Here is a 570,456-nt window from a genome sequence, read left to right on the forward strand (position 1 = left end):
TTCTACCCAAACATCCTCATTAGTGGAGTTGTATCTAATGTGGGGGCTGGGGTCCACATTTATTAAGGTAAAGATTATATGTCGTCCAAATTACCTTTGAAAATCCCTTAATCACCCTGAAAATTGGTCATAAAGTTCAGTGTGCATGGTTTGTGCTGTCCTATACACGGAAGCTCTCTCACTTGACTTCCACTTAACCAACCAGCCATGTTAATGGATTCCATATATTTTCTCTGCAAAACATGAAGGTGCCCACAGTCCCCAGGGTTCTGAAGGCTAATAAGGGGCTGCTCTCTGTGATGCCCATATGTTTCTGCTGCTACCGAATCAAGTTGCATGTTTATAACGAATCAATTGTCACTGTTCCCAGACTTGTTTGTGCCAGTTGTACTTTTTATAGTCATTCCATAATTTATTTAAAAAAATTTTTTTAATTACATTTTTTTTTTCATTTGTTAATTTTTGAGAGACAGAGAGAGACAGGGTGTGAGTGGGGGAGGGGCAGAAAGAGAGGGAGACCCAGAATCCGAAGGAGGCTCCAGGCTCTGAGCTGTCAGCACAAGCCCGATGTGGGGCTCAAACTCACGAACCATAAGATCATGACCCGAGCTGAAGTCGGACGCTTAACCAGCTGAGCCATCCAGGTGCCCCGTAATTCCACAATTTAATTAAATATGATGTAATGGCTAAGAGTGCAAAAGAACAGTGATTTCTTTGAAAATTGCACCGAATGCTTTGATAAAAGAAAAGTGGCAAAAATAAAAGGGTGTGTTACAGCAGAGAGAGAGAGAGAGAGAGAGAGAGAGAGAGAATGAGAATCTCAGGCAGGCTCTGCACTGTCAGTGCAGAGCCCCGTGCGGGGCTCAAACTCACCAACTGCGAGATCTTGACCCAAGCTGAAATCAAGGGTTGGACGCTTAATCGACTGAGCCACCCAGGTGCCCCCTTTTGCTTTACTTTAAAGAAACAGACTAGAATTCGCTGCCCATGCACGATGGCTGTGATTCATGGAAGAAAGACAACAAGGAGCTGTATACACGGAGAGCATGCGGAGAAAAAGCAAAACGCTATGGCCCAACATTAACAGATTGGTGAATGAATTTGCATTTGTGTTTTAAGTAAAAATGAAGTGTCTAAGAGTATATTTTTGTATATTTTAAGTTCCCTGCTTTAATTGTGCTGAGCAGCCTCTTGCACGAATGTCTGATGTACGTTATACAGCAACGTAGACTATTTAAGTAAGTGTATTCATCTGGTGGCGTTACACAATTAAAATCATTTTTCCTTCGTTCTCTTTCTCCTGTTTGACTCAATGTATGTGACAGAAATGTGGTATCATGTCAATAGCACCACATGCATAAATGCAACGATTCAAGCCCTCACTCAAGACCTGGGTGCATCGACTAGGTTAGTTACACTAAGCACCACAGTGGCTCTTACTAAACCAACCTTAGCGTCTGGGGTGTGGCTGGGTAGGAATTAAAATGAACATGGGGTGGGTGTGGGGGGCGGGCACCTGGGTGGCTCCGGTGGTTAAGCGTCTGACTTCCACTCAGGTCACGATCGTCATGATCTTGAGGTTCGTGAGTTGGAGCCCTGCATGGGGCTCTCTGCCTGTCCGTATGGAGCCCACTTCGGATCCTCTGCCTCCCTCTCTCTCCGTCCCTCCCCCGTCTCACACATACACTCTCGCTCTAAATAGTAAAAAATACATAAATAGGGGCGCCTGGGTGGCGCAGTCGGTTAAGCGTCCGACTTCAGCCAGGTCACGATCTCGCGGTCCGTGAGTTCGAGCCCCGCGTCGGGCTCTGGGCTGATGGCTCAGAGCCTGGAGCCTGTTTCCGATTCTGTGACTTCCTCTCTCTCTGCCCCTCCCCCGTTCATGCTCTGTCTCTCTCTGTCCCAAAAATAAATAAACGTTGAAAAAAAAATACATAAATAAAAATAAATGAACACGGGTAAGGAACTTGCCTTAAAATAACACAGAGGCAGCACGTGTCTCTAGAGCCAGACTGCGTTAGTACAAACTCCGGCATTTCCAATTCTCAAGGGCAAGCAAGCCCCTTAAATTCTCCCTGATCCGGCTTCTCTGCTGAAGGTGTTGTCATGAGCATTCCCTGAGTTCATCAGTGGAAAGTGATAACAGCAGTGTCTCGCAGGGCGTAAACGCCACACAAATGTTAGGTATTGTCATTGCCAGCATTATCAATCATTATCATTTGGCCTCTGATCCGGTACAATCCGAGTGGCTATTATCCTAAAGGTGTAAAAGAAACAAAAGCCCGCACTATCATTTGAGCATGATATGAAGGTAGGGGTCCCCAGTTACTTTCCCAGAAGGAGAAGAATAAATGTTGCTTCAGAACTCCAAAAAAAAAAAAGTTTATTTATAAAATACCGACAAGTTTGACAGGCCATGGGACATCTCGTGGTATATATTTCAAATCAATTTCTTTTTTTACCTTTCATTTAAAAAATAAACCTGCTAACAAGCTATATGACATATAGATATATATTTTTCTTACAGATAGACACCTGCCACGATGAATATTCTCCCCACAGTTCTTCATTATATCTTTTAAATCAAAAAAATAAAGATTTGTGTTGGTTTTTGTTTTTGGAGTCCGTATGTGTAAAGAAAGGTAACACGTTTAAATGCTTTTGGTTATTCTTACGGAAACAAAGAGAAGGGGGGTGGTCCCAGGAGGGCATCTGTGCTCCGGGTGGCGGCCAAGGTTGCCACTGGGCAGGACCATACAGAGGCACTCAGATCAGGTGGCTGCTGCTGGGGGCGGGTCCCCCTCCCCGCTCCTGTCCTCCAGCCCCTCACACCACGTGCACCACGGGGAGGGGAAGGAAGCCCCTGCCCAGAGTGGGCTCTGGGAGGCTCTGGCACCTTTGAACGCTCTGCCCAGGGAGGTGTGGGCAAAGACAGAAGGCCTCGAGACAGCGTGCTCTGGGCGGGGCAGCTGGAAGTGTCCGTGCTTCCTCTGAATTGGGGCAGTGTCAGGTGAGGGGACAGGACGGGCGGCCTGGGTTTGCAAACCTCCTGGGGCCCTGGGAGAAAGGCGCTCTGGAAGCCGAGCAGCTTTTTGGTTCATCTTGGCAGTCTGGGCGAGGAGCTGGTGTGCACGCAGGGGGCGTGGCCACGAGGGGGAAGGGCAGTGCTGGTGTGCCCAGCGTGGGCTGCTGGGTGCAACACCAGATTTCCCGAGGGCATGACGAGGCAGAGCCAGAGGACACAGAGGTGTCCTTGTGTCAACCTGCTTTCAGGTGGTCACAGAGACAGGGGCCCTGGCATCGTCCGCCCAGGAGCCCAGAGGTCGGGGAGGTTCCCTGTTACCTACGGGCAGTGCCCGGCACATCCTAATGCGACCGGGTGTCTGGTCAGGGGTCGGGAGCCTCCACTGCCCCGGCAGATATGTAAATGAGGGCAGAGGTGTCCTCTGAGAAATCTAGAGTTCTGTCGTGGAGACCTGGGCTTCCAGATGTGGATGGGGCAGTGGGGCAACATTTTGGGTGGGTGGATATGACCCAGGGCTGGATTTTCACGTTGGGCACAGCCTACCTTCCAGCTCACACAGCATCCTCGCCAGTGCCCTCTCAGGCTCCCACGTTCGAGCGGGAGTGACCCCGGCTGCCTGTGCCTCACAAAGGACAGACGAGCTACCAGAAGGAATCGCAAGCCTGTTTGCGAACACACATCCGTGCACATCTGTGTGTGCGTGTGCGTGAGCCCAGGCGTGCACGGCCCTGTGCTAAGTGTGCGTGGGTGTGTCGGCGTGGGGGTGAGTGAGTGCGTGGGGAGGGGGAGGGCGCACATCTCGGTGCACTAGGCAGTCTGTGAAAGGCAAAGGAAATCTGGCCTCGCGCGCACACGCGCACACACACGGCTTCACGCGTCCTGCTCCTCCCCCCACCCCACCCCACTCCCAGATTCCTCACTGGGCTGGGCTACATGAATTCCCTACTGCAAACTGGGAACTTCCGCAAATGGCTAAACACACAGCAGATAAGGAAAGGGATGAGGTTGTTAAAAAAAGATGAGATGAAAAGGAGGCACCGCCGGGAGATCACAGGCGGGTGGCTGCGGATGTGTTGCCATGGAGACACCAGATGTGTACAGGGCAGACCTCAGGCCTGTGTCCTCGTGGGGGTGCTTCCCTCCCGAGACACCCCGGTGGAGAAGCCGGCGTCTGGGCCCCGTCTGCGGAGACACCTGCCAGCGCTCCCGAGGGTCTGGGAGGTATGTCCTCCCCTCAGGCCCCTGGCCCTGCTCCCATCCCCCTCACCTGAGTGGGGGGCCCGTGGGGCCAGGTGCAGAGCCTCGCTTTCCTTGGCTTGCTTCCCAAATCCCCCTTTCAGACCTCCTCTGTTTTCCTCACCCCCAAGATGGGGCCTGCATTCGGCCCACTAAGGGGCCCCACGCCGCACCCGGTGTCTTCCTGCCGGACCACCTCCTCTCCCAGAGGCTGCTGCCCACCCAAAAGCACGCGGCTGGGCCAGCTGGGGGCACTCGGGGAATTCGACAGAACGGTTCCTCCCTCAATCCCTACATCCTGGGGCTGAAAGGAAGATTCAGGCCACTAGAAGTGGCTTTTTAAAAGAACATTCCTTAGAGCAGATTGTGTGTGTGTAAAAGCTTTGCTTCCTGTCAGCTATTCTTGTCCTTGGTCCCATCTGACCTGCTCCTCCTGGCCGGCCTGGCTGTGCATCTTGGGAGCTGTGTGAAGTTTGGATGGGGCCCCTCCTTGCTCCGAGCCCTGGCTAGGCTGAGGCCGGCCTGGAACACATACCCTGGGGTTGGGTCTTTGACTCTTTGTAAACCAGGTGCTGGGCAGACAGCGTAGATTCTGGGAGCTCTGGCCTCTAGACCAGAGGCCTGGCCCACTCCTCTGGGCTTCCGTGCCCCTGTGCTTGGGACTGGGGGTGCTTTAGATGGGGATCGCTCTGGGTTGAGAGCGACAGGGACACACATCTGGAAGTGAGTGTCCCGACTGGCTAGGACCCAAAGGGATTTCTCTTGGGAGAGGATCCTTAGACCCTTCTCCTTGCAAGTGCATGGGGGACTTGTGTGTACGTGCCCGTCTCAGGAGGAAGGGGTGTGTCCGGGGACAAGGGTGTGTCTGCCTAGATGGCCATCCCTCACCCCTGCCTAGCTCCCCAGCCGGTGCATGCTGAACTTCCTTATCTAAGCGCCTTCCTTTCCCTCTTGCTTTAAGGAGGGTGCTGGTGGTACCTAAATTGGAAGGAAGACGGAAGTTAAGCTTCCTTCTTACATTCTTGACTTCCTGCGTTATGCCCAATTATCCCAGCGATGCCCGGTCAGTGCCCTGTACTCTGTTCCCCGGGTTCAGCTCTCCTGGTCTGTGCTCAGGAAAGTGAATTCAAGTCAAGAAACGGCCGGGTTCAGTGGTGGTGTGGGGGCCTCTCCCCACCCCGGGGCCCTCTTCCTTGGAGTCACAATAAAAAGCGTATGTAAGAAACAAGGAACTAGCTAGGCAGACTCTCACCCCTCAGTTGTTTTCCTTTTTCTAAATAAACCAAACGCTTGGTGGAGAAGTTGAACAAGGGAGGGGAGCGTGAGGAGCAGGCCAGGGGGACGGATTGAACCCCCAGAGGCCTGTCAGCGATGCAGGGGGAGGGCTGGGAGGGGTGTGTGTGGGGGGGGCGGGGAGAGAAGGTGAGCTTTGCCCTCAGGGGCGCCCAGCCTTGCACATCATCATCTAGCAGTGGGCCCAGGGCCCCCCCGCACTGGCGGAAGAGGCAGCTGTCAGGACTTCCAGAAGCTTCTCGCCCCCTGAGCACACTGCCTTACAGCTCTCCGGGCCTTAGCTTTCCCTCCCTCCCTCTGTCCCGCCTCAGCCCAGGCTGGGCCCCTGCAGCCCGACTCTGTGAAGTCCGTAAAGGCCCAGGGAACCCTACAATCTGGAGCTGACCAACTGTGGGCCACACACACACACACACACACACACACACACACACACACACACGTCCTCCTCCGGTGGTTTTCTTCTCCTCCTTCTCAACACCGTCTTTGCTGGCCCTGGAATCTCTGGAAAAATAAACTCAGGAGGTGAAAAGTTGACTTGGTTTCTCGGTGTTTTTGTTTTCTGGCAGGCAGTGCGGGGAGGGGCGGATGGGGAGTTTGGTGCTGTTTTGTTTTGTTTTGTTTTGCTCTTTCTTTCTTTTCCCCCTTCCGACGTCAAACAAACGATGAAAATCCTGCTATAGGAGCCCGGGGGCCGGGGGTGAGGCTGCTGGGGGGGCGGTAGAGGGTGCTCTGCTGACTCGGGGGGTTCGGGGGGTTTTGGGGCGTTGGGGTCCGACTGGCCTTGGGCCGGAAGAGGCCGCCCTGCTGGGCGCTGCTGCTGTTGGCGATGGTGGTGTGGTCCGGCTCGCCAGAGTCGCTCTCCGTGTAGCTGTACGCCTGGGCCCGGGAGATCCCCTTCTGCTGCCTCCGCCACGAGTTGTAGTAGGTGGGGTCGCTGATGTAGTGGTTGACGAAAGAGTGGGCCTTCTGGTGGGTCGGGTCGGCCTCGTACTCACTGTCGCTTCCCTGGGAGGACAGAGAATCGGGGAGTCAGGGGCCCCGCGGGGACGGGTCCGTGTGCCCAGGGCTGCAAGCCGCCAGGCGCCCAGGTTTGAATCTCCCAAGGCCTGGACTGTGGCCACCTCTCTCCCCCTCACTGCCCAGGGGGCATAATGCCCGGATGTGCCCACCTTCCTTGCCTTGGGAGCAGATCGTGGCGTTGACACACACAGCCTTGAAGGGACCCAATGTGGATCGAAGACCCGAGTTCTAATTCTTTTTCATTGAAGGGAACTTTATAGCACATGAAGTTAACCGTCTTAAAGTGTAAGATTCAGTGGCTTTTCACACACTCACAGTGTTGGGCATTACTCCGCGCGGCTCCAAAACATCTTCATTGCCGTGTACCCACTGGCGGTCGTTCCCCCTTCCTTCCCCCGCCCCCACTCCTGGTAACCACTTTCTATCTCTGTGGGTCTACCTACTCCGGACATTTCCTACGGGTGGGATCCTATAAAACGCGCCTGTTGTGTGGCCGGCTTCTTTTGCTTAGCATATCATGTTTTGGTGGTTGAATTCATCATGCCTTTTCATTTTCTGTATTTCTGATGCTTTGACATCTGGGGCCTTGCTGATTCTGGAGGGGCTATGGCTCCTGGGGCTGGTCAATTTTTGGAGCTAGCGAATGCCCTTTCATCACCAACCGCTGCTCCTAATCACCCCAGGGGCCAGGTACCAGGCAACTAGGGACAGCCCCTGTATCCCAGAGCCCACTGAATTGATTCATACTAACCTAAGCCTGCTTCCATAATAAAGGCTCCTGCCCACGCGTCCCCCCTGCTTTCTCTGCCTCCGGGGGACCCTAGTGCTTTCCTGAATGGCCCTGCATGGTGTGATGGGTCCCCTCTTCTTGGGAACTGTGAATGATAATTTTTTTCCCCGGGACAATCATCTCCTGATCTCCTGGCCTTGCCATACCTGAATAGGAACAAAGCCTACATTTTAGCACGGCTATTCATGTAGGATGTACTGAGTTCCAATCTCGGTCTACCTCTGACTTACTGTGTGACTGGGGACAAAGCCAGGGCCAGACTTGGAGAGGCTCCGGGCACTGAAAGGACGCTGGTGCTCACCCACGTTGTGATCCAGAATGAAAGCAACATCCATTTATAAAATGAGCATGAGAAAAATATCAACAAAAGCTCTGAATTTCACACGATGATTACCCTGTAGCTTTCCCCGATAAATACAACATACTCAGTTTTTCTTAAAACTGTCGATAACTTTGGTGTCCTCACCATAGCTCCAGCTGCCTGAGGGGGGAATCAGCCAAGAGTCAGGCCGGGTTGCGAAGTCAAACAGCGTTCCCTGGTCCGGATCTGAATCGTGGAGCTAAAAATATCATGTGCCCCTCCCCCACCCCAGGCTCCCAGCAATGTTTTGAGAACTAAGAAGAGGACAGATGGGAACACGCTTAGAACTCTCTGGAAGAGATGCGCTCTGATTTTAGTGAGGCTCAGAAGGCCTCACTCAGGTCGCCGCGTCCCTGCCCAGCTAATACATGGAGGCGGTAAATTTTATCAACATACTTTGGGTAAAGCTGTACCAAACAGACCCAGTGAACCCAATACCAATGAGTCTGGGATGACTAGCTGTGTCCTGCATTACAGTCAGAGCAAACGGAGAGTTGTTGACCTTGCCCCAAGGGGTCTGAGCTATGGGGAGGCGCAACGTGCACTTGCTCTCTGGAACCCCAAGTCCTGTATGGCATCCAGCCCCTTCATGAGAAAGAGCTAGAATGTACAGAACTATAGCGGTGCCAGCCGCGGGAGCAGGTGCTCCGTCAGGAGACTGTACTGAACTCTCACACCTCGGCCTCGTCACTGCTATTGCTCTGGAAGTGCCGAGAACACCAAGGCAGAGAGGATGAGAGTTTGCCCCAAGAGATGATGCGCTGGGGGACTCAGGTCTGCCTGATTTTCCAAAGCCCACACATGCTCCACCCCGCTCCTGCCTGGAGGTCACAAGATGGGAATGAGAGCCCCTCTAACCTCCCTGTGGGGATGACATACACCCTAGTCCATCTGCAAATTTATGTCATTTGCTGCCTCCCCTCCTCCACCTCATCCCTCCGTAGAGATGCTCTCCTTACCACCACCCTGCACAGGCTCCCAGGACCTCAGTCCTCTTGGCAGTAGAGACAATGGAAAGTCCCTCGGTGTCCCCATGACGCAGTGCAGCACAATACAAGCCCCTTTCTTTGCCTACTGCCCAGCTGCCAGCCCAGGAGGGAACAAAAGGGCAGTAGAGACAGGGGCTCCATATGCCAAGAGTGGGGAGGAGGCTGAGGGCTGGGCACCCGATGCCTGGGACCGCAGGGAGGCCACCCAGAGGCGGGAGAAGTCTGAGCAAGCCATGGTGGATGCCACGAGGCAGGGGGTTGGGGGGGCTCTGGTGCAGGAGCAGCGAGGGTCTGTAAGTGTTGGGTGGTGGAAGGGGGCACCCCACATTTCTCTCTGTGGGACAGGTCTCTCCGGGAGGGCCCCCACCAACTGGCTTGAAGAGTTGGTAGTGTCATTGGTAGAGGTTCTAGAACTTTGGCCGGCCCCAGAAGCCAGTCTCCATCACCGACTCTGTCCCTCGCTAGCTAGCTAGGTTAAGTCTGGGACGCATCACTTGGCCTCTCTCAGCCTCGGTATCCTTGTCTGTAAAATGGGTAGATGCCTGCAGCTCACAGGGTGAAATGATGGAACGTTGTAAAAGGTGTTACTGGGGAGACAGCGAGGTGGGTCTGGGTGCGAAGGCCTGGAAGCCCCCAAGGAGGGATCAGAAGGAGCAGGGGTAGTGGAGGCGGACTCAATGCTCAGGTGGCTGGCAAGGAAGAAGAATGTTCACCTCCCGTCCCCCAAAGTGAAGCATCACTAGGGGGGATGGGCCTCTCTGGTCCTCCTGGGGGCCCAGACCCCAGAGCCCATTCGTGCTAATGATTACGGTCAGCATCCCGCATTCGGACGGGGGTGGAAAAGCGACGGAAGCCAGAGCGGCAGCGGGGGTGGGGGTGGGGGAGGTGCAGGGGGCTGGAGGCGCGCCCGCCCCGCCCCCAGCTCTCCGCAGCCAGGGAGGCGGCCTTTGCATTTGCGCTGCTCTCCCGCTTCCCTCTCCTGGAACATCTGTTTCTTTTCTGCAGGGGGGTGGGGTGAGAAGGGAAGAAAGCGAGCGAGGGTGGGGGGACCCAGGGCGCCCATTCGGGCTTTCAACTCTCGCGCGTAATTGAATGCAGCTTCCCAGTAACCGACCCAGCACAAAGGGGACCTTTCACGGGCAGTCCCGCCAGGCCGCCAGGCAATCAGGCGACTGCTCCAGCTCCGGGCCTCTTAACAGCTCCTCAAAGCCACTCAATCAGCAATTACCGGGCCTGCGGAGGGGAGCGGAGGGGCGCGGGGAGGGGGTCGGCGGGAGGGATGCCCCGGGGAAGAGCCGGCAACAAAAGAGAGGGGGGCAGAGGACAGCTTTTTGGTCTCCCGCTGTTGCCAGCACAGCGACAGGGACGTAGGGGCCAGGCAGGGTGCCCTCATCTTGCTGAATCTCCTGAAGTCTGGTGGGACTGTGCTGCCCCAGGTGACAGGAGGTCCCCTGTGCGGCTCCTTTGGAGGCTGGAAGCTGGAGTCGCCGTGGCCCAGGGGCTCCCTGCACCCGTCTAGGCTGAGGCCAGCTCTACATCAGTCCCTTGGACGCCCTACCCCTGGAACCAGGGGGCCTCTCCTGCACATCAGAGGTGGGGGAATGTGCTGAGTGTCTCCCTCTCTAGAAGCCCCCACGAGGCGCAATTTTGTCAGGCATCTGGGCTTCTTGTACTAAAACAGCTAGAAATCTCCCAGGAATGTCCTTGTTCTTTCTTTCTGTCTTCTTCCTTTCTTTCTTCCTTTCTTTCTTTTTTTAATGTTTATTTATCTGAGAGAAAGTGGTGGAAGGCAGAGAGAGAGAGAGAGAGAGAGAGAGAGAGAGAGAGAGAAAATCCCAAGCAGGCTCTGCCCTATCAGCACAGAGCCCGATGTGGGCCTTGAGCCCACGAACCGTGAGATCATGACCTGAGCCCAAATCAAGAGTCAGATTCTCAACAGACTGAGCCACCCAGGCACCCCTCCCAGGAATGTCTTTTTAAAAATGTCAGCTCAGCGGGGCCTGAGGCAGTGGGGATTGCCCACACTTCTAAGCTCTGTGATTACGGGCAAGCTACTTGACCCCTCTAAGCCTCAGTGTCCCCAGCTGTTAACTGGGAATCCTGCAACTTGCCTGGTGGGGCGACTCGATTTGAAATGAGAACGTGCACAGGGGCGCCTGGGTGGCGCAGTCGGTTAAGCGTCCGACTTCAGCCAGGTCACGATCTCGCGGTCCGTGAGTTCGAGCCCCACGTCAGGCTCTGGGCTGATGGCTCAGAGCCTGGAGCCTGTTTCCGATTCTGTGTCTCCCTCTCTCTCTGCCCCTCCCCCGTTCATGCTCTGTCTCTCTCTGTCCCAAAAATAAATAAACGTTGAAAAAAAAAAAATTTAAAAATAAAAAAAAAAAAAATGAAATGAGAACGTGCACAGTGCAGGACTTGGCACAAAGCAGGGGCCCCACATGTAGCGTTGCCTCTTTCCTCCGGGCTCCCTCTGCCCTGCCCGTAGTGTGTTTCTAGTTTGGCACAAGCTTGGGCTTCCTGGGCCTGTATGGGTCAGGCTAAGGAGAAGCCAGAGATGGGCCTCAGTGAATCTTGTAGACTCACGGCCCAACCCAAGAGGCGAACACTGATAAAAGACCGGAGACACTCAAGAGGGAGGGGTTGTCAGAACCACTCAGCCAAATGCACACCTGCAAACCTGCACGGCTCCTCCCTTCTCTGCATGACCCAGTCCCGTTTGCACTCTGAGGCCCAGCTGAAATGCCACCTCCTCCAGGCAGCCCTCTGGGAACCTCCAGGAGGATGGGACCGTCCCCCAAGATACCTCAGAGGGCAGCACCCCAGGAGACAGGAAGCCTTTTGTTTCCCATTTTCCTCCTGAAAATTATGGCGTGGCGCCGTAAAATTTTAATACGTGAAAACACGTGAGTATTCGACGCACGTGGTCTTCCCTAATGGATCATAACGCAGTTAATGCAACGTCCCTGAGAGTCGGTCCTGCTCACCACATGGAAACAGTGCCTGGTGCTGCTTAGTGGGTGCAGAGGAATTCGCTGTTGAATAAATGCAGCAAGGAAGGAATGAACGGGTCCCGAGGAGGACAAACCACAAGATGGCCACACAGGGCCCGACCCCAGCGTGGCACACAATAGGTCTCAGGTGGGCCTGGCTTCGTCATTGGTGGCTCCCTGACTCATGCGATAGATAACCCCGCCAGGCTTTGCAGGGGGCTGTGAAGGTTAAGTGTGCCATTCTGGAACAATCCCTAGAGTCATTCTTGGCCGCCGGGAGGGGCTCCGTAAACATTCACCATTAATGACTGGGTGCTCAAAAGTGTTACAGAAAACCTAATTTGTCCTGTCTGTTTTCTTACTTTTCCACATAGGCTTAATTTCACTGCAATGGGTTTCCTGGGGCTGCCCAGGAAGTCACAAAGACTGAGTATTTATTAGAAGAGGCGTGCCCTGGGCCGAGAACTCCTTTTCCATTGAGATTTACTTGTGTGCTATATAATTTTTCTCCCATACTTGGGCTCTTATTTTGAAAATGACGTTGGAATGCAGCCATGCTTTGTTTTCAGAAGTTATATCAAACAAGCTATGGGTTTTCAAACCTCAGCCTTTGTTTCCTGCACCCCCACCTCCCACCCCCAGCCTGGAAGCCCCTTCATCAACACCCCTCTGGGGACAGCCCTCCCAGCCCCAGTCTTCCCACAGCCCCGTTAAACCACTTCTTAACATCTTGTCATGCTCGTTTGTTTATAAGCAACGCGGACTTTTGTTTATTACCCTATCACAGGGAGAGGGCCGGGCAGATTTCTGCCAATTTTGGGTTGTCACTTTTGGGTGGTCTGACTTGGAATAGAAACCAGGCAGCATATGGAAAAGTCACTCTCAGAGGATGCAGGGGGAAGGGTATACTTCAAAAAGTCAGGGCCTCATTCTCCAGAGCAGTTGAAACGGGGCCGGGGGGGCCCATGTGCCTGCTGACCCTCAAGGATGCCCCTCCAGAAGCCATCCCATGCGGGCGGACTGGGGAGCACCCGCCTGAAGCCCCAAATTGCAAGTCGCGGTGGCTGATGCTCTACACAGCAGACACCGGCTCGTACTTGAGCCGCATCTCACAGAGGCGAACGGGTAGTAATCAGATCTGCTTATTTATGTTTTCAGCAAGGGCATCAGAGGGAGACCAGCCGCTCTGTGTCCATGTCTGTCCCCTCCGGCCCACGAGCAGCTCCTTGGAGGCAGGGTCATGTCTCCATCACCTCTCTGTCCCTGGAGTACAGGCTCAAGAACTGAGTGTTGAGAAGTCAGCGTGTGCCCCCTGCCACACCCCCCCGGGGTCGCCCTCTACGCCCTGGGGGGGGGGGGGGGTGGACATCAGGCCTCCTTAGCTGTTAAGACACAAAGTTTGATGTGACCCCGGAGGCAACCAGGCAAGGCCTCTGGCTGAAGCAGGGCCCTGTCCTCTGTTTGCTGAGCCTGTAGGGGCAGAGTCACAGAGCAGTCTGCTTGGGGTTCTCTCGGTGACACGTAGGGGCTCAGGGTGGTGGCTCTTTCCCAACAGGTATGGAAACAATTCAACATTTTGACAATGGCACACGTAATGGTCCTGGCGCCCTGGGTCTGGGGGACGTGAGCGACTGATGGCTGAATAGTCCCGGGGGCCTCCTGATCCTGGCACCTCTGAACCTTTGAAGACAGGCTTGAGTTGTTGTTTGTGTTTAAAGAAAATCCACAGTTATCTGTTCTCAAGAGTGTCTCATCAGCTGGTTCTGAAGGCCCTTCCAGGAGGGTCTGCCACAAGGGTGATATCACCAGCTTTGGGACAGGGTAGGGCCAGGGGGCCAAGCTGGGCTCTGCGTCAGAAGGCCCGTGTGCAAGGTCTGCCTCTGTGACTCGGGCGCTGGGATCCTGGGTTTGCACCTTCTGGCTGTGGGGCCTGAGCCAACTCAGCGGAGCTCTGTGAGCCTCAGTTTCCCCATCTGGACAAAAAAGATGACACAAAGGCCGCTCGGAGGCTCGCTGTGATTACAAAGTGGTGAGGCACATGGGATGATGGGTGCAGCCCCAGGCGGTGTGGCCATGGCCATCAGTGTCACTCTGAAGGATCGCTCTGAATGTGTGCTTCTGGCCTTGGTCTAAAAGGAACAGCTTTACAACTGTGAACCTTTGCGTCTCTCTCTTGCTAGCCTACTAGGTCTGGACTAGCTTGGCCAGCTTCTCCAATGACCCTTTCATGCCTGACACCAGTGTGCAGAGTGCCCATGCACCATGTGCCAAGAAGGGCACCGGGGAGGTAATAGACCTCAGGACGGTCACAAGTCCCTGACTCTATGGAACTTTGCTTTCAGAATAAGTAAACTCAACTTGACCCTGCTGAGCTCCAGATCAAACCCCAAACCACCCTAAAGACCACAGGCGGAGCTCTAGGCCCAGGCTGTGGTCCGCTGCTGCCCCTGAAAGGGAACGTGGGTGTTCTGCTGTGACAACTGGTTTCTGGAACCGGGAGGCCTCCCCTCTCCAGGGCACGTGCTCCCTGAAGGTGACTGGTTCCAGATGGCTATGGAAAGTGCATTCAGGCGGTGGGCTTGTGTCGAACAAAAGACACCAGTGGCAAAGTGGGGGAGTCTAGGGACTCTGCCCGCCTTGAGTGGGCGTGACGGAAGTAGGATGGTCTTCGGATGAGGTTTCTTCTCTCAGCAACTCCTTCGAGGTGGGGGTGGGTGGCTGGTCTTAGGGACCAGCTCCGCATCCTGGGGGAGGCTCCTCCCGACTCTTGAGGAGATGGCCCCGGGCCATCTGAAGACATCTGGGCAATGTCTTTTGCACTCAGAGGGCTCCCTCCCTGAAAGGTCAGTGCCCAGCCAATGAGTGTGCATGAATGATGCCCTCTATAGAAGGACGAAGGAGGCTGATCAAAGCAGGAAGGAGAGTCCCCCCTGCTGGCCACTGCCTTTGCTCTCCAGAGACAGGAGTGTGGCTTAAGGGGCCTTCTGTTAGAGCCTCACGGGCTGTATTTTTTTGAATTTTACCTTGAGTGCCTAGAGCCTAAATGCCCATTGCCATTTTGGGGAGAAAGAAAGAAGAATCATGCTTGAGTGAAGCATGGCCTCACAAGTCCCAGGATGCATATGGCCGCAGAGAGTTAAATACTTGTAACAAGACGCCATAACCTGAATTGTGTGAGTTCCTCTGTCAGCCAGGCTAAGTTGGGGTCTCTGTCCCTGCCAGCTCAGAGCTGGGGTGTTAGCTCCAGCCTTATTTGCTCTGCCAAGCCCATCAGTAACCCTGGAGCTGAACAAAACAGCAGTGAGCCAGAGGCCCTTGGTCTACTGGGCCCACAACCGGAACCCGGGCATGCTGGCACCACCTACCCGGCCGACAGCCTTGTTCCCTGCTGGCATCTCTTCTTCCTTGGCCTCTCCCAGGACTGGGCATAAAGGTCTAGGGTGTGGGATGCAGTGGCCTTTCTTGGCCCCTCCCTGGGCAACCACCAGGCTTGGCCGAGGCCAAGAGGGCTGGGTGGGAGGCCATGACATAACTTCATTGGAATGCACTCAACCCCCCTGTCCCCATAGTCTGGGACAGTGTCCCCATGTGGCCCACCTAATGGCAGCCTCTCTCAAGCTCTGTGTCTCTCCCAGAGGCACCATGTCCTTCTTCACATAAAAGCTGACATTTATCGAACAGTTGCCATGTGCACTGTGCTAAGCTTCTCTGTGCCTTAACCTCAGCAGTCCCACAGCCCCATGACAGTGCCCGTTAGCATCCCTGCCTGTAGAACAGATGGAGAAACTGAGGCCCAAAGAGGTTACCTACCAAACCCAGGATGCCCGGGCTGGTGGGCAGCAGAGTCAGGATGGAAACTCAGGTCTGAATCTCCAAAGCCTAAGGCCTCACTAATCTGTACTGCTTCCTAGCCTCGGGGCTCCAGAGCTTCTGGCCCTCAGTTTCTAGAGCTCATTCTGACCCTAACTAGCTACATTCAGCCATTCTCCAGGCTCTGGCAATGCAGGGCTCCTTCCCCTTGCTTCCACGAGATCCTTTGCAGGCCAGAGCATGTGGGGAGATGCTGGAAACTCTAGAGGACTGTGTTCTTGGCGGGGTGGGGGGTGGGGGTGGGGTCTCACATCTAGTCAAGGTTATAGGGCCCTGTCAGCCCTGGAGCAAACTCTGAGCGGAGCTTGGGAGGTGACGGCTGGTTCACGTACGACCCCTCCTCCGTCTTTGCGGCTCCAGAAAGGAAAGGAGGCCCATGTGACGGGCCGCACTCTCAGAAGGGGCCGCTCCACTCCCCTCTCTGGGGCGCCTGGCCCCCCTGCCCCTCACCTGAGAGTCGGAGATTTCTGAGGGCTTCTCGGTCAGGCTGCTGCTCTCTGCCGGGATGAGGTCGTTGTACTTGGTCACGTCCTCGTCGGAGTAGTGGAGGCTGCCCGGGCTGGGCCGGGGAGGAGATCTAAGAGGGAGTGGAAGGGACGCTGAGAGCCAGCCTTTCCCAGAGCTGCCGCTGTGGCTGGAGAGGCCATGGCGGGGCCGGGAAGGGCAGGAGCCCTCGACGGGTCTGTCCTGCGCTGTCGCTCTCTGTGTCTGCTCCTCGGACAGCGGAGCCTTGGGCTGGGGGCCCCTCCAGGGGTGGGAGAGGCTCAGTTGGGACCAACCTCCTGAACCAGCTTCAGGGAAACGGGGAGGGGCAGCACCCCACTCGATCCTCCACTTGTGGTTTCAAGGGCACTGGGATCACTCGGCAGAGCCCCCTGAGACCCCCGAGTCGGAATCCCAGGTGAGGCCGGCGTGCCTGTGCAGACCAGCTCCCCGCGTCACTCTTGAACTCACCAAGGGAGCTTCAGAGGGTTAACGCCAAGGGTCAGGAGAAAAAGGGAGACCACGGCCTTTTCCCTCCAGATCTGCTCAGAGACCAGAAATGAATTCCGGGCGCCAAGTCCTGCTCCACCTTTGACAATCAGCCTTCGAGAAAGTGCGCTGCCCGCTGAGTTAGAGGCCTGGCTCTACCTCACCTGTTCGAACACGCAGCACGAGGCACCGAGCAGCCCACCCGCCATGGGCGCCCAGAGGCTGTGGGCAAGGGCTGTGCTTTCCTGAGCCCCCTGAGCTGGGGGTGAGGGCGGTGGGCTGGGCGCCGAGCAGGTGGCTGGGGTCATTCGTGACTCTGCCCTGTTTGTGCTTCCTCAGGGCCTTGGAGTGGGGGTGGTCTCACCCCGAGATCTGCCCAGGTGTTCTGGAACTGTGGCTCTGAACGCCAGCTGCTCCCCCCCAGGGGCCGGCAGTGCCCTTGCTGCAGAAATGCTCTTCTGAGAACAATCCCGCGGCCTGGGAACAAGTCACAAGCAACCTCCCTGCCACCTCCAACCTCTCGTGCTAAATCTGCACTGATTTTATTCCAAACAACGGAGCTGCCTCCTTAACTACTTGCAAATAAAACAGTAACAGCACTGGCTGCAGTCTCACGTAGACGAGATGGGCAAACATGTGACTTCGGGAGGGGGTAGGAAATGGGGTGCCGGGCTAACACGATCTTGGCCCCAAGTAGGGTGAGCGGAGGCAGGTTGGGGGGGCCGACAGTGTCACCAGGGCTGGGTCAGACTCCCAGAGCCCGAGGCTGGTTTGATGCAAACAGGACTTCTGTGTACACACAGCAGTGTAGGGGGCACGCAGGGGCCGCGGTGTGTGTACTCTGGGGGCGTGAGAAGCAGGCGAGGCCAGGCCGTCTGTGAAACGCCCCCTTGTTCCATGTGGCAGAGCCCCGGAGCCAGCCTGGCGGGGCTGCGGTGGACAGGCCGGGCCCACCACCTCGGCCTCAAATGGCTCTTTCTTTGCAAAGCTAGATCTGGCGGGGGATGAGAGCCGGGCCCGCCGGCCTGCGTGCCCCTCCCTCTGTCCTCCCGAGGAACACACACATGGCCTCTTTCCTCCAGGACCAGACAGAGGGAAGCTTTGTGAGCTGTGCGCCTGGCCGGCGTGCACCTCCGACGAGCTGGGAATGTTAAGAGGGCCGAGGCCAGAGACAGGCGCTCCTGGGCCGCAGCCCCCCAATCTCTCCTGAGCTCCCAGGGGCATAAAATGGCCAGATCGCATCGGGTGAGGGTCCGGTGGGCCCCGGCAGCTGCCCTTGCCCTTGGAGGTGCACAGCCCAGCCTGCCACGGGGAGTGGGGTGGGGGGAGGGGGACCCAGGGTTGGAGAGAATTCAGGAGGAAACAGGAACCGGGCGCACCGCCAGCCTTGACCTTTCCTGGTTGGTTGTTCTCAGATGCCGCCCTTTGAGGGCGATGCTGGGAGCGTGGACTTGTGGGGTAAGTAGGAGAAAATTGTTCTAGAAGATGCAGGAGCAAGGACCAGGGGAGAGGGTGTCCACACTCTGAGTGCCCTTTCTTCCCAGAATTGGGAGGAGATGGGCAAGGCGTGAGCAATATCGAGGGGCCTCCCGGTACCTCCTGCTCAGGTATGTCTGCCTAGACCTACCTGTGCTACGTCCCCCTCACTGTTGGGGCAAAGTAGCGCTCATGGCTTCTGGACCCGTCGCCAGGAGCAGCTGACTCCAAACAGCAGGGGGCTGGCTTGCGAAGTTGTACAAGCCCTTTGCATTTCGCTGGCATTGGCAGAAACCCTTTGTCGCCACCTCCTTGTGGCGTTTCCCCCACTGCGCTCTCATACTAGGCTCTGGCCCCCAGATCCCGGATGTGCCTCCCGGGCCCGGCTGACCATTCCCGGCCCCTGAGCGTGAATGCCATTTCCGGGACAGGGAGGCCCAGTGGGCCCTGCGTGCCCTGTGCCCTCCCCAAGAGTCCTCCACACCCCGGGCACTGCGGGCCCCCAAACCTGCATCCTCCGGCCACCCCCCGACTCCCAACGCAGAGATCCCTTTACCTGGTGTACAGGCCGTTCTTCCGGCAGAAGGAGTTCTTGACGGAGAGCCTCCGGTTGTTGAGTTCCAGGGCGGGGAAACTGCTTTCATCCAAGCTCATCATCTCCCCATGGCCCAGGGCACCAGACTTGGCATTGTTCCCTGGGTGGGCAGTGGGGGCGGGGGAGACAGCATCGAGTCACTCGGGCCGTCCCTTTAGACCGGTGGCTTCCCCTCTCCCGCCTGGCTCTCTTGTTAGAGGGAAGACTAAACCATACCACGGAGACTGCGTGCAGGGGCCCCAGGCCGCCCCGCCCATCAGAGCAGGTGCATCCCTAGGAGAGAGAGAACGCCCAGCCCCCTCAACCTTGCCACAAGGGGAGGCAGGCCCACGGGAGTCCCGTCCAGCCGGCGGGGCTTGGTGCCAGCTCACCAGAGTCGGTCTTCTTGGCATACTTCTTGCTCTGGCCCCGGATGATGAGCACGAATACCAGCAGCAGGATGAAGATGAGGCCGACGAGGGCAATGACCACCAGGAACCACCACTCCTCGTAGAACGGGTTGGCTTTCTGAGCTGGGACACGGATGGGGGGCGGGGGGTTAAGTCCAGGGTGCTCAGCCCCCTCCTGCCTCCAAACCTCCCGCTCCAGCCGGGACCCCACCACCTGGCTCTCAGTAGGCCGGGTGCATGCCGTCTCCATGGGGGAGACCCTAAGACACGGTCGACAGGGACAGTTTTAGCTCAGGTACCCGCTCTCTTCTGTTGTTGGTCAAAGGATGCTTTTAGTTCTGAGGTGCTTCTGGACTCACTGGGAGAGAGTGCTCGTGTTCGTATTGATTAGTGATGTCTGCTGAGGACACAGGAGGGGAAGCAGCCATGTAGTTGCTTCTGGACTCACTGGGAGAGAGTGCTGGGATTGATTAGTGATGTCTGCTGAGGACACAGGAGGGGAAAGCAGTCATGTGCTTGTTTCTGGACTCACTGGGGGAGAGTGCTGGGATTGATTAGTGATGTCTGCTGAGGACACAGGAGGGAGAAATGGCCATATACTTGCTAGTTTTCCTTTTATCTTTTCCTTTCCCCCACCCCTACTCTTGCCACCCACGGCCTAAGGGCTACCTTGGCAGGCAGACCAAGCTCTGTATTGGAAAAGTAGCTGTCTGGCCTGTGGTAGGCCTATGAGAGCTTCTCCCTGGGGGCAGGGCTCAATCTTTCTCTGGTGGCAGAAAGTAGGGGAGAACCAGGAAGGTGGACGTGAGTGGGTCTTTAGAATGCTTCCTCCAGCCAGCGCTCTGCTTCTTTCAAAGCCCCCAGTATCATGCCTTTTTCTTTTTTTTTATGTTTATTTATTTTTGAGAGAGAGAGAGAGAGAGCGTGCGCGTGCGCGAGCATGCGGGCATGAGTGGGGGAGGGGCAGAGAGAGAGAGGGAGACACAGAATTTGAAGCAGGCTCCAGGCTCTGAGCTGTCAGCACAGAGCCTGATGCAGGGCTCTAACTCACATGCCACAAGATCATGCCCTGAGCTGAAGTGGGACGCTTAACCGACTGAGCCACCCAGGTGCCCCTCTCACTACCATGCTTTTTTGCACCCAGCCACTTCTGATCCGGGGGCTGCCTGATGAGGGGCTCACTCTACTATTTCCCATGATCTGGTTCTATCAACCCGACAAGGGAGAATGTATGTGGGAGGAGGGAGGCAGCTGGGTTTCTGAGACTCACCCAGTGGATGAAAATTTTGAGCTATATTTCTGCCTTGAGAGAAGGGGCCCTGATATTAAAACTTGGTTAGTGACTGGATTTGGGGTCATGGGTTTTGGCATTAGAGTCCTCTGTGAGTCCTCTGAGACATGTTGGATGGGAAGATGAGAGGAAAAGGGGGAGGGATAGGAGTCCTATCCCCCCAGCTCTGGCACTGCTCCCCAGGCTGCTGACTCTGTTTTTGGGGGCGGCTTCCATGGAAATACACAGTTGATGGCCTGGGTGAATCTCCTGGGTGATGAGCTCACAGAAGCTCTCATCTTGGGTCCACTGATTTGTCCACAAGCCCCACTGAGCCTCCTGCCCAGGGCTTCTGGAATCTTTGTAAAGGAACCCCAAAGACGCACCGCCCCAGCTTCCTATGGATCTCAAAACTAACTCAGGCCCTGGCCCAGGCTCCCTGCCTTGGAGAATTGAGAAGACAATGCCTTTTAGCTCCCACCCCAATGCTGCTGGTGTTATGCTGCCTGCCTCTGTCTTCTTTGCCCAGCACCAGTCTCTGCCACAAGGCTATTCCATGGGGTGCCCACAGGCAGTACCTGGCACAGACTGGGAGGGGCTGCTGGGGGTGCCGAAGCCGTAGTCGTTGACGGCGATGACCCGGAAGTCATAGCTCACGCCCGGCTTCAGGATGTCCATGCTGAACGTGTAGGAGGTCACCTCCTTGGGGATGTCTTTGATGAGGATGTCCCATAGCCCCTCGTCTGCAAGAACATCGGGAGGGAGGCGCCCTATGAGGGAGAGCCCCTCCCATCCCACCTGTTCCCCTGAGAGCAGAACCTGTCTGGTCTGTCCCCTCAACACAATCCCAGCAGATGTTTTGACAAAGATGCCTTTTTGGAGTCTCTGACCCTTTGTTCCCTTTATTAAAATATCTGTAAAACATTAAAAAAATGTGTGGTATGCAGAAAATATTGTCACAAGCAACCCAATACCCCCAGCCACAGGAAGAGACTCAGCATCTTAGCCCTTGTGCACAATAATTCAACTTACCCGTTTTCCGTGTCACTAAAAAGTGCTGGTCAATGTGATTTTAAGTGGCTGCCTAAGCTTTTATCACGTGGGTGTACCCTCCTTTCCTTAACCGGGCCTCTATTTTTCTGACTCCCACCGCCCCCCCCCCCACTTCCTATTCAAAATATACACAGTAGTGGCGTCAGACAAAAAGAAGAGACTTCTTAAAAGAGCTGGAGGAGGGGTGGGGCTCGCCCGTGAGGGTTTGGTCAAGTTGCGGTGGGGGATGGGACCCATCCTAGGCTGCCTCCTTGTTGAGGAGAAGAGATCTGAGAGAGAGCCCAGAGAAGCTTCGAGGGGCTCTCCACCTGTTCTCCACCCATGTTGTTTCCAACCACCCCACCCTTTGAGCTCCTGATTTTCTTTTCGGACCTGCCCCCTTGTCCGTGGCTCTCTGGGTCTTGCCCCCTTGGGACCTAATTCGTTTCCACCGCATTCAAAAGGAGCAGTGAGCGTGCTGCCCGCCCAGGAGAAGTGTAGGCACACTGACGGGCAGGCTGGGAAGGGGCCCCGGCCAGAGGCTCCACGCAGGGCCGACGTGGCTGGAACGGCATCCGGAGAGTCCTGCCTGTGCCGGGACAGGGCTGACTTGGTGACCAGACTGTCCGACCACCCTTTTCACAGGGTCCAGCGGTCTGTGGCAGGTTGAGCTCCTAGGTCCTCCATTCTGTGGCCTGGCAGCCCTGGACGAGCTCCCACCTGCCTCCTGCTGGCACGAGCCTCCCAGCTCCGGCCTGACCCCTCAGTGAGGCGCCGTTCCTCCTCGCCGGTTCTGGGCTCCTCTGGGAAGAGCCGCCTGTCGGGTCCATAGGCTACCCCCTACTTCCAGCTTGGCCCTTGCAGGGGCTGGCGGAGTCTCTTTCCTTCACCAAACGTGTTACAGATCCACCCACATCAGGAACTCTAGTGGAGGTACCGTCACCCCCATCGTCGCCGCTGAACCGTGGATCAAGGATGTGCTGGCACTTTCCGAAGCTGCCTTCCAGTCCTACCCGTCCAGATCCCTCCAACTCAGAGGCAGCCGTGAGGCCCCGTCGCGTTCTGCTGTCCTCACAAAGGCTTGGGGTCCTGAGCGTGGCCTCATTTTCCATCTTCCTTATTTGTTCTGGGCGTCTGCCTCACACACACACGGTGGCTCTCTCCTGCTAAGGCTAAGCAGTCCCTCCAGGGCAAGGACCACACCTGATTTGTCTCTGCAGCCCAGTGCCCAGCACCCGCATCCTCTAAGAGCCGGCTGGATAACTGAGCACAAACCTTCTTCCCCGACCTTTTCATAGCGTCAGGGGCCCCCATTTCAGTACTGCATGCCTCGAGATCCGAGTATCAGGGTGCAAGTCCCCTCTCCTCCCATGACCTTGAATTCTCTCGTTCACCTTCAATACCAGTCACAGTGACCATCATGACGATGGTCATGACATTGGGCAGCGACATTCATTTCTCATCCGTCAAGCATCGTGGTTCTAAGGGCATTACTTTTCAGATCCATGGCAATGGCGGGGAGAAGGAAGAACCATCGTCCCCAGGTTACAGATGAAGCAACCGAGGCTGGGAGAGGGCGGAACCCATCTTCCCAAGGTCAGGCTGCCCTAAGTGGCAGAGCCGGTGTTTCGGCCTAGGGCTGTCGGACTCCTCTGGGCACTGAACACCCTCTGGGTATCACGGATGCTGCCATTAGAGACCTGTAGCTGATTCAGTGTTGGCTGGGTGGGCTTGTCCAGGACCCCACTGCCCCGCAGAGGCTGGGGGCCTCCCACCTGTGTGACCCACCTTGTTCCACTCTGCACAGAAACAAACGGTGGGGCCGGGCAACGGGGCCTCCAGCCCTGGGAGTCGGCTGATGCGCATGGCGGGTCCTACGGGCCAGACACGTTGAGTGCGTCCCTCCCTGCTTTGCGGTGCCTGGCTGTTCTGGGTTTGCAGAAAGCAGGCACGGTCGGCTGATTCTGTCCAGCAATGCGGCGCAATTCCACCCTGGAGATCAGGAGGACGCGTGGGGAGGTAGGGGTGCGGAGGTGGGGGATGCTCTCCGGCAGCCACAGGGGGAGGCAGGGTTTTCCCCTTGCCCTCCACCCGCACTCTTTCCTCGCAGCCTTCGACCTCTGTCAGAGCTCCTGGGTTTGGCTCCCAGTCCCGACCCTTCAGGGCTGCCGCCTTGATCCCACCTGTGTGCACCAAGGCACAGCCCCCAACCCCGAAACACCGGGTCCCACGCTGGACCACCCAGGGAACGTTGGAAAATGAGCAGGGCGGAAGTCTGGAGCCAACATTCCATAGCCTGGCATGCCGGCTGGCTAACTTGGATGGAAAACATAGGCACGGGCCTGGTCGGGAGAAGCACACGGCGGATTCCTGGCCAACTCAGCAGCCGGCACTGGAGGGCAGGGGAGGGACCATCTGGGGTGGGGAGACAGCCAACCTCGCACACATCTTCCAGCTACACGTTGGATCTGAGTTGCTTAGATGTGATAGCTCTCTGCCACTGCAATTATTAGCATAAGATTAGGGCAACGAGGAGGTGCTGGCATTAACTATTTGCTACTGAGATGATGAGCGCTCAGCCACCCGCGGGATTAAGTTTGTCACTGGGATGTTGCGATGCTCCCATTAGAAGTATTAGCCCCGATATGCCTGACTGCCTCCCGTGACGATGATTATTTGCTATTCATGCTGGAGCCGCACAGTCATGTTTTCCTTTCTTAACTTCAACCGGCTAATCCGCGGACCCCGAACAAGCCTCCAGCTCTTCACTGGCACTGGCACCTGCGATTAGCGGAAACCTAGCAACGGACAGAGCTGGCGGCGGCCGAGGGCTCCGGTGGGTAACAGGAGCCGGGAAAAGCAGGTGTCTCAGTGACTGTAAAACAAGAGTGCTGAGAACGGACCCCTGGACCGACCTCTCAGTCGCTGGTCTCCTGATGGCTCTGGAAGTTCTTGTGATTCGGTTTCAGGCTTGACAGGAGGGGTCGGTACGGTTACAGGAGTTGCTGAGATACTCAGGATGGCAGAGACAGACCTTAAGGAGGCAGCCAGGGCCCCCGGGGGACAGCCGGCCTCTGTACGGGCCACTGGTCAGCAGGGTCTCATGTAAGACTCGGCGTTTAACCGAGGCGGGGGAGGGGACCAGATGCTTTGCTCCTCTGGCTTCTTGAGTCGGTCCTTACCCGGCCCTAAGTGCTGTTCTCCAGGGGGCCCCTGGGTGTCCCTGACTTGAGCGCGCAAGTCTCCGTTTCCCACTCGCCCCAGGCCACCTCTAGCTTCACCCGGAGCGGCCTAAGTGTCTTCTCAGGAGGACGCACGTGTGCCAGGGGGAGGGGTTCTGGGAGGAGGAGAAAGCGAGGCCTGGGATCTGCTCCGGAGGGAGGCAGGGTGTACCTGATGGCCTGGCCTCTATGACGTAGCGGGTGATGGGCCCTTTGCCGGGGTCTCCGCTGGACCAGTGGATGGCGATGGCGGAGCTGTACCGCACGATGATGGGCACTCCAGGTGGCCCCGGGGCACCTGCAAACAGCATAGGGTGAGCAGGAGGGGGCGTGGCACCCAGCTCCTCCTCCCTGTGCTCTAGGAGGCGGGGCTGGGCAGCGAAACCAAGCCGGGCGGAGTCTCTAGAAACCCTGCAAGTGCCCAAGGAGGCAGGCCGGGCCTGCCCGACGCAACTACGTTCTCTGGGTCACCCACACCCCCACGTTCCAATTTCTAGGGCAGGAGAGGTATATAGGGTAATGCCAGAAAGATCCCTGGAGCAGAGTCAGGAGAACTGGGCTCCTTGTTCCAGCCCCAGAGCTCATTACATGGGGGACGTGGGTCAATTCACATAGCCCTCTGGTGCCTCAGTTTCCTCATCTGTAAGGCCCTTTTGGAATGTAAGGCTTGAAGGGATGTGTCCTGGGGGGACAGCAGAGGCGAGTGTGATGATGTAGCAGGCCTTTGGCAAATGAGGATTGGGTTTTGGGGGCTGAAGGGCTTCCTGACGTCTCGTCTCCTTGCCTATCATGGCAATGTCCTCCCTACTTCCTGCCTGAAATCCCCCCCGCCCTGGAGCATTTGCACCCAGGCCAGGCCACAGCAGAGGCTGGGACCGCTGGAGGAGGAAGAAGTGGGCTCTGTTGCTGGCTGTCCTGGGGTGGCAGGTACATCAGGATGGCAGCCTGTCACGTCAGCCACCGGGGCACTGGCCCCAGGAGTCGAAGCAGGAGAGACTTTACTTCTGAAGTAAGAATAGTGAGCCAATCCTACCTATCGAGGGTCCCGAGCCTGTCCTCTCTGAGGGTGCCCTGCCATTCAGGCCAGTCCCCTGGGCTCTCACTGCCCCCGGAGCCCTGACCTTGTGTGCTGTCCCCTCCATGTCTGTTCCTCACGAGACCTGGAGCCTTGTCTTCCCAGAGCTGGGGACACAGTTGGTGCTTTCTACGCAATTGTGGGGCAGGGGGAGCAAGTTGGTTAGTGAGTGGGTGGGTGACCGCTTGGCCGAGTGTCTCCTGCGGATGCCCACAGAGAAAAAGCCTGGAGTCCAGCTCCGGACTGAAGATCCTCCAGACCCAAGGGATCTGGACAGCAGGCCAGGGGTACAGCCCATGGCCCAGCCCTTGACCTCAGAGGGCCTCACCTCCTTCCTTCCTTCCTTCCTTCCTTCCTTCCTTCCTTCCTTCCTTCCTTCCTTCCTTCCTTCCTTCCTTCCTTCCTTCCTTCCTCTGTCCCTCCCTCCCTCCCTCCGTCCCTCCCTTCCTTCTTCCCCCGCGACGTGCATCCTGCCCACAGCACAGGGCAAAGGCGGCTGAGGGGTCGGGGGTGTGGGACACAGCCCAAGGGGGGCTGTGAAAGGTGGGGTGGGGCTCTCAGGACCCCGAGTTCTCATTCTGCACAGGACAGAACTCAAGGCTGAGAGAAGGAGAGCTGTCCTTAACCTCTTGTACCAGAAGCTTCCAGCACTTCCAGCCACTGCCTGGCCCGGAGGGAAAAGGATGCCTGGAGGCATGTCCTGTCCCTGCGGACCCTTCCTCGCCCACACTCGCCGGGTGCAGCTCAGCTCGGCTTCAGAGGGACCCCCACCGCCTCCTCCAAACTTCCTGCCTCCCCCTCCCCACCCCTGCCTGAGAGCCTTAGGTTAGAACAGTGTGTCCTTCAGCCCTCTCCTGTCCCCGCTGCTCCGCCTCCCTTTGTCCCTGCCAGCTTTCTTCCTGCTTTTGTTTCCCAGGGAAGTTGGCTCAGGTGAAGAGACGGCACAAGAGGGGCCGGGGGCAGGTGAAGGGCAGAGGGGGCGGCTTCCGGCCGCCCGCAGGCCTTGTTCCAAAGGCGGGCAGGAGCCAGGCGGCTTCTCTGCAGAACAAGAGGCGGGGAACCACAAGTGCCCACAAAGAGAAAATGAAGAGGGACCAAGCCAACCCAGCACGAGAGGACACGCCTGCCTGCCAGGTGAGAGGCGAAGGCAGGAATCCCCCTCGAGGCCCAGCTTGCCTCCCAGAGGTTCCCAGGCTGAGCTGGGCAGGGAGCGGGGGCGGGGAGAGGGGGAACACAGAGGGAGGAAGGGGGAGGAGCAAAAGGAGGGGGGATTTCAGGGAAAGTTTGAGATGGGCTGTGCACTTTCTCAGGGAAGGAAGGAGCAGAGGCTGGGCAGTGGCTTTTGTGTATCTCGCATGGGGGACAAGAATCTTGGAGAACCAGACTCAACCGCAGCAGGTGCCCTGAAAAACTCCCCCAGCCCAAGGAACCTCAGGAGGTGTCACAAACTTCAAAGGAGCCACTCTTCCCTCCCCGCCCCTCCCCGCCCCTCTGCTCTCCCCTCCCCTCCCCTCCCCACCCCTCCCCTCCCAGGCACAGTGCTCAGCCTGGCCTACAACTGCCTTGCTCCTTTCTTCCCCTAACCATGCCAGCCTCTGTCACCTCTGTCTAGGAAGGACAGACCCCCGTGCCCATGGCCTGGAACCCCCCCCTCCAGGCACAGTGCCCCTCACAGCGCTGGGCAAAGAGCCACCCTCAGCTCTGGTTCCTGTGCAGGTTCCTGGGATGAATGCTCAGAGGTTCTGATTTCCCGGGCCCAGGAATGTGACTTACTGCAGGCACCCTGGGGGCCTCTGACATATGTGTCCCCGGCTCAGGCCCACCGTCCCTCACACCTGGACACCCAGCCCCTTCCCTTCTCCTCTGCCATAGCAGCCTTGAGAATACGACAAACACTGGTTGGTATTTCCTTGTGTCTGTCCGAATTGCCCCACGAAGTCTTTCTCAATCCCCTCCCTTAAACGTCTCCCTCACCACCCCCTTCTTCTCCGCTAGGCCCCACCCCCATACGCTCTAGGATCATGGCTCTGTCACGTGTCTGCTGTCCCCACTAGACCCCATCTCCCTCGTCTCTGCATCTCCTGGGACCTAGCCCGGCTCCGGACAACCCCTTCTGACTTGGGGGGCCGAATGCTGTGTGGGGGCAGCACCCCCCTCGTCCGCCCCGTGCTCCCCTACCTTCTCCGGGGCCCGTGGTGACGTTGGCTTCGATCTCCGGCCCGTAGGTGAAGGTCTTGGCTCTGATGCGGAACCTGTAGGTCATCCCCTCTGCCAGGTCCTTCACCTTCAGCCACAGAGGGCTGTTCCCCTTCACGTCCACTGTCACAATCTTACTGACACCTGGGAGGGAAGCACAGCATGTGGGGACAGCAGGGGGGCAGGCGGTGGCCTCAGGGGAGAAGAGCTGTGTGCAATCTGTCCACTGACCAGGCACAGGGTCCTTTGGCATCTGCTGAGAAACGACCCCCTCCCCCCATCCTGTTTAACTGAAACGTATTCCAGATGGATCCTATGCTGTGTTTACTCCCCCACGTCGACCTGCCCAGAACTTTAATCCCAAGGATCACCTTTCAGAAAGTGCTTCTGGAAAGACACCACCTGAGTCCAGAGTTGGAGGGGACACACCTCAACCGAGTCCCGGTTTGGCCACATGGCCAGACGATGCCAGACTAAGGAACCGGAAGGCCAGTGCTCACACTGAGCCCCCTGGGTGGGCCAGGCAGAGGCCACTGTGGTGAGAGCCTGTCCCGTCCGCCTGCATCTTGTCCCCATGACCTCTGTCCTCTCCTTCCTGTCCGAGGGAGAGATGGCCCCTTTCCCGGGTCCTGCACCTGACCGCATCTCCTCCTGGGGCCCAGCCCTGCTCCGTGTCCCAGCACACAGGGCGGCTCTGCAGAAGGAACTAGCTGCTGGCGGGCAGGCAGTGCCGGGAAGACTGAGGGTCATTGTTCCCTTGGCTGACCCAGAACTGCCGGCCACTGCGGCCCTCCCAGGGCTCCGCCCCTTGTTCTGGCCCCGCTCTGTAGCCAGGGAAAGGTGAGAGCGAGGTGACCCCAGAGGCGGTCACCTCCGGCCACCAGGCCACCACCTGGTAGGCCAGCCACACCCCCGAGTCCTCGCTGGGCTCTGGAACGGACCCAGGCAACCAGGGGCAACCTCCTTCCTGCCTCTCTAAGTAGATGGCGGTGATATCCGGGCTCACTCACGTCAGCGTGGGAGTAGAAAGCTGGCAAGTGTCTCTTGTCCACAGTCAGGGTTAGCATGGCCCGGACTGGGAGCCTGGGAGGGGGGCAGGGTCCCCACCAGGGCTTGGAGGAAGGGGTGGGGCTCTAAGGACAGCTAGGTGAACAGGGCTCAGGGTGAGGGGAAGACACTTGCACAGCACGGTTCTTGATCTGAGGTTCACAAGGGAACAGGGGTGCAGCGACTCCCCCAAACTTGTGCTTTCCGGGGAGAGGCCCCAAGGCTTTTACCAGATTCTCAAACGGGTTGCTGACCCCACGTGGGGCAAAGACCCATCCGGAGTAAGGTTGACCTCCTAAATTTTTGGGGGGAGCAGGCACAAGAGGGACCGTTAGGGCCTCCCTCATCTTCCCAGGCCTGACAGCTGCCTGGCCACCGTGGGACCCTGTATCTCTCGCAGGGGGCCCTCCCTTTCCTCCCCACTTCCGTCCACGGACGGGGAAGGAGACGCAAATTCCCTCCTGGGACTCGGGACTCCTAGGTTGCTGCCCGGCTTTGCCCCCGACTTGCTGCGCGGGAAATGCCCTTTCCCTGGTCTGGTCCCAGTTTCTGCCTTTTTAAGCTGAGGAGATGCTCACCACACCCAACTCTGTGCAGTAACCCCAAGCCCTTGCAAAGGGAAGGTTGAGGGAGCCACGCTGGGAGGGTCCCCACTCACCATCCACCGGGGTGCAGGGCTCATACACCAGCCGGTAGCCCTCCAGGATGCCGTTGGGGAACTGTGGGGCCTCCCAGGACACGTTCACTGAGGTTGTGGTCAGCTCGCTGAACTTGACCGAGCTGGGAGCACTGGGGGCTGCAGACAGACAGCAAGTGGTTTGCTTCCTCCTCCCACAGACATTCAAAACCCTGCTAGGCTCTGAGGAACTAGCAGAGGTGATTGGGTCTGGACCCCGGGAAGAGAGAGAGGGCGGGGGGGGGGGTCATCAGAGGTCATAGGTACCCCCTCCTCTCCCCCACTGACGTTGCTAGCACTCGCTTTCCAATACCAGAGTCCGAGAACTGGGAAGAAAAAGTACTTTCTCTTCCTTAAAGTTGGAGAACTCCGTTTCTTCCTGCTAAGTGGCCCTGGACCCTGGCTGGGAGCTCAGAACACGGCTGTGCTGCACCTCCAGGGTCGCTGTGGGGCCAGGCGATGTCCTGGCTTCCTAGGGCTTGCGCTTCCCCTTCCCTGGTGGAGAAGGCAGGGGCCTTCTGGGCCTCAGAGCCTGAGGTGGGCACTGAACAAGAAGATGCCAGCACTGCAGCCACGCGTGGCCTTTCTCCCGTCCCTGGAGCCCCAGGGCTTGTCACCGAGAGACCACACTGTCAGAAGCAGAAAGTCAACCATCCAGAAGAGATGCCTTCTTGGCCTGAGAAGCCTGGAAAGACCCCGAAAACACGGAGTGGGGGGGCCTGTGGGGGACTCTGATGGGGAGGACAGAGGAAGGGAAGGAAGCGCAGAGCTGGCTCCAGGCGGGATGACCAGGCTATTATCGTCCGGTGCCGCCCCCCACCGAGCCTAAGCTAATCTGGACCCTGCTTCCGCTCCAGCTCCAACAGCTCCGGGAGGCAGCCCCAGCCAGCAGTCTTTGAAGGAGGAAGGCCAGCTCAGGGGGCCTTTCCTGCCTCCCCTAGGCAAGAGGGACATGGGTCAGAACACTTTGTCCTGCTGACGGAAGCTTCCAGGCTCTCAGGGGCTCACATCCGGCCCATGACACTGACAGAGAGTGGTCTGGACAAGCAGGCACAGGCACACACCAGACCCTTGGGAGCCAGTGGAGGAAAAAGGTTTCTTTGGAGCCACAGCTTGTCCTCAAAGAAGATAATACTTAACTGACTCCACGGTCTGGCGCTCTGTCTCTTTCTTAATGTCTTAAAAATGTTCATTTACTTTTAAGAGAGAGAGAGAGACAGAGCATGAGCAGGGGAGGGGCAGAGAGAGAGAGGGAGACACAGAGTCCGAAGCAGGCTCCAGGCTCCGAGCCGTCAGCACAGAGCCCGACGCGGGGCTCCCACTCACGAGCTACGAGATCATGACCTGAGCCGAAGTCGGATGCTCAACCGACTGAGCCACCCAGGCGCCCCAATCACCTCTCTCTTAAAGAGGGAGCCAGGGGTGCCTGGGTGGCTCAGTGGGTTGAGCATTCCACTTCGGCTCAGGTCATGATCTCGTAGCTCGTGAGTGGGAGCCCCGCGTCGGGCTCTGTGCTGACGGCTCGGAGCCTGGAGCCTGCTTCGGACTCTGTGTCTCCCTCTCTCTCTCTGCCCCTCCCCGGCTCATGCTCTGTCTCTCTCTGTCAAAAATAAAATAAACATTAAAAAAAAGAGAGAAGTGATTTATAGCACAGGAAGCAGCAGGTTGGGAAAGATGCTTCAAGGCGGGCGGTACGGGGTTGCGGAGCGGGCAGGACAAAAGGCTTGTATTCAAATCCACAAGGAGAGAGGTTAAGGACAGGCAAAGGAGGCTGCCAAGCAATGAAGACAGCCCAGGACAGCTCACCTGGCCTGGCCTCGAGCCTCTGCTTCCCCACAGACCAGCCAGGGGTTCCTGGGCAAGAAGCATCACTTCCCAGGCCACCCCTCCTCACTGTGAAAGGGGGGTAGCACCAGCCCCGCCCGCCCCGGGGCTTCTGGACCTGAGACCTGCCTTTGGACACTGTATATAGGCCCACCACTGCACGTGCAGGCAGCAGGGTTCTCACCATCCCCGTCTTCTCAGCCCTGTCCCACCGTCCAGCCTCCTAACTGGCCTCCCTGACGCCCTCCCCTCCCCTCCATCACTCTGCCTTCTGCACAGCAGTCAGGATGATCTTTTAAAAACACAAACCAGATCCTATTGCCCAACGGCTTAAACCCACCAATGACCCCCCAGCGCACTTAGAATCCGTCCCAGGCTTCCTTCTAAGCGTCCCTCCTGCCCCCACCATCCTGTACGGGCCATTTTCTCTCATGCCACCTGGCTTTCAGTTCCTCTAATCCCTCCAGCCTCCTGGGCCTTTGCACCTGTTGTTTCCTATGCCCGGAACCCCTCCTCCAGAGCTTCCCACGCTGGTCCCTTCTCCATCAACTCTCAGCCCTGACGTCAGCCCTCAGAGGCCTCTGCAGGCAGACCGGTTCAAGGCCACCTGTCCGCCTCTGTCCCCGTCTTTCTGCCGCTCGTGCTCAGTGCCACCCGAGGCCAATCATCTAGATACGTGTTTATGATCTGTCTTACTCCTTAGGGTGAGGATCTCGTCCGTGTCCTTCACTGCGGGAAGCACCTAGCATAGTGCGGGGCCGCAGAAAATGCCCAAGAAATACGTGTAGCACGAACGAAGCCGGGGCCATATAAGAACATGGCATGAGGCAGAGATGGGCTGGCAGGCTGCAAGATGTGGGGAGGGCAGGGGACATCGGGGGCTCCCTCCAAGGCTCTTTGGGGACAGCCTCTCTCTTCTGAGCACTCTCCCCCAGGCCTCTCTTCTTGGACTGTGCTCTCACACGCTGGAGGCCGTCTCCAGGTGGGCTCTCCCCCCCGCGCCCCTCCCCTCTGGCCCCGCTCCCCTACCTGCTTGCTGGGTCTGGCCCCGGGTGGGGGTACTCCGAGGCCCATCTCCCGCAGCGTTGAAGGCCGCCACGCTGACCATGTAGGCGGTGTAGCCGGTCAGATTCTTGAGCTTTACGCTGTTCTCGGCCAGGAAAAGTGTCTTCACCCGCTCGGTGACGTTGCGCCGTTGGGCTTGAGCTTCCCAGAAATAAATCTGTGGGCACAGCCAGTCGTGGGAGTGAGGTGGACACATTCGCCTCTCCTCCTGCCCCTTTCGCCCACACCATCCACACGCCCTGGACAGCGGGTGTGAGTCACCCAGTCAGTACAAAAGCACTTAAGAGCTGTTTTAGAGGCCCTTCCAGAACCTTCCTTCTCACAGCTAATACTTCAGTCTCTTCTAGACGAAACCCCAGGAGAGCACAGACTCCACGAATCTGTTCGCCGCAGGGCCTGAGGGCTTAGCACGGCACATCAGCCCTCAGAATATAGTTACTGGAGGAATAAGCCAATGCTCTTCCGCAGGAACCTGAGACGGGAGGTTAAGTGCAGGGTAGGCAGACTCCACCCCAGCCGTACTGTGTTAAGGACCAGCGGGCCGGCACCACCTGGGAGCCGGTTAGAGGGTCGGGCCCACCCTTGGACCTGCTGCCAGGCACCTGCAGGTTGACAAGGCCCCTGGAGATTCACCTGAGCGGGACAGTTTGCACCCACTGCAGAGGCGGGCCGGCCTGGGGCCGAACCCCAGTGCGCGACTCGAACACAGTGTGACTTCACCAGGTGACTCCCCTGAGCCGGAGTTTTGTCGGCTGGACAGGGGGGCTAAAGACACCCCACTTCCCAGGACCAATGTGAGGACGAGCAGAGGTGATAAGGAGGGAAGAGCAGACACACTGCCCGGCCCCGCTGAAGGCTTCTGTCTACCTGCTGTGCTCCACGTTGCTTCCAATGACTTCCTGTTCAGCCGGGGCTAGCGCTCAGGGGCAGTGAAGCTCTGCATTCTGAACTGAGCCTGGCGGGAGGCGGGGGGGGGGGGGGGGGGGGGGGGGGAATGGGGGGGGAGCTGCAAGCCCACCCACCCCCGGAAAATCAGCGAGTATTTGGCGCCACCTGCTGCACAAGCGGGTTTCTGCATGCGACTGACTATTTCTCAACGTGCCTGGAGGAAGAAGCTAACACCAGGGTCCCCCACCCGGCACTTAGGACATCTTGCTACCCTGAAATCCTTGCTTGTATCTAACCTGGCCCACTTAAGAAAAAAAAGATTCCTCTGACATGAGTAGACATCAGAGAGACAGTTGCCGTGGTCCTTCACCCACTTATTTTGTTCACCCCGCCCAGTCCCGGCGACAGGGATACAACAGTGCACACAGAGCTTGCTGAATCTGGGCTGCGGGGGAAAAGCCACAGCGGACGGCAGAGATCCGGGTGTTATCAGCACATACATGGTACCTGCTGAGTGCACACGGAGACATTGGATGCAGAGACAGTCACAGGGTGATCTCGGGGCTTCGATGGGCAGGGGTTGGGGCCGGGAGAAGTTGGAACAGCCAGGGAGGGAAGTGGAGAGAAGAAAGCATTTCTCAGAGGAGGGAGAGGTCTGCCGTGTCAAATGCAGGTGCAAAGCCAGGTAGGGTGAGGCCTGCATCTGACTTCCCGTGAACACGGGGATTGTCGGGACCTAGACAGCAAGGGCTTTAGTGGGGTGGTGGGGGTGGAGGGTGAGAACGCACGTGGGGCAGTGGGGTTGGGCGTGAGAACCCGCTTGGGACAGTGGGGGTGAGGGGTGAGAGCCAACTTAGGGCGGGTTCAAGAGACCCCGGGAGGACAGTGACTGGAGGTGGCAGGGTCTAGAAGATTCTTTTTGAGGATTTCTCCTATGAAGGGACCAACCAGAGAAATGGCTCACAGCTGGAGGGATACGTGAGGTCGGGAAAAGGCACTCTGAGGAAGAAACGGGTTTCAGAATGCCTTATAGCCCTGCCCATGGAGAGAAAAGAAGGGTGCGGCAGAGAGGGGCCAGTGCTGGAGTCTTGTTCTTGGGTGGGTGGGGAGGACCGGGGTCCAGGACCCAGGGCCACCACACATACAGAAGCGAGGCACCCTCAGTGGGTTTCTCTGGTGCGTGCACACCGAATCCAGCGGACCTTTGCCAGCCGACCACCGGCTGGCACTTCCATGGATGGCACCAAGGGCTGAGCGCTGACCCCGGGCCCCCGAGGGGCACATGGCCGAGTCGTAGCGCACGCCAACAGGTAGCCGGGTGCCTGCTAGAACGCACACTTCGCAGAGGGCTGACGTCTTGGTGGATTGGGCTCCCTTGTGTCCCAAGCACCTAGAATCGTACCTGTGGGCACACTGGCTCCATAGATACCTGCTAACGAATAAACACCTCCTGGAGGCAGGAGCGGGTGTAGGAGTGAATTCTCACAATCGCCCCCCTTGTATCTGCGATTTCAGTGCCCTGCCCTTGTGGTTTCATCACATCCAACGGGCCAACAGCATGCCTCTGGCAAATCAGGTTCACGGCCACGCGCCACAGCCGGGCTGCCTCCGGAGGGAATTCACCCTTTCAGTTCAAGAGCACAGCCTCGCCCCGGGCGGGCTGGCCACCGGCCCTGGTCCACTCGCCGCGCATCTCCCATCTCCAAATCCAGGTTTCACTCATCCCTCCCCCATCTCCCCGCCCCTCCTCACTCCTAGCCGAGGCCCCTTCACCGGGAAGCCATCGGGCGAGATTTGTGCAAGCTCCTGGTACCACCTGTACCTCCTCCAGCCCCTGGGTCCATACCCTCTGTCTGCCTCGGCCCCCATGGCGGCACTGCCCCCTCCTTTCCAGAATACTTTAGGTTCCAGCATGAAATCCCAGCCCCTCTCGCCTCCTCTAGGACTGCACCCTACCACAGCTTCTGCTCTTCCTGGAATCACGTTTCCCCTCTTTCCGGGACCACAATTAGCACTCACACAAGTTGTCATTTCTTCCATCTCCACCCCACCCCCCACCCCCATCTGTTGACTGTTTCTAGTTCCTGCTCCATTTTCCCTTTAAAGCCAAACTCCTTATAAGGGATCTCTATCTGTAGTCGCTGCCTCCGCTCATTCTCTCTGGAAGCCCTCCAGGCAGGCATCCCCTGCCCCCAACTCTTGTCGGTTAATGCAATCATCCAGGGTTCGGCAAGCGTTCTGTCAAAGGCCAGGTAATAAATATCTTTAGGTTTTGCAGGCCACACATCTCGGTTGTAACTCAAAAGCAGCCAAGGGCGATGTATAAACAAATGAGTGTGGCCGTGTTCCAATAAAACTTTATTGACAAAAACAAGTGGGGGGCCAGAGGGAGCCCACGGGCTGTAGCCTGACAATCCCTGCACACTCACTTTCTAGATTTCACTTGCTTGAGCTCTCAGGAGCATTTGGCACATCAGATTCCTCCTTCAGGAAGTGTGTTCTTTATGTCGGTTCCGAGATTTCAGTCACTTTTTTTTTTTTGGTCCCAGGTCTCCGTTTTCAGTCTTCTTGTGTTTTCTACCTACACGTAATCTCGGGGCTTTCAGTATCCTCCATATACTGAGGACTCCACATCTCCAGCTTAGACTCTCCTAGACGCCAGACGTGTATGTCCAGCTCCATTTGGCGCCTCCCCTTGGATGCCCAGTAGACGTCTGGACCTGACTCCAGCCTCTTCCTCCCTCCACCCCCTTTGCCTGCTCTGTGACTGGGGCTCCATCAACCAATTGCTTATAAATTCTTGTCGCTTCTCCTCTCCTCACTCCACATTCAGTTCAGCAAATTCTACCAGTTCCACGTTCGAATGGAGCCCGGAGAGCAAACGCCTCTCGCTGCTGCTACACCACCGCCGTGCCTCACTGAGATTACTCAGCCTTCTCTTGGCGGTTTCCTGCTTTCCCCATCTCAGATTCCTCCCCGCACAGCACCCACCACAGCCTTTAAAAAACCCAAGTCAGTCATGTCCGTCGTTTGCCCCAAACCCTCCACGTCTGTCTTCTCATTCCGAGCGACAGCCAGAGCCCTTGAGGGCTCTGGGTGACGCCGCCCAGCTCACTGCTGGGACCCATCTCCCACCACGCCGCCCTTCACGTGCTCCGGGACACACGGGGCTCTTTGTAAATGCCAAGCACCCACGGACCCCAGGACCTTCGCTCTTCTTTCCCTCTTTCTGGAATGTTTTTCCCCCGGAAGGACATGTGATTCTCACCCTGTTCTTCATTTTGGCTCAAGCGGCAGCTTCCCCTTAAATCCTTTCCCAATGACCCTACTTAAAATTCCAAACCTCCCCCTGGCTTGCGCTCTCTACCCCCTCCACCTGCTTCATTTACCACCATCGGCAGGTGTTACTTGTTTTGTGCACCGTTGGCCTTCTTCCCCTAAAATTTAAGCTCGGGTGGCCTCTCCGATCACCGCTTCACTCCCAGACTGAGACCCCCGCCGGGCACAAAATAACAGCTCAATAAACACGCGTCACTGCAAGACCGTAGCCGAATGGACGCACTTGCCCGGGTTTGAGCTGTGCTCACTGGCTGGTGATGTCAATACATCCTTAACGTCGGTGTTAATTCATGTGGATGTTAATACGCGTCTGGGATGCAGTTACTCAGTGTCCCCAGTTAATGTCCACAGCGGCAATGTTTTCCGGAGCACGCAGACATCTGCCGTGTGATAAATGATGTCTGTGCATCCTCACATTTCCTGCGTCTGCACATTAACTGGAGACTTCCACGCCTCGGCAGTCTGGGGGCTACTAAATGCAGCAGGCCCCGCCCCGGCTCCTCCCACTTCCCCGTGGGAGGCATACGCCGGGGCGGCAATATTTAGCTTTCCCAGCTGGCCCTCCTCGCGGACTGGAGGCCTGTCATCCGTCTTTAGAGCTTCATTAGCAAGACGCCTTTCCTCCTCCTTCCCGCCTCCTCCCCCTCACGTGGAAAGAGACTCCTGCACGGGCTGCTGTCTTAAACCGGGGCCACCTACATGAACAAGCTAGTGACCCAGGCGAGCCCCTTCCCTTTGTGGGAACTCAGTTTCTGCCAAGTAACCCACGAGGCCCCTTGGGGGTCTCACACCTGCCCACCCCACCACTGCGCTGGGCTTCTCTCTGGACTGACAAACCACCCGCTGGAAGCAGAGAGGCGCAGGATGCTGGCACGGGACGCAGGCCTCCGACGAGGCCGAGGACCCCGACCGAGAAGACACGTCATTATTATTTTGTCCACCACCTCCTCGGGTGGTTGTGTTCAGCGCCCCCTCCCTCTCCACCCCTCACAGGCTCTCCGGCAGCCTGACTGTCTGCTACCTGCTTTTTGTGTGATCTTGCCGGACCATCTAACCCGGGTCTCGGTTTCCTCATCTGTACAATGGGCTCAAACATTTATAATCTGCCAGCTTCACCGGGCGTTCAGGAGGATAAAGGAGTTCTAAAGGGCTCCGCTGAATACTGGAGACGAATTGAATTCTGTTGTAACACATGACCTCCACGGAGATCTAGAGATAATTTTAAGCAGCGATTTCTGCGTCTTAGCCCGCCGGTCCTCTACTAATTGGCCAAATCAATACCGTAATTCGGGTTGGCCAAAGACCCACTTTGAGGGGGTCTTATGCCGGCATTGGACTGGGGCGGGGGGTGTTGCCGGGAGAGGATGCAAACCGAAGCAGGGCCCGAAACGTCCTGAATCTGAGCTGGGCCCGCCCCGAGGATGCTGGAGAGCATGCCTGTAATTCTGCATCGGCCGCACACCATTTCAGTGGGTCAGGTGCGAACGGCCGAGAGAGCAGGTGTATACTTGGTGACCTCTCCCCCCTACCACCCATGGGTCACTCCCACCCCCGAGCTGGCCCTTTGACCCTCTGGAGCCCGTACCTTGTAACCCTGGATGTCTCCATTCTGGCTCTCCAGCGGCGGTGGCTCCCATGTCACGTCCAGCTGCGTGGCCGTGGCACCATGGACAGCCACGTTGCGGGGCGCTGCCGTGGGCACTGGAGGGCGTGAGAGGTCGTGAGTGAGTGGCACAAGTGGGCTTCAGAGAGGAGGAGGTGAGTCAGGGTGTTCTGGGGCCCCAGAATCCCGTATCTCCTCTAGCTGGACTCCTGGGGCTGGAAGGGCAGGTGGGGCTCACCTGCTTCCCCGACAAAGACTTCCTGGGGGGGGCTCGAGGGCCCCTCACCCACGGCATTGTACACACTCATCCGTATCTCATATCGCCGGTGTTTGTTCAGGTCTGCGGGGTGGGGGAGGGGAGAAACACGGAGAAGTCACCATCCCTGCAGGGGACAGCCTGGAGGCTGGAGGCTGTGAAGATGTACCTGTGATTCTAGTTCCTGTCTGAGGGTTCGGGAAGGAAAAGGCAAGGGGTGGGGTGGCCGGGGGACGCCGTGCCTCCCCCCCTGGGAGTCGGGACACAGGTCTATGGTTGGCTTCTTGGCCAACGGTGCACACACCAGATACTTTAGAGACTGAAAGAGACACTATTAATATTCATGCACTATTAATTAATTAATTAAAGAGACACTATTAATATTCACTGGTGTGAACCAAACTGTTCTCCCTGACACACTGGGCTACCCCCTTTCCTGTCTGTCCTGGGCACACTGGGTCACGGGTCACCCCTTCCCCCCCACGGCAGATGCTTGAAGTTCCCAGCTGCCCAGTCCCCATCAAACAGCTCTTCACACAAGGGGCTCAGCCCTCAGGGAAGGGGCTTATCTATCGGATGTGAATTCTGGGCTAAGAAACACAGTGTTTTTGCTAAGTTTGGGGGTCCTGGGGGGAGATGCCTGGACGGAAGCTGGGAGACAGGGGCAGCTGCGGGAGAGTGGGCCCCGACACCCAGGCTGGGATGAGCCACCCCTGCTGGGGGTGAGGCCACAAGGTTCTCCCACTGCTGTCCCTGGGCCCCCTGCTTCGGGTCGGTGGTGGTGTGGGGGGGAGTTCTGCCTCTTGCCTGGAATGTGGGTGTGGGGGGGTCACCCTAAGTTAACTGGCCATGAAGCCATTGGCTGATGAAGGAAGGGTAAGGACAACATAGTCTCACGCTTTGCCTCACATGGAGCACGGGGCTCCCCTGCCCAAGCTCTGGGCCTTTGATGGGAGAACCGTGCACTTCAGAAGGAGAGCGAGAGGGGTTAGCTCGGTGGGTTGAACGTCCGACTTCAGCTCACCATTCGTTGAGTTTAAGCCTTGCGTCAGACTCTGTGCTGACGGCTCAGAGCCTGGAGCCTGCTTCGGATTCTCTGCACCCCCCCTCTCTCTCTGCCCCTTCCTCGCTCATGTGCCTCTGCTCTCTCTCTCTCTCTCTTAAAAATAAATAAAAGCTAAAAAAATTTTTACTATACGTGCTGCTGAAACAAGCACATTAAAAATTTTTGAGAAGGAGAGTAAGGAACGTTCCCAGGTCCCCCCGGGGGGAAAGTGGGGACTCTGCTCGGTCTGGAGGTGGGGGTCAGCCTGAAACACAGAGCTGTGCAGGGAAGTGCCGTCCACGGGCCAAGGTGGGTGGTAGTGACCCACCATCCAAGCAGCAGACCGAGAGCTCCCCCCATGGACCTCCTGTCACCCCGCTGGTCCCCCCACGGCACACAAGACCAGAGCCATTCCCTCTGTCCTTCTGCACCCGATGGAGGACACCTCCCTGGTAACCCTCTAGCTTTTGTGTGTTTCCGGAAAGTCACACGTGCTCGGGGGGGCTCCTATTCTTCAAGGAGCCTGAGGCGGGCACACCATTCAGCCGGTGGTCAGGTGTCCTCCCCAGAGGCCCCGCTCCCCGTCCCTGTGGGAGGCGTGGGCCCCGTTCTGGAGCCGCCATGCAGGGAGACTTACTGTCCAGCTCGTACTGTGTGAGGCTGGGCCGGCTCAGGTTCCGCATGGAGTACATGGCTACGGGGTGGGAGGCGGAGGGGGCCAGAAGGAGACAGCAGACAGAGGAGGTTAGTACACACAGCCCGCTCCACAGAGAGCCCGATTAGAGGGGCGGGATGGGGAGGGGGCCAGGCAGCACACGTGCACAGAGACCAGGGGTCTCTGGGTTCCTGACGGTGGGTTAGGGGCCCCAGACAGGTGTGAGAGAGGGTGTGCACGAGGCCAGGGGACACGGGACACCGCGAGCCCCTTGGAGCCCAGCACCCCTCGGGGCAGCTCTGGGGGACCCTCCAACCCAACTCGCTCCCTTGTCTAAGGCGGGACTGCAGAACCACCGTGAGAGAGCGGTGTTGTTAGTTTCCTCCTATGAACCAGAAACCATTTTACGACCAGGAAATATGACTGTATCATCCTCAGGCATATAAAAATCACAACCACAAGCACATGTCTGCAAAAACGTTAAGAAAACAGCGCCAGCCGTTGGATCAGCTACTTCCGAGTTTTTCTAATAATATTCCTTTGCTACACGTTCGATCATTTTGTTGTCTGCTAACACTCGCTAGAAGACAAGGCACAAAAGGTTTAAGAGAATAATGGGAGAACACCTTACATGCTCCATTCCTCACCCACCTGCCTGGGGACCCAAATCCCGCCCCCCCAACCCCCCACCCCCCCCAGACTCGTCTCTCTCCTGCCCGCTCCCCTGCCCCGCCGTGAGCCGGTCACAGAGCTGCCCATGGCACATTATCTCCCATCCTTGCCCTCAATGCCATCCCGAGCCGGCCGCCTCGGCCGCAGACTCCTGCCTTCCCTCTGTGATTACATTAGCCTTTAACCGGCAACCCTGCTTCTGGTCCTCCATGGCCAGCCATCGCCCTCCTGCCACCAAAGTCACCTTCCTAACCCAAAGGGCAAGAGTTCCCAGGCTTGTGAGTCTCCCTGGGATTCACACCAGGCTCCTGGCCCTTTCCTTTCCCGCCGCCAGAGGCAGGCTGGATGCTGAGGACCCCAGGACAGAAGAGTGACCTCCCCGAGGAAACAGAGGGGGCCACACTGCTGCTTCTTGGGGTGAGCGCTGGTTCCCCTGGAATACGTGCTCCCAGGCTGTCTTGCCGACCATCTAAGACATTTATTGCCGAGTCTGTTTCTTGAGCACCAGCTCTGCAAACTCGGAGAGGGCAGGGACCTCTATCTTGTTCACTGATGTGTGCCCCCAGGGTCTGAGGGCATGCAGAAGGTGCTTAACAAATCCCCCGTGAGGAAAGGGACGAGGGTGGGGTGGGAGGAGAGGCACACACAGGAGAGGGCGGCAGGGTTTGGGTCACAGTTGAGTCCAGGAAGCTGCGAGCTTCAGCAGGGAGGGGAGTGTGCCCGCCCGTGTGTCCCCTGACCCCTGTGGATGCCACTCACAGGTAAGTTCCGCCCACTTGGCCCCTGGGTTGTTGATGCCCCGAAGTGTGAAGCCCCTCAGCCCCTCGTAGAGCAGCTCCCGGTACCGGATCCGGAAGCCCAGCAGGATGCCGTTGATCTTGTCCTCTGCTGGTGGCTGCAAGGAAGGGGGTGCGGAATGGGGGGGGGGTGGGGGCAAGGAACTCCACTCTGCTCCTCCCTCCCTCCCCCCCCATCCTGCCCCTTGTGACCACAGAGCAGAGACGGAGTCTCCACCAGGGAAAGGATCACAAGGACACCGAGCATTTTTAATTTACAAAGCAGTGAGGTGGTTTTCATCTCTGCGATACTGCCTGTGACACTGGCAGGGAAGGACTGGAGTCGCCAAGCCATTCCCATTCTCGGAGCGGGAAGGCGAGGCTCAGAGAGGGTAAGGAACTCGTCCAAGGTCACACAGCATCGTTGGGCTCTTTCACAGACTGTTCCTTGCCTAGGGTCACCCTCACATAGCACCAGCCTGCCTAGCCGGGTGGCCCCTCCACGTGCCACCTGACCAGCGTTTCCTGGGAGTCGTCTCCCTGTTCTTGTACGTGAATAAGCGTAAGAGCTCCCGCGTGCGCCCCTGCTCCACCTTTTATCATTTTTCTCCTTCGCTTTCCACTCCCATCCACAGCTGAGCTGGAGAACAGGCTCCAGGAGAAGGTGGAAGCTACTTTTTATGATCCCTCTTTTTAAAAGCCTGCTGAAATGGTTCAGCTTTTTATTAGCTCCTTAATTGCCTCCCTGGCTGCTGCTGGCACCTCCCTGCCCCCTCCACCAGGAAGGCCCGGATCTCTGTCAGCCTTGTCCTGGCTTCCAGCTGCACAAGGTCATTTTTCACTTAAGGGAGCGTCCTCTTCCAGGGAGGCCTCGGGCTGGGGAGCGGTTGGGGCCCCTTCTTGTTTCTTCAAGGGGCTTCCCATGGCGGGGACTGCAGGTGGACAGAAGTTGGGGCCTGCCCCGTCTGATCCCCCAAAGCAGAGACGGGGGTTTGCTGCTTTGGGGCCTCTGTGGGTAAGCTGCCGAGTCTAGAGCCTGGACTCTGGAGCACACGGGGGGTCCTGCGGGCACATACGACCAGCCTGGTCTCTAAGCTGTATCCTGTGGTCTTCCTCCGGCCATGGCAGGACAACAGTGCCCGCCAGAGAGCGGGAAACTGGGGGAGGAGTGGAGGAAGAGGGTTCTATGTACCTGGACAATGGGTTCCTGTTCACTGCGACAGGAGAGTGGTCCTGTCCGCGTTCAGGCTGGGCATGCATACCTGTGTTTAGCTTCTCGATCGGGAATCCCTTCACGGACAGTGACCGCATTTCACGGAGACTCTGGGGACCCTGAAGCCCCATGCACTTTTCTATTCCAGGACTGGCAGACCTAAGGGCACTAAACCTGACCCTGCCACTGACTAGCTGTGTGACCGGGGGCCATTGGTGTCGCTTCCCTGAGAACTGGGTCCTCATCTGCAGAAGGGGATTGAAGGAGCCTCCACCCGAGACGATTATCTGGAGAGGTGGCATGAGCGGCACATCTGTGCACCTGTGTATGGTGGCCCGGCCCTGCTGGGGACCGTTGCCCTTCTGGCCCCTCCCTGTCTGCTGGGCCATACCTGCCATCGGATCAGCACGGAGGTGGTGGTGTGGGGTGTCACCGAGACAATGGTGGGAGCCTCATCGGGGGCTGGGGAGAGAGACAGACAAGTGAGCTCTGGGGGCTGGAGGTTTAGGTCCCCCGGGAGGCCACAGGGACCAGATTCTTCTGCGCGTGTGGAGGGAGAGGGGCTGGAGCCCTGACCCCAGTCTGAACCCAAGAGCCCAGAGGCCCCTCCTCTTTGTCCCTGGAGCCACAGGCTCCTTACACGGCTGTCACTGAGGCCTCCCCCAAACCCCCTCCTTCACTGGGTTTCCGGGGTCGGCCATGAGCTCGGGGACATCCGAGAAGGAAAACGTTAGGATGCCTGTTGGCATGGGTGCCTGAGCCCGTGGCAAAGGTCCCTCTGGCTCAAACCTCCCTGGGACTCTGTCCAGGGAGCCAGACAAAGGGCCTCCCATCTTGGAGGCCCCTCCCCTCGGAAGGGAACACCAGTGCCCAGGAAGGGCCAGTGTGCCAAGAGAAAGAGATCCGAGTGGGGGGCACTGACCGGCCTGCAGAGTGGTCAGCGGCTCCGACTCCTCGCTGAACTCGCTGTCCCCAATGTCATTGGTCGCCTTCACTCGGAACTTGTAGGATGTGAAGGGCTTGAGTCTATGGGGGCAATCAGGTTCAGTGAACAGAGGTATCCCCTAATGCCTCACCCCACCATCCCTGAATGGGGAAAGGGGGCCAGAGGGTGCTGATCCGTTACACAGACGGGAACGTCGAGGCTCCAAGAGAAGGTCTGCTACAGCAGATGAGCAGGGCCCAGGGGTTCCGATCCCAGCCTGGGTGTGGTCTTACCGGCAGCCCCGCTTCTAAGTCATAGGTCCCTGGGGAGCTCTGTCCTCACATCGCCTACCTCATAGGCATCAAGCCGCCATGAGAGCACTGATAACCCTCCCAGCAAACTCCTCCCATGAGAAATGCCATCTCTTTCTAGAATTTAGTAAATTTAGGAAGGGTCAGGGGTCTCAAGAGTTAATCAGCGCTTCATCTCAATAAGCCCCGTTCCTCTTCCAGGCAAACGTCTTCCTTTTTGATCTACTGGGGGCGGGGAGTGAGGAGGAAAGTCTTGCTCAAAACTCTTGGTCACGTCAACCGGAATATAAAAAATACGACCCGCTGGGAATTAAACTGAAGCCGGAAGTTCGGAGCAAGCTCCACTCCCCTATTACAGACGGAGAGGGAAATGCGGTCTGGCGGGTAGGAGTCGGTAATGAAGGCTGGCAAGCGCCTGGCTAAGGGGGCTTCCAGGCTCCAGAAATAGATAATTAAGAGGCAGCCCTAACAGGGCTCCAGAGAGCAGGGAGGGAGGTTAGGATGGAGCTGGAGGCGGAATCCTGGGAGGTGCAGGCTGTGGGAGACATCATGGGGTGGGCAGGCTCCAGGCGTGCTCAGGACCCCCTCCCCCCCTGCCCCCCCCCCCACCCCCCAGGAACCACCCCGGTGCTGTCTGGGTGGGAAGGGCTGGAGCAGAGACGCTGGAGGACCCGGGCCTCACCTGTCCACCACGAAAGCAGAGGCGTTGTGGCTCACGGAGGCTGAGTGCAACGCCCACCTGCCACTGGGCAGCTCGCGGGTCTGGACAGTGTAATAGCGCACAGGGGACAGCCCGTCGCTTCCCGGCTCCCAGGACAGCAGCACGCTGCGGGCCTTCACGTCCTCCTGCTGTACCACCGGCTTACTGGGGGGCTGTGGGCGGTCTGGGAGTCGGCGGAGGAGGGTAGGAGCAGGTGAGTCAGCAGGAGGGGGTAGGGGGGGTGAGCTCTCCCAGGGAAGGGAAGGAGGTGCTCTGGGCTCAGGCCTGATGGCCACTGCTCTACCCCTCTCCATATGCACACAGGTCCCAACAGCCGGCACCCTGGCTCCTGGCCCATGACCTGTCCTCAGGCCGCGAGAGGCCTGGGTGCCTGGGAATTCACATCCCCTGAGGGCAGCCTGGTAAGCGAGGAGGTACGAACACCCAGCTCCTGTGCTCCCCGCCCGCCCAGAGCTGAGATGGGGCCTGCGCTGGCCCCGGTTGATGGGACCGAGCTGCCTGGGTGGGGCTCTGCTGTCGGCCCTGCCCCAGCTCGGCTTTCTTCTCACTGCCCAGGACCTCCTGCAGCAGTCCTCAGCCTCAGCACTCTGGCATTTGAGGCCGATGGTTCTGGGGCCTGGAGCCGTCCCATGGACTGTAGATGCCAGTCACAGCTCCCTGTTAGGTGTGACAGTGTCTCCAGACATTGCCAACGTTCCCAGGGGGGCAAAGCAGTCCCCTGTTGAGACCCACTGTCCTACTGGTTTTTCCTGGGGACACGGTCTAATGAACCACTTTCACAGGAATCTGGGTCCCAGCCTGCTTCAGGGAAACCCGACCTCAGGCGAGGCACCAGCTCAGGGCCGCAGGCCGATGAGCCCCTCCTCCCCCCAACTGGACACCACCATCTTTGTTGCGGGGAGGGGAGAGGGGAAGGAAGCTGGTCTCACCAACCCTCCCTCTGCTGAGGCAGAGCGTGAGCCTTGGAAGCCCGGACATCAGAGATTTGAGCCCACTTTCCACTCCAGGTGAGGGCAACGTGGCTCTTAACTAGCTGATCCCCAGCCGCCCGCCAGGACAGGATGGGAACGCCTGGGTTGGCTGGGACTCCCCCTTGGCTGCCCCCAGGCCGCCCTAGCCCCAGTGGGCAGTCACCTCTCTTCTCAGTGGTCACCACCAAGGCCTCGGCGGCCTCCCCCCAGCCCTTGCGGGTCTGGGCAGTGATGCGGAACAGGTAGACGGACTCTGGCTTGAGGCCGGTGGCCGTGTACTGGCGGGCGCTGGGCGCGAGCACCTCCACTGTGGCCGTGTTGGCCGTGGTGGCGTTGAGCCGGTGTGTCACCTGGTAAGCTGCAGGAAGAAAGGACATGGGCTGTGTTGGGAAGCAGGGCAGCCGTCCCCAGTGCCCCGAGATGCGGTTGTTCCTTCCTTGCCACCACGATGTCTGCACCTGGGCTACCTTGGCTGTGGTTCGTCTGCGTGAAGCCCTCTCGGTCATTCTTGTGTCCTCAGCTCCCACTTGGGGAGTGTGACTGTGGGGGACACTCTATACGGAGAGTCTGACCCCCATAACAGCTTCAGGCGAGGAAACTGATGCTTGGAGAGGGCCAGACCACCTGCTAGGAAGTGACTGAGGGGAGTTCAGGCTCATGGCTTTCCGGGCACGTGCCCTTCCTGGTCTCCACGCTGCCTTCTGAGACGCAGCATTCCTCTGGGACAGGCACCGCGGGACGCCAGGCCTGAGAGCCAAGGAAGCGGCCCGGGTCGTGCAATCCATCATTCTACAGGTGCAGGGGCTGAGGCTGTGGAGGGATCCGGCCTGCTCGAGTTCACGCAGCTGCTGACTTCAACCCTGTGAGTCTTCCCCCGCCGAGGGGCTGCGCGTGTGTGTTAGGGAAGGAATCTTGACTGCGAAATGGTGCTACAGATCTGTAGTCTCCCTCCTCTGGGCCTTAGGTCGGAAATGGCTGTGCTGAGCTGGCCAGTGCTCCCTCACCTGGCCACACTTACAAATAGCAGCTGAGGTTTACCAGATGGCTGGCGTCGTGGGGTATTTGGGGGCATAAAGCTAATGAATGGCATTTAAGGAACCTGAACCTTGACCATGCCCGCCAAATGATATTTCTTTTTTTTTCCAAAAATTTTTAATGTTTATTTATTAAAAATTTTTAAATGTTTTTATCTATGTTTGAGAGAGAAAGAGAGAGACAGAGACAGAGAGACAGAGTGTGAACAGGAGACGGGCAGAGAGAGAGGGAAACATAGAATCTGAAACACGCTCCAGGCTCTGAGCTGTCAGCACACAGCCTGACGTGGGGCTCAAACCCACGAACCATGAGATCATGACCTGAACTTAGGGTTAGTCAGACGCTTAACCAACTGAGCCACCCAGGCACCCCTTAACGTTTATTTATTTTTGAGAGAGAGAGATGGAGTACGAATGGGGGGGAGCAGAGAGAGAGAGGGGGAGACACAGAATCTGAAGCAGGCTCCAGGCTCTGAGCTGTCAGCACAGAGCCCAACGTGGGGCTCGAACTCACGGACTGTGAGATCATGACCGGAGCCAAAGTTGGATGCTTAACCGACTGAGCCACCCAGGCGCCCCAAAATATTTCTAATGGGAGAAATAAAACTCAAAATCCTTCTTGAGGAGACGTGGACACTTCCTGGGCCACTCTTCCTTTGGCCTCCTTTACACCTTCTGCCTCCTCCTTCGACCTGTAGCCGGGGCACAGGAGAGGGTATGGGCTTACCAAGAATGATGCCATTGGGGGCAGCGGGGGGCTGCCAGATCAGCCGCACGGATGTGGTCCTCACCTCTGGGAACAGGATGCCCATGGGCGGTCCAGGGACTGCAGGGCACAAAGGAGAAGCAGGTGACGGTGTAGCCGTCCAGCTCCAGTGGAACAGGTGGGCGGGGCCGCGGAGGAAGGGGACACTCAGCCCAATGAGCTTTTGTGGAGTATGTGGCTCGGAGTTCCGTGAAGGGACACAAAGATGCTACCGGTGAGGTTTCTACCCTGAAAACAGGCCTTATTTGGCAGAACTGGAAGGGACCAGGCTCCAGCTTCCTTTTTAGCTGTGTCCGGGTACATGTGCACATATACGGACACACAGGATTGCCCTCAAGACAGGGTCAGGGGGCCTGGTCCTGGGTCTGTGCTTCAGAAGATGCCACTCTGGCTTCCGTCCACCCACGGGGAGGCGGCCGTGGGGCCCACCCTGAGCCTGAGCCTGAGCCCTCCTTTTCCGGGGTCCACACAGGCCTGTTCCCCAGGTCCGCCCTCCAGACTTGCACCTCTGGACTGAGACGTGGCCAGGGGGCAGCTGTGCGGGGCTCGTGAATGGAGACTGAATGCCACGCGGCAGGGGAGAGAACGGGAAGGGGGCAGGGCAGGGGGAGGATGGTCGCGGACAGGCAACTCTTCTCGCGCTGCCTCATTCCCACAGAGAATTCCAGAAAGTCTCAGATTTCTAAACTTGAACTTGGCCTTCCAGGTCAAGCCAGGAGGATAGGACACACTGAATTTAACAGACCATTAGGTTGATTTATAACTTTGGACTGTGTGGACATATGGTGTTGGGGCTTCCTTTTGGACTCTTGTCTGGACCCCAGCAATATTTGCGGTGGGCGGTGAGAGTCTGTGTGGGGGAGAGGGGAGGGAGTGAAGGACCCGTAGGTCAGCCTTTGACGGAAAGTTCTACTGCAGGGACCAATGCCTGGAGCCGCGGTGGCATCGGTCTTTTGCAAACAGGACCAGGAGGCTTGTGCCCAGGAAATCAAGCCTATCCCTTGCACAGATCTGTACTCAAAGTGAACCCGCCCCAGGTCAAACACTAATCAAAACGGGGGCAAAGTCTCTATTCTGCTCAAGAGACTGAATCAGATCCAAACTGTCCTCGCATCACTTCTTCCTCAGGGATGCACAGTCTGGAATTAGCACCCCCTCGCGGTGAGGTTGGTGGCCCTCAGTGACCCGCCTCCCACAGGAGAAGCCATGGTTCCTTTTGGGGCCACGTGTGACTCCCCGAGGGGTGGGGCTGGGCAGGCAGGAGGAAGGGGAGCCCCCAGCCTCTCCGGGCTTGCAGGGATTGAGACTCACCGTCATCCAGCGTCCGCTCCAGGATGGGAGGGTGGCTGGGGCTGCCGTCCCCGATGCGTGTGAAGGCCAGCACCTGGACCTCGTACAGCACGTATTTGCCCAGCCCTGTGAGCTGGGCGCTGCGCGACGAGTTCCCTTCCACCAGCCAGAAGCGGGGCTGGGAGTCCGAGTCCTTCTCCTTATACATCACCTGCCAGAGCACAGGGCAGGGGCTGAGGGCCTTGCACCTGGGTCCTGCCCACCAGCACCTTCCCCAGGCCTCATCCCCAGGAGCGAGGCAGGTGGGCGTAGGGCTGGGGGCCTTGGGTTCCTTGGAATGGCTCGGCCCAGGAGGGTCACGGGATACGGTGAAGCCTGGGCTCTGGGAGAGCGGAGGACACAGAGATGCACTCGGCCACGGAGGTGGAAGAGTCTTTAGAGAACATTCAGGTTGGAAAACAGGCCCAGAGAGGGGCGTGACTGGGCTCCGGGCCACATAGCCAGCAGTGGCAGAGTGGGAACGTCAAGCCACGTCTCCCAACTTGTGGGCCAGGGCTGAACTGAAGTCTGCAGCTTTGGGAGCAGTTATAGAAGATAATGGGAACTGGGCCCAAGGGGCTGAGTGTGCCTGGGGCAGCCAGCGTGGCCCCTCGGGGACTCTGGGGGAGGGAGGGAGGGAGCTTCCCCAAGGACCTGGGCCTCCCTGGAAGCCTCCCAGTCCTGAGGGAGGAGTCCTTGGTTGCCATGCTGACCGGAGCACAGCCTCCGGGATCCCCCGTGTATCCACTGCAGAAGGCGGAGACCTGGGCCCCAGGGGTCATGAGGACAGGGCACCCTGGACGGGGCGTCCTGGGATCCAGGACTCACCTTGTAACCTAGCACGAGCCCATTGCGGTCGGCCTCGGGGATCTCATTCCAGCGCACCAGCATGCTGCTGGAGGTGGTGGCCAGTGCAGACACATTGGTGGGACCAGAGGATGGGACTGAGGGAGAGAAAGGGACCAGACAGGAGCTCACGACACAGTCGGCCCTACACGGGAAGGAAGTGTGGCAGGCAGCGCCCGAGTAGCCAATTATCCTGCAGTGATCCCTGTTGGTTCTGGAACATCACGGATGTTGCTTCTGGTTTCCCATTAGTCTCCCCAACGTTAGCTCAGGCCAGCGTGAGGATGAGACCCCACTTCCAGCCTGTGTAGCAGTGAAGCGTGAGGAGGGACCGGATGGGGAGGGATGTCCTTTAAAAGGTGTCAAAAATCGCCCCCCCGCCCCCCGCCCCAAGGGGCGAACCACATGTGGATGAATGAGGGCTGCCTGAAGGCTGGGGGTTCATAATCTGTGGGTGACCCCTTGTCTGTTTCTGGAATGTTCTGTGAGCTAATCCGACCTCCCCATCTCAGGTTCTTGCAGGCACTACCGGGTGTCAGGGTTAAAGATGAGGGCGGAGAGATGGGCACTTTGCAGGTGCAGACTGCCTGGCTCACCCACAGAGGTGGGGATTCCCCTGATTTTGGGGGCAGTGAGAAGATGCTGGGGGACACGGCAACAACAGAGAGTGTTCTGCCAGGACACGGAGCACAGACAGGAAAGTGAGCCTGGGCCTATTCTGAACAACAGCTCAGCCTTTGTGCCCTTGGAAGGCCCGGAGGGCAGAGAGACAAAGGTGGGGGTATCTCTGCTGCAGGCTGCTGGGAACAGGGGTGTGGCTGGTACCTGACTCCCGGGTCCTGCCCATCACCGTCTGGCTCCAGGGCCCGCTCCCGATGGCGTTGAAGGCCTGGACCTGCACGCGGTACTCTGTCCACTCCTCCAGGTCTTCGATGGTGTACTCGCGCTCCACGCGGTCCTGGACCACGTGGCTCAGCGTCTTGCCGTGGCCGTCTGCCCGGCTGTACTTGATCTTGTAGCCTACCGACTCGGGGTTCCCGTTGTATTCCATCTCTGGGAGAGGCTGCGGGAAGGCAGGGCGGCAGAGCTGCTGAGGCCGGGTCCACCCGGGGTGGCACTCTCTGGCTTGTTTACCCTCTTTTGGGGAGCCCTGCGGGATTATCGTGCCCACCGTCCAACCTGTCGGTGCCCATGGGAGGCGCTCTCGCTGGGTGCGGCTTGGATTGTGTGAGTCTGTGTTTCTGGCGGCTCCCCCCATCTCCCTGTCTCTCTGCTCCAAGCTCTAAGGATGCACCAGCAGCCATTCTTGCGCGCATGGGAAACTTGCTACCCCGCCAAGGGAGTCGGATGGAGAGCAGACCCACACAGGCTGCCTGTCCAACACGCTGATGAGCACAGCACCTCTGGCCTTGGCTGTCTTTATCACTTAACTCCCTCGCTTAGGCTGCCAACATGCACTTCTTTAATTGCCTATAACATGCCTGGTCTCAGCTCATGCCCGCCCTTGGAGAAGCCAGCGTGGGGGGACAGCATCTCGAGCGTGGATGGGACACCAGTTTCTGTCAAGTCCTTCCATCGGCAAACTTCAGTTTCTCCTGCTGCATTTTCAGTCTCCTCCTTCTGGTTTCAGTTTCAGCCAAGAGAAAAGACGGATTCCTTTCCTAGGCTGTGGGGCTGTGGCTGCTGGCTCAAGGTCATTTGGAGGAACTTGGGCGGTGTTGAGAAGCTGGGGAGGTGTGTGCAGGTTGGAGGGGGTGCACTGTGGTCTGCGGACTCGGCCTTCAGATTCTCTCTGGAGGTGGCAGAGCTGGGGCCCGGGTGCCCTCAGGCCCTCACCTCCCTGCCATTCTGCTTCCCCAGGGGCTCCGAAGAGCCCACGGTCCACAGGCTGCCCACATTCTGACCCACTGCCTCCCGTTCCTCGGCGTCTGCCTCACTCCCTACATTCTCACTGCCTCTTGCCAGGCCCTGCCCCTACAGACACTTAGGGAAGCCGACCAGAGACCATTAAGACAGCAATCGATGGGCCTAGAGCTCACGCTTCCTTACCTGCCAGGGAAAGGTAACGGGCCGTGCACCATTAAGAGAGTCTGGAGGTGCCTGGGGCCCCGCACGGTACAGCAATTGCCTTTTCATTCCTCCTCCAGACCCCCTGGGCATCAGACTCTATAGTCTTTTAGTGTTTGGAAACCTTAAGAAGAGCTGCAGGAGGGAGGCAGGGAGCCAGGCCGGAGGGGGGCCCAGGAAGGGAGGGGGTGGGCAAACAGTAATAGGGGCTGCACATGCTTGGGGGGGGCCTGCCCGTGGCACGCGGGGCCACTGAACTGGATGGAAAGATCGCTCTGTTCGGCGCCGGCTCCCTGGGAGGGGAATCATAATTAATAACTAATGTTGGTCCAGGACTGATGGTGCCATGAGTTCCTTTTATCTGGCGTCCACCTAAGCGAAAGGGAGTAACGGCTTTCTAGTAAATCCCACAGCATGGGGGTTTGCAAAGCTGTGCTTTGCGCAAGTGGTAAGAGGTCTCACGTGGAAATAAGACAGAGTTATGTGGCCAGGCTGGCTGGTGATGTGGGGTCAGGCAGGTTCTTCCCAGTGCTCCCTAAGGAGAGGAGCCGGGCCGTGTGGGTGCTGTTCCCCACGTTTGCTGGTCTCAGAATTCTTGTATGGTCCTAGAACCTCCTGGTTTGCTGCTCTGTGGGGGCAGCGGTCGGAAAAATGCTGTCCTGGAGGAAAGGCATCGGGGAGAAATGTCCTCTCCCGATCTCCGGAAGATGGGACGGCCGTGTGTTCAGTGGTGAGGGCTGTGGATTCTGGGGGCCAGGCTCCCCGGGTTGGGAATCTGAGCCCTGCTCTTAACTACAGGATGTGGGAGGACGTGTGTGTGGGAGGGTACTTGGGTCAGTTATTTGACTTCTCTCTGCCTCAGTTTCCTCATCTGTAAAGTAGGGGCCAGGATCACTCTGCTGTCACAAGCCCGTGGAGAGGGCTCTGGGTTTGACTTTGAGTAAAGCACTCAGAACAGTGCCCGGCAGGAGAGAAAGCCCTCAGCATGTTCGGATTATTACCTTGAGTAGGGTCACCTGGGGTAATGACCCTTCACAGGTAACCCTGACCTGTGGGGATGGTCTCCCTCACCTGCCCCTCGACCTCAGAAGCAACCCTTCACTCTCGAACTCAGTGCAGACGGGACAACTTACATTTGATCCTCAGACCCACCACTTGGGAGCTGTGTGGCCCCGGCGAGTTCCTAACCTCTCTGAGCCTCGGTTTTCTTAGCTGTGAATGTCAATAGTAATGTGTCTTTCACAGGATTACTGGGAGGATTAAACGGAAGGAAACAGGTAAAATGCTTGTCACCTGGTGACGCAGTGTTTTCTAGCTCCTTCTCACATAGGGGATTTGTTCATTTGGCTAAGACTGATGATTGGGCACCTTACCAGATACTAGGTGCAAAGAAAAGAGAAGGGGGCTCTGGGTATTCTGGTGGACACCCCCCGCCCCACCTTTGATGTGACCTAGGGGCAATGACTTTTGCAGGATGACAAGGACCAAGGAGTCATCTCATCCCCACTGCACTTGGGGGAGCCTCACCATCCAGCGGAGCCACAGGCTGGTCTCACTGGCCGTGCGCAGGGTCACGTTGGCAGGCGCCATGTCAGGGGGTGCCTGGAGGGTCTGGATCTTTCTAGAAGGCTGGCTGGGTGGGCTAGTGCCCACGATGTTCACCTGGCGCATTCGGAAGCTGCGGTGGGGGGGTGGGGAGTGAGCCAGATGATGAGAGCAGGACCTCAGGGCCAAAGCCCGTCCCGGTCTGGGCAGTTTCCGCCCCTGCTCCCCTCCCCCAATGCCGCGTCCTGCCCTGGTACCTGTAGTAGGTGAAGGGGTTGAGCTCGGGCACCTCCATGGACCGGGCGTCGGGCTCGTTGGTGAGCTGGTGAACCAGCAGCCACTCTTCTCCCTCCCCAACCACGCCTACCTGGAAAAGGAAGACACTCTTAGACCTGCCCAGCCTGTGGGGCTGGGATGTTCGGTGCCCCGCTTTCTAAGAGGTCAAGCCCTGCCTGCAGAAGGTCTGGAGGGGCGCCAAGCGGGGTCACCATCTTTCCAGGCCCTTAAACATGACTTCAGGTGTGACCCCCCCCCCCCCCAAGCCGTCTTGCATCAGAATAAGGTGAAATGCTTACTAGAAACCCCCCACGCCAACAGCCTGGCCCTGGACCCAGCCCATCAGAATCCCTTGGGCTGTTACCCAGGAATCTGTGTGTTTAACGAGCTCACCAGGTGATTCTGCTGTGCACCCTAAAACCCCAGCTAACTGAGAATCAGAATTTTCTGGGGGTGCAGCGCAGGTGCTGGAGCTTATAATTGCGGCCCGGGGGCAGCCAGAGCGGAGACTCAACCACTTACGGTTATGTGTGTGTATGGCGGTCAGGGGAAATGGGGGTGGTACGGGGGACTGTGGGCACTTCTGGTGTGTTGGGCCGTCTGACAGTGGCATATGGAGATTCACCTGATGTAAATACGCGTATGAGTGGCACTCAAGAGCACGGGCGGGCCCAAGGCCAGGGAGCCGGCTGCCCGGGCTGCAGGTTCCCCCACGGCAGGTTTTACCTGGGCCTCTACCAGCCAGCGGGAGATGGAGGTTTTGCCATCATAGCCTGGCCTGAACTGCAAGGTCACGGAGCGGGGGCCGATGTTGGAAATGCCCAGGTTGGTGGGGGCCCCTGGGAGTTCTGGAAAACAGGGAAGGCAAGGAGATCAGGTGAGGAGAAGGTCCTTCCACACGGAACGGGAGGAAGGGGCGGGGGTGGGAGGGCAGGGGAGGGGCCGTGTGCCACCCTTTCTCTAGAAACCTCCTAGGAAGAGCAGGGCTGAGGCTGCAGCTCTCCAACAGCCTTCTTCCTGCATTGCAGGCTCTGTGTCCAGACCAGGGGCCTGACACAGCGTTGGGGGCTGGGAGGGTCTCTCAGGGCCACGGGGCCATGGGGAGGCTGACCGGGCTAGGAAACAGGAGCTGGGCATGCGAAGGCTTCCAGAAAGAATCCTCCTCTCCGTCCACACACAACCCATTTCAGCCCTCCCAAACCCAACTGAGGCTGAAGAAGACAAGAAGGAGGGGTGGGCACAGGAGGCAGCCCCTATTTTCTGACCAGAAGCCTTGGGATTCAGGACGAACAGAAAGAGTACGGATTCCGGAATCCAACTTCACTGCTTCCACGCTGGGTGTCTTTGGGGAAGTCACCTAAGCTTTCTGTGCCACAGTATCCTCCTCAGTCAAATGGCGATGATGATGATAATATCATCTGCCTCAGGGGCGTTGTGAGGACTGAATGAATTGATGTATATACAGCACTTAGCTCCAGGCATAACTATTTCTCAGGATTATGGTTATTGTCAGTTGGGGTTGACCGAGTCAGCTCGTTTACCCCAACCATTTCTTGGGGCAGGTTGAGGGACTCTGACCGCGTGTCATAAGCATAACTTACAGATCCAGCCAGGACCACGTGGATCTCGAGTCCACCTCCCATAGATACAGATGGGGAAACTGAGGCACAGAGGGGCCACTTGACTTGCCCAAGGTCGCAGACAGGTTGGCAGGGGCAGGGCTGAGAGCAGATCTCAGCTTGTTCTTTACAAGCTGTTTAAGATTATTCCCACCTAGGGGCGCCTGGGGGGCTCAGTCGGTTCAGCGGCCGACTTCGGCTCAGGTCATGATCTCATGGTTTGTGAGTTCGAGCCCCATGTCGGGCTCTGTGCTGACAGCTTGGGACCTGGAGCCTGCTTCCGATTCTGTGTCTCCCTCTCTCTCTGCCCTTCCCTCTCTCTCTCAAAAATAAATAAATTAAAAAAAAACCTTAAAAATTATTCCCATCTGATTCTACCCCTTTCCCAACCAACACTTCCACTGGTTGGAATCCCATTTGGACTTTCTGGGGGACAGTGAGACTTCTTCCCCTGAATCAGAGATACCATGGCTTGATTCCACACTGCCCCCCTGGTGTGGGGGGGGGGGCGGATGAGACAGGGATGGGGTCCTCTGGGGGACTATCCTTCCTGAGAGCTGTGGAAGGAAGCAGTGAGCCCACAGAGCCTCCATCCAGAGACCTGGAGCCATGAGAAGTAAGCCCGCTCTGGGGGGGAAAGCCAAGGGGCCGTGGACCCAAGGCAGGGAGAGCTCTGTGGGAAGAAAGCCAGTTTTCCTGAGAAAAAGGGAAGCCTCTTGGTTAGGAGAACCCCAAGAGGCCAGGAGCCCCTGAGAGGGGGCACCCACCTGGAGGCACCCCGGAAGAGATGGTTGACGCAGACACTTGGCCCTGGCCCTTGGCAGTCATGGCGGCCACCTCGATGGTGTAGGTGGTGAGCGCAGTGAGGCCCGTGACGCGGTACTCCAGGGTCACGTTGGGTAGATAGTGGGTCACTCGGGTGTTGGTTCGGTTATATTCCTCCCAGGAGATCCGGTACCCTGGGGAGAGCCCCGAGTGCTAGCATGAGTTTGGCTGTGACCCAAAGCTGGCGTTGGCCCTCTTCCTCTGCTTCTCCCTTTTTCACTAGTCTGGCAGTTAGACATGCGTTGATAGCAATGGGGCCGAGGGAGCTGGGGACATCGTGCTTGGGGCCCCAGGTGTAACCTCTGCGGAATGCCTCTACTGGGTGGGGACTGTGGGAGGGGGTGAGTTATCATGGCGGCCGCTTGAGGCCTGTGGCAGGTGAGCTGGGTTGACCTGGGCGCTGATGGGCTGAGAGCCTCCTCTGAGTACTTTCTAAGAAAGAGTGGTCTGCTGGGAGGTTTTGGACGAGCACTGGTCAAAGGCGGGGGGATGGATTAAATGGCCCTGTCTCACCCCCTGGTTCAGTAACACCGAGATGCCTACCTGTGAGGATGCCATTCTTCTCTCCTGGCTCTTGCCAGCTGACCTTCAGCGAGGTGTCTAGGATTTCACTGAAGCTCAGGTGTCCCACAGGTCCAGGCACTGTACCCCAAAAGGACCCCCACCCCACCCAATGCCAATCAGATCCAGAGAGAGGCCACTGTCTTCAAGACGGCCAGTGGTGCTCCAGGGGCACCCCAGGATGGGAAACAAGGGCGGGATCCCCCTGTGCCTGGAGCGCTCAGCCTGGCTCTTGGGTAGGGGAGTGGTAGGGGGCAGGGACCGCAGGGGTTGGGCGGTGCCTACCGTCCTCATGGGTGCGCACCAGCTGCGGGGTGCTCCGAGGCCCATCTCCGGGAGTGGTGAAACACAGCACAGAGGTGAAGTACTCGGTGAACTTCTTCAGTCCAGACACGAAGCCCACGTGGATGCTGTCTTGAAAGTTGGGCCGGGCAGTCACCATGGTAACCTCTTCTTCCTGCTCAGGCTCCCAGGCAATCAGCTGGGGAGAGGCCGGCAATTCAGGCAGGGCAGCAAGAACGTTCCAGAAGAGGCCGAGCACTCTCCCACAGTCTGGGCCAATGGACAGAGAGAGTCTAGGAGCCCAGCTCCCTAGGGTCCCTCCTCCCAGGGAAGGGGTGGCCATGCAGCCACCCACAGGCCACGAGCATCTGTCCCTCTGGGAGTTTGCTTTGGGGCACTGTTCTTTCACTGAGCGAACTTGCTCTCCACGAGCGGTCTCTCACGAGGGAGGTCTTTACCAGATCAGCTACAGCACTTGCAGGTTCAGTGCAAAGTGAAAAGGGAGGGTCCCCTCGTTGAACAAGTTTTAAGAAATGCAAGGTGAAGGGGGGTCCCTCTGAGCGTGGAGCCCGCCCTGTGTGTTACGGATGAGCTCAGAGAGGCTCAGTGACTCCCACTATACCACACAGCCAGTGGGGAGCTCAAGGGCTCTGATTCCAATACCGAGGCTCCTATGGCTTTCTCCCTCTGGGCCGGGCAGGGTCTCCCTTGGGGTCCCCCCGCCACCCAGAGCTGCCTCCTCAGCTACCCCTTTCCTCTAGTTCCAAGTTGGGATTTCAGTCGGAGGGACTGGAGGTGCCTCAGTCGGGGGGACTGGAGGGACTCCACGACCTGGAGGTGGAGCTTCAGCGAGAAAACCCCGTCTGGAGGTTCAGCCTGGCTTCCTGTCTGCCCTCCCTCTGCACACCCCGCCTGGAATGGACGTGCCTCCTGCCTCCCTTTCCTTCTCTTCTTGCCTCTTGAACTGTCCCCTCACACGCCTGGTTCCTGGGCCCTTCATCTGTCTCCAGCAATGACAGCTGGTCTCAGAGAGTTCCTCGTGTATTTGAAGTTGATTAACTAGCAATTAATGGTGAAAAGCAATACTTGATGAGTTTTAATAAGCACCGGTATTTATAGATATAAAACAATACCACACTGATGTCTCCTGATTAACTGGCCCCTATAACAATGCTTCATCTTCTTTCTGTGGCCGCGTGTTTATAAAGGATGTTTTGAAATTTAATTGGTATTGTGAAAAGATAGCCTATAGCAAGTTAATTAGACACTAATTAGACCCTAAAAATACTAATCAGAAATACTAAGTGGCATTTAATAAGTATGTTAAATATCCTCCTTATTGTGGTTATCTTGTTTCATAGCAATTAAATTGCCGAACTTCTTTGGAGTAGATTAAGAAACAAGTTTAATGTTTTAATTTAATTTAATTAATGTAAATTTGAATTAATTACGCCATTAGAATTAATTGTGTGGTGTGTTCCACGGCAAGTGCAAAATCTGGGTAAATATTATTTTATTGGGTTCAGGCCAATTATAGTCACGACCGTTATTTCCGGAAGAAAGGACAAAGAATCTCTTTATAGGTGCCTTAAAACAGTATCACTGGGAACCGTCTTCAAAAATGACCCAGAAGCGCCCAGGGTGACGGCTGGGTGGTTTTCTGAGCGATTTCACCATCTTATGGTTCCAGGCCCGAAGCCCAAGATGGCGGCAGGACCAAGGCTGCTTCAGAATATTTACTCTGCGATGCGAGTCGCCAGTCGTTTAGCTGCGTCTGAAGAGGAGGAGGCTGGGGGTCAGGAGCCTTCTCCCTCAGGCCAGCAGGACAACAGCTGCCTTCTGCACGTCCTATTCCCTGAAAGGAGGTGGGCTCTGGGCAGCCCCGGGTGGAGCTCTGCTAGGAGTTCCTACTCTGCATCTGGCCTTGGGGTGAGCCCATCCCCCACCAGTCCCATTGCATCATCGCAGCAAGGACTGGATGGGAATCACAGCCCTGTGCTGTTGCAGAAAGGGAACCGAGGACCACGAAGGTTGGGCCTGGTCGGTGCACATGGACCGGCCAGGGGCTGGCTTCAGATTTGTGGGCCTCCCACCCCTAGACCCAGGATGGAGGCCTGTCTCTCAAAGGTCCACACAGCCGTTAGGTGAGCGTCGGGGTGTCTGCGTGTCTGCTCTCGTTAGCCAGGGTCGGTGTTGATTTACTCTATCAGGCCGTTGGGCTCAGAGTCCGACAGACCGGGCTGTCCTCAGCATGGGTGGGGGGTACGGGAGCCTGCGTGCTGGGGGAAAAGCACCCGATCTAGGTTCCTGGGACAGGCAGCGCCCCCTTGGAGAGTGGAAGCCCTGTCATTGAAGGGTGCTGGTGTCGGAGGCGTGTGTTTACGTGTGGGGAGCAGAGTGTGCATCCAAAGCAGGGAGGAAGAAAAGCAGAACCCAGCGCTGTCACTTACTGTGTGACCCTGGGAAAGTCACGCAACCTCTCCGAGCCTCAGGCTATTACAGGGAGCAGTGATAGCTGCCTTGCCGGCTGGCAGGAGGAGGGATGAAGTGAGTCCGTGTGCTACGGGGCTCCGAGAGCAGGATGCTATTACATGGCCTGCTAGCTTACTGGAGCTAGCAAAAAAGTAGAGAGATTCTCTTTCCCTCTCCTTTTGTCTTTCCTTCTCTCTCTCTCTCTCTCTGCATGTGCATGGGTTTGCACAGAACGTTCTGGAAGGGTTCGTAGGAAATTAACAACAGTGTTTGCCAGGAGTGGGGAGAGTTTCAGGGGTGGGACAGAAGCAGGCGTATGAAGAGCTGGAACTGGATGCAGGATTTCTGCTACACATCTATCTTTTTACTTTTGAATCACGTAAATATACTTCCTGTTTAAGAAATTAAATTCAAAAATTAAAAAAAAATAATGGAAGGATTTGGCAAGAGGGGCAAAATTATATGTACGCTTATCCTTTGATCCAGCAACCTCCTTTCTATGAATCTATTCCAAAGTTAAACGTGAAATATATGAAAAGATATATAGGCACAGAGCTATTTCACTGCAGAAATGTTTATTATAGTAAAAGACCGGAAACAATCCAAATGTCATCCCTGAGGAGCTGGTTGACAAAACTATGGGAAAGCCACTTGATGGAGTCCAATACAGATGTCAAAAAGGGAACCAGGAATCTCTATACTCCTGTGAAGTGATCCCCAGGATATACTGTAAATAAAGAAGCAGGATGGAAAAAAGTGTGTAGAGAACGCTGCCATTTATCTAGGAAGGAGAGGATACACATTTATATATGTATGCATTTGTTTATGTTAAAGAAACGAGGGGCTCCTGGGTGGCTCAGTCAGTTAAGCATCCGACTCTTGGTATCAGCTCAGGTCATGATCTCACAGTCGTGGGATCGAGCCCCATGTCAGGCTCTGCGCCGAGCAGAGCCTGCTTGGGATTCTCTGTCTCCCTGTCTCTCTGCCTATCCCCCACTCACTCTCTCTCAAAATAAATAAATAAACTTAAAAAAAAAAAAAAAAAGAAATGAAAAGAAAAACCGAAACAAGCAAGCAAAAAGAAATCAAACCTATGGGGAAGGAAAGGACCAGAATTCAGGCTGACTTTCTCTGAATTTACTTTGTAGATTTAACGCCGGAACCATGTAAATATGTTCCATAGTTACAGAACGAAATTAAATTAAAAAATCAATCCCTAAAAATCAAAACCGAAATGAAACAAACGAAGCTAATGATGTATTGAGCTGTAGCAAAATTACACAGAGAGAAACTATTTCCAGAGATTTTGTAGCACAGCCATGTGAAGTACATCCCTAGCGGGATATACCCTAGGAAGGGAAAGCACTGCAAATAATTGGACACTATTTTGGACACTATTTCGGTAGTCACTGCGGTGGTGTTACTGTTCTGAAAGTGTTGTGGGTGTTTCTGGGGTAAAGTAGACAGGTACTTATGCTGGTGTTGTAGGTACTGGATTTTCAGTGTGGAGCAAAGAGAGACAAAGGCCAATAACATTACTAAAGATCTTATAGCCCTGAAATTGAGTTAGAAGTATCAGTATGTGTTTCATCAGGAGAAGGAGGAACAGGGGGGTAAGAAGAAGAGGAAGAAGAAGAAGGAGAGGGAGGGGGGAGGAGGGGGGGAAGAAGAAGCATTATTTCCAAGCTGTCCATTAACGGAGCCTGAAAATGGCATCCAGTGCTAGAAAAAGGAGCACCCCTGATGCCCAGATTTTGGTATCTAACTATCATTTCCTCCTGGAAAGGACAAGGTTCTCTGAAGATGTGGCCGATCCCAGGGACAGTGCAGGAATTGGGGACAGCTTGGACCATCCTGTCAGACTGCAAGGAAGCTATCGGACTGTCGGGGCCCTGTCAAAAGAACTCCCCAACCAAAGAGGCCAACGATGGGTCAATGTGGCATCATCACAAATAATAATGGCAGTGGGTTGAAACATACCAGATGTGTTAAAAATCCTTAAGTACATAGTAATATGCCAAAAACGAGACAAAAAGATGCCCCCCTCCCATCCCATGCCCCCCCCCTTTCTAAAGTGACTCATCTGTCACTTTAGAAAATGCTAAGGAATCACATTCATTTTCCTGAAAATTGGTTAAGTGATGGGAGAGGACTAAACTTTTACCATGCTTTCCCTAGATGAACTGAACCTTCGGGTAACCAAAAAGTTGGTAAGGGGAAACTTCTTTTTACTGGAAAGGGTTTCAGCTGATAAATCAAGGAGAAATTATGATATTTGACTGTCCCCACTTTGCAACCCTACTGAAATAATAATAGATCACACAGGGTGATCAATGGTCACCACACAATAGTAAGAGAGACAGCCAGACTTTATGCCTTCTGATGTAAATGCACAACACCATCTAGGAGGTAATATTTGGAAAAAACAAAACAAATCATCAAACCTTGAATCTGATCAAGCCTCTAGTTCTAAGTTCCAATTTACTGCAAATATAGTGTTCAGAGGAATGTGTTAAATGACCCCACAGAGAGGCAATCAGCAAAATCCAGGCTGTGGAAAATTCGATAGGGCAAATGATTAAGTTTCTTTACTAAATAAATTACAAGAGAAAGAGAGAAAGGAGAGACAGAATCTATAGATCAGCTGAGACCTAAAAAAACCAGAACAATTGCGGTCGTGTGGACCTCATCTGGACCCTGAAGCAAATAAACCAACTAGTAAAAGAAATGATGTGGTGATCAGGGAAATGTGAACGCTGACCAAGTATCTGACGATAGCAAGGGGGCTTGATATTTTTAGGCACAATGATGACAGTGTGGTTACTGTGGTTGTGTTTTGAACAGAGGCTTTGTGCTATTTCTCTGCAGAAATATTTAGGGAGGAAAGGATACAGTGGCCTGGGATCCGCTTAAAAATATTCCAGGGGAGGGGCGCCTGGGTGGCGCAGTCGGTTAAGCGTCCGACTTCAGCCAGGTCACGATCTCGCGGTCCGTGAGTTCGAGCCCCGCGTCGGGCTCTGGGCTGATGGCTCGGAGCCTGGAGCCTGTTTCCGATTCTGTGTCTCCCTCTCTCTCTGCCCCTCCCCCGTTCATGCTCTGCCTCTCTCTGTCCCAAAAATAAATAAAAGTTGAAAAAAAAATTTTAAAAATATTCCAGGGGAGAGGCAGAGGGTTGGGGAATAGAAGGAACGCGTTTGATCACGAGCCAGTAATTGCTGACATCAGGATACACTGTGGTCTTCTAAAGTCATTACGGCTTTCCCTCTACTATTGTAGATGTTGGAAAAATTTTGACAATTAAAAGGCGAGGGTGGGGGGAGTCCATTCTCGTTGGAGGTACACAAGGGAAGGGACAGGCACTGCTGTTTTCCTACCTGTGATACCGAAGGCCAAAGAAGAAACAAAATGCCTGCTTATATCCATTTGTACTTAGAAAAAAAAAAAATCAAGTTATAGTTACCATTTTACCATGAACGCATATGACACATTTTCTTTTTAATACAAGAAAAGGCATAGGCTCCGGAGTTTGAATCTGAGCCTCTGTGGCCTCTTCCCACTCTGTCTGGGCCTGAATTGCCTGAACTCTCCCAGCCACTTGCACCTGCCTTAGAAATCTGCAGCCCAGGGGCACCAGGGGTGGCTCAGTCGGTCGAACGTCTGACTTAGGCTCAGGTCATGATCTCGCAGGTCATGAGTTCGAGCCCCACGTCGGGCTTGCTGCTGACAGCCCGTCAACACAGAGCCCGCTTCAGATCCTCTGTCGCCACCCCCCCCCCGCCCCTCTCTGTGCTTATGCTCTCTCTCTTTCTCAAAACAAAAAAATAAATAAATCATTTTAAAAACCTTTCAAAAAAAAGAAGCAGCCCAGCCCTATCCTCCCCGCCCCCAATTTGTGTAAGAAAACTCAGAATTGGCAGCAAGAAGCTAATTGTTCCCAGCTCAGCTCGTCGGCACAGTGCGAGCCTCCCCTTTCCCTCCGCTGCCTCCCCCCAGAGTCCCAATTAGAAGCCTTCCAGCCAGCCAGGCAGCCCGCACTGCGAACGTTCAGCTGCAGCTCCCTGCCCCAGGACGGCCCTGCCCGGCCCTGGCGCCCTGCCTTCCTGGGAGCAAGAGGGCTGTGGCAGGGGGAGCCCCCAGCTCTGGACCATCCCTCCTTTGTTTGCAACCCCAACAGAAATGTCTCTTTGCGGTTTAATCTCGGTCCCCTTTCTGCCCAGCCATCCCCAGCCTGCAGTAGTAACAGCCCAGGCTGCCAGTCCTAGGGATCGTCTTGGCTGTTCCACTCGCGCAAACGTGCAACAGAGGGAGTGCGGTCACCAGGAGGTCACCAGGTCTCTGGGCTCCAAGCCGGAGCCTGCAGTGTCTCCCCTTCACGGCCTGCCCCCTGGTGGCCCACCCCTGACATGCACTGCCTCCCCTCCCGCATCTGGAGGGAGCCCACCCCATCCTCCCACCTGCTGTGGGGGGGGGGGGCGCGGGGGGGGGGGCACAGCCGTAAACCATGGTGTGGACCGCATACTGTGCAATCCAGTTTTCTTAGTGGGGGTTGGCATGGGGTGAGAGCAGAGACCCAGGTGTGGGATCAAGGTCTGGGTTCCAGGAAGGGATCGTTGAGATCCCAAATTAAAAAAAAAATTTTTTTTAATGCTTATTTATTTATTACGAAGAATTTTAAATGTTTCATTATTTTTGAGAGAGAGAGAGAGGCAGAGTGTGAATGGGGGAGGAGCAGAGAGAGAGGGAGACAGAGAATCTGAGGCAGGCTCCAGGCTCTGAGCTGTCAGCGGGGAGCCCGACGCGGGGCTCGAACCCACGAACCGCGAGATCATGACCTGAGCCGAAGTCGGATCCTTAACCTACCGAGCCACCCAGGAGCCCCGAAAAGTCCTGATTTTTAGCACAGTTACAATGATAGCAACTACAACAGCTGCTGTTATTAGTTGCCACGGGCTGAACCGTGTCTCCCCTCCCCCCCAAATTCACACGTGGATGTCCTAACCCCCAAGACCTGAGGATGGACAGAGCATCTTTAAAGAGGCAAGAAAGTTCAAATGAGACCATTAAGGTGGTTTGTAGTCCAGCAAGGCCGGCGTCCTGCTAGGAAGAGGAAATCTGGACACAGGAAAGACCACGTGTGGACACAGGGAGAAGGTGGCACCTGCACGCCACGGACTGAGGCCTCGGAGGGACTCAGCCCCATCGACACCTTGATCTAAAACGTGCAGCTTCTGGAACTGGAAGGAAATCCATTTTTGCAGCACTTGGTTAGGGCAGCCTGATCAGGCGAACACATTTCCACCACGGCCACTATCATTTTCTGAGCGCTTGTTAATGTGTTTGTCACTGTGCTCAACGAATTACAAGTATTATCTCATTTAATCCTCACTCCACCCCAAGGGACGGATGTCATTATCATCCTCCCTCACAAATGAGGAAATGGGAGTTTATTTTGGGTTTCCAGCAGCTAGAACAGTGCGGATAGGAGGGCTCAGTAAACATTCATCGAAGGAGGGAAGCTCAGACAGCTTACAGGACTTGTCCAGGGAGCCAGCAAGGGGCACAGCCAGAGCCAGGATCTTAACCACATCTGTCAGGGTCCTAGTCCTGTGCCCTTAACCATACTCCCTGTGGGGTCAGGTACATTATGCCAAGGACGTGTGTCCCAGCAGGATGCCTGTTAGAGCCACAGCTTGGCGGGAAGAAGTCGATTCTGGATTTTTCTGAGGCCATGGCTATGCCCAGGTGTTTCTGAGCCCGAAACGAATCTGGTTTCGTTTATACCCTAGTCTCACCGAGAAAACTCCCAGGCACTGGGTCACAGACTGGGCAGTGTCCAGACCCCCCCACCCCCCAGCCTGGAAGTGGCCTTGAAGAGAGCCCGTGAGCCCTTGGCCTTGACCACGCGTCCTTTGTTTGGCTTGAACCAATGATTTCGAAAGTACGGGGGGATCCCTCCCCTTTTCCCCTCCTCCTCAGCCCGTAGCCTCCCTCAGAGAATCCCCGGGCCTCCTCTTGGGGCCAGGAGAGGCTTCACATACCTTGTAGCCCTGGTTGATGCCGTTGATGAATTGGGGGCTGGGGGCATTCCAGGTGAAGCGGATGGTCGTGGAGTTGGTGGCTTCTGCGTGCACGTTGCCAGGAGGGACGGTGGGGACTGGAGGAGAGCAGAGGTGCGGGCGGCGGCGGGGGGGGGGGGGGGGGGCGGTGCAGGAGAGCACGGTCAGTCTTGCCCGGTTAAGTAGAGCAAACACAGGGATGGGGTCTGCAGACTCCGCTTCGCCCCACCCCTTCTCCCCCCTTGCTCTGTGGACTTAAGACATCCTCTTTCTCTAGATTAGTGTGGGTTTAATAAAACTCGCCTGACCCATTTCACAGGCTACCAAGAAACAGAAGCGAGGGCTGTGAAAATACTCGGGGAGGTTTTTATGTACGATACTCCGCGTGAGCAGTCTCGTGATCCTGTGGTGGACTGCGTAGAAGGTCCCTGTAACCCGGAAGCTTCTGCCGTGCTCGTGCTCCCCCCAACTCCTCTTTCCCTCAGGACCCTCCCACCCTGCGGGGTCGCCAGGGGCAGCGGGCAATAGCTCGGGACTGGATACAACAGGTGACACGGCTGAGGCAGGACGGGACAGGTACCGGACCGACAGGTGCGAGCCTGGGAGAGAGAGAAGCACCAGTCCTCCGTGGTCACAGTCCCCACCCACCTCCCTGCAGTGTCCACTCGGTGACTTTGCTGCTGTAGACACCCAGCCCGGCACTGTTGTAGGCGGCCACCTCGATCTCGTAGTTGGTCCAGATGATGAGGTCCTCCAACAGCAGGTTGTTGACATCGGCATCCGTGATGTTCTTGAACTGATACCCGACAGGCAGCCCGGCCAGGCAGTACCTGAGGGGCGGAAGGCAGGATGCGGTGGCTTGGAGTCAGCCTGCTTGGCGCGTGCCCAGGAAACCGGGTGTGACAGAGTGAGCGTTCCATACCCACGCTGTCCAATATGGCAGCCATGAGCATATACAGCTGTTGGGCACTTGAAACGTGGTTGGCACTGGGAACCTGTACATTTATTTCCTTTATAGTCAAAACCACAGGTGACCAACGGCCATCTCCCTGGATAGCACAGGCCTAGTGGATGTGTCTGTTCTTTCCGATGGGGGAGGACACTGGGGAGATGGCTACATGACCACGGACAATAAGAGTTCTGGGGAGACCACACTGGCCTCACCTTGGAGGGCTCATTGATGGAGGGCCAAGTCCAACCAAAGGTTGGGCTCATTTTCTTATACCCTCCAGAACAGTGGCTCCCCTTTTGACGGTCATTCACTTAGGTGAAGGGAAAACATCTGAGGCTACCTACTTTGCCAATTTCGACCTTCCACTGGAAGAAGAACACACGGTAATAAAGAAGTGGGGTCTGTTCAGGCGAAATTTTGGAGGCTGGATAGCCTCTACCCATTTTTGGAAAATCAGAGGCCTCAAATTATTTTGATGTGTTACGACACCCCATAGCGGTGGTTCTCAGAGGCTTATCCCGCATCAGAACCCCCTGGAAGGCTTGTTAAAACACAGGTTTGCTGGGCCCACCCCCGAGTTTCCCATTCGGTAGGTCAGGTGTGGGACTTGAGAAGTTGCATTCGAATCGATGCTGCTGCCGGCCTCAGGACCGCCCTCTGAGAACCACTGCTGATTTGGGGTCACCAAAAGTTCACAACAAAATGAACCGATAAGGGAGCAAACTCAACAATAACTTCTTCCAGAGAGCGTAAGCCTATAGGAAAAGGGACATGCCTTTTGCAGCCAGCCAGAATTCAGAACATTGGTGAATGTTCAGTAACTTCCACTTATGCTAATTTTAATTCACAAAACCGAACTAATAGCACTTAATAACTCAGTCTGAGGTTATCAGGGACGTGCCCTTGGTCAAGGGGAGACAGAAAAGTCTATATAACTGGGCTTCATTTGGCAGTAAGGACCAAAGAAAGGAGGTCCGCTTTTTGACCAGTTCTTGACCCAGTAGTTGGTTTCAGTTGGAATATTTTTGGTTTCCTGGGTGGTTGGCCCCTTGAATATTTTACCTGTCTCCCTGGGCCTGTGGAGCCGTGACATGTGGCAGACTTGCCCACCCATACAGCCTTGAGGACACGACACTGTACCCCTTCCCTCAAGCATTCCCATTGGTTTCCAAGGCTCTGCCTTCTGGAAGTTCTTCTTTATGTCTAACCCAAGTCTTTCATAACACAGTGAAGGCAGTTCTTGTTGCCGGGCCCTCGTTAGATGGGGAAAGACCCGCCGTGACCTTGCTGTTTCCCAATCCACGTCCGACCCTCCCCTTGAGTCTGGGCTGCCCTACCTTTCCCGGGATTGGACGCCTACCTAATGATGTAGCCCTTGAGAAGGCCATTCTGGTGGCTCTCCGGAGGCGGCTGCCACTGGATCATGATGGACTGGTTGGTCCGGCCGCTGGCGATGACGTTCTGTGGAGGGGCCGTGGGGGGTTCCTCGGGAAGGGAGATCCTGGATATAAAAACGTCAAGAGTGGGTGGGACAGGTTGCTTGGGTGGCTTAGTTGGTTAAGGTGTCTGCCTCTATTTTGGCTCAGGTCATGATCTCACGGTTCGTGAATTTGAGCCCCATGTTGGGCTCTGTGCTGACAGCTTAGAGCCTGGATCTTGCTTCCAGTTCTGTCTCCTCTCTCTGACCCTCCCCCGCTTAAGCTGTCTCTTTCTCTCTCTCTCAAGAATAAATAAACATAAAAAAAAGAGTGGGTGGGCTTTTCTACTCTTAGTCTTGATGGCAAACACAGGAGTTTAATGGGAAATGAGGAGGCTGCTTTGTTCCTGGATGACTCTGCACAACTGCTGTGCGCTTTGGGGCAAGTCACTTGACCTCTCTGAGCTTGTTTCTTTATCTTTTAAAGGAGTATAATAAAGCTCCACCTGTCTGCTTTATGAGACTGGTTGAGGTTCAAATGACACCATGTATATATATGAATATTTTTATTTTTTATTTTTTTTATTTTTTATTTTTTTTTTTTCAACGTTTATTTATTTTTGGGACAGAGAGAGACAGAGCATGAACAGGGGAGGGGCAGAGAGAGAGGGAGACACAGAATCGGAAACAGGCTCCAGGCTCTGAGCCATCAGCCCAGAGCCTGACGCGGGGCTCGAACTCACGGACCACGAGATCGTGACCTGGCTGAAGTCGGACGCTTAACCGACTGCGCCACCCAGGCGCCCCTATGAATATTTTTAAAACGCTAAAGGGGCACCTGGGTGGCTCAGCCGGTTGAGCGTCCGACTTCGGCTCAGATCATGGTCTCACAGTTCGTGAGTTCAAGCCCCGCGTCGGGCTCTGTGCTAACAAACAGCTCAGAGCCTGGAGCCTGCTTCAGATTCTGTACCTCTCTCTCTCCCTCCCCCTCCCCTGCTCATGCTCTGCTTCTCAAAAATAAATAAATGTTAAAAAAAAAAAAAAAAAAAACCATTATAAAGCCCCAGATGTGTGTATTTTCTGTGCAGGAAAGGGACCTCGGCCTCAGCTTCTCACGTGCCAAAGAAGCTGCTGTTGGAGACAATGATGTCATAAGTGATCAGGAATGTCAGAAGCAGTGATGTTTTTCACTTCCCGGGTGCAAGCTGTAACTAGGTTTCCTTTTCCAACCAGCTGGGCCCAGGGCTGGGGACGGGCAGGCCGGGCGGGGCTGGCGAGGCGCGTGCGCGAGCCCATCGCCCGCTTCCGGAAGCGAGTGCCACTGCATTGCCTCCTCTGGAGCTGCCAGGGGACACGGCGTTCCACCGGGGTGCCGCAAAACTGACACGCATCCATTAAAAGCAAAAGTTAATTATTTTTGATGGATGTCTCTCCCTTTCAGCTTATTTTTATGTTTTTGCTTTCTGACGGAGAGCTTTGCAACGCGTACTGCACACTCCCACGTCTTTGTAAAGCCCGCAGCGAGGGCGATTTCACCTTTTTCTTTGTGACTCAGGGCTGTTAGCATGAGGATTCATCAGGAAGATGAATCAGGGTTTGAAATGAAGCCTGAAGACGTGGAGAAAGTGTAGGGTAGATGTCCCAGCACTTTGAGGCTTTCTACTGTTGGGATTTTGTAGTTCTGAAGGGCTGGGGCCGTGTCCACGTTGTTCCCCGAACCACTGACGGACCACACACAGCCTGGCACATAGTAGGCGTTCAATCAGCAGCGAGTGAATACATTCTCCTGTAAGTGCCCTCCTGTTAGCTGCCACCTCTCTCTCCTGTGACGGTGCCACCACCCCTGTGGCATCCCCCCAGTGAGAACCAGAAAGACTTAAGCTCACTGGAACTGTGGCAAAACCCAACGATTGTTTTAAGCCAGAGGTCTGCATACACACACCTAAGAGAATCCTTTAAAGAGCCAAGTACGTTCTTGGCTCCCTTGTAAACTGTCAGCTGACCGTATACGTAAAGGTTTATTTCTGGGCTCTCTACTCCGTTCCATGGGTCTAAGTGTCTATTTTTATGCCAATATCATGCTTTTTGATTACTACAGCTTTCTAGTATCGTGTGAAATCAGGGAATGTGATGCCTCCAGCTTTGTTCTTTCACAGGACCGCTCTGGCTACTCAAGGTCTTTTGTGGCTCCAAATACACTTTAGGACTGTTTTTTTCTTTTTCCTAATTCTGTGGAAGATGCCATCGGAATTTTGATAGAGGTTGCACTGAATTTACACGTGGACATTTTGGGTAACATGGACATTTTAACAATATTAATTCTTCTCAGTGGGGAAAGGAAAGTCTCTTTAATACACGGTGTTGGGAAAACTGGACAGCCCACATGCAGAGGAATGAAACCGGACCCCTAGCTTACACCAGTCACAAAAATTAACTCAAAAACGGGGTGCCCGGGTGGCTCAGTTGGTTGAGCGTCCGACTCTTGGTTTGGGCTCCAGTCATGATCTCACGGTTCATGAGTCGGAGCCCCGCACGTCAGCCTCTGCGCTGACATCGTGGAGCCTGCTTGGGATTCTTGCTCTCTTTCTCCCTCTGCCCCTCCCCGACGTGCGCACGCTCTCTCTCCAAATAAATAAATAAACTTAAAAAATTGAATCAGCTGGAAATCTAAAGGAGAACAACGAAAAAAAAAAATTAAAGACTTAATCGTAGGACCCTAACTTGTCAAACTCCTGGAAGAAAACATAGGGACAAGCTTTTTTTTTTTTTTTTTTAATTTTTTTTTTTTCAACATTTATTTATTTTTGGGACAGAGAGAGACAGAGCATGAATGGGGGAGGGGCAGAGAGAGAGGGAGACACAGAATCTGAAACAGGCTCCAGGCTCTGAGCCATCAGCCCAGAGCCCGACGCGGGGCTCGAACTCACGGACCGTGAGATCGTGACCTGGCTGAAGTCGGACACTTAACCAACTGCGCCACCCAGGCGCCCCGGGACAAGCTTTTTGATGTTGGTCTGGGCAGTGGGTTCCAGGAGACGACACTCAAAGCACAGGCAATAGAAGCAAAGATAAGTAAGTGGGACCACAGGAAATGAACAAGCTCCTGCACGACAAAAGAAACAACCAACAAAATGAAACGCTAAATCTGCAAACCATATATCTGATAAGGGGCTAATATTCAGAATATATAAAGAACTCATACAACCCAATCGCAATAAATAAATAAGTAACCCAAAACACCAACAACAAAAAACCCCCAACCCGAATTAGAAATAGGCAGATCTGAACAGGCATTTTCCCCACAAAGACACACAGATGACCAACAGGTGGGTGAAAAGGAAATGTGAATGAAAACCAGTGAGGTGTCACCCCACACCTCGTAGATCAGCTCTCATGGAAAATCAAAAAGACAAGACAGAACAGGCATTGTCAGGGATGTGGAGAGAAGGGAACCCTCGTGCACTGTGGGTGCTGCTAGTGTGGAAAACAAAATGGCAGCCCCACAAAAGATTAAAAAATCCATCCATAGGATGGGACGCCTGGGTGGCTCAGTCAGCTGAACGTCCAACTTCAGCTCAGGTCATGATCTCGCGGTCCATGAGTTCGAGCCCCGCGTCGGGCTCTGTGCTGACAGCCCGGAGCCTGGAGCCTGCTTTGGATTCTGGGACTCTGGCTCTCTCTGCCCCTCCCCCACTTGCACTCTGTCTGTCTCAAAAATAGAACAGACATTAAAAACAAATTTTTATTAAAATTTTTTTTTTCAACATTTATTTATTTTTGGGATAGAGAGAGACAGAGCATGAACGGGGGAGGGGCAGAGAGAGAGGGAGACACAGAATGGGAAACAGGCTCCAGGCTCTGAGCCATCAGCCCAGAGCCTGACGCGGGGCTCGAACTCACGAACCGCGAGATCGTGACCTGGCTGAAGTCGGACGCTTAACCGACTGCGCCACCCAGGCGCCCCCAAAAAAAACCAAATTTTTAAAACATCCATCCACAGGAGATGAACACAGGATCTCGAAGATCTGTCTGCACGTGGAAACACCCTACGTATCTGTCAATGGATGGGTCCATCAAGCAGATGTGGTAGATGAATACGATGGAATGTTATTCAGCTATGAGAAAGAAGGACCATTTGCACCAACAAACACTGTGCGATCTCGTACGCGGGGTCTACAAAAGCTGAATTTAAGAGAAACCGAGAGGAGGGTGGTAGTTACCGAAAGCTAGTGAAGGAGGGACATGGGAAGATACTGGTCAAGGCTACAGCCTTCTAGTTATAAGCTTAACAAATCCTGGGGATCTGAAGTATAGCCTGGGGATGATAGCTGAAAGTCCCGTATCGTCTACTTGAAAGTTGCTCAGAGAGGAGGTCGAAAGTGTCCTCACCACAAAAAAGAAATGGACGTGTCAGCTAACGCTGTGGTGCTGATCACATGGGAACATACAATCTATCGAATCAAAACACTGTGCCTTCAACTCATTCACACCGTGTCACATGTCAATTAGAATCTCAATACATCTGGAAAAAGTGAAGAGAAACATAAGAAAAGGAATGCTTTGGTGCATGGGATTTGTGTCACCGTCACTCTGCCCTCTTGTTGCATGGCTTCTTTCTCCCCAGAGGTGACCACCTGGTTACAGGACTTAAGTGGCCAGAATCAGTCGCCTCCTACGGAAGCGGGTATTACCGGGTGATGCTCGAAAATGGACGACCCTCTGTTTTTCCTCAATTTTCATCATCTTTAAAACAGCCTTGCCAAAAGCTTAACCAGACCTGGCGTCTTGCGAGGCACTGGATACGGACATCTGTCACGTGCACGTAACAGTGACGGCGGCCGATAGGGGAGGCAGAGCAGAGCGAGGGGAGTCTTTGAACTCGCTCGGCTCCCAGTGAGAGGGACCATTAAATCGGTGCTGATCCTGCCCCGGGCACTGCTCACGGCACCTCCCCCGGGTGACCTTTCACCTTGGCGGCATCCCCGTGAGGCAGGTGTGAGTGACGCTACCCCTTTCGACAGAGGTGGACACCAAAGCCCCCAGAATCTGCACACAGCGGGCCCCGCGTGGCCATACTGGTCTCGGCCGTAGGCAGCCCCCCTCAGCCCCGCCGGCCAATGGGGTCACCGAGACCCACTGGGCGAGAGCACGTGCTCCGCTCACCTCTCCGTGTCCTTGCTGAACTGTCCCTTCCCCACGTCATTGACGGCACAAAGACGGAACTGGTAGGAGCGTGCGGGCACCAAGCCCTTGACCATCACGGAGGTAGCCTCGGGGTCCACGCTGGCCAGGAGCACGGTCCAGGGGGCATCTACAAGGACAGAGGGTGCAGGCAGAGGTGGACATCCCGGGGGCCGTGTTCCTTACCCCCAGCCCCGTTTGGGCCAGCAGAGGCGCGCCTCCCCCAACTCAATCCGGCAGAGGCTGGTCACGTCATTTTCCTGGGTCCCCTTAGCCCACGTGTCCCAGGGGGTTGGAGGGTCCTGGGGAGGGAGCAAGGACTCATGGGAACAGAGATGGCAGGTGTCTTTTCTATCTTTTTTCTCCCCCCTCGAATCGATGAGCTCCAGGCAAACTGTATTGAAAATGCCCCTGAAACAAGGCCTGTGAATTCTGCAGGTCCCAGTCTGGAGACTAAAGAAGAAAAAGAGTCGCCACGGCCTTGGAGGCTCTAGAGAGGCAGGTCCTGAGTCCCGCACCTCACAGACATGATCTCATTCAACGGCCACAGCGGCCCGAGGAGGCGGATGCCATCGCTCGTTCTGCAGGGACGTGGAGGCCTCCAGAAGGTCTGCTCAAAGGCAGAGAACTGGGACGTGGGGGAGCTGGATCCCGGCCCCGGGCCACCTCCCCAAGCCCGTGCCTCCGGCTGGCTGCTGCGGGAAGCCTTACTGTTCTCCGACATCTCCAGGACGTAGCGAAGCAGGGGACTGTTGCCGTCGAAGGGCTTGGCCCACGTCAGGTTGATGGCCCGCCTCTCCGCTGTGCTGAGGGTCGCCACAGGGCGCTCGGGGGCGTGGGGCAGCTGCCTGGGGGAGAGAGGTGTGGCGGGGCCGGCTGTGAGGTCTGGAGTCAGGTGACACACGGGCACCAGGGCTCAGACTGAACTTCGAGATGCCTCAGCCGCCAAGCTCGGCCTTCGGGCCGGCCACCTGGAGGCTCTGCTCCCTGGCTTACGGGCCTACCTGTCCTACCTGTCCCCAGACTCCTCTGCTCTTGACAGAAGGCCTCACTGAGTTGCGGTTGGGGGGGGGGGGCCCGGGCAGGCTGCCCCCTTACCTGACGCGCAGGTGGGCACTTCGAGAGTCATTGCCCCCGGCTGAGAGCACCCGGCAGGTGTAGGTGCCGATGTCCCCTGACCACGTCTGCGAGATGTGCAGGGAGCCGTTTTTGTCGAGACGGATGCGGGGGTTGCTCTCCATGCCCAGGGTGGCCCCATCCTTCTCCCAGACGTACCTGAGAGTAAGAAGAACCAGTCAGTAAAGAGAGGTAGGGAAATAGGGGGCACTTCTGGGGCTCAGCCCAGGGCGGATCTGGAGGAGAGTTCCAAAGGCGGCAGAGTACCCCCCCTTCCCCACCCCCCCCCCCCCACGCCCCGGGGCTGGTCTGGGGCCAGAGCACGGTGGGCGCCCGATCAGCCCCCAGCCCACCGTCCCCGTGGCAGGTGCTCCGTCCGGGAGGGTTAGCACACGAAGCCGTCACACCTCTATCTCAGGTCTAGGTCAGAGCCGTGTTGCTTTTGGCCAGAAGCGACTGCCAAGCAGCCAGCACAAAAGAGCCGGCAAAAGGTAATCTTCCGAGGAGGTTAAAAGATTACAGCTGGAAAAAGAATTAACGTTTCCGCACAGACTGCATTTTGGAATTAGTTTTATGAGGGGAATCATTAGATCAATGCATCACTGTGACAAATTGACTTCAGTGTCCAAAAAATCACTTTAGCTTCGGTCAGTCAGTACAAAGGGGGACTTGAGAAATTACACACACGCCCGGGCCTGACAATAAGAAATATCCCCTCTGGAATGATTCTTGAGGAAATACAACTATTACTGTCAACATAACGTGGGGTGCCAGCTCCAGGGAGCACGTCCTGCTGTTGTCCCCCAGCAAGGTTGGCCAAGGTGCTGGGAACAGGATGGGGACTGAGCCGCTCTGTACATGACCCGTCACTCGCTCAGCTGGGGACAGGGTGGCCTGAGCCACAAGGATGCGAGAGAACTCTCTGTGTTAGAGAATGCAAGTTTGCTAGGGAGAATGAGCCTGTAATATTTTAAAGCTAGGTTTAAAAAAAAAAATCAGGGAATTGCAAATACAAATAGAAAAAAAAATACAGGAAAACCGAGAAGCTTTCCCATAATGGGTAACCATGATTAACAGCTGAGCATATACCTTCCAGACTTTTCCCTCCTGCCCCAATGGGCATGGTACCACAGTGTTTCTATGTTCTGGATTCAGATTCCCTGGTCAGATGTTGCCTTGGCCACTTACCAGCGTTTGTGATCCTGGGTGTGTTTATTTACCCTTCCTGTGCCTCAGTGTCCTCATCTGTCATACGAGGAAAATAATACCACCTGCTTTATAAGGTTGCTCTAAGGATTGTGTGAGTTAATATAAAATGCTCCAAGAAGTGCCCGGAGCGTGGCAAGGGATCAATAGAAGTTAGTCATCATTATGCACTTTGACTCTTATAGCACATGTACGTAAACAATATCTAGCTATCTACCCATCCGTCCTGACTTTAAAGCTGCTTTCCCGCCCCACAAAATGTCATAAACTCTTTTAAATGGGATGCTTCCACACCATGGTTTTTATCAGCTGCACGGTGCTTCCCACATGATTGCTCTGCGATCGTTCCCATAATGTTGGGTGACCAGCTTGGCTCCTTGTTTGTCGATATTATAGTTAGTGCTGCGATGAACATCCTTGCAGTAACGTATTTTCCTACGTGCTGAATCATTTCCTCGAGGATACGTTTTCAGCAGTGAAATTGCTGAGTTAAATTTTAAGGCTTTTTATACATATTTACAAATTGTCAGAAGGAATCACCTTCAATTCATCTCCATAGCTAGAAAAGAATCATCTGTGCCAGCACTGATGGCATGAGTAAAATTCCTGCATAAGAAACAGCTTATTGGCAGGGGCTCCTGAGTGGCTCAGGAGGTTAAGAGTCTGATTTCAGCTCAGGTCATGATCTCACAGCTTGTGAGTTCGAGCCCCGCATCGGGCTCTCTGCTGTTAGCACAGAGCCTGCTTCAGAGCCTCTGTACCTGCCCCCCTCTCTGCCCCTCCCTGGCTCATGCTCTTTCTCTCTCTCTCTCTCTCTCTCTCTCAAAAATAACTTAAAAAAAATTAAGAAAAAAAAAAACAGCTCATGGCAAGCAGACATCTTTTGCCCTGGGAGGTGGCGTTTTGGGAAGCATAGATTACCACCCATGGAGTGTTTATGCCCCAACAGCTGAACCCGAATCTGATCAGCCAGTTCCTTGAATCTAAGTAGAAATACCAGGGATCGAAGTACAAGCGTACCACACACACCACGAAAAAGCAGCTAGCCACACCCAGAAGGTGGGGCCTTCTACAGTGGGTATTGGCCAACAATGGCCCACCGCCTGTTTGTGTAAATAAAGTTTTATTGGAACACAGACATGCCCGCTTGTTTGCACACTGTCTGTGACTGCTTTTGCACTGCAAAAGCAGACTCGAAGAGCTGTGACAAAAGCTATATAGCCCTCAAAGCGTAAAACATGTACTCTCTGGCCCTTTACAGAACAAGTTAGCTGGGCCTCTGTCCTGTAGAACCTGGTCTCTCCAACTAATTAACTGCACGTAAACAAAGCAACAATGAAGACAAGAATAAAAAGGAGGGGGAGGGGACTATGTAGAAAGGAGGCACACCAACCAAAAGCAATGTGTAGACCTTGTGTGGACGCTGAGTTCAACCAACCAACTTTTATTTATTTATTTAGGTAATGTTTATTTTTGAGAGAGAGAGAGACAGAGTGTGAGTGGGGGAGGAGCAGGGGGAGAGGGAGACACGGAATCCGAAGGGGGGTCCAGGCTCCGAGCTGTCAGCACAGAGCCCGATGTGGGGCTTGAACCCACGAACCGGGAGATCGTGACCTGGGCCGAAGTCGGTCGCTTAACCGACTGAGCCACCCAGGCGCCCCATCAACCAACCAACTTTTAAAAAGGCACCTCTGAGATAATCAGGGCCATTGTATCAGCAGACATCAAGGGACTGATTGCTCATTGTGTTAGGTGTGACCAGGGACATGGTTGTTGTTATGTTTAAAGAAAAGTCCTTTTAGGTAAGAAATGCACACTGACATATGTAAAGGTGAAATTACACGCTTAATATTTGCTTTTAAAATATCGCAGTTAGGGGCGACTTGGTGGGTCAGTTGGCTAAGCATACGACTTCAGCTCAGGTCGTGATGTCACAGTTCGTGAGTTCGAGGCCCGCGTTAGGCTCGCTGCGGGCAGTGCAGAGTCTGCTTTGGATCCTCTGTCTCCCTGCTCTGCCCCTCCCCTACTCATGAGCATGTGCACATACTCTTTCTCTCTCAAAAACAATAAACAAACATTAAAAAAATATTGCAGTAGGAGCGCCTGGGTGGCGCAGTCGGTTAAGCGTCCGACTTCAACCAGGTCACGATCTCACGGTCCGTGAGTTCGAGCCCCGCGTCGGGCTCTGGGCTGATGGCTCGGAGCCTGGAGCCTGTTTCCGATTCTGTGTCTCCCTCTCTCTCTACCCCTCGCCCGTTCATGCTCTGTCTCTCTCTGTCCCAAAAATAAATAAACGTTGAAAAAAAAAATTAAAAAAAAAATATTGCAGTAAAAAAAGTGTGTGTGTGTGTGTGTGTGTGTGTGTGTGTGTGTGTAGTGGGGGAGTGGGATAGGAAAAATCAGGTGAGCAAAGTGCTGACAATCACTGAGGCTGAGAGATGGGTATATGAGACTTAATGACACTGGTCTCTCTACTCTGGCCTATCTTGGAAAATTTCCACAATAGAAAGTTAAGAAAGAATAAAAGAAAGGAAGGAAGAAAGGGAGAAAGGAAGGAAGGAAAGAAGGAAGGAAGAAAGGAAGAAAGGAAGGAAGGGAAAAAGGAAGGAAGGAAGGGAGGAAGGAAGGAAGGGAGAAAGGAAGGAAGGAAGGGAGAAAGGAAGGAAAAAAAACAACCAGTGGGTTCATTTAACTCAGGGTATAAATTTTCCAAAATTATCTGTTATTATATAGCTGGCTATTAAACAATTTTGATGAGTGATTTTAAATGATATTAGATAGGGGGCACCTGGGTGGCTCAGTCGGTTAAACGTCCAACTTCAGCTCAGGTCATGATCTCACAGTTTGTGAGTTCGAGCCCCGCGTCGGGCTCTGTGCTGACAGCTCAGAGCCTGGAGCCTGCTTCTGATTCTGCGTCTCCCTCTCTCTCTGCCCCTCCCCTGCTTGCACTCTGTCTCTGTCTCTCTCTTTCTCAAAAATAATTAAACATTAAAAAAAACTTTTAAAAAAGTATATGTAAAAAAATAATAATAAATAAAAATAATCCCGTACTAGCGGGTGCACGGGTGGCTCAGTCAGTTAAGCATGTGACTTCGGCTCAGGTCATGATGTTGCAGTTCATGAGTTCAAGCCCTGCGTCAGGGTCTGTGCTGACAGCTCGGAGCCCAGAGCCTGCTTCCGATTCTGTGTCTCCCTCTCCCTCTGCCCCTCCCCCATTCACACTCTGTCTCTCTCTCTCTCAAAAATAAATAAGCATTAAACAAATTAAAAAAAATTAGTCCTCAGGAAATCAAAGCCGTGCAAAAATAATTACAAGGATGTGGATCGTTATGTTTCTTAATATTAGCAAAAAATTGGAAAACAATCCAAATATCCAGAATTAGGGAATTGGTAACATAAATTCCATTACAGCCACACAATGGACATGTGAAGAATCATGTAATGGAGTTTATATGAAAATATTCATCGACAGGGAAGGAGAGTCACAATAGGTTCTTAAGGTTCTTACCAAATAGTAATATTTGGGTGTCATTTGTAAAAACCTGGACACAGACTAAGGAATTGTGTTTCCAGTTTTTTACAAATGACACCCAAATATTACTATCTCTGAGAGAAACAGGTAAACTTACTTTTTTCCTTCTTTTTTTTTTTCTCTCTCTCTCTCCCTCCCCAGTTTTTGGGGCTTATCTGCATTTTCTACATTTTCCTTCTATACAGGATATCTATTAGCCATGCAGTAAGAAAAAAGGCCAACAGAAATACGGATTAGTAGTCATGTTGCCCGACTGGATTTCTCAGAGTGGGTCTAGATCTGGCCTCGGATACCAAACGGAAGAGTTCTCTCCTGAGACTGTTCTGGAAACTCTTCCGCCACTTTATTTGATTTGGTTGCTCGGGTCCTTCCTAGCCTGTCTGGTCAGGGAGCCCCATGGTGTGTTCCCTGAAGCTGGGACAGGGTTTTCAAGTCCAAGGAAGGGGTGGGAGATGTGGGGAGACTTTGGGCACAGGCTGCAAATGCTGAGGGACCAGTTCTGTTCTCTCTCTTCCCATCTAGAAAAAACTGCGCTACATGGAGAATTCCATCCTGAGGCGAGGACCCCTCCAGTGCATCAGAACACAGTTTTCCACCTATGGGTCCCTGGAGGTCCTTGGAAGGTGGGCCTGCGGCTATATTCCAAGAGATCCACGAATCCCTTTGTCAATGAAGGTCTGTCTGGAGAATGGGGGCGCCTGGGTGGCTCAGCCGGTTAAGTGTCTGACTTCGGCTCAGGTCATGATCTCACGGTTCATGAGTTCAAGCCCTGCATAGGGCTCTGTGCTGACAGCTCGGAGCCTGGACCCCGCTTCAGATTCTGTGTCTCCCTCTCTCTCTTTGCCTCTTCCCCGCTTGTGCTCTCTCTCTCTCTCTCTCTCTCTCTCAAAAATAAATAAACTTAAAAAAAAAAAGAATCGTCTAGAGAATGAATAAAATATGCAAGTATTTTCCAAATACTAGATGACGTTTTAATAAATAAAATGCCAACTTATTTTAAAGTGTTACTGAATTAACCATAGTTTTTTTTATTATAAAATTTTTCAATTAATGTGTGCTAAAATTATAGCTACTTATGTATAGAACTGAGACTCACAGCGGTATTCTATGGGGAGGAACATGTGGGTTCTCTTGGAGAACATTTTTATGGTTGATATATTTATTTTTTACAAAAATTGAATAATCCCAGGAATAAGCATATTCTGAATCATGTGTTGACAACATATTAACTACATCTCTGTGATTTCAAGGCTCACTGCTTGCGTTTGTGCCGGCAGCACACGACGACTGCCCTAAATATCAATGTTTAATGTTCGAGGAGGTGTTTCTCAAACTGGAGGCCCGCAGTGCATTGGCCGAGGACGGATGTGTGTCTAAAAGTCTAGGAACCCTGTGGGAGGGAGGGGAGGGTGGGTGATGGTATTGAGGAGGGCACCTTTTGGGATGAGCACTGGGTGTTGTATGGAAACCAATTTGACAATAAACTTCATATATTGAAAAAAAAAATTAAAAGGAAAAAAAAAGTCTAGGAACCCTTACGGGCAACCTTGGCTTCCGGCGGTGGGGGGGGCATTTGGTGTGGCTGTTAGACTGTCATATGCCCAATGGCCACCAGATGGCGCCCCAGGATGCAGCTGCCTCCAGAGCCGTGGGGGCCAGGACTCCCGAGTGGCGTCAGTGGCCGGCCCCTTCCAGCCTCGCTGCCCGCTGCTTTGGCAGTGATATTGGCCACAAGCTGCCCTCCCCTTTTGCCTCCATGGGGTCACAGCAGAGGGAGTACCTGACGGTCACTCGGGGGTCATGGGTCACTCCGCACACCATGGAGGCCTGGGTGCCCTTGATGACACTCTGGTCCTGGGGAGGCTTGGTGATGCGGGTCCGGGCTGAAAGAGGGCAGGGAGACAGGGTGGTGAGAAGGGGGTGTAGAGCCAGAGTAACAGGTGAGACGCAGGTGTGTGGGAAGGGCGCCTTCGGGTAAACCGAGCCCGAGTGGCTGAGTTCGATGGGTAGGCGGAGGCAGGCCCTGCGCGTGGACAGGTCTACCATGGCCGATGTCCCAGAGCGTTAAGGGAACAATGTGCCTCCGTGGTACTTGAATTCTTGAAAGCCACGTTCGTGGCGGGGGCTCGTTTAATCCTGCCCCCACGAACCCGCGTGAGGGATACACAAACGGAAATCTGAGGGTGATCGGGGGCCCATGGTCCCAGCACAGCGTTGGTCTAGCCAGCGTAAAAACAGCATCCCCTGCTGCACGGCATTCGAGCCCACGGGTGTTCAGCCTCCCCAGGTGGCCTGCAGGCATGTCTGTCTTGGGCGTGGATCCCCAGTGGTGCAATCTGACCGCACAAGGGGCTTGATTCGCTTCCTTAAAGCAGGGCTCAGAACACTACGGTCGGGGGCCGAGTCCGGCTGGTAGCTTCTTTGGCTACCAAAGCCACTAGCATCGGAACACAGCCGTGCCCTCTGGCTGCTGCCTTGCTGAAACAGGAAAGTCAGTCGAGGAGTCGGGACAGAGGCCGTCCAGCCCACGCAGCCTAAAATAGTTACTCTCTGGCCCTTTACGCAACGGGGGTGCTGACTGCCGCCCTAACGTTGAAGACAGCTGCCCACCGCCTCTCTGTTCTCACTCGGCCTCGCTCTCGTGGCACCATCGGCAGAAGCCCGGCCTTCCCTCTGCAGTCATTCATTCGTCCGAGCCCTTCTCTCGGAAGAAGCGCCCCTGGCGGGACCGATGTGCGGGTGTGGAGGTGCCGGCAGGGGGACACTGTGCTCGGCACACACTCACGCACGGACGTGTGAAGGCACTGTGCACACTCACCCCACACGACCAGGTCGGCCGAGGCTTCGTCGACCCCCCGAGAGTTGGTGGCCAAGCAGGTGTAGGTCCCGGCGTCGGAGATGCGCGTGGGGCTGACGAGCAGGCTGCCCGACTCCAGCAGCGTGAATCGAGGCAGCTGGACGGAGCCGCTGGCCAGGATGCGCTCCCCTGAGGGCGACACGGGGTGGGCTCGGGGTGCGGCCGGCTGTGTGCGTCCACGCAGCCCCCGGCACTCTGACACGGCACGAGCCCTCTCCCCGGCGGCTCTGGGCAGGTGGTCTCGGGCAGGCCCCCAGCTTTAGAAAGACTGGGAGGGCCGTGGAGGTGGGGGCAGGGCTGGGGGGGGTGGAGGCCCAGGGGGGTTTCTGATGTGGTGACAGGCACGAGGGCGCTCGGTCACAGAGCCCGGGTCTCCTGGCGTCTCTCTCTCCACCCACCGCGCCGTCTGCCCTTCGCCGGAGAAGGCCAGGGACGGTCTCTTGGAGCAGCCAGGCACAGCTCTCAGAGACAGCTGGCACCCGGGCCGGGGAGGGGGGGGGGGGACCGACAGCTCTGACAAGGTGGTGACGGGCATCCTGCGGCAGGATGCTTCTGGAGAGTCACCTTCAGGGGAGCGGAGGGAAGTGATGGGCGGGGGGGGGGGGGGGGAGCAGCAAGGAGCGGGGGGGAGGGGTGGACAGGGACAGGGTGGGTCAGGCCTCCCTCTGCGGTGGGACCTGGGGAGGCCTGGTGCCTGGGGGTGAGGGAGGGAGATGAGCCTGAAACTGTATCTATTTTAAAGACAATCCCACCTGTCTGTGCAGAGGGGTATCTTCATGTGCAAGCCTGTGGGTGTGTCTCCCTTTGCACCCACGGGCAGGAATGCTGAACCAGTGAGCGTGTCGGGTGAGCGTGTTTATTTGTGTCCATACCTGCACCTGGCTGTGCCTCCACTCACCCCACAAATATTTATTGAGCAGCTACCGTGTGTCAGTCTCGGCCTGGGCCCCAGGAAGACAGCGGCGGGCCAAACCGAAGCCTGGGCCTTCGCGGGGCGGCAGGTGACAAGCAGAACGAAGGGGCAGGTTTTCTTGTATATAAGGAGGTGGAGAAATTAAGCCGCGGGGGGCGGAGTGGGGAGGCCCGGGGGAGGGGGGCAGGTGAGTCCTAGGGAGAAGCTTCCTCCACGCAGACTTGGGAGGTGCGAGGGAGTGACTGCAGGTGCACGCACACGTGTGTGCACACGGGGAGAGCTGGGAAGGCGAGGTGTGGAACCAGAGCCGCGGAGGAGCCACCGAGGGCGGGACCGCTTGAGCTTCCCTGGCTCGGGTGTCGGGAGCCCTCCGCGCTGCCGTGGGGGCAGGGATGGTCTCCCACTTGCACGGACGGCCACCACCGTAATACGGACCGTCAAACAGCGGCCGTTCACTGGGCTTCCCCACTGCCAAGGCACAGTGCTGGCTCTTGTTTCGTCCTCACGCTGACCCAAGGTATATGGTCCCATTGTCCTCAGTTTACAGATGGGGACCCTGAGGCTCAGAGTGAGTAAATGATTCACCCAAGGTCACAGGTCTCTGGAGCTGCAGAGCCAGGCCTTGAGCCCAGCGGGTCGGCACGTGGTGCATACTGTGGTGTGAAAGACGCCCCGCCCCTGGGGGTGTGCAGTGCACGACCTTCACAACTGTACATAGGGAACCCGACCCGGCTGTCTCCAGAACTGAGCTCTGAGGACTGCCCTAGGCTGTCACACGGCCACACCCTCCAAAGGAGATCAGTCCCATCTACCTTTCTGCCAAGTGATGGCCGGCCGGGGCGCTCCTGAAGTCTCGCAAGCCAGCACGACTGACATGCCATCGATCACTGTGCTGTCCAAGGGGCCCCTGGTGATGTTGGGGGCGATGCCTGCAAAAGGAGACAGTGGAGCCTCTCAGCTACACCCCAGAGGAGCCCCCACCGCTAGAGGGCCAGGTGCTCATCCTGCCCCTGCCACCAAGAAGGACGCAGGTGTCCCGATGGGACCCCAGCACCGGAGAAAAGCCCGGAAGGCCCTCCGGGGCTCCCTGCACCACCTGCCCTGTGGCAGGACCCAGGCCACACCAGCCCTTCTGCCTTGATTCTTCGGCCTCCATCTGGGGGAAAAGGGAGGACCCCCGAGGGCGGCTCACACCCGCCATGATGCCTCCTTCACTGAACAGGACATCGAGGCTGTGGGTTCCTGACAGAAAAAACGGTTATGGCCAATAGGAGAACACTGCCCACTCTGCACGAGGCCTGGCCCTGGAGAGTCCACAGCCCGGTCGAGCTGTGGTTCTTCAAGATGCAGCACAGCGTTCTTGCTTTGCGCTGGCCTTCCCTGGCCCGGCCCTCAGGGGCAGACGTGCATGGGAGCAGAGCTTGGATACGGACCAGCGCCGGCTTCGCCCACACTCCTCGGAAGCAAGAAGCGAGACGGCAGCCCTTCTGTCCCCAGTGCCGTTTTGGGGCAAACCCAGCTGGCCCTCTGCCCCACGGCCGCCCTGTTCGGGGGGACCTCTGTGGGACTGAGGGCCTCCCCCGAGGGACGCCGGGAGGCCCAAGACCACACATCCTCTTGCTGCTGAGGCAAGGAACCCAGCGGCACTTTGCACGTGCACAGAGCTCTGCCATCGACGGTGTGGCCACTCATGTGGCATTGGCTGCGAACGCAGCTCCGTGAAGAGGGCGGGAGAGCTATGCTCCCCGCCAAGAGACTCCAAGAGGGCAAGAGGTTTGAAGGAGGGACTGAGATGAAAGCCCTGGGTCTCTCTGGAGAAGTGAGCGAGTCTTCTCAGTGGGGACGGGGTGGCTTCAGCCCTGTCCACGAGGCCAGGGGCAGCTGCGAGGCCAGAGCAAGACGTGGCCTCACAGACGCTTCTCTCCAAGAGCCCGTGAACCCCTCCGCGGCTCAGGGTCCTGGAGCGCCAGACCCGGGCTGGGAGAGCAGTGGGCGCAACCGGCTAGGGCCGCCCCCGCTGCTTAGTTTTCTGGAATCCTAGCTCTGCAAAATGCAGCATCTCTTCTCGAGAGGCTGCTGGCTTGGAGGAAGGCTGCATCCTGGGAGCGGGAGGGACTCCGGGGCAGGACAGCAGAGGCCCAACTTACTGGTGACGGCCAGGTAGGTAGAGGTCTGCACCTCGCCGGCCGCGTTGCGGGCAAAACACTGGAACATGCCGGTGTCGTCGGGCACCAGCCCGCTGATCTGCAGGCCCCCGTCGCTGCGCTGCCGGAACCGGTTCAGCCTCCCCACCTCCACCACGGCCGCGTCCTTGTACCAGATGATGGAGGGCGGTGGCACACCTAGGGGGACACGCGGGCCCACAGTCAGCCCACCTCCGGGCTCCCTCCCTCCTGCCTCTGAGGGGTGCCTGGAAGTCTGCATGGGGAGGGTGTCCCTGTGTGTCCTGCTCCCTAGAGCCTTCTTAGAGGGGCCGCTAATGGTCTTGGAGGAGGTGAAGGATGTTCTCGGGGTGGCATTTCTCAAGTTCTTATAAGAGCAGGGGTTCCGAGAAAATTTAGCTGGGTTAGTTTCGCTTGGAAATGGTGGATGGGACAAATGAATCAAAAAAAAAATTTTTTTTAAGAAAGAGAGCGAAAGCAGGGGAGGGGCAGAGGAAGAGGGAGAGACAGAATCTTAAGCAGGCTCCATGCACAGCGTGGAGCCCGATGAGGGGCTCGATCCCATGACTCTGGAATCATGACCTGAGCCGAAATTAAGAGCTGGGACGCTCAACCTACTGAGCCACCCAGACGCCCCATAAATTAATTTTTAACGGGAATTAATTTTTTTTAATGCTTATTTATTTTTGAGAGAGAGACAGACAGAGCGTGAGCAGGGGAGGGGCAGAGAGAGAGGGAGACAGAGAATCCGAAGCAGGCTCTGGGCTCTGAGCCGTCAGCACAGAGCCGGACGTGGGGCTCAAACCCATGAACTGTGAGATCGTGACCTGAGCTGAAGCTGGACGCTTACCCGACCGAGCCACCCAGGTGCCCTAACTGCAATTTAATTTAGCAGAGACTTTTATGTATTTTGGGAACCTCCAACGGGGGTTTGTTTCCCAAGCCCACATGACCGCAGAGTCCCGTGTCGAGCAGCACACAGAGGAGGCTGGTGCTTCTCGGGAGCCCTCTCCTACCTGGTCTGCACAGGGAGGTGAACAGGGGCTCCCCGTCTCTCAGCCTTGCCCAAGCCACACGCCCCTGGGCCTGGCATGGTCTTCTCGCACGCGTCCCCAGCCTTCCCTCTCTCCCTCTGGGTCCCGGCTCAAATGTGACTTCCCCAGGTGAGCTCCCACCCTCCATCTGAAGGAGCACTCATGGCCCCAAGCCCCCTACACCTGCTTGCTTCTCCTTCCCAGCTCTTTTTCAACCCTGACATTCTACGACGCTGTATTTCATCCTTTCCACGGGGCACACACATTCTTTCACGTGGTAACATCTCCGAGACAAAGGCGTCTTCCTATCGAAAGCACATCATCATTTCATTGGTAGTCTTTTTTCTTTCTTAGTGGCACATAAAATAATGGGGCATCTCACAACCCATGACATTTTCGATGAAATGAAATAAAGTATCTTTATTTGCTCATGGGTTGGTCTGCCTTCCTTCGAAGAACGTTAAGTTTCGTAAGAGCAAGGATTTGGCTGGCTGTTGGGTTCATTCTGTATCTCCCCAGCCCAAGAGCAGTATTGGCACGTGGAAAACCCTCCGAAAATGTCTGTTGGGTGAACGAAGGGATCTTGGCCTTCCCCTCGCGTGGGCTCAGAAGGGGAGTCCTTCCTCCCTCCCTCCACTGCGACTCTCCTTGCCTGAGCTACGTTCTGCCTCTTTGTTCAAAATGACACCGCGTGCCATGGTGGACGCCCTCTCCTACCATCCAATCACCCCGGATGCCACCCCGGTTTTGGGGCTGCCTTGTAGCTCAGCCGGGCCAGAAAGAGGGAGGCTGGGGATGGGAAGAGTGGAAATTCTCCAGGAGCTCTGACTAGGGGGGTTAAGTAGAAAAGAGTAGGGGAGAAAATGGAGCAAAATGGACCAGAAACCAGGCGGAGCTCATGAGACCCATCTCAGGCGAAACGCACCCACACGTTCTAACAGTTCTGACATTGTCTCCAACTCTGAAATTACGGGCAATTTCGGTCTGTCACCTATCCTGAAATTACGGTAATTTGGATTCATTTGTAACCCTCAAGTTAGGGTAACGTGGGTTGATTTCCAGTCCTGAGATTATGGTAATTTGGCCTGTTTGTTTCCTGGGGCGTCTGCTCACAGCCAGACTAACTCTCTGCTCAGTGACGATGCCTGGAGAAGGAAGTGGAATTTAGAAAAGTTTGCGACAGGGACAGGAAAGGCTGAGGGTCTGGGCGCGGGGGTCCTTGTTCCCCGCTGACCATGCCACTGTGTTACCTTTGGCCCGACAGGGAATGTCCATCACTTTCTCCATCTCTGCTGTGATGTGTCTGTCTGGCTCCTTGACAAACTGGGGAGGTTCTGCAGGAGGAGGGACCAGAGGAGGGGCTCAGAGCCATGCTCCTTTTGATACAGCCCCTGCTCCGGTCACCCAGCCATACTGCCCGTAGGATACAGCCACTGCTTGGGACGCCCAGCCATGCCCCTAGCCCTGGGTGGAGAGCCCCAGCAGCCCTGCCCCAGCTCACCCAGCACAGACAAGTAGGCTCCACGGACGACAGAGGGGATGCTGCTGCTGCGCAGGGCGGCCTCGCACTCGTAGTAGCCGGCGTCACTACCCGTGGGGCCCGGGATGGTAAGCCGGCGGTTGTAGTCGCTGATGCCCCCCGACAGCGGCACCCCATCTTTCTTCCAGATGATGTGCAGCTTGATCAGGGGCCTGGAGGGGGTGAGGGAGGCAGGTTCTCAGCCACAGGGGCTTCCAGAAACCTGAGGGCCAGGGCAGGGGTGCGCGGGAGTGCCAGCCCGGGGCCCCAGCCCCTGCCACTTCCTAGAGGTGCAAGCCCTTCAGCGCTCTGGACCTCGGTTTCCTTGTCTGTGAAATGGGGGCGCCTGTGCCCCCCGGGGTTGTGGTCATGGGGACGCTGTAATGCAGGTGGATTAGCTCAGCCCGGCACCCACCGGGGACACGGGGCTCCCGAGTGCAGGAGCAGCACCCTGCACCCCACGCCACGCGTCTTGCTCCTCTGCCCCCCCTTGTGCTGCGCCCCGTCCAAACAGAAGCCGGCGGGCAGGAGCGGCCAGAACGCCGGGCAACATGACAAAGAGGAATGAGAGAGAATCGCCCAAGGTTTGGAGGGAGAAAGGCAGGCAGACGGACATACCCACCTCCTGGGTTAGACAGAGGGCGAATCGGGCACCCTCCTCACCGACCCTGGCCCCCCAAAGCCCCCTGAGATTGGGTGTGGCCTGCTCTCCCGTTTAGCGCCTGGTGGATCCTGGAGGGGTCTGTGCCAACCCCACGGGGTGCGCAGCGGGGTCCCGCAGAAAAGAGTCCTGTGATGGAGTGGGTCTGGGCAACGCTGGCTCCAGTGACGTTAGGCAGGCTCTTATAGGCATTCTCCGTGTCCTCAGCGAGTTCCTCTGCATCCCGCAGCCTTTCCCGCACTTGCGGAAAACCTGGGTCCCCGGGAGCCTATGCTTAGGAACGCGGCTCTCCGGGAATCTTCAACTGGGTGTGACCTCGGGGTCGCTGGTCTGACTCCCCACCCATCACCTCGGAGCATCTTTCTGGAGCACTTAAGAGGTGTCGGGTCAGGCTGGGTCCAGCACTCTACCCACATGCTCCCCTGGCGAGGTGGGTGCTCAAATCCTTCCCATTTTACAGTTGAGGAGACTGAGGCCCCGAGCATGGCCCTGGGCCCCGAGAGGGTGGCCTGTGGTATGGCAACCTTGCTGTTGGCCAGCTGGGTGGTCTCAGGCAGGTCGCCTGCCCTCTCTGGCCTGCGGGGTAGCGACAGCTCTGTTGGGCGGTTGTTGGAGGAAAGGAAATCGCGTGGGAAGGCACAGCACTGCGGCCACACGTGATAAGGTGCAGTCATTATTTAACTATTTCCTGTGCAAGAGGAGTGAGGGCCGTGCATGGCTAGAGGGGGGCTGCGATTGTGCCCAACACCAGGTCAGCCAAATCCATCATGCGAGCCGTCTCTTAGCCCAGCATGCCTGTCACACGTGCCTGCGTGGCAGGGAGGTCACCTGTCCCTTCCAGGTCGCTCTCAGGGCCACAGGCGGGGCCTCAGTATTCGGGGCTGAGATACGCTGCCCCATAGCTTCCATTAGGGCCTCGGTCTCTCCTTTTGGGCCACAGACAACGAGCCCACCCGGCTCATACCCAACAACCCTCTGGAAGTAGCCAGCATGTCCACACGTCGCCCCTCCTCCAGGACAAAGGCCCCATCTCCTTTCATGGGGTCCTCATGTGACACTTCTGGGCCTACCTGAACTGGTCCCCTTGGAGCCCACATGTCAGGTGCACCGGCTGCAGTTAAGGGTGAAGGGGAGTAGGGGGAATTCGCTACCCACCTGGCGTTGGCCACGCACTCCATGGTCACCTCCGAGGTCCCGGCCACCACGCTGGTGTTCTTGGGAGGAATGATGATGGTTGGGGCGATGGGGTCTGCAGGTCCCCCGACATCTGGGGAGAGGTCAGGTGTTAGCCGGAAACACGGGTCGGAAATCCTATCTCTGCCCGGCCCCCATTAGAGGCTCATGCCACGGAAGACTTTTGTCCTTATGTAGCAGAGCAGGTGACCACGGGCAGTGCCACGGCTGAACCTGCAGACATGCCCCCAGGGACCCTCTTACCCCTCCCCCTCCTCTCTTCAGGGTCCAGGGAGCACCCACTGGAGACCGCCAAGACTTCCCCCCTTCTCCCCTTGTCCTGTTTTTGCCTTCAAAATCCTTCCCTCCACCCACATTTATCTTGTTGGCTTACATCACCACTTGTCACGTCTTCTACCTGAACGCAAACTCCCTGTACTGGGCTGGATAGTAATCCCCCCACATTCAAGTCCGCGGCAGCTGTGAACGTGACCTTATTGGGAAACAGAGTCTTTGCAGACGTAATCAAGTTAAGATGAGGTCCTTCTGTGTCAGGGTGGGCCTTACGCCCAATAGGACTTGTCCTTAGAAGAGGAGTGAAATTTAGACACAGACACACAGACACACAGAAGAGAAGGCCAGGTGACCTCGAGGCAGAGCCTGCAGCGAGGTGTCTCCGAGGCGAGGAGTGCAGAGGACTACCACCAGAAGCTGAGAGGCAGGAAAGGATCCTCCCCTCCAGCCTTCAGGGAGGGCACAGGCCTGCCGACACTTCTGGCCTCTAAAACCTGTGAGGGGACATTTCTGGTGTTATAACCGCCCCCTCCCCAGTTTACGGTACTTTGTTATAGCATCCTGAGGAAGCGAATACATTCCGTGAGGTGGGAATCTCATGGATCGTTGCTTTGGACCGAATTCTGTCCCCTCCAGATCGTACGTTGAGGCCCTAATCCCCATGCGACTGTATTTGGAGACGGGGTCTCCAGTAGACGGGGTTCCAGGAGGCCATAAGGGTGGGGCCTTAATGCAACAGGGCTGACGCCCTGATCAGGAGTGAAAGAGACGTCAGAGCTCTGTCTTGGCCACGTGAGGACACGGCGAGAAGGCGGCTGTGTGCAAGGCCGGAAGAGAGGCCTCAGCAAAACCCAGCCGTGCTGGTACCTTGATCTTGGACTTCCCAAACTGCCTGTGCTGAAGCCGCAGGTCTGGTAACGGGTTACAGCAGCCCGAGCTAACACAGTCTTGTTCATGCTTACTTTCTAGGACAAGAGTGATGTCTGACGCGTAGTAGGGGCCTCACGTGTATTTGACAGGGGAAGGCATGAACGGGTCCAGAGCTATCCGTGCACAACTTCGGGCACGATGATTGAAATGAAACAGAACGTGTCACGAGTGGGCTCTACAAACACCAAACGAAACGATACCTCAAACTTGTCCAACAGCTTTGCCTTTTCTATTTTTTGAGTTCTTTAGGAAGTGGCCAGGCTCTTATCTCTGTGGGCCAGCACTGGCCCAATGCTGACAGAAACTCAAGTACTCTCTGTGCACCTGTGCCAGGGCTCCTGAAAGTTCAAACACGGAGGGCTTTCTCTCTCACGAAAAATCCATCCAGTTGGCTCCTTTCCAGGAGACTCTGGAGGTAGCAGACTATAATGACACCCCCAGCCCTGGGTGGGGGGGGACAGTGACAGGACGGGGAGAACAGGTCACGGCCCCGCTGTCGCTCTGGGCCACGCTGGTTGGCCCTCGGCCACCCTGATGAGCGCTGGGCAGGTTTTCCTGCCTGGACTCCAGGCTTTGCTGGGAAAGGGAATAAAATGTAAAAAATAAAGTAAAATGAAGGGGGAAGAAAGGAAGCATATAAAGGAAAATAATTGCAACAATATAAAAGCCTCATGTAGGTGCCATAAAGAGCGATCGGATTGAAAGCTGCTGATATAGCTGAATCCATAAAAGTGTGCTCTAAGTTGTTTATTACATGCTGGGGCGCACAGGTACCACGGCGCAGATTAATGGGGCAAGAGGAGGAGACAGTTAGAGCCCAAGAGGGGTGCCCCACCGCGGAGCCAGGTAAACAGAGCCCTCGGAGTTTAAAAATATGAGGGCCACCCCAGGGTCTCAGGGCCAACTCGTCGGCTTTGGGAGGGGTGGAGGGGAGACTGACACCTATCAGGGGACCCTGGAGGTCACACCGAGGTCCTGGGGGGTCAGGAAGACTTGGTCTGAAACCTTGTTCTGCCCCAGGCATCCTGACGTGGGGAGGGTCCTCAGCCAGATCTTGATTTTCTCAGTGACACAATGGGGATAAAAATGACTGTGTCTCAGGGTTATGTGAGTTCGGCCCCTCACTCAACAGCTCTTTTCTGGGTGAGGGCTCAGTCCACGCCGGACTGTGCCAGGCACCAGGGACTCCCCACTGAGTGAGACAGGCAGGGGTCTGTCCTCATGCAGGGCATGGTCTGGAAGGATCTCAGATCGATGCTTAGACATTTATCGGATTAAAGTGCATGGGATGGATGCTGGGAAGAAGCGCCTCAGTGCGGGTGGCGAGGCTGGTCTGGGGCGAGCACAGAGTACCTGGCACATAGTAGGTCCTTAATAAATGATAGGCCGTCCTTCTTGGGATTTACCTGCCTGTCCTCAGGGAGAGATTCCTGGTCTCCCGTCTTCCACCCCAACCAAACCACGTGATGGACCCAGAGGCTCCCAGGAGGTGAAAGTCACAGCGACTGAGGGCAAGAGGCCACGTGCCGTGCCAGGCACCATCCCAGGCACCGTCCTGGCACTCTGCTAACCGCCGCTCATCACAACGGCCACCGGAGGTGGGTCATTATCGTCATCCCACAATTTACAGATGAGAAAGCAGAGACAAACGGAGGAGGCCAAAGCAGTGAGGCAGTTTACTTCCCAATGGCAGTTGCTAACAAGGGACAAAACCAGGAACGGGGACCGGGTCTCCGAGGCTGTAAACCCAGGCCGTTAGCCACTCCCCAAATCATCTCTCTGGCTCAGTCGGCTCAGTCCTCACTCGGGCACAGAAGGAAACAACTCTCCCTCTTGGCTGCCATCAGCTCTGCCAGAAGTTGTCTGAACATACCTCTGAGCACCACCAGGTCCTGGCTGCCACCGGCATCCCTGTCCCCTCTCCCCCAAGCCCCCTGCATGCACTCCCCTTCCCCTGTCACTGGCGACCCCCTGGTTGCAAATCCCCTTTTCTCCACTGATTCTCTTCGACTGCTCCGGACATTTGGCTCTGGTGACCTCACCTGCCTCCCACGCAGTGCTCACATGGCTCTCTCCCTGTCTCTGGATCCTGAAATGGACAAGCCAATGCCCTCTGCCCCTCCCCGCTCCCCCCCTGTTTCCTGGCTCCCCTCCGACCTCACCAGCCTCCTGTTTGGAGAGGGAGGCTCTTGGGGTGATGTGAAAGCAGAGGACAGCTTGGGGTGGACCGGGGATGTCAAGATGGCCCTGCGTGGCACGGACTTGCCCCAGGCAGGACACATCCTACTGACAGGTGCTCACGGCTGGGGGGCCTGTCCTATCAGCTCCTGGCTAAGCAGGTCTTCAGATGACCACCTAGGGTGAGGAGGACGGCTGGCTGTGGCTGGGGACGGAATGCAGGACATCTGCCTCATTGGACCCATACTCTGGACAGTGGGGTGAACGGAGCCCAAAGGTCAAGCCAGGAAAATCACATGCAAACCAGAGCAAGGAGGAGGGGTGTCTTCCGCGTGAGTGCCTGATGTGGATTGAACCCGGGGTTGGGGCTGGGTCCTGCTGCCCCTGGCTGATTTGTTTTTTCTTCTAAATTTTATTTACTTTTGAGAGAGAGGGAGAGACAGAGTGCAAGCAGGGGGGGGCAGAGAGAGAGAGGGAGACACAGAATCCGCAGCAGGTTCCAGGCTCCAAGCTGTCAGCACAGAGCCTGACGTGGGGCTGAAACTCACAAACCGACCGTGAAATCATGACCTGAGCTGAAGGTGAACATTTGACCCACTGAGCCACCCAGGGGCCCTGGCTGATTTTGATAATAGTCACAGTGAGGGACATCACTGTGATGCCTTCTCCCCGAGGCGCCTCAGTTAATCCTCCAATTACACGTTGCCACAGGCATCACGTTACAGGTGAGGAAAACGGAAGTTTGAGGACCACATGACTCACCTGGGCCACGGGTCAAGTGCATGGGGGTGGGGGAGGCAGGGAGGTAAGCCGCTCCCTTCTCCCGGGCAGGTATCCAACATGGGGGCTAAGAACCACAGGTGGCTGTGAGCTCTTGAAAAGTGACTGGCGCCCCTTTGATTTGATGGGATTTAATTTTATCTAATTTACATTTAATTAAAAACGGATCCCCAAATCAGTTATTAGAACACTTTTAAGTACGTGTAGAACAACATGGGTATCCGACACCACCTTTCCAGCTGTAAATTTGATGAAGTCTAAACACAGATCACGTATTTCAGATGAAAACTGAGCAACCAAATTGAGATGTGCTCCAAGTGTAAAATACGCAGAGGTTCTGAAGGCTCAGTATGAAGAAGAAGAAACCCGGTGCAGAGTGCCTCGTTAATATTTTCCGTATTGATTGTGTTAAAATGGTAATATTTTGGATATGTTGGGTCACATAAAATACATTAATAAAATTAATTCCCCTATTTCTTTTTTGTTTTTTTAATGGTTATACATTTATTTTGAGACAGAGAGAGAGCAAACAGGGGAGGGGCAGAGAGAGAGAGAGAGAGAGAGAGAGAGAGAGAGAGAGAGAGGATCCCCAAGCAGACTCCATGCTGTCAGTGCAGAGCCCGACGTGGGGCTCCACCCCACGAACCATGAGATCATGACCTGAGCTAAAATCAGGAGTCGGACACTTCACCGACTGAGCCACCCAGGTGCCCCCAGGTTTGCATTTTTCAAGAGCTGTGACAGTCTGTGTGAGGTCACCAGGGTTACTCCTGGGCAGGGGTCAACTCCCAACTCCCGGGCCACTGGCTTTGCTCTTAACTTTTCCATTTCTGAAGAGCATAAGCGCTCCCCCTCCCCCCCCCCCCCCCCCCCCCCCCCCCCCCCCCCCCCGCTAAGAAGCAGCACTGCCTTGGGCTGAGGAAGGATGGAGGGACGAGGAGGGGGGAACAGAGGGAGAGGTGAGGCTCCGTGAGATAAGTGAGGGCAGACAGAGCTGGTGGTGGGTAAAGTGGCAATTGCTCCTAGTAAATTGGCTGGCAGGCAGGCAGGCTGGGGGATTTGTGTCAGTGACATGAACAGGGTTTTGAAGCTCAATCACTCGTGGGAGGAGAAATTAGCTGAAAACCAGCTGATTCTGCTCTTAATCCAGTACAAATCGCCGCGTGAGAGCAGGAGGCGAGTGGCGATGGGGTGGGGGAAACAGACAACCGGGGGAGGCTTGGGCAGATAACGGGGGTCCAGAAGGGTCCTACGCTCCTCCCTTGGGCCAGATGGAGGGTTGCGGGGGGCAGAGCTGAGACAGAGAAGAGAGGGAACGATGTTCACAGTGGGCCCCAGGATAGCTGGCTTAAGTTGGGTGAGGAGGTTGGGTTCTGGGGAGGAGCACCGAGTGGGGGGCTCTAACCTTTGGTGCCAGGGTAACCTGAGTCACTCAGGAAGACGGCCCGGCCTTGATGCAGACCGTGAACACTGCCTCTTCCACAATGACTGAATTCTATTGGACTCCAGGTATTCTGACCACTAGAGAATATATGGGGGAAAACATCTCCCTCTGATGATTAAATTCCTTTCTCTATAGAAACAGCAGAGCCAGGTCATGGCTGGGCCCCAAGGCTACAGGGACCAGACTGAGACCTTGACCCAGGTCAACGTCAGAGGTTACATCTGTGACCCTGAGAGGTCAGTATCTGGAATGGAACTCTCCTCCCTGCGTTCAGGTCTCTTTCTAGGCGGACTGGAACTTGGGAAGGAGAGAATTCTGTGGATACAGGAAGGGATTCTGCTGGTGCTCAGAAAGCCCAGGAAGGCACATGGTATGGCCGAGGAACGTTCTGGGCTGTATAGACACTGGCAGACAGAGGCCGGGATCAGGGGAAGGACACGGGAAGGCTCCATACGCAGACCAGCACCCTCACTTTTGCTGCTGGTGGCTGCTTATCCCCATGCGACCGCGGGTGATAAATGAGACTTGCTTTTGGAGCAGGAGTGGTGCAGATGTGGAGAGACGTGAACATCTGGCTCCCGCAGCTTGTGTGGTTGCTGGGCGGCTGCGACACGCTCTGGCCCCACGTACTCTGTGCTTCCGGGCCTGGACTGGCTGCCTGAGCCACCCCACCCTCCTTCCCTGTTCCAGGGGTGGAGCACAGAGGGAAGGGGCCTGGCTGGCTGTCGAGAATCAGGCCAGGGAGGGGTCCCCAGCATTTCCAGCAGGGATCAGACACCTGCCTTCAGTCTCAGCTGGACAAATACCTCTTGGCAAAGGAGATCTAAGGAGCCGAGCCTTTTCATCTGCTATCGTCTATTCTCTGCCACTGGGGAGAGCTTTGCCTATCCATTCCAGGGTGCTGGGTGGTTTCTGGCAGAGAGGCATTTTTAGGCAGGAGCCTGGGCAGAGAGCCTATGTTCCGAGAGAAGACGGCCCGCTCTGAGTAGCAGCAGCACTCTGTGTGTACCCGCTGAGTAGAGGCTGTTAGTCTATTCCTCTAGAAACGAGTGCCCGGTCCCCTGCACGCTCTCCCTGTCAGCACCTGAATCCCAGCGGTGGCTATAACGCACACGTGCACACTCTCTCCGGCAGTCCACGCCCTCCCTGGGCCTCCGGCCCTGCCGACAGCCAGCTAAGTGTTCCCTCCCCCGATGCAGGATGTCCGTCTTGCCATGGGACCAGGATCCAGAACTCAGCTGCCTCCTTGCTCCCTCAGCTGGGTCTCCTCCTCCTATTCCTCAGAGGCCCCTCCCCGGCCCTCCTCCAGCCTCTCCGCTCCGCCACCATTCCATCTTCCCAACGGCCCTCTGGAGCCCCGTTCCCAAGATTTAATGACGCGCTCCTCCATCCGTCCCAGGCCCGGCCGCTTACTTACTCTCCACGGCAAGAGCGATGGGCTGGCTGGTCTTGTTATCCCCGTTCTTGTCATTAACAGCCTGCACGTAGTAGCGGCCTGCGTCGGGAGCCACCGTGGACAGGATGACGAGGGTGTTCTCCAGGGTGATGGCTCTGAGCAGAGGAAAAAGATTTGTCTGACAGGGGCCCAGGGGCTCTGAGCATCGGAGGATGGGAGCGAGGACAAGAAGCTGGTGGCTCCCGGAGCCCCTGCTCCAGCCCATCTCCCGGGACCACTTGCCGCCTAAACTTTAGCACATTTCGTTTGTAGAGAATCTGAATGTACTGCCAGCATGGGGCGGGGTCAGACCCAAGTCCAGCACATGCACGGAGGCCCGAGACGGTCCACATGAAGCTTCCCGGCCCCCCCCCCACACCTGGCCCAGGATGTCTGAGCCCCCCATGTGTTCTGTCCTTTCCCATGTCATAGCTTTGATGCTGTGTGTGTGTGTGTGTGTGTGTGTGTGTGTGTGTGTGTGTCCATCTCTGCACCAAAGAAATCCATTCACTGGAATGAATGAATGGATGAATGAATGGCGATGATAATGAATTTAGAAATGAGCAGGATCATTCCAGAATCAATGCCTTCACCTAGTCCTACATTTGTTCAGATGGATTCCAAAGCCACAGGTTTGCCTATTACACAGATGATGGGGGTTCACCTCTCCCTCCAGCCCCCTCCCAGGGTATCAGTTTCTACCTCCCTGAAGCTGGTCACCAAGGGTGAGACTGGCTGGGCTGGCTGAGAAGGGAAAAGGAGGCCAGCCGGGCAGTGGGGTGCAGGCTTTCTCTGCGGGGCTCCCATCATTCCCTGCCTGGTCTGCAGGCAGGGAAAGGGGTCCGTCCAGGCAGGAAGCTGGGGGCCCCATCCGACGTGGGTGAGACAGCACCGGGAGCATTGCCCACGCCCGCTCTGCCCGGCTCCCCCTCTCACCCATTCTCTTGATGACAAAAAAAAAACCATTAGTTTGTCAAGTCTATCTTGGATTTTAATGTGATGTGCCCGAGACAGCTGTTAAACATCCTTAATGTTAGTTTAACAAGGACAGACCCAGTTGAATTCTTTTCAAATTTTCCCATTAGGTGAATGTTACAGAGTTTTAAAACAGGATCTCAAATAAACATCCCCGCTAATGCCTCTCCAACCGGGCTGTGCTGGTTTCCTCTCTCCTGATTTTGGGGGTTCATGGCCTGAGTCACGTCGTCAGCAGAGCTCTGGGGAAATAGGAGAGAAAAGTCGTCCTGCCCCATTTTTCTTTTCCCCTGGAGGAAAACAACCCTCTAGCTAATGAGCTCATGGGAGGTACAACAAAGCCAGTGGGTCCTTGTCCTTTGGTGTAGTCTGCGGGGCGGGCAGGGGTGCGGGAGGAAGACTGGGCCGTGTCAAGGGCAGGGGCAGCTCCAGAATGAGTTTGGTCCCAGCCTCTAAGGAGCACACAACCTCCTCCCTGCTGGGCCTCAGTCTCCACATCTGTGAAGGGGGTGGGGGAAGAAATGTTTGTGAAGCTCCCTCCCAGCCCTGAGGTTGAGCGATTCTGATTCCTGTCACTGCTTTGGTTCTGTCCCCATCTGGCCCGAGGCTGTCACCCTCCGTCTCGGGCAGCCCTCGCCTGCCACAAGGTCCAACATCAGGGCTAATCTGGTGAGCAGTGGTGCCCCTGGACCACGTCACTGAAGCCCCCCACCCTCTCCATCACCACGGCACTGGAGACTCAGGTGGAACAGAGCCCCCGGTGGGTTGGGAGCCCCGGGTGCCCCTGGGTTCCACTCCCCAGTGCATCTACTGCCCCGAACGCCCCCTTGCCTCCGCAGAGGGTCTCCACCTCCAATGTGCTCTCTCCTGGGCGATGAAGACCCACCCCACCCACCGATCTCTCCTTTTGCTCTCTTTTGTCTATATTATGATGGATCCTCAGTGGTTCTTACCCAGGGGCACAACAGGGACTTATTGGACCCCAAGTGTGGGTTGTGCCGTCGCTGAGATGCGCTGGCCTGGGTGAGATGGCAGTTCATTTACCTGTTTCAGGCGCCCCTGCCATTGAGGGGAAGGCGGTGGGACAGCGGGGCTGGGCTGGCAGGTATACGGTGGAAGGTGTGCGCACTACCTCCAGGTTTGGACCCTAAGAACCCGCCCACCCCGTGCGAGTCCTAGGTTCTCCCCTCTGTCAGAGCAGGGCAGCTCTGAAGCCCAGTGTTGAGGATGGCAGAGGCCCCAAATGACGGTGGAGAAGCGACCCTCCCATCTCTTGCCTGTGCCAGGACTTTAGATGAGTGTGAAATCCACTTCCCTGGTGCTAAGTCCCTGGGATTTGGGGGGGGGGGTCTGTAAGTGCAGCTGGCATTGTCTTGACCAGCACTCGAGGCAAGGAAAGCACTCTGTGCTGGGGCCCCCCGGGCCAGGGGCGGTGCTCTGAATGTGGACCAGAATGTGGCAGGCAGACGGGCTGGGAAGCACTGATGACTTTGGCCTGCCCGCCCTCCACCCTCAGCAGGGGGCTGAGGTCCGTGGACTTCAAGCCTTCTGCGGGATGACCACCCCCTTGATAGATGGTTCTGGAATGGGCCTGTACCTCACTTCCAGAGTCCACAGAGCTGTCTCTGGTACTCAAAAGGACTTCTGGCCTGCTGCATCCCAGATACGCCCACTCCCGAAGAAGCTGGAGGTCAGGGTTCAAGTCTCGGGCAGGGGCTGGGCTACATTCTTCAGCCACACTCCTCTGGTTCCAATTTACTAGGTCTTTCCCTCTTCCCTGATTGGCCCAGCTCCCAACCCCACCTCCCATCCACTACCCTATTAAGCCAGCCCTTTTTTCCCTCAGGTCCACGGGGGCCCAATTGATAATTTCATTAAGAATAAAAGAAATCATCCCAGAACCTGACCAAAGCCCCCAGCATGTGTCTTTGTTGGGAATCTTGTCTCCTTTTCAGCAACGGGCACCAGGGCACAGGCGAAGTGTGGCTAATCACTGTCTCTGTCCCGGCAGGGAGAGCAGCCTTCTGGAGATAGCACCCGCCTCCAGCACCCCTGCACGCCCCTCTGGCTGATCGTGCCCATCAGATGCGTATCTCTGGCAAACAGACGCCAGAGAATTTGCTTCCAGGGACCTTTCCTCTCAGCTATGAATATTAATCTGCTGTAATTGCGGAGATAAAATCTCCAGTGTTCTCTCCTGCGTTTGGCTGGAGTGCTGGTGGGGGTGGGGAGGTGGTGGGTGCGACCACAAGGGCGGGCACGTGTGTGTAAGCCAGGATCATTCTGTCCTGGTGCCAGAGGCTGCTGGGAACGAAAAGGGGGTGAGGACAGAGGGCAGGAGTGAGAAAAGGGGGTGGCAAGGTGTTAGGCAAGGGGTGATGGGAGTGAGGCTTTCATCCGCCACGGCAAACACGGTAGAGGGGTGCCTACGAGCCCTCCCCGCGGCCACGGCACACGCCATCGAACCGTCACGGCACTGCCCTTGCCACGGAGTCTGGATGGGGCCCCAGTATCCTTCTCAACACCGTCTTCCAGGCAGCCTCTGCCAACGGACTGGCCTGCAGGATGCCATCACTGATACGCCTGGAGCTGTGTGAGAACCTCAGAGAAGGCAGGACTCATTCACCCGTCTCTGCACCCGTGTGGCAAAGCATCCCCTTGCTGAGACGCAGCCCAGCATCTGTGTCAATGGTAACCCCTGATCTGCTGGCCTCACTGGCCCTTAGGCCTGAGGAAGCATGAGCCCCCTCGCAGCATGAGTCAGGCCGTCCCTGTGTTAACCTCGGGGTCAACTCCAAAGTTTCACCTGCCCCGTATCCACACCCTTTGGCGTGTGCCTTCATGGGTCTCCCCACTCAAGACGCAGAGTTAATTCCCCTCTTCTTGAGGTTGATTTTTACCACGTGACCCTCTTCTACCATCAGGATGTTAGCAGAGGCTTGGTAAGTAGGTCTCCGCTCCCGCTTCCTCCCTGGTCCTCTGTCATTGCCAGAAGAAGCTGGGGCTAGCTGACTGGGGGATGGTACATATGGAGCAGAGTGGCCTGGTTGTTTTAATTCATCAAGAGCCAGGCGACCCCAGGCAAGCGAGAGAGTCCAGCCAAAGTCCCCATCGGCAGATTCATATGACAAGTGAATGCTTACTGCTTCGGGTCCCTGGGACCTTTTGTTATGCAGCAGTATTATATCTGTAGCTAATGGATCTAACCTAGGAGAGTGGTTCTCAATTGTGGCTGCACAGCAGAGTCACTGGGGAATTTTAAGAGACCCCCAGTGGCCAGAGTGTGCCTCCATTTCAGTGAAATGAGAATGTGTAGGGGGGTAGGATCTAAAGATCAAACATATTTTTAAAAAGTTTTTTGAAATTAAAAAAAAAATTGATGTTTATTTTTGAGAGAGAGAGAGAGAGAGAGAGCGAGCACGAGTGGGGGAGGGGCAGAGAGAGAGGGAGACACAGAGTCGGAAGCAGGCTCCAGGCGCTGAGCTGTCAGCACAGAGCCTGATGCGGGGCTCAAACCCACAAACCATGAGATCATGACCTGAGCCGAAGTCAGACGCTTCACTGACTCAGCCACCCAGGCTCCTCACGATCCAACGTATTTTATATCGTCCGAGCCCATTTCAACAGGTAGCCACGTTGAGAACCACCCTACCAGGACCGATTCTCTACAAGCACAATCACTGTATCCTTCTTCTCTCCTGGTCTCCGTCCCTGCTGTCACCTAATTTCCACTTAAGACAGAATTAAGGACCTTGATTCTGGGGTCGGCAAGCCGGGAACCAGCTGTGTGAGATGTGGCCGGGTCGTTACACTTTTGGGGGGACTTTACCGTCCATAAAACGGGGACAAAGCCAGCCACCTCATACGGCTGTTGTGATGGTCGTTCACGCGGCGGATGTCTTTTGAGCGCGCACTCTGGGGATCAGACGGGGACGGAGATAGGGTGTCTCCTGCTTGGAGGTGCGCCCTGATGCTAGAGGACAGGGCCACGCGGGCAGTGTGGTTATGAGCCCAGGTGCGAGGACACAGCAGGCACCCGATAAATGACAGCCGCTGTTACCGCCAGGATGTTCCCATGTTACTCTCGTTACGCTTCGCTCACTTGGCTTTATGTTCCCCAAAGACAAGGACCGTCCGTCTGGGCTCCCGACACCAGGAGGGGCTCCACCCATCATTGACCTGTGGCCCGAGGAGACCGGGACAAAGGTGGTCTTTCTTTGCTGGGTGTAGGGGACAGCTGGAGTCCAAAAGGGGAAAGAAAGCCTGGGCTGGCTCCAGACCCTGAGGAGGGATCGGGAGGGCCGGGAGTGTCCCCGGAGGAAATGCTTTGGCCCTCGCCCTCGGTGGAGGTGCTGGCTCCACGGCTCCTGCCCACAGGCCCACAACCCACGCCTCGGGCCACACAGAGGGGTCCTTGTTCGTGCTGAAAGGGCCATGTGTGTCCCTCCCTGCCGGGCCTCCCCTCCTCCCTGCAGCTAAAACACACACAGCCGCACCCACACCCCACATGGGAAACACCCCGGAGGCCACCCTGCCAGGGACGTGTCCGCGCCCTCCCACGGATGGGGAGGGTGCCTGTCGGGGGTTTAAGGGCTTTGGGAGGCAGGAGGGATCTCCAGCTGAGAGGGAGGCCAACCCCTGGGAAGGCGACTGAGCCGTCGTGCCCCCAAGGCTCCACACGAGTGCTCCCAGAGAGCCCCTCCTCATAAGCCGCCCTTCTCTCGTTATCATCCGGGAGGTCCCCAAGCCCTTCTCCCAGGGTGAGCCCCCTGCATCCCCCTCCCCGGAGCAGGGCCTCACATGCGGCTGCTGGGCGGGATCTTGCGGCCGTCCCGGAACCAGGTCACCTGTGGCCGCGGGAAGCTGGCGATGCGTGGGGCGCGGATGACGGCTGCTTCTCCGTGGGAGACACTCTGGTACTTCTCGCCTTCCTCAAAGCTCCCCATGTCTGCGGGACGAAAGAGCACGTGTGAGGGTCCACTTGTCCGGCTCCCAGGCCGGGAGCGGTGGCAGCATGTGCCGGCGGGGAAGGAGCCCCCTCCCCCCCACCCCCGCCCCGTGCTCAGACCACCCCCATGACCCCGTCACCCCACCCTCTAACCCCATCATTATGACACGCCCTGCTTTGTGCTTTGGGGGTTTATATCCACATATCCACGAATCGACCGATGCATCCAGCCACCACGAGAGGTTGGTCATTATTTCACAGATTTCGCAGAGGAGGAAACCGCCCAAAACAGGCTCAGAGAGGTTCCTTAACTTGTCCGAGGGCACGCGGCTAGGAAGGGGCCGAGCCAGGATTTGAACTCAGACCTCAGAGACCAGAGTCAGGCAGAGCTGCCCCGGGGTTCCAGGGTGGGGTGAAGGGCGCATCCTGGGGCTGGTTGCCTACGCTCTTGGGGGAGGGAAGGTTGGGGATGCTGGAGAGGGTGGGGTCTTGGATGCTCATAATCGAGTATGGAGATGATTTCCCTCCTCTGCCTCGGGTGGGAAGCGTACGAAGCTGCATGGATGTGCGAACGGAAACACCATATTGCTCTTTTAAAAACATGCCTACCCCGCTGGCAGATACGGAGGGGAACACTTATCCCAGCTCCGATATGTCAGCCAGGAGGGGAAGGGAACATGCAGGCAGGAGACTTCTGGTCGCCCACCTGCCTGCTGAAGTCGGGGTGGGGTTTGATTTCAGCAGCTGAGGGTTACAGTGGGGTACGGAAGCGGTGTTTGTGCGGAAAGTCATGACTTTTGAACATTGACGGACATCCTCGCTACTCAAAGTGTGGTCTGTGGGCCAGCAGCATGGGCACCACCCGCGTGGTGTTAGAAATGCAGGGTCTCGGGTCCCACCCCAGACCCACTGAATCAGAGCCTGAATCGTAACCAGACTCCCGGTGAAGTGTGTCCATATTCAAGTGTGAGAAGCATCACTGTCCTCAACTTGGCCATGTGCCAGTTAGAATCACCTACGGAGTTTAGGGAAAAAAAAGTGCTGATGCCAGTTCAAGAACTTGCTCGGTGTGAGCTGGCCATCGGAACTCCCATGTGCAATCAGGCTCAGGTCACCGAAAACTTACCCTGCATGTCCCCACTGCCCACTGTCCCCTCCCTGACCAAGGGGGCCACATCCCATGCCACCTGGTCTCATGCGGCTTTGACTGTTATTTCTCAAGCCCTCGAATACCCCTGCCTCTTCTCCCTCTCCTTCAACTGGGAGTCTGGCAGCCTGGCTAAACCTCAGAAAGCCCTGAGGGGCTTCGAATGTTCCCCGAGGTCAGAACCTTTGGGGGTGGTGGCATGTGGATATTTCTGAACATTTTGTTAGATGTTTTATTTTATATTTGAGAGAGAGAGAGAGAACGAGCAGGAAAGGGGCAGAGAGATGGAAACAGAATTTGAAGCAGGGTCCAGGCTCCGAGATGTCAGCACAGAGCCCGATGCGGGGCTTGAACCCATGAGCAGTGAGATCATGACCTGAGCCGAAGTCAGATGCTCAACCGACTAAGCCACCCAGGCGCCCCTGGATGTGGATATTTCTAAAGCTGTTCCCGTAGCTCCAACGTGAGCCAAGGTTGAGAACTACCAGTCTGGGCTCAAGCCAGCCGCTCTTATTACACTTTGGTGGGTCTCAGCACCCCCTGGGAACTCGGGCAGCCCACCGATCTCTTCCCCTCCTCCGCTCCTCCCCGGGGCACGGAGAGACCCTGCTTCAATGCACCTGTATCTCCGAGTTCTTGGTTCGCTCTCCTGAGGACACCGCTGTACCTCAGAGTTTGCGAACCGCAGGCCTGTGCTCTGCTTTCCCAAAGTCCTGGGTTCGGTTCTCTGCCCCCTTGGAGGCCTCGCCGAAGCTCATGCCTTTGCCCACAGTCTCACCGCAAAGACTCTCACATCTGCTCCGGCTCTTCTCCGAGCCCCAGCATCCAACACTCGATTTCCCACCGAAAATGTTGGCACATCTTACCTTCCTGTTATCTCAGTTCTGTGAATAGCATCCCACCTGCACCTGCCCAGACCACCTGGGGTTTTCAGGTCCCTGGAGGCTTTCGTGGTGCTTCATTCACCTCCCTGTCCCCACAGAGTCCCACGACTCTTCCTCAGGAATGTGCATCCAAGTGTTTTCCCCAATTCCCGCAGGCCCACCACCAAGCCCACCCCGTTACTCCAGCTATGCTGAGCCCCCCACCCCACGTGCTCCCCGGAGGCTCCCCACACCCAACCATCTCCCACACTCTTCCTATTTGCTTTTTCTGGCCATATCACTGACTTGCTCAGAGCCCTCGGCATCTCCTCATGACCCCCCAGGAAAGTCTAAATTCCCTTGCTCGGTTTCGAGGTCCCTCCTAATCTGACCCCAACCAACCTTTCCATGGTAACCACGTCACTGCTGTCCTGCCACACTGGATTATTCACACCCTGCTTCTCATCTCAGGCCTGTCCTCATGCGGGGCCCCTGCCTAGAAAGCCACCAGAACAAGCCGTGATTCACCAAGGCGCCATGATTCAACAGCATCTCAGAGAGATCCAGCCAATTAAGTATCGGCAAATAGAAGGTGCTGTCGGCATCCCTGTTCTAAATTTGGCAGGCGGTAAATGCACTGGTAATGGCTTTGGAGTCCCTGAGATTTGAGTTCAAATTCTACTTCTGTTATTTATTAGGCATGACTTTGGGCAAAATTTTGACCTCGCTGCGCTTTAATTTCCTCTTTTGAAAAATGGAGCTGTGAAGACTATAACCTTCCTCATAGGTTATAGTCAGGATTACGTGAGATACCACATGTATGTGTCAGGATGGATCTTTCTTTTTATTTTTTAAAGTGTATTTTTTTTGAGAGCGAGCGAGCGAGCGAGCATGTGTGTGTCATCAGGGGAGGGGAAGAGAGAGAGGGAGAGAGAGAATCCCAAGCAGGCTCTGTGCTGTCAGCACGGAGCCCAATGTGGGGCTTGATCTCATGAACCGTGAGATCATGACCTGAGCCAAAATCAAGAGTCGAAAGCTTGAGTGACTGAGTCACCCAGGCACCCCTTGGGTGTATCCTTCCAAAGATGGCTGCATCAATATTTATCTCCCATTCAACATACCCTTCTCACGAATGTGCTGGAAATAATGATGTACGATATCCAAGGCCAGGTCATCAAAAGGATGCAGCTTCCATCTAGATCTCCCTCTCTGTCCGGACACTCCTACTTGGGATCCAGCCGCCATGTTGTAAGAAAGCTCAATCTGGCCCACTTGGACATGAGAAGGGCCCATGGATGGAGGAAATGAAGCCCCCAGATGATAGTCAGCACCAACAGTGGACAGACAAGGTCCCAGCCTTTAAATAAGTCTCCCAGCGGAGACCTCACTCATACAGAGCAGAGACAAGCCATCCCCACCATGTCCCGTCTGGATCCAAGGCTCACGCACTCGGTGAGTATACTAGATGATTGCTGGACACTGTTATGATTGAGGGCAATTCGTTACACAGCCGCAGCAACTGGGAGAGTATATTAAAGTGCTAAAAATTATACCTCATGTTTACAGTATTAAAACATTAGAATCGTCCACATTGTTCACAGTTTAGTTTAAATATCTACCTCTTCAACAAAGATTACCCTAAGCCACCAAACACAACTAAAGAGCAAAGACCGCTGAATGCTGGCCCTGTGTCAGTGTCCTTCCTAAGTGGACTTCACCTTCGCGTATTCCTCATGCTGCCACGGTCAGCTCGACTCTAATAAATACACATTTTAAGTTGTTTATTAATTTCCATTACTTGGCTCTGTCTATAAAAAAATTGCATCAATAAATCACATCGATTTCCGTTCTCACAATAATTTTATCTATTTAAAAAACTTTGCACGGAACTCCGAAGATATATTTGAACAATTTAAAGCAATTTCATGGTAATAGTGTTTCTTTCTCCTCTCTCCAGTTTTATTAGCTCCATTTCGTCAGTGAGGAAATTAAAGCTCATGGAGACAGAGTGGCTTATCCCACGTCAAGCAGTCAGGTCAGGGCAGGGCCAGCATTCGAACCTGGCCCCCCTTCTGCACTTCCTCTCTGCTTCTTCCATGACTCGTCCCCTCCGTTGACATGCTTCGTGCACATTCTTTCTCTCTCCCTGCTATACTGTGGGCTTCACGAGGCAGCGGTGTTCATCAGCACGTCCCTACGAGGTACCTGTGCTCTGCACACTGTATGTTCTCTCTAAACTCACCTAATGCCATCATGCAATGGCTCTGGCTGAGCCCCTGCTGTGGGATGGATGAATGGGTGGAGGGAGGGAGGAAGAGGTGGATGGATGGAGGGAGGAGGGGACAGATGGAGAAAGGAACGGTCGGATGGACGGAAGGAGGGCGGGAGGGTGGATGGCCGGACACGCGCATTCAGGCGTGCGTGAATGCACTGCGAGACGGATGGAAGGAAGGGCACAGCTGGTCTGGGTCCAAATTCTGCAGCTGATGCTCTTCTCCACGTTTCCATCCCACAAGCTCCCTGCCTCCCGTGGCTCTCAGGCCCCCAGCACCCTCCCACTCTCTCCACTCCACAGGCTTCCAGCTCTGCTCACCGGCCCCAGGGCACAGCCGTGCGCATACGGAAACAGCAGCAGCAAAGGGCCAAGGGGGCATCCACTCAGCCGGCCCCCCCCCCCCCCCCCGTGCCACAGAAAGGCTGGAAGGAAGGAGGCCCCGTGCTGGCAGAGCCTGGGGACCCAGGAACCCCTGGGAAAGAGCATGCATCCAAGGCAGAAACAGGTAAGGGTTTTCGGCACTTCCCCTCCAAGGTACACGCTTGTTAACGCCCCATGTTACATCCGTGGCGCTGATCCACCTTTCCCAACAAATTCCCCTGCGAGCAAAGAAGTGTAAGCCTGGGGCACAGCTGGAAGTGGCCTAAAAATTCCTGATGTCTTTGTTACAGCTTAAAAGGTCTTGTGAAGTATGCACTCCACTCCAGAATACAGTCATTGCTTTTTCTTATTTCTAAAACACTTTTTTTTTTTAAATCACAAAATATGTCACATGTACAGAAGAGCGATTATGATTATATGGATACTTTATTTTTTTTTTTAATTTTTAATGTTTATTTTTGAGAGAGAGACAGCGCGTGAGCGGGAGAGGGGCAGAGAGAGAGAGACACACACACACACACAGAATCCGAAGCAGGCTCCAGGCTCTGAGCTGTCCGCACAGAGCCCGATGCGGGGCTCGAACTCACGGACCGCGAGATCATGACCTGAGCTGAAGTTGGACGCTCAACCGACTCAGCCACCCAGGCGCCCCAATTATATGGATACTTTAAAGAAAAACAGAACAAACACTCACATACCCCCCAACCCAGCTTAGGGAACAGAACACTAACAAACCTCGCCACATCCCCACGGTGTCCCCCACCCAGTCACGCCCCCTCCCTCTCCAGAGGTAACTGCACCCCGAATGTTGTGTTAACCCTGCATTGCCTTCCTCCCAAGCATCACCAGACGGAGATGATTCCCTAAACAATGTTCAGTTAGGGTAGTTTGGTTTCAGTCCCTTTATACCTGGGATTATTTTTATAGGTCGTCTACTGTGATGTGTGTGTGTGTGTGTGTGTGTGCATTTTTTTTTTTTTTTTTTTTTGGAGCTCCGTCTATGCGCTAGCACTCAGTTGAGTCATCGCCACGGCTGCATGGACGTCCATGTGTGGAGGGAGCACAGTGCAGCTGCTGGCTGACTCTGTTTTCAGCACTTTGCTGCCCGGCTACGAACAGCGTTACATGGATCTGCACCAATTTCCCGCCTCCCACCCCCGCCGGCCCGGATGGGAGTTTCTGGCCACTCTTGGTCTCGCTGGCCACTTTGGTGTGGCCGATCGGGGGGACGCGAGATGGTATTTCATTGTGGTTTTGTCTGTTTATTATGAAAACAATGCTCCTCCCTCCAACCAGGCCGCATCGTACCTCTTCCCCCCAACCACGCATGCTTCCGTGGCACCGCGAGTAACATCACAAGTGCCACTCACTTCTTGGAGGCCGTCATCTGTCCCTGATGTCCCACCTCCTCGGCTACATCGCCTTCCACCCTCTCCTTCCCTCACTCTGCTTCAGCTACCCTGGCCTCAGACACCCAAACCTACCCCAGGGCCTTTGCACTTGCTGCTCCCTGGCCTGCAAACACCTTAACCCTCTGTGTGACTCCCCTCCTTGCTTCCTTTGAGACTCTGCTCAATGCCACCTCCCCAGATGGCCGCTCTCAGCCACTAAAGCAAACAAGTCCCCTGCCCCAGGGTCCATCACTCTTCCTTGACTTCACTTTTCCCTAGAACACTTTATTTTTCTCCATGGGCTTTCTACATCCTCTATTCTATCGTATATTCACCTTTTGACTTTTATGGCGCCCTGCTACTTTCCTGAGGGCAGGAACATGTGTCCCAGTTTTGTCCCCTGCGTCCTCACTGCCTAGAATAGAGCTCAGCTTGCACTGTGCGTAAAGCAATAATTGTCGCACGAGCGAATTAAACGGTCAGCAAGACGGGTGCTATAGTTATCTCGAACTGTAGCACGGCCCCTAAATATTCCATATTCAGTGCTCAAACTCACGTTAAGAATTAGGAAAAACAGGCCCACAGGTGTCATTTGGGGCTTGATCAACCCCAAGAACAGGCTTGATTCCCTCATGTCCCGTCTTACACAGGTGGCTGCAGGCCTGGCTTCCAGACGGGCGAAGGCCCTTCGCCCTGTGGCCTGGGGGTGGGCTTGTTGCTGGGGCTGGGGCTTCCGACCAGGGACGAGGGCCGGGGGAGGAGCCAGGGATGTGGCCCAGGTGAGGAGAACACAGAGGTGGCCTCAGGACGTGGATGTGGACGGCCAGGAAGGCTTCTTGACCCAGGAAGGCTCTCCTATCCCCCTCAGCCATTCAGCCAGCTTGCCGCAAGCCAGAAATTTATGGCAACTTAAAAAAAAAAAACAAAGAAGAGACTAATGGGGGTGGTGGTGGTGGGGGGGTGCCGGCAGAAAGGGAGCTGGGGAGGGGGTGGATGTTTTATTGACTTCCTCTTAATTGCTGTAATTAAAAACACGTAAAGAATCTTTTGGTAACGACTTGGCCATTATCATTAGTTGTTAGCACAGCTGCCTTATTCATTTCTCGTTAGAACCCGGTTCACAGTCCCTCTTTGGGAAGGGGGTGGGTGGGGGCCAGAGGGGGGTCCCGCTGGGCCCAGCCCTGGAAGGAGCCTCCAAAGGCAGCATCACCCGACGCGTCAATGCCCTCCGCCCTGGGAGGCAGAAACCTTCGCAAGGGGAGACAGAGGCATCTGGAAAAGCAGCCATTCCCCACCCATCCTTAGATGGACTGGGTGAGCCAGGTGGAAGATGTAAGGAGGCACCGCTCTCAGCATCCTGCAGGTGCACAGTGAGTACCGGGGAGGGAGCACCGCCTTGAATTGTGCGGCCTCCATTCCTCACTTGCCTTGCCCTGGCCCCAGCTCGGGGAGCAGATGCGGTGGCTAGGAGTATGCCTGTGGAGGTGGCCAGAGTGAGAAAAGTCTGCAAATGCTTATTCCCGGACACCCTCCCTGGTTGGCCGTATGGACAGGAGAAAGCCTTCTCGACCCTGTGGGCGGGGCGCTGTGTGACAGCCGGACAAGGTAGGCACTAATATTAGCTTCTGAGGAAGCAAAGGCACAGAGAAGTGAGGTAACTTGCCCAAGGTCACACAGCCAGGGAGAAGTGAGCCTGGATTTGAACTGGGGGTTCGTGGCTCTACCCTACAGGGTGGCGGTAGGCGAGGCAAGGAAAGGTGGGAGGTAGAAAGGCCGGCTGCGGGCCCCTGGGCTGTCTCCTACCTCCTCTGAGCCTCAGTTGCCTCATCTCGAGATGGGGCTCGTAACACGCCTTCCTGCCCCCCTGCCTCTCAGACCTGTCCTGGGAACCCACGGAGGAAAGATGCATGCACAGCCACACCGGAGGAGGGATCCTTCCGGAGGCCCCGCTGTACCTCCCTTAGCATCTCCTTCGGGACATGAGCTTGACCCTGTGTCTGTGATAGTTCTAAGGGGTCTTGGGGCACGTGCTCACCTTTCCAGGGGGACGGAGGCCACACGTCCTCCTCTATCTGCCCCTGTGCGCCCCCCTGTGCACCTACACCAGGTGCCCAGAGCCCTAAGCCACTCAGGGCAGAGGCTGGGGCTGGAAGCCACACCTGCTGATCCCCATCCCCACGGCATGGCCGTGTTTTAGGCACAGAAGAACCCGGGATTTATTTACAAGCATTTTCACGCTGGCCGCTGCTGACAGCTAAGAGCGTGTGACCCCCACCCCGCGTGAGACGGCGTCCATCCTGGGTGGACACAGCACCTATTTGTGGGGCTGTCTGGACACGGGACATGACACTCCAGGGCATCCATGTGATTCCATTTGAACCTTGAGCTTAGCAGGCGATCACCCCCCTCTTCTCCCCCCCCCCCCCTGCCACCCCATTTTGATTTTTCTCCTCTTGACCTCAGGTGGCAGTGTGGTGAGGGGAGTGTTTCAGAATCAGGCAGCTGCGGGTTCAAGTCCTTTTCTGGTACTTCCTCACCGTGTGACCCAGGCGGTCACCTCATGCCCCCCCCCCCGCCCCCGCCAGCCTTGCTTTTCTCATCCATGCAGTGGGGGTGGGGGCGCTACCCTGCAGGCTGTGGGATAAGGACGGAGAGAAAAGGGGGCGTGGCCCAGCACGGCAACAGGCGGGGACAGAGCGAGGTTGTGGGTGGGGATGGTTTCGCTAGGTCTCACCTTCCCCCGCACCCGGGTCCTGGAAGGTGTCTTGGGGAGGGGACAGGTTAGACAGCAGATTCTTCAACTTCCAGAACTAAAGAGCAAGAGTGAGACCCCTCTCCCCTGCCCCAGCTCCCCAAGAGACAAGCGTGTCCAGCAAGGGAGGGGACGAGACGTGGGTTTCCCTTCTCCGTCCCACCGTGGCCACCACGGTTGGGGGAAGCCTTCCTTAACTTGTGAGGAGGGGTGGTTTTCTCAGCTGCCACGTGGAGCTCCCAGGGCTCACCCAACCTCCCTGGCTTTAGGTCCCAGAGGGCTGCAGACAGTGGTTTCTACTTTACGATGCTATGAAACAGAGCGGTTGGGCGCAGTTTGAGGGGCGGGCTCTCAGGGCTGGCCCCGGGAGCCGCAGCTGGTGGTCAGGAAGAGGGTGGACCCGGGCCTCCCCACTCTGTCCGGTGCTTCAGCCCCTTCCAGGTACCCCTTGCTCTCTGCCAGGGACCACCTGTAGCCACCCAGGCACAGCCAGGGAGCAGTGCTGCATAGCCTGGGGGGGCAACTGTGGGGGCTCCTGAAGCCCAGGGTGACACTTGGCTTTGAGAGGACAGGGATCCCCCCGTGAGGGGCAGTGGAGGGGCGGAGGCTGGGCTGACTGGAGGGTGCAGGTGCCAGCTCACTGCTCTGCCTCTGGCCGGAACAGTGTATGCCATGCACACACACACACACACACACACACACACACACACACACACACATATGGATACATGCATGTGCACACGCTTGCACACACGGTCTCGCCCACACACGGCGGCGGGGCGGGGGGCAAAGAAGCAGACCAGTGCAGACACACACATGTGCACCCTCATGCATGAGCCCACACTCAGGCACATGCACTTGCAGGCACACGGGCCCACACGTGCACGTGCATCTGTCTGGCGGCTGGCTCACGGCCCTGCCCCTGTCCTGTGGGATCCAAGCACTGGCTAAATCAAGCTCCCCGGGAGCCCTCCAGCCGCTGACAGTGCCCTGATCCATCATTTTAATTCAGGGCTTTTCCACTCCTCTGAGTGAGCTGAGTTGCCTTTAGCGCTGATTTATGGAGACAATCCGTCCTCCACTTTTGATTACGGTTGTTTTCCATAATTATTATCAACACTCTTTGCCTCGCTTGAGGTTTTCCTTTTAGATTTCTCTCTCCTACTTCTGTTCAAGTAGCCAGCTCTCTCCTGTGCTAATTCAGAGGCGAGCCCCTGTAGGCTCTGGATGAGAAGGTGGCCTTTTTTTTTTTTTTTTTTTTTTAAATTTCAAGGCTGACTAAAGCTTTCCATATTCCCATGTCCCACTGTGCAACCTTGGACCTCTGCCCCTGGAAGAACCCAGAAAGAAAACAGCCCATAATGAGGCTCATTTCTGGCATACAGCAGCTATTTTAGGATGGGTGGGCAGGACTGGGAAGGTGACACCGAGTCTCAGGGGGAGGGTGTTGGTTGGTGCTTCTGGGGCCCTGGTCCCTGAGATGCCCTTGGGGTCTTTTGAAGCTGCCTTCTCTTCTTCCATTTGAAAAAGTCCTTCCAGTGACTGGGGGCAGGGCGGGGGGCGGGGGGGACTCGGAGGGACCGACCACTTTGCCGTCTGCTCACCTGGCTCCTCCAGGAACCCTGACTTGTCATCTGCCCTCTCCCTCTTAGAGTCATGGTGCCACCATGAGGCATCTCCCTGAGGATCATGGGACCCGCTTGCTGTGACTGCTCCAGGGCTGAGCGAATTGGAGGAGGGAAAGGTTAAGGTCATGGTGGGGGGGGGCGCCAGGAAGTCTGCCAAAAAGACTGTAAGTAGCCGGAGAGGGGGTCCATCATGAAGACCCCCCGTGTGAGGCCCAGCCAAGCCCAGAGGAGGCCCATGAACCAGGTGGTAGGGCCCGTTTTAAAAAAGCAGCAGCTGGTCCCACGTAAACGGAGTTGAACTCAGAGCCGGCAGACGTGTGTCGCTGAGCGGTGTGGACTCGCCAGCTCCCGCCAGCTCCGTCAACCGTAAAGTGAGGGCTCACGGATACGCAGGAAGGGCCACCACGAGGACCCAGTGAGCGTGGGAGGCTGCGGCCGGGATCTGGCTCTGCCCAGAGCGTGGTGGCAGGTGAGGACCCTGCGGGCCCTTTCCCGCTTCGCGCCCCACCCTGCCCCAAGTCGCCCGCTGTACTTACAGGCCACCTGGACCTCGGTTTGCCGCTGCAGCAGGGCGCCCATCCGGTTACGCACGATGCAGCGGTAGAAGCCCGCGTGGGTGCGGTCCAGGCTGGTGATCATGTACCTGGGGGGAGATGAGACAGCCAATGAGCGAGTCAGGCAGGTGCAGGGATGTGCCCGTCAGATGGGATCGAGGGCAAAGTCGCCAGGTCAGCCTCTTCCTGAATGAAAAGTACCAGGGGGAGTTCTGGATCCTCTGGCCAGGTCTTGGAGTCAGAAAGGGCCTCGTCAACAGCAAAGTCCCTCCCAAAGGCAACCAGACTTTTGCTCAGGTGCCTAGGAAGGAGTCTGCATTTTCCCAAGGACAGGAGGTGCTACGCCTAAGCCCTTGACCCTGGCTGTGACCAGGCCTCCCACCGGGAGACGTCAGGGATGCGGGAGGTTGCCGTCCTCCCTTGCCTGTCCCTGGGCAACGAATGGCCCAGTGGGAACCTCAGAGGATCAAGGGGCTTGTGCCTAGAACATCTCCATCCTTGCGTGTCCTAAGGTTTACCCAGACTCGGTGGACAAGCTCATTGTCCCTTGTCCTCGGGATATGCCAGTGCTGGCACGGACCAGTAACGCTTAAAAAAATGGGGTTGATATAAAACTGTCAAGTTTTTACTTTGCCAAGTAAGATCATTAAAACCAACCAACCAAAAAGCAAACAGACAAACAATCAACCAACCAGAAACCCAAAAAAAGCAAGCAAGAAAAAAAAAAAAAAAGATAATATTAAAAAGTGCCAGGTTGGGGGAGAAAAATACATAGAACTGGTCAGCATTTTCTCTGAAAGGGACATTTTGAGGTCATCGAGAAGAAATGTAATCTCAGCATAAAAGCAATTTTAACAAATTTTAAACTTAAATCTTACGCAAAGCCCGCTAGCTTCACACTCCTTGTCGTATGTGAACAGAGGCACCGAGCTGTGGGTCTACATTCGAGTGTCGTTCACTTAATCCTATGGAGGGGGTACTTTTACCGGCACCCCCATTTTACAGGTGGGGAAACTGAGGTTCAGAAGTGTTTCATCACTGATAGGCAGTCTCACAGGTGCTAAGAGGCAGGGCCAGGGTCCCACAGAGCCTGCCCGACTCTAAGCTCAGCTGTAAGCCAGTTCAACATGGACACCATATTCCAAGGGGCCCCCCCTTCCATCCGGGGACTGCACGAGCCCCAGACTCACAGATGGGTAGGTGCCGAGCTCGCTCTGGCTCTGGCTGTGGCTCTGCAGCACGATTCAGAACCTTCTGGCTGTCCAAGCCTCTTATCTCTGCCACCGGCTGCCGTTCTTATCTGTCCCTCGCTACTGTGCACGGAGAGGTGATGGGGAGATATCAGGCGCCCAGGCTCTGGCAAATTCCCCGTTCTCCTTCCACCCTGTCCTCAAGCCCATCACACTCTTGCTCGCCTCTGCTGCGGGGAGGGGAGACAGCTTTGGGCAAACCGTTTGGGTCTCGAAAACGATGGGGTGACCTGAGAAGAAAGATGGAAGGCGAGATTGGCTGGAAGAGCTCTCTATCTTTGAAAATGGAATCAGATATTATTTAAAAGGCTCCAGGGAGAGGAAAATGAACAGAAATGGCCAGCAAGCTAACAAAAAGATGCTCAACCTCTGTCACAATGAAAGTCCAATCAAAACAAGACAGCATTCACATATCAGACGGCCAGAGACTCTCATGCTTGATCACGTGCAAGGCTGTCAAGAGTGGGGGGCGGGGAGGTGTACCCTCAGATTGGCCGGTGCAAGTGCAGAGTGGCCCAGCCTTTAGGGCAAAATCTATCAAGATGAGAACAGGCAAAGCACCGAGAGCTGGCCCTTTAGATATACTGCAAAAATGTGGCAAAAAACAGGTATGAGGATGTTCACAGTGGCATTGCTTATAATGGCAGAGATAACCACGCAATCAGAAGCACCCTAAATGTCCATCAACAATGAATGGATCAGTTAACGAGTTAACGATGCTGCAGCCGGGGAATAAGCAAGAACAGAGATCATAAGCAAGAGACAGAATGGTGTCCGACTCGCACAGAGCGTGGAAAGGACGTCGAAGCTGCAGAGGGGGAGATGTTTATGGAACTCACAACACGAGGAAGGAAGAAGTCCATCAGTGTCACGGCTGAGTGCTAGGGACAAGGGTAGTATTGGATGGTTGCCACTCTTGGTAAGCTGTTGTTCACGGACACAGGCTACCAAACCCTCAGTTTAATGTTTAGCATCATGCACATTGACCCAATAAAAATAATTTTAGTTTGTGGACCAAAAAAAAAAAAAAAAAGAATAGTGTAAATGGTACAATACCATGTGGGTAAATGAAATTTGCATATATTTGGATACATGGGATCACGAGTACATACATTGTATATATGTGCATATACTTGGTACATGGACATAAGCTTTGGAGACGGATATGTGTTCTCTCCCTTTTGAGAGCAGTGCTGGGGAGGGGGAGAGAGGGAAACTTCTACTTCCCCATTTTATGTCTTTCGACGCCACCGGAATTTTCTTTATCGTACGCATATATTGCTTTTATCTTAAAAATAAAATGTAAAAACGCACTTTGAGCATATAATTTAAGGATACATTATAAAAAAGACACCAGGGACTCATTGGATGTGGGTTTGTTTGCTGATGTCAGTGATGCGTAGTGAAATTTAAACTTTAATGGAAGTGGATTTCTGCAGAAGGCTCTGTGTCCGTTTGCTTCCTCCGGGAGCCCCCAGGGCCCAGGGAAGGTCAACTGGCGGCAGGCCTGCCCCTCCCCCGAGGCCAGAAGAGGAGCACTGGCCCTCGACCTCCCTCTTGGTCCCTCTGTAGTTGAGGCCACGATCCCTGGCCCCTGCGGAGTGGGGCGCATTGTGCCTCCTCTCCATCCTGCAGCTTCCTTCTCCTCCCGCCCGGGGGACCTATTTCTGGCTGGTTGGCAACATTATTTAAAGTAACAGTTCCGCCCACTGCCTTTCCTACCAGGGAAACCCGCTCCACTCCACCCCAGTTCCAGCTCCCGGTCCCCCTGCCTCCCAGGCTCCCAGGAGGGTGGACGAGGCTGGCCAGCATCTCAGCACGCGAATCCAGCGTGCTGGATGGTACGTAGCCTTGACAATGACAGTGGCAGTGCCCGCTGTCCCCAAAATGCTCCCTCCTGGGCCCTCGGGAGACACGACGCCCACAGCTCCGTCTATCCCACCCACTTGCTGCCGCTGGCCTGGCAGGAAGTGGATGAGCCCAGCCCTGTCCAGGAACAGGGGGATGGGCGGAATGCCCTGTCTAGGACGGCCCACATCTGATCTCCTCTCAAGGGAAGCATGGCGTTGAAGAGAGCACCAGAGCTTCTGACTCAGGGAAATGTAGGTCTGACTTGCCCCTCTGCTCTTTCTTTTTTAGGTTTATTTATTTTGAGAGGAGAGCAGGGGAGGGACAGAGAGAGAATCCCAAGCAGGCTCTGCACCGTGAGGGCACAGCCCAACTCAGGGGCTCAAACTCACCAACTGGTGAGATCATGACCTGAGTCAAAATCAAGAGTCAGACGCGGGGTACCCAGGTGTTAAGCGTGTGACTTCGGCTCAGGTCACGATCTTACCGCTCTCTTGGGTTTGAGCCCCGCGTCAGGCTCCGTACTGACGGCTGATGGCCTGGAGCCTGCTTTGGATTCTGTGTCTCCCTCTCTCTCTCTCTGCCCCTCCCCTGCTTGCGCTTTCTCTCTCTCAAAAATAAACATGAAAAAATTGGAAAAAAAAAAAAAAAGAGTCAGACGCTTAACCGACTGAGCCACCCAAGCGCCCCACCTCTCTGCTCCTTCTTAAGAATGTGTGCTGAGCAAGTTCTGGAACCTTGCGAGCCTCAGTTTTCCCATCTGTAAAATGGGGACAACGATGGCCGACTTTGATGGGCTCCTTATAAGAGGCCCCAGACATAATTGCCAGGCATATGGCAGGTGTACTAATGCTCGTCAAATGGGGGAGCAGGTGTATGAGTCACTGGTGGGGAGTGGAAGGTATGGGGTGAGGTGGAGAGGTTCCGGGAGGGAGACAAGGAGGGTGTTGCAGAAACCCCCCACCGGGGGGCTCCCCACCAAGCATCAGGAGAGCACAGATTCCCTTGTCCGGCAAATTCTTTGGCTTCGCCCATGGACGTGTGAACCCCAACTGTCCCCAGCTGCCCATGAAGGATCTGTCATGCCCCCTTGGTCACCTAATCCTCTTTACTGGTAGAGGGGCTACACCTCAGTCCCTCGGCTGCCAGTGGAGGATGTGACCTCCTTTTCTGCCTCCTCGGGACACCGAGGACAGTGAGAGAATGACAGCTCCCCTTCCAAACGCCGTTCCTCTCAGCCTCCTGACCCCAGTGAGGTTCTTGCCACCAGCCTGACCTCCCAGCCTCCCGGTCACCTCTGTTTGTGTCCTCTGGGTTGGGGGACCTGAGCCTGGTTCCTCTGGGGATGAACAGCAGGGAGTAGGTAAGTGGCATCCCTTCTTGGCTGACCTGCCAAACTTCATTCTCCCTCCCATCATGACAAAGAGTGGCAGGTACGTGGCTCCAGGGGCCGGAGAAGACCTGGAATCAGCCACCTCGAAGGACCACTTATTTATTGGTTTATTATAGGACATACGTGCCCAGGATTCAGAATTCAACGAATAAAAGAAAAGGCACACCGGAAATGTCTCTCTCCTCTGTGTTCCCCAGCTGCCCATGGCTCCCAGCTCCGCACATGCACAACCATAGCCACTAATTTCTCGGGCACCTGTCCGGAACGTTGTCATGCAATTACAAGCAAATGCCAACCCACGATCCTTCCCCTTTCCAGCAGGAGACTCGGCCTCCAGCAGGCTGTTTAGCTCCTTGCTTTGTGCATGTGACGAGATCTTTCCGTAGTAACCGCACTCGGAGCTTCCTCAGGCTTCCTGACAGTGGCCGAGCGGCAAGTGGCGAGGAAGCTTTGCCTTGTCCCAGTCGGATGGTCAAGGGGAGCAGGCGGGGGAGAGAGGGCCTTGGGGCAGGGCTGGGGTGGAAAGAAAGGACGATGCAGTACGAATCCACATGGTTCTTCTTGCCCCTCCGAGTGTCCTGACTTGCTTGGCCCGTGGGACCCGCCGGCTCAGTCCAGTCCTCCCACAGGAAGAGATGAGCTCGGGGTGGAGGGCACACGGGCATGCGGGGAGGAGCCGGGACAGATAGATGGATTTTCAGAGACACGAGATGGGCAGGGAGAAAATAACCACCTAACAAATGTGGCATCTTCTCCGGCACCCAGGGAAACACACGATGCCCTTTCTGGTTCGAGTCCTTGAGTGTCACAGTTGATATTTAAAATGATTCTTGCTCGCATTAAATAAGATATTTCAATTCCACGAAGCTGTCAGCAGCTGATGCGGACACGAGAAATAATAGGCACGCTCTCCTTCTATTGTCCTCGTTAATAAATCAGACGCCTCGAGAGGCACGCGGCGATGCTCACAGGGACGAAGGGGGTATGTGTACATGCGCACACTCACCCAGGCACACACGTGTGCCTCCGCCCACGTGCACACGGTCACACCCACATGCATGCACACTCATGTATACACGTACAAAGTTGTGTGCACACAAGCACACTCATGCAGCCTCCGCACAAACTCACACACACATGTGAGCGCACACCCGGCACAGGAACACTCACGCACACACCCGTTTGCGTCCAGGCACATACGCACCCTGCACACGCCCATGCACGCCTGTGCACGCTCACGCAAGGCACACAGTGCCTACACGGGTACACATGCACACCCACACGTGCACCCAATGCACGCACAGGTGCACACGCTCCCACACGGATGCATACTCATGCACTGTTGCGTGCACACCCGCCCACGCTCACGGCCACACACTCACGCACGTGGGCAACACTCCCAGGGTGAACCTACGTCCAGCCACTCCCATCCAAGGTCACCCGGGGCAAATCCACCCTGCTCGGGTACAGGCCACTCTCCCTGTCACGCTGAGGCCACGGGCACTCCGGGCTGCCTCATTCAGTAAGCTCTTTGCCCGACGTGGGGCTCGAACTCACGACCCCGACATCAAGAGTCACATGCTCTACTGACTGAGCCAGCCAGGTGCCCGGGGCTGCCTCATTCAGATGCGCTCAGGACACCCGGATGTCCGGTCGCAGACACGCACGCTCTCTCCCACCAAACCGCGTCTTCTAGATTCCTGGTCACTGATCCCTTGGCCCTAGGGCTTTCTTCTCCAAAGACACCGTGTGTGGCGAGGCTGGAAGGGGAGGGGGGAACAGCAGCACTGAGGTTTGGGGCAAACAGACCCTCCGGCTGTGCCCCGTCCCCGGGCTCCCCCGCGAAAGGTGTGGGCTCTCCGTGACTTGCCCGCTAGGCCTCCGCATCCACAGGGCGGTCAGCGGGGACCACAGGAGTCACCACAGATGGCCGAGGGGACAGTCTGTGGGGATAGCGGAGTGCGGCTGAGCCCTGGGGACCCAGGCGTCCTTCCCTCTTCCCAGGGGCTTCTGGGCGACGGGAGAGGCAGCGGGTCCAGGTGTGCGTGCCCGTGTGTGTAGAGTGTGTGTGCGGGCACACACCCCCACCCCTGCCTGCAGCGGGAGACAGCTGAGGCTCCAAGCGCTGGCCACTGCAGCGGGCTACCCGTGGGCCCGACATCGTGGGTTTGCTTTTGCACAGATTCCTCAGGAAAGAAAGCAAAACCCTGTGCAGAATGATTTAAAGGGAAAAGTACATGTACCAGGAAATAGATAAGAGCGATGTACCATTTTATAATTAACACAATTAGCGACAGGATAAAAAGTGTCACGTATTTAACATATATCAACGCAGCTAATGCTCGTGATGCCGTGGGACGCTCGTGCTAACAGGAAGCTCGGTTAATGGATGAGAAAACCGAGCCCAGAGTAATGAAGTAACCTGCCCCAGGTCACACAGCGAGCCAGTACCTAGTACATAGGGACAGTCTAGGATAGAGAGAGGCTGAGCCTCACCTGGACGCTTACCCAATAGTTTGGGGTCTCTCATTTCTGGGGTGTGCTTTGAAGAAGGCAGTTGTGACTATCTACAGTCCGCCCCTTACACACAGAGAGACGGTTGATGGAGGGGACAGAGAATTTGGTCTACGGCACCCTTACAGAGAAAGCAGGTGCTGAGTACCAACTGGCCAGTCCGGTATCAGGGGAGACCGAGGGGCAGGGGGTGGGACTGCTCAGGAAAACTCTTCAGTGGGCCTTTTGGCTTTTGGTTATGGAAGGGGCTCAGGTATGAGAGGCACCAGGAACACAGCTCAACTGTTCTGTATGATGCACTCACTGGGCATGTCGCGTATTCCCTCTGGCAACAGCCTGAAGGATCTGGAATTCACAGGCAAGTAGGGAGGAGAGAGAGAAAGAGAGGAAGAGAGAAAGAGAGAGAGAGAGAGAAAGAGAATGAGATGGTGGGGTGGGGAGAGAAACAGAGACACAGAGACACAGGGAGAGACAGGGAGACACACACACACACACACACACACACACACACACACACACACGCAGAGGCAAGAGTTACCCCCGCACAGGAAGCAGAGGATCCTGAGGACGACTGGCCCCGGGAGGATGATGCCAGGAAGATACACCCCGTGGCGAGGGCTGTCAGGGCAAATTCAGGAACAGTGATTTCTGCTCTATTTTAAGCGGTTTCTGTCCTGTGCTGTAATTCCCCTCCCACATCCTCGGTAAGAGTGTCGCACCCAACTGGCTTCTGCTAATGGCACTCTGGGGAAGGAAGGGAGCCGTGTGCTCAGGCCGGGGGAGGGGTTGCCCTTTGAAGGGAGGCGGCAGCCGCAGGGGGAGGTTTGAGTGAGGACTGAGGGTCCTCTGGAACAGGAGCAGGAGCAGGAGAGGTGACCGCGAGGCCCAGGCCAGGTGAGCATCCTCCCCCCCAGGGTCCTTGGAAGGCGTGAGACGGTCATGTGGATGTTCGAATAGTGGAGGACTTGGTTACGGTGGGTGCCCCCCGCCACCCGGAGGACTTCAGAGTGGAGTATGTCACAATAGACAGAAGAGGCCCCCTGACTCTGACTACAGAATATGGGGGAGATGGACACTGGGCCACTCATCCCTTCCTGCCTCAGTGCATCCCCCCCGCGGGCACACGGGGGTGGCTGGAACCCCGGGAGCGCTGGGTGGCAGTCAGGGGGCAGCCAGGACTTACATCTGCAGGCGTCTGCAGCACCCGCAGCCTGCAGGGACCGGGCTGGGCACGGGGGCTCAGGAAGACCCCTGCCTCCGGGAAGTGGAAAGATCCCCTCTGGTCCCACTCTCCAGCTCTCCCAAACTTCTGGAAGTTTCTGATGAAAACGAGCCGCCCCTCGCCTCTTCACGTGCAGCCCCTCAGCCCACAGGGTTCCTCTCTGCTTCCAGCCAGGATTGTAACAGCCGGTCTTAAGGGTTAACCCACTTCAAGGTAACACACTCCTTGCCTGCTGACCCCTAAGGTCCTTCATCTGTAACACAGCTAATTTACTTTCTTTTGAGATTTGCAGACCATTGGCCTTGGGGAGCGAAGGATCAGAACTTTTTCAGGCCACAGAGGCCAGCCAGTCTGATGAAGCCGCCTTGACTTTCTGATTAGTGCAGCAATCTTTTAGCAAAATGTTTTTCTTTTTTAAGGGCACACCAATGACTTTACTGACCTCCCTCTGTGCATCTGGAGACCCTGACCTCCTTTGCAGAAAGAACAGAGCACTTGTGCACATCACCAGGCTCTCTTGCACAGTCCCCCTCCCACACCCCAGGCATCAAAGATCTAGAACTTCTTGTACAACCTCTGAGCACCGAGATAACTCTGTAGCTGGCATCATCGAGTCTGCACGTAATCAAGAAATGTCACAGACCACTGTACTCCCTTAGCTGATTAAAACCCTTTAAAAATCTCTGGGGCCAGGCAGAGAGCTCAGAGTTGGACTTTGGACAAGAATCCAACTTGCTGGCCTCCTGAATAAGCTCATATTCCTTTCCAGTCAAAACTGGTCTCTTGGCAGGCACTTGGGTGACTCAATTGGTTGGGCGTCCAACGTGGGCTCAGGTCATGATCTCATGGTTCATGAGTTCAAGCCCCGTATCGGGCTCTGTGCTAACAGCTTGGAGCCTGGAGCCTGCTTCGGATTCTGCGTCTCCCTCTCTCTCTGCCCCTCCCCCCACTCGACTCTTTCTCTCTCTCTCTCTCTCTCAAAAAATGAATAGACAAAAAAATTAATTAAAAACTGGTCTCTTGGATATCGGCTTTTTGAGCAACAAGCAGCCAAACTCGGTTTTTCGGTAACAGGATGTCCCTTCCAGGAAGCCTCGAATACCCTCTGGGTTGTCCCAAATCTGGCGCATCTGTCACAACTTAATGTAATGTCCTATGTACTTGCACGTGTCTCCCTGAGGCCACATCTTGTATGCTGTCCCATGTCCCCCGTGCACCATGGAAGGCCAAATAATGCCCCCCCCCCACCCCGGCCAAAGATGTCCACATCTGAATTCCCAAAGCCCACGAGTATGTCACCTTCTAGGATATGATGGTTGAATTGGGTCCCCCCAAAAAGATGTGTTGACATCCTAACCCCCAATACCTATGGACGTGACCTGATTTGGAAAGAGGGTCTCAGCAGACGGAATCAAGTTAAGATGAGGTCATTAGGGTGGACCTTAATACAATACAGACGATGACCTTCCAAGAAGAGAAACAGACATGGAGAAGGCCATGTGACACTGGAGGGGGAACTAGAGCAGTGGCGTCACAAGCCAAGGGGCGCCAACCACACCACGAGCTAGAAGAGAGCCATGAAACGCATTTCCCCGGGAGCCTTCAGGGAGACGGGCCCCGCGGACACCTTGATTTCAGACTTTCGGTGTCCAGAACTGAGAGAGAATCAAGGTCTGTTGTTTCAAGCCCCCTGGCTTGTGGCACTTTGTGACAGTACCTCTGGCAAGCTCACACGCAGCAGGGACTCGGCAGCTGTGATTTAGTGAAGGACCACGAGCCACGGACATTTATCTCGGATTACTCGCTGGGCCCGACGTGATCCCAAGGGTCCTTCTGAGAGGGCGATGTGAGAAGGATGGCAGAAGCTGGAGGGGTGCAGGGCCGACAGCCAAGGGATGCAGGCAGCCTCCAGAAGCCGGAAAAGGCGAGGAAAAGAGTCTCTCCCCTCCCGCCTCCAGCAGGGCCGGCTGCTCTCATAAGGCACAGCATGTGGGCTTGTGCAGCCACTTTCTTGTTTTGTTTTTTTAATTTTTTAATATTTATTTCAGAGACAGAGAGACAGAGCACAAGCAGGGGAGGGGCAGAGAGAGCCTGAGACAGAATCCGAAGCGGGCTGTAGGCTCCGAGCCATCAGCCGAGAGCCCGACGCAGGGCTCGAACCCATGAACCCTGAGATCGTGACCTGAGCCAAAGCCGGATACTCAACCGACGGAACCACCCAGGTGTGCCTACAAGCACGGATGGTTGTAGGAAAGGATGGTTGTAGAAAGCAGAGGATCCTCTGCAGAGCCTCCTGTCCCTGTCCTGGCGTTCCTGCTACCTGTGAGCCCCGTGTGTGGTCCGGAACCTCCCTGCTTCTACCAGGAGAAGCCACGATGTTCGATGCTCGGGTTGATCTCAGGAACTGTGGTCAATGAGACGGCTGGTGGCATTATTGAGCTGGAGGCTGTAACGCTGTGACAGCCCTGGCTTGAGTTGGCCGGGGATGGTGCTGTCCGCCCCGGGACCTTCTGGGCCAATTAACTGCTCTCGAGGAATAAGGAAAAGCACTTCATTAAAGGCTGGCATCAGCAGGGTGGTTCTCACAGACATGGAGCAAGAAGACAGGTGCGGGGGGAGGGAGGTCTGAAGTGGCCACACTGTCACCATGGGGAGATTAAGCAGGGACCACCGCCCCACCCCCAACAATGATAAGAGCATCCAGTTCCCAGCAAACACTGGACGTACGTTATCTGGCTCACCTCCGCGTTTACTGCAGGGAGAAGGGACTCCTGTCCCGTTTCATAGCCAGGGACCTGGGCTCAGAAAGGTTGAGCAAGTCACCCGAGGTCACCCAGCTAGAGGGCAGCAAAGCGACATTCAAAGTCAGGCCCACCTGAATCCAGACATGTCCCCGCCCCACGCCTGCCCCTGACCCGGTGCCCTGGCTGGGTAGTGGGCACATCCCAGAGCGAAATGCCTGCCCGGGAGCCACCCGGACCTGTCCTGCCCCAGGAGCCCCGCTGAGAGAATCCTCTAAGAGCCAGGAGTAACAAGATGTGGGATCGTTGTTGCAAAGACTGGGGCGGGACACTATTATTACCGGGGACAGAGAGAAAGGAACAGAGAAGGCAAAATCTGCACTCAAGGAGTTCAAACTTGCAGACAATTCAGTGTGGATTTTTTTTTTTTAATTTTTTTTTTTTCAACGTTTATTTATTTTTGGGACAGAGAGAGACAGAGCATGAACGGGGGAGGGGCAGAGAGAGAGGGAGACACAGAATCAGAAACAGGCTCCAGGCTCTGAGCCATCAGCCCAGAGCCTGACGCGAGCCTGACGCGGGGCTCGAACTCACGGACCGCAAGATCGTGACCTGGCTGAAGTCGGACGCTTAACCGACTGCGCCACCCAGGCGCCCCAAGTGTGGATTTTTTAAAAGATGACTGGGAAGGAAGGAATCCTGAGGCTTGAGGGGTGCCAGTGTGGCTACTGAAAAAAAAAAAAAAAAAGAAAAAGGAACAACAGAAAAAGGCAAGAAGTGTGGCCTGTCTTCTGCTTACAGTGATGCTCTGGAATTTCCCCCCATGGCTACTTCTTCTCCTCTGCAGAAAAGGAGGCTCCTTTGTCAAGGAGCCAGACTGCTTGTGCTCTGTGGCCAAATCGTAGAGGGCTGGGCCAAGCAGCGTCTTCGCTCTGTCTGGGACTCCCCAGCCTCTCAGGTGCACAGAGTGAGGCCGTCTATTTTAATGGCAGAGAAGCGGCCTCCTAATTAGACCTGCCGGCCGGGCTGGAGGGAGGGCCCCCCAGAAGCCTTCTTCCTCCACGCTGCAGGGACACATCGGGGAAACATCCGAACCTCACTGCAGTTTAGCATTTGCCCACGCGTGACTCATCCATAAGAAACACCGGGTAAACGCACAGAACCACACCGCCGCCCCGCCCCCCAAAGCCCCCTCTGCTCACCTGCCCCTGTCTGGTCTGACAGCTTTCCTTTCCATCTCAGACACCGCTCCCTCCCGCACCTCACAAAAACTCCGGACCAGCAAGCTTCACAGGCCGGCTGCGGGCCTTTTCCGAGGTCGAGTGCCAGATTTATTGTAGTATTTACGCATTTCTCACCCACGGAACGCGCGGGAGACCCTGCGAGCGCCTTCAGTAGGCTGCTCTCTTTTGTTTCGTGTGTCCCTAATGAAGTTTTTGAAGGTCGTTCCCTCGCCCCCATTTCCCCCATTAGCCTGTGGTTTTTACTGCGTGATTTTGCACGGCGGGGCGGTTTTTACACGTGAGCAGAACTGACAGCCAAGCGCTTCACATGGCGTCTGATGCTTGGGAACCACTCAAGAAATGCATCCGGATGTGTTTGCTGTTACCGTGAACCGTTCAACCCGGCCTGGAGTGCCCACTACGTGCCAGGCACTGGGTTAGTGTGAGCAGCGGGCACGGCGGTAAGAACAGTAAGACCGTGAGTCTGTGGTGCTGTGCTCCCGTCAGCCACTTGTGTTTAGACGAAGATGTTTCTGCCACCGTCATACCCTGCTTAGAAATGCATGCCTCCCCAGTTCTACTCCGAGTCCATTCAGTACCCATTGCTACCCGCCAAGACAGTGTGCTGCCCTTGGGAGCTAAACATTGGTCCCTGGGCATCTCTGAGTCTCAGAGAACAGAAGGGAACAGGGACTTGCTCATCTTTGAGCAGGAGGGACTTTGTGAGGGCCCCTTTAACCACCACAAGGGATAAGGGCTAATTCACACGGAGGGGGTGGGGCGCACGTGTGTTAGAAGCACTAATTTGGAGGGGGGAGCTCTAGATGGGCACTGAGTGCGGGCGGTGGTGTGAACCCTGCCAGGCTCTGCCCAGCTGAGCCCTGCTCCCTGGCCTTCACCAGGCTCCTGATTTCCCCAGGCCAGATGTTTGTGGGAATAATGAATGTTGATAAGGCTGGAGGATGAACCACAGTCTCCCCGGGGGTCCCTGCAGCTGGCCTGGGCGGGTCAGGTGGAGGGAAGCTGGGAGGAGGCCTCCCCGGCCATCCTGAGTGCCTGCTGCTGGGTAGTGCGGCAGGGCGGGGAGGGGGGCACGTGATGAGATGCCCACTGGGTTCCTCGGGCGGAGCTGCTTCGAGGTCACGGCTGATGTTCCACCTGAGGCAAGGCTTCAGGTATCACTGCATGTCTCCTCTCCGAGTCCCAAGGCTCAGGCACCCGGGCAGGGAAAGCGTCTGAGTCCTGTGCCCTCCCCCAGCTCCTGGCTCTGGGTTACGTCTCCCCCTGTGAGAGTCGTGGCTGCCCTCCCGCCAAGATCAGAAACCTGCACCCAAACAACCAGTGGGGTCGAACGCTGCGCTGGGGGCTTTGGGGGCAAAGGCTGTAAGCGCCGGTGGGCACTGGTGGAGGAGGAGGGTGTTTGACGGTCAGTGTATGTGTGACCCTGGGCCAGTTGTCTGACCTCTCTGTGCTTCCACGTCCTCATCTATAAGACAGAGGTAATGATAATACTAATTAATAACAATAATATAAACCAGGCGCTATCTTAAGTGCTTTGTATTATGGTAACGCACTCACTCCTCATTAACTACTCTGTGAGGTCAGAATCCATTTTATCCAAATCTGGCAGATGGAAAAAAAGCTGAGGAAACCAAGGCACAGAGAGGTTAGGTAATCTGCCCAAGATCACACAGCAGGTGGCAGAGCCCCAGGAGGCTGCTTCTAGACTTTGTGCTCTTAACCATCACGCTGTAGTCCCTCCCTGCGGGCACGTTGTGAGGGTGTCATGAGATGGGACCCAGAAAGGACTTAGGACAGGGCTGTACGTGAGGTGTGCCACAGCCCGCTAAGAGTTAGCTGCCATGGGGGTTATTAATGTTATTATTTTTCACCTAGCCATCGGTCCCGCGAGGAGGGAGCACTGCCCTCGGCCCTCTCCAACAGCCCCCAAACCCGGCGCCCAAAGCCCACTCTTCCCTGTCAAGTCCTTGACCAGCAAGCCAGTCGGGGAAGCAGTGGCAAGGTCGGGGCTCCATGGCGTCTCATGTTAGGAGCTGTGGTGGTAGATGGGGCCCTGAGCTGCCTCTCCTCCCCATCCTCGTGAACACCTGCTCAGACCCCAGGCAGCTAGCCCTGCAACCAATCCACCGGCCCCGACTTTTCTGGCCTTTGTCCAGCATGCCTCACGGCCATCTCCGCCCGTTCCCTTTGGGTTTTCCAAAGTCACCCTCGGAGGTGACTTCAGGGAAACTTAGTGGGGGAACCAGGCCAGAACTGTGTTAATGAGGCCCTGAGGACCCGCCTGTGAGCTGCCATCTGGGAAAGGTAATCTGTGCCGACTGCCAGGCACCGGCCGGATCTGAGTGGAGGTTGGGAGACTCGAGAGCACGGCCCTAATATTTTGCAATGGCTCCAATCCCAGGCTGCCCTTGTGACTTGCTTTCACCAATAGAATCTGGTGGCACATTCCAAAGCCCAGGCCTCAAGAGCCTTGCAGCTTCTATATTCACCTCTCAGACCACCAGGCCCGCAAGACCACTAGGCCATGAAGGATGGTAAGCCACAGGAAGAAAGGCCTGTAACCACAGCTGTCCAGCCCAGCCCAGGCCAGCCCAGGCCAGCAGATGGCCAGCAGAGAAATGATAAATCATGGTTGTTTAGCCAGGAAGTTTTGGGGCGTTTTTTCTGGGCAGCAATAGGTAACTGACTGGAGGCTGGGGCCGGGAGCAGGCTGGGCATGCTCCTGTGGGCAGAGGCTCCCCAGCTCTGTATGGTTCCCTAGGGGTCAAGGGTAAAGGAGCAGGTGCAGACCTCCACGGTCTGCTCAAGATCTTTGGTGAGATGATCTCTTTTGGTCACCCTTCCCCATTCTGCAGGAAGAATGGCCTCTCCCTTCCCTAAGCCCTGGATGATCCCCCCCCCCCCGCTCCCCGCTGACACTGAGCCCCCAGAGATGCCAGCTGGAGCTGAAACTCCTGTTCCCAACCCCCACCCCTCCTAACACTCCCAGGAGGCTCTGTGGGGCAGGAGACTTGGGCAGCCGGCTGGGAGCAGGTCTCTCCCTTGGCCAGAGTGGGAAATTCAAAGTCACAGACACCTTGGTACCCTATGAGCCAGAGGGCAGAAAAGCGGGCCATTGCAGCGACTTCTCTTGATGGGGACAAAGACACAGGGCAGAGACTGCTTGAACCCTCCCACACAGAGAAATCCCACGCGTGGGCCAGAAAGGGGCTCTGAGGGGTATGGGGGGGGGAGAGGGGAGTCAGCCCCCAGGAAGCAGGGGTCATTACCAACTCCCCAGGCATCTGTCTAGACCATTTGCCTGCCTGAGCGCATAACTGAGTCAAGATCTAATTAGTTTCTGTGTCCTGGCTGAAAGCCAATGAGGGAGAGGCCCACAGGAAGATCTGGGGAAAGGGTGTTCTTAGGGCACGCTGGGGTCTCCAGTCCAGACGCGTGGGGAGAAGGAATGAACATCTCATTTCCACACATTGGACTATCCCAGATAAAAAACATATGTGCCTCTGATGGACGCCACCCCTCCCCGCCTCCCTAAGGACCTTGGGCCGCACATGTCCACCCTACGCCCATCTCTGCACCGGTTCCCAGGGATTCAGGCCAGATTCAAATGTGTCAATTTCAGGTGATGAATGATCAAGCCCTTCCTAATTTGCATGTTAAGTTTCCTTGTGGCAGAAATAAATAGCCTCAGCTCATCAGAGAAGAGTTTTGTTGGGGGGGCCTTTCATTAAAGCGGTAGTGAGCACTTCTCCAGCGTGTTCCGTCCCGTACTGTGGGGGGGTCTGGGTCCCCAGGCCACCTGTCCCAGGGCTGCTGGGATGGGCTCCGGAGAATCTGTCAGTCACTGCCAAGTGGGAGGAAGGGAGGGTGGGGAAGAGAGGGCATGGCTTGTGTGCGCACACCTGTGTGTTCTAGAATGTTCCGGCAGTGAAGCTGGCAGCCGGTGCACATCCCTGGCCTCATCCCTAATTTGCAGCATAACCCTGGATGCGTTAACTTTACCCCTTGGGTGTCAGTTTCTGCATCTATAAAATGGGAAGTGTAGTTACTGCTTTGTGGGTTCCTCAGGCCGCCTGTGGGCGTGACCCACCGGGACGCTGGTGAGTGAGCACACACCATGGGCGCCCGTGTGATGGGTCCTGCGGGTGGCCCGTGTGTGGGCTGTGGCGGGACACCCAGAGCTGTGCCTACCTACCATGTCAGCAGAAGAAAGACAGCAGCTTCTCTCTGCCTGCCCCAGCTTCGGGGGAGCCCATGATGCCTGGAATGTCCTCCCTGCACCCGCCCCCCCCGCAAGGGCTCTCGGGGCCATGACTCCTCAGGGTGGTGCTCTGAAGCCGTGGGGACACTGGGAGAACTCAGAAGACATCCGATGGCAGAGAGAGGGGAGGCCAGAACCACCCCCCCAGCACAGGGCATCCCTCCTACCTCCTGAGGGGTTCAGCCTGATGAGGAAAACGTCACCAAATCAACCTGGATCCTGGAGTCTTTGCTCTCTACCAGACCAGAGCCCTGCGCAACTGGGTAGCCCGGTCAGACCCCAGCAGCCTCGGATGCTGGTGCAGGGAGCCTGGGTTTGAATGGCAGCTCTGATCCTCCCACCCGGTCTGGTCCCTGAGGAAAGTCACTTTCGTCTCCCGGCTACGGAGAGTCCCAGCTGCAGGATGGAGGGCTCAGCCTAGATGCCAACCGGGCCATCGTTGTGTGGCCGCATGATGGTGTCACGGCTCCGGGCTTGTGCCCCCACCTCCCCGAGGCCTCAGCTGGGGTCCAGCGAGGTGACACCCACCACGAGTCTCTGGCCCTGGCGGGAGGGGGGGCCCACTTCCTCCCCAAGCCAGGACCCATTAGTGAGGATGTGAGGAGACAGGTTGCTATGGAAACCGAGACAGCCAATGTTTCTGAGACTTTTGCTTCTTGTTTCCCTTTTCCCCCTTACATTCCGAACTTATTCATCTTAATTGACATAATTATTGCCGCGTCAACCTGAGGCACAGGGAAGCCAGCTGTGCCCCTCGCTGCCCACCACCTGCCCTGACCCTGCGGGGCTCCTTCCCTGTCACTTCTCTCCCGGCTTCTCCTGTCACTCACCAGCAATCCCCTGTGGCCAGGAAGAAGCTGTCCCAAAGCAGGGGGAGGCCCCCACCCCAGCGCTCCTGGGCCCCTGTGGGGACAGGGGTCATGGCTGCTCCAGGTAACTGAGATGCCAACTTGTCTTCCAGCCCAAGCTCCTCACCTAGAGCCGACTAGGACTCCTTATTTACACCTCGGGAGCGGACCCTTCTGCCCACTGGGTAAATGAACTTGGGTCTCTCCGAGCCTCCATATTCTCATCCGTGCAATGGATCTGTCCTACCTGCCCGTGCATCCCATGCCCGGGGAACAAATGGAGCGTGGAAGGAAAGCAGTTCTATTGCAACAGGAAGTCCCATCGATTTCGACCGGGTGGGGGGAGGAGAGACCCCCCCCACCCACAAGGGGCTGGAGGGTGGCTGGCCAGTTCCACCCTCATGTCCCCCAATGCCAAACCAGCCGCCGACTCTAGCGTGTGGGACTGGACGCCTGCTCGCACCCGGGAAGCTCTGGTGGCTCCAGCTGGGGGAGTCTGGGCAGGGGGGGCGGCACCTTGCTCTCGACCACTGGTTCTCAATGGGGTGGATGTGGCCCTCTGAGGCACACTTGCTGGTGCTGGAGACATTTCTGGCTGTCACATTTCAGGGAGGGGGCTACTGGGATGTAGTGCGTGGAGACCAGGGGTGCCGCTAACCCCCCCTGCCGTCCACGTGGCAGTCCCCACGACAAAACACGATCTGCCGCCAATGTTAACAGTGCCCGGGCTGAGAAACCCTGCTCTGCTCATGGTCTTCCTCGTGGGCGGCACAGGGTATCGTCTGGGGGGGGGGGTCCCTTAACCCTGCTCCCTCCCCCATCGTTGAAAGCTGGCCCTGTGTGTGCAGGCGCGGGGCTGGCTGGGCTCCCTGCACCCCTCCTCCCTTCCCGGGCTCTGCCGGAGCGGGAGGGGGGCCTCTGGGTCAGGGGAAGGACAGCACGCTTGGCTGGGGGCCTCTTTCTCCTCCCAGCCCACCTCCCCCATCCCTCCCCGAGGATTACGACATTTCTAAACTCGTTAACTTTTAATTACTACCTTCCCTCTGCCTGAGTACACTGGCTCCAGGCCACGTACATCTCTATTAAAATTCAATTTATGCCCATCATAACTAATTCCTGCACTTCAGCTTCCTCACCGGCAGCCTTCAATTTTCAGACAGGATGTCCAAACTCATGGCCAAATCAGAGTTTATCTCCAAAGAGGCTGGCAATGGGGTTGGGGGGGAGGGGAGGGTCTGGCTTTGTTGAGGAAGAGGGGTCCGGAGCCTCCTACAAGCACTGGAAGGAGAGTGTGGCCAGACAGAAGGAGGCGGGGACAGCCTGCCCCGCGGTGTGGACATGGGTGGGTGGTGTGTGCTTGGTGGCCTGGAAGGCCGCCATTTCCACTTACACAGCCATCGATGAGCAGCCACCCTTCCATACACTTAACCTTACATGACGCTCATGACCCTCCGGGAGGCAGCCTGTAATAACTGGTGTTATTATTCCCATTTAACAGACTGGGCAGCTGAGGCAGGGCTTAAGTCATTTGCCCAAAGGCATACACTGAGTCACAGTCAAGACAGGGACTCCTACTGGGGGGGATGCTCGCACTGAGCCTTGGAAGGTCAGGCAGCAAAAGTGAGTGAGGACAGTGCAGGTCACTGGGGAGAGGTAAAGGCAGGTGGTCCTGAACAGTAGGCACCATCAGGAAAGGACTCATTCCGCCCATTAGCCAAGGACGTGGGTGAGGGAGGAGACTGGGAAGAGGGGCAGGACCCCTCTTCCAGGGTACACAGGGGCCTGAGGTGCCCTTGACCCAAATCCTCCAAAGACTGCCCGCCTCCTGCAGGACGCAGCCCAGAATGTCCCTCCTGGCAGTCGTGATCCTTCCTCCGCCATCCTGTGCCGGCCGTGTCTCCCTGATCACAGGGCAGCATCGCTGGCCCAGTCTCGCCCCCCAGCCACGTTCACATCTTCCCCTTCACTGGCTCCTCATCCAGCCCCCCTCACTGTCCCTAAGCTCCCCTATGTCCCTACACCTAGCTGACCGTTGTTAGTGTCCCACAGCAGTCGACACACAGCCGGCCACTCGGTCCTTCTCAAAACCCCCTCCCCGTTCTGTGACACCCTGATCTCCGTCTTGGCCTCTTGCTTTCATTCCGTCGGGCAGGTTCCCACCTCTTTTGTTTATTTGCTTTCGGGGGCCCTGGGGCTCTTTCCTCCGCGCTACGGCTGCTCTCTCGCCCTGCCCGTTCCCACGGGGTCCGCTGTCACGCTGATGTCAGTGATCCCTAAGTCAAGATATTCAGCTTGGGCTTTCCTTCCCCACCCCAGGCGCGCGTATCTTCCTCGCCTGCTGGATGCTGCTACCCGGTGTTTCTCCACGCACCCAAGGGGAGCATGGAGACTCCCTGCTTTTCCAGGGTTTCCTCCACCAAGTCCCTGCCTCTCCACCTGCCTTCCTCCCTCACCCGCACGTCCAGCCCCTCGTCACGTCTGCTCAGTTCTGCCTCCTGGATATGTGTCAGACCCCTCCGCTCCTCCGCTCCCCACCGTCTCCAAGATGGCCCGGCCACCCGCCTCCCATCACCCCTGTCCACCCCGGCGTTCGCCTGTCCTCCTCCAGTCCACTCTCCGCCCCGGTGCCTGGCTACAGGGTTTAGAAATGGACACCCGATCATGGCCCTTCTCTGTGAAAAACGAGTCAAGGGCCCCACACAGCTTTTGGCCTAAGAGAAGAGCTCCCCGGGAGCACCAGCGAGCCCCGACTTGACTGACCCTGGCTGCTTCTCCAGCATCCTGACCTCCTGTCTGTGCCGGCTTTCTTTCAGCTCCTCTGTCTGCGCGCATGGCACACGGCTGCCTCCAAAGCCCCACTTCCTCCTCTCCCAGCTCTGCCTAACCCTGCTCATTCTCAGCATCCCCAGTGACACCTTCTCCGACCTGTCCTTCACCTTGATGGCGCTTGTCGAAACTGGAGCCCGGCATTACGTGAAGAGTTACTGAGTGCTGTTTCCATCCCGCGCTGCACACTCTATGGGGGTCAGGGCTCCTCTGTCTTATTTAGCACCCAATGTCTACACTCCAGGGGAGCTCCACCCGTTCACTTCCCGTCCCCGCCAATGCCTCTTTCCCTCTGGGTTCAAGTTCGACATCTTCCACAAGCTGCCCCCAAGTTCTCTAGGCCTTTACACCTGCTGTCCCTCCTCAGTCTGGGCGCACATGAGCCACGAGTCCTGCTCCTCGGCTAGAACAAACCTTTCCCAAGGGCGGTGGGAAGGGTGGGGCTGGCACTGCCTTTCCTGACTGTTCTCCTTGACCAGCTGTGTGCCAGGTGGGCAGAGAGTCCCAGATCCGTGCCTTGCGACTGAGCAAAGTAGCGTCCCCCGATGTTCCTCCATCAAACCTGGAGGGAGAGGATCTGGCTCTCATCTTGGTTCAGAGACTTCAGTCTTGAAGCCCCACGTCCCTCCCTACCAAGACGACTCTCCTGTAGGAGCTGCTGATGCACGGGGATTGAGAACAGGTGCCTACGCGAAAGGGGCTGGCACATGGCCTGGCATGGGGTAGATGATCACTTGAAGCGTTCGTCATCAAGAGTTAACATACGTGAAGTCCTTGAGACGGGGCTGGGCCCACGTAAGCTCCTTGTGTTAGCTGTGACTAGTTCCCCTGCGTTGGTTTAGGAGGCTGGTGGGGGCCATCCCCGGAAAGTTGGGCCCCGCAGTGCCGCCACTGTTGGGGGGTGGGGACAAACACGGCAAGACAGCTTGGAGAAGGGGGAGGGATGCAGGCTCGGGGTCCAAAAGACCCTGGGTAAAACCTGACTTCCCAGGTCTGGCTGTGTGACCTCGGGTAAGTTGCTGAATCTCTCTGAGCTGGGACTCCCAGCTAGGAGGTGGAGATAATAATAGCGTTAATCTCTCAGAACCGCTGTTAGTTAGAGGTTGGCTCAGTTCTGGGCACCCACGTGGTATATGCTCCAGCACCCGCCAGGAGCCCGCTGGCCTCTGCATCCTTGGCCTCGGCTGCCTGCTCTCACTTCTAAGGGGAGGCCAGAGGACAAGCCAGAGACAAAGCAGCTGGCCCGGAGAGTTTCTCTTCATCCTCTTCTCTGAAGAATTTCAAAGGCTGCAGCTGCCCCCCACGTGTCCCCTGCTTTGTGCCCATGGCGAGGGCTGCAGCATGCGTGGGTCTCTGCCTCAGCCACGGGGCTTTCTTCTCTCTGCCGCGGAGCCCGCGGGCAGTGCCCTGACACCACAGCTCCCCCACGAGGGACATCAGCCTTGCCGTGGGGCTGGAGACGCAGCCTGGGGCTGGCCAGTGTCCTGCCTGGCTCTTCTGAGCTTCCCCTGCACACACCTGCTCTTCTCCACGCCAGCCAGGGGCCAGCCGGGGCCTCAGAGTCCGGACTCGGCCTCCACTCGTCTTACCTCACGCCTGCTCATCACAGGGTCTGCGGGGCCCCTGGCTTCTTGCCCTCTCAGGGCAGAGGAATGGCGTACAGTGACAGGACCGTGGCAGAAGGAGCCCCGTCAGGACCCCGTGTGCGTCTACACAGGTGGGACAAGAACCCACACGGCTCACACAGCCTTCCTGGATCTGCCACTTGCTCTCTTCATGACCCCAGGCAAGTTCCAGAACTTCTCCGAGCTCCAGTCTCCTCATTTTGCAAAATGACGGTAATAACACTCACCTAGTGCTGCTGTGAGATGATGTATGTTCAGTTAACCATGCGTGGGAATCTAAGTGTGTGTGTGTGTGTGTGTGTGTGTGTGTGTGTGTGTTGTCCCCAGCCACACAGTTCTGGCTGGTTCAGTGGATGATGCAAAGTGAAGCAGAATTGATTCGACTTGGGGAGAGGGCCCTGGAGGGTGGAAGGCGGGGAAGAGAGGGCAGAGGAGGGGTGCCGAGGGGAGGGAATGGGGGAGAGTGATCTGATGGAAGAGACTCCAGGGGCAGCACAAGAGGGCCTGACCTTTCATGAGCTACCATCCCACCCAGTCAGGAAGTTAGGGTAACAGGCCAATGTGCTTCACCCAGACATAGACTCACGATGGTTAAACATGATACAAGAGCCTGAAGGACTCACACCCACCCACCCAACTACCTACCCACCCCCCCACACGTGTGCGCATGTACAGAGGCTAACAAACACACTAGAGCGTATACTTCCAAGTAAGTATTGTGTTCAACCTCCTCCCACCCACCCCCAACGCACACCAAGAGCCACGGTGAGAGGCCGTGCACCTGTCCCACTGGTGGAGGGGGTGGCAGTGGGGACAGTGCCCAACCCTTTGGGACGGTCTTCCCAGGCAGTATCCCACCCACATGGGAAAAGAGATCTCATTTCCTTCGAGTCTGATAATGCTTTATACCCATAGTGGTACCCCGAACTCTCAAACTGGGAATTCAAGACTGGTTTCAAAACCGGTAACATATGTCACCAACAAGGGGCTCTCACAACACTTGACCACAAAAAGAGCTCTAAAGAGGGTCCTGGACCATAACAGTGTCATCGGACAGGTGCACAGAGCCCCCGTGACCACCTAGGAGGAGATGTGCTCGCTTGCACACGAGGTCCCGAGGTCCGGCTGGTTTGTCACCAGATCTGTCCTGCTATTCTACTGAGACAAACACTTTGTATAATCCTAGCAGGTGCTGTTTATTTCATGCCTGTTGCAGCAGGGACTGGGCTTGTCCTGTAGAATCTCACTGAATTCTTACTGGAACTTTCTAGAGTGGGCATTACTGCTCCCGATTCCGAGAGGCAGGGTGGCTAATTCCGCCCAAGGCCCAGAGCCAGGAAGTGGTAGGAGGGTGACTGTATTCAGGGGGGCCCAACTCTGAGGTCCACGCTATTTCCATTCTGCCCCCCACAGTCATTCGTCCTCAGAAGGATGCGGCAGGCTTTCCTTCGTGTGGGTGTCACACACGTGCACACACGCCACGGCCATTCTGTTTCAGATCCCACTGAGAATGAAGGCCGGTGGAGAGTGGATATGAATGCAACGTTCTTCCTTTGGAGACGGAGTAGGAAACATAGCGGAATTTATGGCGGCACTTCCAATCTTATTTTCTCTCAACTTGCTGAGTAAATTCAGCCATCTTTCTGCCTGAAAATTGGATATTATCACCCAACTCAAGCCCTGGGGTTCGCAAGAGACTGGGAAGTTCTCAGCGGCAAGCGGTGGTCGGAGAAGCAGGGGATAAGCCGGCCAAACTCCTCTGGGTTGCAATTTTCAGTATGCATTTATTTCAAAGGTGAATCCGGTACATTTTATTGAGCCAAAAAGCAAGAAAGTGCTAGAAATCCAATAGCGACATGTCAAAAAGACCCAGGATCCAGCTTGAGGAAGCTCCACGGGCCGATTATAGGTTACTACAGAGCATCAAAGTGAAGAATGACAGGGATAGATGGAAACACACTGAATAAGAAAAATAATCCATTGGTTCATACTGATGCTAAATTATTTTAAAGGAAGGTGAGAAAGGGAAGATCCTTTTTATAAAAGAATGACAAATTGGGCATGCAAACTGGTGCAGCCACTCTGGAAAACAGTATGGAGGTTCCTCAAAAAACTAAAAGTAGAACTACCCTACGACCCAGCAATGGCACTACTAGGCATTTATCCAAGGGATACAGGTGTGCTGTTTCGAAGGGACACATGCACCCCAATGTTTATAGCAGCACCATCAACAATAGCCAAAGTATGAAAAGAGCCCAAATGTCCATCGATGGATGAATGGATAAAGATGTGGTACATATATATACAACGGAGTATTACTCGGTCATCAAAAACAATGAAATCTTGCCATCTGCAACTACGCGGATGGAACTGGAGGGTATTATGCTAAGTGAAATTAGAGAAAGACAAATATCATATGACTTCACTCATAGGAGGACTTTAAGAGACAAAACAGATGACCATAAGGGAAGGGAAACAAAAATAATATCAAAAGGGGGGGGGACAAGACAGAAGAGACTCATAAATATGGAGAACAAACTGAGGGTTACGGGAGGGGTTGTGGGAGGGGGGAGGGGCTAAATGGGGAAGGGGCACTAAGGAATCTACTCCTGAAATCATTGTTGCACTAGATGCCAACTAATTTAAAAATTAAAAAAAAAAAGATTACTCCCCCCCCACCAAAATGACAAATAAAAGTACAAGGAAAGATAGAAGTAGAAAAGCTGCTTATCACAACCACAAAGGTAGTAACTGATTCAGGTTAGACTCCTCAGTGGATACTCAACCACCGAGCGAGAGATTTCTGGGAAGGAGAAGAGTCACAGTTTCGAGTTATCCCTCAAAGGGAAGGGGCGCCTGGGTGGCTCAGTCGGTTGAGCGTCCGACTTCGGCTTGGGTCATGATCTTGCAGTTGGCGAGTTCGAGCCCCGCGTCGGGCTCTGTGCTGACAGCTCGGAGCCTGGAGCCCGCTTCTGATTCTGTATCTCCCTCTCTCTCTGCCTCTCCCCTGCTCATGCTGTCTCTCTCTGTCTCAAAAATAAAGATAAACATTAAAACACACACACACACACACACACACACACACACACACACACACACACACACACAAAACAAACAAAAAAACAAAGGGAAAAGGATACCTCCAGACCTTGACAGTGGAGAAATCTGGTGCACATCACCTTGACCAGCTGATCAAACGTAACCTCACCAATAATGGGGCAAAGTGACAGGAAGTGTCTTCAAGTATGAAGCACGAAGGACTCACATCTGGGTAATTTTCTTGCCAAGAAGGTTTAACCTGAATCTAATCAGGAGGATGTAACTGGACAGATCTACCCTAGGGGACATTCTGCAAAACTGGCTGAGCTCTTAGAAATGTCAACGCCGTGAAAGGTAGCAAGAAACAATGAGGGATAGTTCTAGATTTCAGGAGTCTAAAGAGTCATGACAACCACATTTCATGTGTGGTCCCTGATGAGATCTTGTATCAAACAATAATAAAAATGGCCACAAAGGACATAATTGGGACAGAGGTATCAATGTGTAATTTTTCATTCTTTTTTTTTTTTAATTTAAAATTTTTCTTTTGAGGTGGGGGGGTAGAGGGGTAAGAGGGAGAGAGAAAGAGAATCTCAACCATGCTCAGCACAGAGCCTGATGCGGGGCTCGATCCCTTGACCCTGGGATCATGACCTGAGCCCAAATCAAGAGTCGGACACTCAACTGACCGAGCCACCCAGGCGCCCCTCGCTGTGAAATTTTCTGAGTGTGAAAATTGCACTGTGATTCTATAGGGCAATGCCTTATTCTTGGGAAATTCTACTTAGGGGTGAAGTGACATGATGTCTACAACTAATTCTTCTGCTTTCCTTTTTTTTTTTTTTTTAAGTTTATTTATTTATTTTGAGAGGGAAGGGAGGGGCAGAGAGAGAGGGAGACAGAATCCCAAGCAGGCTCCACACTGTCAGTGCAGAGTCTGAGGCGGGGCTCACTCGAACTCACAAACCGTGAGCCCAAATCAAGAGTCGGACGCTCAACTGACTGAGCCACCCCGGCGCCCGGAGAAGAGACCTTTCTTATGGGCACAGCACATATTTGATTAGAACAAAATCCCGACCGACTTGTACTTGGGCACCCGGTGGCTGCCGTGCCGTCACGGCCAGCCTTCCTGGGTGAGGAGGCAAGGGGATGAGTTTCCCCCCCGGACACGTGTTTGCGTCCCCCTGAAATTTCCACCCAACCAAAACTCTGAAACAGAACACAGCTCACCCACAGACAACGTAAAAGCCGGAGCCGACCCCCGTGCAGTCAAAAATCCACGCGTGACTTCTGACTCCCCACGCCCCTCCAACTGAACTACTAAGACCTACGTTGACCGGAAGCCTTCCCGATAGCATTAACCGTCAATTCTCACGTTATTTTGTACACTATATGTATCACATACTGTAGTCTTCCAGGAAAGTAAGCCAGAGAAAAGAAAATGTTATTACGAACACGGTACGAGAGAGAAAATACATTTACAGTGCTGTGTGCACTGTATTTATCAAAAACACCCGCATGTTAGTGGACCCGTGTGGCTCAGCCCATGCTGTTCGAGGCTCAACGGTATTTGCATTCCCTTCTCTGCTTTGTTTTCTAGAACCTGCAAAGCACACTTAGTAGAGGCTGCTTGGGATGCATATTAAGGAAGCCACGGTCACAGTCCTTCCTCAGCGAGAGGCTGGACGTAAAGAATTTCCAGCCCTGGAACTGGACGACTTCTATTTGAAGCCCAGCTCAACCATCTGACCTTGGGGGAAGTGTTTAATGTCTCTGAGCCCCAGTCTGCCCATCTGTCGAATGGGAAAAATAACCGAACGTTCTCAAAGGATGGCTGGCAGGATTGAATGAGATAATCACACAGGGCGCACATAACGCCTGCCAGGTAGTTAATTCCTTTTCATTGCCAGTGATTCCGATGATCGTTACCATCATCAATAGCTGGGGCCCCGACCACTACCTGGACGCCTCCAAGACAAAGAGCTGTTTTCAGAGGAAGCCCGTTGCATCCATGGGCAAGTCTGATCCTTAAGCTGATCCTTAGCAGCTGTCCCTGTGTACTGTCCACACTGGCAGCCTAGCAGTCCCAACCCTCCTCCTCCTTCCAGAAGAAGTCAGGGGGCAGGCTGGGAGGCCACTTACAAAACTGCCCCAGGGAGCCAGGTAGCAGCCAGGAGCGCTCTGGGTCCCCGGGTGCAAACCGCCACAGAGGCTGCTCGGGGGGACACCCCTGGTCTCCCTTGTGGGCTCCCTGGAGACCCAACGCCCAGAGCGGCCAGCACTGGAAGGCCCCCTGCTTCCTTGGCCTCTCACCATCCGGAGGGGAATGTGGTCCTCCTGTCCCGGACCCTCCAGCTCCCTCCTCTGACAAAGTGGCCACGTCCACCAGCCGATCCAGTCCAGGGTTGGGGCAGAAGGGATGCGGAGGGGGCAGGGTGGGGGGTTGTCGCCCTGAACTCTGGCCTCCCTGCTCGGCAAAGAAAAGGACGGTTCTCTGGAAAGGACAGATCCGCCAGTAATTAAGTACCGTCCTGTTATTTGCATTCTGGTCCCTGGCGGCAGATCTGTATCAACATCCCCAGGGCAAGACAATCTTGTTTCCCCAACAAAACCGATTATGCACATCAGGCCTGGGGATTAATCACCAGCCACAGGGGTGGGGAGGCGGTGAAAGCAGGTGGAGATGCCGGAGGGAGGAGGGAGGGATTGCCAGGAGGAAAGGCCGGAGGCCAGGCCGGGCTTGGGGGGCCCAGCCGCCCGTTGCTCATGCTTCTGGCGACAATGCCCCTTCACTAAGACCCTGTGCCCCTCCCTCCTCTCCGTTCTCCCTATTTGGCAGTGTCCTGGGGAGGGAAGGGCCAGTCCAGAGCTCAGGGCACGGGCACAAACATGGAGTAGGGACAAGCCCAAAAGCCTTGGGCAGGCCACTTCCGTGCCCCCAAATACAAGATGTCCTTCCCTTACTGATCCCGGGTTGCTACATGCCCCACCTGTGTGTCGGGTCCAAGCCCCCCCAGTGCTCCCCGGAGATAGCAGAGTTCTCCTGGGGGCTGGGGAGCAGGGGCTGGTCACAGTCATGACCACAGCCCAGCTGCTGGGAGTAAGCTCCCCGACCTCAATCCTTGTTGCATGAGCCACTCCGTCTGGCCCCCTGCCTAGACATCCTCCATTGGGCTCAGCAAGGCAGGGTCCTCATACTCCTGGGGCAGGGCTGTCTTCCCCCCTCCACCCGGACTTCCGCCACCCCAGCCTCCCAGTAGCACTGGTGTGGGAACCCCTGTCCCCCAAATGGCCACGCGGGCCCCCCACCCCAGTTCCCCTTCAGGGCACAGCAGGGGCTCTGGCAGCCAGGAGGGAGGGGAGGGGAGGGGAGGCTTGCCTGTACTCCAGCGAGAACTTGGTCAGCTCCCTGCTGTTGTGGAGCCACTTGAATTCCAGCGGCCAGCTGCCCTCGGCCATGCACGTGAGCACCAGGCGGTTCCCCTCCAAGTGCACCTGCGTTCGCACCGGCTCCGTCTTGAAATAGGGGGCCACATCATCTGTGGTAAACAGAGACACAAAGCCACCAGTTAGCAGTGCTCACCTTCAGGTGGTTGCTCACGTGGTGCCCTAGCGCCCTGGGCAGACAGAGCAGGTGCAGCCAGCTAACTTGCTCAAGGTCACGTGGCCGGGAAGGACTTGAACTTGGGTCGGTCTGACTTCGGAGCTTGATTTTCAGAGGGAGTCCTCTACCCCTACCAACCAGTTCTCGGCCTCCCTCCTCCCAGACCGCTCCAGGCTCACGGCCTCTGCTGCCACCGCCCTGTTCTGGTGCTTTCTGTCGCTCTCCCCTCGAGATCCCCATCCACTGGACACCCTGTGATTCTGGGGGCACTTACTGCCCTTTGGTCAAAGGGAATATAAATGTCACAAGGAAACCGGGGGAGGGGTGGGTTGATACAAGTGTCAGGTGGCAGGGACGTCCCGAGTCCTGCCCCTAAGGCTGGGAGAGCCCGTCAAAAGCATCATGGGCAGAGTCCATCCGGCGGGCCCTCTCCACCGCCAGGTTGTTTGACCCTTCTGTCCTCTTACCCTCAGATTTGGCCAGAATTAGGTGTCTGTGGTCTGCAGGCGGGTTCACATTCACGTCAAGGCCTCACCCTGGGTTCAAGTGCAGACCGACCACTCAGAGCACCAGCGATACACGTCTGGGGCCGGGTCAACTGGCATCATGCCCCCACCCCACACCCCAGGTCTGAATCTCATGAGGGCATAGCTTGTGATTACTGGGGGGGGGGCCCTCCTTGAACCTCAATCCTGCTACCAGCTCTCTTTGTGGGGGCCGCTGGAGGGCAAGCCTGGGTGTGTGTGGAGGGAGAGCCAGGGCAGGCAGGTGCTGAGCCCCTCCCCCCCCCCCATCTCTGCATCACTCCCGACAAGCATCCTGCAGCTTACCGCCTTCCAAAGCCCTTCAGGAGGTCCTCTTTTGGGGGAGTGTGCTGGGGGAGTGGCACCCACCCCTGGTCCCCTGGTCCCCTGGTCCCCCGCCCACCTCAGGTGGCAGCAGAGGGGAGAGAGGCGAGCAGGCACCCATTTGCCCGCAGCCCACTCTGCTGAGGCAGCGGCTCTGCCTCTGTTTGACAAATGGGCACATTCGCACTTCAAAGGCACATTCCTATTCCCCAGCAGCGTTTGAGAGCCCTTTGAATTGCGTTTTTAAAAACCCTCTGTTAGTTCCTGTCATCACTCGTTTGTTTTAAAACAATAACACTCCTAGTGATTCAATCCCTCCGATGCGATGCGGGGCTGATTCAGAGCCAGAACATCAGAGGGGGCGGGCGGGGCGGGCGCTTGCACACTCGCTCGTGCACACGTGTGCACACGCGCTCTGCACTCAGACCCCCTCACCTCCGTAACCCAGTTCACTGGGCAACCTGTTATCACGTCCGCCTGTTCCAGTTCAGTGCTCGGGCTCTCCAGGGCGCCTGCCTGGAGCCCAGCAACAGGAGCTGGGGTGGGCTGATTCCAGCGGCTGCCCTGCCCGAGATAATGACTCTGGGAAGAGGAGGGCGGGGCTGCCCTTTCCTGAGAACCTGCTGGGTACCACCGAGCCCCGAGCATCCCTGCATCCCCCAGCCCTAGTTATCCTTCCCAGGAAGCTTGGGAGGAACTGAGGCTCCTCTCCCCAGCCCCTGCGGTGTGGTCCGCCCTCCCCCTGCCATCCGATACAAGGATTTGGCGGGGGGAGGCCCTACCCAGCACTGAGCAATGTCAGGAGTGCAGCCAGCTGGTTTCCCTTGATAGGCCTGCCATCTTCCAAAAGCAGGGGATGGCGGGGCGACTGGCAGTGCGGCAGTAGGGGGGAGGCACCCACAGGGAAAGGATGCTGGGGTGGGGGGCGGGGGGGCCAGCCAGGTGTGCACGTGCACCCGTGTGCATTGTCTATGGGTCCTTGAGTCTCCGTGTGTGTCTGTGTGTGTATGTAGGTGTGTGCTCTTATGTGTGTATCTACGTGTTTGTGTGTTCAAGTGTGTGTCTGGGCACATGTATACGTGCGTTGACGTGCAGAGAGAGATGTCTGTGCCGTGAATGCACCAGTCGTGGACCCTGGGGAGCTTACTTATAACCTTTTTGCATTTCAATCTCCTAGCTGTAAACTGGGGGATACGTTTGTTATATCAAATGAATTAAAAAACGTAAAGAGGTTAGAAACGGTGCCTGGCACACGCTTTAGGCACATGCTTTACTATTAAGCGTGTGGGCAGATGGGCAGACTACAGGAGGGAAGAGCTCATGCCCTGTTGGCAGGCACCAGCAGCACCTTTCACAGTCTAAGAGCTTGGATTGTGCAGTTTACTACTTGTGCAACTGTGCACAACAGCCTTGTTAGCCACTTTCTCAGTGGGAAGGAGCTGAGAAAGGAGGAGAAAGAAATTTGAATTCTTGAATACTGAAAGAATCAATATTATACGGGTGTCATTCCCTTAAACTTTTCCTCACTTGGAAAACACACGCACACACACACACACACATACACACTACAGGTTTTTTAACTAGACAAAGTGAATCTAAAGTTCACACTTAAAAAAATGACAAAAGAGGGGCACCTGGGTGGTTCAGTCGGTTAAGTGGCCGGCCGACTTCGGCTCGGGTCACGATCTCGCGGTCCGTGAGTTCGAGCCCCGTGTTGGGCTCTGTGCTGACAGCTCAGAGCCTGGAGCCTGTTTCAGATTCTGTGTCTCCCTCTCTCTGACCCTCCCCCGTTCATGCTTTGTCTCTCTCTGTCTCAAAAATAAATTAAAAAAAAACGTTAAAAAATTTTTAAAAATGACAAAAGAATACCTAAGAAATTCTGTAAAAGTGTAATAGGTGAAAGAGACAAGCCCAGATACCGAACTGTATTATAAAGTTGCAATAATTAAAACAGTGTGTTCTTGCACCAATAATCTGATGAAATGACAGACTCAGAATCTAGAAATAGACCTCAGTACATATGGGATCATTTAATATATGATGAAAGTAGAATTTCAAGTCGGTGGGAAAAGATCAATTATTCACCAAATGGCTTTGGAACAGCTAGGGAGACATTTGGGGCGGGGGGTGTAGGGGGGTGGGGAATAAAGTTGAATCTCTTCCTCACGTTTCCTCAAAATAAATGCTAGATGGATGCATCAGTGTTTTAAGCGAGAAAAATGAAATTCTAAAGGGAGTAGACGAAAGTCACAGAGGTTTAAAAATATATAATCTTCAGGAGGTGATGCAGTATTAGACAAAGTCCAGGAAGTCATAGAACAGATTGATAACTTCAGCTATATAAAAATTCTGCACGGAAAAAAAAAATACCCATAAACAAAAAGGCAACAAATGACAAACTCGGGGAAAATATTTGCAACTTCTATCATGGACAAAGAGCTCATTTTCCCAGTATAAAAAATATTCCCATAAATCAGGAAGAAAAAGATGAACTAACCAACTGGACAAAGGATCTGAACAGTTCACAGAAAAGAATTACAAATAACTCTGAAACACAGACAAAGATGCTGAACCGCCTGATAAGAGAAAGGCAAATAAAACTCAGTAAGATACCGCTTTTTCCTATCCCTTGGGCCACGATCCGAAAGCACGATAGGGCCCCGTGCTGGCCAGCCCGCAGGGACCCAGGCGAGCGCACACACAGCTATGTGGGGTTGTAGCTTGGGACCATATCTACAGAGAGTAGTCTGGAGATTCCATCGAAACTAAAAATGAATGCCTTCCCCCTCCCTGCCGCCCCCCCCCCCCCCCAATCCCCAGCTCTTCCCAGGACCCTCCTTCACAGACACACCTGTGCATGGATAAAGTGACAGCATTTCTTAGCAGCATTATGGTTTTTATTAAATGTTTATTTTTGAGGGGGGGGGTGGAGAGAGAGAGAGATAGCGAGCCGGGGAAGGGCAGAGAGAGAGGGAGACACAGAATCTGAAGCAGGCTCCAGGCTCTGAGCTGTCAGCCTGGAGCCTGACGCGGGGCTCGAACCCACAAACTGCGAGATCATGACCTGAGCCGAAGTCCGGTGCTCAAACTGACTGAGCCACCCGGGCGCCCCTAGCAGCATTATGTTTCGTAACAGTGAAAGCTCCAAAATGACCTGCATGTCCGTCAAGAGGGCACTGGTTACAGGAAATGATTGCACTTCTACGCTAGAGAATTCTCCACAGCATCAGGCTCTGGAACGATTTTGGGGAACTACCGGTAAGTGAAAACAAGCAAGGTGCAGAACGGACACGTAATCTGCTGCCATTTGTGCACGTTCTATTTCCTCGGAGCATAAAAATGTATTTGCTTGTCTAGCCACAGGCTTTTTGTCTAGGGGGTTACGGAAGAAACTGGCTCCCGTCAGGCTTTAGGAAGAAGAACGGGGTGGGACGGGACTCGTTCGTCACTCTGTAGCTTTTGGTACCTTTTGTTGTATTGTGCAAGAATGGATTACTTCCTTAGAATCAGACACACGCTCGCATCTGCATGCACCTATGGGAGAGTGCCGGGTGAGCGGTCACGGGCCTGTCCTGCCGGGGACGGAAGAAAGGGAAGGCCCTTTATGTGCATGGGACACGGGGTGTGGCACGGCTGGGGGCCCCTGACCGCCGGAGTCTGAGACCCTTGAAGGAAGAGCCGCCTTCCGAGGCGGACAAGAGGCCTCAGTCTTGGGCTTCCTTCTTTCCTGTCACAGCTCAGGGGTCCCTGACTGCCCTGCTAAATACCCGCATTGTCATCCCTCTACGCCAGGCTCCAGGCTTATGAGAAGCTTATCAACTCCAACCTCTCCCCTCCCTCCTGCCCCCAGCAAAATAACGTCCTTTTTCTCTGGAGTCCCTCCACGGCTCCAAGGATTTGACTTCCCAGCCAGCCCAGGCCTGGGAACCCCACTTTCCTGGAGCCAGAATCTTGCTAGCCGGGGTGAAGACCTCCACCCACCACCCGATTGGCCACAAGATGTCTATTGCCCTCCAGAGCCCACTTCCAGGGGCAAATTCCAGCCCATCCCAGCTCTGAAACGTGCCAAAGCCTGTCCCTTGCAGCTTCTCCCTGGGCACACAGTAAGTATGGCTGCTCGGTCGTGGGGCATCTCTGGAATGCCTGGGAACAGGGAGGGGGTTGGGATTCTTACAAACTTCTCACCTCACCCTCCCCTGGTCTCTGCACCTTTGTCCTGGGTTGACCCCCGTGGCCCGCTAGCCCGTCCCGGCTGGAAAGCCCTGTGCTCCCTGGAGCTGGCCGGGCCCCGGGCCATGGGAAGCAGGGATTCAGGGAGCCCCCTGTCACCGAGCCTCACTTCTCCCCACACTTCTGTGTCTGCTGCCTTTCCTTCGTGCTTCTCATGGAACTTTCCATACGTGGAGCGCTTTAGACCCAACATCTCAGTTAAGAGGCATGAGAACTTCCAAGGAAGTTGGAAGCTGTCATCACCCCCTTTTACAGATGAGAAAACAGACGCTGGGGAAGGTTTGGTCATCTGACGCTTACTCCCAGACGTGAAGTCAGGTCTGGCCGATTCCAGAGCTCTGGATATTTCCATATCTGATGCTCAGCTGGCCTGCTCTTCATACTCTGACCTGTGGCCTCACGGTATAAGTGAGGGACGGTGCCTGGTTTGAAGCCACAAGCAGGGGTCATGCTGGTTGTATGGCAGGGACATTCCCAAATGTCACAGCCCCAGAGTGAGATCCAGGGATGAGAGGCGGGCTGGCTGGGAATGCGTCGGAGACTGGCCACCTCGGGGTGGAGGCTGCAGGGGGGTGGACTAGGGGGGTGCAGGGAGAGAAGCCCCCACCCACTCACCGCTCAAGGCTCCAGGTGCCCACGTTTTCCAGGGGTCTGGCTTGAAGGTCCCAGGGTGGGGAAGAGAATCCGGGTTTCCATCCCAATTCCTACGCTAACTGAAGTCTGACCTTGAGCAGAGTAACTTCGGAGCCTTCCTTGTCTTATCAGTGAAACAGCTTCTAACGCCTGCCCCAGAGGCTGCTGGGAAGGTCAAAGTGAGCTAACGCACACCACGTTTGGAGCACTGGTGCTTGGCACCCCCAGGCTGCTCGTTCTGCAGAACAGACCTTTGCAGGTGATCACACGGCGGGGGGGGGGGGGGGGTGGCGCGAGGATCACCCCACCCATTTCCTGCCTCTCGGAGATGTCCCACATCGGAGCCTTCCACATGCAGCTTCCTCACGGCCACTGCAAGCTGGCTCAAGAACTGAGTCTTGCCCTGGGATGCCTTGGAAACGCGGGGGCTGCGGGACATTCTGCACAATGTCAGGACCTCCTGCACGTCCCTCTCCCTCCCAAATCCAGGTGGGGAGGTGCTAAGCCTGGAGCTGCCGGAAAGGGAAGGTTTGGGAATACCATGCCAAGGGCACAGGAAGAGGCTGCCATGCATGACCCTGCTGGAGCCCCTGCCTTCCAGAAACGTCCGGGGAGCACATGCCATGGCAGGTGTTTGCGGGCACTTTCTGAATAATGCCTGATAAAGACCAGGGGACCCAGGGATGCTCCCTTCTCTCCTCCCGCCCCCGGGGCCGAGCAGGGCATGCCTGCTCCCACCCCATCCAGCCAGGGCAGTAGTGGCCCAGCCCCGCAGGCCCTCCCTTCTGGCTTCCCTTCTGCCTCCCACAAATGAGATGCTAATTTATGCCCCTCCACTGTCTCCTGGCAGATGCCTGGCCCAGCTCAGCCCCAGAGCTGCCTGCATGCCAAGTGCTTCATTAGCCAGGAAAGAAGGCTCTCGCCCTCCTTAATCTAATCCTCGCCAGTGACCTTCAGGAGCCAAGCACCTTCTGATGCCGGGGCCTGGGAGGGTGGGACAATCAATTATGCCTCGGCCTCCACAGCTGCTGCCGAATGGATTTCTCGCTCAGAAAAGCATGTTCAAAAAGCATCTAATGGAACGGATCATCAATTTGTTTGAATACACATTTAATCTGATTAGGGGGGCCCAGCCACCGGGGCAGCCAGTGCAAGTGAGCCCCAACACGGCCCTGGGGAACCGTGAGTGGGGTGGAGGGGCCCCGCGTGGGGAAGGGGAAGGAAGGGCGTATGCCCCAAGCCCACCACCAACCAGCTTGACCCGCTGTACCTTCATCCAGAAAGTCACACAGAAAAGAAGAATGAACCATGCAGAGGCCACAAGGGCTGGGCAGATGCCTCCTGCTTTTCTACAGCCCCAGCACGGGGCACAGAGCCCGGGGCAAAGAAAATGCTCAGGAAATAAGTGAATGAACACACGAATGGCGAATGAATGGTGATGAAGCCAAGGGATGCCGATCTTGTCACTTCCAGGAGAAGAATAATTGACGACTGAATTGGGTTGAATGATGCACTGCCCTCTCCCCTGCCAAATTCATGGCCTAACTGGAACCTCAGAACGAGACCCTATTTGGAATCAGGGTGTTGTAGCTGTAATTAGTTAAGAGGAGGTCAAACGGGAGTCGGGTGGGCCCTGTGTGACTGGTGTCTTTATGCGAGAGACATGGGAACAGAAATGCAGGGAGAGGATGGCCATGTGACGGTGGAGGCGGTGCGTTGACCGCCCAGGGAAGCCACGGATTGCCAGGAGCCCCCACGAGCTGGAAGATGCAGGAAGGATTCTTGCCTCCAGCCTTCAGAGGGAGCGGGGCCCTGCCGACACCTTGGTTTCAGACTTCTGGCCCCCAGAACTGTGAGAAAATCCATTTCTGTTTGAGTCACTCAGTTTACGGTACTTTGTTACGGCAGCCCTAGGAGACAGACGCAATGCCTCACAGAGACTTGGGTCTGTCATTGCACATAAGTCAGCCTGCCAGAGAACAAAGAGCACTAACTAGGAAGTGAGTCTGGAGCCCCAAGTCCTGCCGGTCTAGACCACGACCTTCTTCAGACATGTCCGCATGTCCGCATGTCTGCCATGCCCCAGGGCCTTTGCTTATTCCATTCCCTTTCCCCAGAGAGCCCTTTCTTTCCTTCTTTGCCAGAAAAATGTAGGTGTTAAATCTGTGTTAGTTTCTGCCCTGTGTCCCCTCTAAGCTCAAATGGCCTGTCCTCTGTCACTCTTTTCCTGCTGTCCTCCTCCACATCCTTCTGACTTCTGAGGTTCTTTGCCTCCCTCACAGCATAGAGGAGGCGCATCACAGCCCCATGTGTGGTGGCACCCATGCTGCTCTTCCACTGGAAGACAGGGACAGGGGACCCCTCGCCTCTCCAGCCCCAGAGCCTGGCAGTGAGTCCGGCGTTCAGGAGGGCCCAGATCCGTGAATGCAAAAGTGGACACATAAACTTGCCGTTGAACATGGCCAGATCATCTCCCTCGTGTCGGCAGACCCTGTCGGGGGACCTGGACCTTCCCTTCCAGCTCCGGTGTTGTAAGATCTGAGTAGTGGTATGAGTTACGACCTCGCTGGGCTGGGCCCGGGGCAGGCTTACTCGGATTCAAACCTGGCTTAGCCACTCGCTAGCTGCGTGACCCCGGGGGCAGCTCCAGAGCCCCTTTGAGTCTCCGTTTCCTCACCTGGGAACTGGGCTGTGGGCAGCGGCCTCCTCCTAGGCCTCGTGAGAAGGGTAAGGGCTGAGACCAGTGCCGGGCACAAACGGCCCATCCTTAACGTTTGCTCTGAGCCCTGTCACAGCCAAGGCCTCCCGCTGGAACTGTGTAGGTGAGGAACGCCTAAGCAGCCCCAGCCCTGGGCAGAAAGAAGGGGGGTTCTCATTTCCAATGGGTTTATCTTGCAAATAACAGAGGGGAAGGGAGACTTTCCTTACATTTCGGCTGGAGGGTTAGGAGATTAAAATGACACCGTGGATTAGAATGCTTTTGCTAACGGTGCTATTATCATTTTCCTGTATTCAGATTCATTTGAGCTATAAAAGCGGCGGTAATAAAATTTTCACTAACTCCTGGAATTTCTCCCACGAAGCTCCATTATGCTGTGTGGATGATGTTTGTCTCCCCCCCTCCGTGACCCCAGGGCGGGGCACCTGCTTGGCACAATTCTCCGGCCTTTCAGCTGGGACCTGAGACCCCTGGCCATGAAGGGACTCGGCAAAGCTCAGCTGTGGGGGTCAGCTGCCCGGACAGGCCTGCGCGGCCCCACGGAGACTCGGTCCACTGGCATCTGGCACTTCCCCAGGGGACCGTCTTACAGATTCCTCAGGTGAGCTCTCTCCAGCACGTGGGTACCACCATCAGCCCGTCTCTAAGCTCTAGAGACGGAGAAACATCCCACCGGCCCCGAGAAGCCAAGGTACGGATATTTTCAAGAACCCACAGCCTGCGGGTCCCCAGCGCCCCACGATGGCACCACCAGACACAGGGAACCGAGGTCTGTGCCAGGGCAGTGGACAAGTGGTCCCAAGCTCTGGGTACCATGCTCTCCCTTGCCTCTTGTTTCCCACTCTGAGAAAGGCCATCACCTAAAGGAGACTGTCCACTGTGTCTGAGGAAGCGAGGACAGAAGGGGACGGAAGACAGAAGAGGGGGGTCTGACTTAGCACCGGCATCGACGTCCTAATACGCACCAGAGAGCTCAGGCGCACGGCAGCATGATGGGGGCTCCCCCCGGGCCTCGGCATCCCACCCAATTTCAGTGGCCCCCCCCCTCCCCTCCCCTCCCCTTCCTTCTTCCCTTCCTTCTTCCCTTCCCTTCCCTTCCCTTCCCTTCCCTTCCCCTCCCCTCCCCTCCCCTCCCCTCCCCTCCCCTCCCCTCCCCTCCCTTCCATTCCATTCCATTCCATTCCATTCCATTCCATTCCATTCCATTCCATTCCATTCCCTGACATCAGCGTGGGCCGCTCAGCCCAGGGAGAAGGGAAAGGAGGATGTTCGGTGAAGACCTCATCCCCACCAGCCCCCGTGTTTTCTCACTTAGCCCCCAACCACTTTGGGGGAGACATCATTACCATCCTTTATTTCCCTCAGCAAAGCCCAGAGGTGAGCGGAGCGAGGTCACCCCGGAGTCAGGGCCGGGTTTCGAACCCACGAGGCCTCTGATGGCCGCTTAGGTCGACGTGGTGTTCGGGCCACGGGAGAGGAGTCCGACGCCGGGCCCCCGTGGCGGGTGCGGGGGGGCGCGGAGGGAAAACCAGAGTGGCGAGTCTGCTGCCTCCACGCAGAGGCCGAGGCATGGAGCCCGCCCGCCGAAGAAGCACACACACTCATCAGCCTGGTGACCCCCGTGTCCCGGCGCTTTGCGGCGTGTAACGAAGACCGTGGAGCAGAAAATTGGAGTTCAATTTGCCGTCCATGCTGCGTGGCGCCCAGCCCATTCCAGTCCCTGGCAGGTACCTCTGAGCTCCATCATAAATAATAATACCACGCGGCTCTCTGGGCTGCTCGGCAGATACAGACCCCAAGCGACTGACAAGCTGTGTTATACACAGAGGTCTGCACGCGCCTGCCCCACCCGGGTCCCTCCAGCGGGCCCCCGTGCCACCCTCCTTTCCTGCTGTCACCCACCCCCCCAACACACACACACACACACACACACACACACACACACACACACACACACCTCTCTGGGCCCATGTCCAATCTGGAGGGAGACAGGCCCTCGTCCACCCCTGGACACTGAGCTCAGCTCCTGCCCCAAAGTCCTCCTTGCCCCCTTTCCCGGCACTCATTAGCAGAAAGCCCCCGGGGGCCTGGCAGACACCAAGCCCCTTGCTGTCCCTAGTGTGGGTACCACAGTCGCTCTGCCTTGTTTTATTCACTTATCTCTCTTCTTAAAACACAGTCATGTTTTAAATGTTTATTTTTGAGAGAGAAAGAGACACAGAGCGCAAGCAGGGGAGGGGCAGAGAGAAAGAGGGAGACACAGAATCTGAAACAGGCTCCAGGCTCCGAACCGTCAGCACAGAGCCCGACGCGGGGCTCGAACTCACAGACTGCGAGATCATGACCTGAGCAGCAGTCGGACGTTCAGCCGACTGAGCCCCCCAGGATCCTCTTAGAAAGGGATCTGGATCTGCTCGGGTCTGCAGTGTGCCCTGGTCTCCGAGAAGCGGTTTCTCTCCTCCAAACTGCACGGGGTGAGTGGTAACACAGGCCCCTCAGATGAGGGGCAGCTGCTCCCCTGGAGGCTCCACATTAGTCGCCTTGGGAGCCACCTGGGGGAGGCCACCGAGGCAGCTTCCTCCGAGCAGGGCCTGGAGATTTCCCCGGAGGAGGGGCTTTGGGGCCGAGAGCACAGGGGCTCCCATCAGAACAGTAAAATGTGGTCGCACGTTGTGTGATTCCACGTATAGGACACAACCCGGAACAGGGAAATCCACAGACGGGGCAGAGACTGGTGGCTAGCAGGCGGTTGGGAGCCTGAATGAGCGCGGGGTCTCCTTTTGGGACGATGCAGGTATTGTGGAATTAAGCAGAGGCGGTGACCGTAACCACTGCGAAAGTTCTCAATGCAATCGGACTGTTCACTTTTAAGAGGTTGATTTTATGGTACGCGAGTCAGTCTGATCCCAATTAAAAACGAGCCAAAGGCAATCTGGTACGAAAGGTCTTTCCCTGGCCCCCCGCCCTTCGGCTTATCCCCCCTCCAGGACTCCCACTCTGCCTTCTGTCTCCCCGGCCCCAGCTGCTGATTAGGGGGGAGACTATTGAAGAAGTTCCACGTGCTCCTTCCTGTCCCCGGAAGTCACCTGGCTCCTCCCCTCGCTCCCTCCTCCTCTCATCTGCTGTGATGCTCAGGGGCACGTCCCCGGTCAGCTGCGGGGTCCTCTCTGGGATATGGAGGGCAGGGCTGGGCTTGCAAGCAGTCTCGGGAGCACGGGGCTAGAAGCCTGTGCTAGCCGCACGTGAAGACCCTTCTGCGGCCACTGCCCAAGCTGACAGGCCACCTGGAGTGAGGGCCGGAAGATCTGGCTTGGCAGGTGGATGATGGAGGGTGGGTCCCATCTCTGCACTTACAAACTGCTGGGCACCGAGGCAGCACCTCGGTTTTCTGAGCTGTCCTTTGCTCCTCTGCACCACAGACAGGAGGGGTCCCGCCACACCTGCCCTGCCCGGGTTTCTTTAGGATCCACTGTGACAGAGTCTAACAACCAGGAACTCAAGGTCTGGCCGACTGCTAGCCACACATGGCCCCTGTTTTAGCGTTGCCCATCCTGTTCTTCCCACCACACAGCGTCGCCCTGGGGGTGGGCTACTAAGCATCCCACACAGGCAGGCCGAACGGAGCCACTGTTAAGGTTGGTGACCGGGAGGTGGCCTGGGTTCAGATGTAGGTGGATGCTGGGATCTCCTTTCCTTGCTAATCCCATAGGTCAGGGCCATCAGATGGCGGCCCAGGGCGTGAACTCTGAGGATGGGAAAGGAAGGAGGCGGGCACAGCTCAAGGGGCATGAGGTTCAATGACCGGCTGTCCGACCCCCTCATCCCCCACCCCCTGCCCCTGCCTGCCTTGCCCTGGCCTGGCTGCTGGGCTCACGTGCCCTGGTGCCAGGTGGCTTTTTCCGGGCAGCACCGGGCAGTGCTGTTTGGGGAAGCAGAGGGAGCCTGCTCTGGAAACCTACAGCTCATCTTTTGTGCCTTACGGTGGCCGAACCAAAGGCTGCAGGGGACGTGATGGTATTGGTGCCCCGATGTTGGTCCTCTGCCAGGTGTCCACCTGGGAGGTCAGGCGGTTTCCTCACCGGCCAGCGGCACCCCTGGCTTCCCCTGATTGTCAGCGTGTCCCCCACAGCGAATGGGGCTCCCAGGCCTCTCCAGAGGAGCCTGGGCCTGGCAGAGCATGCTGGGAAGCAAGCGAGAGAGACGGAGGCAGGATTCACACCAACAAGACGGGCCAGGTTTAAGCAAGAGCACATCCATGGCGCCATGGTTCACATGGACACAGGGTTTGTGTTCCTGACACTGGGCCCCACGCCTTCTAGGTACGAGGTCTGGCCACCGGGCAAAACCCTAGCTGCCGTGGCCTCCCACAAGCTCCAAGTATCTCGAGTAAGAAGCATTTGTGGAACTCACCTAGTCTAACCCCTCTGGTTGGCCAATGGGGAAACTGAGGCAGAGGAGTTTAAGGGAGGACTTGATCCCAGCTTTTCTGACCCCAGGTCACTCTGTCTCACTTGATAGCTCTCGGCCTCATTTTCCCCTTCTATCAAAGGGGCCCACGGGGCGCCTGGGTGGCGCAGTCGGTTAAGCGGCCGACTTCAGCCAGGTCACGATCTCGCGGTCCGTGAGTTCGAGCCCCGTGTCGGGCTCTGGGCTGATGGCTCAGAGCCTGGAGCCTGTTTCCGATTCTGTGTCTCCCTCTCTCTCTGCCCCTCCCCTGTTCATGCTCTGTCTCTCTCTGTCCCAAAAATAAACAAACGTTTGAAAAAAAAAAAATTAAAAAAAAAAAAAAAAGGGGCCCAAGGGCTTAACAGATGTCCTCTGTCCTATTCCCGTGTAGCTGACACACCTGGGCTTTCCTGGGGCGGACCGGCTGATGCTAGGAGAGACTCTTTTCCCCCAAGGGAACCTGAGCTGCCGCTCTTGACGGAGGGAGGCCGGGGTGCCTTCAAATGTTCCCCATGGACCCTTGCTGTATCCCCTGCCGCGTGGGGGATGGTGTCCCTGTTGTGAAATAAGGTGTCTGCAGACGTGATCAAGTAAAGATGAAATCACTACGTACGCGTGGATCCTGATCTGACACAGAGAGAGACACGGAGAAGACGCCAGGTGAGGACAAAGGGCAGGATGCAGCTCAGCCACGGGAGTGAGGATTGTGGGGGACACCAGAAAGTGGAAGAGGGAAGGAAGGGCTCTCCCTAGCAGCCTTCACGCAGAGCATCCGGACCCTGACTCTGGACTGGGCCTCCAGAAGGGTGAGATAAGACGTTTCTTTTTTTTTCTTAAAATTTTTTTTTTTAATTTTTATTTTTAATTTATTTTTGAGAGAGAGAGAGAGAGAGAGAGACAGAGCACAAACAGGGGAGGGACAGAGAGAGGAGGAGACGCGGAATCCGAAGCAGGCTCCAGGCTCCGAGTTGTCAGCACAGAGCCCGACGTGGGGCTCGAACTCGTGACCTGAGCCCAAGTCAGACACTTAACTGACGGAGCCACCCAGGTGCCCCAGAGACAAGATGTTTCTGTTGTTAAGCCGCCCTAGCTGGTGGCACTGTGCACGGACTGCCCTGGGGCAACTCACATGCCCCCCCCACCAACGCCCACCCCTCAAAAAAGCCAGCCTGGAGCAAAGCACATCCTCTCTGAAGGCTTCACGGATGTCCTTTCCCGCGGCAGAAGCAAGCCCCCCGCTTTGTGCTCACTGAGCCGTATCCGTGGTCATATCAGTAACTGCTGTGGCACCTGCCACATGACTGAGCACTCCGCTGGACTGGAAGCTGTTCGAGGACACATCTCACGAGGGCCCCCACGGTGCCTTCAGTCCCTAACCTGGCTTTGTGCACGGACTGGACGCTCGATGCTAAACGATGCTAAAGGCACACCTACTCCGGCTCAGGTCATGATCTCACGGCTCGTGGGGTCGAGCCCCGCATCGGGCTCTGCTTTGGATTCTGCGTCTCCCTCTCTCTCTGTCCCTCCCCACCTGCACTCTGTCTGTTTCTCTCAAAAATAAACATTAAATTTTTTTTTTTTTTAAATGAAGCAATGGATTAAAGAATCATCTTGTTTCCAGAGGCTCTGTTCTGACTCCTAACCCGCCCTGCCCCGGACCTGTCACGTCCCCTTCTCTCTGGTCACTTCCATGCAGGCCTCAGCGTGCCCTCCCTGGCCCCACAGCAACGTCGTGCCAGCCACTCTGTCGCAGGGCCGAGCTCAGCTAATGATGACAGACGATGCCCCGCGTGCCAGGATTGGCATGTTGGCAGGAGGTGCCGTCGTGATTGATGGCCCTGCGTGGCTATTTCCAATTTGCTCACCGGAAGCCAAGCCTTTCTGGGAAGGAGAGCAGCTGACCCCCTCCACCGCCCACTCACGCACGTGAGTCTGGTCTCTCCTTCCCAGAACCGAAGCCCTTGCCCTCTCCCTGGTGATTGGCACACGGCGGCAGATGGCATGTTTCGCTTTCACGGGTTCAGAAAGCGGATAAGATGTTCCTTGTGGACCCGCTACTTTTCCCTCTCATCCAGAGAGGGTGATCTGGGAGTCACACACTTACCGTCCTCTCCCTTCCGGCTTGGCTGGAGAAGGGACCCCCAGCCAGGGCCCCACACCCCCGGGGCCAGCCTCTGTCTGTGGTTATGAGGGCCAGTGTCTCTGCGCTCTCTGTGTGTGGCCCCCAAGCCCAGGTAGGTATGACTCCCATTGCACAGATAGAAAAACGGGGACGGCAAGACGCGAAGTGTTTTAGCTTTGGCTATAGCGACGGCCAGTGTGGGCCCTGGGGTTTGCGTTCAGGGCCGTCCATCTCCAAAGTTCATGTGCCTTCTGCTGGAACACGCAAAGTAGGTTTGGAACGGCGATGGAGCCATCTTTCGGCCCTCCGCTCTCACGCACAAATCTCGAGGCAGGGACAAGAGTCTCATCTGCCATGGTGAGCACAGAGTTCCCGTGGGTGTGGGCTGGCCTAGGGTCACAGGGAAAAGGGCAGGGCCAGGTCTCCAGCGGGGGACAAACCACGACACCCAGCACATGGCGGGGGCTATCAAGAGACTCACTTTCCCTGGGACCTGTGTGACCCTGGGTGAGCCCGGCTAGTTCTCCAGGCTTCAGTTTCCCTGTAGGTCATGACCAGCCTCATCTTTGCCCATCTCTCCCCAGGGAGCTCATGAGTCAGTGAGAGATGGCATCTGAGGCCAGAAATCAGGAGGGGCGAGGGTCTTGTCACCAGTAGGGTGAGACCCAAGAGAGGATGATCCCAGGCGGGAACTGATAGGAGGAGGCGGTGGTCCCCAGAAGCTGCCCTTGAAGGGCTGAGGCCAGGAGGGTCCCAGGAGGCCTCTGCCCGTTGCCCAGCCATGCCTGGCCTCGGGGAGCAGGAGGGCGAGCTGGGAGCTGTGGTTTGGCAATGGGCAAACCCAGCAAGGGAAAGGAGGGGTTTACAGGAAGGCTTCAAGTTACCGGAAAGGACAATAAATTAATATAATAGGGCCGCTTGGCTGGTGACAAGGGATAAAACATGTGGTCCAAAATAGCCCCATGCAAGATCGTCAAGAGGATGAATGAGAAGGCAAGACGGAGCGAGGGAAAGAGCGGGAAAGGTGCTTTCAGAGCGGGGAGCAGGGGGAGGAGGGGACAGGAGGCAGCGTGTGGGGTGGCCGGGTCTCCTGACCCTCCACCGTCTCCCCCGGTCTCCCCTCAGCCCCTTCCTCTGCACCTCAGCACTCGCTGCCCCCCCTGCCAGCTTTCCCTGGCCCCACCGCCCCCACCACCTCCCTAGAGCCTTTTGCTGCCTCTGGCGCCCAGCTCACGCAAGTGCTCTCGGCCTCAGTCATAATGCAATGTGTGCGTTTCACTCGTGCGCCCATGCGCTCGCCCAAGCTCCATTCGCTCCTTCAACAGACGCCGTGCCAACACCTACTACGTGCCAGGAGACGTCACGGTGAGCGAGAAGAAAGCCTCTGCCCTCCAGTTGCCCTGACGCACGTGGGGGGTGGATGGGCCACCAGATGCAACGGAGTGAGGCCCGTGACACATCAGGCCTCCGGTGCAGCTGCCGGGGCCATGAAGGACCCTCGGGCCAGGGGCTCCCAGCAGCACTCTGAAGGGAGAGCAGGCCGCGTGCCAGGCGGGGGCGTGCATTTGTGCCACAGCCAGGAAACGACAGAAGAACGACGGCTTCCGGGAACTTTGTGTGCCTCGATGCGGACACGGGGACGATGGCGAGAGAGGGTGCGGGCGGTGCGGGCAGTGAGGCGGGAGACGGGGCTGGCTGGCACAGCGGCCACGGAGCAGGCCTGTGTGGGATGACCTTGGATTTAAGCTCTGGCTTCTCCACTGAGGAGCTGCAACGACCTTGGGCAAATCATTCAGTCCCTGTGAGCTGGTTTCCTCACTTGAGGACAGTGACGTGGGATAACAGCACCTGCCTCACAGAACGGCGGCCAGAAGAAAATGAGACAATTGCTGGCTCTTGAATGAATGAACGGTGGGGGTCAGGGTCCCCGAGCATGAAGGGCTTCTACACCGTGCCAAGGAGTTAGTTGTCACCGAGGGCGGTGAAGCGATGCTGGAGATTCCACGTGTGTGTGCGTGCGTGCGTGCGTGTGTGTGTGTGTGTGTGCGCGCGCGCGCACCCTGGGGGCTCCCTCGGGCGCCAGAGTGGCCCCGGCTGCTCTCCCAACTCTCGCCCATTTGTTCCCAGTTTCCCGGAGGAGAGCGATGGTGCTGCATGACCCTTGGTGGGGATGGAGGAAGGATCCCCACCTTCTCAGCACAGGCTCAAGGTCATGACTCCTCTTGCGGACCTCTCCCGCTCAGTGAACACCGACTATGGGCAGGCCCTTCGAGGCGCCGCAGGCTGGCAGGAGAGATAGGATTCACAAGGGCAGCGATGACTAATGATGTGAGGCGTTAGGGAGCGTGGCACCTGCAGACGCGAGAACCAGGCGCGACGGGCACGAGGCACAGGGTGGGGTGGGGGGCCGCCCCGAGGACTGGGTGGGCAGTCAGGGAGCTCCAGGGAGGAAGGAGGCATCACGTGAGTCATTTGCTTGTTGATTAATCCAGAGGCACTGGACCGTCAGCTCCGCACCGGCCACCGTGGGATGCGCTGGGACGCAAAGGGGGAGCAAGACCATGCTTACGAAGCTTAGACTCCAGCAAGAAATGCAGGTGTTAACCCGGGGACTTCAAGAGCAAAGATTCTCGAAAGCAAAGTGTGGGGGGGGGGTGGGTACACAGAACACAAAGGAGGGACCTCCCCAAAAGTGACATGCCAGCCAAGACTGAAGTCTGGCAAGAGCGAGAGCAGGTGTGCCAGAGTGTAACGGGACAGGCAGCCTGGCCTGTTCACGTCAGAACCGGAAGGGGGCCCTTGCGTCTGCAGCCCGGGAGGAGAGGAGGAGAGGAGAGGGAGACAGAGCGAGCGAGAGGGGAATATGCGGGCTCGGCACCGGCTGTGTGACTGAGCCACGGATCCAGACTTTCTCCCGAGGGCAGCGGGAAGCCACTGGAGTGACAGGGACAGGACTGTAGTTCTCTCTGTGCCTCTGGCGGTGCAGGGGGTGTGGGAGGAAGGAGGTGAGAGAGGACGCCAGAGTCCAGCTGGGGGCCGCCGGTTATGAGTCCAGGGAGAGATGATCTCCGGGGGGAAATGCCTGCCCGGTGGACCTGGCTTTCTTTCGGGGGAAATTCTTCCTGCCCAGACAGAGGGGATGTGGAGGACAGAAGAGGGGGTTTAGCTTGGTCCCTGGGGCCGGCAGCGCACGTAGAGGGAAGAAGGGGGACCTGGGAAGGCAAAGGTCAGTGGTGATGGTGCCGCTTCCCGAGACCCGAATGCTGGAGTAGAAGCCAGTTTGGTGGAAAGACCCTAACTCCTGTTTTGGGCATGTGGTGGCCTGCTGGACGTCCAGGACTAGACCCCAGGGCTGGAAAAGGGGAGTAGAGCCCGGGGTTAGAAGGGGGAGCAATGGGGAGGGAGCTGCGTGGCCTCCGTGGAGCCCGCCTCCAGCCTCGCCGGCTCTGGGGACCCCGGCCGCCTCACAGTCACGCACGCACGGCACAGAGGAAGAACTAGGTGCTTGCGTCACGCCAGGTGGTCCCAGGAGCTCTGGATGCACATCTCACCAAATCGACGCAGTCGCCCTTCAAGGTCATTATTGCCCCTCTCACAGATGGGGAAGGAGCAATGCAGTGAGGCTGGGATCTGCCCAAGATCACACGGGAGTGAGCAGCGGAGGAGGGATTCGCACCCATGTCTGGTCAAGTCCACAGCCCAGGCTCTCGTTCCAAGGAGACCTACCGGCTTCTTAAGTCCCAAGTAAACAGGGACGGCTGCCTGAACTGTGTTCCCCCCAGACAGCTTAAGAGTCGGGAGGGTGCGCCCCAGCATCAGCCCTCACGGAGGGCAGGGCTGTGGCGACCACGTCCCCGGCAGCCCCCTGGCTGGGGGCACATATGTCAGCACGCCCACTGCTCCCGGGAAGAGTCCCCCGGGCCGGCAGGGGACTCACTGCCCCCTGGCTCTGCGTTTCTGCTCCTCGTCCCTCTCTGGCTGAGCCCTCCCAGCCTCATCCCTCTCCCACCCTCTGCTGACTCTTGGACCCTGGCAGAGCCGTCATGCACCACGGGAGAGGCAGATCAATCTCTCCGTGGCTCACCCACGCACACATTCATCCCCCTCAAGGTCGAAGCTTTTATTTCCGGGTGAGAGGAGAGCCCCTCTGGCCATGCCCAGGCCCAGATAACTCATGGACCAATCAGTGCCTCCGGTCCCCTCTGCACCCAGGCACAGGTGGAGGGAGCCACTGGAGCAGCCCGGCCCCCTGCACCTGTGCCTTCCTGGGGGGGGGGGGTCCCTGTAACTCTCCCCAACCTCTGCAGCTCCCTCGGGTGGCTCTCCTGGGCCTTGCTCACTATTTCCCTCCTCTTTCTTGAGTCCTCTTACACAATTTCGTCCCCTTGAGCCTTCTGTAACTATCTCCTTTTGGGGACTTAACTCTCCTTTCAGTGATGGAGAGCAAACATTGCCCTGTCCAGAGAGATGATTCTGGAGACAGGAAGTGGTTTAGCTCTAGGGCGCAAGGAGTGGGGAGGACGGAAGCCGCTGAGGCGTGGCAGACGGGAGACGGGGCTGGGACGCCTACAGGTTTCACTTGGGTCAGCCTCCACATCTCTGAGCTGGAAGACTCTAGAATATCCACTCCATCCCCTCCATGCCTCAATTTTCTTGTCTGAAAATGGAGGTGCCAACATCTAGGTGAAGTCAGACAGGGTAGGAAGCTGGCCTTGGGAAGGCTTGTCCCCCACCAAATTCACGTCCGCCTAGAACCTCAGAATGTGACCTCCCTTCAGAAACAGGGTCTTTGCAGATATAATAAGTTAAGATGAGGCCATACTGGATTACGGTGGGCCCTAAATCTAATGGCCAGTGTCCTCGTAAGACCACGTGAAGACACAGAGAGGCACACAAGAAAGAAGGCCACGTGAAGACAGAGGCAGAGGTCAGAGTAACAGGCCTACGAGCCGAGGAACATTAAAGATGGCCGACAACCGCCAGAAGCCAGGAGAGGCATGGAACAGGTCATCCGTCAGAACCTCCAGAAGGAACCAACTTTGCTTTTGGACTCTGGCTCCAGAACTCTGAGGCAATACATTTCTGTTGTTTCAAGCCAGCAAACGTGTGGTAATTTTTCATGGCAGCCGTAAGAAACTCATACAGTTGGAAATAAGGGGGTAGGAGAGTTGCTTCCTCAATACTGGACCCATTGCTGTCTGCCTGGTATGTAGAGGTGGACAGAACCACCCTTCCATGGTGTCACATCCTTGCTTGGACCAACACTTGAAGAGAAGGTGGAAATAAGTCTCGTTATGCCCTGCTCCAGCTTCTCGTTTCCTCTCTGGTGTCCATACTCTCGTCTCCAGCATCCGGGGAAAACCCATAACCCGGTAAACTGGGGCAGGGGCTGTGGGGTGGGGCAGGGGCGGGGCCTATACTGTTGGAAGGATGGGGACAGTGGTGCAAAAATGGCACCACCATCTGCCCGCCTTTCACTCTGTGTCACAGCCCTGTTTTCGCCCAGCTTCCTTGAACCTCTTCTCTGTCAGAGTCTTCGCAAACGTCATGGCGCCATGTTAGTTTTCAGAGCAGAACCATCTTGGTCAAGTGCCAGTGGAAATGGCGATACCCCCTGTGACTCCAGTAAAGCTTCTGGCTGACAACCTGTGGGAAAATGTAGCCCCATCCGTCTTCTCCGATCAGGGGCATCAGATTCGCCCTCCCCACCACCCCTGGAGCCTCACTGGACCTGCCTGCCGCATCCGGCCATGCCGGCCACTCCTTCCCTGAAACTCTGCAAACCTGAGCGTCTAACGGCCTTCTAGTTGTTCTCTTGCTTCCCTGCCTCCCTGCTTTGCTCTTCTTCTTCCTCGGGCTCTGCAGTGTTGGGAGTTCCCAGGTCTCTGCTCTGATCTTTGCCATTCCCTCCTTTTCCCTTGGTGCAAACACCCAGTTTTCTCTTCCGGCGGCAGCCATTGCTTGGATGCTGGTGCCGTTCAGACCTTTAACTCTGATCCCCCGCCCAGACGAATCAGCTCTATTTGGATGACCTCCAGGCTCAAATGTTTCAAATATCCAAAGCTGAACTCGAGTGTCTACAAGCGTGTAGCATTCGAATGTTCTAGTATAGGTAGTAGCATTGTGCATCGAGGCGCCCAAGCCAGAAGCAATGGCGGCCATCTTTGCTTTCCTCTCCTCCCTGTGCCCCATCGCATCACTCACCCAGACACTCCTTAGATTGCAAGCCACCCTGTGCCATCTCCTTTCATCTCTGATCTAGGTTTCGTCTGCCGAGCCCTTACCGGCCTCCTGGCCATCAGTCATTAGCTTGATCTACTTAATTAAAGGGATTTCTAACCATGTGCTTCCTGCTTCGTGTGCTTCCTTCAATGGTTCCCACCACATGTAGGATAAACTACTCCTTTACAAGGAATACCAGGCCCTTTTGGTCACGTCAGACACATGGTGGGTGTTCTGGAAATACTGGTTAAATGAAAGAACTCAATGACTTATGGTTTCCTACCACAACACACAGCCTGGGTCTTTGCTCCTTCAAGCCACTGATGGACTCCTCCCCGCCCACCTCCCCTGGGCACTGCTGTCCCAGCCCCACAGCAGGCCAGGTGCACGTCTCTAGCTCCATACTATTTCCTGCACTGTGTGGCATTATGATGATCTCTTTATGCATTTGTGTCTCTCTCCAGACCGGTGGTTCTCAACCAAGGTCCCACCCCCCAGGGGACACCTGGCAATGTCTGCGGATATTTTTGGCTGTCACAACTGGCGGGGGTGTCCTGTTGGTATCCAGCGGGTCAAGGTCGGGGGATGCTGCATAGGTTCCACACTGCACGGGAGGTGTGCACTGCACGGGGAGGTTCCCCGCCCAAAGAAGGACCCAGCTCAAAAGTCAGTGGTGCCGAGGTTGAGAACCCCCCCGTCTAGATGTGCACGGGGCCCACATCTGCCCGTGGCCATACTCCAGGGCCTGATCACGTGCCCACCGTCTTGCAGGCCCTCGACACGTGTTGGCTGGATGAACATCGCCACACTGTGCCCCGGCCTGAGTGACAACCAATGACATCTCCAGGCGTGAGGCCCAGACCACAAAGAGAGGCTGTGGCTGTCTCGCAGCCCCAAGAATCCGGCTCCGGGGGCAGGAGGCCGTCCTTCAGAGACAAGCTGCTTCCTCCAGGAGCCAGGACGGATGCGAGCAGTTCAGCCAACAAGTTGCCAGGGCTGTGAGAACGTTGCCAGTGAAACTGCCCTTCTTACCAATGCTGACTGCCAGGCTGGGAGGCAGCAAGCCTGTTACTTAGGCCCCTAGCGGCAGCCACGGAGAGGACGGTTTTTGCAGAGAAAGAGAGGGCAGGAGGCTCTCTCTTGTCCCATCAGAGATGGAGCCTGAGGCTGGGCTCTGTCACGTTTCAGAGAAGGAGGAGGACTGTTTCTCACCATTGCTGCAGCCCTGGTGGGCGGGGGGGAGAGGGGAGGGTCAGATGGTCTGTCTTCAGCCCCGGGCTCCCCAAGGGGCAGGGGGAGACCAGTTAACCCTCCACCGCAGCTTGCCCACACAGGCAGTTGATAAAGGCACTTAATAAAGAGAAGAACACACATCGAAGGGCCCCTTCTCCCCTCTCAGGTCCTGTCTGTGTCCTTCTTGCCATCTCCCTGGATGTCCCACCTGGTTCTCACCTCTCTCCGAGCCCACGGCTCCCTCCAGCCCTCGGGGTAACCCTGGGGTCCAACCGGATGCAGGCAGAGCTACGCTCGGCCAAGCAAGGCACAGAGAAGTCCTCCGTCAGCGTCCCTTGCAGCTGGCAGTGCTCACGGGGCTGTGCCAGCCACCGCGCCCAAGCCCAGAGCCTCAGTTTCCCCAGCCCTGCATCCTCGGACGCAGGCAGGTGCACGGCCAGGGCACGCTTCGGGCCCCCGGGGCCAACTTGCGCTCATTGGCACGGCGGCTTGGCCTGGCTTCAGGGGCAGTTTGCCGAGCCCGGACGGATGACATCCCTAGAGCAGGCGAGCACATCTGGCAGTCTGTCTGGTCACTGGGCAGTGGCCAACGACACAGGTTTGTGTCCCCAGCAAGAGTGTAAAAGGTCTAGGAAACCCCAAGTCCCTGGACACGAGCCTCTAAGGGCCACGCCCGGCTCTGAATCAACACTCTCGAACATCAACACGTCCACAGGAGCCTCTGTCCATTTCCAAACTTACTTCTCGGGGTGCCACGGGGGCTCACGCTGCTACAGAGGCATCAGTGCCATAGACCTGCCCACCGCAGCGGCCAGCAGCCAAGACCTTCTCTGCAGACCCCTCAGACCCCTGGGGGACGCCTGTCACCAGCAGGGACCGCCCGGCCCCGCCCCCGGCCTGCCCTCCAGCACCTTCAGGGAAGTGCCTCTCTGAGCTGCACCCCAGAAGAAGGGTCATTATTGCTAATGCCTTTTCTCCCCCATCTGTTGTGATTGTTTACACTCCACTTGCTAATTAGAGACTAATTAGCTGGTGCTGAAATTCATCACTTTCCAAACACAACACGGCAGCCGGAGGAGCACAGCGACCGGGCCAACATCTGCACCTCCACTCGGAGCCAGGAGCCAAGGTGCCATTCCTCTCCTCCTGCCTCTGCTTCTTCCGCTCCCCGCTCCCCGCCGCCCCCCTCTTCCTTCTCCTCCTGCTCCTCTCCCTCCTCCTGCTCACTCCCACCCCCTGCCAAGCCCCAGAGGGCCTGGGGCTATCTGCTTTTCGACTCAGTACCCCCATGTTGTGCCAGCTCAGGGTAAAGACCCGGTAAATTGTCACAGAGCTAGCGAATGAATGAGGACCAGAGCATTGATGGGGCCAGATGTGCAGTGGGGTTGGCACCGGATGGGGTGGGAGCTGGGAGGGATTTCCTGGGGGGGGGGGTAGGCCAAAGACAGGATCTCTGTAAGGCCTTGGGGGTACTGGGTGAGGGGTGCAGGGGCAGAGTGGGGTGCAGGGAGAAAAGTCATACAGGAAGGAGCAAGTTGGAAGATTAAGTCACAAGGCCAGGGGCAGAGAGGCAGGCACTGGGAGAAAGAGATAGGACAGGCAGGACAGCAGGGGAGTGGAGGGGGGGGGGGGATGCCAGGGGAAGGAGTCTCAGCACTGGCTCCCTGGCTCGGGGTGAGGAGGTGTGACTGCATCTGAGAGAAATCTCGGTGGCCTCAACTGAAACCATCCATTTGCATGACAGCCAGGACCCGAGAGCCTGGGCCCTGACCTCCCTTCCTCTCATCTCAGAGAAAGCGGCTGCTATTCCCCCAAGTTCCCTTCTCCCAACTAGGCTGGGGACCGAGGGACCGAGGGGCCAGCTGCTGGTGACACTCCCAAAGACACTGTTGACCCCCGCAGCCCCGGCCAGGGAACCCAAGGTCGCCTCGCCTCAAAGCCCTCACCAGTGTGTGACAAAAACTTGAGCTTGCCTTCACTTGTGTTTAGGCACGGCTCACCCGTCCCTGAGGGCAGGTTTCCGGGGGACCCAAAAGCCTGAGGCTAAACCATCCCTCTGCCACTTCCTTCGTGCGGCTTAAGACACGCGCATCACTTCTCTGAGCTTGTTCACAACCCATGTGTGAAATGGGGACGTCTGGCTCACGGGGCTGCTCCGAGGACAAAGATGACGGTTTCCTCTTTTCAGCATGGCACCTCTTTTCAGTGAACGGCAGGTGGGCGTTCTCCTGTTCGCCTCCGGGGGGAATACAGACCGTTCCCTCCCTCCCCTGTCTTCCTTTGCGCTCAGTCGAGGGCCGCTGAACCGTTAACCCTCTTTCCAGGAAAAATAAGAAAACCCTGTTGGCCGTGTTTGCCAAATTTCCGTGGTGTGAACACCCCCAGTGTGGCCGATGGCGAGCTCTCGATGGCTCACCACTGAACAGTGACTGGGAAGAGAGGCACAGGATGAGCAGAGGCCCTGGGACACCTGTGTGTCACCAAAGTTGACTCTGGAGCAGGAATCTCTCTGTTGGTGGGTGTGACTGGCAGAGGGCTGTTCGGAATCTGGGTCAGGCAGGCAAGTTCCTGGAACACCAAGTTGCTTTGCCCATTGGTGGCCCCTGTCCACCAGCGGACTCGCCTCTGTGGGGCATGGGCGGCGGGAGGAGGGAAGGGCAGCTCGGGCTGATATACGCCCGCGTAAGGACCACAGCCGCACCAGACACACCGTATCTTCCTAATTCCTCCCGTCTCTCCACACCGGTCCTGACACCTTTCCTTTGTTCACACAGGCTGTACACATCTTCTAACCTCTTCCCATGTTCCAGGGGCTCTGCTTCCCTAGCAAATGGGCCCCCATCCTGGCCCCACAGTTGATGGACCAGGGCAGCATCTGAATCCCCTGGGGCGCTTGTTAGGTAGGAAAAGACATGCTGAGCTCCATCGGCAGAGTATCTGATTCAGCAGGGAGAATCTGCATTTCTTTCTTTTTTTTTTTTTTTAATTTTTTTTTTTAACGTTTACTTATTTTTGAGACAGAGACAGACAGAGCATGAACGGGGGAGGGGCAGAGAGAGAGGGAGACACAGAATCGGAAGCAGGCTGCAGGCTCTGAGCCATCAGCCCAGACCCCGACGCGGGGCTCGAACCCACGGACTGCGAGATCGTGACCTGAGTGAAGTCGGCCGCTTCACCGACTGAGCCACCCAGGCGCCCTGAGAATCTGCATTTCTAACCAGTGCCCAGGAGACCCCGTTGCCATGGGTCCAGGGAGCGCACTTTGGGAACCACTGGCCTAGGGGGAGAGCCAGAGAATCAAGCAGGCAATCGCTACCCAGGGGAGGTAAGCAGTGCTGGGCTGCGGAGGGCTCATGGGCTGCCGGACTTCCGAGGCCCTTCTCCAAGCCCAGGAAAGGCCGTGACTTCATTCCTTGTTTGCCTTGCACCCCCAAGCTCCCCCTGATCTAGTTAAGGGACAATCAGAAGCCCTGGGTGTTTAGGTCCCGCCTCCCACCTGCCCCCATCCACGATATCCAAGCCCCCTGGGGGGGGGGCTACGCCACCTGGGCACCCCACCTCTCTCTGCAACAGGGCCAGACATGCTGGTATCTGTTCAGGCCAGAGAGAACGGCCCAGGTGGACCACAGAGAGACACCCCCCTCCAAATAATGAGGGCTCACCGAATCACTCATCCCTTTCTTTCCGCTTCCTCCCACTCAAAGCCCACAGTGGGGTCCCTTCCATGAGCAAACGTGGGGAACGCAGGGACACAAAGCTAGCTTCCAACTTCCCCTGTCCTCGTTGGGGGCAGGTGACAAGGGGCTGCTGGGGCCTCTTTGATGTTGGAAGGTTATGAACAGCCTGCAGGTAACTGCAGCCCAGCCCCCTCCTCTCCCTGGAGCCTACCTCCCCCTTCCTGACACTTTAATCCCTCCCAAAGGGATCAGGAGCGCCCTGCACTTTATTTACAAAATGGGGACAGGGAGGCCTCTTGTCAGAGCTTGGAGGGCAGTGGGGTGGGGGCAGGAGTGAAAGCGGGGATGGAGGAGCACTAGCCTACCCTGAGGCTTTGGGGACGAGGGACGGTACTTGGAACGGTGCCCGCCTGACTTGGCAGCCTGGGATAGCGGTGTGTGTGCGTGTGTGTGTGTGTGCATATGTGTGTGTGCGCGTGCACGCGTGTCTGAACATTCAGTTAATACTCAGCCCCAGATATTAATCCCTTTTTATGCAGAGACGATGGATCGTAAGCCCCGAGAAATCAAACTGAAACGCGGCCAGCCTCCTGCCCCGCTCCCCTCACCCCTGCCAAATGGACCCGCCTGTTAACGAGGGAGATAAACGGAGAGGCCATCAAAGCAGATTTTCAATCTGTCCATGATTTCGCTTTGGGGCCTTCAGAACTCGACGGCTCCCCTCCTCCGGCCCCGACTCCTGCCTCCTCTGCCTTGCGTTCTCCACTTTGTTCCCCAACCCCCATGCTTTTATCTCCCAAAGTTGGATCTATTGACCCGACTCATAAGGGCTCCTTTTATCGGCTCCAGATCTGATAATGGAGAGCAGGCGGGAGGGGGGGGGGGGTGGAAGGCAGAGAGGTTGGCCACGTGGCCTGGAGGGTAGAGGCTGGGAGAGAAAGGGGGAGAAGGGTTTGTTCCCACAGCAGACTGGGGCCTATGCAGGTGGGCATGTGTTCACCTGGGGGCGAAGAAAGATCGAGAAACCCACCGCGGTTGGGAAAATGTCCCCAAAGCAGGGGTAGCGCCCTTTCTCAATGTGCCAATCCTATGGCATCTTTCCCTGGTGCAGTGACTCTGCTTCCCCGCTTTAAATTCCCTTTGCTCTTCTTTACGGTTTTGCCAGGAGGCACCTAAATCCGATGAAAATTACCCCAGAAGAGAGAAACCCAGCATCTCCATTCGCAAACCTGCCACTGGCCGAAGAGAAAGGACCCAAGAAGTGGGCCCGGCCTTTGGCACTGCTGACCCCTCCCTGCCTGGCATAAGGACCTGCTGCTGGGTGGGCGTGGCCCCACCTAACCCTGCAGGGGGCGTGGCTTGTTCCCACCCTGGAGATGCCTGGCTTGTGGGCAGGCACCTTGCGCTGGGGGCATAGGGCTGGTGAAGATTCATGACATCCAGGGACGCTGCCTTTCACTGCATCGGGCCCCGCAGGAGGGGGTCAGTGAGTGCTGGGGTCGCAGCTCACACTCAGAAGCTGGACAGACTGGTCTCAAGTAGGTGCCATGATTGTGCTCACTTTATACTTAGAGAAACTGAGGCACAGACAGGCTAAGGACCTTCCCAAAGTCACTCAGCTAATAATCCCAGCCTGTCTGGCTCCTGAGTCAGTAACCCCTGTCCCAGGCTCCCCGCGTCTCTGCTTTGCTGACACTCCCCACATTGTCCCCTTCATCTCTCTGCCCCCTTTTGAAGGGATCACTGAAGGCCTTCTGCCAGGTGATGATCACATTATGCTGGGGCCTTAGGGACTCAAACCAGGATTCCGGTTTTACAATGTGCAAGGATAGCTGGGGTGCCCGGGGGGCTCGGGAGGTGAAGCATCCGACTCCTGGTTTCAGCTCAGGTCATGATCTCGCGGTCCGTGAGTTCGAGCCCCGCATCGGGCTCTGTGCTGACAGCTCGGAGCCTGGAGCCTGCTCCGGATTCTGTGTCTCCCTCTCTCTCTGCCCGTCTCCCACTCATACTCTGTCTGTCTCTCTCTATCAAAAATAAACATTGAAAGAAATTTAAAACGTACAAGGATAGCTTTTTCAATAAATACATAAAGAAGTCAATGTGCACAGGAGACACGCGAAACAATGAGGAGTGAAGCAAACCAGTTTCTGGCCTCCCAAGGAACAGTGTCCAACAAGGTCACGCTCAGAAACACCCAGGCCTGCGCTCCGCCCCACTGGGTGCTCAGTGAGGGGAGGCGCCTGGGAAGTTCAATGATTCCTTGGGAAACGGCAAGGGGGAGGTGCTGGGCAGGAAGGGTTGTTCCTACCCACTACACCCCACAGATGGCCTCTTCTCAAATGTAAATGACTGGGGGGGGGTTGGTCATGTTGCCCCATTTCCTGGATGCTTTCCAGGGGAAGTACAGTGGGGCCAGACGCTGGGCTTCCAGACTCCCCACCCTACTGTTGCCACCCCATGGCTGCCCTAACCTACAGGAAACTTGGTTTCTGTCCATCAGTAGCCACCGTGGTCTCCCGGTCCCGGACATGCTATCCAGAGCAAAGTGATCCCCCCCCATGAAGCAAAGGGCATGTGACCTCAGAAGGAGGCCAGAGAGAGGACAGATGGGGTGGCCCTCACTGTCCTGAGCACCACCCCGGCTTCCCTGCCTCAGTTCCTCTGCAGCCGCAGCCCGGAAGAGGAGAAGAAGCCACCTCTGCCCTTTCCCCTCCAAATCTCCCAAGGAACTGAGGAGAAGCCTTGGGGACATTTCCTTGTCGCTTGAAATTTGTCTGGCCATCACTCACTGGACAGGCTGAGCAGGCCCCTTACGGAGGAAAGACAACCATAAATGGGAGAGTGAGAAATCACTTATTTGTCATCAAAGGGAAGTGAAGTCTAAGGGAGGCAGCCCCGGAGGGCCGGGCAGGGTCAGTGGGAAGGAAGGGAGATTAAACACCAGGCCTGCCGTAGATCAACCCTGCTCTGCTGAGCACGGCCGTCAGTGACAGGGTGCTGGGGACCTGCACAGGGGAAGGGAGGAGACAGAAGTTGGGAGCCAGTGGGCCCTAGCCTTGGGGACACAGACAGCATGGCTGGGCCTCAGGCCCAGGGCCCCTTGGGTAAAAAAAAAAAAAGTGTCACAACACCAGGGTTACAAAGCCTTTTGCATGGGTGGGAGCAAGAATCCTGTTATGGGTTGAATTGTGCCCCAGAGACAGATATAATAAAGGCCCCACCTCTGGTACCTATGACTGTGACCTTATTTGCAAAGGGGGCCTTTGCAGATGTAACAAAATTAAAATGAGGTCACTGAGGCAGGCCCACATCCAGTATCACTGGTGCCCTTATAAGAAGAGGGAAATCTGGACCCAGGCACACAGGGTGGAGGCCACGTGAAAACAGAGGCAGAGTCTGGGCGGGGGGGGTGGTGTTGCAGCCTCGAACCAAGGAATGCCAAGGGTTGCCCCGACTCTGAGAAGAGACAAGAAAGGATTCTACCAGGGTTTCAGGGACCACGGTCCTGCCGACACGCTGAATTCAGACTTCTGGCCTTGGGACTTCGAGACAAGACATCTCTGTTTTGGTTTAAAAAAAAATTTTTTTTTAATGTTTATTTTTGAGAGAGAGAGAGAGAGAGAGCACGAGAGGGGGAGGGGCAGACAGAGAGGGAAACATAAAATCCGAAGCAGGCTCCAGGCTCAGAGCTGTCAGCAAAGGGCCCGACGCGGGGCTCGAACTCACGAACCACACGGATCATGACCTGAGCTGAAGCCAGATGCTTAACTGACGGAGCCACCCAGGAGCCCCGGGAAATTTCTGTTGTTTTAAGCCACACAGCTTGTGGTACTTTGATAAGGCAGCCCCAGGAAACGCATCAGGTCCCCAGAGCATATTCTGTCCCCGACTTGATTCCTCTAATAAACTCCAAAGCTAGCAACAAGCTGGCAAACAACTCAGGCCACGCCCCTGCTCACCAACATCCCTATTCGCCCATTCCCACCTCTGCGTGCGGGTCCCCAGGACCAGAGGCTGCAGCGTCTCCGGGAGGTACGTGCTCGCCCATATATCCACAGCAGCCTTCTTCACGGTAGCTGAGGGGTACGAGCCACGCAAATGTTCATCGACGGGTAAGTGGATCATCGAAATGTGGCCTAGCCCTACCAGGGAATATTATTCAGCCCCCAAAAGGAGGGAAATTCTGACACCGGCTATGATGCGGATGAACCCTGAGGACGACGTGACGCTAAGGGAGATAAGCCAGTCCACAAAAGACAAGAACTGTGGGAGCCCACTCCCAAAAGGCAGCTAGACAGACCCACGGAGACAGAAGGAAGATCGGTAGGCACCAGTGCCTGGGAGGGGGCAAGGTATGGGGAGCCAGTGTTTATGGGGACAGAGCGTCAGTTTGGGGAGACAGAAAAGGCTCTGGGGTTGATGGAGGCAATGGTGGCACAGGGTGTGAGTGTATTAATGCCACTGACGTGTCCACTTAAAAACGGTTAAAAATGGCAACTATGCGTATGGTGGTGAGCTTCCGTGAAGCGTCTAAACGTCAAATCACTCTGCCGCACTCCCGAAACTAAGATACAATTACACGGCAGTTCTACCTCAATTGAAAAAAAAAAAAAAAAAAAAGGTCGGGGGGTCCCCGGGTGGCTCAGTCAGTTAAGCGTCCAACCTCAGCTCAGGGCACAAGCTCACGGTTTGTGAGTTCGAGCCCCGTGTCAGGCTCTGTGATGACAGCTCACAGCCTGGAGCCTGCTTTAGATTCTGTGTCTCCATCTCTCTCTGCCCCTCCCCTGCTCATGCTCTCTCTCTCTCTCTCTCTCTCAAAAATAAACATTTAAAAAAAAGAAAAAAAGGTTAAAAATGATAAGCTTTATGTATAGTTTTACCATAAGAATTTTTTTCCAAAAAACCCGCATTTCCACGGCCCCCCCTGCCTTTGAAGTAAAACCAGAACCTCTTTCCGTGGTCTGGAAGGCCCTACGTGGCCCGGGTCCAGCCAGCCTCTGCGTACCAACAGGCCGGGCTTACCCCCATCTCTGCATATGGTTTTCCCTCCACCTGGGCCTTCTGCTGGCTTGGTTCCAACGTCACCTCCTCCAGGCACCTGCTCTGTGCTCCAGCACTGTTCATTCACATCGCTTGGTCTGTCCCCTCTTAGCAGTTACGACGGCTTGAGTCTATGGTGCTGCTTGGGGGTCCCCGGTTTATGGTCCGCTCTGCCCCAGACATTCTCCGTGAGGGTCAGGATTCACCTGCATGTTCAGGGCTGCTTCCCGGGGTCCAGGGCAGAATCTGGCACAGAGAAGGTGCCCAGCGAACAAACGACTGAACAGTGGATGGATGGATGGTTAGATGGACGGACTGATGGATGGACGGACGGACGGGTGAATCATTCCACTGAAGGAAAGGAGGGTAGAAGGAGGAGCTCAGGGCAGCAGACAGGTGCCCACTGACATACCCAGCTTGCTGACTTATAGCAAGGGAAGGCGTTTCTCGGCTGCCTCTCCGGCATGGGGCTGGGCTGCCTGTGGCCACCGGAGAACTCTGACCAAGCCCTTCGGGACCCCGTCGGGGGGGGGCAGGCCTCGGGGATTACACAGACACGGCCCTGGGCACACAAGTGGACAACGTGCATAAAGGGAGGCCCACAACCTCCATCTGACACACATCTACACCAGGCTGGGCCCCTGCTGGGGCCTTACAGCTTCCCACACAAAACCGAGGCCCAGATGAGACTGGCACTCACAGGTTAGGTCGCTTGCTCGGCAAGACCCGTGGTAAGCACCTGCCGCGATGGGACGCAGCGGGGTCCCCACCCCTAGCCGCCAGGCCGCCCTGCCTCCTCCGCTCCCGGTGGCCTTGCTACACAGTCAGGAACCGATCAGACATAGACGCAAGGTTTGGGGCAACAGTCCTGTGTCTGTGTGAAACACAGGTTAAAGTTACATAAAAACTGAGACGGGAAATAGAGAAACCGGTCAGCTCCGTCCTGGGAGAAAGCAGCATGAGGAGGTGGGGCGCTGAGTGAACCTCTTATTTTGGGATAGATCCGGACTTACAGAACAGTTATGAAGGGGGTTCAGAGGGTTCCTACCTCCCCCACACCCAGGCTCCCCCCCCCCGGTGTCTCCATCTTACATGACTATGGCACGTCTGTCACAACTAAGGGACCAGTGCTGGTACCTTCTCACTAAGTAAACGATGTGATCTACATAATCTATTCAGCTTCCTGTTCAGTGTTTCCCCCGTGTCCTTTTTCTGTCCCAGGACGCCATTCATTTGGCCGTCACGTCTCCTTAGCCTCTTACAGACCGTGCCCGTTTCTCAGACTTCCTTGTTTTTGACGATCTGATAGTTTCCACGACCTCAGGTATTTGCAGAAGGCCTGTCAACGACGGTGGCCTGGCTTGTTTTAATCCTTAACGACCAGTAGGAAGGAACATTTTACACGTGCACACGTGCACGCACGCACACCACACACCAAATGAACACACTTCTTTGTGTCTAACTCCAGTCCCTCCTGCTGTGATGCTGATATCACGGTAGTGTCCGTGAGGCTTTATCTTTGATCACTTCTCTGATGTCCCCAACAGAATATGGCATTAGGCATGACATTCAGCATAGCACCCTTTTTATACATGAGGACACGATGGGGCGCCTGGGTGGCTCTGTCGGTTAAGCATCTGACTTCGGCTCAGGTCATGATCTCACGGCCTGTGAGTTTGAGCCCCGCGTCGGGCTCTGGGCTGACGGCTCGGAGCCTGGAGCCTGCTTCGGATTCTGTGTCTCCCTCTCTCTCTGCCCCTCTCCCACTCACACGAGCGTGTTTTCTCTCTCTTTCTCTCTCTCTCTCTCAAAGATAAATAAACATTAAACAATTTATAAATGAGGAGACAAAGGCTAGCTGGCAAGGTTAAGCTTGAAGATACTCATCACTGGTAGTGGATGGTCAGGGTCCTTCCCTGTGCCTCTCTGCTCCATGAGACTTCTACCCACCGCTCAAGTCAAGCCGGTCTGGGAGGCAGGGGACGAGGAGGTAAGGCAAGAGTCCAGTGTCTTGATCCCTTAGAGCCCCTGCCCCTGCCCCTGGTGGAGAAGCCAAGCTCTGGTTGCCAGTTCACGCCCCAGCCTCCCCACCCGCCACCCCCCACCCCCCCATACACAGCGGTGCTGTGTGTTGTCGGCTGAGCAAGTCGCCGACGGCAGCTGCCGGGTGCCCGTCCTGGGGCCCTGCCTGCTGCCCAGCCCTCGCCGGGGGGATGCCCCTTTCTCGGCATCCCCTCCGTGCTCCTGGCCAAGGTCGTGTGGGCACCCTCACAGCAGTCGTGAGGGCAGCCCTGGCGGGGGACGGGCAGCTGGGCTGGAGAGCCTGGGGTACCAGGGAAGGGGATCTGGGGGGACGGGCCACAGCACCTGCCAAGAGCTCTGCGTCCTTCCCGAAGAGCGAACGGCACCAGACACGAGCTCTCCCTGATGGCTGAGTGGACGCAGAGGCGTAGACAGTCCCCTACGTGGCAGATGACTCCGGAAGGACCCAAGTGAACCCTGACCGTGCACTTGGCAGCTGGGACACCCTGCTGGCTGCTTCACCCCCACGGCTCTGTGTCATCGGGCGATGCCCCGCCACCCCCATTTCGTACAGGAGGAGGGGCCAGTCTTCACTGGCCCGGCCCTCCCTGTCTCTCCCTGCTGGCTCTGCATTTCTCCCGGTGGACCTACCCTCCTGATTGAGGCTGCTTTTGTTCGATTTGATACGAAAATGGGTTTGCCCAGAATACACAGTGGCAGAAGGAAGGGGGTGCAGGGCGGCCCCGCGCTCAGTGGCCAGCAGGGAGTGGACGTCGAATTCAAAGCAGCCCGTCACTAACGAATCCACCCACGGAAAACTTGGGATGCGTTTAGACACCAGCGTAAGCTCCTAGCCAACGGGGCTCAAGGTTTGGTGGAGACTGAGTGGGGCTTGGAGTCTGAGATCTGGGGGGGGCGGGGGGGGGGGGGCAAGACCTGGCCCGTTCTCTCCTGTGTGCCCTTAGGACAGCCCCTAACCTGTGACCTTTGGCTTCTGCGAATAAACGGTGACAAGAGCATCTCTCTCTCTCTCTTTTTTAATGTTTATTTTTGAGACACAGAGAGAGAGAGAGAGACAGAGAGAGACAGAGAGAGAGAGACGGAGACAGAATCCGAAGCAGGCTCCAGGCTCCGAGCTGTCCGCACAGAGCCCGGCACGGGGCTCGAACTCACAAACTGCGAGATCATGACCCGAGCCAAAGTCGGACGCTTAACCGAAGGAGCCATCCGGGCGCCCCAAGAGCATCTCTTTTACAGGGTGTTGTGAGACCGTGAAGCTCCTGCTGCAAACTGTCAAGTGCCATACAGCGGGGAGGGTTTATGTTTGGGTTCCCAGCAGCGGGGGAGGCTGAGCCCCCAGGCGGGAGTGGCCTCGGGCTCTGGGCCTCTGGCAATGCTGGGCCGGGGCCTCTGGACACTAGGCTTCCACCCCTGGGTCTACAAGGGCCCTGAAGCTTGCAGAGCCACGATTTGGTGATTCTCTTTAAGACACAAAATATCAAACAAAATTATGTATAAAAGACTCCGAAGGGCGGGCAGGTGAGGGGCCCCGAAGCTCAAGCCTCATTAGCTTTGAGGGAAATTGCCTATGACCGCAGGAGGTGCCCGGAGGTGACTACACTCCCACAGATGCCCACAAGTCATGACACTCATTAGCGACCGCACTCACTCTGTGCCTCCGGAGAGCACGGCCCTGGGGTCCACGGTCTGCGGGCGCAGCGGGGCTGGCGTGAGCTCCGGGAGGGGAGTCGGGTCACGCATCCCAGGGCAGGACAGGCAGGTCCCCTTTAGGGCGCAGCTGCCTCATGTGCAGACGAGGAGGGGCCCCGGCGATCCTTCCCAGCAGATTTCATTGCTCCTGCGATTTGGGGAATAGATTTCAGTGGTTCCCCGAGGGCACTGGGGAGGAGGCCGATCCTGCACTTCCCTGGCCTCCTGTCCAGGACTCGGGACTCCAGATGGGCTGAGGAGGGAGGAGATGGAATAAGAAGCGAGCTGGGGATCAAGGGTCGTGACGGCGCCTGGCCTGAGCCAGCTCTCACCTTCCCTCTCAGGTGCAGTATGGGGGGGGTCCTTCCTGCGTCCCCAGAGAAGGATGCTAGCGGTGGGGGCGGGGGGGGGAGGTGTCAGCAGACAGCCACCACCCGGGAAAAGATTCACACTCCGAGGACAGATTCCCTGCACCGTCCGCTCCCCCCTCCCCCTGCCCCTTATCCTTGAATGGAGAAGCAGGACCAGGGCTCAGCACCCGCCAGCGAGATTCGCCCTCTCTGCTCCCGCTGCACGGAGAACCGTCCTGCACAGGTAAGTAGCAGGTTCCCCAAACCTGTCCCCCAGTCCATGCAGGAGTCACTACTACAGAAGATGACCTGGGCCAGGACGCACAGAGGAGGCTGTGCATCTGACCCCAGAAAGAGCCACTGATTCAGGAGGGCGCGAGAGGCCACACCAGGCCTGCTCCCCTGCCCTCTGCGTGGCCTCTGTCCCCTTCCAGATTCCAGCCTGGCCAGCTTCCAGCAGGGGGGCGGGGTACAAGGGCGAGGCCCATCCTCCAGGAACCCCGGGGCATCAGGGGGAGGGAGGCAGCCTCTGGACCCTGGGCACTGCCCTTCGGCAGTGGGTGCCTCCTGGCTGAGGCCACCCACGTGGCTGACATGGCCCACCTGCCTGCCGTGCGGAGGAGGCAGGTGCTTGGAGCGACACACGACGCTTTCAAACTGCAGGTAGGGAGAACCTCCTGGGGGACACAAGGAAAGCTCCGTGGAGGAAGTCACGCTTCAGCATGGTCTTAAGGAGGCACAGAGAGGTGAGCAAGAGAGAGAAACGCGCATGGTGGTTCAGGGGACGGGAGGTACTTTGAGGCGGCTGGAGGTCAGGACACCCAGAGACGAGATGATGCTAAAGGTCCGCCCTGTGATGACGGTCACCTGCATTTGTGGAGAGGGGCTCCACCCCCTTTGCCATTCATGAACTCATTTACATTCTCACAACAAACCCTGAGGCTTGCCTGGCACCCGCACTCTTCAGGTGGAAGCTTCAGTGACTTTCTTCAAAGCCTCCCCTGCCACTCCCCAGCGGGTGGCTGGGACCCGTCCTGTGTGTTCACACAGCTCCCTCTCTTCACAGACTGCTGTGTCATCACCGGAGTCTGCGACAGGATCTGGCATGGAACAGGTTCTTATCTACTGGATGGATGGATGGAAGGATGCGGGGATGGAGGGAGGGAGGAGGGGAGGATGGGTAGAGGGATGGACGGACGGACAGATAGGGGGTTGGATGGAGGATGTATGCACGCATGGATGGACGGACGGATGGACGTATATGCGGATGGACAGAAGAGTGGAAAATAGATGGATGGACAGACGGGCGGATAGAGGGGTGAATGGGTGAGGTATGCGCCCATGGATGGAGACACCTAGCAGTCCCAGAATCACGTCACATCAGACCAAACATCGTTCCAAGAAACACCTCAGATATCATCTGACTCAACCACTTCACATCACAGGTAGAAAACAGAGACTCACGGTGGGGGGGGGGGGGGGCAGGGTGGCGGGGGGGGGGACGGCTCACAGGAGACCTTTGAGGAGACCAGGACAACAGCCAGAGTCAGCGCCCAGGTCCCCAAGCCAGGCCCACGGTTGCCCAGGACACTGGGGAGCGGGTCTCTAGCAGGCAGTAGTGAGTCCCAGATCCCGGCCACTGATTCAGCTCCCCCAGTCTCCCTCCCTGTCCTCCTGCAGAGAAGGGTCTCCAACCCCCCCATCCCCTTCCCGAGACACCCCTGACTTTGGGGAGGGAGATGCAGGGAGCGTACCCCTACTGGACTCCTCCAACCTCTCGCCATTTCTTCCCCAGCTGCCCACCCAACCGCACTGGGGGTAGGTCACCCCAGCCCCGAGAGGGCACCCCTGAGGGCTGACTACGACACTCTCTCGGCGAGACTTTCTCCTCAATTAATGTATTGCATCAGTGCACGTGGGGGGCTACTGGGAATATGGGGAGGGGGGAGGAACAAGGGCCAGGGAAGGGACAGAAGGCACTAGGACGTTGAGCTCAAGAGGGACAAAAGCAGGAGAAGAGACTTCCCCCCACCCACACGCTGACACCCCGTCTCAAGCCCCAGAAGGCTGATGAATGTCCCCCTGGGAGGTGGTTAAGGGACAGCACTGCCACTTCCCGCTGCTCCCCCACCCTGATTAATGCCAATTAATGCCAATTAACGCAAGCCCCACTGAGCGGGAAAATGTGACTACCAGCTGCTCTCACGGGGTGTCCCTTGGCTCTCTGCAAGGCTGCCCCGGGGACATCAGCCTGGCAGTCTGGACTGCTTCTGGCCCCATTCCTCTAGGACCTCACTCCTCCCCTCCTGCAGCCTCCAGGCTGCCCCCACCCCTTCCCTAAAGCTGGAGCTTTCTTTTTAAATTTTTTACATTTTTAATTATTTTTTTTAAATTTCTATTTATTTTTGAGAGAGAGAAGAGTGTGTGAGTGCGAGCGGGGGAGGGGCAGAGAGAGAGGGGGACAGAGGATTCAAAGCGGGTTCTGTGCCGAGAGCAAAGAGCCTGACCCAGGGCTCGAACTCACAAACAGTGAGATGGTGACCTGAGCTGAAGTCGGTTGCTTGACTGAGCCACCCAGGTGCCCCGAAGCTGGAGCTTTCATAAAACCACATCAGGGAGAAGCCCCAAAGGGATTCTCACCTGGTCAACTGGAGCGGGCGGAGGGGATCGCCCTGGGGGGGCGGGGAGAGGGTCCCTGAGAGGGGCTGGGGGTGGCACTCTTCTGCCTGTCAGGATGGGGCTGGGTCAGCCAAGCTGGGAGGCGGTGGTTCTGGAAGGGACAGGCTGCAGTGCGTGGAGGTCTGTGGGACCCAGGACTTAGGCAAGGCTTGGCCCCCTCCACAGACCCGGAGTCTCCTCAAAAGATGACAACTCTCAAGGGGACAGAGCAGCCACAGACTGGGAGAAAGTGCCTGCAAAAGACACATCTGCTGAAAGACCGTGATCCAAATTACACAAACAACTCTTAAAACTCAACCGCAGGAAAACTAACAACCCAATTAAAAAACGGGCCAAAGACCTCAACAGACACCTCACCGAAGAAGACAGACGGAGGGCAGACGAACACACGAAAAGATGCTCCACGTCCTACATCTTCAGGGAACCGTGAATGCAAGCAACAGGGAGGTACCGGTACACGCCCATGAGAATGCCCAAGACTCGGAACCGGGGCAGCACCAAATGCCGGTGGGGATGTCATCGTCGCTGGTGGGAAAGCAAAATGGCACAGCCACCCTGGAAGCCAGTTTGGCAGTTTCTTACTAAACGAAACGTACTCTTAGCATGTGATCCAGCAAAAGGGCTCCTGGGTGTTTAGCTGGAGGAGTTGAAAACTTAGGTCCGACAAAAACCTGCACGTGATGTTGAGAGCAGCTTTATTCATCATCGCCAAAATGTGGAAGCGACCAAGGTGCCCTTCGGTAGGTGAATGGATAAATAAACGGTGGTCCATCCAGACAATGGACTATTATTCATTTCTCATTTAAGAAATGAGCTATTAATTGGGCGCCTGGGTGGCTCAGTCGGTTAAGCGTCTGACTTCGGCTCAGGTCACGGTCTTGCGGTCCATGGGTTCGAGCCCCGCATCAGGCTCTGTGCTGACAGCTCGGAGCCTGGAGCCTGCTCCGGATTCTGTGTCTCCCTCTCTCTCTGCCCCTCCCCCACTCACGCTCTGTCTCTCTCTGTCTCTCAAAAATAAATAGATGTTAAAAAAAAATTTTCAGAAATGAGCTATTAAACCATGAAAAGCCACGGAGGAACCTTAACTGTATTATCGTGCAGGGAAAGAAGCCGGTCTGAAAAGGCTACAGACTGTATGATTCTATCTGTATGACATTCTGGAAAAGGCAGAACTATGGAGACAGTAAAAAGATCAATGGTTGCCCGGCGGGGAGGGAGAGAGAGGGATGAAGAGGAGGAGCACAGAGGATTTGGAGGGGAAACTACCCCGTACGACATTGTAATGGTGGACAAGTGCAATTATACATTTGTCCAAACCCACGGAATGTGCAAGAGTGACTGTGAACTTTAATGTAAACCACGGCCTCTGGGTGATAATGACGTGTCCACGGAGGTTCATCGATTGGAATCAATGCACTCTCTGACGTGGGATGACAGTGAGGGAGGCTGTGCATGGGTGGGGGGCACGGGGTACAGGGGAAATCTCTGTACTTTCTGCTCAATTTTCAAGTGAGCCCGAGACTACTCAAAAATAAAGTCTTGATTGAAAAAATTTGCCAACTGGAGAGAGGCTGGGGAAAAGTGGCCAAAAAAGGGTTTGAGGCAAGGGTCGGGGGCTGGGGGGAGTCCTAAGGGAATGGAGAGGGAGGGATGGGGGGGAAGCCTGGGTTCTCACTCTCCCCTCCCCAGACTCGGGCGGGGGCAGGCTGAGGCGCCCAGCCCGGTCCTGCCCTCCCTCTCGGGGCAGGCAGAGGGGAAAGAATCAATTAATTCATTAGGCTGACATGTCTGAGAACATCGCTCCCGGGACTCGACGGGCCTGGAAGCCAGTGGTGTTTAATGGGCACTTTTACTCTGAAATGACACCTGGGCCAGTTGCTTCTTCCATGGCATGAGATGTGCTTAAAGATGTAGGGAGGCGCGGCGGGGTTGGCTCCCCAGGGCAGAGGGGCAGAGGCAGAGTGGGAAGACAGGGCCAGATGTCCATCTCTGGGCCGGGGAAGGGCCTGCTGCCTCCCAGGTCACTACTTGGGCCACATTTCCCCCATCTGCCCCCGGGTGACCAGAGGGGAGCACAACAGAGCTGGTGGGGAGACCTGCGTCCAGCCTCTGAACCTCAGGGCCCTTGTGGGTCTGGGGAGGGGCCTTGCCCTTGAGTTCTGATATTCTAGAATCTGTGATTTGGAGTGGAATTCACATTTCAGAAGCTATGGACTGTTTTCTTCTTCCTCCCTTCCTCCCTCCCTCAAGTTTATTTATCTATTTTGAGAAAGAGAGAGAGGAGAGTGCTCTCCAGCGGGGGAGGGCCAGAGAAAGAGGGAGAGAGAATCCCAAGTAGGCTTTGTGCTCTCAGCCCAGAGCTCAACACGGGGCTTGAACTCATGAACAGTGAGGTCCTGACCTGAGCCGAAATCAAGAGTCAGACACTTAAGCGACTGAGCCACCCAGGCGCCCCGCTATGGATTGTTTTCAAATGCCCAACGAGTCAAGGTGTCACACGCCAGACAACAGGACTGCTCAGAGAGGTGCAGGCATCATCTTTGGTCACACAGCTCATCAGAGGCAGAGCTGAGATGCAAACCCAGTTCCTGGGTCTTGAAGCTTGCACTTGGCCACCTCCCCGGGACCCAGGGGCTCACCTCCTCACCCCTCTGCATACCTTTCCTGGAGAGTCTGCCCGGCCGTGCTGGTGCTACCTCCTACCTTGGGGGACTGAGTCTGGCTTCAGCCAAGTGTCCTCTTTTGGAGATGGCTCCTGAGTGAGGTGGCCAGCCCCTCAGTGTCCACTCTGTGAGGGCCTGGACGGGCGGCAGACTCTGGGCTCGGTTGGATAAAAGGCTCTGAAGCTCCCCCGACCATTAAACCCAGGGGATCACAAGCCTATCTGTGCAGCTAGTAAGACATGGGCTCAGAGGGGGGCAGGTCTGCCGTCAGGGGAGCCCCCAGAGAATGCCGAGGGGGGCGGAATGGGGCTCAGAGTCCCTGCATCCCGTTTCCCTCCAGGCCGGGCCTGCCTGTACCACCACAGAAGGGCAGATGTCATAAAGATGTCCCCAAAGGCTCACCGGTCTCCTCCAGGCTCTGGGTCAGAAGGGAGAGAAAAGGAAAGGACAAATGTGTTTTGAGCAGTTCAACATGCCACGGGCTGGGCTGTTTGCTGTTTGCATTTTTTACCTCAATTAATCAGGTAAACTGAGGTATTATGGGCCCATTCTACAGATTGAGGAAACCGAGGCTGAGAGCGGCTAAGCCATGTGCCCAGCATCTCAGAGCTAGGAAGTGGCAGTGGTGAAGTTTAAGCCTGGGGCCTGTGCCCTTTCTGCTACCCTAAAGCTTGGAAGGTTCCAGTGATGCTCCCGCCGGGAGGCAGAGGGCCCTGCTGCTTGGCCTGGGTGTGCCCGTCCCCTCTTCCCGTTGCCCACCCCTCCCCCAAGGGGAGCCTCCTGCCAGTGCGGCATCACATCCAGCTTCTCTGCAGCTTCCTTGGCACAGGGCGATTGCACCCGCTAGGCTGGGCAAGTAATCCCCATCCTATTTTGGAATATGGAAGCTGTGCCCAAGGTCCATGAGGCACAGGGGCCAGGACTGCTGGCCTTTCTCTGCCGACGGCGCTCCCATCAACCCGCTGCAGCCCAGGCTGGCTTATGGTGCCTGCTCCCCGGGGGAGGACACGGCTGGGGTGGACACGGCCCACAGCCTGGCTCTGTCCAGGGGAAGCATCGCAGAGAGAAACCAGGCCTCCCTCTCCCCCAGCAAATACTTAGCCTTCGTGTGACTGAAGCCTCTGACCCCCGGGGACACTTGACTCTGCTGCTGTCCCAAAAAAAGAGGGGCGTCTGGAAGGTGGTTTCCCCACCGCTCGCCCAACAGCCTCCTCTTGGCCCCGGTTACCGGCCCAGATGCCCTGAAATGTGCCATGCACGCCAGCAGCTGCTGCTCTCAGCTTGCCCCTTCTCAGCGCTCTGGGTTTCAGTGACAAGCCCAGTTGTCTCCTAAAGAGGCACGTCAAGGAATTGGTCACAGTGACGCCATCGGCCATCTTACTGTTCGCTGAGACACCGGGTGCCAGCAGCCCGGCCCTGGCCCTGCTGCTGGCTGATAAGGGTGGTTTCCCTGCCAAAGGAAAAAGCCAGCAAGCAGTCTTCCTTGGTAAGGAAGCTCTTAGGCTGACAGGAGACGTGCAGTGGGGAGAAGGGAGGGGGCAAAGGAGGAAGGATGGGAAGAGAAGAGCTGGCCCCCTCTACCAGGCAGCCTTCCGTGATTGCTGCGGAGAAGGTGGCCAGCCACGTGGGGCCGCTCACTGTTCGAGAAAGCTTCTGTGACATCATCACTCGGGACTCTCTAGGTGCTCTTTGCCCTTTAGCTTGTAGTTGATTGATTAATTTTTACTTAAGTATTGTGATCCTTTGTCCGTTTGCCCAAAAACCATTCTCTGAGAGCCTGGCATGCGCAGGGCACTGTGAACAAAGATTCAGTCCCTGCCCTTGATTTGTTCACGGACCATGGGAAGAGGGTGGACATAAACAGGATCTGGATAAAGCACAATGAAGTGCTATGGGGGGGGGGGGTTGCAAAAGGGGCTAAATCAGCCTGGAGGCATCAGGGAAGGCTTCCTGGAAGAGAGGGTATCTAAGTCAAGCCCCAAAGAACAGATAAGGGTCAGCCAAGCAGATGGGAGCCTGCTCTAGCGGGAGGGGACACACAAGCAAAGTCCCAGAGGCCAGAAGGAGTATGGCAGGTCCCAGTTGCCAGGGTGTGTGGTGGGGGAGAATGGCAGGCAGGGATTAGGGGACAGTGGGGAGAAGGGAGGCCCAGGAGATCAGCAAGGTAATGGGAAGGCAATAAAAGTTTTAGCAGGTAACAGACCAGATTCCTGTACCAGAAAGATCATTCTGGCTGCAACGTGGAGACTGGACAGGGGAGGCCAGGTGGGCATTGGCCAGGTAGAGAGGCAGTGACCAGAGCGAGGGAGTGGCTGAGGGCCAGAGAGGACAGAGAGAGAGAGAGAGGCACAGGGATTCCAGACATCCGGAAGGTGAAGAAGGTAGAACGGACCGCGTCTGGGGACTGATTGGAAGGGGCTAGAAAAGGAGGAAGGGAGAATGTCTCCTGGGCTTCTGGCTTGAACCTCAGCTGCCGACGCCATTGAGCTTGGGAACCCCCGGAAAAAGTGCCTGCTCCGGGACAGAGGTGGCAAGTTCATGTGCTCGTGCTCTTGCTGGGCGTGTGCTGAGGCCAGCTTGCACCACTTCTCGAAAACTCACTCTGTATCCCTCTTCCCAGCTCTGTGCTCAGTCACGGCAGGGAGGTGGCCTGAAATCGCCACGATGGGGCCCCTTACACGGCAGACACTGGCAGATGTTCGATGGGTCCAGAGCGGGCTGCTGACACTCACCAGCACAGCCCAGCGCGTTCCTTCCCCTCCGCCTTCAAGTGGCAGAAGGCAGCTGAGAAGACAGCTCAGGGCTCGGGAGGGCAAGCTGGGCTAGGCAGGGTTTAGAGTTGAACAGTGTAGTGATGGCTAGAGATGAGCCACCCAGGGAGCGGGGCGAGGCGAGGAGAGTCTGACTGAGGCTTGAGCCCTGAAGGATCCCAACCTTCACAAGGGGCCAACTGGCGGGCTTTCAGGGACGGCTCCCCAAGCCTCACGCCTCATAACCCTCACCACGCTGTATCATCGTGACTCATGGGGCGTGTGTCTCCCTGGGTGTTTTCCTTGCTCGACTGTAAGTTCTCTGAGGATGAAAACAAGTGTCTAACTCACGGCTCTATACCCCCAATGCTCTGACAATGCTGGGCAAATAGCAGCTACTCAGTGAATATTTGGCAAACCAACAAGCAAATGAATGAATGAACGAACAAATGAATGAATGAACAAATGACATGTTCAGGCATGCACCTGTGCCCCTCTAGGGCTAGGCTGTTTGTCTTAGATTCTGTGCACGCAGAATCCTAGGACTCGGCCGAGCGAGGGTCCAGTGCAGGCTACTTAGAAGTCTTGTGGGAGGGGCGCCTGGGTGGCGCAGTCGGTTAAGCGTCCGACTTCAGCCAGGTCACGATCTCGCGGTCCGTGAGTTCGAGCCCCGCGTCGGGCTCTGGGCTGATGGCTCAGAGCCTGGGGCCTATTTCTGATTCTGTGTCTCCCTCTCTCTCTGCCCCTCCCCCGTTCATGCTCTGTCTTTCTCTGTCCCAAAAATAAATAAACGTTGAAAAAAAAAATTTAAAAAAAAGAAGTCTTGTGGGAGATGCTAAGAAGAATTAGACAAGAAAGGCAGGACCAGGGTGGGTGGTAAGTGGCCCTCTCTGTGTGACCTTGGGTGAGCTACTGAATGTCTCTGAGCCTCCGTTTCCTCAGTCTTACCAAGTGGGGCTGGTGATTCCTACTTCGCAGGCTGTAGAGAATTCAAGAGGATAACAAGTGAGAGTACCTGACAGGCAGGTGCTCACTAACATCCACCCTCTTGCTGTCCCGCGCTGCATCGCGGCGGGACCGCGCCCTGCGTTTCCCGGCTTCCAGGTCGGCTGCCATTTCGCCGCACTATCCAGTGCCTCTCGCTACGGCTCCTTTCCTCCACGCCCTGCCCCGAGCTCTGTTCTGATCTAGTGCCCCGGTTATTTCTATATCAAGGTGAGCCAGCCTGGCTGAAAAGTATGCCTGGTGGAGATGTGGCTAAGAGGACACGAGCTGAATCTGACATCGTAGGGGACGGTGGGGGAGGCGGGGGGGTAGCAGGCTGAAGGGGCCGGGGGCCACGGCTGTCCCTGGCCTCCCAGTCACTCTGTTCTGGGGTTAATGTTTCTGTAATTTGCTCTGCTGGATGCTGCATTCCCAGGAAAGGGTCCTAACCTGCGACCCTTTGGCCAGCTGGGAAAATAGCTCAATAACTGCAAAATAAGGTACCGTCCCGTGTGGATGGACCAGCGTAAAATGATGGGCACAATGGGCCGGACGTGAGCGGCTGCTTGTCTGGAGAGACAGAGAGGCACCGTGCAGAGACCAGCTGGACACGGCAAACTCTCCTGGGCAGCGGGAGAGGCGGGAGGGACTGAAGGGAGCCTCTCCCACCCTCACCCCTGCGGTGCCTCCGCCATCCGTCTCTCTTCCTGGGATGTTCGTGGGGCAGGTGGATGGATAGCCAGAGTGCAACCAGGAAAGCAGAAAACAACTTGTGGATTAGCAGAGAAGGAACGTGCAACAGGGAGCTGGCTACAGGTGACGGGACAGCCAAGGAGACAAACAGGTCCAGTGATTAGCAACCCAGGAAAACTACCATCCTGGGCTGAAGGGTTCAGGAGAAAGGGGGGCGGGCGGTGATTTGAGCACACAGCAGATCACCATGGGCAGTTAGCACAGGGCACCCTGTCCGCCAGGAGCTCGCGGCGTGGCTGAAACACAGCTGCTTTGAGGAATGCCGGTGGAGGTGAGAAAAACGGCGAAGAACACCCCAGCTTCTCTTCCTCCCACCTGCTCTCTCTTGCCCAAGCCTCCCACTGGTCAAACCCAGCCTGAGCCAGCTGAGCCGGCAGCCTGGGCAACCGGGAAGACAGCCACCTGTGACAGAGGACAGAACAGAGGAAGGACAAGGGAAGGATTTCGGGGGCAGCACATCAGGAATGACACAGCCAACATGGTCGCCTTAAGCCCCGGAGCGTGCAAGCTGGGGCCTGGGAGACGCTCTCCTGCTCCTTCCTGACCAGTGCCCAGGGCTCGTCTGACAACCCTGGACAATGGCATCTGGCTCCTTCCCAGCTCCTGGCGCCTTGGTGATAAATGCCCAGGAGCTTCCACCCCCAGCCCGATTCATCAGGCTCCCGGTGGCAGGTTGCACGGCCAGAGACCTTGCCCACCAGGAGCTTAATCTCCCAGACAAAGAACAGAAATGCAGCCTGAGCCAGGGAGGCATATAACACATCAAGGGCAGGTACCAACTGTCGGAGTCGGCCGAGGAGCCTTGCAGCTCCTGCCAGGCACAGAGATGGAGCGGCCTTGGGTTTCCTCCCTTCCTACCATCGCTGGTGTGGGGGTGGGGTGGGGCTGGAAAGGAGAGCCACAGATCATCCAGGCCGTTCTCCGTTCTTGCTACTTCCTACCTAACCCTACCGGAGCCTTCCCTTTCTCCCTCCCTCCCACCTTTCCTCAGCGAGAACTAAAATACCCTCCAGTGCACCAGCAATTCTGGAAGCTCTGGACGCCGCGTTGAGCAAGGCAGGCACGGTCCCTGCCCTCACGCCGCTTCCGCGCCAAGCCCCACAACCTTCCTCACTCGCCCCCCACGAGGGCAGGAAGAACTCCAGGAGCGGTGCCCTCCCTGCTGCTTTTGCCAAACACGGGTTTCCAGGCAGGAGCTGAGGCCCCCCGGGCATCCCCAGAGCCCCCTGCAGGCGTCCCTTCTCCCCCCAACCCCTTCCAAGTAGGGACGGGGATCCGGGATCGCAGAGAGTGGGGGGGGGGGGGGGAGGGCACTCGACTCGGAGGACTGTGATTGGCCGCCACCAAGCCGACAGATGGCTGAAGAGACCAACCCACACCGCTGGACCGCCAGAGCGCCTGCCAATCTGGTGTCAGAGGCAGATGCCACGGGAGTCCCCCCCCCCCCCCCCCCCCGCGCCCCCGCCCCTCGGCCAGCCTCTCCCGCCCGTCGGGAGCGCGGCTCTAAATCTCTTTGACATAAAATATCGTCGGAGAGCCGCAGCACAGAGAGATTAAAAAACAATAAAGAGAAAGCGAAACTCTCGACTATAATTACCAGCCTCTAGCCGGCAGCAGCAAAACGCACTAAAATTTTAATAGGAACCACTGCATTTAATTTAACGACACATTTTTTCAATTACCAGAATAATTGTTTTATTCATAAAATGAGTTTCAATAAAGAGGGTAATTTTCCTTTGTTTTTATTATTCATTTGTGCAACATATTTGAGATAGAATTCCCTCATGTTAAGGCAGCTTGGAGAGGACTCAGGACATCTGTGTCATGAGTGAACATAGGAGGGGGCAAGGGACTCGGGGAGGTGGCCGTCCACACGCCCGGGGCGGGGGGGATGACCGAGAGCTCTCTGCCAGGGCACCAACCTGCGCCCCTCCCCCCGGAGAACCTTCCAGAGTGCACTCCAGTTCACTTTGCCAGACTCCTCCAAACCTTCCTGCCAGCATCCAGCTCCCACTTGGCCGAGTTCCCCATGGCCACTGGGAAGGGGAGGTTACAAATGCAGCTCCTTCTGAACCAATGGAGGGAAGCAGAGGCTTAGATCCTCCAAAAAAAAAAATCATCCTGCTACACTGTAACGCAGCCAAAGCCCAGGGCCACCTGGAGGAGACATTAAAGGTGGGCAGAGACCACATGCAGACGCCAGCCTGTTGCCACCAGACTGAGAACAGGCTTCACTTAAGGGCCCCTGGGCTTCCGTCCCTGCCCTCCCACCATCCGGACTGCTATGACGACCAGCGCTTACTGGTGCCTCTCCTGCGTCCCCTGGACCAGCCCCCCAGCACCCAACAGAGTGGGCAATGTTGTTCCACCCACTTTCGACAGGAGAGACTGTGGCTCAGACAGATGAAGCAAGTCCCTCCGCCCCCCGATCTCACCCCTAGGAGGCGGGGAACGGGATTTGAACCCAGACAGACTGCCCCGAGCCCAGAGCTTCGGAGGATGCGGCCACTGGCAGCATCCGTCCGGTGCCACCGGCTGGCCTCGCGGTCGGCTGCTCTCAGTGTCAGCTTGCCAGCGCTTCTCGCTCTGGCTTCTTTCCACTTTTCTCCAAGTTCTCCCCGGGGCAAGCTCTCAGCTCAAGAGCCCTCCCCGTGAGCCTCAGGCCGGCACTCACACAGGGCCGGACTGCCTGGGAAGTAAGCAGCTCTATGGGAGACGCTCGGGGCCGTCTAAATCCTGGGTTCCTGGAGCGTCCCAATGCCAGCCCGGAGCGGCTGTCCCAATGCCAGCTCCCCAGCCACGGCTGATGGTCCCCGGCCATCTTGTTGCTCCTGGGGCTGGACAGATGCAGACCAGGGTGGATGGAGGCTGGGAGTGAAGGGGCAGAGGGTACCCGGCTCTGGGCACGCGGAGATGATGCTGAGCATGGAACCCCCTCTGCGGTGTCTGGTCATTCTGAACCCCAATAGAGCCAAGAGGGGAGAGACAAGCCACCGGGGACCAGCCGCGGGAACCCGCCTCCGGTAGGGAAATTGACATTGGTGCACAATTTCCCGTGTCAAGGGCTTTATGCAGACATTACCTCTGTACTCCCCATGGCCACCCTGGCAAGTGGATATTCTTGTTCTCCTGACAAAGATGAGGAAATTGAGGCCCCAACAGGTCAAACAAGCCTTGTCCAAGGTCACTGAGCTAGTGAGCAGCCTGGCGGGGATCATCCCCGAGCCTCTGTTGGGTGCACCCCCTCCATATTGTGGGGTTTCTCCCGCAGGGAGCTGCCCCCTAAAAAGACAGTTCGGCAGGAGGATGGACAACAGATGACAGAGGGGACAGCGTCAGGCTCACCCGGGAGCCAATGCACTGAGCACACCACCCATCACACCTGCGACCTCCTTCCTTGGGCCTGTGCCCCCTGCTTGCCCAAGGTGAAGGGCTCCAGCCCTCCGCCTCCTGACCGCACAGGCCTTGACCCAGGGACACAAATCACCCCCCTTCCTGAGGTGTGCAGGTGCAGGGGCGCGGCCAGCTCTGGCCCGAAGCCTCAGTTTTCTTGAGCCCTTTGGGAAGTTCCCAATACAGGGACGAAGAGATGGGACGCAGGAGTGGTGGCTTCTCAGGATGGCTCCCTGCTCCTACCCCAGGTGTGGTCTAGCCTCCGTGGCCCTCTTTGAGGGGAGACATTTGGTGGCTCCAACACGTCCTCCTGGAACCCAGACTCCTCACCGGGGGCATGTCCTCCCGTGTGCGGGAGGCGAGGATGGGAGGACAGGGGGTGGGTTACTAGGAGTGCCGGGGCCCTGAACTCACGTGGGGGAGAGGTTTTATGTCCTTCGCGTGGGGCTGGGACCACCCATGCTTACCCCTGGAGCAGCCCCATTGCTTGTCGCCCCCCCGACAGCCTTGGACTCCAGGCCTTCTGCTGCGGGAACTTCAAAAGGGCCCTGGACATTCACACACCAGCCTATGTCTCTTATCAGGCTGGTCTTGCCTACGCCCCCACCCCCTGGTCTTCTGCTCCTTCTGGGGGGGCTCTCCCCATGACTCTGGGCTCCTGAGGATGGGACCAAGTTGTCCTTGACCTTGGGAGTCCAGCTCTTTGCACAATGCCAGGAATGTAGGAGCAGTTAATCAATACTCTACGTAACAGCAGAACATGACAACTTCCCTGCTAAGGGCTAAGTTAGGTCCCCCCACCCCATTCATATGCTGAAGCTCTAACCTCCTGCATCTCTGGTTGTGACTGTATTTGGAGACAGGGCCTTTATTTATTTATTTTTTTAAGTTAATTTATTTTGAGAGAGAGAGAGAGAAAGAGAATCTGCACTGTCAGCACAGAGCCCAATGTGGAGCCTGAACTCACGAACTGTGAGATCATGACCTGAGCCAAAATAAAAGAGTTGGGCGCTCAACGGACTGAACCACCTAGGTGCCCCAGAAGACAGGGTCTCTAAAGCACTGATCAAGATTGAATGAGGTCATTGACGTGGACCCTAATCCAATATGATCAATGTCCTATAACACAGACACACATGGAGGGAAGAGCTTGTGAAGACGCAGGGAGAAGACGGCCATCTACAAGCCAAAGAGAGGGGCCTGGGATAGATCCTTCCCTACCGGCCCCCAGAAGAAGCCAACCCCGCTGTCACCCTGATGTTGGATTCTCAGTCCACAGAACAGGAAGAAAATAAACTTCTGCTGACATTACAGCATCTCTAGCAAACGATTACACACACTTTTGTACATATCTCTTCCCTTTCTTGGAATTCATCTTCCTCCTCTGCAAATGGGAGCTCTATACATCCAGTGCTGGCTGGAAGCCCGCCTTGTCCAGGCAGCCTGCTCTGATTACAGCCACTCTTTTCCCTGTAACTCTGTGGGGTCTCTCAGCGTCCTGTGTGTGGGGTATAGACCCCCACTTCTTGCTGGGTTGCTCTGCATGCGTTACTAAGTCAGTCGGGTGTGGGTTTTATTAACAGGACTGGGGCTGTGAGCTTTCTCCTGCCGGGCCTGTGTCTCTCCCGTCATCAGGAGCCCCTCCCTGTGCTCTGGACTCGGCCAGGGGCTCGGCCCCCAGATGAGCTGGGGAACCGGGCTGGCAGGAAAAAGGAACGGGGGAACCTTTTTTGGTTTCTCACTCTGACAGTGCTGCTCCCCTGCACACCCCCGAGTTAACCCAAGAGCATTTATTATCCAGCTGAGTGCCAGCCCTGAGCTGTGGGCTGTGGGCACGCGGTCTTGCCCCCAAGAAGATCTGCACGCAGCAGGTGATGCTGTGGGGACAGAGAGAGTACAAGGGACAGCGGAGACACAGTCTGGAGAGGGGAGCCAGGGAGGGCTGCATGGAGGATCCCAGTGTTCACCAGGCCTCGAAGGGGGCAGGACCTGAACTGTGGGTACATCAGACCTTGGGCTCCACGCGGCCCGTCTCCTCCTCTGTCTTCTGAGGGTGCTAAAGCCACCAGAGGACGGGGCTTGCCCAAGGTCATTGGTCAAGCCAGGCCCTGGGCCTCAGAGGGCACTCGGAGGTCACTATTCCAGCCCCTGCCATCAGGTGGGCATGGCTTCGCTAGCCCGAATCTCCCTGTTTCCTTCCACCTCCAAGCTCTGGAGCTCGACTAGGGGGGATGAGGAGGGGCCCGTGTGGGGGGCGGGGAGGGGAGAGGGGCTGCTGGGCGCCAAGATCACATAAGCAGCAGATGTCGGCGGATTAGTGGCTCCGCTTCCCAAAGCCGCCCGAGCCACTTAATATTCTGCAGACAGAATTGCTTCCCTTTCATAAAAAGCAAACACTGAAATGCTGCAGACTCCAAACACCTGGGGAGGGCTGGAGCCTCGCGCACCTCGGGAAGGGGGTCCCGGGAAGGAGGCCAAGGGCGGGGGGGGGGGGGGGGGAGGGGGATCAGCCCTCTTGCTGATGGAAAGCAGCGGGCAGGCCCCGCAGGGAGGGAGGCCGTGAGGGTGCAGAGGGTGTCCCGGGCTTCGGGGGCTCCAGGGCGCAGGGGCCACTGCGCCGGGGGGCCTGGGCGTGGGGCAGACAGGTGGCGGAGCGATGGCACCCGGTGGCGGTCACCACCAGGAAATGACACATTCAGGGACCATTCCTCTCTCCCTCTTCATGACACCAGACACTCGGGATGGAGGCACAGTCACTGGGGTGGATCAGCAGGACGGGAGGCGGCAGGTTCTTTCCACACAAACAGATCAACAGAGCAAAACAGCAGAGACCTTTAGTTAAATAGGACGAAGAATTTCAAGAGGCCACACGAGTGGTTTTTTTTTTTTTTTTTTTTTTTTTAAATAAAAGGAAGACGATGTTCTTGGATGAGACAGAGCTCACCTCACCCAGACAGGAAAGAGGCAGAAGAGCTCCCTCGGCCAGAATTGCGAGAAGTGCCAGGAGTGGCTGGGCACAGCCTGGCACAGATGACGTGGTCTCGGGGCGCTGGCTGGACGAGAGGGCTTCTGTGGCTGGGTGTTTATGCACCGTGAGTCATTTCTGGTAGGGGCGTTCGCGTTTGACCCACACAGGACGTTCCTTTGAAACGCACGTTTTTCTGAAAAAGATTTGCTCATTCTTGTGCCGTGGTTGTTTTCCCGTGGTCATTCCATTTCTGTCCCCCGTTTCAGAAGGAATTTGTTTGGGGGTGCTAACTCAGCCTGCCTGCGGAGAAGCAGAGCCGGGGGGGCTGCCCGAACCAGTTCTGGAGCCAGACTGACTGCCTGGGTTCAGATCTGAGCTCTGCCGTCTCCTACTGCCTTTGAGACGCCTGGCTGATTTTCCAACCTCAGTTTCCTTATCTGTAAAATGGGAGTAATGGTAATACATTGCTCATAAGCGGCAAGGGTTAAGTGACCGAAGCGCATAAAAGAACACAACACAAAGTACACAAAGTACACTCTCAACGAATACTAGCTGGCCTGGCTGCGGAAGGCCTGACCCTGCCAAGGCTTAGAGCAAATGCATTCTGGGAGCTGATGGACCTAGAATGTTCTTTCCCTTTTTCTTTCTCTCCCTTTCCTCCCCTGCTGCCTTCCTTCCTCTTCCTCCTCCTCCTCCTCTCCTTTTTCACTAGAAGCTCCTCCTTCAACAGAGGATGGAGAATAGCTTGGCTCTTAAGAGCCCAAAGCTTCAAAGTCCTGTCATTCTCATCACTTTTCTCATTAAGAGCAGTTCCTTGCATTTTGTGAGTCTAAACAGAAGAAACAGCAGAGGGAGTTGATGTGGCTTCTCCCCTCCCCTCTCACACCAACACGTCCAGGGCTCCCTGGAACAGCACACGGGGTCTCTCTCAGGCCCCCTCTGCCGGCTGCCCCATCCACCTGCCTCCGGCCCCATCCTCCACACTAGGGGGCTGGCAGCTGTAGGGGCTCCTAGTGTGGGAGCCAAACACCTTCCATCAAAGCTGGAAAGATGCACATTGGCCACGAAGGGAGAAAACCAGAAGTCCTGCCTGTGAATGGTGAGCAAAGACCTTCAGCCCCTGGCCTCACCAGGCAGGTGTCAGGGGAGCTGGTGATCCGAGAACATGTGCATGCGATGAGCTCTGCATGTTTATTTATTTTTGAGACCGATAGAGAGAGACAGAGCACGAACAGGGGAAGGGCGGAGAAAGAGGGAGACACAGAATCCGAAGCAGGCTCCAGGCTCTGAGCCGTCAGCACAGAGCCCGACGCGGGGCCCGAACCCACGAACCGCGAGATCATGATCTGAGCCGAAGTCGGAAGCTGAACTGACTGAGCCACCCAGGCGCCCCTGTACACGGCACTTTAGATGTCCACACACTTTCACACCAACTGTATCTCCTGGGAAGCTCACAGCTTGGGAACCATCAGCCCATTACACAGATGAAGAAGCCAAGGCCCAAAGGGGGGAAGTGCTCTCCTGTAGCCACGTGCTGCATCAGCCGCCAAGCTACCAGGACCGGGGTGGCCTGCCGTGGAATTATGTGTCATTTCCACCAAGACCCCGGAGGGGAGGCTGCTGCCTGGGGTCTTCGCCCTCCCCACGATGGGGGTTCCTGGTCCTGACTCCAGAAGCCGCGAGTCACTGGTCCTAAGGGATGAGACCAGGTCTGCCTGCTTCTCTGCCTCTTCCAGCCTATGGCCCGGCTCCCGGGATCGGGTCTCATTTCAAAGGACGAAAAGTCAGCCAGGAAACAAAGTGAGATAAGAAAACACGTGTGAGAAGTTAAGTGAGAGCCCTTCCCTCCTCTTCTCTGGGGGAAGAAAGAGAAAATCAAATGATTCTTTGGCCTGCGGTTCGGTGGGAATCTCCTGCCGGCTCCGCACACAAAGCCCAGGCCAGAAAGTATTTGTCCCAGTCCAAGGGGGACTTGAGGGGCGCGCCTGGTTTTTTAATCTGTATCTGACCCACTGGAGCGATGCGGAGGGGCAGAGAGGGGCAGAGGCCAAGGGGATGGGGACAAAGGGACTCCAACAAGAAGACAGAATGCCACTGGGGTGCACACACTGAGGACCTCCCTGAGCCTTGAGTTTTCTCACAGGTGGAGGAGGGATGAGAGTAATACATGCATCGGCGTGTCTCTGAGGGCTAAATGGGATGATGTATGTAAAAACAGTTGGCACACTGGCACAGAGCAAGGAGTTGAAAAATGGAAAATAATATAATTTAATACGATATAATATAACATAATGCAATATCATAGAATATATTATGTCCTAATGTGTGTTATAATTCTTTGTGTAGGGGCTCTTGAGCCTGAGAACTTTCTGCTGACACGGGAGGAGGGGAAGGGGTGGGTGGGAAGGCATTCAGCTGAGAGCCCAGAGCCCCGAGCGGGAATGCAGGAAGTGGGGGGAGGCAGGTGCCCTGTCATCCGTGTGTCCCCACTTCCCCGTCCCTTCTATTCTATAAACCACCCTTTAGCCTGGCGGCTTGCCCAAGGTCTCCCCATGGCCAGGTAAGTAGACACGGAGGGACAATCAGGTAAGGTCAGCCCCGTCACTCTTTCTTTCCGTGCACACCTCCCTGCCCTAATAGAGACCGGTGCCCCAGATGTCTGTGCACGAGTCAGGATGCCACTAAAACTTTGCCTGGAGAGCACACGGGAGAGGGCAAGACAACTCAAACCCTTGGGTCGTGGGCCTGATGCCCCCAAAGGTTGGGCACCGCTAACCACCATGGCCCCTCGACCAGCATTTCCTCTTGGTCTTTTGTCAGTGTGTAGGACGGGGCGGGGGGGGGGGGGGATCCCCAGGTTGTCATGCAGGGGAGGTGGGTCTACGCCCCAGAGTCTTGCCTTGGCTCTGCCTTGAAAGGCAATGTAATACGGAACACAAACACGGGCTCCACACAGAGCGGGGTTCGAACCCTGCCCACAAGCGGATCGCCGAGACCCCGAGAACCTAGGTGTCCTCGTCGGCAGGACTCGTGGGCAGCCAGTGCTACTGCCCAGAGTCATGAGGATAAACCACACACGGGTGCCATTAAAGCAGTTAACAACCAGGAACACGGGGCGCCACTCAACTGGAATGATGCGGGGCCTACAGGGTGGAGCAGGCTGGGCGCCCCGCCGGGGTGGCTGTGTTAAGCGTTCACCCTTCAGCTGCTGGAACGCGGAGTGTCCCGGAGATGTCGCTGGCTGTGCAAACACGGAAGAACTTTCGGCGCGCCGAGGGGGAGGGGCATGGGGTGGCCATGCACCCCGCTTACAGGGTTACTGTGCTTGCTCTGGCACAGAGCAAGGAATTGAAAAATGGAAAATAATATAATTTAATATGATATAATACAACATAACGCAATATTATTCCTCTTGCGTGCACCTGCACTGCCTTGTGCCTACCGGGCCAGCTCCCACTCCTTCCCTGGCTCGGATTCGGGAGCACCCGGGCTCCTCTGCCAGGGGACCGTGTCTGGGCCGAAGCTCCCACTTGCCAGCAAGAGCTAGGACACCCTCGGGGGTCAGGAAGCGGAGTGCATGGGACGAGGACAGTGGGGCAGGTAGGGCACAGAAGAGTGGAGACGCCACCTTGCTCCTGCTCGCTGTGCCCAGGCTTTTGGGGATCTGGTGAGTGCTCTGTCCCAGACTCCCACAGCCTCGGCCACCAGAGATGTGGGCCGAGAGAAGGGCTGGGGAACTATTTTGGGTCTGGAAAGAGAGCTGTGTGGGCGTGTGAGGGAGGCAAGGTCAGGGTGGGCAGGGCGGGGCCCCTCCTTCTGGCTCCTTCCACCCACACGAGCCACCCTGCCTGTGGTCAGTCCTCAGTCTGGCCTCCGTATAAATGATGAAGAGCCCGAGGGGGAAGTAGGAGGTGGAGAAGAGAGGCCAAGACAGAGGATGGCATAGGGAGAGGAGAAGTCAGCCCAGGGCTGGCCCAGGAACAGCTGGTCTGAGAGGTGGGAGCCAGAGGGCCACCTGTGGATTGTCGAGACCCCTTGGCTGGCTGCTCCTGGACTGAGTCTCTGTTCGCAAGGGCTCTCTCTTCCAAGGCCAGGATCAGGGTGACAAAAGTGAGGGAGGGGTGCAACATGGAAGGGAGGCGTGCCGAACACTGCAGTCACTGAGCTAAATAAGATTTTAATGCAGCGTTTCCCCAAACACAACTTTAAGGTAAGAAATTCCATGACGAACAAAGTATCACAATAGATAAGTCAAGTCAGGCTCCAGCAGGGCCGGGAGTGGGGAAGGCGAGTACGGTCAGCCGTGCCAACTGCAGGGTCAGAGCTTCTCCTTATTGAACATTTTGGTATTTTGTCCACTGCGGAATTGTTGCATTAACTGGGGTGTTCGAAAACATTGCACTGAAACGTTATTTATCTTGATTACCGAACTTCTGGGCACCCCTTACAGTTTGTAGTGGGGGCGAGGGCTCTAACTTGCCCCACCCCCTCCTGCACTAGCTCTGTTCTGTTTTCACATCCGATCAGTTCGCTTGTTCCGCCCACGCCCCTCCAAGGATCAGAGCAGGTGAAAATATGGGGGAACAGCAGCTACATAGAATCTGATGCTGCGTGAGGCCCGGAGCCTCTCAAAGGAGAAAACAGAAGCAGCAGGGGAGAAGCAGGCAGGCAGGGAGGAGGGTCTGTCCAGGGTGCTGGACACGGGCTGGGGAGACAAGGGGAGAGCCTCGGGGACTGGAAAAATATCACCGCCATGTACTGAACAGGTTACCACGTGCAAGGGCTGTTGTGAATGATGTGTACATATTCTATACGCTTTGACACAGGCCCGCTCATCCTAAAACAAGGAGGTGGCTTCACTTACGTTCCCCATTTTACAGATGTGAAAACTGAGGCACACAGAAATACCCAAGGCCGTGGAGCCGCGACGAAGCAGAATATCAACTCAGGTGGTCTGACCCGGACCTCAGAGTTCTTACCACCCGGGAAGGGGGGAGGGAGACTGGGGACAGAGGCCATGCCCCGGTCCTGGGCCTCAGGTCACTGCTGGCAGGGAGGCCTGGGCAGGCTCCCTAAATAAAATCCTATTTCTTTTTTTTTTTTTTTAATGTTTTATTTATTTTTGAGACAGAGAGAGACAGAGCATGAACAGGGGACGGGCAGAGAGAGAGGGAGACACAGAATCCGAAGCAGGCTCCAGGCGCTGAGCCATCAGCCCAGAGCCCAACGCGGGGCTCGAACTCACAGACCGCGAGATCGTGACCAATAAAATCCTATTTCAAATGTGCTGGTGAGTTTTCTTTCTTTTTCAGTCTTACAGCTTATCTTTTTGTAAACTTCTTGCAGTTACCCTGCTTCATACTTTTCTGTAAATCCAGACTTGGATTTCTTAGAGTTGCTTGGATCTGTACGGTCCAATATAGCAGCTACCCACCACGTGCAGCTGTTTAAATTTCAACCTCACATAAAAAAAAAAAGAAAGAAATAGCATAAGAAATTCAGTTTCTCAACTGCACTGGCCACATGTGCTTGGTGGCTACCATGTTGGGCCCGGGAGAATACAGAACACATCTATCACCAAAGGAAGGAAGTTCTACTGGACCTTGATGGCTTAGAGTGTGGAACTCATCTGAATCACTTTTCACTTCAGGCAGAAGTCTGCGTTCTCTCCTGGGTCTGAGCCTCTGGGCTAGATGGTCATTGGGAACAACCGATTTTGTTTTGAAGTTTATTTATTTATTTTTGAGAGAGAGAAAGAGAAAGAGTGAGCACGAGTGCACATGTGCGAGTGGGGAAGGAGCAGAGAGAGGGAGAGAGAGAATTCCAAGCAGGCTCCGTGCTGTCAGCATAGAGCCTGATGTGAGGTTCAATCCCATAAACCATGAGATCATGGCCTGAGCCAAAACCAAGAGTGGGACGCTTGATGGACTGAGCCACCCAGGTGTCCCAACAACTGTTTTAATTTATCCCACGGGATGCAGGTGTGACCCAGAGGGATGCCCACTGTCCTCCCTGCCCATTCCCAGGGCCTTGAGAAGCTGAACATCTAGGCCTGGGCTTCTAGGAAGGGTGGCGTGGCTGCTCTCAGACCAGTCTTCCTCCTGCAGATAATAACTACATAAACAACTGCCTGAGGCACCGGAGAGGAGCAGGCCACAGTAGAAGGGACTCAATACTCAGAAGACAGGAAAAGCACTCAGGTGAGTTTCCCATATCTATGGGGTTTTATTTGAGGGCAGGCGCCAGCCTCTGCTAAGTGGGGCGGCTAGACTCCAGAGAGAAAACCCACAGCCTTACTGGCTTAAAGAACTACAGTACTGAGTATAGGGGTGACCAAGGCGACTGAAAGCCAGCAAGACAAGGGCCAGAGGGAAGAGGCTCAAATTCTGTACAAAAACTCGACCCAAATCTTAGGCGGACCTTTGAAATCTGCATGCAAGGGCTTCTCTCCCCCTCCCCTCAAAAAGTCTAAAAGAATTGCACAGAGATGTCTGCTACAGGCCATCACAGGGGAGACAGAGTTTGGAGTTTGAGTCCAGCCCAGTGAACTGCTTTGTTTGTTTTAAATCAATGCACTTCAGGGTAACATAACGAAATCCAGAGTCGCTACAACGTATCATCCACAATGTCTAGGACATAACCCCAAACTCCTTGACACCTGAAGAAACCGGAAAATGTGACCTCTGCACAAGAGAAAAGAATTCAACACAGATGGTTTTAAAATGACTGTTAAAACTGTCCTGAAGGACATAAATGAAAACATGCTTGTAATGAGTGAACGAACGGGAAACGTCGGAGAGAGGTAAAAACCATTAAAAAGAACCACACGAGGATTCTAGAACTGAAAAACAGTTTGTGAAATTAAAAATTCGCGGGATAGGACTGACAGTGCACCAAAGAGTAAAGAAGAGACAGCCAACGACTGTAAGGACAGAACAATAGAAAATACCCAATCTGAAGCACAGACAGAAAAAAAGATGAAAAGAACAAAACAAAACAGCCCAGAACTTCAGGGACTAATGGTGAAATATGCATATAAATGGAGCCCATCACACAGTAAGCGAAGTCAGGGTTGGAAGCCTGATCCAAAGTCCGTTTTCATTTGTTTATATTACTGTGTATTAACTATGGTTCCACATTGGATTCATGTGTGTGTGCGATAGTGGTGGGGGGTGGTGGTGGTTTGAAAATAATTCCTACCCCAGAAATAGAGGAGGATCAAACTGGGGTTGGGTCCAAGCACTGGAAAAATTTAAAGCCCTTCCAGATGATTCTAAGGTTCAGCACGGGTTGGGAACCATACACGCTGCTGCCGTCTAGAAAATACCAAAGAGAGAGAACTGGGTCAGACCTGCTCACGCTGATAGGTGGGCAGTTAGAGCTCTTGGGAGAGGCCTTTGGGACAAAGCTCTAACCCAGACCGGTGAGTCTGTAACCCCCCATTCCTGGTCTTTGTCCCAGATTTCTAGGAGGCGCACAGCCATCTCCAGCTCTCAGCTCCTGAAGATACGGGGGTGATAAAAGGGTCCGAGGAGACTCTCATCGCAGCCTGAGTTACGGGAAGTGGCAGCAGCAGGCACAGGAGGCTCACTCTGGGTGACAAATGGGCAGTGAGATCTCAGATCCCTTCCAGGCTTTGGCTGAGGGAAGGCAGAGAGTCAGAGAGCCCCCATCACTCTCTCAGAACCCCTCAGGACTGTCCCACAGTCCCGCCTGCACTGGGCCAGGCCGACAGGGGCCAACTGCTCCATGGGGGGGAGCCTGGCCACCTCCACCGCTCTGCCCTGACATTGCTCACACCCTGCTCCCTAAACCCAACCCGGACCTAGGACACTGCTCCCACCACCCCTGGGGCCCAGCCCAGAATCCATATGACCCATCAACTGTGAGCTAGCTCCTTGCTCTGTTTCCCCAAAGCCCAGCACAAGTAGTCTCTGAACACACGGAAGCATGAGTGAGGCAGGGTCCTATTGCCGTCTGGCTCAGTTTTGTCATTTGACACCAGATTAGCCAAAACAAAACAAAACAAAACAAAACAAAAACAACCAGTGAGGATCAGAGAGGTAACACTGCCTTCCCACAGCACAGCTGAGATCAAAGCCTGGTCTGTCTCTAATGGCACAGCCCTCGGGAGCAACCCTATTCTCCTGTCCCATGTCTCTCAAAACCCTTGCTGTACTGAATCAAATTCAATTCCAGGACCAGGCCACCAGCGGTGTGGCGGGGCCCACGTGCTCCGTGCCCCCTTTGGGTTCCTGCCCCCAGCAGCTCCCCACTCTGTGGCGGCTCGTGGCCTGGCGTCAGGGGTGGCTACTGTAAGCCCCAGCATGGTCCCCAGTGGCCGCGCACGCTCAGGGAGCTAGACGGCTCACCCGGGCCCCTTCCCGGCTTATCGATCCGGGTCCAGGGGGAGCTGCAGGAGCCCAGCCCGCGTGGTCCCTCAGGCGCTCCCAATAGCCTGTGTCTAATGACCGCAGAAAGCCATTACAGCTCACTTAGCTGTAAACAGCTCTCCACAGCACTCATTAGGGCCACCGAGGAGCTCAGAGCGCTCCTCTTGGAGTGAGGGGGTGTGCGTGCGCCGAGCGAGTGTGGGCTGCACCTTCTTACTGGAAACATGGCTTCCCACCCGGCCTGCCTTCCAGGAAAGGGGAGCCTGGCTGGGGCCCGGCCAGCTGCCCTGCCCTCTCCGACCAGGGTCCTCACTGCGGTGGCTCTCTACTCCCTGGGGCGGAAGCCCGGCTGCTCCTGTGACAACGTGAGCCAGGATTTCCACACCCCAGGCTGGCGTGACATCCAACCAAGAGGACAGCCAGCTGGGCAGATCCCCTGGGGTGTGCCCAACATCCTGGAAACAGTGGCTGTCCCCGGACAGACCCCCTTCCTTCTTTGGCGGGACGTACATTTCTGGGGCCTAAATTTCAAGCAGGTGAGACCCGGGGTGATGCGTGGTCCAGATGTTCTGTCTCTTCCAAATCAGTGCTTTCAAACTTAGACCCGATCCTAATACAATCCTATGTAGGGTCCCAACAGATAAGACAGAGCAAAGTGTAGATACTTCATCCCAGTTAGGGGACGGGGGGAGGCCTATCTGTTTCGCTGTCCTACCCCGCGGCTCTCTTCTCCGCCAGGAGCACCAGAGGCCTCTCCCGTGGCCGACTCCCATCCGCCTCCAGGCCCTCGGGGCAGCCCCTGCGGGAGCCCCTTCCCCCCTCCACCCCTCCCTCCCTCTCTCACACCCAGTTCTGTTCCTTCTCAGCACACGCCACATTTTCCAATTAGAGTTCTATCTGCCTACTGTGAGCTGCACAGGGACGGGCACCGTGTCCACTTTGCCGCCTTATCTTCAGTGTGAGCCTCGTGTGGGCACACAGCGAGTGCTTAGCAGAGATCTGATGGGTGAATGAATGAACGACCCAAGCAGACGATGTCTAGATTGCTTTGAGGCCTTCTGGGGAAGGGGGATCTACGTCTTACTGTCATTGACCTTTCCCATTCTCCAATCCTCATGGCCCATGTCTCCTCTTATCTGCACCTCCCGCCCCCCACCCCACTCCCCGCAAGATCTGATCAGCTCCCATCTGTCGCTCACCTTTGAGCTGAGACATTGTCCCCCAGGGAGCTGCCCAGACAACTCAAACGTCCAACACGCCCCCCTGTGACGGCCCCTTGTGCTTCCCTTCTCTCTGGATTACAAGCCCAGCTTCTTTAGCATCCGTACCTGCCTAGACGTCCAGTACAGGTATGCTGGATGAGTGAATGGGCAGCCATCATATGGCCCTGCAGCCAGGAGGCAGCACCATTCTCTCCGGGCTGAGGACGTGGCCACGGGACGGTCCCTCTCTGTCCTCCGGCTTCCTCCCAGTCACCCACCCACTAGACACCTTCCCAGGGCCTGAGAAAAACCCTCCAGGGAACATGCCCCGGCCCAGCGGGGATTAGCTGGATGATGGGAGGTGGGTGCAGGAAGTGGCATCTCTCCTTAGGACAAGACCTTGATGCAGCTAAGGAAGGTGACAGAGCAGAACCTGAGGCACCAGGGGCTGGAGGCCCAACCACCACATTCCTGTGTCCCTCCTTCACCAGGAAGACGGCACTGGTACCTGGCAGGTACCCAAGGGCCAGCAGACTGGTCAAGTTCCCCGGTGCCCCACCGGTCACTCTGGGTCACCTCCACCACCCCCCCAGCTGCTAGGATCCCAAACCTCGGAGTGGGCTTCGACTCTGATCTTTCCCTCACATCCAAGCCAACAGCTCAGCATCCTGCCAGCCCTTCTCCCCGCATGCACCTAGGATCCGGCCATTTCTCACCACCCTGCTAGCAGCACCCTGGCCCAGACTGCCGCCACCCCTGGCCTGGACCCCAGCCTCCTCACTGGTGTGCCTGCTCCCCTCCGCCCCCCTGCACTTTGTCCCATGTGGCACCTACAGGGATCAATTGAATGCATAAACTGGATCGCCCCACAGCCCCACTTAAAGCTTCCAGCCGCTCCCATGCAGAAGAAGATCCAGAGTCCACACCGTGAGTGACCCATAAGGCCCCACGAGGACTGGACCCACCTCCCGTCCCTCGTTCACACAGGACGCACTGGCCCCTCTGTCCTGGCACGTGCCAAGCCCAGCCCTCCCTCAGGGCTTGCGCTCAGTGCCCTCAGCTCCTCCGCGTTCTTCTTTCTTCTGGGTCACTTGCAGACGTCAGAGGCCCTCCCAGACCCTCCCCGCCGCCATGGCAACCGACTACCGCTCCCCACCCCCACTGGCTGCAGTGTCCTCATGGGCCTCGTCCCTTCGGGATACTACCCCTTCCTTCTACGTACTTCTGTATTCTCTGCCCTTTCCAGGGGAAAAAGTTACATTCACTCCCGTATCCTCAATGACTAAAACGATGCCCTGTACACAGAAGGTGCTCAATAAATACTTATGGAATGCAGGAGTGATTTTCTCGACTCCATTAGCTGATTCATCAATCAGTCCCCCTTGGCCACATTTGTCTGGAGGGGCGCATCCGATAGCTCAGATCACACACATGTGGCACACGTGCACACAGATGTGTATGAACGTGCACACACACACACACACACACACACACACACACACACACCTACCCGCCGATCCTTCTCCGCTTCCTTCCTTTACCTCTCCCGTTTGTACCTTCGACCCCTTGGAGCTGTCACGATTACGAACCGCGGTTTTCCCTTCTCTCCCTTTACCCAGCTCGGGGCAGTCACCTGTGTGTATGCCTGTGTGCTGTGGGAGAGTGGGGGGAAGCTGTCCCTCTGGGCCGGCCCCTCCCCACCAGCCCCAGCTGTCAGCCAGGAGACCCGCGTCCCCATGAACACAGCACTCCTACCTCCCCTTGAGAACCAAGAGATGTGCTAAGTGCCTCGCCCTCCTAATGAACACGCGGTGCCTCCTCCGACTCCCTCCGTGTCTCTGGACACTCCACGAGCACAGCGCGTGCCAGAAGACCAGATGCTTCCGGGAATGACCCAAGGAAAGAGGGTAGCCAAGAGGGTAAGTCCCGAGTCTGGAGGACAGCTGTCCAGTGGGAACCCCACAGCACACCCTGAGAGGCATCTGGACAGGAGGCAATACTAACAGACCAGGAGCGTGGGTCCCGCACGTAGCCCGGGTGGAGGGCTCAGGAAGCCGCCGGTCCTCTCTGCTCAGGGTTTCAATGGTGGGTTAGGAGGCTGGGCTCTACCCCAGTGGCTGGGAACCTGGTGGACTGTAGGTCCTGGCTCTGCCACTTACCCCAGATGACCCGGGCAGGCCACTAAAGCTCTCCAGGCTGCAGGCTCCAGCATGCAGCAGGGGCTCACGGTCCCTCCCTCTCACGGCTGCTACAAAGACCATGGCGGTGGCCGAGTTCTGACTTGTCCTGGGCCACATGGGCAACCGTGGCAGCCGTACGGGTCTCCCCTCCCCCTGGACTCTGCACCTGCCCTGGCCAGCCCAGGGCTCGCAGGAGAAGCCACCCCCAACCAGGTACCGCATTCATTCATTCACTCATTCATTCATCGAGTACTTCCTGGACCCTTGCAAGAGCACAGAGGGCCGCGGGGCGACGCAGGCTGGAGTGCGTCCGTCTGGGGCAACGCCCTGCCTTCTGCTGGTCTTATGACCTGGGGCCGAGCCCTTAAGCATCCGTGCCACGCTACCATCTCCGCGGAGCAGGACAGCCATCATATTCATCTCACGGGGTTTTGTGCTAAGGATTAGACGAGTTAACGTGTGTCAAGCATTTAGGATTGTGTCTGGCACTCGGTGAGTGCTAGATGAGTGTTGCCTTTGTAATTATGGAATTAAGGATGAAGAGACAATCTCTGTGCTCAAGGAGCTCAGCCCGGTGTGGGACTCGGAACGTGCGCTCTCTGGCAGCTGCCGGGGTGTCGGGATGGGAGAAGCGTGCAGCCCGGCCCCAGGGACGCGGCTGTCACGGGGAGGCAGGCTCTGCTCCGAGGGGCCGCGGACTCTGGGAGAGGAGACGCGCGGTAGAGAGATCAACCCCAAGCCTGCAGTGTGTGCCCACCACGGGCCTGGGCGGATGAGGAAGTTTGCTCCCAGGACCACAGCAGGGCCACGGGCCCTTAGTAAACAGCACCGAACGGCAGCCGGGTCCCAAAGCAAAGGGGCCTCCGAGGGTGCGCGGGGCAGCAGTTGTGCGAAATGTAGCATCAGAGAGCACGAGGCTTCCCTGGGAAGACGGGAGGCAGGCTGACCTTCCTTGATGTCGCCGTTGGGGCTCCGTCTCTGCCGGCTGGGCCAGGCCAGAGAGGGCTGGATCCGCCTAGGAGACCCCGGGCAGGAATGGCTCCTGAGGGACAGAGGCTCAGGGCTTGGGGGCTGCTGAGGTCCACCCTGGTTGACCCTTCCAGGTGGCAGTCTCTGTGCAGGGACCTGGCTTCCCTGGGATGGGTCTGAATGACCCGGGAAGGGTCCACGGTGCTGCAAGGGTGTCAGAACCGTGCTTCTGGAAACAGTGTGGTCTGTTCACAGGAGATCCCTGCGCTGAAGTCAGGAGACCCAGGTCCCAGTTTGGGGGACCATGAGTCTGAGCCACTGGCTGCCCCTCCGGGCCCCAGTTCCTCTGGGTTAAAGGAAGAAAACGGATGTGCTCACCAAAGCCCCTCTTGGCTCTCGGCTCTCACGTGCCACGGGGGTGCCAGCCAGCATGGGGCTGTGAGCTCCCTGGGACGGGTCCCCTTCCTCCCCTCTCCTTTTCTACTGATAGGGCCACCAGCACCTGCAGGGCCCTCACCCCTGGTGGGGCTCTGCCTGGTCGATTCTTACAGCCAGTGCCATAAACCCTTCGGCCTTCATTACCTCGCTCTGCCACCGGCAGTGCCCCCGGGGTCTCCCTGGACGCCACCCTGTTAGCGTCCCCGCTTTCTATGGGCTTCAGAGTGCAGCGGGGCCCTGGTCCCGATTCTGCAGGCCCCTCCAGCCTGACCTGCACTCCCAGCTCCTTCGCCTCCACAGAGCATCCCGGGGACGATGCACAAGGAGGCGAGACCACCCCATGCCCTCCGCTCTCTCCCTCTGGGGAGCGTGTCCCCTACAGCAGGGGCCAGCTTAGGGGACAGGACAGCCTGGGGATGGAGCCTTGGAATGTGCCTCCGGAGTGTCTCCTTGGAGCTGGGATCCAAGGCCTGGAGATACACCAAGGGGCGCGAAGGAACGATGTCCACAAGTACCGCTAGCTGTGGGTTAGGGCTTTTCAGACACCTGTAAATTCTTCAGTTGGGTTTATTCAAAAGAGTCTTGAATGTCACCTGTCGGCACCAAAGTCCCAGGGTTGGGCCCATGCATTCGTGTTTCACTTAACAAATCTGTACCAAGCACCTGCCACACCCCAGGCACTGGGCTGCCTGCCAGGGATACAAAGGAAAAAGTCACACAGCCCCTGCCCTCAAGAAGCCGGCATTTAGCGGAGAAGAGAGGGCCTTGCGGCTGGCATGAAGCCTGGGTGGTGGTGCCCACTCTATGCGACTGTCTATCAAGAAGCCGGTTACCCAGCTCTGTACTCGGCCCTCCCTGGGAGAGGCAGGGCCCAGGGTCAGTGCACAACTGGGCAACCAACCTGCCTGGGGGCGAATCCTGGCTCCTCCCCTACCAGCTGGGTGACACCAAGTAACTCCTGGATCTTATGTCTCAGCTTCCTCATTCGTAAAAGAAGGTTGGTGACCCATGGGGTCAGCGAGTAACAGACCCGAACACGTCCACGTCTTAATCCCCAGCTAGAACCTGTGAATGTGTCCGGACGGACAAAGACGGAACTAAGGTTGCTAATCAGCTGACTTTAAAGTAGGGAGGTTATCTTGGCTTATCGGATGGGCGCGGCGTAATTATAAGGGTCCTCTACCGTGGAAGAGGGGGCAGCAGACGGTTAGTGTCACCATGAAGGTGACCGGACTGGCCAGTGCTGCCTCCCCCAAGGGGGGGAACACAGGCAGCCTCCGGGAGCAGAAAAGGCAAGGAAATGGATTTTCCCCTCAAGCCTCGAGCCCTACTGCGTTCTTGATTTCAGCCCAGAGAGGCCTGTTCTAGGCTTCTGACTTCCAAAACCGTAAGATTATAAATCTGTGTTGCTTTAAGCCACCACGCTCGAGGCCATTTGCTATAACAGCCACGGGAAACTGCGTGACAGCAGGTACCTCAGAGGGTGGTCGTGCAGATTGAGGACCTAAGGGCACAGAGCAAATGCATCCCAGGGTTGGGCCTTATTATCCAGGGAACCAGGAGGCAAGGTTCTGTGGCCCCGCCTGGGTGGGGGTTCCCAACAGAGGCAGCCGAAGGTCTAATAGCCCTGGGGACAGTGGGACACCAGGTCAAGGGGCCCACGGGGATTGGGGTTGGGCCAACACTGGGTGGAGCTGAGCTAGCTGGCACGAGTTGGACGGGGAAGGCTGCGTGCCAGCCATTAATGTGAGTCCGTCTCAAGGCACAGCCAAGCCAGGCCCCCTTCCCATACTGCACCGGGCCCCTGGGTAATCACAGCCGGTCTGGGCCGTGTCTCCACTAATCATCTCTGCTTGGGGTCTATAAGCACCCTCCCCCCGCCGCCACATTACCGCGTCTCACATCGAGCTCTCCCCTCTGTCCCACCTCCTGGCCACATCCCCATCTGGGATTCCTCTTCGGTCGGGCTCCCTCAGGGGGTGGGGGCTCCTGGAGAATCCAGAGGAAAAACACTGTCCATTGTCCTCAGCACAGGCAAACATCACAATGAGGTTTTCAAGATCAAGTCCTACTGGGTTCCCAGAATAGAGACCTTGGTTCTGTGGGGGTGGGGCCCCTGCCGCCGTCTGCAACCTCACCAGGAGTCATTGCTGGAATCTTCTCCAGCAACTGCGCCCAGGGTTCACCAGAGCTACTCCGATGACACCCCCTGTCTGGAGCGTCTCCCCCTCCCCTCTTGAGACTGAATACCTGGTTAGGTCATCGTTTGGATGTGACCTCAACCTGCATTTCTTCTGGGAAGCTGTTCTGGGCTGAAATGTGTCCCCCCCCCACCCCGTCCCCCAACCAGAATTTGGATGTTGAGGTCCTAACCCCCAGGGACCTCAGAACACGGCTGCATTTGGAGACAGGGTCTTTGCAGAGGAAATTAAGGGAAAATGAGGCCGTACGGGTGGGCTCTACCCCAGTATGACAGGCGTCTTCATAAGAAGAGGAGAGTAGGACACAGACACGCACAGGGGGAAGACCACGTGAAGACACCGGGGGGGGGGGGGGGCGGGGGGCGGACGGTACCTACAAGCCAAGGAAAGAGGCCTCGGAAGAAGTTGATCCTGCTGACACCTTGGTCTCAGACTTCTGGCCTCCCAAAGTGCGGGACAATCGATGTGTGTAGTTAAGCCGCCCCATGTGGCACGGGGACAGCCGCCCAAGCACAGTGACAGGGCAACCCTCCCCGACCACTGGCCACGGCTGGGCTCTTCTTGTTACATTCCAGCCTCACCCCGTCTTCTCCCTCTCGGTGGGCACCGATCTGCCTTACACGTTCCTCTTGGCCAGACCACAAAGCCCCATTTTCTCGCACTGCCCCTCATACAGCGCGGTCTTGTCCTCTGTGCTGAAGTCTGCCACACCCACCCCCGGGCAGCCTTGTCCCTCCGCATCCTGTACCCACCCCGAGCAGGGCATCTCGGGCCATCCCCTCCCCCGAATGAACAGCCTTCCTGATCACAGTTGCACTCACTTCTGTGCAATGCGGCAGCTCACATGGAACCAGGGCCACCTCTGCGGGGCCGGGCCCTGGAGTCCCACAGGGCCCCGCACAGAAGGGCCACACGCGCTTTAGCGCTCTGCTAAAGTCACTGTCTTGAAATGCTCAATGATGTCACGTTTCGGACTTGCGCTTTGGAAGGGAAGCGCGGAACAACGGCCCAGGCAGAGCAGAGGAGGTATGCGGAGGAAAGAGAAAGCTCAGTGTTTTAGTCACGTGAACAGCGCTTCTGTGCCTGCTTTCCAAGCAAGGACCCCCATTTTCATTTTGCACTGGGACTTGCCAGACATAGGCGGTCCCATGCCGAACTTGGAAAGACTTGGAAAGTCAGTCATGTCCCCCCACACTGCTGGTAACGTAAGATCTCCCTCGCTGGTTTCTTGAGCCTCCCGGAGTCGGGGGTAGGGGGGGCACCTTTTATATCCACTCTTGCACCCTCACACCACCTTAGCTCTGGGCGGTGGAGACCCCTGGCTTCCGGTCCGAAGCACCCCCAAACCCCAGCTCAGGTAGCATGCCTTCTGCGTGTTCCTCTAGCGGCTGACGGAAGAGGCGAACGGGCAGAGACAAGGACCGTGGCCCCACCCACCAGGCTGGACCTCGCTCCCTCCAGGGTCTCATCCAGTCATCAGTCAGAGCCCCAGAGAGGCAGCCACCTGCACCACTCCCAAAATGCCAAGCCTTGCCGGAGGCCTCAAGGAAGGTGCCCCTCGCGGTCTCCCATGGGGAAAACCACCTTTCCAGCCCGTCCCTGGCCTGACTCAGTCACCTCTTTAGTGCAGTGGGATTGGGCCAGGCCTGGGGTGAGGGCATGGGGTTATCTGGGGCGCTGCATGGCCCCTGCTGGGAGGAGGGCTCAGCGCAGGAGCCCTAACTTGGGGCTCCCTTGGGTTGGGTGGGGGGAGCCCCTCCTCTGCACTACCCAGCACCCCACATCAGGCTGAACCCCGGGATGTGCCTCATCTCCGGCGGCGGGGGCGTGAAGAAAAGGCGGAGAGTGGGGCGCACGGGCACCAGCGTCTGGAGGCATGTGCCACGCAGGCGCGGGCATTCTGCCTTTTTTTTTTCCCTCATGCTGGCAACAGCTGGTGCTGTATCTCAGAGCCTGTGGCTGCGACAATTATCAAAATGTTTACTATGTGTCAGTATTAATAATGCAGAAGCCCCGCCAGCCTCCTATTTGGAGAAAGAGAGCCTGACAACCAAGGGGCGAGAAAGGGCCTTCGCTGCCCCTGCCAGGGGCTGGGCCCTGCTTGCCTGCCCATACCTGTGACCCTGCCTGGGTGGCCTCGGTGTAGGGACAGGTTCTGCGTACCCTCTTGACTGGGCATTCACCCTCTTCTCTTACCAGCTGGCCCTTCCAGACCAGAGTGAGTTGCCTCTCCCCTGGGTGCCTCCCATTCACCCAGGAAGCTTCTAGGAGATTCCATTCCCTCTACAGCACTGCCCTCTCATCTTTGTGTATAGAAGTGTGGCGGGGCGGGGGGTGGGGGGAGGGGAGGGGTGCCAGGGTGGAGGCGTGTGTCTCATCAGCCTACTCGATTTCTGGGGTCCCTGGGGCAGCGACATTCTTTTCCACATCAGCTTCCTTTCAGTCCCTCAAACAAAGCAAGGTCCCTCCCACCTGCCCCAGGACCTTTACACATGCTGTCTCCTCTTCCAGGACGCTCATCCCACAGCGCCTCTTGGCCTACTAACTCCTACACATCATTCAGGGATCAGCTTAAATGCCACCTGCTTTGGGAAGCTTTCCTGAACCCCACATTCCAGGTCGTAGATCCCCTTTTAAATATTTTTTTTTTATAGAATTCTGTAACTTGCCTTATGGAACCAATCACTATAGCAATTAAGTAAGTTTAAGCTACTGTCTGTGTCTCCCCCTGGACTGTATGATCCCTGAGAGCAGAGAGTGCCGCATTCTTAGCAACCAGTAGCCACTTAATAAGTATTCGTCGGAAGAGCCAGCGAGTGTCCCGGGACCAGCCCTGATGCAGGCAGACCTCAGGCCGTGCAACAGCAGTGACCGTCTTCCCATACTCAAGCGGGTACTTGGGCTGCCGGCGCCCTGGGCTCTGACATGGGGATGGAGTTCCCCTTTCTTCTGGAACAGTTCCTACATCTCCATACTGCATCCCACCCCCGTTCTAAGATGCTCAGCTCCCCAAAGCAGAGGAGGGAGGGGTCTGAACAACCGTCCCTGCCCAGCAGGTCACTGTCCCCTCTCCATCCCGGACCTCAAAGTCTGGAGGAAAAGTTAGATGCACCACCCTGCGTGGTGTCCTGGCCGTGGGGACGGTCCGCGACCCTGGAACCTGCCTGCAAACAAGTGAGTCCCCGGGCGGGTGTGGAGGCTGCCCGTTCACAGTCCACGTGGGACCCCCACCTCCGGGCTGGTGGGGGGAGGGGGTGCCTCCGGCTGTACCCCAAGCACACAAACCCCTCCTCCCCAGCTGTATCCCGCACACAGGCCAACCTGGAGAGCTGGCAGGTGGGCACGGGCACCCAGCCCCTCGGACAGCTCCCAGCTCCAGGACAGGGTGGTTGGGGTGCCTGGCAGGCCGCACATCGGGGGCCGGGTGGGAGCGGGGGTCAGGCGGAGCTGACCGGAGCTCGGGAGGTAGGAAGCCCCCTGGGTAGCCATACTCGGCGTCATCTTTCCCAAAGAAGCTGGTGTCCTCAGGAGTAAAAGAGCACCACTTTGCAGACCTGAACGTCCAGCTGCGGGACCTGCCCTCCCTTGTCCCAAAAAAGGGCAACACCTCAAGAGCGGGGTGTGCCCCCCGCCGCCCCGTGCTGTCCTGCTCTCCGACATGCATGAGTCTCCTGCCAACAAGTCCTCACAGGGCATCCTCTGTGTGCCAGGCGCTGGCCTGAGGATGCTGAGCTCCAGACCCAGGCTCCGGGGGCCAGGGCTTTCCTCTGGCTCTGCCACCAACTTACGGAATGCATTTGGACAGAACAGCCCCCCCCCCCCCCGAGCCTTGGTTTCTTGAAGTATACAGTTTGAGGATCCCACTCCCTATCCCACGGGGTCCCCCGGCCCTGACCACCTGGGGGTGCTTCGCCCTCTGTGACTCCCGCTTGCCTGAGGGACCTCGCTGCCCCTCCTGCCACCCCGTTTGACCTTTGGGTGTCCACAGCAGTGGAGGAGAGGGTGATTTATAAAAGGAGGGTTCAAAGACCGCAGAGCCTGTTGATTTGTTACAGGTGACGGATGCTGGTGGCTACTCATCTGTGCTCACTGCTGATTAGAAACCAGTCTCCGGAGGAAGATAAAGGGGCAGGGGCGAAGGGGACAGAGTAAGCACAGCACGACCAAATTGCGAGCAGCACGGCCGACAACTCCACCCTCTGTTCAGGGGTCTGGCCCTGCTCTCAGGCATGGAGAAGTCAGGGAGCAGGGACTCAACACCGGCTTCTCGCTGTCTCTGTGCCCAGCACACTGACGGGCACCAGTTCGCTGAGGCTACTCAGCCACTTAGCAAGGAAGGCGGTGCTATTCCTGTTGAAGATGTGAAAAACTGAAGTCCAGAGAGGTTAGGTAATGTGCCCAAGGCCACACAGCTAGAGGCAGAGCCAGGATCTGAACCTAAATCTGGGAAAACATACTCTTTCCCCAAGGCCATGCACTTCCTGCCCTGGGTGCCAGGGTCTGATGCGAGGGTCTAGGCTGCTTCAGCGTAGAGGGCATGGGACTGGGAATCAGGAGCCCATCCAAGGCTAGCCTATCCCACCTCCCCCCACCCCAACCACTAGAAACAAGCTGTGTGCCCTCGGACACCTCAGGGTCTCAACTGCGCCATCTGTAAATTGGGTGACGCAGAACTTCTCAAACTAACGTGAAGAGGAATTGCCTGGGGGGGGGGTGGTATTAAAATAAAGATACCTGGACCCGCCCCCAAAAGCTCTGATTCAGTTGGTCAAGAGTAGCATGACGCTGATGCTGCTGGTCTGTGGACCATACTCTGCGTAGTACTGAACTCCTGGGTTCCTTTTGGATCTCAAAATGTATGACCATTAGAAGCCCGGGATGGGAGAAGTGTGAGTAGGATGCCAAGACACTGATCAGGGCACATTCTGGGCAAAAATCCCAAGTCTCCCATCAATCAGACAAGGATGTGCTGGCTGAATGGCTGAATCCCTGCGGGTGTCCCTGTCCTCACCATCTCCCGCCCTCTGCCAGGACTGACTCCCTCCCGTACTCTGTAGGGGGTGCCCCTCTGCCACATGGAGAACGCAGCTCTCAGCGTGAGCCCGTAGAGGGCAGTGGTGCAAACAAGGGCTCAGGAACCAGGCACTGTGGTTTGGAAACGGGGCTCCTCCCCTTAGTCGCTGTGTGACCCTGGGGTAGTTCCTAGACCCCTCTGAGTCCCTATCTCCTCGCCTCTAAAATAAGCGTAGACTGGAACCACCATTCACATTCGCCACACATACGCCCACATGCATCCATTTGGGCTCGGGCGTGTGCAGGATATCACTGGAAAAGTAGAAGAAACGGGCGGTTGGATCTCTAGCGGGAAGTTCAGGTCAATGGCGGGAGTCAGGGGGGAGGATTCACCAGTCACGGGATACTCTTGGAATGTTTGCATTTCTTGTTGCATGCTTGGATTATTCTTCTAAAAGAGATTTTCTACCTGCTGATGGGGCTGTTGTAAGGTGAGCCACACAAAGGGTTTTAGCCTAACGCCTGGCACACAGAAAGCACCCGAAAAGCTGGGAGCACGGCTTCTCCTTCTCCTCCTTCTTCTCCCTCTCCAGCTGGCTGGCTCTCCCAGCCCACCTGCCAGTCTCCTGAACCGGAAAGCTGCCCGTCTTCCCAACGCCCTTTATTTATCTATAGGTCTTCAAAAGGAAGGCGTGTGTGCGGTTGGATCAATTCACCTACATCACTTACTTCGCTCAACGGCCTCCCTCTCTCCACCCCTCTCCCCCTCACTGAGACCAAGAGCGTAAATTCCTTCTGGCTATTAATTAAAAGCAGACTCTCCCTTAGCTCAAGTGTACTTGCCATAAATTAATAGCGGTCTTCTTAATCAAATCTTATCTCTTCCCCGAGCCATAAACACATGGAGCTCGACTTGGTATGTCAGTGCACCCGACCGTGAAATTTAATTTCTGATGCTTTCGCACACTTGGTGGGGTGGGTGGGTACCCGTCTGGGGGGCCACCCACCTGGAGTCCCAGCACCAGACCCCTGGCACCGTCCAAACAGCTTTACTGAGCTGCGCCCCCCCCCCACCCCGATGTTTGGAGGCAAAGCATGCCTGGCTCTTGAAGCCGGAAGGTTCAGAAGTTTAATTGTCTTGATTATAATCTCTGGCACTGGAACGCCTTTCATAGGTTGTCCCCATCTGATTCTCCCGACAGCTTTAGGCGGGAACAGACCTTTCAGAGATGGAAAAACTAGGTCTGATACGTTCTTTACAGCCGGATGTGGATGGAACTCTTGCCCTGCCACGTTCTAGCTGCCACTCTGACCTTCTGTGTCTTCATCTGTCCAAAGGGGGAAGATCGTGGCTCCTGCGGCTCTGATGCAATTTGGGATAAAATGCCATGTGTGAAGGGCCCAGTCCAGTGCCTGACTATGGACACGGCGCAGGACAGAGGTCTCTTAACTCAGGGATCTCACGCAAGCTCACTCTTCCAGCTACAAATGGAGAAGGCTGGACCCAGATCCTGACTCAAATTCTACACCCTCAGTGAGTGACTCTCTGGGGTCACCGGGCTAGGTCCCTTGAGCAGGCTCGGCTAGACCTGCTCCCTACTCCTGGCCTTCCCTAGTGTGTGTCCACAGGGCCCCAGGACAGAGGTGGGGCCGGGCACTGCCCATGCCCGGGGGGCGGGCCAGCCTACTTGGAGCACTGAGTTACTATGCGCTGCAACCACCCCAGGGCACCCCGCTGGCACCCCCTCTCCCGAGGTTGCCCAGTACTCCACTCCACTAAAGGAGCCGAGAATCTCCAGCAATTTCCATTTGGCCACAGGAAGCCTCGGGACTGCATGTGTCATCCTGGCACGGGCTCATTCGTAGATGACACAGGACTCCGAGTCGCTTTTCCAATTCGGAGCTGGCCACCGCTGTCCCCCCAGGCTCCAGTGGCCCTTCGGGAAATGAGCCTGGGGAGGGCTCCCGCACACACGGCCCTCCCCCTGCCCATCAAACACTCTGCCGGACGTCTCTAGATCTCGCTCTCGGAACCTCCCTGCCATCAGCTTCTCCTTTCCTAAGTGTGCAGCCGCTCTTTCAAAGCCTTCACACCACTTTTGAGTCTGTCGTTTTAATTTTTTGTCCGTACGATCTTCAGGTTTGTTCGTAATCCTTCACGCCCGTAGGGAGGCATCTAAGAAGCGCCCCTCTTGTCCTACCCCTTTTCAAGCACCACCTTACCTACCGACCTCGCCGTCTCGAAAGCCTGACTGTGCAGAGAGAGAGAGAGAGAGAGAGAGAGAGAGAGAGAATGCTCACCCAGTGGTGCGCCAGGTGGGGTCCCCGGAACAGCTCAAGCAGCAGCACCTGGGAACCGGGTAGAAATGCAGATGCGGGGCCCTGCCTCAGACCCATCTGAGGAATCAGACGCTCTGCGGGGGAGGGGAGGGCTGTGCACACCCTGCAAAGATCTTTGACACACACTTGAGGGGGGGAGAGCCGATGCTCTAGGTGACGACCAGAAATGCCCCCCAGGAGGCGTGTGGCAATTTCTGGGGACAGTTTTGGTTGTCACAACGGGCATCTAGTGTTAGAGGCCAGAGATGCTGCTAACCATCCTACAGGGCCCAGGAGAGCCCCCTGCCAGAACACTGAGCCACCGGCCCAAACTGCCAAAGTGCAGAGTCTGAGAAACCCTGCTGTAGACTCATCCAGGCTAAGCTGACCATCTGAGAAGGGTGAGGGGATGTCGCAGTGTCCCTTAGAGTTCCCAGGGCCAGGATAATAGGATTCCACGGCACACTTCCCAACCCGAGAGCTCTGGGTGATAACAGGGGGCGTGCACGGAGCACGTCTCTGCACGCTGGTAGGTGCCGTGCCCACAGGAATCCAGGACGTTCCCACAACAGCCCCCGTAGAGGCGGCCTTCCCTGGGGACCCATTTTGCAGACGGGGAGCCCAAAGCACGGGTCTCAGTTGTGAGCGGCCGGGTAGCAGACAGGAACCGAGGGCAGCCTCCTCACCATGACGCCAGGCACACTCCCTTCACCTGGAGGTGCTGGGATGTCGTTATACCGTCTGTTTAAGCAAAAAAGGGAAACTGCAGGCTTTGCAACCTCTTGCTCACTCAGTCTGTCTAGGAGCCATTACTGAGTGCCTACTGCATGCTTCTCCCTAAGGCAGTTTCTCTACGGTGTGACGGTGCAGTTCCACACCGCAAGAAATTCACGCTCCAGCTGGGGGAGATCAGCACACACTATAGGGCACACGCACACACACACGCTTTCAAGGTGCGATTGTAGGTGCTCGGTGCATTAAGAGGAATAAGATCAGGGTGGGGGAGGCCCCTGAGAGAGCTGGGCCTCGAGATGTGGGTCAGGTTTGCAAGCTGGAGAAGGGAGGCCAGTAAAACAGAAGAGCACAGGGCCAAGCCGCGTGGCTCTGGAGCCAGATGCGGCTCTGAGTCCTGCTCCACCAAGATGAATGAATCTTGAGCAAGTCACTTACTCCTCAAGCCTCAGTTTCCTAAGCTGCAAAGTGGGGACATTGCCACCTGTCACACAGCCCTGGTGCGGGGCGGGGGGTGGGGGTGGGATGAAAAGGGAAGTCACGAGAAAGCACTCAATGCTCACCCCACTCACAATGCTGCTCCTACGTCAGTGCCGGCCGGCCCCCAGGCACCGATGATTCTGGTCTGGTCACTGGAGGCTGAAACCCCACTTGGGGTGTGAGATCGGGCAAGCTGGACAACACAGCCCCGTCCGTCCCCAGCCAGCGGGGCAGAGAGGCTAGTTTATTCCGAGCAGTCCCAAGGGCCACTGAAGATTAGCAGGCGTCACAAAGGTGTTAAGTGCCATTAGCACCTAATTATGCCTTTGTCCTGGCCCTAATCAGGTGATCTGAAAGGGGACTGCAAAGGGGACAGCCTTAAAGAGAAGGCAGGCAGCTGCTGGCGGGAACATCCGCAAATGTGCTCATCCTTCTCCAGAATGTGGCCTCTCTCAAATGGCCCGAGGGCCGGGGGGGAAGCCAAGTGGACAGAAAGGATGCGGCAGGTTATAGACTCAAAAGCTGACGCCACAGAAGTCTTGGCTCAATAAGAAACAGGGAGCCAGTGGGGTCCTCTGAGAAGGTGTGTGAAGAAAGAGGACATCCAGCAAGACGATGGGACCGCTGTCTGCAGGACGGGTGGCGAGGAGAGGCTGGATGAGGGGGCTAAGTTAGGAGCTTGCTGCCGTAACCCAGGCACGAGCTAATGTGGCGGGTACCAGGATCATGTGGGGCCTGGCGGGGCCTGGCAAGCGATTCCCCCTTCCCAGGCATTCGCTTCCCCCATCGGAGCTGATTCTCCAACGTCAAGGACCTGAAAATGGCCTTGCCATTGCAGAGAACGTGTGCAGAAACCCAGACCATCCACGGCACAGCGTGGGTGGCTGCTACGCCCCCTCGGACCTCGGTCTGCGACTTGAGATCTTCACCTGTCCAAACTTGGGGAAAACCAAATAAATCTCAGGGGCTGGAGGGCCCTTTCGTTGGCATGACCACCTTGCCTACAGCTTCCTTGCCCAGTGGCAGCTGGTACTTTTTGCTTTTTGCTCCTGCTCTGGGGTCACATCCCGAGGGCAGGGCAGGGGTCTGCCGAGGTCAGGGGAGTCCGCAGGTGACTATCGATGGTTGGGGCATGGTGCCTGGGGATGCCCGTCCCCCAGCACTATGTCTGCTCCCTAGCTCACTGGCACACTCTCCCTGGGCCCCCTGCTGGGGCCGCCAGATTTGGCAACACGCAGGATGCCCAGCTGAATGTGAATTTCCTCTCGGCCCCTAGACGGTTGGGGTCGGGGCCTGCAGTCCAAACCTGCAGGAAATGCAGCCGACACATGCAATGTTTGGGACAGACTTAGACCCCAGAAACGAGTCCACATTTATCTGAGACTTAAATTTACCTGGGCATCCGGTGCCTTCCCTGGTACCCTATCCGCCTGGAGACAGCAGGTGCACAAGCACTAAAAGGTGGCCTCGATTGAAGCGTGCCGGATGCCCGGACACCGGGGGCCTCCTCGGGCTCTCCACAGGGCTGAGACCGCTCATCTGCGAAACGGGGATAATACCCCGGGGGCAAGAGGGCAAGGACGATGCAGCTGACATTTGGTTAGGGATCAAAGACTGCCAACAGGACACCAGCCATTCTAAGGACACAGGGTGTCCCAGCTTTGGTTCCCCATAAGTGAGTGGAGGGCATTGGCCCCTTTCAACTCCAGCCGATGGTTCTGGGCGCCTGCCTAGACCCGTCACGAAGAACGTGTTCGTGGAATGGCCCCTGAACACAGAAACAGAAAGGCAAATCCAGAGCCAAAAACAAGGAGCACGTCCTGTAGTCCGCAGCCAAGCCTCGATGAGCCTGGCACCGTCTTCCCCCGGGAATGACCACGGCCACTCTGCTCCCATCAAGCGGGAGAGAGTCAGAGGCTGGCGACACGCTGATGCCCTGGACCTGCCGTCAGGATTATAACCTGTATGATTAGAATGTGTAAGAGCAGATTTTATCGGGATAATAAAAATAAAAATGATCAAAATGGACTCGGAACCCAGCCAAAGAGGGAGCATCGGAGGGAAAGGCTTTGAGGCTTTTTTATTTTTGAGGCAGGCCGGCCGCACCGAGGATGTGCTGACCTCCTCCTATGCCCCCGCCAGCGCCTCCAGCCATCTGTCCCCGCCAGCTCCCCGCCTGGTTAGCTTGCTTCCAGAAATGTGGCTGTCTGGAGTCTAACAGGGCGCAGGGAGCTGTCCCGAGGAGCTGAGCTCAGGGCGGCAGGAGGGGCCGGGAGGGCAGGGCGAGGCGGCCAGGGCCTGGACCGAGGCAGCTGGCCAAGGACGCACGGGTGAGAAGGGACGACTGGATGGACAGGCCTTCCCTCAGGGCCTTCCAGCCTGTCCCCCGCTTTGGAACGAGGGCCGTCACAAACGTCCATGGAGGGTTCACCTCAAGTATGCGTGACACCACGAGCTCGGGGGGAGGCACGGAATCCAAGGGGCGCGGATTCATGTCCTATGCATGTGGCTTTCTCCCAAGCATACTGTGGGGGGCTAAGATCCTCAGCTCACCCCAGGAGCTCTGGGCTCGCAGCACACAGGGCCGTCCGCAGATCTGCGGAGTCACAGGGTCACGCAGGGTGGAGTGGGGAGAGCTCATCTGCTCTAACCTGCTCATTCTACCCATGGCGGCAGCCCCCCACCCCCAGCCCAGCTGCAGCAAAGCCACTGCCCCGATCATGTCTCCCTCTCTGCCAGGCCTTCCCTGAATGGGCTTTCCATTCTTGTCCTCCTGCTGGGCCCACATCTCTGACTCTGGAAGCAGAGGAGGGGCTCTGTGGGTCCCTCCACCAGCCCTAGATTCATAGCTGCTCCCAAGGGTCCATGCAGGGCAGGGGCCCCAACATCTATGTTCTTCAAACCCAAACACCCATGATCGTCATGTTTCTGGGCAACTCTGATGCCAAAACTCTAGGGAAGGCAGGGAAAGGAACCTCAGGACCCACTTCATTCCTATCCACCCCCCCTTTTTTTAACGTTTATTTATTTTTGAGACAGAGAGAGATAGAGCATGGACGGGGGAGGGTCAGAGAGAGAGGGAGACACAGAATCTGAAACAGGCTCCAGGCTCTGAGCTGTCAGCACAGAGCCCGACGTGGGGCTCGAACCCACGAACTGCGAGATCGTGACCTGAGCTGAAGTCGGACGCTTAACTGACTGAGACACCCAGGCGCCCCTACCCTCCCCCCTTTTTAAGTGTATTTATTTTGAGGGAGCTAGAGACAATGCGAGCGGGGGAGGGGCAGAGAGGGAGAGGGAGAGGGAGAATTCCAAGGAGGCTCTGCATGTCAGCACAGAGCCCGATGCAGGGCTCAAACACATGAACTGTGAGATCATGACCTGAGCCAAAACCAAGAGTTGGATGCTCAACCAACTGAGCCACCCAGGTGCCCCATCATCCCCTTCTTCCATCGTCAGGACTCTCCTCCTGCCTGAGCCGGCAGGCTGCACGGAAGAGGACGATTCTGGAGGGCCAAGCTGGGGGTGGAAGGCTGCCCTTTGAGGCCATGGGCTTTTGTTCAGGGACTAAGGGTGACCGGGACAACATGTGCTTTCTGGGGTCCTGGGGGAGGACAGCGGTGGCACCTGCGTGGCTCGTCAGGGTGGACACCCAGCATGGAGGGACCACAGGCCCAGGGGAGTTGCAGATGGCAGCCAAATTTGAACCTCTTCTCTGCAGTGCCCCCCCACAACTCGTACCCCTCACATGGTGCCTTCTGATCAGATTTGGGGTTTCTTACATGAAATAATCGGATCACAGGAAGCGTTAACTGGATTATGCAGGCAGCTTCCAAGGGACACTGGCTGCGAGTGCCTAGTCAATAAGCAGAGGGGCCCGGGCATGTGACAAGGGCTGGCTTCCAACCCCTTCCCTCCTGGGGCGGGGCAGGGTGACACAGTGCCCGGTATTGGGGTGGGGGGCAGGCGCTTGTGGGCCCTGGGTCCTCAGCCTCTTCCTAACTTGGCCCCGTCCCCTCACTTACCCGCCACAGCCCTGCCTCAGTGTCCTTCCTTCTTGGGGCATGGACCACGTGGCCAGCTCTGCGTTGGACACTTTGCATTTTACTCTTTAATCTCACAGAAAATTTACAAGGTCAATTTCAGCACCTCCATTTAACAGAGAAAATACAGAGGCGTAGAGGTTAATAAAGAGGATTTCCCCCTGGCCCATGGCTAATAAATACATTTGGGGTTCCAATCCAGGTCTGCCCGATATTATTGGCATGTCAAAAACGGACCCCCCAAACTTCATCTTTGCCAACGTCCGCAACCCCACCCCCCCCCCCCCCCCAACTTCTGGGGCTAGCTGTGAGCTGTTCACACTTGTCGGCCTCTCAGGCTGCGTGTTGGGCAGGGCGGGAGCAGTGTTGGTGCAGATCTGTGGGCTTCAGGAAAGAGGTCAAGGCACCTGACCACCCAAGCTGATCCCCACGCACATTAGGCTGGAGCGCTGCCTTCCCTGTGAGGCACTGGAGTCACATGTCCTCCGGCTGTCCTATATCAGATCCAAAGCAGCCATGCACACCCATGCAGATACACCCACGCAGACACATACGTGTGGATATACACACAAACACACATGCATGCACACACACAGAGGCACACGCCGACAGGCCTACACCCCCTCCCTGCTCTATTCCCGTCCCCAGCACTTAGCAGCATCTAGCGTGTATAAATTTACCTAGCTATTCTGCCGGTAATTTCCCCGGCCAGAGTGTAATGGCCACAAGAACAGGGGTATTTGCCCGTTTCTCTTTTGCTTACAACCACATCCTCAGCTCCTAGCACAGTGCCCGGAATCGAGCAGACGTTCAATCGGCCTTTGCGAGGAATACGCACGAGAACGGGTGCGGGTGAGGAAGATGGGAGCGGAAAAGGTGGTTCAGGGGAGAAAGGCCCGTGAGGCGCACACAGAGAAAAGCAGGTCCGGGGGCAGGGGAAGGTGTGCGTGGGTGGGGCATACAGGAGGGGGACGCTGTGCGTGGGAAAAGACGGAAAGGTAACCATGCTCTTGTGAGAGGCGGGTGTCGAGGACCCGGGGCTGTGGGTTAACACTGTTGGCTGCGTGATTCTTTCGCCCTAGGCTCCTGACCGAGGGTGGGCCCCACAGACACCGGGGCACAGCGTGGGGGCCCACACGAGGCTCTCGGGAGCATAGGGAGCAGGCCAGGCTGGAAGAGAGAGGCCTCCCTGGTGCCAGCGTGGCCCCCTGTGCTGCCCAGACACCCTGTCCGCATCAGCAGCCACACGTGTCGCTCTCAGCTCTTCATGTGACTGGGTCCTGGGCCGCTGCCCGTTACAAGGACATTGCCAGGGTAGCCCAGGAGGGTCAGCAAAACGGCCAGCACCACAAGCTGCTTCTTAATGAGGTGTGGAGTCAAGGGACCAGCCCCAGATGGCCCCAGCTGCTCACCATAACCCCAGGGACCGGCAGGAAGCTGGGTACAGCGTCGGTGAAAGCCCAATGTCCTCCCACCCGGCTCTCCCAAAGGCCGTGGCAAGGGCCGGTCTGCCCCAGAATGCGTGCGTGCAGGAGCTGGAGGACAGGCCCCATCCTGTCTGGCTCCCTGCTGCTCAGGACCAGCCGCCAAGCAGCCCGAGGGCGTGAGGGACACAGCCCAGGTGCAGGAAGCCCTTGGGATCAGGTGTTGCAGAAGTCACAGGTCCCGGCCTTTGGGGGGATGCAAGGAGCCCACTGAGTCAGGGGCCCTTCCGGCTTCCCATTCCAGAGAGGCCTCCTTCCAGTCCCCGCCTGTCCCAACTCGCCTGGCCTGGCTTGTTCTGGACACAGATGCAAAGGTGAGACAGATTGGCCAGAGGCAGCGAGAGGTTTGCCAAGACGGGTCCTCTGGAGCAGAACCACTGGACAATCTGGAACCCCAGGAGGACCAGAGCAGGGCCCCACGGGGTGGGTGTCCAGGCAAGGAGGGCCTCCGCGAGAGAAGCCATGTCAGCACAGAGATAATCAGGGATCAGAACGGGGTTCAGCAACCCAGTTCCGTCCCCCCTCTGGCTCCACCAAGCTGGGTGACCGGGAGGTTGCATGGCATGGCATGAAAGCCCAGCGGAGTTCCACACCTGGTCTGGGGACCCTGGGCAGGTCAACTCCTGTGAGCCTCAGTCTCCTTATCTGTGAAACGGGTGGGCAGGACTACAGAGTGGGGTCACCTGTACGAAACCACCTACCCTGACGCACTGCGTTTGTCTACACGTGCGTGCAGCTTTGTATTTACGCACTTCCCTTTCCTCCCTGTCCTGCATCCTGGCCTTTGAGGGAGGGCTCTGACTGTCCACGTACCTGGTTTTTGCAGTGCAATGTCTGGGGGCCCGGGATCAGCTCCCTTCCCAGTATTCCCTAGCACTCAGTGAGGCCACAGCGGATTCTGCTGCCCACAGGGAGATGAAGCACAGGGACAGGCCGGTGTCAGCCTCAGACCCTCCTGCCACCACTGATCTGGGGCCTCTTCAGTCCTAATCCTCCGTCCAGGGCCTCGGAAGACTGCGTCTCATCACAGCCCCACGGCATCTCGGCAAAGGAGGCAGAGATGTGGGTTTGGGGTGAGAGGGGCTGACCAGATCATGGGAGGCTGGCCGCTTGTCTCCCTCCACTCCTGGCCCAGGGAGGCACAGGCATGACCCTGACCACTTTCTTCCTGGAGACCCGGTGGGCAGTGGGGGTCCCCGGGTGGGTCTCCCAACCCACACTGTGCCCAGCACACCTGGTCTCAACTCACCTGCTTGGCCCCTGTGCTCATTCCTACCAACGGCCGGCCTCTCCTCATTTCACCCTGTCCTTGAGCACTTACTCTCCCCACCTCACCGGGGGCTTGTAGGGTGGAGACCCCCCCCTGGTTCTTAAGCTACGTGGTCACCCCCCTGCTTCTGGGCGTGAGCCTCCGGCCACTCCCACTGTTGACACGGGAGAGAAAGCTGACCGCCGTCAGAGATGAATGCCTGTGGCGGTAAGATTTCTGGACTCAGGACACAGGAGACCCGTGATCAAATCTCAACCCTGCCATTTGCAATGGTCAGACTGTGGGTAAAATATTTAACCTCTGTGGTCTCGGTTTCGTAAACCGGGGGACCAGAAGACTTTGCTTACAGGACTCTCTGGGACGAGGTACATAACCGGATGCGACACGGCACATGGGAGGCAACAGAATTCACAGAACCGTGGGTGTCACTGGCCTCTCGCCCAGTGTCGGCCCCCTTCCGATCTCCCCCAGACATAATCCTTATAGGTACGTTTTCATAGGAGTGTCTAGCCGTGCTTTGTAAAGCTAATGATTTTAACTTTGACCATATCCCTAGGAGGCTAAGTGTTCTCCTTCCAGAGGCTCAAAGGGTGCGGTCACTCCCAACCCTGTCAATGCTGGGGAGCCATCTAAGCACACGCAGAGTGAAAGGGTCCCCCGGGGCTCCGAGGCGGCTCACCTGGGTTGGGGGAAGGGAGGGGGTGAGTCCTAGAACCTAACCCCCTGCCCTCCGGGGTCAGGCCGTTCAGCCGGCGACGACAGAGCACTCGGTGGCAGCTGTGTAGGGCCATGCGGGGCAGCTCTGGCCGCACAGGCCTCCGTGACAGCCAGCTGGCGAGGCAGCCCCATGCGTCAGCCAGTTTTAATTGTTTGTTCTCCAGCCTTGTTTATGACTCGATAAAATCCATAACACAGATAGTGCCTGCTTCCCCCGCCCCCATCCCCCTGCCTGGCGCTCACTCCCTGGGGACACTGCTCTGCTCTTTATAGAAAGCACTTGCTAAGCCGGACCCACTTTAAACCTGTAATTGTCAGTAAATGACCCTCCCGGAGAAGAAGCTGTAAGCGGAACGTGAAGCTCTGGGTATATAACATGCATCGCTGGCCTCTGCTTTTATCGGGACTCAGATGGTCCTATGGGGAGCAGTCGACCCCTCCAAGGACAGCCCCAAAGCCTACATGGGTGCCACCCACCCCGGGGAGGCTGGAGGGGCCCGGACGGGGGCGGTGAGCGGTGCCAGGACCTGGCCTAAGCCTGCCACCGACTCCTGCCCGGGCGGCTTCCCATCTCCATCTCGTACAGTGAAGAAAGCGGGTTCAGCATCGGTGGCCTCCGCTTATTTTTTTAAGTGGTGGACCCTTGCTTCAAGTGACATCTTACAAGATCCCCAATAGATAAGACAGCTGAGAACAGACTTTTCTGGGTACGGAGCAAATGGGAAATGTAGACCCCTCTTTTTTGGAGGCATTTACCCTTTTCCCGTTTTTCCAATGGAAGTTCTAGGGGCTTCTGGGAGGCCAAGAGTGGGCCTTTTGCTTGGGGGTGTCTTGCACGGTGGGCCTGGCTCAGGGATGTGTCCCCAGCCATACGTAACGTGTGTTTGTGGAGAGAGGGAGGGACGGAGGAGGGACGGAGGGAGGGACGGAGGGAGGGACGGAGGAAGGAAGACACATTAATCTACTTTCTTTTCCTCAAATTTCAAGCACAGCTCAAAATTGTTCCTCCACGCTGAGCCACCCTCTGCCTCATGGGCCCCAGGGTAAAAATGACGACACCCTCCACTGACCTGAGGACCCCAGCCTGCCGCAGGATCCAGAGAGCTAAGCCAGGGGGTCCCCAACATGGGGGCCAGGGGCCCCCAAGCTACAGGGGGTCCTCCAGCAAATGTGGGCCCCAAACCCTGTCTGCCGGCAGAATCAACACGCCTCACACACCTACGGCCATTCGTCAAAAGCGTGTGGCTGCTGTCGTGATTAATAAGGTAAAAAAAATCCATTTAAAAGTGATGCTGAATTCATAGCGGCCCTTTGTCATGGATTTTCTCAAAGAGCAGTTGCTAAATGAAGAACCACGAGCCCGCGGGGGATCCCCGAGTTTCTTCAGAAGTGGGTCCTCGGGCCGCAGAAGGAGCGACGCTGGTCCCACAGAGCCTGACCCCCCCCTTCCCTTGCCATTCATGCCCCCACCTCGTCCTCCAACCCGTCCAGAAGTCCAAGGATGGCAGCTGCCTGCTGGGCCAGAGGCCACATCTGAAACTCATCTTCTTTATTAAATTAGTGGCTGTTTCCCAAGCTCTGGCTCCCTTGATCCCCCAAAGCCCTGTTCGTGCTGTTAACAAGGACAGTAATTTGTTCATTAAAAACGGGCTGTCTTCCCAATAGGCTGCTGCCCGCCTGGGGGTGGGGAGAGGAGGGGAGGCAGAGTGGCCTCTGGCCCAGGGTCCCACAAAGGGTCTCTCCAGGGCAGAGCCCCACCCGCTCTGGCCACTCGGCCCCCTAGCTGTCCAGGTGACTCCAAGGATGCCTGGGGACGGTTTGGGGACACGCCATAAAGCAGCTCCTGCCAACTCGTCTCTTGCCCCATGACAGGGCTTTGCGGCCATCCGATCAATGCGGACAACCTGATCTGGCATGGAGTCCCTGTGCAAACCACAGCCCATCCAGAGGCATTTATTGTCTGTCGTGAAAACACACAGGCCCCCTCCCCCAGCACCTGGCCTGTCCCATCTCCTTTCCCCCGCCCACCAGGGTATCCTTCGTCTGTGCTTGGAGCAGCTCAGGCCCACTAATCCACGGTTACTCACTCCTGAGCGTTCCAATCTCTGCCCAAGCCAGGCTGGGGCCATGGCGGGGACAGGACAGGAGGCAGGGTCCACGCACGGTTAACCCGCCAGAGACAGAGGCCTCCAGGCCTTCAGACCCTGCGCGTTTAATAATGAGCCGAGCTTAACCACGTCGACCCCTCGAGGTGTTGTCCTGGGTTAGTGTCCTCCAGAATTCTTGTCCACCTGGAACCTCAGAATGTGACCTTCTCTGGAAATAGGGTTGTTGCATTTGTAATCAAGTTGGGAGGAGGTCATACTGGATGAGGTTGGGCCTATGGCGGCGTCCTTCTAAGAGGGAAATCTAGACACAGCGAGGCAGGGAAGAAGGCCATACGGCCACAGAGGCAGAGACCGAAGCCACGCGTCTCCAAGCCAAGAAGCAGGCTGCCGGCAGCCTCCTGAAGCCAGAAGAGAGGCATGGGATGGATTCTCCCTTGGGGCCTCCAGAAGGAATCAACCCTGTCTACACCCTGGCTCGGGACCTCTGGCCTCCTGACCTGTGTTTTCAGGCACACAGTTTGTGGTAGTCTATTGTGGCAGCCACGGGAAACCCATACAGGTCGACAGAAGTAGGTCGGGCAGCGTGATGGTTACTTTCATGTGTCAACTTGACCGGGCTAAGGGATGCCCGGAAAGCCGGGGAAGAAGTATTATTTCCGGGTGTCTCCGTGAGGGCATTTCTGGAAGATATCAGTATTTGAATTGGTGAATGGAGGAAAGCAGTTGGCCCTTACAGATGTGAGGGGTGGGGGGGCATCATCCAATTGGATTGAGGGCCCCAGTAAAACAAAAAGGCAGAAGGGTGAATTTGTCCTCCGTTGAGCTGGGAGAGCCATCTTCTGTCCTTGGACATCATCACTCTTGGTTCTTAGACCTTTGGACTTGAACGCAGAGTTGAACCACTGGCTCCCGTGGTCTTAGCTTTGGACGGACGCACACCACTGGCTTTTCTAGGCCCACAGCTTGTAGACAGCAGACGGCAGGACTTCTCGGCCTCCATAATCACATGAGCCAATCAGTAAATCTACATCTCTGTATATTCTATTGGTTCTGTTTGGCTGCAGAAGCCTGACTAATACAGGCGGGTTTGGGAAACTGAGGCCCAGAAGTTGGAGTGGTTCACCCCGAGGTCACAAGAACGGGGCAGTAACAGCACTGAGCCTGGTGTTTAAAGCCCGCCCCCGCCCCTTCCCCAAGAATCCCTCTGCGCGTCGTGGAGCGTGAGAAGGAACAAGGAACACAGGCCCCACGTTCCGGCCACGCGGTCAGGAAGGCGGCCAGGGCGAGAGGGCCGAGCACGGGAAGAGTGGAGACCGTTTTCCCCCACCGGATCCCCCGCTGCAACAGAGCTCCACCAAAGTTCCTGGACTCCCAGCAAGCATATCTGATTCTCTAGCACTTTACAGGGTGCCTGTCGCCTGGGAGGAGCTAGTAAGTGAACACGGGAGAGGAGGCAAAAAGGCTAGGACCTTTTTAATGGCGTTCCTCGGCAAGATCCTCCTTCTGGATGAGGGAAATGCGGCTGGACGACTTCGCCCCCATTCCCGTCTCTTCATGCTAGGAGGCCCCACAAGCTGTTCTGTGTTCAGACGTGGCCCTTGACGAGGGATGTTGACGGGAGGCACTCCTGGCTGCCGGGGCCGGATCACCCTCTGTGGTGGGGGCCGTCCTGTGCGCTCTAGCACATTCAGCAGGATCCCTGACCTCCACCCGCTGGATGCCAGGAGTACTCATGCCCTGCCAACCTAGGACAACCAAACATGTCTGTGGACATCGTCCCATGTCCCTGGGGGGACAAGTCACGCCCGCCGAGACCACCCCGTGCAGCTCCCAGTGGGTGTGAAACTCAGAGGCCTCCCCATTTGTGTAGAGTGAGGGGTTGACGGAAGAGGGGGGACCATAGCTGCCCGGTGATCTAGGGACCTGCCTTGCAAAGGAGAAGCTTCCTGTCTGAGGGACTGTCCAGGCAGAGGCTGGGCCACCCTCTGCTGGAGAGAGAATTCCAGCTCTGGAAGGGAGGGGTTCACACGGTTCACACATCCCCCTGAAGATTCTAAAAATGCACCAAGAGACTGTCCTTCTGACAAGACAGCGGAATGACTCCTTTCTCCTCTGAAATGTGGCCTCTGCTGGGCCCCAGGTGGTCAGCATGCTGGGATGTCTGAGAGGCCACACCAGGCCGGATGACCTTCCCAGAGTACCCTGGAGCTTGGGTCCCTGTTGTCCCTCCCACCTCCCAGCTCTGAACTTTTGTAAAAACCACTTATATTTCATGCTTCAGTGCTATCTACTTTTCAGCCGATATCTCATCACTTTCACTCTTTAAAACTACCCTATTAGAGGAGCGCCTGGGTGGCTCTGTCGGTTAAGTGTCCGACTTCGGCTCAGGTCATGATCTCACGGTCTGTGGGTTCGAGCCCCGGGTCAGGCTCTGTGCTGACAGCTCCGAGCCTGGAGCCTGCTTTGGATTCTCTGTCTCCCTCTCTCTCTGCCCCTCCCCCGCTCATGCTCTGTCTCTCTCTGTCTCAAAGACAAATAAGCATTAAAAAAAATTTAAAAAAAAACTACCCTCTTAGAGAAGCATTATTAACATACTTTAAAGAAGAGGAAATCAAGGCTTAGAGAAGTCAAGGAAGTTGCCAGAGGTCACACAGCTTGTGAGTGGCAGAGCCAGGATTCTAACCCAAGATCCTCCTCCGACGTCCCTCACCTGGGCCACCTCCTGGGGTGGCCACAGGGAGCCTCCTTTCAACAGGAGCCCTGGGAAAGAGGTGGGAAAGAGAGGAGGATGGGGACCAGGAGGGAGGCTCAGAACCTTCCAATGATGTCACCTGGCAGTCTCAGAATGGCAGTCTCAGAACCCGGGGCCAGATGGGCAGCAGGTTCCCCCGAGGCTGTCACAAGTAGGGAGTGCCCGCCCTGGCTGGCTCCTGGCCGCGGGCACCGACACGTCAGCCGCCCTGGCCACAGCGGTGTTTATTTCCAGGGCGAGGCAGGGAGCGGTTTCCAGGTGGGGGTCCGTGGAAACACCATGCTCACACACACTCTCTCTCGAGCTGCCCTCGGCTGCTCCTCAGGAACAGAGCCCCATTCAGCCTGTCCAGTGAACCGGCCTGCGTGGCTGACAGCCCGCGTTCCGGGAAGGGTGGAAAAGTCAATGAGATGAACGCCTGGCCCCGTCGGGAGCCAGGCCCTCTCCACCTTCTCCACATCCTTCTCGGCCTCCCCAGGAAGATGAAGCAAACACAGGGCATTGGAAAGGGGCCTGGCTTGCTGTGGGGGAGTCACTGGCCCCGGGCACACAGCGTCCCAATAACACACGACTCACGGCATCCCAAGAACCCAGCGGGCACTGGGCTGGAGGTGCAGCAGCTGCTTTGGGATTCCCAACCTCTGGTTTCTAGCCCCGCTGGGTCTGGCTCTGAAGGCCAGCGCAGCTAGCTGACGGGCACAGAGGCCCCAGCACGATGCCAGGACCTGATGGCTTGGTGTGGAGGAAAGACATAGAGAAGGGGTTGAAGCAGTCAGGAGAAACTGCCAAGATGGGAGAGACTTAGTAGGTGGGGCCACGAACCAAGGGGTGGAGGAGGTGACGAAGGTCCTGAGAGTGACCCATGACCCTGTCCCAGATTTCCCTTCTCTCCTTTCCCGTAGCCATCCAGCATTGCCTCCCCCAGGCAGGCCTCCCGGCTACCTACTCCTGGGTGGGTTTCCTGTGACACCCCCCCCCCCGCCAAGTTCCAGTAATGCCCCCAAGCACCCCTGCACACCAACCACGGGTGTCCGAACCCATTTCTCTTTGGGTGTCTGGGCTCCTCACGAACACGGAGCACGTGTGCTGACAGGTTACCTTCACGTGCACGTCCCCCGCCAGGCACGGTGCGCTTGGCCAACGACAGGTACTCAAAATGCTTGTTGAGTGACTTCCAGACCACAGTCCCTTCTCTCTCCCTCCAGACTCCGACCCCCAGGATTCACCAAGCCTGAGAAAGCAGACGCCCCCCTTCCCTGCCAGCCCGGCAAGACCACAGAAAATTGTGGCGAACAGAAGTTTTGTTTTGTTTTTTTTCCTTCCTGTGTTTCCAGGAAAACAAGCAAAAAGAAACATCCACTCACACGACACAATCAAAATGAGGTGGCCCCAGTGAAGTGCTGATGAGGTCTAATTAGCAGAGACGGGGCTGTGTTGATTCTTCTCTGCAAACATCCTATTTATTTGTGGGACGCTTGGGGGGGGGGTGGCACGTCATGCCTGTTTCTTATTATTATTTTGCTTCACGCCTCGACTACCACGGACACACTGGCGATGAAAGACTGGGGCTCTCACAGGCAGCAGCAGGAGCCCAGGAAGCCGACGGAGGAGGCAGCCCCCCTGGGGAAGCGAGATGTGGCTGGGAATGTGGCAAGGGGTGGGGGCGACGGGTGGCCCGCTGGGCCCCTTTTCTGAGGTTGGGCAGGGGGAGCTGCTGGCGGGTGAAGGGCTGGGGAGCAGAGAACTGAGAGGGGGTCTGGGGGGGCGCGGTGAGGAATATAAGGGTTTTCACATGCCAGGCGGCCCCCTTCCGCACACCCCCTTCCAGGGAGGGCTGTTTCCGTTCCGCAAACAAGGGGCAGCGGGGTACCATCCATTGACCCACGTGATGTGGCGAGCTAATGGCCAAATTCGGTTTCTAACCCTGCCTTGGCTCATTGCAGAGCCCATTTGCTTTTGGAAAGCCACTATCTTCTCCCCCTGGAGAATCCAGATTTTCAGTCCAGGGAATAAATAGGGAGAGAAAGGGGAAATCAAAGGAAGTGGGAATAGATTCTACTGGTAAAGAAAACGTACTCTTCATCATGGAAGCACCGGGACTGAGAGTCCAAGAAGGAGCTGGCGACGGGCTTGGACCAAGTTAAGGGGAAGAGTCCCAAGGCCAAGGCCAAGTCCAACAGGGTGGCAAGCAGACAAGATGGAGTTCAGGATGACCCTCTGGGCTCCCGTCATGGGAAGCACAAGGCTGGCTCAATGACTGTTTTAGAGGGTCTCTAGGACTCAAGGCTCCGCACTATAGCACAGGAGCCAGACCGGGAACACGGTCCCCTCCTCGCTCCATACCCTTTCTGAGAGCAGCCTCTTGGCCCACTTTCTCTGGGAGATAAGATACGTCCCTAAGAGCAACTATTGATTCAAGTGCCAAATAAGAGGTGTGGACAAGGAGTGGGCAAGTGTGCTTAGTAGAATCCTCCAGATCTCCTGGGAAGGATGAAAAGACTTATCCTCCCCACCAGGACAGTCTTGACAGGAACCGGCCCAAGCAGGAAGGCAGTGCTGCGGGTGAGCACAGGGCAGGAGGTGTTAAAGGCTCTGGTGCCCAATGTCAGGATGGGGTTTTTCTCTGACACCAGCTGGGGGTCCTGCAGTTCAACTCAATTCTGACACGATCTACCTGGAGACAGCGTCAGACCCCACAGCTTAAGGGGCTCCCCTTCAGACTGTCCCCCTGCCCCTCCTCCAGACGCCAGTCATGAGTCTGGGTTGTCCCCTGGGCTTCTGACTGACCAGCTATAAACGGTGGTTCCAACGACCCCCCTCCTTGGGTTCCATTAATTTGCCAGAGCACCTTACAGAATTCAGGGGAACATTTTAGTGACTGGATCAGTACGGTGTGGAGCTTCTGACCTCTCCCGGCGCCTGCCCTCCCCAAATATCCAAGTGTTCACCAACCTGGATGCTCCCAGAACCTCATCCTTTGTCCTGTTGGGTTTTTATAGAGGCTTCATTACCCAGGATGATTGGCTAAATTATTGGCCTATTGGTGACCCATTCCACCTCCAGCCCCTGGAGGTCAGGGATGGGACTGAAAATCCCAACCCTCCAATCACGAGGCCACCTCCCCCCACCCCAGCTCCCTGGGCACCAGCCCCATCCTTAGGTGAGGTCCAAAAGTCACCTCCTCAACACAACAGAAGACTTCCGTGTTGCTGTCATCACTTAGGAAATTCCAAGGGTCTGAACTCTGTGCCAGGCATGGAGACGAAGACCGAATATACATATTTCTTATTATAAATCCCAATGTCACAGGCGCCCATTCTGAGTGGCTATTAACTAACTTACTAACCAACTGTTAACTATCTTAACTATGGCCTGGCCTGAAAACAGGGAGAGACATTCACTCATTTGTTCAATAGACACTCGTATGTCCAGCACCTACCATGTGCCAGGAACCATTCTGGACATTTGGGATTCACACGTGAGCACCGAGGAAAGATCCCTGCCCTTGAGGGGCTGACACTCAGGGGACAGGGACGAGAGTAAACAATAAACACAATAAACGTGTAAGTGGTGTAATACGTTGGAAGGTGTCTGTGATGTGAAACAAGAAAGATGTCAGGCAGGGTGAGGGGTCTGGGGGTGTGACAGCAGGTGTTGGGTGCGGGTTACAGTCGGGCTAGGCCCCACTGGGAAGGGGACAGCTGAGCAGACACGAAGGATAGAACCAAATAGTTTCCAGGGGAAGGAGCATTCAAAGAAGCCGGAACAGCTGGCCCGAAGGTTCTCCAGAGGGTCCAGTGGGGGCTGCACGGCGCGTGTGGCACACAGAACAGAGGCCACCCGTCTAAAGCTGAGGGGCCCAAGAAGCAATGGAGGGTGAGACTCCATGGCCTCACAAGCCACAGTAAGGACGATGGCTTTCCCCCAGGGTGTTTACACTTCTGGCTTTTGAAGACAGAGGCCCTGGCTTCTGTTGTGGTTTTTTGTTTGTTTGCCTTTTTTTTTTTTTTAACATTTATTTATGTATTTTTGAGACAGAGACAGAGAGTGAGTGGGTAGGGGGCAGAGAAAGAGGGAGACACAGGATCCGAAGCAGGCTCCAGGCTCCGAGCTGTCAGCACAGAGCCCGAGGCGGGGCTCGAACTCACAAACCGCGAGATCATGACCTGAGCCGAAGTCAGATGTTTAACCAACTGAGCCACCCAGGCACCCCTAATGTTTTTGTTTTTTAAGAAGATTTTACTTTAGGAGCGGCTGGGTGGCTCAGTGGGCTAAACGTCCGACTCTTGGTTTCGGCTCAGGTCATGATCTCACGGTTCATGAGTTCAAGCCCTGTGTCAGGCTCTGCCCTGAGAGTGCAGAGCCTGCTTGAGATTCTCTCTCTCCCTCTCCCTCTGCCCCTCTGGGGCACTCTCTCGCTCTCGCGCTCTCTCTCTCTCAAAATAAAGATGCAAACTTAAAAAAAAAAAAAAGGTTTCACTTCAGGACAGTTTTAGATTACAGAGCAGTTGCAAAGACAGAACAAAGAGTCCCCATCCCAATCACACAGTTGCCGCTTTTGCTGGTCTCACATACAATGGCACAATGTGTTACAACTAGGGAACCGGCCTGATACATTACTATGAACTTCACTCCGGGCGTATGTAGATTTCAGTGGGTTTTTTTCCCCCACAGAGTCCCTTTTCTGTTTCAGGATACTACCCAGGATTTAGTTGTCCCGTCTCCTCAGGCTCCTCTAGACCCTGACAGTTTCAGACATTCCTTTTCTGATGACCTTGATAGAGTCTAGCACCACTCATCAGGCACTGTGTAGAATGTTCACTAAATGTGGGTTTTTGTGATGTTTTTCTCATGGCTCGACTGTGGTTATGGGTTTTGGAAGAAGACCACAGAGATAAAGTATCATCATCAACACATCATATCAAGAGTATGCACTATTGGGCTGGGGGGTGGGTATGGCACCTGGGTGGCTCAGTTGGTTAAGTGTCCAACTTTGGTTCAGGTCATGATCTCATGGTTTCAGGGTTTGAGCCCCACGTCGGGCTCTGTGCTGACAGCTAGGAGCCTGGAGCCTGCTTCAGATTCTCTGTCTCCCTTTCTCTCTGCCCCTCTCCTGCTCACGCTCTATCTCTCTCGCCTTCAAAAATAAATAAAAACATTAAAAAGAAAATGTTTAAAAAAAGAGTATGCATCATTGGGGTGTGTGGGTGGCTCAGCTGGTTAGGCACCTGACTCTTGATTTCAGCTCAGGTCATGATCTCATGAGGTCATGAGTTTAAGCCCTGCATCAGGCTCTGCTCTGACAGCATGGAATCTGGTTGGCATTTTTTCTCTCTCTCTTTCTCCTCTCTCTCTCTCTCTCAAAATAAATAAATAAACTTAAGAAAAAAAGACCATGTGTTTTCAATATGACTTATCCCTGATGATGTTGGCCTTGATTGCCCGGCCACGGTGGGGAGGGGTGCAGGTTGCCAGGCTTCTCCACTGGAAGTTACTTTTAAAATTCCCCAAGAGGGATCACTTAAACAAAATTTTTTTTTACATTTATTTATTTTTGAGAGACAGAGAGAGACACAGAACAAGTGGGGGAGGGGCAGAGACCAGGAGACACAGAATCTGAAGCAGGCTCCAGACTCTGAGCCATCAGCACAGAGCCCGACGCAGGGCTCGAACTCACAAACTATGAGATTAGGACCTGAGCTGAAGTGGGACGCTCAACCGACTGAGCCACCCAGGCGCCCCGAGGGATCACTTGTATTTTGAAAGGATCATGGTGCCCACCGTCTAGTCCCGGAGGCGAGGACAGCGGCCCAGGGCAATAGATGATGGATGCTGGGACCGGTGCAGCAGCAGAGAAGATGGTGAGAAGCAGCTGGATTCTATGTATATTAATAAGATCTGTTTCATTAATTAGATTCTATTGGGTTAGCTGTGGGTTTAAGACAAACAGCAGAGTCAAGGATGGCCTGAAGCTTCAGCTGTAGACAGCTGGACCTTGGCCTTGCCCTCAACTTAGCTTGGGAAGACTGCTGGGGGAGGGCATTTGGGGGAGGTGGATGGAGACCAGGACTTCGGTCCTGGGTATGAGTTTGGGGTGACTACCGGTCAGGCAAGTGGGTGCAGGGCTGGACAGAGGAGTCCGGAGTCTGCAGGGATACATGTGGGCATCTCAGGCACATGGACCAGAGGAGATCACCCCGCGGGCGAGGACACAGGAGACAGCTGAGGCCTGAGCTCCGGGGGAGTGAGCTCAAGAGTTCTGTTTTCCAAGGTGGGAGAAATCATGTTTCTCTGCTAACCGGGACAACCTTAGAGAGGTAACAAGCCCTCTCATCTCTCTGTGTCCGAGGCTCTCCACATCCCAAAGGGGCCAAAGCCGTGGACGTGCTCCTGGAACTCGAGAGCCCCTGAGAGCACAGGAGACGCAGCCCCTACTGGCAGGGCATGTGCCCCATTCCAGCCATCAACGGGCAGCTGCTGGGAGCCACCAGCAGGGCTGGGGCTGCTGTGACTGGAAACACCTGTCAGAGGCATAAAGAGAGGGGGGCGCCCTCATATCGTTGGGCGCCTCTTCAGCCCTGAGATGTGGGAAGACACCCCATGTCCCTCCTCCAAGTCCTGGGGCGGTGACACTGGCCTCTGGGGGCGCTGAAAGCTTAGGATGCTTTGGATCCACTGCCGGCCAGGGGGTTGACGCCCCCTGAAACTATAACCTAAATGCTGTATGCTCGGGCACCATTAGCACAGAGCCTGAGGCGGGGCTTGAACCCAGGAACTATGAGATCATGACCTGAGCCGAAATCAAGAGTCCGGTGCTTAACCAACTGGGCCACCCAGGTGCCCCCACATGTATGGGTCTATCAGCTCTTCAAAGGAGTTCATGTCCTCTGGAGAGAAAAAGAGAGGCCCATCCTGGAACCAGGGCACCCCGAAATGCACCCTGTCCCCCACTCCAAGCCCAGAAGGTGCTTGTTCCTTCCCAGCCACTGCAGAAAGGGAGAAAATAACCAATTGGCTCTTCTTCTATCAGCCCGAATTTTGTGCCCTCACACATCCCGAGCGGCTGCAAATCCCAGGGACAGTGTGATTCCCAGTATCTGGGTCACTCTCTGGGTCTCCGTGACTCACAGAGAGCTGATGGCGTGCAACTGGTGTGTGCTGGCCAGTGTGTGTGTGTGTGTGTGTGTGCACGTGCGTGTGTTAGAGGCTGGGGAGGACTGTTAGGGCATGGAGGGGAGACGTGCCCCCCACCTTTTCAGCATGAACATGAGGATCCGTCAGAATCGTGGGAAAACTCTCCAAAGAGGTGAAATCTGCTATGAGTCTCAATTCCGTATCTTCTGCACCGAGGGAAATTACCTTTTACTAGAAATCCAAGTCATCGTGCTCCGCCAGACGTGGTGGTCGTACTGGCTCAGACTGGCTCTCGTGTGGCCCAAGGTCACAGCTCTGAGGCAGGTGGGTAGGAATGGGGATAAGCTTTGTCTCAGCCCCTTCCTCTTGGAATCAGTGCCCGTGGAGGGGGATGCAGATCACCTCTCTCTCTCGCTCTCTCTCTCTCTCTCTCTCCCCTCTGATACTTTAAAGGGCAAAGACCCCCTCACCTGGGTTCAGGCTTCTGGGCTCTATCCCTGCCCTTCCTGGCATCGGGGCAGGACCCCGGCTGCCCCCAAACCTCCCTCTGGGCAGGACGGCCACCTTCAGAAGGCCCAGTCCACGCTGGCACCCGATACTCCCCAGAGGGCTGTGATGAAGTCAGAGTCCTCTCTCTGGCACGGTCGGGGCCTGCTCTGACCAGCACGGGCACTGGACAAAGCTCCAGGCAGCCAGGACGCAGCACAGAAAGGGCTGGTGCCAGCTCCTGCACCCCTCCCTGCTGGCCACCAGGGCCCCTGGGACAGGTGCCCTCGAGGGACCCAATACCAGTCCCTCCATGGCCACTGCTCACGCGGTCAGTGAAACAAGCATGGTGTTACTGAGGCCTGAGTCCGAGATCTGGCCCTGTTGTGTGCTAAGCAGTTATGAGAGCTTGCGTGAATCGCTGAAGCTCTCTGAGCCTCAGTTTCCCCATCTGTAAAGCGATGGTCCCTACACCATCCCTCACAGGGCCGTCTGTGGCTTCCTCCGAGGTGGAGGGCTGGAAAGACCATAGCAACGGTCTGCACGCTGCCAGAGCTCAGAAAGGGGGTCTTCTGTCCCCACTTTAGCTTTGTGGGATCCACCATGCCACACGTCTCTTGCTGGGCCCGAGTCCTTGCCTGCTCTGGGGCAGTCCCACCAGCCTCACCCCTGCTCCCGCCCAGCTAGGGCCACAGGGAGGGAGCAGCCCCAGACCCCTGGGTGCAGGTGAAGGCATCCCTGGGCAGGACCGGGGTCTACAAGACCAGGTCCCCACTGGCCCTCTCAGGGGAAATGGGGGGAGCGGGACCCCGACACGTGCTGCCAGTCACGGAGAGTTTAAATACCGCAGACGCTTTCCCCAATCTCAGGAGGGAGCCCGTGTTACCCATCAGCCACCAGGGAAGTCTCCCCACAGTACAGTTGTGAATTAAACATGCAGCCTAATGAGTTGATTTTATTAGTTTGCAAACGCATTGAGAAGTCGTTATCAAAATAAACATCAATGCCTTTCACCCCTGCTGCAGGCTCCTTCAAGCGGAGAAGATAAACACAAGTGTCCACTCGCCCGGACGCGGCAGCAGGCGGCTGCAAGCTGGCCCGGGCGGGACCCCACCACCCATCGCGGGGCTCAGGCCCCGCTCTCCAGCCTGATTCCTGGAGCAGGGGTGCGGAGGCGAGCACGAGGCGGGGGGCCCAGAAGACGAGCCAGACGAATGATGAGAATCACCATACGCCAGGCTCTGTGCTATGTGTTTTCTTGGTCTTCCACCGACCCTGCGGGCTAGGAAGTGTTCTTCTAGAGGAAAACCATTCGGCAGATGGAAAAACTGAGGCGCAGAGAGTCCTTCCTCCCGCTCAAGCTCGTGCGGGGGAGCAGGGGGTGCCAGCGGGCTGATGGTACCATCCTGGCTCCCGGGCTCTGCCTCTAGGGGGCCACCCCCCAGCCCCACTCAGTCCTGAGCGGGGCTCACACGGGGGTAGAAGAGACTTTGGATACCCAGGGGACCCTCCCACCGAGTTAAGTGAGGGCTGGGCTAAAGACAGCAAGACCAGTTTTCCCTGAAAAAGATCTTCATAATCCTGTGGCTGGGGGCGGGGGTGGGGGGGGGGGGGGGACAGGGAGGCGCCTGAGCTGACCTCTGGAGGAACCCACCCTCCCAGCCTGTCTCCCTGGAGACGCCAGCCAGTCTCCTGCTCACCTCCCCCTGGCCCTGGCCCCAGGCCCCTGGAGGGAGATGGTTCCAGGCTGGCGGAATTAGCGGCGAAGCCAGAGGGACAGGGACCGTATTGTCACGCTCTGCAGTCCGTGCTCTCTTTGGAAAGGATGTTCTAATCCCATTTCATCCGCTTTCCACGGCTGTCAGCTGTTTGCAGGCATGTGGGGGGGCAGGTTTCTGAAATCGGAGCCATTGTGTGGCCCCACCCCCACCCGCCGGCCCCTCCCCCACTGGCATGTGCCTCCTTCATACATCATGCTGTCCTGGACCCTTTTGTTGGCTGGCCAACCCCCATCCAATGGCATCTTGGGCCTCGCCCCCCCCCCCCCCCCCCCCCCCCCCCCCCCCCCCCCCGCCAGCTGCCCCACCTTTCCTTCTATTTTGGGCCCGGCAGGACAGGGCTGGGGTACATCAGCCAAGCCCCCTGAGACTAGCAGGAGGGGGGATCATGGGGGGGAAAGGCAGGAGCTGGGAGGGGTGGGGGGGTGGGGGGGGGGTGGAGAGGGTTTAGATTTCCCAGGAAAGGAATTAACTAGGTTTCAGCTACCTTCAGAAAGTGAGAGTAGGGGGGAGGGATCTCCAAGAAGCAAAAGGACCTGTACTTTTTTTTTTTTTTTTTAGTGTTTATTTTGAGAGAGAGTAGGGAAGGGGCTGAGGTGGTGGTGGGGGGGCGGGGAGGGGGCAGGGAGTGGGGAGTAAAGAACCCCAAGCAGGCTTTGCAAGATCAGCACAGAGCCTGATGTGGGCTCGAACTCACGAAACCATGAGATCATGACCTGAGCAGAACTCAAGAGCCTGAAGCTTAACCAGGGTGCCGGGGACCTGTACTTCTGAACTAAATTTACTCTCCCTAGTGCAGCACAGAGACCCAGCCTTCTTAAACAAAAACAAAAGACAAACCACTGCCCCCACCCCCTTGGCACACAAGATGCAGAAAAGAAAGCCCAGTGCTCCCAGAAAGGCCTCCATGCCGGCCTCTGCTTCTCACCACCCTTCCCTCCCTCCCCTCCGCCCTGTGCTTTAACAATTCAGCCACTTGTAGGTTTGTAGCTTCCCAAGCCAGGGAGCCGCGGCCTCTCTAGCCTCCGGGGCATGTCCGTCCGCCTTCCCCTGATGGCCTGGTTCCTATACAACCCGGCACAGGTATCATGTCTCCAAAGAGTGCTTTCCTTCCCCAGGATGCACCACAGGTCCCACCTGCTTTCCTGAAGGACCCTCTTGTGCATCTTTCTAAGCACTTGAGTGAAATACCCTGTGGGATTTATCTGGGGTGTCCCTGGTCCCCGGCCCCCAAGACAAGACTGTGAGTTGAGGCCAGACCAACTCAGGGACCACAAGACATGTCGTCGGTAGCATCTTGGAAAGACGGTTCACGGAGGCCGCTCCTCGGCGGTTGAGTCCTGCCTGCCATGAGCGAGCGAGGCACTGGCCACCTCTGTCACTGCTATGACTCTTGTTCTCATTTCTATCCCTCCAGCTCCGGGAACTGTGCCTGGCACACACTGGGGTACATACTTGATAAACATGAAAACTGTTGACCCAATGGCGTGGGATTCTATTCAGAGCCTTTGAAAGATACGGCAAGAAGAAAGCCTTAAAAATTGCTGGTGTAATGCTCTCGGTTGTAAAGCACAAATCTGAGGCCCCGGAAGGAAAGGAACTTGTCCAAGGCCCTTGAGTTGGTCTCTCGCGGAGCTGAGCCTAGAGCCAGGCCCCCTAACGTCCTGCTGGTGCCCGCTGCCCGGATGCCCTCCTCACCATAAGCAGACCATATGCTCCGAGGGGCAAAGTCTTTATGGGATTCTTTGTAGAACTCGGTCCTTTGTATAACGCTGAGGATGTTAGGGGGCGAGGCAGATCCAGTGTGTCTGTGCTACTCGCCAAAATGAGGGAAAACACACACTCCCCCCAAGGCTCTGTTCCCCTGTCAATGCCGCTCTGGCCACCGCCCGTGACCCCAGGGCTCCATCAGTGGCTGTGGGGGTTGGTCTGGAATAAAGCCCCCAGCACCGCAGCTCAGGGATGCCTGAGGGTATCCCCGGGGGAGAGCTGGGGTAGTGGGCAAGGTGGTCAGGCCACCCTTCAGAAGCCACATTTCTAAGCCACGGTCGTGTGAAATAAGCAACGCACATACACACACAAACACACATGTGCATGCACATTCATGCACACACACATACACGGGCACACGTACGCATACACAAAAATGCACACACAGACATGCACACCCACTTTACACTGGGCACCTGTGCACACCCACATCTGTACCCACACACTTCTTCCCTCTGCATCCCAGCCTGAAGATCTGCCCAGAGCAGGGGCACAGTCCAGCCTGTGGAAACAGCACTGCCTCTGTCCCGGAACGCTGGGAAAGGACCAGAAAGGCAAGCCACTTGGCTATTTCCCTGCAAAGTGACCCCCAGAACATTGCAAAACCCACACTCCGCTGCCCTGGGGCTTCTTAGCGCAGTTTCCCTTCCGCGTGTGGCCCCTGCTCTCCTGGGCTGGGCAGCCTCCAGGGTCCCCTGGTCCCTCGGCTCTCTTGGGCCAGCTCGGGGCAGGTGGGGGGGAGGGTGCACGCACACGCAGGCTCAGGAAGGAGAGAGCCAGCAGGAAAGAGGTTGGCCTTCGTGACTTCATTTCATTTGGGCAGGCTGACCAGTCGTCTCCAGGGCCACGACCTGTCATTTCTAGTGCTGAGCGTGTATTTGTCTTTGTTCTGGTTTGTTTGTTTTGTTCTCTAGGCTGAGTTACCACGCGGCAGTAGATTCTGTTTCTAGAGTAATGGAGTCTTAGTCGTGGGTGTTGTGTGCTGGGAAAAATTAACGTTCCACGATGGCATAAAAGAAGGAAGATAAGAAACTAACTAGCCTTGAAGTACAGCTACTTTTTGCCGAAAAATCTGAGTCGCAAGGATACGGAGCCCCTTTCTTCCTCAAGCCAGTGCCTGAGAGACGGTGGGGTGCTGGCAGGGCAGTGTCCTCCCAGGACTCCCGAGGGATGGGATGGGGCGCCCAGGGAAGAGCTCAGATTCCAGGGCTCAGGGTCAGCGGGGCCCCTTCTCAAGTGGGGACAGCTGAGAATGGAGGGGGCAGGTAGGGAGGGCAGAGAGGAGAGAAAGGGGGTTTTACGCAGACCCACCGGCACCGGGCACGGGGGCGGGATGGGCCAGACAGCTGGCCTCGCAGCCAGAGAAGGAGGTGGAGGGCTGCAGAAGGCTCAGAGGTGAATTTCAGGGACACAGGAGGGACCCAGTCGCCTTTCTGATTCTAGCCCTGGGAGCTGCTGGAGGGGCTTTTCTCTGGATGCCTCTGGCCACACTCCCTCTCTGGGGAGTTTTCGGGGGACCAGGATCGTCTGAACTCAGTCTTGCTCTGAGGCAAGTGGGTGAACCCCCGGGACCCCTGGGGTCCCTTCTGGCTCCTGGCTCTGATTTCGAAGTTCAGGTAAAGCCGGGAGGAAGGTCCCGGGGGATGCCATCTGGAGACCTCATCTACACGGCTGCAGAGGGCTCCCCATAGCCAGCTTGCCCAGTCTCTGGAGGGTATGGAGCTTGGCGGGGGTCGCCTCTGCTATTCGTGCCTTTCTCCTGAATGATTTACCGTCCCTGGCAATGTAACTCCTTCTCCTGGTGAATTAACCGACTCTTCTGAAATCATAAATAATTAGTGAGCCTGTCCTCGATGCCACTTAACAGTTTGTGTTTTCAAAGCACTTTATGCCCATTAACTAAAGAATTCTTGATGCGTTTCCAGGAGTAAAGGAGAGGGAGCTTGAAAAGACCTCTGGAGGTCATCTCCTCCATCCCCCTGCCTCTGGGCAGGACTGCATCAAAGAAATCAAACAGGCTAACCAACAACCCTGTTTGGAGAAACCATCCAGATCGAAATGCCTAAGACAAAACAGAACAAAGTCCTAACCAGGGCAAACTGCTCTCTGATGAGTTAACCACTAGACGGAGCCCAGCCCACCAAGAAGCCAGGGAGGCCCGTGGAATGTGGGGGGTCAGGGAGGGGAGCCCACTAAGGGACAGAACGGCGGTGAGCTTAATCCAAGGCAGAGCGGGGAGGTCTTGATTCAATAAGCAGGTTTCCTCACCTGCAAAGAGGGAAAATAGTAATTTGCTAAGGAGACCTATTCATTAGCCTGCAAATGTACGCATTTCAGACACTTAGGTATGCCCCTCATAATTAGCCCCCCTACCTTTGCCCGGCCACATTTAAAGGTTTGCTTCTGGCCTGGGGTAGAAACGGCCACTCATGCCAACTTTGCTCTCCCTGTGGAAAGGGAGAGCTCGATGCGTCAGAGCAAAGACCCTCCTGGGGGGCAGCAGGGAGCCAACCCTGGGGGCTGCAGTCAACCAGGAATCACGGAAGCATCGCTCCTTTGCCCTTGTTAGAATCACAGACACTTAATCTTCCACCGAGGGGCTACTGAAAGCCCACTGCGCGCACAGCGCAGGGCTGAGAAAAGGGGGAGCCTTTGCTTTTGTCCTCTGAACGCAAAGGGTTATTTCGCTCCTGAACCGACAACCCACTTTGCGCCCAGGAACGGGGCCGTAGGTGTGTGATTCAGGAAAGCAGCCCCCCTCACCTCTACACTCATGTTGCAGGGGACACGGGCCACGGCGAGAAATCTTCTCCCGAGCCGGTGCCTTCCCCATTCTGTGTCACCCCTGCCGTCGTCACCAAAAGCCAAGGAAACCAATGGGAGGAAAAAGGGACAGGTGAGTGGAGATTCTGCCTGCAGCACAGCTGAGTAAACCACGGCCAGAGCAACCATCCCACAGCTAACAACTATAAACCCTGGAAAGCATACAAAAAACCCCCAACTACCTGAAGGTGGGCCCTAGAGAGTGAGCCACAAGCAGGCAGATTCTGGAGAGGACGTGATATAAGCAAGAAGCATACGGTACAGTGTGAGTTTCCTGTTTTTTTTATGGCTTTTAAGTTGACAACGACAGGCCGAAGTCAGCACTATCCAGGGAGCTAAAGCCACCCTCAGAACAAAGCTACGGTAATCCAAACGGTGTGGTGCTGCCCTTAGGACAGGCACGGAGACCGATGGAAGTGAACCGAGAGGCAAGAATTAAACCCATACATCTACGGCCAATTGACAAGATAGCCAAGAACGCTCAATGGGGAAAAACATCTCTTTGACAAATGGTACCAAGACAACTGAATATTCACAAGCAAAAGAATGAAGTTGAACTCCTACACCACACCACCTACCAAAATGAACACAAAATTTAAATATAAGAGCCTAAAATAGGGGCGCCTGGGTGGCTCTGTCGGTTAAGCATCTGACTTTGGCTCAGGTCATGATCTTCGCAGTCTGTGGGTTCGAGCCCCGCGTCGGGCTCTGTGCTGACAGCTCAGAGCCTGGACCCTGCTTCCTATTCTGTGTCTCCCTCTCTCTCTGCCCCTCCCCCACTCACGCTCTGTCACTCTCTGTCTCTCAAAAATAAATAAACATTAAAAAAAAATTTTAAAAACAGCCTAAAATAGAAGACCTAAATGTAAGAGGCAAACCATAAAACTCTCAGGGAAAAACAGAGGGTTCCATCTTCATGACCTCGGATTTAGCAGTGGATTCTTAGATATGACAACAAAAGGAAAAACTAGCTAGGTGGAACTTTATCAAAATGGAAAAACTTGTGCATCCAAGGATATTTTCAAGAAAACAGAAAGGTAATCGAACAGAAAGGGAGAACATATTTGCAAATCGGACTAGGGGCTGGTATGCAGAATATATAAAGAGCTCTTACAACTCAACAATATGATTAAAAAAGACACAAAGGACTTGAAGAGTAATGCCTCCTGAGAAGACACAACACACTGGCTAACAAACACATAAAATGATGGTCAATATCATCAATCATCAGGAGAATGCAAATCAAAACCACAAAAAGGTGCCGCTTCACAAAGATAGCCATAATTAAACTAATTAATTAAACACATGAAACAAATAATTAAACAGACTATAACTGTTGGTAAGGAGGTGAAGAAATCAGAACCCCTGTCCACTGCTGCTGAGAATATAAAATGGCTCACTAACTGGAAAACATTTTATCGGTTTCTTAAAAATTTAAACACAGAATTACCGTAGGAACTGGCAATTCCACCCCAGGTGATATATACCCAGGTGTATATCCAAAGGAGTTGAGAACAGATACCCAAACAGATCCAGGTACCCACACGGTCACAGCAGCCCTGTTCACAATTGTTAAAAGGTGGAAACAGCCCAAATGTCCATTAACAAATGAGTGGATAAACCCATGTGTGTGTATTCATGCAGCGGAATGTTACTCAGACATAAAAAGAAATGAAGTCTTAGCACATGCTACGATGTGCATGAACCTTAAAAACATTCTGCCCAGTGGAAGAAGCCAGACACAAAAGATCAATATCGTAGGACTCCGTGTGTACGAAATACCCAGAACAGGTAGACTTATAGACGCAGATTGCCGACTGATGATTGCCAGGGACTGGGAGCGGGGGGGGAAATGAAGAGCAACCTCTCAACGGGTATGGGGTCTCCCTTGGGGCTGATGAAAATCTTTTGAAACTTAGACAGAGGTGGTAGGTGCACAACATTGTGAATGTACTAAAAACGCCACTAAATTGTTCGCTTTAAAATGGTTAAGTTTACGTCGCGTCAACTCCACTGCAATTAAAAAGAAAAAACACCTCCAATAGAAGGCTCAGAGTCTTTTTGGCTTGAAGAATAGAGAATAAGGGCAACCGAAGCCAATGGAAAGTGAGGGGTGAACCCCGGAAAGGAGAGAGCCAAAGGAAGAACCCTCAGATTCCATGTGTAGACTCTGCCTAAATCTCTGGCGGAGATTTAGGGCCACGCATGCCCAGAGCAGACTGGGAATCTCTTGGGCCACGCATGCCCAGAGCAGACTGCAAGTCAGCCAGCTGAAGACTGAAGATAAAAGAGCTGAATGGATATTTGAGCTACTGCCGAGAGAGACAGAGAGAGAGAGAGAGACAGACAGACAGACGGAGATTGCTGTTTGAATCAACTAAGTTCATTCCCCCTAAGGCAAAAATCAATCAACATTCACTGAAGAAATATAACAGAATCCAGGTTCTCCATAACTCAACAATGACAATGTCTACAATACATTCCAAAATGACTATACACACAAAGAATCAGAAAAGCATGACCTCTTCTCAAGATACAAGATAATCAACAACAGAGACAGGCCCTGAAATGACCAGATGTTGCAATTAGCTGGCACTGGTTGTAATGCAGCTCCCAGAACTATTCTCAGTGAGATGCATGATAATATGCTCCCAATGAAAGAAAAGACTGTAAATCTTCAGAGAGCTGGAAAATAATGTAGTATTGTTATAGTATGTAAAGCCATATGGAAATCTTAGAACCAAAGAATAAAATCTATGCAAATTAAAAGTGGATGGGCTTAACAGCAGAATGGAGACAATAGAGGAAACAGACCTTGAAAATATACCTATAGGAATTATTCAACCTGAAGAACAGAGAGAAAAAAGATGGGAAAAACTGAACAGAGCCTCAAGGACGTGTGGGGTGATATCAACACATCTCACACGGTCCACATCTTACTGAAGTCCCAGAAGGAAAGACAGAATAGGGCTGAACAAAAGTATTTGAAGAAATAATGGCTCACGTCTCCCCAAATTTGGTGAAAGACATAAGTGTACAGATTCAAGAGGGTTCAGTGAACCCTAGGCAGGAGAAATACAAAGAAAATAAAACCACATCGTAGTCAAACTTCTGAAAACCAAAGATACAGGAGACAGAAGATTTCACGTCCCCTTCTCTGCTACGCCCATTGGTGTCTCCCAGCAATGGAACCAGGAGAAGGACTTGGCATGGCCCTGGAGGACCAAGCCACATGTCCTCTGGAGTCAGCCTCCCACTGCCCACATCCTGTACTGAGCAGGGCTGCTGTGTTCCAAGTTTCCAAACTTCAGAGGGTTTTTCCCACTCTCATTTCTACTCAGCTGCGGCCAGTAAGTACTTTTCTCTCTGTGGGACAGAGAAGCCAACTCAACTACAGGGGAAAAAAAGCTTTTTATCCCTGGGGTGCCAAAAAGTCAGCAATACATTGGAAAGGGGACCCAGGACGCTCCCTCACGCCCCCATCGTCTCCATGTGCCTATTTAGGCTGATTCCTCCAGCCAGATGCAGAAGGGTCTATTCTTGTGGTTCCCTCTTGACCTGTCCTCCGGGTTATAGAAACTGGGGCTGTTTCTGTGGCTGGGACAAGTCTTCTTAGCTCAGGGAGAGAAGCAATAGTTCTGGGTCTTTCTCCTCTTCTTTCCTCGAGTGGAGGGAGGCAGGGAGCCCTGTGACAGGTGCACAGGCTGAAATCTTGCCACTTCATCACCTGGTAGGGGGAAGTGACTGGCAAAGGACGCCTGGACAGAGTAGGGAGAGGTGATCCTTTCTTCGCGGGCCTCGCCCCCTCCCCCCATGGCACAAGGGCCCCAAGAGGACCAGCTTCTTCAGGGGAGCTCTTAGATCTAGGGTGGCCCAAGAGCACGGGCACCACTGTGCTTAGGCTGGCGCTGGTTCTGGCTCTCAGCTTTTGGGGCCCTGCACTCCAAAGTCCTCAGCTTGAAATTCAAGGGCCCTGCCCATCTATCTGCTTCTTCCTTGTCATTCCTGGGTGAGGTAGCAGGGGCCGCCCCTCCACCTCCCGGGCCCTGCACTTGACCAATGGTGCCACCTCTATGCCTTTGTGCTCCAAGTGCCCTCTGCCTGGAATTCTCCTCCTGAGCTTATGGCTCCACCTCCCCAGTAGCATGCATTTTTTTTTTAAGTTTTTATTTATTTTGAGAGAGACAGAGAGACAGAGACAGAGAGAGCAAGAGTGGACAAGTGCGTAGGGGCAGAGAAAGAGGGAGAATCACAAGCAGGCTCCACACGGTCAGTGCAGAGCCCCACGCAGGGCTCGCTCAAACTCAGGAACCGTGAGAACATGACGTGAGCCGAAATCATGAGCTGGATGTTTAACCGAATGAGCCACCCAGGTGCCCCTAGCATGCATCCCAGTTCAAATGCCCCATCTTCTGTAAACGCCTTCCTGGACTCCCCGAGGGGGGAAGGCATCTCTTTTCCGCTTGATTATTGCTTCCTATATCATTTTGATTTATTAAACAAACACTTATGTATTGTCAGCTATATGCCAGGAATTCTGAGAGCTTTACAAAAAATAACTTATTTTTTTTGTTAACTGGGTGGCTCAGTCAGTTAAGCATCCGACTTCGGCTCAGGTCATGATCTCACAGTTCGTGGGTTCGAGCCCTGCATCGGGTTCTGTGCTGACAGCTCAGAGCCTGGAGCCTGATTCAGATTCTGTGTCTCCCTCTCTCTCTGCCCATCCCTTGCTCACGCTCTGTCTCTGTCTCAAAAATAAATAAACATTAAAAAAAATTTTAAAAAGGGAGCCTGGGTGGCTCAGTCGGTTAAGCAACTGACTTCGGCTCAGGTTATGATCTCACGGTTCGTGGTTTCGAGCCCCGCATTGGGTTCTGTGCTGACAGCTCAGAGCCTGGAGCCTGCTTTGGATTCTGTGTCTCCCTCTCTCTGCCCCTCCCCCACTTGTGCTCTGTCTCTCTCTCTCTCTCAAAAATAAATAATATGTAAAAAAAATTTAAAAAAAACTTGTTTCTTCCTCACAACAACCTCGAGAAGTACTGCCACCCCCAATTTACAGATTGGGAAACTGAGGCTCAGAGAGGCTAGGTTGCTTGCCTACAGCCAAGGAGGCAGTCTGGCCCGAAGGTCCTACCTCTTATCTACAACCTCAGTTCACCATGTGCGCGCGCATTCTCTCTCTCTCTCTCTCTCTCTCTCTCTCTCTCTCGGGAAACTGCTGGAGGCCCCATCAATTAGTTGCCTAGAGGAATAGGGAACCCCGGCCCTCTGCCTGATGTCTAAAGCAGGACAGAGCAGGAAGGAGGGAGAGGGCCTCGCCACAGAGCTTGAGAGGGAGGAGGGACCGGGGACATAAGACAACACCCTCACCCGGTTCCATTCCCTCTCTGCTCTGTAAAAGCAGGGATGAGTGGAAAGGGCTTCGCAGGGTCAACTCTGCTGCCCCCCACCTCCTCCCAGACCCTGGTGCTCTCAGCTTCCACATGCCTGTGGGTCAGGCGGGGCCGCTCTCTGCTTTTCTGTGATGTTTAATGAATCCATGCCGTGGAGGAATTGCCCGTAAATAAGAGATGAGCTCTCAAAGGAGGGCTCCTGCACTCATCCCCCGGAGGATTTTCAGTTTTGTTTACTTAAGGGGGTGATTCCAGGCTCTCCTTCCTGTATTAGAGACAGCACACAGACCAGCTCAGGCCCCAGATGCTTCCCAGTCCTGTCTGCCACGAGAGGCTGGGGCTGGGGCTCAGAGGACATCTGCCCTCTGAGCACAGACTACTGGGATTCGAAAGTGACCAGCGGCTTCTCCATACCTGCACCACGAAAGCTGAGAGAACCAACAGCACATATTTTAGGAGCACCTCCCGCCTCCTTAGGAGGGATTCTGATCCGTCAGCTCTGGGACAGGGCCTGTGAGTCTCCATTTCTAACAAATTCCGAGCGGCGGAAGGTCCCCTCTCAGCCACGCCAAGCACAGGTGCTTCCGAAAGCCCTGAATGAACCTGGCTTCCTCTGGGGAAGACACAACCCTAACAGTGGTGGTGGTGGTGGTAATGCTGTTAAGAGTCACCAGTATTTACTGAGCACCTACTACGTGCCAGGTGCTCCAGGCCACTGGCGACCACCGGAGGAGAGTCTATCCAGCATGGCAGAAGGATCTGCCTGATGTCCGTCAAAGAGTCAACAGGGAGGGTGGAACGTGGGCCTGAGAGGATGGATAGCTTCTGAACAGTATGTATGGCTGCCCCATTGTCCAGATGGGGTAACTGAGGCTGGCAATGCTTTGATGGCTCACTGAGGTCCTATAGCCAGCCGGCAAGCAGGGCCAGGATTCTAACCCACGTGTGCTCCAGCCTCTGGAGACTGTGGCATTTTGTACGTGGCTTCTCTGGGATCAGGAGACAGACAAACAGTGCATACCAGGCAGGACCGGACAAGCAGGCCCCAGAGATACGGGGCTGAGTTCCAGACCCCTCCCCTCCATTCTCCTGCGTGCCCATGACGATGGAGACAATCTCCCAGACAGAACTGGCCAACTTCACAGAGGAGTCTCTGTGCTTGCTCACCATTCTGCCTCACCCTGTCTCACCCCCAGGGCCTGAGACAAGAGAGCCCCAGCGTCTTCGGCCCAAGGAGAGGTACTGAGGGCCCAGGGAAGCCCACAGGAGGGAAAAAGGACCCTAGGTGGCTGGCCTCTGCTGTTACAGACAGGAAAACAGACCCAGGAGATGGGGGGGGGGGGGAGGGGGAGTCCCTGAAGGGTCTCACGGGTGGGCAGGGCCGGCTTCCCGGTGAGTGACCCACGCTTAGAGGGTCACACCCTCCCCTGCCCCCGCTGGATGTCCTGCTGTCACCATCTTGGAAGTCTTCATTTATTAACAAGTGGCCCACACTTTCATTTTGCACAGGGCTCCACAAATTGCATTACTGGTCCTGCCACTGGGTTAGAGATGGCACCCGGGCTGGGCCCTATTTCTGAGACGCCCCTCTGGTGTGGCAACTGTGCGGCCCTGGGCTAGAGAGGGCTGCCTGGGGGAGGGCAGGCCAGAGCCCGAGGGCCTGGAACACACAAGCACGGAAGTCTCCAGAAGGGCAGGGCCTTCTGCGGGCGGAGTAAGTTAACACCCCAGAATGGTGCCTGAGGGGGGCCTAGGATAGCTTCCATGTCCTCCCTGCCTGTGATGACAGACTAACGGGTTGGCCGGGGCTTGGGGACGGGAGGAGAGAGGCCAGCTGTCTTCAGGGCCTTGGCCTCTCCAAGGAAACCACCGCCAACAGTGCCCAAAGCCTGAGGGCTGGGCGGATGCACGGTGCTCAGCCATGCCAGGCTGTCGCAGGGTCTCCATGTAATTAGAGCCGAGCCCTTTGCTTGGCTTTTGGGCTTGGCCAAAGAAGAGAAGAGCCAAGCAAAGTTGATTCAGAAGCCCTGGCCTGGCCCGGAAGTCCCAGCTCAGAGGGGAGGCCTGGTGAGGAGCCAAAGCCAGACATTCATTCCTCTGGGGCCACTGTCCCCCAGGAGACAGGTGCTGGCATGAGGCAGAGCTGAGGCAGGAATGTGGAGCCTGGAGCAGGACGGGGAGAGAGGCTTCCTTAGGCCCAGCACATTCCAGGAAGACAGTGCTGGGGGAGGGGACAGTGCTGGGGAGTGTTGGGGGCACACTCAGGGGTCACTGCTCTACAGTGGGTCCCAGGGCGGGGGACGGAAGGGCAGTGTCCAGTCTACCGGGGTGGCCCCTTAACCCTCAATCTTTCTCTGTCTTGCCCTTCCTGGGCCCAACCGACAAGAGTCAGTGCTGGCTGGAGGCCAGGGATCTCCAAGAAATCTCTGTGGCATTGGGCATTTTCTGAATCAACTCTACCGGCCCGTTCTGTGGTCGAGAGGATGGTCGAATCCAGATCCGTGTGGGGTAAACACATGTGTTCATAAACGCGGGACCCTCCGAACGGAGCCTGGCAAGGGCTTAGCGCTGTGTAAACGGTGGCTCTGACCCAGTCTCTGGATTCCAAATGCATCCTACTGCAGATTAAATGTCAGTATCTTTTCTTTCTTAATGACACATAAAATAATGATGTGTCTTGTAATTGATGTCTGAAGGTCAATCAAATACGGGACAATGATGACAATGAGCATACGTATGGGACCGGATCACTTTCATCGACACCTTCCATGTGGGCGGAGTCCTAGGACGCTCTTGACGTCCTGTTCCGTGTGGAAAAGTTATGGAGAACTGCGGATGCTGGACAGGGCAAGCACCTGAGGTCCCTGTGGGGGGGGGGGGTTTGCTGCGGGGGAGACGAACACAAGGTCACGGGCAGAGCTGTGACAAGCAGGCAGTCTCTGGTAGATGGGCCAGGGGCACAGTCTGGAGTGCGGGGGACAGGGATCCGGCAGGAGCCCCTGTGACTCACAGTGATATTGCACATGCTGGGCTCTGTGTTAGGGCTGTGCCCACATATTATCTCAGACAAGCCTCCCAATCACCCCATGAGCGTGAGGGAGTTTTGTCTGTCTTAAATCCACACTTTAATGGAAGAGGAAACCGAGGCTCAGAAAAGCAAAGTCATCTGGCCAAGTTCATTTAGCCCGTAAGTGGCCAAACTAGGCCAAATTATGGGCCAGCTGTGGAAATGGGGCCAGGTTGTTCTATTCATCAGCAGTTAGAGGGCAAGCAGGAGAAACAGAGAAGGCCTTCACAGACGGGACCTCGGCCTCCCAGCACGGCCGGGTGGGTGAGAACTTGGGCTCTGGGTCTGCCCGGGCCTGTTCCTGAGGCCACCCCTTACAAGCTATTCAACTCTGGGCAAGCTGCTCGAGTTCTCTGGGTCTATTTCCTAATCCACACGAGGGGGAAGGTATGCTTCCTCAAAGGCCGTTGAGAGGACCAGACAATCTGTGTAAAGCATTTGGAAGGACATCTGGCTCACCAGGAGCTCGCACTATTCCCTGAGTCTGGTGACTCCAGAAGCTGATTGTCCAGAGTTGAGCCGCAGGCTCCCCCGACCCCATGTGTGACCTCAACCGTCTCGGGCTAGAAGCTGGGGAAGCAGAGGGGGACCCAGGGGTGTGCCAGGGAGCTTGGTCCTTAAACCGGCAACCGGCTGCCGCTGTGAAGAAAGGAGAGGGAGGGGTCTGGCTGTGGCCATCTGTGCCTCGTCCCTGAGTCCCCATCCCGCAAAGGGCTAGTGAAACCCCCCACACTCCAGAGACTCTGAGGCGGGCGGAGGAAAGGTAAGCAGGTGGCCCCTCTTCCAAATCCACAGTCCAGTGGCTGACTCTTGATCCACCCTCCCTCCCCCAGCAAAGGCCGTGGCTGCCCTGGGGACATCTGCCCCCAGACCCCCAGTGCCCCAGCTCACAGCTTCCCTGGCTCCTGGGAGCACAGCCCTCGCAGCTCCCAATTTAGCTGATGTGACCATCCCATAGCTCCGATGGAGCTGGAAAGAAGGTTCAGAGAATCACAGCCCTGTCAGAGGCTGGCTTGCAGCACCGGTGAAAACCAAAGGGCCACCACACGTAGATGGAGCCCGCAAAGGGGGCAGGAAACCCCGAGCTCCCAAGCTCTGCGGCTTGGGACACCTCACTGGGCTCTCCTGGTCCCACGTCCTCCTCTATATAATGAAGAGCCCTTTATAATCTGACCTTAGTGGTTCTCTGAGTTGCCCTATGGTTGTAGCTCACCTACTGCCCCTTAGGGAGCTCCAGGGCCCAGGGCCCGAGGAAGCATATGGGGCAGGAAGGCCACAAGCCGCAAATGCATGCGACCATCCCCCACGTGGACAGGAGGCACAGTCACTGTGCTTTGGACTGCTGCTCCCCTCCCGAAGCTCACATAGTTTCTACAGGACGTCTGATGCCAAAGATGTGTGTGCCCTGAACATAAGCACCGTCTGGGCTGGGGCCACGTGTGAGGAGGCCTTTCGAGAATGAGGCCAACACAGCCTGACCTCAGTGTCAGCCACCACCAAGGTGTGCATTTGCTGCCTGGGAGCCGCTTAACAACTGAAAGGATAAAAATGAAGGCTCCTCGGAGGCTCTAGTCAGTGCAAGGGGTCAAGAACGAGAAAGGAAAGAAATCCAGATTGGAAAAGAAGTTAAACTGTCTGCATTCGGAGAAAACCCGATCACCTATGTAGAAAATCCAATGGAGCCTACAAAGAAGTTACTAGAACCAATCATTCAGTCGAACCATGTCACGGAGTCCCAGATCAACACGTCAAAATCAACCGCATTTCTATATCCTGGAGACAAACAGCTCCTAGTCGACATAAAAAGCATTTACAATTGCATCAAAAATATGAAATATTTAAGGGTAAATGTGCAACGCCTGTACTCCAAAATCCATAAAACGGTGCTCAGAGAAACCGAAGAGCTAAAGAACAGAGTGGAATCCCACGTTCGTGGGCCAGAAGGTTCGACGTGGGTCCTTCACGCTGACCTATTTTATCAATGCAGTTCTGGTCAGAAATCCCAGCGGGTTTTCAGGGGGGAAAATCCGATTCTAAAATGCATATGGAAATGTAAACTAACTCCTTTTTAATTTTATTTTGTTTATTTTGAGAGAGAAAGAGAAAGCACAAGTCGGGGAGGAGCAGAGAGAGCAGGAGAAAGGAGAATCCCAAGCAGGCTCTGCACTTGTCAGTGCAGAGCCTGAAGTGGGGCTCGAACCCATGAACTGTGAGATCATGACCTGATCCAAAGTCAGACGCTTAACCAAATGAGCCACCCAGGCGCCCCAGTGGAAATGTAAACCGATTCTAAAGACAGACGGGCTGGTTCTAAAATTCATGTGGAAACGTAAAGGATCTAGAAGACCCAAAACAATTTTGAAACGGAACAAAGTCAGAGAACTGACATTACTTTGTTTCAAGCTAGACTCATCGTAAAGCGACAGCAAGCGCGAGAGTGTGCTACTCGTATAAAGACAAATAGAGAAATGAACCAGGATACGGTGTCCAGAAATAGATCTGCACGGATACGGACTACTGATTTTCAACAAAGGTGTGGAGGTAATTCAGTGCTGAACGGAAAGTTTAAAACAAGCAAAAAAAAAAAAAAAAAAAAAGACTGCCACAATGAGATATACATTTGGGGGAAAGAAAGATCTCTACTAGGCAGAGAGGGATTACTAAGGGCACAAGGAAACTTTGGGTGGTGATACATATGTCCGTTATCTTGATTTTTGTGGTGATTTTACAGGTTACACATGTGTCAAAATGATTAATTTATACTCTTTTTCCTTTTTTTTTTTTTTTTTTAAATTTTTTTTTCAATGTTTATTTATTTTTGGGACAGAGAGAGACACAGCATGAATGGGGGAGGGGCAGAGAGAGAGGGAGACACAGAATCGGAAACAGGCTCCAGGCTCTGAGCCATCAGCCCAGAGCCTGACGCGGGGCTCGAACTCACGGACCGCGAGATCGTGACCTGGCTGAAGTCGGACGCTTAACCGACTGCGCCACCCAGGCGCCCCAACTCTTTTTCCTTTTTTAAGAGAGAGCACACTGGGGAGGGGCAGAAGGAGACGGAGAATCTTTTTTTTTCAATGTTTATTTTGAGAGAGAGAGAGAGCAAGTGAGGGAGGGGCAGAGAGAAACACACACAGAATCCGAAGCAGGCTCCAGGCTCTGAGTTGTCAGCACAGAGCCTAAGGCGGGGCTCGAACTTGTGAACCGCAAGATCACGTCCTGAGCTGAAGTCGGATGCTTAACCAACTGAGCCACCCACTCCTGGAAGACAGAGAATCTTAAGCAGGCTCCACACCCAGCATGGAGCCCAACTTGAGGCTCGGTCTCATGAGCATGGGATCAAGAGTCGGTGGCTTAACCAACTAAGCCACCCAGGCGCCCCAAGTTATACTCCTTAAATAGGTACAACTAATTACGGCAAAGCAAAAACAAAGCCTCCAGGATTCCCCAAGGAAGATGGGGGCTCCTCCCACCCCACAAGATCTAGGCTTCAAGATCACCTCCTCTGGGGCAGCATTCTCAGGTCTCCCCGCCAGACGCCCAATCACCCGATTCCACCTGTACTTAGCGCCTGGCACACTTGTCCTATATTCGCGGCCACGTGCTTCATGCCCTCTTTTGCCCGTGAACAGTTTGAGAGCAGGGACCTGACTTGGCCTTTGCTGGATCCCAGGCACTGTGCCTGGGGCACCGTGGGTGCTTAGAAAATGCTTGATGAGCCAACAGAGGTTCGAGGCTTTTGTCATCCATCCACGCACCGGGTTACTTTGAGCTTCTAGCAAAAGCTGCTTCCGCCAGTGATGACTTCACGGCCCGCCCTTTCTCCCCCAGGGAGGAGGCCTCTGGGCTGGCTTTTTGCTTTCTTTACGGACGGGCATTGAGAGCGAGAGCTTCTGGTGGTGAGGAAGGAAGAAGGGAAGGAGCGGTGGTCTGCCCCTCTCGCACGCAAGGCCTGCAGCGGGCTCACGGAGGTCCTCCGCCTCCACGGGAGGGGCTCAGCACAGCCACCACCATGGCAACCGGACTTCTCCAACCTCTAGGCTGGACCTCTTCCAAGTGCGGCCCCTGGACCAGCGGCATCACCTGGCAGCTGGTCAGAAATGCCAGCCCCTGGCCCTCACCCCAGAAGCTCTGGGGGTGGAGCCTGGGAATGTGCATTCGGGCAAGCCCTGCACGGGAACTGAATGCAGGCTCCGATGTGAGCCCCGCTGCTCCGGCCCACCCTCTCACCTCCATCACAAGGCAGGCTACACCAGAGCTCCAAGAATGTGCTCCTGGGGCCCCAGATGTGAGGGTGCCCCTCACTCCTTTGGCCTTCCCTCGATCCTCGGGTGCCCCGAGGCCTGGCCCTAAATGCAGCCGCCGCCTTCCCCCATCTGCGTGCCCGCGTCTCAGAGGCACGTCTTTGCTTCAGCTCTGACACCGAGCCTGGGCTCAGAGGATTGGGGCCCTGAGCTCTTCCCTGGCAGAGGTACAAGAGTAGCTGGAGTTGGGGGCCTGCTCCCTGCACCCTGGGGCTGGACATTCCAAGTTCCTGGACAGACAATAAGTCCTAACATTCCAGGCGAGGTGGCAGGCAAGGGACGCAGACAATGGGTCTTGTGTTTCTCCCCACGCCTTCCTGCGGGTGTGCTCACCCCGGGCTCTGCGGAAGGCTGAGCCATCAAAAGCACAGTGGTCCACTCGGCTGGCCCTGCTTCCCTCTCTCTGCCCAAGGCCCAGGCTGAGGCTGGGGGCCCACCGTCACACCCAGCTCACTCCCTGGGGCCGAACAATGTTCCTTTTTCCTGGAGGTCTCTAGCACCTTCTAGGTTCTTCATCCATCAAGGCCTTAGGAGAAAGGGGTTAAATGCCAACACCTCTCTTCTTCCCACCCGGGCCCTGGCTGCTGTCCTCCTGGGGCAAGGGACAGCAAGCAGTGGACACAGCTCTCCAGCCACCCGGAGCCACAGCCAGAAGCATCTCCCCTCGCCCTGGCTGATTTCTGTTCATTAATGCAATCACATCAACACTGACAGCAGCCTATTTATTACCGCCCCGACGACAACCATTTTTCACCCAGTGATGCACAGCCCCATAATGAGCTTGGGCCAGAGCTAACGAGGAAGTCCTCTCGACCCTCCCTGGCAGCTTCAGGCCTCACGATGGCCTGCCCCCGACCCACGGCCTGCCTGCATTTGCTCTGCCGGGGCAGGGCAAAGGGGTCCCAATGGGAAGGTCAAGGGCCACTGGGCTGAGCCAGCCAAAGCTGCGTGAGGCCAATAAGCATGCTGTCCATGGGGAGAAGGCTTCAAGGTCGACTGAGCAAGAAGGCCGGAGTGCTGGGCACGGTTTCAGGGCAGCAACACGTCCCCCATTCTAGGTGCCAAGTCCTTGGGCCAGGGCAGCGAGAGATATAAACAGTGATGGAGACAGCTGGCCGCCCGATGGAGCCTGGGAGTGCACGGATGCTTTCAGCTTCAAGAGAAATCTCGAGGAAGGGACTGAATCGGACTGGGAACACTTAGTGAGTGCTGGCTGGGCCACGGCAGGACACCAACTCCAGTAAGACCCTGCTTTGCCAGGGGATGGCGTCCAGGAACCTCAGCTCTTCTGGAAGGCACCCGCATCTCCACGGGAAAGACCCCTGTGCAGTGGACATAACTTACCACAGAGGCCAACGCCTCTCACTAAGGTGACCCTCCGTGCCCTCACTCAGTGCCCTGCCCCAACAGCGTCGCCGCTGGGCTGGGTGGCTTGCAATGAAAAGGGGGCTCGGGGGACAGCCCAGGGAGAGGCCGGGAGCCAGACCCCTGAATCCTGAATGGTATGGAGCAGACAGCCGGAAGGTGAGGGAGGACCCAGAAAACTCTGACCACCCAAGCATCAGGATCACCTAGCGAGGGGCTGACAGCCTCACATTCCCACCGCCCATGCCCTTGAAGGTTCCACCACCGCCACGGTGGACGGTTATGCTGGCCCGGGCTTGATTATGTTTGGGGCCCTGCTTCCTCAGGGGGAACTATACGTCTACAAAACATTACAGAAACTTTTAACTATAAATGGCTGAAATATGTCAAGCATCTTGGAATCCTACAGATGATGTGACCCAAGAGATCACTGGATTCAAATTCTTCAAAACCAAGTTTTGACATCTATCCCAGGGGGTCCAGGAAGCCACGGGCAGACATACCACACCTCCTTTAGCAGCATCCGTTGGCTTTAAAATACCCTTTGTGTGTTAAAATAGAATTCAGATAGGCTATGGAATAGAATGCAAATGTTCGTATATTGAAAACAGAACCTATACAGGAGGAAAAGGTCACGGGGCTAGCGGGCAGCCTCAGGCTCACGGCCAGCTCCCCCGGGGCCTGGGGCCTGTGTCTATCCTCCTCCACCACAGAAGTCCATCACCCTACAGCTCGGAAACGCAGTGTTTATGGCCCTCCGTTCCCCAGTGAGGACACGGAGGCCCAAAGGGACCCAGTGAGGACGGGTCTCGGGATCCGAGGCCCGCACGGCATCGCGTCTGTTACCCTCCCCCTGATGGTACCATTACCCGCAGCGCCCTTCTTCAAAGGGTTAAGTTCATTAATTGGGAACGATAATTTATGTCTAATGCCTCTACCCTTGCTGATGAAGGTTATTATCTAAATTCAAGGAGTTTATAATTAAAGAAATCAGTCACACGCACATTAAAAGATAATTCAGAATCAACAAGGCCAAAGTGCCAAATGAGACATCTAGACCGTCGGCATCCTGAGAGCACAGAGGCATCTGGGGGGATGTGTTCTAGCTGGCGCACCTTGGGGGAGGACGAGGGGTGCAGGGTGAGGGAGAGGGGAGGGGGCCGAGGGGTTCCGGGGGGTGGGGCAGCTGAGCACGTGGAGGGCCGTGGCAGGGAAGGGGAGGGGAGGTTGCAGCCACACGGAGGGCCAGACCGTGGGGGGCTCGGCACTGAGACCAAAAGCAGTAGCAAAGCCCCTGGAGTGAAGGCCGGTAAGTAGGGTCTGACCTGACAGGCCTCAGCGTTTAGATCTTATCACCAAGACCCCATGGGAGAGCAGATGCGGTCTCAAGGGAGGGGTCTGACTTCCCTTACAGAGAGGACAGGCCACCCCCGGCCGCACCCCGTGCCCCACCCTTTTCACCCAGCCAAGCTGGGGCAAAGTTTGTGGTCAAGCCAAGCAGCACGGTGAGCTGCTCCTGACCAGACCAAAAGCGACGGCCTGGGAAGCAGGGGACCTGTGTTCATCGTCGTTCACCGTCACTTTCTTACACATCGAGTGACCTTAGCAAGTGTCCAAAGTTGAATGCAATCGATGTTAATAACGTGAACACTTTCTGCCCAAACTCCTTCGAAGGTTGGGATGAAGGAAAAAAAATGAGTTTGGCTGTGAAAGCTACACACAGAAATTTGAGGTTTTATGAAAGGATCCAATAAACACATTCACCTTAAGGCCTGAACAGCTAATAACCCCTTAACATGTGGGTTCTCTGCGGTGTATTTGCATTTTAAGTTGGAGCCAGAGAATGTCTTAACCGAATGAATAAGCCCGTAATAGCATATGTTTAGATGCCACTGGCTGGTCTGTGAGGGATAAAGGCAGCAGAGGCATTTCAGGACATGACGCATGTCCAATTGCAGGCCCACAGCTGACCCTGCTTCCCCAACACCAAAATGGTGACAAAAATGACAATGACAAGCACTTATACAGCATTCACTATACACTGACTGCTGTCTGAGAACTCAGCAGATCTTATTAAACCGTGTCATGACCCCATGAGGTAAGGACTCCTGTTATCCCCGCTTTGCCGATGAAGAAACCGAGGCACAGATGGGCTCTGCAACTGACTCATCCAGGGTTACCCAGACAGTAAATGACAAGTAGGATTGGAACCCAGGGAGTCATCCACATTTCAAGCTCCTCAGAGGCCTGTGCTGTCCCACTGGGACCCTCTGACGGCACATTCTGGATTGGCTCTCACGGCCCAGAGCAAGAAATGGGGCATCTGTAGCAGATCCATAACTGCTCCCATCATGTGGCGACAACCCAAGTGTCCAGGCGCCCAGCCATATCTCTGACCATTCCTCAGATTCTGAGCCACACAAGTGCCTCCGTCACCTGCACCTTTCCAAGATCAGGTGCCCCTTGGCAGCAGGGGCTGGGGTTCCAGGGTCCTGGCTCCAGCAGGCCCTTGAGAGTCCCTCATGGCTACCCCAGAAGCTGAATTCCCTCAATGGGCCACATGATGGCTAATAACGTTTCCTCCCCTTAGGATTATCATATCATCAAAATTTCATCACTGCTCTAGGTCACTAATAGCTTCCTGCAGGGCATCAAACTTTAATTGCCTCTTCCCTGCCCCATTCAGTTTAAAAGACTCTTGTGCGGCTTGGTCACTGGCACCCAGTCATGAGTGCCCCAAGTGACCTTAAGAAGACTCACCAAACATCTCTGGGTCCTCTGGGAGGGGACAGGGGAAGACAGAGAGGCACAGGGGGATTCATATCCTGATCTCTCATATCCTGCCAACCTGAGGCCCGGTGAGGACGCAGCTAGGATACAGCAAGAGCCAGGGGGGATCAGGAGGAGGAGGAGAAGTTCCAAAGGCTATTTTTGTTTTAGTTTACTTATTTATTTTTGAGAGACAGAGAGAGGGGGCAGGGGAGGGGCAGTGAGAGAGGGAGAGAGAGAATCCATGCTGACAGCACGGAGCCTGACACGGGGCTTGAACTCAGGAACCGTGAGATCATGACCTGAGCTGAAATCAAGAGTCAGACACCTAACCGACTGAGCCACCCAGGTGTCCCTCCCAGGGCTATTTTCTCAAACTCTACTGCGTCCCCTGGGCCAGCCCTGGTCTTCTGCCAGCACAACTGAATGGGCATCTCACCAGCAAATGGTCATCTCTCTCAGGGAAAGTACCAGTGAAGGATGCCATGGAGGCAAGGGCAGCCTGGGGGAATGGGAAGATGACAGGCACTGGGGTCACAGAGCCCTAGGTTCAAATCCTGACTTCCTAGCTACACAGTACTGGGGAGTTAATCTCTGTGAGCCTCAGTTTACCCGCATGATGGAGTCAAGGGAGGGCAGAGGTAACAGTGATACTTCCCCTAACGCTAATACCTAGAACTGCACACCAAATATGACTGTGCCTCCTCCCTGGTGATCCTAGGACGGGGAGGAAAGACCAGATCGTTCAAAACTGGGGGAGAAACACAAACCGAAAAAGAAGATGCGGGTAGAGATACCCAGGGGGAAATCCGAGAACTCCGTGCCACCTGAGATCCCATCTCGAGACCAGGTGGAAGGGCCAACGCAGAGGCAGAGCTGGCTGCGTGAGCCGGCTGAGCCCCTGCCACAGGCCAGGCTCCATGGAGGGCTCCGCTCGCCTCAGGTCCTGCGCTCCCCGCCAGGCTCCTCCCCTGGCACGACTGATGTACGAGAAAAACGGGGATGGGATGTAAGCGACCGAATCCAAAGTGGCCCGGGGGTAGCGCAAAGCGATGGAGCCCGCACCCAGGTCGCCCCAATTCCAAGGCAAGGACCGCCGCGATGCAGGACCCTTCTCAACAGCTCAAGGGAAAAAAACCCAAACCGGGGAAGTAATCGCACCAGACTGGGGCTAACTTGGGGATGCTTTCCGGATGGCCCCGGCAGGAGTAAAGTAATTCTGTACGCAGTGCACTTCTGGAGACCACAGAGTCCTCTCTGCGGTTATGGAGGAACGCTGGACATCACCAGCGCGCCTCTCTTTTCCCAGCACAAGGAAGGAAGCCTGTGCTTCCCACCCCCTTGCCACTGGGCGGGACCACGTGATCAGTTCCGGCCAATGGGCTGCAAGGGGAAGCGATCTGGGCTATAGCATTTAATTGGGATGCCAGGACTTCCTCTCTCTCTTATGTATTTCAAAGGGGGCCTCCAAGCACGGATGGGCCTTACTCCCCAAACCCCCTAGGTGTCCTCCCAATTTCATACAGGTGCAGTTCAGCTAGTAGGCACTCAAGAAGAACCCAAGGGTCACGCAATCCAGAGGCTGGACTGTAGGGCCAGAGGCAGGAAGAGCTGGGAGTGAGGGTGAGAGAGTCTGAGCAGGGGTTCTGGGCTCAACAGCAACACTACCCCGTTCTGCATAAGCCTGGGCCGGAATCTCTGGAGGACAGGGCTCCCATCCTTGGGGTGATTGGCTCAGCGTAACGAGGGCTTCACGGCAGGTTGCTTATGTGATGTACGAGGAGCCCATCAGAGTGGGTGCCTGGTCAGAGAGGAAGCTGGAGAAGGAGGGACAGGCCGATGACAAAAGATTCCTTAGCTAAGGGTTCATTCATTCATTCATTCATTCATTCTTCATTCGCTCATTCATATTCCTCGACCTCATTCTCCATGGTAGGCACTGCCCGAAGTGACCAGGGATACAGCAGTGGATAAAATAAAGCCCCCACCCCCACAAGAGGACAACAATAAATAAATAGACAAGTCAATATATGCCAGGTGAAGCTGAGTGCCATGGAGAAGGTAAAGCAGGGGAAGAAGTTCATTCTTGGAGGTGACATGTTTTCAGGGGCTTAGGGACAGATGAGGGATACTAGGGGAAAGTCTTGAAGGAAACAAGGAGTCAGCCTTGCAGACATCTGGGAGGACTGGACATGACCGCAGGGACAGCAGGACCTTCAGATGCCAGGTGGGAATCCAGAGACAGACCGGGCAGTTCCAGGAACAGGGAGGTGGTCAGTGCGGTGGGCAGAGTGGGTGGAGATGTTGGAGAGGAGGCAGGAGGCAGGAGGTGTGGGCTGTGACATCCTCCCAGCCTTGTGGCCAGTGCGTTATAAGCACTTATCAATTACTCGGAGCAGTTTACGGTGATTAGGATCATCTCATTTAACATCCAAAAACAAAAACACAAACAAAAGACCCCCCCTACGAGGCAGCCATAGTGATCTTTAACATTTACAGATGAGAAGAGTCTCAGCTCTGGGTCATTCAGTGGTGCAGGTAGAGGCCGGGAGCCCTGCACCATGTCGGTGCCCAAACCTGGAGAGGGGCCTCCGCAGGGCTCCCTGGGCTCAGGGAAGGGCTTTCTGGACCAGACACCTGGCTGGGGAGACCGATGAGACCAGCTGTGCAACCCACCCCCACCCCCCACATCAGGACCCTGAGCAGCCCCGGGTGGCCCCTTGCTGGACACTGACACTGCTCCCTGGCCCTGCCCTCTGCCCAGCGTGTGGACAGCAGAGGGGGCGGCCACGAGGAGCAACCAGGATGTGTCAACATCCGGTTTGTTTTCTTTTCCATTACAGGCAGTGAGGCTGCTGCCGGCAGTCACTCCTGGCCCATTTGTTGCTATTGGCATCCCAAAGCCCTGAATTATGATGACTAATTCCCACCGCTTTAGGCAGCTCGAGGTCCGTCTGTGGCAGTGTGCTGCAGGGGGAGCCAGGGTGGAAAAGCCGCAGGCAGCACTGTAACACCCAACATCAATTCCAGCTCAGTCTCCTGACTCCCCGAGGCGCGAGGAGTCAGAAGGATCGGGGAGGAGGTGTTCCAGCCAATCAGACGACTTCTTCAACCACAGCCAAATCCCAGGATAACCAGCCACGGGGACACTGTCTTACAACCTGCTTGTTTCATAAGATAGTGAGTCCCCCATCACCAGGGGTATACAAGCAGACACCAGATGGCCACTTGTCCCAGGCTTATGGGCAAAGAACAACGCTGGATGGCTTTTCGTTTCTTTCAAGTCCAACGTCCTTTCATTCTAGTCCTCAGGACAGACAACAAGTTCATTCTCCCTTACTGCTTAACTTACAGCCCAACTGTGTCCTGTGGTACAAAGTCAAATGCATACCAATATGCAGTTTAACACATCATTGTAAAGTCGGCCGTTCAGGCACTGTTTAAACAGAGAACTGCTGTAAAGCATTTGGCCTCTTTCCCAGCCGCCCTTCCCTGATGGAACCAGGTTCCTGGCCCCTACTCTGGCCTTCCAGTAGAGGACATAAGGGAGAGAGCGGTCGATAACTATTTGCCGAACACACGCACGAAAGGAAGGGTTTCTGAGGCAGGTGTCGGGCTGCCAGCATGATTCAGCCTCTGGGTAGGGGTCCCGAGCTGCTCTTCCCACGCAGGGGCGAAACCCTGCAGCCAGTACAAACACCAAACTGTGTCACCCATCTGGCCCCAGCCAGAATGTTCCAGACTCCCCAGCTGAAGCTAAGGGGTGCACGGGGCAAGGGAGACAGGGATGCAGGGCAGAGAGCCGCCTCTCTGGCCCTGGGAGAAGAGCACGAAGGGAAGCAGGGACGCCCCCTGGCCCACTCCTGTGTGGGGCTTTGACACGCACCAGCTGAGCCCCAGGCAAGCAAGACACTCGGCCTTGTGGTAATTAGCAAGAGGCCCTGATCAATAAGTTATTTTTTGCTGTCAGTAATTAATAATTACAGCTTAGCCACACCATGTAATTAAACTTTCATCCCGCTCCCTTGCGTGCTGTTTGCCTTTTATTGTGATTAGCTCCTAGCACTAAACTTTCTCCCCTTGGAGCCTTCAAGAGCCTCCGAGGCTGGGCCTGCCAGCACTCATACAGGGGTCTGTGCTGCCTGCTTCCCTCAGCTCACAGCCCCTTTTGTCCCTCTCCCAGGCGCCGCGCTCTCCTAAGAACCTTCTGGACCGGCTGGCTGGGCTGCTACTGCCCTCCTTCCGGCCCCTCGGCCTCCTCAGGATGTGCGCCAACAATAATTTTCGTGGCACCCGCAAAATCTCTCGAGAAGCTGGCGACAAGGCACACGTCCAGGCTCCCCCGGGCATCTGGAGTCAGAGTACGTGGGAGTGGAGCCCAACACGGCCGCAGGGCCACTCACAGCCGGCGACGGGGCCACAGAAGCCGGAAGTACAGAAGCATCTTGGAGGAAGGAGAGGCATTCGTGGTGTTTTTGGTGGGCGGACGGGGCTACTCCTCGTGGTCCTCTGGCTGGTAATGTAAAAACCGTCATCATCCTCGCAACAATACCCTTTATCGAGCACCTCCTAAGTGCCAGGCACCTGCTGAGAGCTCCCCCAAATACCTCGAATCCCTCTTTCTACAACATCACCGCACTTAGTTGAGGAAAAGCACACGAACTGGCTTGACATTGAGGTTTGGGGGAAATGGTCGAATGGCTTTCAGTATAAGCGGGTGATGTGGCCCAGGTCCAGCAGCCGAAAAAACACCAACGTAAGTCTAGATAAAATCCAGCAGCGGCCAGCGTGAGGTCTGTCCCAGAGAGGTACACGGCCTGGTCCCTCATTCTGTCATGACTGGAGAACAGGGCTGAAGGGGCTCAGAAGCCATAGACAGTGGCGTGGCTTCAAGTACCCCAAAGGGTGAAGGGCATGGCCTCAAACGCAAAAGAGAAGCTAAGGAGAAACGCCACTCTCTAATCCCAAAGCAGACAGGAAAGGACCCCGCAGCCCTGTGGCCTGCCCCTGCCCGCCCCCCCCCCCCCCCCGGGCCCCTACACACAACACAGCACTGCCCCCAAGTCAGGCCGAGACCAAGTTCCCACAATCCTTTGCACAGTTTGTCTCCCGCCAGGAGACAAATGGGGAGTACCCATGGACTCTGGAAAACACTCTCTCAGAGCCAGAGAACACAAAGGGAGCAGCAGGGGACCCAGGCAGCCTCACTCAAAAAGGCAGCAAACAAGAGAACCAGAGAGAGGGGGAATCAATCAGAGACCTTCAGCGATTCTGACAGGGCAAGCCCCTTAGCAGGAGGACAGAGACAGGAGGTGGCCCGGCCTTAACTTCCACTGGACCAGGGGATCTTGGCCTCAGGTGGATGGGACAGTGTTGGCTGGGACATAAAGAGGCTTGATGACCCAGAAGGAAGGGCCCTCAGGTGCCCTGGGGACTCCTGATGGGCCTGGGCCTGGATGGGCGGGAACTCGGAAGCCCACCTGCCACACAGAAATCATGCCACTGTGGGAGCCGGACAGCAATGAAGTCAGATGCCTCCAGACGGGGGCTGACACCCCCAGAGCCCTCCCAGTCTCCGGCCTTTCAGGCTAGTTGACCCACGGGCATCTATCTCAGAGCAAATCTGTGAGGTGCCCCCGGGGAAGCTACACCCTGTCCCGATTCTGCCAGCCTCGAGGTCCTCCTGGAACCCTTAAAAGAAAGGCCCTGCCCTAGCAAACCCACTCCAGCTGCCGATGGTCCTGGTTCCAGGGAGAGAAGGGCCCAGAACACACCTGGTCCCTGACTCTGCCCCCAGAACACCCAGCGGCAACTCATTTAACGCCCCCTGGACCTCAGTTTTCCTCTCTGTTAAATGGTTGCTAGAGTAAGCCGACCTCTAAGGTCCCTGCCTGCTGGAAGATTTTATGATGATCGTAAAACTAATAATAACTTTTATTACCTTACATTTACAGGGCCCCTTACAAAATTTCTAAGTGCTTTAACGTAAATTACCTTGTAAAATCCTCCCCTCAACCCTGTGAGTGAGAGCTGATTATTCTCATCTCTTTGATCCGGGCTCCCTGAACTGCCTGACGCTGGGCGCAGTGGGGTCCCTTCACCCTCGCCGCTAGACGACCCCAGGGCTGGGGTGGGGCCCTTCCGAGAAGCAGCCTCCATATGCCGGCGCCCCCGGGTGGGTCCAGGCACCCTCCCGAGCCTGGAAGAGGGAAGCCAGGCCCCGCGAGTCCCGAAGCTCAGCCCAGGCTTCGTCTCCTTCCGCCCCCAGCAGGCGCCGCTCGGACACCGCTGGCACCACTGTCTGGATCTGCGAACCCCAAAGGCAAGGAAGCACCGGTGCGGCCGCCCTCCCCCGCTGGGACCTGCCCAAGGGCTGGGGGGCGGAGGGGGGGATGTCTGGGCGTCTGCCCTCTGGAGGGGGGCAGCCCGGATCACGCCTCCTCATCCCTCCTAACGCTCCCACCCCCAAAGCAGCTCTTCTCCACCGCGAGGCTGCTTCATCCAGGCAGCTACAGGTCACAGACAGGAGCGGCCGGTGGAGCGGGAGGGACAGGCAGGAGGCTGCGTGTGTCTTGGGGCGGGAGGGGAAACGCCCCAGACCCTCCCCGGGCACCACCCCCCGCTGGGTCCGGGCCGCACGCGCGACATCGTCTCCAGGCCCGCCCCGCCGAGCACCCCCGGCCCCAGCGGCGGCCCCAGCCGGGCGCGGGCTCCCGTATGTGGCCAGGCCCGGCAACTGCCCTCCCGGGGCCACCAACCTGGCGCCCGGCGCCCGACGCGGGCTCCCGCCCGTCGCCCTCCCGCCCGGCTCCCTCTCCGCGGGGCGGCCAGCGCGTGCCCCGCGGGGCCCTTCCCGCGGACGCCGAGCGGGGACCCGGAGCCCGGCCTGAGGAGCTCGGGAGAGGCGGGTGCCGCGGCCGGCACCGAACCGCGCGCCCCTCCCACGCCGGCCCGAGGGCACCCGAGGTGGGTGGGGGTCGCTACCCCTCACCGCACCCCGGAAGACGCCTCCCAACACGGACCCCCCCATCTTCCCTCCTCTGGAAGCCACAAGTCTCAGAAAGACGGCCCCACCCCCGAAAGAGAGCCCCCAAAACTCGAGGAGGGGATCCTGAAACTCCCTGGAGAGGGCTCTGCCCAGACTAAGCCCGGTGTCCAGGAGGCCCCCGAGAGGCCAGCGAGTCCCCGCCACCCTCCCCCTCCTCCAGCACCCTCCCCAACCCCACGTGGGGGTGGCCCTCCGTACCTTGGGCTCTGGTCGCGCGGATCCGGTGAAGGGCCAGCAGAGTCCAGACCAGCAGCCCCCACATGATGACCAGCCTCGGGTGGGGGGTCCTCCGCACTGTTTTATAATCCTGGGTGGGGGCCTGGGACCCCGCGGCTTCGTCCGGGGAGACTGTCCACGCGGCCCCGGCCCGGGGCTGGTAGATGCCCGGGAGGGGCAGCGCTGGCGACCCCTTCCTTCTCGCCTGCTGTCCAAGTCCGATCCCGGAGGCGCGCCCGGAAGGCGAGGGGCGAGCAAAGAGAAAGGGGAAAAGCCCGCTCTCGGATTCGGGGCTGCTCCCTCCTCTAGCACCCCAACTCCGACTTCTCCCAGGCGGGGCGGCCTCCGCGATGCCGCCGGGTCGCGGGCCGGGCTCCGGAATGAACCGGCAACTTCAGGAAACTTCCTCCCGTGGCCACGTTGCCCGCCCCCCGCCCCCTCCCCGCCCCCTGGTTGGGTTCTCCGGGCGGACGCAGTCACGGCCGTTCCAGGCGCCGGGCCCCCGGGGCCGGGCGGGAGGCGAGCGCGGCGGGAGACGCGGGCGCGGGGCGTCTTTCAGGGGCTCCGGTTTCGGGGGGCGCGGTTAGCATAGCGGTCCGAACCTCCCCGGAGCTGAAGTTTTCTTCTCTCTAACTTTGCAGGCGGCATCTGGCGGGGCCGAGCCGCCCCTCTCGGCTCCACCGCCCTGGCGCCCAATCCGCGGACGCTCGGTCCCTCCCGGCGGCGCCGGGCCCGGGCGCGCCCTCGGCTCCGCGCCCAGCGGGCTAGCAAACTTTGCGGGTCCCGCGGCCCGGCGCGCAACCCCGCGCGCCCATGTCCGCGCCGGCTGCGGGGCGGCGGGGACGGCTGCTGGGCTCGGCGGCCCGGGCTGTCGCCGGCGCCCGGGCGCGGAGCCTCCTGCCGGCCGGGGACGGAGCCCCGCGGCGCTGCCCTCCGCCGCGCGCTGGCCGGGGCTCTCGGCGAGACGCACGGAGAGCCCGGCGGGCAGCCCCGGCTCCGGGGGCGCGGCGCCTCCTCGGACGCCCGGCGCTCGCCGGCCCGCCCGGGCCCGAGGAGCAGCGGCCGCCGCGCCCGCCCCGGCGCCTCGGCCGCGCCGCCGCCGCTCGCCGCCCGCCTCCGCAGCCGCCGCCACTCGCCGAGCCCGCCGCCCTCCGCTTCCCGGGCTCGGCGTCCGGAGAGCCGCTCCTGCCTGCGCCGAGCGGGAGCTGCGGGGGCCGCGTGAGCCGGGGACGAGCGCGGCGGAGGCGGAGGCGGAGACGCGGAGAGGGGGGCCGAGCGCTACCCCGTGGCCGCGACTGGAGACAGCCTGCGCGCGGGGAGGGGGGTGGCGGCGGCGGCGGCGGCGACGGCCCCGAGCCAGGCCCGGGAGCGAGCCCCGCAGACTCGCGGTCCGTCAGCGCGGCCGCGGGACGCGCCGGAGGGCAGCGAGGCCAACCCCGCGCCTGGCGGGGGAGAGGTGCGCACCGAGCCCCTCCCCACCCCTCGGCCGGCCTGTCCTTCCGGCCCCGGCCCCGCACCCCTCTCTCGGAGGCTTCATCGGATTCCCAGTCTCGCCCACAGCCCGGAACCCCCACCACCCTTCCCGTGACAGGGGTGGAGGGTGTGTTGGAAAGAGGGGGTCGGTCAACGGGTTGATTCCAGTTTCCCCTCCCAGGTCAGGCTTTCGAAGAGTCTGGAAACGCTCAGGGCCCGGAGCAAGACAAAAGGGAGGCCCGGGACTTACAGATGGCTGAGAAAGTGAAGTTGGTGCCAAGGCGTATGCATTCTTTGTTCCTTCTTTTCTTTTTCTTGCTTTCGAGCTCTGCAGGCTAAGGGGTAGAACGGAAAATTGGTGAGGGAGCCACAGAGAAGCGGAGCGGCCCAGAGGAGTGAGCCGGCCCAGCACCCGCATGGAAGGAGCCAGTTAGGGTTTGCAAGACGGAGTTAAACTTTCCTAGCCCTAGACGTTTTTGCCTCCCTGGACTCCTTTCTCCATGGGGGGGGGGGGGGGGGGGGGCGGGGAGGGGAAAGAGTGCTTTCACATAAAGACACACATAATAATATTACATATTAAAACATTTTCTTCAATCTAAAAGTTCATTGATTTTGTCTGATTTTAAGCGAAAGTAAAACATTTTCATGGGCCCCCAGTGAAAGATTGTGCTCCTTGGCATGGAGCTGCTGAGCCTTGGGGTTCCTGCTGGGGACCAAATAGCCCCTGACACCCCCCACTTTTTACCAGGCCACTTTTCTCCTCTCTCCCTAGTGGTCTCTTCTAGCCTAGTGCCTCACTGACACCTGTCCTTTCTTAGGCCCCTGCACCACCGCAGAGGGCACCCCCTTCTGATTGCTGGGGAGCGGCCACACCCACCGTGAACATTTCATTGCTTTTAGATTCTCATTTCACCTCCGTGGGAAAAGAACCGTGGGCACTTTCTGAAAATGGCCGAGAAGCTGGCCTGCCTTCTTTACAACCCTTCCAATCCCCTAATTCAAGCACTTTGTGACTCTTTTCTCTGGGCGACTTGTGCCGCATCCCAGGCCGAAGCCCTTCTGGCTGGCTGACTGGTAAACAAGAGGGCTTCGGGGACAGGGGCCTAAGTACGGCCAGCCCTCCTTTCCCTTGGTGGCCATGCCATTTCCGGCTTCTTGGGGATGCCCGGCTGTGGCCTCACGCATCCACACTCTTACCTCCTCAACCTTGGGCTCAGGCCCTTTCCAGACCGTGGAGCACAGCCCAGGGTGCTGTTACACTCCTCGCTCACAGAGGGGGCCTGAGAGCTGCATCTGCTGGGAACTCCTCCTCAGCCAGCAAAGAGGCAGCAGGAAGGCTTATCTCAGTTCTCAGAGGGTGGGAGCTCACACTGCCACAATTGTCAGAAACCTTGGTGGCTTTGCCCTCTTCCTGTCCAGCCCCAGACTTCCAGCAGCCAGGAGTCGGCCTGCACTGGATGTTCCTGGGGCTCTGAAACAGCATTGCTCTCTGTGAGAAGAGACACAGTTGCATAACCATGCACTTTCTCCTGGGAGTCAACCGCCAAAGGCCAGGGCAGGGCACCACCCAGGGGCTGAGGTGGGGGAGTTTTCCTCTGGGGTTGCAAGTCTCAGGCATGGTAGAGAGTAGAGGGCATGGGGGGCATGGGTACCCTATCTGCAGCTGCTCCAGCATATCTGTCTCCAGCCATCTGGGGGTGGGGAGGGGACTCAGGGGCTCCGTCTGGCCTCAGCCACACACACACACACACACACACACACACACACACACACACACACACAGAGGAAGGGAACTATCTGATTTTGCTTCTTACTGGAGTTTTGCTGGCCCAGGAGGAGGCTAAGCAGGGAGCCTGCCCCTTTGAGAAGGGCTCGTTACCGGGAAAGCCACTTGAAGACACCATGACCTCATTCTTGCCACCAGCGGTGTAATTAGAGGTCGCAAACCATGCAGTTACAGTGGGTGCCACATCACGAGGGGCTGCTCGGCTTTCCCAGGCTCCACTCTGCTTCCCTCGTTGCAGTCCTGCCCCTTCCAATCTGAGTCTGTGTGCTCGGCTCCCCCTGGAAAACTCGGGACACTTTATAACATATAAACTTCATTTATATCCCGTCTCCCTCCACCACCAAGGCCAGCACTCTGTAGAAGGCTCTGTATCGTTAAAAGCCTCTCTGCATACATTTCACTCTGTGAATGGGGGGGGGGGGGGCACGGCAGCAAAAGTCACACAATTCACTGCAAAACAGAAGGGAAGGCCTGGGCTGCTCTGCCGGCTCCCTTTTCAAGTGGATGGTGTGTGTTAAAACGTCACCTCTCTCTTTCTTTTTTTTTTTTTAGTGATTATCTTTTTTTTTTTAATTTTTTTTTTTTTTTTTTTGAGACAGAGGGAGACAGAGCATGAACAGGGGAGGGTCAGAGAGAGAGGGAGACACAGAATCTGAAACAGGCTCCAGGCTCTGAGCTGTCAGCACAGAGCCCGACGCGGGGCTTGAACTCACGGACCACGAGATCATGACCTGGGCTGAAGTCGGACGCTCAACCGACTGAGCCACCCAGGCGCCGCAAATGTCACCTCTCTTTAGAAAACCTTCACCGAACCCCAAGCAGGACCACTTTCTTAGACTCTCCTGTCGCACGTAGAGCCAATGAGAGGACATTACGGCAGACCTTTGCCAGGGAGCTCTTGGTGGGAGGGTGTGGCACCACATGCTGGCCAAGAGCAAAGAGACAAAACCCAGGACAGTCAGATGGAGCTGTTTGACATCACAGAAGGCCAAGACCCTCCTCACCCCCACCATCCCCTGGTGTCAAACCCGGTACTCTGTCCCATCTTGTGCACAGAAACCGAAGGGCGGGCAGGGACAGAGTCAGCTTTTCAACACGATTACTGTATATTTTTTTCCTATTTTCCATCTCAAATGTAACGACAACTAGAACAGCGTGTTCAAGTGCAGGGTGGGGCCCATCCTCCACCAGCCGGGACCAGGGAGGCAGCGGTGATGCCGGGGAGGGGAGAGGCACCGTGTCCGCCCTCTCCCCATACCTCCCTCCTCCCCCCTCCTCTTCTGTTCCCCACTTCCCAAGCTGTACTGGGTGCCACCCTCAGCCCAGAAGCCCATCCCTGTGGTTATTTTGCAGGAAGGGTGGGCACCAAGAACAGGGGAAAAGCATTGGACACAGCTCTGCCTGGAAGAAAATGAAAGAGCGGTCAGAGGAGGGGTGCCTGGGTGGCTCAGTCCGTTGGTTGAGCATCTGACTCTTGATTTTGGCTCAGGTCATGCTTTCACAGTTCGTGAGTTCGAGCCCCATGTCCGGCTCTGTACTGATAGCATGGAGCCTGCTTGGGATTCTCTCTCTCTGCCCCTCCCCTGCTCTCTCTCTCTCTCTCTCTCTCTCTCAAAATAAGTAAAGAAACTTAAAAAAAAAAAAAAAAAAAGAGTGCCCAGAGGAGAGTCTGGTGGGGAAGTGGTCTTTAAATTATGGGGTTTCAGGGCACAAATAGGTCCCATGCCCGTGCCTCCCTCTGGTCCTCACCCTTCCCAGAACCTCATGCCAGGCCAGTCTCAGAGTTGCTGAGGAGGGGCCTGGGCAGGAGCAACCTCCCCCCCCTGCCCCCACCCTGAGCGGGGACTTTCAGCAGTGCTGGCCCTGTGGTACCTGAGGGGAACGCAGGCTACTAATTGCCTTGAAACACGGCTTCCGGTAAATAATTAATGGCATTCTTTTTTCATTTTGTTCTGTTTTGAAGATGGAGAGAGGGAAGGAGTTGAATGGATAGAAGTGGTTTATTAATCTCCATTGGAAAAGAGAGAGGCCCTGGGTCCCCCTCTGAGTCGGCTCGGGCTGCCATACCAAAACCCCGTGTCCTGGGGGCTCGCACAACGGAAATTTATTCCTCGCGGTTCTGGAGGCCGGGAAGTCCAAGATCAAGGTGCTGGCCTCTTTGGCTCTCAGTGAAGCCTCTCTTTGATGGCTGGTAGATGGTGAGAGAGAAAGAGAGAGAGAGAGAGAGACCCGAGCTATCTCTTCCCTTCTTATGAAGACCCTACTCCCATCATAAAGGCACCACCCTTATGGCCTCATCTAAACCCAGTTACTCCCAGGGACCCCATCTCCAATACTGTCACACTTGGAGGGGCGGGTGAAGAGGGCTTCAGCGTGTGAATTCGGACACGATTCAGCCAGCAGTAGCCCCCAATCCAGGCTTCCCCCCCCCCCCATCCTCAATTTCCCGTGATAATTTACTTTTATTCCTCTGGGAGGAAGAGCCTAAGAACACAAGACACGCCCAGGGCTGGGCTGGGGGGCAGCCTGCAACGTCAGCTCCTCTGGGCCAAGGTCAGAGCCACCCTGCATTCAGCTCCTGATCTCCCTGGGATCTGGGGTTCCAAATGCCTCCCGGCTTGCGCCTGCCAGTTCTCCAGGAAAGGAGGAAGGGGGCACAGAGGGATGGGGGCATAAACCCACCGATCCTGGCGCAGAAACACACAGCGGCTTGCTGGTGGGCAGCCAGATGCAAGCTGGAGAGAATAGAGGTTAACAGACCACAGGAGACAGCATTTTTAAACAATAAAGTTGCTAAATGTAGCCTAGGCTGGGGAAGAAAGGGAACACACAAGGAAACACAGGCATGTTTTATAACTGGGCCAGTTTCAGTCACCCTGAGCTGAGGCCAAATCTGGTGGAGCAGCGTGGTGCTAATGCCAGCCAGGAGAGGGCGCTGTAAACACACACTGCCGGCCGGTCCAGGAAGGAGGAAGTTGGCTGGGGGCAAAAGACGTACTCTGTGGTAGTTTCAGAAATGAAACCAGCACACATTTTAGTCACTCATGTCTTTATTGTGCCTACAATAAAAACACCATGGAGAAACCCCCCTCTGGGGGGGGGGGCAGGACATTGACCTCTACATTGGACAAAGATTTAGAATCATTTAGGGCCATTCAAAATCATAGAGTGGTGAACTCCTAACTTGGGCAGGGTTTACTTCACCTGCTCAGTTTAAGAGGAAAGGGTGGATCTGCCTTTCAGAGCCATCAAAGGCAAGATCTCACAATTAAAAGGGCTTGTACCTTTGACTGGGCACCGTCCACATCAGCCACACTCAGCTGGTTGTTTCACAGCGATGCCCCACACAGCCCTGCTGATCCCCTGGCCGGCAATGCCCTTCCTCCATTCACAAACCACGTGTACACCCATGCATGCACACGCATACTCTCTCTCTCTCTCTCTCTCTCTTCCTGGCATCCTATGTGTTTCTCTTTAACACTTACCCTGTCTGATGAAGTACTGATTTTATGTGTTAGTTTATTTATTACCCATCTTTCCCCACTCAAATGGAAGCACCTTGAAGGCAGGGATCTTTGCCTGTTTTGCTCTGTGCAGTATATAAGATTATCAAAACGAGATCGAGTGGTGATCTATGTTCATGGAGATCAAAACAACAGGAAAATGTGTATGAAGCGTGGACAGCCTTTCAATTTCATTACTGTGTCTTTACTTCCCGTGACCTTGCAAATTAAGCCATTTACACCTTAAATGTGTATTTTCTGATGTTTATATTTACAGCAAACATTCACTACTTCCCGAAGATTAACCCAATCCTTGACTAGTATCTGCAACAGATACAAACACATAGATTCATTTGACTTCTAAGAAGTAAGGTTTTGCAAGAACTAAGTAAGTTGGAAGGTAGCATGAGGGTACTTCTCTATGCAATTAATATTCTTATTTATTTATTTATTTATTTATTTATTTATTTAAATTTTTTTTTTAACGTTTATTTATTTTTGAGACCGAGAGACAGAGCACGAACAGGGGAGGGTCAGAGAGGGGGAGACACAGAATCTGAAACAGGCTCCAGGCTCTGAGCTGTCAGCACAGAGCCCGACGCGGGGCTCGAACTCATGGACCGCGAGATCGTGACCTGGGCCGAAGTCGGCCGCTTAACCGACTGAGCCACCCAGGCACCCCTTTTAATATTCTTTTTCAAAGTTTATTTATTTTCAGAAAGAGAGAGCGAGAGAGAGAGAGAGAGCGAGCATGCAAGCAGAGGAAGGACAGAGAGAGAGGGAGAGAGAGAACCCCAAATAGGCTGCGTACTATCAGTACAGAGCCCAACGCAGGGCTTGAACCCACAAACCGTGAGATCGTGACCTGACCCATAATCAAGAGCCCAGTGCTTAACCTACTGAGTTACACAGGAGCCCCTGTGCAATTAATATTCTAAGGTGAGCTATGGTGCAGTTAGTCCCGCTTACTTGGTTTCTGAAAGGACTCTATAAAAGTTTACAGTACAGACTTCTGAAAAGCCTGCAAATAAAATGTCATTCAATTTACATTCTAAGACCAAAGTCTACCCGTGCTTGGGATAGGATAGAGGCATTTTTTTTCAGAAGGGAAAATGCGAGAGTGGCAGAGAGCTGGGATGTGGCATCGGAGAGATTTTAAATATTCGCTATCTGACTCTTTCCAGAAAGAGTTTGCTAACTCTTGCTCTAGAAGAAAATGAAGGCAAGGAGTCCCATGCATGTCTTAGACTTGGGGATGCTGACATCGTGCACCCTGTTCAGGTCTGTTCAGACCATTAACTCGCAGGCATGAGTATCAGCCTGCCCTTCTATGCTTGCCCAAAGCCATCTGAAGGCAGCAGTCCAGAGATGTGAGATGATCCTAGCTTCCCATCACCTGACTTCTCTCTGGCCAAAAATCACAGCCAGCAGGAATTTGTGCAATATAAGGAGTGAGCCGGGCAACAAACATTCTTTGTCACGGGCACAGAAGCACCATCATGGGTTGATGATACCACTCTCTATGCCCTGCAGACTCGAGGTCCATGCTGTCTGCCTTAACAGACCTCTCTGAACTTGCTCCTTCCTCAGCTTTGATCCACACTGCCTCCTCCCCTTACCTGTCTTTGCTCGTTGGGCTCTTGGCCCCATCGAGCATCTCCCTCGCCCCCACTAGACCCCAGCACACAGAAGGCCTTGGCTGAAGTTTTCCCTGACTGGGTCTGCCCCTGACCAGTTAAGCCCTCCTAGCAACCACTCCCCACCAACACAACCAGGAAATGTTGTTGGGGACATTGAGGCTGGATTTCTTTGCCTTTTCTTTTACCTTTATCTTTTACGCTATTCAGGGATAAATCCCCATGGTTCTCACAAACTTAAAAAGTTCAAGCGTTCCCTGGAACCCCCTGTTTCCTTCCCCCTGAGTGACCCTCACTGCCTTCCCCAAGGCTATGCTGTTCTTGCTGTCTCATTCCACATATAATTGTACCACCCCCCTCGTCCCGGGCAAATCAATCTCTCTACAACTTGGTTTTTTAGTGCATTCTGTAGAACTCCCTTCCCTAATGGGAATGCATTTCCTTTACCCTAAAGCAATTTCTTTGCCGCTTGAAGTTTGCGTCCCTTTCTTAACTGAACTCCGAATTTCCCCTCAAGTTGATCCCAAAGAACAAGATCACCTGTCCTTCCCACTCTTGCTTCTCAGTGCAGGAGCAGGCGGGGCTCTTCACTACCAAGCACCCACCAGCTTGCCTCAACTTCTAGTTCAACACTTCCAGTCTCTGCCATCAGCCTCCCCTTGCCTCTCACAGAAGACACGACCTACCGCCTCCTTCTTAAATGGCTGTCCCTCGTTTTTTTTTCTTTTTTCTTCAACTCTTGACTTTCCTCTAGATAAAGTCAGAAAATGAGATATGTATACCCGGACTTCATTACTTTTGGTGAATTTCAGATTGCCATTCTGCCGGTAGACTCATGGGAAAGAACATAGGAGAAACAGAATCTGTAAGGTTCTTGTTGAGTAAGTTGTGCTGCAGAGTAGCAGCTCATTGGAGTGATAGTTTGGCTGGGTATATAAAATTCTAGGTTCAGTATAGCCTTCCCTGAGCACATTGTAGATCCTTGAGTCCCTGCGTTTCTGATGAAATATATGACACCAGTTTTATTCTCATGGCTCTGCAGACAACCTGTTAGCTTTTTCTAGTGAGAGCTTCTCTTTGCCCTTGTTCTGAAATTTCACTGGGATGTGTCTCTGTTGGTCTTTTTCCATTCATTGTACTCAGTGAGCCCATTCTTTCTGGAGACGTTCATTCTCCTCAAGGAAGTTTCCTTTGATTAAGTTTTCGGTAATTTCTTTTTTTTTCCTGCATTCTCTGTTCCCACTTTCTAAGACTCCTAGGGGTTGGATATTGTACCTGAAGACCAGCAGCATGGGCATCAACTGGGAACTTGCTGGAAATGTAGATCCCTAGGCCTTACCCCAGACCTACTGAATCAGAATTTGTATTTTACCAAGATCCTTGGATGACATGGGTGCACATTACATTTGGAGATGTGCTGCTTTAATTCACTCTCGCTTTGTATTTGATTTAAATAATTAGGGTTGCACTCCTGAAGAACTGCCACTTATCACATTGGTCCCCAGAACCATCCTCTCATTTCTCTGGGCTTACAAATCAGGTGTCCTTCCTGAGATGAGAAACTTTCTAAGTCCCAAGGGATCTCCCCCCTTTGTGTATTTGTTCCTGTAGCGTATGTTCAGTCTTTTATTTTTTTCACTAACTTTTTCGTAACACCTTTAAATAGAAGCAGGTATTCCCAACTTGAAAAAGCTTCACTTGACCCTTTTGCCTCTTTCAGCTATCATCTCATTTCTCAATTGGTTGTTTCTGCCAAATTCCTTGAATTCATGAAAAACAGGTTCTACTTCTGTTTCTTTATATACCTCTTTTCCTTAACCCCTTGAAGTCTGGCTTTTGACTCACTGCCCTTAAAAACTTTTCTGAAAGATCTTCTCTGGGCCTTTCAGTGGCACTGGCTGTGGCTGACCGCCATGGCCTTTCTGGATTGTTCTATTCGCTTGACTTTCATGACACCTTCGTGTCGCCTTATCCTACTGAAGAAACGGTGGGAATACCCTCACCTGGGATGATTTCCCTCTCCTGTTCTTCCCTAAATGCTCAGTTCAAATCTGGCCACTTCTGTAAGTCTTTCCTAACTTCTGTTCCATGTCAATCTACTGAATCCACCCACTTCCTGACCAAGACCCTCCTTCCAGTGCACATATACATAAATCCAAGACAAAGTTTAAAATAATAAAATTATTGCAACATGTTCTTCACCTCACCAACCAGATTAAAATCCACTATAGGCAAGGACGAAGTCTAGTGCCTCTGTGAACAATCGCTTTGGTTGCTTCCACTCCCCAAGGGCAGCTGGGCAAGGGGCTTCAACCCCCCCCAAAAGGAACACCTTTTCTTCATTTTCACAGGGATACTGTCCACCTTCAAAATCATGTGCCTGGGGGCTGCATCTGCCAAAGGAGACATTTGCTTTGAATTCACTCAAAGGTGTTGCATGGGCTTGTAGCATCCCAGTATGGTCTTCCATGTCTTCTATGTTTTCTCTAGTATTTATGCCGGTTGGGGGGCATCTTGGCAGTGTGACTGGCTTCATGTCTGAAAAACCCACTCCTCTCCTTTCATACTCATGACATGAAAATATTTCAGAGATGACTGCTTAGGGCCAGGGTGGGGAGGCATCCTGGGGGCTTGAGAGGACGAAACTCACTCTTTGAGTGAGAATGAAGCCCCTGGCTGTCCACAGACCAGTTTGCAGTCCTTCTGGAAAGCTGAAGGTCTTCTTTGCTTCCCTTGTCTGAAGCCTCAGCCTACACAGCGTTTATACCAGACCTGCTGCTCCCAGGATGTGCTGCAAGCCAGCAGGGGTATATAGGAGGAGGGGGGAGGAGGGGCAGGAGATGGCAGGCTCCACCCACTGCTTACCCAGCATTCACATCTCAGTGAATGGCACCTCCACTCCCCCTCATGCTCTGGTCAGATCCTGAGGGCAACCCTTGGCATCTCCCTCTCTCATCCTCCACATTCCATCCCCCACCGAGTCTGTGTACCCACCTCCCAAATAGACCCAACGTCTGCACTCTTCTCCATTCCTTCCTCTGCTACTGTCCTGGTCTGGCCTCCAAGTCCAGCCTGGATCTCTACCATGGCCCCCTAACTCCCTGCCTCCACTGCCAGCCCTCAAGTCCACCCTGCACACACAGGGAAGCCAGGATGGTTTATTAAAAGTAAGTCGCATAATGATTCTCCTGCTTCAAAGCCTTCAAACATCCGATGCTATTCAGAAATGATTATTCAGCTTTTAGGGACAATATTGTATTTTGGTTATTTTTTTTCCCCAAAGAGAGTGCTTCTCTTTTAGAGGTTACCTATTGCAATATTTCTATGTGAAGTGATGTGAGGTGCGGGGTTCTCTCCAAAATAACACCAGGAGGACCAGGAAAGTGAGCTTGGTCACGATGAAACTGGGTACACAGAGTTTCACTGTCCTGTTCTACCTTTGCATGCCTTTGAAAAATTTTATAATGAAAAAGTTAAAAAACAAATGGTGAGGATGCTTTATTACTCTAAGTTTACAAAATAAACTTGTAGAGGAAGTCCATTACTCATAAAATTAGAAACAAAAGAACAAAACAAAAAACAAAAAAACAAAAGCATCCTCACCATGGCCTGCGAGTTCTAGCCTGAACCTGACCTGCCAATGGTTCTGGCCTCAAGTCTCCTCGCATCCCCCCACCCCTTACCCCTCCCTCGAAGCTCCCCCAGTGCCCTCAGTCCCCTTCCTGCTAACCCTCAGGCCTCAATTTAAAAGCAGCCTTTCAGAAATACCCTTTCCAGGGCTCCAACTTAAATTTAACCTCCCTAATTTACTTTATCACTGCACCCTGTAATTTTGCATTTTTGCCCTGACCACAACTTTTGGTCTGGCGTCCCTACGAAGTCTTACGTTTCATGAGGGCCAAGTTCATGGCTGTTTTGTCCACTCGTGTGTACAGCAACGCCCAGCATGATGAAATGAGGTGGCCACCACACCCTCGGTCCCCTTCTGAAGAAATCTGCCTTCGGCAACTAAAACAATAATTAAAACGAAGAATAAAGTGCCAAGGAATCAGGAAGCATGTGTCCGCTATGCCAGATACATAAACGTGAATACCTTTTCACATTATTTTTAGTAATCATATATCTTTTATTAAGGAATACAAATTTAGAGGAAAGCTCATCGTCTCCTGTGTTTCCCTCCTTAGGCCCACCCCTTCCCTTCCCCCTAAGTAACTACTACAATGACTTTGGTCACTCACTGCATATTTTTAATATTTTTATTACAAATATGTGCCTCCATAAACAATACATGGTATCGTTTTATGTGTTTTTAAAAATGCATGTAAATGGCATAATATGCTACATAATGTTGTCCAACTTAAGCTTTCCATTCAACGTTGTCATATATATGTGCATCTGCATGCATATTATATACATTAGTTCCTCCATTGTAACTGTTAGATAGCAATCCACCATATGAATACATCACCATTGATTTATTCATTCCGTTAATGAGGTGCACTTGGCTTGTCTCCAATTTTATCTCCGACAAAAATGCCGGAAAGGATGCACTTGAACCTGTGTATCCCTACGTACGCGCCCTTCAGCTCCATGGGGCTGGCTCAAAGAAATGAGAGAGAACTGGCCAGGTTGGAAGAAAATGGGAATGCTCACGTACGGCTGCAGATGGGAACGGAAGTTGATATCATCATTTTAGGGCAATTTGGCAACATCTACCGAGGATGAAAACGCTCAACCCCGTAGCCCGACAATTCCGTCTTGCTAATAAATCCTTACCACCAAAGATAAACTGTGGATATCTTTTCTACTCAAAGGAGAGCATAAGATAGACACCATTCCTCCACGATTTAACGTTTGCAACGCATTTGCACGTATTTTGTTCGACGCGACATTCACAGGGGTGGGAAAGGGGGATTGGCCCCGTATTATCAAGGAGCGTGAGGACAGATGCAGGAGCACATAGATATGGTTGGGTGCTCGGATCCACTCTCCCTTGTCGGATTTTTTTTGCCCGGGTTTGCCTCGTGCGGTTTCTATTGCCCCACACCGTCTCACTGTTTGGGTGCTTCTATGGAGAAATTTAACAAGCTCCGGGCTCCTCGCAGTGGGTGCTGGTGGTGCCCCAACCACATGCCCTTCACGGAGCCTTGTCTTCATGCCTCAAGAGCTGTAAGCGTTGGCTGCTAACAGTTCACAGCTGTCCCTTCTTCAGAGAATTGCCCACAGCCATCTGGTGCGGCCTCACTTGGAGATGCCTGGAAATTTTCTTCAATCCCTCTGGGGTGGGAGGGGGGGGTTCCCTTGGCCAATGGCTAGCCATACAGGTGAGCGAAGTTGGGCCTCGTTGTCCCCAATCCTATGGTACTATTTGTGTTCTAGGGCTTCCTGTGGGATCAGGCTGGGATCCCAACTGGGCCTCGCTTCTTCCTCTGCCTAATTTTGCTCTTCTCACTTCCTTCCTCCCGAGAGCCTTCCTTCCAGAAATCACTTGCACAAGAATCCTGTCGCGGGCTCTGCTTCTGGTGCGAGGTGTCTCAGCCTCCGAGTGCAGACTGCTGGGCTCCACCTCCGGAGTTTCCGTTTCAGTTGATCGGGGGTGGGGCCCAAGAACTTGTTCTCTAATGAATTCCCAGGTGATGCCACTGCTGCTTGTCCAGGGACAACACTTTGGGAACCACTGCTCCAGGGGACCTGACCTAAGACAGATGGTGCAGGAGAAGCGAATCTAAGGGTGGGATCTGGAGCTGGATGACCTCCTGGTCATGAGGACCCAACATGGGCGGTAGTGGGGGCGGGGATTAACAGTTCCTAGCATGTGGTATAATTTCTGCGACAGCTTACGGTTAGAAGGGGATGGGCCAGCTTCTGTGGTATTTCTGGTATTAGAACAGTACAGCAGAGAGTAATTACAAGGGTTGTGCAATTGAGAGGCTGTTTCTGAGAGCCGTCGGTGCATCAGAGAGAGAGAAAATAACTAACCAAGTTCAGAGCCAATCACCAATTGGCTAATCACCAATTCAGAGCCACATGTGAAGGTCATGGGACCTCTTTGTCAGTGAGGTCCTTATCTCCTGTAGCTGAAAGGTGGGCCATGCTGAGACCCAGTCTCGGTATCTACTCTTAGGAGGTGCAGAAAAGTTTGGATTCTCAGCCTCAGCAAGTCTCCTCTGCCAAAGTCAGGGCCCTGAACAGGACGGGACAGGGTCTGAGATCCAGGACTGTGATACTCATGGAGCGGTCGAAGTCCCCCGAGCCCCCAGGCACCTGCAGAAGTGACCCAGTCCCCCTTTTTAGAAGATAGTCCATTAGCTCAGGCAACTGTATACCAGGAAGGGGGAGTATTCAGGTCTTCCTAGGGCTGGAAACAAGGGGACAGTGATACCAAGTGACCCAAAGGACTTCCCTGGCTTCCCTGTTAGAGGCATATGGGGGCGAAGGCTATAAGTGCAATTCCGGCCCAGGGTCATCTCACAGTGACTCCACCAGGTTCATGGACCCGGCCGGTGGTCATTTTCACGAACCCATAATCAAAACTAACATACTTTGGGGCGCCTGGGTGGCTCAGTTGGTTGGGCAGCCGACTTCAGCTCAGGTCACGATCTCGCCGTCCGTGAGTTCGAGCCCCGCGTCGGGCTCTGGGCTGATGGCTCGGAGCCTGGGGCCTGCTTCCAATTCTGTGTCTCCCTCTCTCTCCGACCCTCCCCCATTCATGCTCTGTCTCTCTCTGTCTCAAAAATAAATAAACGTTAAAAAAAAAAAAAAAAACTAACATACTTAGCAGCTGGCAGAATCCTCACCTCATTCCTCGGCCTGCGGAATGCGTGCTATCGTGGTGGGAAACAGCTATGATGGTGGACAAGGCCAAGTGGAAGTCTTTGAAACTGACCGCCCCACCCTCACTCAACCCAGGTGGCGAATCAAAAACTCTGTTGCACACTGAGAAGGATGGCAGAGATCAGTGCCTCAGAGACTTGCCGGGTGCAGGGTGGTAGTTCCCATCCCATTCGTGTTGTCTGAGCCCCGCAAAACCTGATGGACCAGGGCAGGTGACGGGGGACTTCCAGAAACCGAAGCAGGCCCCAACTGTGGCCGCTATGTTTAATGCAGTGTCTTTAAGAGAGCAAACCGCCCAGCTTCTGGTCTATGATACACAGCTACTGATCTGGCAACTGCATTCTTTAATACCCCTCTAGAAAGAGGATTTGGAACCGTTCGCATTCCTAGGAGACAGACCACAGTAAGCACGGACGGTCTTGGCCCAGGGCTATGCGGGGTCTCCTGCTGTACCTCCAGGGTATCTGGGGGTCTGGGTGGCCTGCCAGCATTACCCTGGTCACTGTGGGGTTGGCGTCCTGTCAATTGGACCACACAAGCAAGAAGGGGCAGGTGCTTTAGACACCTCGGTAGCACCCCCATTCCCTAGAGGGTAGGAAATAACGCGGCAAAAGTTCAGGAGTCTGCAAAGTCAGTGAAGATCTTAGGAGCCTAGTGATCTGGGACGTGCTAGGAAATTCCTTCCGAAGTAAAGAAAAAATAATGCTGCGCCCGGGGCCTCCTTCCACACGCAGTACCATCCTGAAGCTAGAAGACTGATAGAGCAGGGGGAGGGTCCCTTAAAAGGCAGCTGAGGGGGCGCCTGGGCGGTCAGTCGGTTAAGCGTCCGACTCCGGCCTAGGTCACGATCTCACGGTTCATGGGTTCGAGCCCCGGGTTGGGCTCTGTGCTGACAGCTCCGAGCCTGCTTCACATTCTTGTGTCTCCCTCTCTCTCTCTCTCTCTCTCTCTCTCTCTGCCCCTCCCCCACTCACGCTCTGTGCGTCTCTCTCTCTCTCTCTCAAAAATAAATAAACATTAAAATATTATATATAAAAAGAAAGGCAGCGCAGATCCAAGCGCACATTTGAGATGACATCCTGCGGGATGTGACATGTACCTCACACCGTGGATCATCACGTGTCGCCTCTCCGGTAGACAGAACACACGGGCTCAGAAGCCGTGGGTGCAAGCAGGTGTTATTATAGTCACCGTGGCTCCCAGAGACTCGTTTGGGTGACTTCCCAGGCCCCGCATCCTTACAACCGTGAGCCTAGAGTACGGCTCCCACAGGGTGGGGGACGGCCGCGGGGGGGCACAGGGAACTCTCGACATGTAAAACTCTGGGGCCCTTCCTCCCACCAGGGCAGCAAGGAAAGGACGGGGTTTTCCTCCTCGTCATCACGAAGGGAGCTGTTGCGTAACGGAGGCAGGAGGGAGCAGACGGACACCTAGGTGACCAGCAGGGGCGGCTCTTGGGACTCTCGTGCATATTTTTAATTGAAAGCGGGCAAACCCAATCGTGGCCTAATAAGCATGGCATCCAAGGGCTCCAAGCCCCCGGGCGCGAGCCAGCGAAACGGGCTGCGGTGGGTAAGGGACGGTGGGTGCCCGAGGAGGGGGATGGTGCGCGTTCGTTGTGGCTTTGGGACTGCTTGCAACAGCAAGGACGTGTCCCGCTAACCTTCTTCTCTATAGTTTCCCCAGAAATTGTGACCGAGCGGAATTCTGGAGAAGCCGACCTAGATAGAGTGAACTCAGCGTGAGAAGCAGCAGAGACTGCTGGTGTCCTGCCCCGAATCCTTTTCACCAGGAAGGTGCACCGATTCCCCAATTGGGCACTGAGCGCTACAGGTCACGGCTGCATCCTGGTCCAGAAAATTTACCTTGAGAAGGACCTTAAGACCTCGGCTATCAGGAATTGCCTTGTCTGGAGATCCTGAGGGGGTCGGGCGGGTCATACAAACTCCCCCCCCCCCGCAGAGGAAGCCTTCACCCAACAACGCTGATATCGGGGCACAAAAGCCTGACTCCCTTGCCTCAAGAAGGGCCAGCCCCGTGGTGTCATTCATGCTCCAGAGGACCTCGTGGGATCAGTCGGAGGTTGGACTTCAGCTCAGGTCATGACCTCCCAACTGGTGGGTTCAAGCCCCGTTTTAGGCTCTGTGCTGACAGTGAAGAGTCTGCTTGGGATTCTCTGTCCCTCTCTCTCTGCCCCTCCCCCACTCACGTGCGCGCGAGTGTGCACAGGCACGCGCACCGCGAGCGAGCATGCATGGTCCCCCCTCTCTCTCTCTTTCTCTCTCTCAAAGATTATTTATAAACATTGCAAAAAAAGAGGGAGAGAGAAAGTATATCTCAGGGTTTAACTAGCAGGAAAATATACAGAAAAAAAGTGAATCTCTCCCATTATTTACATTCACCCTGCCTTTCTAGGGAGCCTTGCTGATGGCCGTTGGGTGATGTCTCCGTTTTGCCACCTTGTCGTGCATGTGTGTGCATGGATGTGTGTGTAGGCACTTTAAGGTAATCTGGTAATTTTTTTAAGGCACTATAAGGTATAAACCCATTCTATACATATTTTTCTGTGACTTGTCTCATTTGATGATATGTCTCAGGAATTTTTCCAGGACAATACCTCTATGTCTCTCTCTCTCTTTTTTTTTTAAATGGATGTATAGCATTGCATAGTACCCATATACCATAATTTATTGAATTACTCCCCCATGAGAAGGCAGAGCAACATTAAAGATTTCGAGTTGAAGGTATTTAACCAAAGGAATTGGTTACAGAGGTGTTTGGGACGTTAAAAGGAGCAGAAGGGGACAGCGAGATAACACAGCTATTAATGTGTGCCTGGGGCTGAGGTCACGGTACTGCGGTCCCTGTGGGAAACAGCAGCCCCTTCCTAGGAGCTGGAGGGGGGGGACCCAAGGAAAAAGGGAGTGGAGTTGCCCTAACTTAGGACTTCCAGAAGGTGAGTGGGCATGCCCAGCACTCTACCTTTTTCATTTAATGAAACCGCAAATAAAAAAAAAAAAATAGCTTCTCTTCATTTGCATTTTTCTGATTCCCAGTTAATAGTGAATAGTTATGAAAAGTTCTTATTAGTCATTTTCTTGTTCTGAGTTACTTGCATCTTTCCTCCTATTTTATTTTTTTAGTGTTTATTTATTTATTTTGAGAGGGGGAGAGAGAGAGAGAGAGAGAGAGAGAGAGAGAGAGAGAAGGGGAGAGAGAATCCCAAGCAGGCTCCTTGCCCCACTCAGGGCTCGATCCCACAAACCATGAGATCATGACCTGAGCTGAAATCAAGAGTCGGACGCTTGACTGACTGAACTCCCCAGGCGTCCCTGGGTGTTTTTGTTTTTAAGCATTTTTTAGGCTACATCTTTTTTTCCCTTTATGACTAGTCGGTTCTATGTTTTTTCCTTAGGAAAACTTTCTCTACCATGAGAACGGTTTTTGTTTTGTTTTATTTTTGTTTTAAATTTTTTATGTTTATTTTTGAGAGAGACAGAGAACAGAGTGTGAACAGGGGAGGGGCAGAGAGAGAGGGAGACACAGAATGTGAAGCAGGCCCCAGGCTCTGAGCTGTCAGCAGAAAGCATGACACGGAGCTCGAACCCATGAACCCGGAGATCATGACCTGAGCCAAAGTCGGACGCCCAACCAACTGAGCCACCCAGGTGCCTCTGTTTTGTTTTTTTTTTTTTTAAATAACGGCCTTAATCTAACACTTTTTTGAAAGGGTAGATTTTGTTTATGTTTCGATCTTTAAATTATTTTGAGTTTATTTTGTGTAAGGTATGATTCAGGGCCCAACTCCCCTGTCCTGAAGGGCACGGACATCACTGATGGCCTATACTGGCCTTTTCCTGAGGCGATGTCACCGAAACCTTAAACTAAATCACCTTGTGTAACGTATCTGTTTGTGTATAAGTGTATCTGTTTTGGGCCTCTATTCTGTGCGTTTGGTCTGCTTGTCTATTCTTGCATTATTACTCAGTTATCTTAACAAATGCCCGTGGTATGTTTTTCCACCTAATAGGGCAGGACCCTACTCACTCTGCTTCTTTTCTAAAAATTTCTCAGCTATTTTCGGGCATTGCTTTTTCCAGACGTATTTTAGAACCAACTCGTCAAGTTAAAAGATCTCTTGTCTGGATTTTAATTGCAATAACATTACATTTATATCATGGTATAAAGAGAATTAATGTATTTTCAAGGCTGAATCTTCCAAAGAACATGTCCTTCGGTGAAGTGTTGCCATATTCTTCATAATTTCTTTATTAGGTTTGTCTAGGTATTTTATAGTTTCCATCGTGATTCAGTATGGCATCCGTGTTATTTGCTAGTTGGTTATTGCTGGTGAAGAGAAAAGCTATTGAATTTTGTATGTCGACTTTAAATTCAACTTAATTTTATTTGTTCTAATAGCTTTTCGGTTGATTCCCCAGCATTCTCTGGGCTGGTAATCATATTGTGTGCAAATAGTGACAGCTGGGTCTCTCCTGGACCAATATGTAAACATGATTTTGTTTAATTTCCTCATCGTGCCAGCCTGTACCTCCCCGGCGGTGTTAAATGGTAGGAACGATAGCATTTAAACTTCCCATGAAAGTGTGTTTAGTGGGAATGGTTTTTGTATATAAGTATCGAGTGCGATATTTGTGGTTGTTTTGCTGTAGCGTGAAGGAAACTTTACTAGGTTGAAAAACGTTTTTTTCTGTCCCATAAATCTTTTATTACTGAGACGGTTTAATGTCGGTAAAAGACTCGATGGTAATAGGAGAGGTCTGCCTGATAAACCGGCAGATAAGCCCAAACTTTCCTTCCCAGTGGCCATGTGAGCCCCAGATGACCCCAGATACAAGGTTGATTGATGTTTCCTCTTGAGAATGGGGGGAGGGGCAGGGAAATGACCACCACCTCCCCCCCCCCCGCCCCGCCAGCGCCCACCACAGCCTTGAATCCTGCAAAAATAAAAACCTTGTTGTGAGGGCCAACGCTTTTCTTTTTTTAATGAGGAAAATTGTTGGATGTTATCAAATCTCTCTTTAATACCTGCTGAAATAACCAGAATGATTTTTACATTTATTCACGTAAAACTGACATTAATATAGGGACGCCTGGGTGGCTCAGTCGGTTGAGCGTCCGACTTCAGCTCAGATCATGATCTCGCAGTTCGTGAGTTCTAGCCCCGCGTGGGGCTCTGTGCTGACAGCTCAGAGCCTGGAGCCTGCTTCGGATTCTGTGTCTCCCTCTCTCTGCCCCTTTCCTGCTCATGCTCTGTCTCTCTCTGTCTCTCAGAAAATGAATAAATGTTAAAAAAAATTTTTTTTAATGACATTAATATATTTTCTAATATCAAACCATCCTTTCATTCCTGAAACAAATTAAACTTAAGTATAATATGTATTTTAATGTACTGATGAATTAGATTATTTTTTTTTTTTGCCTTGGATTTTTAATAACAAAATGAGCTTGTAGGCATTTCTTGATTTCTGTGCTACTCTGGGTTTGGTCTCTGTGTCCTGCCATTTCAGAGAATTCAGTAGAGACATCTGCAGTTCTTTCTCTGCTCCTGAATAATTTCTCCATCACAGGAGTCAACCGTTCCTTGAAGGTTTCCTAGAGCTCTCCCATCAGTTCCTTGGGACTATGACCTTGGGACAGTCATGTAATGGTAGGAGCGATATCGGCTTCCATCACCCACCCTTCCCCTGCTTTGTTCTGTATCTCAGGGAGCTGCATTACCAGGCTCCGTTGCCCTCTGGCTTCCCAGTAGGTTGGCCAATGGGAGGCAGTGGTTGAAAAATGGAAGAAGGAAAGTGGGGAGAAACAAGGGGGTTCCCTCCCCCACCTTGCTTTGGGTAACATTTCTGATAGCAGCAGCAGCCCCTTGGTGGCGTCAGGCACTGTCCTCAGAACCTCATTCCTCGCTCAGCAGATCCAGCTCCTACCAGACTGGCCCCTGCTACAGCTACCCTTTCCCTTTGTGCTGCCAGCTTCCTCCTGTTGCTGGGCAACCCTGTAAGGTTTCCCAGCTCTTCCATCACCTATGCTACCAATTCCTTGTATTAAATTCCTCATTGAGAAAGACCTAGCAGGATTTCTATATCCTATCCAGCTCCTGACTCATACAGATGTTGATTTGCTGCCTCTTCTTTAACCAATTTTGATCATATACCTTTTTTTATTTAAGTTTATTTATTTTGAGAGAGACAGAGTGTGAGTGAGGGAGGGACAGAGAAGGAGAATTTCAAGCACCCGACAAGCTAACAGCACAGAGCCCTATGAGGGGCTCGAACTCATGAAACCATGAGATCAGGACCTGAGCTGAAATCAAAAGTCGGGCACAACCGACTGAGCCGCCCAGGCGCCCCAATCGTCTACCTTTCTTAAAGGAGTCATCGATTTCATGTCAATTTTCAAACTTGGAATAAAGGTGTACAGGTGTCTACTCTTCTCTTACAATTTTTAAAAATTATTTCACTTCAGTCGTTATGTTCCCATTTCTGTTTCTAAAGTTGGATATTGTGTGTGTGTTTATTTTGTGATCAAACTTGTCAGATGTTACCCTATCATATATTTAGTATTTTGTTGACTATGTTACATAAATACTGATTTAATCTTCATATCGACTTCACAAAAGAGGTTTATATATCAGGAAATGGCAGCAGAAAATCATTCTTTTCTTTGCCGGAGACCACACACCTACTAAATGGTATAGAATTGATGCTCGAACTCAGATCTATCTAAATTCAAAATCTGTACTTTCCTCATCGCATCGGAGAGCCTGAGCGCTATGGGTGAGATTAAAAGGATCATCGTAAACAGGCTTGACATTTTCTACAAAGAACATGAATTTCTTTCATAATTGGGAAAAAAGTTAATTAAGCCTAAACAAATAATTATAATAACAATAGCCCTGAAAGGAGAGGAAATGTCACAGCACAGTGACCTAAAAGCTTTGGAATGCTTACAAAGGAAGATGCATTCTGGACAACTGGTCACCTCAATCCCGCTTTACCCTGGGTCTGGCAACTGCTTAGCTCTTGGCCTCTGCTTCCCCACCAGGGTAGAAGCAGAAGTTTTCCCAAAAGGTGAAGGTCATGCTAATCATTCTGATCGGTGCTTCTCTGGGCACTGTGCAATGAAACATGCTTTGGGGAGATGACCACCTTGTCACGCCCATCACAGATCATATGGTTTGGAAATTCTACTCTGCTCTTTCCTAAGGACGTGGCCTGAGTGGTTGGGGTCACAGAAGCTGAGATTCTCTATGGAGACTGGGCTGATCCCCAGTGGTGTCCGTTGCCCGCTCTCCTTGGCCAGGGCATCCAGAGAAGGATCATTTTCTCTTCCTCCTTCCTCTTCAGCCCTGAATTCAGCTTCTGATGGCAGAGGGGCCCCTGAAACCTCCTAAAATAGCCCTCCTGCTGGAGAGAAGTTATGCAATGCACACCACAGCACGCATATTGATTTCTATTTGGGGTTCTTATCAAGATTTATTTTTCATCCCTTCAGGTAAATAGTGACCTTGGACTTGCCGCCTCCCATATTTGCAGCCTGGGTCAATGAATCTTGGTATTGACCTCGGGGGCCATCAATAGCTGCTTATTGTTGAGATATTTCAATGTCAATAAGTGGCCCCATGGAAGTGGGAGGGGGGGCTGCCCAGCAAACCCAGCAGCTAAAAAACCAATCCCTTTTCTCCCAGTTGTCATCTTGGCACAGAAGGGGTTGGCTCTAAAATTGATTAACTTTTCTGCAGGGAGTTGGGAAAACAAACTCCCCAACATAGCCTGAATCCTACAAAGGGAACTTTCTCAGAATTGCTATCCATTATTATGAAAGGAGAGAAACACCCATGTGTGTTTTATCTTCTCTCTCTCTCTCTCTCTCTCTCTCACACACACACACACACACACACACAACACACACACAGTGACACACTCAGTGCCATAAGATCTAAAACACTTTGGAAAGAGATGCCTGGTGACTCAAACAGCTGCTAGTGACTAAGCTCATCCTGTCCTGCACGTACAAAACTAATTCACCCACGCGGGCTTACACAACTGGAGAGTAGGCAGGCTGGTATCGTGGAAACAGCCCCTGCTTTGGCATCTGACACTCCTAGAAGTAAATCTGGGTTTTGTTACTGACAGGTTTCAGCTTCTTCATCCATACAATGGGAATACTACCTGCCTTTTTTGTGCAGATCAGAGATTCTGTCCGTGCGTGGTGACTGCCTGGCTCCTACCCGGTAGGTGTTCCATAAACCCTAGCTCCTCTCATTTTGTTATGCTCATTCTTGCTAGGTTGGGTCAGGAGGGGTCAGGACTCTGCAAGGAACTCCCAACTCTCATTTCTAGACACTCGCTACTCCATTCTTATTCCCAGGAAGACAAAAAAATGAACATGTGGCTGGACTCTCCTACTGTCAAATCATATGTTTCTCTGTCTCAACTGGCTATGCTCTCAGCTAGTGGCCCAGTTCTTTGTCCACCTTAGTGTGTTTGGCCTGGCTCAGAGGCTCCACGGGGAGCAGGGCTGAGCCTGTGAAGAGGTCTCTGGACCCAGCGTAGGGGCAGGTGCCATCCGTGCCCTCCACTGAGCAGCCCTGATTCTACTCCCTCTTGTATGCATGTTGTGGCTCATCATCCCTACCCACTTCCTTTCTCTTCCCTTCTTTCTGCCTTGTCACCTGAAAATTCCCAACAGCCTGATGATGGAAATTTCCCAGTGTCTTTCTCCTCAGGTCATGCCCTGCCCAGAGTGGACTTGGGCTACGAGGTGGCCTTGGTAATGACAGAGAAAGGAGGGCATGAAGGTGACCTTCTAGACAGAGTGGTAACTTACCCTGGCAGGACTTGCTCTGGTGGCAACAGATTGATGCTTAGACTGAGGTGGGCAGAGGAAGCCAGGGAAAAGAAGAAACTCAGTGCAGGTACTTTGCCAACAGGCTTTCCCTAAGCATTCAAAAGTGGCAGGCATCGACACCCCCGATCTACAGATGAAGAAACAGAGGCCCAGAGAGTTTAAGAGCTGAGAGATTGGAACTCAGGTTGTTTGAGTCCAAATCCCATGCATAACTGAGCAGTTGTGTCCAAAGGCGGAATTCTGGGGGTGCAGGAGACATAGGGGGATTTGGTTCAAGGGTTAGAATAGACGCCCTTGGTGCTCTTATCCTTCCCTGGATCTGAAGTTCTAAGAATAGAAATAGGAAATGCCTGCCTTGCTGAAGACCATTCCTGGCACAGCATCCCACCTTCAAAGCCTGGTTTCCTTTTCAGAGTGGATTTTGCTGTCCACGGGCCAGTGGCATTGGGCACGTGCCAAAATCCTTCCCCTATTGCCATCTCTGGACACTGGTTCGTGCTGCCAAAAATTTAATCTTTAAAGCAAACACCACAAACTCAGAATATTCAGACTGAATTACAAATTTTCACATGCCAATCAATACTTGCCCCCCCCCACTCCCTTCCCCAGCCAAGCAGAAAGTAAAAGATCACATGTGAGCAGGTGGTAACCATATCTTACGTTGATGTAGCTTCAGAACAGAAATCAGGGAGTGTATTTATATTTATTTATTTGTCCATGAATCCACAAGTATGTATTTTGTGCTTACCATGGGTCAGACAGGGCACTAGGACCTAGACCTGGACACAAAAGATACAAATTCATGTGTTAGTTGTTCCAATAAGCACATGTTGGTTTAGTAATTAGTGTATCTTTGTGTGTGTGTGTGTGTGTGTGTGTGTGTGTATGTGTGTGTGTGTGTGTGTGTGTGTAATTTATTAACCACAGGATTCTTGCCCTCAAGGAACTCAAACTTCAGCAGAGAAGACAGACATGCAAACAATTATGATATAGTAAGAAAAATAGCATTAATGTAGGCAGGATCAAAGAACAGAGGAGACTAGAATAAGAAGTGCCCAAGGCTACTGGGGAAGTTGGCAAAGACTTCAAGGAGGAAGAGGTAAAGGCTGAGGGAGCATTTCCAGACAGACAAGGAGCTGCCCAGGAAGCAGGAACATTCATTCATTCAAGAATGATTTCTTAAGACATCTGCTTCTGGTTAGCAAGGTGTTTCTACATTAGTTAGGATGTAGAAAGTTTTAAGAGACCCCCTCCCTCTACTTTTTTATCCTAAAAATGAGAACAAGCTGGAGGAAAGACATAATCACATCTCTTAAAACCCAGCAGAGAGCTGAGGACACAAATTCCAGAAATTTACAAGTCCTTCCTAGGATAGAAGAGACCCATGACTGTGGAGGAGGAAGGCTAAACCCACAACAGACAGTGGTATAAAGAATCAGGCCAAACTCTGATAACTTTTAATAGGCATGTAGTGACTAACATGGCAGATCTGTATCCCGTGGAGCCCAGTCACACCTTCCAATTCTTTCCCAAGAGTATGGAGGTGGCTGAAGGCAGGTCAGGAGAGCTGAGAGATGACATCAATGTGCACCAAGCCTTCACCAAGTGCAAGACAGCATCCAGACAAAGTATATGAGTAGGGAAGCAAGGTGGAGAGAGATCATTGAAGGAAGAAAGCCAGGTGTGGAGGTGAATAGCAAAAGAATTCCCAAGTGAACCCAAAGCATCTGGGCTCTGAAACAGAGAGATTGCCTGTGGTTCAGAAGACTTGCCAGTATTCAGATCCCAAGCTTCAGGGAAAAGTCTATTCAACCCTCTAAACATCTGAAGTCAGTAGTGGATCAGTGGTAACTAAAGATGCAACGAAGCCCAGACTCAACTTGACTCAACCACAAATTAAGCTGACTCAGCTTCCCACTTTACTGAGTAATTATTATGTACCTTAGTCTCTACTGTTCTTTTATATACAATGTCTGAAATATAATAAAAAATTACAAAACACTTGACAAAGCAGAAAAATGTCACCTATAATCAAAATGGGAAAAAAAGTTGTTGAAGCAAAACCAAAGATATTCCAGATGTCGCAATGAGCAAACAAGAATTTTAAAATAACAATTTAAAATATTTTAATGGATCCAGTGTGAGAGGTGAGTTACATATGTGAACAGATGGCAAATTTCAACATCGAAGTATAAAAAAGAACCAAATGGTTATTCTAAAACTGAAAACTCCTGAGTCAGAAATAAAGAATTTACTAAATGGGCTTAATATCAGACTAAATTTTACAAAAGAAATAATCAGTGAACTTGAAGACAAGTCAATAGAAATCATCTGATTAGGCAGAAAGAGAAAACTACAACAAATTGAACAGATCATCTGAGCTTATAGGGACAGTAGTAATGTGTATGTAATTAAAGTCCCAGAAGAAAGGGAGTAAAATGCAACTGAAGAAATATTTAGACAGATGGAGTAAAGAATATTCTAGAATTGGCCAAGGATGTCCACATGTCCAAAAAGTTTAACAGTCTCCAATCAGCGTAAATATTAAAAAAAAAACCCACCCATACCTAGTCATATCACAGTTAACAACAAAACCCAAAGATACAGAGAAACTTTTAAAAGCCACCAACTAAAAAATACATAACACATTAAGAATAATAACAATTAGGATATGTGCCCTCTCATAAAAGAAATGGCAGACAGCAGACAATGGAATGATGTATTTAAAGTGTTAAAAATAAAAACATAAAATCATCAATCTAGAATTTTGTGCCCACTGAAAGTGTTCTTCAAAAATACAAATGAACCAGAAACACTTTCAGATGACAAAACTGAACAGCTTTTCTCCAGCAGGCCTGCACCACAAGAGATGCTGAAAGAAGTTTTTCAGACTGAAGGAAAGCATTCTGCATGGAAGCCTCTATCTGTGGGAAGAAGTGAAGAGTACAAAATGTGTAAACCTGAGGATAATTACAGATTATTTTCATATTTTGTGAAAAATAATCTTAAGGTTTCTGTAGGAGACTATGGATTAAAGTAAAAATTATAAAAACGTATTGTGGTTTTACACCTTACATCAAAGTACAATGTATAAATGGCAAGAGTGCATTATAGCAGGTAGTGAGATTTTTATATTGTTTGTAAAGCAGCACAAAATGATTTCAAGGTAAACTATGTTAAGTTGAAGGTAAATATCATAATCTAGAGTAGCCACTAAAAACTAACGCGAAGAGGGCTTGCTTTATTTATTTATTTTTTAATTTTTTCATGATTATGTATTTTCGAGAGAGAGAGAGACAGAGTGTGAGTGGGGGAGGGGCAGAGAGCGAGACACAGAATCTGAAGCAACTCTGGGTTCTGAGCTGTCAGCACAGAGCCCGGTGTGGGGCTCGAACTCATGGTCCGTGAGATCATGACCTGAGCCAAAGTCAGATGCTTAATTGACTGAGCCACTCAGGGGCCCCAAAGAGGGATTACTTTACAAAAACAATAGAAGAGATAAAATGAAATGTTGAAAAAGATTCTAAAAAAGTAAGAAAGGAATGGAGAGTAGAAGAACAAGTAACAGGACAAATAGAAAGCAAATATTGAAAGTAGACTTAAATTCAGCTATATAATATTTTGTTTATTTTTTTTAAAGTGTATTTATTTATTTTGAGAGGGAGAGAGAAAGAGATGGCAAGAGCAGGGGAGGGGCAGATTGAGAGGGAGAGAGAGAGATTCCCAAGCAGGCTCCATACTGTCAGCATAGAGCCCAACTCCGGGCTCTAACTCACAAACTGTGAGATTGTGGCCTGAGCCAAAACCAAGAGTTGGATGCTCAATCAACCGAGCCACCCAGGTGCCCCTTAACCATATAATAATTTTTAAAACCACAAACAGACCCAACTCTTAAGTTTCATGACAAGCATAGTCAAAATGGATAAAAGCAAGGTATGACTATGTGCTGTTTATAAGACAAACAACTTAAGGTCATGGACAAGTTGAGAAGAGTAAAAGCCATCCCAGTGCAAACACCAAGCATCAGAAAACTGGTGTGGCTAGAGATTATCAGGCAAATTAGATTTAAAAATGAGGAGTTTTAGCAGTATTTTATTGCATTCATATTTTATCATAGTGATAAAAATATGAATTTGTCAAGAACACCCAACAGCCTTACATTTGTATGTAACTAATAACAGAACTTAAAAACACATAAAGCAAAAATCAACAGAACTAAGGAGGGAAGAGGCAAATATACAGTCATAGCCAATGATGTTAATGCTCCTTGATTAGTTAACACAATAAATAGACAAAACATGAGTAGTAGTCATATAGGATTTGAATAATACTATACTCACAATCAATATATAGTTGATATTTACACATCACGGCTACACTCAACAATTGTAGAATGCATGTGCTTTTCACACATACATGAATATTCACCAAGATTGGCCATGCGCTTGATTTTTTTAAAAATGCCTAAAAGACTAAACAAATGAAATCTCACAGAGTATGTTCTGTAAACATTACATAATCAGGGTACACTCAATAACAGGATTCAAGAAAATCTGCCAATACCTGGAATTTAAGCAGTATACTTCTAAATAATCCACTGGTCAAGGAGAAGAATCACAAAAGTAGTTAGAAATTATTTAAAATTGAATGTAAAACACAATAGATCAAAACTCGTGAAGGAAGCTAATGCAGTATATTCAGGAAAATTTATAGCTTTAAATGTTCGTAATAGAAAAGAAGAAAGATTTAAAATCCACTTCAACAATCTAGGAAAAAAGCAAAGTAAACCTCAAACTACAAGGGTGGAAATGTTAAAAAAGCAGAAATCCATAATGTATAAAATGGAAAAACAGTAGGTGAAGCCAATAAGAATAACCAACAAAAAAGAAGTCGGTCTTTTGAAAGATTAATCAACCTGACAAACCCCAGCAAGACTGTTACATTAAAAATAAGGTAGAAGAGACAAATTTCCAGTATCAGGAATTAAAGAGACATCATCACTATGGGTCCTATGGACATTAAAAAGATGATAAGGTAATGATATAAAAGTTGTATACCAACAAATTCGACGACTTCAGTGAAATGGGGAAATTCCTTGAAAAACACAATCTGTTACAAGAAGACGTGGAAAATCTGAATAGCTTTATGTCAGCGGTAGAAATTTAATTTGAAAAATAAGCTCTTCCTCAAAGAAAACAAATTTCTCAAAAGGGATTTTGTTGGTGACTTCTCTTAAACTTTTAAGGCAGAAATAATACAAACCCTACCTGATGAGAGAACACTTCACAACTCACTCCCGGAGATTGGTGTATCCCTGATACCAAATTCTGAAAAGGCTTTTTTCAAGAAAAAAAAAAAAATTAAATATCACTACCCTTCATGAATTTAAGGGCAAAGATCCCTAGAAAATGGTACCAAATTCGGGGTGCCTGGGTGGCTCAGTCACTTAGGCTTCCAACTCGATTTTGACCTGGATCATGATCTCTCAGTTGTGAGATCAAGCCCTCTGTCGGGCCCATGCTGAGCATGGAGGAGCCTGCTTGGGAGTCTCTCTCTTCCTCTCTCTCTCTCTCTGCCCCTCCCTTGTTCGCACTTTCTCTCTATCAAAAAAAAATTTTTTTTTAATTTTTTTTACATTTATTTATTTTTGATAGAGACAGAGCACAAGTGGGGAAGGGGCAGAGAGAGAAGGAGACACAGAATCCGAAGCAGGCTCCAGGCTCCAAGCTGTCAGCACAGAGCCCGATGTGGGGTTTGAACTCACAAACTGGGAGATCATTACCTGAGCCAAAGCTGGACGCCCAACTGACTGAGCCACTTAGGCACCCCTTTAATTTTTTTTAACGTTTATTATTGAGAGATGGAGAGACACAGAGCGTGAGCAGGGGCGGGGTAGAGAGAGGGGGAGACACAAAATCTGCAGCAGGCTCCAGGCTCCGAGCCGTCAGCACAGAGCCCGACGCGGGGCTCGAACTCACAAGCTGCAAGACCATGACCTGAGCCGCAGCCAGTCGCTTAACCAACTGAGCCACCCAGGTGCCCCCCCCACCAAGATTTTTTTAATTAAAGAAAATGCTATCAAATTCAATTCAGCAACACTTAAAAAGAATAATATATTGATGACCAAATAGTTTATTCCAAGAATGCAAGACTGACTTCACATTTAAACATCAATTAGTGTAATTAATCATATAACAGAATAAAGAAGGAAAAAGCCTACTTCGTCATCTTAATAGATGCAGAAAAGCATTTGACAAAACATAACCCTTATTCATAATAAAAATATGTCACTGTACTAAAAATAGAATGCACAACAAACATTTTCAACTTAATAATGGGCTCCTATGATTTACGACCTATCTATATAGGTTATATATTTATAGCGATAACCACCTGTACCTAAAAGTTAAATCATAGTTAATGGTGACCCCTAAGATTGACTGGAAAGAAGGCAAAGATGTCTATTCTTATCACTTCTATTCAGCCTTGTACTAGAAGCCTGGCCAGTATAATAAGGCAAGAAAATAAATAAAAGCTATAAAAATTGGAAAGAAAACAGAAAATTGTTATTTACAGATGATAGGATTGCCCACTTAGAAAATTCTTGGAATCAGCAACTGACTTTAGCAAGGTCGCAGGATATAAGGTGGATATACAAAATTCAATTCTATTCTATGTACCAGTGATAACAGAGAATAACATTTGAAAAACAAGATTTAAAAAAAAAAAAAAAAGAAAAAAGAAAAACAAGATTTAAAATAGCAGAGAGGGGAAAAAAAATCAAATACCTAGGAATAAATTTAACAAAGGATGTATAAGACCTCTACACTGAAAACCCAACCCATTTCTTAGAGACATTTAAAAAGACCTAGTTATGTGGAAAGCTATACCCGGCTTATGGATTAGAAGAGTCAACATTTTTAAGATGGCCATTCTCCCCACCTTGATCTATGCATTGAGTACAACTCCAGTCAAATTCCCAACAGGTTTCTTGATAGAAATTGATAAGCTGCTTCTAAAATTTACATGAAAATAGGATTCAGAAGAGCAAAGACAGTCTTAAAAACAACAGCAAAGTTTTACTCAGGAAGCATAAAAACATAAATAAGAATGCTCAAAGCAGCCTATTTTTAGTAGCCAACAACTAGAAACAGTTCAAATGTCTATCAACAGGAGAGTAGATAATCAAATTATATAGTAACATCCATGCGATGAGATACAACTCGTTAATAAAAGAAATGAACTACATACTGATACACAGAATGACAGGGATAAGTCTCACAGACAAGTGAGCAAATAAGGCCAGACAACACACTGTGTGATTCCATTTACACGATCCTTCGAGAGCAGGCGAAGCAAATCTATGGTGATAGGAATCAGAAAAACAGTTGCCTTTGGGTGAGGGTAGTAATGGGTTGACCAGTAAGGAACATCAAGGAAATTTCCGAGGTGACAAAACGTTCTCAGTTTTGATGAGGGTGGTCGCCGCATGAGTGTGTATGATTGTCAAACGCCATCGACTTGTTCATTTCACTTTCTGTAGCATAAGCATCACGATCAGAGAGGGGAGGGGAAAGAGGAGAGGAACTTAGGAAAAATCCCAACCAAACTCAGTACATGGACCTCGTTGGGAACCTGATTCACACCCACCAGCTGTAAAAGCCCTTTTTGGAGACAATCAAGAATGGATCATGACCTAGGTAAGAAAAAGGATTAAATAATTGCTGGGTATGAAAATGGGATTGTTATTTGCTAGAAATACGTATGGGTATATCTAAGGGGCACCCATGTCTGAAATCTGCTCAGCAAAAGAGTGGATAGAGATTATGGAAAGTGAGACAGTAAAATGCCGATAATTGTTGAAGCTGAATGAAAGGTTCCACGCGCTCTGCCTTTGTGTCTGTTTCCGATTTTCCATAATAATGTTAAAATACAAAATTCAAATGAAAGAAATTAACCATAGGTCACATCACGTTTCTGTTCAAAATCTTCCAGCAGCTTTTCATCCCTAATCTTCTCCATGTACCTAGGAATCTATTAATAGGTCATAAAATCAATCCGGTGGGTCATGATCAGCATTTTGATTATATGAAATAGAACAAAATGGAACAGAAGAGAAAAGAAGAGAAACATACCAGAGAGCATACTATGTATAGTAAAGAGAAGAATCGATTCCTGAAACCTTCTGCTTGAGCGTATGCTTGTGCATGTGTGTGTGTGTGTGTGTGTGTGTGTGTGTGCATGTACACGCATATGTGGAGAATTGTCCCCCTGGCAGGTTATGGTGAAAAAGGTTTAAAACACAGAGCCCTATGTGGCATCCCCCTACCTCGTATCTCTACCTTACTCCCTACCCCTCGCTCCCCTCCTCGTTTTCATTACCTGCTCAAATGGTACCTTATCAGAGAAATTCCCCGCCGATCATCTTATGCAATGTCACTCTCTAGTCTCCTGCCATTTTATTATTTACTTCAAAACATTCACTACCACTTGGCACACCCTATATCTACGGGTTTCGTTGTTAACTGGCTCTCTCCTACCCCTGTCCCCATTCCAGAATGGCAGCCCCGTGCGGTGACCTGTGTCGTTCACTGCGGTACTCCAGTGCAATATTGCTTGGCACATAGGAGACACTCAATAAAACTGGACTGAGTGAAAAAGATTATTGAGGACCTCCTTGGTGCCTGAGGACTGTGTTCTGAACTGGAGATTCAACAGTAACCAGGGCAGATGTGGAGACCCTTCTGTCCAGACCCTTGTGGACCTGACTCTGCAGGGAAGACCAACATGTAACTACGTAATGGTACGTGTCATTTGTGCAAAGCATAGCCACGTCCTCAAGGCCAGAATGAGGTCCTGTGAAAGCTTAAAACATAACTCTGAGCGTGTGTGCGTGTGTGTGTGTGTGCGCGCGCGCGGGGGGCAGGTGGCGAGGGGAAGGATGCCCTCAGGGCTTTTCTGAGAACAATATGACAACGGATACGTACACATCAATAGACTAAAAGTGGGTAAATGGCCTGAACAGACCCTTCACGTCAAGGCATGTTTGAATGGGCCATAAAAGCAAATGAGAAGATACTCAAGGTCGTTAGTCAACAGGGACATTCCGATGGAACCACAATACAATATCACTGCACGAGGAAACAACCAGAAAGGGGCATGTGGGAACTTTCTGCCGTGATGGAAATGTTCTGTGCATCCTAATTTGCGTAATGGTTGATGGAAATGCTCTACATATCTTCATCCAGGGGGTGGTCACGCGGGTGTATAGATTCGTCAAAATCCACCAAGGTATACATTTAAGCTCTATGCATTTTACCGTGTGTAAAATCTCCCTTGCCCACCCCACCCCCAAACCCTAAATCCTAAATAATGAGCAGAAACTGGCCTTGGAGAGGGGGAGAGCAGCATTCCAGGAGGAAGGAAACTCATTCAGGGCACCTGGGTGGCTCAGTCGGCGAAGCATCTGACCTCGGCTCAGATCATGATCTCACGGCTCACGGGATCGAGCCCCGCATCGGGCTCTGTGCTGACACAGCCCAGAGCCTGGAGCCTGCTTCAGATTCTGTGTCTCCCTCTCTCTCTCTGCCCCTCCTCCACTCGCATTCTGTCTGTCTCTCAAAAATAAATAAACATTAAACATTTTTTAAAAAGAAGGAAACTCATTCAAGGACACCCTGGAGGTGGGAAAGAGAGAGGAGCCTGATGTGTTTGGGAGACAAGGGGAGGGGACAGCAGATGGGGCTGAGCAGGACTGGGTAGGGCCAAGCCTCCTAAGTCAGGTAAGAAGAAACAGAAAGGGTAACGTGGTCAGAAGTGCCTGGAGAACGGATTGGAGAGAGCAGGACAGGGTGCGGTGAAGCCGGCTAGACGCTTCTCCAATGATCCAGGTGAGAAATGGGGGGCTGGACTAGGACGAGGAGTGCAGGGCATGAGATTCACCATGCGGAGGCAAAGTCCTGTTTGGTGGAAAGTGTACTGCAACACAATGGAGCCACGAAAGATTGTGGCCGGGGGTCCACATGCACCACAAGCAGGACGGATGAGGGAGGTGGCCGGTGGTGAGTCTGGTGGGGTCCGGGTAAGGCGCATCCTACCGATCACTCAGAGAAGCCTAATCGGGTTAGTTATCTACAGTGAAGCAAATGACCCCCAAAGTCAGTGACTTCAAGGATTAGCCATGTTATTAGCTCATGGGTTTTGCAAACCAGACCAGGCTCTGCTGGGCTATTCTTCTGGCCTTGTCGTCACTGATGGGTCGCCTGAGCTCCAGGCTCTGCCAGGACCCTGGCTTGGCCACGCTGTTCTCTTCCTCCTCCTCCTAACCTGTCTCAGTCAAAGTATGTCCCAAGGCCAACCTAGATTCAAGTCACCGTGCAAGGGCGACTGACGCACAGATTACTGCCGCTGCTTAGTTGCCGTGTTGACTTGGAGGAGTCATTTAACTTTCCCTGCCTCGGTTTTCTCATCTTTAAAATGGGGACACCGCTGCCACTCACCTCGGTGTCTTTGTCTGGGCTGAATAAGGTGGCACTGTCACCACCGTGGCTGCTTTTGTTACTGCGGAGATGTGTTTACTGAGCCGCTGCCCATGCCCGGTGCACTGCCCGGCCTTACTCTTCTGAAGGAAGCCCTGCCCCGCTCTCTGAAGAGAGTCAGGGAGGCCCTCCAGTCCCCACCGTGCCAGCCCATCTGTCCCTCACCCTCGTCGTCCACTCTCCTTGTTTTCTTTTTGTTGATTAAATATGGGTCAGCATTTACGTGAGTCATAACTGTTGCCATGCCAACCAGAGAGCGTATGGGGGTAACAGCATCCTTTGCCCTGTTCCTTCGGCCTCTCCGCGCTCTGCCCCCGTGCCCGCGTGCCTATGTGTCTCTCGCCAGTCCCCTCAGGGTGATTGTCTCTGTAACACCAGCTTCCCGCCAACCAGCTTCTGAAGAGGGCGGGCAGGACCCAAGGCCAGCGAATGATCCAGATAGGTCTTAAAACTTTTTTATTTTTTAACGTTCAAAGATCCCTTAGATCTCCTTTCCACCATCCCCCATATGTTTAGCATCCATCAGCTGAGAAAATGCACAATGAAATGTTACTATGGGTTCGGTAATGCTTTTAAATGAACGTATTTTATTCATCCTTGATAGCGTGAGGAATACTGAAACATATATCTGAAAGACGCGTAATTGATTCTGATTTCAGGCCATGGATGACACCCTCCGCGGATTCGTAGCCTGCTGCCTTGCCATGCACTCCTTATGCGACTCCAGGGATCCCCAGCGTCCTCCGTTCACAGACAGACCAGCATCCTGCACTATCCCCTGCTGTTCTGGGGGGTGGGGTGGGGTGGTCTATGCACCCGCATCATAAGCATCTCCTGGGAGCTTGTTAGAAATGCAGGGTCTCTGGCTCGCTCTGGACCTACTGATCGGAATCTGTATCTTAACAGGACCTCCACGTGGTTCTTGTGCACATTAACATCTCGGAAGACTGATTTAATATAGACTGCTAGTGTCGCTTACAGTCAGTCAATCAACCAGTTGCTGAATGCACAGGCTTTGGAACCAGCAAAGGGAAACAAACAATAAGCAGATGAAATCCATAGTATATTCCATGATAAGAAGATCTAGGGAGAAAAGTACGTCAGGAAAGATGTATGTATATTTTTCATTAAGGAAGGGGGACGGAGAGTGCACGGTGGGGTGGGGATCGTTTGTAGGGTGGACAGAGAAGGCCCTGGTGTAGAGTCACTTGCCGTGGAGACCAGAGGGAGGTGCGGAGGTGAACCATCTGGGGGAAGAACGGCCCAGACAGAGGGAACCTCGCAAAGGGCGTTGCAGCTTTCCGGAAAGATCAAATCCCCAAAGAGGGCAGCCCGTGAGTCTGCAGCAGCTGGTTTGCGATTGAGATATTGGTGGGGGAGGGGCGGGGGAGGCGGTGGAGATGACCCTGTGTCATCTCCGTGTGGCTCAGTGTCCCGGGTCCCTGTGGGGCAGTGGGACTGAACTGGCTGAGACCTCACGTACGCAGAGAGGAGGAGGGGTAAATGTGCGCACACAGAATGGTGAAGCCCAGGGACACAGGTGGGTGTAGACACGTGACTTGGACGACAGCTCATTCCTCAAGACTCAGCACAAACATCACCTCCTCTGAGAAGCCCTCCCTGACTGATCAGGGCCTCCCCTCCCTCCACCAAGACGTGCAGAGCCCCTTCCTCTGGGCGCCTCGACACCTCGCGTCCACCACGATGAGCACTTGTCTCATGGCTGTCCATCTTTATTTATAGGCGTGTCTGCTCCAGCAGACGGTGCTGCCCCCAAGGCAAGGTGGCTCTTATGTCAGTGCCCGGCTCAGGGCTGCCACCAGAGAGAGATTGGCTGGAAAGGGGATTTGAGGGAGGGGGGACAGGCTGAAGAGAGGACTGGAGGCCAGAGTGGAGCTGGGACTTGGGCAGTGTGTCTGGCCTTGCTGTGATGAGTTTCCAAGAGGACTGGGAACATGGAGATCAACCTGCAAAGATGTCAACTGGCATCGGGGGGCGGGGGGCTTGCCCTCATCATGAGCAGGGGGAGTGGAGAGGAAATAGGCGGGAGAGAGACCTCCTTCCACTGCCCTGCACACGTCACTGCCTTCCTTTTACCCTCTCGAGAGTGACGCTTTGATGACGTTCCAGACTTTGGAATTTGAACGGTAGCATTAGTTACAGGGGAGTCCGATAACTATTAACATACATTAGTGTCAATCCTGGGCGTCTTTAATGCAACCTGGAAGTGTGTATACAAATGGGCCATGAGGGTAACCTGCCAGGTGAACAGAGCCCCGCTTTTCTCTCGTAAGGCTCGAGTCGTCGGCGCTCTAAAATAATGATAATGATGATGACGGGCCTGCATTGTTGGGGCACATTAAAATCAGATTAATTGGTTAATTTACAATAACAACGCCCGTGAAGATCGTTAGAAACACCTCCACTCGATTGAGTATCCCAGCTGTAAACTTCTCACTGCTTTTCCCAGGGCCATCGTCTCCAGACTGGTGAGGCTGGATTTAACAGCCTGATCGGGAAAGCTGAATTTCAAGGCCTGCCATTTACAGTAAGCGTTTACTGAGCACCAGCTACGTGCCACGCCCTCAGCCTGGCCTGGGGATGTGCAGAGGAACATGACAGGGCCCCGTCCCTGAGGAGCATACCTTCCCCGGGGGACACCGTCCCGGGAATGGTTAGTGACAGAGTGGTTCTAAGGCCCGGGGGCCCGGAGCCCAGACAGGCTGTTAAAAACTGTAGCCAGCACTCATTGGTACTCTACCCAGGATGAAGACTGTGGACACATGGATACAATGACTGAAACCCAAGATTGTCGACTTACGTTATTCGTCACAAGGCAGAGAAGGCAGAGGAACATGCGTTGGGGGGGGGGGGGGAATGAGCGTGGAGGAGGGGACGTGGGCCATAGTTCTGGGCTCTTCTCTCTTAATACGCTCACTGTCCTCAAACCAGCAAAAGTTGTTTCGGCACCTGAACCATCCCCTTGTTGAATAAAGGCCAAGATGACCCCCCCCACCCACCCAAGAAGGCCCCAATCTACCAAGCGGTGGGTAGACTCACAACATCCCTCCTTGCCAGGGTCTGGTTACCTATATTTGCTTCTGGGCCCGTGTTCCAGATGTGCACCCACCTCTCCCTGCCAGGACTGAGAAGTGAGGGAGGGTCATAGGTTTAGGGCATGGCCGGTGCAAAGGCCCTGGGGTGGTAAAAGGGTTTGCATCGTCTGGGCCCGTGGGACGTCAGGGTTGCTGAACTCTGACAAGGTAGAGACCGACCCAAGGTGAGGTCAGAGAGGACCCCGTGAGAAGATTTTGGACCCCATTCTCGGGGCGACCTGGGGGGTACTGTAGAGCTTGCATTATGTTAATGCCCGATAACATTTCCTATGTAACCAGTATCCTTCCGCCTTGCAGAGTGGAGGCCAGGATTGGAGATAGACCTGCTGACCAGTGCCGTCCAAGAAAACTTTCTGGGGTGATGGAGACACCCACGCCTGCATTGTCCAGTATTACGGCCATTCGTCACATGTGACTCCTGAGCGGCTGAGATGTGACGAGCCCGTCCGAGGGACAGAGTGTGGCTAGACGATTTAAATGTCAACAGCCCCCGGTGGCTAGTGGCCAGCCTATTGGACAGCACAGCTCCAGACCTTTCTGTATAAGTGGGGAGGACGAGGGACTTTTGTCCCCAAGTCCCTGCTGACACATCTACCTTAGTCCTCGTCTCTCCTCTCACTAGGACGCCAGCTGAGACTTGCTGGGTCAAAGGCGTGCGCACGTACAAGAGGTTTGGATTCCTATTTTCAAGATGCTTTCCCAGAAAAGGGCCACCGGTTTACTCTCCCACTGCGGTGAGCGTGCCGGAGAGCCGCTGAGCCACTGACGGTGTCTGTTACCTTTTCTTCTCTTTAGCCTTCCCCAGTCTGGCACGTGCGGGTGGGTCATCCAGGAGGAGAGGTCAGAGGCAGTCTCTGTGCCTGTTCTGAGCTCTGCCCGACCTCGCCTCCTCATCCCTCACCCCCCCGAAGGAGTCCCCCGTAGCTCATAAATACTCCCAGACCCATTTCCCGTTTCCCAGAACGTAGGAAGACGTTCTGTGATGTTCTCTCGGATCCCCAGGGTGCGGATCAGCCCTCTCTGCTGGGACAGAAGGCCCCCAGCTCGTCCCATCTCCACCACGGGAAGAGGGGCGCTTACATTTCCCTTTCCTCCCGTGGCTCATTTCACGTTGTTGTTGTTGTTTTTTTTTTTTTTTTCCTCTCGGCATTATTTTTCAATTAACAACCCCAGATCCTCTGGATTACGGTTTCCCATTTGCCAGGATTGTTAGTGAAAATACTAACAATAATGATAAATATTGGCTGCGGCCCTCTGCTCTGCCCAGAGCCCCTGCTCTGCCCACTCGGCGTAATTAAAAAGCAAGCTATACGGGCAAATAAAAAGCCCGGGTGCCCCCTCCAGCCTCAGAGAGGACACGGGAGGATCACGGACTCCAAATAGGCCATTAATGCTGGGTCAGAGCCACCAGCAAATATGGAGCAAAACAAATTAAGCTCAAGTTCAAAGGAGAAGCCTAATAAATCTTGCCCAAAGCGGCTTTCACTTGGGGCCCTGAGCTGTAATTAGGGGGAGGGGGCAGCAAGGAGCCAGGTTCCAGAAGACCGCACGCTCTTTCCCTTGGCTCTAAGGGCTGATTCCCGAGTCCCCCAGTGGAGGGCAGGCACCACGGCTGCCTCTCTCTTACCGCTTCGGATCTCGCCCTGACCTGCCCTCTGGGGCTCCCGGGACAGCATCACCCTTTGCACATGCCAAGCTCAAGAAGGCATGTTCTTTGCAGCATCCTCAGAGCGCGCCTTCCCTCCCTCCGGGTTTGCTTCTTCTCTTTACACCCTATCGCCCTCCCTCTCCTGACACCCGTCCCTTTCTCTGCCCTTCTGTGCCCCTTCCTTTGGGACAAAGCAGCTCTCCAAAGTCACCTTCCCCCGGGAGCCTCTCTCCTGCCGCAACCCGCACTTTGCAGACCACACGTCACCCCTGATGGGGCCTCTCTGGGATCTCAGAGGAGGTGGCCCACGCTGGAGCTCTGCCTCCGAGTGACCCGTGTGATCCTCTCTCTGGTCCTCAGTGTCCCCGTCCGTATCCGCATCCGCAGAAAGGCAGCGCCCTCATAGCCGCGTTCCTAGGATTAAATGAGATTAAATGAGATAGGCAGAGGGGCCTAGCACGGAGCCAGACATGCAGTAGGCATACAACTAAAGCTCACCGAGCGAACCTCTTCACTTGCTTCTTTTCCACCGAGACCCACGGCTTGCGTGGAACATTGTTTTCTCACACCGTGTTCTTTCTTCCAAGTCTGTCTTCCCGTCAGGCCGGGTGGCCTCTGCTTCTGTGTGTCTTTCCTTATGAGAGCTGGCATAGGGCTCTGTCTGCCAAGTTGTTGATGTTAAGAGGAGACGGGCGAGTTCTGGGGATGTGCGCCTTTCTCCTCGTCCCTGGGGAGGTGTCTAAGCACGCCTCCAGCCGGGTGGGCCTCCTCCAAGAGACCTGTTTGCAAAGGTGGCAGGAAGGGCTCCAAGACTCGCTTCTGGTTTTCAGGCCTGAGCCCTGGGCAGCACTTTTCTCCCCGAGCCCCTGAGAGATTAAAAATCATTCCCTTTCCGTAACTGTATAATCTGAGCTTCTTCTGGGTACCCCAATCCCTGCCACACACACGATTTTCTAAAGGGCACTGTACCCCGAATCTTGTAAGGCTCGGTCTGCCTCCTACAATTGAATCACAGGGTCTTTTAACCTTGGCTGAGAAAGCTGAACACAATCTGTATTTCTAACAATAGGGAGTTTGTTAAATAAATTATAGTGCCACAAGCACATTTATGATGTACTTTCAATGCAAAAAAAAAGCAGGTTGCAAAACAGTATGTAAAGTAAGAACCTATTTTGGTTTGGGGGAAAAAAAAACCCTCAACTATATATGTATGGGCAGAAAATTGTCTAGAAGAGTATCTACCCAAATGTTAGCAATGCTTTTTGTTTCTTTTCTGGGTGGTGGGCTAATGAGGGATCTTGATTTCTTTCTTTGTGCAGATCTGTCTTTTCCGATTCGTTTACAATGAGCATATATTTTTCTTCGGTCTCAACTAAATAAACAAATAAAGACAAGCACCACGGGTTCTCAGAGGCCTCATTTGCATACATTTGCATGCCATCCCATCAATTCCATCCATCAAAGCCCTACGCCATCAGCCTTCAAGAATGGAGGAGGCCCTGGGGCCACCAACCCCACCCCTCCTCAGGAGGCCCCCCCGGCATCCCCGTCCGAGCTCCTGAGCCCTGGCGGACTCCCCCACCAAGCCCTCCGTCCCGCATCCCATCCTTGGAGAGACCACAGTGGTGACACCAGTCCAGAGGCGATAGCAGTCCTGTTGTCACATCTCCAACCTCGAAGGCGTCTTGCTTCCGCTCCCTTGTCAGCGTTTTCATGTTTTTCCCACTGCTTTGACCTTAAGTGGCTGATTTTCCTTCCTTTCCGCCTTTCCTTGTGTTCCTCCTCTCCTCCCTCCCCTACTCTGCCTTGGCTGCGATTGTCTGAGCCAGGCATCTGAGCTGTCTCGAGCTTGCCTCCTATTTTTGTACTTTGTGAAACCAGGGGATACGAAGGGCCGTGAGTACAGCGCGACTCTTGGTCCCGTGACAACGTGTCTGTCTCTTTGCCGCGGCTGGGGCCCGATGACATCTCAGAAACAGTCGGGAAGCCTAAGTGGGGGGACGGCCATGCGCGCTCTGGTTGGTTCAAGTTTCACCTGACTCTCCATCGCGGGGGGAAGAACAATAGATCGCAAACTATACGCACACGCACGTGGACACGCGTGGGCACGCACACACATGGGACTGAAAGGCGGCTCGGGTGTTCTGTCAGAGACACCTGCTCTCAGGGCAGCTATACGAGATCGGGGACCTGGTGGTTTCAGATGGGCCCCCGAATGCCAGGAGGTCCCTTGATCTCCAAATCCCAAACCCCTCTGACCTGGGGTCCATGACCACCAGCACCAGCTGGTCACAGTGTGTGGGGCCCTGGCTGCCTCTTTTTCGAGGCGGCTGAATTCATTTTCAACACGATGGTCAAGAAGATGGTTTGCTCCTGAAACCTCACTGCTTCCGCTCAAATTCTTCAAATTCTCCTTTCTCCACTTCCAAGCTGTGTCACCTTGGTCGAGTCGCCCAATATCTTTTTTTTATGTTTGTTTATTTATTTTGAGAGAGAGAGAGAGAGAGAGAGAGAGAGAGAATCCCAAGTAGAGCCTGACACGGGGCTCGATGTCACAAACCGTGAGATGGTGACCTGAGCCAAACTCAAGAGTCAGATGCTTAAAGGACTGAGCCACCCAGACGCCCCTGGCAACTCAACATCTTTATGCCTTGATGTCCTGTCTTTCCCTTAGGACGAAATAACCCCTGTCCCCTAGTCTTCTTGGTGAGACTCGAACGAGCTAATGTGAGTAAAGGACTCAGAAGAGTGACGCTTAGGGGCATGTGACACCAGTTACTCCCTGGTGTCGTCTTTCCCTCAAGCCTGGGGAGTGGGTAATCCACGCTGGCCGTCATGTCTGGAAACAGAGTTGACCAATCATCGCAATGTCAACAATCCGTCTGAATAGTGTGTATTCACCTCTGTTTCCAGGCCTAGTGACCGCTCTGTATTTTACCCGCATTGCACCTTGGGGAGAAAAAGACTTGGATGCAATCCTTGCTCCGCTGGTGAGCGGTGGTTGGTATGATTTGCTGTCTCGTCTGTGTGATTCCAGGCCCACTGGGAGTCCCCCTTTGGCCCGGCCTGACTCCCCTCGCCAGTAGATGATGTCTCTTCTTCTCTCCTCGGTGGAAATCCGTCCCCCTGCTCGGCACTGCCCTTGAGGGCTTACGGCCGGTTATTACATTCTTTCATCTCCTGTGACCCCGCTTCCCCATCAGTCCTTGGCGGGGTGGGTGGAAAATCTGGCCCCTCACTATTGCTCAGGATTCAGGGGAACCGCCTGAGAAACTGAGGTGAGAGGGCTGGGTGTTTGGGAAGCAAGGCGGAGGAAAACCTGAGGGTGGCATTTCCGAGCCCTGGGCCAGAGGAGCGGGCCGGGTTCCTCTCTCTTCCCACGCGGGGTCCGTCTCCGTCTGGCAGAGCTTTTGCCTGTGTCTCAGCGAGCGGTTGCGGCTGAAGCTGCTTGTCCAGCTGGACTGTCAGCCCCGAGGGGAGGGACTTTGTCTTTGTCGTGTCTTGTACGGTGCCAGCCGTGCACTGAGCAAAGGAATCACAGCAAAGGCTAGTGCCGATGGTTGTGGTGGGGCCGCCGAGACGGTAGGGGCTGCAGGCGGGTGAGGATGGCTTGCCCAGGTCGTTCCCCCCGTCTATTTCCGGAGGTAGAGACATGGAGGGCACCGCTCCCCGCAGCCCTGGACTTCGGGGCCGCGCTTTCGTGGAGCCTGCGTGGGCCTGGTCCCTGGCGCCCTCGGGGTCCTCGGGGCTGGCAGACGCAAAGCCCCCACACGCCGCAGCTGCCCTGTCCCTGTGTGAAAAGAAATGCTCCTAAAGCAACGTCCACGGCACGCCCGCTCACCTCGCCCTCTGGTTTCTCCCCGCCTCTGGGGCCACCAACCAGTGCCTGCACGACCCCTGGGATGGGCCGTCTGTGCAGAGCGAGCGTGATGTCTGGGTCTAAGTCTGTGATTATGTGCGGCCCCCGAAGCGAATCTGGGCCAGGGGAGAGCCCTGTAGAAGGAGAAGCCTGGCCGGTGGCGGAGGCTGGCCCCCCAGAGGGCAGATACTCCCCGCGGCCATTCTCCAGCTGCCTCCTTGCTGAGCCCACGAGTTCCAGCAGGGGGGTACGTCACAGCGTTTCCCCTCTCGCCCCCGTGAGACCGGGTGCTGCAGCCCGAGGACACAGCACATTGCTTTCCTTCCTGCACTAGACGCTGGCGAGGCCCCACCTGGGTCTCCGGAGTCAGGCAGCGCGTCTGGCTGCTGCTGCAGGTGTCTGATACGAAGGCTCACCCGTGACCCTCTGCGCAGGGTCGTTCCTCCCTAGGTGCCCTCCAGGGTGGCCCACAGCCAGGGATCCACTGATGCGGGGGGTGCAGTGTCCCCAGCCCCTCGTGCCTGGGGAGGGAAGACATCTGGGGTGTGAGTCACACTCTAGAGCTCCTCCCAGTGGGCTGGGGCTGAGGCGAGACCCTGCGCTGTCTTTGCCTGACTTCCCCTCCCTCCCATCCCTCTTCCTTCCCTGCCTTGCGTGCTCCTCCTGAGACCGCGGCCCGCCGAAGTCAGTCGCACAAGGAGCACCCTCGCCGGCTCTTTCCCCCACCTCCCTTCTTTATAATAAGGAAAAAGAAAATCCACTCCGGCTTCCGGAGAGATGAAAAGCCATCCCGTGCATTTTTGGTTTTGTCATCTCGTGTTTCTGTCCCCAGTCCCAGCCACTCCCCAGTTCTCAGGTGCTGTGGACTGCATTGTGACCCCTCAAAACTCGTGTGTTGTGGCCCTAACTCCCAGGACCTCAGAATGGGACGTATTTGGAGGCAGAGGCTTTTACAGAGGTGACTGAGTTAGAATGAGGCCTTTAGGGTGGCCCTAATCCTATCTGACTGGTGTCCTCCTAAGAGGAGGAGATCTGGGCACACAGAGACACCAGGGACAGGTGTGCACAGAGGAGAGACACAGCAAACGTGGTGGCACCCTCCAGCCAAGCACAGGGGCCTCCGGAAACCACCCCCACCGGCACCTTGATCTTGGACTTCCAGCCTCTAGACGTTTGAGAAAATACATTCCTGTGGTTTAGCCGGCCAGCCTGAAGTCCTTTGTCATGGTGGCCCGAACAGACACCGGGTGAAACTTGTATTTGCCAAGCCCCGTGTGAGACGGCGGGTTGGTGCCCGGGTGGGGGGGGGGGGGGGGTGGGGCCTCCAGTTAAGTGAGAGTGCCACTCAACGCCTTGTGGCCCTGGGTAAGTTCCTCGCCTCCCTTGTGCCTCAGTTTGCTCATCTGTAAAATGGGACAATGACAGTCCCTACCCTGCAGGATGGTTACTAGGATGCAGGGCACAGAGACTCTGAAAGCCCGGGAATAGCTACCCCAGCACCGGGCAGACCCCGTGCCCCAGCGTTAGCGGGTACCAGCAGGTTCTGAGCGCTCGGGCTGGAGGCCCCTCCCATCCGTGTGAAGGTCCAGGACCATATCCAGAAAAGCAGGAGCAGAATTTGGAGGCCCCCACCCCCAATGGATTGTGGCCTGGGTTTGCATGTGGATCCCTGCCCCTGGTCCACTCACGGTGGGGAAGCGCTCGGCGAAGCTCTCCATGGCGGGGTGGCCAGCCCGGTCCCCGGCAGGAGGGCGAGCCCTCCCCAGAGGGGGCCACCACGCAAACAGAGAGGGTGGAGCTCCAGAGCCCCAGCTTCCAGATCACAGCCCTGGGGGCCGTCTCCTTCCCGACGCCCACCAGCTGTGCTCTGTCGTGGGGCCTCTCTGAACCTTAGGATCTCCATCGATACCTTCATCAATAAGTGACGGCTGTCGGGGCGCCTGGGTGGCTCAGTCGGTTGAGCGTCCGACTTCAGCCAGGTCACGATCTCGCGGTCCGTGAGTTCGAGCCCCGCGTCAGGCTCTGGGCTGATGGCTCAGAGCCTGAAGCCTGTTTCCGATTCTGTGTCTCCCTCTCTCTCTGCCCCTTCCCCGTTCATGCTCTGTCTCTCTCTGTCCCAAAAATAAATAAACGTTGAAAAAAAAAAAAAGTGACGGCTCTGGTATTAGATATCTCGTAAGGCTACGACAAGTAGTTTCAGCACCTAATAGTAATAAGCAGGTGAGAGCTATTGATTGGATGCTCTTTATTAAAGTAGGTACGACATACACCAGAAAGGAGAACGTGCTGTTTAGATTTGCCAGACGGGGAGGGTTTTCAAACACTCATACTCCCCTATTGACTGGGCACAATCCTGGGTCCTGCGGAATCACAGCAGAGTTCCATCCACTCCGGTTAATGGCTCCGGGATGGTTCCTGTTCGGTAATTATACTCAATAAGGGACCGTCAATATAATTTACTGTCAATTGTCACTTTGTGCGACGGGAGGGATCATTCACTCGGGAGCCCGGGGTCTGCTGACAGTGGTGGGAGGTGCTGTGTGTGGGCCAACCCCGGGCGTGAGCGACGGGGCGCCTGACCTGTGTTCGGGCCGGCTCCGCGGGCTCCTGTCGTCCTGCCCGCGGGAGAGGAGCCAAGGCTTCATGCCAGGGAAGCGCTCGGCGAAGCTCAGGGTGCAGGCCGGGTCCGAGACGGGGCCGTGTGCTGGTCAGAGCCTGTCCCCGGCGGCCCCCACGGCCACCAGCACCCAGGAGCCTGTGGAAGCCCTGGGGACGGTGACCCAGGCCCTGGGAGAGGCTCATGCTCTTTCAGGCCCCGAACCTCGATCTGGGATCCGCTCTGTCGCGAGAACCAGGCTGGGCGATGTACCAAGTTGACTGAAGCTTTATCAACAAGCCGCCCACCAAGGCGAGCAACTCGAAGAAGTCCCATCGTTGAACCTCAGGGACATACGCATCGTCTCTGCTCCAGCCCCCTCCCCCCCCCCAACCTGCCCCCGGCTGTGTGTGTCAGCATAAGACAAGTCGCCTCTTGGCTGTGACAGGTGCCAAATCAGGATGCTTAGATAATTAAATTATGTTTCTTCTGGACCTAGAGATGCCCTAGGAGGCTGTTTGGTGTTTTGTTGTTGTTGTTGTGTGTGTGTGTGTGTGTGTGTGTGTTTACAGCAGATTTGATCCCCGAATTTTATCTTTCTCTGAACAATACGGAAGCAAGTTTACCTTTCTGAGTTCGTACCCACACGTCGACAATGGTCTCCGAGTGTGTCGGGCTGGGGCTGCGGAAGAGGCGCCTCTTGAGCCGGAACATGGGAAGTCAACCGCTGAAGACCGTGCGTCTTTCTATAGGCCGCAGATATTTCCACCGCCCTCACGCATCCTGTCACCTCCTTCTCGTGTCTGCTCCCTGAGTCTCCCTGCCCGCCCGCCTGCCTTTTCTTCTGCAAGGAGTCCGTCCGTCTGGGGACACCAGAACAAAATGCCACAGACTGGGTGACTTATAAACCACAGGAACTTACTTCTCACAGCTCTGGAGCCCGGAAGTCCACGATCAGATGCCAGCCCGGTCAGCCCAGGACCGCTGCCTGGGTTGCAGACTTCTCATTGTGTCTTACGTGGCGGGACAGACAAAGGATCTCTCCGGAGCCCCCTTTATAAGGGCGCTAATCCCGTTCAGGAGGGTTCTGCCCTCACAGCCCCATCACCTCCCCAAGACCCCACCTCCTAACACCGTCACCCTGGGTGTTAAGTTTCAACACGTGAATTTGGGAAAGACACAAACATTCAGACCCTATAGAACCGCATATGTTTATTTATCTGCCCATCTATCCACTTATTTGTCAAATAATTTTTGAAGGCTTGTGCTGGGTACTAAGGATTCGACGGGAGCGGGGGAAATGCACTGTGCTTGCTGGGTGACAGGTTGCATTTGCCGGGGACGGCTACAAGAAACCCCTCCCGTCCCCTGTGTCCTTGTGCAGTGTGGTCTCACCTCTCCCCCACAAGGAGGTGGGGTCCACCCATCTCCTTGAAACTGAGGGGCCTCGGGGTCTCCTTTGTGACTACTAGCATGGGGCAGCGAGTGACTTCCAAGGCCGGATCAGGAAAAGTCACGCGGCCCGCCTTGGGGGCTGTGAGGAGTTCGAGAACCCCAAGACCACCATGCAGGGGAGGCCACACGCGGGTGCTCCAGCTGACATCCCAGTTGAGCGTCCAACCAGCAGTGCTCACCTGCAGGGGTGGGGGTGTGAGAGCCCCCACGTCGGATGCCCGGCCACGTGAGCCTTCGGATGACCACAGCCCCGGCTGACGTCTGACGGCGGCTGCCTGAAAGATCCAAGTGAGAGCCGCCTGGTGGAGCCTGCTCCAAACTCCTCACCCCCAAAATCATGAGCGAAGTGCCATGGTTGCTTAAAACCGGTAAATTCGAGGGTAATTTGTTCTATGGCAATAGGAGACTGGCACGTGCTTTCGTGGGATTGACAGCCTGGTAGGAGAGACAGATATTAAAGTCTCTTACAAATTAGCATAAAATTGCGCTTGAGGGCGGCTACATCGAAAAAGTATGAGAGTGCATTGGTCCAGAGAGGTCAGGGAGGCTGCCCCGAGGAGAGGTGATTGACTGAGCTCTGCAGGCCGTGAGGACTTTCGCAGGGAGTAAGGGGAGGAGTGTTCTGGCATGTGCAAAGGCCCTGTGGCAGGAAGGTGACCCCGAAAAAGGCCAGCAAAGCTGCAAGGTGGGGAGCAAGGGGAGGCCAGAGAGGAACACAGGGCCCAGACGCCACAGGGTCACCTTGCTTGCTGTGCTACGGATCTAGGCGCTCCGGAGCAGAGTGACGGAAGCCAGCCACAGCGGGGCCTGGAAGCAGCAGCTGTGGGTGGCGGGTGGGTGGTTAACGACCATGGTGAGCGTTCTCCTAGAAATGGTGTGCGAAGTTGAAATGACGCATGCAAAAACCAATTATCCCATAGGACCGACGTTCTTGTGGGGCTGCGTTCCCGCTGGGAGGTCTGATGCTCACCTTTCCTAGAAAAGGCCACAACTTCAAATTTAATTGCATGACCTTGGGGGGGTCGCTTCACCTCTCTGGGGACGGGACTTACACGGATGATTTATAGGTCCTCTCAAATTCCGTGAGTCTCAAATTCAATTCTCAATGACTCTCCCGTCATGAATAAAGCACTCACGAAAACTTACATAAATAGATTAAATAGGCCATCGACACGAAATTATATTTAATGCGATTCATTATCATAATGTGCTATATACAGAGCTATCTCTTTTCTCCCTAATGCCTGCCTTACTTTTATGGCAACACAAGGGTTAGGAAAGGCAGCCACCGAGCAAATATCCCGCGGCTCCCCGGGGAGAGTCGGGCCATTTCAAGCCGAAGCAGAAAAACAAATGCGTCGTGTGTGGCCGTGGCCTGGATGTGGACCTGTGGCCCACAGGGACACACTCTGGACACTGACTTGCAGCACTTGGTAAAGACTTGAACTCGGTGCCATCGAAAGTGCGTGGAAAGGGGACGCCTGGGTGGCCGGGTTGGTTAAGCGTCGGACTCTTGATCTCGGCTCAGGTCGTGATCTCCCAGTTCGTGGGTTCGAGCCCTGCATCGGGCTGTGCGCTGACAGCGTGGAGCCTGCTTGGGATTCTCTCTCTCCCTCACTTGTGCTCTCTGTATCTCTCAAAATAAGTCAATACACTTAAAAAAAAAAAAGTGCAAGAAACAGCAGAGCACCCAGGTTGGGTGTCCTTTACTCTCTGTGACTTTGGCCCCATCAAATTGCAAGCAGCAATTTCCTTAAAATTAGAGTTAAAAAAAAAGCCCTACCTCCCTACCTCCCCACTTGCCCTAGACGGGTGATGGAGAGATTAAACGAGATAAGTATGCCCCATGCCTGGCGCCCAAGGATGTGCTGAATCGGTGTTGACTGCTTATTCTGTTCTCGGACCCCCGAAGCCACATACGGTTGAGATTACAAATGTCAAACCCTCAAATACCAAGGGTCTACTGTATGCGTTTATGCTTAAATTGACTGTTCGGAAAACACAAAGTAGGTTCAGCTCTCTGCGTAATCCCTTTTGCTATTTTTATTCGGTCCCCAGTTAAAAATAAAAACAAAAACAAAATTGTAAGTAATGTTTGAAGAGAGGTGACCAAGCCCCCGTGGGTCCCCACGACATTTGCGGCGACTCTCTGAATAACCAGCAGGGCTCCGTCCCTATTTCGGATGCACGCCCTGGGCTTGAGCTGGCACAGGTGTGCACGGGCACGCACACACACACACACACACACACACACACACAATGCGCCGCGAGAGTGTGCCTGGAAAATTAACTCCTGTTTCCTTGACACGGTCCTGCTCTGCTTTCCGAGATGAAAAACACATCGCCTCCCACGGCAGCAGCCTGACTCCCATCTGATGAGGGCAAGAGGTGAGGCTGGCAGAGAGCAGAGAGGGAGGGTGATGCCAATGAAAAGGTGATCAATCCTCAACCCGCTCTCCCGGCCCCGCGTCCACGGGGCCCCTCCCAGGCCGGGGCCAGGGGCAACGTGTCTTCAGAAGGGGCAAGATGGAATGTTTTGGATCCATCTAGACAGTAAATTTTTTGAGTCCCTATAAGCTAAAATCAATATTGGCACAACCGTGTGTCATTAAAAACTAAATGAACATGACAAAGCCAAACGCTTTCTCTCCGCGCAGGCACAGCGGGTTATTAAATCCTTTATTACGGGCACATCGCCATTTGAAGGGGGTACAACTACGTCTTTATGAGTCATCTGTATCTGTGTTGCTGCATGGCCTTCCTGTGCCCACCCCCGGAGGCGCTCTGGCAGTCCCCGGCCCTCTCCTCCCACGGTGACAGGCAATTTGTCTGAGCCATTGGGAGAGGCAGACGGAAAAGGGTGAGGGGACACTTGGCGACACTCACACGTCAGGGGGCCGCCCCACCATCACGGATTCACTCAGCAAATACACAGCAAACCCCTACGAGGTGTCAGGCATTCTGCTCGGTCCTCAGGACACAGTGGTGAACACCCACAGCCGCAGACAAACATCGTCTGTTTGCCCAAGCCAGTCCCGCCTCTTTAACGCATCTGCTCAAGAAACTTGCAACGGCATCTCCGAAGACCCAGCCACCAGGGACCGAAAAGCCAAGGGTATTTGTTTTTTTTACCTAACAGAAAGCCCGGGGGCAAAGCGGTTTCAGGGTTGTGTAATGATTCGGCGACGTTATCAGAAACCTGGTTTCTGTCTTCACGCTTTGCCCTCTCCGTGTGATGCTTGTCCCCCTCATGGTTGCAAAAAGGCTGCCATAGCTCCAAACATCTTGACCTCACACAGCCAGATCAAACATTAGTTTTTACTCCCGCATCTCATTGTATCAGGAAGTAAAACCTTTTCCAGAAGCCCCACAAGGTTTCCCCAAAGGTCCCACTGGCCACAGGTGGTGTATGTGCTCATGCCAGCTGTAAGGGACGCTGGGATGTGAGCCTCGTGGAGCAGGTGTGAATGGTGGTCTCCAGGCTCCCTTTGCTCCCCTGGAACAGGTTTCCCTCTCCATTTTGCAGGCACCTGTGACTCTCTGGGACCCTCACCTCCTACCCACCCCCAGGCCCGCTCACCCTGCTTCGGCATTTCCCTGGTTCCTGGCTGTGCTGGATATTCTCTGCCCGCCTTTCTAGATCTCCTCTCCCCTCTCCACCTTGCTCTGTGCTCCAGGGGCTGGCTGTCCCAGAGGCCGTCAAGGCACAACTTTGCCTTCTGTCTCCAGTTGGGATTGGCCGGTGGGAGGCACACTGGGGATCAGGGGCATGTAGAGTCGAGAGGCATGTAGGGCGTTTGTTTGCCCGGCTCCTTCCATTCAGTTGACAGGGTTGTCCACATCTGAGGAAGGCCACAGCTCCTGCTAGGCTGCCCTCTCCCACAGCTGCTCCGGCCCAGGTTCTGGTACCTTCTCCCTCCCCTCGCCGGCCAGACACGAAGCACCCATGTACCACACCATCATCCTTTTATATCTGGATAGCTTTCGCCCAGATACGCTGATCTGATCCGGCCTGAGATTTTGTTGCTCTTGGAAGTCGGAGGAGGGCACTGAAGGGGTGAAGGAAGGAGATTTGCAAGGACAGGGGGGTTAGCAGATGGATGGGACCCTTTCTGGGCAGACCCATCCTGTCCCTGGGGGGCTGTTCAGGGCTTTGCTCCCTCACTTCACGGAAGGCAGGTGCTCCAATCGGCCTGGCACGTGCACACTGGGATTCCTCAGGGGAGCTAGGAGGTGCCCGTCTTCTCTGCTTCAGCTCAGGGTCACTTCCCCATCCCAGCCAGGTCCTAGAAGCAGCGATTCAGGACCACAGTAGCCACGCAAAGTAGACGTGATGGTCTCCATTTTGCAGATGAGGAAACTGAGGCCCAGCGATACTGAGCGTTTTGCCCAGGGTCCCATGGTATTCCCAGCAGGACTTGGGTCAGAACGCTTCAGACTCTGCGTTCTTTCCTCCACGCTACAGTCCCTGCCCTCTGCTCTGCGCAGTCTTGGGTTCTATGCCCTCGACTGTCGTTCTCCTGGGGAAGTAGGTCAAAGAAGGTCCTTTTCCAGTTTGCGGTAGAACATGCCAGGACCTGTAATTGCTTCAACTATTCAGTCTGTCGCCCGATCTTTTCAGTCTTTTGACACCTTATCAATACCGAATCTCACATAAAGTGGGGTAAGAGTCAGCACCATGTCACGTGGTTATCAATCCACCAGCTCACAGGGTTCCGCACAGGTGGCCATATACTCCTCTGCGTTTGATGCCCGGTTTAGTGGTCTGAAAACCATTTTTCCACACCTGTGTTCAGAGCCCAAAAGGTTAACCTTGACCCGGGAGAGCAAGTTAGTGCCATTCCGAATTCGGGCGCAAATAAACCAGGAAGTAACCCAGAGAGGTGCCATGTCGGAAAGGACACGAGGCCTTGCCTGTTCGCGGAGAGAGAGATCAGGGCTCCATTAGTTATGCGTGCCACGGGCACAGGAGTGGGGGTTGTCCACACGGCTGGCGCTTATTCACACGCCCCCACCCAGATCCTTCCCTCTGGCCGAAGAACAGAACCTGGTTTCAACCCATCTTGGTCTGGGCACTCCTTGGAAAGTCGAAGGTGGAGGACGCAGACCAGGCTGGCCTCGGTTCCCCAGCCTGAGTTAAGTGGCCCTCAAGATGATCACATGGTATTATTTAAGTGTGGTTTTTAACGGCCGTGACGATGGCCGAGCTCCTTTTGCAGACCTTGGCCGCTGCCCGGCAAAGGGCAGTTGGTTGGCTTCTAAGATGAGGACATTGTTGGCACAGAGCCCCCCTCAGCCCTCCTTGCTAGCCGCAATTCAGAGGAGAGTCTCTAGGAAGGTGAGACCCAAGCAGTTTAGGGGCGCATGGAAGGAAGTAGCCCCTTCTGGCCCCTGGAAATGGCACGGGCTCGCTCTTGGGGGACGTCCCGCCAGGGGCAGAGGGTCGTGGCGGGGAGGGGGGGCTGATGACAGGATGTCCTTCTTCACGACTGGGGTCTCCAATCACTCCCCGAGTGGCAGTGCTGCGTCCCAGCCCCGAGAGGAAGGTACGTGGATGTGCGCAGGGAGGGTGTGAGCGAGACGGTGAACATTGGCCACTCTCACCTCAGAAGAGCCTGCAGGGGGTGGGGCGGTGAGGGCCAGCGTTGGAAGCCTCGGGATAATAGGGAAAGCGTTGGAGAAACTTGGGGAGTGGTTGAGGCTGCTTCTACTTTTAAGACAGTGCAGAGCTGGGTGGCTCTGTCAGTTAAGAGTCTTGGCTTCAGCTCAGGTTATGATCTCACAGCTTGTGAGTTCGAGTCCCCCCCCTTTGGGCTCTGTGCTGAGAGCGGAGCGGCTTCAGGTTCTTTCTCTGGCTCTCTCTGCCCCTCCTCTGCTCGCACTCTTTTTCTCAAAAATAAATAAACATTAAACACATCTCTTTAATAGTAATAATAATAAAAAAAAGACTTAGAGCACAGCAATTCAGCAGGGACGTGTCCCAGCTCTCTCCATCTGCTGGTGATCTCCTGGGGACATTCCCGGCCATCTCTGGAGAGAGAGTGAGGCCAGTCATCCTGGAGGCCGACAGGACGGGACCTGAGGCAACCTGCCTCCAGCCACCGCCCCCCCCCCCCCCCCCCCCCCCCCGCCCGCCCCGTGGGCTGGTCGCTTCGGATCTGTCTGCAAGCCCGGGCATATCTCCTCGCCTTTGTGCACACGGCGCCCTCTGCGGGAAGCCTCTCCTTTCCCGGCCCACCTGCTCTGTGCAGCCACGCTGTCCTTTGGGGCTGCCCCAAACCCTTCTTTGTTTGTGCGCCTGCGACACTGTGTTACGAGGCTGAGGGCACGGTGTTGGTGTCGGCTGTGAATTGTTGGCACTTACCGTGGTCGCTCTCGTCGTATCCTCGCTACAGCCCGGGGACATCGGTGTGCTTATGATTCCATGTAAGGCCCTGAAGACGGGGCTCAGAAAGGATGCCCACCATCACACAGCCCCACTGGTCCTCCCACCAGCCTTTCACCAGACAGAAGAAAGGCTGACTGGTGGCATTTGTCAGTTTCCACAGCGTAAATATTCTAATAATAAATATTCCGGTAATGGCAATTTCACGGTATCCACACCTCCAAGTTTGGGGATTGGTTCCCGCAAGCTGGCTCGGGCCGCTGAGAGATGGCGTGAGCCGGTGTAAGCCGGGTTGAGCCAGTCCCAGTGTGTGGCTGTGACCTTGTTCCCATCTGCAGGAACCAGGCTGCGGGCTGCTGAAGACTCAGGGCCGGGTGTTACCGATGTTGCCCCCAGGGCCCGCACTGGAGCTGGGTAGATGCTACCTTGACGTGTGTTGAAATGGGATGGGTTTCTGAGTTCGAGGGCCTCCTGGCCAGAGCTCCCTCCTCGGGACACTTTTTCCTCCCTTCAGTCAGACCCCGTCCAAGAGGCTCAAGTCTCCGTCCTGAGGTTCACCAAACAGGAGGAAAAGGAAGGGACGGAAGCAGGGGCTGGAAGGCGCCTGGGCTCAGGCCTGGACGTGGGCTGTCGGGGGTTAGCAGAGGCCTCTGGGCCGGGAACGGGCGGCATGTCTGGGTACCGGAGGACGAAGCTTCCGGGCAGGTGGCGGCCAGGACAGGGTCAGACCACAGCATCAGGGGCCTGGTCCCATCTCTCAGGACGAGCCGAGGGGCTGCTGCATGGCAGGCAGCTGAGAGCTTGGCTGTCACTCTGGTCGGGCTGGATCCCCCTTGAATGTGTGCGTGTGCGTGTGTGCGTGTGAGAGAGGAGGACATGTCTGGATCCCAGGGGGTGCCTTGGACCTGAGGTTTTCTTGAACCCAGCAGAGGCTGGACCACGCCCCTCGTAGCTGGTGGCAGTGCTGATCAGAGAGTCAGCACGTGTGTGACAGGCCGGCACCACGAGAGAGGGCTGCAGAACAGGCTTCCGGAGGGGGCTGGGGTCCCCACGATGGGGACGGACCCCATCGGGGGTCGGCGCCGTCCCTGGAGCCGGGCGAGAAACAGCTCAGAAGGGCAAGCACGGGTGCTGGCCGGGACCGTGGTCCTCAACCCCGAGTGTGTGTTCGTGTCAGCCGGGGGAGGGGCCGGCTTCGTGGGCCTCTGCCTGGAGCCGTCACACGGGGACCCCAGCAAGACCCCGCTCTCAGAAGGGCTTAATGCTCCTCTGTGGCCACCACGAGATTCTTTGTCATTTTTGAACTCGGGGCCCCTGTGTTTCCATTTGGGGCCGGACCCTACAGGTGACGGAGCTCGTCCTCCCTGAGGGGCTTGTCAAGACCCGTGTCGCAGAGCCCCTGCCCCCGAATTTCTGACTCAGAGGGTCTGGGCGGGGCTGGAGAATCTGCATTCGTGACAAGCTCCCAGATGTGAATTTTGAGACTCCTTTGAGCTGGGGGGCTGGAGCGGCGCCTTGGGGTCATAGAGAGGAGGGGCCATTAGGACAGGCTCCGTGGCCCGGTCAGGGCGGCCACGGAGTCAGAGGTCAGGCAGGTCCTCCAAGGACAATTCGGAGCCAACCTTTAGTCTTCAGGAGACCAGAAAGTTGAAGGCAAGTGCTGGCCTTCAGCAGAAGGGGAGAAGTAGGGGGGAGCGTGTGAGTTTCAAGGGAGACCGAGTCACGTGATGCAACACGTCTGTACCTACGCTTGGGTTCGGGAGAAAGTTGCTCGACAAGAGCCCCTTGCGCTCCAGAAGAAGAAGACCACCCGGCTGTCCAAGTTTACAGGATGTGTTGGATGCTCTGAGCTACGAGAATGGAAAGTAAAATGTTTGAATTCCAAGGACATGGGCGGTGGTGTCCCCAGCGTTGTCCCACAGCCCTGAGGACAGGCCAAGGAGACTTCTGCCTGGAGGAGTTCTGGAAGCTTTTCTTCCAGACGTTCTCCACCACAAAACGCTCTCACGCTGAGCTTTGTGGGAGCCTGGAGTCTCACCATGAGGCCACTGTGACTTCCAGCTAACGTAAGGGGTCCTAGCCAGAGATTACGGACTCCTCAGGAGCCAGTGAATGTGCTTTGGAAAGTTCCTGGGCTGCACTGAAACCGTTTGTGAAATTTAGTGTGTATTATATGTACATTTTCTTGTTCCTGGGGAGAAGGTCTATAGCTCTCCTCAGCTTCTCAGAGGAGTCTGTGACCCCCTTGAAAAAGGATTTATTTAAAGAATTTGTCTGAAAGGGGGATTAGCCAACAATTGGTATTGGGATAATTGGCTACCTTTTGGGGAAAGAAAAAATAAAGCTGGATCCCCACCTAACTGCTTCCACCAAAATACATTCCAGATGGATCAAAGTCTTTGATGTTAGAGGGGGGAAAATGATGTAATAAAAGTTACCGATGAAATGTGAGTAAATACATTTATGACCTTGGAGGTGGAAACGGGCTTTCGAAGTGGGGTGCCAAATCCAGGAGCCAGATAGGAAAAGACTGATTAATCTAGTACAGAAAAATCGAAACTTTAGCGTGGGGAAAATAAAGACACGGGACAAACTGAGGTCAAAACACAAAGGGCAACCAGGGAAAAATATTTAGAACACAAATCAAAAGACAAGAAGCCAATTTATGAATGTACACAGAGCTCAGACAACCCGTAAGAAAAAAATACACAGAATAACCAAACCGAAAGAGGTAATAAGGCATGAGCAAGCAGAGCATGCGAAAGGAAATACAAAAAACCAATAAACAAACAAACAAAAAATGCTCAGCGATACACTGAATAATTAAGGACGTGCAAATGGATATTGCAAATGGGGCTACCATGGTTTTTTGCTCCGGAGACTGAAATTTATGTGGAATCGTGTTTATTTTGTGGATGTGTCCTATTTTATTTAGTCCTCTGTATCTTGATATTTAGATCAGATCTGGTTCTCAGGTATTATAAATAATGTTGTCAAGAACACTTTTGTAGCAAATCCATGATTGTTTGCTTAAGATGAATTCCTGAAAGGATCATCAGCGTTTAGCATCATGTAGCTGATGTAATCGTTTCCAAAGCGATTAGAGCAGGGCAGGCGGGAGCCAAGACCACAGTGCAGGGCACAGAGCCTTCCTGGGAGTGGAAGGTGGAAAAAATAGTAACTGATGTTCACTGAGCATCTATTACATGCCAAGCAATGTCTTGGAGCCTCCTGCGTTAGGCACCTGGTTTCACCCCGCGACAGCAGCAGGAAGTGAGGCAAGCAACGTTTTGCTGTTGTACACATGAGGAGGCGGGAGATCAGAGAGGTTTAGTAACTTCTCTGAGGCTGCACCGTAAAGCAAGAGCTGGAGTTCTGGGTTCAGGTCTTTCTGGCCGGAAAGCCTGCGTTCGTTTTGCCTCTCAAGCGGTCTGTAAAGGGCAGCATCGGGTGGTTTGCCCGGAGGCTAGAGGGACGTGGGGGGAGGAGGAGGGGAAGATACCGCTAGGGAGGCTGGAGGACCTCAAAGACCATTCTGTCCCCGTTTACAATTTTCCAGAAGGTTGTTCCTGCCCCTGGGTGCCCTGATGTGTCGCTCTCAAGGGAAACCTCTTGGATGAATGGATAGTAAATAGCAAAGGACAGAGGGAAGTGGCTGAATTTCCCTCCAGCCCTGACTTGGTAGGTGCATTTAAACGGGCCACCCACGCGGACCCCAAGCTTTCAATCACCTGCCTGTGCACACAGCTTGCCCCATATGGCTCGGCAATAGGAAAGAGGCTTCTGTGTTCTCTACGGTCCCGGGGGCTTCCAGGCCCTTTTCAGCTGTTCCATGGGGCTTCCCCAGCGATGCCAAGTCCTCTCCCCTTCACACTTGATCAGACCAGCTCCCTCCCCAGATCATACAATGAAGCACCGCCATAGTCTTGGAGAACAAAGAGCAGGACTGACGTTACCTTTTAATAAAGTCTAAAAATCCAGCAAAGCCGGGCGCCTGGGTGGCTCAGTCGGTTAAGCGTCTGACTTCGGTTCAGGTCATGATCTTGCGGCTCGTGAGTGAGAGCCCCGCGTCGGGCTCTGTGCTGACAGCGCGGAGCCTGGAGCCTGCTTCGGAGTCTGGGTCTCCCTCTGTCTCTGCCCCTCCCCACTCCCCCCCCCCCACTCTCTCTCTCTCTCTCTCCCTCCAAAATAAAAAAATAAAATAAAATAAAGATCCCACAAAGTTAGAAGGAGTTTGGAGGCTCGGAGTTAATTTTCTAAGAAGAATCACTCCTCTCAACCATAACTGTGTCTTCAGATCTGCTGTAGCCAAAGGAGAGAAACCATGATTCTGGAAACAGCCAGTGTAAGCAGAGAGATGCATCATTCTGTCCTGCCTGTGACGGACAGTAAGTCACTTTCCTTACTCTGCTATTACTCTAGGGTGATCATTGGCTAAAGTTACTCCAAACACATTTGGCTATTCCTAAAGATGTGGAACATAATGAGAGCTAGTGTAGAAAGTGCCCCAAGACTTATAAAATGCCCGTATTTTTGGATCCAGTGGAATTTCACTCCTACGAATTTATCTTAAGGAAATAATCCGAATTGCACAAAGATCTACATACAATATGTTCTTCGTGGCATCTTTATACTACTGGAGCACTGGAAGCAAACCAATGTCCAATAAAAGGGACGGACCAAGAAAATTAATGTGCCTATTAAAAATCATGCTGTGGAAAGACAGTGATGGGGCCAAATGGTCACAATGTAACCGTTAGTGGGCTGGCAGGGAAGCAAGCTAGAAAACGGCATGTACAATATTAGATATTTTAATAAAGAAAAAACGCGGGTGGGGGGAGAGGAGGTAGCCTCGAAAAATCCGTGTACCAAAGTGTTATGAGTTTTTCTCCAGGTGATGGATTTATGGGCAATTTTTCTTTTCCGCGTGCTTTTTGGTTCTCCACGTTTACTGCATTGAGCACCTTCTGTAATAAAGAAAACCATTTTTCAAGAGAGACGGTCGTCTGACGGATGCTTTGGTGGGTGCCGGGAGGTGTCCCAGAGCGTGGCAGCTGCCCGCTCGGGGTCCAGGACGCAGGTGGCCGTGCGGGCTGCTGGGCCACAGGAGAGGGGCGCCTGGCTCACCGATTCATCTCCCGTGATCGCTCTCGCTTCCTTAATCCACTGGGGACAATCAGGGTCTCAAATACCCAGCCTGTTAGACACAGTGTTTGATGAAAGATTGCGTTCCTTGGATTAGTACTGGGTTGAAAAATGACCCGTGAGTCCCCAGAGACAGAGCCGAGCTGGAGCGGAGCTTGGTATTTATAACCCAGTCTCCCAGCCTGGGCCTGGACACCACACAATTCTGACAGATGATTCTCATGAGAAACTTTCAGTTTCCATTTGATTATGGGCCCATAAACACCGATCGCAATTGAGGGGAGTTAGGGCTCTGCCGGCCCTGGGCCTGCGGGGGCTCAGGAAGTCTTTCGGATGGTTCGGGCGTGCCTGTCACCTGCCGGTGTCCCAGGCTGCCCGTGGCTCTGAGCTGCTGCCTGCAGTTATGCGTGTGCCCTGCTGTGGCTCTGGCAGGGATCCAGGTGCCTCTCTGGTCTCTGTGTCTCCTGGCACCTGGGTGGCCATGTGTCTGCCCCTTGGGTCATCGAGACCATCCAGACTTCCGTGGTAAAATGCACTCAGATGGTTCTAGGAGGCTGCGGCTAACTTCTTCCGGTGTCTACGTCCTGCCTTTTCTCTGCTTCACTCACTCATTCATTCTCTCCTTCACTCATTCATGATCTCCTTCACTCATTCATTGTCTCGTTCACTCATTCATTCCCTCGTTCACTCATTCATTCGCTCATTTACTCATTCATCCATTCATTCTCTCCTTCTCTCATTCTCTCCATTCATTCGTTCATTCCCTCATTCACTCACTCACTCATTCCCTTGTTCACTCACTCATTCATTCGCTCATTTACTCATTTATTCATTCATTCTCTCATTTCACTCACTCATTCATTCCCTCCATTCACTCATTCATTCCCTCATTCACTCACTCATTGTCTCATTGTCTCATTCACTCATTCATTCTCTCCTTCACTCATTCGTTCTCTCCTTCACTCATTCATTCTCTCTCACTCACTCATTCATTCTCTCCATTCACTCATTCATTCCCTCATTCACTCACCCATTCATTCCCTTGTTCACTCACTCATTCATTCGCTCATTTACTCATTCATTCATTCATTCTCTCCTTCACTCATTCATTCACTCATTCATCTGTCATCTGGCCATCCTGAGCAGCTGCCATGGGTCAGCCACATGGACCCAGAGAGCCCAGGCAGGTGTAGGGATGCAGAGACAAAAGTCCCATGGCTGCCCTAGGAGCCACACTTCGAGACCACGTCACAGGCATTAACGGAGACAAGCTCCAGAACTGAGTGAACAGGGAAGAGGGAGAAGTCATCCTGAGCTCTGAGGAAGGCAGCTGGCCGCTTGGTCCAACAGATGTGCCCCGAGCACCCGCACCACACTGGATCCTATGCGAAAAGACAGGGTCTCTCCCCACATGTTTCCTCCCATCTTCCAGATTTACAGGCTAAGATCACCTCCTCTAACCTCCAGCGGTGGGGAAACGATCAGGAATCGCTTTGGGATCCTTGAGCAAGGGGACAGGATGAGCCCATAGCAGTGACACCTACGGGGTGTGGCATGTTTGGCTGGATTTAATTCAACCACATGTCTTGGCCCTGTGCCTGGCACTGTTTAAGGCACCGGGAAGCCTAAGAGGCCAAACGAGATCCAGTCTGAGGATGCAGGGAGCTTCCACTCTGCTGGGAAGAGAGAGAAAGAGACGGTAGCCGAGAGTCCCACATCTGTGCACCTGTCCCGTGCAGAGAAGTTCCAGGAGTAACTTCAAACAGAGAGGGGGGCGAGAGGGGACGGGGCGGGGGCGTTTGCTTTATACACAGGCAGAGGCGATGGCAGCGGGGACCATGGTGACAAGAGAGGAAGTGACTGGACTCTAGACGCATTCCGCAAGTGGAGCGTTCAGGGAGGGAGGGGAGGGGGGAGGTGTGGAGGAGGAGTGTCAGGTTGCAGAGTGGAGACAGTTGGGGGCAAGCATCTGGGGAAATATCGCTTCAAACACACACCTCCGCCTCGGGGTTCCCCATACACCAGCCCCACATCGCTGTCCCTTATCCAGCGCCGGGATATGCCACGCTGTCTTCTTTATCAACCCGGCACCCGTCTGCCTTCTTTGAGGTGCCATTTGCGCTGTGCTCTGTGTGGCAGATGCAGCAGTGAGCCAGAAGATGCCTGGGCCCCCCAGCAGTACGAACCGCAGTGTCTCGCGCTTTGGCTCGGAGCCCGGGGTGACCTCCCTGTCCTGGGCCCGGATGCCAGGCCATCCGGCACTACCGTGGGGCCCAGACGCCTTCTCCAAAGACACACCCGGCCCTCCCAGCACGTGTAGGGCCTCTGGCCTGGGTGCGGCTCACACCAGCCTCTTTTGCAGGCCAGCTGCTGGGTCTCTGTTCTTTCATCCAGGTTCCTGGGAGGCCCTGGTCTGCGTCCTTCGCAAACACATCTGCACTTGTTCAGACCACATGACAGGAACATCTGCTGCCAGGAAGAAGAGGACATAGCGGCCCTTCTGTACTTGCTCCTAATTGTCTCCAGCCCTGGGGGCACTTGCATTTGGGTCATGAATTTAAAGACTTCCACGATGCTTCTAGAAGCATGTTATTGTCTTCTGTGGTCCAGGAGGCAGCGGAAAGAAAGGCACAGCACAGCGTGCGGAGGCCACAGGCACTGAGCAGAAAGGCTTGTGCAAATCTTCCGTCCCCAGCCTAGATGGGACAGGCCCACAAGGAGGGAAGGCGAGGTGAGGCAGCAGATCCCCACTGTACCCCTTGGCCTCACGACTTTGAGGGTCTCCTGTCACTTTCTACCTGCCCTTAGCTCCGTCTCTTTGCAAAGTTTGCTTGGCCAGAAGGGGGGCTTTCACCCCCTCTTCTGGAGCACCCCTCAACCGTGACTTGGGGGGGGAGGTGCGTAAATGCCCCAGTAACCTTGTTTCTCGGCTGCGGTCATGCAGGGATCTCCACCCACAGGTCCCGGACATCCCCACAAGGTGAAGCACCAGCTCCCAGGTAGGGGCCGGCTGCCTCCCCTTCCCCGCATCACCCCCCTCCTCCCCGCTGGAAGTCCTGTGTCACCTAAGGCGCACCGGATCCGCCATCAGGACCTGCTTTTGGATAAACCCAAACTGAGTCCGGTGATGGCAAAAGTCAGCGGCTGTGAGTCTATGGGTTGTCCTCCCGGCAGTTCAAATAGAAACCAAGAACCTGTGCGTGTTCTGGGGCCTCACAACAGACGAGAGACACCGTGGAGTGGAGATGACCCCAATTGAAAGTTCTCTGGACCAGCTCAGGCTGTGACCAAAGTCCAGAAAAGGCTCCTAAGCCAGCCCCTTTAAAAGGTGCAGCCCCACATTCTCGGAGGGAAATAGCTCATCTGGCTTCTCCACATCCCCCAAAGCAGACCATGCTTCCCGGCTGGAATTCTGAGCCATTTGATCTCAGAATCAGAGACTTGGGCGGGGCAGAGATAACGCATTTCGACACCATGAGTCACTGGATGAGAGAAAGAAGAGAGACGTGTGGCTTAACATCGGCCCCATATATGACACGGGGGATATGGAGCTGCTGGTGTCCCGAGCTCTTAGCCTCAAAAGACAGCCATTGTGATTGTTTCCTGGATAAGCTCAGCATTGGCCACGGGCCTGCCGAAGCACCGTGGAGCTCAACCTTCTCATTTTACAAATGGGGGAACTGAGCCCCTCTCATCCCTCCCCCACGCCCCCAAGGCTCGCTCTGTTCTCGCGTTCCTCTGTGATCCCGCTTTGCAAATGTTCATAGTGTATTTCCATCGCGATAGCCTGTCTCACGCATCCTTTCTGGAGTTTGTTGGGAGCGGCCACCATGAAGGAGCATCTCGTTCACGATCTACTGAAAGGGCGGCAGGATTCGAGAGAGGGTTCACAGTAGAGGCAACGCACCGAGTTCTCCTTTGCTGTTGGTTGAAAGGACAAATAACGAATCGTTCCGACTGAGCTTCTGATACCTTAGGCTTTGCAACCCCACTGGGCATGGAGGGGTGTCTGGTTCTCATTTGAACAGATGGGCCTGTCTGCAAGTACTTCTTAGATACCCACTAACACACAACATCCTGTTCTGGGTGGGTGGTTGGGACCCAAGGGACTGAACAGGCCTCAAAGAAACACCTGCCTCAGAAGCAGCAGCCTTTGTCTTGGCTTCGTAGAGCCAAGAAACCATTGGTGGTGCTGCCTCTTTGTCTAAGCGGGCAATTCGTTGCATAAGCAGGCTGGGTTAACGTTCTGAGAGCAGGAGAGAGAGAGCCCCACGCCAGGTTCCCTGCTGTCCTGCCCGAGAAGATGTAGGCTGAGGTCTGGTGGGGGGGAGGGCGGGGGTGCAGGAAGATGGGAGAGGAGTGGGCAGCATGTTGATGGGTCACAGCCATGCCTGACACTGGACTCAGGCAGAAGATTTCTCCAAGAGCTGATGCTAATCTGAGGAGGCATCTGAAGCCGTCCTTTGGAGCCAGACTTGTTCGGTTTTCTTCTCAAGGAAAGGCAGCCACCTCTGTCCCCTTTGCGGTAAGGCAGTGAGAGCGAGAACAGGTAGAGGCGTCCCTCTGTAGGCAGTGCCCAGGATCCCCAGACTCGTCCGCGGGCACTCCCTTGAACAGAGCACCAGGCCAAGGATCAGTGCAGAAAGAGACCCTGAGGCTCCTGATACCGTCTGGGACAAAAGTGGCAGAAAGCAGGCAGGATGTCACGGCTCCAACTCCCGTGGCCCCAAGCAGACATAGCTCGTGGTATTCCGATGTTCACCCGGGAGAGAGCCTCAGAATCCTTCTTACCACTATGACCCAGGGAGAGGCTAACACGGAGACCCAGGCCTGACGCTCAAGGTGAAAATGATTTTCCACGTTTGGCCTGGGAATTTACAGTTGACAATGGATCCACGGACAACAGATAGACCTGCAACATGTATGCAGATACTTTGACAAAAATATTTAATGATTATGACAGCAGAGGCGATCATGCACCTGGCCTAAAAGTTAGGGGTTTTGCCACACGGTGAGGCTTAAAATTTTTTTTTAATGTTTATTTATTTAAAATTTTTTTTAAGATTTATTTATTTTTGAGAGACAGAGAGAGGCAGAGTATGAGCAGGGGAGGGGCAGAGAGAGAGGGAAACGCAGAACTCAAAGCAGGCTGCAGGCTCCGAGCCGTCAGCACAGAGCCCGATGCGGGGCTCGTACTCACGAGCTGCGAGATCGTGACCTGAGCTGAAGTCGGACGCTCAACCGACTGAGCCACCTGGGCGCCCCAATGTTTGTTTATATTTTAAGGACAGAGAGAGACAGAGCGTGAGCTGGTCAGGGGCAGAAAGGGAGGGAGACGCAGAATCTGAAGGAGGCTCTAGGCTCTGAGCGGTCAGCACAGAGCCCCACACAGGGCTCGAACTCACGAGCCATGAAATCATGACCTGAGCCAAAGTCAGATGCTTAACCGACTGAGCCACCCAGACGCCCCCAACATGGTGAGGCTTTAAATCAGAGTGTTACATGATTCATGTCCCTGGAGTTGACACAAGGGCCATCTTAGTTTGAATTCGGAGGATATGGTGATCTTCACTCGTCTCTTCCGAAGAGCCCCAGGCGTCACTGTCCTGGATCCAGATGTCGGATGGAGAGCAAAGTCGATCAGACTGAGCTCCCTAACCTCTGCTCCTGCCTGTCTCTCTCTCTCTCTCTCTCTCACCTAAGCTTCCCTTAGGCAGGTGACCATGTAACTTATACAATCTAGGAGGGAGCACTATTAATAATGACACGAGATATAGGTATAAACGGGAGGCATCCCAGGCAAATGAGGATGTGATCTCACGCCCACAGTCCCTACACTTTTGTACGGGGACACGTATTAGCGTGTGCCAGGATGTGTGTGTGCGTGACAGGTGGGTGTGCTATGGGGCAGTAGCAGGAAGCTGGTCGTCCTTCAGCCTGAGGTCAGTCCCTTCCGCAGCCCTGAGTCCTTCTGGTTTCTCCTGCCGCTTCACTTCCAGGTGTGAGCGCACGGATCGATGGTGCCCCTGAGCTGACGAGGCTCCCGGGGGCTGGAGCGATTCATTAAGTCTCCGCCAGGCTCTCGGCACAAGCCTCCGCAAGAGCCGTTTAATTGCCACTTGAAGCTCCCTTCCTTCTCTCAAACCAAGATTCTGCTCGCAAGTCCCGAGAGAGGGAATCTGGAGAGTTGATGGAGCTGGCTGTCCGGCAGGCGAAGCCCCCAGTTCTGGGCCGGCCTGGGGGAAAGCCCACCCCCGCTGCCTCTCCCCGGTGAGGCCCGCTTGGGATCTTGTGCTGCTGTGGGGGAACCGACAAATTTCCGACTGTCACCCCGGAAGGGATTCTGAGACCTCCGAGCCCAGCTGCAGTTCCCAGAGGTGAAGGGGCTTCCTGGGGGCTTTCCTTCCCTGGAGGGAGGGGGCAGGCGACCCTGCCAGATGACACGGCTGGAGAAGGCCCAAATGCCACTGCTGGCATGCAGGACACAGGACAAAGGGCCAAACGTCACCAGGACTGGCTGACCTTCGAGCCCTGTTCTGAGCACCTCTGTTGGAAGAACCAGGCCGAAGGCTCTCAGAGCCAAGCGAAGCTGGAGCCTGGGAACCAGGAGCGTGAAATCGATCGCACAGAAAGCCTTTCAGGGGGCTCCGGTGCTAGAAGGATCGGACTGACCCCGGGCAGCCCCCGCAGGAGCTGCCGGTCACACGACGACCTGAAAACTGCCTCTCCTGAGATCCCGGACCGTGACTCCGTGCCAGACTCAAACACAGCACCCCACGTGGAGCGGTGGCCCCGCTCGCGCTCACCCACGCCACCGAGGAGGCGGCCGTGCAGTTCTGCCCCAACAGCCAAGAATGCAAAAGTCACTCCTATTTGAAATGCATCAGGATTCCAATTTTCAATGAGATTTCCCTTCCTAAACCCGCTTGGCTTCGTAGACGTGTGTTCTCTGCCCGCCTGCTGATGGCAGAGTGAGGGCAGAGCCCCTGCGTGCCGGCCAGGGAGGAGAACCCGGCCAGGAGTTCCCAGTCTCAGGTGACTCTGCCTCGGGAAGACCGGGAATGGGTGAGAATATGAACTTGGTGGGCGCACGGGCGTGGCAAAAGGCCTGTACGTGTTGAGGGGGCAGGCGATGCGGAGCCCAGCCCAGTGACAAGGAGCACGGTGACACCCGACAATCGCAGGGATGACACCTTCGTCTTCTTCACGCTACGGTGGCCCGACGCTTTCATCCATCACCTTGGTCTGTCTTGTGCTCAGCCCTACTGTGTAGGTGTTACTACGGCCCCATCCCACGGATGAGAACGCTAAGGACCAGAGAGGTTAATTAATAAGGTCCAAGAGCTAGTGAGTGACAAACTAGGACCGGAAGGCCTGTTGCCTGCCTTTGGGGGCTCCGGAATCTGTCACCCCTGGGCAGAGAAAGGCTAAGCAGGACAAGCTCCAGAGAAATGGGTGCTCTGCTCTGAAGACACACATATAGGTGCTGTGAGGGTGGGGCCCACGTGCCTTTCATCACCCGGGGTTGTCACTCATTTTCCGTGCCTCGGAACAGGACGGGCTTGGGACACATGACCGCATGGCACGTTTAGTCGTGCTCCTGACAACACGAGCTGAGAAGACAGCAGGCTACTGACGTGCAGGCCGAGGGATTTCGGTAGATGTCCCAGCACTGGGTCAATATGACAGCTTTGCCTTCATTAAGGCCCCAGGGCCAGGGCACCGAGTGTGGGCTCAGCTGGACGGGTGGGTGGTGTGCATGCACCCCCATCCCGTGCGGAGGGACGCGGGCCTTGCTATCTCTCCACGGAGAAGTGCAAAGTCGGCTCTCCGGCAGAGGGTGGCCGAGCCCAGCTGCTGCCACGAACAGCAGGTGGGCAGTGGGCAGCTCCCCACCCCCACCCTCTCCAGGGCCCACTGGACTGGGGCAAGCCTGGGCACTTAGGCCAGAGTGGAGCAGGCCCGGCCTCCCTCCACAGGACCCAAGTCAGCAGATGTGGGATGGGGACCCTGTGTGGGGTTAGGAGGGTGCCTGGCAGAGAGCAGGGAGAGAGAAAAAGGCTAGAGGTGACAGAAGACCCACTCCAAAGTGGCTTATGTTGGGGCACGTGGGTGGCTCAGTCAATTAAGCATCCGACTCTTGATATCGGCTCAGGTCATGATCTCACAGTTTGTGGAATCAAGCCCACCCTTTCCATAGAAGTTTCTAGAACTCTTCTGGGAGCCCTCCTTCCTGCAGCCAGGAGTGTGAGTCAGAGACCCCGGGGGGCCTCCCCGCTGATGTTTGAGAAGTGGTGCTTTCCTTATCTTCAGTCTGGGGACATCGCAGTGTCTCCCCCCCCCCACCCCCTCCCTGGCCACGTGGAGCCTCCACTGAGGTTCCCAAAACTAAGAGAATGAATCTCAGATGCGGGTCAGGGGGCTACGCTCTAGCCCCACCTCCTAGTGCTGTGACATCCCGTGTGGCCGCCACCAGTCACAGGAGGCCGTCACAGTTAGATGTAAACCGGTGGAGACGAAATGAAACCCTATGTTCCTGAGTGACACCAGGGACACGTCAGTGTTCAGGAGCCACCCGTGGCTAGCGGCTCCCGAATTGGGCAGTGCCAATTGTAGAACAATTCCAACGCCGAAGAATGTTCTACTGGGCAACGTGAGTCTGGTGGTTACTTGTGTGGCCACGTGTGACAATCCAACCAGCCCCAACACACGCTGAATGGTAGTGTCCCTATGTGGGCGGTGGGGCAGGGTGGGTGTCTGTGGCCAACGGGCAAGTGACAGATGGGTGGGGACTCAGCAGTGTGGAGTAGGGCCGGGGCCTCACCTGTGTGTATATTCCATACATACAATCTGTATTATATAATCTATATTAGATAGTATCTATAATCTATATCTACATTATATAGGGTACGTATCTCATTACATACGTTGAGATTTCTTGTAAGGAATTGGCTCACATGATCATGGAGGCTGACGATGGGACTTCCCATGATGTGCCGTCGGGAAGCTGGAGCCCAGCAAGGCCTAGACCAGAGGGCTGCTGGTGTGGATCCCAGTCCGAGTGGAAGCCCTTCAAGCCAGGAACGCTGAGGGCGGGAGAAGACTGATGTCCCGGCTCCGCAGTCAGGCAGAGACTGCATTCAACCTGCCTCTGCCTTTCTGGGCTACCCGGTCCCTCAATGGGTTAGGTGAGGCCCACCCACGCTGGGGAGGGCCATCTGCCCCACTGGGTCCCCCAGTTCAAATGCGAATCTCGTCCCCAACCGCCCTCGCAGACACACCCAGAAGTAAGGTCCCCCGGGCCAGTCAAGCTGACACATAAAATTAACCATCACACTCTGTTCTGTGGCCTCTGCCTGGAGCAGAGGCTACAGAATCGCGCGCCAATCTTCCCGTCCTCTTCCACCTAGACCCCCACTTCTGGGTGTCCCCACAAACCCACTCCCAGACAGGTGGGCCCAGGTGACTGAGTTCTGGCCTGTGGAATCTGGGCAGAAGCGACCCTGAAAGGTGCTTCTTCCTCCCCAGCGGCCCAACCAGATGCAGACGACACAGCAAAGACATTTGACACACAGCAAATGTCACCCCGGAGGACAGCTGAGAAAGCTCGCACCCCAACATCCCCTGGGAATCGAATCCTGCCAACGACCACGGAGTGAACTGGGAGGAGGACCTTCCCGATGAGACCCAGCCCTGGCCAGCATCTTGGCTGCGGCCTGGTGAGACCCTGCCCCAGAGGACCCGGTGAAGCCACACCCAGATTCCTGCCCCAGAGAAACTTTGGGACAATAAATGCGCCGTGTTTAGCCATTAAGTTTGGGGGTATTTTTTAATGCAGAAGTAGATAACGAATATGCCCACGAAAAAAGGAAGTTGTCGACGCAGAAGGGGAATGGGTCCCGCAGCCCAGCAGTCGCGTGATTGGGGCTGGGCTGGTGGCAGGGTGGGAAACACAAGAGAACGACGGTGCAGAGGTGAGGCCTGGGGTGCACACGAGGGATGGCCAGGTGAGCACCGGACACTCGGGCGGGGGCAGCCCCGTGGATCCACGGGGCCCCCGGCGGGCCACGACCCTCCTAAGTCTTTGCTTCCGAGGCCAACAAGCTCTCCCGCTCCACATTCTGTTCACGCAGCCAGAAATAGGAAAACACGCCGGAGGAGAGACCGGGAAATAGGGCTGTGGGCAAGATAGAGAGGAAACCAGAATGAATTTCTTCTTCTCGTCCCTGCTTCAGTACATTCTTTGCAGAAGGTGCCGCTGGGCGATAAGGAGCCAGAAGCTCATGGCCCGTGGGCTGTGAGGAGAGGGGGTCACCCTGTCCTGGGTCCCAGCCTTCTTCCGGGGGTGGGGGGACTGAGGTAACGGGCCCCCTGCCCATCCTGTCTTCCATGCCTGCTGCTGAGCAAAGCCCCGGGGCTCTAGCCCCGCTTGCTTAAACCGGGGCAGAAATTTTTAAAAGGGGAACACAGAATGAAGTAGAAGGAAAGCAAACAAAGTGGCCCTAGGTGGGTGGGTGTGGGTGGCTGGGACTCTCAGCCCAGGGTCTCAGCTCCGCAGCAGCAGAAGCCCAGCTGGCACTCCCCCACCCCCCCCCCACCCCCTCGATTCTTTTCTTTTCCAGAAATCTCTTTCCCTCTTTGGCTTTCCTGCAGCCGGGACCCCCTTCGCATACTGTGTATCACCTCCCTTCCCAGAGATCACTGCCCTGGGCTTCTGACAAGCCCCGCCCACCGCCCCTTCCCTCTCCCCCTGCTCTCATCCACCCTGCCCGCAGACGGACTCCAGCCACACCGCTTTGGACGTATCACCTCCCCGTTTTAAGAATCTTCTGTTCGTTCCAATCCAGGGGCAAGGATAAGTCCAGAAGCGGTGGCTGACGGGCCCTCGTGTTCTGCTTTCTGCCAGAGCTTCTAGGGTCTGCCGCCGAGCACCCACTCCGGCCCCGGGGGCGGCTGCCTGCCCCTCGCGCATCCCCAAGTACACCTTGAGCCCTGGTCATTTTCCATCCCTCTGCCTGCCCCGGCAGGTCCTTATCAGCACTCCCTGCATCTTTTCCTGCGCAAATCCTACCCGTCCTTCTTCAAAACCCAGGTCCTATCTTACCTCTCAGCAAATCCGTCCCTGACAATTGAAGCCCTAAGCACTTTCTCTGTCCTCTGAACTTTTATACAATTTTAGCCTGTGCAATTCATCTGTTAATTAATCATGCACTGTGCTGCCTTGAGACATTGTTTTTTGTTTTTTTCCCCTTCTGGTGGCCTTGCACTGAGAGTTAACTCTTTGGGGGCAGTTAAAATTTCACTTCTTCCTATTTTGGCTTTGTGTCCCCTTGTGATCTCCTTAGGGGCAGGTGTCACAACGATGCCCCTGGCCTTGTCCAGGGAGCCCAGTGCTGAACAGGGCCATTCGAGGCGTGCAGGGTGTATTGGCTGGATTTTATTCTTGCCTTCCAGAGGTCCTGGTCTATCGCTCTAGTTTCTGTTCTCATTCATTAATTGACATCTCCTTTGGGAAGGCATATTTATACGCTTGTCCCTGAATGGTAGTTCCTTTGGGTTCTGTCCCTTGCTCTCTACTTTTCTTTCTGTCCTCTCTCACCCTGAATAATCTCAGCCACGTCCCTTCTCTGCACTGCCACCCACATGCTGGGTGGCATCAGTGTGTCCGCCCCTCATCACTTCCCCAAACTTCAGGTCCCCACAGCCAGCTCCCTATCGCACCTTGCCAGCTGCACGTCCCACAGGCACCTCCAACCGCACGTGGCCTAAACTGAGCCCACTGTATTCATTTTTTCGGGCTGCCATAACCAAGCGCCACATGTTGAGTAGCTTAAAACATCAAAGATTTTTTCTCGCACAGTTCTGGAGACCAGAAGTTCAATGGCAGCGTGTCACAGGGCCACGCTCCCTCTGAAGGCTCTCAGGATGAATCTTTCCTTGCTTCTCTCCGATCCCAGTGGCTTCTGGAATTCTTCGCGTTCCCAAGCTTGTAGCCTCATAAGCCTCAGTCTCTGCCTCTGTGTCCACTTGGCCTCCTCCCCTCTGTGTGTCCCTGTGTGTCCTCTCATCTCCTCAGAGGGACACCAGTCACTGGATCCTGTGTGGCCTCATCTTCACTCATGGCCTTGCAAAGACCCTATTTCCAAGTAAAGTCACAGGTGGACATGAATTTGGGGGGACACTACTCAACCTAGTACGCCCCTCACCTCTTGCCTCAATAATGTCCATTTTGGTAAATTACATCCCGACCCTTCCAGCAACCCAGTCACAAGAAGCCTGGGGATTGTGCAGATTCTCTTGGGTCCTCCTCTTCTACTCCAATCGCTGGCGACCCCACCCCCACCCCCTGCCCCACTGCCGTCACTCAATAGCGCCATCTATGGCCACCCTCTAACTTGCTGTCCTAGCCCAGACTCTCGGAGTGTGGGCCAGGCTTTCCCAGTTTTCTTTTCCTCATCACCCTGCCTCCACCTGCCCCGTGAAATGTTCACACCACGGGTATCCTATACATCTGTTTATGGTCTGTATGTGTCTGGTTGCCTTTAGACATAGAACGGTTTCTTGTCGCCCACCCCACCCCAAGAACTCATTTTGTCCTATCCGGGGTGATGCCAAATTTGTGTCCTAAATCTCTGCTCAGACAGTACCCCCTCCCCTCTCTTGCACAGAAACATCTACCTACATTTCAAGGCCTGGGTTGAGGGTTACCACAGTGAGGACACCTCATCACCCACCTCCTGTCCCGCCAGCTGGAGACTGGACTCCCATACTCACACCTACTGGACCTGGCCAGCCTCCCAGCATGGCACCTGTAGTGTCATATATGTACTAGTTTGCCAGGCTCCGTGGTCTTGGCCGTGGACTATTTCTTACCCTTCTCTATCTTTGGAGCCCAGCCTAACGCCTCTCGCAGAGTCGGAACTCGATGAGTGTTTTACTGAGTGGATGAATGAACGAGCAAATGAATGAATGGCTTCTCTGTACTGTTTCTGTTGGGCTCCACCATTGCTACCCGGTGCCAAGCACCTCCAAAGGCTGCCCAGTTCCTATCTGCCCACCTGCTTCCTCTACAGATCACTCTTTCTCGTTCAGGTGGGTGTCACCGTGCAGGCTCCTTATCCTTACTCCTGGTTGGCCTCTGTCTCTGGTTTAACTCTCTCCCGGTGGCCCTGGGTATCTGCCTCTCGTTTTCCTTGCCCTCCATTTCCCTGGAAACATCTCCATGATGCTCTCCTGTCCTCACCTTCTTATTCCCACCCCCCACCCGCATACCTGGTCAGCTGCCCAGCTGTGCCTCCTCTCCCTGCCGCACCCCCAATGTGGGCACCACCTCCATCAGCGGGGGCAAGGCCTTCGAGAAGTGCCTCTTAGCTTTTGAGAGCCTGTGAGGGGGTGGGTGGGCAGGGAGGGGAAGCGTCCACAAGACCCTGGGGTGGGTCCTGAGTCAAAGTGGGGTCTTTTGCACAGAGCAGATGTGCGGGTCATAGACTTGTCCCCATGAAGCAGGGATGGCTGTGGCTCTGAGATGGACACCTGTCACCCAGGTCGGCCTGGCAGATGCAGAGCTGGGGCCCCCATTCCAGGATGAGGTCCCCTCTGACAGACCACAGACACAGATGATACTGACTCAGTGGGGAGAGGGCGAAAATTGAGAGCCTCGCACACACATGTCAGAGAAAAAGCAGGGCGAAGGCAGGTGCCATTTTGGGAGGTGGAGGAGGGTGGGAAGGAGACGTAGGGAGACTCATATTCGATCTGGGTAGAAATGGAAGAACGGTCATCACCTGGCAGCTGCCCAGGTGCACCTTCCGCATGCACAGACCTTTGCTCTTCGCGGGCCTTGCTTCTGCAAACCTGGGTCTACTCCCCGTAGACGGACCCCCCAGCACCAGCGGTCACCAGCAGCACTGTTCGTGTCTCTGGTATTGGTTTCCTGTGGCCACTGTAACCAATCGTGACAAACTGAGTGACTTAGAACAATAGAAACGTGGTCTGTCACCGCTCTGGAGGCCGGAAGTCCAAAACCAGTGTCAATGAGCCAAAGTCAAGGTGTGGAGGGGACCACACTCCCTCTGGCTCCAGGGGAGAGTCTGTCGCTTGCCCTCCTCCGGCCGCTATAGCTCCCACGTTCCTAGCCTGGTGGCCTCCCTAATTCGTCTCGGTCCCTGTGGCCACACCCGTTCTCCTCTTCCGTCTGTGGTCAAATCTCCCTCTGCCCCTTGACATGGACTCCCGCGATTGCACTCGGGGCCCTGCTCAGATAATGCAGGATAATCGCCTCATCTCAACAAACTTACCTCAGTCACATCCGTGAAGTCCCTTCTTTACCATATAAGGTAATGTTCACAGGTTCCGGGAAGTGGGCCTCTTTTGGGGGGCTATGACTCTGCCTCCTGCAGCCCCTTTGGCCCCTGCAGGCTATAGGGGTGCTTCTCAATGAAAGGCCCGTGGATGGACGCCTACGTCTGGCGCTGTCTCTCTCCTACACCCCACGCTCAGAGATGACGTGTACAGATCTGCTCCTTTTTCCCTCCTCTCCTCGCTCATTCTGGGGTCCCGGGGACCACCTGGGTTTGGAGACAGTGTCTCGTGAGTACTGGAGTCAGCGAGACTGTAACCTTGGTGCACCCCAACGTTCCATCGGAAGGACTCCCGTTGGGGCAGCTGGTGCTGTCTTCAAATGGACGGCTTGTAGTTCCTTTGGGCGTCGAGTGTCTTGGTCAGAGGGGATGCTGTGCCGTGCTGGGGAGGGGCCTGGGGGCCAGGTCCCAGCCCCTTCGTCTCCCTGCACATTCGCAAAGGAGGGAACCGTGTCCACCCTGGCTCCTGGATCTATCAGATGGAAGGAAGTAACTGGATCCCTGCCCACCCCCCCCAAAGCTCCCGCCCCCTCCCCCAGCAGGATATGATGTAGAGAAGGCCGGGGTGGAAAGGTGAAGACCAGTGCCCTCCTGCAGACGACTAGGGCCGTGCTGAGATGGCCAAGCCCTCACTCCATGCCTGGGGGCTAGGTTTGGCAGGACAGACAGCAGCAGAGGCTCAGAGAGAGGGATGGGGAAGGAGAGTTGGGGAGGGGAGGTAAGAATTGCCACGTAAAGAGTAGAGAGCGTGTGGGAGGATAGGAAGCCACAAGCACTTTAAGCCCCAACTTCTCTGACTCCCTGTGTGACCTTCGAGAAGCCCCGGAACTTCTCTGAGCCTCATTTGGCTCATCTGCCAACCAGGTTTAACAATTCCTCCCTAATAGGGTGGCCGTAAAGATCAATGGGATAAGGTATATGGATGAATTTTATAAGTGTTCTCTACATGCAAAGAATTTCCATTTTCTTGATCTTTATATCCTACTGGCTAAGACATAAACCCATGGTGATATTTAGAGGCTTCTAGAACCAGATGAGGATTGGTGACTCTTGCCACTTTAGGCTCAAGAAAGTGGAGGCGGAGGGGGGAGCCAGTGAGATAGCATGGAGAACCCCCCAAATCCATTCACCTGTAATGAAGGGACGGTGGGGGTTGGGGGCAGAGGCTCCCTAACCCGACTTTGCTGCTGTTTGTTATTCTTGGGAGGAAAATCCCCAACCTGATTCTGCTGGAAGCAGGGCTGTCCGGAGTGATGCCTTGACAGGATGATGGATGGTGACCAGCCACGGTTTCTGACACCACAGCACGTACTCTGCATTCTTTATCTGGAGCCTCCGGCGGAAGGCTGCACATAAGCTCTCCAGTTACAGGGATCCCTGATAAAATTCCATTACGGGCCCCGAAGACAATCACGCCGGATTCAATAGCGCGGCAGGCTGGGGAGGCGAGAGGCATGGTGGGAGCCGAGCGCTGCCACTGGGGAAATTTTTCCTGAGCCTGAAGCCTCTCGCGCTGGCTTTCCATAAAAGTCGCCGGTCTGAGCGGAGACCCAAACCATCTCTGACATCCAATTGTCTTTTCCATTTGCGATTCGGGGGAAATTACGTGGGCCACGCTGTCGCCCAAGGGGCCGGGACCTCAGTGCTGGAGTCTATTTGGTTTTATTGAGATGTTAGGTTCCCCCGCCCCCCCACTTCCCCGGGACGTGTGGATGGGAAGCCGGCTCTGTTACCAGCTCACGTGTTTGGCCTCCAGCTGCTGCATCCGGACTCGCTGAATATGCCCAGTGAGGGATATGCAACTCCCTGCCCCTCAGAAATTCAGGGAAACTTGGCTCAAACCCTCAGTGTCATGCCTGCCGCCACCCCAGATGAGAAAACCAAGGCACGGGTAAGGCCCATGGCCGAGATTGCACAGTAAACCCAGGCAGTCTGCCCACTGCCTTCTTGTCATCCTGGTGGTTACCCTGGACGTAGATGGGCCCCCGAGAGCCCTCACCCAACCGTTAGTGCCCTGGGACCCTTCCGGAGGAGGGGAGTGACCCTCACCAGCCCTGGTTCTACTCTTCTTCTTTTGAAGAAACTTGCTTCCGGTTGCCTCAACAGTGCATTGCTCCCAAGGGCAAGGGCAGTGCGGGGTCAGGGCTGACTGACCTGAGTCTGGCTACGTCTGACCTGACTTGCTCTTGGCTCCTTGCTCTGACCCGCTAATCCCTTAAGGAGAGAGGACATCCTCTCGGCATGAGCACTGGGGATACCTGGGACTCACCTCTGGGTCCCCCTCCCTCATCTGGGTCGGTGAAGGGGGCGTGGCTTGAAGTCTTAACCCCAGGACCTCAGAATGTGGCTGTGTTTGGAGACGGGTCTTTGAAGAGGTGATTAAGGACATGAGGTCATCAGGGCGGGCCCGAATCCAATATGACTGTTGCTCTAATCAGAAGAGGGGATTGGGGGGCGCCTGGGGGGTTCAGTCAGGTAAGCATCCTACTCTTGAGTTCAACTCACTTCATGACCTCACAGGTTGTGAGATAGAGCCCCGAATCAGGCTCTGCGCTGACAGCTCAGAGCCTGCTTGGGATTCTGTCTCTCCCTCTCTCTCTCTCTCTCTCTCTCTCTCTCTCTCTCGTAAAATAACTAAATAAAACATTTTAAAAAAAGAAGAGGAGGAGATTAAGACACAGAGTGATAACCACCTGAGGACACAGGGAGAAGGCGGCCGTCTGCAAGCCAAGGAGGGAGGCCTCAGGAGACACCAACCCGGCCCATGCCCAGACCTTGAATGTCTGGCCCCCAGAACCATAAGAAAACGAATTTCTGTGGTTTAAGCTGCCCCTGTGGTGCTTTGTTATCGTAGCCAGAGCAGACAGGTTCACACATATACACCAGCATCCAATCCACTGGCCCCCTGTTGGGACGGAGCAGGAAGTGAAGGCAGCAGAGGGGGCGGGGCCTGTTCAAACCGACAAGAACAGGTCCCACTTGTCCGTTACCAAGGAGGAGGCTCAGCGAGGAGTTTGGAGTTTGGCAGGATGGCTCGGGCTGGAAAACCATCCTGTGGGGCCCGGCCCAGACCTGGCACCGGGTATGCCCCCTGCCAGACAGGTCCACTCTGCCCACCCGCAGGCGCCGGCCCTCTCCCTTCAGCCCACTCCCGGAATAAGGGAGACACGGGAGCCTTTCCTTCACATTCTTCTGTGTCCCCAGCCTTCCGTCCCTTGTTGCCGGTCTCTTGCCTAGATGGCAGCCCCAGGCCCTGCCCTCCTCTTGTGCCCACGGCTATCACCTGCCTCATTCTGCCCTTGGCGTCCTCTCCCGGCCTGGGGCCTCTCCCCTCCCATGGCTCATGTGGTCAACCCCTTGCTCCTCACAGGATCAGGCCCAGGCCCCCGCTCTGGTGCCTCTGTTTCCCCCAGTTCATCCCTGGCCCACAAGTGCCTCAAACGTATGGGCTCTGTCTGCACACGTGGGGATGCTTGTGAGCTCGGGGCGACTTCCTCGGCTTCACCGCGTCTGGGCCTGGAGGCTTCCTGGCGGTGTCCACGGGCACACTTCCTTAGCTCCGCCCACAGGGCCCGGTCCTCAGGGTCCGCAAACCCAGGTGTGCACGTCTGAATACTAGTGGTGTGGCACCTGATACAATGTTACATTTTCTGCTTTTCATTAAAAGCAGCCACGTTCACACTGTTCTGTTCTCTCAAGGACTATGAAAGAATCCAACATTTTCTTACTTTCTCCATCAAATATAAATTTTGGGGTAAATTGTTTTGGCGGCTTCCTTCTCTTCTACCCCTCCTCCCTCCTCCCCTCCGCTTCTCCCCTCCTCCCCTCCCCTCCTCCTCCTTTCCTTCTCCCCTTCCCTCCCCTCCCTCTGCCCTCCCGCCTCCTCCCCTTTGCTCCACCTCCTCTCCCCCTTCTGCCCTCCCCTCCCCTCCTCCTCCTCCTCTCCCCTACCCCCTCTTCTCCTCTCCTCCTCCCCTCCAGTCCTCTCCTTCTCTCCTCTCTTCCCCTCTTCCTTCCCGCCCCTCCCCTCCCTTTCTCCCCTCCCCTCCTCCTCCCCCTCTACTTCTCCTCCTCCTTCTTTTTCTGATATGAACCTTGAGTCATATTTTTCAGGGGGGATCAATGGCCCCATATGGAAAAAGATTCTCCAGCTCAGCAGAACACGCAGGAAGGTTACACTGGGGGCAGGGGTACATTCCCACGTGTTTCTCAAACACGTGCAGCAGCAGTAATTCTGACGTTTCCTGCTGGAGAGGAGACGGAGGAAGCAGGTGGCTAGAGGATATGGGACTGGAGTGTGCGCTTGTCCCCAGGGCCCCTGGGGTGCTCCCACCTGTCCCTCTCTTCCCCATGGAGGGCAGCCTCCCGGAGTGTCAAAACCTCTCCTCCCTGTCCATTTCTAACGGTCCCTGCCCACGTCCTGGCCTCTTGAGGCCACACCCCTCGCAGGCCCCGCTCTGCCCTTGTTGGCGGACCTTCCTCTGCTCTGGCCTCACCTCCGAGCTAGGGCCTCCTGACCCGGGGCGCCCCTCCACCGTGGGTTGGCTCTAATGGCTGTCCATTGAGGCCAAGCCACCTCCTGCACCCAAACTGTCCCTCCTGTACCCAAATCATCACCTGTCCTTCTGCTTCTCTCTGACCCTGTCCGGGTCCCTTGATTTCTTCACCATTAGAGGGGACAGGAAATCAGATCTCCTCTGCTGGAAAGTTTCTACCTGGGCTGAAAGGGTTTCCTGCCTTTCTCCCCAGATCCCCAAGGAAAGGAGGGGGCCAGGCAGGGCAGCAAAGGATGCCGGTCCTGCTCACGCTTCAGGCCCGCCTCAGTAAGGACCGGAGCGGGAGCTGCAAGGAGATTATCCCCAGATCAGTCCAGAAGGCCGGTTGCACGCCCCTCGATGATGCACATCCCACGGAAGCGCTCCCTCCCTGATCTCTGTCGCCCTGTCCCAGCCCCTCCAGAGCGGGCTGTCACCAGCTCTGCACAGCGCACGCACTGTCACACTGGTGTTGGAGCAGGGGATTTAATCAGGCTGTCGCTATTAGTCCCTGAGTAGTAATTGAAGTGGTCTGATTGGACCTATCTATTAGGCCCAGGGAGCTGTGGGGAGAGACGGCTCCCAGAGCATTTCCTCTGCCTGCTAATCTATCTGTCTGGCATTTTATCTGGAGCCCAAAGCCCGTTCTTGAGCACTGAGGCATTTTACGGTATTATTATTACTTAGCACTTATAACGCACTTCATCAATGAGAGGGCCAGGCGGCCCCGGCCGAAAGGATAAAGCGCAGTGCTACAGATAGAGAGATACGGATCTCGCTCTGGCTGTGTAATATTTGATGCCTGTGTCTTTGGTCCCTTGTGATCTGGTTATTAGTTATGACTCCTCAAGGAGAAAATGGACCGTCTCTCTCCTGATAAATGGGAGTCGGGTGGACGGGAGGCTCCGAGAGGGCGTGGGCTAGGGGGCATGGTGGGCCAGGGGTGGGGGGGTGTCTGAGCGAGGCTTCACTGGAAACTGACCCCAGAAGGGGTGTGGAGCATATTTGGGAAGTGATTCCAGGAAGCCCCAGTGATAGGTGGGGAAGTGAGAAAGTGAGACCGGGAGAGGAAGGGAGCCCGTAAGGGATGCTATGCCATGTGAGCAGGTCACTGCCACGGGCAACTGGAGCTCCACTCCACCTGGGAACGTGGGGAGGTGGTGGGGAGCACCCCAGAGGTACTCCATCCGAGGGGCAAGCAAGCTAGGGCTTTGGTCCTCCGACCCCCGTTGATACGGGCTGAGCAGCTCCCAAGGGCAGCAGCTCTCTAGCCCTTTGAGCTTGACCCTGGCCTGGACCGAGAGCAGTCCCAGCTGGAGAGTCACATGTGCCCGTCCAGTGGCTGCCCGGGAGGCAGCGGGGCCCTGGCAGCGACTGATGGGTGGGCCGTGGGGTCTGGTAACACAGGCCGTGGTCAGAGGCTGAGCTCCGGGAAGGTCTCCTTCTCCTCCTCTCCTCCCCTGCCAGCCCTCACTGTCCCTGCATCTCCTTGGATCGATGGGGGCCCGGTATCACGCCAGGCAGTGTGCAGAAGCCCAGGGACTCTGTCCACCTGCTCCCTTCTCCTGATTCCCCCCCCCTCCCCCCAAGGTGGAACATTCAAGGAAAGGCACAGAATACGGCTTGGGTTCAAATGTCAGTCTTGGCACCTCTGGTCATGTAACTAACTGGGGCAAGTGACTGAATCTCTCTGACCCTCCATTTCCTCACCCGGGAAATGGGAGCAGGGATTCCACCTTGCGGGACTGTTTCTGAGGATTGAGGAGCTAGTGTCCATAAAGTGCCTAGTCCTGTGCCTGCCGCAGAACGAGGGTCCAGGGTGTATTTATGTCTCTTCCCTTTCATGCGCGGCCCCACCCCCACCCTCACACCCCTCTTGCCGTTTGGAATGTTTCGAGTTACAAGGATTTCCTCTGAGGCTCCTGTTCCCAGGGGTGAGGGAGCCCCTGCTTCCGGCACCCTCTGCACCCTTTCCAAGTCGAGGTCAGGAGGCGCCCCTCCCTCCCCGGCTAACGCAGCAGCCTCCCGCCCGATGCCTGGGATTGAAAATATCCCTGTAGTCACCAGGCCAAGGCAGAAGTGCGCGGCACCCCCTGAGGGGCCAATTTATGCAGAAGCTTAAATATCTTTTAAAACTCCTTCCCCTTCCTGGAGATGTGGGAGTCAGCTGCTGCTGCTCAGGGCTCCAGGCTTTTCTTCAAAGGGCATCCCCCCTGGGCAGATGAAAAACTTGCTAGAAAAAGCGCTTTTCTTTTTTTCTTTTTCTTTTTTTTTTCCTTACATATTTTTTTTTTCCTCTTTAGAGAATTCTTGCTCCTGCCTCAGCGCCTAACTTCCACGGAGCAACCAGGAAGCCTATGGGAATCAGAGAGCTCCTTCCCCCTGGGGGCGCCTCCTACAGGAAGACTTCCCTAATTACTCTCGGTGCCTCCAGCATCCCTTCTCGGCCTTCTCTCCGGCTCCTCTGGCTTCCGGCCTTCCTGGTGGCTGTTCGCTTTGACTTGAGGAGCTCGTCTTTAAGGCCTGATAAGCGCGTAGTGGGAAACTTGACATCTATCTCTCCAGAAGGATGACAGCATCTCAGAGGATGCTTTCTCCGAGGCTCCCCGGGGCCCAGTCCGAGGCCTGAGCCTGGGGGCAGCTGACCGGCCAGGGCCCCAGCCGCGTCTGAGCTCACCACGAGGCTGCCTGCCCGATGAAGCAGGCTTGAGGCAGGAGCCAGTGTCTCTGTGGCAAGCAGCAAGGATCCATCCGGGCTGAAAGGTCTGGAAGCCCTTCATCATATTGAAGACCAATTCAGGACAGATTAAGAAGACACGTCATTCCTTCTCTTGGGGTTGGGGAATCCATCCATCCTCCCGGAGCCTCTGGGGGTGGGTGGGGAAGACACGGGGAGGAGTCCTTTCCCTGTGTGCCTTGAAGTGAGGCCCCAGGCTCCCCTCCCAGGTGCTGAGCACTCTGCTTCCCCCATGGGGTCGTCTTTTCGAACATGCTCAGAGGCCCTTGTTCTTTCTTCAGATCAACTCCTTTGACTCCTTCCAAGGGCGGGAGCCCGCCTCTGTCAAGGGCACGGCTAGCCGCCTTCCTCTTTCGAGCCACCATGGGGGGCAACCAAGGAAACATCGTACCTTGGGGAAAGGATTACCTCTCCCTGGCCGGCTGGCTGGCCAGACACTGGAGAGGGGGTGGGGATTGCCCTATTTATACTTTCCTTTGGGGGAGGGCACGCTGGCGGCCTGGAGGTCCGGATGCTGCGGGTGCAGTAGCCTGAGAGGGCCAGGGGGAGAGGTCTGCTCAGAAAGGAAGGGCAGGGAGAAGGGGCTGGGCGTTTATCGATTTCCTTCCGCGCCCCTGGCCCTACGCCAGGCCCCCTTCACGCATCATCTCCAGCACCCCGGCCAAGAGCGCGGGCTCCTGAGTGCACAGAGCCGGGTTAGAACTCCAGCTCCCCTGGTCTCTGGCTGGGTAGTGCCGGGCAAGCGGCTTCAGCTACCTGAGCCTCGATGCGTTCATCTGCGAAGTGTGAATCGTCCAAGTCCCCATCTACCAGAGCTGCCGTGAGGATTAAACGAGACCCTGTATCTAAAGCTCCCGGTAGCGGGCCGGACCCCTCAGCACGCGCTCCGTCCACATTAGGTCCTTCTGTCATCCATGGCCCCGTGGCATCGAAGTCCGTACCTTTCCGGTCGACGCAGGCAGCCGAGGTTCAAGACGTGAAGAAACTTGCCCAAGGCCACTGAGTTCGAGAGCGGCAGGCGGAGATCCGGGCCCAGGCTTTCCAGCCTCGAAGCCCACCCTGCTCAGACATCCTTCAGCCTTCCCGGGAAAGAGATAAACGAGCCCAGGTCTTGGGAGGTGCCCGCCCGCTCAACCACGTTGGCAGGGGCAGGGGCCAGGGCTTCCAAGCCCCTGACCGCCAACGTAGCCTGGCGGGACCTTGCCCCGGAGTCGGCAGAGATGCTGTTCCAAGGTGGGCCCCGGGTGTGGGAGTCAGCGGGGGCCGTGGCAAAACTGTTTCGCCTCGTGCGGGGCTCTGTCCTTCAGCGGCCCGGAGAGGGACCGGGCGGGACACTGGGGGACGGCGGCCCCGCACGCCCTCACTCACGGCAGGATTGACTCTGGATAAACAATTACAGTCTATTTACCTCCGACCATATGGTGTTGGGGAACAGGTGTGCAGGTAATGAAGAGCCCAGCTCCAATTAAACGTCTGGGAACGCGGCCGGATTCCCGCTGAATCTTTTGCTTGGGCGGAGGCCCACGTACAAATGAGAGCTAAAAGGGACAGAGGCTCAGTAGGGGGCAGAAGCGGGACAGGTGAAGCTCCAGGGATGCCGGGCCGGGCCACGTAGGCGCCCGAGGAGGACGCAAGGCAGGGGACGGCCAGCTGCCATCCTGTCCCCGCCGGGAGCTGCGGAGGAGCACGCGTCAGGGTCACTGACCTCTCTGTAAGGCTGACTGGTCGGCACCTGTCCAGCTGGGACGTCTGGAGGACGTTTCCTGTGAGACCGGGGTGGGGGCAGGGCAGGGACAGGTCACACTCTGCCAAAGTCATTTCCACCCTGGCCCTCCCATGTGCCTTAATTTCCCTCTGCCCTAATTCCCAGCCATTTGACACATATTTTTGAGGGCCTACTGCGTGCCAGGCACTGTGCGAGGAGGCACTGGGGACACACCGATGAGCGAAAGGCCTTGGTTTCCCGGAGTTTATTTTATGAGGAGGATGGAGATTTTAGGCCTTTTAGGGGGATGGAAAGAAAACAGTGAGTCACTATACACAAATAAGGCCAAGAAAGCAGGAAGTGGACAGGGAAAGAGAACACCCCACCTGCCCAAGGGACTCCTTACCGTCTTAGCAAGTGCGGGTCTGTGGCCCCCTGTCTTCTGTGTCCAGCCATCAGCCACCACCTCCTCTGGGCTCCTGGTCATTCCCATCCTCGCTCCATTACAGCGCCCGGGGAGGGGGAGGCGGGGTGACTGTACCCCAGCTGCTTCTGCGTCCCTCTCCCTCCAGGGCATTGACCTTCTCTGGGACAGGGAGGGTGTGGGGCTCACAGGGCAGGGCCTGTCGGGCAGGAAAGAAGGCGTGGTGACCGATGAGCAGGTCAAGCCTCTGCAGCCCCAGCCTCCAGGACCCTTGTCTGACCTGCCAAGAGGACACCGTCCACTCTGGCCTGGCCCGAGACCGTGGACAGACCGCGACTTTGGAGAGTGCCGGCCTTGACCTTGGGCAGGGGCTCCCCGGCCTCCTCTGATCGTGGAGCCGGGCCAGCTGCCCCCTCACCAGTGTTCTGGAGGCTGCAAAGAAGACGAACAGCTTCTGTCCCTGCAGAGGGCTATGGGGAGCTGAGCGAGGGCACACGTCCCGATGAATCTCTCGTGTCAGTTTTTACTGCAGCGATGAGGCTGCAGGGTAGGGGAGGGCAGGGCAGGCGCCAGCTTCAGCGACTGGTGAGGAGACAGACACAAATGGAGATTTTCCATGCCCTTTTGCCTACTTAGTATTTTTGTTTTCTTTTCATCATGGAGGTACCCCTTGCCTTACGTCTTGGCAAATCGAAATCAGCACCTTCCCCAATTCCCTGCTGGGGGAAGGCAATGTCTCCCGGCGGTCCCGCTCGGGCCCCTCTAGGTCATGCCCCTCATTCTTCGGGGGACAGTGACCACGCTCCCCACGGGGCTCTCTCCAGCTCTCTCCACCTTCCTGTAGAAGCACACAGTTGTACTACAGAAAACGGATGGTAGGTAATTCCAAGGAAAATTCGGGTTTCAGATGAGAGGCCAGCCCTGTTTCTGGGGGCTGCCAGATTTCTGGAGCCAGGATTCTAGAAGGTCGCAGCCTCCAGATCGCCCCCCACCTCCTCCCTAACAGAGGGCAGGAAGCAAAGTAAATGGGTTCCGAGGTGGGAAACAAATTGGATTCTTAAAAAATACTCCAGTTCTAATGATTGGAGGGGTTATTCATAATCCCGGAGTAGAATGTACGTCTTGAAATCTATGTTTTGCGTTGACAGCTTCTCCCTAATGGGCAAGATCTCACACATGATAGGGCCATAAAATACAGAGCTCTGGCTGGCCGGCTGCTTGTCTGATAAGGCGGAAATACAGACAGAGGGCTCCGGGCCAGAGCTCCCCACCCTGCCCACGCCACCCCCACTGGTCCAGGCTCCTTGCTCTTCCCCGGCCAGTGGGGAAAGAGGCAGGATGAGGAGGAAGGCGAGCCCTTGCTACAGAATGATCCTCGGAACCAGAAGTTTTCAGAACACATGCTCCACACGACACAAATCTCATGGCTGCTTTGCGATAAAAGGGTTCCGTGTTCATAGAAGTCTGGGAAATACCACGGAGGCTATCCACCTCTCAGATATTTAAAGCACCTGTTAGCATGATCATAGCTGTGAGGAGCCTGGCAAGAAGAAGAAGAAGAAGAAGAAGAAGAAGAAGAAGAAAATCCACGTAGCTTTGTTCAATCCAGTGATTCCCAAACTTGTGTGACTGCAGAACCCTGTTCTTACAATCCCTATTGACATCCAGCAGAGCAAGTATTTCCCGGAACCCATGGTGGTAGTAGCTGTATTAGTCTGCTAGTGCTGCGTAACAAAGTACCACAGGCTGGGCGGCACTGGGCTGGGAGAAAGCACTGGAAAGTTTTCAGCTGCCTCGTGGACCAGACCAAGAGCACAGGCAACACCACCTTCACCTTCCTCCCCGGCCCCATCTCAGGGATGGCTGAGAAATCAAGGAGGCAGCATTCTCCTGGGTGGAGGTGACTGTGGGGGGAGCAAAGGAATCGCTGCTCCCGGGCGGGAGAAGGTGAGGACTTAGCCGCACACGGAAGCCAGCAGACTTGCTTTGTCCCGGCCCATCCTGGCCCAGACACCTGCTGTTTGTCTCCCCGGGCTTCTTGGCAAGTTCCATGAACTAGACAAATCCCCTTCCTGGCGGGCAGGGAGGCCCGATTTTCACCGACTCTTCCTCTCAGTCGAAAGAGGCGACTCTGTAGGTGCCGGGGCGAAACGCCCGAGCTGCGGCTGGCCCCGGGGAACTCCCGTCAGACGTTTAGTCCACAGTGCTTGGCAGAGGGGAAGGCACAGCCCGGGATTCCAGGCCTGACCCCCCAGTTCTGGGCCATGGAGCCTGGGGCAGCTTACTCACCCCTGAGCCTCAGGCTCATCATCGCTAAACAAGGCTAATGAATGAATGTTGAGGTCGTCGTGAAGGTCCAATTAAAGGCCTCAGAAAAAGTGCTTTGCAAACTGCAGAGGAGCTATACGCGTGACAGCTCTCAGCAGAGGCCAGGAGGGCCATCGAGGGGGAGGGGGGTGGAGGGTAGGAAACTGCCAGAGACCCTCCCGGCAGATGTGGTGGCAGGAGCCCCCTGGCTGAGACCCTGAGGGCACTGCACTGCGTGAGACCCCCATCAGCCTCCTCAGCTTGTGACTGGAGGCGCCTCGAAGGGACACAGAGGCTTGCGTGCTCCGCCTGGGAACACCCCCACGACCTGGGCACCTGCACGCCTCCCGGCTCCAGAGGCCCCGTGTGAACTCCGCGGCAGCATGGGTAAGGTGCAGCCTGAGGTCCTCGGAGAAAGGAAACCTTTGCCACCTTTGCCTTTGTACCGTTCCTCTCCCCAGAACCCCTCCCGCTCTGTGCTGGGCAGGGACGGCGCTGTGACCCCTTGGGGCCTGGTGGGGAAGCTGTGGGTCTGAGGGGGGGCGCATTGGGGCAGGTGTGTGGGGAGTCTCCCTTCCTCACTCACAGAGATGACCCAGGCTGGCCTCCTGGGGGGCAAGGCCGGGACTGGGGTGAAGAGAAGGAGGTGCCCAGCGGGCTGACCCTGTAATTCTAGGCTCCTGAGGGTGAGGCCGCCTCACGTATCCACCCGGATGCCTTACTTGCCTCACGCTAGTCTGGGCCCTGCTTCAGGGAGCTCCCTTCTTCAAGTACTCTGCCCACATGGCACCCACAGCCTGCCACATATCACCCTACCCTAAAAATGCTAAAAGTGTTCAACTCCTCTACCCAGGAGAGGAGAAAACGGGTCTCTGCCCATGTCCGATGGGGGCCAGCCAGGCCTCAGGCAGGTCACACTGACGGCCTGGGAACGGATGGTGGGGTTTGGTCTTGCCTGGGGAAGAGGAGACACGTGGACAGCTCATGTAAATGTCTGTGTGGACGTTTAGGGGGTCGCATGGTGGCCCCCAGAAGATTTGTCTGCGTCCTAACTACCAGAATCCGTGAACGTGACCTCATTTGCACAAACAGTCTTTGAAAATGTAACTAAGTTAAGGATTTCGAAATGAGACCGTCCTCGATTCAAGGTGGGCCCTAAAGCCATTGGCCCGTATCATAAGAGAAAGTCAGAGAGAGAGATCTGACACTCAGACTCACAGGGAAGGAGGCCACGTGGAGATGGGGCAGAGACTAGAGTGATGTGGCCAGAGGCCAAGGAACACTTGGAGCCTCCAGAAGCTGGAAGAGGCGGGAAGGTGTCATAGACTGAATGTCTGTGTTCCCCCAAATTCTTATGTTGAAATTCTCACCTTCAGGGCAATGGTATTAGGAGATGGGCCTTTGGGGTGGTTAGGTCATAAGGGTAGCACCTTCGGTAATGGGGTTCATGTGCTGATGGGAAGGGACACCAGCACTTGCTTCCTCGCTACCTCTCCGATGTTCAAGGACAATGGCAATGGGACAGCCTTCTGCAATCCAGGAAGCCAGCCCTCGCCAGACACCGGATCTCTCCATGCCTTGATCTTAGACTTGCAGCCTCCAGAACCATGGGAATATATGTTCATTGTTCCAGCCCACCAGTCCGTGGTGTTCTATTATAGCAACCCCAGCTGGCTGAGACAGAAGGATTCTCCCCTAGAGCCTTGGAGAGCGTGAAACCCTACCAACACCTTGACCGTGGACTTCTGTCCTCCCCAACTGTGAGAGAAGACACTTCCGTTGGACTCTCCCCGTTGGTGGCAATTTGGTAGGGTGGTCACAGGAGACAAATACAGACATCACATGAAAGAGGAGTTTGGTTAGTTTTGTGTGGTGTCAGGGACCAAATGAGGGTCCATGGTGGGATTTACAGAGGTCATAGTTCAGACAGATACGAACAACTTTCCAAGAATGAGGGCCGTCCAGGGATGACGTGGCTGCCTCAGGCACACCATGGGATCCACCACCTGTTGGGAATCTACTGGACAGGAATCCTGCTTTGCACAAGGAGGCTGGGCTAGATCCACGGTTTACCCCCCCTTCTCCCCCGAAGGACACCTGGTGAACCGATCGACCTGCAGGACACATTTCCGTGGGCATCTCGGGAATGTGTGCAGGTCACAAGTGTGATTCTCTCACCTGGGAAAGCAAATCAGAACACAGGTACGTGCAGGTGACATCACAACAGGAATAACCTTGATTGAGCTTTAATTTCCCTTTTCAAAAAAAACGCAATTTTTTTTTTTTTTTTTTTTTTTTTTTTTGCCGATGTCGATACTGTAACTATGATTAATAATAATCTAGGGGCACCTGGGTGGCTCCACAGGTTAAGCGTCCGACTTCTGCTCAGGTCATGATCTCGTGGTTTGTGAGTTCGAGCCCCATATAGGGCTCTGGGCTGACGGCTCAGAGCCTGAAGCTGCTTCGGATTCTCTGTTTCCCTCTCTCTCTCTGCCCCTCCCCTGCTCACGCTCTGTCTCTCTCTGTCTCTTAAAAATAAATAAACGTTAAAAAAAATTAAAAAAAAATCTACATGCAGGTAGCTCGCATTTCCTGGGGACGTGTCGCTGAGATCTGACACAGTGGCGGGAAGCGCGTCTCCTAGATGACGCAGGGCGGTGCTTCTCAAGCGCCAGGTGCGTGGTTACCTGGCATCTGCCTCCAACGCAGGTTCCGACTCAGTGGGTCTGGACGGGGTGGGGGTGGGGGGCGGGCGGGGTGCTCGGCAGTCTGCGTCTCTAACAAGCTCCCAGGCGATGGTGATGTTACAGGTCCACAGACCACACCTTGAGTAACGGGATCCAGAGAGACTCGTGGCCAGTTTTCAAAATGCCCAGAGCTGCTACCTGGAGGTAGAAGAGGCGAGTTAGCTGCACTTGCTGAGGCTTAGGTAGCTAAGTCTTTCCAGGAATGCTGTTGAACAATGAAATGGGACCAGATGGGACCAGGGGTGGCTGGGATGGGCACTCTGGGGACAGGTTGGGCCGCAAGACGTGGAAGGCGCCTTTTTAATTTTTTTTTTTATAAATGTTTTTAATGGTTATTTATTTTTTGAGAGAGAGGGGGAGACGGAGCATGAGCAGGGGAGGGGCAGAGAGAGAGAGAGACATACACACACAGGATCCGAAGCGGGCTCCAGGCTCCAAGCTGTCAGCACGGAGCCCGACGTGGGGCTCAAACTCACGGACCTCAAGATCACCATCTGAGCCAAAGTCGGACGCCTGACCCACTGAGCCCCCCAGGCGCCCCATAGAAGGCGCCTTTTAATCAAACCACTTAGGCTCTTAAAACTGCCTGGGCTCTCGGGGCGCTTGGGTGGCTCAGTCGGTTGAGCGGCCGACTTCGGCTCAGGTCATGATCTCGCGGTCCGTGAGTTCGAGCCCCGCGTCGGGCTCCGTGCTGACAGCTCGGAGCCTGGAGCCTGTTTCGGATTCTGTGTCTCCCTCTCTCTCTCTGACCCTCCCCTGTTCATGCTCTGTCTCTCCCTGTCTCAAAAATAAAAATAAAATTAAAAAAAAAACTGCCTGGGCTCTCGTCCTGCCTGGGCTTCAAGGATCGATGGGAAGATACTGAAGGAGCCCTGCGGTTTACATTGTGGGGCTCGCCCTGCATGCCAAGATCTTGTCTAGTTTTCCCTAAGACCCTCTGTACGATTCCAGTGCCCGCCGTGCAGGGGAGAAAGTCAGGCACAGAGGAGTTGGAGGCGGGCCCAAGCTTGCACAGCTCGGAGCCGAACCAGCTCCTGGACTCCGGACCCTGTGCTCATTATACTAGTCAACCCTCCTCACCCTGGAGCCTCAGCCCCTTGGCATGGGGTCCTGTCCTCACAGCCATGCCCTTGCCGCCTGGGCCTACGAGTGATGAGGAACTCCAGGTATGGTCAGGGGGTCCCCGGACGGGGCCTCCTCTCCCGGCCCTGCCCTCCCTGCTCTGATTGACCCCACACTTTTACTAAGAGCCTTGCCACTCCAGCAGCAGGGTGATTAGACCACGGCTCCTCTCCGGCTTTTATCTCAGCAGGGGCTGCGCGGTGCTGGCCCGGTGGGGGGGCGGGGGGGAGGGGAAAATGTGCCACTGTCATCCAAGGGCCCTCCAGCCATGCCTGGGTGGAGGGGAAGACTCCCGCCCAGGGAAGGAGAGTTCGGGCCCCGGGGGTGGGGGTGGGGGGCGGGGGAGGACGGGGCAGCGGGTTCTGGGTAGCAGGGCTGCCTGAATCCACACCCCCGGCGTCGTGGGCTGCTCGGCAGACGACGGCCACTGATTTCCGCATCATTTACGGTCAAAACCAACAACCCGTGCCTCTCTGCAGACTTTCGCCTCCAAGCCCGTTCTCAAATCTCCTGTCCCCTTTCCAAACCCCTCGCCCTCCCTGCTGCACGCTGCTGTTGGGCCCAGCTTGGAAAACAGGAGGCAGAAACAGAGCACGGCTCCTGGTGCTCTGGGAAGGGGTAGGTTCCCGGGCGTGGCAGGGGCCTGGCATGGGGGTTCACCCCCGTGAGTGGCCGGGTCTCTGTGCTCAGGGATGACCTCCTCACAGGGACTCTGGGGAGGGACGGCCCGCCCTGAGGCCACCGGCAGGTGGACGGTTCTCTGGCCGCCGATGCTGTCCCCTGCCACGCTGCCGGACAGACGGCATCCGGCGGGGTCCTTGGTCCCTCCTTGGTCCCCACAGAGAACCGGGCAGTCGCTGAGCCCCTGGAAAAGCAGGACAGACTCTAAGAGAAGCCGATAAGCCAGTCGGGAGCCCAGGCCGTCCTGGTGCCTGCGCAGCCCAGGCTCCCACCTTGCGAGGTGCGAGCGGCCGGGCTGCTGGGAAGGAGCTGTGTGTTCCAATTACCCACTCCTGGGCGACAGGCCACATCCAGAGATTAAAGGAATCAAACCGCACGGTCCCTCCCCCAAGATCCAGAACCACTGGGTGAGGACGATCACGGTACAAGGTAGCGGTGGGGAAGCCCGCTTTCTCTCTCCCTCGCTGGGGCGGGTCGCCCGCGTCTCGCGCCTTGTCCGGCTCCCCTCGCTCCTGTGCCTTTCTGCTGGCGCAGCTGGGCGGTGGACGACAGAGCACCTCTCCCCCCACCCGCCTCCCACCCCACCCCACGGCCCTTCCTGGTCAAGAGGCTTCCTCTGCTGCCTTCTGCCCCCTGTCTCCGTCTCCTTGACTCTCTGTCTCTCTCTGTCTCCCTGGCTCTCTGTCTTTGCCTTCCTGTCTCTCTCCCTGTCTCCCTGCTCTCTGTCTCTATCTCCCTGTCTCTCTCCCTGTCTCCCTGTCTCTTTGTCCCTGTCTCCCTGTCTGTCTGTCCCTGTCTCCCTGTCTTTCTGTCTGTGTCTCTCTCTGTCTCTCTCCCTGTCTCCTTGCTCTGTCTCTGCCTCTCTCCCTGTCTCTCTGTCTCTGTCTCCCTGTCTCTCTGTCCCTGTCTCCCCATCTCTCTGCCTCTATCTCCCTGTGTCTCTCTCTCCCTGTCTCTCTGTCTCTGTCTCCCTGTCTCCCTGCTCTCTGTCTCTGTCTCCCTGTCTCTCTGTCTGTCTCTGTCTGTCTCTCTCCCTGTCTCCCTGCTCTCTGTCTCTGTCTCCCTGTCTCTCTGCCTGTCTCCCTGTCTCTCTGTCTCTGTCTCCCCATCTCTCTGCCTGTCTCCCTGTCTCTCTCTCTCTGTCTCCCCATCTCTCTGCCTGTCTCCCTGTCTCTCTGTCTCTGTCTCCCCATCTCTCTGCCTGTCTCCCTGCTCTCTGTCTCTGTCTCCCTGTCTCTCTGCCTCTCTCCCTCTCTCTGTCTCTTTCTCCCTGTCTCTCTGTCTCTCTCCCTATCTCCCTGTCTCTCTGCCTCTCTCTCCCTGTCTCTCTCCCTGTCTCCCAGTCTCTCTGTCTCTGTCTCCCTGTCTCCCTGCTCTCTGCTTCTGTCTCCCTGTCTCTCTCCCTATCTCCCTGTCTCTCTGTATCTGTCTCCCTATCTCTCTCCCTGTCTCCCTGCTCTCTGCCTCTGTCTCCCTGTCTCCCTGTCTCTCTGTCTCTGTCTCCCTGTCTCCCCCATCTCTCCCTCTCAGCCTTTGCTTCCATTCCTAGTTTTTCCTCCTGCCTTCTTCACTTTGTTCTGATCCCTCAGGTCTCCTGTTTTCCTTTCTGTTCAAATACCCATCAGATCTCAAGGAAAAGGGAGCCACTGTGGGCTTTGTCTCTCCCCACCCCCGCTGAGATGATCTTTAAAATAATAACAGCAACAGTTATGACCCGATCTTGAGCGTTCACGCCTTGCGAGTCTGTGTGGAGTGCTTCTCTTGCACTGGCTTATCAGTCCTCACGGATGTTAGCAGATAAGGAAACCGAGGCTCGGTGGCCCCAGGGCTGGTCTCCGGGTCACGGTCACGCGCTGGTAAGGGCCGTAAGGAACACTCTGAGCTCGGCCCATTGGCTGCAGCCCGCTGTGGCCTGGGCCAGGGGGAGGAAGATACGGCTGGGAAGCAATGTCTGAAAGCGGGACCGGACAGAAGAGAAGACCGACAGACATCGGTGGGAGGGGGAGGGCCGGGCCCCCCTCGGGAATCTGGTGCACGCCCGCCTGACGTGGAGAATTTCTCCCCCGGAGGGACCCTGCCTTTGTCAACTCAGGCTCAGGTAACAAGGTACCATGGACGGGGCTTGGACCACACATGTTAATTTCCCACAGTTCTGGGAGCTGGAAGTCCCAGATCAGGGTGCCGACTGGTGGGTTTTATTCTGAGGCCTCTCCTCTTGGTCTGCAGGCAGCCACCCCCTCGCTGCGTGCACATGTGACCTCTTCTTTGTGCAGCCATGGGGAAGAGGGGCGCAGAGAGAGATCTGGTATCTCTTCTCAGAAGGGCACGAATCCCGTCGTGGGGGCTGGACCCTCATGACCTCATCTCACCTAGTTATGTCTCAAAGGTCCCATCTCCAAATACCATCATGTTGGGGGGTAGGGCAATAACACGAATTTGTGGGGACAAAGTTTATTCCACAACCGACGATCATCGGTTTATTCCACACCCGATCAGGGAATGCCGCATCCTGCGGGCACATCAGAAACTCCAGACCCAAACTTCCAACATACAGGGAGGGCGGCGGCTCTCAGAGGTCATGTGATGTGCCCAAGTTCACCTGGCAGGATGGACCAGAGCTGGGCTCCACCATCCTCCACCCTAGTGGTCTTTGGGCACCCTCTTCGGCACCCTCAGAATCAGCAGGACCTTTGCCCAAACCCTAGCCTCTTCAGGAGGAGTCCTGTAAAATCCTTTCTGTGATGGTCGCGTATCTGAGAGTAGGAGGACAGCTACCGGGAGGGGTCTGGTGGCGGTGGGCACCGGCCTTGACAACGGCTGGGGGATAGGACTTGTGATTTCAGCCGGAGGGTTTGTGCGCGCCACCTCCTGGGGACCGTGCCTGGGGGTGGGGAGTAGGGGTGCGGAAGGCAGAGGGCGGGGGCTGCGACACCCACCCGTTCAGGCCTCCCGCCTCCCATCTCTTCCCGGCTCCACCTGCAACCGAGCATCAGGGCTTCCGAAGCGGCCGTCAGAGCAAGGCCGGCACAGCCTGCACCAGCTCGTGTGGAGTGTCTCCATTACCATAATAACGAACCACTTAATAACTGACTTCCCCACTAATTCTAATTGAAACACGTAATGATATTTCCGGGTGGAGAGCGGCAGGCCCGGGTCTGGGCAGACATCTCCAGGGGCCACCCTGGCTTCACGTGGCGAGAACCGTGGGACCTCCTCGGGCGTCCTGTTGGAATAGACTGAGGCAAGAGACAGCTGCTCCTGTATCGCTGCCAGGAACCACAGCTGATGATAAAAGCCATTAAAGGTCAGCTGGGAATAGAAAACTATTTATGTTAAATGTCACAGATTAAGCCGCAGAACGGGCCTTGGGTAGGGAGCAGAGGGTGAGGTGAGAAACACTGGTCACTCTGCCCGACTCCTTGGGGACCTTCCAAAGGGTGGGTGGCCTGGAGAGGTGGCCAGCAGGCAGCCGGCAGGGTGGCTTTTAGTCTCCAGGCTGCCTTCTGCCCCCCCCCCCCCACCCCGGGAGAAGCAGGTGGGTGTCAGCAGCCACAGGTGATTGGCCGGGCTGGCCGCATGTTGAGGTTGCTAGGCAACCTGAGTGCCACATTCCGGGAGAGAAGACCGTGCTGGCCTGTGTCACATCATCACAGAGGCTGAGGTCCCGGAGCGGCTACAGGAAGGGACCCAGCTTCGCTCTCTTCCCGGGTGTCGTCCTGGGTGTGGTGGGTGGGCTTGACCACACCTGAAGTCTCATCGGCAGACCGCAGGAGGTCACACAGAGGACACACGCTCCCTTCGCCACCGAGAGTCGGGGACATCGGGAGTTTGAAGGACCCAGGAGGCCTTGGTGGGTGGGACTGCCCGAGTGTGGCACTCTCGGGACGGGCTTCGGGGCTCAGAGGCACGTGGGCCGGGTCCTAAAGAGAACCAGGCACCCCTCTAATTTCCCAGGCGCTCCTCGACCGGGTGAAAATATCCCCTAGAAGGTAATTAGATTGCTAAGGCCCCACTGAAAAAATGACCACAAGTCTTGATTACCTACCTGGGGATCGTCCATGTTGCAGGTTGAAGCCGAGGCTTAATTTTTAGGTATTTCAGGCACCCCCCTATCCCAGCCTCTGGACTGCCCGGCCATTCTATCAGTTGCCGTGCATGTAGGGGATGCAAACACATTTTAATATTGCTGTAAACAGACGGAATTAGGATGGTAAATCTAGTGGAGAAACACACACACACACACACACACACACACACACACGCACACACACGAAATAAAAAAATAAGTTACCACCCCAAACCCTACCCCACTATTTTAGGTAACAGGAGGGTGAGCTGCTGGTTGGTGTATCCATGGCTCTCGTTTGTCAGGATTGACTGCATCATTGGAAAGGTGCTCGAGGAAATGCTGTAGCCCCCACCCCACCCCTGTGGCGGGGAAAGATTCGCACCAGCCCCCTGGTGCCCCAGGAAGGGACCCTCCCTCACTCCCTATGTACAGTCAGGCTGCAGAGTGACCCGGCTGGAAGTGATTTGGCCCAGTTGGACCCAGAGGAGTACAGGAGGGATCAGAGAGACCCTAGGAGGCCCTAAGTGTCCAGAAGGGTGGTGCTAGATCAAGGCGGTCAGGTGGGTGGGATGGCAGGATGACTGGGGGGGGGGAGGGGGGGTGGGGGGGGAGCGCGGGGCTCTGGTAGACCCCAGCAAGAGTTAGATTCAATCCTGGCATCTGCAGGTATGGATTGGCAAGTGTTCTGAACCAGCCCAGTGCTCAGCTTAGGAAGACCCTTATCCTTGCTTCCAGAAGCTCGCCGTGCACGGATGGGGAAGATCAATGTGTCCCCAGGTATTCGTGCTATGTTAGAACAATGGCCGGGAGAGAGGCACGTACAGGCACTCAGAGCACCGCGGGTGGGACCAAATGTCCCGGGAGGACGAGGAGGGTAGACAGTGCTGCACAAGGACAGGGGACAGCATCTGGACTGGGCCTTCAGTTGTCAAAGGGGGAAGCTGGTGCCATAGGGCTGGGCCCAGAGCGGGGATGGAGGGATGTCTGGAGACGGGGATTGGGGCCAGATGGTGAAGGGCTTGGAACACTGTGCTTAAGAAGTTAATTGAAAATTAATTCTGAAGGCACGAGAGAGCCATCCGCTGTTGCTGAGCCGGAGAATGCGAGGTCTTGGCCTGGGTTTTAGAAAGAATGTTCTGGAAGGTACAGGGAGGATGTGCTGGACACAGCAGTTCCCAGCCTTGAGTGCCTCAGGATCGCCTGGGGGCTTGTTGAAATGCTGCCCTCTCCGCCCCCCTCCTCCCCCCAGGTCTCTCATTCAGCAGGTCTGGAGAATTTGCAGGCCTAAGGACTCCCGGGTGCTTCTGATCCTGCTCGTCCCAGAACCACCCTTTGAGAACTGCTGGGTCAGAGAGAGGAGGGGCTGGACGCAAGGAGACCAGCTGGAAAGAAAGAATAGGGGGGCCTGGGTGGCTCACTGGGTTGAGCGTCTGACTTCAGCTCAGGTCATGATCTCGCGGTGTGTGTGTTCAAGCCCCGCATCGGGCTCTGTGCTGACAGTTTGGAGCCTGGAGCCTGCTTCAGATTCTGTGTCTCCCTCTCTCTCTCTATGCTCTTCCCCTGCTCTCTCTCTCTCTCAAAAATAAATAAAAACATTTTAAAAAATGATAATACAATGAAAAGTGATGAGGGGACGGGACGGGGGGACTCCTCATGTGGGCAGGGAGGAGAGGCACAGGGCCCAGCTGTGGGGAGCAGGGGCAAAAGCCATATATGACTTGGGATTTGCCGAAGCCGCAGGGACCGACAGAGGCAAAGAAGTTCCGGGCAGGGAAACCGGGGATGGGATAAGAGGCAAGGCTTAGATTCCCAGGAACGAGGCCAGAAGCCAGATGTTGGGGCTCCCCTGCCTTTAGTTAAGGCCTCAGGTCTGGGAGACGGCTGCAGCTGCAGACGGGTCTGAATTCCAAGGTCAGGAGCACGCGAGGACAGCGAGTCAAGCCGATCAGGCCTAGAAACACCACAGGTGGAGAAAATCGATTCACTGGGTGTGGTGATGTGCCAACCCAGTTAGGGCGCCCTGTTGCTGGCATCTGATTTGCAGCCTGGGGCCTCAGAGCGTCAAAATGGACAGCCTTGACCCAGGACCAGAGCCCCGGTGACACGGCCCTGCTGGGACCCGGCTGCAAAGCCCCAAGGCCCCCAAGCCCGGGCGCTCGCCTGACCACCCGCAGGAGGGACGCATCCTCTGGGAAAGGCGGAGAATCCGCTCAGGGCAGAGCAACAGGCTTTCACCTACTCTGGAGCAGCCCAGGGGGAGGCAAGGGGGCTGCAGGGGGTAGGAGATGAGCGAGCAGAGCTCACGAAGACGTGGCCATGAGTTATCAGCTATGAAGACCCAAACAGACGTCTTCATCACTTCCCTGGTGCTTCCTCCCACTGTGGCCGAGGCCATGACCCTGGATCTGACTCTTCTTCCCTCCCCCTTCACTATCTCCTTGCATCTGACCCCCTCAGCAGTTCATTTAATGTGCACAAGATATTTTACCGTGATGGAAGGGAAGCTGGTGTCTGAACTGTGCACCACTTACAGTTCAGGTCATTCATTCATTCATTCATTTATCTAATTTGAGAGAGAGAGAGAACGTGGCAGAGAGAGAGGGAGAGAGAGAATCCCAAGCAGGCTCTGTGCCGTCAACATAGAGCCCAACGTGGGGGCTCGATTTCACATACCAAGTAATCATGACCTGAGCTGAAATCAAGAGGCGGATACTTAACCGACTGAGCCCCCCAGGCGCCCCACACCCACTTACAGTTTACACGTCCTTCAGCTCACACCAGGTGGACTCCCCGGCCGACAGGTGTCGGTGTGTATGTTGGCCAGTAATATGCACGCACACTGCTCTGTGTCAGGGACTCTGCCCGTCTCAGTCCCAGCTCTGGCGCTCCCGGTTAAAACCGTTCTCCCAGAAACATCCCAATTGCAGAGCAGTGCAGTGGCTTCTCTGGGGTCACCTGCAAAGTCTCCATCCTGTGCACCCATCATTCGTGGGCATTTGTCCCCACCCCTCCCCACCCCCCAGGATCCCAGGTCCTGAATTGTTCTTGCTTTCAAACTGACCCCGGGACCCTCCTGCTCATTGCCGCCATTAGGGTTTCGTCCCCTCCCCGCGGCCCCGGGTTGCCACATCTGCCCCAGCCAGCCCTTACACGGCATGCATTGTCTCTCCTGGCACCAACATTAGCGGGGACATCTGGGCTCTAAAGCCCAATGACATCTCACTCACTGCTCCTTTCAGACCGAGATTTCTCTCCAGCGCACAACGACTGTAGAGAAGGCTATTTGGGTCGCAGGGCCAATGGGGAGTGTCTCTGGCTGGGTGTCCTTGTCTAGAGGAGACTTGGAGGGCGGGAGGCAGCCTAGGGAAAGGGGAGGGAATAAACTGAGAGCAGGAGGAAGCGGGCATCATAAGGAGCAGGTGGAAAACTTGTTCTCCTGTGCCCCCTGTGGGCAGCCTGGGGCGGGGAGGCAGTCTTTCCCCGGTAGGACAGCATCTACCGCAGGGGTCAGCAGGCTGTGCGGGACGGTAAGGCCAGGGTGGCTTTTAGGGGGTGGCAGTCAGCTCACCAGGCCAGCTCATGCCTCTCCCTGCGGTGGCTGGGAGGCCAGAGACACTGCAGACCTGTGGAGCCCATCCCGTGGCTTTCCACTCGCTTCTCCTTGAAACTTCAGAAGAGCTCAGTGGACTCCCAGAAGCACAATCAGAAGGGAAGATAAGACAATGACAAGTCTAAGGGGAAGAAGGGACAGAAATCCTAAAGCCTTCCTGCAGGGACTCTCCCGAAGGCCAAAACACTAAGACCAAAACTTTATCACCACTCCTGGACGCCGACACCTGCTGAGCGCTTACGGCCAAACACGGCTTCACGCGCGTGGCCCCATTTATTGTCACCATGACCCTGAGAGGAAGGAATGATTAATATGATCAATTTGGAGATGAGAAAACGGAAGCTCAGGGAGTTCAGTGCCTGGCCCAAGATCACGGAGCAAGGACTCGAGACGGGGACTGCTTCCCTCCTCCAACCCCCCCCACCGTCCAGCACCAAAGCCCATATTTGCAACGATGCCAGCCTAGCAGCTGTGTGCAGCATTGCCCACAGCTCCCCGGGCTGCCGTCAGTGCTCCTCACCCTCTTGTACCAAGAACCACCTAAGCCAGCTGCCCCAGCCAAGTCCCCAGCAGTCAGCCTTACACGGGAGGTCAGTAAACTGGCCCACGGGCCAGATCGGCCCCGCCACCTGCTTCCATGAAGGGATGCTAGCACACCTCCATGCCAGTACATTTACGTGTTGTCCGGGCCTGCTCGATGCTCCAAGGTATGACCCGGGCGGGGCAACATAGGCCATGTGACCACATGGTGACGCCTGCGATATTCGCTACCTGCCCCTATACAGAAAAGTCTGTTGGCGCCTGGCCTTTGGTAAAACCACAAGGCCGTCAGCATCCAGCAGAGCCCAGCTGAGAAGGTGCCGGGGTGATGGATGGGCATGTGGAAGTGTGAATATGTGCACAGAGGGCTCCAGACTGCGTCGGTGACGTCCTTGGAGAAGGAGGGGTGGGTGTTGAGGGGCCACGGTCTCCTTTCTGGGGAAGCTGGGTTTCAGAGGCTTTCACAGAGTGGCACGGGGGCCGCTTGCGGGGGCTGCTGAAATTTGGGTAATTTTCCCCTAATTAAGCAATTATCTCGGATCTAGCTGCTCCCATCTCCAGGAACTTTTCCAGGGAGGGTGCGGGGGAGGGGGACGGAGGGGTAGTGTTTGGCAAGCCCCAGATAGAGAAACAGCCCAGTGGTGAGTTTCTCTGCCGAGCCCGGCTGGGGGGTGGAGCGGCCCTCGAAGGCGTGCTTGAAAGTGACGTACCTGGTCCCCAAAGCCAACGTCCCCGGAGCCAAACACACACCTAGCGACTAACTCATACCGGGAGATCGGGGCCCTCGTGGAGAACGGAGAGCCGGATTCAGACGGCGGTTGGCAGGGACGTTTCTTTGCAAAACGGGGTTTATGGACTGTTGCCATCCCCCCTTCCAATGGGGTATTTGATTGGACCCTCACCCATCTTTCCACGGAAGCCAAGAAGTCAGAGCCTTCCCTGTTTTCCAGGTGGAGACGTCGTTAGGGACTACAGACCCTGCCCCAAGCTGGCAGGTGGCGGCATCGAGGCTAGGTCCCCCTGGGGGCAGGAGCAGGTGCAAGCGAGATGGAGGTAGTGCAGGGGCTGCCTCGGGGAGGGGGAGACTCTTGTGTCCTCGGGGTGGCCACGGGCCCTGTGCCCGCTGGCCCAGCCTCTGCTGGCTGGGGCCTGCGCCACCACGGAAACGCCCTCCGCATCCCTTCTGGTGTCTACTCTCTGCACCACAGTTGAGAAGTTGGCTGGAAAGTTTGGGTAGGGGGTGCAGGACAGGACCCACGGCTGCTTCTCAGGGGAGCCTGTGGCTGGAGGAACAGCCGAGGACCACAGGGGGCGCCCTGCCTGGCTGGTGAAGGCCCAGGGAGCCCAGGACAGAGAGCGCGAGGCTGGGGTACCCAGAGCCTCCTGAGGCCTCTGCCTCGCTGGGGGCTCCCGAGGGCCGCGGATGATCAAGGCTGATAAAAGTTACACCGTATTTATTTATTCTCCAGAAGTGCAGAGGGCCCTGAATAAAAGGAAAGGCCAAAGCATGTAGAGACCATAAAAAGAGAGTTTAGTTTTTATGCAGTGGGAACCCGGGGAATTAATTCCCGACTGACAGAGGTCGCACGACAGGAGTTGAGTTTTAAACAGGCCCAGTGAGGAGCCTGGGGAGGCAGGGAAGAGGCGGCTGGGTGAGGAGGACGGCAGAGGGAGGGGTGGGGGGGGGCTCAGAGCACGGAGGACATGGACGCTAGAGACCCATTTCGAAGCACACTCGCAAGAAGGCTCTAAAGGCCAAGTAACTCGGTGCTGATCTCTTTCAGGACGCATTTATTGAGCACCTACTGTGTGTCGGGGCCCAGCCTGATGTCCTGGGGATTATAGCGATGGATATACTGGGGTTCTCTTTGTCTTTTGGGGGAACCAGGAGCCATATCAGCTGTGGTCCTGACATAGCTGGGGCCGTGACGGGGGCCATCGGCACCACAGAAAGAGCAGGGCCAGGGAACCAGACCCCATTCCCTCTGCTGTAAACTCTGCCATCCTGGGCAACATGGTAATCTCTCTCTGCCTCAGTTTCCTCATATAGAAATTAGGTGTAATCAGAGCAGCTGTTTCCTGAGATTGTCCTGAGGCTTCATATTAATAGACATGGCCTGGCACGTAGTGCTTTCTATCAGGGCACGTCCTGATAAATAGTCTGAGTTTTGGGAAAAGTGCTAGGATTTCCCGGAGTGATTCATTCATTGAATCTGGTCTGGGAAGGCTTCGTGGAGGAGGTGACTTTTGACTTAGATTTTTTTTTAAATTTTTTTTTAATGTTTATTTATTTTTGAGACAGAGAGAGACAGAGCATGAACGGGGGAGGGTCAGAAAGAGAGGGAGACACAGAATCCGAAGCAGGCTCCAGGCTCTGAGCTGTCAGCACAGAGCCCGATGCGGGGCTCGAACTCACGGACCGCAAGATCATGACCTGAGCCAAAGCCGGACGCTTAACCGACTGAGCCACCCAGGCGCCCCTTGACTTAGATTTTTTAAAGGATGAGTAAGACCCACACAGGTGGAGAAGAGGGGCAAAACTTCTCGGCAGGGGCCCCCGGGTGGGAAAATCGTGGGCGTGTGACAGCAAGTCTAGGAAGGGCCGCCTGGTGCGGGAGGCTTAGTGTCCTGGGGGTGACTTGGCCAACTTTAGGAGCCCCCCCTTGAATATATAAGGCTGAGATCAGGGTGCTGAGTCGTGGGCAGGCAGAGGCTGCATATGGGGAGAAAGCCAGTCAAGACTATTTTGCTGAGCTGCCCTGTCCCCTGGGAACACTGAATGTGGGGTATATTTTAGATAAAGGCATCAGTAGTCCCAAATTTTCCAGTAGCTACATTGAGAAAGTTAAAGAAAAAAAAAAAAAAGTGAGGTTGCTTTCAATAGCACATGTTACTCAAGCCCCAAATGCAAAATATTATCATTTCAACATATAATAACTATAAAGGAATTATTCATGAGCTATTTTGCATTCTCGCCTTTCTACCGAGCGATCGAAGCCTGGTGCGTAATTTACACTTACGGCACATCTCCGGCCCAGAGTCAAGTGTCCAACAGCCACATGTGGCTTCTGGCTACCACACGGGACAGCGCTGGAACAGAAGCCCACGCAGTGACACTTCACTCTCTGATCCAGAGAGAGTCCCCCTTCCCCCGGCCTCCGCGGTCTGTTTCTCCAAACACATCCATTGGAGACCATGGCCAAGGGCTTCTTGGCTGGTCACGTTGTGTCTTATGTGTTGGTCTGTGCAGATGGCTTTAGTTGCTGACCAGGGAGGGAGCCAGCTTGTTGTTGCCGGAGGCCACTGCAGGCAGGGGGAGGGGGAGGGCTCCCTGCAGAAGCTGGTCCCCAAGTGCCCCTAACACCCCTGTCCTTCTCACCTTCAGTACCAAGGCAATGGTTCTGCGATGAGCTGAGGTGTCACTGGCACAGAGTAAGGACACAAGGAGGGCTCCAGCTGGGGGAGAGGCAGCTGGAAGTGGGAGCCCAGAGAGGAGAGGGCTTGTGTGACTGCCCATCACGTATTCGAAGATACACAGAGCCGGAGCCCCTTCCCCAACACACCCCCAACGCCGTATCACCCATGCACATGGGAACGGGACCATGGAATCAACCGATTCGCTTCGTACTAACGCGCCAGGCGCTGTGTTTTATGTGCAGGAGCCCGTGGAAGCCTCAGACCACCCTCGAGATAGGTCCTTTCATTATCTCCATTTTAAAGACGAGGAAGCAGAGGCACAGAGAAGTCACGCGGCTTGTCCGAAGTCACACAGCCAGTCGGTGGGGCAGCCGGCGTTGGGAGCGGGCTCCATCGAGGTGCCAGCCGTTCCCCACGGCCCTCGTAGCTGACGAGTCTGTTGTCACCTGGAAAGTACATCACGACGAGGGGAGACGCCAGTGGGAAGGGAGACGGAAAGTTGGGAGGCTGTTTGGTAACTGGCGACAAGGAAGGGAGGCTGCCGTCTGGCACCAGCCCGCAGCCGTCCCCAGATGGTGGAGATCCTCACCAACCGCCGGGCCGGGCTGGAACAGGATGGGGCGCAGACAGGCTCCGTGAGGAGGGTCTCGTGCTCCACCCGAGAGGCAACGCCAAGGGAAGGGAAGCCTGTGACCTCACCGGTTGGGCCGATGGCCAATGACATCACCAGGAGGGCGAGGAGCCAGGCCCATCAAGCTATTTATGGAACAGGCTGGCGGCCAGACTCAGCAGCTCCTGAGCTGTTTCAGATGTGGTTGGGACAAAGCCTCCAGCTGCCCGCCGGCACCGGGCAGGCCGATGAGGAAGGAAGAAGGCCGACGCGGTGGGAGGGCCCCTCGGAGCCTCCCCGACGGCTGGGGCACAGATCACCGGGCCACCTCGCTTCTCCTTCTCAGGGTCCGCCCATCCATCTCTCCCCTCGCTCTGGGCGAGCCTGGTCCTTGCAGCCCTCCCTCAGGGTCACTCTTCAGAACTCAGGGACAAGAGGGGCCTCGAAAGGATACCCCGGGGGTTTTGCAAGATCTGTGTTTGTGCACGTGAGGGTGTGGGCCCGCGGGCTGTCGTATGTGCTTCACTATCAAGGGAAGACTCACCTTCTCTTCCTCGTATGCGGTGCCCTGAGTGATCGTGTGTGCGGATAAACGTGTGAGGGCCTGGATGTGTGTTTGCACACCGTGTGTGTGTGTGTGTGTGTGTGTGTGTGTGTGCATGCACGCGTGCACGAGAGAGGGAGGAGAAAAGAGACTGCATGAGAGCGAGCAACCAGCAGACAGGGAGACAGGAGTCACTGGGGGAGAGAAATCACTGTAGGAAGTTGGGAAATATAATTTCAGTGGAAGATACAGAGGCACTTACAGAAGCTTCAGCAGAACTAGACAAACCTTTCAATCCATTTATCAAAACTGCCTGCAGCCCTGCAGCCCTGCCGCCCGAGGAGGTGCAAGAAGAATAAAATATTGAACAGAGCCGGCGATTGTGGGGCTGGAGAAGCCCAATAAATAAGGGGTTACTGTGATGTTCGCACTCACTCCGCTGGGTTGGCTCCAGGCGCAGTCCCGGGCCCGAGTGCCTGCATCTCTGGGCTTTTGGCCTCCTCGCGGGAGGAGGCCGGGGGTCGCGGAGCCCGGAGTTGCCAAGCCCCGTGCAGACAAGCTTTGGTATGCTGGCGGCATGGGGACCCTGCGTCTGGAGTCTCTTGAATTTGCGACCTGCCCTCCTTCCCTTTAAAGTTTGTTCATTCATTTTGAAAGAGACAGAGACGGCGTGAGTGGGGGAGGGGCAGAGAGAGAGGGAGAGAGAGAGAGAGAGAGAGAGAGAGAATCCCAAGCAGGCTCTGCACTGTCAGCGCAGAGCCCGACTCGAGGCTCGAACTCACAAAACCGTGAGATCGTGACCTGAGCTGAAACCAAGAGTCGGATGCTTAACTGACCGAGCCACCCAGGTGCCCCTGCCCTCCTTCCCTTTAAAATCTCCCATGAGGGAACCAGATTGTGTCACTCCGGTGGAGCTGGTGGTCATGGGCCATGATGGCGTAGCGGGGGGGGGGGGGGCAAGAGGGGGCCAGGTAGTGACCGAGGGGCTCCCAACCCAGACCCCAGGCAGTGCCGTCTACTGAGACCTGCCCACCCAATTCCAACTTGGGCCCTTTGAGTGGTGGGGGGCGGGGGGATAGGCATCATGTCACATCCCCTTTTCACACAACCCCCCTCCTCAATGCCAGAAAAGAAAGTGTCTGCACATAGTCTTTTGCAAACACCCCTAAACTCGAGCCCACAAAACAGAATGTCTCCACTGATTCGTTCACCTCCAATTCCACAAGGGCAGTGGGCACCGCCTCCCCCCTCCTCACCACACACACACACACACACACACACACACACTCCAGATTTCCTTCCCTGCGGCCACACCACCCCCCCCCCCCCCCCCGTCACTGGGATAACCTGAACCGTTGAATCCTGATGCCAAGCACCAAAAGGGCAGGGGACAGGGCTCCTTGGGGACGCCACCCCTCACGGCGGCTGCGGGAGGCCGTCTTCTGAGCCCTGCCAGCTGAGCTGGGGCCTGGGAAAGGTGAGGCTGAGTGGCTCTCTGGGTTGCCAGGCTAAATACTTGGAATTCAGGAAACAGGATTAGCCCTCAGCGGGAGCCGGAGGGATGAAGGTTAATGAGGAAGGTAGAGAGGCGCAGGCTGGCTTTTCCCAGGGACAGAGAAGGGGGGCCTCTCGGCTCTGTGGGAGCAGACTGCGGTCACGTGGTCCACCCTCTGGCTTCTGGAAAGCCAGCAGATGGGAACCCCACTTTTTCTAAATGTTCTTGGAAAGCAAATGTCTTATCCACAATGTGCTCTCCAGCTGCCTGCATCACCTGCCTCCTGGCGGCCCCTGCCCTTACTTTCTGTTCCCCAAAGAGCCTGGATCTGCCGTGGTTCTCGTGGGGCCGGCCAGGAGGTTGTCATCTGCTCTGAGTGCCTAACCCTGCCTGCCCCCCCCCCCATCTCTGTTTTCTTGTGCATCCCGGGAACTGCAGGAGTCCATTCTAGGACTCAGACGGGATACAGTGTCCTTGAAGTCATTATGCTCAGGCCACCTGGTAAAGGCACCAGATGGGCAGGGGCCAGCGGCTGGGGGCGGCCTTCTATCTCTCGCTCCAAGGGCACCCTTCTGCTTTGAAAGGATGGCTGTGGAGCAGCAGAGAGAACTTCCCATCAGCCATCAGTCCGCAATTGGAGGAACAGCTGCATCCAGGGACAGGGATGGAAATGAGCAGGGGTGCAGCGGGGTGGGGGGCAGGGCTCTGGTTCTGTTCCTGTTTCCTCACACTGTTCTGTGAGCCTGCACAGAGCCATTCTAGACCATCGCCCCCACCCCCGCCGGGAACCCACCCCCTCTCCTTCTTTGTGCCCAGCCCTGTTTCCAGGCTGGACCGTCTCATCCCCCTCTTTCCTCTGCCTCTGGAAATCTTTAGGGAGCAGAAACCGTCACTTTCCCCGGGGGTGCTGGGGTGTGGCCCCACAGGACCAGAAACCAGGCAAGGCACCGTGCCAGGCTGAGCCCTGGTCCCCAGCCCACAATGTGCTTCCCAGCTGCCTGCATTAACGTCTCCTTTCAAGACACATCCGGGCTCAGCCAGGCTCACGTTGCGGGTGAGGGAAGGGTGCCATTTCTCTGGCTCCCAGGAGGACCTTTCCCCACTCTCTTACTCTCCTCACGACCTTCCTTAAGGACACGTATTCAAGCGAGGGTGGGGACGACAATGCTGACGGCGAGGTGGCCGGGTGCTTACTCTGTGCCAGGCACCTGTTCAGCCCTCCTCTTACCTCTTTTCATGCGCACGGCCGTTCGTGGAGTAGGTATTTCTACCCCGGTTTTTCATACGGGGAAACTGAGGCTGAGAAAGGCTGTGTGTTTGCCAATGTCCACAGGGAGCAAGCGACGGATCCCGGACCCCCGCCCTGCAAGGGACTTCCCTTGGTTGAAGGCAGAGAAAATGAAAAACCGGCCCGAGCGATATAGCGCTTCTCCCGGCGCAGATAGGCCAGAGGAAGCAGATCAGATAGCTCTTCCCGGTTGGCCGGGGATTCGTTTGGTTTCTGCGCTGAAATCCCGGTGTCTGCGAGCCCGCTCAGTCCCAGGCAAGCTGAGATGTGGGTCCCCTTAGATGTGGTGCACAAAGAGGAGGGTATGGGGTGGGCACACCTTGGAGGCCCACCTGCTACGGGGGTTCCCAAGTCCACGGACACGATAAGATCCAGCCCGCTCATCTGTGGCTCCGAGGTTCGCCAGTTTGATCCCCCTCTTTCTCCACCGGAGACGTTGCATAGCCGCGCTCCTGCGGTCCCTCGCCCTGTCCACGCTCGGCGGCGAGGGTGCCCCAAGCCCCTGATAACTGCCACGCGTGACCCTGGCCTTGACCCCACCTGAATCTGATTTCCCTGCAGACGGGAGACAAGAAGAGGCTGACGGTTTTCTCAGCCTCTTGTACCCCAACAGCCTCCACCCTCCCTGAGTCAGGTCAGAGCGGGGTCCCGGAGGGAGCCGGGCGCGTAGACAGGCAGAACCAGGGTCCCACGCCGGACCGAGGCAGGGCGTGCGCTGCCGGGGGCCGGGAGAGGTGAGGGGTGAGGAGAAGGGAAGGAGGAGAAAGGCAAAACTCCCAACAAAGAAAAAAAAAAAGTTCAATCAGATTTGTTAAAGGGCACAATTTACAAATCCGTCACATATTTTACTAGGCTGGGATTTACGGATTAGCCTGTAATACTTAGGCGGCTTTTTGTAATAAAACCCTGAGCCCAGGCAGCCTTGGGGAAGTGAGGAGGAGGAAGGGGCCTTCTCTCTATCTGCCTTTCATTTTCCCAGCATTTTTTGATCTAGGCAGCCCCATTAATCTGTGCTTTATCTGCCTATGGAGAAGGATTGAGCTCTTTATTGGATTTTTGTCAAGAATAAATGATTTAGTTTGGGATATTGTGGAAACGATTTTTGTGGTATTACACCATCTAATAAATGAAACAGCAGGGATCAATTCCTTTCTTGCAATGTGTTCAACAGGCAGGGTGAAATATGCCCCACAATTATTTGGTATTGCACTCTATAGATATTTATAACCGCGCGTGACTGCGAGTATACAGGTCTGCCCAGATGTGGGCACCTGTCTGGGAGAATGCGATCCATCAGTTCCAATGCAGGAGACTTGGGGCGCGTGTGACGGGCGGGTCAGAAATGCAGATCCAGTTCACCTTAGCAGACTGGCCTGAGTATTGGAGAGAAGGAACCGGGCTCGGGAGTGAAGGGTGAGGTTAGGGGGTTGTATTTACCAAGGCCCTTGGCTGGAGCACTTTTCCCCCGAGGAACGGGAAGCTAACAGGGCGGGACATCATTGCCACAGCAGTCCCCGCAAATGCCCAGTGCGTGGGGACATCACTCAGAGAACCCAGGTCCCCGCATCCCTCCCTGCCCGAGGTACCCAAGCCCATGGCCACTGCACTCTCTCCTGGCATACGGCTTCCAGGGAAGATGTTTGGAAATACTGAGATGGGAGCTGGCTTTCTGCCTAGGTAGGCTCGTAAGGTTTATATCCCTGAAGGCCCACAAATATTTATTGAGAGCCTATTACATGCCAGTGCATAGCACAGGCCCGGCACAAAGCAAACCACATATAGACATTTGTTCACAGATTGACTGATAAACAAAAAGCTTTCGAGATGCCCCCCCTTCCTCCCAACACACACTGTCCTCACAGGCAGGAACAGGGAAGAGCCAGAGATTAGGAGCCGGATCCAGCCGAGAGCTGGGAAAGTGCTTCTCCGGCCTCCGCCCAGCCCCTACTGCAGGGGAAGAAGAGAATTCCTGCTCCAGGAGGAAGCCAGGCAGGGATGGCCCCGGACAACACGTCAGTATTCTCAGAGGAACACTGAGGTTCCTCTGTCAGAGGTGGTTGCTCACCCAGGGCTGGCCCTCCGGACGCAGGCACCTCGACTCGAATTGTAACAGTGGTCCCTTGAGGCTGCCAGAGGTGTAAGCCCCGTCGAGGAAAGCGCCACACCTCACATCTCACCAGCGTGCGCTTCGTGCGCTGCATTTGGGACGCGGGGAGGCGTTAAGCAAATACCCATCGAGGGACCCACCAGAAGGAATGGGTATAATTGGTAGCGGGGCCCTTTGACCCCGGGGTTCCACGCACTGACAAAAGCAATGGTTGAGCACCGCTGTCTTTCGTCCGTTCAGGCTGCCGTAACAAAGTGCCACAGACCCGGCGGCTCAGGAACGACAGACACGTGTCCCTCACGGTTCTGGAGCCTGGAAATCTGGAGCACGGTTGGGTGAGCACCCTTTCCTGAGTCCCAGGCCGCTCCTTGCGTGCTCATGCAGTAGAAGGGGGGAGGTCTCCGAGGGCTTTTATTTTTTTAAACTATTTTTTTTCAAAGTTTTTTATTTATTTTTGGGACAGAGAGAGACAGAGCATGAACGGGGGAGGGGCAGAGAGAGAGGGAGACACAGAATCAGAAACAGGCTCCAGGCTCTGAGCCATCAGCCCAGAGCCTGACGCGGGGCTCGAACTCACGGACCGCGAGATCGTGACCTGGCTGAAGTCGGACGCTTAACCGACTGCGCCACCCAGGCGCCCCTCCAAGGGCTTTTATAAGGACGCTATGGCATTCATGAGGCTCCCCCCTCATGACCTAATCACCTCCAAAGGCCCCCCCAATCCTAATACTGTCGCCTTGGGGGTTAGAGTTCAACATAAGAATTTGGGGGGGGACAAATTCAGACGGTGGCAATCGCGGATTTCACAGTGCGCACGGAAAGTTTCCTTTCTAGACTCATTTGGGTAACTGTAGCCAGGGAGGGGGGCTACGTGGGGCGGGCCGGGCGAGGCCTTCCTCTGAGCCCCCGTGTTACTCGACTGCCCACAGTCTGAACTGGGCCCCCGCTCCTGCTCAGAGGCCGCCGTCACTAAGTCCTTGTGCGCTGTTACGCGCTCAAGGAGCGTCTAATCCGTGTGTACTCCTCTCCTTCGGGGATTAATTTCCTGGACAGGCTCTGCCTCCCCGCCGTATGTTCTGGAAACGTTGGCAGTGACAGTGAGACCCTACAGCTCTCTGTCTCTCTACCCTGAGCGTCCTATTTTTGTCCCATTTTGGCCTGGCTTCCCTGGCTGTGTTTTTGCTGCCACCGTCTGAATCCTCGGAGCTTGGTGGGGATGGGAGGGGGCCTTTAAGTGTCTTTGGCGCAAAGAGGCTCTTCTGCTTGGGAGATGGCTCCTCGTTCCCGCCCCCTTGCAAAGAAATAGGATGCCCCGATGGTTCCCGGGTAACCAATTAAAAATCTGTGACGGTTCCCGCCCCATCTCACGACAGTAGCAGCTGAGAGGCTTGACGGTGGCAACAATTTGCATTCGGTCACACGGATGCTTCATGGACAGAGGCCAGATGTGGCCCACGCGTGGAGGCTGGGTCGAGGTTGGGGTCCTACGGCGGCCGCTGGCTCACCTCCCGCCCGGGGTGCAGTTAAGGAGGCGATTCCTTCCAACTCCTGACGCTGACTTTCATGACGCCAACTTGAGTGTTGGCCTTGAGCCCTCTGGGTTCTCTGATGCCCCCCCCGGATGTGCTCGAGGGCCTGCCGCTGAGCTGGATGTGGAAAGCGCCAAGCTTATTTCCACCACCCGCTCCTCTGAGAGCCCTCCCCCCTTGGCTGTGACACCTCCATAGCAGACAGTTATTATTATCCTGACTTGTTATGCTCAGGCTTCATCCTCACGGGGAACTGCCACACTTGTGGGAAAGAAAAAACACCCCCCCACCCCCGGCATCTTGGCAGAGTGCAAGGCCTTTCTTCCGGTGAGCTCCTCGGGCCGCGGCTCTGAGCCACCGCGGATGCTTCCCTCTCCCCCCACGTTTCGCATCCCACGCCTCAGATAATCCTGTCGGCCCCGCTTCACGTTTTCCAGGGCCCCACCGCTCTCCCTCTGTGTCCCCGCGGCTGCCACTCTGGCTGGGCCACCGCCATCCCCGGCCGGTCTTCCTGTCCCGCCCCTGCCCCTGGTGGCCCACTCTTACCAGCCAGAGAAAGCCTCCCAGTGCTCAAAACCCCGAGGAACACACCCCCCCCCCCGACCCTTTCCACGGAGGGAGAAAGGGCCTCTAGGCCCCGGGCGTGTGGCCTGAGTGACCCCCACTCCCCGCTCATCCCTGCCAGCCACACTGGCTGTCTTGCCAATGTGGCCGAAAAACCCAGGTTGGCTTCTGCCACAGGGCCTTTGTGTTGGCCACGCCTTTTCCTTTTCCCACAAAGACTTGCGTGGCTGACTCCTCACTGCCTTAAAGTTGGTCCTTGAACATCAGGCAGCATCACGCAGGGGGTGAGAACACAGACTGGAGCTGGGCTGCCCGGGCTCAAGTCCCTTTTCTGCCACTTGCTGGCCATCTGATGCTGTAAATGGTACTTTGCCTCTCTGCACACCGGTTGTCTCATCTGCATAATGGGGACAATATGGGCATTTACTCGTAGGGTTACATTAAGGATTAAATGACTTAATATTTGTAACGTACTTAGAGCCTGACAAGGAGCACGTGTGAAATAAGAGATTATTGAGTTCGGGGCGTCGGGCTGGCTCAGTCGGTTAAGCGTCTGACTCTTGGTTTGGGCTCAGGTCATGATCTCACGATCTGTGAGGTGGATGCCTGAGTCAACTCCGTGCTGAGCGCGGAGCCTGCTTGGGATTCTCTGTCTCCCTCTCTCTCTGCCTCTCCCCTGCTTGTGTACACTCTCTCTCTCAAAATAAATAAACTCAAAAAAAAGAGAGAGATTATTAAACTGTAAACAAATGAGGCAGACCCTGAGCACATGGGGTTGGCCCCTCGGCCCCACCCGCACCCTCCCGATCTCCCTCCTTTGCTGCATTTTTGCTTCTGTTCTTTGCATGTATCACCTCTGACGTGCTACAGGATTTACTTATTTCTCAGGCGGGTTCTTTTTGTTAAGTTTACTTGCGTATTTTGAGAAAGAGAGAGAAAGCATGCGTGCGCAAGCAGGGGAGGGACAGAGAGAGAGGGAGAGAGGGAATTCCGAGCAGATTCCTTGCTGTCCGTGCAGAGCCCAACGCGGGGCTCGATCTTACGAACTGTGAGCTGAAATCAAGAGTCGGGCGCTTAGTCACCCAGCCACCCAGGCGCCCTCTCTGAGGTATTTTACTCAATGCCTCCCCCAACCAGAATTGCTGGAACGGCAGCTCTAAGAGGGCAGAAGTCTTGGCTCTTCTCAGTGACATACAGGGCCTAGCAGGAGTAGGTATTCAGCTGGTATCCTTCGCCCCACGGTATCACCGTTCTGCTTCCTTTTTTAAAGAAGAAGCATGTTTTTCTGATTATATAAGTAAAATCCGTAGAAAAGCTCCCACTGGGGGAGGCCAGGCATGGTGGAGACGCCAAAGGGAACAAAAGGCAAGTAAGTAGCCGGAATTCCGGGTCTTGGGATGGGCTCCCCCAAAAGCTGGCCCTGAGATAAGGCGTTTGAATCCCCTCTACAGCCACCACCACCTCAATGGCTGAAACACGACACAGACCTTTCATCGCTTTGGAGATCAGGCGTCCAAAATGGGGCTAAAATCAAGGTGTCCACAGGAGGGCGTGCCTATCGGAGCCTCCAGGGAAGAATCCGCTCCCTGCTTCTTCCAGCTTCTGGGGGCCTTGCGGTGTTCCTGCTCATGGCCCCTTCAGGCCTCCGACCTCTGCTTCCTGTATCACACTCTCCTCTCACTCTGGGCCTCCCTCTGAGAAGAGAAAATATGATCTCCTTTGACCTTAATTATCTACCTAAAGGCCCGTATCTCCAAAAGCAGTCACAGTGGGGATTAGGGCTTCAATGTATGCATTTGGGGGGGGACACAAGTCAGTCCATAACAGGGACTCCCCTGGGGGACTTGGTATAAAAATACAAAGGCCCAGGCTTCCGGCTACTTGCCTGGGTGCCCAGGTTCTGTCTCCCCCCCGAGACAATGGAGCAATGGACTAGAACATGCCCCAGCCATCCCCACGGAGGGTGGGGTTGGTCGAGGGTTTCCAGGGTCACTCATTCTCTGGCCTGTGTGTACCTTACTTCCTCAACCAGAAAAAATAGCCCTGGAGCGGATGGTTCAGGCGCGTGCAGGACTGCGGCTCCCAGAGCTGAGAGCCGAGGAGAAAAGGCAGGTTCAGCGCTCTATACTGAACGTGAATTGCCTGTGTGTTCAGGGAAAAAAGAAAAGCGTTTTTATTTTTTATTTTATTTAAAAATTTTTTTAATGTTTATTTATTTTTGACACAGGGAGAGAGAGACAGAGACAGAGACAGAGCATGAGTGGGGGAGGGGCAGAGAGAGAGGGAAACAGAGAACCCGAAGCAGGCTCCAGGGTCCGTGCCATCAGCACAGAGCCCGAGGCAGGGCTCGAACTCACGGACCGTGAGATCATGACCTGAGCTGAAGTCGGACTCTCAACCGACTGAGCCACCCAGGCGCCCAAGAAAAGCATTTTTAATATGAAAAGCAGCGTGGTGTCCCCACAAAGAAATCTGAATAATAACATGTATATGTATAATTTTATCTCATTACTTTCCTTCAAGTGCTAAAATTCACATGCATACACACACATATCTGTATAGGTTTATATATAATACATGCATTATCTATGCACATATCTGTACAGGTACACCATGTGTATGCATATAAGCACGGGTGTGAAGATGGTCTACATATACATTATACATACAGCTCTGGATACTCTATACCAAGGGATTAAGAATGGTTATGGCAGGGAACAACTTTCATTTCTATATAATTTGAATTTAGTTTTTTGCATAATTAGAATTTATTTCTACATGGAGGATGGTTTATTTTGTACTTTCAAAATGTTTTGAAATAAGGAAACATTGAAAACCAGACAGGATAGGGGCGCCTGGGTGGCTCAGTCGGTGAAGCGTCCGACTTCGGCTCAGGTCATGATCTCACGGTTCGTGAGCTCAAGCCCCGCGTCGGGCTCTGTGCAGACAGCTCAGAGCCTGGAGCCTGCTTCAGATTCTGTGTGTGTCTCTCTCTCTGCCCCCCCCCCCCCGCTTGTGCTCTCTCTCTCTCTCTTTCTCAAAAATAAACGTTAAAAAATTAAAAAAAAAAAAAAAAACTAGATGGGATAAAGGCACATTGGCAGGAATGTGGACAATCCAGACATGTGTAGAAGGAAACACGATGTATATTTCTTTCCTGTCTCAACATATATTGTGTGGCTTATACTCAATATGCAATTCCAAGTCCTATTTTTTCTTACTGAATATTGTATTGTGAGCATTTTCCAGGTTATTAAATATTCTTTGCATATATAGGTTTTAAATGGCTGTGTAATATTCCTTCGCGGATGTATCATAAATTATTTATCCACCCCCCTATCAATTCCCCTCCTCACTCTCCTCATCGTCCATTAATACCTTCACTACTTGAATGAGAAATGGTGGCTCTCACAGTCCCCAGTCGATGAATGTATATCTAGAACATTTCAGAGCATATCAAAGTTGCTACTTCATTAATATAAAGAGGGCACAGACCAAAGCAAATCAATATCTCCATGACGTGTCCTCGGAGGAGCAGAAGCCCTTAGCACTGTGACCTGCCCTGGGCCATCCATATCATCTCGCTTGGGTCTTATGCATCCTCCGCCGACTTCTTTTTCCTGCCAGGTGCCCTGAACAGAGCCAACTGATCTATCAGCTCATGAAAAAATAAATTTGGGATAAAAATAAGGTTGGTATATGAGCTTAATAGTTTCCCAAAATAGACTTCCCTAGGCCTTGCTGTCTGTCCCTTTGTGTGCGAACGCACCATTTTGCCTACCAAAGACAGTTTGTGGGTTAGATCGGAAATGTCGGGAGCCCTGGAAAAGAAGAGAGAAGGGGGGTGGTTCATCGTTTTAATAGGACCTCTAAGCAAAATACTGATGCCTCCTGGTGGACGAGGAAGGGAGGGGCCGGGGAGGCTGGGGACGAGCACGTCCAGGGACAGATCTCCCCTGCAGCATGGCATTTTACATCCAGTTGGCCACTATGACGATGTGTTTCTGGGCCGCAGGAAGAGAGCTGACCTATTCTGGTTTGTATCAATACGATAATAAACGTAATCTTAAAATAGCCTCCCTGCCTTTAGAATAAAACCTTTTGCATCGCATGGAATCTGGGAGAAGAGGTTAATTGAAGGTTGACTCACAATCTTAGTTTTGCAAAAAAAGAGGGTTAAGTAGAGCCCTTTCACAGCAGCTGTTACCTGGAAGCCTCGGCCCCCGCACTGCGTTAAGCTGCTTCAGGAGGCCTGAACCCTGTCCCCTGCTCAGTCCCGGGACTCGGGAAGCGAGACGCTGGGTCCTACCCTCAGGGAGTTGGAATCTGCAAATGCATCAGGACAAAGGAACCTTGAGACAATCCAGTCCAGTGTTTTAGAGACTCCTGGTTCAGCATTCTCTCCTTCCCTGTGCAAGGATGATGATATTATCAATGGCGGGACCCACTGGACTTTAGAATCTGACTGGGTGTGACTCCAAAAGTGCAGAGAAAGCAGGCCATTGTTCCAGGCACTGTGTGCACGTTGTTCTGGGGACCACGTGCACAGAGCTGAGTGAGACCGTTTGCTCATGGGGGTTTCGGTCTAGAAGGACAACAGATGTGGAAGTCAATAATTACGGGGTAAGGGGGCAAACATGCTCGTGGTCACTCACTCGTTCACCCAGCAACGGCTGTCTGCCGTGCTCCAAGCACCGTGCCGTGTTTGGGATTCCACGTGTCAGGACAGATAACGGCCCTTGTGCCCATCCATGGACCTTATGGTCTAGCGGGCCGCATAGAGTATGAACAAATCACAACACAATATACCTTTGATTTGCACTTGTGATAAAGGCTATGATCAAAGTACGAGAAGCCATGGGAGTATAATACAGAACTTAGGCACTTGGATAACTCCCCAAAACAGGCTTCCCTAGGACGCCTTGTCTGCCCTCTCCTCCGTCTGTGCTCACACTCCCCTACTCCGTGCTCCGACCCTTGACCTCTCGGATTCCAAGGGCCCTGCCTGCTGCGATGGCTGGAAGCCACTGCACGGCCAAGCAGGCCCTGAGTGCATCTGCCCACGTGTGGCTTCCACATCTGGGGCATCAGAATAAGACAGCGGTCAGTGCGAGGAAAGAGGCTCTGGGCTGGGAACTGAAAGCCGGACACCGGTCCTTGATCCAGCTCTGTTATGAGACACAGCTTGCTCCCTCCTCCTCCAGCATCATCACCCCTGCTCCCAGGCCCCTCCCTCGGCTCTCCCCCACCAACATCCTCTATGTGTCACCAGGAAGCATGGGCCAAAGCCTCTGGAGCCAGAGTGCTTGGGTTCAGAGCCCACCCACTTGCCTCTGTGAGTCTCATGTCCCTCCTCTATGCAGGGAGGATACTGTCAGTGCCCAATACTCGGCGTGGTAGTGAGGATTCAGAGAGCCTCCCGCATAGCACAAGCCATGGACGTGCAAGCTATTCTTACTATCGGTTTGGGGTTAATTTTATGTGTCAGCTTGACTGGCCCGGGGGACCTTATTTCTGGGTGTGTCTGCGAGGGCGGTTGGGGACGAGATTAGCATTTGAACTGGGGGACCCAGTGGGGCAGATGGCCCTCCCCCCTCCCCCCCCCCCCCACCGGCGTGGGTGGGCCTCACCTAACCCGTTGAGGGACCGGGTAGCCCAGAAAGGCAGAGGCAGGTTGAATGCAGTCTCTGCCTGACTGCGGAGCCGGGACATCAGTCCTCTCCCACCCTCAGCGTTCCTGGCTTGAAGGGCTTCCACTCGGACTGGGATCCACACCAGCAGCCTTCTGGTCTAGGCCTTGCTGGGCTCCAGCTTCCCGACGGCACATCATGGGAAGTCCCATCGTCAGCCTCCACGATCATGTGAGCCAACTGCTTATAATAAGTCTATTTATCTCCATGTACTATCTATCTATCTATCTATCTATCTATCTATCTATCTATCTATCTATATCTATCTATCTATCATCTATCAGTCAATTATCTATCTATCCATCCATCTATCATTTCTCTCTCTCTCTTTCTCTCTCTTCACCATCCCCCCCCCCCATCTACCTCTCTCTCCTATTGATTCGATTTCTCTGGAGAATTCTAATACACATCCTTTCCCTTCCAAATCAACATGACTTTGAAGGTAGCACACAGTGACTCATGGCTTATTAGCCGCAGCATTTTCTGGTCACACCAGGGGCCTCACGCTTGAGCCGGCAGCAGAATCAGCAGCGTTTGCTGAACCCCGGTTGCTGACCCCATCCGGCATGTCTGCTTCTGTGGGTCCCGGGCAGGGCCTGGCGATACCGATGGTCAGGGGACCCACTCGCGGACCCCTGGCCTACGCTAACGGCTCAGACTCTGCACACGTTGATAAGCGGATGTGCATTTGAGCAGCGACGGTGCTCCCTCCACGGCGTGAGGAGCACTCCCTTAGTTCGTTCTGTTTTCATTGCCACTCAGCAAAGCTGGCCTCACGCCTCCCATTTTTTGAAGACGAAGTCACCGATGCTCAGACAAGGCCCGTGACCTGTTCACGTGACTTGTAAGTGACTGAACTGAGGTCTTGAACTCTGACCTCTGGGTGTCAGTTTCAGTGCCCTGCTTTGTCCGTTTGGGGATAGAAACCGGACCAGGAAGAACCCAGAGGGGAGGAAGCTACTGCCAGGGAAGGGGTAGCTCACAGACGGATAACGGTCTTGGGGGTGTGATGTTTACTGTGGACACGGTAGGAATGCCCCCCAACTGAGAGTTCCAGAGGGGACTCACCCGTGGAGAGTAGAGGCAGGACAGACCCTCAGTCACAGATCTTCCCTGCTGGCTCTCGAGGGACCCGGGATGGACCCAGATCTCAGGCCTTGGCAGCTCACTGGAGCTCAGGAGTGCCCCCCCCCCACTGCCCCGTGTCCTGAGACCCCCAGCTGAGCTGATGGAGGCAGACACTCTCGGCCAGGCCTGCCCTTCCTTCCAGCGCCCAGAAGACAGGCATCATCCACTAATAGGAGAGTGCGCCGATGTGAAGGAAATGCTCAGCCATTAGGGCCTTGACGCTGTGCTGCAATTTTGACCTTCAGAACGCAGATGCCTGCCCGGTGGGCCCCCACCGGCTGCCACTTTGCCGGCCTCTCAGCCCCGAGAGGCTGCAGGACCCAGGCCTGGGAGTTGGGGGGGGTGGTGGTGCGTGGAGCACTGGCAGACCCCAACCTTACCACCCATTCTCAATCTTCCCTGCAGGGTTGCGAGACTGTCCCCAGCCCTGATCCGGCAGGGCTCCCGGATGCTGATCTGCACATGTTCTGCGTGCAGGGGCCTGAGGTTCCTGCTTTTCTCCAGCCCCCTTTCTCGGCCAGGTGGAGGTGCGACGGTGTGACGGCTGACACTGGAGAAAAGGGCTGTCTTCTCTCCTACCCTTGGGACTTGTGACCCGTCCCCCGCCCCCTCCCCCCCAGCACAGCACAGCAGGGCTGATAGAGCGGGAGGAGGGACGGCGAGGCTCTAAGTCTAAGGGATTTCAATGCCCATGGGGCAAGACACTCATCTGTTCCCTGGGGATTTGCTGAAAGCGCAGATTCTGCTTCATCAGGCCAGGCGTGGGGCTTGGGTCCAGCAGTTTTTAATGTTTATTTATTTTTGAGACAGAGACAGAGCATGAACGGGAGAGGGTCAGAGAGAGGGAGACACAGAATCCGACACAGAATCTGAGCTGTCAGCACAGAGCCCGACGCGGGGCTCGAACTCACGGACCGCGAGATCGTGACCTGAGCCGAAGTCGGATGCTTCACTGACTGAGCCACCCAGGCGCCCCTAGGGTCCAGCATTTTTAACAAATTCCCAGCGATGCTGAGGTCCCGGGTGGAACTTAGGCAATAAGGCTGTAGGGCAGTGATGCTCAGACCCGGCCCAGGCTGGGATCAGCTGAGCACTTTCACCAACCATCCTGCTGTCTGGTCCCGCTCCCATGGTTTCGAGTTTATCTGGTCCAGCCTTGGACATCAGGTGGTTCTAACACGCAGCCCCATCCTCGTTTCCGGCCTGACATATTGGCCATGAGGACGGGGTCTTTTCTGCGACGTGAGGAGAGAAGGGATTTGAGGAAAAAGGACTTTTGCCTGATGAAAAAGCATCATCACATCCCTTGTTAGTCGAGCTTTCTTCCTTGGCAGAGGAGACGGAGAGGAAGAGCAAAACTTTCATTCCACAGAAGGGCATCTGCCAGTTTCCCACTCGGAGACGCAATTGAAATAGCTTTTTCAGATCCTCCGGCTAAGCTGACACGTGTGGCCCCCTCCAACCCTCCCTTCGGTCCCCCCCCCCCCCCACAATAGCAGTTATCTCAATTCTGGTTCCAACAGCAAGGCTCTATCTCACCACCGCTGCCGGCAGCCGGCTGGCTTCCCGATGGAGAGGGGCTTGGGCCCCAGAGAGAGCCCTGGTGGAAAGAGCACCAGCAAAGGAGGTGGGCTGGGGCCTGTGTAGACGCAGCGGGGGCCTGGGGTCGAGGCCCAGAGTGATCGGAAGATGACACAGCTAAAAGAGTATCGCTTAAAGGTGTGGAAGGGAATGTCACTTCTGGGCCGGCACCGCTTCTCGGGCTGGGAACGAGATAATGAATTATTACCCGGGGAAATGAAGCTGCTAATAAATTCAAAAGCAAAGCTGAGGGAGGTCAGACTCCATTTTTAAAAGGGAGCTGGTGATTTATAAAGTGCCCTGTCTCCTTGCCTCTCGGGGCTCCGTCGGCCTCCCTGTCCCTCCTTTTCCCCACCTGACCCTCTGGACACACAGCCCAGCACCCCTGCAACTTGTCTGTTTTCTTTGTGAGCCACGCCCACCCCCTCGGGAACCTCAGGCCCAAACTGGGCTGAAATTTGGCCCAACTGATTTTGAGAGCTCAGGCCCTAAGGAATGGCCACGAGGAAATCTGTCTTCCTAAGAAGTCCATTCCGACCTTTGAGCCAACAAATTACAAGTAGAAACCGCTCCGAATGAGCAATCAGGCTCTGCAGCGGGGCACCAGGCAGGGGGCGGCTCCTGCAGGGAGGGACAATCAACTTAGCTTTTCGGTGGCATCCGTGCCTTCTGAAAGCTGCTCCTGTTTTGGGAAGCTTGTGGCCACATTCTAGTCTTACCCTACCCCCCCCCCCCCCCCCCCGTCCACCCCCTGCATCAATTCCAATCCCTCTTGAGTGGAGCTCCAAACCCTGATCCTTGGTCTCCACTAGCCTCCTTCCCTGCCTGAAGCCATCAAGCCCCTACTGCCTGAGCTCATTGCCCGTTTCCGCGGCGACGGGCCTGTGATGTCACTATGGAGGCCTGCGAGCCTCCAGGTGGGTAGGACCGGAGCCGCAGGTGCCCAGGAAGAGGGAAAGAACAAAGCTCCAGTTTCTGCGCCATCATCCCCACATAATGGAAGAGGGGCCTGGAAACAGAGGAGGGGCAGGTGGAAGGCTGCAGCCGTCCCGAACCTTGCCCGTTTTAACATCTCTTGAGCTCAGCTAGAGAAAGACGGCCCCTTCCCCAAACTCCTTCTCAGGCCCCATACCCCTGCCCAAGCAGCTGTGATTTAAAAGCCTCATGAGTCATGGAGGGACTCAGTTTCCCCAGTTGGCTATTTTCTGCAGCCTGCCCCCACCTCCTGGCGGTGTGGCATAAAGGGAAGCTCGCCCTCGTCAACTGTGTGCCCATGTCCAGCAACATCAGACTCCAGGGCTCCCTCCCCGCAGCCTGGTTTTTCAGGAAACCCCTGGGGCCAGGGGGCTTTCAGAGCCCTCCTCGCCGGGGACCATGGCTCCTGCTTCAATACCTGGGGAGGGAGATCCCCCAGCTTCCCTAATGCTCTGGTCCCTTTCGTTCCAGCCAGGCACCAAGAGGAAAATGCAGCCTCCTTCTGGAAACAAGGGCTCCCTCCCGCAGGCTTTCCCGAGGCCGGGTTCAAAAGGCCCATGTTCACCTGAGTTTTAGGTAACTTACTGGGCAGCCTGAATTATATAGACAAGTTAGGCTCACTTGACCTTCAGGTGTCTGGATTACCCGAGTATTTTACATGTTTATGAGCGGGGCGGGGAGGGGGACTGAACACTCGCTCAAAGCAAATGCAAAATTCGGACTTTGGGGGCTCTGTGCACCTGGCACGCACCTTTGCTTACCACCGGGATACAGCATCAGAGAGCCACTGTCACGCGACCACCGAGCAGGCCACAGGGGAGCCCCGGCTCATCCCGGATGCTGGGCCTTTTGCCTTCGTTTCTCTTTTAGGATCTGCCAAAACCCAAAAGTCACCATCTAAAAACAACTCCAAAGAAAGGTGGGAGAAGAAAGTGGGAAAATCTTTATCATTGATTGTTTATACCTAAAGAAAGAGAGGAGAGAGAATTCCCCGTGGCCCAGCCAGGGGGTGAAGAGTTAATCCTATAATCTAGTCGGCCAGGGAGCAAGGCAACGACGAGAAGTGTGCGTGCAGAATGTTTGATGCTTGGCGGGTGGAGCCGAGAAGACGGAGACCATTTGCAAGCATTTATTGAGTGCCCAGGGCATACGGAGCCCTATTCTCAGGATGCAGTGGAATTCTAAAGTTCACAAGATAGGGTGCTCCTCTATCCTCTGAGAATGGACCCTCCCCCAGCCCCCACTTTCAGGCTCTTCTGTGTGCCCACTCCCCCTGCCCTGGTCACTGCTCCCTGCTGGGCTCAGCAAAATACCGGCAAATGCCTGGTGACCTTTTCAGAGTTAGACCAATTACACTCCAGTGAAACAGCTTGAGAATTGCAAAGCAGCACGTGCAAACTCTTCTAGCGGCTTGAGTGAGAGCCAGAGCAACGGCTCTACCCCTGGCTGCATATTGGAACACCTGGAGAATTTTTTTTCACTGCCGGTGCCTGAGTCCTGCCCCCAGAGAGTATGATTTCATTGCTATTGGAGGCAGTGGCATTTTTTAAAGCCCTCCAGGTGACTTAAACATGCAACAGAGTGTGAGAACCACTGAACTGGAGGATTTAGGACTTTTGAGTTGTTTCATGGTGAATCTTTGGGCTGAAACTGATCAAGTTTGCTACTTCGCTAATGGAATCAAGACACGGATTCTATTGGCTAGATAGGCTGCCATCTTGGAACAAAATAACGATGACAAGTTTTCATATGGATATTATCTTTTTTAAAATGGTTTTAATCTTTATTGATTTCTGAGAGAGAGAGAATGAGCTGGGGAGGAACAGAGAGAGAGGGAGACACAGAATCCCAAGCGGTCTCCAGGCTCCGAACTGTCAGCACAGAGCCCGATGCGGGGCTCAAACTCATGAGCCACGAAATCATGAGCTGAGCCGGAGTCGGAGGCTTAACCAACTGAGTCACTCAGGCACCCCTCATCTGGGTATTGTCTTAATGGATTCTAATGAGAGTTGGTACAATGTGGTGGAATTTGCACAGAATAAAGTCTTCACTAAACTGTCCTTTAGCTGAAGGGGGAGGCAGCAGGAGAAAGTAACTAACATTTCTTGAGTGTCTGTAGCGTCGCAGGAACTGGGCTTGAAAGACTATACTGATATTTCATTTTTTCTCTCCCACCACGTGCCAGATACGTATCATCCCCGTTTTACAGATGAAGAAACTGAGACTCGAGATCACATCGCTGTTATGTGTGGGGAGACGATTTTCCACGGGTCTCTCACATTTCTGTATATCTTGTGAGCCAAGATGCCGACTGCCTTTGCTCTGATCTTTATAAAGATGTTTGCACGGTGAGCAGCTTTGGAAGATGTAATGTCCTCCTCGGGGATGAAGGGTAGGCATGCTTACTGTCCATTATAAAAGATTCAGGTCCCTAAGCTCAGGGTTCCCGTCTTGTAACACACCCTTCTCGTGTGCACAGGTATGAGCTGGCCCTCTTTGCAGTGCCTTATAGCAACTGTAGCTTAGAGAGTTGTTGCAAAAACCAGAATGCACTGGCTCCCACTAGCCCTGTGATAAACTGTCTTTTGTCTCTGACCCATGAGACAGGCCAGGCTAACTTGTCAACTTGTGGCGGATTTAGCACCTTCATCAAAACCTGTTTCCCTTTGACATCCATACACTTAGGGGATAGATAAGCAGGAGGTGATATTAAAGCAAAACGAAACCCATACTCTGGATCAATGATTGCTTTTCCTCTAGATATGAAACAATTACACAAATTAGCTCCCCTTCCTTTCTCTGGAAGACAAATAAACAAATTCAATCGGCATCAAGAGTTAAGTGCAAAACTTGGGCACGATATTGTATTCTGCTGGCTCCAAATTCCATTCGATTTTAAGCTCTGCTAAGCTATATCCTCTTTTCTCTCCAGAACATTTCACTTGATCCTACCAAAACAGCCTCCAGGCTTTGATAAGCAAACGCGGGCCCTGCTGGTACCCCAAACCCACTCATCCAGCTCTTATCAGAAGCCCCTTTTACCTACTTATTTTCCAAATTGGAGACAAGTGATCCTTCCTCTGGTGTTGACACTAATGGTCTGCATGCCCCTACTTTCTCTCTGAGGTCTGCTTCCTCTCATTACTAATTACCTTCTCTTCTAAAGAACGAGCATTTAATATGCAGTGATGATTTCCAGTAGCTGGTTCTGTATCGTCTTCAGCTGTTAACTATTATTATTAAAATTATATATATAAAAAAAACCCTAACTACTATGTATATGCCAGGAACTTTTAAAGTGCTTTAGGGGCGCCTGGGTGGCGCAGTCGGTTAAGCGTCCGACTTCAGCCGGGTCACGATCTCGCGCTCCGTGAGTTCGAGCCCCGCGTCGGGCTCTGGGCTGATGGCTCAGAGCCTGGAGCCTGTTTCCGATTCTGTGTCTCCCTCTCTCTCTGCCCCTCCCCCGTTCATGCTCTGTCTCTCTCTGTCCCAAAAATAAATAAACGTTGAAAAAAAAAATTAAAAAAAAATAAATAAATAAAAATAAAGTGCTTTATAAAGTATCTTAAATCTACTCAAAAAACACTAAACATGAAGTATTTTCACTTGGAGAAGCTGATGCGTCAAGGAGGTTAAATGCCTTGTACGCGGACCTAGTAAGTAGCAGAGTTGGAATCTGGAGCCATGTCTGTCCAGCCTCAAAGGGAATCTTTTTCTTCTACACCCAACTTCTGTTTTTGTTTTTTCGTTTTTTGAACAGCTTTATGGAGATATAATTCACACAGCATACAATTCAGCCATATACACTGGTTTTAGTATATTCTCAGGTGTGGGCAACCTTCACCGCAGTTAATTTCAGAACTCCTTCATCGCCTTCAAAAGACACCCCGTGTACTTTAGTAATCCTCTAATCCTCTTCTCCTCCCCCCACCAGCCCTAACCAGCTGCCTTCTAGCAAAGCGTGTCTCTAAAGAGGCCAAGTCCTTTCTTCCATCTGTATGAAATATTGGAGTATGTTTATACGCATTTGTAAATTGGTTGCCTCTTTGGTTATTGAGAAGTTGAGAGCTGTGCCCTCCACCCCCCAAAAAAACCTGTGCCTTCTCTCTGGCATTCCCTGGGGTTGGTTATTCTTTCCTCCTTCTGCCCAGAGACCGCTAAGAAGAACACTGAGAGAACCACCAGGAGCCCCAGGAGGCTTTGTTACTCCATTATTGCTGGTTCCAGGAAGTAGGTTTTGGGTCTGGGTTGACAGTAAAAGGGATGGGGACCCCCGAAAACTTCTTGCGGCCTGGGCTTGAGCCTCAGATTTCATGAGCTGAGAACAGCCCTCCTATCTCCTCTTAGGGGCAATTTATCTCCTTTGAGAACATTAGTCCTTCCAGTGAGGGCTGGCTCCTTATGGAAGTTGACCTTGCCCAAGAAAGGCTTGGCAACATTGATCTAGGGTCAGCCCGACTTTGCAAGGAGTTTGGTATGCATACGTGTTGATTTGGGTTCCCCTGAAGAATTCAAGCGCTTGGAGTTTAGTTAGGAAGTACAAACACCACTGGGGGTGGGTGGGGAGGGCGTGGGGAAAGGGGTACAAGGAAGGGAAGGTGACCACCAATGCTGTGCTGTCAAACCAGCTACCCCATGGAAGGCTGGCTCTTACTCTCACCGGTAAACTCTAGGAGACACTGGAAAACACCCACGTCAGAGTTATCCCACCTAGGGGGACATGGTCACAGGGTGTTTAAACACCAACTCCCAGAAGTCCTTGGTTAAGGGCTGCTCGCAGAGGGTCTGAATTCCTCATCTCTTCTGGTGTGCTATGCTCATGTGGGCAATGAGCCTTCTGCAGTTCTGGAAAAAGCCCTCAGGCAAAGAAATGCAGATAATGGCAGTAGGAGGCTGAGCAGAGGACATGAAATGATTGAGTGTGAGGATATGGGTGGGCACCCACAGCATCTGCCACAGCCTGACCCTATTTTAAATACTCCTGCCCGTGCAGATACACACACACACACACACACACACACACACACACACACACACACAGTGAGCAGGATGGGAATACGGTCTCAATAGAGCACACTCCTCCATCCCTGGGCTCCATTCTTGCTGACAATAATCAGGGCTCCGCTTTTCAGAGTAATGAGGGACAGTAAGGAGTTTATTAAATGAATTCTACCAGGAGTCAACTGGTAACAGACCTACATCTTTTACCTCTAAAGCTGGAGAAATCCTACCAGGCTTTGTGAAGAGTTTGGAACCCCAGATCATGGGGGGGAGAGGGGGTGGGGGTCACTCCAGGTCAGAAGAAGAAATAAGCTGCATCCCTTTGGGGGCTGCAGACTGAGGGGCCTCGGGTTTGCAAAGCTCATCAGAGAGTCTGGCTTTCAAACTGCAGTCGGACTGGCCCCTCGGTCCACCGCCTATCGCAGCCCTCAAGGTTCAAAGGCTGGCAGGTAGCTTGGCTGAGCAGAAACGCCCATCACCTTCCTTAGTTGATCCTTTTGAAGCTGAGTGAGACTCTTCTCCAAAAAAAAGGAAAGGAATTTGGAGTTCCGGGCAGCCCAAGGCCCTGTCTACCTGCTGCTAGTTGTCAGGATATTCATTGACTCACTCAATTATTCATTTGCTCATTCTTTAGCTCATTTATTCATTATCTCCATGGATCAGGGATTGAGGGTACCATGGTATTGTGACACAGGGACGAATGTGCAAACCCTTCCCTTTCTTTCAGACACCCGAGGGTACATGTGAGCGTAGTGCAGCCTGGAATGCCCAGCACACCTCCATGGCAGACCCCTTGCTCCCGTTCTGTGTGTGGGGAGGGGAGGGGGATGCGTCCTCTGCGTCAGTAGGCTATGGGCTCCGTTATGAGAAGACACACGGTCCTGTTCACCACCATATCCTCACAAGCCAGCGTTGTCCCTGGCGCATGGGAGGCATTCAATAAATATTTGCAAATGAATGGGTGGATGTGTGCCTTTGAGCAAAAGGCAGATACTTGTACATATTTGAATGTATTTCTGTGTCTACATGTTTTGGTGTCGATGTGCATGTTTCTGTGTCTATGCGTCATTGTTTTTATGCTTATATAACTGAGTGTGCACGTGTGTATGTATGTGATTCTTTAATAGACACAGTCTTCCCTTCACAACATTTCAAGAGAATGAACGTTTTTGCTTCCTGGTATCTGACTTCGGAAACCCAATCTGCATTTTCCACACATGTACAGCACCCCAGATTTTCAAATATTTATACTCCTATATTTAAAATCTGTGAGATTTCTCTCTCTCTTTTTCACCCATACGTGCTTGCATTCTGTCTTCCTCCCTCTTTCTCTCCCTCCCAGCCATCAGCCTGCCCTCTCCACCTTATTTCCTCTGTTTTCCCCATATATATGTTGATGAAAACCCCCCAGACTGAGCCACACTATTCACTTCCAAGCTTGGCTCACTGAGGATCACACTTGGGCCACCACCATAACCCTGAGACAAACCCTGAATGGTGAACCCAGCCAAGGAGGAGTACAGAGACTCCAGCTCCTGTCCAAATGTTGGTGGCTCCTGAAAAGGGTCTGCCCTCTGGGGGTGGGGGGCAGTGGCTTCTTTAAGCTTCAGCAGAGCTTCTAAAAAGGAACTAATTGCCCAGGATTTTAGCAAGAAGCACTGGGTGAATACCAACATTGCCTGGGTTTCTGGAACCTTAGATCTGATCTTTGGGAGCTTGTGATGTCTTATGGTACTGACCTGGAGGCAGAGGAACACCTCCCCCAATTTTTCCTGTCTGAGATAGTCCATGGCCCCTCTCCATCCTGCAGTGTATAGCCAAGTCTGACCAAGAAAGATCTACTGAGTACCAATCGTTAGACCTGATTGATGAGGATCTTGAAAAGCCCTCGACAAAGTGAGGGTTTTTTGACACGGTGTGAAATTCTGATGCTTGGGGATCATTCAACATACTGTTTGGGGTGCCTCAAGATGTGGCCTCTGTTCTCATTTACTATCAGTGGATCAATGACTAAGTAAATCCATTGTTTTCAATTCCACATCTGGATATTGTATGGATCTTGCCATTCCAGAGTCAGGTTTGCCAAAACAAAGCCACACACACATACACACATGTGTATATATATGAATGCACGTGCGTGCGTGCATAAACACACACACACACACACACACACACACACACACACACACCACTCTGTAGAATGGAAAGGGGATGTGAGGAGGGAGCCACAATGGACAAGTTAACAGGAACAGCATATGAGGTCTTCTGTTTGTGCTCCAAATCCACCCCCTACCTTCTGCATCCTGTTCTGGTCTTGGTTGGTTGATCCCACACCCATGGGCTCCCAAGCTCTGTGGCTTCCAGCTGGGTTTAACCAAAGGAGCCCTGGCCACAGATCAAAGGGAGGGAGGAGACTGAGATCAGGTCTTCATTCCTCTGGTCGCCACCCTGCAGGGTCACCTCAGGGTGGTTGGGTCCCATCGCAAAAGGACATTGCTCCTCTTGGGACATCCTCTTTCACGAGATTTCCCTTCTGGTTTATGGATTATTCCTTCCTTAGTGCTCTCAACTTTGGGTGGAAATGTCTCCACGGCTTCCAGCCCTGAGTTACTGGCTCCCATTCACTCTGTCTTTACCTTGGAAAATAGTCCCTTTGCAAGTAAACCCCAAATTATCTAATTTAAATGTGTTTCCAGTTGGAGCTGTAATGAAGACATAACAGGGCAGAGTAGGGAAATTTGTTACCTTAGATTGAATTTGGCAAGGGACTTTGTGCCAACCTGCTTATCTTCATTATTGCCAGTGTGTGAGTGAATATAAGAACTCTGCCTCTACCATTTAAAAAAGAGTCTATTTCCTGCTCTCCCTAAAACTGCAGATTTAATAGGTTGCTGGATACACTATAAATCTAGGTTTCTCAATCCAGTAATTGTCCCAGAGAGGTGGACGGGAAATCGACAGGTGTCTCTACTCTTCATCACTTTGACACCATTTTTTATCTTGAGGAGAGATCTGATAAGAAACACCTGAGATTGTTTGCAGCCTTATTGACCTGCCATGACTTCTGACTTCGTGGAAGGAGTTGGTTATTGGCCAACAGTCATGAGCTTAATGCAGGTGGCTTGGTAATACTCTATGTGTCAGACACCCAGCAGATCTGGTGATAGTTCTGAGTAATGTGAAACAAGATTGTGCTCTGGTCTCTTCCTTCTGGAAGGACACTTCATGATTTGAAACTCCTTCTGGATTAGCTGGAGGCATGCCCTTCTTGTTATCGAAAATTTTAAAAAAAGGTCAGTAGCTTCCTTTTTCTTATGGTATCACCTTATTGTCACAGGGCAGAAGTGGGGGGCAACCAATTGTAGCTTCTGTTAATGAACTGCTCTCAGCCTGGCTGGCTTAGGAATAACTACTCCAAAACAAAGCAGCTTGTTTTGGACAGATATGCCCACTACCTGCCCAACACATTGGGTTTATATCCCACCAGTTCCGTATTACAAGTTAATTCCTTTTGTTAGGTAGTGTGTTATAACTGCTTGTGGGATTTATAAGCAGCTCCACGATGCACTACGATCAGATGCACCACGATCTTCATTGGAGATTTATCTAAGACCATAGTGAGCACCTGGTAACTCCTGCTTTGGAAAACAGGCATACCCATATCATCATGTTAAACCTTGGGATCTTGAATGTTCACCTGCCAGGGTGGAGTCAGATTATCGAGCCAGGACAGGATAAGTTATGCTGCTATAGCCAACAATCCTGGAAACCTCAGCCACTTCAAACCACCAGGGTTTATGTCTCCCTCAGTTTATACACACATGGAGCCAAGCTGGGCCACAGCCCCTCATAGTTACTGCCCCAATCCAGGACCCAGGCTGCCGGAACATCCACTGTGCAGAGGGAAAAGAGAACATGACAAGGCACATACTCTAAAACGACAAACATCGTTACATTTCACTGCCCAACACAAGTCACGCGACAAGACCACATGGGTGGGATATACAATCCCGCTGAGTTCCTGGAAGGAGCGAGAATCTAAATAGTTATGAGTAGCCCCAGTGACTAGAGCACTGAGGGCTTCTTAGGAAAACTCCTGACCTTGCCTAGGGAGTACCTGCCTCTGTAGATATTTCTGTGGGATATTGTCCATTCAGGTGACATTTTTGACCGAAGGCTTTACTTTTCACTAAAGGAGAGTGTACTAGTTAGTGTCTGAGTGCTACCATAGCAGAGTGCCATAAATTAGATGGCTTAAAACAACAGAAATGTATTATCTCACACTTCTGGAGGCCAGAAGTCTGAGATAAAAGTGACGGCAGATAAAAGTGAAGCTCCTAGGGGTGAAACTTCCCTTGCCTCTTCCAGCTTCTGGTGGCCCCAGGTGCTGCTTGCCTGAGGCCACATCACTCCATTCTCTGCCCCCATCTTCACATGGCCTCCTCTCTATGAGTCTGTGTCCAAATGTCCTTCTTACAAGAATACTAGCCATTGGATTACATCCCACACTAATCCAAGATGACCTGATTTTAAGTTAATTGTATCCGCCAAGACCCTATTTCCAATAAGATCATATTCATAAGGTACCAGGGTTAGGACTTCAACATATTCATTTGACCAACACACTTCAACATCATAAATACCAGGCCTCACATATAGTTGATTGATTGTTTCAAAACATTAGTACAGGGTCTTGTTTTGTTTTATGGTTGATTGTAAAAAGCATCTGAATCACCCTTATTCAGCCACAGAGAAAATCCACACACCAGAGTCCTGCCCTATTAGAATACAGATGCCCAAACTGTCTGCTGATCAACTTTTAACAAAAGTTGGGCTGGAGAAAACAATATTCGCGAAGACTCATTTTGAACAATGTGCAGTTCATTGTGTCGATCACTGGCTTCAGCGTTTTGGGGGTTTTGTTTTTGTTTTGTGTTTTAGTTATTGTGTTAACCCTGGAAACCACTTTTCAAATGAATATTAAGGAACTCTCGAGCAACCTCGGATATAAGGCCAGTGAAAGCAGACCTGCCCTGTCGAGGTGGCTGTTGTCCCCATGATAAGGAATTTAAAACCCCTCTGCGATCATCTTCCTCTCCTGGGTCAAGTCATTTTATCTATCTGTCTGTCTATCTATCTATCTACCTATTTATCTATCTATTGCATGCACCCACAAGTTGAGGAGGGGCAGAGAGAAGAGAGAGAGAGAGAGAGAGAGAGAGAGAGAGAAAGAGATACCCAGGTGGCTCAGTCAGTTAAGTACCCAACTCTTGATCTCAGCTCAGGTCATGATCTCACACTTTGTGAGATCAAGCCCCATGTCAGGTTCTGTGCTGAGCCTCCTTGGGATTCTCAAGTCCTTATATTTAAAGAATGTGATTCTAGGCATGATTCACCTGACATCCCTTCTCTGTGGTGCAACTAGGAGCACCGGGACTTTCCTGCCTCTTTGCTCCTCCTCTCCCAGAGCACCCCACAGCATGGATGTCAGGCTCATACTCTCCCTCTTGCTGTGTCCCCTCTGGTCCCTGATGCTACTGAGTGTGTGTAGACCCCACCTCTCCTCCCTTGACAGTAGGAAGAGCTGACGTTCCAGCCCCAGAGAAAAAAAAAGGCAGTGTCGGCTCCACCCTGATGGACCTGTGGTCTAATTAATTAGCTTAAGAAAAAGAGAGGTTCCTCCTGGGTCATCTGGTCTACTCCATTCCCCTGCACTGGGACTGAAGGACATTAACAAAGAACATCATCATTTCGCTTCCTCCTCCCCAGCCATTGTCTTTCTTCCTTGTGCATCTCCTTCCTTGGGGAGTCCTGGACAAGGCAATGGGTCCAGGCACATATGGTTTGTCCTGGTCCCAAGTGCTGGATCTTCTAAGAGCCAGGGTGGGGATCCCAGAGGTCACTGAAAAGACCTCAGGGCTTCTCGCAGAATTCTGGGGCTTCAAGGAACAGTTTGAGAATCCCTTGTAGCAATCAGTGTTAATCAACGTTGGCTGTGAATCAGACACTGCTGGGGAGATTCTGAAGTTTACAGCTGCTGCAATCCCACCGCTACCTGCTGGCCAGAATCCTCAGGGGAGAGGCCCCTCAGCTGCATTACAGGGGATTCTGCTGTCAGTGGATGGAGAACTCTCTAGCCCTGGATGAGATCAGATTATTTCCAGGTGTTGGCTTGTCTGGCCTCCGAACGGCCCCTTGCCCTACATTCGGAGACTAAAAACCATCCACACAGGGGCACCTGGATGACTCAGTCGGTTGATAGGCTCAGGTCACGATCTTGCGGTCTGTGGGTTCGAGCCCCGCGTTGGGCTCCATGCTGACAGCTCAGAGCCTGGAGCCTGCTTTGGGTTCTGTGTCTCCCCGCCCCCGCCCCGCTCCTCCCCTGCTCACGCCTTTTCTGTCCGTCTCTCTCTCTCAAAACTAACTAAACATTAAAAAAAAAAAAAAATCCACACAACCTCTGCTACTGAGTTTGTTCTAGAAATGATAGAGCTGGCCGTGCCTCTTATTCAACATCCACCATATGAAGATCCGTCCCATAAAAGCATTATTTTCTTGAAAATGGTGGTATGAAGGACAACGAGCATTTTGTAACTGATCTGTCTTTTTGCATCAACTGCTCAGATGTGCAGAACTAAATCTGTGGTTCTGTTTTCGTGACGTGGGGTCTCTCTGCCCCCGACCTTAGGTTTCTCTGTTTTCCTCGGTCTCAATGTTTTATTTTTCTGCTTCATGGAGTTACGTGTAAGTGCCAGGAATCCTTTGGAAGAGGAAGTGAGTGTGAATACCTAAGTCAACAAGCAGAGGTGGTGGATGTGACGGGGATGATAAAACAGGTGCCTGTGGCTGAAGGACAACATGTGCGGGGTAGAGGGGGGCGCCTGCAGCTTGGGACTTCCCTTACATCCGCCTCCTCAGGGAAGCCTTTCCCGATCGCACCGACCAGACTTACAGTCTCATGACGCGTGATGCTAGCTCTTGTTCTTTCTTGAAATGACTGGTTTAACACCAGCCCTCCTCACCAGACTGTGATTTCTACGTGGGCGGGAAAGCACGCGTAGCCTTCTCATGCCCAGTACGGGGCCTGCTGCTGAGTGACCATCCGATAAACATTTACCGGATGGGACAACAGAGCTGCAAAGCTCTTCTGCTCAGTGAAATGCACGAGAAAGGCAAACACTGTACGATAAGAGGGTGACTCAGGGCCAGGAAAGGGAAAGGCAGGAAGGAGGGAAGGACAGAACAGGCCGATAAGACAAAACGTGCTCATCCAGCCTCAGAAGGAGGGAGCCGAAAGGCACGGACACTATCTGAGCGGCTGCTGTTGTCCAAGATCTCGGCTAGAGACTTTACAAACAGGATTTCCTGTTATCTTCGTAGCATTCTTACGAGGCTGGCCGGCGATGCCCACTTTCCAAGAAGCCTGGAGGCTGGAGGAATCCACAAGGCCTGAAATCCACAAAAGCTGCAAGGAGCTGAGTCTGACCCGAGTCCTGGGATCTGTGGCTTGGCAGCTGAGGGGGCTGTCCTCTGCAGCACAATGGCAAACCCCCGGATCCCCCAGTGGCCCTGCCTACCACAGGGCGACTCCTGACTCCACTCCGTGGTCCCTGTGCACCTGCCCCTGCTCACAGAGGCTCTCCTCCCACGCGGGAGGCTTGGCAGGCAGCTGTGCAGAGGTGAATGAGCAGCAGATCAAATGATGTTCTAACCTTGGCACCCAGACCGAGTGAGGAGGAGCCCTTGGGTCATAACTGGGAGCCAATGAGGCAAGGACACTTCACGCCTCCCCTTGTCAGTGAACGGGGTGGTGTGGGGGCCCTGGGGATGGCTATGGGGGCGCTCATCCCAATCCCCCGCCTCCTCCCAGAAATGGCCACAGAGGAGCCAGCCAGGCGGAGCTGGAGGGCTCCAGGCTGGGACTGGCCAGGGGCCCAGAGAGGCGGGCACCAGCTGGGGCCCTGATGCGGGAAGGCAGCTGGCGCTATACACACCGGGCCTGGGGGTGGCCCTCTTCCCTCCCAGCTGCAGCGGCTGCTCAGCCAGAAGTTGTCCCTGGTGGATTCTTGCCACTCATACTCCGGTCTCCGTGGGTGGGAGGGAACCTCATCCAGACACTCCAACCCGAGACGAAGGGTAGTGCCAATGTGTGCCCACAGGCAGAAGGACCTTATTTGCCCACCACGTGTCCTTTGACGCGGGGACTCACGACACTGGTCAAGATACACGTGACCCAAAGGCTCAGCCATTGTCCAGAACTTTATTCCCTACGTGAAAACAAAAATGGTAGTGGGAGAGCAGGAGGCTTGGAGAAGTTGCCCAGAATGTAAAGACTTCCAAAGCCCAGAAAGCACCATGTATTTTGAATAACTATCTTAAGTCTGTCAAGGCAGATTCCCCTTCCAGGCTTCGAACCAGCACCTTTGCAGCCAACGTTGTTGACTCAGGAGGGGCCGAGGGTTGATCAGGGGAAAGACAGAGCCGTGTGTGCCTGTGGCCAGAGCTTGCCAACCCTGCTTTCCAGAACTGTCTGAGCCCAGCCAGAGGACTCGGGACCTGTTGCACGGAGACTTGTCTTAGCTGGTGTCTCTGCATTTGCACTATCTGGGTATCTTAGCTCCACCCATTTGGTTGAATTCCTGGATTACAGCCCTCTCAGCGCCTGTCAACAACTCAGCCTTGTTTCTACCCCAAAGCAAGCAGAGCAGCAAATGGATACTTTAGTTTTTTTGTCTGATATAGACAGATTTCAGTCTGTATCAAGGAAGCATTTCTCGACAAGGAGGTCCTGAAATGAACAGATAAGAATACCATCACACCTGGGCTCCAGAGATGTTTAAACTCTGAAGGATTTGTCATCATGGCGGGAAAAGAATGGACCCAGATAGATATCCATGCTTCTTCTGGGCCCTTAGGTTCTCTAGAGTCTTAGCTAAAAACAAAATGTGGGGGAATATCTTCTTCCAGAGCAATTTTCTTCTTGCCTGATGGGATCAGGGAGGAGACATCTGGCTTGACCAAAAATACTACCCCTTCTATGGGGCCCCTGGGTGGCTCAGTTGGTTGAGCATCTGACCCTTGATTTTGGTTCAGGTCATGATCCTAAGGTCATGGGGTTGAGCCCCACAGAGGGCTATGCACTGAGCGTGGAGACTGCCTAAAATTCTCTGTCTCTCCCTCTGCCTCTCTCCCCTGAATCAGTGCATACTCTCTCTCTCTCTAGGAAAGAAAGAAAGAAAGAAAGAAAGAAAGAAAGAAAGAAAGAAAGAAAGAAAGAAAGAAAGAAAGAAAGAAAAAAAAAAGAAAGAAAGAAAGAAAGAAAGAAAGAGGAAGAAAGGAGGAAGGAAGGAGGGGGAAGGGGAAGAGAAGAGAAAAGAAAGAAAAAAGGAAAAGAAAAGAAAAACTACATCTTCCAAGGATATTGTCAACAGGCAATATTCAGGGAGAGGAAGAGAGAGGGTGGGGCAGCAGGGGTGTGTTAACATAGAGCCAGAGATCCACGTGTCCTTATTAGATCAAGAAAACTCAGCTACAATCACCAACCCACCGACTCCCCTACAAATTAACTATGTCACAACCTATTCAACACCGCTGCCTATCCCCTGAGGCTAATCAAAATCAGAAGAACGCTCGGAAGTCATCCTGAGCTGTGACCACTCTCTTGGACTCTGTACTCCCTGTTCCAAGTGGACTTGATGAGCATCTAGGGGGTGCAGCCGTCTCCGGACGCCTGGCTGATCTTTAGGACGTCAGATCTTGAAGGCCATCTGGCCCAACCATCCAGCTCAGGGTGGTTGCACGTCCGTCCACAACATCCCACCGTGTGCCTACATATTTCCGGGGAGAGCCAGAGAGATGCTATGAAGATGGTCTGGTTCCTGCCCCCTCAGGAGTCCACAGCCTGGGAAGGGGGCAGACTGTACCCAGAACCAACTCAAGAACGAAGACTCAAAAGGCTACAGACTGTAGGATTCCTACCATATGACTTCTGGAAAAGGCAAAACTATGGAGGAAGTACGAGGGGAACCCATGGTCCCCAGGGGTTCAGGAGCAGGTACAGCACAGGGGACTCTTTAGGGCAGCACAGCTATTCTATATGACGCTGTAATGGTAGATGCATGACGTTAGGCATGTGTCCAAAACCATAGAATGCATAGCTCCAAGAAAAAGCCTCAATGAAAACTACGGACTTTAAGAGATAGTTATGTCCTTTGGCTCATCAACTGCAGCTAAGGTGTTGCACTAAGGCCAGGTGCTCATCATAGGGGAGAGAGGGGTGGGGTGAGGCGGGGTAGGGAAAAATCTCTGTGCTTTTCCCTCAATTTTTCTGTAACTCTGAAGCTGCTCAACTCATAAAATCTATTCATTTTGGGGGGGGGGGAAGTGCAAGGGGGAAGTACAAGTTAAAGAACTAATGAGAGGTGTGGAATATTTCTGCAAACTTCCCTGGAAGGGGGTGAGGCGTTAGAAGGGAGGGGGGAGGACGGAAAAGAAGAGGAAGGTGCGAGACCAGCACCAGGGGAGAGTAAACGCAGTTTACCAGAATTTCCCAGACGCTGCCCCCAACCCGGAGACAACCTGGGACACAAATCTGCCTCTTTTTTGCACCCGGCAAGGATCTCCTCAGCCCGAGACCCTAGGATTCAACAGAGGGAGAAGAACAGGGAGGGAGTGTGGGGAAACAGCCAGGGGAATGGTGCTCTGTACAGGAGGCACAAACCGCAAGTGCAATTAGTCAAAAAGGAACTTGAAATTAAAAAATGATTCCAAGCCGAGGAGGGGAGTACATAAGTTACTGCAGCCCCAAGACGTTTATGAATAATACAAATGCCGTGAGTTGGTGGAGCCAGAACGCAGTTAATTAATATGTACAGGAGCAGAGATGCACTTGAAAAACAATAGTGCTATTTCCCCCTCGCTAGAAGTAAAAATATTTCCAGAAAGACTGACACGTTTATTATTTTCTCACATAATTACCTTATTGTGGAGCATTTGTAATGGAACACATTAGAGACGCTAAGCACCTGCCTGGCTTCCCTTAATGCGCTTTGGTTCCGTGGGGCTGGGGAAGGAAGGTAGGGGGCGGACTGGCAGGGGAGGGGGGGGCAGGCGCAGGGGGCGTCCCGGGAGAGCACTGCAGCTCTGCGTACCTGATGTGCTCTCTCTCCTGCCTCCCCAAGCCGAGCCAACCTCCTCCATCCTCCTGCTTCTGTCGCCCGCCGGCCTGAGGTACCCCTTCTGGTAGGTACGTCTGTGAGCTGGCGACAGTTCAAGGGTACGGACTGCACATACAGGGCTCCTGGTGGCCCAGCGAGGCGGGGAGGAGGGGGCCACCGCAGAAGCTGGAGCAGGAGAGGCCAACCCGCGCCGGAGAAGAAGGATGGATGAGTGGGGGACAGGTGCCGGCCCTATAGCAATGACCCCAAGACCGAGAATAGCCAGGTGGGGAGAAATTTCAGCCTGGCCAGGGCTCTCGGGACTTTTGTGGGGAAGTTGGATGAAAACACTGGCCCCGGGAGTCTGGGACCCAGGGCCCTTTTGGACCAAAGACCAGAAGGCACTTTGCCTCTGTGGATCTCAATATTCTCGCCTATAAAATGGTGCCGGGGCTGGGCAGCTGGGAGAGCTGGTCGCCGATGTCCCGGTGGCCCCACATCCCCCCCACCAGTTGCTTTAGACCAGAGGTGTGCCTTGTCATCGCAGCCAGGTCTTTCCCTCCGTGAACAAGAATGCCCGCCCCAGCAGGTGGATCCCCAAAGGACTCCGGCCCAGGAGAGGAATGCCTGTCTTCTCTCCTCCTCCTGGCTCCCCGCCCCTCCCACCATCACACACACAGTGGAATCCAGAAGACTCCGTGTGGCCAGGTGCACGGAGGGGCATCCCTGACCCTGCCTCCTGCACACTCTCCATCCCGGGCTTCTGGCGGCCCCCCCCAGCCGCCCCACCTCTCCTGCTGCTTCTCCTGGCCTCTCCCTCCTGCTCCTCTTCCTCTCTCCACCCCCAGGCACTGGCTCTCTCCAGGATTTTGCCTGTGGCCCTCCTCTCTTCCCATCTCGTGGCTCTCCTGTGGCCGGATGGTACAGACAAATCTCCTATCTGTATTTAAAGTCCAATCCTTCTTTCTGAACCCCGGAATTTGTAAATCCAGATGCCCGTGGGATATCTTTATCTACTTAAAAATCACAGTGTCTCAAATGCAACCCTTTATCTTCCTCCCTCAACCGCCTTCCCCTATTCTGTGTTCCAGGGACTGGCATCGCCCTGCTCCCGCAACTCAGAAACCCAAGGGGCTTTCCAGAATCCCTCTTCTCCTTTATCTCTCATGTTCGCCTGGCCATAAAACCGATCCTATACTTTAAATATCCCCAGAGCTCTCTTTCCTCTCCTCACTGCCTCTGCCTTCCTTTCTTGAATGGATCTCCTACCAGCTCACTCTCCCTACGGGGCTGTCCCAGAGGTGGCACGTGGGTGGGTGGCAACAGATATTTGCCAAACGAATAAGCCTCATCTGCCTCCGATGATTACGTCTTTCTCCTCCTTGAAACCCCAATAACTCCCTGTGACGTCCGGGAAAAAGTCCCACCGCTGTATGGTCCCGTCTTGCATGCCTCTCCCTCCCGCCAGCCCCCTCCCCAGCAGGCACCAGCTCCTGTGGGTCTCCAGTCGTGACCATTCAGCTCCGGCTTCTGTGCCTTGCAAGACTCTTTCTTTTGCCTGGGACATCATTCATCCACCATCTGGTTAGCGTCCGTCGTACCTTAAGAAGCACTATTCCTGTTATTTTTGTTATGTAATGAATCACCCCCAGCTCAGTCACTGAAAACAACAGCAAACATTTTATCACTACATCTCACCATTCTGAGCTTGACCGGACTCAGATGGCTGGTTCTCAGTCCTGGTCTCTCACGCGGCTGCAGGCAGGTGATGGCTGGGGCTGGGGTCACCTTGGGAGCTGTCTCACACGCCTGAGGGTTGGTGCTGGGACCTTAGCGAGGGACTGTCGGCCTCTGCATGTGGCCTGGGCTTCCTCCCAACATGGCAGCCATGCCAGGGAGCAAGCATCCCAAGGGAGAAGGCAGCAGAAGCTTCGCTGGTCTTTCATAACCTCGCCTTGGAAGTCACACAGCATCGCTTCTGCTACCTTCTCCTTGAGGCTGTCACAAGGGCCTGCCCAGTCTCAAGAGAAGGGGACACAGACTCTTCCTCTTTTTTTTTTTTTAACTTTTTTTAAAGCTTATTTATTTTTGAGAGCGACAGAATGCAAGCAGGGGAGGGGCAGGGAGAGGGGGAGACAGAATCTGAAACAGGCTCCAGGCTCTGAGGTGTCAGCACAGAGCCTGACGTGGGGCTTGAACCCATGAACCAGATCATGACCCGAGCCAAAGTCAGATGCTTTGTTTATATTTTACTTATCTTTGTGTTTGGCACATAGTTAGTGTTCGTGAAATGTAAATTAACCCCTGGGTAAGCGGGAGACTGAGCATGATCCTGTCACGCTGTGGAAGGGATGTTCTTCCCGGAGTAGGTGGGGTGCCTTCTGTGATGGCCACTGCCGGGGACAGTGGTCATTTCTCCAGCCGAGGCCGTTTCCCACCCCGGCACATACATGCCCCTGTGACCACCATTCAGAGACAGCCTCCCCCTCTCCCCGACTGACTTCCATGACTTGCCCCAGCCCATGCACACAGGTTCAGACACCGGATCCAGAATCTTCCATCTGGGCCCGATACCACCTCCACCTTTTTGTTTCTCTTTTAAAATCTCCAGCAGTGGAATGACACATGGCCATGGGACAAGTTCATCCCTGAGAAGCTCCCAGGGCTGGTGGAAGGCTGATCATCCTCCCGCCCCCCAACCCCACCCTCATCGGCCTCCCAGACTCCCAGAGGACACAAATATCCCTCTGCAGTTCCCGGGGCCATTCCCCAGCTGCCTGGCCCGATCACTGGGCTTTTGGAGCAATTGTTTGCCGAGCCATTCAGCGGGGCAGCTCCCTCGTGGGCACCCAGCCCCACCGCCTGACAGGCTGTGTGCAGGGGGACAGGCCTGAATGGCTGTAATATGAACCATGAAAGTGGATATTAAAGGCTTTATTACAGGGTGAGGACTGCTAATTGCAATGTTCCTTTCAGGAAGCTGGAGCTGATGAGTTTAAGCAGCGGCACCCAATTATTATAACTCTGTCAGCGCACGCAGGGGAGAGGCGGGAGAGGGGGAGGAGGCAGGCTGAAACACAATTACCTGAACTTTATCCAAGGCACACGCCGCTGGCCTGGAATTTTAAAGGCAGATTGGTTCTGCTCAGAGCTTCATCCCTGTCACAGCCATGCTGTTGTTGATGACTGATCCCCCGGTCCTGCCCTCCCTCTTCCCAGGCCTCTTGTGGATGAGGTGGTCGTGTCTGAGAACATCTCTCTGACGCCCAAGTGCTCCCTGGTCCCCCGCTGGCAACACAGCTCCTGCGTTGAGGGGGGTGCTGGTCCGGGGCAACTCGGGATCAAGCTACCCAGCCTTTCAGGTTGCAAATGAGGAAAACAGTCTTCCGGCACCTGGGGGACCTGCCCAGGCTACCCAGCTGGTAAGTGGCAGAGCCGGGCAAGATACTCGTGTTCGGAATCCGGCTTAGACTTCCGGCTACACACTCCAAGAGATTCACCCGCTACATGTGGATTTAAGTCTCCTTAAAACTCGTAGGCAGGAATCAGGGGCACTGGCCACCAGGCACATGGGAACGCAGCTGCGTGATGAGCTTGTGGAGGAAGAAAACACGGTCCTCGCTGGGGAGAGAACCTGTAAACAGCACCATCGACACGTCAGCACCATGCTCCAAGGCTGTTTGGTGTTTTGCAGTCCGCAGAATGCTTTCAGACGCCCATGCATTCAAATGTTGAGCACCTACTGGGTGCGGGGAACCGGACACAGGGATGGCAGAGGGCATCTGTGTGCAAGGAGCTCCCAGCTCAGCACAGGAAGACGCACAAGCCAACTGACAATTAGGATAGTGTGTGGAAAGCGCTGGAGAGAGGTGTGCACATGTATATCACCTCCTTTAATTTAACCACATAAATTTAAGTGATTGCACATAAAAAGCTAATTCTACAAGGTGCGATCTGCCCAGTGCCAACTGAGCGGTGCAGATGGCAAAGGCTAGAAGCGTTCTGAGGTGGGCAAGCTCACCGCGGCACACAGTGGTCAATGGTGGGTTCACTACAGAGGCGGCCTCTGATGGATGGGTAGGGATTCAAAAGGCAGCAGAGGGGATAGGAGCTGAGAAGTGAGAGAGAAAAGGTGGCTTTCTTTTCTGCATTGAACTGGAGAGTCAATACTTGGAATACTGACTCCTCTCCAACCCCATCCAAGAGCATCCAGGTTGCCTGTGCCATGGGGAACACAGACCAGCAGAATGAATGTGCTGGCCCATATCTAGGGGGTTCAAGATACCCCCGAACAACAATGAAGGCTTGAGGTCTGGAAGCCTCTTTCTTCTCCCCACACAGGACATCATAACTGTTGTACCTGGATGAAGAATGGGAGGGGGCAAAGTCATGGAGACCCCACCCCCTTTCGTTGGATTTGCGCATACCCAGAGTTAACTCACCTGACTAAAGTTCCGCAGCCAGGGTGCCCAGCCCAAAGGGACCTGAATAACCAGGAGATATGTCCCATTTACTCAGGTGCAGGAGGTCAGGGAGGAGCAAATATGAGAAGGGGGGGGGGAGTCAGGGGTTCTTCTTTGGACATGCTGACTTTGAGATGCCTGCTGGAGGCAGATTTGGGTACACAGTGCTGGGAGTTTGGGAACAACATACAGGTTGGCAAGAGAATAACGTGGGTGTCCTTGGAATATGGATGGTATGTAAGACCGTGAGATCCGAGGAGACACCTGAGGAGGGAATGAGAGGGGCAGAGAGAGAGGGTGGAGTAGAGGCAGGCACGGAGTTGCACTCTGGTGGGGCATACGTGCCAGCCACGGAGGAAGGTGGGAGGAAAGACAGAGGAATATGGAGCCCTGGAAGGGAAGACAGAGATGTCCAGGAAAGTAGTAGTGCACAGGGTGAAATGTCACAGAGGCCCAGCAGTGAGGACTGAAAACTGGTCACCCAGTTTGTCAAGACGGAGGGTGCTGGAGCCCTGCCTGATGGCAGTTTTAGAAATCAGGTAGGTAAAGTTGCAAAGTGAATGGTGGCAGCTCCATAGCAAATAAGTGAACCTGGACCCCTACCTCACACCGTACACCACTTAATTGGCACCAAGATGAGATCACACCTTGTAGTATTAACTTTTTATGTGCAATCACTTACATGTGTGTGATTAAAGAAGATGATAATATGCACACATACACCACTCTCTAGCACTCTCCACACCACAGAATAATTGTTGGTTGGCTTATGTGTCCCCCACATTAAATCATGAATTCCTTGAATACAAAGACAGAATCTTGTCATCTTTTTATCTCCGTTGTAACTCAAAATGGGTCACAGACCTGAATGCAAAATGTAAAACTATAAAACTTCCAGAATAAAACATAGACAGAACTTTGGTAATCTTAGGGTACGAAAAGATTAGGACACAAAAGGCATAAAAAGTTTTGATACATTACACTTCACAAAAGTTTTAAAATTCTGTTTGAAGACAACAATAAGTAAATGAAAAGGTAAGCAATAGACTGGGAGAAAATAATTACAACACATATATCTGGTGAAAGACTTGTAGTCAGAATAGAGAAAGAACTCTTATGACTCAATAATAAGACAATTCAAAAGAAAAAAGGGGAAAGATTTAAACAGACCTCCCCTCCCCCAAAAGCATCACATGAAAAGATGCTGAATATTATTGGTCATCAGGGAAATGGACACCAAAACCACAATGAGGGGCACCTGGGTGGCTCAGTTGGTTGAAATTTCAACTCTTGATTTCGGCTCAGGTCACGATCCCAGGGTCATGTGATCGAGCCCCGCGTCAGGCTCTGCACGGAGCATGGAGCCTGCTTCAGATTCTCTCTCTCTCTCCCTTTGCCCCTCTGCCCCACTCATGCTCTCTCTCTCTCTCAAATACAAAATAAAATAAAATAAAAAACAAACCACAATGAGATACCACCATCCATACATACCTATTAGCACAACTAAAATTAAAAAGACTGACCTTGCAAACTATTGGTGAGGATGTGGAGCAACTGGAACTCTCCTGTGTTGCTGGCGGGATGGTAAAATGGTCCAACAATTTTGGGAGACAATCTGGAACTTTCTTTTAAAGCTAAACATACATTTCACACAGGACCCAGCAATTCTACTCCTACACATCTGTTTACCCCCAGAGAAGAGAAAATGTACATCCATACAAAGACCCGTGTGCTAATGTTCATAAAAGTTTTATCCATAAAAAGCCCCAAACCAGAAACAACCCAAGGGTCCACCAATAGAATGAGTAAATACATTGGGGCATATTTATGTAATGGAACTCTGCTCGGCAACAAAATATTTGCAATATTTTATTTATTTTATTTATTTATTTTATTTATTTGCAATAAATACACGAACCACGAGGCACTATGCCGAGGGAGAGACACCAAACAGTACGTGCCGTATGACTCCATTTATATGAAATCCCAGAAAAGGCAGAACTACCCACTGTGACAGAAAGCAGGTGAGAGGTTGTCTGGGGCTGGGGTGAGGGTGGGGTTGACTGTGACTAGGCATGAAGACACCGTGCGCTTCTGTGTCTTTATGGTGGTACGTATTGGGCAAAACTGATCATTTTGTTTTCTGTAAATTGTATCTCAATAAAGTTAATCTTTAAAAAGTGAACGGGGGGGCGCCTGGGTGGCGCAGTGGGTTAAGCGTCCGACTTCAGCCAGGTCACGATCTCGCGGTCCGGGAGTTCGAGCCCCGCGTCAGGCTCTGGGCTGATGGCTCAGAGCCTGGAGCCTGTTTCCCATTCTGTGTCTCCCTCTCTCTCTGCCCCTCCCCTGTTCATGCTCTGTCTCTCTCTGTCCCAAAAATAAATAAACGTTGAAAAAAAAATTTTTTTTAAATAAATAAATAAATAAAAAATAAAAAATGAACGGGGCGACCCCATCGTATGATACCATGTGCTTTCCAAACCTGTGCAAATAAACACATTTCCACGTAGGTGTATAAAGGCATAGAAACATCCAGAAGGATACAACCAAAATGGCCGTATTGTTGACCTCTGGGTAGAGGTAGGGACTGCGGTTAAGGTAAGTGGTCTTTCAGGTAAGGTAAACGTTAGCCTTCACCTCAGTGCTTTAATTTTTCACAACAGGAGTGTGCTCATGCATTATTGTGCTTAGATTTTTCCAGAAAGGGTGAATGGGAGAGGTGAATCAGGCTTGCTTCACTGTCAGTATCAATTGAATGTCTTTTCACCTGTTTGGACCAGCCAGCCCCTTCAATTATTTATTGAGCATCTATGTTTCCAGCAATATAAAATGAGACACGATTCTTTCTTTCTGGGCTCCGACTTTTCCTTCAGTTCACCCCTAAGAAGCCAGAGAGTCCAAGATTCAACACCCATTCCTCGCTAGCTGGGGGACCAATTTGCTCAAATGTTTAAGCCTCGCACCTTCTGGGGCGCCTGGGTGGCGCAGTCGGTTAAGTGTCCGACTTCAGCCAGGTCACGATCTCGCGGTCCGTGAGTTCGAGCCCCGCGTCAGGCTCTGGGCTGATGGCTCAGAGCCTGGAGCCTGTTTCCGATTCTGTGTCTCCCTCTCTCTCTGCCCCTCCCCCGTTCATGCTCTGTCTCTCTCTGTCCCAAAAATAAATAAACGTTGAAAAAAAAAATTAAAAAAAAAATAAGCCTCGCACCTTCTGGATCCTAATGGCACCTGCCACATGGAGCTCCTGAGGGGGTCAGTGAAGAAATGAAGGCTTGGCAGGAGCTTGGCATCGTGCTTAATAAATAAGAGCTGAGATTACTATTTTATTATTATTATTATCATATTTTGTTGATGCTAAGACACAGCCTCTTCGTATTTTAATATTCCTGGAATTGGACACATTTTACAACTGACGTAACAAGTTATTTGCCAGTGTTTTTTTTTTTTTTTTTCCTTTCTTGGTCCATAAAATAATGACGCATCTTACAATCGGAGGTGTCTCAGACTGTATGAAATATGGTGGTGGCGTTTTGCTCATAGCTCTCCTGCGAGGCCCTGTCGATATTTAACCAACATTAAAAACAGGGAGAAAAGTTAATCCTCTCACCAGCCTAGGGAGAAAAAGGCAGGAATGATTTAATTAAAACATCGCTGCTGCTGCTGCTGCTACTCCAACAATAGAATGTTCCATCTGGTGCAATCGTCACTGTGGGGAAGGCCTGGCCGCCCAGAAGCTTCTTAGGTAGCATCTTCTATATGCTTTCTACTGTGCTACCTCTGCAGGCCCTCTGTAGGCCCTGTATGGCCAACACGGGTCCCTTGTTCTTGTCCAAATTACTTCCATTAGCCTCTTAAACTTCCCCACCTCAGACTTTCCTCTGCAACAGCAAATCACAACGTCCCTGGGGTGGTCCTTGACCAGTGCCTCTGTTCGCCCCAGGCCATGGCCAGTCTGAAAACTCTGATGCCGATATCATAGTATTCACCCACTAGGAACCTTTTTGGTGCTCAAAATGGATGGGTTCTGAGCCGCAAGCCACAGAAGACAACCCCAATTTCTGCAGAAAGAGATTGCTTTGGAAAGAAAGCAGGAGGCTCGGGGTGCCTGGGTGGCTCAGTCAGTTAAGTGTCCAACTCTTGATTTCGGCCTCTTGATCATGATCTCACAGTTCGTGGGTTCAAGCCCCGCATCGGGCTCTGTGCTGACAGCTCAGAGCCTGGAGCCCGCTTCGATTCTGTCTCTCTCTCTCTCTCTCTCTGCCCCTCCCCCACTTGCACTCTCTCTCTAAAATAAATAAACATTAAAAAAATTAAAGAAAAAAAGAAAGAAAGCAGGAGGCTCATAGAGGTGATGAGAAAGGTGGAGACACGGGCTGGAAACACAAACAGGAGTGAAAGAAGAGCAGGCAGAACACGATGGCCAGGGCACTGCGGCCAAAGAGCCACCACTTACCGCCCCAGCCCCACGAGTCTTTCAGCCTTTGTGCTGCGAGGATTTTACTCACCTCCCCCACCACCCTGGATGTCTCCCTCAATACTCAAGTTCAGGCTGGGAGCCTTGACGTGCTAGACCCCAGGTGTGCGTGCCGGCCCCACTCCCAGGGCAGAGAACGGAAATGTTGGTCACCTGCCACCCACCAGGACTCACAATGGGGTGTTCTTGTCACTTAGGGAGCACGGATGCTCTGCGCAGCTGAGCACAATGTTTGTTGTTAGGAAGGTTCGTGGTTTAAGCCCTAGGGATTGATTCGGAAGCTCAAGGCCCGGAAATGTTTTCTGTCCGGCGTTTTGTCTGCAGTACAGGCAGGCCACCCCTCAAGAAAGCGGGTTTCCCCCTCCATCCCAAATCACTTAGGCTCAGTGGGCCAAGGAGCCGGGCTCCCCGTAAGAAGGGCTGACATGCAAATTAGTCCCATGTACCTGCTGATTATCCTTCCTTAAAAAGTAGAAACTATAGCACTTGGTTAAAATAATCATGAAAAGAGATCATCTAGAATTATGAATTATTGCATGTCGATGCAATGTGTTAGTCAACTAAATATTTAAGGAAATAAAGACGCCTGTGTATTTTCTTCGCTAAGGCTTAATGTATCAAATCAGAGTTAAAACCACTCATTCTCAGAACAAGAGTTCACCCTGGAACTTATTAGAAAGGCAAATCCTTGGGCCCTTCCTCAAACCTGGCGAATCAGACACTCAGGGGTGGAGCCCCAAAGTTTGTTTTAACAAGCTCTCCAGGTGAACCTGATATTTGCTGAAGTCTCAGAACTGCTGGCCTAATCTTGACCTTGACTATATTAGAGAATCACCCGGGGAGCTTTTAAAATACTCGGTGTTTGGGTCCCACCCCCAAACCAATGAAACCTGCCTGTTTTTTTCTTTTCTTTTCAAGCTTCCTAGTGACTCATGTACAGTCAGGGGCGAGGGACACAGATGCAACTCATGATTATGTAGAGTGTGTCTTAATTCATGCAGACCCCTTAGCTCCCTTGGGAGGGTGCAATCTTGTGTCTACCACCTTGAGGTTTTTTTTAGCATCCGCTGGCCTTTGACACTGTTAAACTGGCCCATCTCAATGAAGGAAAAAGCCAGCCCATCCCGGGACAACAGTGGCTATTAACCAACAGCAGAAAACCCCCATGTCCTTCCTGCCCCGTGCAGAATTCCGGGTGACCATCTTTTTCTGGTCTAAAGGAGGGTGACATAATCCACTTTGTTACCACGCCCTCATCACCCCCTCTGCCCCAAATCACTGGGAATCAGAACAGCCAGATGTAGGTCAGGTTAAAAGGAACTCTTATGTTGCAAGTCCAGACTCTTACCCGGCCCTCTATCTGGGATCCCACTTGCCTCTTGACTTCTTTTTCTTGTCTTGCCCAGAAGCTTTACTCACTTGCTGGGGAATATGGCCACAGGCAGCTTTAAGATTACCTCATTTTCGCAGAGACCCAAGAGGAAAGAGGGCGTCTGTTAGCAGTCTCAGTATGGAAAAATCCCAGGAACAGCCTCTCATGGCTCAGCCTGGCCTCGTCGTGGGGAAGGAGTCCGGACTAGATTGCTCGAGCCCCGTGGCCCGGGAGCTGGGTTCATGACCAGGTTGCAGGGGAGGGATATTGGGCAGACATACCCAAAAGCCGTTACAGGTCAATTAATTCTTCAACCGCTTCTACGTCGTCCCAGTTTTCACATTTGAGTCAATACGTGTGTTTTCTGATGCAGACTGGCTTCCTTATAAAGGTCAAGCTTATCAGGGCTTTAACATTCATCGCCACACAGAAGGACCGTTCGGGAAGAATATTTTAAGAAGACGAGGCTTTCACCAGTCTGAGGGCATCGAGAGAGGAGAGCCAGCGCAGGGAGGGGCTCAGAACCGTGTCATCTGAAGAATCGTCGGAAACCGGGGTGTGAAACGCTCGCGGAGGAGACTCAGGGGACCTGCTGGCTCTTGTTAATATTCAGAACCCTCAAGTAAGAGAATGTTAACTTGTTCCGCCTGGCTTCACAAGCAAAATTATTCCCTAACTGCCCATAGGATGAGGTCCAAACTCCTTAGCCTGGTGTCCAACACCCACATCCACTTTCCAGAGCCTTCTCTGACCTCATCTCTGTGTTTAAAAGGAAGCCAGCCAGAGAGGAAAAGAGCATAGCCTCTTGTTGAAGGAGGCAGGACAGACTTCATTCAGGCGACTTCGCCACTGTAAATGCGCCCAAATCCAACTAACAGAGATGACTGACGGCTTTACCGAGAGGGGACAGAGGTGGCTCCAGGGAAGTGAGAAGGGAGGAACAAGGCTTGGCAGGATTGTTGCTTCTTGACCAGAAGCTCAGGACGGGAGCAGAGGGGACATAGCCCATCCCAGGTGGAAGGTGGGCTGAAGTTTGGTCAGGCGTCTTAAGCACAGTGTTTGGGCAAGTTCTTGGTTCCATGTGGGAGTTCACAGCAGACACAGGCAACAGGAGGCCCGGAGAGGCCCGGGTACGTCATCACTGTGCCAATGCGCTACATGGGATCGAGTAGCCATATTTGGGGGAGTGGATGGAGGAATGCGTCTGTGCAAGAGCACTGTGGCCTCTCACTGCCCACCCTGGGCACCCCTGCTGGGGCTACGTTTAACCAGCCTGGACAGATGGGTCAAAGTGTTTCCAGTGAGTCTGCACAGTGATACTGTATCAGCAAAGAACACGGGCTACACGGATTTCAGTCTCTGCAGCAACATACACGTGCAACTTTGAACAGATTCATTAACCTTGCTGGGTGCATTTTCTCAGCTCTAAATGGACATAATAATAATGTCTGGCTATTTGGGTTGATGGAAGAATAAATGAGATTTCACAGACCAGGCATCTAGTCTGCCCCACGGTATGATGCTTAAGAAAACTGACTTCCTCTTTACCCAAATGGTTGTAATCGTTTTGTTCCATTTTGTCTCAGAACGTGAGTTGATGTCCAAGTGTTTTGGAGGACAGAGAGCATATCTCAGTGCGTGAGGCCATTTATAATTAAAAACTCAGTAAAGGCTCTGCTTTCTGATGATCAGGGTTTCTAAGGTCTCTCTGGTCCACGTGGCTGCATGAGATACTCGTCTCTCTTAATCTGAATGTGTGGGGCAAGTGTTCCCCAGAAGAGATCCCTGTGTCACCTACATCTGGGTCACCTGGGCACCACAATCAGGCTGCTTTGCTTGACATCCAGATGTCCAGCCCCACTGCAGATTCTGGGCATCCGGGTGTGAACCAGCTCCCCGAAGCGATTCTTACGTGTACTGAATTTTGGGTTAAAGGGTGAGGTCCAAAGTTCCCCATGAAGGCAAGAGTGTGTGCCTCACTACCACCGGCCTCAAAGCCGGTGGACTCCATAGCATTGTGTCCAGGAGGGGAGGCCACCATACTGCTCCATTTCCAAAAAGTGGGAAGAATAACCCAGAATGACATCCTCCTAGCCCAGAACTACTGAAAGGCTCTTGTGACTTTCTCAAGCCATTATCCTCTCCTCCCTTGGTCTTCCGTCCCCTTGATCTCTGTAGTCCTCAGTTTGCCCATTCGGTAAAAGGCAAGAGCATTAAATTTTCTTCTGTGGAATGACCATTTGGTCCCGGCTTGCCCACTGAAAATCCCAAGTGAGCCCCTGGCACATTCGATCTCCCTGCCTGGCACATAGCAGGTGCGTATGAAGCACTACTCTCCGTGTCCTCCACATAAGGCTGCCAGGGGGAAGGAGGTTACATTCATAGCCTTTGCTTCTTAGGTACAGCACTGGACCAGGGAACTCACTGCAAATGGAGGCCCTCGCCCTGCCCCAGCCCTACTGATTCAGGGTCTGCCTCTAACAGGACGCCAGGGGGCTCATTCCCACGTGGAAGTCTGAGAGGGTCTGGCTTGGTGCTCAACAAATAATAGTTCTTTTCTACCCTGTTCCAAACACGGCTCACAAAACAAGAGCTTCTTAGGGAAGACATAACCCCACCAGGTCTCCTTAAAGAACAATCCAAAGGCCATTTCAGTATCTCCCATCCTGGGGACTGAGGCTTTCCTTCTCCTAAGTTCCCAGGAAGGAGTTGTCGGACGAGGGTGGAACCAAGGAAAGTTCGAGAATTATGGACTTCAACAATATAAGCAGAGGCAGAGTTGATTTAATCACAGTTGAGTACCCTCCACCGCTCTCCTCAACAGGCTCAACGTAATCAATGCCTGCCAACCGGTGAGGAGTGACAGAACTCATGGAGCCTCTCCTGCTCCTTCCGATGCCAGGGTGTGGTGAGCGGCCAAGCCAGCCTGAACCATCATGGCGGTCAACTTAGTCTCCTGGCAGAGCTGCAGGTGGTCCTGGCAATATGGGGGCTGGTCCAGTGAAGGCCTCGAGGGGGGACGGCCCACTGGCACGACACAACGCCCCTCAAGGTCAGCAGGGCATCTTAGCACACGGCCACTTTCGGGGTCCCACCTGCAGGTGGCGACGGCCATTCAATTTCTATTCTCCAAGAGGCTGGGCCTTGACTGAGGCTTCGCTGAATTAGCCCTGCAGGGCTCAGAGGAAGGGCTTCAGAGAGATCCCGCTTAGATTAATGGGTAAAATTTAATTATGAAGGCCTGGGCTATCTCAACGTTTAAAGCCATTTATGAAGCCTGGGAGCTACAGAGCCCTCCCGGTCCTGTGCCTAGGGAGGCCGGGCAGCCCTTTGATCATTAACCGCTGAGAAAAATCTCAGTTTGCATATTAAGGTCAGGAAATGATCCGTTCACTTTCCTCACTAAATGGCCAAAGGATTCATCTTGTGGACAAAGGGCAATTCTGAAACTCCAAGAGGACACAGGGACCTCCGGAAGCCACAAGGCCAGGTCCCCATCTCTCGGTGGTTCTATAGCCAAAATCAATCGCCAGATAAAGGTCAGAGATACAAGCAAGAAAAAAAAAAAAATCCCTGTCTTTGAGGAGCTCTGAAATGAAAAAGGAGACAGACTTAAGCAGTGCTGATAAGTAAGTGCAGTACAGAGCAGGGAGAACCACTCGTGCTTTGGGGGTATTCCTGGAGGGCTTCCCGGAAGAGGTGGCACGTCCTGGGGTTTTGAAGAATAAAGTAGAATGGTTCTTGCAAATAAGGGCGTGGATGGGTGTGGGGAAGGACATTTCAAGCAAGACTCTGGCTTTAAAATGCGTAGGAACAGGGGTGCCTGGGTGGCTCAGTCGGTTAACCGTCCCCGACTTTTGCTCAGGTCATGATCTCACGGGTCGTGGGTCTGAGCCCCACGTCGGGTTCTGTGCTGACAGCTCAGAGCCTGGAGCCTGCTTCAGATTCTGTGTCTCCCTCTCTCTCTGCCCCTCCCCTGCTTATGGTCTGTCTCTCTCTCTCAAAAAATAAATAAACATTAAAAAAAATTTTTTTTTAAATAAAATGCGTAGGAACAAAGCTTCTTCCATCCAACCTGCCTCTCTGGAAGATTCTCTCTTTCCTTGCTCTCTATGCAGCTAGAGAGCTGGGCCACATCCATTGCTTAAAAGTTGTAGATTGTATGGGGCGCCTGGGTGGCTCAGTCGGTTAAGTGTCCGACTTCAGCTCAGGTCACGATCTCACGGTGCGTGAGTTCGAGCCCCGCGTCGGGCTTTGGGCTGATGTTGGCCCAGAGCCTGGAGCCTGCTTCCGATTCTGTGTCTCCCTCTCTCTCTCTCTGACCCTCCCCCGTTCACGCTCTGCCTCTCTCTGTCTCAAAAATAAATAAACGTTAAAAAAAAAAAAAGTTGTAGATTGTATGCCCCTTGAAGACAGAACTACGCCTTTTTAAAAGATTCCCAGCAGTATCTGGAAATGTGGGCCCATAAGAGACCTTTAAAGGAGAGCTGGAGTCCTTAACACATCATTTCCAGGACCCTCGCTTGCAAGATCCAACGCCTGTCCAAATTCAAATCCCCAGGTCCTCTACCCGTAGTCAGAAGCATGTTTTCTTCCGTCACTTTAATCGTCACGGGATTAAGAGAGTGAGGCGGGTTGAGCGGACTCACAGCCTCAAATGAGTTTCAAGAGGAGTAAGAACTATCACAATGAAAATCACATTTCCGAGAGAGGATTTGATCCCTTTCAAGGAGAGAGTGGGCCCGGCCTTGCCCGCAGCCACAGCAGCTCTTTGGTGGGGAGTTAGATACTCCGAAGCAAGAGTCAGGAGCAAACATCTGGGGAACGCCGCCACCTTTGAAGCTAATTTCGTGACAGCTCTTTCAAGGCTTGTACTATGGAGACCAAACACTGTTTTTAATTACTCACAAAAGCATGAAAAGGTCTTCGTTCTTCCCCTCAGGGCGGTCCCTGACGAAACTCCTGGCTCCTGGCTCGAGATTTCCCCGGGCTCTGCCTCCTTGGGAGAGTCGGCTGTTTTTCCTGTGGCCCAGGTGAGGGTGAAGGAAGATTCCAGAAGGTGAAGGATTTGCTCCTAGTTGGTTAGACAAAATACATTAGCTGCCCGACATTGAGCACTGTGCCAAGGGCTTTACACACGTTTTCTTTGATCTCGGAACTCTCTAAGTATTATTAGCTTTATTTTGTAGAGGAGGAAACACAACCAGAGAAGCCATAAAACTGGCTCAGGGTCACAGAGCTGGTGGGTGGAATTTCTGACCCGCCTCGATGCAGGAGTCCGAGGAGGAAGCCATGCTCAGATGCCGAGGAGAGCGAGGACAGGAGCTGGTCTCAGCTCCATCAGGGAGACCAGGCGTCCGGGAACTGCCTGACTGCTGCTCCCCCAACCTTCTGGAACATTCCTTGGGGTCTTCAGAAAGTTGGGAGGGTCTTCTCCTAGTCGGGGAGATACGGCCCTCTCCCTCAGCTATTTCCTACTACAGTGCTGTCAGAGTGAACCGAGGACAAGGCCCATTGAGGACTTTTTCTGTTAATCTGGAAGAAGAGCTCATCTCCCTGCGGCTCTCCCGGGAGAGGGGTCCCACACCTCCAGCCTGTAAACCTGGGGCGGCTCTGCCTCCCCCCAGGGGACATCTGCAAGCATCTGGAGACATTCTGAGTTGTCACAAGCTGGAGGAAGAGGGGCTACCGGCATCCGGTGGGTGGAGGCCCGGGACGCTGCTCGACATCCGGCCATCCCGCAGGGCACCGGCCAGCCCCCCCCCCCCCCCCCCCCCCGCAGCACAGAGCGCGATCCAGCCCCAGATGTCAGCGAGGCTGTGGCTGAGAAACCCCAGTGTAAGAGATGCTGACCCACGGAGAGCAGAGGGTTAGCCCCTTCCCATCAGCGTTCTAGGCCTCGGGCGTTGACCCTGTGCCACCTAACCTGTGTGGGGAGGGGAGGTAACGCACACAAGCAAGGGCCCATCGAAGCGCGGGCAAGTGGCGTGTCAGGCGCTACCGCAAAAGTGACCCACTTGCGAAGCCGGGAGACGGCTCGGAGTGCCCACCCGAGTCCTGTTCCCGGAACTCAGGCTTACCTTTGCTCTGACGAGCGCGGCTTGTCCGAGGCAGTTCAGGCCCAGAACGTGGAGACGGTGGTACCTGCTGAGAATCTAAAGTGGCAGGCTCACCCTCCCTTCCAGGAGAAAAATGTCACTTTGCCTGCCTGGCAATGAAGGAGCGGGGCAGAGCGGACGGCCTGGGGGGGCTCTGAGGCCGGGTGTTTTCTGCCTTTTGGGAGGCAGGGAGGGTCAAGATGCCGGAAGGGTTTTCCAACACAAAACAATCAAGAGGAGGAGCAGTGGCAGAGGGAGGGGGTGGAGACAGAGACAGAGGGAGAGAGAGAGAGAAAGAGAGACTTTTAGCTTTCTGGATCCTTCACTGAAGCTGGGGGGTGGGGGGCGGGCCTGGGGCCGAATCATGTGCCTTCTCCCCTGCATCAGCCGAGGCCACCCTGACTGACCCCCACCTCAATCCCCACCCAGGAAAGGACCGGGCGCGAACACGGCTTGGACTTAAGAGCAGCTGCCTGGTGTCCCCACGGAGACCCTGGAAATCACCTTCTCTGTCGCCATAGATGGTCCTCACCCAGCTCTCCCCCAGTCCCCAAAGAGCAGCCTCCTGCCACTTATTACTGCGACCTGCCTTTGTTCTGCTTCCTTTGTCTTAAGAATTTGACAATCAGGCTATCCATTCTGCTGTGTGTGTGGGGGGGTGCATTTGGGGAAGATCGGGGGGCGCTGCAGGGAAGCGAGGGGCCTGAGAGGGCGGTAGCAGCCCCTGGCCTGCATCGCTGCACACAGCGTGGATGAAACGAACGAGAGAGATCTTAGCACCCACCAAGGGTCAACGACCCTGCCACCCTCACCAGCTGCCCTGGGGCGGACGGCGGCTTGGCTGCAGATTCCCTGAGTGGGGAGGCGGGGAGAGGGAGAGAAAGAGCTTGAGGAAGGCCCGCAGCTAATGACCACAGGTCGGAGCCACCCTCCTGCGGGTCAGGTCCACCGATAAAGGAAAACCGACATTACGAACAGCTGTCTGCTGTTTTCAGGCATCTGTATCGGGAGTCCACGTGGCACATAAGCGAAGAATGTGGACCCTGGGTTTGAGTTTCCCCTCTACTGCTTACTAGCTGTATGACCTTAATCTCTCTTGGACTCGGTTTCCTTAAGTATAAGGCAGGGAGGAGTCAGACACAGCCCCCAGCTCCCTGGCCTCCTGGCCCAGCACACCCTGTCCTCCTCCTCTTCAGAGCAATTCAGGGCCGGATCACCGGTGGCCCCGAGGGTTGTTGGGGCAGGAGACGGAAGGGAGCAGCCTGGAGCGTGGCCCCCAGCGCCATGCCCTGGATAAGGCACCCACCTGCTGTCTCCTAATCCTTCCTCGTAAGGGTTTCACTTGACGCACATCTCGGACCCAGCCCACGGAGGTGCGCAGGGCCCCTGATTCGGCCCACACCCCAGGAAGCGTGCCGAGGATCTGGGGAGCTGAGACACACAACAGCGAAGGGCACTGAGCCCCCAGCACCGTGCCCCGAACGTTGTTTCCCCAGCTACCTACATCAGGATCCACTTACACGCTGTCGGTTAAAGATTCCTGGCCCCACCATCAACTTCCAGAAGCAGAATCTCGGGGTGGGGAGGGGGGGGACAGGAACCTGATTCTAGAAAAGTCCCCCAGGGGATCCTTGCCCACTATGGAGCTGGGCTTCTCGTTGTGTGGGGAGTATAATCAACACCCATGCCTGGGCCTCACCCCCACACCGAGGCTGGGCTCCTTGAAAGTGACCAAAAGGTGCATCCAGGGTTGAGAACCACCGACCGGCTCTTGCCCAGGAAAGCACGAGGCAAGGACTGGGTCAGCTGGCACCCTTCGGGGTGCGGAGGCCCCCGGATCCAGTCAACCACCCGCTGGCAGGCCCTCTTGTGCGAAAGGCCAGGAGAGAAGGGGACCTACGTCACATGCTTCTGGGCTTGGGGGAAAGGAAACCCACGCTGCTGCATCAGGCCTGGCTAGGGAGCTACTCAGCAGCCCAGGAGGAGAGCAGGTTTATGCAAATGAGGCAATTAGAGAACAGTTAGAAAGAGTAAGGGAGCCTGGGAAATGAATGCCAGGCTGCAGGGGCTGAGAGCCAGGGTCATCTCCACCGGCCGAGGAAGGGGCAGGCGGAAGGTGGAGGTCAAGGTCTCCAGTCTGGATGACGGTTCCTGGAGGCCAGAGGCCAACGGTCTGGAGACGCGCTTGGTTGGCACAACTGGGGTGAGTGCCACTGGCGTCAGGGGGTAGAGGCCAGGAAGGCTGCTAAACGCCCCCAAACAAACAGTGACCCAGTCCCAAATGTCCACCGCGCCCAGCCTGAGAACCCTGGCTCAGAGCAGAGCCGACTGCCGGTGGGGGAGGGGTGGGGTGCCGGGAGGGGGAGAGTGCACCCAGCTGAGTGGGGTCCTGAGCGAGGATTCTGAAGCTGGCACTGTAAAAGGAGTTGTTTCTGGAAGTCCAAAGGATCAGAGCCCAGGAGGGAGTCTGTGGAGGGTGGGGGACAGGGGACCTGACCATGTGGCCACTGGAAGGAAGAAGGTGTTCAAACAAGGGCGGCGTGGGGTTAGGGGGCTGGAAGTCCCTTCCTAACGGACCAGAGGCGTCTCTCTGCCAGCACACCGGGAGGACAGAAAACAAAATCCTTGTCCTTAGCAGTTTCCAGCTTGGAATCGGTGGCCCGACAGCAAAAACAAGAGCCCCGATGGCAAATGCAGGCTCATCACAGCTGGCTGGAGAGATGTCCCACTGACCCGGGGAGGAAGAAGCTAGGCAGGTTTCCAGCAGGACAGAAAGCAGGGACCAGGCGAGGCACACAGATGCCAGAGCACAGAATTTAAGGATGCCCTGTGTGCAGACTTCCGAGGGACCTTCCGCTTTCCCTGTCCCTCCTCCTCTCAGAATGACTCATTTCCCCCTGTGCGTGCACATGCTGTTTCCAAATAAGTTCCAGCCTCCTCGAAGTTTCTGCTCTGCGTCTCTGCTTCCTTTCCTGGCATAACTTCGCAAAGTTCCTGGCCTACCCTCACCACCTCCATGTTGTCACCTCTCATTTACTTCTTCAACATTGATTTTTATTGTGGTAAAATATGCGTGACATGAAATTGGCCACTTTCATCACGTTTAAGTTACCACTCGGTGGCATTTAAGTACATCCAAATACGTAACAATCACCACCGCCTTTTTCTGGAACTTTTTCATCCTCCCGAACGAATTCTGCAATGGTGAGGTCATGATGCTTCAGTCTTCCCTCCTCCAGCCCCTGGTAATCTCTAGGTTACTTGCTCTGTCTGTGAACTTGTCGATTCGAGACACTTCATGTACGTGGAGTCACACAATTCGTGGCCCCTGTGTCTGGCCTCTTCAACATGATGCTTTCAAGATATATTCATGTTGTCATGCACATTTGAACTTCTTTCCTTTTCATGGCCGAATAGTATTCTGTTGCGCGGCTGGAGCACATTGTGTTGACCCACACATCCGCTGACAGACGTTGTGATGGAGGCTGCCGTCAACAGGGTGTGGAAGCACCCGGTCCCTTTGCTGTGTTCAACCTGCGTTAATCTGGCTTCTGTCCCACCCCTGAAGGCACCTAATCGAGGCCATCAACAAGGTGCATGTTGCCAAGGACACAGTCGCCAACCCCTGGTGTTTCTTTCCTCTCGAGACGCTCTTCTCTCGCTTCTGGGACCCCACACGTCTTGCTTCTGTGGACGCGTCCTCAAAATCCCCTATGCCTTCTCCTCCCCTGCCTCCCCCACCCATTCCTAAGGTTGGAATCCCGAGGCCCCTGGGTTCTTTATCTCCTTAATGAGTATTTTCTAGACGATTTCATTGCCCTAAATACTTCTCCCCACAATTTCATTTCTCCGGCCCTATATATGCTATCGTCTTTTGGCATTTCCACTTGGGTCACTTAAATTTTAATATGCCCAAATTCCAGCTTTGATCTTCCTGCCCCCACCCCCACCACGTCCATCTCTTTAGCTGTCACGCCCCAAGGCCACCTCTCCGCCAGCCCTAGACAACCCCTAATACACAGTCTGTCTCTGGATTCGCCTCTTTGGACATTTCGTACAAATGGAATCACACAACACGTGATCCTTTGAGACCGGCTTCTTCCATTCGGCTCCGTGTTACCGAGATTCGTTCATGCCCTGGCTCGTGGGCAGCCAGTGCCCCACCCCTTTCTATGGCCAAATGATATTCCGTCGGGTGAATAGACCACGGATTTTTCGTCCGTTCATCAGTTGATGGATGTTTGAGTCGTTTCCACCTTTTGGGCGATTGTGAACAATGCTGGTGTGAACGCTCGTGTGCGAGAGTGTGCGTGGACATGCGTTTTCGCTGCTCCGGGATGCGCGGGCTGGGAGGGGGGCTGCGGGCCATGTGGGGGCTCCGTGTCCGACCACCTGAGGAGCTCCAGACTGTGGCCCAGAGTGGCTGTCCTGCCTCCACTCTTGTCTCCTTCAAATCTACTCTTCACAGAGCAGCTGGTGTGATCTTTAAAAATAAACTTCAAATCCTGTTTCTTCCTTCTTTTAAAATCCTGTGATGACTCTCCACTGTTCTTAAGATTAAACACAAATGGTGACGGTGGCCCGCAGACCGTGCGCGGCCCCGGGCCATCCTGCTCCCTGGCTCCTCCCTGCTGGTCTCGAAGGACCCAGCCTCTGTCTTGCGAGGGCCTCGTACTGTCTCCACTCTGCCCCGGATGCTCCTAAATTGTATGAGTTCCTGTCGCTGCGGTGACAAAACCCTACAAACTGGGTGCCTTAAAACAGCAGACATTGGTTCTCTACAGTTCTGGGGCCACAAGGCTGAAATCAAGGTGTGGGCAGGGTCACACTCTCTCTAAGCACCCCTTCCTTGCTTCTTCAAGCTTCTGGTACTTGCTGGAAATTCTTGGCTGTGGCATCACTGTTCCCATCTCTGCCTCCATAGTCACACGGCCATCCTCCTTCTGTGCATGGCTGGTCTCTTCTCTGACAAGGACACCGATCGTGTTGGGTTAAGGGTCCACCCTCCTCCGGTATGACCTCATCTTAACTAATTACATTGACAATGACCCTGTTTCCAAATAAGTTCATATTCTGAGGTTCTGGGAAGAACAGGAATTGGGGGGACATTATTGAATAGAGTACGCCCCTTTCTTCACGTCTCATCTCAAATACCACCCCCTTCCCACTCACCCCCCTGCCCCCCGCCAGGAGCCCTTTCCCACAGCACCTTTCTGACTCCTTTTTGGCCCCTCCACCTGCTGTAGCGAGGGTTAGTGTTTGCTTACTTACTCATTTCCCCGGCAGGGGCCCCCGAACAGCCTGCCGATGCCTGGGTGCTGACCTCCGACGCCCCAGTCCCTGGCGTGTGTGATGACGCCCGAACCCCAGCCCATGGCGACAGCCCCAGTGCCAGCCCTCAAGGGCAGGCTCCGGTCGCCCCGCGCCCGCTGCGCCACACGGCACACGGGCGCCAGATGGGTATTCAGCAAACATGTGGATAACTGCACAGGAGCTACATTCTGAACTCCCAAGAGAGCAAGCTTCTCTCTGAGGTGTCGGTGGGATGAGAACAAGCCTCTGCCAAGCCCCCTTTCCAGAACGAGGTCTGAGTCGATGCAAAGGCATCCTTCCCACGCACGGGGCCCCGACGCAGGTCTGGGGAGGGGTCTGGTCTGGTCATCTCGGGCCACCAGGACCCGAGGCATGGAGGACGTGCCAGCGGCACGGTGCGGTCCCTAGCACGTTGCCGGCCTTGATCTCCTGGCTGTCTGCCTTCCCGTGCCCCTGCCCCTGCCAAGAGGGAGGCGGTGTGGAGCTGGGGAACTGCAGCCACAGGGGCGTCGGCACCCGGAGCCGCACCCCCCCCCCCCCCCCGGAGCCCGGGGCCGAATAGCACCCGCTTGGAGAAGTGATGTCTGGCGCCTGGCAATCCTGTGGCTGCTCTTTGGTTTGAGAGCACCTGCCAGGAACACAGCAGAGCCTGGGAAGCCGAGGTGCAAGACTGCAAACGCGGCTCCACTTCTCCCATCCCCCTACCCCTCACACTTGCAGAGTGAGTTTGCAGCACGAGATGGGGTCTATCTCCCGCCTGTATCATTTTCCCAGGGTTGCTGTGACAATTGACCCTCACCCGGGTGGCTTACACCATGGAATTTATTCTCTCACGTTTCTGGAGGTAAGAAGTCCAACGTCAGGGTGTCGGCAAGGCCATGCTCCCTTTGAGGGCTCTCGGGGAGAAGCCATTCCCTGCCTCTCTCCTGGCATCCGGTGACTGCCATTAATCCTGGGCATTCCAAGGCTTCACTCCAATCTCTGTGGCTGACTTCACGGGGCTTTCTGTCCCCGTGTCCTCTCCTCGTCTTATAGGAACACCAGCCAGTGGGTTTAAGGCTCCTCCTAAATCCAGGATGATCTTATCTGGAGAACCTTAATTTTATTCCACCTGCAAAGACCCAATTCCAAATGAGATTGCATTCTGAAGTCCCAGGTGAACATGAATTTGGGAGGGGCGCTGTGTAACCTACTATCCCACCCTTTGGCTCTGGACTGGCCCCGTGCTTGCTTTGGCCCAGAAAGACAATGTAACATGATAGAAGCCTGACTAGCCCACAGAAGATGAGACACGACACGAACAGTGACCCCAGTCATTCCAGCTGAGCCATCCCAGGCCTGCCAGCCACGGGCCTCATCGGCCACTGAGCTCAGAGAAGCCTGGTCCACAAAGAGAAAGGCCCAGATCAGCTGATTCCAGCCCAAATTAGAAGCCTGTGGAATCAAAACTGAGTGAGTGGTTGTTGTTTTAAGCCACCAGATTTGGGACCGTTATACTGCTTAACAGATGACAGGTTGATTCACAAGATGTAACTGGCTTGGCGCAAACGGGAGAAGATGATGCCATTTCTGGGGGGTTCCGGGTGTAGCAAGAACTAGCAACGTAACACCTGGACCACCCTCTAGCGACCAGGCAATCTGGAACCTCTCCTGAGCCATCTCAGAAGCCACAACAGATTCTGCTGAAGTCCCCAGCACGTGCAAAGCCATGCCGCCCCTGACACCCTTCCACGGTCCCCTTAGCGTGGAGCCATACACACCATGGTGCCTCAGAAAGTCATGGAGGGACTCACATGGTGAGAAGCCGGGGTCAAAGCCACCGAGATTTAGGAAAAAATCAGCAAATGCCCACCAGCTTCTCCCGCTGACGGCCGCCCCATCCTCAGGAGCGTGAGAAGAGGTATATTCCTTCTATACCTCAAGGCCACAAGGAAGCCAAGAAGTTGGGGGTTTGAAATCCCAGAGACGGGACCCCCACCCCACCTCCACCTGGTCAGGGCCACCGATTAGGAGCCCAAGAGCCAGCCCTCAGCAGGTGCCTCCAGCCACGCTGCTGAAATTAATCGCTTGCCCTGCACGGGTACTTATTTTCTCCTTCATCCCTGGAGAGAAATGGGCCATGAACTGGAAATCTCCCGAGCAGTAGGCTGAACTTTCTGTCTGAATGGGAACAACTTTCTTTTAAAAGCTCAACCATTCGCGCTGCTCAATTCCACCATTAAAGGACAATGGCCAATTTTCTGCGGACCTGGGATGTCGGTTCTGTCTAAAGAGTGCGCGTGTGGGGAATTTACTAACCTGGCTGTGATTGCCCATGAAAACAGGTTATTTAACAGGATTTAAATACTGTGCTCTGGAGCCCAACAGCAGCGTGGAGGCAGCTGGAGAATCAGAGTAGCATATTTCCCTTCCAGTTCTTAATGAGAGAAGGCAGGAAAGCGAGAGAGACAGGAATGAACTGGGGCCAAAGAGATGGGCGGGGTGACCCCAATCAAGAGAGAGCACCTGCTCTTTTTAAGATAACAGCAAAATCGGTGTGCGTGTACTTTCTGCTAGTTTCAACACGTGTTTGTTAGCAGATCAGCTGGGCTCAAGGCTCTGGCATGGTGTTAAACCAAAGCGGACGAATACCAATCTCTGTGGGCTTCCTGGAGGAGGCAACTCGGAGCCAATTCTTAAATTAAGTTTGTGATGCTTCTGCTACTTGTTCTTTACCAGCCTCCTGCCTCCCCCTTCCCTGCTGGCTGGACAAATGGAAGAAATGACTAGACTACGGGCATTAAAGCCAGGAGGCTGGTTCTTCCCACACAGACTCTAATCTTAGGTCATGGTACACCTTGCTTTTCTCATCTGTGAAAGGGGGATCATTATACCTACCTCATATGATTGTTTTCAGAATTGAATAAAAGTGTAGGTAAAGCTTCCAGAACTATACCAGGCACGGGTGAGATACACCCAAGTGTCAATCTCCCTTCTCTATCCAGTCAGCCTTTGCCAGGCTACGTTACACTCTTTCTAAACGTCTGCCTAAGAGTTTGTCCCTTCCCTCTGCCTAGATCTTACCGAATCTGGGGGTGCCTCTGCCCTTAATAGCACCCCCAGTGCTGGAAATCTGGGCTCCGAGTGAGGCCAGGGTCAGGCTTGCAGATTTGGATCTTAGCTCCCTGACTCGCCTGCTGTGCGACGTCGAATGAGACGTTGAACCCCCTTCATTTTCTCAGATTCGCATTCAGCACACGGTACACGCTTCACGGGGCTGTTAGGGTTAAACGAGGCAATCCACCTAGGAATACGTTCCAAGGGGCCGGGCACATAGTATGCGTTCAATAAATGAAGCTGTTGCCTGTCGTTGTTATGGACCATGACCGTGAGTCAGACGTTTTCCTAGAGGATGGAAAGTCTATTCTACACCTGCCATTGGTAACGAGATCTTTGTTCTCACTTGAAACACAAAAGCAGTGACAGCTCTGCCCAAGCCCACCCCAGTGGAACTACTGGCTGCCTCCCCTACCGAGCCCCACGACTTCCAAGTGGAAAGAGTTTTACATCCACATGTAATTTGCCCAATTACTCCATCTGCTCACAACTCAGTCCCTCCAATGCACACAAAGAGTCTTTGAAGACGGACTGTACTGGGTGAGGGAACAGAAAATGCTCAATTATCTATACAAATGGCAGGGAAGAAACACTCTTTCCCATTTGGCTCAAGAATGTATTATATGACCTCTTTCTCCCGCAGCTTTACCTCCGCATTTTGTTTTGCTTGCTCTAATTTCGAAATGACTTTTCATTTCCTGCCGTAGCACGGTCTGAGATGGATGGGAGGGCTGAGCCGGGAAGGGGCAGGAAGCAATCGAACACCCCCAACGGTACATTTTCCAACCCCCAGACCAGGACCCACAGCCTGAGGGCATCCGTGTGTGAACCGTATGTCAAAGATGGTAATCTTGGACACGTGACCGTTGCTGGGATATTGGCATTTCAGTGGCATTTGGGCACAAAGGAGAGGAATTCTCGAAATCAGAGCCGTGCTGGAAAAAAATCCGGGGTGTGTGGTAACCACTGTAGGTCCAGGGAAGCTAATCTTGAATTTGACGTTTGCTGCAAAACAGAAAAACCAGAAGCAAGTAACATGTAACAGTGGCAGTCTCTGGGCGCCCACTGAGAGCTGGGCTTGCCCTAAGACATGACTTTCTCTATTTGAGTCACTCACTGCCCTGAGCATCAATTATTTGTTGTTATTATTTATTAATTAACTGTCATTAATTATGGACATGCTATTTGCCTAATGGGTGTCTCCCCAGCTCTATGCTGAGCTCATGATAGCAAAGGCTGTGAAGAGTCATGCACTGAGTAGATTCGCAGTATATTTGCCAAATGAACGAACACAAGTGTGTTCTTGGAACATGCTCTTTATCTTGGAAGGGAGCGGGCAGGAGAGTCAGCACCCAGAAATCTCACTGTCCAGTTGGACCTGCCCCTGGAACTCTCTGCAGTCCCGGCCGCCATACTGCAGGAATCCAACGAGGGTTGTGGATTGGGGTGGGGGCACAGCATTGCCTACCCCGAACCCCACAGCCTAGCATACCCAGAACTCCATCTGTTCCCTTCTTCTGGTTCCAGCAATGGAATCCAACGTGTACAGAATCCAGAATGTGGTGGGAACCAGGAGGGTGGGCTCTCATTTGGCATTCTGTCCGCCCAGTGCCCGACTCAGACCTCAGCCAGCAGGGAGCCAGCTGGGACAGTGGTCTCAGGGCCCCAGCCTTCTCCCTGGTGTCTTCTCCTTCCTAGTCCCCGGGTCACACTAGCACCTTTGCTCCTTCCCGAAGTTCTGGCCTCGTTTGCGTCAAGCCTCCAGCAAGAAGCGTCCGTCTCTATCGACGACCAATCTCCAGCCCGCCCTGTGTTGGGAACGGATGGCGGAAAGGGTGGGTCTTGAGTGTGGGATGGAGAGGAGGAGGGAGGACCGACTAGATAGATTCATAAAGGAAAGCAATTATACTGAAACACGGCTATCAGAGTATTAAAAAAAAATCTGTAGCAATTTGTAGTTTCAAAACCGAATACTTGGTAATTCATGTGGTCTTTTATTAACACATTAAAAAACAAGATCTAGCTACAGGGCTAATAACCACCATAATTTCAAAGTAGTGATGAACATAAACAATATTTTGAGATATCTGCCAAGCCGTAATGCGATATGAAAATATCTGTGTTTTCTGTTGGTGCAGACGTCTCCAGGGCTGTGGGTATTCTGTGGTTTTTCATCTATATTCATAAAAAAGGAAGCGATAAATGTTATTTAAGGTTAGTGAAAATAAGGGTGCATTATTCCCACTCAAATTCACAGACCCCCCCGCTCCGTTGAATTCTGTCAAGGGCCCCAGGATGCAAGTCCACATCGGGTGACTGGATCTCTCGTGTTCCGTGCACGGCGTCTGCTGTGTGAGTTCCTGGTCTCATCCGAGAGAGCACCCTTAGCCTCGGGAGGCCCCAGGGGGTGTGGGCGCGGGTGGAGTGATAACCATTCCCATCGAGGAAGAATGAATGAACTCTCCAGGTTATGGTTGCCTGATGCAAAATCATTGCCGAGGACCTAAGGATAAAGACACCAGCTGCTCGGAGATCCGGTCTATCCCCCAGCAGCATAAATGTCTGTTCTCATAAATCCAAGGCCACAAGCACACAGTGAGAGAGGCCCTCCCTCTGGATCTGTGTCTGTCAGCTCTCACCTTGACCCTCTCTTCCTGTGAGCCCCACCCCGTCCCAAGGGCTGCTGGGGCATATGCTCGTGTCCCCTTGCATTCCTCTTACGGCCATGCCTTCAAGGTCCCAGAGCCCTCAAGCCCTAGAGGCTCAGTGCTGGAGGAGACCTCCGCCTTCCCAGGCCAGCTCTGTCACTTTACAGCCAGGCACGCCTGGGTCCTAAGATATCAAGAGGCTTGCTTGCCCAGCTCACTCAGCCGGGGAATGGGGGACAGAGGCCCTCAACCCTACTTCATGACATCCCACCCAGAGCCCTTTCCGCTCTGCCGCTGAGAAGCCGGGGAGATGCCTGCAGCCTGAGACTTGTCTGAGCTGGCTTTCTTTCCCCGCTAACTGCTCCGCTCCATCACCTGGAGTGGTCGGACTCATGGCATCGTCAGGCCCCCTCGCAGCCTGCTACAGGCACAGGCCTATTGCCGGCCTCCCTCTGGTTCTGAGCCACCTTGGGGGACGACAGGAACTTCCACCCTCTCTCCAAGGTGGACGGTGGGAGGAGCCCAATCCCGAGTGTCTTCTCAACCGCCACCCTCTTTGCTTGGCCGCCAGCCGGGCCCGGCCCTCCACCCTGCGGGAACCAGCCCTCCAGCGCACCGTGCTCCTGAGGATGGGTGGGTGCACAGGGGTGTCAAGGACGGTGCGGGAGGCAGGCAGTGGGGGACGGCCGCCTGGTAGAACTGCTGGGCCCTCAGGGTCCAGGAGCTGGAGGGCGGTGGGAAGTGGAGACAGTGCCCGGGAAGCCTGGCACTGTGCAGGAGAAGAAGGACGGAAGGGGAGAGGACTTCCAGGCGGTTGGGCACGTCACATAATTACAGGAGAAAAATTAGGCCAGAGCCTGGCTCTCTCTGCCTCCGTCTGAGTGATCATCACCCTTATTATAAAGCAACTAATTATTAGCCTGGTTCATTAGCAATTATAAATCTCTAACTCCAGAACTTCATTAAAAAAAATGACAAGTTAGCACTTAATTATTTTCCCAACTGCCTGGATCGTGCACGGCGTTAACACACCCAGCTTCCGTCGTTCTCAGCAGCGCTGCTGGCTCTCAGGTACCGGGGGCCCTGCTTCCCTCCCCGTCCAGAACCCTGGGTGTCCCGGCAGGGCTAAGACCAAACACCCAAAGATGCGAGAAGCGGGAAAATGGCGGTGGACTCTCCTCTCCTTCTGCTTTCCAGTAAAAATAGAAACGACACATTTCCTGAGCATTTCTGAGTGTTTGGCCTGACTTATCACATTTAAGTCTGGAGCCGATATTGTTTGTCTCCACGCGACCGACAGAGAATCTGAGGTCGTGATGCCGGTCACATGGGTCATAGAGGTCCCAGGCAGCCGGGTTGGGTTATCACCCAGGTTGGCCTGACCCCCAAGTCTACACCACTGCTGCATGTGTAACCACAGCTCTGTGGCGGGGAGGCTGGTTCTGATGAAGGAAGGGCCTTGGGCAGGTGATGGCCAGGACGCTCTAACTCCAGACGCTCCCTGAGACCTGCCTGCCGAGGGCAAGATCAGCCCACTGGATGCTGGTGCGTCCGACTGGTACCTGCCGCGTGGGCGGGTTCAAGAACCCCTTCCAATTCCTGGCGCTGACATTGTTTGTTATTCCACAGCCACCTCCCCAGGGGTCCCAGCTCTGACACTGCACTGGGTGTTCCAGCAAGGAACCTGCTGGTCATCACGGACGGCGACGCAGACTGAGGTTCACCGCCTTGGTGGGGCGCTGTCTCTATAGAATGCCCAGACCGCCCATTTTGAAGTCAAGAATGACTGACACGACTTTGCGTCTTTAAACCCACGCGATTAGGCAGAAACAGAAGCAGGGAGAAGGGAAGATATTTGCAGCTGGTTGCTCAAACCCCGGGCAAATACGTTACAAGGACTCAGAACTGGATGGCCTGACAAATGTGAGCAAGTCCCATCAGGATGCGGCACAGAGTCTAGGGGATTTTGTGGGTGAAGCCCGTTTCTCTCCTCCCAGACCTGGGAAGGCTTCCCGAAGGAGGTGAACCCCCCGGGTCAAGGCCAGGTGGGCAAGCAGGTCAGCTGAGTAGGTTGGGCTTCCAAATGCCCATCCACGAGCCTCAGTAAAAGCCACCCGAATGTCAGCAAGGGAGAGATCGCAGGGAGAGTGGGAGGCATCCTCTGACAAGCAGCTTGGGTGCAGGGGTGGGGTGGGCAGAGTGGAGCAGCAGAAATCACGAGACCATGCTCTAAGGAGGGTGGTGTCATTATTACCCACACGGCTTTTGCACCCTGAGGAGCTTGCAAGTCTGGGGCCGGAGACAAATTACCGTAACAGTCTTCCTATGGGCTGACCCTCGTGAGGCACGCCTTAAATGCTCTCTACAGGTACTAACTGGTTTCACTTTCACAACAACCCAGGTATCATCCCCGTTGTGCAGGAGGGGAAACTGAAGCATAGCACAGTGGTCACGCAGCCTAGGAACAGGGGAGTCAGGATTTGAACCCGCTGGTCTGGCTCCAGGGCCCCCCCCCCCCCCCGCCGATCTTAACCACTAGGCTATACTGTGTCTTGATGGTGAAGCTGAGCCCCGCCTGGGTTGGGGGAAGGACAAAGGATGTAGTGACAAAATGCTGGTTTCGCACCGTGCTGATGTGGACGGAGGTTTGCCAGTGTCCCCACACATCCCTGGAGCTTACTCTCCCTTCAGTGGGATGTTCCTTGGGACAACAAGGGGACCCTGCAGGAGAAGCAACGGTCCTGGTGGTGGGACCATCCTGAATCCCCAGCCTCTCTTGGGGACCTGTGAAGACAGGGAACACAGCGTCCTCTGCTGGCGGGAATGGGAACACACCCCGGAGAGAAGCCCAAAGACCAAAGGAAGCTCGAGTTAATTGGCCAAGTGTCTCAGTGCTCTTTTAGAGAGAAGCCCCAAGGAATTCATGGCTTCGAGAACAAGAAGAAAGTAGAAACAGGGATAAAGACAGGCTGACTCCACTGATCCTCAAAGACATCTCTTAAGTTCAAGACTGACAGCCGAGGACGGCCTCCTAGCATAGGTCACCCGGCCAGGGGTCGGGGACATTCCTGGCAAAGCAGAAACTTTGCTCTCAAGCACGAGGACTGAAGAAGGAGAGGTCAAGTGTGACCCCCTGGTCGGGTTGGGGCGTGGGCTGGCAGTGTTGACAGGTGAGCCTTACAGCTTAACAAGGGACACACAGGTGACCTTTGAGGGTTACAATGGCACCCGTGGGTGAAAGCCACAGAAGACGCTGACCCGGTTGGGATCAGTCAAGAAGCCAAAGCAGAAATGGGCTGCCTTTCCAGTTAGCGAGTTCCCCGTCCACCCAGGTATTCGAGGGAGGCTGATGACCTCTCTGGCAGGAACCAAGCATGAGATAGGGGTAGGGCTACCTCATATAACCCAATGAGGTGGGTCCCATCCTCAGCCTGTTTTTCCCTAAGGCACAGAGAGGTTAGGTAACTGTTGACCATCACACAGGGCCAGTGCTCCCTTTGGGCTGACCCCACTCCCTCTGTCCCTGACGGAACCCAGCAACCCTTCACTGGGCTCAAAGGCTTGGGTTCTGTCAGGAGGGCCCCTACCCCCCAGAGCCGCTGCTGCTTCCCCCTCCCCAGCTCCCACCAGGTCTCTGGCCAGGTTGGCCTCACTGGGAGAGTCCAGACAGGCATTCCCTGACTCCGGACAGGTCAGAGGGGAGCCGTGCTCTGGGGTCCTCGACTCCTCCCCGAAGCTCCCGGGACACTCCTCTCCGGCTGAAGACAACACAACCCTCCCGGCCGTCGGCTCCCCACACCCAGGCACCCATGCTGTCAAGTAGGGTTTACGGAAGCCTCGGCAGGTGATGCTTTCCTGTCTGGGAACAGCACCTCTCAGCAAACTGACAGGTAATTGGCCCCTAAATCCCCCGGGAGACACGGGGAGGATGAGGAAAAATTACGGCTGTGGAACGGAGTCTTAAAAACTATATCACCTTTGCTGACAGCGTAATTACTCCTTTTTCTTGAGATTTAGTGCAGATCTCCAATCCTTAAACAGTTGAGGGGTATTTTCAGGGCTCTGTTCCATTCCCTCCCTCCCCTCTGTCTGCGGAAGCTGGATGCCTGGCCCTTGCTGGCTCCCTGCCTCTCCTAGGAAACAGAATGTCCCTGGCCTTGTGAAAGGCCACCCCCAGGAGGGGGGCTGGTGGAGAGACCAGGAGTGGGGGGGCCCTGATTCAGGATTGACTGGTTGGGCCCACCTGGGGCAGTCCTGAATGACCCCCGGCTGCCTGTTTGCAAGTAAAGAGAGGTCTCTGGGCTTCTCCTAGTGGATGTGGGGGGGGGGGGGCACCTGCAGGTAGGACCCTCGCTCAGCACGAAGGGGTCTCGGTCATGGAGCAGGCTGCCAGCCCCAGGGGGGTTTATCCCTCATCTTCCAGGAGGAAGCCAGCCCACGAGCCACAGATCGGTGGGGAGACAACCCACTCCTGGGCCCCACCCTGCACAGGACGAGCCTCGGGTGCCTGCAGGGCTAGCCCACTCACGATCGCACCTTTATTAGTTCTCCTTCCTCCCCAGTTCACTCCCCCTAACCCTCCCCTACTTCCTGGGTCAGCCCCCAAAGAAACCACCAGAACCCGAATCCTCATCTCGGCGCCTGAGTTTTGGGAAACCCAAACTTAAGGCCCCCTCTCCCACAGCTTGGCCAGCGCGCTGAGGGGGCACTGACGTCTGTCTGTTAGTGGGCATTCTCTGAACAAAGAGGGGCAGCGTGGGTGGCCCCAGGGGCTCCCGTGCCATCAGTCGCTTCCTCTTAGGGATGCGGCGCCCCTTGTCCCAAAAGTAAGGAAAGTGGTTTAGGGACTTGAAATCTGGAGGCCCCAGGAGTCAGTCCGTCTTCCTCCTGCTTCTGGGTCCACGTGCGAGGGTCCCCTGTGATATTTACCAAGAGGGGAGACACCCTGTGATTGCCTCCACTTCCCCCAGGCTCTCGGCAAGAGCGGCCCGGGACTCGGGGCCAGTGCCTCACGCGGTTCTGCCTCAGAGTCTATGGGGATCAGCAATCCGTTTAAGGGGTTTTATCTCTGAGTAGCCGCCAGAGCAGCATTCTCAGAAGCGGAGGCAGAGAGTGGGGGCAGATTATCCTGGGCCAACACTGGCAAGGAAGCAGATCTCCGCGGCAACTGAAAGACCGCAGGGGCGTCAGAGTCCACGGCCAGGGGCCGGTTCGGGGAGACGGGCAAGTGTGCTGGGGCCAACAGATCCACGCCAGCTCAAGAAAGCGCTATTGACAACTCCCAAGTGCCAGCATTGGCACGAGACTCAGCGCCAGACCCCGGGGCCGGTGGAGACACCTCGGGGAAGACAGGCGGGAGCTGAGCGGGAAATTCCGTTTCCTGAAGCAGCCAGGGTTGGGCCTGAGCCACGGGGCAGAATTCTCCCCACCCTTAGACCTTTGCAGCCTCGAGGGTCCAACAAGACCCCGGCGGGGCGGGGCCTGGGGGTGGCGGGCAGAGCCTGGCTGCCGGGTCTCCGCCCCCGTGACATTTCTGTGTGATGTCCTCGCCACCGCCCTCCCCCCCTCATCAAGCCCCCTCGACCCTACACCCCAACATCGCCTCTCCCGTGGGAGAGTACCGATAACTGACATTTACAGAGCGCCTACTGTTTGTCTAACAGCGTTCCGACCATCTCAAATATATGAACCACTCGGGGCTCCAAGCAACCCCAAGTGGAAGGTGGTGTTATTATCCCTCCCTCACGGACAAGGAAACACAGGCACCCAGAGCCCACCTCACTTCCTGGCAGAGACAGGGTTGGAACTCAGGCGTCTGGGTCCAGGGCGGGCTTAGAACCGCTAGTCGCGCGCCCTTGAAACTGATCACTAAACTCAGGAACGTGGGCTCAGAACCTGGCGTCTCCTGCCCCCTTGCTTCTCTCTGCTTAGAGCTGGGGCTCTTTTCACTGGTTGGATATGATCCTTGATTCTGTGTGGCCTGGACTGGGCCACGGGAGGGTGCCCAGACATTTGGCCAAACGGTTTTTCTGGGTGTCTGGGAAGCTGTTCTGGGTGAGATTAACATTTGACTCGGCAGGACCCGAGTAAAGCAGACGGGTCTTCCTGATGTGGGTGGGCCTCGCCCAATCCGTTGAAAACCTGAAGAGAACAAAAAGGCTAAATACGTACAAGGGGGCTCCTGACGCCTGCCTGAGCTGGGACATCAGTGATCCCTGCCTTTAGACCAAAACACCGGCTCTTCCCGGTCTCCAGCATGCTCTCGGGGGCCGGAACTCCCTCTGTCAGCAGCCCTGGTTCTCAGGCTTTCGGACTCAGGCTGGAACTATACCAAGTCTCCGGCATGCCAACTACAGATCTTGGGAATCGTCAGCCTCCACGATCGCGCGAGCTAATCCCGTATAATAAATTTCCTTATACATACACACGAGCGCGTGCGGGCGGGCATGTGTGTGTGTGTGTGTGTGTGTGTGTGTGTGTGTCTTATACGCATGTCGTTGGGTTCTGTGGATTCTGTTTCTTTGTAGACTCCTCTGTAGAATACAACAGGGTTGTGCACTTTGTGTCAGGAGCACCAGATCTCTTCCTTGGGGACATCACCATTGTCCCGGTCGACGGAATGCCACCGGCAGAGGCCTGCTGGGGAGACGCGGTGGGGACATGCAGCTGGAGGTCTGCCTGGGGGTGACTCGGCCACCCGCACAGGATGGACAGATCAGAACCGGACACGAACACCGCGTGAGGGCGGCCTTGGGGGTGCCCCGGTTCCAGTAACAGCAGAGCATAAAGGCGCCACCCAGGATCCCAATTCCCTCCCTATGTTTGGAGAAAAGTCCCCGGTGTGTAATCCAAACGTGCGAGAGACTGACTTTGCCAGGCTCCCTTGCTCACGACCAGACTCGGCAACCAGCTGCACCCTTCAGGGACTTTGCACCTGGAGCTGGCCGCACAGACCAGCAGGATGAATGCAGAACCCGGAAGTGGGGGGGCCCTCAGTCACCATCCAGTTCCCAGAGGACAGCAGCTGTGTGGAGCCTCGGTGGCACCCTGAATCCAAGGCCCCTGGTACCCCCTGGAGGTGGAGCGTCCTCACCAGACCCGTCCCGCAGTGTGACTTTGACCGTGGTTCCGGCAGCTTCACCACGGAGCTTAGCCTGCCCCGTACCCTCTTACCAAATTTCTTTGCTGCTTAAACCAGCCTCTGGGGCCAGAATCTAGAACACTGACTGACGGGAGCCACCGGGGCCAGGCATTCAACATTCCACCCGGTGATCTTCCGCAGGCCTTGGAGGGAGGAAGCTTTATTGCCAGGAAACCAAGACCCCTTGGGGCAGAGTCATTTTGCCCAAGGTCACAGAGCTTTTGGTGACTCCAGGATTCAAACCCAAGTCTCGGGGGACTCAAGGCCTGCCTTCCTAGCTGCCGTGATCCCCAAGCCGCTCTCTCCTTGGATTCTTTCCCCCACTGTCTTAATTACGCCAACAAAGGGAAAGAAGGAGGAAAATCTGCTCCGAGGAGCCCAGGAAGCAAACTGTTTCCGAGCTGGACGCTTCTCTCCAAGCCTTCGATGAGGCGTCGGCAGCTCCTTACCTCCAGCCGCGGCGCAAACGCAATCTTCCCGGATATTCACAGGCTGCAGACGAGGAGGTGCACAACCATGAACCCTAACTTCCTAACTCGGGCACCCCACGCGGCACCTGACCACCTGCTTGAACGCAGAGGCACATCCACGGTCAGGGCCGCATCCCACCACCCGCCCTCACGTCTCAGCGGCTGCATCGACATTTCGTGGCTGCGTCAGTGGCTGGTGACAGATATACTAATGAGCCGGCCCCGAGCTACAGGACGCACGCTCCAAGAGAAAACAGAGTTTTAAGAGATTAAAGCACCCCACCCCTCCCGCTCGCACCCCCAGGTGGGGGAGTTGAAAGCCTCTTCCCTGGCGAGGGTGAGCGGAGACAGTCATTTTTCTGCCATTGATCCGTGGGGTTTTCATTTGCCAGGTACTTTGCAGGGAGCGGCCAGAGTGAGGAGTACGCAAGATGAATCTGGAAGGCCTTCCCTGACATTACCCAGGAGGGGCCCAGCGAGCCAGTCTGCGGAAGGGCAGGGTGTATGGAGGCGGGAAGTACCACTGGGGGCCGGGGTGGCCGAGGACGCGGCGGCCGGGCACCGGTCTGTGAGTTTTACAGATCACTGGAGCCCCAGGCAGGCCGGGGACCGGGGAGGCCACAGGTGGTGTCCACCCCCACGTGGCTGAGCCAAACCCAAAGCACTGAGGTCAGGCAACCCAGAAGCACTTTGGATTCCAGGCACGGCTCACCCTGGCCCCCCAGGCGCTGCCTCCCCCCTGCAGCTCATCCTCCCTGCCGGCCGGCCGCTGCCCCCTCCTGGCTCAGGGCTCACTCACTGCTTCACTCAGCCCCTCCCTTCTGACCTCTGACCCTCCTCACTGCCATGCGCCGGTAGTTTGATCATCCTGCCAGCAGGTGCCTCCTCTCTGGAAGTGAGAGGCCACCCAGAGATCCGCGCCCAGTGCTCACCGCCACCCCACACCTCCAGCGCAGGGCTGGCGGCTGCCTCGCCCCCTCCTGTCTCCTGCAGAGAACTCTCTGAAGTCCAGCCTGAGGGCATCTGGTACCTGCTACTCTACAGCGAGGAGCCCCAGGCAGGCTGCGGAGATGCTCTGGGCCCCGATTTCGTGGGCAGCTCAGTGAGCGGTGGCCACCTTGAGGGGTTGTAATGAGCTCAAATGAACCTGTGTTCCAAGGAGAGATTCCTTTTTTTTTTTTTTTGCCCCCGTGTCTAATCTTAACTGCTGTCTAAGGAGTGGAGCGGGTGCCACGGAGCCCTTGTGAACACAGGAGACAGACGCAGAGACGGACCTGGGAGGGCGGAACTTGCCTGATCAACACGAGAAAATGCCGAGCTTTCGAGGTCAGGGGGATGGGGAATAAGCAAAAGAGGCAAGACGGGGAGGGGACCGAGTCCTACTGGGGACAAAGTGACCGATGGTCACGGACGCTGTCGTCTTGGCCAGACTGGAAGGTTGCGGACAGTCTGTGGAGTTTCTCCACTTCTCTCCAAACCCCAAAGGTTGGGAAAAGTTGAAGGAGGGGAAGGGAGTGGGGATCAGAAGTTTCCCTTGGCCCAGGGAGGCATGCAGAGGACAGTGGGTGGGTATTGGGTTTGGAGGTCAGATGCACGGGGTGGGATTCCAGAGCTGGCGGGGGCCACAAGGATGTGGCTGTGACCTCTCTTGGGGGTGAAAGGAACACAGGCCCCTTTCTCTAGACGTCTGGGGGCAGGCAGCCTCCATCTGACAGGTGCTTGTTTGTCTGCTCTGACTGCAGTCTCCCCAGTGCTGGTCCGTTTTCCCTTCCTCCCAGAAATTCGGCGCAAACCGTCCCAGGCACAGACCTGGATGCCCTTCTGGGGAGAGTGTATGTGACCCTAAAGTAGGCCAGGGAGGGTAGGGGAGCCGACCCCAGGGCCCCTGCCCTCCAAAGACCAGTCGCCTGGGTTTTGTGACCCCGGGGCTCCCTCCCTGCCCCCAAGCCCGGAGCCACGGGTGAGTCAGCAGAGCAGACAGCGCAGGCCTCAGCAGGCCTCGCAGGAATAGGCTGTTACTGCTCCCGCTAACAGAGAATGACAATACCGACCGGACGGCCACTGCCAAATTAGGAACAGGGAAGTCCTCAGTTACACTTGTCAGATCACTCAAGGAAAGCTGGACTCCGGTCAGCAGGGAGGCCGCCCTGGGGACCGGGTGTTGCCTACGCCTGTCTGGAAGGATCAGTGGAGGCCGGGAAGACACCCCTTACCCCACCCCCCACTCCAGGACCTGCTGCTCCACGTGGCTCCGGAGGCCTCCCCCCGCTCCTCTCCTTCCTCCTCCGCTTTCTGCAGGCTCATGAACCTGGAGCCAGATGCCCAGGTCCAAATCCCTCCACGTGCTCCTGGATCATGACCTCATACGGGTTGTGTAACCTCCGCACGCCTTCCCAACTCTGAAGTGGGGACAACGACACCGACCTTCTGTGTAGACCTGTGTGGAGGAATCAGTGAATTCATTCATGTCAAGTGCCTGGAATAATAATAATCCCGCAGACACGGGGGGCCATAGGCACGAGGCGTTAGGATTCGTCCCCGCCCACCTCCTGGAGACCACCACTGCCACCACCAAGGCCAGGCTGCTGCTCTCCGCATTGAGACAGAATGTTTCCCCGTTAATCTCAGGGCCCCCTCTGGCTGGCTGTGGGGCACAGGCTGGGCCCGTGGCTTCCCCTGCCTGTAGCTGGAGCGTCACGACCACAGCAGGAGCTGGGCATAAAAGAGCTTCTCTTTAGGGAGAGAAAGGAGGATCCAAGTCAGCTTGCTAGGGAATCGCTGTGGCAGAAAATGCAGAAGGAGGAGGAGGAGGAGAGAAGCTCGGCTCCCCCATTCCAGCCTCCGGGGAAGGCAAAGGACACTGCATCCCATCCTCCATGTGAACTTATTTTTTCTGCCTTTCACAGACTTTGAAGAACCTCCTTCTGATCCACCAGGGCTCTGGTTGTGGGGAACAGAAAACTATGCCATGGGAACGTTCTAGAAGGATATTGGGGTGCACAGCGTCGATGGGAGAAAGCAAAAATACTTGGAAAGTAGGGAGCAAGGGGGTCCTGGAGGCTGGGCAGTGGGATCCGTTTGGCTGGGTCACTTCCACCACCATGGTCTCGGGACACAGCCACAGCTCCAAGAACCCACTGCAAATGCATTCCAACTGTCCCTGTGCATCTTCGCTAGGCACCCCAGAGACCAAGCTAGAATGTATGATGGGCCGAGCCCGATCAGCTGACTGGCCCCAGCTGTCAGGATTGGCTGAGCCCGATCACCTGACTGGCCCCAGCTCTTAGGATTGGCCCGCGCTGGATCACCTGACTGGTTATCAGGGGGAAGGAGAGGACTGACCCTCCCTGGGGCACAGGAGTGGGTGGAGCGGAGCTCTTTCTTGCGGCGCTGGCCACCATGTGGGGCTGTCCCCGGGTGGACAAAGTCTGCTGCCCCTCCTGGAAGCTTTAACCTTTGTCCTCCTCCCCAGGTCACCTGTGGTCTGGCCAGGGTCAGCGTCACACTAGCGACTTACTCAAGTCCTTCCCTTTCGGGGCAGAGAAATTGAAACCTCCCTGGGGTGGGAGGCTGGCGAGGTTGGCACTGTTACAGAGCCGTGTTCAGAAGGAGAAGAGGGCCATGTGGGCAGGGAGGTGGAGTCAGTGAACTTGGCTTTGTCTCCTTGTAGCCCGGCAAGATTGATTCTATTCATAAATACTCTCGGTGATCTTGAGCTCCAAAGCAGGCAGCAAATGGCTGCTAATGAGTCCCTTTGACCTTCCCTCCACCACCACCGCCACCACCGTCACCCCCCAGCCCAGACCCTGCCCTTTCTTCCCTCCGTTACCAACATTTTGTGTTTAATGGAGGAAATCCTAGGGAAAGTGACCCCGAGAGCCTGCACCTGCTGAACTTGGTGTGGATCTCAGTGTCCCCAAACCTTCCCTAATCCTTTTACATGACTTTCCATCTCTCACCCAACCCCGCTCTGAGGCGGCATCCACGCGCGCTCGGCGCTGTGCCTTCCCGGCGTGGCCCCGAGCTTCTAACTCCGTCCCCACCGTGGAAACCTGTCTCCCCGCCACAACCGAAACCCATGCACAGCCTGTCCTGTCCCCATTGACTGATGAGAATAATTGGTGCCCGTCCTCCACGGACCCTCTCTGTGTGGATCTGTAGACAACGGATTTCAAATTGATTTAAAGCCTGTGTCATGCTGGCTTAAAGAGAAATCCCCACAGAAATTAACTGGTTTAACATTTGGGGGATACTCAGCAGAACCTGCTGCTGTGTCATTACAGAGGTGGCGCCTTTTGCGCGGGAGGAGAGAGGTGCGGGGGGAGTTCAGACGTGCTCCCCAGAGAAGGCAGAGCTGGTGCTCCCGGTGTGATTTGCCCAAGGGCACCGGGGCAGCGCGGGCATGGGCCTCCGCGTCCCCCCACTTCTGAGGCAGGGTGAAAATGGCCTCACTGATGGCTTGCCCTCTGCTTGCTCACGCCTCCAGCCAGCCAGCCTTTCCTCCTCCGTGGCCTGAATTGTTTTGCCACCTGCCTACGTGATCTTCCCGTGTCCAGGCCCCCCCCCCCCGTCACCCACCCCCACACGGCCACAGGGCGATCTGCCTTGGCCCGAAGCTGACCAAGTCACCCTCTCAAAGAAAGCCCTGGCATGTTCCCCATGTTGCCTACAAGATATAGATCCCCGTTCCCAATTGGCTCTTCTCCTCGAGGACCTGCCGAGGTCCCCGGCCCATCTCCCGTACTCCCCAGCTCTTGGATATGACGATCTAGCCACACTGCTGTTTCCTACAACCCCACATGCTGTGGCCTTGCCAACAACTCGCCCACTTATTCCAGAGCTGCCGCTAAATTTACTTCCCTCCCCAAACCCCGCAGGACATCACGGCTTCCTTGGAGCCTCCTTCAGAAGGCATCGTCACTCGCTCCTCTGCATGCTTTCTTACCTCCCTATACGTCCGGTCCACACGTGCACGTTTGGTCACTGTCAGTTTACACGTCAAGGCTATGTGGCAAGCCCCTTGATGAGCCAGGGCTGCCAGAGGCAAGGCCCAGCCCAGCACCGTCCTGGCTCATGGCCCACGAAGGCTAAATCACAGGCAGCAATCTGTGGACAAGATGGACAGACACAGCCCTGCCCCCAAGGGGCCCACCTTCTCCTGGACACGGGATCTTCTGCCGCACTGTCTTCCGATTTACCAAGTGGCCCTGGTGGGTGTCACTGTTGTCCCCGGTTCACGCACAAGCAACACTGATCTATTCGGTACCTATTTTGGATGCGACTTTGTTAGGCTACCTGAGACGCAGCAGTTTTTTTAACCCCGTGGTTTTCGGCAACATCCGGAACTTGTTAGGAATGCAAATTCTTAGTGTCTCCCCAGACCCACTGACAGACTCTAGGGGCGGGGTGGCCTGGCCCTGTAGAACAGGTCCCCCCGGGGGGCGGCCAGGGGAGGGGGGGGAGGCACACTCAGGCATGCAGCTGCCCTAGGGGGATTCTGGTCCCAATTCACAGGGAGGAAACAGGCTCAGCGACAGGCTCAGGATCTCCCAGTGAGACCACGACTAGATTAGGGCATGTGGTAGGCTGAAACATAGCCCCCCGCAGGACAGCCACGTCAAATTCAGACCTGCCATGTGAGCTTATTTGGAAAAGGGGTCTTTGCAGATGTGAGTAAATTAAGGAGCTTGAGGCTTGAAGATCCGAGAGTATCTGGGCGAGCCTGAAATGCCGTCGCAACTGCCCTTAGAAACAGAAGGAGGTGCTCTGACATCCACAAGGAGAGACGGTGATGTGGAGACCAGGCGGCGATAGGTGTGATGAAACCTCAAGCCAAGAATCCACAGCGGTGGATTCCCCCCGGCGGCTGGAAGAGGCCAGGAAGGACCATCCCCAGAGCTTCCCAAGGGACCGTGACCCTGTGACACCTGGATTTCAGAGCCTGGCCTCCAGAACTGCCAGGGAATATCATTTCCTGTTGTGTTCAGCTCCACCCCCCCTCCCCGTTTCTGGTAATTTCTTACAGCAGCTCCAGGAAACAAGTGCAGGGTCATAGGGGCTGGTACTGCTCTCGGGGATTTGGCCAGACCCCACGGTAAGGGAACAAGGTCCCCGGCAACCGTCCCACAGGGCCCGCCTGTCTCTCTGGTGTCTTTCCATCCAGGCCAGTGCATTCCCCAAGGGCAGGAAGGAGGACCTGAGTGGCTTTTCATCCCCAAGCTTTCATTCTGTGGTCGAGCCAGTGAATGTTGTCATCTTGGGGCTAGGACTTCAGAGCTGGTTCCTTGTCAGGGTTAAGGTTTTGGTGCAGGAAGAAAATCCCCATAAAAGTTTTCTGAGGCCAGAGGAGATGGCAAATCATCCCCTCTGAGGGATTTCTGCTACGTGCTCGTCTTGGAAGCAGTCGGACGGATGGAGCCATGGAAGCTTACTTCCTACACTGTAACGTGCTCCGGAGGCCCCTGGGGGTCTTGTTAAAAGGCAGATTTGGAGTCAGTGGGCCTGGGATGGGCCTGAGAGCTGCCATTCCCTGCCCGTGCCCAGGGGATGCGGGGCTGCCGGCCCACACCCCGGGCTTCGAGGCTCAGGGCCGCAGACTGTTGCTTCTGGAAGCCTCTCTAAAATCACCAGCTCCAACATCCCCGAGGACACAGAGAAAGACACTGAGGCCGTGAAGGGGCAGTGGCTGGCCCAAGGTCACAGAGCTAGGAATCAATATTTGATGTCAACCTAAGCTGTGGGCCCGGCCCATGGGGGTGAGAAAGGCGACAGAGGACCTTCCCTTTGGGGTAAGAGGCTCCCCGAAAGCCCCCCGACTCCAGCCGGCTCTGCCCCTGCTCCTCACCCCCCTCCAGATTTTAAAACAAACGTCAGCTGCCAAGCTGATCGATAGGCCCGCTCATCTGTGAGGTTTGAGGCTCTCTCCACAGATGTAATCAGGGCTCCGGAGACATCCTGGCAGCGGGCATGTGGGGAGGGAACACAGTAATACATTTAATCAAGGAACAGATGGGGAGCTGATAGAGTGTGTAGAAAAATCAGGTTTCTGTGATAACATTCTCTTCCACTCAGCCTCCGCGTCCCCTGGCTTCGCCGGCAGAAGCCCCAGCACCAACTCCGGCCCTTGCAAAAGATGTTTTTTCCCAGGAAAACTCAGGGCCCCCCGGAGACACGCACGGCGGGAGTGGGGTGGGGGCCTCCGCCTGCTGGACCCGTCCTCCCAGGCTCCCCCCTCCGTTCCTCGGCCTCCTCCACGTGGAGCCTCTCCAACTAAAGCCAGAGGAGGCCGGGAAGCCCGAGAGCTGAGGCCAAGCGCTAAATACTCAGCGCAGGAGGCTTCTGAGACGCCCAGTAGCGTGCAGGGAGGACATCGACCTCGTCTGTCTGTCGGACCCTTGCCCACTGCTGAGTTCACAGACCCTCGAGCCCACACCTCCACAGAACGTGCCACAGACACAGGCTGGTCCCACCCACACGTCAGCAGAGCCCACCTTGAGAAACCCTGCTCTAGAAGGCCAGATGCTGGCAGGCGCTTTCCTCAGACCGGGCCGACCTGCCCCTAAGTGGGTCCCTCTCTGGCTTTTTCGGTCCTCAGATTAGCACATTCGCTACCTACCCAGGTCTGCCCGTAACACGCACGCACCCGCGTGCCTTCCGAGCGACGGGGCGCTAAGCGGGTCACAATAGAGCCGGGGATCGACTCAGGCAGGATGCTTCCCTCTGGGGGTCTCAGGACCTCCTTCAACAATGGGGTTCACCTCTCAGGCTGCACCAGCAGCTGCACAATTTAAATAGTAGGTAGGTGGTAAACAGAGAAACGCATAAGAGAATTTCCTTTCCTCCTTGCGGGCCTGACCTTTTACATAGTCCCAGAAATCCACCTTGTAAGCGGGGGGCTCTCTCTCATCCCCTCCCCACCCTTGGCCACTGGCTTCGCTCTGGACCAGACATCTTTCTGGGACAGGCCCGTGGTGGCCAGCAGACCAGTGGAGGGTGAGGCTGGTCTGTGCCGTCTCCCTCGGGCCTGCTGACGGTCTCCGTCCCTCCCTGATATCGTGGCGACAGGGGGAGCAGGCTCCCTGTCTTCGGGGTCACCTCCCAGCGCGTGGGGTGGCAGAACTGGAGACCACAATCCTCCTTTCTGGCTGATCTTCCTAATAAGGCTTTGATAGCGATCTAGTCTCAGCAATAACTTAAACCCTCTTATGTATTGGGTGTTTGGTATTTCCCAAACATGCTTGGCTTACGTCACTGGATTCTCTCAGCCATCCCCTGATCTTATATTATCCCCATGTGACAGATGAAGGAACTGCGTCTCAGAGGAGTTAAGGAACGTGCTCAAGGTCACAGAGCCGGTAAGTAAGCACACGTGAGACTTGAACCCTGGGCTGATTCCAAAGACCACCTGCTGCTGCTCCCTGTGGCCTTCGGCCCCCAAAGTGGTTCTCATACCTGCAGACCGCCTGGAAGCCTGTTGGACAGGCGGTCCCAGCACTGACTTGGATGCAGACCTGGGGACCGGGACACATTCTACGGCCGTCTGTAGGACCGCGACAACGATAGATACTGCTCTGTCCGCTCTCGGTCCTGGCACGAGCTCTGCTTTCCTGGAAGGGTGGGGGGCTGGGGACCAGCGACGGGAGGTGTCAGAGGAGCTAAGGAACCCAGAGGAGCTGGCAGGTGCAGAGCACGTCTGGGCCAGTTTGGTCCGGCTTACGGGAAGTTTTACTTGCAGACCCACGGGGCTGGCCGAAACGGAGTCTGGCCACATCTCAGTCTTCTCCTTGGACACACAAGCGTGCTGACTTCCCACTTGCGAATTGTCCCTGCTTCCAACCCCCCTGCACCCCCTGCCCTTCACCTGCCCCCCACCGATGCCGCTGTTCTTGTCCGCTTTCTAGGCCCGGGAAGCCCGCTCCCCCACCTTCAAGAACAAGCTTGTCCCCGATCTGAGAATTCTCCCACCTGCGTCCCTCACTTTCTTTCCCTCTAAGAGTCTTTCCCTCTCATCGGAAACCCTTTCATCTCCCGTTTGAGCTGGGACTTGGGGCTTCTCCTGGGCGTCTGAGGTGTTGTTTCTGTTACCAATTAGAATATAAAAGTACAGCCATTTATCAAAGGTGTACATGGAGTAATACAAGGACCGCACTGGGGACAGGCGTGGGTCTGCACAGCGAGACACGGGCGCTGGGCCCCGCCACGCGTGGCCAGGGGGCCGGGACCGCGTTTACGGAGGTCACCCTGTAATCCCATGGGTCGGGGGTATGTTTCCATTTCACACGGAGGTAAGTGGCTCCTGTAAATTGGGTGAGGAAATGTATCATCGCAGCCAGAAAGAGGCATCAGCCTAATGAAACCTCCGATACCTACTTGAATTTGCTTCTCACCTTACCCAATTCGGAGAGGACCTGCCGAGAATTCCCTCTCTTCTGGGGGTGGTAAGTTTCAACAGTATCCAGAAAGTTCTGTGAATAGGTTGCTCTAATGAAAGATTGTGGCTCCTGGGATTCCTATATATTCTTTAGAGATATGTACCCATTTCAACAGTGTCCCCTGTCCAGCTCTGAGACAATGAAGCATATCATTTGTGGGGAGGTAACTTCACACCGTGGACACTGCTGGAACCCAGCTGGACCGAGCTGCCACTTGACCTCTTGGTGACTCGAGGCAAGGGGCTTCAGAGATTTTTAAACATTGTCCCATTGAAAAGTAAGTAGATTTATTCTAAATTGGCAGAAGGTTGGGGCGCCTGGGTGGCGCAGTCGGTTAAGCGTCCGACTTCAGCCAGGTCACGATCTCGCGGTCCGTGAGTTCGAGCCCCGTGTCGGGCTCTGGGCTGATGGCTCAGAACCTGGAGCCTGTTTCCGATTCTGTGTCTCCCTCTCTCTCTGCCCCTCCCCCGTTCATGCTCTGTCTCTCTCTGTCCCAAAAATAAATAAAATGTTGAAAAAAAATAAAAATAAAAATAAATAAATAAATAAATAAATTGGCAGAAGGTTGTCTTAGGACCAGTAAAGAGAAGCAGCAGGTAGACATTCGGGTTTATAATTATGATAGTTAATAGAAATAAAAACTGCCATTCTCGAACATTTGCACTGTCTCAGGCACGTGGGGCCTTCTTGGCCAACTGTTAAGTTTCCCGCTTGTTCTAAAGACGAGAACCTTCCGGGGCACTTCCTGACAAGGGTCTGTTGGGGAAAGACTCTTCGCTCCTCCCAAAGGAGGAGAGGCTAGATCTGATTGGAAGAAACCTGACATCAGCCACGCCATGTCCCCGATCAGGGCACTGGGTCCTTCTCTTCCCTGGCACGGCCCACCATGAGCCTGATGAGAAGGGAAGACCCTTGCTTGGCTTCCTGTTTGAGCCCAGTCAATACGCTTGAGGTGGGAGCAGGGGCCGGCTTCCCTAGGCCAGCCTGGGGGCCACCACTCTGTACCTCCTGGTGCCAGCTGTCCATCACACCCACGAACGACTCTACCAAGTGGGCAGAGACTCTGCTTGGCCAGCCAAGGTCTCCTCTGGACAAAGTTCTGGACTCTGAGTAGGAAACCCCAACTTTGACCCTTGGAGCATGCTTCAGCCCAGCGTTTTCAGGACCCCTGGGTTTTGGAGCAGAGGTCTGCAAATGCTTCCTGCTAAGCTGCAGAGAGTAAATATCTTTGGCTCTGTGCCCACAAAGAATCTCTGTTCCAGTAACCCAACTCTAGGCAAAAGCAACCACAGGTAGTATGTAAATGAACGAGCATGACGGCGTTTCGACAAAACTTTATTTACAAAAACAGACAGTAGCGTGGCTGGATTTAGCCCGGGGGCCGGAGTTCGCTGCTCTGCTTTAGTCTTTGACCTCCACTAATAAGCTGGCCACTCGGATCCCCATTTGGGTCCGGAAGCTCAGAGGGGAAGGTGGGTGAAAGATCAGCGCCCCTAGGGTTCACCTCGAGCCTCGAAGATTACTCCTCAACTTTGCAAATCTTCCAAAATCACCTTTGCTTTGATTAGCCCCATTCTACAGATGAGGAAATAGAGACAGGCTCAGGACCTTGCCCCAAACTCACACGGGCGGTGACGTTGGGTTGGAGCCACATCTGTGGGGCTCTGGAGCCCACGTTGATGATGCCATCTGGGCTTGTTAACAGAAAGTAGGCTCAACATGGAGACCCATCCGGCCCGGGGATGGGCATGGGGACCTGGCCAGCTCCCTCTGGCTCTGTGACACTGGTCCCTGCACAGAGCAGCGACTGGGCACACACTTGCCATCCGCTGCTCTATCAACCCAGCTTTCTCTTCTATTTGCACTTAGGCTTCTGCAGGTTAAAGACTCTTTGATTTGTACCCAGGCCCTGTCCTGCAGGGGGCCTGGCTAACTGATGAGCCCCCCCAAGCCCCAGGAGCGGACATCCGGGAGTCCCAAGGTGGTTGGCCTTGGTCCCCGGCAGGAAGCCCCCACCGGCCAGGATGGAGGCCGTGAGGGAGGCCCTGCTCCTCAAACAGAGTAACATGCAAATCAGTTTTGGATTCCAATACTCCCAGCAGGAGATCCCGGCACAACCTGCCAGCGCCCCGACAGGAGGACATGGTGACAAATGCCTCCATGACAACAGTCAGATCGCAGTGCTTGAAGGCAAGAGTTGGGGACTGGGCTGCACAGCCTGCTGTGTTCCTAGGTAGGGCTGACAGCTGCCGAGCCACCGCACACGAGATGCCCTCCATTTGGCAGATGGGGTCCCTGAGGTTCTATAAATGTCCACGGAGCAGGCATCTACCCAGAGCCTTGCCCCTCTTGGCACGATTGTAAATATAGAGTCAGTTCTAGGATTACCAGAGAGGGCAGTGCTGCCCAGCTGGTTTGCGGCTACACCCAGAGGGCGCGGGACGGTGCCTGGCTCACAGTGGGTGCTCAGGAAACACGCGTCGGATGAATCGGTGGTGGCTGGAGCCTGGAAAGGGAGGCGCCCAGCACCAAACTCCTGCCCTCCTGCCCCCCAAGCCGGGCCCAGAGTTACAGCCGCTCAGCCTCCAGACCCTGGAGACATTCTGCGGAGACAGACAGGCACTCTGAGTTACCGATCGGCCTCCTACGAGACAATGAAGAGGACTAATGAATTTAAAGCCCATGTGAGGCGCCAGCCAGGTGAGCACCTCTTGTTTATAAGCCTGTGTGAGTCCAGAATTTTCTGAGGGGAACATAAAGCACCCCAGTGGGAGCTTCCAAGGGGCCAGGACAATGCCAGGTGGCCACCTGGCGGGCAGAGGCTGGTGCCGAAGCGGGGCACACGGCTGACACAGCCCCCCTGCGTGGGGAGCACAGCACCCGAGAGCCAGCCCGGGCCTCAGGACCAACCTGTCCCCAGCAGCATCTGTCTCCCGTCCCGGGTCCCCAGAGGCACCAGCTGCTGAGCCTGACCCTTCATCCAGATTGAGACTGGCATCTCAGGGAGGTCTGCGGCCTCTAGAAACAGGTCCCGGGAGGCCACCGCTACACTTATGGCCCCTGAGCACTTGACAGTGGCTTCATCTTGGCTTTGATGAAACCTTTGGTCTGCGGAAGGAACGAATTTCAGTGGGGCCGGGAAGGGGCCCTGACCTGGCCACCCCTTGCCCACTGTCCCCGGCCAAGCTATGCAGCCTCCGCACCGCCATTTCCCCAGCTACAAAAAAGACAATATATGCAAAGCTTCTAGAGTCTTGCCAGGCAAAAAACAGGCAGGAGACTCAGCCTGCTGATATTTTCACGGATTAACGCTCTAATCTTAGAACCATCAACAAGCGGGACAAAAGCAGGAAGCAAATTCTGATCATTGTTCCCGGGCCTGGTAGCAGGAGCGGGTGCCTGTCCCTTCTTCCTGTCCCCTGCCTGCCCTTATACCTCTAACCCGCTGGTCCCTCCAGCCTGGCACCAGTTGGAAGTCCAGGGAGGGATAGTCAACGTGGTGAGAGAAATGTCCACACCACCTTCTCCTCTTTTCCAGGGCCTCGATCCAGGCTGTGGCCGTGGCGGACGAGATAATGTACCGCCAGGTCCCCCAAGGAAGGTCTGGAGCCGGAAGTGTGTCCAGCTGCCTAGCCTGAGGCCAAAGCCTTCGGGGACAGCCTTGCCTCATGACAGAGCCAGGTGGGGTCTAAAGGCCTGGCCACTTTGGCGCAGTTTCTAACTCTGTCTCCTCTTATTTCGTCCTGCTCCCTGCACAGGGCCGATCTCTAATTGGCATCACACACCTTACCCTCCACCCTCCTCCACGCACATACTCCTTATGATGCTGCCCTCCCAGCCCTCCCAGCCCTGCATGGCAAGAGAGCCCCCTCCCAGGACCCCCCCCCCTTGGCAGCCCCCTCCCCTCCCTTCTCTCTGGGCCCCCGGACCCCCGGCTCGGCTCACCTCATACCTGAAGGCATCTCTCTTTTCTTTACCCCTCCTCCTTTCCAAACCTCTTAATTTCCGGCTGCTGGCTGTCTGAGGAGTTGTTTACCACCATAAACCACAATACAATTCCATAAATATGTTATTTATCCTTCCTATTATTATTTCCCATTATTTATTTCTGAAACTCTATTATTAAATCTGTAAAGTGCTCGGTGATACACTGGCAACGAAAGACACTATATAAAGGCAAGTTTATTCTTCTTATTACTCCGTGATTAAAACAAGGAAGAAAAATGAACTGTATTAAATCAAACTGGATTCCCTTTCTCCTGCAGGGGCCCCTGCTTTGAGGTGAAGGACGGGCCCCCGGGGCCTGGGCCGGGTGAACGCTCTCTCCTCCAAGTTGGCTCCTCTCCCGGCGGCGGCTGTCGGTGACGCTTAGGAGAAGCACAGATTTGCAGGAGGCTCCGTCTCCAGCTGGAGTTTGTTCTGGGCAAAGCGAAAGCGATTCCGTTTGCAATCTTACTTTTGGCCATCAGTCACTGCCGGTGACATGAAGAGGTAATAGAAGTGCCCAGGAATCCTGCATTTTATTTCCACTCGACAGCATTTCTCTTGCAGGGGAAACATAAATTCAGCCAATTTTTGTGCAGATTTTGCAAAATTAGTCTCTCTCCTTCTAGCTCGGTGTACGCACTCCGTGCAGGGGTGAGGGGATGGTTCCGCCCTGCGACAGAAGGGGGTCTCGCAGAGGAAGCCTCGTGCAGGGAGAGCGGAGGGAAGGGCGCGGGAAGGCCTGGGAGCTGGGATGGGGGGACTGTCTGCGTCACCCGGCCACATCCAGCCGTGAGCACAGTGCTTCTCGAAGTGTGGTTCCCTGGACCATCAGTAACAGCATCACCTTGGGAACTCGATAGGTCTGCAGAGTCTCAGACCCCACCCCCCCAGACCAACAGAACCAGACCCCGTGGGGGTGGGTCCAGGGATCCGTTCAGACAAATCTTCCAGGTGAGTCCGATGCCCTCCAGAGCGGGAGAGTCAGTGCTAATGTGTCGGACTCAAAGAGCCATCCATCAAGAGCCTCCAGGAGCCCATTAGAGATGTAGAATCCTAAGCTTCCCCCAAGACCTGCTGAATCCGAGCCCACACTTCCTCAAGCTTCCCAGGTGATTCTTCCAAGCATCAAAGTTTCAGAAGCTCTGCCTCTGTCCAGGTCTGGTGGACGGGGGGTGGGGGGTGGGGGGCAGGAGAGAGCTTCTGAGGGTGAAGCAATGGACTGGAGCTGGGGTGGGGGACACCCGTGGCTTTTGGAGACAGAGGGTCCGGGGCAAATGGAGTCGGCCATCCGAGGGTTAATGAGAAAGGCGCAAACAATTGAATCAGACTCGAACTTCTCCCGTGTCAGAGTTAAGGCAAAAATCATCTCAACAGGCTAAACCTGGATGTGTGACTCCTTAGGAACCAAACTGACATCTTGTCATTCTTGTCAAATCTTTGTGACATCCCCACCAAGAGAGAGCACAGGAGAGCGTGCGATTTGATTATTTTGTGATGGCCTTCAGATAATTTTATATACTCCAGGATGTCACAAAATCAAGCGGACTCGTCACCAGGTTGGGATCTGTTGCTATGGAAACGGTAAGAGCTGAGACTGGGCTTTCGGACCTCGTCCCCCAACTCTGACCTACGGCGTGACTTGATGTAAGCCACCCCGCTTTTTCTGAAGCCGGCTCCCACTTCTTACAATGGGGGAACTTGTGAATCGTTGCCAAATCGGTGTGCTCACGGAAAAGGAGGGCTTCCTACTCCGCCATCTTGCTAACACCACTGGCTCTCATTTTTTAAACGTCTGTTCTGTCCCGGCCACAAGGATGCTCATTTGCTCTTCTCCCGCCCAGTGAGGTAGGGGTCACCGGGCCCGTTTTCTAGTAGTGAGAACAGAGGGGCCGGAGAGATCGGGAAATTTGCAGAAGGCCCCGCAGCCCCTAAGGGACTCCAATGCAGCTTCTTCAAAACCCATCGTCGTCCATAACATAGGTTGGATGACCGTTACTCTCTCCTACCTCAGTCTGCCCAGGTATGAAAGGGCGAGAGGGATGCCACTTGAGTTCCCCCTCCCAGCCTTGTGGTAAAAAACGGGAATTCACAGTTCGTAAGGACTTGCAGCCCCAGGGAAGAAAGGGCCTCCTCCCACCCCACCCCACCCCACCCCTGCTCCATCTGATGTTCGGCTGAGGCTAACTGGTGTGGCGGCAGCTGGTGGCCTTTCTGATTCATCAGTCCCTGGGCCTCCCTGGATGTCAACCCCTGGCTGGGTGGACATGACGACGTGGCTCAAAGTTTGTTTGGCAACTTTCTGCCTTAGCACGAACTATTAGCAGCGGTGACACGGAGGGGGTGAAAGAGCCGTGATGAATGGAGCCTCTAAATTACCTTGGGGATGACACTCCTTGATTAAGCTAAGTACTCTCTGTGGCGCCTCGGCTGGCAATTGCTCGTCTATTTATCTTAGAAGAAGAACTGAGTTTTGCACCTAGATGCTTCTCCATGAACTCCAAACGCTTCCCGGCTCAGACACAGCGCACCAGGGACACAAACGTGTGTGACTCAGAGCAACCGCCTGACGCCACATGGCTCACTCCTTCTGCCAGGGACCACTGCGGCTCCATGTCACCTGCCTCTGACACTCTCCCCCTCCCTTAAAAACGAAGCCTCCATGCAGAATGAGCACCCCAGAAGCCCCAGGGCTGGGCTCAGAACATCATGGCCAAGGTGGCTCAGAGGACTGGCGTCCCCCGCCTTCAGGACGTGGGACCTCTCAGGGAGTTTCCTCTGACAAGGCCCGGTGGACCTTTTTCTCTCGCTGGGAGCTGGGGTGAATGGCCTGGGAAAGGGCAGTTCTGAGCCAGCTGCATCCGGAAGCCTGATCAGAGTCCAGAAGAGAATTTCTGAAGAGACTCACAACTCCATGGTGGCTGTTTTCCTCGTCTGGATCCTGAGGGATGAAAATGACAGCCACCATCACTGAGGACAGACCTTGGGCCAGCCACAGCCCCCTTCAGATGCCGCCCCCCCACCTAACCTAAAGGGTGCAAACTTCCCTCCAGATCCTGCTTGGCCTCTTATCTCTGCTGGAGTCACAGGAGCTAATTGCTGGAAGGACTTTTCTGTATCAAGTGGCCTCACTTCCAAAACAAAGGAGTGGCGGAGGGGGTGGGGGTGCCTGGGCGGTCAGTCGGTTGAACATCTGACTTCGGCTCAGGTCATGATCTCATGGTTTGTGAATTGGATCCCCGAGTCAAGCTCTGTGCTGACAGCTCCGAGCCTGGAGCCTGCTTCGGATTCTGTGTCTCCCTCTCTCTCTGCCCCTCCCCTCATTCACACTCTGTCTCTCTCTTCTCAAAAACTAAATTAAAATTTTAAAAAACCTTGCGATGTATCTATAGTTGGGTCCAAACCCACCACAGTGAGAGGCAGGATCCTCCTGCCCCAAGGGGAGGCCCTGCTGCGGCCCCAGCCACCTGGGGACCCATATCGGAGGAATACATACGTGCAGGCATTTGTTCATTTGCTTCTTTGTTCATTCGCTGGTTCAACAGCTCTTTGCGTCCCACTGTGTGCCAGACATCAGGAGGCACAGGGGATACAGGTTGTGCCCTTAAAGTTTAACAGGCCGCCCTGCGCTCACGGTAAAGCCCAAGGAGGGTCAGGAGCGCCTCGGAAAAGACCTGCTAGGCCCCCAAGTGTTTGGGAAGTGAATGAGCAGATGAGTAGCTGGAAAGAAGCAGCCGGAAGCACAAGAGCCTGTGACATCAGGGAGGGGACTTGCCCGGTGACTTGTCCCCTGAGGTTTGCGCCCTCAACGACCAGCCTCGTGGCCCCGCCCTTTCCGAAACTGGGCCTGGATTTCCAGGCACTGCTTTCCTCACCACCTGAGGGCCGGGGGACCTTCGCATCCACCAGCCCTCGGCGGGAGCCTGGAGGGATCTGTCATCCGCCCCCCTGGGCACCTCTTCAGCGCAACTCCAGGCTCACCGAGGAGGTCATTTATTTCCTCCCTGGAAGCGTCTGGCTTGTCAGAGTAAGCAGTGAGTTATGACGCCCGGGGAACCTCAGTTTCTCTCGGGCCATATTTCAACCTGGGCAGTTCCGGAGCAGCTGCTAGGATATCCCCAGCCCTGATGGGCCGCCTCTGCTTGGAGGTGTGGGGAGCTGGGGCTGAAACCCCAGGGAAGGGGGTTCTCTCTGGAGCCCAGTCCAAGGGGCCAATCTTTGCTACGTGCCCGGGGAAGCAGCAGACGGTCGGCCCCATAGTGAATGTTCCTGGCCTTGGGCGGACCCTCCCCTCTGGGAACTGGGACCTTGCGGACTACAGGGCTCAGAGTGGGGAACTGTGTCTCCCACCTGGGCCTCTCTGGGGGAGAAGCATCCAGAAAGGGCAAGTCTGTGCCCCGAGGACCGTATCAAGTCCCCTCCCATCTTCCTCCGTGTTCCTCTTCCATGATTTCCCTCAGGGCCACTGTGCCTCCTCTGTCCTCACCCGCTTCTTCTCCACCAACTTCAGACCCCCTGGCTTCCTAAGGCCAACCTGCAAAAATAGCCAAGTGGATCCCAACCCCTGTAAGAGGCAGATACGTAATGACAGAGCGACTTGGTGCGGAGGTAACAAATCGTCCGTATTATAGCACTTTACATCTTGATATCCACTCTCCTCAACGGGCTTATCTGTAAACCGACTGAATTCACACTGGGATGCTAAGAAAATAGCTGTCATATAATAGATGGGGTCTCCCGGAAAATGAACATTTACAAATGGCTGTAGCATTTACTTAAAATGTCATGCCAATTGCTTGCTGTTGTCTTTATGCAGCAAGATTGATTTTACTGCTCCTTTGAGTCCTCAGCCTTGATGGGTAGTTTTTAATGCAGCAGGGAGACGCTTTTTGTATTTAATCTATAAGTAAAGCATGCAAAGGCATGGGCTCTTTAAGGTACAGCCTTTTCCCCTCTTTTTCCCAGCACCCCCCCCCCCCCAATCCTCCTCTTTTCTCCTCCTCTTCCTCCTCCCCCTGGGAGAAGTTGGGCCTGGGCAGGGTCTGAGCTGATCTTATTCATGTATGCAAATGTATGCAGATGTATGTATTTTGTTTAACAAGCTAATTCATTTGCCAGGCCAGGCAGTTAGGGGTTTTCACAGCGTAATACCCACACTGGATTCTGCCCTGGGGTTTTACTTGGAAAGAGTTTATAGAGTTGCAGCCTCGTCTGGGGCGGGGAAGGGCAGCTTGGTTCTTGCGGAAAAGGACTTCAAGGTCTCTTCTGAGTGCTTTGCCCAGCCTCCCCGGTGCTCTAGAAGCTGCTGGAAGCCAGCCCAGGGTTGGCAGTGCTTGGGACGTCCACCTCTCCCCTCAGCCTTCCCTTCCCCACCCACAGATCACTTTTTTCTCCCCTATCCCTAAAAAGTGACTCACAACCATCCTTTGGCTCGCAGCCCCAGATGGGAGACAGAACCCCTGACCTGTCCCCGGACCCAGTGTTGTGTCCCCTGTAGAACTCAGCCCCCTTCCTCCTCCGGCCCCCAGGTCCTGGGCGCCCTTCACCTTGAGAAAGTGGAAAGGCAGAGCTGGGGAGGGAGGGACGGAGAATTCTCCCTCCCATCTTGCCGGGGAAGACTTTCCACACCAGTGAGGGGCCTTGATATCGCCCTTGAACCCTGCTGGCCCTGCCAGGGAGTGGCACTTCCATCCAAGTTGCTCAGAGTTTGCAGCTCTGGGTGAGATCCGAGTTGCCTTTAGATGCTGGCAACGATAAGTCTTCACCTGGTATCCTGTTCTTTGGGGAAGCCTGTTCCTCTGTCATGCTACCAGATCACGAGAAACAGACAGGGGCGTTGGCGTTCTCTCTACTCATTTGTTCAGTGGATATTGATTGAGCACTTGTTATGGGCCAGGAGCTGTGCTCGGGGCTGGGAACAGATCGAGAAGCACATTGCACTTGGTCTCTGCTCTTGAGGGCATCTCTGCTCCAGCGGGGATGGAGACGTGTGTTCTGCGGCTCTGACAGGCCCAGTACCTTCCGCACATGAGCCCGTGGGTGGGCTGCTTTACCAGCCTCGGGAGCAGCAGACAGGGAGGGATTCAGGGCAGGCTTCTTGGAAGAAGTGCTATGGAAGCTGAGGCCTGAGGGATTTATCGGAGCTGGCCAGGCTGGGATCGAATAGCATGGAAATACAAAGGCAGAAGTTTTTCTGGAGGAAGGGACAGTACTTTCCAAGGAGCTGGAATTCCAGAGAGGGCAGGAGTTTCCCAAGTCACACAACTGGGAGGCAAGCATGAGACGAATGACCTTTAACCAACCTGGCTTCGGGGTCCCTTGTGGGAAATTTTATACATGGGGAAACTGAGGCCATAATCAACTCAAGTGTCCTGACTCTGGGGAGTCCCCCTTCCCCTTCGGAGGGTGAACATCAGCGAGGCAGGCCCCTTCCATGGAAGGGAATCCATGATCACCTCTCAGACAGACCAGACAGCTGTGGTTATCAATGCTGGTCTGAAAACATGATTAGACAGAATCTAAATAATGATTTAGATTAATCATCTGCAAATGACCCTCCGCAGAGACAAGGAAATAATAAAGAAAGCCAATGTGCTCAGAGGGTTATTAATTACTTAGATCCAGGACCTGGCACATTAATGTTCAATAATTGGATGAAGGAGGGAGAAATTCCTTTGCTCCCTGGAATCGCTGGCCTCTCCCCGTCCCTGTACCAAACACTGAAGCCCTCGGTCAGCTTCAGAGCCTCCTCAAAAAGTAGGGTCAACAAATCAACTTCTAGAACCTGGAGTGAAGGGAGACCTGAGAGTTCCCCTTTTTCCAACCTGCTTCTTATGCAGAGGGGAAGACCAAGGATGCTGCCTTGGTCAGCTCCAGCTGCTCTAACAAAATACAAGATAAAACAATAGCCATTGATTTCTCACAGTTCTGGACACGGGAAGTCCAAGATCAAGGCTCTGTCAGACTCCGTGTCTGGTAAGAACCTCTTCCTGATTCATAGACATTGTCTTCTGGCTGTGTCCACACTTGGCAGAAGGGGGACGGAGCTCTCTGAGGTCCTTGTTATAAGGGCACTAGCCTCATGCACGGAGGCTCTGCCCTCATGACCCGATCACCTCCCAACGGTCCCACCTCCGACTGCCATCACTTTGGGGGTTGAGTTTCAAACTCAATTTGGCAGGGGCGGGGGGTGGGGTGGGGTTCAGTCTACAACAAATGTGTCTAAAATAGTAAGAGTTGGTGCTAGAATAAGAACCAGAAGGAAGAGCTTTAGATTTTTTTTTTTTGCGATGGTCAAGCTTTGAAAACACAAGTGTTCTAAGAAAAGGAGCTACAGGCACTTCCTTGAAAAGTCTACTCCCACACCTTGTGCAGGGGACCCAGTTACCCTGGCAACCACTCACAGTCAGGGGAGGCTGTACTCTCGCCAGAGGCAGTGACGGGTAAGCCAGACAGAAGGGAGGCCAGCAAAGGGCTCCATATTGGCTGTGGATCGTTGCAATGGTCTGTTACTGGGTAGAAGTCACCTCAAAACTTAGTGGCTTAGTACGATCCCCGCTCTGTTATGTCTCAGGATTTCTGTGAGTCAAGAACCTGGACAGGCCGCAGCGGGAACTTGTCTCTGTTCTCCGATGTCTGGGGTTTCAGCTGGGAGGACCAGCGGGCGGAGGGCAACACAAAAGCGTGAGGCTGGAATCATCTGGAGGCGTCTTCGCTCGCAAGTCTGGTCGTTGGTACCGGCTGCCGGCTGGGATTTTAGCGAGCCGGGCTGTCTGCCAGCACGCCTTCATGGGGTCTCTCTGCACGGGCGGGTTTGGGTTTCCAAACCACATGGCAGCTATTCCGAGAGCAAGAGTCTGCAGGAGATCAAGGGGGAAGGGCCTTGGCATTTTTTAATAGTCTAGTCACTCGGTGTCACTACCATCTACTCTGTGGGTCAAGGCAGCCGCAGAGGTCCTCCCAGGTTCTGGGTGGGGAGCGTCAAGGTCAGCATGGAAGAAGAGCCCACGGAATGGAAGCTATTAGTGGGGCCATCCCTGCAAAATGCAGTGGGGGCAGAAACAGTGCCTGGGCAATCTAATCAAATTCATTTATTTAAAAACAGACCGCTGTGTGCCGCGCACTGAGTGGGGGGCTGTCCTGTGTCTTCTCGTGGGAGGGGGAGGGATTGAAAAAAAGTGCACGGAAGCCGTACGAACCCTCTTTGTGGCCCCCAGCCCCCCAACCCCTTCCACAGTGGGCACTTGGATTGGCTTCTCCCCTTCTGCCCAAAGATTTCGGACCTTTAATTACTCTTTATGCAACCCTGTGAACTCTCAAAGGCCTCTCAGAGGCCACTCAATACTTGAATACAGCCAGCCACGGGCAGCTCACTCCCGCCCACGTTGTTTCCCCTTACCAAGTTGCGCAATCTCATTCTACGTGAGAATACGAACTCCTATGAGATACTGAACTCCTCTCCAGACCCTACTGTGACAAAAGTACCTCCCTCGCCCCACCAAAATAATTCTAGATGAGAGGATCTCCCCAGGCAGGGCCCGCATTTGCATTTATGTATAAATAGGGAGCCTCTGAAACAAGTTAATTGTGGTGCTGGAGGATGGTGGGGACTTCCCGGAGAGGTGGGGACAGTTTTAATGAGACGGACGGACGTGTGCGGCGAGCCCCCTAAGAAGGGGCCATGCAGCCAAAGGGCGAGGTAGCCAAAGGGCTGGGCGAGAGGCGGGAGGGAGGGTTGTTGAGATCCAAGAGGAGCTGTTTAGGAGATGGGGATTTTAGACCAGAAAATGAGGGTCACGGGAAAGCTGGATAATTTGTTCCAGAACAGATTCGATGAGGGGAAGGGCCAAGAGGAAAGGCGAGAGGAAGTAAATATGAAGCCATCAGCATTCCTGGGAGTGGATGGAGGCCAGGAGGGTGGTTCATGGGGGCGGGGGGGGATGGCCACTGAGGCAGCTGTTTCCGAAGTCCCCAGTGCACCTCGCCCTGCACCCGAGGGCCACCTCCTTAGTCTCCTCCCTCCCCTCTGTCATCTGAGCCTCTCAGACCCACTCTCTCCTGCCTCACACCTGGGCCAGACCTGCCTCTTCTCTGGCAAGTTACCCTAAGGGGGTGGGGTGGGGGCTTACCAACCAGGGTCTCACCTGAAACTGGTGGGAAGGGGTGGGCCTTCCCCTTGTGTAGGTCTCCGTGACTCAGTGGCTCTCAGTTCAGGCTCGTCCAGGGGACAATTTGGAAAAGTGGTGGGGGTGGTTCATGGTGGCATTTAGAGTGTGGTGAGCCCAACGCAGTGCAGTGTCCTGAACAGACCTCCCACCCGCTCGCCAATGCCCTCGTGAGAATATTGGAGGTGAGCCCTTCCCACCTCTCCTGCCCCCTCACTCGCTCCTTCTCAGTGTCCGTCAGGCTGTTGGGGAAGATGATCCAACTAGGAATGACCAGCTCTGCCCCTTCAGCCTCACTCACTCCTTCTGATCCATGGGAAGGTTGCCGTCTGATCTGTGCACCTCTGCAAGGGGCCTCTGGGCGGCCGTTTCCTCCTCTAGACCAGTGCAGCTTGCCATTTGGGAGGTATTAGCAATTCGGCCAGGAGCCTGTGGAAGCCCACTGTGAGCCTCGCCACCCCTGTGCCAATCCAGATTTTGTGGGGATAAAGCTGAGATTTTGAACTCCCTCTCCTGGACGCGTGGGTCCATCACTCAACCGGTCCTAGGCTCAGTGATGGGGCCAAGGTCGTGACCAGGCGTCACTCCCCAAACCGAGCAGAGGTCCTGCTGAGGAGGTGAGCAAGTCCGGGCCTGGAGCCCGCGGACCCAACCGACAAAACCCACCCACCGGACTTCTGGAGATAGATGTTTGCCTCCCCTACCCACCCTTTCCCCGCTCCCTGGAGGTCAGAGGTCTCCAGAGACCAAGGGCACCTTGGGTGCAGCCTTGAAGCCACAGTTCAGGGCCCTGGAAACACATTCCTTCTCCCTGAGTCTAAAGGTGGGGGAGGAGGGGTTGGGGGGGGGGTGGAGAAAAACACACCTGTGATATGTCTGATCAATGTGAGAAAATTGTTCTTTCACTTTTAAATTGCTCTTGGCCATGAGGACATCTGCACCCCATGTACCCTTTACTTTTTGCTCTAAACCAAAAGAAGACAGATTTATACCCAGGCCAGAACCACCTCCTCTGACCTCAGTCAAGGGCAAGGGTGGAACCGGCCTGTTCTCCTCTCCCTCTTCCAGCTCTTTCTGCCCCTTCCTTTCTGCACCACCCCCCCAACCCTCCCCGGGCAGCACCAGGGATTGGGGCTTTCAGGAAGCCACCTAAAAAGTGGAGTCTGCCACGGGCCCGTTGGCGGAGCAGGAGGCTTCTCTGCCCCCGAGAGGGTGAGGGGCTGGCCATTCATGGCAGCGTAGGCCGCCAGCGACTCAGTGAGACCTCTCATCCTCCACCACGGCTGACGTCACCATTCAAAAGTGGCCCTCGTGGCGCGTCTGGGTGGCTCAGTCGGTTAAGCATCCGACTCTTGATATCGGCTCGGGTCATGATCTCACTGTTCGTGAGGTCGAGTCCTGCATCGGGCCCTGTGTTGAGTGTGGAGCCTGCTTGGGATTCTCTCTCTCTCTCCCTCTCCCTCTGCTCCTCCCCTGCTCGTGCTCTCTCGCTCTCAAAAATAAGTACATAAACTTCAAATAAAAAGTGGCCCTCGCTTCATCAAGAAGCCAACTGACCCTTCCTCCTCTCCCCTCCACAAGGAGTCCTGGCTGGTGTCTCTAGCCTGGGGATGCTGATCCAGTCGCGTTCCAGCCGCAGCTTCTGGATGGCGAGTGTCCACTGGGCATCCCAAGAAGGACTCAAGGGCAGAGTTCCAGCCCCAGCCACTCTCCCCGTGCTGACCCCGGTGGATGCCGGCCTCAGGCAGAGAGAAAGCCTCCACCATGCTGGGCCGTTTCGGGTCCAGAACCCAGGCCGGGCTGCTCAGGCTACCTTTCCAAGCCCTTGGAGCACTGATCTGGAGCTGGTGAGCTTTCGGGTCCAGAACCCAGGCCGGGCTGCTCAGGCTACCTTTCCAAGCCCTTGGAGCACTGGTCTGGAGCTGGTGAGCCCCAGGCAAGCCCTTCGAGGGAAAGACCTACTTCTCCCCTCTGATGACCCACTGCCATGTGCTCAGCAGGGCTCGCCTGGCACTCTGCCCTGATGGAGGAGAGAAACTCCCTGAAACAAAGGGAAAGAGGGAGAGCCTGACTTCCAGAGATACCGCTGATGCACAGGAGCAAGTCCAGCCATCCCTGGATTGGAGCTGTCCCCAGCCCGGCAGGACTCGGCTCGGACTCCACACCACACCACAGAACTTCTCCCTGGGCGTCCTCCTCGTCAGCCCGGAGTGCCAACGGACTGGTGTCGCCTGGGTCTTCCGATGGTTTGTGACACCCCAGATGTCATCTGAGCCAACCCCTCCGTCTCCCCAATAGCCGGCACGATGTTAACTCCTTCCCTCCGGCACGGTCCTTCCTGGGGTTGCCTGTCCCCACTCCAGCCGGCTCCCGTTTGCTGCTGTGGCCTCGCTGGGGGGCAGGTGGCTCCTGCCAAGGTCCCGTCTCTTCATCCGCCTCCTCCCCACGCTGCCCCGCTCCGGCTCCTGGAGGGGCCTGGACCAGAGGAAGGGGGTGAAGCATTTCACAAGGCCGTGAAGGCCTTCAGGGCACAGTAAGAGACAAACCTGAAAGAGGAGAGCGCCAGCCATCTCCTCCTCTGAACCGTTTCCCGTGTGGGGATGTGGCATTTGGCAAAACTCAGACTGCACGGGGACGCCCCGAGACCAAAGAGAAGGGTAGAAGGATCGGGGTGACCGGCTCTCGGGCAGGACCGAGATGATCCCCAGGCTGCAAGAAAAGAGGTGCCTGGGATGGGGGTGGGCAGCTGGGGGTCATAGAACGTCCTTTCCTCAATAGTCTGCAGGCAGCAGGGGCCTCCCTGAAGTCTCCACCCTTCCCTTTGAACCCGTGGACAGAGGGCTGCGGGGCTTGGGGTCTTGAGGGACCCTGCGGACATGGGACTCGGGAGTCGGGGCCATCAGCTGGGAGCCTGCAGCCTGCCCCGGGCCCGATGAGTGAGCAGCAGAGAAGGCCTTGCTCTGGGCATCAGGGAGGAAGATGATCCACGAGCTCGCACAATAGACGGGGACAAATCTAGTTTGAGAGTCTCCAAAGATGATTACTCAGCGGCCTCGTGCTTTTCATCTGGAACTTATTGGAAAACCCTGCTAAGGGGATCAGCCGCCTCCAGGGCTCCGACGCCCAACTCCCAACCAATTGGCGCTCAGGCCCTTTAAAGTATTACTTCTCGACACCATGAGCATTGTATGTTCCTGACAGGATAAGCCCGCCACAAATTAATACCTGGGGCAGATCCTAAAACACAATTCTTCCGGGCTGCAATAATTCCAGCCAACCCCTCTATCTGAGCTGACAGGTGCAGTAAATCTTCCATCGTTGCAATTCATACATTGTTTTTTTCTGCCAGCACCCGGAACGGCCCAGACAATAAACTTTACCTCCTTTTATGATTATCGATGTGCTTACGGGGTGCCCGTGCTGCCTGCACGGCCAGCGACAAGCCAAGGGCCCCTTGGCCGCCACCGAGGAGCCCTCCCACAGGCCACCAGCAGATCTCTGTCCTCAGGTCGGGCCTGGGTCCGTGAGCTGGTGTCTGGGAGACAAAGGTGAGTGAGGCTTCCCATCTGGGCAGCTGAGGGTGGCGGTAAGGGAGGGGGAAGGGGAGCTCGGTCCCTATCATGCAGGAGAGACGGGGACATTAGCCGGGTGCCAGTGAGGACGAGGGGAGAGCCCCGGGACCTCCATGCCTCTCTTGGGGCCGGCCAGCGTGATCCAGGCAGAGTGAGGGATGCACCTGACCCATTCTTCATTCCACCTGTCGCCAAGTGCGGCACAGAAAGCCAGAGCTGGGCCCTAGCCCCCTGCGCCTTTATTTCCCCATCTGCAAAATGGGATTTGGGACACGGGTCCTGCCTGGTCCATGCAGCTATGGGAGGTTGGGAAAGAATCCAGCAAGGGGCAAAAAGCCATACAGATGTCCAAGGCTGGGCCCAGGTGCCCAGAACACCCTTAGGGCATTTTGGATAAAAGCTGACCGTCACAGGCCAGCCCTCCAGGACTTGAGCATGTGGGGGTCCGTCAACTTCCCACGGCTGCTGCAACCAAATACCACAAACCGGGGGGCTTAAGACACCAGAGATTGATTCTCTCACAGTTCTGGAAGCCGGAAGGCTGAAATCGAGGTATTGGCACAGCTGGCTCCTTCTGGAGGCCCTGACGGAGGCGGCGGTCCTTGCCTCTCCGGCTTGTGGGGGCTGCTGGCAGTCCCTGGCTTTCTTTGCCTTGGAGGCGCATCACCCCACCCTTGGCCTCTGCGCGCACATGGCCTTCTCGCCCCGTGTCTTTCTGCACTCTTTCCTCTTCTTACAAGGACACCGGTCGTTGGATGTCGGGTCCCCCCAATCCAGTGCGACCTCATCTTCACTAGTTAACCTGTGGAGACCCTATTTCCAAACTAAGGACACATTCTGAGGTTCCAGGGGGACCTGAATTTGGAGGGAGGACCCTATTCGGCCCATGAGAGGTGTGGGGAGGGCCCGTCTCTGCCTGAAGTTCTTTCAACAAGGTCCACCTCCTGCTAACCTGCAGCCTCCTTCCAGGGGAGCACTCCTATTGGGGAGCGCTTCCTCTGGGGAGCACTCCTTCCAGGGGACACCCCTGGCATTCTGTCCCATGGCCAGACCTGCCCAGAGGCCAGGGAAGTCACCTCACCCAACTGCTCCTGGAAAGCTCGGGGTTTCGCAGGGAAGCTCTGCCCCGAACACTCCGGCTCCCTGTCTGGCAGAAAAGCAGCTGACGCCCTCCCCACGTTGGTCACCTGCTCTCAGAGAGCCTGCACCCCTCCAGACTCTCCGCCAGTCCCTCTGCCGTCCAGACTCTCCACCAGGGCCTTCTAGGCACCGTGGAGTCTCAGCTGCTGTCCCGTGGAAGCCCATTCCCAAACTGCACATTTAAATTATACATTAGCTTTTAAAGCAGCACTTGAAGCTGGCAGGGAGACGGATCTTTATCAGCGGTGAAGGCCCACCTCGGGCTGCTAAATTTCATCTTGGGTTCACGCGACGGGTAATAACTCTCACCTCCCTCCCTTTATTAAGAGCCATGGCACTTGCCTCTCTATGCAGAGGACGCAACAGCACACACATCACTCCCGGGGGCTCACGGGGGCTTCTCCTCTCCCCAGGCCTCGAGCCCACCCCCATGGTGGCCCCTGGGGGGAGGGGGCCCACGAGGGCCCCACGATGACTCCCATCTGCACTGCTCAGGTCTCTCTGCCCTCGAGACACGGGGACCTTAGCTCTACATCGTGCGCCCTCCTGTTTAATTACTGGAGAGAGGCATTCTTGTCACCTGCTCTGTGAGTAAATAGGCTTGACATTTTTAGCAACTGGCTCTTCTGGAAGGGGCAGATGGTTCCTCCAGGGCCACTCTTCTGGAGAGAGGAGGCCAGGCTGGTTTGCAGAATTGTCTGGTGGAATCCTATCTTGGGGACTTGTCCTTCCCAGTGCCCTCCTGTCTGTCTCACTGGGAGAAGCCTCCGTTTTCCTAACCCGCCTCCAAATCTCCAAATCTCGCCTGTCCTGGGTGACATCCGTTCCCTCCCCAGCCAGAAGGTCTGAGGCAGATTGGTTTGTCAAAAGCAAGAGCGGACCCTGTCATCCCGCCTTCCGGCCCCCACCGTGGGCCTGAAGGTCCCCGCTGAGGCTGGAGGCTTTGCCACTGACCTTGGCGCTTGGGGGAGGGTAGAAGCCTCGCAGTTACGCGCTCACAAACACGGGGGCCCCAGGCTGTCTACCATGTGAAAAGATTTCCGGAGACCTCTCTGTCCTACATAAGTTGTTAAAAGCCAAGGTCAATTCGCTTCTGAAAATAAGGTAGGTCAATATGAATAGTGCTGTCCGCGGTGAGCGGATGTGTGTCCCTGAGTATCTGCCCTCCGTGGTGTGTGCTCCCTGCCGCCTTCCTCACTGCCCGCCCCGTCCTTCTCCAGCCTGTTGGCATCTGCTTCTGTCCCCCAAGTTACCCCATTTTGTCATCCTGGAAGAGACAAGACCTTCCCAAGGGGACTTAAATCTCAGGGAGGTGGGGATGCTCCCTACTGATGGAGGGGACATAGGGACGTGTGGTTCCCAGAAGCAGGGTCCCCTGCCTCGTGGATCCCCAGCCCCACTCATCCTCTGCCTCCCCAGGGCTTCAGCTGTATTCTGACAGCTTGACTGAGCCCCAGCCCGAATTTGTAGCCTGTGACTCATCTTGGGGAGCAGCACGGGAAAGGTACCAGGTGCAGCCCCCGGGAAGCCCTCCTCCTCTCTTAAATCATGGCTCTCCCCTCAACAAGGCATGTGTGACCTTGGATACAGGTGATTAAACTCACCAAGCATCAGTGTCCTCATCTACTCGTCAGGGATGATGACATCCTGCCTGGGTTACACTTGACATCGAGTAAGTTTCCTATTAATAATCATAATAGCCACCAAAGGAGCAGGCACTTACCGTGTGCCTGACAATGGTCTGAGTACTTTCCCTATGTTAACTCACTTAAACACCACAATAGTCTCATGATTACCTCCCATTACTATCTCTTCCAGTTTAGAAGTGAGGAAACAGGGGCACCCGGGTGGCTCAGTCAGTTGAGCATCCGACCTGGGCTCAGGTCACGATCTCACGGTTCGTGAGTTTGAGCCTCGCTTCAGGCTCTAGGCCGACAGCTCAGAGCCTGGAGCCTGCTTGGGATTCTGTGTTTCCCTCTCTCTCTGCCCCTCCCCTGCTTGCACGCGCGCTCCCTCTCTCTCAAAAATAAATGTTTAAAAAACAATAATAAGTGAGGAAACAGAGGGCCAGAGAGGTCGAATAACTTGCCCCAGGTCGCACCGCTAATAAGGGCAGAGCCAGGATTTGAACCCAGGCCGTCTGGGCCGACAACCGGTGGGCTTCACCTCTGGAATTCTTAGTATTTTGGGGGGCTGGGTCAAGCTGGGGACAGAGACGCAGTGTCTGAAGAGCACTGGTCCAGCCCTTGCCTTCAAGAATCTTCCCCTCCCTGCGGGTGGTCTCTAAGGTGACCGGGGAAGACTTCCGCTCTCCCTAGGGTCTTGTGTTGGCGGGCACCCCAGCCACCGAGGATGATTTAACCTCCTCAGGCCTGTGGTTCCCGCTCTGCTCAGCAGCTTTGCTTGGAAAATGATGATGGAGTGAGATTTAAAAGCCTGGAGAATGGACTATTATTCTTATCAGTGCTAATAAAGGTGAAAGCGTTTTATTTCCCGGCGTGAGTGTGGCCCAGACAGAGAGGCCTCACACCCCTCCTCCCCATGAGCTCCCACCCTCCCTGCCTCCGGTGTCGTCTGAGTTTCCCACAGCCCCCCCCCCCCCCGCCCTGGGGCCTGGGTTCCCGAGCACCTCACCCCACAGCCAACCTCAGCTCTCTACAGAAGCGCCCCAGAGGCCAGTGGGTCAGAAGGATGACGGAACGAGGTGGGTGTTTCAACGTCAGGGAGTCACTCGACAGACGTCCAGCTGGTGCCTGCTGTGTCCTGGGCACCAGGGATTCGGAGCGAGCAAAGCAGAGCTCTCGCCCTCACACAGCCTGCGTGGTAGTGAGGAAAAAAGACCGTAGAAACAGACCGATACATATATACAGTGCAGCGTAAGGCAACGATCCGGGTTTCGAAGCGGAGTAAAGCAGGAGGGGGGAGGATAAAGATCATGGGGTGGGGGGAGGAGGCATGAGTCAGGAATGAGGCAGGAAGCGATGGGTCTTCAACTGGCATCACAGGGAAGATTTCATACAGGGGAGAAGAGGTGGGCAGGGTCAAGAGGAAGCAATCAGGGAGGGTCTGTCACCCGGACCAGCCGGAGTGGGAAGCCAGCTGGCTCCGCTCCCGGGCCGGAAGGAGCAAGGGAAGAGCAGGTTCCAAACCTGGAGAGAGTCAGAGCTTGAAAGCCAGCAGGACCTCAGCCAACCTGCTATCCACTAAGGAGGGACCTCCCACCTCCCAGAGACTTCCACTGGCCAAGCCCAACAGGAAGTCAGAGGGCAGGGGGGCCCGGGTGATGCCGTCTCCTTGGTCAGCCTCCCGTGGCGCAGAGTCGGGCAGAAATCTGAGGCGCGGCCTGGAAGCCTGAATGGGGAAGGGGCAGCGGGGGGCTGCTCTATTTTGTATAGGGGGGTCGGAGAGGACCCTCTGATGGAGTGACATTGAGGCAGACGCCTGAAGTGTTCTGTCCTGGCTTCCCAATGCCGCAATCTCATTACCCTGCTTTATTTGTCTCCCCCCATCATGACCAGCCACAGATCTATCCTGGGCCCCTGAAGGAAGAAGGAACCAGAATGGTCTTCCTCCAAGACCAGGTAACAGTGAAGATGGAGTAGAGACGGGGGTCTGGCCTTGCAGGACATCTTGGCTATAAGACACGGACATGCCCTGAGCTGGTGGGAGCGTCCGTGAGGCACGAGGGTCATCACCACCCTCTAAGCTGCCTCTGTTACTTTCCTGGAGAGCGTGGGGGTCCCCTGAAAAGGCTGAGGCCATTGCAGTCCCTTCTTCTCTGGGTGCATTCATGGAGACCCAGCAGGTGGTACCTTTGCTCCCAGAAGAAGGTTCTCTGCCTCCTCTTCTGTCCTCCCTGGGGAGGTCACGCATGCAGGTCTTGCCAAGACACCTGCACAGAGATAGGTTCAAGAAATGAGATCCCCCCGCCTCCCGCCCATACCCGCACGCGCACACATGCACGCACACGCTGACTTCCACCCCAGGCTTCCAACTTTGCACAGAGTGCAATGAGCTTCCCTTGGGATTCCTGACGACAGGAAAGCGTCCCTGGATTGTCACTCAGATTCTGCCCCTCCACCTGCCATCACAGGCCACACAGCAGCCACCAGACACCCAGAGTGCTTTCCAGTTCTGCCAAGAGATGAGGGTCTTAGATTCTTTCTCTTGCCTTCGGGAGAGTCTCTCTGCTTCTCATCTATCACTTTTCCTTTCTCCCCAGAGCGTGTTCTGAGCCAGTTCTCTAAGAGACCCTCTCCCCAGGGTGCATTCCTGCATGATAACTGGTTTTGTATGAGTTTGTTTTTAGATGCTCTGTGTGTTTCCTGCTCTCCGCCCTTTCCCTGGAGTTGGAAATCAAATGCAATCGGCTGCCTGGACTCATGGCTTCACATTCATTGCTCTTAGGATAAATTTCCAACCCTTTACAGTGACCTGCAAAGTTCATGCACCATGATCCCGTCTAGCTCTGTCACACGCCCCTCTCCCTCTGGCTGAATGTTTCCAGGCACACAAGTTTCCTCTCTGTCCCTTGACCACACCAAGCCTTCTACACCTTTGTGCCTGCCATTTTAGTTCCTGGAACGCCTTGACTCCTGCTCCCACCGTACATGGTCGTTTATTCTCATTCTTTAGGTCTTAACTCAAAAGTCACCTCTTTAGTGACTTCACCTCTTCTCCACCCCATTCGTGACATCTCTGCTCATCCGTCTCGGCACCCTGAGATATCCCAGGCTCTTTCTCTCACAGCGCTTATGACCACCTGTAGCTATATTGTTGGTTAATTACTGGTGGTGGTGGTGGTGTTGGTAGCTGTGTGTGTGTGTGTGTATCTGTCATCTCCACTAAGATGCATACTTCTTGAGGTCAGGAACCTAGTCTATATTTGTGTAGTAAAAGATTAACCTTGCCTTCGGATTGGCCTTTTCCCTCAGCTCCTGAGGGTCTACTTCTTTTTTTTTTTTTTTTTAACGTTTATTGATTTTCAAGGGGGTGGAGGGGCAGAGAGAGAGAGGGAAACACAGAATCTGAAGTAGGCTCCAGGCTCTGAGCTGTCAGCACAGAGCCCGACGCGGGGCTTGAACCCACAGACTGTGAGATCATGACCTGAGCCGAAGTTGGTCGCTTAACCAGCTGAGCCACCCAGGCGCCCCTGGAGTCCACTTCCAAGCTCTTAAAATGTCTTCCCTGATAAGAATGGGTCTTGAGACAGCCAGATAGTCCAGGCTTCAATATGACTTACAGAGGTCCTGGCTGGGGAAGTCTTGAGCCACATGGTTATCAGCTTAACTTCTGAGGGGCTGGGAACTGAGGTCAACCACTCAGGCAGCCACCCAATGCCATATGACTGAGCCCCAACAAAATCTCTGGACACCAAGGCTCTGGGTAGCATACTGATTGGCAATACTCCCATATCACGGCTGGGAGAAGGAAATGCTATGTGTAGGACTCCCCTGGGAGAGGAGACCTGGAAACCCCACACCTGGCCTCTCCTGGCCCTGACCCACGTACCTCTTCCCAGTGCTGATTTTAACCTGTGTCTTTTTGCCATAATAAAGCAGACCACGAGTATAACCATTTTGTTGAGTTCCGCAAATCCTTCTAGGAAATCGTTGAACTTGAGGGCAGTCTTGAGGACCCCCAACCTCTGCGGAATTGTTTACAGCAGTCCCTGAGACATGCCCTTGGCCGTCTGTGGCATCCTTACCCTATAACACGGGCTTACACCCTACCAGATGACTTCTAATTCTCAGCAAATGCTGAGCTCTCTCAAGACTCCAGACGTTTGCACAGGCTGTGTTTTTGGGTCTGGGGATTCCTTCCTTTTCTCCCACCACCTCCTCAATTCCTCATCACCCTTCCCGATCCAGCTCAAACATCACCTCCCCCGGAAAATAAGTCCCATAAGCACCGCCCCCTCCAAGCCTGGATGAGCTCACTCTTGTCTGGATTCCCAGGGCATCCTGCACTAACCTCTATTATAACTCATGTCATCTGGTTATAATCGAAAAGGCTTCTGCTTAGCCTTCTCCTCCTCGAGCTGTGCTGCATCTAAAGATCTTCTGCCCGGATGTTAGCACTTGAGCTCTTTAAAGACAGGGACTGTCGGGGTGCCTGGGTGGCGCAGTGGGTTAAGCGTCCGACTTCAGCCAGGTCATGATCTCGCGGTCCGTGAGTTCAAGCCCCGCGTCAGGCTCTGGGTTGATGGCTCAGAGCCTGGAGCCTGTTTCCCATTCTGTGTCTCCCTCTCTCTCTGCCCCTCCCCCGTTCATGCTCTGTCTCTCTCTGTCCCAAAAATAAATAAACGTTGAAAAAAAAATTTTAAAGACAGGGACTGTGTGTTTTGTCTCTAGGTCTTTGCTAGTATGCACTGGGCCAATTACATAGTAAATGCTCAATAAATGTCTGCATTAACAAATGGATCAATCTCTCAACAATGAGAGGTAGATGAAAAGTTAGGGACAGACATTGCTGGTCGGAAATTGTTTTAAACTGATGACTGCATAGCAGCATTTAGCACCATTTTCAGAAATAGGATTCTGTCTACTCGTTTTTATTCCTACAGAAAGGGACAGGGAAGAAACTTACCAGGAGGTGGCCCTCTCCAGGAGCTGCTTCGGGAATAGAAGCGAACTGCTCTACACATTGACAGGAAAGCTGTACCTCCTAAGCTTTGCAGAATGTTTACCTAATCCGAGACGTGGGTTGTGGGCAGTGGACCTGACTAGCCTCCGCTCCTCTGTGGCGGGCTGACTGTAGGACCGTCTAAGATGATCCTTCATTTCCTGGTATCTCCTCTTCTTGAGTATGGGCTGGCCTGGTGTCTTGTTCTGACCACAATATGGCAAAGGTTGATGGGATGTCACTTCTGAAATTAGCTTTAAAAGATTATGACTTCTGCCTCGCTAGTTGACCTTCTCCCTTGCCAGATTTCTTTGGGTAACGAGAATTGGAGGGCAACATCTAGCTAACAGCCACCTAAGAACTAAAACACTCAGTCCAACAACCATCAAGGATTGGAAGCTAGCCAACAGCCACAGAAGTGAAGTTGGAGATGAGTCCTTTCCTAGTCAAGACTCATCCATGAGACCTTATTTATGGTGGGACTTTATCCATCACGGGATCTCCTCCGTAGCTAATACCTGGATTGAGACCCCAGAGCGGAGGGTCCAGCTAAGGCACACACAGATCCCTGACCCCAGACACTCTGAGATCATAAGTGTATATTTTCTCAAACTGCTGTTCTGGGGTGATTTGTTACACAGTAAGAGATCACTAACCCCTGATCAATACCAGGGTCATACTGAACTTTATAGTTAGCAGTACAGCATTGTAATTTAGCCATGAACTCTGGAGCCAGATGGCTTAGATTCAAATATTTTTAATTTTTTTAATGTTTATTTATTTTTGAGAGAGAGAGAGAGAGAGTGTGTGTGTGTGTGTGTGTGTGTGAACAAGGGAGGGGCAGAGAGACAGGGAGACACAGAATAGGAGGAAGCAAGCTCCAGGCTCTGAGCTGTCAGCACAGAGCCCGATGTGGGGCTCAAACTCATGAACCATGAGATCATGACCTGAGCTGAAGTTGGACGTTTAACCATCTGAACCACCCAGGCACCCCAGATGGTCTAGATTTAAATCCCAGCCTTTCTATTTTGTGCCTGTGTAATCTCAGGAAGTGATTTAGCATTAGCTCTCTTATTGGGGCATAAGAGTATTCTCTAGCTCACGGGATAACTGTGAGGATTACATCATATACATAAAATGCTGAGAGCAGTGGTAATATATTTCCAATATTTATCACTATCCAATATATCACATAAATATTGATGATATTTGTTATTCTAGACCATCATGGCCCAAGTTTGAACCTACATGAGCACATATGATTGATCACATGTCACCCACACAACCCAGCCCTACCACAAGCCGCCAGAGGGAAGGCCTTGGGGCAGCCTCCCACACCCACCCATCACAGCCTAGAAGACCAAGGTCTGCTCCCACCTCCTCCCCTCAGCCCAGCATCCTGTTACTCTCGCTTTTGGCACGCCAAGAGCAGAGTTGCACACACACACACACACACACACACACACACACACGCGGTGAATCATTCTACTACTTGCAAACACATTTACAAACAGTCAGGACCCATTCTCCCTGATTGTTAAGAGGAATTCAATACCAAATAATTACAATTAAATCCCATTATGGACAGTCAGAACATAAAACAGACCTCGGCAGGAATACACCAACAGAGTCAAAAGCCTTCCCTCCAGCTGCCATCCGTGCTCATGGCTGAATGGTCTCTCCAGGCTGGAGGGCTCCCCGCATTCTCTCCGAAGCACAGCCACCCAAGTCCAGGAAGAGACTCTTTTAGGGGTAATCTCTGTGCTGGTTTAGGGCAGACTCAGTCATATGAGTTTGCTCTGGAGTTAGAATGGTTTATCCTGTTGTGATCACCACAGGCCTAGGTGCAGTTGGGCAAATCTCAGAGGTATGTGGTTTGTAGAGCGCAGATGCTTTTGTGGGTAGTGATGAATTGTTGGCAGAAGGGACCTGTGAGTGGGGGGTGACCAGACAAGGTTCCCTCCCTCTTCTGTAAGGGCCTGAATGCCTGTACATTGGCTCCTGTACCTTGGAGATTTTCCCAAGTTGCACTGGGAAGATTGTTCCGCCTTGGAACCAAGCCACCTAAAGCGAACGCAACAGGCGAGGTTGTCTGCGGGCCAGGCATGGATGCGGGAGTTTGGATTGGAGAGAAGATGGAAATCCTGCATGATAGGATAAGAGGGGAGAAAGAATTCTAGAAGCGAGAGTCCGAGCACAATTTATGTCCTGGGCTGTGGATATTCTGTCACTGGCTTCCCCTGATAGAGTTTGACCCCCATTTACTTTTTTAAATTGCTTGTGGCCATGCAGACGCCTCTGAGGATTGGTATCTCCAATGTTCCCGCCTGGGCCTCTCCCCTGGGATATGAACCTGCGTGTCTTTGTTCTCTCATTCCCTCAAGGTGACGGCGCAGAGATGTAAAGAAATGAACGAGGCTGTGAATGCCCATTGCCACGTGAGACCTGGCGGTGTGTGTGCATGAGTGTGTGTGCTGTGGCAAATGGGCATCAGTGGATATCCTCAGGAAGGCAGGACCAGATCACTGCTGTCAGAACCATGCTTCTGATTAGTTTTCTATTCCCCAAGCTCATTGTCAAACTTAATAGGCATCTGCTATTTTTCCTAAGTGTGTTTGAACTTCAGGAGCTGAGTGATTTATTTGAGCAGATCGTCAAAGCTCCAGAAAATAATACCTTTTGTATTCTCTCCGGCCCAGTATCCTCTCTCAGCCTCTCTTTGTCCATAGACAAAGCTATGGAGAGGAAGACTAACCAGAGTAGGGGCACACAAATGTTCCTTCCAACCAGCCCCCTTGCACCAGAGCCAAGGATGGTTTCCACTCAACGAATGTGCCGAGCCCAGCGTGCGCGGAGAACAGCATGATGTGCACAGGTACAGGATTTCTCTCCCTAAAAATCCAGGCATGCTGAAGGAGAGCCAATGTGTAGCCGTGAAGCAGACCCGATACCTGTGTGGGGCCCGAGTCAGATTTGCAGTGTGTACAGTCTCCAGGAGGTTATGTTCTTGGTGGTGAGGATCTCAGTAGGTTTCATGCCACCTCCAGTAGGATATGGGATTATACAGGTTTACAGCTTGTTACTCTGGCTTCCTACAGCCTTCATGCTGTGCATGTGCAGCCGACGAACTGCCAGTGGAGCAAACATCTGTAGACTTGCAAGGAAACATCCCAATTTCCCTAGTGTTTATCCCACTTGCCCTTCCCTCAGTGGCTGGGACATAAAACTAAAGGGTGGTACTGAGAAGGGGGGGTACACCACTTGGGACAGAATAGGTGAGTTTCCCATAACAAGCAACTCTAAAATCTTAGTCATGCAAATATTCGAAGTCTATTTCTAATTCCTGCTGTATTTCCCTAGGGGATCTGCCCCTGCATTGTCATTATCCTTGTCCCGGAATCCAGGCTGATGGAACAGCCACCGCCAGGAAATTTGCTGAGCAACATGGCAGAGGGAAAAGAAAGCCATAGCGAGTCTCAGGTTAACCATTGAATACTCAACCCAGAAGTGACCCAACTCATTGGTCACATGGTTCCATCTGACCACAAGGAGTCAGTTAGTGCCACTCTACTGTGCGTGGAGTAGGCCAGGGGCAGAATATTGGACAAATGGCTCTTAGACTATCACAAGCATACTTAAAGTGGTGCAAAGAGACTTACTGGTGAATGCAACAAGGAGACAGGTTTGATTCTATTAAGGAAGAAACTTCCAAATTTCCAGGGACGACTCTGGGTGGAATGGACTCCCAAGGGACATGGCACCACTGTACAGATGGCTCCAGCCATAGTTAGGAGTGGAATTAAGTCTTTAAGAGTCCTTCTGAGGGAATAGAATCAGACTTCACCACTCACCTGGTTTTAAAAATCCTCACCACATGGATTTGGTCATTCGGATTCTTGCAGGACTAGACAGTCTGAAGGGAGAGCTGAAATCAGGATACAGGGTTGAAGTCAGAGGTTGAGGGGAGGCAGATTGCAATATGTTGTGGGCTTAGTTATCCCTTAGTTATCTCCTTGTTTATACTGTGGTGCTACTGAGGTTGAGGTTGAGGTTAAGTTTTCAATTCCCAATCTGCAGTCGCATAAGCTTGGAGGTGGCTCTTTCCCCAGTCGAGCCTGCAGATGAGACTGCAGCCCTGGCCAACACCTTGATTTCAGTTTGTCAGAGACCTTGAAACAGAGGACCTGGCTAAGCCACGCCCAGGTCCCTGATACACAGACTGTGAGCTAATAAGTGTGTGTTGTCTAAACCACTACAGTGTGTGGTAATTTGTTACCCAGCACAAGGTAATGAATGCAAGGCAGCCAGTTGCAATCAAAAGGCATGTGCATTTGTGTTTGAGATTTGGGCTGGATCGAAGTCAGAGAGGAGAGCTGGAAGCTCAAGATGCTTCAGTAGAAGGTGGCTCAGAGGTGGCTCAGACTGTCTGCTGAGCCAGGATGAGGGTCCCTTACAGCTTTCCAAAATGTCACAAAGGCAGAGAGGTCTGGAGTTGGTGAGCAGCAGGCTTAACTAGTGAGAACCTCACTCTGCCTTACTCATAGATGATTAGTAAAGTCATCTTCAAACGTGAATTCAGAAGTTTACATAAGGAGCTAATAATAGCTGCCATCTGGGGGGCAGCTGCTACAGCCTGGGCTCCGTTCTTTTGCCAACATGACCTCAACATATTCTCATGACAGCACTGAGAAGTAGGTGCCATTATCCCTATTGGAGCATTAGGAAATTTAAATTCAGGGGCGCCCAGGTAGCTCAGTCAGTTGAGTGTCTGACTCTTGATTTCAGCTCAGGTCATGATCTCACACTTCCTGGGTTTGAGCCCCATTTCGGGCTCTGCACTGACAGCACAGAACCTGCTTGGGATCCTCTCTCTCCCCCTTTCCCCTCTCCCTCCCCCACTCACATGCATGCATGCTCTCTCTCTCTCTCCCTCTCAAAATAAATAAACTTTAAAAAAGAAGGAAAATGAAATTCAGAGGACCAACTAACTCAGAGGTCATTCCAGTTGTAAGTGACAGAGTTGGATTTGAACCCACACTGGGCCCCAAAGCCAGCCCTCTTCCTACTACAATCCTTCCCCCATCTTTGCTCTCCAGACAAGCAGCGGGGCCCTGAGGAAGCTCTACTCCTGGAGCCTACCTTCCGTAGGTCCCAAACCTGGAAAACAACCCCAAGCCAATGTGTCCCCAATAACAGAAGGCTGATCCCTGCCAACCAACCCTAATCACCCTTAGCCACTATCCCCCTCATAAAACCTCATCCCTATTAAATAATATTTCCTCACCCATCAGCACCGTGATTGTGAAATATAACAACACCAGCATCTTTTGCTTAGTTTAAAGATATTTATGTCACACTTCGAAATGTCAAACGTTTTCATTAAAATCCTCTCACACTCGGGCTGACAAAGGGACGCAGGATCTTTGGGAGACACTTTAATCTCAATCAATTAGGGATAAAGCAGTCCTAGCAGTGTGGCCATAAAAGAACACTTTAATTTTAGAGCTAATTAAATATCAACAATTGGAATGCGGCAACAGACACTTAACCCGCAGTAACCCATTATTTATTAGGAATATAAGGCACTGACTCTGGGTACGATGTGAGTCGTCGTCATTTTAATATCAGCTGTCACAGGCAAGCGGCTCCCTTTTGTTTCGCTCCAACACAATCATTTCCCAGGCCCCACCGGGATCCCACTGGCACTTGTGCTCGACACACAATTAATTAAGCTGGAGCCCCACACAGGACTGACAGGCACGAGGGTGCCTGGGCCCTGGGCTGCACAACCTGTGACCAAAGTTGGGGGCGGCACAGGCAGGTGACAAGTAACAGGTTGGCCCAGGGGGGACAAGTCAGGGCTTTGGAGTGGCCGGGGTAGGATGCTTTCAGCTGCAAGTAACAGAAAAAAAAAAAAAAAAACCACAAAAGATTAGAAGAGAAAAAGAAAACTAAGAACTCAGCCTCCAAAGTACTTCAATAGGAAGGATTTATGATCTCACATCAACAAAAGGTAGGGGGCAGGGGAGGTTGCAAAGCTGGATAATTCAAAGGCTTCACAATACTCTCAGACACTCAAGTGCTGTCCTCTCTCCCGTCCTGTTGTTCTTAGCGGGTGACTGGTGTCATGCTTCCTGGTGTCAAGATGGCCTGTTGCCCTATCGCGCAAGAGACGGTCTTGCAAAGAGGAGGTGCCTCTTTCTGGGCACAGTTTCTTTTTCACCATTGCTTTTTTTTTTTAATTTTTTGGGGTCACCTGGGTGGCTCAGTCTCTTGAGCGTCTAACTCTTGATTTTGGCTCAGGTCATGATCCCAGGGTAGTAGGATCAAGCTGAGTGTGGAGCCTGCTTAAGATTCTCTCTCTCTCTCCCTCTCTCTCTCTCTGGAGCTCCTGGGTGGCTCAGTTGGCTAAGCATCAACTCTTGGCTTCGGCTCAGGTCATGATTTTGCAGTTCATGAGTTTGAGCCCTGCGTTGGGCTGTGTGCTGACAGTGATGGGTCTGCTTGGGATTCTCTCTCTCTCTCTCTCTCTCTGCCCCTCCCACTATCTCTTTCTAAAAAGAAAAATTCTCTCTTTCTCTCTCTCTCTCTGCCCCTCTCCCCTGCTCAGGTGTTTTTTTCTCTCCCTCTCTAAAAATAAAATAAATAAAATAAAACAAAAATTTCAGTTTAGCATAAATTTAGATCTGCTGAAAAGTGGCAGGATAGAGCAGATAGTTCCCTTATAATCCCTTCCCAGTCCCCCCTATTATCCAGCAAACTGTGGATTTTATTCGGGTCTCCCAAATTTTTCTGGTCCAGGGCCCCGGGTGGGATACCTCATTGCACTCAGTCATCAGGTGTCCTCAGTCTCCTCGGGTCTGTGACAGCTTCCCCATCTTTCCTTGATTCTGACACCCCGATGGTCGTGAGCAGCGCTGGTCAGATATTTTGCAGAACGTACTGCAGTTCCCGTGTCTGGTGTTTTTCTCACGGTTGGACTGGAGTTGCGGGTTCTTGGGGGGGAAGAAGATCACGAACGTGGGACAACCTTCCCATCACATCTTATCAGGGGGACCTGATTTCACATGACTCACATGAGCCCGGATCGCTGGGCATAGGGGTGTTGCCAGGTTTCTCTGCAGGACCCCTTCTGAGGAAAACCTCTCCCGGAACCGCCTAGCCCACGTCCCCTCGTGTGCATGCCCTGGCCGCGCACTGGAGAAGGGACTCAAATTTAATCCATCACCATTCATACCCGGGGCTTCGGGCGAGGGCAGGAAGCACTTGCAGAAAAGGAGACCCTGCTAGTAAGAATGGGGTGACCGGTGGAGGTGGGGAGAGGGAATCACCAGTGGTGGGCAGGCATCCAGAGCGCCCGCCTCAAAAAGCCATTGGCGTGCACTTCACCCCGTGTCCCAACCCTCAGGCTTGCGCCCTGCGGTACGCCAATGAATGGAGGGCGGCCACAGGCACCGACAGACATAGAAACATCTCCAGCATGACCTCACGCCGTGTCATAGTAACAAGGGCAGACGTGGAGCCTGCTCGGGTTCGAATCCCAGCTCTGCCGCCTACTCTCTGTGGGACCTCGGTCCTGTTCATTACACTTCCTGTGTCTCAGTGCCTGCAGCTGAAAAATGGGCATAATTATGATGCCAACCTCATCAGGGCTGTGTGTGAACATAGTCAGCCTGCATAAATGTTCGCTACGATTGCATTCGTATTAAGTTCAAAAACATGGAAATGAAACAATGCATTGTAAGGAATGTAAATGTGTGGTAGCACCATTTAGAAGAAAGACACAATGGTGTGCTCAGAACTCAGCATGGGGCTTGTCCCCTGGAGGGAAACATGGAGCACTTTCTTTGTAACCAAATCACATGTTCCATGGCTCTTGCCCTGGAAAGGCAGACTGGCCTTCTGCCAGGTATGATTTGAGGGGAGATTCTAATACCCTTACCCCAAGCCTCACTATTAGCCTCATCATTTCTTGTGAATGGACATACCAGAGGCTTCAGCTTCTCCTTAATATCTGCTCTTGTGCTCAGAATCAAGCATTCACCCACTGGGGTTCAGGCCTCAAGGGCTTGGAGTCACAGCCCCCGTTTTATGCACTAGCTATTCAACCTTTGTCCTGTGGCTTCACCTCCTTCAGCCTCAGTGTCCTTATCTGTAAAATGGGGGTAAAAATAGTATCTCCCTCGTAGGTAGAATGACCACTTAAGTTACTGTCCAAATTGGGACCCACGGGAGAGTTATTTTTACATTTATTTACTTTTTTTTTTTTTTTTTTGAGAGACATACAGAGACAGAGCACAAGTTGGGGAGGGGCAGAGAGAGAAGGAGACACAGAATCCGAAGCAAACTCCAGGCTCCGAGCTGTCAGCACAGAGCCCGACGCGGGGCTCGAACTCACAAACTTTGAGATCATGACCTGAGCCGAAGTCGGACGCTTAACCGACTGAGCCACCCAGGCGCCCCGGGAGACTTATTTTTAATGATACCAGGAAGTAGGCCTAACTAAGAATCACTCCAGAAAAACCTGGGTGTGTGGTCACCTCCCCAGTGGGGATGCAAACAGGACATGTAGGTAAGTTGTAGGAGCCTGTGTTTTGTCCCCTGTGTCCCCTGTTCTTCTTGCCACGCAGGGCCTGCTGTTATACCCATCCCCCTGTCCGGCACTGCCACCCTCTCCCTCTCCCGGGTCACTTCCACCGGCATGCACACATGCCCTAAAAGCTCCATCTCTAAAAAGAAAAGCATTCCCGGGTTCCTGCCCCCTCTGGCCACTACCTAATCTCTCCACTCCTCCTCGGAGAAAACCTCCTCCAGGCTGGCCTCCGCTCTACAGATCCCTTTCCCTCCTCTAGCGCGCGCCCCCTACTCGATGACAGCCAAAGTCCTCCCCCGTGGCCTTGATGCCCACATGACCTGTACCTGCTGCCCTCTCTCTACCTGTCCCCCCGCTGCTCCCCAGAGGGCTGACTCTGCCCCAGCACACAGACCTTCCTCCGTTCCTCAGTCACACCAGGCTCTTTCCCATCTCGGGCCTCTGCATTGGCTGTTCCCTCTGACGGAGACACTTTTCCCTATGTTTCCACATGACTCACCACCACCTTGCTTTACTTGAGGTCTCGACTCTAGCCCCTTCCCTGCCTGGTTCTTCGTACTATTTCTGCATCTTGAAAGCAGGTCTTGCACCAATTAAGTGGACTGGGGAGGGGTTTTGGTCTCCTTCTCTGAAAGATGAGTTTCAGAGCCTGTGAGCCTAAAACAGCATCTGGCACACGGCAGGTGCTCCGTCAGCGTTTCCTGAATGAAGGACATGGTGACGAGCATTACAGTTTACAATTAGTCACAGCATCTGCTGCCATCGGCAGCAGTCGTGTGCAGAACAGGCCGACCAGACTATCCCGACACGTTCGGATGTTTTCTGGGCTGATCACCCACACTCCCTTCCCTTTTTCCGGGCCGTGTGTTTCAGGCAAGTGCCCTCTACTGAGGGTGTCTCTGCCCACAGTTTTCCAGATGGACTCGTTGCCTTTCTTGGGGTTCAAGCTCCTGTGATGTGATCACCAACGGCCGGAGCAGTGACATAGACCGAGAGGCCTGCCCGTCATCCAAGGCCGGGCGTTGGGCATTCCACTGTCTGTCCTTGGTCGCGCACGACCGACCGCCTGCTGCAGCTGAGCATTAATTACACAGCCAGGCAAAATCCAGTCCAGAGGACCCCGACTGGCCTAAAAGCGGACAGACAAGGACAAAGGGAAGCCCACGGGCCTGGGTCAGTGCCACCTTGCCAGGCTGGCCCAGGGCTTGCTGGACCTGCTCCAGGCTCCAGGGGTGGGTACGGCAGAAGCTGAGATCTTGATTGGTCCTTCTCAGTCCAAGAAAGGCTGGTCCTGGCGGGTGGGGTTGTTGCCGAATGGGTTTTAAAGAACCACACTTCCCTGCAGACCCCCAATTGTCAGGGTCCTCTGCCCCTGTCCCAATGCCGAGCTGGAACAGACTGGCCGGTTCTACCTTCCTCCCTCCCCCACCAAACTGGCTCCCTATGCCACACCACCTATTCTCAATTTGGGGTCTTTTAAGGCCCCCCCTTCGCTGCAGAGCTTCGGGAACAAAGCTAGATTGAAATGTCAGCTCGGTCTCTTTCCGGTTCTGTAACTTTGAACAGGCCATTTAGCCTTGGGGTCACCAACATGTTCTGCAAAGGGCTGGAGAATAAACATTTTAGCCACACAGTCTCTGTCACCGCTACTCAACTTGCCCATGTAGCTCAAAAGCCGCCCTAGACAACAGGCAAATGAACGGGCGTGTCTGTGTTCTAATAAAACTTTATATACGCACACAGGAAGCGGGACAGATTTGGCCCACAAGGCATCGTTTACTAACCCCTGAATTAACGTTTCTGAGACTCAGTTTCCTTATCCAGAAAATAGGGAAAAGAATACCTTAATAGGGTCACTGCGTGTTGACACAGACAAAAGTATTTAACACTGCACAATGAATGTGGCTTTTGTTTTGTTTTGTTTTGTTTTGTTCTATTACAGCAACCCCCTACCTGCCCCTCAGCCCAGAGCAGGTGCCCCTGGGCCCCTGGCAGCCCCAGCTGTGCCTCAGTGGGCACAGCCACGCACCTGACTTTGACCCCTCCTCTGAGAGTCTGCAAAGCTGCCGGTGTTATTATTTATTTCGGTGAGGCTATTGTGTGATAGGGCTGGGGAAGGCCTGACTGGCGGCCTTTCACACGAGGCCCGGATTGTATTAGCTCCTGATTAGGCCGAGGGGAACACAATAGAGGCTCCAGGCGGAAATGCAGCCCCCTGCCTTCACCTCATCTGGACCTCTTTGTGCTTGATTTCCTTCTCTGCTGCTCCGTTTTGCTTTTTTCTCTTTTCTTTATTTTTCTCATCTCCCCCACGCCCCCTTTAATCTGCTTAACACCTTGCCTCTCTCCCGCTTGCTCGCTCGGTTCCCCCTGCCCTCCCCACTGGTTCCCTCCAGGTCCCTAGTCCCTAACACAGTGCCAGCAGCTCCAGCATTTAATAAAAGCTGCCGAATGGGAAATCCCGGCTCACTGAATTACCTCCTCATTAAAGAGGAGCTAGATTCCCAGGCCCCTGTGTGCTCTGCCCTCCCTGCCTGTCCCTCCCTGCTGACCCCACCCTGCGGCCTGCAGTTAGGCATGGAAGCTTCTTCCCTGCTGGGTGCTGGCTTCTCTCCAGGGTGGTTCCCAGCTCTGCTTCCTCTTCTACCTGCCCAGAGTCCGGGTGCACAGCCGGGGAGCTCCAGGCCAGCTAGGAGGACAGGAGAAGGAAGCCGACTTGCCCAAGGCCATCCAGGCCACCTCCTCCTCCTCCTTATGCCAAAGGGGCTGCCTGCTTTGTTCCAGGCAGGTGAGCGATCATCCCCAAGTTCTGCCTTTGGCTTCAGAGAGGTCTGTTTCCTGGCTAGGATGAGAGGAGATTCTCTCAAGCTGGCTGGATTCCCCCCAGGAAACAAAAGAAAGAGCTAGACTCCAGCAATCCACCCACCACTCCTGCCCACCTCCCAGAGACCCTTTGTCTGTCGGTCGAGCACCCCACACTCCCCATGCTGCATTTCCCCCGGCTGTTCCCCGTCCCCCAGGTCTCCCATGGCTGGGGTCAGGGCCTTACTTGCCAGCACCCCACGCCCCCATTCGGCCATTCCTGCACTACCCACCCCCCTCACCTTACTGAACGCTCCTGCGGGGGCCAGGGCTCGCTCTGTGCTTCGCGAGGATAGTGAACTGACCAGAGCAGTTATTTTAAAAGCTGGCAACATTAGGAGTCTTTTACTCCTTCTTCTGTCTTAGGAAAACAGCTCAATGGGCTGATCAACCAAGAAACGTGGACTTGCTTTGAATCAAAAAGTGGAGGGAAGTTGGTGTGTCCTAAGCAGCCTGGCAATGGGGTTGTGGGCCTGGAAGGGAGCCTTGTGGAAAGGAGGGCGAATGAGAGGAAAGAACACAGACTGGTTATAGCCTGGTGGCCCGGGGAAGAAGCACCTTAGGCCACAAAGATCCCACCACCCCTGGGGAGTCGTGGGCAACGTTGCCCAGGAGCTGGATACCCTACATGACTGTGACCCACGGCTCAGGTCTCGGAACACAGTTCCTGCAAGAAACCCCTGCTGGGGCCAGGGCTTCCTAAACAGATGCCATTTGGGAAGGAGACATTGCTGTCCCCAGGCCACACAGGAGGTGGTTCAGGCCCCTAGGGCTGGTGGTCCAGCCCTGGATGCCACAGGATGATAACGGACAAGTCTGGCTTCCGGGACCAGCTCCCTCCTTGCAGTGTAATGTGCGAAAGGCTTGTAGCATCTGCTTGGGATGGATGGGGGCGGGGGGTAATTTTCACCTGAAGAACCCTGGGCCGAGGATGTGTCAGTGATGCTAGCCTCTGCCATTTTGGCTACTCATTTAGGGCCAGGGTCACCCGGTTGGTCCTCTTAGGAAGGGACTGCCTCTCTCTGGGGCCCCTGCTGGTGCCAAGAAAGGATGTGGCTTTCTGGGGTCTCTTCTGTGAGCACGATGCCTGTGATGGGGTTTAGGACATGGCATCTCAAAATATGCCACTTTGGCGTAGTGATTATTTCGAGCCAAGAGCAGTTAAGAAACAGCAGATTCAGGAAGGGTTCTCTGACCTCCCTCCTACCTAAAAGCAGATCCTACCATTTCCTGTGAGAAAGGAGCCCTCCCTGCACCAGGAAAAGAACACTCTTATCACCGGAGACCAGGAGACAGAGCCCACCTGCCCAAACAGACCTAAAAAAACCCCCTTCCCATCCGTTTCTCTCAGATACTTCCTAGTCACTGTCCCACGAGGTCCCGTACATTAGCCCAGGCCTCTGGGTATTGTCACATCCCCATCATTTATCAGCCTTTGTTTAAAAAGACATATAAGGGGCACCTGAGTGGCTCAGTCAGTTGAGCCTCAGGTTCTTGATTTGGGATCAGGTCATGATCTCGAGGTTCATGGGATCAGGCCCCACGCCTGGCTCTGTGCTGCCAGCGCAGAACCTGCTTGGGATTCTCTCTCTCTTTCTCTCTCTCTGTCCCTTCCCCCACTCAAGTACTGCGTGCTCTCTCTCTCTCTCTCTTTGTCTCTGTCTCTCTCAAATAAACAAAAAATTGGACCCAGTCTTGGCGGCCAAGAGGGTAGAAGGCAGTTTTCCTCCCTACCTGAGGGGGGGCTCCCCCAGTCCTCACCACCCACAATCCCTCCCCAGCTCCGAGGGCAGCAGGCCTGACGCCTGTGGGGGGTTTGAGAAATTGCAGCCCTGAGCCATGTGGCAGGGGGCCCCCTGCTCTCTTTCCCGGCCGGCTGCATGATAACAGAAAGTGGGGCCACAGCACGCTTGATTTTCATCTCTTATCCACGGGTTGTGTCCTCAGCTCAAAGTCATGGCTTTGCTTTCCTCTCTTGTCCGATGGGTGGGCCTCCTCAAGAAGACCCTGAGACAAGGACTTGGGAGCAGGCGGCTTGGGAGCAGAGGGTGGAGCAAGAAACAGTGTGTGAAGGAGACAAGACAAGGAGGAGAGAGAAATCGATAAAGAGACGCCACGGGGGGCGAGTGTGATGGTTACTTTCATGACACGGGGGCCCAGACATTGTGTCAGACACTATTCCGGGGGTGTTCTTGGACAAGACTAGCATCTGAAGTGTAGACTGGGCCAAGCCGATGGTCCTCCTTGACGTAGGTGGGCCTCATCTGATCCACTGGTGGCCTCGACACAAGAAAGCTGAGTCAGAGGACCTCGTGCTTCCTGACTGCCTTGAGCCGAGACATTGGTCTTTTCCTGCCTCCGTCTGAAACGTTGGCTCTTCCCGAGTCTCAAGCCTGCTAGCTTTCAGACTGGAACCACACTGTTGGCCTGCCAACTGCAGATCTTGGAACTTGCCTGCCTCCATGATCGTGTGAGCCAGTTCCTTATAATAAATCTCTCTCTCGTTCCACTGGTTCTGTTTCTCTGGAGAATGCTAGTATAGCAACCTTCTCTCCACCCCGCTGGAAGCCTGCTGTGGAACTGTGGAGAACACCCCTGGGATTGTCCCCCCAAGTGATGGAGAAGCTGAAGCATTTGTCTGACTCTTGTCCCCCAGTGGTTGAAGCTTACCCCCAGGGCATGCGATCCCTGGACACTTCCAGACTGCGCTGTGCCTGGGTGCCACAGATCGTACAAGATCCCGAGGCACCGGGGAAAGATGGCAGGCAGAAAAGCAGAGAGCTGCCATGGCCTTTGAGGTAGGAGGCCAGCAGCATATGCAGGAACTGCCCACCACAGCTGCAGGTGAACTTCAACATGGGTTGGGAGGTCATGGGATAAGATATCAAAAGCATAATAACCCCTGGGGCACCTGGATGGCTCAGTCGGTTGAGTGTCCGACCTTGGCTCAGGTCATGATCTCGAGGTTCCTGAGTTTGAGCCCCGCGTCGGGCTGTCTCTCTCTCTCTCTCTCTCTCTCTCTCTCTCTCTCTCTCTTTCTTTCTCTCTGTCAAAAATAAATAAAACATTAAAAAAAATTTTGTTTTTAAAAAGCATAATAACCCCTAACATCACCAAAGCCAATCCCCAAGAAGGATTTAAATCCCCTAGTGGTGCCATCAGGTGCGAATAAGCTGGAAGAGGAGGTTCTCATACTCTCTTTCTCTAGATATTCCTACCATAATATTTAAATCTTTGTTAAGTTTTATTGATTTATTTTGAGAGAGAGAGAGAAAATGTGCACGAGCAGGGGAGGGGCAGAGAGAGAGGGAGAGAAAGAATCCCAAGCAGGTTCTGTGCTGTCAGCATGGAGCCCCATGCAGGGCTCAAACTCACAAACCGTGAGATCACGACCTGAGCCGAAATCAAGATTGGTTCGCTTAACCGACTGAGCCACCCAGGCGCCCCTCCTACCATAATATTTTAATAGAGAGCAAATACCTGGAGAATGAACTAAGACCCACAGTTCAGGGGTTGTTTAATGGGGTTGTCTAAGAGGCAGCAACACGATGAATTTAGAAAAATTGGGGATGTATACAATAAAAAGTTCATAGCCATAATATATAAAGACCTGCCATACCCAATAAGAAAACAATCATGAGCTGACAGAGAAAGTAGTCAAATCACAGAAACAGTTCACCAAAACTGGCATGCAAAGTGCTAATACATATTTAAAACTATTTCAATCTCACCCATAATAAAAATAATTTAAAACTAGGTATTGGTTTTTTTTCCCCATCAGACTGGCAAAGAGCTTATGAGATTGATATTAGCCAAAGTCAGTGAGGGTGTGGAAGGACAGACGTTCTTATACCATCCACTCTTTTTGAAAGGCAGTTGACATATGTATCAAAACTTGGCCAAGCAGCCTGGGTGGCTCAGTTGGTTAAGCGTCCGACTTCGGCTCAGGCCATGATCTCACGGTTCTGAGCCCCGCATCGGGCTCCTGTGCTCATAGTTCAGAGCCTGGAGCCTGTGTCTCCTTCTCTCTCTGCCCCTCCTCCACTCACGCTCTGTCTCACTCTGTCTCTCAAAAATAAATAGATGTAAAAAAAAAAATTTGACCGAGCACCTCCACTTTTAGGTATATATCCCCTAGAAGTAGCACCATATACGCATGAGGACATTATATATATGTTTCAGTTACAGTAAGAAAACTTGAACCCATCTAGATGTCTACAGGGATGCGGCAAATTACAGAATGTCCGTGCCGTGAAATACTATACATCTTTTAAAAACAATGAGCTAGACTTGTTGGTGGTCCGTTAAGTAAAGTAAGGAGGTCACAGAACAATATTTTACTGTTACTCCCTTTTTGTCAAGGAACTCTGTCTATATGTGTGTGTGTGTGTGTGTGTGTGTGTGTGTGCGTCGAAAACTATCTGGAAGGATACACATCAAACTGTTAGCAATGGTTCCCTTCAGGGGATGAAATCAGGGCGAGGACAGACAGGGGAGAGAAGACAGCAGGTGGTACTGCAGAGTGGGACATTTAACTTCATATACTTTTGTGTTATTTCTGAGATTTGATGAAAGCCAACCGAAATGGAGTCTAAGAGGATCCTAGTAACTCTCAGCGTCCAAGTTTGATTTCTTGGCTCATCGTTAAGCAACTCCAGCGCCCCCCTCCCTGTGAACTTGGGCATTGGAGATACAGCATGAGCCTCCCAAGGTTCTCCATCTTCTAGAGCCCAGCCTGACTTCCTTCAGGCTGATCTCTGGAATGGCTTTGATGTGCGGGTAAAGGAGCTTTATCAGTCAGCTACTGCCGCGGACCGAGCATTCCCGAATCTTAGTGGCTCACATGATGACCATTTGGTATTTCTTAAGAGTCTGCAAGGGCAACTGGGCTGGTTTCGGCTGATCTTGGATAAGCTTGTTCATGCAGCTGTGATCTGGGTTGACCGGTAGCGGGCTGTTCCAGAATGACCTGGGCTATGAACAGCATGGCTCTCTTTCACGTAACTCTCACATACCTTCCGGAAAAACTAGCCCGGGTGTGTTCTCATTATGGAAATGCAGGTGCCTGGTGGCAACGCGCACACACTTCTCCAAGCTCGGCTTGAGTCAAGGTTGCTTCTGTCTCATTGGCCAAGCAAGCCACCTGTCTGAATTGAGATTCTTGGGGAGTGTGGAAGGTCACTACCAAAGGGTCTGGATACACGCCCCTCGGAGAGCCATTAACACAATCGATCTTCCACAGACACCAGCTCAGGACCTTCAGCAGTCAGAGATGATTGGAGGCACCTGGTCCGAATGACCTTGGAACCTGGCTGCGGGGAGTCCAAGGTCTGAGCAGGTCACTGGTGATTACAGGCTTGTCCGCAGCAGGCTCAGCCTGGCGATAAAGAAGTCCAGTCTTTCTGTTGCTGGAACAGTAACCACAAAATAAAGTGGGAGGGGGGGTGAAGGAGGGGGCATCTCCAGCTGTGATTAGTTGGAGATTAGCCATTGGTCATTAGCCAGGCTTCCTACCTCATCTGGGGCCCCAGGGCGAGCCTGAGGGTGGAAAGGTTTGGGGAGAAGGTAGAGAGGAGGGAGGTGTTAAAATACCTGCGAGAACCCCCAAAAGGTTTGAGTGTCCAGCAGTGAATTTGGAGTGTCCTAGGCATTTATCAGACAACCTCTGTCTGCCCCCCCACCCCCGACTTCCTCTCTCCTCTTTCTGTCTCCCGCATCCCCCCACCCCTGTCTAGTGAGGCTGTTGAGCCACCAGGAACCGACTGTGCAGAAACTTCTGTTTTTTATTTCACTCCAGGGGCCTGCAAGGCTACTTCCTGCTCAGAGAGAGGGACCCACCGGAGTTTGCCCCCCATGCCCAGGTGCCCCCGCCCCCGGCTCCTGGCCCTGACCCCCTGGTCCCGCCCCACGCGCCCTCCCACAGACACGCCTCCCCTGGTCTGCGGGGACTCCGGTGCCCAGTGATAGATTCCGCCGCACCAGCTCTCAGGAAATATTGCCACTCACTTCGCATTTGTCCTGCCCCTCATCACCCTCCGGAGAGGGAGGCTGGGGCGGGCTCGTGGCCATCTATTACCTGCCTGTGCCGGAGGGGGAGGACAGGCTCGCACCGGCAATGCCAGGGGGTGGCCCGGGGCTGGGGAGACGGAGCTCTCATTCAATAAGCCGCAAGTATTTATTGGGAGTCGGTTGCGTGTGCACAACCGAGCCCACGAGAAGGGGAGCCGAGAAACAGAGCCGCAGCGGCCGGGGGGGGGGGGGGGGGGCAGCGCCTCTCCCACCAGCCTGGGAGCCCGGAGCTCGGGGCCAGACACCTGCCAGCTTAGTTTACAGAAGCTGGAGCCGGGGGGGGGGGGGGGGGGGGGGGGGGGAGGGGAAGTCCGGGCAGTAGTGCTGGAGGGCAACCGGAAACCAGGTATAAACAACTTACAGGAGCGTGCCCTCCCAGCCAGCCGTTCTACTTCCGGAAATTTCCCTGAGTAAGTGTGCACAGAGATGTGTGTGCAAGGAGGTTTATCGGAGCGTTATTTATAGCAGAGAAATAACTGGAAAGCAGCTAATTAGTAGTTCAGCCCTTTGGAACATCCACATGAGGAAATACTATGCAAACATTAAAATGCATGTGGGAGGGGCGCCTGGGCGTTCGACTTGGGCTCAGGTCATGGTCTCACGTTTTGTGGGTTCATGCCCTGCGTGGGGCTCTGCACTGACAGATCTGAGCCTGGAATCTGCTTTGGATTCTGCGTCTCCCTCTCTCTCTGCCCCTACCCTACTCAAGCGCTCTCTCTCTTTCTCTCTCTCTCAAACATAAATCAACGTTTTTTTAAGTACACATGGTAGAACAATATTTATTGATATACTCAGAGGTCCATGAATTATCATCAAGAGATAATTTCCAAGATGTTGGTGTATGTAGTCCTGGCCATTTTTATACACACACTCTTTTCCCTCCAAATGAAATGATAATATGTGATTTGGGTGCCTTGCTTCCTCCCCAGTCCCCAAAAGCTCCAGGGAAGCTTGGGTTACAAAAGCATTGAGAGTAAGGGGCGAGGGAGCTGTGAGCTCCCGTGGGCCCCACAAGGATCTATCTACATTGTCACACAGACCTCTAATAAGTGATGTTTGTCATGAAGACCCCTAGAGCCCAGCATCATTTAGGAAGGCAGCCGAATATGTAAAATAATTCAGAAAGAAATTATTTTCACTCCACATGCCCAAAAAGTGTTTCGATGGAGAATGGGGACATCGCTATTGAAAATTTAAGTATGTGGAAAAGCTCATCTCTTGTTGCTGCTGGCTGAAAACCTGTCGCACCTGAGTGTCATCAGGGTCCCTCACCTTCTATGGCAGGCTATTTTTTTTAACCTCCACGCCTGGCTGAAGGCACCACGGGGAAAACCCCCAAGTACCACCTGCCTCCTGGGAACCCCAACACTTTTTAAAATAATTTTTTAAGTTTCTTTCCTTATTTTAAGAGAGACTGAGTGGTCATAAGCGGCAGGGGGTGGGGGGGAGAGAGAGAGAGAGAGAGGGAGAGAGAGAGAGAGAGAGAGAGTTCCAAGCAGGATCAGTGCAGAGCCTGACATGGGGCTCAAACTCTGAAACTGTGAGATCATGACCTGGGCTGAAACCAAGAGTCGATGTTTAATGGACTGAGCCACCCAGGCGCCCCAGGAACCCCAACACTTTGAAGGTAAGGCATAACGCAAAGAGAACATAGAGATCTTTTGGGGAGGGTCCATTTTGGCAAGTGTGGGTTCAGTGTTAGACACGAGTCTAGGATGACTGAACGCTTGCATGGGCTCTGAGTTCAGGTGAGGGTGAGGTCGGCATGGGCTGCAGTGATGCCCAAGGGAGATCCCCCGGACCTGAAGGTTGAGGGAGATCGAACCTTCAGCAGGACAGCAACGGAGGCTCAGAGAGGCATTGTGACTTCACCCACCTCACACAGCTTAATAGAGCCTTGAACTTGGATAACGCTCTGGCTTCCGAAGGACCATGTGTGCCACCCGCAGCCCCCGAGCATCTCGGAAGGCTCGAGCCTAGGGAGGACGTGGGGGACATGGCCTCCCAGCTTCACTTTGATGGGGTGTCTTGAACATAATCATGTGCCGCTGCCGTGGAGGAAAGTCCTGCCCCCCCCATTCTGCTCATTTGCATGTGTAAATGCATGTGTATATATATTGCTTATTAGTGTCAGTGGAATTTGCATTTTAAGTGGATTGGTTTGTTGGACATGTTTTTTAGAGCCCTGGACTCGAAAGGAATTTTCCAACTTTGATGTTGCCGTTCCTTGTGCAATTAAACAACGGGCTCTTTCAGACGGGCTAATGAAAGGTGGATAGATGTGATGTAGAGAGAGGAAAGGGACACTGAGTGGGGGGAGGAGGTGGTCAGCATGTCAAGCTCTCCCTACAGTGCAGCCAACAGTGACCTTGGGCAGTCAGCAGCTTCCCTGTGCCTCAGTCTCCCTATGTGTATCACCTTTCTGCTTTCCCCAAAGGATTGACTTAGAATCACAGGAGGGTAATTGTCACAGTGAATAGGACTGTGTAAGACTCTGCAGCTTAGGCATTGTTACCGTTCCTACAACCCAAATAGCAGCCGATTGCCCATTCTCTGAGACCGCCAGGTCCGCATGTGCTGTTTGTTTCCGCATCTTCACTGAACACAGAACGTGGCATGTCTTCAAGTCCCCCCTACACCCCACCCAACTTCAGTGAGCAATCCAGACTTCCCTGGGGAGCAGACATGAAGGGTTACACTGACGACCCTACCACCACTAAAGCATCCACGTTACACGATTCTCCAAATCCCATCTCTCAGCCCCTTCTCCCCGTTCAGCACCCGGCCCCACTGCCGCTGCTCTCCAGGTATCCCAGATATTCACCCCCCTGGGAATTTCCATTTTCTCACTTCCTACAGAATGAGGGATTCATCCCCACTCCAGCCTCTGCTCTCGCATTTGCTTACCTCAACCTATTCTGTTTGGTGCTCAGCTGAACAAAAGGTCCTCCAGTTAATCAGACTCCCCATCCTGGGAAGGTAGCTGACACCGCACATCACGACTTGCCCACCCTTTCAAGTCTGTTTTGTCACTTCAACATTGAGGTGTTGGCTTGTTCCCCAGCCCACCTACTCTGCTCATCAGCACCCTACTTGTCCACCATTGATTTGATGACCAGAAATATGACCCCCCAAACTCACTGAAGGTATCACAGGGGACCCCTGCGGGAATGACAGCAACAGGGAGACTTCATCAGTCTGTGCTTTTCTGGGTCCAGCTAAATCCTCAAGAAACACGGACTGTCAGAACTAAGAGTCACCAGGAGATGGGAGAGGGCGAGGAGAGATAGGGGACAGTTTTTGCTTTGTTGCTGGTCTGCCTGCAGAGTGTAACTAAGTAGAGAGAAAGGACAAACCTCCCATAGTATAGAATTCTAAGCAATCTATATAGCTATGCCACCCCAAAGGAGAAGAGAATAACTCCCCATGCCTGAAATGACCTGCACGTAGTGAATTTCTCCCAAAGAGGATGGGACAGAATGGGAAGGGAGAAAGAAAAGAGTGACTTTACAGTAGAGAAACTCAACACTACCTGTAGATACCCTTGATATGATATGATGAGGATGATACTTTACCTCTGTGGTCTTCCTGCCCAAAACATCTTACTCCAGTCGAATCATGAGAAAAACATCAAATTCCAGTGAGGAACATTCTACAGAATAACTGACCAGCGCCCCTCAAAACTATCAAGGGCACCAAAAACAAGTCTGAGTTACAACCAAGAGGAGCCCAAGGAGACAAGACTACCAAGTGTCATTATGGAAACATTCTTAAATCTGAGTCACATATAGACTTTAGTTAGGAATAATGTATTAAAATTAACTTATTAATTATGAGAAACATACCATAGTCATGTTAGTCATGGAGAAATTGAGCGTGGGGTATAAAGCAACTCTCTGTTGTATTACTGCAATAATTCTGTTTTATTTAAAAAATTTTTTTTAACATTTATTTATTTTTGAGAGACAGAGAGAGAGCACGAGTAGGGGAGGGGCAGAGAGAGAGGGAGACACAGAATCCGAAGCAGGCTCCAGGCTCCAAGCTGTCAGCACAGAGCCTGATGCGGGGCTTGAACTCATGAACCGTGAGATCATGACCTGAGCCGAAGTCAGACTCTTAACCGAGTGAGTTACAGAATCATTATTGCAATGATTCTGTAAAATTAAAGCTGTTCTAAAATAAGAGGTTTATGGGAGAGGGTGGATTTTTAAGTCTTGGCAAATGATCAGAATTTGCTACTATAGTCACACGTCTCTGAAGCCAAACCTAGTGGCTGTTTATTCTAGGTTCCTCACACCATTGTTACGCATCAATGTTGGTGTCCCCAGATTGTCAAATGCTAATGAGCACCTCTGAGAAGCATGGCAGCAAATCCAGCTGCCCCATAAGACACTAGTCTAGGCCAATGAAATACTGTTTGTAAGACAAAATGAGTTAGATCGCTCCACAAAATGTTTCCCACCAACAAATACCTGATAATGACTAAAAACATACTTCCTGGCATTTTGGCTCCTCCAATTATTGTGTGACCCTAGACAATTTTCTAACCTTCTTACACTTCAGTGCCCCTCATTTATCAAGCAAGCATAAGACAGTACAGTCCCCATAGGGTAACACAGAACATATTAAGCATAGGGAAATTTTTAGTATATTTACAAAGGTGATTACCTAAGTCAGAGGTCACAGGAAGGTAAGTCCCATTAGCTCCAGTGTGGATCTTGTTTGTGTAGAATCTCCACCGTATCCCCAAAGCCCGGGCAAGCATCCGGTACATAGTAGATACTCCTTAAATTAACCTATTTATGTCTTTCTATTAAAAGTGCGTTTCTTATGGATGACATATAATTGAGTCTAGCTCTTTTAAAATTCAATTTATCTCTTTCTGTAAAATACATTTTAATTCTTTTCATTTTAATTATTTACATTTAATGATTGCTATGATTTGATTTAAAGTAAAATGATGGAAAAAATATACTCACGGAAACCATGCAAACATTAATCAAAGGAAATTGGAGTGGCTCTATTAAAAGTAGCAAAAGTGAGTTCAGAGCAGGAAATATTACCAAAGACAAAGAGGTGTTACATTAAAATAAAAATTTAGGGGTTCCTGGGTGGCTCAGTTTGTTGGACATCCAACTCTTGATTTCGGCTCAGGTCATGATCTCATGTTCATGGGATTGAGTTCCATGTCAGGTTCTGCACTGACAGCACAGAGCCTCCTTGGGATTCTTTCTGTCCCTCTCTCTCTCTCTCTCTCTCTCTCTCAAAAATACATACATACATACACACATACATAAACAAACATTTTTAATTAAATAAAATAAAAACTTAAAAAACCAAAACATAAATAAAATAAAATAAAATAAAATAAAATAAAATAAAATAATAAAATATCACCTATACCCTTAAAAGAGAGAGAGAGAGATGTTGCACAATGGTTAAGGATCAATTCATCAAGAAGACTTATGTCTTAAAGGGTAAACACCTAACAACTGAGCTTCAAAATGCAATACATACAGTAACTGTTATAGCTGAAAAGAAATTAATACATCCACAAATGTAATTGGAACTTTAACGCTCTTCTCTCCATAATTGATAGAACTAGTAAACAAAAAGTTAGTAAGGTTATAGAAAACACTAACAATATTATCAACCAATATGCTGTAAGTGTATCTAGAGCAACAACTCCAACCAACAGCAACCCATGACATGTTCTTTTCAAGCACATGTCGAACATTCCATGGGATAAATTACATTCTGGGAAACAAAACACATTAGAAAGAATTGAAAGTATACAAAGTATATTCTCTACAACTGATTAAAAGTAGAAATTAGTAATAAAGATATTTGGATGATCAACAAATAATTGAAATTAAACAACACACTTCTAATGGGTCAGAGAAAATTTCCAAAAGAAGTTAGAAAATATTTTTTAACTACATAAAAATAAAAACACAACATATTAAAATTTGTAGAATGCAGCTAAAACAGTGCCTTATGGGAAATTAATAGCACTATATGCGTGTATGAGAAAAGAAGAAAGTCTCAAATCAATTATCTAAATTTTGACTTTAAAAAGCTACAAAAAAATATAAACCCAAAGAAATCAGAAGGGAAGAAACAATAAAAGCAGAAATCAATAAAATGGAAAAAGAAAAACAAGAGATAAAAATTAGTGAAATAAAAAGTTGGTTCTCAGTAAAGATCAATAAATTGAGAAACCTCTAGTCAGACTGATAAAGAAAAAAAGAAGGCACAAATTACCAATGGTGGGAAATAAATAAGAGACATCACTACAGAGCTTACAGCTACTAAAAAGATAATAAGGAAATATTACAACTTTATGACAATACATTCAGTAACTTAGATTAAATGGACATATTTCTTGAAAGATACTAAGTATCAAAGGTCACTCAAAAGGCAATAGATAACCTCAATAGTCCTATATCTATTAATGAAATTAAATTCATAGTTAAAATTGCAGAGTTAAAAACCCTCCCATAAGGAAAATTCCATGTTCAGATAACTACATGCACCCCGTCACAAGTCCTTCAAATATTTAATGAAGGAATAATACTAGTTCTACATAAACATTTCCAGAAAAGAGAATAGAAGTGGACATTCTCAACTCATTGGATGAGACCAATATTAGGCTATACTAAAACCAAACACATTACAAGGGGAAAAAAAGTAAAATAAAATAAAGATTATAGGCCAATATCCCTCATAAACAAAGATGAAAAAAAATCCTTAACAAAATATTAGCAAAATAAATATAGAAATATATAAAAATGATAATATCATAACCAAGTTGGGATTTATCACAGGAATTCTAGCTTAGTTCAACATTAACGAATCAGTGTAATTCACTGTACCAGCAGATTAAAGGAGAAAAATCATATGATCATCCCAAAAGATGTAGAAAAATAATTGGGCTAAATGTAACATAGGGTCCTAATATGTTAAAAACCAAGCTCTGAACAAGTGAGGGAAAAAAGAAACTTCTTCAACATGATAAGATTTATTTGTGAAAAACCTACAGCTAATATCATACCTAATTTTAAAAGGCTGAATGATTTCCACTTAACATCAGGTGGCATCCACTTTCACTGCTCATCTGTCAGAAGTCCTTATAGGTAAAATAAGCAAGAAATGAAACAAAAGGCATACTAATTGGAAAATAAATAAATCTGTCTGTATTCACAGATGACATGGTTGACTACATATATACACCCCAGGAATCTATAAAAACTACAACAAATTCTAATTCTAATTAGAATTCTAATTCCAATTCTATTCTATTCTAAATAATTCTAATTCTAATTCTAATTCAACAAATTCTAATAAGTTAGTTCAGAAAGGACACAGGATAAAAGCCGTTAGATCAAAATCAATCCTATTTTTAGGTACTAGTAATGAACAAATGGGAATGGAATTTTCTTTTAAGTTTTAAGGTGTCATTTATAATATTGATGGAAACAATAAAATACAGGTGCAAGATTTATATGCTGAATACTACAAAGCACAGATGAGAGAAATCAAAGAAGACTTACACAAATGGAGAGTATCCTGTGGTCATATCATCAAGATGTCAACAGTTCCCCAAATTGATTTATAGATTTGCCACAACCATAATCACATTCCCAGCAGACTTCTTTATAGAAGCTGACAAGCTTATTTTCAAGTTTATATGGAAAAGCAAAGGAGTTAGTATAGCCAAGAGGTATGGAAATGTATCAATTAATTCTAAACTTTATTAAGCCAAGTATGCATGTAAAATAGCTACAGAAATCAGTAAATAAGATAGGCATAGAGCATATGATTCCCAGGCAAGTAGATGGGAAAATGGAATAATTAATAACAATAATAATAATAATTATTATTATTAATATAAATTTTAAAAGTCATCCTAAAGAAAGGGGGTGGGGGAGAGAAACAAATAGAAATCCAGACAAATAAAAAGCATGCAAGAAAAGGTAGAAATCAATCCAAGTATGTCAATCATAATAAACGAGAATGAATTAGATTTTCCAGTTAAAAAATCGAGATTATCAAACTAAATTTTAAAAATCTATGGGGTGACTGGGTGGCCCAGTTGGCTGAGTGTCCCAATCTCAGTTTAAGCTCAGGTTATGATCCCAGGGTCATGGAATCAAGCCCCAAGTCAGGCTCCATGCTGAGCATGGAACTTATTCGGGATTCTCTCTTCTCTCTCTCTCTCTCTCTCTCTCTCTCTCTCTCTCTCTGTCCCGCCCCTGTCTGCCTGTCCACTGCTCCCATTCTCTCTCTCTCGATTAAAAATAGATATAGATAGATAGATAATAGATAAAATAAAAATCTAAGTGTGATTTAGAGGAGATGGAGAAAAAACATGAAAATAGAAAGTCAACATAAAAGTTAAAGTAAAAAAAAAAAAAAGGAAGATGATAGACCAAGAAAATACTAAACAAAAGAATGCCAGTGAAGCTATCTCCATATGAGGTTAAAATAGACTTAGGGGCAAAAATATAGCTAAAAATAAAGAGACTTCGTACATAATGATAAAAGTTTCAACTCATCAAGAAGACACGATTCTAAACTGTTATGCATCAAAACAAAGTTCAAGGGGCGCCTGGGTGGCACAGTCGGTTAAGTGTCCGACTTCAGCCAGGTCACGATCTCGCGGTCCTTGAGTTCGAGCCCCGCGTCAGGCTCTGGGCTGATGGCTCAGAGCCTGGAGGCTGTTTCCGATTCTGTGTCTCCCTCTCTCTCTGCCCCTCCCCCGTTCATGCTCTGTCTCTCTCTGTCCCAAAAAATAAATAAATGTTGGGAAAAAAAATTAAAAAAAAAAAAAAAGTTCAAGATATATAAAGCAAAACATGACAAAAACCACAAGAAGAAGTTTAAAAATTCACATGGTAAGGGATTTTTCATACATCCATCCCAGTGACTGATCATGCTGACAAAAAATTACCAAGAATAATAGAAAATTTGAACAGTGCAAATAAGAAAGTTCTCCTGATGGTACATGGAATGATGCGCCCAACGTAGGAGGAAGCGCATTTATTTTAAAGCATTCATGGAATAAGTACAAAAATATGTTCTAGACCATAGAGCTGCCTCAACAAATCCTAAGAATCCTGTATTCCTTGACCCTAATGCATTCGTGTACGGAATTTAATAACAAAAACACATCCACTAAAAGTCCATAGACCTGGAGGTGTCTGGGTGGCTCAGACGGTTAAGTGTCCAGCTTCAGCGCAGGTCATGATCTCACAGTTTGTGGGTTTGAGCCCTGCATCAGGCTCCGTGCTGATGGCTCAGAGCCTGGAGCCTGCTTCAGATTCTGTGTCTCCCTCTTTCTCTGTTCCTCCCCGCTCATGCTCTGTCTGTCTCTCTCTCCTTCAAAAATAAATAAAAACATTAAGAATTCAAAAGAATAACAGAAGAAAGCCAGTGAAAGCAGAAGAATAAAATATTAAAGTTACAAGCAAAGTAAAAGGCACACACCAAAGTGCAGCAGAAAGAATAATCAAAGCCAAAGGTTGGTTCTTTGGGGAAAAAAAAAAAGCTTTCTAAAAAGCCAATTCCCTTGCATGATGAATCAGAAGAAAATAAGAAGATGGTGGGGAGGGAGAATGAAAAAATAAACAATATTAAGAAACAGAAAGGGAATACCTGGGTGGTTCAGTGGGTTGAATGTCCAACTTCGGCTCAAGTTACGATCTCATAGCTCACGAGTTCAAGCCCCGCGTTGGGCTCTCCACTGTCTGCACAGAGCCTGCTTTGAATCTTCTGTCTCCCCCTCTCTCTGACTCTCCCCTGCTTGCACTCTCTCTCTCTCAAATATAAATAAACATTAAAAAAAAAAAAAAGAATTAGAGGTCATAACTGCACAGGCTGTAATGATTGAACAAGCGAAAAAAAGAGTTTATTATGGAAACTTTGTGATACATTTTAAAGTTTAGACAAAATGGATACATTCTTTAAAAAGAAATACACCCCACCAAAGAAGCAGCAGAAAAACCGTGGAGAGTCTAATGACCTTTAGAGAAATTGAATCATTAGTTAAAAATCTTCCCAGAAAAGAAAAACCAGGCCCAAATGATTTATCAGCAATTTCTACCAAATGTTTTAGGAACCACTCTTCCAGATAATAGAAAAAGAGGAAACATGCCCAGATTGTTTTAAAAGGCTAGCGTCACCTCAATTCCAAGACTAGGCAAGGACAATATCCGCAAGAAAACTCAGTCTAGTCTCGCTCCAAACCTGCGTTCGTCAGGAGAGGATACGGGTTTGCAGGGACAGATCCCCCGATCTCAGTGGTCTTGCACAGGGAAGGTTTGGTTCACTGCCGTGTCTTAGCCGAGGGACAGACAGCTCTATTCCAAGCAGTCATTCAGGAGGCTGGGCTGCTTCTTCCCTCTTGGGGCGACACCCACCCAGAACAAGTGGTTTCCCAAGTTGCCACAATAGGGGAAGAAAGGGCTAGAAAACCATGTAGGGTGATTCTAAGACTTAGACCACTGTCACATGCTGAGTAGTGTCCCCCCCCCAGAATTCACATTGTGAACTCCTAACCCCAGTCCCTCATATTGTGACCGTATTTGGAGACAGAGCCTTTATTTTTTTTAATGTTTTATTTATTATTTTTGAGAGAGATAGAGACAGAATGTGAGTAGGTTAGGGGCAGAGAGAGAAAGAGACACAGAATCAGAAGCAGGCTCCAGGCTCTGAGTTGTTAGCACAGAGCCCGACGTGAGGCTCAAACTCACGAGCTGTGAGATCATGACCTGAGCCGAAGTCGGATGCTCAACCGACTGAGCCACCCAAGTGCCCCGGAGACAGAGCCTTTTAAGAGGTAATTAAGGTGAAATGAAGTCACAGGGTGGGTCTTTATTCAATATCTTTGTCCTTATAAGAAGAAGAGTTTAGGACACAGGCTCACACAGACCAGGAAGGACCCCACAAAGACACAACTAAAGAAAAGCCATGTGCAAACCAAAGCGAGAGGCCTCAGAAGAAATTAAACCTGCCATCATCATGATTTTGGACTTCAAGCCAACAGAACAGTGAGAAAATTAATTTCTGTTGTTCAAGAGCCCCAGTGTGTGGTATTTTGTTGGGGCAGCCCTGGAAAACTAACAAGACTATCGTTCCTGTAATTGGAACTCAGTCCCACGGTCCCGATCTGACCCCAGAGGAGGCTGGGAAATCTGCCGGGAAGAGGAAACGGTGTGTGCATCCCTGGCATGGCTCTGACACCTGAACCACTCTGTGAAAGTCTTAAACAGAATATCTCCTATGAATCGATTAGAAAAAGACAACCAACCCCACAGCATAATGGTCCGAAACATCGGGCATTGGCTACAAAAGAAAGCATGAGGGTCCATAAACACATGAAAAGGGGAGAATCTTGGTTGCTACTCTAAGCGCGGTCCTCGGAGCCAGAGCCATGGCATCATCTAGGATATGTTGGAAATCAGGAAAAGGAAAAGGAAAAGCACACCAAGACACCATCTGGCACCTACCAGATTGGCAAAGATTAAAAGTCAATACCAGGGACGCGGGGGTGGCTCAGTCAGTTTAGCATCCGACTCTTGGTTTTGGCGCAGGTCATGATCTCACAACTCGTGAGTTCGAGCCCCACGTCAGGCTCCACGTTGACATCGTGGAGCCTGCTTGGGATTCTCTCTCTCCCTCTCTCTCTGCCCCTCCCCCTCTCACATGCATGCACGCACTCTTGCGCTCTCTCTCTCTCAAAAATAAATAAACTTAAAAAAAAAAGTCAATACCAAAAGCAACGACGATGTGGAAAACAGAATGTTCACCACGCCCCACTGCAGGAGACAGGCACCGGCACGATCGTGTTGGAAAACAGCTTGCCAGGTCTTCATAAAGTGGAGTAGGTGCTTGCCCTGGCCCTCAACAACTCCACTCCTAGCTGTAAACTATGCATCTAATGCAGTGCCCCCCAAACTTTAATGCGGATATGATTTTCTTACGATGCAGATGGTGATTCTGCAGGGCTAGGAAAGGTCCCTAGAAATGACATTCTGCATTTTTAACAAGTTCCCGGGAGATGTCAACCCTGTCGTGCTGAGAACCACCCTCAGAGTGGCAAACAGCATGAGTGGATATTCAGAGCGACTTTCCTGAAGCCCAAATCCCCAAATTCCAGCAACATTAGTTTGGGCAAATAAATTGCTGCATATTACAGAGTAGCCACACACCAGAACCCTACTTAGAAGTGAAAATAAATAGAGGTGCCTGGGTGGCTCAGTCGGTTAAGCGTCTGACTCTTGGTTTCAGCTCAGGTCATGATCTCAAGGTTTGTGAGCTCCAGTCCCGAGCCGGACTCTGCTCTGCCGGTTCGGATCCTGCTTGGGACTCTCTTCCTCTCTCTCCCTCTCTGCCCTTCCCCCACTCTCTATCTCTCTCTAAAAATAAACTAAAAAATTTTTTTTTAAATTTAAACTTTTTTTTTTTAAAGTGAAAATAAATAAATTACTGCTCACACACAACAGGAGAGAACACAACAATATTAAGCAGAAAAAGCCAGGCGCAGAAGAAAATATGCAGCATGATCCCATTATATGAGGTTCAAAATCACGCAGAGCTAAATAACATATTGTTTGGGAGTGCATACGTGCCAGGTAAAACTTTGGAGAAAAGAAAAAGAATGAGAAAAAAAGGCCAGTAAGGAAATGATTAGCACGAAAGTGAGGGTAGGGCTGGCAGGGAGGGGGAGGCATGTGATGGGGGATAAATACTCAGGGGGTTTCTGGGGTCCTGGCAGCGCTCTATTTCTCCGGCTGAGTGGTGAATATATGGGCGCTTTTATTTTATTATTATTCCTTAAACTGCATATATACATTTTATGTACTCTTTTGAATTAAAAAAAAGTAGCAGGAAGCCTTTTTGTGTTAAAATCCCAAGTGGCTAGTAAAATAAACCCAGTGAATTATAAAAAGTCTAGATTTTGAGAGTCGAGGTTTACTTGTACCTCTGAAACAACACACACACACACACACACACACCTTGATTTGCAAGTCATACAATATTGGACACAAACAGGAGACCTCAGGCACGCGCTTCCTCTTTCCAGCTGAGATTCTCAGCTACGCACAAGTGGACGAGCGGACAGAACCCGCAGAATCAGTGCAGACAGGAAACCGCCCGGCACTGCAGCCCCATCGATGCGTTCACAAGGGTCAGAGTGGTTGGCTGTGGACGGTGGGGAAGCTCAGTTTCAGAAGAGCTCTGGGGACACCCACCTTCCTTCTCCAAAAATCGTATCAAACTTTCCCTCTCCCACGTTCAAAGGAATGCCCCACCAGCCAGCTGTGAGAGCCAAAGCAGGACAGTTTGGTTTTTTTCTAATGTGTATTTATTTTCAAGAGAGAGACAGAGTGCAAGCAGGGGAGGGGCAGAGAGAGGGGGAGACACAGATTCCAAAGCAGGTTCTAGGCTCCGAGCTGTCAGCACAGAGCCCGATGCAGGGCTTGAACTCACAAACTGTGAGATCACGACCTGAGCCAATGTCGGACTCTTAATCGACTGAGCCACCCAGGTGCCCCCAGAGCAGGATGGTTTTAATTCGTGAGCCTCTGGGTGTCTGGCCTGGGGCCCTGAGCCTCTGGCTCCAAGCCGTCTGTCTCCTGGACAGGTGTGGTTCCTGCAGGTGTTTTCTCACCTCCATGCCACTGAGAACTCCCCCTCCACCTAGCATTCCTGCTTGCCTCTGACCACTCGTGCAAGAGCGATGATGAATCGAATCTTGCTCGGGGAGAAGCAAGACATAAGTACATCCGGGTGTACTATTAGTGTCAATAATATTAATGCAATTATTTCCAGACTAGTCAAGATTCAATAAACGCGACAGTAAACAAGCCTGGAGCAGCCACCAGGTGAGCGCCGTGGGGGCCCGCGCAGCTGGCTGGCTGGCTGCTGAGAACGCCTTGCCTTTGCTGCTGTCACTCAAGCGGGGAAGTGGGGGGGATTCTGCCTCGTGCCTGCCCACCCAGGTCCCGATGCCTTCAAGTAACTGAGCTGGGCAACCATCTCCGATCCGAGCAACAATGTGTCGTGTCTGAAACAGACGGGCACCTGCTCCGCGCTGTCTACAGGCGAGACACCAGCAAGCTCAGAGCTGAGAGACGCCATTTGTAGTTGTCCGTTTCCACATCTGTCATCCCACTGGACTCCGAATTCTCTGAGGACGGGGACCAGGATCCTGAGCACCCAGGACCGTGCTCAATGGAGAGCAGCAGTCAGTGAATTTGGGGCTGAGGAACCTGGAACCAAGTTGTCGAGGGGCTAAGAACGTGTAAGAGAGGAAAACTCTCCACTATCCCCTTCGGTTCTGCAGCTGGCCTACGAATTCCATCAACATAAGAGAGATCAGCAGGACACAAGCTTACAAAAGTATTTCATATTTTTGCGTCGACATGGAAGCTTCCAGAAGGAAAGTGAAGACCCGAAGAAGCCATTGGACCAAAAGCGTGTATCATTTTAAACAAAGGCAAAGGGGTCTGGGCTAGAGGCAGTAAACTGTGGGACAGTGACTAAGAGCTACAGAACGAATGGAAAATCCAGGCTATTTTGGCCCATAATCAGCACTGACCCTGGTTTCTGGTAATGAGAGTGTTCGCTTCCTGAGGCAGGGAGGGCTCCTTTCTCACGGGAAATGTTAGGACCTGCTTTTAGGTAGAAGGAGGAAGGTGAGAGAGCCCTTCCTGAATCTGCCGCTTCCCAAGCGCCTTTGACTCAAGATAATCACTATGCCAAAGTGGCACATTTGGGGGAGGCGCGTCCTGAACCCCTTTGCAGGCAAGTCTGGAGTTGGATGGGCATGAAGTTAATGGCCTTTACTTCTACTTATTGGCTGTGTGACCGTGGGTAAGTCACTCAGCCATTCTGTGCCTCATTTTTTTCATCTGCAAAATGGAGTTAATAATAATGCTTGCCTTATAACGTTGTGAGGCCGACCAGAGAGGATGAACATCAAATAAAGTAACACAGTGCCTTACACATTTAGGTGCCTTGTAAGCATCTGGTGATTATTAGTTAAAAAGTAATTACTATGTATGATTATTAGAGAGGCAGTATGGCGGAGTGGATAAGAGCCAGACCCCCCGGGTTTGATTCCTGGCATGGTCCTTTTCTAGTTGTATGACCTTGGTTGACCTTGGGTGACAGGGCTGGGGACCCGGGGGCAAGTGAGACAACTCAGGTATAAAATTTAGGAAGACACCTCCCTGGCCTCCCCGAGTCCTGTCCCTGTTGAGCAAGCCAACTTGCGTCTCTTGTGTCACATGGTGAGACATGGAACCGTTGTCCATGTAGCAGACTGTTCCGGTGTTGTATAGAAAGAATAAACCTGAGCCTCACAGTGAACCTAGAGGGAAGAAGCAGCAAAGAACTTCCACTGATAAAGAAACAGAGGTGAAGAAAGAAGACTCTCTTGGGATTTGCTGGGCTTTCATTTGAGTGAGAAGCTGGGAATCAAATCAAAGGGGCCTTGAAGGCCGAGGTAAGAAGTTTGGTCTCGATTCTCCCCGGCGGCTCCGTTTCGGATAGAGTCAGCGGTGCCCGCTAAGGGAATCACATGCCGATGGCCCTCTTCCATATCCTGCTGTGGAGGCGATCTTGCCCTCCTTTTTTCCCCCGCAGGCTCCATCCTGGCAGCAGAAGTGAAAAGAGAAGAGTCAACCAGGGCGTTCCTATGCAGAGATCATAAAACATTCAGTTACTGGCTTCTCTCCAATCAGAAAAAGATAGTGTCCACTTTATTCTTAAAAAGGATAAAGCGTTCGTCTTCCCAGCAGCTACCAACCTGGGATTTAAACAGATTTGCATGGAACCCTCTCCTCCGCGGCGTCCTGGCAAACGTCTCCCGCTCCCCTGCTCTCTACGAAGGCCTGTATATCTTTTCTCTGGTCCTTCCCTGCTGAATTTTAAAGAGGGTTTTAGAGGGCATGGCATGACAAGGGTTCCTCAGAGCCTTCTAAATCATAACGCACGGGACCAAAGAGGCCTAGTCCTTTTCCCGAAATGATTTGCCCACCTTGATTCCCTGGCGCCCCAGCCACAAGCTAAGAAACCTCGCAAAACATGCGAAAACTTCCCATCCTCAATTTTTCCTCCCCAAGAAACGGCTCTTAATCTTTCTCTCCCTCCCCGGCTGTCTCCGCCCTTCTCCGTCTCCCCCTGCTCTCCATCATAAAATAATAAGGCAGACCCGCGCGCATCTAAATCCCTCGCAATAGCAGGAGAGGGGGCCAGCCAGACATATTTACTACTAAGTGGATGCAAATTCACTTACCGCTGATTTTCAAAGAAATGAGACGTCCCTGCCACAATATTGCTTTTCTCATCACCAAATGGGGCCTTCGCTTTGTAATTTGGCAAAGCTGTCAAAACAATCAGATCTGGGCGGCTGGATGGTGTCTGCCTGGCGTCATCCCGGGAGATGGGTCTCACCAGCAGCCCCAGGCTCCTCCACTGAGAAATGTGAGGCGGTGAAGGGACATCGGGAAGGTGTGGGGCGATGGACGTAGAGCCCAGGGGCACAGGCACAGGTCAAAGCTGCCCACCCCCCCCAGCGTCCTCTGCAAAGGCAGTCCCAGGGACACAGGGTTCTGGACCCCCAGGGAGCCCCAAGGGACAAATACCCCCACACTCCCCACCCCCGTGCACATGTTCCCGTGCTCCCGTGTCCTTGTCTGGGATTTCCCAGGGCCGCCAACCACTGCAGCCCGTCCGTGGACTCCAGATCCAGAGCCTGTGAACGGTAGAAAACTCATCTGCGGCCCCAGGGAAGTCATTCGACCTACCCGGGCCTTGCTGGGATTCTTCATTAGTGGAAGGAGGCAGTGAGACGGCACTGCCCCATGCGCCTTCCACGGCTCCAGTTTCTGGTGCCGGACCCCGAAGCAAGTGCATGATGGGGCTACCCTAGACAGGGGTGCCAGTCTCCCTGCAGCTGGTGGGCTAGTCTATACCCTTTGGTTCCCAATGACAGAAAACCAACTCTAACACAAGCTAACGTGGCCCCAGCGATCGGGAAGCTGGGTATGTTTGTTTTCTATCGCTTCTGTAACAAACTGCCTCATTTTAGTGGTTTCAAACCACGCAAATGTGTTGTCTCACAGTTCTGGAGGTAGCTCAGAAGTCTGAAAGTGAGTTTATGTGGTTCAAATCAAGATGCCAGCCAGGCTCCATTCCTTCTGGAAGCTCCGGGAAAGAAGTCATTCCCTGCCTGTTTTAGCTTCCAGAGAACATGCCCGAATTCCTTGGCTCATGGCCCCTTTCCAGCAATGGCGTCAGTTTAAGTTCTGTTTCTGTCATCACCTCTCCTTATCGGACTCTGACCCTCCTGCCTCCCTTTTATAAAGACCCCTTGTGATTAGACCGAGCCCACCCGGGGAAGCCAGGATGATTTTCTCATCTCAAGATCCCGAACCTAATCATATCTGTAATGTCCCTTTTGCCATGTAAGATAACATATTCACAGGTTTTCAGGATGAGGACATGAGCAATTCAGGGAGTGATTATTCTGTCTGCAGCACTGAGGAGTGGGCTTCAGGCATGGCTTGATCTAAGGGTTTGAACAGAATCATCAGGGTCTTTCCCTCAATTTGACCTCTGTACTCTGCTTCCTTTTGTGTTAGTCTGATTCTCTATGCCATTTAAAATAGCCTTCCTCCCATAGCCAAGGAAAGTGCAGTGTGTAGCCCTAAATCATGGTGTTTCAGATTAGTAGACGGTTTCAGAAAATATAATTTCTCACCTCCCTTCCATTTCTCCCTCCCCTGGTCCAATCTGCAGTTTCTATGTGGGTGCCCTGAATTAAGTAAGGACCCTGGGAGAGGAATAAAACCTCCTTGAGATGGCTGGATGGAACGTTGGTCACTGAACTTGGATATTAGGCATATACTTAAAAAAAAATCTTAATGTTTATTTATTTTTGAGAGAGAGAGAGACAGAGTGTGAGCAGGAGACAGGGAGAGAGAGAGGGAGACACAGAATCCGAAGCAGGCTCCAGGCTCCAAGCTGTCAGCACAGAGCCCGATACGGGGCTTGAACCCACGAGCAGCGAGAGATCACGACCTGAGCCGAAGTCAGAAGCTTAACCGACTGAGCCACCCAGGCGCCCCGGCATATACTTATTTTATATTCCAAGCTCGTGATGCTGGACACATCAGGTTCGAATTGCCCTAGCAGCAAAACTTGGTGATTATTTCCATCTTCTGAAGGCCAGACCAATCACATGGAGGCCACGGGCAGATATCCCAGACAGGCTCAGCCCAGGGTTTTGACGTTTGGGGTCAAGCAGGGCCTGTAGCAGCCATAAGTCCCCCTTGGCCTCATCATGTGTTTATGACCTTGAGGCCAAGAGCTCCCCTCTCCCCGGAGCGGTACCATAATTAAGAGTAGTTTCCATTTTGCCAGACTCCAGGGACACTAGATATGTGAACACTTTGCTCGGAGAAGATGATGGAATTTAATATGTAGACACCCCCCCCCCCCCCGCCACCTCCCCCACTTAAGTGTTGTGGCTCACGTAGTCCTGTCTCCAGGTTCGCCAAGGACAGGCCTGGTTTGTACCTGTTGATATAATCCTTAATAGCTCTCCCTTGGCTCTCCAAATGGGGCCCGTTTGAATGATAATGTTATGGTTTCCCCAGCGCTAGCAAGAGTGAAAAGAGTGTATTTCCCCCTCCTTCTGTTCAGCTCAGCCCTGAGCCAGGTGGAGCCTCTGAGGCGGCAGCTCGGGAAGACCCCAAATCACACAGTTCCTTCTGCTGGAGTCAAAGCCAAGAAGGAAACAAGCCCTCCCTTTAGGTTGGAGGAGAGCGCGGAGAGCCTGTGACCTGGCCTTCTCTGTCTCACAGCCTCAGCCCAGTGCCCTGCGTCCCCCTAGGTCCTGTCTTCTCTCCTTTATTCACCCAGATCTGAGGGTAACAGCCCAGTTGCTCTAGGAAAAACACTTTGAAAAGTTTTCCTGCACTTATTTATATGAATGCATAATAATGCATAAATAATGTAAATGCATAAATAATGTCATATGCATGTGTGTGTGTGTGTGTGTGTGTGTGTGTGTGTGTACTCTTATTTTCCTTTGCCTTGTTAGCTCCATTTTCCTTTCCATCTCTCTCTTCTTTATCCACATAACCACGGGGAGATCCGTGCTAATATCCCAGGAGGGGTCCTTCCACATTTTTCTTTTTTCTTTTTTTTTTTTAACGTTTATTTATTTTTGAGACAGAGAGAGTCAGAGCCTGAATGGGGGAGGCTCAGAGAGAGGGAGACACAGAATCTGAAACAGGCTCCAGGCTCTGAGCTGTAAGCACAGAGCCCGACGCGGGGCTCGAACTCACGGACCGCGAGATCATGACCTGAGCCGAAGTCGGCCACTTAACCGACTGAGCCACCCAGGCGCCCCACCACATTTTTCTTTAAAATCATGTACACTAACTTGTGCATACATGCGTATATGTAATAATGTTTCATGCACACACACATACATATACTTATTATAAGGGTACAGGTGGGCTTTTGTAGTTGTTTGTTTTACTGAATTATATGGTATTCAGTTTCTTGTGTCTCGCTTTTCTTACTCAGCAATGGCCCGGGAAAGTTGTAAAAATGCTCTGGTGTAGCTTCAGTGAATCGTTTTGCAATAGTGTGTAAATGTACTATAATTTATTCACCTGAATCTCTAGCAATGGGTATTCACTTTGTTTCCACCGGGGAATTTCCCAGCCACCAAAATATCCATGTGTTACACTCCAGCCCTGATGCCCCTGACTTGTATATGATGCAGAATCTTTAAAAGCAAGAGTCAATTTGAAGAGTTTAATCAGCCACCATTTTTTTTTTCCAAGATGTCGGACGGACCCACCACTCCAACTTCAGGCCTAGCTGGATGCTGCCCTCAGTCCCACATAAATGTAATCAAGAGCAGCCATTTCTATTCTCTCATGTTTGCGCTCTGAGTGCAGTTCTGGATTGGGGAGGATGGGGGGCCAGCCAAAGCGGATTCCCCACACAGCAACCACCTCGATGTACTAGGAAGGGCTCAGGCTCTTGGAATAGATGACCGGACCTCAAATTCTGGCTCCACCGCTTATAAGTTGGGAGAGGTGGGTAAATACTCACCTCTTCCAGCCCCAGTTTTCTCACCTTCAGAACAGGAGTCGTGAGACCAACCACGTAGAGGGTTAAGTGGGATTATGTGCACACAGGTCCTGGGGGAAGAAAGGCTTCCCCACTCACACATCATGAGTCATGGCGGGGCTTGAAGGGGAAAATTCACATCCATCAGTAGTGATGCCCAAGGCGAACAGCGCTAGTCTGATCCGCAGACAGAAACAGGTTGTTTGCAGAGTAATTGGATGCCCTGTCTTTGTTTACAGAGCCACGTGTGCACCCAGGATGTTGAAGGCACTTGTTGTTGGTCAAGTCCAGAGCACTGGTGAGCCACAGGGAGAAAGACAGGCCTGGAGGTGCCCTTGCTAGGAAGGGTCCAGAGAGGAGGGTAGCTGATGGAGAGCTGAGGGCTTGAGGTAGGTGCCCTGGGTTATGGGTGCAGGGGTAGCATTCCCTAAACCCTTCTGAGCTCTGGCCTCGGGCTCGGTGGGGCGGGAGCAGGGGGTAGACATTCCCCACCTGGCAACAGAGGTCTCTCCCTGTCCTTTCCATACACAACACCTCACACTTTCTAGACTCCCACCTGCTGATCTACCCACGAAGAAAGCAGAAACCAGAGCCTAACACCACAGCGTCTTTGTGGGCTTAATGTGGGTGCATCGCCCCCCCCCATTCAGATGTTGAAGCCCTAACCCTCCAGTGTGACGGTATTTAGAGGTGAGCCTTGGGGAGGTAATTAGGTTTAGATAGTCCTGAGGGTGGGGCCCTCGTGATGGGCGTCCTTATGCGAAGAGGAGGAGAGATGAGAGACCTTTCTCTCTCTCTGCCATGTGAGGACACAGCAAGAAGGCAGGTGTCGGAAAGCCAGGAGGCGAGCCTTCACCAGGAACCAAATATACCGGCATCTCGATGTTAGACTTTCCCGGTCTCCGGAGCTGTGGTTTAAGCCCCTGGTATCTTGTTACGGCAGCTGGAGCTGACTGAGGCAGCACCCATGCCTTTCTGTTTAGGACGCTGGAAGAAAAGACCAACAGAATGTGTTTAACATGTCTGGCCCCCGAAATTGTGTCCCATAGCCAATACCAAGACCCTTGCCTCCATCCACCATCATGCTCCCAGGGGACAGTGACCAGCACTGTGGAGAAGCATCTAGCAAGTCGGTGGGGGAGAGAGCCCACCAAAAATTCTTAATGTCTCTGGAAAGGGTGAGAACAGAGGATGACTTAGGCTGGAAAACCAGAGAGTTCCCTCTGCCCCCACAACTTCCCATTACTAAGGGCCAGATTTTGGCTTCAAACCAGACCCCAAGGAACTACCTAAGACCTCTGAGAAAGTACGAGGATTCCAATTCCCTTCATCCCCAGCAGCCTTCTCTGAGTCACCAAATGCCCCCCCTCCAGCATCTGCCAAGCCATCACTCACCACCCCTCCCCCACCCCAGACACCGCCCAGATCCTAGTGACGGTCTTTCTTGGGGACAATTTGCCCAGGCCTCCGACATACTCATTTGTACCTTCCTTGGTGCCAAGCATGGTGTCTCGCACACAGAGGATGCTTTATATGTATTTGATGAGTCATTGATTAGAAATGATAGGATGGTCAATACCAGCCGAGGGAGGGGACACTGGGAGCCAGCAGGTGCCTGAATTGGAGGAAAAAGTGAAGCCCCATTCCCAGGCAGAGCTTGAGTCTAGAACCCAGAGTCCCCACCAGGGAGGTGGGAGCCATTGTTACCAATTACTCAGACCTGGGCTTCATTCATTCATTAAAATCTTCAAAATGGGAGTTGTGTTAACGGCCAGGCATGCTGTTCTTTCCCCTCCAGGTAAGAAGATTTATTGCCCAAACTTACATTTTATCGCGCACAACCGAATAAAAATGATCGATTTCCCTGCCCGCCTTACAGCATCCTTCCACAGTTATTAAAGTCTCTAAAAATGTTTTCTTTTTTTTTTTAAAAAAAAAAAAAGGTTAAAAGAAAGAGAAGTGGAGAGAGAAGAAACCAAAAGGAGACAGAGAAACGCCGGATTGCTGAGGGCTATCTATCTTGTCAGCTCGGGACCGCATAACCTTGATGTCACTATATTTTCTGCTCATATCCAAATTTACAATTTGCCAGCCAAGGAGATGGAAATGCCAAACCTCCTCCTTGGAGGTGAATGCCGGGAGGTTCTTAAAGGGCCCAAGAGAAGGGAGGACCCCCGCTCTGAAAACCGTATAAGACAGCGAACCTGTCCCTGAGCCTTTAACAATTTTCTCCAAGTTGGGAAAGCCCAGCCTCCCAGGGCGAGGACGAGGTTTTCACTCCAGGGCCCCAAACGCATTCATCCAAGAGTCCCATATGCGCTCTGTCCCCCTGATGGACAAGCAGATCTGTGGCCCACCTGAGCAGCCGTGGCAGGCTGGAAATTCGCCGCTCAGGTTAGGAGATGCGATGGCGGAGGAAGGTGTGAAGCATAGTGTGCGGGAGGCGTTTAACCCACAGGAAAGCTGCACACAAGCCCAGCAAAAGTGCCAGTTTGCACACAAACAGGGTGGGCTATTACACATCATTCATCTGTTCGTTCTAGTGGGTCCCCAAGAACCTTCTCTCCGCTGTTTTGGTAATTTAATTTTACTAAATACCAAGTAATACAATTGTATATCACCCATTCCCAAACATATTGTGAATTCCTTCAGGACAAGAATAAGGTCTCTCTCTCTCTCTCTCTCTCTCTCTCTCTCTCTCTCATGCGCACACACACACACACACACACACTGGGTGCTTTCTACAGGGGTCTGTTGCAGCTTATTCAGAGTGGTAAAACCCTGTTTTAAAACATAATTCAGAATTTATTATTCGTTACTAGATCAGTCTGGCCTTTTTCCAAATTAGTGCTAATTAGTCAGTCTTCCTGGACTTGTTTCTAGGCGAACGAGGACATCTGTCTTTTGCTGAGACCTCAGTTCCTCCTCAGGCAATTCCATCCTGAGTCCTGAGGGGTGCCGACACCCCAGGCGAGGCCGTGGGCCTCCGCAGCAGCACTGGGGGGTGCCCTCTCTGGAAGGCTCCCTCCATTGTCCTGGGTTTTCCCGGTGCGTGGGAGTCTGGAGTCCTGTCGGGGAGCACTTTCCCAGCGTGGCCTGGAAGACAGCCATAAATCTGTCTCGGGCCATTTGACTCAGGCCCTCAATGCCAAGCTTAACAGGCACTTCCATCGGCCCTGATGCGCCAACGATCTATAAGCCATTAACCAGGCAGTATTAGACCTCCCAGCTCGGCCTCTTCTGTGGGAGCACACGCAGAGAAGGAGGGAAGGAGAGAGAGGGGAGGGCTGCCTGGACGGCAACTGCTGGGCCCATTAGGGCTGCAAAATCATGCAGCACCTGCCCAGCCAGGTCCTACTCTAGACCTGAGTGTAAGACAGGGACCCAGCCCAGCGGGGAGAGGCCACAGCTGGCCGATGGTGGGGGGGGGGGGGAGGGGGGGGGGCGGGCCGTCAGGACAGCAGTTCAGACTTAGAGAGCCACCAATCTCACTTCTCTTTCTGCTATGTCTTCTAGAAGGTGCACTGCCAGAGTGGGCTGCACCTGTCCTCAGGCAGTAGGCCTTTGACCCCTCACTCCGAGTCCGAAAGCTCCCCCAGAGCCCACGCCCTGGGGCGTCCCATCCTGAATGCCAGATCCCCCCTTTCCTATAAGAAGAGGTGGCTGGTGTGCTCGCTTCGACAGCACATATACTAAAATTGGAACAACATGGAGAAGATTTGGCGGCCCCTGCACAAGGGTGACACACAAATTCGTGAAGCTTCCATGTTTTTAAGCAAAACTAATATAAAAGCAGGGAAGGGGACAAAAACATAAGAGACTCTTAAATATGGAGAACAAACAGAAGGTTGCTGCGGGGGTGTGGAAGGGGGGAGGGGCTGAATGGATAAGGGGCATTAAGGAATCTACTCCTGAAATCATTGCTGCACTATATGCTAACTAACTTGGATGTAAATTAAAACAATAAATTAAGGGAAACCAATTTGACAATAAACTTCATATATTGAAAAAAATAAAAAAATAAAAACAATAAATTAAGTAAAAATTTAAAAAAAATAGACGGCTGGTGGTGGTAGTAAGGGCTAACAACTGTTTGCGCTCCCCAAGAACCAGGTGCTAGCCTCAGCCCATCTCACACACACACACACACACACAGCCCCTCTGTCACCACCGCAACCCCAAGAGACAGCTGCTGTTCTCAGCCCCGCCGCTCAGGTGGGGGAGCAGAGGCACAGAGCTGTTAAGAAGCCTTCCCAGGTCACACAGCTGGAAGGCAGCATGCGGATTTTAACCAGACCCCTTGGCCACCGGACCTGTGCCCTTCTTGGTGGCTCTGTTGACTGCCTGTCAAAGTGGCTGGGAGGCCACCATCAAAACACACTGGAGACAGCCCAACTTAAGGTTGGCGAAAGAGTCATGCGTCCCAGGTGGCTGCCACTGAACTGGTAGGACTGACCCCCCCCCCAGCCCGAAAAGCGAGGGAGAGCAGTTTACCTAAACAGTCCTGGCTCAGGCCAGAGAGACCAAAAATTGCATCTTCTATTCCTTCTAGAAACAGGACTGTCTAAGTTGTTTCCATCATCGGAGCCTCTTAGCCCATCCATGTTTTTAGGTCCAAGATCTCCTCATTCTGAGGTTCTTATGACAAGAGCCTATGCCAGCTGGCTGTGCTGACGGGACCGGTCTCCAGGGTCCCCTCACATGGCAGATGTCCCTTCACACACAGGAGGGACAAGATGGGACAGGATGAGATGGGAAAGGAAATGGATGGGTAGTGTCTTTTTAGCTAAATTATCCATATGTTCCAAAGTCCTGACTTTCCAAAAACTTATGGATAATCGATCATTAAAAAAGAAACAACCAGGGGCGGCTGGGTGGTTCAGTCGGTGGGGCGTCCGACTGGGGCTCAGGTCATGATCTCCCAGTTCTTGCGTTCGAGCCCTGCATTGGGCTTTGCACTGACAGCTGGAGCCTGGAGCCTGCTTCGGAGTCTGTGTCTCCCTCTCTCCCTGCTCCTCCCCCACTCGTGCTCTGTCTCTCTCTCTCTCTCTCTCTCTCTCTCTCTCTCAAAAATAAATAAATAAACATTAAAAAAATTCTAAATAAGGAAGAAATATCCATACCACCCCAACACCTACCAGATAACAATGTGTGTAATAGCCTGTGGTCCAGTGCTGTTCTCCCAGGATTGAGAAAGCTCCATTACACGTGTATTAGTCAGCTCACGCTGCTGTAACAAAATACCACCAATGGGGGCTTAAACCACAGACATTCATCTCTCACTGCTCTGGAGGCTGGGAAGTCCAAGATCAAGGTGCCGGCAGACTCAGGTTCTGGTGAGGGCTCTCCTCTTGACTTGCCTTCTTGCTGTCTCCTCTCAGAAGGGGACCAATCCCATCATGGGGACCCCACCCTCATGACCATCTAAACCTAACTACCTCCAAAGGCCCACCTCCAAATACTTCATCGTAGTGGGGGCGAGGGCTTCAACATATGGATTTTTATGGGGACACAAACATAGGCTCTAGAGACCTCTCTCTGTGTTCCACCTCCCCGCTGTGGGCCCCAACCTACCTAGATCACCCCACTATGGCCCATCTCAAAACCCCCTTCTCCCAGGAAGCTTCCCCTGACTACATCTTCCCTATCTCTGATTCCCAGCTCTAGTTAGAATGTGTCACCCAGTTGAACACCTGCTTCTGTACAATGCTGTATTGATATTTAATCTTGCAATCCAGATATAGAGCTCACAAGCCTACGTTCCTGCCCTGTGGCCATCCTGAATGACTTTAATTTTTTAATGATTAAGAAACAGACTCACAAAGAACCATAGAGCATTAACCCCTCATCTTACAAATTTGAAAACAGAGGCTCTCAGAAGTTATGGGGCATGGCCTAATGTCATGTGGCCAGGACAGCCAGAGCTCAGAAGCCTGGTATCTTGGTGTCTTTGCTTGAATTCTAAAAGCAGACATACGGGCAAGGATTGGAGTGCAAGTAGTTGATTTGGGGGGTGGTTCCAGGAAGCATGGGAGAGAGCGGAGAGGCAAGAGGGAAGGGAGGAAAGCTAATTAAGGGGGTGTTAATGAGTGAGCAGGTTACCACTGTGGGCAACAGGGGCTCCATGTCTAGGGGCCTCCAAGAGGTGGCAAAACACAAGAGGGCTCAAGGTTGAAAGCCCCGCTTAGGGATTTAACTCCCAGCACCTCCTCTTGACTTGGGGGGCCAAAGAGGGTGGGCTGAAGAGGGAGGGGCAGGCCACCCGCCATGGTCAGTAACACTGGCCCATTCATGGGTGTAAAACTGCTACCCCGATTTCCTTCCTTGTGTCTGGTTCTCTGCTGGGGACTGGTCTCTGCCCCAAAACATCAGATGAAAAGATATGACCCCCTGATCCATTCCCAGACCCCAGGGATACACATTGTCCCAGGGGCTTTGAAAGAGCACAAGGGGAAAATGGAACATCCAAGGATGTTTGGGAGACGTGTCATCACATGGGTGTGAGATGGCCCCTGACACACTTGCCTGGCTTCCTGCCACGGGACCCTCTTCCCGGGCACCTCCTGTGTAGGGGGCTCATATTAAGCACTGTGCCGGGGTTAAGCAGACCCCATCCCGGCCTTCCGCACTCCCAGGGTAGGTGGGCTATGGCCACAGGGAGCTGACCGGCCAGCGCGGTGAGTGACAACCTATGTGCGTGCCTCTTACAGCAGATCCGTGAGCACTGGGCACAGAAGGGCATGAGAAGGAAACACGGAGGGTGTCTGGGTGGCTCAGTTGGTTAAACGTCTGACTCTTGGTTTTGGCTCAGGTCATGATCTCACCATTCGTGGGTTTGAGCCCTGGGCTGGGCTCTGTGCAAACAGTGGGGAGCCTGCTTGGGACTCTCTGTCCCTCCCTTTCTCTCTCTCTCTCTCTCTCTCTCTCTGCCTCTCCCCCACTCATTGCCAATCTCCACCACCACCACCCCCACCTCTCAAAATAAATAAACATTAAAAAAATAAAAAGGAGGAAACGTGGGCCATAACTTCATCTGTGTTTCACAAAACTCCCAGCTCTTCTCCCAGGCACATTATACTCTGAGTTTATGAGGAAAAGGTAATTGTCATTTTCCCCTCTTGTCCTAGAAGCCAAGCTCACCGCTGCCAGTGAATATGGGCCTCCACATCAGACTGGCCTCCTTGAAAGGTATGGCCCTTGCATAGCTCCTCCCCTTCCAAACAGGCACAGGGAAAGCCCCAGAACAGGAGTTAGCAAACTCAGAGTCTAGCCTCCTCTCTGTCTCTAACCGTCTCCACACACACCTTGTGACATGTCCCTTTCTAGGCCTTCTTTTTCTCATCTGCAACCCAGGGATGTTGGACGGATCCATTGATAAGGACCTTTTCAGCACTGACGTTCTGTGTCTTGATTGTAAAGGGCCCCCAGGGATACTGAACCCCTGGTCCAGAGAAACTACTGACCCCTGGATAGACAACACACTTCTCAGTGCCTTCTCCCTTATGCAACCTTCTCCGTCAAGGACACACGGTCCTCAGCATCCCAAGACACTGCCTGCTATGCTGATATGCCAGGTCTGGCGGGGCAAGTAAGCGGGGACAGGAGAGTGGTGGTGGCTCCCTGCTTTGCCCTTCCCGCGACAGGGCTCAGAGTCTTGGAGCAGAGTCACCTCAATGGCCTGGCACATATGAACCCCCTTCGCTGAGGTGGCATAGCCAACATCCTACCCTCTACTCCCGCCTCTGGCTCTGCTTATATCCACACCGACGGCCGTGTTGCACACAAACCTGTGTACCCAGTGGATTTGGGATGGGAGAAAAGAAAGCCAGGAGAGGTGGTTTCCTGGCTCCCCCTTCACCTATGGTCCCGTGGGGAACAGTGTGTTGGGATTCGGAGGGTTTTCTGACTGGGCTCCACTCCCCAACACTCCCAGAGAGTAGCCTCAACACAAAAGGTTTCTGGGACATGGCCCCCCACCACCGGCCACCTGGCCTTTGAAGACACAGCTCAGATGTCCAGCTGGGTGAAGGACCTTTCCAGGGGAACAGCACTGAGCCAAGCCCCCAGAAGCCCGGGCCAGCCTCTAATAAGGGGCCATTCCTTTTACATCTGGCAGTATTTGATCTTTATTTGCTCAGATCGCGAAGCCTGTTTACAGGGCTTTCTTTTGCAAAGTCCATCTCAAACTTCTCACCAGCTAGGGCTCTCCAGCATCACGGCCAAGTGAGTGATTATCACTGTACCCTCAGTGGGGAGACTGGGGCTCCAGGAACAGAAGAGACTGGGTCCATTTCAGGTAGTCCCTCAGTTTGGGGGTCAGGGAGAGAATCTGCCGTGGGGTCGTGGGGTGGTGGAGCCGGGAAGCGGGGCAGTGCCTCCTTGGGACCTGGGGCACACCTGCTGTTTTCAAAAACTATGGAACGGGAGAAAGAAGAGAACAGAATGGGGGGGAGGAGACCCCCATGGCTCAGACCACCCTCTCCGGCAATCTCTTGCAGCTGCGCGTCCGGTCACCTCCTTCCCAGCACCTTCCTCTCGCACCAACATTCAATCATCTTTTCCTATTCACTCCGTCTCTTCCATTTTTATCTTCCGCTGCCCGTGGAAATTGGTGTGAAATAAAAAGGCAACTCTGCCTACAGATGTAATCAATTGATTTGGCAGGTAGCCCGTGGACACCTAGGAAGGGGAGAGCCAATTTCCAGGGTGGATACTCCCTCCTGCATTTTCTCTCTCTACCTCCTCCCTCCCTGCCTCTGGGTCCCCCTCCTTTTATTTTTCTGTCTCCTTCTTTTTGGCCTTGCTTTGATCTTGTTATTTCCCGCTTTGCATTTAATGGAAATAAACCAGCCTATGGCTTTCCCCCACCTTTCCTTATTATTATTTTGTTGTATGAAAGGCAGTGGAGGGAAGGCGTCCCTGTCTCACCTGCTGCTTCCGCAGGAGAGGCTCAGCTCCCAGGGGCCTTGTCACTCTTTCTGGAGAAGTGGGACCAAGTTTGAGATCGTAAGGGATTCCAGCCTCCTAAGCCCTCCCAGAGACTCCCAGATCAGAGAAAAGACTGTAAAATCAGTCCCAGGATGAACATCTCCCTACCCTCCAGGAAAGGAGAAAATGCTCCATTCTGGGCCCTTGTATATTTTCACTCCGGAATTCATTTATTTATTAAGCATTACCATGGGGGGAGGTGTAGAAATTAACAAAACCAATCATAAATCCTTCCCCAGTGTGTCAGCTGGCACAGAGTAGGTGCTCAATGAATGGTGGTCACTGTGGGTCCCTATTATCCTGAAAGTCTCTATTACGGTGCAATAAATATTCATTTCCTCCCTCCTGGAGGCCAGAGAGACTAACTTTGTACAATATCTGGTCTTTGTGGTTGTTTTAATATGAGAAAGAATGGACGAGTGAAACCCAAATCCTCACTCCAGTGCAATCTCTATTAGAAGACCTTCATTAAACACACATAAATGTATAATTAAAAATTTGTGATAAGTGGTATGAAGAGAAACCAGAGGGTGCTACAAGAAGGACTTAATTTAGAAAGGTGGGGGAGGGGGATCTGTGGGAGCCAGCATCTTAAAAAAAAAAAAAAAGCGTAATTTAATCCAGTGGTTCTCAAAGTAGGGTCCCCACAGCAGCAACAGCAGCGGCAAGGAACTTGTTAGAAAGCAAATTCTCGGGCCACCCCAGAACGGCTGAATCAGAAACTCTGGGGACAAGGCCTAACTACTGGAGCTCTCCAGGTGAGTCTGACACTTCCTTAAGCATGAGAACGGCTGATGTCAGCTGAGGCGGGAGGGTTAATGGGAGCTGGCACAGGATGGGGAGAAAGAAGACTTTCCAGGCAAAGAGAATAGCATGTGCCAAGGCCCTGAGGCAGGAAAGTCCACGGTGTGGCTGGTGTGTAGCGAGGGACCGAGAGAGAGGGGTTAAGGTGGACTTTGCAGGATCTTAGAGATCACTGTTGCCAGTATGGGTTTTCTCCTGAGTCCAACCAGGATCCCCTGAAGGGCTGTGAACAGAGCAACAAGGTTATAAAATGTCAATGTCATAGAATCCTGTTTATAACCGTCCTGGGCGGGGGGGGAGGGTCAAGGTTTAAACAAACAACCCCCCATAGCTCCCAGCTGCTCCGACTGCCTCCCAGGGTCTCTGGCCCCTTCCCTGGACACGCTTGCCCCCGGTGGACAGGACCCTTCTCAGCCCAAGGAAACAACAACTTTGTGGGGTTGCCGGGAGTGGTGCGGGAGGTCTAGGAGGAAGCCTCTTTTTATTCTATGCCTTTTGACACCAAATAGGGTTTTCTAACTATCCGCATATATTATTTTTATCTTTTTTAAAATGTCAAAGGGAGGTATGCAACGTGTGGGATTATAGGTTGTTTTGGTATTTTTTTAATGTTTATTTATTTTTGAGAGAGACAGAACGCGAGTCGGGGAGGGGCAGAGAGAGAGAGGGAGACACAGAATCCGACAGGCTCCAGGCTCTGACGGCTCAGAGCCCCACGCGGGGCGCGAACTCACCAACCGAGAGATCATGACCTGAGCCAAAGTTGGACGCTTAACCCACTGAGCCACCCAGCTGCCCCTCTGCTCTACAATTCCTTGAATTCTACGAAATAAAAGCAAACCAAATTTTAGAAAGCCAGTAGTTACCAAATACTGTTATGGGTCGGGTGCTTTGGTGGGTTGACGCTTCGTTCCCTCGCCAAGTATTTACCGAGCACCTGCTATGCTCCAAGCACCGTGGGGACCTGGCAAAGAGGGGGAAAGGACCCTATCTTGCCTCCATGGAGCTTCCACTCTAATGGCAGTAATCAGATCAAGAAACAAATTTAAAAATTAAAACACATGTCACCGTTTGCATGGGAACATGCATGGAGAACATGGGTGTGTGGCTGGGGCCGGGCTGAGTGAAGACCCAGGAGGGAGGTGAGAGAATCTGGGAGTGTGTAGGTGGAGGAGGGGAGGGAGAGAAGCAGGGGGCCGGGGAAGGAGGGCTCTGGGACAGTCTGGGTGGGCCGGTGCAGGGGAGAGAGCAAGGTCACGGTCCCGCCAGATAGGCTCTGAAGCGGGGCGCCCGCGGGGTCTGGTGCTGGACTGGACAAGGGAGAAAAGACAAGAGCCTCAAAGGTGGCAGCGGTTTTGGACCCGAGAAAGTGGAAAGATAGAATTGCCATTGATTGAGATGAAGTTTGAAGACCAGGGGACAAGTGGGTTTTTGGCGGGGAAGGGGGAGCTGGTTGATTCGGCTCGGAACGTGCGAAATTTGAGATGCTACGCCGTGAGTTTTGGTCCTCCCGGGGACGGACTCCAGGACAGGACTGGCCGAGCGCGAGGCTTGCAGAAACGCCAGTGAGGGATAAGGGACAAGGAGGGCCCTCAGCCTGAGACACAGGCCTGGCACTTTTGAAAGGCGACAGGGAAGGAAGAAAGCCTGGGGAGGAAGGCCCTCCAGCCACAGCACGGTTATGAGAATGTTCTCACCAGACCAGTGGTGAGGTGGGGGTGGGGGGCCCTTGAGCCAAAACATCCCACCAGGGATGCCCACATCCCACAGGGACAGGCCTGCACCATACCCTCTCTCTCCCTCCCCACCAGGCTCAGGCCCCGGCTGGGAGGAGCCCATGGGACGCGCGGCCCCGGGGATACCACGGTGCGGGGCCCAGCGGATGTCAGCCACGGTGCTCCCACAACCAGAGGGGTGACTGGATCGTTCTCACGGCCCCCCACAGCCTATTAGATGTGGAAGCGGAGATAGCGAGTAGGCAGTTGGATATATGAGTCTAGAGTTCAACGTGAGGTCCAAGCTGGAGATAAAATTTTAAGAGTCTTCAGCTTATAAATGGTATTTAAAGGCACGAGATGGATGAGAGCGTGTGTGGCTGGAGAGATGTGTGGGCCAAGGACTAAGCCCGGAGGCGCGCCTGCATTTAAGAGGTGGGGGGGGGGGAGTGTTGGGTGACAGGGAGGCGGGAGGGAAGGCAGAGCCCGTGGGGTCCTGGAAGCCAAGGAAAGGAACTATTACAAGCAGAAGAGACCACCCCCGTTCAGAATACAAGCAGTCACCGTTTGCTAAGCATCCTTCGCGGGCCGGGCACTCGGCCAGGACTTTCTGCGCATCCTCCCCTGCGCTGGGTGCTGCAGTGAGCCGCCCACCTTTCCCCGGGGGCCGACACTCCCACCCCCAGTTGCTGGAAGTGTTGACTGCCGACACCCAAGCTTTCACCCCCTCCCCAGGGACTGGGTGACGCCAGGGGGTTGGAGGCTTAGCCTCCTGGGTAGGATGCTCCGAGCCCAGGCTGCCAGTGATAGGTGGCTTCTCCATCAGAGCGAAGGATCACTGATGGTCCCAGGCTGGGGGAGGAGGTAGGGGATGATACGTCTTCTAGAATCTTCTGAGTGCTTCGGTTGGAAAGAGGAAACCCACAGACTCTCTGGCCACACTGTTCTAAGTTGTGACCCGCTTCACCCCCTCAACAGTCCTTGCCCTCCTTCTCCACCAACTCTCCCTCCTTACAGAACGCGCCAGACCTCCAGACACAAGAGTGACCGAACCCTGGGCTAGGACCTAGAGTCTAGGAGCTCAGTCTTCTCATCTGTAAGATGGGAAGCCAGCCACGGCACCACCAGTCCAGAGGGTGCTGGGAGAAGGGGAACCCACTGAACCCCCAGGAGGAGAATAAGACAAGCCCACTTTAGACGGATTACTGCCCTGAAAATAAAGGGTGCAAGGGCTGGCCAGGTGGGGCCCAAAGGAGAATCAGGCAGTTCCTACCGCGGGAGAGAGCTTGTCACCCAGAGAACACGAACACTGGGTTGCATCACAGAGTGACGCTCGTCAGCTAGTTGAGCGCAGGCAGGACCCCTACGTTCGAGAGGCCCCTGGACACAAGGTAGCCTCTCTTGGTGTAAGCCGAGAGGGTCTCCTGGAGGAAGCGAGGTTCCAGACTTGTTGGAAAGGCTAGATAGCGCCAGGTTGGGGCGCCTGAGTGGCTCAGTGGGTTAAGCATCCGACTCTCAATTTCGGCTCAGGTCATGATCTCGCAGTTTGTGGGGTCGAACCCCACTTTGGGGATTCCCTCTCTCTCCTGTCTCTCTGTCCCACCCTCTGTGTGCTCTCCTTCTCCCTCTCTAAATACACATTAAAAAAATTTTTTTAAAAAGAAGTGCCATTTCAGTCATCGTGGTCCAGTGACACAGGGAGGTCCTAATTCCACCATTTTCCTTTGTGGCCTCAGCCAAGGTGCAAAACCTCCCAGAAGCTCAGTGTTGTTATGTGTGAAATGGGAAGCTGGAGAAAGATTATGTGTCTGAAAATGTTTTGTAAGCGGTGATTCCCGGTCTTTGAGACTCCATCGATGAGGGAAATTTCCAAAAATCTGGGGCCGACATAAGATTTCAACTTTCTATTCCACCAGGTAAGGACCCTAACACACAAACAAACAAACAAGTCTCTGTCGTCTCTATGGTATCAACGAAGAGCAAACAGGCTTGACAGCAGAAATGAAGGAAGGCCAGAAGCTTCAAATAAAAGTCCTTTAAAAGAATTGTTTAACTAGGGGCGCCTGGGTGGCTCAGTTGGTTAAGCATCCGACTTCGGCTCAGGTCATGATCTCATGGTCCGTGAGTTCGAGCCCCTCGTCGGGTTCTGTGCTGACAGCTCGGAGCCTGGAGCCTGCTTCGGATTCTGTGTCTCCCTCTCTCTCTCTCTCTCTCTCTCTCTCTCTCTCTCTCTGCCCCTCTCCCGCTCATGCTCTGTCTCTCAAAAATAAATAAATGTTAAAAAAAATTTAACTATAATATAAAAACAAGGAGGAGGACAAAACATAAGGGACTCTTAAATACAGAGAACAAACTGAGGGTCGCTGGAGAGGTTGGGGGTTGGGGGTGGGGGGGTGGGCCAAATGGGCAAGGGGCATTAAGGAGGGCACTTGTTGGGATGAGCACCAGGTGTTATACGGAGGGGATGAGCCACTGGAATCTACTCCTGAAATCATTACTGCACTCTATGCTAACTATCTTGGATGTAAATTTAAAAATAAATAAGTACATAAATACATAAAATTAAAAAAAAAATTCTTTAACTTAGGAGTCAAAAAATTAACTTAGAAAAAACCTCAGCGGCTTGTCCTTTGTTTTTCCCCCTTTGCCAACGAGCAAGAAGTTTTTCTCTGAGAACATTGGGGTTGATAAACTCAGAAAGCTGCCTGTAACTCCGCAGGAGGCCCAGATCCCAGGCGCTGCGGGTCAGGCTCACCCCACCCGCTCCCCATACGGGGCACCCCAGAGGGAAGCCTGCTGAATACAGTCCCCTCCCCCGTGGGGGGCAGTGCGCAGAGGAAGATGCTTCTCTCAGTGAGAGGATTCAGGCCAAGGCAAGTCAGGACCTCAGTAGCAGCGGTAATAACGCAGCCGACGTGTGTGATCTGCTGCCGGCTGAGCGCTGACCCGAGGGCCTCCTGAACGTGAAGCTCCGGGTCGCTCACAACAGCCCCGGAGGAAGGAAATCATTATCATCCCTGCTTTACAGCTGGGGAAACTGAGGCATGGCAAAGTTCGGTCACTTGCTTGACTCTCATGGGCAGTGAGTGGCAAAGCCAGGGTGCTAACTCAGCCAGTCTGGTTGTACTTTGTGCCCTTAAATATGTCACTGCGTGGCCGAGAGAGAGAGAGAGAGAGAGAGAGAGAGACAGAGAGAGAGACAGAGAGAGGAGAGAGGGAGAGGGAGGGAGAGAGAGACAGAGGGAGGAAAAGACAGAGACAGAGAGAGAGGGAGAGAGACATAGAGACAGAGACAGAACAACAAAGGGAAGGAGAGAGAGACAGAGGGAGGGAAAGACAGAGACAGAGAGAGAGGGAGAGAGACAGAGACAGAGCAACAAAGGGAGGGAGAGAGAGACAGAGGGAGGGAAAGACAGAGACAGAGAGGGAGAGAGACAGAAAGAGAGACAGAGAGAGACAGACAGAGAGGGAGAGAGGGAGAGGGAGGGAGAGGCAGAAAGAGACAGAGGGAGAGAGAAGGTAGGTGGGCAGGGAGAGGAACAGGTTGATCTCCTGGTGCCAAGAGGCAAACTTCCAACAAAACCACCCACCAAACCCGAATGTTCAGACGCTGGCACGTCAGGTCCCAGCAAAGCTGCCTTCCTGTATGAGCTTCCCGCTCTAGTGAGTTGAACGGTGACCTCCAGAAAGGCGTGTCCCAGTCCTAACCCCCCCCCCCCCGCCGCCCCCCGGAACCCATGAAGGCGGCTTATTTGGAAAAGGGGACTCCGCATTAGGCAAAGATCTGGAGCTGAGATCAGCCTGGATTTAGGGTGGCCCCAGATCCCGTGAAGGGTGTCCTCACCAGAAGGCAGAACAGGGGCAGACAGCGACCCGCAGAGACACACGGAGGTGGGGGAGGCCCTGCGAAGACCGAGGCAGAGACTGGAGGGCGGCCTCTCCAAGCCAAGGGACAGCAGGGTTGCCAGCAGCCGCCAGAAGCCAGGAGAGAGGCCTGGACCAGACTCGCCCTCAAGGCCTCCAGGGGGACCCCCCCCTCAAGGCCTCCAGGGGACCCCCCCCCCCCGCTGACGCCCAGCTTTGGGAGACCATCAGCTTCAGTTATTTTAGGCGCCCCCCCCCCCAGCCCCCGTTGGCGCTGCTTCACCAGAGCAGCCCGGGAATCCACTACGCCCCCTTCCACTTCCCCCTGGTCACCCCCCACCCCCATCAGGGACCCGGAGACTTCCGCCTCCCCTCCTCTGCTCACGCCCATCCCCACGGAATCCTTCCTCAGAATGCGAGTCCCGAGGTCCCCATGGCAACGGCTCGGAAGCCAGAACCCAGGATTACCACTGTGGATCAGCCCACGAGATAGCTTCGAGGTGGGGGGCCGGAGGGGTCCGCTGGGAAAACAGCAAAGAGAAGGCCACGCCCGAGTGACAACCCCCCTGCGGTTGAGAGCAGCTGCTCTCTAAGAAAACAAAGAGCGGTGAAAAGTCCCCCTCTCCCGGATGAATAATCTGCGGGTACGGAAGCAAAGAGCCTGGAAGAAAAAGTGCTGCTGGGCCAGGAGCAGCTGGGCTGGGGACCCGGGACCGGCCACCTCCCTCCCAGCCCTCGTCAAGGGCTGGCCCCGCCCTGCCTGCTCAAGACCCCACAGGTGCCCAGGCGGGGGGGTGAACAGCCCCGCGGCCCCAGTCCCCACCTGCGTGGTGCTCGGCTCTGGGCGGACCCGGCCACTCCCCGACACAAGCCCTTCACGTCTGTGGTTCGGACCCAGGCAGGCCGCCGTCCCCCCGGGGTGTCTCCCAGTGCCTCCCGGAGCCGCCTGGGCTTCCCCCCGAAGGAACCCACCTCGCGGCTGCCACTGCGGTGACACCCCTGCCCCTCCCCCGCCCTGGAGACATAGGTGGGCTCTCTGTTCCTGCTTCTGCACCGCCAACACCCTCCTCCTGCGGGCCCCCGGCCACACTTCTTCAGCCGACCTCGGGTGCTCCCGACGTGACTTTCCCACCAGCCAGGCCCCCCCACAACTCAGCTCCCTGATGGCCTTTCAAACATGGGCCACAGGCCCGGCCTGTCCCCATTCGTCCCTTCCCAAGAAAGTCCCCTCCTGCCTACATGTGCTCACACGGCACGTACACACACACACACACACACACACACACACACACTGGGAGACAGAGGCTCATCGGCGCGTCCCCAGCCACACAGGCACGTCACTGGAAAGGAAGCGCTCGGGTCAGGCAGGCGGGCTCTAAAGCCCGTGAGCCCCATGGTGACATTGGTGAGGACGCACATGTACCGTCTCCCTGTCCGTCTTCGCCTCGCTCTCACTTCTCGACTCACCTGGCACAGTGCAAGCAGGACACACAGAGGTTCTTAATGAATCTTTTTTTTTTTGATGTTTATTTACTTTAGAGAGAGAGAGAGAGAGAGAGAGAGAGAGAGCTGGGGGGGAGGGGCAGAGAGGGAGACACAGAATCCAAAGCAGGCTCCAGGCTCCGAGCCGTCCGCACGGAGACTGACGCGGGGCTTGAACCCACGAACCGGGAGATGGTGACCTGAGCTGAAGCTGGATGCTCATCTGACTGAGCCACCCAGGCGCCCCTTCACAAATATTTTTCACATGAGTAGCCCCGAGCCAGCCAGGGTAAGATATCAGAGTGCCCACCGTCTTGCAACCCAGAACTTCAAATCGGTCTCGTTAAAACCACCGGATCATTCTGTTTTGAAGAAGTGGAGAAAAGAACTCCAGCGTCCTTAATTGTTCGCCCACAATCCACATCCCTCCTGCCTCAGAGGCTCTGTGGACCAAGCCCCCTGTCCTGGAACCTCCCCCACCCCACCCCGACCCGGGTCACTGCAAACACTCATCAAACCCTCACCTTTGGGTTGTGGTACGAATACATAGATGAACGAATCAGTTTGCATCACTTTCCCTGGACCTCAGCACAGGTCTGAGGCATCGGTCAGGACGGGTAAGTGGGTGGAAAGAAGTGACCTTTAAAATCTGGCTTAACACTCGTTCCTAAGACACTTTCTGGAATATTTCCTTTCCGCTCTGATCTCTTCTTTATGGGGCATTTTCTCGGTACGTAATGAATTCAGCGGGAGTACTTTTCCTGTATGGTTTTAGCCATTTCGCTCTGACGGGCGCGGGAGGATGTGTGATCCCATCACCATCACCTCCCATGAGGCCACGGTCCTCCTGAGCAGGGACAGCTGTGTTCCTCATGCCATCGAGAAGCTGCCCCAGGGCCGTGACACCCGCCCCCACCCCCAGGAGCTCTGGCACCACGGCACTTGTTGGATCATAGCTTCCGGCTGGTGTCCTTCTGGGGTTGGGCAGGTAATGGCTCTTCTCTAAGAGCCCGAAGAACACAGCCTGTAGCTACAGTTTCTTCCCCCTTATGGGAAAGTGTTCAAGCGCTGTTCCTTTTCAGATCCGAGGGGAATGTCTGACTGTCTTCCTGGGGAGCCCCTCTTCCCGGGAAGATGATATCGCTGCTGAAGGGGCCCCACCCCACGGACCTCATTCTGGGCCCTCCATTGTCACAGAATTGCCATCGCCCTGCAGACTGGGCCTTGGCGGACACGCCCTGGGGCCTCTTACTCCTGTTTCTAGAAGCAAAGAGAAGAAGGCATGTGCAGACGTTTTCCAGAAGAGAGATCTCCAAGTTCCCAGAAATTGACAGAAATCTCCAAATGTGTCTATCGAGACAGTGACCCAGTGAGCTACGACGCCCTAGTTACCCGGATGTGCCCTTGGGAGGGGCACAGGCTTTGCCCCGCTTTCTCACACTCGAAAGCAAGTCAGCAGGGCAGCACAGAATCGTCCAGGGTGGGAGCCTGGACAGACCCTGAAGGGTCGCAATGTCTTTCCCTTATGTTTCCGGATCTGTAAAACAGGGGGCCGTTAGCACTGACGTCACTGGTTGCCATGAGGACTGAACGACAGGAACCACGTCAAATGCTTGGCCTCATGCCTGCCGGGAAGCCAGTGCCTAGTAATAGTCGACGGTGATAAAGACGATGAAGGCCAGGAAGAAACTGCCCTGCACGGGGTCCCCGGGGGTCGGGGGGCGGGGTGGGGGTGGGGGGACCAGGGGCGGAGCTGTAGTCGGAACAGTCCCGCCACCGACTTGGGCCACTCTGGGTTGTCCCACCTCCGTTGTCCTGTACCAGCCACCCCCCTCACCTCGCATCGAAGCAGCAACTGAACCAACAGTGCCCCCTACAGGCCTTGGTCTCCAGGGACGGCCCACCCAAGGCTGCCTCTAGGAGCACAGGAAATGTTCTGCAAAGAGAAGGTTCCTTGAGGTTTTGCCTGGAACTCCAGGGTTCGGACTCCCAAAACGGCCTCCCTAGAATAAGTGGCTGCCTCTTCTCCCCCTCCCCCTCCCAAGAATCTTTGATGCACTGGATTTAGCACAGAGACCGGATTAGGGGACAGGAGGCCCAGGTTCAAGGACAATTCAGTCACTGGCTGGCTCTGTGACCTCAGACCCGTCCAACCAGGCCTCTTTCCTGGAGACCCTGAAGTCCCAGATAACTGCCCAGCTCAAGAATTCCCTGAGCTCTGCCAAACCTGTGGCCAAAAGGAGCCTGAGGTGCACCTTGCAGCCATGCAGGGCGATCGGGGGGTCCCAGCAGCTTGTCCAGACAGGTGAGCGCCTAGTGCATCACCTGGTCATTCAACCCCACCGGGCAGCCCAGGTCCCCCTCGGCCGTCCCTCTCAGGGCAGGGCGCTCTGGGGAGCCGCGGGTCCGCACCCCGGCAGACCCCGCCGCCTGCTTGGGTTCCTCTGGCTTGCGTGCCGTGGACACCAGCGGGTTTAGCCCGTTCTTTCCCATTTGGCACTTGGCGGGGTCACCTTACGTGTGGTGTTTATGATGAAGCCTGCTAACGATGTCTCCTGACTGAAGCAAATTTGACTTCTATAACGGCCCGAGAAAAGGTCGCAGCCTGGGAGACTGTATTACTCTGTCACAGGAATTAAAGGAGCAGTTTGCCTCAATAAAGGACAGTCTGCCTGGTGGCCTCTCACCCCTTGCCAGCTTCCTCCTGCTATCTTCCCTGATGATGTGGATAAGAATCCTGTGACAACAGTAAGCTCGATAAATGCCCTCTCCAGCACCACAGACCCCCACCTCTGGGTGGGTGCTCCCTGTGATTCACGGAGGTGCTGGTGGGGGACAGGGGAGCCTTACTGAACTTCATGTCTCCCAACGATTTCCTGGGGTTTCTCGCTTGATTTGCCCCCACGATGATCCAAGCAGTGTACAAGGAGAAAACAACAACAACAACAACAACAACACAGGAAGCACTAAATTATTTTCAGGGAGGAGGTGGGGGGAAGGAAATGTGAGCTTTCAATCCTTAATTTGTATGTATATTTTAAAGTGGTTTTTTTTTTTTTCTTTCTCTTTTTCAAGTTAACAAAAAACAAGCATCTTCTCTGGGGGCGGGGTGAAGAGTGAATGTGCTGGAATTCTTTAATTTCATCTCCTTGCAAGCTAAGAAGACAGGCAAGAAAGCCAAGTATGCAGGGAGTCCCAGACAGTGGGTCAGGGAAGGGGGGCAGGGGCAGAGGTGGGGAGGGAGGACAAACCCTTGGAACAGTAGGCTGGCTCCCAGCCTCACTGAGATCCTGCCCTTTGATCAGCTGGGTGGGAGCATGCACAGAACATTCCTCACCAGCCTGGTCCCAGGGGAAGGCACTGCTCCCACTGCTGAGCTGTGTGGCTGCAGGCGTTCTAGAATCTCTGAGCGGGCTCCTGTGGGGGTCACCCTCTCATGGAAGGAAATGAGACAAACTTTCCAACAGTGGCTCTTGCTAGAACCGAAATGGACACCTGTAACAAATAGTGCAAGAAAGCTCCCAGGGGAGAAAACTGTGCAAGCCTGTGTCGCAGCAAGAGAAGGAGCTGCTTTACTGTGACCCGCTCCGATCTGTCAGGAGCCCTTGAGAACAGGGCCCACAGATGAGAAGGGACCAGCTCCCAGCCCGGCTGTCTCAGCCCTGAGGCGGAGGGAGAGACCAGGTCTGCAGAAGCCAGGTCACCTTGAGGAAGTATCAGTAGAAACTGTCAGGAAGAGCTTGAAATCTGTCAGAGGCTCACATCCCTTGCCCGGACGCGTCCTGACTCTGCGCATGACAGCAAAGCTCAGGGGTGTGCCATTTTCAGACAGTTCTTGGCAAGATGCCTCCAGATATTACATTCCTGGCGGGCGTATACAGACGGTCAAGAGGGCGCAGGGAGCACCGACTCTGGCGGGATTGCGCCTTCGTTCCGGGAGGCGCCTTCTCTGATCATTTCCAGAGGGCCTGGAGCCAAAGATGCGATACCCCACCACCCCCCCCCCATGCATTTTTTTTCAGTCCTGGTTTTTATCACAAAAGATGACAAATCTATACAAATGAACAGAATGGGGTAATGAGCCCCCGTGGACCCATCGTGGGGCTCCGGCAATTATCAGCGTCCTGCATGTTTCTTTTAGCGATGCCTCCTTCCGCGTGGCATCCCTCCTGTTGATTTCTTTTTTTTTGCAGGTTTTTTTTTTTTTTTTAGATAAAACTTAAATGCATTGAAATGCACAAAGCTTCACTCTACGTTTTTGACAAATGGATACATTCATATAACTTGTAGGGGAGGAAAAAGTTTTCCTTGACCTTCTTAGAGTCCCTGGCTGGGTCTGAAAAATAAACTGGCAGGGACAGATTAACAAGAGAAAAGTCTACACGTTTTATCCCATTTTTACATGTCCATAGGAGCCTTCACAAGGAAAGGAAGACCCAAAGAAGTGACTGGAGCAGAAAGGTTTTACACGTTTTAGACCAAAAAAATAGAACCAATAAATTAGTGAAGAATGGACAAGACCAAAGGGTTTGCACCGGGGGTAGTAAGTGGGTAAGAAGTAATTAGAAAAATAGGGTTAGTTATTAAAAAAAAAAAAAAAAAAAAAGGAAAAAGAATTAAAAAAGAAGGGTTAGTTTGGCAAGGTTTGTTTGCACGAACAAATTTGCCGTGCTTGGCCCCAGATTCCGATCTCTGGTGATAAGAATTTCAGGGAAGAAGGGAGGGGAGGGGAAGGTCACAGCGACCTTCTTGATTCTGCCATTTAAAAAGATCCCTTAAGCGTAAAACGTTGAATGTGCCAAGGTGCCAGATTTCAGGGTAACGTGGTCTGAACCCCAGCAAACCAACCCCTCATTACAATATAGGACTAGAATGATCTGTAGTGTCTCTTCCCAGTCAATATCTCCACCCCATCAGGCAACCACTGGCCTGATTTTTTTCACCAGAAATCCATATAAATAAAACCACATGGGATGCACTCTTTTGTGCCTGGATTCTTTCTACCTGCATCACTTTGGTGAGATTCTTCCACGCTGTTACACGTGTCACCGGTTCGTGGGTGTGTAAAAGACTTCATTGTGGTTTAAATTTGCGTTTACCTGATGACTAATAAAATGTTGAGCCCTTTTCTATGTGCTTATTGGCTATTCATAAGTCTTTCTTTATAAAGTAGTTCCATATCTTTTGATCATTTTGGATTGAGTTGTTTGTCTTTTCAGCACCGAGCTGTAGACATTCATTGTAAACCCTAAACACAAGTCCTTAGTCAGATGCGTGTTTCGTGAATATTTCCTCCCCAGTTTCTGGCTTGCTTTTAGTTTTATGAATGATATCTTTTGACAAGGAGAAGCTCTGAGTTTTGGGAAAGCCTAATTTTCTCATTTCTCTCTTTTATGGTTATCATGTGCCGTGTCCTATCTAAAAAATCTTTACCACCCTAGGTGGCAAAAATACTCTCATTCCCCCCCCCCCCACAAAAGCTATTTCATGCTAGCTTTTGGGTTCTACATTCATTATATTAATTTCTGCATATTGTTTGAGGTAAGAGTTGAGGTCCTTTTTTCCCCATCTAGATATCACGTTGTTCCAACAGCCTTGATTCAAAAGATTTTCCTTTCCCCACTGAAATATTTTGGTGCCCTTGTCAAAAATCAATTGCTCATGGAAGTGTGAGTCTATTTCTGGCCTCACTATTCTATTTCATTGACCAATTAGTCTGTTATTATGGTAATACTGCACTATTTTGATTACTTTATAGTTTGTCTTGAATTTAGGAAGTATAAATTTTATAGCTTTTTCAAGATCGGTTGGGTGTTTCTGGTCCTTTGTTTTTCCATATGAGTTTGAGAAGCATGTTATCAGTTTCTATTTGTAAAAAAAAAAAAAAAAAAAAAAAAGTCTGGGGGAATTTTGATTGAGATTGGATTGAGACTCTAATTTGCAGAGAATTTATGTCTTGACAGTATTGACTCATCCCACCCTTGAATATGGTATATCTTTCCTTTTATTTATTACAGAAATGACAAAAACACATTGCAGAAATTATGATGATGAGTGTAGGCTCTGTCATTTCTCTCAGCGGTATATTATAGTTTTATGTGTAGGAGTCTTGCAGATTTTTAGGTATTTAGCCCTGCTATCGACTGAATTAGGTCCCCCTAAACTTTCAGTGCTGAAGCTCTAACCCCCCAATGTAATTATAGCTGGAAATAGGGCTTTTAGTGGGTATTTAAGGTTAAATGAAGTCGAAAGGGTAGGATTTGCCTTATTAGAAGAAAAAGAGATCTCTCTCCCTCTGTCTCTCCAACCACTTGCACCAAGGAAAGGCCTTGTGAGGGCCCATCAAGAGAGTGGCCATTTGCAAGGCAGTAAGAGAGCTCCCACCAGAACCCAACCTTCTGGCTGCCTGATCTCAGACTTTCAGCCTCCAGAACAAGGACAAAAGATGTGTGTTGTTTAAGCCACTCAGTCTATGGTATTTTGTTACAGTCTCCCGCGCAGACTAATAAAATTCCCAAGTGGTTTGCATATTTAAAGATATTGTAAGTGAACATTTTCAAGGTAATTTTCTAATTACCTTTTTTTTTGCTAATATATAAAATTACAATTAATTTTTGTATAGTGACCTGGTAGGCTGCAATCCTGCCAAACTCACTTAGTAGTTCTTGTAGTTCTGTGGTTAATCCTTAGGATTTTCTACAGAAACAAGCACGTTATCTCCAAATAAAAAGTGTTTGCTTCTTCCTTTCGAACCAGATGCCTTTTGTTTCTTTTCCTTGCCTTATTGCCTTGGCCATAATTTCCGGTACGTTGTGAAATAGAAGTAGTAAGAGCAGATACCCTTGGTTCCCCCCTTATTAAGTATGAGGTTAGCTCTAGTTTTCCATTATGCCTTTCATCATACAGAGGAAGTTCCCTTCCAGTCTTATTTGCTGAGAGTTTTAGATTTCCCCCCAATTTTACTGAGATATAACTGACATAGAACATGTATGGGTCTCATGTGTACAATATAATGATTTGACACGTGTATATTATGAACCGATCACTATAGTAAGTCTGCTTAATATCCATTACCTCACATAGGTAGGTAGCCAAGATCTGGGCTACTTTCAAATATACATACTTAAGCTTAAAATTATAAATGGCATTGAGGCTCCTGGGTGGCTCAGTCTGTTGAGCATCCGACTTCGGCTCAAGTCATGATCTCACTGTTGGTGGGTTCGAGCCCCGCGGCGGGCTCTGTGCTGACAGCTCGGAGCCCAGAGCCCGCTTCGGAGTCTGTGTCTCCCTCGCTCTCTGCCCCTCCCCTGCTCTCAGTCTGTCTCTTGAAAATAAATAAATGTTAAAAAAATTTTTTTTTAAAGAAAAAAATTATAAATGGCATTAAACCATTTCAAATGCTTTTTTGGTATCAAGTACCTTTTCTGACTCTCCTATATTCTGCTAATTTGGTGAATTACCATGAACTAATTTTTGAATGTTAAACCAGTCTCCCATTCCTGGAATAAACTCCCCCTTAGTTATGATGTATTAGTCTTTTTATTTATTTCTCGGTTCCATTGGCTAATATTTCGCGAAGGATTTTTGCATCCACGTTCAGGAGGAACATTGGCCTGTATTGTTCTTTTCCTGAACTATCTTTGTCAAGTTTTGGTAGCAGGGCGATTCTGGCCTCATGAAATGACTTGCAGCAATTTTGTTCTCCCTCTATTATGATCAACACATTTATCAGCTTCTCCTCTTCATAAAGAAAACAAGTACATGCGGTTGGGATTGCTATTTGATAGAATTAGTCAGTGAAATCATCCGGGCCTGGCGTTCCCTCGTGTGAAGGTTTTTGATAACAAATTCAATTTCTTGGAAACTCAGATGTCTTATCTCACCTTGTGTCAGTTTGCATTCTATCGTGTTTTTCAAGGGATTGGTCCATTTCATCTAATTGGTCAAATAGGTTAGAATAAAGGTGCTTACAGTAGCCCGTATTAGCCCTTACGTGGCTGTTCGCACGACAGTGACCACCCCTTTTTCATTCCTGATTCCGGCAACTTGTGTTTTACTCTCTTTTCTTTCTTTTTTTTTCTTTGTAAGTCTTCCTAGAGCCTTCACAGTTTTTCTTTTCAATGGACCACCTTTTGACTTTGTTTATTTTTTGCCTATTTTCTCCTTCTGTGGTTTCTGCCTCCCTCGTACTCACTGCAGGTTTAGTTTGCCTGTCTGTTTCCACCTGCCTCGTGTGGAAACTCAGGACATTTATTTTAAAATTTTCTCCCTTTAGGGGCGCCTGGGTGGCGCAGTCGGTTAAGCATCCGACTTCAGCCAGGTCACGATCTCGCGGTCGGTGAGTTCGAGCCCCGCGTCGGGCTCTGGGCTGACGGCTCGGAGCCTGGAGCCTGTTTCCGATTCTGTGTCTCCCTCTCTCTCTGCCCCTCCCCCGTTCATGCTCTGTCTCTCTCTGTCCCAAAAATAAATAAACGTTGAAAAAAATAAAATAAAAAATAAAATTTTCTCCCTTTATAATATAACCACTCACAGCTACACCATTTTCTATAAACGTTGATTTAGTTGCATTTCACAACTTTTGATAACGTTGTATTTCCATCATCTTTCAGCTTGAAATCGTTTCTAATTTTCTTTGTGTTGTTGTAACCCATGGGTTCTTTAGAAGAGTTGTTTTAATTTCCAAATATGCTGGCTCTTTTCTTTTTTTTTTTTTATTGTGCTTAACTTCTAATTTAATTCCATTGTGCCAGAGAATATATTCTGTAATATTCCAGTCTTTCAAAATGATTGAGAGTTGGTTTATGGCCTCCCATATGTCTTTCAACTGTTTTATGTACGTTGGTAAAGAATGTATTCTGCAGTTGTTCTGCCCAGAGCTCTATAAATATCATTAGGGCAAGGTAATTGATATTCTTTCCAATATCTTATTTTCTTAAGGATTTATTTTTAATTAATTGTTCTATCAAGCAGTGAGGCCAGGGTGCTAAAATCTCCAACTGTGATTGTGGATTTATCTCGTTCTCCCGTAAGCTCTGACAGCGTTTGCAATGTGATTTTGGAGCCCTTCTTTCTAGATTCATCCATATTTCAAATTGTGGTGTCTTCCTTATGTCTGGGCCCTTTTAACATTTTGAACTGTCCCGCTTATCTCCAGTGATACTCCTTTATCGGACAGCCTGATGTGTCGGATATGAACATGGTCACTCCAGCTTTCCCTCATGTTAACGTTTGCACAGTATCTCATTCCCCACTGTTTTCCTCCTCACCTAGTTATGTCCTCACATTTAAAACCTATCTCTTGCAGGGGCGCCTGGGTGGTTCAGTCGGTTAAGCATACGACTTCTGCTCAGATCGTGATCTCACAGTTCGTGACTTCAAGCCCCGCTCCGGGCTCTGTGCTGACAGTTAGGAACACTGCTTCTGATTCTGTGTCTCCCTCTCTCTCTCTCTCTCTGCCCCCCCCCCCCCCCCCCGCTCAAGTTCTGTCTGTCTCTCTCTCAAAAATAAACATTAAAAAAATTTTTTAAGCCATCTCTTGCAAATGCATCATGGGTCTTACCTTTTTGTCCAGCCTAGCAATGTGTGCTTTTTAGAAGGAGTACCTCGCCTATTTCACTTTAGTAAAGTTACCAATATGATTGGATTTAATCTGCCTGTTTACTGTTTGCTTTCTATCAATCTCATCTGCTTTCTTCTTCTTATCCTTCCTGCCTGCCTTCTTTTGTGTTAGTATATTTCAGTATTCTGTTTTGATTCCAGTGTTGGCTTTTCCATGGTATCTTCTATAATACACACTTTCTGACTCATCACAGTGTACTTAGAGCGAAAATTTTACCACGTCACATCAATGATGGAAAATTTGAGACTGGATAGTGCTGTTTCCTGCCTCTCTATCCTTTGTGATATATGCACCATATGTATTCTTTCTACCTATGTTTAAAAATTATACCCACCATGTGGTAGTATAAGTTTTGATTTCAACAGATATATGTATCTCTTTAATTAAGAGAGTATGTAGAGGGGCGCCTGGGTAGCAGTTAGTTAAGCGTCTGACTTTGGCTCAGGTCCTGATTTCACAGCCTATGAGTTCGAGCCCCGCATCGGGCTCTGTGCTGACAGCTCGGAGCCTGGAGCCTGCTTCGGATTCTGTGTCTCCCTCTCTCTCTCTGCCCCTCCCCCACTCACACTCTGTCTCTCTCTTTCTCAAAAAATAAATAAACATTAAAAAAAGAGAGTGTATGTGTGTGTGTGTGTGTGTGTGTGTGTGTATCCTCTTATATTTTACCCATATACAGTAAAACCTTGGATTGCAAGTAGCTTGTTCTGTGAGTGTTCCACAAAATGAGCAAATATTTCTAATAAATTTTAACTTGATAAGCAAGCTATATCTTGCAATACGAGCAGTATGTGACACCGAACATCACATGAATCACAACTGAGCCAATGGTTCTTCTCTCTCTCTCTCTCTCTCTCTCTCTCTCTTTCTCTCATGCTGCGGGATTGTGGGTGATCATCTCCCATGCTCGGTCTCAGACTGTTTGGCAGAAATCAGTGATTTTTCAGAACATTGGAAGGTGCCTACAGCTGGCACTAGTGATTTTTTGTCACTTCGAAGCACCTATGGACAGTCCTTTGCTTCTCCATCCAAGAATGAGCTTAGGAATGCTTTGCTTCATTCTAGGTCAGGCTGCCTGCAGATAGAGACCCTTTTCCTCTGCCTTATTGCCAGCTACACTAAATACAGTATATGACAAGAGTTTATTAATACTGTACTGCAGTCAACATCTGTGTGAGCATATGCAATGGACCCCTTCAGAAAAAAAGTTGAAAAGAAAGGCAGCAAGAAGAAAGAGATGATTATTGTGAAAGTTAAGAAGGCAATCATCAAGAAGTATGAACAAGGTTTGGAGTGGCTGAAATTGCAAGATTTTATAAGAAGTCTATGTCGACCATTTGCACAATATTAAAGAAGAAAGAAGGGGACTAGATGCAGCAGAAGGAATCAAAGTAATGTCCACATGTTCTGGAAGATGTAGAAAAGTTGCTTCTGGTTTGGATAAATAAGAAACAACTAGCAGGTGATACCATGACCAAGAACTTTATCTGCGAGAAGGCGAAGGCCCTGTACACCAACTTTGTAAATGAACTGCCAAGTACGTCAACAGAAAACAAAGATGTCTTCAAGGCAAGCAGTGGATGATTTGATGATTTTAAGAGATGTGGCATCCGTAATATTGTGAGACAAGAAGAGGCTGTGAGTTCCAATGCTAAGGCAGCTGAGGCATTTGCTACCGAGTTCCAGAAGCTCATGGTTTCTGAATGTTACCTGCCAGAGCAAGTTTTTTAACTGTGATGAGATGGGCTTTTTTGGAAAAGATGCCAAAGAGGACCTACATTACAGAAGAAGAGAATGCAGTGCTCTGTCACAAGCCCATGAAAGGCCATCTCACCCTCTTGTTTTGTGCTAATGCAAGCAGGGATTCCAAAGTCAAGCCCCTGCTCATGTATCATTCTGAGAACCCATGAGCCTTCAAGAAATGCAAGGTGCAGAAGAGCCAGTTGAATGTCATGTGAAGGTCCAACAGCAAGGATTGGGTCACTTGTATCTTGTTCGCTGAGTGGATCAACAAGGCCTTTGGTCCTGCAGTGAAGAAATACCTTTTTGGAAAGAATCTGCAGCTCAAAGCCCTGCTGGTTATGAATAATGCTCCAGCTCATCCTCCAGGCTTTGAGGACGACTTACTGGAGGAATTCAAGTTCATTAAAGGCAAGTTCCTTCCTTCCAACACCACTCCAATCCTCCAGCCTACGGATCAGCAGGTCATTTCAAACTTTAAAAAGCTTTATACCAAAGCACTATTTCAGCGATGCTTCAAGGTGACCAAAGGAACAAACTGTATTCTCCAAGAGTTTTGGAAAAATCATTTCCACATCATGAACTCCCCCAACATCATTGATAAAGCCTGGGATGGGGTCACCAAGAGAACCCTCAATTCTGCTTAGAGAAAACTGTGGCCTGATTATGTTCTTGGACATGACTTAGAGGGGCTCGCTCATGAACAGGGGCCACCAGTTGTTGATGAAATTGTGTCCTTGGGGAAGACCATGGGACTGGGGGTGAACAAGGATGACATTCAGGAGCTGGTGGAGGAACATGGCCAGGAGTTGACCGTTGATGAACCCATGGATCTGCATCACGAGCAACAGCCACAGGTTATGAAGGAGATCTCATCTGCAGAGGAGGAGGAGAAAAAGGAGAGGAATCTCTCACTTCAAATGAGATTAGGAAGATGTGTAAAATGTGGGAAACAGTACAAAGCTTTGTAGAAAAGTACCACATGAATAAAGCTGTAGGAGTACAAGCGATGAATCTGTTTACTGCAATGCAATGTCACATTTCCACGAAATCCTCCAAAGGAGGCAAAAGCAAGTGTCATTGGAGAGGTTCCTTGTTAAAGTTGCATAAAAAGAAAAAGATTTCATTGAGCCAATAGATAGCAGTGATTCCGTTAGTGATAGTGAATGTCTTCCTACACAATAACCCTCCTGTCTCTGGTCTCCCTCACACCAGCTACGAAGGTTTTCAATGTTAAGTGCAGGTTAATTATATCTGTGTAGAGATTGCCTGTCTTTCATAATGTATATATTGTCCTTTAAGTCCTTGAACATATTAATAACAGGTGCTTTGTACTAACTGCATGTCTGGATCATCTTGTGGTCAGTTTCTATTGATTGTTTTTTTTTTTAGTGTGTATGAGTATGAGTAACATTTTCTTCTTTCTTCACCTGTCTAGTGATTTTCTGATTGGACGCTGGACACTTTGAATGATGCATTGTCATCTTTGGGGTCCATTTTGTTCTCTGTCATTTTATTCTAGCAAGCAATTAAGTTGACTAGACTCAGTCTCCAAAGTTGATCACAGTAGCAACTGAAATTGCCACTCGGTTCCTTCAAGTTCCAGCTGCTATTCTTTGTTCTCTGGGCCCCACTGAGTATTCCCTGAATATATATATATATATATATATATATATATATATATATATATATCTTAGATGGACCAAGAATGTGGGGAGATCTTAAATATAAATCTGGGGGCTCACCTTCTCTGTGATACCCTTCCTTCGAGGATCCCCCCCTTAAGTTTGGGGCTTTCGTCCAGCCCTGAACTCTCTCCTCTGGCACCTCAGACCAGTACATCTGTGGCTTCCTGACACTATAATTTATGTACAGATTTGGGAGTTCCAGGCAAAAAGCCTCAAACACGTAAAAATCACTCATGCAGTTAATCTTTCAAGGGTAGAGTCCCCTCTAAAGGCTCTTCTGTGCTTTTTTATATTTTGTATAGGTTTCATAACTATTGTTTATGAAAGGGTTACTGTGACCAAGTTACTACCCTATTGCCTTAATCCAGAAGCTGCCATGATGCATTTTTTATTGACAACATAACATTCACCCAGTTTGTGCTGCTAAAGACTATTAACGTTGGGGTGTATGGCCTCAAGAGAAGTTTCCATTCTTTGTTGCATGGAGGAAACTGGAAGGCTAGTCTCATACTATTGGCCATCAGAGTCTAAAGTGATCAATATCTCAGTGTTAGAGTTCTCAGTGTTCTCCAAAGAATGTGCACTAAGAGGAAACCAGCACAATCCCATCAGGACCCAATCTTTCCTTCAATCCTTTTGGAAACTAAAAAGAAAATTTATTTTTTTTCCTCTAAGGAAAGAAATGATAGTGCTTGAACACCTAATCAGCATTATTATTATCATCCACTTAAAAAAAATTCCTCTCTGGCACAAAAACAGACACATAGACCAATGGAATAGAATAGAAACCCCAGAACTAGACCCACAAACGTATGGCCAACTCATCTTTGACAAAGCAGGAAAGAACATCCAATGGAAAAAAGACAGTCTCTTTAACAAATGGTGCTGGGAGAACTGGACAGCAACATGCAGAAGGTTGAAACTAGACCACTTTCTCACACCATTCACAAAAATAAACTCAAAATGGATAAAGGACCTGAATGTGAGACAGGAAACCATCAAAACCTTAGAGGAGAAAGCAGGAAAAGACCTCTCTGACCTCAGCCGTAGCAATCTCTTACTCGACACATCCCCAAAGGCAAGGGAATTAAAAGCAAAAGTGAATTGCTGGGACCTTATGAAGATAAAAAGCTTCTGTACAGCAAAGGAAACAACCAACAAAACTAAAAGGCAACCAACGGAATGGGAAAAGATATTTGCAAATGACATATCGGACAAAGGGCTAGTATCCAAAATCTATAAAGAGCTCACCAAACTCCACACCCGAAAAGCAAATAACCCAGTGAAGAAATGGGCAGAAAACATGAATAGACACTTCTCTAAAGAAGACATCCGGATGGCCAACAGGCACATGAAAAGATGTTCAGCGTCGCTCCTTATCAGGGAAATACAAATCAAAACCACACTCAGATATCACCTCACGCCAGTCAGAGTGGCCAAAATGAACAAATCAGGAGACTATAGATGCTGGAGAGGATGTGGAGAAACAGGAACCCTCTTGCACTGTTGGTGGGAATGCAAATTGGTGCAGCCGCTCTGGAAAGCAGTGTGGAGGTTCCTCAGAAAATTAAAAATAGACCTACCCTATGACCCAGCAATAGCACTGCTAGGAATTTATCCAAGGGACACAGGAGTACTGATGCATAGGGGCACTTGTACCCCAATGTTCATAGCAGCACTCTCAACAATAGCCAAATTATGGAAAGAGCCTAAATGTCCATCAACTGATGAATGGATAAAGAAATTGTGGTTTATATACACAATGGAGTACTACGTGGCAATGAGAAAAAATGAAATATGGCCTTTTGTAGCAACGTGGATGGAACTGGAGAGTGTGATGCTAAGTGAAATAAGCCATACAGAGAAAGACAGATACCATATGGTTTCACTCTTATGTGGATCCTGAGAAACTTAAGAGAAACCCATGGGGGAGGGGAACAAAAAAAAAAAAAAAAAGAGGTTAGAGTGGGAGAGAGCCAAAGCATAAGAGACTGTTGAGAACTGAGAACAAACTAAGGGTTGATGGGGGGTGGGAGGGAGGAGAGGGTGGGTGATGGGTACTGAGGAGGGCACCTTTTGGGATGAGCACTGGGTGTTGTATGGAAACCAATTTGACAATAAATTTCATATATAAAAAAAAAAAGAAAAAAAAAAATAAAAAAAAAATAAAAAAAAAAAAAAAAAAGAAAAAAAAAAAAAAAAAAATTCCTCTCTAGCCACCTACATATACCTATAGGTTATACTCCTACAGAAGCTGAACAGTCCAGTAATAATTTGACAGCAGATGTACATGTGGGTGTTGAGAAGTCGTACTGCATAGTTGGGAAAGCATGAGCTCAAAGCCTGGGCTTTTTTTTTTTTTTTTCTGTATGGCCTTGGGAAATTTTGTTAACCTCTTAAGCCACAGTTTCTCATCTGTAAAACTGGAATAATGTTATCTATCTTGTAGGGCTGCTATGAAAGTTAAACCCTAAAGCATGAAAAGTACCTACCATAATGCTGATAAGAGAAGACTTTCAAGAATTCTGTTTCCCACCCCCCCCCCTTTATATCTATTTATAGTGCACTTGAGGTATCTGCAATCAGCCACTTGAGATTCCAGTTGAGGAAAAGGTCATACCAGAAATGAGAGCTTCCCCAAATTTACCCGCAGCTAATCATGGGTAATCATTCTCTAAATGCTTGTAAGTTACCTGGAGACCCTAAGCATGGCATCTCTGAGGGCTTCTTCAATTCCCTACAATATCATGGGAACTCTGCTTTCTAGGATTCCTGGTGTGGGATATTTCAGTGAAGTCCTCCAATTTATGGGATCATCTAAGGAATAAGTCCCTTTGAATCATCTAGTGTTTACAGGAGACAGGAAAACTATGACATCATCATTTCCAATGTCACACCTTTGACTGTCGTGTCAAGGCTGCTGGTATTTACCATTCTTTAGATGAAATTCCTGAAAACCTGCCTTGCGTTGCCCCCAAAATTGGACAGAAGCTTCTAGCTTTCCTGGGGCTATTCATTCCTTTCAAGCATATTTTCCATTAAAAGCAACCATTGTTAAACCACTTTAGTGCCCACAGAGAAAAGGTCTTCCATGGTGTTGTGTCTACCAGTGAGCATTTGCTTCCCAGAATGTCAAGAAGTTATTGACTTCTTGGTCTGTGCTAGCACATTGCAATGTTCTGTTTCTTACACTGGCACTTCACCTTGTGTGTCAGAGCTGTGCTTATCCACACAACGCAAGGTGGCCCTGAGGCTCCAATTACTCACTACTCAAGAACAATGTCATCACAGGAAGGAACAAAGCACAAACTGACAAAGAACCCTTGGTCTGTGATCACAAGAGTCAAGTTGCTCCACGACTATCTGTGCAGGGCTGTCTCTACAAACTACCTGCCAAAACACTCCGGGGGGGGGGGGGGTTGGTGGTTATTTCTGATGATGGGCTACCCTCCCCCTTTAAAGGGACTGGTGTTCAGTGCTTGGAACTAAAAATCAAATGTTTACCGAGTGTAAGTGTGCAGAGTGGAATCATGTCCTGAACTACCTTTCTGCTCATTGTGGGTCAGGCTGTTGCCAGCTCCGTGGAACGCTATCACCCCGATTCATGCATTCATTCATTCAATGCATATTTGAGTGTCTAGCTCTGGGAAGACAGGAGAGAAAAGCCTCGGTGGCTTACATTTCAGCGGGGATGACACAAATGATGAATGAATGAATAAATATGTCATGTAGCAATAACTGCTAAGGAAGAAAATAAGGAAGTTAGGCCAGAGGATACAGAATGATGAGGTCAGGGTTTCATTTCTTGCGGAGTGCTTGGGAAAGCCTCTCCGAGTAAGATGGCGTCTGAGCGGAGACCTGAAGGCCATGCAGCCACCTGAGGGGAAGTGTCACATAGAGGTGGCAGCAAGGGCAGATGTCTGTGGGCCGGAGTCCCTTAGAGAGTTTGATGAATGGCAAGGGGAAAGTGAGACAGGACCAGAGGGAGCTGGAGGCAGAGAGGCAGAAGATGAGCCCTGGACGTAGAAAAAGGCCAGACATCATAGGGACCTGACTATAGCTTCCGAACAACCTGTGGCCTCCAGTCTTGCTGTCCCCCATTCCATGCTCCATCGTTACTAAAATGACCTCCATAATGTGACCCAGTTGCTTTCCTATACAACACCCTCAACAGTCTCCATCACCTGCAGAATCACATTCAAGCTCCTTAAGGTGGGCTGCAAGGGCCCTGATTCCCTCTCCAGATCCCACTTTGCCATTTACACCCCAGAAACCAAGCTGCTTGGACATGCCCTGCCTACATGGCACTTCTCTTCCTCCCAGCCACCGCTGGTGGGTCTTCCTCCACCTGGAAGGCAGACACCCAGTTGGTTCAGCCAGTGACTTAAGAATCAAAAGCTTAATGTCCATTTGAGGTTAACCACTGGGTTATGTCAGGCGAGCAGGGAGAAATCTACCACAGGGGCTGTTACGAGGCGTACCAAGTATTAGCTCCAAGGGTATTCCAAGCATCTGAAACCAAGGCAAGTAAAAGCAGGTGCTCAGGCTACAGGAACGGGTTGATTCTATCACGTGGCATTGCTTAGAACTTGAACCAGTATTGACTGAGCCGAGGCTTTTCATAGAAAACTCACCATGCATCACACAGCACACAAAATGCTCCGTGTATACATTTTCTCTAACCTGCATCACAGGAATTACACAGGTGAGGACATTGAGGTGGCACAGACCATAAGACACAGACCTGGAGTCTGAACCCCAGTGATTATGTCCCCACAGCCTACACACTCTTGCATCACGCTTTCCAGAATCAGACATGGAGGTGACTGCAGCATCATGGGCTAAGTTCCAATGGCCTTTGTATCTACAGAATGGAGCCACAGCACCCATGCACCCACTTGAAGAGGCAGCTCTGGGGAAGGGCCCAGTCTCCCTGTGTTCAGTTCTTGGCTCCGCACAGGTTAGCTCATGGACTCTCTGTGCCTCTGTTGTCTCATCTGTAAAATGGCTATTATTAATGGTACCTACATCCTAGACACATAAGGATTAGAACTACTTCGTATAAAGCACTTAGCGCATGTCAGCTCAGGTCACTCACAGACCTGGGGCTCAAATGTCAGACGTGTACTTCTCACAGTTCTGGAGTCTGGGAGTCCAAGGTCAGGGTGCTAGCAAAGTCAAGTTCCGGCGAGAGCTGTCTTCCCAGCTTGTAGATGGCCTCCTTCTCGCTCTCTCCTTCCCTGGCAGAAAGAGGAGGTTCTGGTCTCTTCCCTTGGTTGTCAGAACACTAGTACCATCATGACATGCCACCCTCATGACCTCATCTAAACTTAATTACCTCTCAAAGGCCCCACCTCCAAGTACCATCACACTGGGGGTGAGAGTTTCAGCATATGCCTTCTGGAGGGATACACACATTTGGCCCTCAGCTGGTGCATATTAAGAGCTCGATAAATGTTAGCCACACTTGCAAGGCATCAAGGTGGTACAAAAGCCTCCCTCCGGTCCACCTTGCTGGTCCAAGGCCACAACACAGCAGGGCAAGAAGTGACCTGTGTGCCAGAACGCCTCTGTTTTGCGTTTGCCTGGAGAGCTATTTTCCAGGAAGCCAGCCCGCCATGTTTTCCAGCCCTAAAGGATGCTTCTTTTAAGGAACTGCTTCTTCCTCACCTATTTCCTTTCCTGCTGTTCATCTTGATGTTCAGCTCCTTCGCCACTGAGGTTCTCTCTGGTCGGGTGCATTTCCTCCTCGCCATGTACACCCCAAACCTCAGAGCCCCAGCAGCCCTGGTTGATTTTATCACCGTCGTAACTCTCTGGAATAGCTGCTGTTACACGACAGCTACTAGCACAAAACTGGTACTTTTGCGTCAACCGCAATGTATTCATAAATTTCTACGGGCCTTTATTGAGCGCCTACTGTGTGTGTCACACGGATGCCTACCGACCGAACTTCCTGTCTCTGCCACCATCACCGCAAACACACCTCATTATCCTCTTTGGACACAAGCGGCCCCATAGTTCCAGAAGAGGGGGATTGTTCCTTCCTGATCTGGCCCCAGTGGCCTCTGCGGCAGACTCTTCCCAGCCTGGAGACACCCCTAAGAGAGAGCTCCCCCCACCCCCACCCACCCACCCCATCCCAGGCCTCCGTTAGCTGGCCTCCATCCAGCTTCTTTGTCCTCACCCTCCCAGTGTCCCAAGGCAGCTTCCACACGTCCTGCCTTATCATCTCCTTCAGGTTTGCGACCATTCTGTATTGCTGTCCCCATCCCCACCTGTCTGATTTTCATGTATCTCCGAGAGTTTTCTTCTTTCTTGAGCCCTCACTTCCCTTCACCCTCCATCTGTGCGTACACCTTGCGGCCCTCCCACCACAGCCCATCCCTCAGTCTACGGAACAAGTATCTCCATATCCCAACTCCAAGTCTCCATCCGCGGCAGGCCCAGGCTCCCAGAGAGGTGGCCTCTGAACCCCAGGTTCACAGGTATGCCACTGACGAGTAATCTGCTCTGACCTTGCAGACGGAGAAGACATTTCAAGTCATGGCTTCATTAGTATCGTATTTCCACTTCAGAAGCAGCGACAAGGCACGGTCTGGGCGCCCAGGTAGCGAGCCATTGTTCTCCACGCCTCTGGCAATTTCCATCAAGCTGGTTTCAAGCGCGTGTGCGTTTTGTCTTTGCTATTGCCAAGACACCACGGGGCTCTTGGGCGTATACAATAGGTGTGCAGGCGTGCTTCCCTACACACGGGTGCCTGCAACCTCCCCGTCAGTTTTCCCAGGCTCATTTTGCCGTGATATTAAAGGACCACAAAGAATTTCTAAGTCAGTCATATTCTTTGTTGTTATTATTAGTTGTAGTGTCTTGAAAGGGACAAACAATGCGGCTGTTCTTTGCCACTCTACAACCGGAGATTTCTTTTCTAGAATTTCTTTTTTTTTTTTTTTTTTTTTGTCATTGTGTTGAAAGAACTCAAGAAAGACTAATTACTCTCCTTTCTCTTTAAAAAAAAAAAGAGAGAGAGAGAGAGCTGGATTTGAGGGTGAGCCTGGACTATCTGCTTCAGGGTGGTGGTTTTGTGTCTCTCAGCTTGGAGGTGATTGCGTCATCTTCTGGGTCCTTGTATTTGACTTTGGAAAGTTGTGAGCATCACCCCCAGCATTCATGCCCACGGTGGCAACCAAGACCCTAATTAATAGCATTAGATGCCCATCCAGACGATGGTGTTGCCAAGGAATGTCACAGTGGTGCTGGGGTCCTGCCTTGCGCCCTGTGCTGTGGAAACAGACATCTTTCTGCCATCCCCACCCACCCCCCACCACGACATCCCTTGGGCCCACACATTATTCCTATGAGCACAGGACTAGCACACTACATTCCCAATGCCACTCGGAGTCCTACATGAACCACTCATTTTGTTTCTGCTGGAGTCCCTCTGCCCCAGCCCAGAGGTGTCAGGAACCATAGGGAGCAGCCTGGGAAAACAGCCTCTGCATGCAGATGGCCCTGACCCAACCCAGTTCCCAGCCCAGTCTCTCCTCTGTCCCTGTCCTTCCCAAGAGCCATCCAGCTAAGTGGTGGGTTCACTCAGAGCATCTCCAGCTGGTCTGCCCATCACATGACATAATCACAAGTGCCCGGGGCCCGCAGCTTGCAAGTACACAATCCTAGCCCAAGACCCCATGGAAAAACGTCTCAACAGGATGAAACCTTAAAGGTCAGGCATGGAAAAGAAAGTTCTTAGATGGAAGGGCAGAGAATGTAGAGCCGGACAGTGCTAGTGATTTGAAACAATATGATCTGATTAGAGCTCCGGAAGTATTGGTGAAGAAGGTAGTCCCCCCCACCCACCCCTCCTGGTCCCTCCAGGCAGGCCTGGAGCCAGAGCCCTGGGGGTTGAGACCTAAGCATCCAGCTCCAGCTCTTCTATGAACAAGCTGTGCAAATTTGGGCCAGCTCATCCCTCTCTGAGCCTCAGCTTTCCCCCTTGCGAAAGGAGGGTGGTTGCAGCAGATTACCTTCAGGGTCCCTTCCAGCTGTGCGATTTCATAAAGGAAAAAAATAAAATCCTTTACTCTGAAGAGCTCTGAGACACAACAAAAAGGCATTTCCAAGAGAGACAGTCAAATTCCAAGGGAGACAGTAGGAATTTTGGGGGACTAGGGAAAGTATCAATCATAGGAAAGAAATAGCAGGTGGCATCCTAAGGAGATGGGCGAGGACATGATCTGAGGGTCAGGGTAGAACCTGGGCTCGGGCCCGACACGCTCCCCTGCAACTTTGAACTAAGATCAGACATTTCCTACCAAACAGGCCACTGAGTGACATCCGGGGCCCCGGGGACTTGGTCACTGCTTATGTTATGTTAATGCCCCATGATGGGAACACAAGGACAATTTCCCAGCCAGTGTTTCGCTGCCCCAGGAGCGGAAGGGCTATAACCCACCCACCTGTGAGCGGCAAAAATTATCACGTGCTGAAGGGAACCAGTGGCAGAACAAGAGAGGGAGCTCCCGGATCGTTTGAGAAGGACCAGTAGATTAAAAACCACAAGCTACATCATCGGGGCCCAGAAGGCAAGACAAGCCCACAAATATCGGTGCTGGAACATGCTGAGAAATCCATCCAGGAAGGCCAGGAAATCAGGAAGTGCACAGCCCAACCCTGTGCTCAAAGCCACAACGTCACCACCATCTCTGCTAATGTGGCTCTTTCTAAGAAGTTTGGCCTTTAAACCCTCCTTTCCAGGGCCCCTCAGAGGCCTGTTAACACCATTTGCCAGCAAAAGGGCTCTGGAAGATGTCTTAAGTGTAAAAACCCACTCTTCCATGGTCTTCCTGCCTTGATAGCTTCAGAAATGGGGCCAGCTGGCTAAGCACCTTCTGCCTCTTCCTTTCAGGCTCCCAAGAAAGGGGTCACCTGGCCGTCAGTCAACGAGATACTTTTCAGGTTAGGGAGAGACCACTGACCTACCTGCCTCCCCGCAGCTGCTGAACCGATGGGGGGTCCCTGGGGGTGGGGGGTCGGGTAGCAGGCAGGTCAGAGTCCCAGCTAAAAGCTACCAGGTAGCACGTAGGCGTTCTGGGTCCGACCTCATTCCATCTTGGCAATTGAAAACTAGGAGGAGTCTCGGAGATCAATCCAACTCACTTCTTTCATGGTGGGCAAAGATGTTCAGAAATGCTAAGAGGTATACTGAAACCATGTTGCGGGGAAGGGAGGGAGCAGGAAATGGGATCTGCACAGGCTAAAAGGCACAGAGCCTGAGCCCGGTCCAGCACACCCAGTGAGAGAGCCAGGTGGCTCGGTCCGGTCTGGGTATTCGTCTGCTAAGCAAAGAGCAGTACCTGGAAAAGTCAGGGAGTAAAGAGGGGGAAGGGGGTGGAGCCTGGTGGAGTGGGCGTGGCCACAGGGGGAGAGTCGACCTCAAAAGGGTAGAGGTCCTTCCCTCCTCAAGGCACTTCCCAGCAAGATGCTTACAGCTGATTGTCCCAGAAAAGACTTGGGTCCCCCTTTTCAAAGAGTCCTCCCTTGATGTTATGCAGATTACCCACACCCATGAGTCCCCAAGGAAAATGTGGGGCAGTGGATGAAAGACAAGAGATTTAGGGAAAGTTATAATTTGGGTGTAAACACAGACAGTGGGCAAACCAATGCTCTCTCATCTACCTCTGGGCTGTGGGGGTGATGTAGTCCTGAAGCTGAGTCATGAAAATTAATTTATTAGCCAGGATTAGGCTCAACCGCACATAACACAAAATCCAAGCTAACGGTGGCTTAACCAAGATGGCAATTTCTTTCTTCCCTTACCTAAAAGCAAGGCAGAGGTAAGTGATCTGGGGCTGGTAAGGCAACTCCACGGTTACTGGAACTCAGATGCCCTCTGTTTTCCTACTTTCGCCAGCCCCGTGCAGAGCTTCCATTTAAAGGCTCCCTTTTAGCTCCACATGGCTGCTGGAGCTTCTAGGCAGGAGGGAGGGAGATGGTGGGAAGGGCATCTAAGGGAGGCAGGTCCTCCAGCTAAGCCAGGTTCCCTTGAGCCACCTGCCCAGAAGTCCCACTAAACATAATCGCTCACAGGGCGACTGGATGGCTCAGTCGGTTGAGCGTCCAACTTCGGCCCAGGTCATAATCTCGCAGTTCATGAGTTCGAGCCCCGCGTCGGGCTCTGTGCTGACAGCTCAGAGCCTGGAGCCTGTTTCAGATTCTGTGTCTCCCTCTCTCTACAGGGTTTTTAGCTGCTTTCATGACCTCCCTCGATATAACAGGGACTCTCTTACTAAGGAAGAAAGGGTTTACACCTGTTGGACAGAACGACCAGTTTGGCTTCTCCTTAGGTCCTGTCTTCTCTGTGCTCAGGCTGTGCAGTTGTGACCTGGGTTTTCTACATCTGTGAAAGGACCATCAACCCACGCTCCTTGCCTACCTCAGTAAAGAAGCATGATAATAAATTAATTAGGAAGGAAAGAAGGAAGGAAGAGAGGGAGGGAGGAAAAGTCTTTAACTCAAAGGAGGGAAAATAGGCTGGTTGGGGGCCAGGCACACACAGGAGCGCAACTTGGCCGAACTGTCCCTCTCTGATGTCAATGCTCCAGGGAAGCCAGCTAATTACAGGCTCCCTGCTGCAGAGCCTTTTGAAACATAAGACTTCTTTTGAGATGTGACTAATTACCCCCTACCTGACTTTAAAACTAGATTTTTACGTCTGAAGCTTTTTCCAAATGAGCCTCACCCGTGCCGCGGACTAACCCCAGCGGACTAACACAGATAGCTGGTGGAGGAGTGAGGCAAGGGCAGGGGTCCAACAGGCAGACGGGAAATGGAAAATCCACCCAGCTCTGATACCCAGTGGGCCTAGCCTCCCCTCCAAACCTCTGGCCTGAATTGCTAAAGAGTATAACAGGGTTTCCACTCTCTTCCTTCCCCACCCAGCTCTGGTGGAAGTGTTAATGAGGGCTGGAGGGCTGCGGCTGGAGGCACAGGGGTCTGCAGGCCAGGAGGACGCAAGGGAAATGTCGCTGTCACCAAAGTGAAGGGGAGGAAGGGGAGAGAAAGGGAGGAAGGAGGAGAAGGATGGGGAGGAGAAGGATGGAGAGGAGGAAGGGGAGGAGGGTGGGGAGGAGGAGAGAGGGAGGAAGGTGGAGGAAAGGGAGGATAGGATGGGGAGGAAGAAGGGGAGGAGAGAGAGGAAGGAGAGGAGGAGAAAGGGGAGGAGGGAGGGGATGGAGGGAAGGGGGGAGGAGGATGGGAGGAGAAGGAAGATGGGAAGGAAGGGGAGGAGAGAGGGGAGGAGGAGAGAGAGGGAGGAAGGTGGAGGAAAGGGAGGATGGGCAGGAGAAGGATGGGGAGGAAGAAGGGAAGGAGGAGAGGAGAAAGAGGAAGGAGGAAGGGGAGGAGGGAGGGGAGGAGGGAGAGGACAGAGGGGAAGAGGATGGGAGGAGGAAGATGGGAAGGAAGGGGAGGAGGGTGGGGAGGAGGAGAGAGGGAGGAAGGTGGAGGAAAGGGAGGATAGGATGGGGAGGAAGAAGGGGAGGAGAGAGAGGAAGGAGAGGAGGAGAAAGGGGAGGAGGGAGGGGATGGAGGGAAGGAGGGAGGAGGATGGGAGGAGAAGGAAGATGGGAAGGAAGGGGAGGAGAGAGGGGAGGAGGAGAGAGAGGGAGGAAGGTGGAGGAAAGGGAGGATGGGCAGGAGAAGGATGGGGAGGAAGAAGGGAAGGAGGAGAGGAGAAAGAGGAAGGAGGAAGGGGAGGAGGGAGAGGAGGGAGAGGAGGAGGAGGAAAAATAGGAAACAGCAGTGGAGGAAGGGACCACGGGAGGCTGGAGTTTAGAAAGGCAAACTCAGACTCCGAGAGCAGCGTCATACACAGGGCTTCATCCCCCTAAGAAGATGCCACGAGGAGAAAGAAGGCAGGAGGGTAAAAGGAGGGTGAGAATAACGCGGGCCAAGGAAGACACGAACCTGTCTGGCTGTGTCTGCAAAGCTGGGGAGGATGACAGAACCTTGACTGAAACTAACGACTGTCATCGCTGCCCCTCCGGGTGGAAAAGCCCCAGGCAGCGCTGTTCCCTAGCCTACGTATCCGCAGAGCCTTAGTGTAGCCAACAGCGAAATCGGGGGCAGATCCGGTGGCAGTCAGACCTTGTGAAGAAACGCCCAGCTGTCAGAGCTTCCCAGAAGAGGGTGTGTTTGAAGGGGGTTTGTGGAGTGAATAGGAGTTCGCTGGCTAGCCAAGGAGGAAAGGGCATTCCAGTCAGAGGCAACACTGTGTGGACAGCCCAGAGGTGACAAGTGGCCCAGGGAGGTTCAGGGAATTGCAGCTGGTTGGGCCTGGCCGGGGGTGGGTTTGCAGGGGGAGGGTGGCTCGGGATGGTGCTGAATCAATGGGCAGGTTCCACTCCCGGGAATGTGGCGAGTTGTCCAGGGAACATGGGCTTTAGTGGAAGGTCACCAGGAGCCACTACTGACAGGGGTTAGCAAGGGGGCACATTTTATTTATTTATTTTTATTTTTTAAAAATTTTTTTTTCAATGTTTTTATTTATTTTTGGGACAGAGAGAGACAGAGCATGAATGGGGGAGGGGCAGAGAGAGAGGGAGACACAGAATCGGAAACAGGCTCCAGGCTCTGAGCCATCAGCCCAGAGCCTGACGCGGGGCTCGAACTCACAGACCGCGAGATCGTGACCTGGCTGAAGTCGGACGCTTAACCGACTGCGCCACCCAGGCGCCCCTATTTTTATTTTTTAAGATAATTTATTGTCAAATTGGTTTCCATACGACACCCGGCGCTCATCCCGACAGGTGCCCTCCTCCATGCCCATCACCCACTTTCCCCTCCCCTGCCCCCCATCAACCCTCAGTTTGTTCTCTGTATTTAAGAGTCTCTTATGCTTTGCCTCCCTCCTTCTCTGTGTGTAACTATTTTCTCCCTTCCCCTCCCCCATGGTTTTCTGTTAAGTTTCTCAAGTTCCACATATGAGTGAGAACATCTGTCTTTCTCTGTATGACTTGTTTCACTTAGCATAACACTCTCCAGCTCCATCCACGTTGCTGCAAATGGCAGGATTGCATTCTTTCTCATTGCCAAGTAGTATTCCATTGTGTATATAAACCACATCTTCTTTATCCATTCATCAGTTGATGGACATTGAGGCTCTTTCCATAATGTGGCTATGGTTGAGAGCGCTGCTATAAACATTGGGGTACAAGTGCCCCTGTGCATCAGTACTCCTGTATCCCTTGGGTAAATTCCTAGCAGTGCTATTGCTGGGTCATAGGATAGGTCTATTTTTCATTTTTTGAGGAGCCTCCACACTGTTTTCCGGAGCGGCTGCACCACTTTGCATTCCCACCAACAGTGCAAGAGGGTTCCCGTTTCTCCACATCCTCGCCAGCATCTATAATCTCCTGATTCATTCATTTTAACCGCTCTGACTGGTGTGAGGTGGTATCTCAGTGTGGCTTTGATTTGTATTTAAGGCAGCACATTTTCAAGCAAGCCCTCTGGCTGCAGAGAGGGAAACAGACTCAGAGATGAGGTTCGTGTCAGGAAGACCAGCCGAGGGACCACGGCGATGCCCTGAGCCCCGAGTGGCTGCACTCTGCTGGGGTGTAGGGCAGAAGGGACCAGCAGAGGGGAGCTGATGGGACTCGGTGACTGGCAGGTGTAGAGGAGTTGACAATGACTCGTACGTTTCTGGCTTGGGTGACGGGGCCGATGGTGATCCCATTAACCCGGTAGGAAATAAGAAGGAAGCAGCCTGACAGCGGAGCAGTGAGTTTGCTTTCTGACATTTCAATTTTGAAGGGCCAGGGCCCTGCAGATGGGGACAGCTAGGAGGCCGTGGGATGTGCTGGGCAGGAGCTGCAGATATGGTGGTCCTCGGTGAGGATGTGTCTCTGTGATCTTCTTTCCGGTCGCTTAAACTGGGGGTCTACTGTCTTTTCTCAGGCGTCCAGTCATCCGGCCGCATCTAGAACAGCGTAGGTGAGCCACTTGGGGTGAGGGCGGACTCTTTGCAAGGGAGCCTGAGCAGACGTTCCCAGGGAGGAGCCTCTCCTTGTGACATGGGCTTCTTCGGGACCAAGCAGCACCCCACACTCAACACAGAAAGTTCTTGGTCGGCCACTCTGGTCCCGTTGGCTGAGCGGCTGCTCACATATGGAGCAAAACGCCACTGAGAAGCAGATTGCCTCCCCGAGGCACCTCCAGTTGAGAAGCCCAGAGCCCTTCTCCAGCAGGATGGTTCTAGAAGGCACAGACCCATGAATGAAGGGAGAGAGGGAGGAGACAGAGATGGGATGTGGAGAGGCAGTCAGAGGTGAGGACCTACGGGGATGGGTAAAGGGGCCAGGAAAGGAAGGGGGCAGTCAGGTGTCAAGTCCTAGGGTCACCAACAGGCTGGACTGATGGACGAATGATCCAGACCTTGGCCTGAGCCCTTTGGTAGCAGCCCTGCCATTTCTTCTGGTTACCTGGGAGCATGCATGGTTGGGCAGCTTCCTCGTGTCTGTTGGCTGATACCCACTCCCAGCAGCAGGCTCTTCGGATCCCCCAAGTGGCTGGGCCCCACGTCCCCTCCCCACCCTCAGCAGGGCCACCTTCGCAGTCCTGAGACATCGACCCGCTGGCGGGGAACCCTGGCCCGGGCAGATTCCTCCCGCCTTTGGGGCAGAGAGTGGAAATTGGATTAGCCTCATTGGACTTGCTCCCTGACTGTGCTGGGAAATTGCAAGGCTATTTATTCCCCTCTCCTCGAACTCTGGGTGCAGAGCGATAAGTACACTTTGAGGGACACCGCCAAAGTCAAGGGGCCTCCTCTGTGACCCTGGTCACAAGGCTCGAGGACCAGACTGTGCTTCAGAGAGAAGCCACGGCTAAGTGTGAGTCTGGGATCAGCAGGGCAAAGCAGGCAAGGACACCCCGGATGAGACCGGAAGGGAAAGCAGATCGTGTGGATTTTTCCTGAGTAACAGGGGCGGGGGCGGGGGGGGGGGGGCAGTGGTGGGGAAGATCCCTGGTGGAGAAAAGGGGAGACGGAAACGAAGGCTGTTTGATGAGAACGGAAAGACCACTTCCCTGCTTGCCAGCCTCTGCCTCTCTATTACAGGAAAGCCCATGGACCAATTATTCCATCAAGTTAGATATTAGAGACTCCAACTTCATTAGGGCTTCGAGGCGCAGGAAAAGTGAATCATGGAAAGCTTTCTCTTCTGCAGGAGACTTTCTCTGGGAAGGGAAAAAAAAAACACACTTTCATTTTCCTTTGAGGTTAATAGAAGGCTAATTTGAAAGCACTTGGTTAATGAGAAAGCTAAAAATACCTCTTGTAGGATCACATGCCTCTGTCCTGGCCTCGGCAGCTCCAGCCGCTCTGGAGCACGAAGCCGACTTCGGGAGGGCAGAGCGGCAGTCGGGCGCACGGAGGACCGGCGCCCGCCCCACACCTGCGTCCCCGGACGGGGCAGGGCGGGTCTGGGCCGAGGCTGCCAGGTTGGCGCAGGGGAGGGAGCCGGCGGGGGAAGAAGAGACAGTCACACTCAGCACGTGCCATGATGACGCCTCACGGCTGCCGGGGGGTTTCTGGAGGGGGGTGTGGGTATGGATTCACCAGCCCAGGCCCGCCCTGTCCTCCGCCAAGGTGGGCCCCCGGTTGGGCAGGCCAGGGCAGTCCCCCAGGTGAAGGACCTGGACAGTAGCCGTTGGAGGTGATCACAGCAGCTCACCAAGTGACTGAAGCCAGAAAAGCAAGAAAGGTGTGGCTTGGAGCAAATGAGAGGACGCCCGGTTCAGTCTCTTGGACTCTGAGTGTGTGTGTTTGTGTGTGTGTGTGTGTGTGTGCACGAGCCCACACATGCGCTAGCAGCCGTGGAAGCTGTTCACGAGAGGAAAGGGAGGTCCTGTGCATCCGAGAACAGGATCTGGGGTCCAGCAAGGGAGCCACCAGGCGCTCTCTTCCAGCCTTTCCGCGTGCTATGAGCCCAGGCACACGGATGTGGGTTTAAAGCTGGCAGAGCTAGGGGCGCCTGGGTGGCGCAGTCGGTTAAGCGTCCGACTTCAGCCAGGTCACGATCTCGCGGTCCGTGAGTTCGAGCCCCGCGTCGGGCTCTGGGCTGATGGCTCGGAGCCTGGAGCCTGTTTCCGATTCTGTGTCTCCCTCTCTCTCTGCCCCTCCCCCGTTCATGCTGTGTCTCTCTCTGTCCCAAAAATAAATAAAAAACGTTGAAAAAAAAATTTTTTAAAGCTGGCAGAGCTAGAGGTTCCCACCCTACGGCCGCAGACCCGGGGATCCAGACTCTCTGTGGGCCTCGGAGCAGGCCTCAGTGCTCCTGAGATGCTGCCGTGCCCTTTTCTCTGCAGCCCAGGCTTTCCAGGAAAACGAAGAGATGGAAAAGGGAAGGAAAGGCGGAGGGGGAGGAAGGGGCCTGTGTTCTGTTCCCCAACAGCCAGGACGTGCACGTTCTGCCCACAGCAGGCTCCCCAGAGGGCCTGGGCCTTGGGGGTGGGTGGCCCCCTTCCTCAGTGGTGCAGCCAGCCCTCCCCTCCCCTGCCCACGCCCCCAGGGCAGCCCCCACCCCGCTGCTGAAAGATGCTTCCTTTCTGTCCCCTCCAGCCTTTGTCAGTGACAGGCATGTTTCTGCCATTTCAAGAACGCCATTAACGGATGCTTTGAGCTTAAGAGACACATTGCAAGACACCTCCCTACTTTCTGCACCCCTCAATCTGGCCCTGGCCGAGAGAGAGAGAGAGAGAGAGAGAGAGAGAGAGACAGGGCGAGTGTAGCCACAGCACGAGGAGGCAGACACAGACATCCTTCCTCTGAATCCCTCTGCCCTGGGCTCCAAGGCCAGAGAACTGAGCCCCAGTCACCAATACACGAAACCAGGCTTTATTAAAGGCCCGCGATGCTCCGACAAGGAATGTCCCCGCCCACGAGGAAAGCACTCGAGTGGCTCATTTGCATAGGAGAGAAATATCTTTTTATTTAAAAAAAAATTCTTTTTAACATTTACTCATTTTTGAGAGACAGAGAGAGACAGAGCATGAACAGGGGAGGGGCAGAGAGAGAGGGAGACACAGAATCTGAAACAGGCTCCAGGCCCTGAGCTGTCAGCACAGAGCCAGACGCGGGGCTCGAACTCACGAACCGTGAGATTGTGACCCGAGCCGAAGTCGGACGCTCAACCGACTGAGCCATCCAGGCGCCCCTAGAAGATAAATATCAAACAAATACGCTCAATCCACTTCCTGAGGAGTCTTCACTTGTTAGAGGTACACGTGAAATGGCTTTATGCGTCCCTACAACTCCCCCTGACTACCGTCTGTCGAACCCCCCTTGCCTACTCCCTTAAAGACATTCGGCCAAATTATATACATTTCAGCCCTTGCCCAGTTATTACAACTGTCTCATCCCAGCACTTACTGTGATTCATGTTAAAACTTCAATCTCTGTGAAATTCAGAGCTCTGCTCCTCCCTGCCTGTCGCTGTCCTCAGCAGGACATACCTGACCGTGCTCGTGCCGGGGTGGGGTGGGGCGTGAGGTCCGCTCATCGGTCCCTCCCCCTCACTTCCCTGCCGGACAGTGTCCTCTCGCTGGTGGCCTTTCTAAGTCTGATCCCTGGCCCCGCTGTTAGGGTGACAGGCATACGGACGAGGTGGGGGGCTCTCCGCAGCAGCATTCCTTGATCGGGGATGCCTGGCTCCTGCTTCTTCTCCCCCCCACCCCACCCACCTTTCGATTCTCATCCAGCTTGGAAGGTGGGGGTATCTGCAAAATGGCTGAAGCCCAGCTCCCTGCCATGGGCTTCACTCCATCCAAGGCAGGGGTACATAGCCTTGCCCACCAATGGTGGGAGAGCAGACAGCACCCTGGCTGTCCCTGGGGGACCAAGCTTCTTGAACAAGCCTGTCGCCATCCCACTCAGGAGCAAGAGGCTACCAGAAAATCTGTTGGGTATCCTAATGGCCAACTGAGGAGCCACCCGCCCAGCTCCTCCGGAAGGGAGAGAACAGCCTTCCCCTACCAACTCTGCACTTGGGCAGGACAGCTTCCTCCATCCTTTGGCTGGTATGAGGTGCGTAGGATGCCAGTTGCTATCACCGAGGGGGCAGCACCTGTGTTCCGGGCTCCTGCACTCACTGATTTAATGTCACCTCAACCTGTGACATGGGTACTACTGACATCTTAATTTGAAAGGGGAAGAAACTGAGGCACAGGGAGATGGGGTAACACATCGAGGTCACGCTGGGAGCTCCAGGGGCTGGATCCAGATCCTCCCAGGCTGGTTCTGCAGCCCCTCCTGAGCCCTGTGGGGGGGTGGCTGGGGGATGGCTCTCTGAATATAAAAGCAGGTCTACTGGGCGCCTTTCCCCTCCTTGGGGGACAGCTTTGTCCTCAAGGCAAGGGACGCTGCCAGCAAGGTTTTAAAGCAGAGTTAGGGCAGATACTACAGACTGGGCCCGAGAGGAAGTATTTGGCCGGGTGACACAGCCACTCGCAGGCTCATGGGCCACCTCTGAGTCCTTGCCTGGTGTCCTGCAGGCCACCCAAACTCACGTCTTTTCGGTAGTAGAGGGGAAGGTTGGAGGGGGGAGGCAGACAGGTGGGTTTGCCCCAGTGTCTGGGGTGGGGGGGCCCTCCTAAACTGCCTGGGGCCACCTGTGCAGCAGCCTCCAGCCCAGCAAAGGAAAGGCAGCCGGCTCTCCCCGCCTCACCCCGTCCTTCGGAATCCCATCCGTCTGGGGAATACATCGCGCTATGGAACATAACTCTGTAATGTGCGGCTAATGTTCTGTGGACAGTTACACAGCAGCATCGCCGAAGACTCGCCAGCCGCCTGTCCCGCAGATGCACTGCGCCCCGCCCGCTATGTCACAGCCTCCCAAGAAAAGAGAAAGGGGCCGGGTGGGCGCCAGGCCTGGGGCAGCCTGGAGGAGCCAGTCGTCCCTGGAGCATTGGCTCAGAGACCACCAGCCTCAGGGCCCTCGGATGGGGGCCACGGGGGCGGCGAGCCCAGGGCCTGCAGGCCCGTGGGCGTAACTCCGATTCCGAGCCCACTCCTAATAACTCCCATTTCCTAACGGCCTCGCAGACGTCACCCCAGTTAACCTTCAGAACAACTCCGCCGGGAAGGTGTTCTCCCTGTTATATGACTGAAGAAACAGGTGCACGCAAACTGAGTGCTCGCACCTCAGAACGGGAATCCAAGCTGCCCTGATCCATTCCAAAGCTCTCTACCCCTCTGCCAGGGCAGAGGGCCAGTCCCGCAAGTTCTCTGCACCCCCATTTCCTCATCTGCAGAAAGGCAGCATTAGGGGCGCCTGGGTGGCACAGTTGGTTGAGCGTCCGACTTCAGCCAGGTCACGATCTCGCGGTCCGTGAGTTCGAGCCCCGCGTCGGGCTCTGGGCTGATGGCTCGGAGCCTGGAGCCTGTTTCCGATTCTGTGTCTCCCTCTCTCTCTGCCCCTCGCCCGTTCATGCCCTGTCTCTCTCTGTCCCAAAAATAAATAAACGTTGAAAAAAAAAAAAGAAAGGCAGCATTAATACGCCTTTGCCCCAGCTTTGAGACGGCTTGGTATTGACAGAGGGCCTGGCACAGTGTTTGAATGTGACTGTATCAGTTTGGGGTTTTCCAGAAAAACAGAACCAACAGATGTGAATACATTTAGAGGGGGAGAGAGAGAGAGAGACAGATTTAACCTGATAGGGTAAGGCTGCAGACTGGAGACCCAGGGAATAAATGCAGTTTGAATCCAATGGCCATCTGTTGGCAGAATTCCCTTTCTCAGGGGAGGCCCGTCTTTGTGCTATTCGGGCCGTCACCTGATTGGGCACGGCCCACCCGCGTAGGGCCGGCAATTGGCTTTACCCGAACTCCACCAATTTGAATGTTAATCGCATCCAAAATACACCTCCACAGAAACACCCAGAATGATTGGCCAAATATCTAGGCACTGTGGCCCAGCCGAGTTGACACGTAAGATTATAATGGTGAACATCCCTCCACGGCAAGCCCCTGTGGACAGGGGTGCTGCCCCCTGCTGTCAGGACCCATGGGTCTTCGCCATGGAATACAACACCCATGGCTGGCGTTTGTATGTACATGGTGAACCCACGGGAATGTGGGGTGGTCGTGTGAACGCGTGGGCACCTACACGGCTATAAAGGCACAGCATATCCCTGGGGGGGGGGGGGGCGCCAAAGCAGTGCCCAGATCCTGGGACCACAGGGGCCACTTCACGGACCCATGAGGACCAGGGGGAGAGCAGTAGGAGGGGGCAGTCAGAATGGGTACAAATCCCGACTCCTGGCCGTGACCCTAGATAAAGAGCGGTGCGCCTCGCTGGGATTCAGTCCAGCCTCGGCGAGGAGGGAATGAGGAACCCGGCCGCGGCCGGCAGTCGGGAGCGTGTAATACACTGATGGAGGTAAATAAAGCACCTAGCTGGGCCCAGCCAGGCACACAGTAAACATAAGCTTCTTCCCTCCCCACCCTCGCTGAAGAAAAGCACGTCCGAAGCAGAGCAGAAACTTAATTAGGACTGGAAAAATGTGAATTCCAAGGCTTATTAAATTCATGATATTTTTACTTACCATGTACCCAGAAATATATTTAGCAAAGCAATTTACACCATCATTGGCTGATGGATGGTGGTTTTCCAAGCTGACTTTGAAGATGTAAATGGGCTCCAATCAGGGCTTTGCCGGGAGACGATGCTTCCCTCCATACGGCCCTGGTCCTCTGGGCCCCAGCATCACTTGGACAGCCCCCCAGGATGGACGAATGGCCCTGCTCCCCACCCGCCTCCACAGAGGCCAGCAGAGAGGGGGATGGGGCAGGCAGCAGAGAGGCAATATGATGGCAAGGATGAGAGTCATTTATCAAGCACTCACCGTGTGCCAGACGCTGAATGCTTTACCTCTGGTGACCCAGTACCCCTCCCAGCAACCCCACGAGATAAAAAAGCACCCAGGCACCACATCTCCCCAGTTGCGAGACCTCGGGCAAATCGCTTAAGTGTCTCCCTCTGTGCCTCAGTTTCCTCATCTGCAAAATGGAGCTAATAACAGCTATACGTGAGGAGCCCTAAGCACAGCGTCCGGACTTAAGAGACACTCAGAATGAGATACCAGTGTGGCTGTGAAAGGGTCAATTACTTGCTCAAGATCAAACGGCTGGTAAGCAGTACAGTCAAGATTCAAGGTCAGGTGTGCAGACTCTGAAGGGCGACGGTGGGCGGGTAGGACACAGCTCCCCCGACCAGGCCTCTCTCCTTCTCTACCTTCTATGTCCAGGTGTAAGCACGGCGTGGGGGGACTGTCAGGGAGGGGATGGGGGGCAAAGTTTGGCTGGATCTCCCCCTTGACCCTCCACACCCAGGAAGCCCAGGCAGGAATCACGCTTTTGTGACCTGCTGACTCGGTGTGAGACGGAAGTTCTCTCCCCAGGGTCCGGGGTACCCTGGGGGGGACTGGCGGCAGTGTCCCAGCCCGACCCCTGGTCTCTCCCGTTTGTCACTGTCCTCCCTTCTGGAGTGCCCTTGCCCGACACAAGGGCTTGCCGGAGTGGGATAAGCGGCTGGCCTTGAAATTTTATTTACTGAAATAATTTGCATACGAACCACCTTGCTAACGCAAAGCTGAGTATCACCCCCCCACCCAGATGAAATCATCACGAAGTCCAAATGAATTGATCTGACGGTTCACAGGCCGCTGGACTGAGTATGGCTGGAGCACTCACGACCCTCCTTCCTGGGTGGGGAACTCTTGCCCGGGAGACGAGCTGTGTGGAAATATTTGGAAATAGCCCTGGGAAGCAGGGTAGCCTCGCGGGGAGGGAACCTGGCGTCCTCCAGGAGAAGCTGGCCAGCCCTCAAGAATCCCGTGAGCTCTCTCCTTCCACGGCCACAAGGCCGGGCTTGCGGGCTTCCAGATGGTGTGTGCAACGCCTCCATTCTCCCCCTCTCGCTTCCTTCTGCGCCTGACCCCCCCCCCCCAGGACCTACGGAAACCTTCCTTGTGCTTCGAAACTGACGCTTCCACCGTGAAGCCACCCTGGATTTTCCCAAGTGGAACTTCTCCTTTCTTCCCATAACTTCCGTTTATGTCCCCTCTCCATTTGTGGTTTTGTTCTAATTACAAACTCACCTGTCGCTCCTCGAGCTCGAAGGTCTGAAAGGCTCCCCGAGGCCGGACACCTTTATCTTTCATCGTCTCCAAGAACGTGCCCCCAAATCTGCCTGGTGCTTAGCACGCTTACTATGTGTGGCGGCTACTGAAGAAATGTTTGTTGACTGGAATTGAGATATATTCCAGAAAGATGTCTTTTAAATTATTCCGAGCAGAAAGAAAATCCTTTATTAAAAATAGCAGTCTAAGTAGAAATATATAGTTTATAGGAGGGAAGGGCCCTGGCCGAGCAGGCAGCACCCAATGGCACAGAGCCTCCCTCCTGGGTGCTCCCACCCCCCACCGGCCCCCTCGGCACCCCTATAACCCCAGTCACCCACCACACAAAGCCAGCCACCGGCAGGGCGACAGGGGCCTAGAGAACCATCTCTCGAGGGAGGGCGGCCAACCATACTGGAAGCTTCTCAGAGAGCCCCGCAGATGAGAGCCCACCCACCCCACGTTGGACTCCCGGTGATGGTGAAGGACCTCTGAGGAGCCATGGGCCACCGTAAGAATCCGTGTAGCATTTCGAGAAGCCATGTCCCGGCCTTCCACCTCCCGTCGATGGGCCCGATGCCAACCACGCAGCAGCTGGTGGAGACGGGGCCCAGCCCCTCTGACTGCCTCTGTCTCTGTTCACTTGCCCCTCCAAGACCTCCAGGAGGGCCCTTCTTCCGACATGTCTGAAAGGCAGTGAGGACTCCTTTTAAAAGCCAAAGGACTCAGTGGCACCTGGGGGGCTCAGTCAGTTGAGTGATTTCAGCTCGGGTCATGATCTCGAAGCTGGAGAGTTCGAGCCCCGCGTGGGGCTCTGTGCTGAAAGCACAGAGCCTGCTTGGGATTCCCTTGTCCCCACCCCACCCCCCCGCCACCCTCTCTCTCTGCCCCTCCCCTGCTTGTGCACACACTCTCTCTCTTTCAAAAATAAATAAACATTACAAAAATAAATACACAAAATAAAAGCCAAAGGACTCAGAAGTGCCCTAAAAAATCTGACTTGCAAATCAACTCCAATAAGTGGATTAAGTGGAGTGTGTAACAGGCCACACCATCAAGGGATGCGTTCTCCACAGTGAAATTGGGCCATTACCCTCCCTTGATCTTAAGGGGTTTGTCTGTAATGAGTGTGGGGCTCTTCCTCTGAGTAGCTGGCTTCCTCCCCTGCAGGTGGCCACAAGGGATGGCAGAGACCTGGGCTTGGGCAAGTGACAGCTTTGCTGGGGGCTGGCTCGGGACACAGAGGCCTGTTTACCAGGGCTCCAGATGCCCCAGAGATGAGCAGAGACTGTGGGGGCACCTCACCCCCAAGACATGCACCACCCCCCGTTTCTGGGGGATCACAGGAACACTGAGCCCAGCCAGTGAGGCTTGGCTCCGCCCCACCCCCTCCCAAGTCCCCAAGTTGTCATTCCCCTCCAGCAAAGACACGCATCACTCCTCTTGGCCTCTGCAGGCACCCAATAATAGTGATAATAGTAATAACACAAAATAAAGAACACTTAATGTGGTTTCTACGTTCAACATGCCGATTGCGGAAAGCCCGAAATGCACTTCAAGGCATCAGGAATAAAATTAAAATCACATAATCCAACACTAGGGTAGATACTGTTGACATTTTGGTACACTTGTGTCAAGACTTCTCCAGAGTGTGTGTGTGCACCTCTACATCCATACTGTAAAGTGTGGTTGGGCTCGTGCTATATACGCTGGTCCCTTAGCTCGAGATGGTGCACCTTGTCTCACGCGACTGAACGGCCTCAGGTCTCCCGCCCACGGCTGCCCCATCCTTTCCACTTGTATGTCGGTCACTGATGGGATGAAGGTCTGGCTGCCTCCATCCCTGGCCAGGAGAGAACGCCCAGCCCAGGAGGGCAGGGAAGGTAACAGCATGCATGAACCAACTGAGTGGATGGCTTATAAAGTTAAACCTTTAAAAGAGAAAGACATTCAGAGTTAATCAAAGAGTCGATTTAGTCAGAAGGTTGAAGGAGATAAAGCCGCTTCCCCGCTAAGCGTTAAATATTTAGCAAGTGAAGTCACCTCCTGTGTCCCACTCAGGAGTTCCACCTCTCTCCAGACTAGGACATCCTACCGTTTTGACCATCATGGCCCCCCTGCTTGGCTTGCTCACCCCCACATCAGATCCCTTCGCCCGTTACCACATTGATGCACCCATCAGCCGCTAACCAACGTGCCTCCCTGCACGTTCAGGAGCTGGTGCTCAGGGAGGCTTTCCCTGGGAGTTTGGTGGAATTAACGGGGGCATGAAGCCTTCTGGGGCAGGGGAGGGTGTGTGCATGGGGGTGGTCAGGTGGAAGGCGAGAGCCCAGAGATTAATATGGAAGGGAACCACCCAAGGCCAAGGGGAACCAAAAAAAAAAAAAACCAAAAAACCCAACACTAACTACTTCTGTTTTCCTTTTTTTCAGTGGTTCTCAGCCAGTGATTTGGGCCCCTAAGGGACGTTAGGAATGTCTGGAGACGTTCTGGCCATCACAGCCAGAGGCGGAAGGTGCTATGGCATCCGGGGGGCAGAGGCCAGGGATGCTGTTGAACACACGGCACATGGACAGACCCCCACATGGAAGGAACAGGCTCCAAACGGCAATAATGTGGAGACTGAGGAAGCTACTTTCTTTTCTCTTCTTTTGTCCCTGTAACACGCACTTACACATTCCAAATTCACAAATGCAGATTCTCATGAATCCCAAAGGCAAGCCTGGGTGGCCAGCCGGAAGCACCCCCCGAAGTTCAAAAAAGTAGAAAAAAACCAGAAGGGGCTGGAACAGGGGACGTGGGCAGAGCCGTGCAAAGTCAAAGGAATTCACACACTCTCCCAAAGTTCTCAAGACCCTTGGAATGTCACCTAGGAAACCGCAAACATCGTGAGGCCCTTATCAGGTTGAGCAAGACGGGATCTGCCTGCAAAGGGGGAGGACATTGCCTGGGGAGCAAGTTGCACTTTGACGATTTTGTGGGCTGTAAAGAGAAGGGGACAGTGGTGGCAGGGTTTTGAAGGGTACGTTCTTTGAACGTTAAAGAGATTTGCTCTTCTTGGGCTCTGTCCTCCACCCTGAACCCCTGAAACGAAGGATGGTTACAAATGGCCATTTGCTCATGCATGCCCCTTGGATGGATATTAGGTTGACTTGATGGTGTTTACAAAGGCTGTCCTGTCCGGGGCGCCTGGGTGGCTCAGTCGGTTAAGCGTCCGACTTCAGCTCGGGTCATGATCTCACAGTTTGTGAGTTCAAACCCCGCGTCAGGCTCTGTGCTGACAGCTCAGAACCTGGAGCCTGCTTTGGATTCTGTGTCTCCCTCTCTCTGCCCCTCCCCTGCTCATGCTCTGTCTCAAAATAAATAAAAAGCATTAAAAAAAATTTTTTTTTAATAAAAAAAAAAGAAAGGCTGTCCTGTCAAGGCCACACCCCTGCATAAAGGGCCAAGATCACCCTGTCAACTGTCCAAGAAGACGGTGTGTCCTCAGACCAGAAATTGGAGTTTTGAGATGAGCCTCTGGTCTTCATCTCCTGGCCTAGCCCCGAGGAGGGTGGTTGTCCAGGCAATGGCTCTTGGGGGTGGATGCCAAGATGATACTCGTCCAGCTCATCCTGGGAGCAAAGAGAAAGAGATTGGAGAAGAAACTTCACCTCCCTCGTGGATTATCAGGACAGTGTTTAGGAAGAAACAGAAAATCTGGAATCAACCTGCTGACCCCACTTAGTGATGGAGAGAACATCCCTTTCACAGCAGAGATGCAGGATGGAGTAGGAGAATGGAGAAATACAGATACCCCAAATATCTGTGTATCCTCCCTTTTTTCCCAAGGGTTCAGGTATCTCCTGGAAACTTCTAGAAAAGACCTAGCATTGGCATAAATTTAATCAGCAGATATTTATCTATTTCATAAGCATTTCCTGAACACCTACTGTACCCAAAGCACTGTGCCCCACAGCTAGCACGGTGCCTGGCATATAATAAGTACTTAAAAACTATTTGCTTGGGATATATGAGTGGTTAAGAGATCGTCCATGTGACCAAGGAGTTTATAGTCCAGTGAAGAAGACAGACATGCCAGCTTGTACTTCAGGGCAGAATTCAATAAGTTCATTGCCTCAGCCTCCTTCTATATCCACCTGCTAAAAGCAACGCACAGCTCCTGGGGCCCAGAAGGCTTAGAAAATTTCTTCGTTCAGTGGACCCTAAAAATTAAATGGGAGATTTTCCCCAAAATACACCAGCTCACCCTCCCCTCTTCCCTTTGCAGAGTTGAGTCTATGAAGCCACAGTGGCGCCATCATTTTCTGCTTCTGTCTCCATTGAGACTGCGCTGTCTGCTGGCAATGGGACAGTCTTGGCTGTGGGGACGAGGTGGTTAGAGACCACCCACTGGATGGGGGACACTGGTACTGAGCCTTGGTTCTCTCATCGGGAAAGGGGGCTGATTTTGTCTTCCATAGAGGGTGTTGTGGAACCACAGATGCAAAATGGCTGCACACACACGGTGGTGGGCGCCCAGTACATGTGGGCGTGTCTCCATCCTGCGATGGGCTGTGTTTGTAATACATCACATGGGTCAAGGCTCTCGGAGCCCAGGGTCCTCCTCTTCCACATCTTCCCATATCTCTCCAGTGTGTGGTGCAGCATTTGCCAGGGTAGGTGCTGAACCAGTGCCTATCGGTCGAACATCTCACACCATGTGCCTGTTGTTACAAGGATCATATCTTCAAAGCCAAAACCTGTAACATGCCTAACGAGGGCAAACATGTCCTAGGCAGGGACAGATGGAACACTCTCAAGAAGGTCAGGCCTTCGGGTCGCAAGATTGGCACCAACTGACTTTCCCATCACTTTCTGGAAGTGCTGTTTTTCGGGGGGCGGGGGGAGGAGAATGGTGAGGCCCCCAAGAGAAATTAAGTGACTTGAGCGAGGCCACAAAGAATATAATATTCCCAGAATCACTAGCTGCCCACTTCATCCTTCAATACTTTCCTCTCTTCATCTTAAAAAGTGCAAGTAAGGTAGGAGGACATCTACTCAAAAGGAAAGAAAGTTTCCTATGATTCAGATTGCCCGGGGGGGGGGGGGGGGGGGCAATGAGGTGGGGTGGGGGCAACGGGGTCATCTGGGCAGGAGAGCAGGGGTCAGCCAACATTTTCTGCAAAGGGTCAGATGGTGGATATTTTCGGAGTATAAGTACTCAGCTCTGCCACTGTCGTGGGAAAGCGGTCCTAAACACGTAGATGAGTGAGCATGGCCATGTTTCCTATAAAACTTTATTTATGGCCGCTGACATTTGAATTTGGTTTATTTTTCACATGTCACGGGATATTATTATTCCATTATCATTATTACTCCAATACCAAATGGTTGAAAAAGCCACAATCGTTCTTGCCCTGCAGGCTATAAAAAGACATTAGGCTGGATTTTGCCTTAGTTTGTGGATGCCTGCTCTAGAGATTTGGGGATGTCAGCCAGGAGCTTTGCACCCTCTCACTTCATACCCTCATCTTCCTCTTTGGAAAAGAACCTTCGGGCCAGAGGGAAATGCCTGTTCCCTTAGACAAGAGGCTCAGACATAAAAATAACGCACTGCCTTCTCTACCAAGCTGTTGGATTGGCTTGCCCTCTGAGAAAGTGAATCCTGATTTGCTTTGCCACTTTTTAAAAGGGGTGGACAGCCGGATATCAAACTGGAAACCTGTGTTCTAGTCCCCCTGGCTCCCTGACCACAGGCACCAGGGTATGGAACCCCCCGGCTTGAGGATAACTTGTAAGAAATGGGGTGAACTCAAACAGACAAGCCGACAAGCCATGAGTCTCTCTTCGCGGAGTCCGGGAAACCAGATGTTGGAGGGTTACCAGATAAACACGGTTGCAGAGATTCTGGTCCATCGCTTTGAATTTGTCCTTTGTAAATTGAACTCAGGGGAGCATTGAAGGTTTATCCGTCATATTGTGGCAGAAATAAATGAGGAGCGGGTACTCTAGGAACTAAGACAAAAACAGTCTCAAGTCCATGGCGGAGTGCAAACGAATGCTAGGGAAGCCTAAGGCTTGTAAAAAGTAAAAATATCTGAACAGGATGCATGGGCAGAGAACATCGTTATCTGCTCCCCTGACTATTTTAATATGCCGCTTATAGAAGCCTGAGAAATCATCAGAGGCCTTAGGGCCTGGAGAAGATTTGGCTGGACCTAAAAGAAGTCAGACCAGAGGGAAGCCAACTTTAGAATAACCTGAAAACAGAGACATGTGTTCACAGACGGACACTTTCATTCATTCATTAAATATTTATTTCCTGCTTATTATGTTCCAAGCGCTAAGCTATAGGTACTAGAAGAGGCGCGCTGAACAAGATGGAGTGCCCGGCTGTGAGAGCCCAGGAGTGGGGTGAGGCTGGCAGATACAGGTTGGAAAGGTATCTTAGAGCCGGAAGAGTCGTCAGGGCCTCAGGGCGGGGGTGCTTCACGGGGTGCAGCCCACTGGGCAGCTGCCCCCTTGCGGAAGCCTGGCTACCTGCAGCCTTCCCAGGGGGGCACCTGGGGAGTCTGGGGAGGATGGCTCGGTGGGTCCCCGCGGGAGGAGTGAGTGCCGGACCTCAGCACCAAGTCTGCTCCCGGGACAGGGGGTGGCCTTGAGCCAGCAAGACCCCGGGGAGACAGCTCAAGTTCATCTGTCTGCCCTCCGCCTCTCTTCCTGCTCAGAAAATCACCCCTGCCCTGCTCTGCAGAAGGAGCTGCCCCAGGAGGTAACAGCCACAGGGTCTGAGGGCTGGTGGGGATAGCCGAGGGAGAAGGCAAATCAAAGGCTGTGCCCCTACGCCCCTGCGTGCTCCCTCCTGCCTGGTCAGCACCCTGTCCCTGGCATGGATGGTTTCATTTTTCCGAGGAGGAAAAGAACAAACGCAGTAGATAATTGTAGTGAAACGGCCGATAAGTAACGTTTGGTCTCCTTTTTACAACCATTCCCTAGGGCCCCATTATGGTAATTTTTCTTCTATAACTGGCAAATTGTATAACGAGTCAGATGATAAACCAGCAAGCAAGGCAGAAATTTGCATTTTAATACAACTGCCTGTATCAATCTCCCCTCCCCCCATCTTGGGAGGTCAAGGCCTCTTGATCCTGGGCCCCCAAGCGTCCTGCCCTCCGGGCTCCCTTCTCTGACTCCTGAGTGGGTGAGTCTGGGGCACTCAGTGAATGCAGCGTTCTAACTTCTACAGACGTTGTGCAGCATAGAGATTAAGCCCCAGGGCCCGGGAAGCAGCCAGCCGGGCCGACTCCAGCTCCCCCATTTACCCAGTGGGGGTCCTCGGGCACTATCCTACACTGTGCCTCAGTTTCCTCTTCTGTAAAATGGGATGATCATACCACCTACACTATAAGACTTTTTAGTGGATGCCTGACGCATAGCATATGCTCCATAAACGTTCTTAATGATGTTGTTGCGGCATGAAGATGACGGCCATGGGTTCCGGGAAGGCCCCTGGGTTCTTAGGACAAAGGTTTCCCTCCTGAAGACTGTAGTTAGCAACTCAGCCCCGCTCCCTGGGCCCCTTACGTGTGCTCTTTGGTCCACACCACCCTCACTACCACCTCCCCGGGCCATGACTCTGTCTTGAGCTTCAGAGCCCAGGAGTCCTTGAAAGGCTCTGCAATGTGGGTGCCAAGAAACCAGCTCACGGGGTATGGAAGATCTCTCTCTCTCTCTCTCTCTCTCTCTCCCTCCCTCACACGCACGCACACACAGCACATTCATGGAGGCTTCCTCTGCAGCACACTATGCAGGTTTGGTCTCCGCTCCATCACCTCCAGCGGTGTGGTTCTGGAGAAGCAAGTCCCTTTCCCTGTCCACACACTGGGAGCTACAACGTCTCCTGTCGGGAGGACCGAAGGGGTTAACAGATCCCCATGCCTGGCACCCAAAAAACACCAGTTGAATACACCAATTAGTTGCCTCCAAAAGGCGCTGACAACCTCGGCCAGCTTTTTGGCATGGCGGTTACATTTGGCAGGGACGGCCGGTGCTTTCACACTCAAGAGAAGCCGAGCGGTATCCAGAAAATCCTGCCAACAACCGGGGATTATTATTTTAGCTCCATAAGTGAGGCCTCTGGGGAGTTGGCACATGCCCTATTGTTTGAATTTATAACGCGGGCTCCTCCAGCAGCCGGGAGGGAGGAAAGGGTTGTGATAACAGCGGATTTTTTGAGGGTTATTTTTAGAATGGCATACAACCCATTGAGACCATTGGAGATTCCAAACCAGACCTCGGAGTTGAGTTGAGAGTTGCCTGGTGATGAGGTTTTCGTCCTCCTCCTCCTCACCTGGGGCGGGGGAGGGAAGGGCTGCTTTTCATATGCAAAATGAGTCACAGACCCTGATGAGGACTTTGGTGGTGGTGTCACAGCTAAGATCACTCATTCATCCATTCTGCACATATCTACTGACCTCCTATGGTGTCCCAGGTCAAGTCCAAGTGCTTGAGATACATTCGGCAGCAAAACGGACCGCATGTCCTACCTTCGTGGAGGGTACATTCTACTGTGGTGAGACACACACACCCAATAAACACAGAATGTCGGTGAATTAAATTGTCATTCAGAACATGTAAGTGATCCAGGGGGACCAAGTTGAATGCTTCATAGGATGTATATACATATATCAAATTATTGGCCCCAGTTTTCCACTCCCTCCTACTAGAAGAATCCTATATCCTGGCTCTCTGCAGTAGACATAGCAGCCCCCACCCCCACCCCCTATCCAGGAAAAGTGAGGGCATTTCCCTGCCCCACTGATCTGGCCTTGGCCACGTGACCGTTTTAGACCATCAGTACGTCAGCCACCACGATGTTGCAGAGGTTTTACACGTGCTCCTGAGCTCTGGTGTGGCTTCTGTGTTTCTCTCTGCCAGTGCCATGGAAAGAGCATGCCCCGGGTAAAGGAAGACATGAGAAGTAGACTTATATTCCGGGAAGCTTGGGGTCCGGCCTAGCTCAGCCATACCCCGCCTGAATGAGCCCAGTCACAGCTGACTTACAGACTCTCTGACATGAAATAAAACGCTGTGGAAGACGTTCCATGTTTGTCTTCTGTCGCTGCCATAGCAGACCGCCACACTTAGCAGCTTAAGACAACACACATGCATGCATGATCTCACAGCTCTGAGGGTCAGGAGCCTGAGAGGGCTCCAGGGTTTAGAAGGACAAAACGTACATATCAGCTAGCAGGGTTCTTCCCAGGAGGCTCTGAGGAGAATATGCCACCAAGCTCATGCGTGTTGTTGGCCAAATTCAGTTTACTGAGGCCCGTTTCCTTGCTGGACATCAGCTAGGCACTATTGTTATCATCTAGAAGCTTCTCCCTGGTCCTTGCATCTCAGAACCGGCAATGGCATTTGGAAGACTTCTCACCCTTGGAATCTCATTGACTTCTCCTCTGCCGCATCTTCCTTCTCCCTTTTCT

At 54.0% G+C, this 570,456-nt stretch overlaps 1 protein-coding gene, 2 long non-coding RNA genes and 1 other non-coding gene across 6 annotated transcripts; 3 read left to right on the forward strand and 1 right to left on the reverse strand.

Moving 5' to 3' along the window:
• Nucleotides 1–2,368: 2,368 nt before the first annotated feature.
• SDK2 (sidekick cell adhesion molecule 2) lies at nucleotides 2,369–267,841 on the reverse strand. Of its 2 annotated transcripts, XM_086687932.1 has the most exons (45): nucleotides 267,457–267,841; nucleotides 141,354–141,513; nucleotides 113,146–113,252; nucleotides 102,025–102,172; nucleotides 96,232–96,365; nucleotides 89,171–89,282; nucleotides 87,337–87,527; nucleotides 87,086–87,169; nucleotides 84,787–84,981; nucleotides 83,452–83,568; nucleotides 81,688–81,855; nucleotides 80,650–80,752; nucleotides 74,114–74,290; nucleotides 73,727–73,863; nucleotides 72,998–73,145; nucleotides 67,778–67,918; nucleotides 66,114–66,295; nucleotides 65,448–65,563; nucleotides 56,941–57,136; nucleotides 56,638–56,736; nucleotides 56,037–56,228; nucleotides 54,377–54,498; nucleotides 53,632–53,741; nucleotides 53,357–53,507; nucleotides 50,588–50,825; nucleotides 49,745–49,860; nucleotides 48,899–49,088; nucleotides 47,549–47,647; nucleotides 45,951–46,145; nucleotides 44,778–44,979; nucleotides 43,782–43,885; nucleotides 43,251–43,321; nucleotides 41,630–41,765; nucleotides 40,181–40,237; nucleotides 38,481–38,582; nucleotides 38,225–38,340; nucleotides 32,377–32,569; nucleotides 29,506–29,643; nucleotides 27,783–27,944; nucleotides 24,702–24,827; nucleotides 20,855–21,019; nucleotides 18,989–19,129; nucleotides 18,579–18,717; nucleotides 16,025–16,151; nucleotides 2,369–6,559 (listed from the first exon to the last, which is right to left on the reverse strand). In XM_086687932.1, the coding sequence occupies exons 1-45, from the start codon at nucleotides 267,518–267,520 to the stop codon at nucleotides 6,206–6,208; spliced, it is 6,525 nt and encodes a 2,174-aa protein (XP_086544058.1). In that variant the 5' UTR covers nucleotides 267,521–267,841; the 3' UTR covers nucleotides 2,369–6,205. The 2 variants fall into 2 exon arrangements, with proteins under 2 accessions (XP_086544058.1, XP_086544059.1); XM_086687933.1 differs by lacking the exon at nucleotides 40,181–40,237.
• Nucleotides 267,842–361,252: 93,411 nt separating this feature from the next.
• LOC147574516 (uncharacterized) lies at nucleotides 361,253–362,547 on the forward strand. Its single transcript, XR_015243746.1, has 3 exons — nucleotides 361,253–361,328; nucleotides 361,671–361,781; nucleotides 362,254–362,547. It is a non-coding gene; the product is annotated as an uncharacterized LOC147574516 (long non-coding RNA).
• Nucleotides 362,548–386,016: 23,469 nt separating this feature from the next.
• Nucleotides 386,017–388,434, forward strand: LOC147574517 (uncharacterized). Of its 2 annotated transcripts, none has more exons than XR_015243747.1 (4): nucleotides 386,017–386,137; nucleotides 386,554–386,658; nucleotides 386,953–387,001; nucleotides 388,268–388,434. It is a non-coding gene; the product is annotated as an uncharacterized LOC147574517 (long non-coding RNA). The 2 variants fall into 2 exon arrangements; XR_015243748.1 differs by having other exon boundaries at nucleotides 386,558–386,658.
• Nucleotides 388,435–512,581: 124,147 nt separating this feature from the next.
• LOC112864720 (U6 spliceosomal RNA) lies at nucleotides 512,582–512,686 on the forward strand. The gene has a single exon (XR_003223992.2). It is a non-coding gene; the product is annotated as a U6 spliceosomal RNA (small nuclear RNA).
• The last annotated feature ends 57,770 nt before the right edge of the window (nucleotides 512,687–570,456 follow it).

The sequence above is a fragment of the Puma concolor genome, chromosome E1, assembly GCF_028749965.1.
Source record: "Puma concolor isolate L17-30 chromosome E1, mPumCon1.1.hap2, whole genome shotgun sequence".
In the NCBI taxonomy this organism is placed as follows: Eukaryota; Metazoa; Chordata; class Mammalia; order Carnivora; family Felidae; genus Puma; species Puma concolor.

Coding starts and splice junctions, on each gene's coding strand:
- SDK2 (XM_086687932.1), bottom strand. CDS start 267,520: ATGTGGGGGCTGCTGGTCTGGACTCTGCTGGCCCTTCACCGGATCCGC. Junction 89,283..96,231: donor CATCGCTCTTGCCGTGGAGA/GTAAGTAAGCGG, acceptor ACCTCTCCCCAG/ATGTCGGGGGACCTGCAGAC. Junction 56,737..56,940: donor GGTGCGCACCCATGAGGACG/GTAGGCACCGCC, acceptor TTTGGGGTACAG/TGCCTGGACCTGTGGGACAC.